At 40.4% G+C, this 575888-nt stretch overlaps 1 protein-coding gene across 2 annotated transcripts; it reads right to left on the bottom strand.

Annotated features, from left to right (window-relative positions):
• Nucleotides 1-188493: 188493 nt before the first annotated feature.
• GABRB3 (gamma-aminobutyric acid type A receptor beta3 subunit) lies at nt 188494-473605 on the bottom strand. Of its 2 annotated transcripts, none has more exons than XM_027520813.1 (9): nt 473443-473605; nt 472496-472587; nt 472219-472286; nt 277732-277952; nt 240799-240881; nt 238172-238309; nt 212010-212162; nt 205485-205729; nt 188494-193015 (listed from the first exon to the last, which is right to left on the bottom strand). In XM_027520813.1, the coding sequence occupies exons 1-9, from the start codon at nt 473520-473522 to the stop codon at nt 192677-192679; spliced, it is 1419 nt and encodes a 472-aa protein (XP_027376614.1). In that variant the 5' UTR covers nt 473523-473605; the 3' UTR covers nt 188494-192676. The 2 variants fall into 2 exon arrangements, with proteins under 2 accessions (XP_027376614.1, XP_027376613.1); XM_027520812.1 differs by lacking the exon at nt 473443-473605 and adding an exon at nt 472719-472906.
• Nucleotides 473606-575888: the final 102283 nt, after the last annotated feature.

Raw genomic sequence — 575888 nt, forward strand, 5'->3', positions numbered from 1 at the left:
CTTACATTGTGATCGTTCACATGGAAGCTCTGTGATGGAGAAACACGTTGAATCATTGTGAGAAAGGACCAATCACACAGGTACAAGTATGAACAGTTCTCCTCCCTCTAAGGGCTTCCCCAGCAGGAAATGCTCCCATTTGTCAGTTATTGTAGAGTAAGGAAATGGAAATACTTGTGCTTGGAAAGGAATATGCTCACATGTTGTCCATCATTCAGAAAGTGTGCCATGTGTAATATATAGGTGAAATGTACTTGGCTTGAATTCAACATATACTGGATCTGGTGGTATTGTGAACACATTTTGTGATTTAAATTTCTGAGTTCCCAGGACAAAATTAGGAACAGTTTTATTTAGTGAGATGCATAGGTCCCATCTTGACTTTCTGATTTCTATAATGAAGGTTATTTTGATCAGAAAGTCCAGTTGGAAGAAAGACCCTGGTTTACTCCCTCTCTGACTTATTTAACAAAGCAATGGCATATTCCTGTGGAAATTTCAGAGATTAGTGTCATTCTACAAATCCCCAAAGATGAAGGGTTTGTGATTTTTAGTGTATCTCATTTCACTGACTTTTATTACCAGTGCAAAATTGGAAGGATTCTGGAAAATGGTCAGGATCTGTAGAATACTTATTCAGATAGTGGTGTTGCTCAGGATATCATACTTTAACTGGAGTATATCAGTGTAGTATCTGGTACTGCTATGAAGGTCTTGACCTAATATTTTCTTTCTAAATCTCATCAACAAAGATAATTGTTTTATGCAGTTGACTTTATGTGACAAGAACAACCATACACCCTTTTTTATCATAACCCAAGGCTATATTTACTCTCCTGTTCCATTGTAATATAGTGTGGAAATAGCTTTATTATGCTAATGATCCGTAGAACATCACACTGCTCAATTATGATATCATGATACCAAATGAATTTTGAAAATAAAATAGAGTGAACAGTCCTTGTGAGACCCAGGCATATCTGATAAATCCCGCAAAAGTTCAAAGACCTCGCATATCCCTGAGGTGACCAGGAACATGTGAAAAGAAGAGTGAAATATAAAAGCATTTAGAAAAGTAAAAACAGACATTTCCTTGAAGAAGTGTAAGATAATCAGACTTCAGAAGACTTGGTAAGTCAAACCATAGCAAGCATTTAACTGGGAAAGACTTCTACAAAATTGTCAAGGTTAATGAGTTTATACTTAATATGCTTATGAGGGAGGAATTTTCTCACATGATTTTTATATCCACAAAGGCATGACATATCTTCACATATATTCAGTGATTAGAGATTAAGGAGGAATTTCTTTTTATTAAAGAATCAGCAACTGATAGGAAATTTTCATTGCCTTATTTATTCTGCAGAATAGAACTTTACAGGTTATTTTTATTTTATCTCAGTGTACAAAGTGTATTTTGGGTTTTTTTTTTTTTTTTTTCCTTTTTTAACCTGTCAGTGGGATGCATGCCCAGAGGGGATGCAGGGGAAGGTGTCAACTTCACCCCAAATAGCACACATCAGGAATTGCTGCTTCTGTCTCTGTTTTCTTAGGTTTAGAGGTTTGGAGTTTGTGGTTATCAAAGAGAAATGTTTCCACTAGAGAACACAGTCCTGGTGGCATTAGGCTGAGACCGTCCACTTGGAGCTCCACATGCCACTGAAAGTACATGCAGTTAAAGAAGTTCACTATGCTGCTTAACGTGATTTAGGTTTCAGGTGAGAATGAGTAAACTGACATCTCCCCATGATGATGTTTAGCTGACGGGATGTACGTAGTGTTTTCTCCCAGTTGGGAAACTTTTGACTTACACACAGAAGCATCTGTATGTAGACAAAAGGAAAGTGGGTGGCTATGCTGGGCTGACTGCATTTGCCCTTCTGCACCACTCTCTGCATCCACCAGTGACCAGGATGTGTTGCTGTATGGAGCATTTCCACAGACATCCCTGCCTTCTGGCTTCTGGCTGGGTTTGTAGGCTGTGTCGGGAAAGAATATGATCATTCCTCTGGAGCCCTCCACACTGAGCTCTTCTGGGATCCGTCTTCTATAAGGTGGCCTTCTCTTAAGGCTGCAGTTTCCTTTCCAAACTTTAGTAACCCCTCTCTCCAGCAGCCCCTGCAGGCCTATCAGAGCTTTGGGGTTCTTGCCATTGCTAGCCCTGGAGCGCCTCACACGTCTATCATTTTCCATGACTTTGTCCATGTTATAGTGAATAGCTGTTTCATTAAAGCTTTCATCGGAGAATGGAGCCGATATGGAAGAGAGGAAGACCCTGAGTCCATGACACCCCACAATTAGGGCACATTTCCAGATGCTGAGGGGGGACCTCAACACCCAGGCAAGCAGTAGGAATCCCTGAGAAACTGGATAGGACATGGGGAGGGGGCAAGGAAGGAAGAGAAGCAGAGGCCGGATGGGTTCTGCACTCCTGAGGGGCAGATGGGGAAGGAGAGAGGTTCACACTCCTGGAGAGACACACTTACCTCGAGGGGATCAGCAGGGACCAGGAGGGACCCTCAGGGGTCAGAGACTTGGGAGAATGTGCCTGGCATTCCCCCCACTCCCTCAACCCTGGGGAGCCTGAAGAAACCCTGGGCTGGTCCTCCACCCTCCAAGGCTCCCTCCAGCCACGTGGGTCTCAGGGGTGTGAGAAGGAGGAGTATGAGGAAGAGTGCAGCCAGACAGAGAGGGACCCTGGGGGTCAGCAGATTGGGCAATGAGCCTAGGGTTCGCCCCACCCACTCAGCTTTGGGGAGCAGGCTGAGGTCCCATGGAGCCTGCTGAGGTCCAGGGCCTAATCCTCTGCACACCAGGGCCCTCTTCAAACTGTGCTGAGTCTAGGCCTTCCCCTACTCCCTCCCAAGGCCTCTTCTGGCAGCATGGGCCATAAGCCCAGATGCTGCCCCTGCATAACCTCCATCTCACCTAAGCCCCGCCACCCCCACCCCCCAGCCAAGGCTTTTTCTGCTTTTTTCTTCCTTTTTTGTTTTGTGTTTTGAGGTTTGGGGGAGAGTTGCTTACTTTTATTTTTTATTATTGGGGTCCTGTTTTACCTTATAGTAGTTGTTTCACATATATTTTTTCTAATATATATGTTACTTTTCTAAATTTGCTTTTTATTCTTTGTTATTGTTCTGCTTCTTGTTGTTTGTTTGTTTTGCCACACCATACAAATTGTAGGATTTCAATTCACAGGCCAGAGGTTGGTCCTGAAGTCCTGCAGTAGAAGCACAGTGTCTGAACTGCAGGACTAAAAGAGACCCCAGGGACTATTAATCAGAGTGGGGTCTCCTGGAGGTCCACATATCAACACCAGAACATGGCTGTTCTCAACTACCTGCAAACTCTAGTGCTGGATACCTCAGGCCAAACAACCAGTAAGACAGGAACATAGTCCCCACCCATCAAAAAAAGTGAAATGACATATATATATGTATATATATATATATATATATATATATATATATATTACAGACAAAGGAGCAAGGTAAAAACCAACAAGACCATAAATTAAGAAGAAATAGGCAAACCTTCCTGAAAAAGAATTCAGAGTAAGAATAGTAAAGATAATCTAAAATCTCCAAAATAGAATACAAGCATGGATTAAGAAAATACAAGAAATGTTTAACAAAGACCTAGAGGAACTAAAGAACAAACAGAGATGAACATCACAATACTTGAAAAATACATGAGAAAGAATCAATAGCAGAGTAACTGAGGAATAAGAATGAATTAGTGAGCTGGAAGATACAATAGTGGGAATAAATGCCAAGGAGCAGAATAAAGAAAAAGCAATGAAGAGAATTGAAGACAATCTCAGAAACCTCTGGGATGACGCTAAACACACTAACATTCAAAATACATAGATGTCCCAGAAGAAGAAGAAGATAAAAAGAAAAGGTCTGAGCAAATATTTGAAGAGATTATAGCTGAAAATTTCCCTAACATGGGAAAGGAAATGGTCATCCAAGTCCGAGAAGCCCAGAGAGTCTCATATAGGATAAACCCTAGGAGAAACGTATCAATCAAACTAACAAAAATTAAATACAAAGAAAATATATTAAAAGCAGCAAGGGAAAAGCAAAAAATAACATACAAAGGGATCCCCATAAAACTGTCAGCTGATCTTTCAACAGAATCTCTACAAGCCAGAAGGGAACAGCAGGATGTATTTAAAGCACTAAAAGGGGAAAAACCTACAACCACAATTCTTTACCCAGCAAGGATCTCATTCAGATTTGAGGGAGAAATCAAAGGTTTTACAGACAAGCAAAAGCTAAGAGAATTCAGCACCACCAAATCAGCCTTACAACAAATGATAAAAGAACTTCTCCAGGCAGGAAACACAAGAGAAGAAAAAGACCCACAAAAATAAACCAAAAACATTTAAGAAATGAATAATAGGAACATACTTATGGATAATTACCTTAAATGTAAGTGGATTAAATGCCCCAACCAAAAGACACAGATAGGATGAAGGGACACAAAAACAAGGCCTGTGTATACACTGCCTATAAGAGACCCACTTCAGACCTAGGGCCACAGACAGACTGAAAGTACAGAGGTGGAAAAACATACCCAGGCAAATGGAAATCAAGACAAAACTGGAGTAGCAATACTAATGTCCTATAAAATACAATTTAAAATACAGAATGTTACAGAGATAAGGAAGGATACTACATAATGATCAAGTGATCAATCCAGGAAGAAAATAAAACAATAATAAATATTTATGCATCCAACATAAAAGAACCGTGATACATAAGGCAAATGTTAATAATCATAAAAATGGAAACATAATAATAGTGAAGGACTTTAACACCCCAATTACATCAATGGATGGATCATCTAGCAGAAATTGAATTAGGAAAGACAAACTTTAAATCACACAACAAACCACACACATTTAATTGCTATTTATAGGACATTCCATCCCAATGTACATGGAATGTTTTCCAGGATAGACAACATTGCCTCAAAAATCAAGTCTCTAAAATTTAAGAAAATTGAAATTATATCAAGCATCTTTTCAGACTACAGATCTATGTGATTAGAAATAAGGTATAGGAAAAAAAGAAAACTAAAAAACCCTAACACATGAGGTTAAGTGGTACACTGCTAAATAACCAAGACATCACTGAAGAAATTAAATATGAAATAAAAATACATAGAAACAAATGACAATGAAAACATGATGACCCAAAACCTATGGGACACAACAAAAGCAGTTCTAAGATGCAGGTTTATGGCAATTCAATCGCATCTCAAGAAATAATAAAAACCTCAAATAAACAATCTAACCTTATACCTAAAGCAACTATAGAAAGAAGAATGAAGAAAACTCAAAGTCAGTAGAAAGAAATCATAAAGATCAGAGCAGAAATAAGTGAAATAGAAACAAACCAATAAATAAATAAATAAAACAATAGCAAAGATCAACAAAAGATGTTGGGAGCCGGCGTGAGGCACTCCGCCCGTGGCAAAGGTCATGAGGAAGGAGGCTAGGCATATGCAATGGCGGGATCAAGCCTCAGGAGTCCCCCTGGAAATCCTCGAGCATCTACCCCCATAACCAGAGCCTGCCTACTTTACTACTTTGTGCTCTCACCTACACCTCTGACTTTATGGGGGGCTGTCCCCCACCACCTCTTTTGGAGAAGGAGTTAACTTAGAGCTCCAGTTAATAAAAACTCCTGGGCGTGACAAGAGTGTTTTAACCTACAAACTCCTCTGAAGGTTCTCTAGCCTGCCTGACAGGCTTGTCTGGCCACATGTGATTGCTCACAGCCTCGCAACCGTGAGAGGCACGAGATGCTTTAAACCATCTAAAAACAGGTTCCTTAGAAAAGTTAGAAAACCATTAGTATAAGTATAGTGGGCTGATTAGAAATTGTATTGGTGAAGGGTTTTTCATTTGTTGAGCCAATGTTTGTTGCTAAGTCTCCACATCCCCTGCCCTTACACACATTAATGAATATATAGAAGAAATAAGTATTAACCTTTGATATAAATCACATTAGACCTTAGGCTAAGTAAATTCTTTCCTTAACTAAAATCCACTACACCCTCACCCTATAGGAATGTAACTTTATTTGGGTGGTGTCTGTTTTAAGAATAATCACCCCTGGAGAAATAAGTGTCCTGGTTGACTGACCACTGTCACAAGGAGAGGGTCATAAATTGTCAGCAGGCCCCCCTGGCCAGAAGATGATGTAACACCCCTAAGACCTCTGTATACATTTGTATGAAGCACCTGACTTTGATAAAAGTCAGGACTGCTGACCCCACGTGACTTTTGCATAACATCTCAGTGTATAAAAGTAGACCATGGAAAATAAATAATTGGGATCAGTTCCTCGAAATACTGGTCTCCCCATGTCTCTCTCTCTCTCAAACTCTGGCTGAGTCTCCATCTGGAGCACGGAGCCCACCATGCGTACTAATTATGCCTGGGCTTCTAAGATCCGACCGGGGAGGCCTCAGTGTCTCCTCTCCTTCCGGAGAATGGAAGGACGCCTGTGGCCTACGTAAGTGGTGCAAGCTTCTTGTCTTGAAGCTTTATTGGTTTCCCGTGTAAACCAAGCTACTCAGCCTCTTTTCTCCACTGAATTTTCCTGCTGAGCTATCCTCATTCTATTACTCTTTATATCTCTAAATAATATCTAATTGAAGCTATTGTATCCTGATCCTCGCCAACGCCGCCCCCACTTCAAACTCCCTGGATCAGCCAGGGCTGGACCCTGGCAGGTGGCGCCCAAGACAGGCGATTTCAAGGTAGGTTCCCCAGAACAATTTGGGTCATCAGCCCTGTTGTTTCCCCTCAAAGCAATTAGGGTCATCAGCCCTATGGTCCCCCCCTCCCCCCGGAACAATCTGGGTCATCAGCCCTGATGTTCCCCCTCATAACAATTTGGGTCATCAGCCCTACTGCTCCTCCCTCAGAACGATTAGGATCATCAGCCCTATTGTTCCCCCAGTGTTCGGGACGGCTAGGACCCCACTCAGGGTGCCGTGATTGACAAACCTTTAGCCACAATCCTCAAGAAAAAAAAAAGAGAGAGAGAGAGAGATTTCAAATTAATAAAATTAGAAATGAAAAAGGAGAAATCACAATTAACACTGTAGAAATACAAAGGAACATAAGAGACTACTACAAGCAACTATATGCCAATAAAATGGACAACCTGGCTGAAATGGACAAATTCTTGGAGCGGTACAACTTTCCAAAGTTGAACAAGGAAGAATTAGAAAATATAAAACAGGACAATCATAAGTAATTTGAAACTATAATTAAAGTCTTCCATCAAACAAAAGTCCAGGACCAGATGGCTTCACAGGCAATTTCTATTGAACATTTAAAGGTGAGCTAACACCTATCTTTCTCAAACTTATAAAAAATTGCAGAAGGAGGAACCCAAATTTGTTCTACAAGGCCACCATCACTCTAGTACCAAAACCAGACAAAGGTAGTGCACACAAAGAAGAAAATTATAGACCAACGTCACTGATGAGCATAGATGTAAAAATCCTCAACAAAATACAAGCAAACAGAATCCAACAACACATTAAAGGCATCAAACACCATGATCAAGTGAGGCTTATCCCAGGAAAGCAAGGATTCTTCGATATTTGCAAATCAATCAATGTGATATGCCATATTAACAAATCCTACAAGCCATAGGATCATCTCAATAGCTGCAGAAAAAGCTTTTGGCAAAATTCAAATGCCCTTTATGATAAAAAACAAAAAACAAAACTCTCCAGAAAGTGGCCATGGAAGGAAACTACCTCAACATAATATGAGCCATATACAACAAACCGGCAGCAAACATCATTCTCAATGGTGAAACACTGACAGCATTTCTTCTAAGATTAGGAACAAGGATGTCCACTCTCAACACTTACTCAGCATAGTTTTGGAAGTCCTAGCAAGAAGGCAATGGCACCCCACTCCAATACTCTTGCCTGGAAAATCCCATGGACAGAGGAGCCTGGTAGGCTGCAGTCTATGGGGTCGCAAAGAGTCGGACACGACTGAGTGACTTCACTTTCTCTTTTCACTTTCATGCATTGGAGAAGGAAATGGCAACCCACTCTGTGTTCTTGCCTGGAGAATCCCAGGGACGGGGGAGCCTGGTGAGCTGCCATCTATGGGGTAGCACAGAGTCGGACACGACTGAAGCAACTTAGCAGCAGCAGCAGCAGCAGCAGCAGCAATGGCAATCAGATAAGAAAAAGAAACAAAAGTAATACAAATTGGAAAAGAAGAGGTGAAACTGTCACTGCTTGCAGATGACATGTTACTATACATAGAAAATCCTAAAGATGCCACCAGAACACTACTGGAGCTCATCAATGAATCTGATAAATTTGCAGGATCAAAATTAATGCACTGAAACCTCCTGCATTTCTATACAGTAATAAAGAAAGAGCAGAAAGAGAAATTAAGAAAAGGATTCCATCTGTCATTTTAACAAAAGGAATAAAATACCTAGAAATAAATCTACCTAAGGAAGCAAAAGACCTGTACTCTGAAAACTATAAAACAGTGATGAAATAAATCAACAAGAACACAAATAGATGGTGAGATATACCATGTTCTTGGATTGGAAGAATCAATATAGTGAAAATGAAAATATTACCCAAAACAATCTACAGATTCAATGCAATTCCTGTCAAATTACCAAGGGCATTCTTCACAGAATTAAAACAAACATTTTTACAGTTTGTATGGAAGCACAAAGGATCCCAAATAGCAAAAGGTAATCTTGAGAAAGAAAAATGGAGTTGGAGAAATCAGGCTCCCTAACTTCAAACTATACTGGCACAAAAACAAAAATATAGACCAATTGTACAGGATAGAAAGCTCAGAGATAAACCCTCTACCTATGGTCACTTAAGCTGTGGCAAATGAGGTAAGAATATACAATGAAGAAAAGAGCCTCTTCAATAAGTGGAGCTGGTAAATCTGGACATTTTTGAAAAAGAATGAAATGAGAACACTCCCTAAAATCATACACAAAAATAAACTTGAAATGGATTAAAGAACTCAGTGTAAGACCCAACACTATAAAACTCTTAAAGGAAAACATAGAAAAACATTCTTTGACTTAAACCACGAAGATTTTTTTGACCCACCTCCTAAAGTAATAAAAATTTTTTAATTGCTTTAATGCAACATAATTAAACTTAGAAGCTTCTGCAAAGCAAAGGAAACCATAAACAAGACAAAAAGACAACCCTCAGACTGGGAGAAAATATTTGCAAATGAAGCAGTGACAAAAGATTAATCTCCAAAATATAAAAACAGATCCTGGAGCTCAATATCAAAAAAGCAAACAACTCAATCAAAAAGGGCAGAAGACCTAAACAGACATCTCTCCAAAGAAGACATATAGGTGGGCAAAAAGCACATGAAAAGTTTTAAACATCCCTCACTACTAGAGAAGTGAAAATCAAACTATAATGAGATACCACTTCACACTGGTCAGAACGGCCATCATCAAAATATCTACAGATAATAAGTGCTGGAGAGAGTGTGGAGAAAAGGGAACTCCCTTACTCTGTTGGTGGGGGTATAAATTGACATTGCCACTGCGGAGGACAGAATGGAGATTCCTTAAATATCCAAACATTGACCTACAATATGACCCAGAAATCCCACCACTAGACATACACTCTGAGAAAACCATAAATCAAAAAGACACATGTATTCCAGGGTTCATTGCAGCACTGTTTACAATCGCCAGAACATGGAAGCAAGCTAATGTTCATCAATAGATGAAGAGATAAAGAAGAAGTGGTGTGTGTGTGTGTGTGTGTGTGTGTGTGTGTGTGTATACACAATGGAATATTACTCAGCCACATAGAGGATTGGAATGCAAAAATAGGAAGTCAAGAGATACCTGGAGTAACAGGCAAGTTTGTCCTTATAGTACAAAATGAAGCAGGGTGAAGGCTACCAGAGATTTGTCAAGAGAACACACGGTCAGATCAAACATCTTTGTCCAACAACATAAGAGAAGACTCTGCATGGGGACATCACCAAATGGTCAATATCAAAATCAGATTGATTGTGTTATTTGCAACATAATCAGCATAAGATGGAAAAGCTCTATACAGTCAGTAAAAACAAGACTTGGAGCTGACTGTGGCTCAGATCATCAGCTCCTTGTTGCAGAATTCAGAGGTGAGTTGAAGATAGTCAGGAAAACCACTAGGTCATTAAGGTATAACCTAAATCAAATCTCATGATTATACAGTGGAGGTGACAAATAGATTCAAGGGATTAGATCTGGTAGACAGAGTGCCTGAAGAACTATGGACAGAGGTTCATAACATTGTACTGGAGATGATGACCAAAGCCATACCAAAGAAAATGAGGTGCAAGAAGGCAAAGTGGTTGTCTGAGGAGGCTTACAAAAGGCTGAGAAAAAAAGTGAAAAGCAAAGAAAAAAGTGAAAGATAGACCCAACTGAACGGAGAGCTCAAGAGAATAACAAGGAGAGATAAGAAAGCCTTCTTATCTCTCTTATCTCTTCTTATCTCTTAACAATGCAAAGAAATAGAAGAAAACAATACAATGGGAAAGACTAGAGGTCTCTTAAAGAAAACTGGAGATATCAAGGGAACATTTCATGCAAGGATGGGCCTGATAAAGGACAGAAATGGTAAGGACCAGGAGAAGCAGAAGAGGTTAAGAAGAGGTGGCAAGAATACACAGAAGAGCTATACAAAAAAGATCTTCACGACCAAGATAATCACGATGGTGTGATCACTCACCTAGAGCCAGACATCCTGGAATGTGAAGTCAAGTGGGCCTTAGAAAGCATCACTGTGAACAAAGCTAGTGGAGGTGATGGAATTCCAGTTGAGCTATTTCAAATCCTGAAAGATGATGCTGTGAAAGTGCTGCACTCAATATGCCAGTAAATTTGGAAAACTCAGCAGTGGCCACAAGACTGGAAAAGATCAAGTTTCACTTCAATCCCAAAGAAGGGCAATGCAAAGAATGCTCGAATCACTGTACAATTGTGCTCATTTCACATGCTAGCAAGATAATGCTCAAAATCCTTCAAGCTACACTTCAGTAGTATGTAAACCAAGAACTTTCAGATATACAAGCTGGATTTAGAAAAGGCAGAGGAAAGAGATCAAATTGTTAACATCATTGGATCATAGTGAAAGCAAGGGAATTACAGAAAAAAAAAAAACTCTTCTTCTGCTTCATTGACTATGCCAAAGTCTTTGACTGTGTGGATCACAACAAACCGTGGAAAATTCTTAAAGAGATGGGAATGCCAGACCACCCTACCTGCCTCCTGAGAAACCTGTATGCAGGACAAGAAGCAACAATTAGAGCTGGACATGGAACAGTGGACTGATTCAAAATTGAGAAAGGAGTTTGTCATGGCTGTATATTGTCACCCTGATATTTAATTTCTATGCAGAGTACATTATGCAAACTGCCAAGCTAGATGAATAACAAACTGGAATCAAGATTGCCAGGATAAATATCAACAATATCAAATATTCAGATGATACCACTCTAATGGCAGAAAGTTATGAGGAATTAAGAGCTTCTTGAAGAGGGTGAAAGAAGATAGTGAAAAATCTGGCTTAAAACTCAACATTCAATAAACAAAGATCATGGCATCTGGTCCCATCACTTCATGGCAAATCAAAGGGGAAGAATTGATAACACTGACAGATTTTATTTCTTGGCCTCCAAAACCACTGTGAACAGTGACTGCAGCCATGAAATTAAAGGACACTTGTTCCTTGGAAGGAAAGATGTGACAAACCTAGACAGTGTATTAAAAAGCAGAGACATCACTTTTCCATCAAAGGTCTATATGGTCAAACCTCTGCTCTTTCCATTAGTCATGTGTTGGATGTGAGAGTTGGACCATAAAGAAGACTGAGTGCTGAAGAATTGATGCTTGAGAGTTCCTTGGACAACAAGAAGATCAAACCAATCAATCCTAAAGGAAATCAACCCTGAATATTTATTGGAAGAACTGATGCTGAAGCTAAGCTCCAATATTATGGCCACCTGGTGGGAAGATCCCACTTATTGGAAAAGTCTCTGATGCTAGTAAAGACTGAGGGCAGAAGCGGAAGGGAGCAACAGAGGATGAGATGGTTGGATGGCATCACCGAGTCAATGGACATGAGTTTCAGCAAACTCTGGGAGATAATAAAGAACCAGGAAGCCTGGCATGCTGCAGTCCATGGGGTCACAGATTTGGATACGACTGAGAAACTGCACAACAACAGCAGCAATCAATCACTATGTAAAAATGAAGGATGAATTAGACTGCTTGATGTATAATGCTGTAATAGGTAAATCGCTTGGAATAAGATGGGATGGAGGGAGCTAGAATCATTGAAGAAATAGATGAAGCAAAGCCATCATTTATACTTCACTAAATCATGAAGTGAACTTTGTATAATTTCAAACTTTCATTTTATGACCTTTAATTTTCTATATGGTAAAGTTTGTTTATTTGTTTGTATGTTTTTTGTTTGTTTGTTTGTTTTTTGTGGCGAGGGGGTGGGGGTGGCTTCCCTGGTAACTCAGCTGGTAAAGAATCACCCTGCAATGCAGGAGACCCTGGTTCATTTCCTGGGTCACAAAGATCTGGAGAAGGGATAGGCTACCCACTCCAGTATTCTTGGGCTTCCCTGGTGGCTTATATGGTAAAGAATCCATCTGCAATACAGGAGGCCTGGGTTCGATCCCTGGGTTGAGAAGATCTCCTGGAGGAGGACATGGCTAGCCACTCCAGTATACTTGCCTGGAGAATTCCACGGAGAGAGGAGGCTGGCAAGCTACAGTCCATAGGGCTGTAAAAAGTCATACATAGGTGAATGACTTTCACTTCAAAGTGTTTTTGGTACTGAGAACAATGTGGTATAAAGCAAGTCTTCAATGAATATTTGTCAAGAAGAAGAACAATATTTCTATTTAAAGTTGTAGGAGTGAGCTTAGCAATCCCTGTGTGATCGATGAAGATGTGTCACATTTAAAAAATAGCAGCCAGTCTTATAAAGCAGCTTCTGTTTATTATGGCAGGAAGACTAGGGTGCCAGGAAGAACTAAACCCCCTCACATGTGTACCCAAAACTCTGGCACAGGCATATGAGAGGCTACTCATAACCATCAGATACATGAATGAAGGGAAGTGGAACAAGAAGAGAGTTTCCTCTCTAGAAACTCAAAGCAGAATGACAAAGCGTCTTTGAGTTTTCTCTAGCTCCTTAAAAGATCACACTCAATTCCATTTCAATTCCATTGTCCTTTGGCATCTGTTCTTTTCATCACCCTGGGCAGACTAGTTGTTGAGCAATTAGAGAGTCAAGACTGTTGCATCATACAAAGCTGTTGTACTTCACTGTCATGAGCCCACAAGGTGATGGGAATTCCTCCATTTTAAATTCCATCTGCATATGTGTTATTTTCTTCATGGTGGTTGTATGTTATTCCGCTAATGCTGTGTGAGCCACCCATGCACAGGACTATATGTACTCGAGGGAAAGCTGTTGCTCTTTTTCCAGGGACAGGTGGGTAATCCACAATTATGGGTTGTGAGATATTAAATAGAACCCACATCTTCCCAAGGGATCTCTGAGTCTGCTACTTTCTTGGTGGTTCAAGTCAGGCAAAGACAGCTGTTGATAGAAGAAAATAGGTAAATTAACACACTACCTGCAGACATAGAATTTATTTTGTAGTGTGATTTGCAAAGAACATTTATCTTGTCAAATTCCTTGAAATGGATTTCTCCATTTGAGGTAGTATTTCTTGTAGCCCAAGAGGTACAGGTCTATCTGAATTTCAGACTGTTGTGAGCTTACATCTGTTCTCAGAGAATTAGTAAAAATACCATCCCTCATTTTTCAGGAAAAGTGATCTCACACACTTGTAGCTAACAAAACAGATGACCTATTCTTATTTTTAGTGTTTTGTAATGATGGCAGTGTGTCTTGATTTTTGTAGGATATTATTTCTAAGATAATTCCTTAAGGCTATTTAGATGTAGCATGTCTTACAGACTTTAGTTTTCTATACTTGTACTTTTAAGGGATCTATACTTATAATTTAAAAACTTTTAATAAATGCTCAGATTCATGAGGTATATAGAACCAAGTCTAGGAATTAGGAAAGGGCCATTAAAAACTCTGTTGTACATTTCTCTTCCCAGCCTGCAGAGTTCTCAATCCTAACACTACAGTAGAATCTCTTGGGTGAGATTTCTTAAACTGCTGATACCTGAATTCTAACTGAATCAGAAAGTCTCAGGTGGGGAAGGAAGCCATGAATAATTCCTAAAGCTCCCCAGATGACTCTCTTGTGTATCCACGTGATAGTACTCTTGGCTTCTTTTCAATGAAATGAATCAAGCAATTAAATTAAGTTTTAATACCCAAAAGCCCTTGAAAGTTCTCATGCAAATTCCACTGTCATAATCCCTTCCATTAGTATATGGAGGGAGATGGGGAACCAGGGATCCTCTGACAAGTAATTACCTTCTGTGGAGAAGATGAGGTTGCCAATAGCTGAAGGTGGTGAAGTGAAGATGCAGGAGACCATGCCACAGCAAGGGAGGCTCCATCCCGGTGCATCTGAGTTCCTCTGGTGTAAGCAGAATGTCATTCCAAAAATAGCACAACCCAAGGAGATTCCTTGAGAGGAAAGTAAAAACGACTGTACTGCTTTCTCAGCACGTCTCTTTTCTTGGTACATTTATTGGTTTCTATCATCAAATATAAATCAACTTTGATTTAGAATTGTATTCTGCTTATATCAAGAATTTTACTCTATCAGCATTCCTTAATATGATTCTATTTTTAAAAAGTTAAGACTTCAGAGAGTGTATTTCTGAATTTGCAGCAACTACTCTTGCTTTTATTGTCTTTATAGAAAACATTTTTTCATTTTAGAAATCCATGGAACTATCTTTAACTGTAACCACAAAAATATTAGTAAATGCAGTGACTATAAGATTAGATGAGACTCTCAAAACTCAGTTTTTCCCACGTATTAACTGTCAAGTGATAGGACTGACAGCTTTCATACAGAAGCTTCACATCTATCACCAGACTCATGTGTTGTGAATTGCAAGCTTGTCAAAATATACTCTGAAAAGGTTGATGGGTTGGATTTCACCTAAAGAATTGCCAGCATGTGTCAATATAGAGAAAGTAGAATATAGCCCAAGCAGTATCCTCTGTGCTCTGTTCCATAACAACAGTACCAAGGAGGGCTTACCCAGAAAACTGTCAAGCAGGTTTGTTAAGATAGGCAAAACTCAATATCAGAAGAAAGATTACGATTTTAAAAATAATTATTTTGGACTTGAATTATACTAAAATCCACAACAAATATTTTCACTAGATTTTAAGACACAGCTTACTCTGTTTCTTAGTCAATAAGCTCAAAAGAGGACTAAAACCTTCCATGAGGTACAAATCAGAAACATTTCATTCTTGGCTCCCTCCACTGACCTTAGACCTTGCTGTGCAGTAGAGGCCTGGGGATGGGTGGGACCACTCCTGCTTCAGTGGGAATGTGGGAAACCCACCAAAAGGTAGGCAGACCAAACATGTACCAAGCACACTTCATAGAAAGTGTGTCCCTCAAGAATTAGAAGGCCAGATTTTTCCTAATCAGTCATATAAAAAGAAAAAAGTTTTGACAATATCATAGATGATAGGAAACAGATGGCAGTAGATGACCCAGGCAAGAAAAAAAGTAGTTTTTTCCTTAAGATATCATGCATTAGTGGACAAGGTATAACTTAGTAATAAGAGCAGGTTATAAGAATGAAGCTGGTGTTATATGTGCAGGTGTGCTGTAGTATGTTTTGTAGTGTTCAGCTCTCAAAGCAGACCTATAGCGAGAAGCCCAGACAGAGCTTTTTATGCCCCAATTCAACAGAAAAGTGTGTGGTATAAAAATAATAAAGGTGGTGGTGATTATGATGGATGGATAGCAAAGTTTCATAGGTAAATGATATGTACAAACACTGTTCTAAGAACTTTAAGGGTGTTACCTGATTTAATCTTCATAATAACTGTAGGAGGTGGGTATTCTTATAATCTCTCTTATACAAGTAATGCAAAGAAGTTGAGGAAAAACAGAATAAGAAAGACTAGAAATCTCTTCAAGAAAATTGGAGATATCATGGGAAAACTTCATGCAAGGATGGGCACAATAAAGGGCGGATACAGTAAGGACCTAAGAGAAGCAAAAGAGATTAAGAAGAGGTGGCAAGAATACACAGAAGAACTATATTTTTTTAAAAAGCTTTAAAAAACATTTTTTAAAAAACCGTATTTTAAAAAAGAATACATGATGATATTGTCACTCACCTAGGGTCAGGCATCTTGGAGTGTGAAGTCAAGTGAGTCTTAGGAAGCATTACTATGAACACAGCTAGTGGAGGTGATGAAGTTTCAGCTGAGCTACTTAAAATCCAAAAAAGATGATGATGTTAAAGTGCTGCACTCAATATTTCAGCAAATTTGGAAACCTCAGCAGTGGCCACAGGACTGGAAAAGGTCAGTTTTCATTTCAATTCAAGAGAAGGGCAATGCCAGAAAATGTTCAAACTGCTGTACAATTGCACTCATTTCACATGCTATCAAGGTAATGCTCAAAATCCTTCAAGCTAGGCTTCAGTAGTATGTGAACCAAGAACTTTCAGATGTACAAGCTGGCTATAGTAAAGGCAGAGGAAGCAGAGATCAAATTGCCAACATTCACTGAATCATAGAGAAAGCAAGGGATTCCAGAAAAATATCTACTTCTGCTTCACTGACTATACTAAAGCCTTTGAGTGGATCACCACAAACTGTGTAAAGTGGGAATACCAGACCACCTAAACTGCCTCCTAAGAAACCTGTATACAGGTCAAGAAGCAATAGTTAGAACTAGAAATGGAACAATAGACCGATTCCAAATTGGGAAAGCAATAAGACAAGGCTGTATATTGTCACCGTGTTTATTTAACTTCTGTGCAGAGTACATCATGCAAAATACTGGGCTGGATGAAGCCCAAGCTGGAATCAAGTTTTCCAGTAGAAATACCAACAATCTCAAATAAGTAGATGATACCACTCTCAAGGCAGAAAGTGAAGTGGAACTAAAGAGCCTCTTGATGAAAGTGAAAGAGGACTTAAAACTCAACATTCAAAAGACTAAGATCACGGCATCTGGTCCCATCAGTTCAGTTCAGTTCAGTCACTCAGTCATGTCCGACTCTTTGCGACCCCATGAATCACAGCATGCCAGGCCTCCCTGTCCATCACCAACTCCCGGAGTTCATCCAAATTCCTGTCCATCAAGTCGGAGATGCCACCCAGCCATCTCTTCCTCTGTCATCCCCTTCTCCTCCTGCCCCCAATCCCTGCCAGCATCAGAGTCTTTTCCAATGAGTCAACTCTTTGCATGAGGTGGCCAAAGTACTGGAGTTTCAGCCTCAGCATCATTCCTTCCAAAGAAATCCCAGGGCTGATCTCCTTCAGAATGGACTGGTTGGATCTCCTTGCAGTCCAAGGGACTCTCAAGAGTCTTATCCAACACCACAGTTCAAAAGCATCACTTCTTCAGCACTCATCTTTCTTCACAGTCCAACTCTCACATCCATACATTGACTAGACATAGCATTGACTAGACAGACCTTTGTTTGAAAAGTAATATCTCTGCTTTTTAATATGCTATCTAGGCTGGTCATAACTTTCCTTCCAAGGAGTAAGCATCTTTTAATTTCATGGCTGCAATCACCATCTGCAGTGATTTTGGAGACCAAAAAAATAAAGTCTGACACTGTTTCCCCATCTATTTCCCATGAAGTGATGGGACCAGATGCCATGATCTTCGTTTTCTGAATGTTGAGCTTTAAGCCAACTTTTTCACTCTCCTCTTTCACTTTCATCAAGAGGCTTTTTAGTTCCTCTTCACTTTCTGCCATAAGGGTGCTGTCATCTGCATATCTGAGGTTATTGATATTTCTCCCAGCAATCTTGATTCCAGCTTGTTTCTTCCAGCCCAGTGTTTCTCATGATGTACTCTGCATATAAGTTCACTTCCTGGAAAATAGAAGAAGAAGATGAAACAGTGACAGATTTTATTTTCTTGGGCTCGAAAATCACTGCAGACTTCAACTGCAGCCATGAAATTAAAGGACACTTGCCCCTTGGAAGGAAAGTTACAACAAAAATAGATGGCATATTAAAAAGTAGAGATATCATTTTGCTGTCAAAGGTCTATAAAGTCAAAGCTATGGTTTTTCCTGTAATCATGTATGGATGTGGGATTTGGACCACAAACAAGGCCGGGCACCAAAGAACTGATGTTTTCAAACTATGGTGCTGGAGAAGACTCTTGAGAGTCCCTTGAACAGCAAGGAGATCAAACCAGTCAATTCTAAAAGAAATCAACCCTGAATACTTATTGGAAGGACTGATGCTGAAGCTGAAGCCCCAATACTTACGTGATGCAAAGTGCCAACTCATTGAAAAAGACCCTGATGCTGGGAGAGATTGAAGGCAAAAGGAGACAAGGGTGGCAGAGGAAGAGATGGTTAGATAGCAGCATCAACTTTATGGACATGAGTTTGAACAAATTCCGGGAGATAGTGAAGGACAGGAAAGCCTGGCATGCTATAGTGCATGGGGTGGCAAAGAATTGGATATGACTTAGCAACTAACCAACTCTTGTACAAATAGCTTATGCTTAGGGATATTAAATACCTAGCCCAAGGTCATATAGCTCATAATGGTACGGAGAGGAAAGAAACCCCTATGGGAACCCTTAATTTTTGCTTTTCATATTTAGCAAAATCCTATATGCAAATATATGACAAAAATACTTTCAAATATCTATATGCTTCCCTGTTTTCCCCAATACAGCAATATTCCATAGATGGACTTTCCATATAGAGTTTCAAAGTAGTCATGTTTGGGTGGTACCCAAACAAATCATGTTTTGTCTTATATACAGCTGGTACCACTTTCTCAGAACACTTGATCATACTCCTCTGCTTGCCCTTATATCACACAGATTTCTGTGTAATATTGTTATGCAACACAACCAGTACCTGGTAAACAAGTGTTTCTCGTGAAAAATATTCTTCTTGCAGTATTTACACTGCAAAGCTATTATTGCTAATAGAATCTGGTATACTGCTTAATGTTAGTTAACATGACCCAAGGAAGGACTGAGCATATACAGATCAAAGTATTGCTTGTTTGCCCAAATTTAAGGTGATATTTTCCATATGTTTCATTCAAAGAGATGAGGTTAATGCTGTAGAAATATCTTATTTTTACCCAGATCAAAAGAAAACTTGTGAAACCTGTTATCACCATCATCTTTCTGGATTCAAAGATATGACACAGAGAGTAAAGTGAAGTGATCATAGTCACAGAGTTAGGAAAAGCAGACTAAACCTGATCATCTAAAACCTCTGCAGACTAACCCTGCAGAGCAGTGATCATACCCAAGGCAGCGGGCCAGGTGCTCAAGAGAGCAAGTGGCAGGCATATTGTCGTCATAGCCTCACTCTGGGGCTGCTTTCCTGGGACTTTCAGTTGGGAATCAAGAGAGCTTTTAAGAACACTGCTTTTCATTTATTCTACAAATACTTATTGAACATGGGGCTCAGCAGAGAAGCCCTGCCTTCAACATGCTCAGAGCCTAGTGAGGACACAAATAAGAAAAAAATCACTGATTTATGGGTACAGTAGAGGGACTCCTTTCCCAATACCACTGAAGTCTTTCATAAACAGCCCACTCAACAGCTGAGTGTTAAATAAATAGTTGTATAGCTATTACCCTGGGACATGGGTGCTGTTGCGTCCAGAAGAGGGTAAAGCAGATGAAAAATTTAGGAAAACAACCTGCTTAAGAAGCTGGATGAGTTGGAGGAGGGGGCATAAGAGGCATGTGAGGCAGTGTTTAAGGAGAAGAGGGCAGATGGACCAGATAATGGAAACTTTTTTTTTTTTTACTGTAAATGAAACAAAGATGAATATTTTTAATGATAAAAGGTACAATTTACAAAGAAGATAGACATCATAAAACATTAGACACCTTAACAACAAGGAAACAAATTACATAAAGCAAAAACCAGAATAAACATGAGGGAAAAGAAAAATATATATAATTTTACTGAGACATATTAACCTTTCTCTAATAATATTTTATCAAGTGTAAAAAATATAAGAATAGTAGTGTCTTGAATGATGTCATTAATAATTTAAATGTGATAGCTTTATATTTAATTTATATTAGTCATATCCTACACAAATATATTAAAAAATTTGTATCTCACACATTGTAATTAGATGGCCATTAAAAGGAAAGATAAAAGCATCTGAATGCAGAGTTTCAAAGAATAGCAAGGAGAGATAAGAAAGCCTTCTTCAGCGATTAATTCAAAGAAATAAAGGAAAACAACAGAATGGGAAAGACCAGAGATCTCTTGAAGAAAATTAGAGATACCAAGGGAATATTTCATGCAAAGATGGGCTTGATAAAGGACAGAAATGGTATGGACCTAACAGAAGCAGAAGATATAAGAAGAGGTGGCAAGAAAACACAGAAGAACTGTACAAAAAAGAGCTTCATGATCCAGATAATCACGGTGGCATGATCACTCACCTAGAGCCAGACATCGTGGACTGTGAAGTCAAGTGGGCCTTAGAAAGCATCACTATGAACAAAGCTAGTGGAGGTGATGGAATTCCAGTTGAGCTATTTCAAATCCTGAAAGATGATGCTGTTAAAGTGCTGCACTCAATATGCCAGCAAATTTGGAAAACTCAGCAGTGGCCATAGGACTGGAAAAGGTCAGTTTTCATTCCAATCCCAAAGAAAGGCAATGCCAAAGAATGCTCAAACTACCACACAATTGCACTCATCTCACATGCAAGTAAAGTAATGCTCAAAATTCTCCAAGCCAGGCTTCAGCAGTACGTGAACCTTGAACTTGCAGATGTTCAAGCTGGTTTTATAAAAGACAGAGGAACCAGAGATCAAATCGCCAACATCCGCTGGATCATCAAAAAAGCAAGAGAGTTCCAGAAAAACATCTATTTCTGCTTTCTTGACTATGCCAAAGCCTTTGACTATGTGGATCACAATAACCTGTACGCAGGTCAGGAAGCAACAGTTAGAACTGAACATGGAAAAACAGACTGGTTCCAAACAGGAAAAGGAGTACGTCAAGGCTGTATATTGTCACCCTGCTTATTTAACTTATATGCAGAGTACATCATGAGAAACACTGGACTGGAAGAAGCACAAGCTGGAATCAAGATTGCCGGGAGAAATATCAATAACCTCAGATATGCAGATGACACCACCCTTATGGCAGAAAGTGAAGAGGAACTTAAAGGCCTCTTGATGAAAGTGAAAGAGGAGAGTGAAAAAGTTGGCTTAAAGCTCAACATTCAGAAAACGAAGATCATGGCATCCGGTCCCATCACTTCATGGGAAATAGATGGGGAAACAGTGGAAACAGTGTCAGACTTTATTTTGGGGGGCTCCAAAATCACTGCAGATGGTGACTGCGGCCATGAAATTTAAAAAGATGCTTACTCCTTGGAAGGAAAGTTATGACCAACCTAGATAGCATATTCAAAAGCAGAGACATTACTTTGCCAACAAAGGTCTGTCTAGTCAATGCTATGGTTTTTCCAGTGGTCATGTATGGATGTGAGAGTTGGACTGTGAAGAAAGCTGAGTGCCGAGGAATTGATGCTTTTGAACTGTGGTGTTGGAAAAGACTCCTGAGAGTCCCTTGGACTGCAAGGAGATCCAACCAGTCCATCCTAAAACAGATCAGTACTGGGTGTTCTTTGGAAGGACTGATGTTAAAGCTGAAACTCCAATACTTTGGCCACCTCATGCGAAGAGTTGATTCATTGGAAAAGACTCTGATCCTGGGAGGGATAGAGGGCAGGAGGAGAAGGGGACAACAGAGAATGAGATGGCTGGATGGCATCACTGACTTGATGGAAATGAGTTTAAGTCAACTCCGAGAGTTGGTGATGGACCGGGAGGCCTGGCATGCTGTGATTCATGGGGTCGCAAAGAGTTGGACATGACTGAGCAACTGAACTGATGTTCCTATTGTGGTTTTATTAATTGTTTTGGTTTTATTTTCTGTAGTTAGGGCTTTTCCTTCTCTTGTTTTCTGCCTAGAGAAGTTCCTTTAGCACTAGTTATAAAGCTGGTTTTGTGATGCTGAATTCTCTTAATTTTTGCTTGTCCTGATTGATTGATTTCTCCATCAAATCTGATTTGATTTCTCCATCAAATCTGAAGGAGGGTCTTTCTGGGTAGAGTATTCTTGGTTGTAGGTTCTTCACTTTCATCACTTTAAATATATCATACCATTCCCTTCTGACTTGTAGAATTTCTGTTGAGGAATCAGCTTATACCCTGATGGGAGTTCCCTTGTATATTGTTTGTCATTTTTCCCTTTCTGCTTTTAATATTTTATCTTTGTCTTTAATTTTTGTCAGTTTTATTACTATGTGTCTCAGTGCTTTCCTCCTTGGGTTTGTCCTGCCTGGGACTCTGTGCTTCCTGGACTCATTTGACTATTTCCTTTCCCATGCTAAGGAAGTTTTCAGTTATTATCTCTTTAAGTATTTTCTCAGGTCCTTTCTGTTTTTTCCTTCTGGGACAGCTATAATATGAATATTGCTGCATTTAATGTTGTCCCAGAGATCTCTTAGGCTATCTTCATTTTGTTTCATTCTTTTTTCTATATTCTTATTCTGTGGCAGTGATTTCTACCATTCTGTCCTCCAGATCACTTATCCATTCTTATGCATCAGATATGCTGTTATGGATTCCTTCTAGTGTATTATTCATCTCTTTAGTTCTTGTAGGTCTTTGGTAAACATCTCTTGCATCTTCTCAACCTTTGCCTCCATTCTTTTTCTGAGATCCTGAATCATATTCACTATCATTATTCTGAATTCTTTTTCTGGAAAGTTGCCTATCTCCATTTCATTAAGCTGTTTTTCTAGGGTTTTATCTTGTCCCTTCATCTGGGATGCAACTTTCTGCTTTTTCGTGCTGATTAACTTTCTGTAATGTGGTTTTGTTTTAGTTACTGTGAGATTGTGGTTTATCTTGCTTCTTCTGTCTGTCCTCTGATGGAGGAGGCTAAGAGGCTTGTGTAAGCTTACACCCTCTGATGGGAGGGACTGGGTATTGTTCTAGTGGTCAGGGCCTTACTCTGTAAAGCTTTAATCCAATTATCTGCTGATGGGTAAGGTTGTGCTTCCTCCCTGGTAGTTTTTTGGCTTCAGGGGATCAAACTGTAGGGTATACAGGCTCTATGGTCAGGTTAATAGTGACCTCCAAGAGGCCAAAGGGGACTTTCCCAGACAGCTGCTGCTAGTCCCCCATCCCTGTGCTGAGCCCTTTCCAACCCTTGCCTCCACAGGAGACCTTCCACACTAGCAGGTAGTTTTGGTTCTGTTTCTTTGACGTTACTGTTCTTTTCCTCTGAGTCTTGGTGCATGCAAGGTTTTGTTGGTGCCCTCCAAGACTGCAGTCTCTATTTTCCCCAGTCCTGTGGAAGTCTTGTAATCAAATCCCACTGACCTTCAAGGTCAGATTCCCTGGGGACTCCCAAGTCCCCAGGCTGGTAAACCTGAATGGGGTTCTGAACCTTCACAACAGTGGGAGAACTTCTTTAGTATAATTGTTCTCCATTTTGTGGGTCACCCACCCAGTGGGTATGGGTTTTGATTTTATCGTAATTGTGCCCCTCCTACCATCTTGCTGCAGCTTATTTTTTGTCTTTGGACTTGGGGTATCTTTCTTTGGTATGTTTCAACATCTTATCAATGGCTGTTCAACAACTAGATGTGATTTTGGTGCTCCTAAAGGAGGAGATGAGCGCATGTCCTTCTACTCCACCATCTTGAACCAGAAGCCTGGAGAGTCTTATGGAAGAAGTTATCTTGGAAGCCAACAAGAAGACCTAGAGAATATGACTAGGGTGAAGAACACAACCTAATTTGGAGAATTGTTAGATAATTGCAGAACCTGTGCAGAAGAGATGGAGACTTGAGTGGAAAAAAAAAAAAAAAAACATTTTAAGAGACTATTATTGCCATGAGCTAGAGTAAATTCATAATGAGGGTTGAAAATGGAAAAGCAGGACATGGTGACTGACTTGATATGTGGGTTCAATATGAAGATTGACTCATGTTTGGTTTAGGTAATTGAGGAAAAGTTGATTGGAGCTGACTAAGGGAATAAATTCAAAAAGAAGTATTCAAGAAACTGATAAGAGAGGAGATAACATTATAACTTCAGCTTGGAATGTGATGAGCTTGAAGTGTTTGTAAGATGTGGAGATGAACCTGAAACAATGTGTCTGAGGTTGAGGAAGGTGAACCAGAGTTGAAAAAGGAAATTTAGATGTTTTCTCCAGTATATTATGGATTAAGTCATGGAGATGAATATCTCATGATGATGAGTTTCATGGACAGAACCCTGGGCAAGCAGCAGTTATATGGCACCAATAAAAGATAAGGCAAAAAAAAGTAGATTGGTTGGGAAAATATTTGCTCAAATTCTTAGAAGCCTATAAAATGGAATGTCATCAAAAGCAGGCCTTGAATTTCAACTCAGACATACAAAGCCCTTGAAAGTCCTCATTACATAAGGGAAAAGCTGGACAAACAAAATATAGGTGATTTTCTTGAAGCCAGTGGAGAATTGAAGTTGTAGGATGAATCAACATTACAAAATCAGGGGAGTCTGGCACATCCAGAGAGCTACAGCTCTCAAGATTTGCTTACCTGAAGCAGAAGGCACTGAATGCCATAAGCCATAAGTAACAGTTAGATAGTAACTTTGAAGACTTACCGGGGGCTAAGAAAATCTGGATAAACTTCAATCACCATGAGAACTCACATATTTCTGCAGGTTTTTTGTCTAGCAATTTCACCAGGTTTTCCTAAAAGGGACCCAAGAAAGCTCCTAACATACTGACAGGAGATGAGGAAGAGCAGTCACTTTGAAACCTTCCCAAAGGCTTCTATCAAACAATGGGAAATTCTGAAACTTTAGCTCTGTTGGAGGTAGGGATGTATGCTCCACTCCAGGCTGCTCCATCATTCTTATCTTATCAAAAAGAAAAAAAAAAAAAAAGAAGATGATGATGATGATGATGAAAATGAATAAGGCCACAGTGGATATCAGACAAGGCTTAAAGAAATAGACCAGGAAAACTGGAATCAGGAAGATGAACAGGGGCTTGTGAGGGAAGTTTGGCACCTCAAAGAAGGACATTCCTAAAACATTTCTGAAAGCCATATCCCTGAGTCATAGGCACACTAAAAGACTGACATTTAATCAGAGGATTAGCAAATGTCCCCTTCCCTCTTATCCTAAAATGAAACAAGCAGTCCTCCATCAATAACAGTGGATTACAGTTTAAAGAACTGCAAGACACGCTCTCTAAGGACTGGTAAAAAGAGAAATCCAAAATACAGGAGGGGGAAAAAAAAACAAATCCACTGGAGGAATTTGAAGCCTTTGATATATATGGCTACATTAGACATTAAACGCAGCCCTTCTGATAGATTAGCATAAATTCTCATATGAAAAGAGTTTATCTCAGTACCTACCAGTACCCTGCCAGGCTCCTCTGTCCATGGGATTCTCCAGGCAAGAATATTGGAGTGGGTTGCCATTTCCTTCTCCAATTACCCCTTAAAATATGGCTGGGTTTCTTTAAACATTAAAAAGATAGGTTAATTAGCAATAAACATAGCTGATGATACAAAGAAATGATCAGAACCAGACTCAAACATAACACAGTTGTTGGAATTATCATACAAAAAATTTAAAATAGCTATGATTAACATGCCAAGCTACCAGCAGAAAAAGTAGACAGCATGTACCAAAAGATGGAAATGGTAGCAGAGAGATAGGAAAACATTTAAAAATCAAAATGAAATGCTAGGAATCAAAAGCACATTATTAGAAATGAAGAACACTTTTGACAGACTCAAAAGTAGATTCAAAATAACTGAAGGAGAAATCAGTGAACCTGGAGATAGTTCAGTGGAAACTTCACAAATGGAGGAACAAATGTAAGAACAAAACTTCCCAGAATTTTGGACAATATCAAAAAAGCATGACGTGCAGATGATTGGAATAACAGAAGGAGCAGAAAGTGAAAGGGGTAGAAGAAATATTTGAAGAAATAATAACTGAAAACTTTCAAAAACTAATGACAGATACCAACCACAGATTTTAAAAATCTACTAAGTCACAAGCAGGATAGAAAAATTAAATAAAAAAAAAAACTGGCCAAATTATAGTTAAATTGTAGATATAAAAATAGAGAAAATCTTGAAGAAGATACAAGTAATAGACCATCTTATTTATAAAGGAACAAGGATATGAATTACAACAGACTTCTCAACAGACACCATTCAAGCAAGAAATGAGTAGAGTAAAATCTTCAAATTGTTAAAAGAAAAAACACCTGCCAATCTGGAATTCTGCATTGGATTAATTTCATATCTGATTTTTCATTAAAAGTTAAGGGAAAATATTTTTCAGAAAAGAAAGCCTGACAAGGCTCACTGCCAGTAGCTTTGCAATATACAAATGACAACAGATCTTCGGACAGAAGGAAAATTGTGTGAGCAAAAAGAAAGGAAAAACATTTAAAGAGAATAAATGAAGGTAAGTTATTTTATTTTCCTATTCTTATTCATCTAGAATATAACACTCTTTTTAAAGCAATAATATTTATAATATGTTGGTGTTGACAGCGTATGGATAAATGAAAACAAGAATGTCATAAGGGATTGGAGGGGGAGTTGGAAATGCTCTCTTATCAAGTACCAGTACTACACATAAAGCAGTATAGCACTATTTGAAAAGAACTTAAATTATTTAAAATGTACGTTGCAAAACCTATAACGGTTACTAAAAATATTTTAAAAGTAAAAAAAAAGTTACATGTAAAGAGAGGATATAAAATGGAAATGTACAAAATATGCAATTTAAATAATGGAAGCCAGGAAAAAAATAGGAAGAGGAAATATAGGGAGGAAATGCAAAGAATAGAAGACAATTAGCAAGGTATTAGATTTTAATCCAAGTATACTGATTGCTATTCTAAAGGTTAATGGTCAAAATTCACCAGTTAAAAGACAAATATTATCAAGTTGCATTTTTTTTATTAAAGGTCCAACTGTACTGTTTTTAAGAAAATCTACATTAAATATAAACTTGGATAGATTAAAAGTTGAAACTGAGGAACATATGCCATGCTAATACTAATTGAAAGAAAACTGCAATAAAAAAGATACATTTTTTTATTTTCACCAAGAACTTTATTGAAAAACACATTCATCATTTTGTTCCACCATATTCTGCCATTTTTCAGGCAACTTCATAACTCCATCTTCTTAAAACTTTTTATCTTTTTGAGCAAAGAACAGTTACAGGTGCTTTTCACAGTCTTCCAGAGAATTGAAGTTTTTTCCATTAAAAGAATTCTATAAACTGAAGTAAATAGACATCCAAAACTGCAATGTCTGGTGAATACAGTAGATGAATCAGAACTTCCTGGTCAAGCTGTAGCAGCTTTTGCCTAGTCTTCAAAAAGCATGCAGTCTTGAGTTATCCTAATGAAAGATTATGCTTTTATCTGTTGATTAATTCTGGACACTTTTCACTGAGTATGACTTCAGTTGACCTGACTGGGATCAGTACTTGTTGGAATTAACAATTTGATTTTCCAGAAGGAGCTCATAATAGAAGACTCCCTTCTAATTCTACCACACATACATCACTTTCTCTGATTGGAGACTGGCCTTTGGTGTGGTTGGTGATGGTTCATTTCACTTGCCCTATGATCTTTTCCATTTCACATTACTGTAAGTATCAACTTTTCATTGCCCATCACAATTTGTTTTGAAAATGGAATACTTTTATTATGTTTCAGTAGAGAATCTCATGAGGAAATATAGTCAAGGAGGTTTTTTTCCCATTTAACTTATATAGAACCCAGGCATCAAAATGATTAACATAGCAAAGCTGGTACAAATGATTTTCAGTGCTTGATTTGGATATTTTGAGTATCTTGGCTATCCTCCACATGGTACAACTTTGATTATTCTCAGTTAATGTCTTGATTTCATCACTATTAACTTCAACTGATCTATCCAACCATATAAAAGGGTGCAGTGAGAAAGTTCTAGCATGAAACTTCACAACCCACTTTTGACATATTCACTCAGTCACAACAACTTCTTCATACACTGCACAAATATTTTTTGTGTGTGCTTCAGTTGCATTTTTACCTTTCTTGAAATAATAAAGCATAATATGCCAAATATGTTGCTTTTTTCCTTCCATTTTCAATATTAAAATGGCTACACAAAAATTCACCAATTTTAATATTTTTTAAAAGCATGCTGATATGACATTCATTACAATACAACCTAACAAAATTGTTTCAAATGAAGTTAAAGAAAACTAAGCACTATAAGAGTCATCTTATGGGGTGGGGGGAGGATGAATCTTTTGGCTAATGAAATACATGAAGCAAAACCTTATCGAGGTAAAAAGATAGACAAATTGACAATGATAGTTGGAGAGTTCAACTCTCTTGGTAATTGTTAAAGAAGCAGGCAGAAAATCAGTGAGGATGTAGGTAATGTGGGGCTTCCATGGTGGCTCAGCAGTTAAAATAATCTGCCTGCAATTCAGGACACACCGGTTTGATCCCTGTGGAAGAGGGCATGGCAACCCACTCCAGTATTCTTGCCTGGAGAATCTCATGAACAGAGGAGCCTAGAGGCCTAGAGTCTATAGGGTCACACAGAGCTGGACAGGACTGAAGCAACTGAACACACACTCGCCCACACATGTAGGTAATGTGAGCAGTGTTATCTATCAACTTGTTCTAATTGATATTTATAGAGCACTCTTTCCAGCTTCAGTAGGATATATATTATTTCCAAATGTGCATGGAATATAATAGACCATATTCTGAGTTTAAATATACCTTAGTACATTAAAATAATAGAAATCATACAAACAGCAATCTTAAATCACAATGCAATTAAATTAGAAATCAGCAAGAGATAGATATCTGGGAAACTCTCAAATATTTAGATTTAACAGGCTTTTAAACAATCCATGGGTCAAAGAAATGTCAAAAGAAACATTTTAAATATTTTAAACTGAGTTAAAAAGAAAATAAAAATATGAAAACTGGTGGAATACAGCTAAACCACAATTAAAGGGAGTTTGCAGCAATTAAGTGCATAGATTAGAAAAATAAAGATGTAAAATCAATAACCTATGTTGCCATTTTAGAAATAAGATTCAAATTAACCTTGAAACAAAAAGGAAGGAAATAATTATATTTATAGTTAAAAAAAATCTGTGAATCTGCAAACAGGAAAGCTATAGAGATAATCCACAAAACCGAAGATGGCTGTCTGAAAACATAAATCAAACTGATAAACCTTTTTGCTATTGTTTAGTCTCTAAGTCATATCTGACTCTTTGTGATCCCATGGACTGCAACAAGTCAGACTTTCCTGTCCTTCACTATCTCTCTGAGTTTGCTCAAACTCATATCCATCGTGTTGGCAATGCCATCCAACATATCATTTTCTGTTGAGCCCTTCTCCTCCTGCCCTCAATCTTTCCTATCATCAGAATATTTTTCTATGAGTTGGCTCTTCACATCAGGTGGCCAAAGTATTGGAGCTTCAGTTTCAACATCAGTCCTTCCAGAATATTCAGAGTTGATTTACTTCAGGATTTTCTGGTTTGATCTCTTTGCTGTCCAAGGGACTCTCAAGAGTCTTCTCCAGCATCACAATTCAAAATCATTGATTCTTCAGTGCTCAGCCTTCTTTATGGTCTAACTCTTACATCTGTAAATGACCACTGGAGAAAATTACAGCTTTGACTATATAGACCTTTGTCAGCAAATTGATGTCTCTGCTTTTTAATACATTATCTTGGTTTGTCATAGTTTTCCTTCCAAAGAGCAAGCTTCTTTTCACATCATGATCATGGCTGCAGTCACCATCTGCAGTGATATGTGCCAAAGAAAATAAAATCTGTCACTGTTTCCACTTTTTCTGCATCTGTTTGCCATAAACTGATGGAACCCCTAGATAAGCTAATTAGAGAGAAAAGAGAAAAGACAGACATTGTCAATCATCACTGATCCCATAGTCATTAAAACAATAATAAATGAATGCTATTAACAACTCCAGTCCCATAAACTCGGTAATTTACATAAACTAATTTTTTGAAAGACACAAACTACCAAAACTCACTTAAGTAGAAGATAGAAAACACGAATAGGTCTATATTGATTAATGAAATTGATTGCCATTGAAATCATTAAATAGAAAAGGTTGGAGGTTCATTTTGCTCTATTCCAATTTTTCTACTTAGCTGTTACTATATTTTTACTATAAAGCTGTCAAAACATCAGAATTAGGTGAAAGAATAGACATATTTAGCAGTAAAACACAATAGGGACCCTTTACAGATAAACTCACACAAATATAATCAACTGATTTTGACAAATGAAAACACTTTGATGAATAAGGTTTAGTTTTTTTAGCAAGTGATATTGGAGAAATTCAATGTTCATATGCTAAAATACAAGCCTTGACAGACCTTATACAAAAACTAACTCAAAATGGAACATAGACCTAAATGAAAACACGAAATTGTAAAACGTTTACAAGAAATCATAGGAGAAAAATCTGCATGACCTTGTGTTTGGCTACAAGTTTTTACATAGCTGACAAAAGCATAATCCATGAAGGAAAAGCACTGATCAGTTGGACTCTATCAAATTTTAAAACTTTCCCGGTTGTAAAGACATCATTAATAGAACAAAACTGAAAATCACATACTGGAACAATACATATGTTAAGCATATAAAGGCCTTCTGTTCAGAATATGCAAAGCACCCTCAAAATCCAACAGAAAATAAAAAAACAAACTGAATTTTAAAAGTTAGCAGAATGAAAGAAATCATAAAGATTAAAGCAGAAATAAAAGAGCAAGAAATGAAAAAAATTGTAGCAAAGATCAATGAAACCAAAAGCTGGTTCTTTCAGAAGATAAAATTTATAAACCTTTAGCTAGACTCATCAAGAAAAAAAGGGAGAGGACTCAACTCAGTAAAATTAGAAATGAAAAGGGGGAGCTTGCCATGGATACCACTGAAATGAAAAAACTCCTAAGAGACTACTACAAGGAAATATACACCAACAAAATGGACAATCTAGAAAGAATAGACAAATTCTTAGGAAGGTACAACCTTCTAAGGCTGTGTGCATGTGCGTGTGTGTGTGTGTGTGTGTGTGTGTGTGTTAGTCACTCAGTCATGTCTAATTCTGCAACTCCATGGACTGTAGCCAGCTAGGCTCCTCTGTCCATGGGATTCTTTAGGCAAGAATACTGGAGTGGGTTGCCATTTCCTCCTCCATGGGATTTTCCACACCCAGTGATTGAACCTGGATCTCCTGCATTGCAGGCAGATTCTTTATTGTCTAAGCCATAGGGAGAAATAGAAAATATGAAAAGACCAATCACAAATACTAAAATTGAAACTGATTAAAAATCTTCCAACAAACAAAAGCCCAGGTGGCTTCATGGGTGAATTCTGTCAAACATTTAGAGAAGAGTTAACACCCAAATCTGAAACTCTTTCAAAAAATTACAGAGGAAGGAACTTGCCTAAACACATTCTATGAGTTCACTCACCCTTATACTAAAATCAGACAAAAATGTCACAAAAAAAGAGAAAATTACAGGCCAATATCACTGATGAACATAAACACAAAAACCCTCAACAAAATACTAACAAACAGAATCCAACAACACATTAAAAGGATCATACACCATGATCAAGTGGGATTTATCCAGGGATGAAAAGGTTTTTCAATATCCACAAATCAGTCAGTGTGACATACCACATCAACAAATTAAAGAATAAAAATCATATAATCATATCAATAGATGCAAAAAAAGGTTTTTGACAAAACTCAACACCAATTCATGACAAGAAGAAAAAAAGTAACTCTCCAGAAAGTGGCATAGATAGAACCTAGCTCAACAAAATATAGGCCATATATGAAAAACCCACAGCAAGCATCCTTTGCAGTGGTGAAAAACTGAAAATATGTCCTTTAAATTCAGGAACAAAACAAGAATATTCACCCTAGCCATTTTTGTTCAACATAGTTTTAGAAATCATAGATATGGTAATCAGGGAAGAAACAGATACAAATGCAAGAAACGAATACAACAGGAATACAAATTGGAAAAGAAGAAATAAAACTGTCACTGTTTACAGATTATATGATCAGTTCAGTTCAGTTGCTCAGGGTGTCTGACTCTTTGAGATCCCGTGGACTGCAGCATGCCAAGCTTCCCTGTCCATCACCAACTCCTGGAGCTTACTCAAACTCATGTTAATAGAGTCAGTGATGCCATCCCACTGTCCCATTCTCTGTCATCTCCTTCTTCTCCTGCCTTCAATGTTTTCCAGCATCAGGGCCTTTTCCAATGAGTCAGTTCTTTGCATCAGGTGGCCAAAGTATTGGAGTTTCAGCTTCAGCATCAGTCCTTCCAATGAATATTCAGGACTAATCTCCTTTAGGATGGACTGGTTGGATACCCTTGCAGTCCAAGGGACTTTCAAGAGTCTTCTCCAACACCACAGTTCAAAAGTATCAATTCTTCACCACTCAGCTTTCTTTATGGTTCAACTCTCACATCCATACATGATTACTGTAAAAACCATAGTTTTGACTAGAAGGACCCTTTTTTAACAAAGTAATGTCTCTGCTTTTTAATATGCTGTCTAGGTTGGTCATAGCTTTTCTTCCAAGGAGCAAGAGTCTTTTAATTTCATGGCTGCAGTCACCATCTGTAGTGATTTTGAAGCCCAAGAAAATAAAGTCTGCCACTGTTTTCACTTTTTCCCCATTTATTTGCCATCAGATAGTGTTACCAAATGCCATGATCTTAGTTTTTTGAATGCATGTTACTATGGTACTATGAACACAATAAACTGTGGAAAATTCTGAAAGAGATGGGAATACCAGACCACCTGATCTGCCTCTTGAGAAGTCTATATGCAGGTCAGGAAGCAACAGTTAGAACTGGACATGGAACAACAGACTGGTTCCAAATAGGAAAAGGAGTACGTCAAGGCTATATATTGTCACCCTGCTTATTTAACTTATATTCAGAGTACATCATGAGAAACGCTGGACTGGAAGAAACACAAGCAGGAATCAAGATTGCCGGGAGAAATATCAATAACCTCAGATATGCAGATGACACCACCCTTATGGCAGAAAGTGAAGAGGAACTCAAAAGCCTCTTGATGAAAGTGAAAGTGGAGAGTGAAAAAGTTGGCTTAAAGCTCAACATTCAGAAAACGAAGATCATGGCATCTGGTCCCATCACTTCATGGGAAATAGATGGGGAAACAGTGGAAACAGTGTCAGATTTTATTTTGGGGGGCTCCAAAATCACTGCAGATGGTGACTGCAGTCATGAAATTAAAAGACGCTTACTCCTTGGAAGGAAAGTTACGAACAACCTAGATAGCATATTCAAAAGCAAAGACATTACTTTGCCAACAAAGGTCCGTCTAGTCAAGGGTATGGTTTTTCCTGTGGTCATGTATGAATGTGAGAGTTGGACTGTGAAGAAGGCTGAGCACTGAAGAATTTATGCTTTTGAGCTGTGGTGTTGGAGAAGACTCTTGAGAGTCCCTTGGACTGCAAGGAGATCCAACCAGTCCATTCTGAAGGAGATCAGCCCTGGGATTTCTTTGAAAGGAATGATGCTAAAGCTGAAACTCCAGTACTTTGGCCACCTCATGCAAAGAGTTGACTCATTGGAAAAGACTCTGATGCTGGCAGGCATTGGGGGCAGGAAGAGAAGGGGATGACAGAGGATGAGATGGCTGGATTGCATCACTGACTCCATGGACGTGAGTCTAGGTGAACTCCGGGAGTTGGTGATGGACAGGGAGGCCTGGCGTGCTGTGATTCATGGAGTCACAGAGTCAGACACGACTGAGCGACTGAACTGAACTGAACTGAACTGATGGTACTATGCATTTAAAACCCTGAAGGTGCTACCAGAAGATTATTAGAGTTCCTCAATGAATTTTGGTAAAGTCGCCAGATTCAAAATTAATACACAGAAATCTCTTGCATCCATATACACTAACAAAACATCACATATATTTACATTAAGAAAAGAACAGAAAGAGAAGGAAACAATCTCATTTACCATCTCATCAAAAAGAATAAAATACCTAGAAATAAATCTGTCTAAGGAGCAAAAGCTTTGTACTATAAAATACTGATGAAAGCAATAAAAAATGACACAAACAGATAGAGACATATCATGTTCTTGGATTGGAAGAATCAACATTGGGAAAATGACTATACTACCCAAAGCAATCTACAGATTCTATGAAATCCCTATAAAATTCCAAATGGCATTTTTCATAGAATTAAAGCAAAATTGTTTTACAATTTGTAGGTAAACACAAAGGATTCTGAGTAGCCAAGGCAATCTTGAGAAAGAAAAATGAAACCTGGTGGGAGAGAGGAGGCAGGAATTGGCCTGCCCCCTTCTCTCTTATGGCCATCTGTCCTTAGTGCACCAGAATTCCAGCCATCAATAGGCCTTTCCGACCGGAAAGCCAAGGTGTGTAACTACAGCGGTTGGTATTACTGCAGCAGCTGCCACGTGTATGACAGCTTCCTAATCCCGGCTGCATAGTCGACAACTGGGACACTTCAAAATACAAGGTCTCTAAGCAGGCCAAAGAGTTCCTGGAGTTCGTGTACAAGGAGCCCCTGACTGACATCCAGCAGCAGAACCCCATGCCCTAGAGACACACTGAACAGCTGGCCAGCATGGTGCGGCTGTGGCAGAGGCTGAAGTCACTGTGAACCTATTTGTTCAGCTGCCCAGCAGTGGTGGCTGAGGTCTGTGCCACATAATTTTCTCTAGAGAATATTTCCTTCAACATATCCACCTGTATTCCCTCGTTGATCTGCAGGAGAGAGAAGAGATCCACTCCACCCACCAGAACACAGATGCACGCTTCCCTAAACAGGCAACATTGACAAGCCACTAGTCCAACCCCACCCAAAGGGAGGAACCTCCTCAATAAAGAAGAACCACAAACTTCCAGCCTACAGAAAAGCCATCCCAAACACAGTGATCTAAGCAAAACTAAAAGGCAGAGAAATATTCAGCAGGTAAAGAAGCATGATAAATGCCCACCAAAGCAAACACAAGAAGAGGAGATAGGGAGTCTACCTGAAAAAGAATTCAGAGTAATGATAGTAAAGATGATCCAAAATCTTGAAAACAAAATGGAGTTACAGATATATAGAGTACAGACAAGGATTGAGAAGATGCAAGAAATGTTTAACAAAGATCTAGAAGAAATAAAAAAGAGTCAATTAATAATGAATAATGCAATAACTGAGATCAAAAGCACTCTGGAAGGAACCAACAGTACAATAACTGAGGCAGAAGATAGGATAGTGAGGTGGAAGATAGAAAGGTGGAAATAAATTAAGCAGAGAGGAAAAAAGAAAAAAGGATTAAAAGAAATGAAGACAACCTCAGAGACCTCTGGGACAATGTTAAATTCCCCAACATTTGAATCATAGGAGTACCAGAAGAAGAAGGCAAAAAGAAAGGGCCTGAGAAAATACTTGAGGAGATAATAGTTGAAAACTTCCCTAAAATAGGGAAGGAAATAGCCACCCAAGTACAAAAAACTCAGAGATTCCCAAACAGGATAAACTCAAGGTGAAACACCCCAAGACACATATTAATCAAATTAATGAAGATCAAACACAAAGAGCAAATATTAAAAGTAGCAAGGGAAAAACAACAAATAACACACAAGGGGATTCTCATAAGGATAACAGCTGATTGTTCAATAGAAACTCTTCAGGCCAGAAGGAAATGGCAGGACATACTTAAAATGATGAAAGAGAAAAACCCACAACCCATATTGCTATAACCAGCAAGGATCTCATTCAAATATGAAGGAGAAATCAAAAGCTTCACAGACAAGCAAAAGCTGAGAGAATTCAGCACCACCAAACCAGCTCTTCAACAAATGCTAAAGGATCTTCTCTATAGAGGAAACACAGAAAAGTTTATAAACTCAAACCTAAAACAACAAAGTAAATGGCAATGGGATCATACTTATCAATAATTACCTTAAATGTAAATGGGTTGAATGCCCCAACCAAAAGCCAAAGACTGGTTGAATGGATACAAAAATAAGACCCCTATATATGCTGTCCAAAAGAGACACATCTCAAAACAAGGGACACACACAGACTGAAAGTGAAGTGCTGGAAAAAGATACTTCATGCAAAAGAGAAAAAAAGAAAGCTGGAGTAGGAATACTCATATCAGATAAAATAGACTTTGAAATAAAGGCCGTGAGAAAAGAAGGACACTACATAATGATCAAAGGATCAATCTAAGAAGAAGATATAACAATTATAAATATATATGCACCCAACATAGGAGCACAATATGTAAGGCAAATACTAACAAGTATGAAAGGGGAAATTAACAATAACAATAATAGTAGGAAACTTTAATACCCCACTCACACCTATGGGTAGATCAACCAAACAGAAAACTAGCAAGGAAACACAAACTTTAAATGATACAATGGACCAGTTAGACCAAATTGATATCTATAGGACAATTCACCCCAAAACAATGAATGTCACCTTTTTCTCAAGTACACACAGAACCTTCCCCAGGATAGATCACATCCTGGGCCATAAATCTAGCCTTTGTAAATTCAAAAAACTTGAAATAATTTCAAGCATCTTTTCTGATCACAATATGGTAAGATTAGATGTCAACTACAGGGGGAAAAAAAACTATTAAAAATACAAACATATGGATGCTAAACAACATGCTTCTGAATAACCAATAAATCACAGAAGAAATCAAAAAAGAAATCAAAATATGCATATAAACGAATGCAAATGAAAACACAACAACCCAAATCCTATGGGATTCAATAAAAGCAGTACTAAGAGGAAGGTTCATAGCAATACAAGCTTACCTCAAGAAACAAGAGAAAAATGAAATACATAATGTAACTTTACACCTAAAGCAACTAGAAAAGGAAGAAATGAAGCACCCCAGGGTTAGTAGAAGGAAAGACATCATAAAAATTAGGGCAGAAATAAATGAAAAAGAAACAAAGGAGACTAGCAAATATCAACAAAAGTAAAAGCTGGTTCTTTGAGAAGATATATAAAATAGACAAATTATTTTACATACTCATCAAGAAAAAAATGGAGAAGAATCAAATCAACAAAATTAGAAATGAAAATGGGGAAATCACAACAGACAAAACAGAAATACAAAGGATCATAGAGATTACTATCAGCAACTACATGACAATAAAATGGACAACTTGTAAGAAAGAGACAAATTCTTAGAAAAGTATAAGCTTTCAAAACTGAACCAGGAAGAAATATAAAATCTTAACAGATGCATCACAAGCATAGAAATTGAAACTGTAATTTAAAATCTTCCAACAAACAAAAGCCCAGGACCAGATGGCTTCACAGGTGAATTCTACCAAAAATTTAGAGAAGAGTTAACACCTATCCTACTCAAACTCTTCCAGAAAATTATACAGGAAGGTAAACTGCCAAACTCAGTCTATGATGTCACCATCACCCTAATACCAAAACCAGACAAAGACGCCACAAAAAAGAAAACTACAGGCCAGTATCACTGATGAACATAGATGCAAAAATCCTCAATAAAATTCTAGCAAACAGAATCCAGCAACATATTAAAAATATCATACATCATGACCAAGGGGGCTTTAACCCCAGGGATGCAAGGATGTTTCAATATTCACAAATCAATCAATGTGATACACCACATTAACAAATTGAAAGATAAAAACCATATGATAATCTCGATAGATGCAGAGAAAGCCTCAGACAAAATTCAACATCCATTTATGATTAAAAAAAAAAACCCTCCAGAAAGCAGGCCTAGAAGGAATATACCTCAAATAATAAAAGTCATACATGATAAAGCCACAGCAAACATTATCCTCAAGGTGAAAAATTGAAAGCACTTCCCCTAAAGTCAGGAACAAGACAAGCGTGCCCACCCTCACCACTACTATTCAATATAGTTTTAGAAGTTTTAGCCACAGCAATCAGAGAAGAAAAAGAAATACAAGGAATCCAGATTAGAAAAAAAGAAGTAAAACTCTCACAGTTTGCAAGTGACATGATCCTCTACATAGAAAACCATAAAGACACCACCAGAAAATTACTAGAGCTAATCAATGAATATAGTAAAGTTGCAGGACATAAAATTAACACACAGAAATCCTTTGCATTCCTATACACTAACAATGAGAAAACAGAGAGAGAAAGAAATAATTCTATTCACCATTGCAATAAAAAGAATAAAATACTTAGGAATAAATCTGCCTAAAGAAACAAAAGACATATATATAGAAAACTATAACACACTGATGAAAGGAGTCAAAGATGACACAAATAGATCAAGAAATATACCATGTCATGGATAGGAAGAATCAATATAGTGAAAATGAGTATACTACCCAAAGCAATCTGTAGATTCAATGCAATCCCTATCAAGCTACCAATGGTATTTTTCAGAAAACCAGAATAAATAATTTCACAATTTGTATAGAAATACAAAAAACCTCAAATAGCCAAAGCAATCTTGAGAAAGAAAAATGGAACTGGAGGAATCAACCTGCCTGACTTCAGGCTAAAAAGCCACAGTCATCTAGACAGTATGGTATTGGCACAAAGACAGAAATATAGATCAATGGGACAAAATAGAAAGCCCAGAGATAAATCCATGCACCTACGGACATCTATTCTTTGACAAGGGGGCAAAAATATACAATGGAGAAAAGACAGTCTCTTTAACAAGTGGTTCTGGGAAAACCGGTCAACCACTTGTAAAAGAATGAAACTAGAATACTTTCTAACACCATAAACAAAAATAAACTCAAAATGGATTAAAGATCTAAATGTAAGACCAAAACCTACAAAACTCCTAGAGGAAAACATAGGCAAAACACTCTCTGAAATCACAGCAGCATCCTCTATGACCCACCTCCCAGAGTAATGGAAAGAAAAGCAAACATAAACAAATGGGACATAATTGAACTTAAAACCTTTTGCACAGCAAAGGAAACAATAAGCAAGGTGAAAAGACAGCCTTCAGAACGGGAGAAAAAAATAGCAAATTAAGCAACTGACAAAGAACTAATCTCAAAAGTATATAAGCAGCTTATGCAGCTCAATTCCAGGAAAATAAACGACCCAATCAAAAAATGGGCCAAAGAACTAAACAGATATTTCTCCAAAGAAGACATATAGATGGCTGATAAACACATGAAAAGATGCTCAACATCACTCATTATCAGAGAAATGCAAATCAAAACCACAATGAGGTACCATCTCATGCCAGTCAGAATGGCTGCGATCCAAAAGTCTATAACAATAAATGCTGGAGAGGGTGTGGAGAAAAGGGAACCCTCTTACACTGTTGGTGGGACTGCAAACTAGTACAGCCACTATGGAGAACAGTGTGAAGATTCCTTAAAAAACTGGAAATAGAACTTCCATATGACCCAGCGATCCCACTGGCTGGGCATACACACCAAGGAAACCAGAATTGAAAGAGACACGTGTACCCCAATGTTCATCGCAGCACGGTTTACAATAGCCAGGACATGGAAGCAACCTGGATGTCCATCAGCAGATGAATGGATAAGAAAGCTGTGGTACATATACACGATGGAATACTACTCAGCTATTAAAAACAATGCATTTGAATCAGTTCTAATGAGGTGGACAAAGCTGGAGCCTATTATACAGAGTGAAGTAAGTCAGGAAGAAAAACACCAAGACAGTATATCAAAGCATATATATGGAATTTAGAAAGATGGTAACAATGACCCTATCTATATGCAAGACACTTAAAGAGACACAGATGGAAAGAACAGACTTTTGGACTCTGTCGGAGAAGGCAAGTGTGGGATGATTTGAGAGAATAGCATTGAAACATGTATATTACCATATGTGAAATAGATCACCAGTCCAGGTTCGATGCATGAAACAGGGCACTCAAAGCTGGTTCCCTGGGACAACTCAGAGGGATGGGATGGAGGGAGGTGGGAGGGGGGTTCAGGATGGAGGACACCTGTATACCCATGGCTGATTGATATCAATATATGGCAAAAACCACTACAATATTATAAAGTAATTAGCCTCCAATTAAGATAAATTAATTAAAAAAGAAAAATGGAGCTAGAAGTATCAGGCTCCCTGCCTTCAGACTATACTACAAATGGACAGTAATCAAAACAGTATGGTTCTGGCACAAAAACAGAAGTATAGACCAATGATACAGAATAGAAAACCCAAAGATAAACCCATGAACCTATGGTCACTTAAACTATGACAAAAGAGGCAAGACTATACAATGGAAAAAAGACAGTCTCTTCAATAAGTGGTGGTGGGGAAACTGGATAGCTACTTGTAAAAAATGAAATTAAAACACTCCCTAACACCATACACAAAAATAAGCTGAAAATTGATTAAAGACATAACTGTAAGGCTGGATACTATAAAACTCTTAGAGGCAGAACACACTCTGACATAAATTGCAGTAATATCTTTTTTGATCTACCTTCCAGAGTAATGAAAATAAAATTAAAAAATAAACAAATGAGTGCTCATTAAACTTGAAATCTTTTTCACATCAAAGGAACCATAAACAAAACAAGGGATTAATCTCAAAAATATACAAACAGCTCATGCAATTTAATAGCAAAACAACACAATAAAAAAATGGATAGAATATTTAAATAAATATTCCTCCAAAGAAGACAGACAGATGGCTAAAATCAATAGAATATTACTCAACCATAAAAAGGAACAAATTTGAGTCAGTTGAACTAATGTGGGTGAATCTAGAGCCTGTTACATGGAGTGAAGTAAGTCAGAAGGAGAAAAACAAATGTCAATATATTAACACACACATATGGAATATAAATGATGCTGATGAACATATTTGCAGGGCCAGAATAGACACAGACATATAGAACAGACTTGTGAACAGAGTAGGGGGAAGGAGAGGGTGGGATGAATTGAAAGAGTATTATATGATATTGCTTTCATGTGGAATCTTTTTTTTAAATGGTACAAATGCACTTATCTATAAAACAAAAATAAAGTTACAAATGTAGAAAACAAACTTATGCTTACCAGGGGGTAATGTTCAGGGAGGGATAAATTGGGAGATTGGAATCATCATATACACACTAGTATATATAGATCACTAAAAAGAACCTACTGTATAGCACAGGAAACTCTACTCAGTATTCTGTAATAGAAAATGGAGAATATGAGTATGTAATAGAATATGGGGGAAAAAATTTTTAAAAGAATGAATAGGGACTTAACCAGCAGTCCAGTGTTAAGAATCCATGCTTCCACTGCAGGAGGCATGGGTTTGATTGGGGAACTAAGATCCTGCCTTAGTCTCTGCCTAAAATAAAAATAAACAAGAGCAGATAAAAGTATATGTTTGATAACTGTATCAGAAGCTGATACAGTTTGATTTAAACCTGAAACTAGCACAATATGATAAATCACTGTACTCCAATACATTTTTTTCATGAGCCAAAGAAGAAATACTAATGGCAAATACAAATGTGAAAAGATATTCAACATTATTTGTACTTCAGAACATGCAAATGCAAATTTAAGCAACAAGATACTATGGCTATGACTCAAAAAACTCACAATATCAGATGCTGGCAAGGATGCAACTGGAATTAACAAAGATATGTCATACAAGCACAAGGGAATTATAGCCATTATCTCGTAATCACTTTTAATGGAGTAAAATCTGTAGAAGTATCAAATCACTATGCTACATACCTGAAACTAATATAATACTGTATATCAACTATACTTCAATAAAACTATAAATAAACTAAAAACAAAATCCAGGAACTTGATTTTAGCTTCTCAAGTGGGGACAAAATAAGCAAAGTTCAAATATCTAAAGTAAAAAAAAAAAAAAAAAAAAGATGGATCAATTAGCAAGAATCTTACAGTTTTGTATTGTCTAAAAATGAATATTTCCCCCTTGATTCCTGTAGCATAGTTTCATCAAACATAATACTCAGAATTGAATTTCCTTTCAGCTCTGCAAAGATAGACCTCTCCTGTCTGTATCCATTGTTTTGAGTGAGAAATCCACTATCATTTGAATTACCCAGTGACACCTATTACTCCATTTCTAGCAGGTTTCTTTCAAGATTTTTTCTTTGTTTTTTGGTTTTCAGAAGCATCTATTTTATGCTGCATTTTCATGAGAACTTTAGGCTTATTCCATTTGGACTTATCTCAGCTTTGTGAATTTCTAGGTTTATGCCTTTCACCAAGTTTGAGAAGTTATCAGCTATTATTTCTTCAAATACTGCTTCAGTTCCACTCTCATCTTTCTCTTTTTCTGTGATTCCAATTAAATGGATTTTAATTATTATCCCACAGATCATGAGATTCTGGGGTTTTTCGTTTGTTTGGGAGGAGGGAAGAGGAGGTCCATTTTCTCTTTTTTGTTCAGATTGGGTAAATCTCTTGATCTCTCTTCAAGTATACTGATATTACCTTCTGTCACATCCAGTCTTCTGAGCCAACCAGGGTTTTATTTTTCTTATATTAAAAAATTCAGTTTTATCATTTCCATTTCGTACTTTTTATAACTACTTTTTGGCCAAAAAAATCTTGTTTCTTTAATTTGTTTCAGGGCAATGTGTAAGTGCTTGTTGAAGCAATTTTATGATGGCTGCTTGAAAATCTTCACCATATAATTCCAACTCTGTGCCATCTCATTACTGACACCAGTTGACTGATTTCTGATCCAAGCTGTGATTTTTCTGCTTCTTGGAAATAAAAGTGATTTTCAACTGTGCCCCAGAATTCTGGAAATTATATTGTGAGACTGTGCATCCTACCTAATCTTTATTCACAGGTAGTCGTACTCATGAGGGTGAGCACACAAGTCATGGTCTATTTTTGTGGCCATGGTTCCAATGATAGTTTAATTTTCAGAGCCTTTTTTGGTGCTATTTCAGTCGACCTGGTTTATGTGACTGCTGCAGCAACCACTGGTGCCTGCTGGTGCTTCCTTCAGGGACAGAGTGGACAGGCTGGACGTCCTGGTGCCTGTGTTCTGAGGAGAAGAGCAGGCTTCCTAGGCCACTAGCTTTGAACAGATTCTCTTTGTCGATGCTGCTCGCTGCACAGAGTCTCTGAGGGGAGCCATCGTCTCAGGCCCATGAAGATGAAGAGCTTTCCCAGGCCAGGTGTGATATTTCCTCTGTGCCAGTACTTCTGGCCTCCCAGGCTCTCTCTGTGGAAATAGGAGTCTCAAATTTGCCCCTGGACAGACAGAATTACTGACCAGACCCTTGTGGCAGGATCGCTGCCGCCCACCCTTCCCAATGCTTCCTGGCTGGCTGCCCAGCATCTGCCAGTGGGGACGGGGAGTCTCCATTGAGGCAGGGAGCAAATGTGGTTCTGCTGGCTGATCAGTATTAGCCGGACGGCTGACCCCACTGGCTAGTGCCACCAGCTCACTTTGTGTTGTGATCAGGATTTCCCTTCAACCTGGGCAAGAAATGAGTCTGTCTGAACAGTTTTCCCTTGCTAGCTGATGGTAAGGAAGAGGCAGGCCTGTCCTGACTTCTGCTGGGTTGGGATGTAAGATGCCCTGCCACCCTGTTGTTCCTCTAATTCTAACTGGTTTGCCTTTCTGTTTCCACTTTTCAGAATTCTCCATCGGCTGCCTCTTGAATTTCTCCAGGATTTAGTTGTATATAGTATGAAGATGTAGGGAGAAATGTCCCTACATTTAAACCACCTTGTCCTGATTGAGTTTCCAAACATTCAGTTTTTTACCATTAAGTTGACTTTATCTACAAGGTTTTAGATGCCTAATTTTTAATCATGAATAAATGTTTGATTTTTTCACAATATATGTTTGCATATATTGAAATACTATGTTTTTGTCTTTGCTGATTTGCTGATTTATACTGATTGGCTCTTTGAATATTGAAGCAGCCTTACTAATATCTTTCTAGCTTGGTACCAGGGAAATGCTAGCATCATCAAATAACTTTGGAAATTTTCTCTCCTATCGTATTTTCCAGAAAAGATCATGTAGACTTGCAATGATTTTTTTTCATTAAAAGTTTGAATTTTGTAAGGAAACACAGAAATTTCTTTGTTAGAAGGTTTTTTAATGGCAAGTTACAAATTTTTAAATACACATATAGGATTACTCATGCTGTCAATTTAAATATGAGTGAGCATTAATTAGTAACTTGTGTCTTGCAAGTAACTGTCCCATTTCATCTAAGCTGTTGAACTCATGGGCATAAAAATGTTCACAGGATTCTCTGATTATCCCTTCAATGTCTCTAGGGCTTCTTGCAATGTGTCTTCATTTATTCCTCATATTGGTAATTTGTATCTTCTTTTTTTTTCTTGGATAGAATTTATCAATTTTATTTTTCAAAGGATCAATTTTTAGTTTTATATATTTTTTGTTCCCTTATTTTAAATTTTATTGATTTTTTTTCCTTTTGTTTATTTTTGCTTTAATTTACTGTTCTTTCTCTAGTTATTTAAGGTAGATTTGAGGCCTTCCTTTTTATAATTTAATAGTATATTTCTAACATTTAATATTATATATTTCCCTATAACCATTGCATTGGCTGCATTCCACAAATTTGGGGATATTCTATTTTCATTTTCATTCAATTTAACATGCTTTATTATTTCCCTTACTACTTCTGCTTTGACCAATATATTATCTCAGCATGAGTTATCTAATTTACAGTTATTAGTGGTTGCTACATATTCTGTTACTGATTTATAGTTTAACTCCATGTAATTTTCATTCTTTAAAAAATTGACTTTTGTGGCTCAAAATATGTTCTCTTTTAGTGAGTATTCCATGTGCACTTGGAAAGAATATATATTCTGTTGTTTGGGGATAAAGAGCCAGGTAATTCAAATTGGTTGATAGTGTTGTTTAGTCTTTTACATTTTTGCTGATACTCTGTCTACTTGTTCCTTCAGTTGCTGAAAGAGGCATGTTAAAGTTTCCAACTATAACTGTGATTTTTCTGTCTCTTCTTTCAGTCTGTCAATGTTTTGCTCCATATCTCTAGGAGCTGTGGTGTTGAATTGTTTTATCATTTTGGTGAACAATTGTTCTTAGGACTTGATTATTAATCAACTTTTCTATTATTCTGTAATCTACCTCCTTAGCCTTGATAATATTCCCAGCTCTGAAGGCTACTTTGTTATTAGTATACTCACCCCAGCTTTAGTTTGTACCAGTCTCTTTTTCCAGGCATCCAATTATATAAGCATTAGACATTTTTATATTGATTTTGATATCTGCATTTTTCTCTCAAAATTTTCTATCTCTTCTTCAGACTAGCTGATTTCCATTACTCTAATATAAAGTCAAATGACTCTTCTCTGTTATCTCTAGTTTTTAGAAATACAGAGCCTATACAATGACTTTATTTCAGATGTTGCTTTCATTTCTGAATTTTTCATTTGTTTCTTTTTACAGTTTCTATTTTTCTGCTGAAACTTGCATGCTTGTCATTATTTATGGCTATGACTTGACTTTGGCTAGGTCTGAAAATTTCCCAGTCTTTTACTTTCAATCTTATTGTGTCTTCATATTTAAAGACCACTTGCTATAAGCATTATATAATATGTCTTTTTAAAATTAATTCTAACAATTCCATTATTTTATTTGTGGTATTCAGTACATTTCCATGTAATGTAATCATGGATATATTAATGCTTGAAATTATGTCTCTCAGCTTACTATTTCTATTTGCCTCTGATGCTATGTTCCTTTCTCCATTTTATTACTTTCATTCAAATTAATAAAATATTTATATTATTACATTTTCCTAGTCAGTATGTTTCTTTTACATTTTTACTATTCAATTTCATTCTTTTTATATTTGGTATACAGAAAGGTGTACAAAATAAAGATATCCATTTTATTGTTTTGTCACAAAGGGAACACCCATGTAACACTTTCCCAGTCATGAAAGGGAATATTGTCACCAGTCTAAAAACCACCACTGTGTCTCCTTTCAATTACCTCCACCCATTTCTGCTGAATGTAAACTGATATCCTAATTTTATGATAATGATGTCTTTGTTTTCCTTTGTAGTTTTAGCACCTAAGCAGGCATCCCCATCCCTAAACACTGTAATTGTTACTGTTTTTAACTTTATTTGCCCTTTTTTTCACTGGCATCTTTGATCACATTAAGTTTGTAAAACTGATAACCGCAGATGTTCTATATTTCCAGCTGGAGCATAAATGTATGCAATTGTTCAGAGAAAGATGTGAAAGGGTACATAGCATACTGATGATGGTGATATATTTCCAAAGAAGGAACTGGAAGTGGCAGAAGCTTTGAATGAGCTTCGAGAGCTCTGCTTTAGTCATTTTCTTTATTGACTAAACTGATTTTTACTTTCCAGAAAGACCGTAAGAGTAAAAGTTTTAAACTTTTAAATTTTTGAGAAGAGGTTCTGAGTCTTTACTTCATTCACACACCATATTAATGCATTATAGCTCTATGAAATTTCAGAATGTTGGTGTAAGAGAAGGTTTGTTATTTGCTCTATGGAAAAGGAAAATTCTGCATTTTAATAATGATTTTCAAAGCTCTTCTCAAGGGTATACAAGTACCAGATAGTTAACTCACATTAGAGAAGTTGTCAGAGGAAATGGGAAAGTATGCTGATGAATGGCATTGAGCATTTAGACTTAGGTTGGAGGTACAATAGTGAGTAGTAGGGACAAGAGTAAGAGAAAGTGAACATGTTAATCGCTCAGTCCTGTCGGACTCTTTGCAACCCCATGGATAAGGTTCTTCTGTCCATGGGATTCTGCAGGCAATAATACTGGAGTGCATAGCCAGCCCATGTTAATTTCCAGAAGGAAATAGTTTCCTAGATCCATTCAGTTTTGCCTCTAGGAGTGTGGGATCATTGCTGCCTGAATTTGATTCCTCTTTCTCTCCATGTTTTTGCTAGCATTTCGGGTAACCCTGGAGCCTTTGATACTGGCTTAGATCCAGATTGACTTGCCCAAGCACTTTGGTTACAGTATATCCAACTGCTGCTGACCTTTTGGAACAACTTCCATAGCAGGGTTACTTTATTTGAATCAGTTTCTATCATCCCTTTCTACATCATCTTCCAATAGTGAGGGTTAATGATGCCTCATGGCTAAAGCCTACTCAAGTGTCACACATGGAAGGGTTTATCATTCCTTTTTTTTCCTTCACAGCATCTATCGCATGGTAAAGATGGAGCTTACGGTCCTGACCAGGTCCTGGTCTTAGAACACGAGAAACAAGCATGAGCGTGAAGCACCCTTTAAGCATCTCATAGTTATCAACCCCTTAAACAAAGCGTCTCCAGTCACCCTGTTGTTGACTCAAGTTCATATTCTTCAGGAAGATCTCATGAATACAGTCTTCTCTGAATTGTATCTGTTTAAACCTGTTTTCTGTAAACTTGTTGTTTAAAGGATAGTTTGAATATAAATTCTTTGTCCTACTTTATTTTCTTGAGTGTCTTGAAAATGGTTCACCTGTGTTGCTTGAGTTTTTTTGTCAATTTTGGGATGCCTGATGGCAGCCTATTTCTCTTGCTTTTGTATGTCATTTGGTCTTTTTGACCCTGGAGGCCCTACTTTTTTTTTTTTTTTTTAATCTTTAGAATCTGAAAGTTTTGTTTTAGAGTTAATCACTTTGGGTTAGATTTTCCATTATGTTGTAGAATTTTTCAAAATGTTAATTCCAGGCTACTTTTTTCTTCTTTTTATTAGTAAAATGTGTCTTGGATCATAGTTTTTTTTTTTTTTTTGTGTGTGCATGGCTTTAGGTTTTTTTTTTTTTTATTCTTCCAATTTTATTTTATTTTTAAACTTTACGGATCATAGTTTTAAATGTTTGCTCTATTCTACTGTTTTGTTTTCATATTCAGAGATTACAATTATAAGAATGCTGGATCTCTTATACCTACTTTCTATCAACTGTTTGATGGATCCTTCTGACTTCTCTTTTCATAAATCAAATTTTCTTTCTCTTGGATGTTTTCCTGCTTCTTTTTCAGTGCCAATTTTCATATTTTATTCAAATCTGTTCTCCCCGGGCAACTTGCAAGCTAGTTTTCATTGCTTATTTGATTTTTTATTCCATTTTTTCTTCTGATAATTCAAAAAATCTCTTTCCATTTATTTCCTTTTTAGGGGAGGTGCTTCATTTTTATTCTTACTTTTTTGTGTGTGTGATTCAATATTTAATATTTTTGAAGTCTCTCTAGTTCAGTTTAGAGTGCTGTGTTGAAGTTTTTTTCTGATCTTTGGTTGTTTACTGGGTTAGGAATGTTCTTCAATTGATATATATTTATCCTCATTTTTCTTTTCTTCTTATAGTAGCTTTAAGTAGATCAATATTAAGTTTGTTCATTCATTTTATGAATACATTTGGTGTTTCAGGGTGAATTACAAGATTCCTAGTTCTAGATCACACTTTTTTTTTTTCAGTATAGCAAAGTGCAATAGTGTAGTTTATTTAATAGATGACTTTTTTAATGAGTGGATTGGGGATCCCCAAGGACACATAGGACTTGGGGATCCCCAAGTCCTATATAAAAAAGTCCTATATAGAAAAGCTATTGCCTTCCTGCTTACAGCAAAATGAGGGCTTAAAATGAACAAGAAAAGATACATGCAGCAAAATCCAGGAGAAACCAAGTACAAGTTTCAGGTGTAGATCCCATCAGGGTGACACTAACACAGTAATGATGTGTGACAAGAGGTGTAGTGTGGTGCCAACCAGGGGAGCTCACTTGAGTCTTGATGTCCAGAGATTTTATTAGATATCATTAACACAGTCATGCAGCAACCTACCTCTACTACCCAGACTCCAGCCACTTTTGAGGAAAACAATTATTAACATAGATCAGTTTTGCTAGTATAAACTCTAATCAAACGAGTTTACCTAAAAAAATCCCCATCAGAGAGAATATTCCTAAGGCTTAGAGCTTATCTCCCAGAAGCTGGCTAAAGGCTTTTGTTAGGAATGTGCATGGTTTTAGCAACTCAAGTCTGCTGAGTTAACATTTGTCTGCATAGGAACGAATTGGCTGTGGGCCCTTTGAATTCTTGTTTTTCTTTTGTCTTAAAGAAAGCTAAATTTCCTTTTTTTTGCTTCTTCCTCTCTTCACCAACCAGTACCCAAAGGACTCATCATCATCTCTCTTTTCAACATCATTACCCACTTTCTACCCAAGAAGCAATGTATTTTGGAGACTATCACATCAAGACCCATGTACTTTTGAATCTCTTTCCTGAAATCAGTTCTTTAAAATACTAAGAGTCCCCTTCAAGGGGTATTTGTTCAGTCTTAGGGTTTATTGCTTCTCTCTTCCATAAAGTGAAAGTGAAAGTGATGTTGTTCAGTCATGTCCGACTCTTTGTGACCCCATGGACTGTATCCTACCAGGCTCCTCTGTCCATGGGATTTTCCAGGCAATAGTACTGGAGTGGATTGCCATTTCCTTCTCCAGGGGATCGTCCCAACCCAGGGATTGAACCTGGGTCTCCTGTATTGTAGACAGACATTTTACCATCTGAGCCACCAGTCTATTCCATAGAGTATATTCAAATTCCTCTACTCACACTCACCCACCCAAAATACTTCCAGTGGAAGCTTGAACTCCACTGAATAGAATGCATAGGAATTTATTGGTTTTCAGGTATGCTTTTATAGTGTTCCTCACCTTTCAGTTTTGTTATTTTGTTTGATATTTTCTGTGGTTTTATTTATTTTTCTTGCTAATTTGTACAGTTGTTGATTCTTTTCTTTTCTTTTTGGTTTTGGAGTTTTTTGAAGACTGTAGAGATACTTTGATTAGGTAGTTGCTATGCTGGACTGGAAGAAACACAAGCTGGAATCAAGATTGCTGGGAGAAATATCAATAACCTCAGATATGCAGATGACACCACCCTTATGGCACAAAGTGAAGAGGAACTCAAAAGCCTCTTGATGAAAGTGAAAGTGGAGAGTGAAAAAGTTGGCTTAAAGCTCAACATTCAGAAAATGAAGATCATGGCATCCGGTCCCATCACTTCCTGGGAAATAGATGGGGAAACAGTGGAAACAGTATCAGACTTTATTTTTGGGGGCTCCAAAATCACTGCAGATGGTGACTGCAGCCATGAAATTAAAAGACACTCCTTGGAAGGAAAGTTATGTCCAACCTAGATAGCATATTCAAAAGCAGAAACATTACTTTGCCAACAAAGGTCTGCCTAGTCAAGGCTATGGTTTTTCCTGTGGTCATGTATGGATGTGAGAGTTGGACTGTGAAGAAGGCTGAGCACTGAAGAATTGATGCTTTTGAACTGTGGTGTTGGAGAAGACTCTTGAGAGTCCCTTGGACTGCAAGGAGATCCAACCAGTCCATTCTGAAGGAGATCAGCCCCGGGATTTCTCTGGAAGGAATGATGCTAATGCTGAAACTCCAGTACTTTGGCCACCTCATGAGAAGAGTTGACTCATTGGAAAAGACGATGCTGGGAGGGATTTGGGGCAGGAAGAGAAGGGGACGACAGAGGATGAGATGGCTGGATGGCATCACTGACTCGATGGATGTGTGTTTGAGTGAACTCCGGGAGTTGGTGATGGACAGGGAGGCCTGGCGTGCTGCGATTCATGGGGTTGCAAAGAGTCAGACACAACTGAGCGACTGAACTGAAATGAACTGAACTGATGATCTCTTTGGTGGCTCAAAGAAACTGATGCAGGATGTACAGAAGACACAGGTTCATTCCCTGGGGTGAGAAGATCCCCTGGAAGAGTAGATGGCAACCTACTCCAGGACTGTTGCAGGGATAATCCCATGGACAGAGGAGCCTGGTGGATTATAGTCCATAATGTCGCAAAGAGTCAGACACAGCTGAGCATGCATGCATACAAGTGATCTCTTTTGCTATTCTTTTCATGGACACATTCTTTCTTTTGTTTTTCATACACCCACCATACATTTTAATTCAATTAGAAAATTGGGAAAATTAAAAGTGAAACTAAAAAAACAAACAAAAAAGCCACAGCATCAAAAATGCAGTACAGAAAGCATGTGCTTACATTCATGTTTCATGTTCCCTGTATCTTCTCTGTACCTAAATATAAATATATATATATATATATATATATATATATATATATATATATATACATTTTATTGAAGTATATATTTTAAAAAATATAATATTTCTACTTATACTGTTTTTATATGTATCATTTACTATATTATAAAAAACATTTTTCTTTCAAAAATTCTATATCCAAATGATCCTATTAAGTGGTTATCTTTATAAATAAATTTAACACATCTTCTTGGTTGGACATTTAAATTTGATTTATTTTTCTCAATATTTATAAAGAGAAAATATAGCTTCTTTAAGAGTCCCTGTGTTATCATATTTTATCTTTTATTTCTCTAGACAAAAGATAATACATTCATATTTGCAGCTAGAAGTTGTTAATTTGACTATTAATATGAATTGCTAGCTATATGAGCTTTGTGAGCTAATATTATAGGTCATTAATTAGTATGTATAGCTGCCATTCAGCTTACTCTGCAGTCTTTCACCCTTCACTTGGGCACCAGTTTTGCTGTTGTTCAGTTACTAAGTCATGTCTGACTCTTTGAGACACCATGGACTGCAGTACACTAGGCTTCCCTGTCTTCCACTATCTTCTGAAGTTTGTTCAAACTCATGTCCATTGAGTCAGTAAAGCTATTTAACCATCTCATCCTATCACCCCCTTTACCTCTTACATTCAATCTTTTCCAGCATCAAGGCCTTTTCTAATGAGTTGGCACCACATCAGGTGGCCAAAGTATTGGAGTTTAAGTTTCAGCATCAGTCTTTCCATTGAATATTCAGGACTGATTTCCTTTAGGATTGACTAGTTTGATCTCCTTGCTGTCCAAGGGACTCCTAAGAGTCTTCTCCAATACCACAATTCAAAAACATCAGTTCTTTGTCACTCAGCCTTCATTATGGTCCAGTTCTCACATCAGTACATGACTACTAGAAAAAGCATAGCTTTGACTATATGGACCTTTGTTGGCAGAGTGATGTCTCTCCTTTTTAATATGCTGACTACTTTGGCCACCTGATGCAAAGAAATGATTCATTGGAAAAGACCCTATGCTGGAAAAGATTGAAGACAGGAGGAGAAGGGACTGACACAGGATGAGATGTTTGGATGGCATCACTGACTCAATGGACATGAGTTTCAGCAAGCTCCAGGAGATGGTGAAGGACAGGGAAGCCTGGCGTGCTGCAGTCCATGGGGATGCAAAGAGTCAGACACCACTGAGTAACTGAACAGCAACAACTCCTATGATGAAAAGGATATCATTCTTAGTGTTAGTTTTAGGTCTTATAGGTCTTCATAGAACTGTTAGCTTCAGCTGCAGTGGTTGCGGCATAAACTTGGATTACTGTGATGTTGTATGGTTTGCCTTGGAAATGAACTGAGAACATTCTGTCATCTTTGAGATTGCACCCAAGTACAGCATTTCATACTATTTCCATGATTATGAGGGTATCTTCCCAACCCAGGGATTGAACCTGCGTCTCCTGCATTGCAGGCAGATTCTTTTACCATATGAGCTACCAGGGAAGCCCATGAGATTAAATAGAGGTTAATTTTTTTTTAACTATGATTGATTCTGTTGATTATGAACCAATTTATTCGGTGATGCTGGTTGAAAAGCTATTCTTCCTTCACTTAAGTTGGCTTTGCACCATTGTAAAAAATCAGTCAAGCCTATTTGCAGGTCTGCTTCTGGGTTCTTATTTTGTCCCATTGCTCCATGTGTCTATCCCTCCACACTGTCCACAGTGTCATGATTACTGTCACCATGCAGTAATACTGCACATCAGGCAGAGTAATTCCTCTCACTTTATTCTTCTTTACTGATTGCATTAGGTACTCTAAGGTCTTTCCTCTCCATATTCCTTTTACACATGTTCATTGTTAAGTATATAGATATTGGATTGATTTTGGGGTGTTTTCACTTGTGAAAGGAACCATATTTCACAATCCATTTTCAGTCTTTTGGGAGATATTTAAATAAGCACAAATCTGATCCTAAATAAGAATTTCACTATTCCACTGAAAATAATGAAAACTCCTGCTTCTCATATATTTTCAATGGAAGGTACTGTTTTCATATAATTATTATTTTCATATAATTAGATCTTTTGAAAGAAATACAAATATACACAAAGAAGTAGATTTTAGATTTTGACGGCATAACTTCAAGTTATTCCTTGTTTTATCTTTCATAACTTTTGTTCAGCTTTAAGCTTGTAATTGAAAGCTATACATTTTCTTTCTTTCTTAGTGTTGCCTTTAAGTTATTAACAAACATACTTGAACAAAATAAATGATCAATGTCTGTATCCTCTCAAACAAGACAAAAGTCTTGATATATCTCTACTCATCCTTTTCCTCCTGTGTTATTATCTGGCATTTTGCTACCAGATTTATAGTGTAAAAAACTGAAAATCAAGTCACTTATGCAAAAGTATCATTTACTAGTATATTTGATCATTATTTTTTTAATATCCTGTTTCTTCTTCTTGCATTTATTTTCCCTTGCTGAAACATAATTTCAGCTCATCTTCACAGAGTCTGTGTTTGGTAAAAAAATTCTGAGTTCTTGATTATCTAAGAGTTATCATTTGGCTCTTACTTTTAAATGGTTTGCCTGAATATAGAATTCTACTTTTTAAAGACCCTTCTTTCACATTTAAAATATTCTCCCATTATCTTCTTGGATTTATTCTTGTTTGGTTCAGTTCAGTTCAGTCGCTCAGTCATGTCTGACTCTTTGTGACCCCATGAATTGCAACACGCCAGGCCTCCCTGTCCATCACCAACTCCCGGAGTTCACTCAGACTCACGTTCATTGAGTCAGTGATGCCATCCAGCCATCTCATCCTCTGTCGTCCCCTTCTCCTACTGCCCCCAATCCTTCCCAGGATCAGAGTCTTTTCCAATGAGTCAACTCTTCTCATGAGGTGGCCAAAGTACTGGAGTTTCAGCATTAGCATCATTCCTTCCAAAGAAATCCCAGGGCTGATCTCCTTCAGAATGGACTGATTGGAGCTCCTTGCAGTCCAAGGGACTCTCAAGAGTCTTCTCCAACACCACAGTTCAAAAGCATCAATTCTTCAGCATTCAGTTTTCTTCACAGTCCAACCCTCACATCCATACATGACCACAGGAAAAACCATAGCCTTGACTAGGCAGACCTTTGTTGGCAAAGTAATGTCTCTGCTTTTCAATATGCTCTCTAGGTTGGTCATAACTTTTCTTCCAAGGAGTAAGCATCTTTTAATTTCATGGCTAATCTGAATCTTGCTATCTGTAAGTTTTTTCTCTCTGGTAATACTTTTAGAAATTTTTCATGTTTTATTTTTTGTTTTTTGGGTTTTTTTTTTTTTTTACATTTGATTCTAGGAAACTATCAGGTATATAAAGCTTTTTATTAGCATATGACATGTGTGCAGAAAAGTTCACAAAATATAAATATGTAGTGATTTAGCACAAAATGTGATGCTTTGTGTAGCACTTGTGTAACACCACCCAGAAGAAGAAAAAAAAATTACCAACACCCCAGAGGCATCACCATGACAATCACAAGCAAATTAAGAATAAAGAGGATTAGAGGCATGGGATGGGTTGAGAGGGAGGTTCCAGAGGGAGGGTACATATGCATACCAATGGCTGATTCATGTTGACAGTAAGGCAAATACCAACACAACTTTGTAAAGCAATTATCCTCCAATTAAAAATAAATTAATTATAAACAAAAACAAAACAAACAAAATAGGAGAAGAAGAAAGGGAAGAAAAAAGAATATGGAGGGTTTACCTCGATTCATAAAGAACATCTACAAATCTATTGCAAACATCATACAAATGGTGAAAGACTGAATATTTTTCCCCTAGAGTGGAAACAAAGCAATGAGTCCATTTTCCCCACTCTTATTCAATATAGTGCTGGGAGCTCTAACCAGTGAAATAGGTGAAATAGAAGTCATGAGTGTTAGAAAGGAAGGAATAAAACTGTCCACATTTCAGATGATATGATTGTTTAATAAAGAATTTCAAGTAATCTATAAACCAAACTTGAAGAACTTAGAAGTATGTTCAGCACAGCACACAACACAAGATTAACACTCCAAAATCAATCCGATATCTATTTACTTAACAATGAAAATGTGGAAACTAAAACTAAAAACACAATACAATTCACGCTCACTCTAAATTAAATGATATACATATGTATACACTTAACAAAGTATGTACAAAATTTGTATGATGAAAATGACAAAACGCTGATGAAAGCAATCAAAGAAGACCTAAATATATATAGAGGCATATTGCATCAATGAACTGAAAGATTCAACGTACTCAAGATGTTAATTCTCACCAAACTGATCTAGAGGTTTCACTTATACCTACCAAAATCTTATGAAGGTTTTTGGTAAATATAGACAAGCCTAGTGTAAAATGAATATGGTGAAGAAAGACCCTAGAGTACCTAATGCAATCAGTAAAGAAGAATAAAGTGAGAGGAATTACTCTGCCTGATGTGCAGTATTACTGCATGGTGACAGTAATCATGACACTGTGGACAGTGTGGAGGGATAGACACATGGAGCAATGGGACAAAATAGGAACCCAGAAGCAGACCTGCAAATAGGCTCGACTGATTTTTTACAATGGTGCAAAGCCAACTTAAGTGAAGGAAGAATAGCTTTTCAACCAACATCACTGAATAAATTGGTTTATAATCAAGAGAATCAATCATAGTAAAAAAAAAAAAAATTAACCTCTATTTAATCTCATGGGCTTCCCTGGTGGCTCATATGGTAAAAGAATCTGCCTGCAATGCAGGAGACGCAGGTTCAATCCCTGGGTTGGGAGGATACTCTGGAGAAGGGAATGGCTATCCACTCCAGTATTCTTGCCTGCAGAATTCCATGGCAGAAGATGGGCTACAGACCATGGTTTGTAAAGAGTTGGACACAACTGAGTGACTAACACACACACTTTAAGCTCATACTCTATATAATAAAGAATTCAAAATGGATCATAAACAATTTTCAAATGTGAAACTATGAAAGTTTTAGGAAAAAATAGGGGGAAATCTTTAGGACTAGGATATAGGACTAGTTAGAGTTCTCATACTTATCCCCAAAGTACAATTAATAAAAGGAAAAATTAAGAAATTGGACCTCATTGAAATAGAAAACTTTGCTTTGAAAAGATAAGTTATAGACTCAAAGAAAAACAGTTGCAAACCACATATCTGACAAAAGACATATAAGATCTTTTAAAATACAAAAGTAAATCAAACAACCTAATTAGAAAATGGGCAAAAATCATGAAGAAATTTTCACCAAAGAGCATATACAGATGGCAAATAAGAGGAAAATTTGTGCAACATCATTAACCATCTGAAAAATGCTAATTAAAACCACAGTGAGATATCACTGCATACATATCTGAGTAGCTGGAAGAAAAAAATACTGACAACACCAATTGCTGGCAAGGATGCAGAGACACTGGATCTCTCATACATTGACAGTGAGGATAGAAAATGGTACAGCCATTCTGCAAAACAGTTTGTCAGTTTCTTATAAAACTGAATATGAAATTATCATATGAACTAGCAATTGTACCCCTGGACATTTATTTCAGAGAAATGAAAACTTATGTTCATACATAAAAAACTTATGTCCATGAATGTCAGAAGCTCTTTTGTATTAATAATTGCCCAAAGTCGAATCAGCCTAGATGTGCTTCAACAAATAAATGGACAAACTGTTGTACACACATGTCACAGAATTCTACTAGGGAAATGAGGAACAATCTATTGATACTTGCACCTACTTGGATGAATCTCCAGGAAATTATGGTTAGTGAGAAAAATGCTAATCCCAAAAGGATATGCTCTGTTTTTCATTCTTTAATATTTTTTTAAATTAAAAAAAATAGAAATGGAGGACAGATTGTGGTTGCCAGGGTTCTAGGAGAAAGAAGCAGGTGAAGTTATTAAACAGGAAGCATAAGGAGTCATTGTGGTGTTATAGCTGTTCAGTATCTTTACTCTTGCAGTGGCTATACCAACCTACACAGGTGATAAAATTGTGTGGAAACTAATAAACATATATATGTGAATATAAATAAAACTGGGAAAATCTGAATAAGACTGATGGATTATACCAATGCCAATATGGTGGCTGTGATATTATATTTTGCACAATGGGTAAAAATATATAAAATTTTTCTATTTTTATAAGATATAAAAACTTCTATCACTGAGGAAAATTGGCAACATATACAAAGGATTTCTTAGTATTATTTCTACAGCTACATGTGAGTCTGTAATTATCACAAGAAAATTTCAACCAAAAAGGAAAGAACAATAAAATTGGAGCAGACCAATAAGCCCCTCCTAAGAACAGCAACTTAATTCTAAGCAAAAGAGCTCTACCTTAAGAGTGCTAAAAGGGGCCAGATCTCAGGATAGAAGCCATTTGCTATTTTTCTGTCATGATGTGCAGTACCCTATAGACTAAATATCACACGCTGAGCCACATTGCACTTTTGGGAAATGTCACTTCGTTCACATGAGTTAAATGCTAAAGATATACAATTATTCTCTCTCCAGGAGACAGTCTCAACAAGCCTGAGGGATAGTTAATATAGGAGTGGATAAACAAGGCAAGAAAATGGGGGGAGGGTGTCTCCTGTGCACTTGAGTGCACTTTTTTCCAAGAAAAAAGCATTTTGTTCATTTTGTCTCATGATGGTCCCAGTGGAAGGGGGCTTCATTTCTCTTTAGTCTAATATGATTCTATTATTACAAATAAAACTGAAGGGCACTACTGAAAATGTTTTCATAAGTTAAACCCCTACTTTTTTATGCCATTCCTTAAATGTATTTTGTATTGTGAGTTATATATTTACTGTGGCCTGTTGTGTCCACAGACTCATTCAGTAATTTCTTTAATCAAAGAAGTGAGAAAAAGCAGAAAGAGAGGAAAACAATCAAGTCAAAATAATACTTTAGCCCTTAAACAAAGTCAAGGACCTTTAGTTTCCCTCAAGGACTATGGACAGTATTCTGAACCATGCCCTTTGAGCACATACATATTTTGCAGATACTGAAACCTCCACCAGATGGGAGAATTTAACTGTATGCTGCCCACAACCACATAGACCCCAGATTAGTTGGAACCAGGTTGATGGTGCTGACTCTCAATTACCTCACCATCAACCATCATTAAAATGTCCACAATAACTATGCCCCACTCCTGGAACACTATAAGACTCCTCACTACCCCTTTTAGGGTGGATCACACAGTTTTAGGGCATTAGCTCACTGTGCCCCACCTCTGTCTAGCAAAGCAATAAAAGCTACTTTTTTCTGCTGCTGCTACTGCTGCTAAGGCACTTCAGTCATGTCCAACTCTGTGCAACCCCATAGATGACAGCCCACCAGGCTCCCCTGTCCCTGGGATTCTCCAGGCAAGAACACTGGAGTGGGTTGCCATTTCCTTCTCCAATGCATGAAAGTGAAAAGTGAAAGTGAAGTCACTCACTTTTCTACTTCAACCCAAATTCTGTCTCTGCATTTCTATTCAGCACTGGTTAACAGAGGTGAATTTTGGCAACAGGAGCTCAAGGTAGAGTGCAGTCATAAATGGAGCTGGTCAACCCATTCAGATACCCCAATATAAGTTCTTTTGAAAGTATTAAGCACACAGAAAATTCTAGAAAATCCATGAGGCTGTAGAAGCATCAGACACAAAACTGTAGAGAGGAAAAGAAAAAAGGAATTGGCAATGGCAGCAGAAGCAGGGTCATAAGAACAGAAATAGTAGAAACTCTGATTGATGGACTGAGCCACAAACTCAGTAGGGCCACAGAGGGGAGTGTGCTGAGCAGTTACCAGTGTGATCCAGTTCCTCCCTTAGATTACTAATTGCTATTGAGACAAGCGTTGTCAATGTTCTGGATCAGATCTCCACAATCTCCCATGTTGGCCACTCTCAGTCACCTAGTCGAACTCTTTACCTCCATCCATGCTATGATCCTAGAACCTGCAGTCAACACAGTCTCCAAGCTCACCAAATGATGGTTCAGTCTGCTCATGCTACATCATTTGGTATGGTACCCCATCTGCAGTGTGAAGTCCAAGGGCCGAGTGGGCTATACCAGGCTGTTTTCAATGTGCCTCAAATTTTGGTGGGTGTAGCAACCTCCAGCAGACCATGACAAAAATGATTCTGACTCTGCTGATAGGTGGAGCTCAAGAATCCACGGGAGGTTTTTTTTTATTTTATTTTTTTATGTTATATTTTTATGCCATTGACCATTCACATGGTTTAAAAATGGAAAGTATAAAGGGATTTTGAAAAATCTCCTTCCTGCCTTTGGATTCAGCCATCTACTATTTGTCCCACTTACTCTAGTTTCTTATTTATTTTCAGACATAATATGCTCATATTTGTCAGTATGAATATATATTATTTTATTTTATATAATACAAACACATCCAATGCAGGCTGACCTCAAGTTCATGTGCTTTTATTTATTTATGACTTCTAACACATCTTCCTCCAAATAGTTACTGAGTGGGTGAAATCTTTGGCAAAACATTAAATTTCTGAAAAGATTAAAATAAAACAAATACACGTTACAACAGATGACAGAATAAAATAAATTAATAACTTTGAGAAAGGAAAACTAAAGACATGTCTTAACTGGAAAAAAAAAAAAAACACAGTCCTTCTAAAATCTAAGATACATGCAAGCTTGTGATTTACTTTTCTTCAATTAGGAAAAATAAGCTTAATTTATGGTTTGATATTGAAACAAAGACCCTGGGTGCAAGAGGTAAATACTATACTGCTTACATTTTATAACACAAAATAGCACCTGGCACATAATAAGTGTTTAACAAAAGTTCTGATGAAATCTTAAATGTTCGAGTGAATGAAATCCTAAGTGTATGAATAAATGGTAAGGCTCAAGGGTTTTGATTGAGGACAGAGACAGATCCAGCAACACAGAAATCATGAAAACTCAATTATCCCAAGAAAAAGGTATTACTAAGCCTGTTTGGGGACTTCCCTGGTGGCTCAGATGGTAAAGCGTCTGCCTACAATGCGGGAGACCTGGGTTCGATCCCTGGGTCGGGAAGATCCCCTGGAGAAGGAAACGGCAACCCACTCCAGTACTCTTGCCTGGAGAATTCCATGGATGGAAGAGACTGGTGGGCTATAGTCCATGGGGTCGCAAAGACTCAGACACGACTGAGCGACTTCACTTTCATTTTCAAGTCTGTTTTGTAATTTCGACTTAGAGTTTTCCCATCAAGGTTAAACAATATATAACACAGGGAATATGAAAGTGAAAGTCGCTCAGTCGTGTCCGACTCTTTGTGATCCCATGGACTATACAGTCCACGAAATTCTCCAGGCCAGAACACTGGAGTGGGTAGCCTTTCCCTTCTCCAGATCTTCCCAACCCAGGAGTTGAACCCAGGTTTCCCACATTGCAGGTGGATTCTTTACCCACTGAGTCACAAGGGAAGCCCAAGAAAACTGGAGTGGGTAGCCTATCCCTTCTCCAGGAGATCTTCCTGACCCAGGAACCCAAACCGAGGTCTCCTGAACTGCAGGCAGATTCTTTACCAACTGAGCTATGAGGGAATGCCCACGCAAGGGGAATATAGCCAATATTTTATCTTATAAATGGAACATAACCTTTAAAGTTGCAAACCACTATGTTGCACATCCAAAACATATAATATTCCACATGAACTATATCTCCATTTAAAAATTACAATTTTTAAATCACATAAAAAGAATAGTAAGATTTAAGTTGTTTATTCAATCAAATCAAATCTCCCTTAAAACTTTATGTGAGACACATGTGTGATTTGAGAACATTCACCACTTTGTTAGCCTCTCCAGCTGCTTTAGTTAATATAACTGTGTAGCATCATAGAGGAAATAATGTACATCCAGTATCTCTGGTCCCTCCAGCCTGAGATAAGTCAACAAGTCAAATGAGAGCCTGGTTCTCCCCTTAAATGGGGCAGCCCATCCATGGTCCCCCAAACACAACAGGGAATACATTTTCCATTTTTACAAAACATTAGTGAAGAGTTAGGAACAATGAAAGACAACTGTCCCCTATAGAACTGTTTTACACGGTTATATTCAGTGTCCTGGGATGAATCAGCTTCCTGCCTACTCTCATCTTCAAATGACTCCAGTCTATTTCCTTACCCAGGTTTGTCCTTAACCCTGCATGAGCAATGTGATAATAACATTTCCTTCCAGGGAAAGCTTCCCTTCCCCACACACTCAGGGGTAAAGTCTGACTGCCTGACCATATAAGCCATCACTCTGTGCCTGTCAACCAGTCTGCTGTTCTTCGGCTTCAAATCAGCATATGTGAGAAGCCAAAAGCACAGCCTAGGGACAGATGATTCTTTTTTTCAGTTATATATATATATTTTCAGATTATTTTCCATTTCAGGTTATTACTAGATCGACAATTCTTTTTTAGTCTCACCTTTTTATAAGTGTTCAATATCTGGGTTCATTTTCCCACAGCAGTTACACATTCAAGTTTTACAGAGAAATGGCACATGAGAAACTCCACCCACTGCCAACTCAGCAGCGTATTGAGTTGGCCAGCCCTGTTAAGGCTGCACCCCATCTCAAACGTTGGTTTCCCAAGAAGTCTTTGTCTGACAGCCACTCTGGTTCAGTCCTATCTGTGCTTCTGTAAACTGTGACTATTGCTGTTATGATCAAGATCAAGGCTGTTTCAGGGTATGACCATGAAGGGGTCTATAGACATGACAGGCCTTGGCACGTCATTTATTCAACTCCGTATACAAAATGCACTTGTGGAATGCATAAAAATGAACAGGCTTCATGTATTGAGGTAATTGGACTAACTGCTCCACAGCTTCTTCCTCACTGAAGCCTGGTTCGTGTCTCTACATCTGTCACAAGCCATCTCTTCTCTGTGTTCGTTGCTACATAAATTATGAAGCAGCACATTTTGCCTCAAGTCAAGCTCATTTGTATTTATGTCTATTTTACCCTCTCAACTGAAGCTTTTTATAGGTCTTGTTTGTCTTTGTTATTGATAACTCCTAACAAAGAAGCTTGGACACTTGTACCAATTCCCTAAATATAACATTGTATTGATTTATCTGACTCCAACTTCTCACCCCCACCCAAATTTATAAATGGGAAATAGTAAGTGTTAGAAGTACTATTTTCTTTTCCATCTCACTGCTGAGACTCCACAGACTTGCCCAGCTAAAGCCTGTAGCACTGCTCTTGAAGTGGGGTGATTGGGAGCTGTGGAGGGAATCGTACCAGAAAACTCCCACAAAATTCACCTGTGTCGAAAGAAATATGCTGGTATTTAATCGAGCTGTATCAGTCACCAACAACCATCTCAGAACTCAGTGGATCTAAATAATAGCCATACTGTATTCCTCCGAATTCTGTGGACTGACCTCACCGGGGGTCACATGGGCAGTCACAGTCAGTGAGGGCAGAGGCCCTGAAGGCCCACAGTGGTCTGACTCATACATCCAGCTTTTGGTGATGCCTGTGGACAAGGGTTCTGCTTCCCCTACAGTTCTTCTCCTCTCCAGTAGGCCAGACGAGTTTCATTTCACAGGGCTGTCAGGGCCGTGTCCCAAGCAGGTGAAGCTGCAAGTTTCCTTAAGGCCCAGCCTCAGAGGTCTTCCAGTGTCACTCCTGCCACATTCTGCTGAATAAAGCAAGTCACTCAGCCAGCGCAGTGAATGGAAGTAGAATTTATCTTTGGTGGAATGAGAGATCAATTCATATTCTGAGCATAATACAATGATAGAAGGAATGTGTGGCCACGACTACACAGAGAGCATCAATGTGACACATCTAGATACTGCGCAGCTCCAGAGCCCAGGACTAACACAACCACAGAGTCATACCTCCTACTTCAGGTTTGACTCAACAAGGTTGATTACTCCTGGTTTCCCTATGAGTGCCATTTCTCTAGAGGAGAAACCCTAATGTACCTTGCTCAGGTTCTATTGCAGATGGTGACAAACCACATGAAAATGGCCTTTCCCTCTGTTGTTACTGTTCATTCACTCAGTAGTGTCCAACTCATTGCAACCTCAAGGACTGCAGCATGCCAATCTTCCCTATCCTTCACCATCTCCTGGAGTTTGCTAAAATTTATGTCCATTGAGTTTGTGATGCCATCCAACCATCTTGTCCTCTGTCATCCCCTTCTCCTCCTTCCTTCAATCTTTCCCAACATCAGGGTCTTTTCTAATGAGTTGGCTCTTTGCATCAAAGTGCAGGAGCTTCAGCTTCAGCATCAGTCCTTTCAATGAATATTCAGGATTGATTTCCTTTAGGGTTGAATAGTTTGATATCCTTGTAGTCCAGGGGCTCTCAAGAGTCTTTTCCAATACCACAGTTCAAAAGCATCAGTTCTTCAGCACTCAGTCTTCTTTATGTGAGTGTCCAGGAGTCTCCAGAAGAGGCGTGGGAAGACAGACAGGGGCACTGAATACAACAGTCTTGGGAGCTGGAATAAGTCCTTTTGAAGGCATAAGTCCTTCTGAAGGAGGTCACCACTACTGCAGAAAGACTGAAAATAACAATCACAGAAAACTAAACAATCTAATCACATAGACCACAGCCTTGTCTAATTCAATGAAACTATGAGCCATACCATGTAGGGCCACCTAAGACGGAAAGGTCATGGTGGAGAGTTCTGACAAAATGTGGTCCACTGGAGAAGGGAATCGCAAACCACTTGAACATTCTTCCCTTGAGAACCCCATGAACAGTATGAAAAGGTGAAAAGATATGACACGGAAATATAAACTCCCCAGGTCAGTAGGTGTCCAATATGCTACTGGAGATCAGTGGAGAAATAACTCCAGAAAGAATGAAGGGATGGAGCCAAAGCAAAAACAACACCAGTTGTGTTGTTGTGGATGTGACTGGTGATAGAAGCAAACTCCAGTGCTCTATAGAGTGACAATTTGCAAAGGAACTTGAAATGTTAGGTCCATGAATCAAGGCAAATTGGAAGTGGTCAAACAGGAGATGGCAAGAGTGAACGTTGACATTTTAGGAATCAGAGAACTAAGATGGATTGGAATGGGTGAATTTAACTCAGATAACCATTGTATCTACTATTGTGGGCAAGAATCGCTTAGAAGAAATGGAGCAGCCATCATAGTCAACAAAAGAGTCCGATGCAGTACTTGGATGCAATCTCAAAAATGACAGAATGATCTCTGTTCATTTCCAAGACAAACTATTCAATATCATGGTAGTCCAAGTATATGCCCCAACGGTAATGCAGAAGAAGCTGAAGTTGAATGGTTCTATGAAGACTTGCAAGACCTTTTAGAACTAACACCCCAAAAGATGTCCTTTTCATTATAGGGGACTGGAATGCAAAAGTAGGAAGTCAAGAAACACCTGGAGTAACAGGCAAATTTGGCCTTGGAGTACAGAATGAAGCAAGGCAAGGACTCGAAGAGTTTTGCCAAGGGAACACACTGGTCATAGCAAACATCCTCTTCCAACAACACAAGAGAAGACTCTACACATGGACATCACCAGATGGTCAACACCGAAATCAGATTGATTATACTGTTTGCAGCCAAAGGTGGAGAAGCTCTATATAGTCAGCAAAAACAAGGCCAGGAACTGACTGTGGCTCAGATCATGATCTTCTTATTACCAAATTCAGACTTAAATTGAAGAAAGTAGGGAAAACCATGAGACCATTCAGGTATGATCTAAATCAAATCCCTAATGATTATACAGTGGAAGTGAGAAATAGATGGAAAGGACTAGATCTGATAGACAGACTGCCTGATGAACTATGGAATGAGGTTTATGACATTTTACAGGACACAGGGATCAAGACCATCCCCAAGAAAAAGAAATGCAGAAAAGCAAAATGGCTGTCTGAGGAGGCCTTACAAATAGCTGTGGAAAGAAGAGAAGTGAAAGGCAAAGGAGAAAGGGAAAGATATACCCATTTGAATGCAGAGTTCCAAAAAATAGCAAGGAGAGATTAAAAGGCCTTCCTCAGTGATCAATGCAAAGAAATAGTAGATAACAATAGAATGGGAAAGACTAAAGATCTCTTCAAGAAAATTAGAGATACCAAGGGAACATTTCATGCAAAGATGGGCTCAATAAAGGACAAAAATGGTATGGACCTAACAGAAGCAGAAGATATTAAGAAGGGATGGCAAGAATACATAGAATAACTGTACAAAAAAGATCTTCATGACCCAGATAAATACGCTGGTGTGATCACTCACCTAGAGCCAGACATCCTGGAATGTGAAGTCAAGTGGGCCTTAGAATGCATCACTACGAACAAAGCCAGTGGAGGTGCTGGAATTCCAGTTGAGCTATTTCAAATTCTGAAAGATGACGTTGTGAAAGTGCTGCACTCAATATGCCAGCAAATTGGAAAGCTCAGCAGTGGCCACAGGAAAAGGTCAGTTTTCATTCCAATCCCAAAGAAAGGCAATGCCAAAGAATGTTCAAACTACCTCACAATTGCACTCATCTCACATGCTAGTAAAGTAATGCTCAAAATTCTCCAAGTCAGGCTTCAACAATACATGAGCCACGAACATCTAGATGTTCAAGCTGGTTTTAGAAAAGGTAGTGAAACCAGAGATCAAATTGCCAACATCTGTTGGGTCATACAAAAGGCTAGAGAGTTCCAGGAAAACATTGATTTCTGCTTTATTGACTATGTCAAAGCTTTTGACTGTTGGATCACCACAAACTGTGGAAAATTCTGAAAGAGATGGGAATACCAGACCACCTGATCTGCCTCCTGAAAAATCTGTATGCAGGTCAGGAAGCAACAGTTAGAACTGGACATGGAACAACAGACTGGTTCCAAATAGGAAAAGGAGTATGTCAAGGCTGTATATTTTCACCCTGCTTATTAACTTATATGCAGAGTACATCATGAGAAATGCTGAGTTGGAGAGCACAAGCTGGAATCAAGATTGCCAGGAGATATATCAATAACCTCAGACATGCAGATGACACCACCCTTATGGCAGAAAGTGAAGAAGAACTAAAGAGCCTCTTGATGAAAGTGAAAGAGGAGAGTGAACAAGTTGGCTTAAAGCTCAACATTCAGAAAACTAAGATCATGGCATTCGGTCCCATCACTTCATGGAAAATAGATGGGGAAACGATGGAAACAGTGAAAAACTTTATTTTCTTGGGCTCCAAAATCACTGCAGATGGTGACTGCAGTCATGAAATTAAACGATGCTTGCTCCTTGGAAGAAAAGCTATGACTAATCTAGACAGCATATTAAAAAGCAGAGACATTACTTTGCCAACAAAGGTCCATCTAGTCAAGGTTACAGATTTTCCAGTAGTCATGTATGGAAATGAGAGCTGGACTACAAAGAAAGCTGAGTGCTGAAGAATTGATGCTTTTGAACTGGTGTTGGAGAAGACTCTAGAGAGTCCCTTGGACTTCAAGGAGATCCAACCAATCCATCCTAAAGGAAATCAGCCCTGAAGGTTCATTGGAAGGACTGATGTTGAAGCTGAAACTCCAATACTTTGGCCACCTGATGCCAAGAGCTGACTCATTGGAAAAGACCCTGATGCTGGGAAAGATTGAAGGTGAGGGGAGAAGGGGATGGCAGAGGATGAGATGGTTGGATGGCATCACCGACTCAGTGGACATGAGTTTGAGTAAACTCTGGGAGTTCGTAATGGACAGGGAGGCCTGGCATGCTACAGTCAATGGGGTTGCAAAGAGTCAGATATGACTGAGTGACTTAACTGAACCGAACTGTACCATTACTCCTATCATATTTTGGCCTCAAGCCAAACTACAAGGAGGGAACACAGCCTCACCCATCAGCAGAAGATTGGTTGAAAGGTTTAATGAGCTATGAGCATGGCCCAGCCCACCAGAGCAAGACCCAGTTTTCCCCACAGCCAGTCTTTCCCATCAGGAAGCTCCTACAAGCCTCTTATCCTCCTTCATCTGAGGGCAGACAGAATGAAATCTACCTTCACAGAAAACTAATCAAACTGATCACATGGATCACACCCTTGTCTATCTCAATGAAACTATGAGCCATGCCATGTAGAGTCACGATCCATGCCAATAAAGCACATGAGCCATGCCAATAAATGACAGAAATCGTATGGACCTAACAGAAGCAGAAGACATTAAGAAAAGGTGGCAAGAATACACAGAAGAACTGTGCAAAAAAGATCTTAATGCCCCAGATGACCACGATGGTGTGACTATTCACTTAGAACCAGATATCCTGGAGTCCGAAGTCAAGTGGGCCTTATGAAGCATCACTACACACAAGCTAGTGGAGGTGATGCCAGTTGAGCTATTTCAAATCCTAAAAGATGATGCTGTAAAAGTGATGCACTCAGTAAGCCAGCAAATTTGGAAAACTCACCCATGGCCACAGGACTGGAAAAGGTCAGTTTTCATTCCAATCCTATAGAAGGGCAATGCCAAAGAACAGTCAGACTACCACACAATTGCACTCATCTCACATGCTAATAAAGTAATGCTCAAAATTCTCGAAGACAGGCTTCAACAGTACATAAACCATGAACTTCCAGATGTTCAAGCTGGATTTGGAAAAGGCAGAGGAACCAGAGATCAAATTGCCAACATCCACTGGATCATCGAAAAAGCAAGAGAGCTCCAGAAAAACATCTACTTCTGCTTTATTGACTATATCAAAGTCTTTGACTGTGTGGATCACAACAAAGTGTGGAAAATTCTCAAAGAGATGGGAATACCAGACCACCTGACCTGCCTCCTGAGAAATGTGTATGCAGGTCAAGAAGCAACAGTTAGAACTAGACATGAAACAATGGACTGGTTCCAAATTGGGAAAGGAGTACATCAAGGCTGTATATTTTCACCCTGCTTATTTAACTTATATGCAGAGTACATCATGCAAAATGTCAGGCTGGATGAAACACAAGTTGGAATCAAGATTGCTGGGAGAAATATCAATTACCTCAGATATACAGATGACACCACCAGAAAGAGAAGAAGAACTAAAGAGCCTCTTGATGAAAGTGAAAGAAGACAGTGAAAAAGTTGTCTTAAAACTCATGTCAATCAAAAAGCTAAGATCATGGCATCTGGTCCCATCAGTTTATGGCAAATAGAAAGGGAAACAATGGAAACAGTGACAGACTTTATTTTGTTGGGCTCCAAAATCACTGCAGATGGTGACTGCAGCCATGAAATCAAAAGACACTTGCTCATTGGAAGAAAAGCTATGACCAACCCAGACAGCATATTGAAAAACAGAGATATTACTTTGCCAACAAAGGTCCATCTAGTTAAGGCTACAGTTTTTCCAGTAGCCATGTATGGATGTGAGAATTGGAGTATAAACAAAGCTGAGCACCGAAGAATTGATGCTTTTAGGCTGTGGTGTTGGGCAAGAGATTGAAAGTCCCATTGGGCTGCAAGGAGATTAAACCAGTTAATCCTAAAGGAAATTAGTCCTGAATATTCATTGGAAGGACTGATGCTAAAGCTGAAACTCCAATACTTTGGCCATCTGATGCCAAGAGCTGACTCATTGAAAAAGACCGTTATGCTGGGAAAGTTTGAAGGCAGGAGAAGGGGATGACAGAGGATGAGATGGTTGGATGGCATCACCAGCTCAATGGACGTAAATTGGAGCAAGTTTCAGGAGATGGTGAAAGACAGGGAAGTTGGCGTGCTGCAGGGCTTGAGGTTGCAATGAGTCAGACACTACTGAGTGACTGAACAATAACAACAGCCTTATTTTTCTTATGAAGATATTTTGTCTATATGAACTTTAGGATCAGCTTGTTTTTATTAGAATCTTCTCTATACAGTATTATGTTATCTGTGAAAAATGATACCTTCACTTCTTCCTTTCTATTGTGAATGTCTTTTATTTGTTTTGCTTGCCTATCTGTCCTAATTAGAATCCCCATTGCAATGCTGAATAGAAGTAGGAAGAGTGGACATCTGTGTCTTGTTCCCAATATTAGGAGCGAGACTTTTTAGTCTTTTACCATTTAGTATTATGTTAGTGTAAGCTTTTTGATGATTCCCTCTGTGAATTTGAGGTAACGGCCTTTTATTCCTATTTTTTTAGTTATTGTATCATGAAAGGGTGTTGGGTTTTGTTAAATCCTTTGTCAGTACCTATTTAAATAATCATGTATTTTGTCCTTTATTGATTAGTATGGTATAGTGCATTGATTTTTGGATATTAAACCATGGTTGCCTTTCTGGGATAAATTTCCCTGATTATGAGGTATAATATTTTTATATGCTGCTATATTATGTTTGATAATATTTTGATAACAGTTTTTGCATCTATATGCATAAGAGCTACTGGTCTGTAGTGTGTGTGTGTTCTTTTTTTTTTCCTTGTGATATCATTGTCTTATTTAGGTATCAGGGTAATACTGACCTCATAGGATGAGGAGGAAAGTGTTCCCATCTTTTTAGTTTATGGAAGAGTCAGTAAAGTAAAGAGTCAGTAAAACTGGTATTCATTCTTCTTTAAATGTTTAATAGCATTCACCAGTGAAGTTAACTGGTCCTGAGTCTACTTTTTGAGAAGCTTTAAAATGATTAATTCTATCTTTTTACTCATCATTGGTCATTTAAGACTTTATATTTCTTCTTGGTTCAATTTCAGTAATTTGTGTCTTTCTAAGGGTTTTTCATTTTCTCTAAATTATCTAATATTTTGGTGTGAATTGCTCATAGTATCTCCTTATAATCCATGTTATTTCTATAAGATAGGCTTTGATTTTCCCCCTTAATTCCTGATTTTGGTCATTTGCATTTCTCACCGTCTACTGTCAGTTTAGCTAAGGCTTCGTTTGTTTCATTGATCTTAACAAAGACCAACTTTTATTGATTCATGCTCATTTTTATTTTTTCTGTTTCAGTGACGGTTATTTCCCCTGCAATGAGAAGCCTGAGCTATTACTCTTCACAGAATGCAGCCTTGGGGATTCATGCCATTCTGTCCACTAGGACTGTAATTTTATCTGTGCTCTTTTCACTGTTTCTTACCCTCTCTCCTCTCAGAGCTTCTGGCTGTCTGCATCTATTGTCATCACATCTAGCTGCTAGATTTCACAAATTGCTCATTAATTACTGTATTGTTTTTAACATTCTTCTGCTTCACAAATCGCTCCACAGTCTGATTCAGTTCAATCACCCCGTTGGCAGAAGCAGAGAATTCCCAGTAATTCCCAGTCCTTGAGGTTTGCTCCCACTATGTCAGCTTTCCGGATAGCTCAGCTGGCAAGGCATCCACCTGCAATGCAGGAGATCCTGGTTTGATTCCTGGGCTGGAAAGATCCCCTGGAGATAGGCTATCCACTCCAATATTCTTGGGCTTCCCTGGTGGTTCAGACTGCAAAGAATCTGCCTGCAATGTGGGAGACCTGTGTTCGATACCTGGGGAGATCCCCTGGAGGAGGGAATGGCAACCCACTCTAGTACTCTTGCCTGGAGAATCCCCATGGACAGAGGAGCTTGGTAGACTTGAGGTCATGGTGTCACAAACAGTCAGACACAACTGAGCGACTAAGCACAGCACAGCTCTGTTGGAGAGGACCTTTGCACTATGATACAAACCTGAAGGGAGGAGAGGAGGGTTTTGTTCTTTGCTGGCTGTCTCACACAACCCTCTATGCAGCAAGAACTGTGTGAGATGCGAGGTGAAGTGCAGGAGGACTGGGGCTATGATGATGCAACTTCTGCCAAACCTCCCAGCCTGCCCAGAGAGGATGGGATGGGCCAATGTCCCTGGCTGCTGAGTCAACACCTGGAATGAGTCTTTAGCCTTTGGAAGCTAGGAAAGGAGGGGGCAGAAGCTTCCACTCAGCTACCCAGTCCACTGGAGCAGCTCTCAGGTAACAGAGAACTTAGAGAAAGGGGGGACTCTACTCTTCAGCAGCTGTCGTTTCCAGATTATCCCAATATATAGCACAACCTGAGAATGGGGCATCTGTAACTACCCAGATGCTGATATCCACTTGATACAGGCCTTTCTTAGCATGGGACTGTGAAAAATGGTATTTTCCACTCTTCAACAGCTGTCAAAACGACCTACTGCAGCTTTTCTACAGGGAGTGGGGGGAGGATGGGAACTGCCACTCAGTTTTGATAACCACAGGAAGAGTCATTCAACAAGGCGGAGCTAAGAAAACTTGGCAGAATCACTAGTTCATCTGGAATAGCCTCCCACTGTTTTTGGTGCTGTGTTTTCATGGGTTTTATTGCATAAGTCGTTCTCCATTTGTTGTAAGCCCTTTAATCAGTCACGAATGACTTTGAGTGACTGTCTTCACTGACTTTACCAATTTAGTATATGTGTCTCCCTGTGCCCCTCACACCATTATTTTGTCTTCATTGTGATTTTCTTAAGGTATCTTTTTAAAAAGTGAGATTTATAAAAACCAGCAGCATTTGCAAGGACATTTTTAATGTTACCATATAAAATCTTTATCTCATTCATCAGGGCATTGCTTCTGGCATTTATTTGTCTAAATTGTTAAGACTTCCCCAACTTAACCCCCACCCCACACACATATTCCCCAAATTTGTAAGCTCTCATGCCCTACTCCCTATGTAATTTGAGTCTTCTCCAGCTTCAGCTGCAATATGTCTCCATTTAGGATGTATTATAATAAATAGCAAAGCCGATCATGCCTTGCCAACATTTCTTTTATATGAACTGAATATCATGTGAGTAAAACTAATTTTTTTATTTTATTTTTCACAATGCAGCACTGAGACCTTAGAATATTTCTGCTAGCTGCTCTTACACTTTTTTTACACATCTACTTTTAAGATAACAAATGTACAATTTTTAAAATCTTTATTCTGTTATTATTTTCCATAGGGTTTACTACAATTTCCCAAACATACAGATTTTCACTGGCAAAAAAAATCTAAATTGTTTGAATGGATTTCTGAAAATTTATTCCTTGAGTTGTTGTATTACTCAGTGTTTCAGTTTGCTAGGACTGCTATAACAAAATATCACAAACTAGCTTAGAAAATAGCAATTAATTGTCTTAGAGTTTCATGTAGAAGTCCTAGATCAAGGTGTCAACAAGACTGGTTCTTCTGAGAGCTATGGGAGGGAATCTGCTTCACATCTCTATCCTAGATTCTAGTGGTTTCCTGGCAATCTTTGGCATGACTTGGCTTATAGAAGCATCACTCCAATCTCTTTTTTTTCCCCAAGTTTCTTTTTCCTTTTGTGCTATGTCTAAATTTCCCCATTTTATAAGGACACCAGCCATATTGCATTAGAGGCCCACTCTCTCCAATGTGATGTCATTTTTTTTTATTAACTTATTTTAACTGGAGAATAATTGCAATATTGTAAGGGCTTTTGCCATACATCAACATGAATCAGCCACAGGTGTGCCTCCCCATCCTGAACACCCCTCCAACCCCCTCTCCACCCTATCTCTCTGGGTTGCCCCAGAGCACTGGCTTTGGGTGCCCTGCTTCATGCATCAAACTTGCACTGTCATCTCTGGTACATATGATAATGTACATGTTTCAATGCTATTCTCTCAAAGTATCCTACCCTCACCTTCTCCCACTAAGATCAAAAGTCCGTTCTTTACATCTGTGTCTCCTTTTTCTGCCCTGCAGGTAGGATCGTGGTTACTATCTTTCTAAATTCCATATATATGAATTAATATACAGTGTTGTCTTTCTCTTTCTGATTTACTTCACTATGAATAATAGGCTCCAGGTTCATCCACCTCATTAGGACTAACTCAAATGTGTTTTTTTTATAGCTGAGTAGTATTCCATTGTGCATATGTACCACAACTTCCTTATCCATTCACTTGCCAATGGACATCTAGGTTGCATCCATGTCCTGGCTATTATAAACAGTGCTGTGATGAACATTGGGGTACACATGTCTCTTTCAATTCTGGTTTCCTTGGTGTGTATGCCCAGCAGTGGGATTTCTGGGTTGTACGGCAGTTCTATTCCCAGTTTTTTAAGGAATCTCCACACTGTTCTCCATAGTGGCTATGCCAGTTTACATTCCCACCAACAGTGTAAGAGGGTTCCCTTTTCTCCACACCCTCTCCAGCATTTATTACTTATAGACTTTTTGATGATGGCCATTCTGACCAGCATGAGATGATACCTCATTGTGGTTTAGATTTGCATTTCTCTACTAATGAGTAATGTTGAAGCATTTTTACATGTGTTTATTAGCCATCTGTAAGTCTTCTTTGCAGAAATGTCTGTTTAGGTCTTTTGCACACCTTTTGATTGGATTGTTCATTTTCTGGTATTGAGCTACATGAGCTGCTTGTATATTTTGGAAGTTAATTCTTTATGATGTCATCTTACACAATTATATCTGCAACAATCCTATTTCCAAATAAGGTAAAATCTGGGTCATTCTTGCTTAAAACTTCAACATACGAACTTGGGTGAGGTAGAGACAAATTTCAAACCATAACACTCAACAGCTTAATTTATATATTTTTCTAGCTTACTTTATATTATTTTTCAGATCATTAATATCAATAAAGAAACTCAGATCAGATCAGATCAGATCAGTCACTCAGTCGTGTCCAACTTTTTGCAACCCAATGAATCGCAGCACACCAGACCTCCCTGTCCATCACCAACTCCCGGAGTTCACCCAGACTCACGTCCATAGAGTCAGTGATGCCATCCAGCCATCTCATCCTCTGTCATCCCCTTCTCCTTTTGCCCCAATCCCTCCCAGCATCAGAGTCTTTTCCAATGAGTCAACTCTTTGCATGAGGTGGCCAAAGTACTGGAGTTTCAGCTTTAGCATCATTCCTTCCAAAGAAATCCCAGGGCTGATCTCCTAAAGAATGGACTGGTTGGAACTCTTTGCAGTCCAAGGGACTCTCAAGAGTCTTCTCAAACACCACAGTTCAAAAGCATCAGTTTTTCGGCGCTCAGCCTTCCTCACAGCCCAACTCTCACATCCATACATGACCACAGGAAAAACCAGAGCCTTGACTAGGCAGACCTTTGTTGGCAAAGTAATGTCTCTGCTTTTGAATATGCTATCTAGGATGGTCATACTTTCCTTCCAAGGAGTAAGCGTCTTTTAATTTCATGGCTGACGGTCACCATCTGCAGTGATTTTGGAGCCCAGAAAAATAAAGTCTGACACTGTTTCCATTGTTTCCCCATCTATTTCCCATGAGTGATGGGATCAGATGCCATGATCTTCGTTTTCTGAATGTTGAGCTTTAAGCCAACTTTTTCACTCTCCACTTTCACTTTCACCAAGATGCTTTTGAGTTCCTCTTCACTTTCTGCCATAAGGGTGGTGTCATCTGCATATCGGAGGTTATTGATATTTCTCCCGGCAATCTTGATACCAGCTTGTGTTTCTTCCAGTCCAGCATTTCTCATGATGTACTCTGCATATAAGCAGGATGATAATATACAGCCTTGACGTACTCCTTTTCCTATTTGGAACCAGTCTGTTGTTCCATGTCCAGTTGTAACTGTTGCTTCCTGACCTGCATACAGATTTCTCAAGAGGCAGATCAGGTGGTCTGGTATTCCCATCTCTTTCAGAATTTTCCACAGTTGATTGTGATCCACACAGTCAAAGGCTTTGGCATAGTCAATAAAGCAGAAATAAATGCTTTTCTGGAACTCTCTTGCTTTTTCCATGATCCAGCAGATGTTGGCAATTTGATCTCTGGTTCCTCTGCCTTTTCTAAAACCAGCTTGAACACTAGGAATTCCATGGTTCACATATTGCTGAAGCCTGGCTTGGAGAATTTTGAGCATTACTTTACTAGCATGTGAGATGAGTGCAACTGTGTGGGAGTTTGAGCATTCTTTGGCATTGCATTTCTTTGGGATTGGAATTAAAACTGACCTTTTCCAGTCCTGTGGCCACTGCTGAGCTTTCCAAATTTGCTGGCATATTGAGTGCAGCACTTTCACAGCATCATCTTTCAGGATTTGGAATAGCTCAACTGAAATTCCATCACCTCCACTAACTTTGTTCGTAGTGATGCTTTCTAAGGCCCACTTGACTTCACATTCCAGGATGTCTGTCTCTAGGTCAGTGATCACACCATCGTGATTATCTGGGTCGTGAAGATCTTTTTTGTACAGTTCTTCTGTGTATTCTTGCCATCTCTTCTTAATATCTTCTGCTTCTGTTAGGTCCATACCATTTCTGTCCTTTATCGAGCCCATCTTTGCATGAAATGTTCCTTTGGTATCTCTGATTTTCTTGAAGAGATCTCTAGTCTTTCCCATTCTGTTGTTTTCTTCTATTTCCTTGCATTGATCGATGAGGAAGGCTTTCTTATCTCTTATTGCTATTCTTTGGAACTCTGCATTCAGATGCTTATATCTTTCCTTTTCTCCTTTGCTTTTCCCTTTTCTTCTTTTCACAGCTATTTGTAAGGCCTCCCCAGACAGCCATTTTGCTTTTCTGCATTCCTTTTCCATGGGGATGGTCTTGATCCCTGTCTCCTGTATAATGTCACGAACCTCATTCCGTAGTTCATCAGGCACTCTATCTATCAGATCTAGGCCCTTAAATCTATTTCTCACTTCCACTGTATAATCATAAGGGATTTGATTTAGGTCACACCTGAATGGTCTAGTGGTTTTCCCTACTTTCTTCAATTTAAGTCTGAATTTGGCCATAAGGAGTTCATGGTCTGAGCCACAGTCAGCTCCTGGTCTTGTTTTTGCTGACTGTATAGAGCTTCTCCATCTTTGGCTGCAAAGAATATAATCAATCTGATTTCGGGGTTGACCATCTGGTGATATCCCTGTGTAGAGTCTTCTCTTGTGTTGTTGGAAGAGGGTGTTTGCTATGATCAGTGCATTTTCTTGGCAAAACTCTATTAGTCTTTGCCCTGCTTCATTCCGTATTCCAAGGTCAAATTTGCCTGTTACTCCAGGTGTTTCTAGACTTCCTACTTTTACATTCCAGTCGCCTATAATGAAAAGGACATCTTTTTTGGGTGTTAGTTCTAAAAGGTCTTGTAGGTCTTCATAGAACCGTTCAACTTCAGCTTCTTCATCATTACTGGTTGGGGCATAGACTTGGATTACTGTGATATTGAATGGTTTGCCTTGGAAACGAACAGAGATCATTCTGTCGTTTTTGAGATTGCATCCAAGTACTGCATTTTGGACTCTTTTGTGGACCATGATGGCCGCTCCATTTCTTCTGAGGGATTCCTGCCCGCAGTAGTAGATATAATGGTCATCTGAGTTACATTCACCCATTCCAGTCCATTTCAGTTTGCTGATTCCTAGAATGTCGACATTCACTCTTGCCATCTCTTGTTTGACGACTTCCAATTTGCCTTGATTCATGGACTTGACATTTCAGGTTCCTATGCAATATTGCTCTTTACAGCATCAGACCTTGCTTCTATCACTAGTCACATCCACAGCTGGGTATTCTTTTTGCTTTGGCTCCATCCCTTCATTCTTTATGGAGTTATTTCTCCACTGATCTCCAGTAGCATATTGGGCACCTACTGACCTGGGGAGTTTCTCTTTCAGTATCCTATCATTTTGCCTTTTCATACTGTTCATGGGGTTCTCAAGGCAAGAATACTGAAGTGATTTGCCATTCCCTTCTCCAGTGGACCACATTCTGTCAGATCTCTCCACCATGACATCTCATCATGGGTAGCTCATCTTGGGTAGCCCCACGGGCATGGCTTAGTTTCATTGAGTTAGACAAGGCTGTGGTCCTAGTGTGAGTAGATTGACTAGTTTTCTGTGAGTATGGGTTCAGTGTGTTTGCCCTCTGATGCCCTCTTGCAACACCTACCATCTTACTTGAGTTTCTCTTACCTTGGACGTGGGGTATCTCTTCAGGGCTACTCCAGCAAAGTGCAGCCATTGCTCCTTACCTTGGACGAGGGGTATCTCCTCACCACCGCCCTTCCTGACTTTCAACGTGGGATAGCTCCTCTAGGCCCTCCTGCACTCACCCAGCCACGGCTCCTTGGACATGGGGTTGGTCCTCCCGGCCACTGCCCCTGGCCTCGGGCGTGGGGAAGTGTGGTAGCTCCTCCCACCCACCACCCCTGGCATTGGGCTTGAGGGCGTGGGGTAGCTCTTCCCGGCAGCCCCTGACCTTCGACGCGGGGTAACTCCTCTCATCGCCGCCCCTGACCTCCAACGCGGGGTAACCCCTCTCGCCGCCCCTGACCTCCGACGCTGGGTAGCTCCTCTCGGCCGTCCCTGCGCCCTTGCAGTCTGGTACTCTCGGCCGCTGCCCCTGACCTTGGACGTGGGGTAACTCTTCTTGGCCGCCGCCCTTTGGGCATGGGGTCCTCCTGGCTTCTGCCCCTGACCTCGGATGTGGGGTGGCTCCTCTCGTCCGTGCTTAGCGCACTGGTCACAGCCGCCTGCGCTTTAATAAAGAAACTAAGCGTGAGGAAATAGAGGGTAATGAAAAACAGTGTTAACCACACTGAATTTTTCCTATAGTAAGATACTCTCTGAATAAATTGAAGAAAATCAAATTCATTTCATCTATGCTTTTGTACATCCTTGTACCTCCTTCAGATCTATGTGTTGATGTGGTAATTTAAAAGGAGAAAGTTTTACCAGAGGCATCATTAGCTTTTGTCTCAAAGCAAACACTGCCCATATGTAAGGAGAATTTTCACAGTTCACAGAGACTGTGACCTAATTAACTAACCATAATATTACCAAGTCTCTACTTCTCTTTGTTTAATGAGCTCAAAAAATATACTCAGGGTTACATACCAAGCAAGCTTACATTGATAAATTGATCATATGACTGTTAAATTTCTTCTCCCTTTTTTGTCTTCTTTAAATAAAAATACATCCTCCAGTTTCTAGAGGTAGAGAAAACACATCTCACCAGATATAAAACCTGATGAGAATGCAAAGACAACTACTTGACAGTCTGGAAAATAAACACAAGCAGGTAGATCAGGGAAGAACACAAGAATCTGAGAACTACCTAAAACAGTAAATTCAACAATTTTTGGTTCTGGTCTCTCTAACCTGAACTCAACACAGCACAAAACTTGAAAATGAACACTACGGTGTAGACATAGTGAGATACAATAGAAATCCTTTCATTCTGACTGATGGAGCAGTAAGGGGACCCTTCAAATTCAGAGACAATGAGGTGAATCTCTGGGCGTGATGAGTGCTTCTCCTTTAATCTCTCTTATACCCAGTGCCACAACGGTCTCATAGTGAGTTTCCAATGGGCCAGTGACAGTGGCAAGAGTGGAGAGGAACAACAGTGTCAGGGAGAAAGACACTCCCTTATGCCCTTCTAGGTTCTTATGGCTGGTCTAAGAATTAAATTTATACGACACAGATTAACAGGAGAAAATTATAAAAACAAAAAACAAAAACTTAATAATATATATACATGGGAAAGATCCAGGAAAACTGAGTAATTTGACAAAATGTTCAAGGTCCTCACCTTAAATAACATTCTTAGCTAAAACCAAAAACAATATTAAGGGTGGGGAGAGTTAGTTATGGGAGGTGATGAGTAAACACAAGAGTAAACAAGGGTAATCCATCAGTCAGTTCAGTTGCTCAGTCATGTCCGACTCTTTGAGACCCCATGGACTGCAGCACACCAGGCCTCCTTGTCCATCACCAACTTCCAGAACTTGCTCAAACTCATATCCATCGAGTCTGTGATACCATTCAATCATCTCATCCTCTGTCGTCCCCTTCTCCTCCTGCCTTCAATCTTTCCCAGCATCAGGGTATTTTCAGTGAATCAGTACTTTGCATCAGGTGGCCAAAGTATTGGAGCTTCAGCTTCAGCATTAATCCTTCCAATGGATATTCAGGACTGATTTCCTTTAGGATGGACTCAAGAGTCTTCTCCAACACCACAGTTCAAAAGCATCAATTCTTTGGTGCTCAGCCTTCTTTATGCTCCAACTCTCACATCCATACATGAGATCAGTTGCTCAGTCATGTCCGATTCTTTGTGACTCCATGAATTGCAGCACGCCAGGCTTCCCTGTCCATCAGCAACGCTACTCAAACTCAATGTCCTTTGAGTCGGTGATGCCATCCAACCATCTCATACTCTGTCATCCCCTTCTCCTCCTGCCTTCGATTTTTCCCAGCATCAGGGTCTTTTCCAGTGAGTCAGTTCTTCACATCAGGTGGCCAAAGTATTGGAGTTTCAGCTTCAGCATCAGTCCTTCCAATGAATATTCAGGACTGATTGCCTTTAGAATGGACTGGTTGGATCTCATTGCAGTCCAAGGGACTCTCAAGAATCTTCTCCAACACCACAGTTCAAAAGCATCAATTCTTCAGTGCTCAGCTTTCTTTATAGTCCAACTCTTATATCCATACATGACTACTGGAAAAACCATAGCTTTTTCTAGAAGAACTTTATAGTCCAACTCTCATATCCATACATGACTACTGGAAAAACCATAGCTTTTTCTAGAAGAACTAGAAGAACCTTTGTTGGATGTTGGCAATTTGATCTCTGGTTCCTCTGCCAGGTGTCAGTGATGCAGATTTAAGTCATTGTCTTCTCCATTGGAGGTACAGCATTTCTTCCAGGTACAGAAAGATGGACACTCTTACAAATAGAAATTTTCCTACAAATGTTTGTTTCTTACAAAAGGCAAATTCCTACTTGGCTTTTAGAACACTTTCTAGGTCTGCTGTTTTTCAGAAAATAACCAGTTTAAAACAATTTAATATGGCAAAGAGACATGTTTTAGGTTGGTAAAGTTCTGTGCAGAAAGGAACTCTTTCATTGAGTAGAACTGTGGTGCCAATAGAATGGGGTTGGTCATGTAGCTTTTTGTTCTCCTGCCACTTGGTCTTAAGTGCGTCAGAACCACAGGAGTAGGTAGTTGTCCAAAGGCCCAAAACAGAGAATTTAGGAAACTGGGAAAATAATTTTGTAACAATGGGGAGGGAAGAGCTTAGGAGAATGGGCTTATAAATTGTTTTGAATTCTTGGGTTCACCCTAGACTCATGCAGACATGAAACAGATAGTAATTAGTTTGTCAAAGACCCTTAGAGCCTCCACTCAGTCCCCAGACTGACCACTGGATGTGGTATATGCAAAACAGACCTGAAAATCACTGCAAAGTCTTTGAGAATTGAACTGACATTAGAGGAAGCCCATAGAAAGCAAATTAAAAAAAAAAAAAAAAACAGAATCTCATTGTTTACACATCAAGGATATAAACAAAAATCACAAGACACATGAAGGTCATGAAAATCTCAACTCAAATGGGAAAAAACAAGAGAGGCAATCAGTGTGATGATAGATGTTGGAACCAATAGGTATTATTCAATCTGAACAATAGAGGAAAAAAGATTGGGGAAAAAAATGAAAAGTCTTTGAGACCTGTAAGACAATAACTAAAGATTCAACATTTATGTCATCAGAGTCCCTGAAGAAGAGGAGACAGAGTACAGACCTGGGGGAAAGAATTGAAAAAATAATGATGAAAACTTGCTAAGATTGTCAAAATACATGAAATAACAGATTCAAGAGATTCAAGAGTCCTAACAAGGATAAACCCAGAAACCTTATATACAGACACAAGCTGCTGAAAACTTAAAATTAAGAAATATTTGTGTGAGCATCATTAAAAATGATGTGTTATCTAGAGAGGAGTAACAGTTCAAACAATTATGGGTCTCTCATCAGAAATCATGAAAGCTAAAAGGAAATGGCACCATATTTTTAAAGTGCTGAAAAAAAATATTGTCAATTCAGGATCCTATTTTCATGGAAACTATGCTTTAGGAAAGAGAGTAATATGGAAGAAAACTGAAAAGATTCATTGTCAGAAGACTTGCTCTAAAAAGAAAAGTTTCTAAAAGAAATTCTTTAAACAGAAGAGAAACAACACTAGAAGGAAAATTGGAATAGTTCACACAGTACACGTAAAATAGCTGGATATTATATACAACAATGTGATAAGGTAAGGTAATTCTGAAGGGTGTAGAGAAAGAAGACCATCTGAGCTTTGGGGACCCAAGGACTTACACTGTGGTTGCTGCTGCTAAGTCACTTCAGTCGTGTCTGACTCTGTGCGACCCCATAGACGGCAGCCCACCAGGCTTCCCCGTCCCTGGGATTCTCCAGGCAAGAATATTGGAGTGGGTTGCCATTTCCTTCTCCAATGCATGAAAGTGAAAAGTGAAAGTGAAATCGCTCAGTTATGTCCGACTCTTCGCAACCCCATGGACTGCAGCCCACCAGGCTCCTCTGTCCATGGGATTTTCCAGGCAAGAATACTGGAGTGGGGTGCCATTTCCTTCTCCGACTGGTTAGTATTCGTATTTTCTTTTTACCTGGTATATCACAAAAGGTATGTAACCGAGAAGGACCCTATGGGGCCTTCCCAGGACAGACCCCATATCCTCTGTTTTAGCTCCTCTTTAAAATACCTAGATAATAGCACATTTCCCGAGTTAATTTTCAGATGCTAAAACCACCACCAAATGGAAGACTACTTGATCACCATGAGCACATACCTACTGGTGCCTAAGGACTGATAATGTTAACCCCTGTGACACCATTCTCTTACTTCACCATCAACCCATCAGAGAATCGTGCCCCTGCTGATCATATACCCTGGAATGCCCTTCCCTTACCTGGCCTTTTAAAATGCTTTGTTGAAGTTTTTCAGGAATTTCAGGATTTTAGAACATAGTCACTTGTTATCCTTGTTTGCCACTGTGAAATGGAATATCTCCTGCCATATGGGTAAATAAGTATGTCACAGCCTTCAGGGATTCCAGCCTCGAATGCCAGGGCTCTGGCAGCCATTAGCCACTCCCCACAGGAAGCACTGATGGGCTTTGGGGGGATGTAGAAAGCATAAGCCACAGCCATCCACCACATGCGCCACTCCTTCCATTGAATGAGGAATTAAGGATGTAAATAATCAAGAAACAGGGTGCTTGCCCCAGATAGCTGAGATGCATGTGAAAGCAATGATTGCAGTGAGCCCAGACACTTACTTCTTCCCATACACAGAAGAGTGCTAAATTCATCAATTTGAGATATCTGCTTTTCCTTAATTAACAATAATTTTTTTGATATTCAGACTACCTGTCCTTTGCTAAAAACTTTGGTTCCTGCCCCTACTTCCTTGGAAACAGTTCTTTTAGAGTCACTTGAGATACTCTTTCCCAGACTTGAAGTCCTAACAAATCCCACTAAATAAATATAACTCTCAACTTTTAGGTTGCATGTATTTTTTTTTTTTTTTTCCAGTCAGCACCACCTGATGCTGTCCTTTTTTCACCAGAGTCTAATGTCAGTAGATTGGCTTTCTTGAGTATGGGGAGTGAACCCAAATTTAGTTTGGTAACAGGTGTGCTAGAGAAACTGGTAGTCTGGAGAAGGCAAAAGGCACCGAAAACAGAAACAAGAAAAGTTTTGGAAAGACTCGCTCTCTGTAACCAAAGGATCAAGAAAAAGGAAGCCTGAAAAGATAAAAGTTTCAGAAAATTACTACATATGGGAAAAAATAGGAGCCTGACCTCCCTCCTCTAAATTAAAAGCTCAGATGAAAGCCTGTATTTCCTTCCTCACTCATATGTAACCCTGTGACCATCATCTCTTGGCAAGATTGTTAGAAAATACTGAGAGGAGAACCTAGGCTTCCATCTCCACTTGGTGGCTCCAAGGAGCCTTTCCCCTTCCTCCCAGTACATGTCTAAGGAAGTCCAATAGAAACCTGCAGCTTTCACCAGTGTTGTCTTTGGAGCACGTATGTCAACAGAGGGAAGTAGGGAGCTAGAACCTCCTCCCTACAGAAAGGAAGCATCCCTCCCCTTAGGCCACCAGTTTAAACATCAGTTTTGCTAAAGACAAAAGAAAGAAAGTTTGGGGAGGCCACTTGAGGGGAGGTGAACAGAAAAGCAAGATAAAAGTTAGGTTTGCCCTCCAGGACAATATTAAATGCTCCAACATTTGAATCATAGGAGTACCAGAAGAAGAAGACAAAAAGAAAGACCATGAGAAAATACTTGAGGAGATAATAGTTGAAAACTTCCCTAAAATGGGAAAGGAAATAATCACCCAAGTCCAAGAAAGCCAGAGAGTCCAAAACAGGATAAACCCAAGGTGAAACACCCCAAGACACATATTAATCAAATTAATAAAGGTCAAACACAAAGAACAAATATTAAAAGCAGCAAGGGAAAAACAACAAATAACACACAAGGGAATTCCCATAAGGATAACAGCTGATCTTTCAATAGATACTCTTCAAGCCAGGAGGGAATGGAAAGACATACTTAAAGTGATGAAAGAAAATAACCTACAGCCCAGATTATTGTACCCAGCAAGGATCTCATTCAAATATGAAGGAGAAATCAAAAGCTTTACAGACAAGCAAAAGCTGAGAGAATTCAGCACCACTAAACCAGCTCTCCAAAAAATGCTAAAGGATATTCTCTAGACTGGAAACACAAAAAGGGTGTATAAACTCAAACCCAAAACAATAAAGTAAATGGCAACGGGATCATACTTATCAATAATTACCTTAAACATAAATGGGTTGAATGCCCCAACCAAAAGACAAAGACTGGCTGAATGGATACAAAAACAAGACCCCTATATATGTTGTCTACAAGAGACCCACATCAAAACAAGGGACACAGACAGACTGAAAGTGAAGGGCTGGAAAAACATATTCCATGCAAATAGAGACCAAAAGAAAGCAGGAGTAGCAATACTCATATCAGATAAAATAGACTTTAAAACAAGGGCTGTGAAAAGAGACAAAGAAGGAAACTACATAATGATCAAAGATCAATCCAAGAAGAAGATATAACAATTGTAAATATATATGCACCCAACATAGGAGCACCAAAATATGTAAGACAAATGCTAACAAGTATGAAAGGGGAAATTAACAATAACACAATAGTAGTGGGAAACTTTAATACCCCACTCACATCTATGGATAGATCAACTAAACAGAAAATTAACAAAGAAACACAAACTTTAAATGATACAATAGACCAGTTAGACCTAATTGATATCTATAGGACATTTCACCCAAAAATAATGAATTTCACCTTTTTCTCAAGTGCACATGGAACCTTCTCCAGGATAGATCACATCCTGGGCCATAAATCTAGCCTTGGTAAATTCAAAAAAATTGAAATCATTCCAAGCATCTTTTCTGACCATAATGCACTAAGATTAGATCTCAATTACAGGAGAAAAACTATTAAAAATTCCAACATATGGAGGCTGAACAACACGCTGCTGAATAACCAACAAATCACAGAAGAAATCAAAAAAGAAATCAAAATATGCATAGGAATGAAAAAAATGAAAACACAACAACCCAAAACCTGTGGGACACGGTAAAAGCAGTCCTAAGGGGAAAGTTCATAGCAATACGGGAATACCTCAAGAAACAAGAAAAAAGTCAAATAAATAACCTAACCCTACACCTAAAGCAACTAGAAAAGGAAGAAATGAAGAACCCCAGGGTTAGTACAAGGAAAGAAATCTTAGAAATTAGGGCAGAAATAAATGCAAAAGAAACAGAAGAGACCATAGCAAAAATCAACAAAGCCAAAAGCTGGTTCTTTGAAAGGATAAATAAAATTGACAAACCATTAGCCAGACTCATCAAGAAACAAAGGGAGAAAAATTAAATCAATAAAATTGGAAATGAAATGGAGAGATCACAACAGAAAACACAGAAATACAAAGGATCATAAGAGACTACTATCAGCAATTATATGCCAATAAAACGGACAACGTGGAATAAATGGACAAATTCTTAGAAAAGTACAACTTTCCAAAACTCAACCAGGAAGAAGTAGAAAATCTTAACAGACCCATCACAAACATGGAAATTGAAACTGTAATCAGAAATCTTCCAGCAAACAAAAGCCCAGATCCAGACGGCTTCACAGCTGAATTCTACCAAAAATTTAGAGAAGAGCTAAAACCTATCCCTACTCAAACCCTTCCAGAAAATTGCAGAGGAGGGTAAACTTCCAAACTAATTCTATGAGGCCACCATCACCCTAATATCAAAACCTGACAAAGATGCCACAAAAAAAGAAAACTACAGGCCAGTGTCACTGGTGAACATAGATGCAAAAATCCTTAACAAAATTCTAGCAATCAGAATCCAACAACACATTAAAAATATCATACACCATGAACAAATGGGCTTTATCCCAGGGATGCAAGGATTCTTCAATATCTGCAAATCAATCAATGTAATACACCACATTAACAAATTGAAAAATAAAAGCTATATAATTATTTCAATAGATGCAGAGAAAGCCTTTGACAAAATTCAACATGCATTTATGATAAAAACTCTCCAGAAAGCAGGAATAGAAGGAACATACCTCAACATAATAAAAGCTATATATGATAAACCCACAGCAAACATTATCCTCAAAGGTGAAAAATTGAAAGCATTTCCCCTAAAGTCAGGAACAAGACAAGGGTGCCCACTTTCACCAGTACTATTCAACATAGTTCTGGAAGTTTTGGCCAGAGCAATCAGAGCAGAAAAAGAAATAAAAGGAATCCAAATTGGAAAAGAAGAAGTAAAACTCTCACTGTTTGCAGATGACATGATCCTCTACATAGAAAACCCTAAAGACTCCACCAGAAAATTACTAGAGCTAATCAATGAATATAGTAAAATTGCAGGATATAAAATCAACACACAGAAATCCCTTGTATTCCTATACACTAATAATGAGAAAATAGAAAGAGAAATTAAGGAAACAATTCCATTGCCCATCTCAACGAAAAGAATAAAATACTTAGGAATATACCTACCTAAAGAAACTAAAGACCTATATATAGAAAACTATAAAACACTGGTGAAAGAAATCAAAGAGGACACTAATAGATGCAGAAATATACCATGTTCATGGATCGGAAGAATCAATATAGTGAAAATGAGTATACTACCCAAAGCAATTTATAGATTCAATGCAGTCCCTCTCAAGCTACCAATGGTATTCTTCACAGAGCTAGAACAAACAATTTCACAATTTGTATGGAAATACAAAAAACCTCGAATAGCCACAGCAATCTTGAGAAAGAAGAATGGAACTAGAGGAATCAACCTGCCTGACTTCAGGCTCTACTACAAAGCCACAGTCATCAAAACAGTATGGTACTGGCACAAAGACAGAAATATAGATCAATGGAACAAAATAGAAAGCCCAGAGATAAACCCACGCACCTATGGACACCTTATCTTTGACAAAGGAGGCAAGAATATACAACGGAGAAAAGACAATCTCTTTAACAAGTGGAGCTGGGAAAACTGGTCAACCACTTGTAAAAGAATGAAACTAGAACACTTTCTAACACCATACACAAAAATAAACTCAAAATGGATCAAAAATCTAAATGTAAGACGAGAAACTATAAAACTCTTAGAGGAGAACATAGGCAAAACACTCTCTGACATAAATCACAGCAGGATCCTCCATGACCCACTTCCCATAATATTGGAAATAAAAGCAAACATAAACAAATGGGACCTAATTAAAATTAAAAGCTTCTGTTCAACAAAAGAAACTATAAGCAAAGTGAAAATACAGCCTTCAGAATGGGAGAAAATAATAGCAAATGAAGCAACTGACAAAAAACTAATCTCAAAAATATACAAGCAACCCCTACAGCTCAATTCCAGAAAAATAAAAGATCCAATCAAAAAATGGGCCAAAGAACTAAATAGACATTTCTCCAAAGAAGACATACAGAGGGCTAACAAACACATGAAAAGATGCTCAACATCACTCATTATCAGAGAAATGCAAATCAAAACCACTATGAGGTACCATTTCACGCCAGTGAGAATGGCTGCGTTCCAAAAGTCCACAAGCAATAAATGCTTGAAAGGGTGTGGAGAAAAGGGAACCCTCTCACACTGTGGTGGGAATGCAAACTAGTACAGCCACTACAGAGAACAGTGTGGAGATTCCTTAAAAAACTGGAAATAGAACTGCCTTATGACCCAGCAATCCCACTGCTGGGCATACACACAGAGGAAACCAGAATTGAAAGAGACACATGTACCCCAATGTTCATCACAGCAGTTTATAATAGCCAGGACATGGAAGCAACCTAGATGTCCATCAGCAGATGAATGGATAAGAAAGCGGTGGTACATATACACAATAGAGTATTACTCAGACATTAAAAAGAATACATTTGAATCAGTTCTAATGAGGTGGATGAAACTGGAGCCAATTATACAGAGTGAAGTTAGCCAGAAAGAAAAACACCAATACAGTATACTAACACATATGGAATTTAGAAGGATGGTAACGATAACCCTGTATGCGAGACAGCAAAAAAGACACAGATGTATAGAACAGTCTTTTGGACTCTGTGGGAGAGGGAAAGGGTGGGATGATTTGGGAGAATGGCATTGAAACATGTATAATATCATATAAGAAATGAATCACCAGTCCAGGTTTGCTGCAGGATACAGGATGCTTGGCGCTGGTGCACTGGGATGACCCAGAGGGATGGTATGGGGAGGGAGGTGGGAGGGGGGTTCAGGATTGGGAACACGTGTACACCCATAGTGGATTCATGTTGATGTATGGCAAAACCAATACAACATTGTAAAGTAATTAACCTCCAATTAAAAAAAAATTTTTTTTTAAGTTAGGTTTGCTATGCAGATTTAAGCCCAAGCCTCCACTTGGTGGCTCCAAGGAGCCTTTCCCCTCCCTCTCAGAGAGGGAAACACTATTATAAATGGAGATTTCCTTTATAAATGTAAATTTCCCTTACAAAAGAGTAACTTCTCAGTTTTCAGAGCTTCTCCAGCATCTGTTGTTTCTCAAAATAGCTCAAATTAATCCCCATGCCAGAGAGGCATATTTTCTGCTTCCCACCTTCCTTATCACAGAAGTCTGGGGCTCAGCTTCCAGTCTATTGCTGACTAAGGTCCTCAGATGCAGCAGAGTCAGTTAACTCCAATTCCAAGTTCACCTCAGACACAGGGGGAAAAAAAAAATCAGCATAATTCAAGTTTCACCCTCCACATTTCAATAACCCTAATAATTATTTATAAAATTATTTCCATTGGCCAATAATAGTAATCTGTGGCTTATTAAAGATGACAGGAAATTTCACGGACGTTGCATTCTGGAGACTTATCAGTTGTTGTTATTTATAATTCTGGCTTAGTTGTCATCCATTACCCTATATATTTTATTCACTCAAGTGTACATACAAAGTGATCTAAAATATCTCACAGACACTCTTGGAAATTTCTTTCATAATACTTCTTCCATAGTAAGTTATGGTAAATTCTTTATTATTTATATGTCAAAAACTGGGATATTATATATAGATTGCTAATAAGCACATTAAAAAATGCCCAGCATCACTTATTCAGTTCACTTCAGTCACTCAATCGTGTCTGACTCTGCGACCCCATGAATTGCAGCACACCAGGCCTCCCTGTCCATCATCAACTCCTGGAGTTCACTCAAACTCATGTCCATCGAGTCGGTGATGCCATCCAGCCATCTCATCCTCTGTCATCCCCTTCTCCTCCTGCCCCCAATCCCTCCCAGCAACAGAGTCTTTTCCAATGAGTCAACTCTTCGCATGAGGTAGCCAAAGTACTGGAGTTTCCACTTTAGCATCAGTCCTTCCAAAGAACACCCAGGACTGATCTCCTTTAGAATGGACTGGTTGGATCTCCTTGCAGTCTAAGGGACTCTCAAGAGTCTTCTCCAACACCACAGTTTAAAAGCATCAATTCTTTGGCACTCAGCTTTCTTCTCAGTCCAACTCTCACATCCATACATGACCACAGGAAAAACCATAGCCTTGACTAGACAGACCTTTGTTGGCAAAGTAATGTCTCTGCTTTTGAATATGCTATCTAGGTTGGTCATAACTTTCCTTCCAAGGAGTAAGCGTCTTTTAATTTTATGGCTGCAATCACCATCTGCAGTGATTTTAGAGCCCCCCAAAATAAAGTCTGACACTGTTTTCACTGTTTCCCCATCAATTTGCCATCAAGTGATGGGACCAGATGCCATGATCTTAGTTTTCTGAATGTTGAGTTTTAAGCCAATTTTTTCAATCTGAAATGTAAATCAAACCTACAGTTGGGGATCACCTCACACCAGTCAGGATAGCCATCATCAAAAAATCTACAAACAATAAATGCTGGAGAGGATGTGGAGAAAAGGGAACCCTCTTGTACTGTTGATGCAAATGTAAACTGATACAGCCACTATGGAGAATAGAATGGAAATTTCTTTAAAAACTGGAACTAAAAGTACCTTACAACGAAGAAACCCCACTACCGGGTATATACCCCGAGACAATCATAACTGAAAAAAATACATATACCCCAATGTTCAGGCTTCCCCAGTGGCACAGGGGTAAAGAATCTTCCTGCAATGCAGGAGATGCAGGTTTTATCCCTGGGTAAGGAAGATCCCCTGGAGGAGTACATGGCCGCTCACTCAAGTAATTTCTTAGAGAATCCCATGGACAGAGGACCCTGGCAGGCCACAGTCCATAGGGTCACAAAACTGGACATAACTGAAGTGACTTAGCATGCACCCCAATTTTCACTGCAGCACTATTTACAATAGCCAGGACATGGAAGCAACCTAGATGTTCATTGACAGACGAATGGGTAATGAAAATGTAGTACATACATATAGTGGAATATTACTTGGCCACAAAAATGAACAGATTTTTGTCAGCTCTAGTGAGGTAGATGAACTAGAGCCTGTTTTACAGAGTGAAGTAAGTCACAAAGAAAAAAGAAATAACATATATTGATACATATATATGGAGTCTAGAAAAATGATACTGATGAACCTGCAGAGCAGGAATAGAGATTCAGACATAGAGAACAAACTATGGACACAGCAGGGGAGGGAGAAGTTGGGATAAACTGAGAGAGTAGCATTGAAATATATACATTACCATGTGTAAAATAGCTAATGGGAAGTTGCACTATAGTGCAGGGAGCTCAGCCTGGTGCTCTGTGACAAGGGAGGGGATGCGGTGGGAGAGAGGTTTAAGAGAAAGGGGACATGTCTATACCTATGGCTGATTCATGTTAATATATCCAAGAAACCAATACAACATTGTAAAGCAATCATCCTTCAATATAAATAATTTTTTTTAAGTAAAACATTAGAATGAAATGGGTCCAAGATGGCAGAAATATCAACTTCAATTGGACCTTGATCTTCAATCAGCAAACTAAGTGACACACCCAAAGCACCATAATGGGCACTTTCCAAGGCACTGTCAAATGACCCAAAAGGGGCCAATGGCCCAATTCCTGGAAATATCCACCCCTCCCCCAAAATAGTCAGAATAACCCCTCCCACTCATTAGCCTATGAAATTACCCAGCCCGCAAAAGCTAGCTACACTACATTTCAAGACCACCACACTCACCCTCTGTGATGGTCCACAGTCTGTCTGTGGAGTGTGTTTCTCTCTAAATAAATCCATTTCCTACCTATCACTGTATCTCTCACTGAATTCTTTCTGTGATGAGACATCAAGAACCTGAGCTTCATTAGACCCTGAAAACAGATCTGTGATCTCAGTTCGAAGACTGTGGGTTTTGGCTGGGTTCTAGTCCCAGCACATGAGTTCAGGTCCCAAAATGAGGTAAATGGTTTCAGATGGATTTGAAAACTTTAATTTGAAAATAATAAGATTTCAACATTCTTTCAGAAAACTCTAACATAAATACTTCCTTGATAAAGATAAAACAGTCAAAAGTAGATTGGGGGTGGAGGGGAGGATAAGACCAACTAATTACTTTCAGTGTTTTTACAAATTTCCAAAATTAAGTTTACCTGATGGCACAGACCATAATAAATTTGAAAGACTTTTTCACAAAGTAACACCTGATATCATTATCTAGGTATGCTTTAAAACACAAACCTCAATATTTCCTTTCTTTTAGCTGAAATAATAAAATTTGCTATGATTTGAGAGGGAAAAAATTACCACTCACATTATCCCATATAAAATAATTTAATCACTTTTACAATAAAACTTATTTTTACTTTAAAAATTTTCTCATGTGAGGAATGTGCAAGTTAGAGTATTGTTTCAGTGACCTACTGAGCTGGCATATGAGATTCATGTGAAAAGAATCAAGTGTAATTTCAGTTTTACCATTAATTATTCACGTGGTACAGCCGACACATGACTTCCTCAGGTCTTGGTGTCCATAAGGGCGTCAGATTCTATGATTGCTGAACTATATTCCAGGTCACTTATTAATTTGAGGCCTTGTGGGGCCCTCCAATATACAAATCCTTTCTGTGTCCCCTGTTTTCTGTTTGTATGAAACAGGCTCCATTCAGCCTCCTAGACCTTCTCTGAGTTCCACAGGGTAGATTTAATCAGTTGCTTATCAGGGAAAGAAAGAAATACAGAAAAAAAAGGAGGAGCAGTCAAGAAACAACAGGGCAGCCCTGGGGAAGGGTTCTGATTCCTTCTCAAGGAATGTACATGACAATATCTTGGGTCCCCACCCAGGTGGAGGATGGTAACTTTAGGCTGAGCCCAAGATTCCTGGACACTACTCTGGTACCTCACTACCTACCAATCAGAAGAAAGTCTGTACACAGTGGAAGATTTTAAAGACTCTGACCTCCTCCCCTAACGTGTCCCTTTAAAATCTTTCATGACCAAGCAGTATCTTTGGGGTTGGTTATTTGGACACAAGTCCAACTTCTCCCCAGGTTGCCAGCCTCCTGAATAAAGCAAACTCTCTGCTCCTTCCAGCACTTGTTTCTGAGGTATTGGTTTTGGAGCAGCAAGCAGCCAAACCTGGGCTCAGTAACAAATCCAATATTCTGTTATTGAAATATTTTGATATCATAATTGCCATTCATCTACAAATACAGACATTATATATTAGTGACTCAAGTACAATTTAGAAATAGTCGTTTAAAAAACAAATAAGCTTACCATTGTAACAGAAATGAAAGAAACCAAATCTTGCTGAGTGCTTTTTACATTTGCTTTCAATGGTAGCAAAATGTAAACTATTCATGATAATAGTTCATGGACCATCTGCAGATGCACAGTTGGTCCAGTTAAGGATGCTTTAGTAATTCAAGATGTCACAGCTATTCCTTCCCGGTTAATCTCTAGGAAAAAATAGAACAAGAGTCTGAGACCCCCAAGAGGGATTACTGAGGGAATCATCTGGCTTACAGATTTACCTAAAGTGAAATCAGCCAGGATTTCCCATTTTATAAAGATGATTTTGCTTTAATGGAAAACTCCACTAAAATTTTTTAAATTACATTATTCTGTTTAAAGGTATAATCAGCAAGTGATGATTTCCCTATAATATCATTTTATTAATACTCTAAATCAAGACAGATTTTTTTAAAACTAATTTTGACTCAATTAATTGAAGCCTTGTTCATTGTTAGTAAGACTGCTTTTTAAAGATAGTTTACATGTGGTATTTTTAAATGAAGCTGAGTAGTTCTAATATCTACAGAAAGAGGTGGATTTATTTTTTCCCTAATGTTGAAAGAAATTATAGTTGACCCTGAACAACACTGAAAGTAGAAAGGATGGAGTAAAGAGAGAAAGATCAAATATATAAGACAATGAGTCTTATTAAAAATTGTTGACTTTTTATCTTCCAAAACCCCTTTGATCATACTAGCATACATATTACCTTAGCTTTCATGACAAGATCACCCTCAGTTTTAAGTTAGGCTACTTGATAAAACATCTTCTCCTAATAACTCACATCAAGTGAAGTTTTATAGCAATAATAGGTTAAAATGATAACATCATATCATACATGATTTGGAGGTCAGAGGGGCGGTGGGAGGAGGACTAATCCCACGTCCAAGGAGCCGTGGCTGCGTGGGCGCAGGAGGGCCTAGAGGAGCTATCCCACATTGAAGGTCAGGAAGGGCGGTGGTGAGGAGATACCCCTCGTCCAAGGTAAGGAGCAATGGCTGCGCTTTGCTGGAGTAGCCCTGAAGAGATACCCCACGTCCAAGGTAAGAGAAACTCAAGTAAGACAGTAGGTGTTGCAAGAGGGCATCAGAGGGCAAACACACTGAAACCATACTCACAGAAAACTAGTCAATCTAATCACACTAGGACCACAGCCTTGTCTAACTCAATGAAACTAAGCAATGCCCATGGGGCAACCCAAGACAGGCGGGTCATGGTGGAGAGATTTGACAGAATGTAGTCCAGTGGAGAAGGGAATGGCAAATCACTTCAGTATTCTTGCCTTGAGAACCCCATGAACAGTATGAAAAGGCAAAATGATAGGATACTGAAAGAGAAACTCCCCAGGTCAGTAGGTGCCCAATGTGCTACTGGAGATCAGTGGAGAAATAACTCCAGAAAGAATGAAGGGATGGAGCCAAAGCAAAAACAATACCCAGTTGTGGATGTGACTGGTGATACAAGCAAGGTCCGATGCTGTAAAGAGCAATATTGCATAGGAACCTGGAATGTCAGGTCCATGAATCAAGGCAAATTGGAAGTGGTCTACAAGAGATGGCAAGAGTGAATGTCAACATTCGAGGAATCAGCAAACTGAAATGGACTGGAATGCGTGAATTTAACTCAAATGGCCATTATATCTACTACTGAGGGCAGGAATCCCTCAGAAGAAATGGAGTAGCCATCATGGTCCACAAAAGAGACCGAAATGCAGTACTTGGATGCAATCTCAAAAATGACAGAATGATCTCTGTTCGTTTCCAAGGCAAACCATTCAATATCACAGTAATCCAAGTCTATGCCCCAACCAGTAATGATGAAGAAGCTGAAGTTGAATGGTTTTATGAAGACCTACAAGACCTTTTAGAACTAACACCCAAAAAAGATGTCCTTTTCATTATAGGTGACTGGCATGCAAAAGTAGGAAGTCAAGGAACACCTGGAGTAACAGGCAAATTTGGCCTGGAATACAGAATGAAGCAGGGCAAAGACTAATAGAGTTTTGCCAAGAAAATGCACTGGTCATAACAAACACCCTCTTCCAACAACACAAGAGAAGACTCTACACATGGACATCACCAGATGGTCAACCCCGAAATCAGATTGATTATATTCTTTGCAGCCAAAGATGGAAAAGCTCTATACAGTCAGCAAAAACAAGACCAGGAACTGACTGTGGCTCAGACCATGAACTCCTTATGGCCAAATTCAGACTTAAATTGAAGAAAGTAGGGAAAACCACTAGACCATTCAGGTGTGACCTAAATCAAATCCCTTATGATTATACAGTGGAAGTGAGAAATAGATTTAAGGGCCTAGATCTGATAGACAGAGTGCCTGATGAACTATGGAATGAGGTTCGTGACATTGTACAGGAGACAGGGATCAAGACCAGTCCCATAGAAAAGAAATGCAAAAAAGCAAAATGGCTGTCTGGGGAGGCCTTACAAATAGCTGTGAAAAGAAGAGAAGTGAAAAGCAAAGGAGAAAAGGAAAGATATAAACATCTGAATGCAGAGTTCCAAGAATACCAAGAAGAGATGAGAAAGCCTTCTTCAGCAATCAATGCAAAGAAATAGAGGAAAACAACAGAATGGGAAAGACTAGAGATCTCTTCAGGAAAATCAGAGATACCAAAGGAACATTTCATGCAAAGATGGGCTCGATAAAGGACAGAAATCATATGGACCTAACAGAAGCAGAAGATATTAAGAAGAGATGGCAAGAATACACAGAATAACTGTACAAAAAAGATCTTCACGACCCAGATAATCACGATGGTGTGATCACTGACCTAGAGCCAGACTTCCTGGAATGTGAAGTCAAGTGGGCCTTGGAGAGCATCACTACGAACAAAGCTAGTGGAGGTGATGGAATTTCAGTTGAGCTATTCCAAATCCTGAAAGATGATGCTGTGAAAGTGCTGCACTCAATATGCCAGCAAATTTGGAAAACTCAGCAGTGGCCACAGGACTGGAAAAGGTCAGTTTTCATTCCAATCCCAAAGAAATGCAATGCCAAAGAATGTTCAAACTACCGCACAATTGCACTCATCTCACACGCTAGTAAAATAATGCTCATATTCTCCAAGCCAGGCTTCAGCACTATGTGAACCGTGAACTTCCTGATGTTCAAGCTGGTTTTAGAAAAGGCAGAGGAACCAGAGATCAAATTGCCAACATCTGCTGGATCATCAAAAAAGCAAGAGAGTTCCAGAAAAACATCTATTTCTGCTTTATTGACTATGCCAAAGCCTTTGACTGTGTGGATCACAATCAACTGTGGAAAATTCTGAAAGAGATGGGAATACCAGACCACCTGACCTGCCTCTTGAGAAATTTGTATGCAGGTCAGGAAGCAACAGTTAGAACTAGACATGGAACAACAGACTGGTTCCAAATAGGAAAAGGAGTTCGTCAAGGCTGTATACTGTCACCCTGTTTATTTAACTTATATGCAGAGTACATCATAAGAAACTCTGGACTGTAAGAAACACAAGCAGGAATCAAGATTGCTGGGAGAAATATCAATAACCCCCGATATGCAGATGACACCACCCTTATGGCAGAAAGTGAAGAGGAACTCAAAAGCCTCTTGATGCAAGTGAAAGTGGAGAGTGAAAAAGTTGGCTTAAAGCTCAACATTCAGAAAACGAAGATCATGGCATCTGGTCCCATCACTTCATGGGAAATAGATGGGGAAACAATGGAAACAGTGTCAGACTTTATTTTTCTGGGCTCCAATATCACTAAAGATGGTGACTGCAACCATGAAATTAAAAGACGCTTACTCCTTGGAAGGAAAGTTATGACCAACCTAGATAGCATATTGAAAAGCAGAGACATTACTTTGCCAACAAAGGTCCATCTAGTCAAGGCTATGGTTTTTCCTGTGGTCATGTATGGATGTGAGAGTTGGACTATGAGAAAGGCTGAGCACCAAAGAATTTATGCTTTTAAACTGTGGTGCTGGAGAAGACTCTTGAGAGTCCCTTGGACTGCAAGGAGATCCAACCAGTCCATTCTGAAGGAGATCAGCCCTCGGATTTCTTTGGAGGGAATGATGCTACTGCTGAAACTCCAGTACTTTGGCCACCTCATGCAAAGAGTTGACTCATTGGAAAAGACTCATGCTGGGAGGGACTGGTGGCAGGAGGAGAAGGGGATGACAGAGGATGAGATGGCTGGATGGCATCACTGACTCGATGGACTTGAGTCTGAGTGAACTCCGGGAGTTTGTGATGGACAGGGAGGCCTGGCGTGCTGGGAATCATGGGGTCGCAAAGAGTCAGACTCAACTGATCCACTGAACTGACCTGAACTGGAACCCATAATAGTTAGCAAATGTCTCTCTTCACCTCCACAGTAAATAAATGCTATATCCCTACAATAATGGTGACAAAGGACAGCCAATGGAGGGATGGGGCTGGGTTCCCAGAGGAGAGGGACAGAAATCAGGTGACATTCTAGCACAGACCTAAAGGCAATGAAGTCAGGAGCCACACCCATGTGGGTGTTAGAGGGAGCCTTGGATCAGCTGGGCCAAGTGTTGCCATAAGATCCAGTGGAAGCAACCTAGATGTCCATTGGCAGATGAATGGATAAGAAAGCTGTGGGACATATACACAATGGAATATTACTCAGCTATTAAAATGAATGCATTTGAATCAGTTCTAATGAGATGGATGAGACTGGAGCATGTTATACTGAGTGAAGTAAGTCAGAAAGAAAAACACCAATACAGTATATTAACACATATATATGGAATTTAGGAAGATGGTAATGATAAACCTATATGCGAGACAGCAAAAGAGACACAGATGTAAAGAACAGACTTTTGGACTCTATGGGAGGAGGTGAGGATGGAATGACTTAAGAGAATAGCATTGAAACATCTGTATTTCATATACATGTGTGAAATAGATGGCCAGTCCAGGTTCAAAGCATGAGAAAGGGTGCTCAGGGCCAGTGCACTGGGATGACCCTGAGGGATGGGATGGGGAGAGAGGTGGGAGTGGGGTTCAGGATGGGAAACACGTGTACACCCAAGGCTGATTCATGTCAATGATGGCAAAAACCACTACAATATTGTAAAGTAATTAGCCTCCAATTAAAATAAATAATTTTTTTAATCCCAATACTATACAAAAAAAAAAAAAAAAATCCAGTGGGATGAAGACTTCTGGATTTGACACTTCTGGGTCACTGTTGGCCTGGATGAGACCAGTGTTGGTGGGTTGGTGAAGACTAAATCTGCTGGGAAGAGGTTTGAGAGAACAGGTGGAGAGGAAGTAGAGATTTTGGAAGAAGATGTCTTCTGAAGCTGAGTTACGTATCCAGAACAGTCTGGCCACAGCTGTGTCAGAAGCAGCACCCTAACCAGATGCAGTGAGATGCTCAATGCAAGGAAACAAGGAGCCTGCGAGATGGCACAGACTAGGAAGGCTCTGCCTTGTGAAGGTGAAGGCCAGCAGTCACCCAGCGGCACTGCATTCAGTGTCTATGGAGACCACAGACGTGTCAGCCACATCTCTTCTCTGCATTGGCATGGCTGATGCTTTGTAGGAGAGGAGAAAAGGCTTTTTCAGCCCTTTCAAGGTCCCTGGCTGGGTCCAAAAATCCAACTGACAAAGATAGAGTAATAGGAGAAAGTGCAAGTGAAGTCACTCAGTCGTGCCTGACTCTTTGTGACCCATGGAATGTAATTGGCCAGGCTCCTCCGTCCATGGGATTTTCCAGGCAAGAATACTGGAGTGGATTGCCATTTCTTCTCCAGGGGATCTTCCTGACCCAGGAGAAAAGTGTACACAATTTAACGGATTTTTTGTGTTGTATTTGAGTTGCATTTTCTTTGTTGGAATTCTGAAATGACAGAGATCATACTGAACTAATGTATGCACTTTCTAGCATAATGTCAGGCATAGCATAGGACTCATTGTTTACTCAGTAAATGAATATGATAAATGATGTGACTATTTAGAAAGTTCCTTTATTTTCTGTGTCTGCTTACAAAAAAAAAAAAAAAAAAGTGCTCATATGAGTTTGCTTGACAATATCTCTTATGCTTATAACCTGCAGTGGATCAGAACCACAGGTCTTCAATGCAAGTAACTGTCCCCTCCTCCTAAAGAAGCACACATCTCTGCCCTGGCCCAGAGCATTTCACATACTACTGCTTGTCATCCACCTATCCTCTCCTAAGTCAGAAAGAAGGCAGGGCTTACCTGGCACCTTGCCCCCTCCAGAAAGAGCCTCCCATTCCCAGCACGACTCGATGCTCACCTTGTATCCAGGTGTATGTAAGTGAAAGTCTTACCTCTTCTTCCAAGAAGTCTCCTTAAAGAGAAGCTAAATGCTCTTCTCTGTTTCTCCCTCCAACAAGCTGCTGAAGTCCTAACAGACACCTTGAAACATGAAACTGAGAAGCACACCTAAGGGTGGACAGAGATGGGAGCTGGAGGAACCAAGCATCTGGCTATCGTACTGGCTTACTACCTTACTACCTTCCTGGCTACCTTCCTGCCCACCCCTGGGCATCTTTTAAAATGAGAAAAATAAAATAAAATTCACCTACTATCAACCCTATGTTAAAAACATAACAGCAGGCCCCAAATGGAGTTGCTTACACCAACTCAATGTCACCAGAGACGACTAAATTACAATTTCTGCTGTCCCAGAAATTACATCTTAATTTCAATCAGTCGGTAATCACCTGATCAGCCCTAATGAGTTCACTTGCCTGATAGACTCCCCCATCTCCTAAAGGAAAGTAACCTTGCAATAACCAACCCAGTTTTTGGCCTAGTGTATCTTCCTTGTTCCTGGTCCCTTCTGTCTATAAAAAGTCTTCATTTTGTACAGCTTCTCAGAGCTCCTTACTATTTGCTAAATTGGATGCTACTCAATTCATGAATTATTGAATAGAGCCAATAAGATCTTTAAAATTTAACTCAGTTGAATTTTGTTTTCTAACAAGACAAATTGGCAAGAAAAGCACACAAACTTATTGAGTTTTATGTAACTCAGAGGAGTCTTCATAAGAAAATGGAGACCTAAAGAAGTGGTTAAACTTGAGTGTTTCTGTGCTAGGTTTGATGAAGAGTAGGAAGTCATGGAAAGATGTGATAGGACCAGAAGGTAGGAGTGGGAGGTGGTGTCTTGGGGGTGATTTATCAAGGCCGGTTCCCCCAGATTATTTTTGGGGTCCTGGTCTTGGAGATGCTCCATTCCTCCAGGTGTAGGGAGATTTTATGACATCCTTAAGGAAAGAAGGTGAGGGAAATTCTCAAACTCAGTCACCTTAAAATATTCAATATGTCAAATACCATATAAAGGAGGAGTGTGTCCTGAATCCCACCAATATGCTTTTTTTTTTTCTTCTTTTAAACCATTTGCTTACTGGGACTCTGTGAGCCAAAAGTGGCATTTCTGCCCATTTAGTATGTGAATTTTCACAGTGAAAATGGGTTCACATGGAAATAGCCCCACCGACCCAAAGAAGGCAAAATCAGAAATAGTTTTACAAACACAGTGTACAACATACATTTCTTATTGTATTATAACCACTGTATCTCAGTTAAAATCTGAAACTATTTTCTAAAATTAATTTTAAGGTTTAGAGAAGAGAAGAGAAAATCATTTGGAATCAAGGGTTGGAAGCAAATTGCAAACACTTGTTTTCTTATGGAAATGATGTGGCACAGGCAGGGTTGGAGGTATTTACATTTCAAAGCAAAATTCTGTGAGAGTTAAGAGCCAGAACGCTAGGAGGCCTCCTTAAAAATGTTGAATCCTACAGGTAGAAATCTGAAACTAGTGAACTACAGCTGTGGGCTTTAAATGGGAAAAGGCTTTTTCCATACTTTTTCCTTCCACAGGAGACATAGAAGGGGGATTTTTAAATGTCAACTTGGATTTGAAGTAAGGGTTGTCTTTGTAAGCTAAACAATGGAACCAATATACAATAAACCAAGGCAGTGTTGCCCCAAAACAGTTTGCCTCTTGGTGAGTGTTGAGCCAAAAAACACAGCCAAGCCAAAGATCAGGGGAAGAAAGGATTTATTATTTGCAGCAAAGTAAGGAAAACACTGGGCAACTTCTCCCTGATAGCAAAATTGGAAAAGTTTTAAGCTAAGGCCATGCTTGCTAAGTTGCTTCAGTCGTGTCCGACTCATTGCAACCCTATAGACTGTAGCCCACCAGGCTCCTCTATCTATGGGATTCTCTAGGCAAGAATACTGGAGTGGATTGCCATGCACTTATCCAAGGGATCTTCCCAACCCAGGGATCAAACTCACATCTCTTATGGCTTCTGTATTGGCAGGCAGGTTCTTTACCACTATGACCATGAGGGAAGCCCTTTAAGCTAAGTGTACACACATATTCATTAAGGGTTTCTGTAAAGGAGAACTCAGCATAGAACTAGGGTAGAGGTCAACAGAGTCCAAGCTTTAGTTGACTGAAGTCAGGAGGGTCAACACCCTCATTTCATCCTCCACCAGGATGGGGACCTTAGTTCCTGCAGAACTCAAAGATCTATTGTTATGCATATTGTTCTTCTAACAAGGAGCTGGACTCTGCTTTATCACTGAACTATTTGATTGTTTTTTCTCTGTTCTTGCATTCCTTTGCTACCTTAAGATCCTTAATTACTGTGACCTATACAAGGGCAAGGTCTTCCCTGGTAGCTCAGCTGGTAAAAAATCTGTCTGCAATGCAGGACCCCTAGTTTGACTTCTGGGTTGGGAAGATCCCCTAGAGAAGGGATAGGCTACCCACTCCAGTAATCTTGGGCTTCCCTGGTGACTCAGATGGTAAAGAATCCGCCTGCAATGCAGGAGAGCTGGGTTCAATACCTGAGTTGGGAGGATCCCCTGGAGAAGGGAAAGGCTACGCACTACAGTATTCTGACCTGGAGAATCCCTATAGACAGAGGAGCCTAATGTCCATGGGGTCGCAAAGAGTCAGATATGACTGAGCAACTAAGCACAGCACAGCACATACTAGGGCAAGCAACGAAGCCAGGCTTAGATCACAAAATGGCTTAGGCAAAAATGAATTCTTGTACACCAAAGAAAGACAAGCCACCTCTAGTTCTTTCCCTCATGGGATGCCCTACCCTATCTGCCTGTAGCAAATATATCTATATTTACAAAGAAGACCATGACTGAATGAAACTTTATACAAGGCTGCCCAGACCAGTCCAATTTTCTAATCAGTAAGTTAGACATTGTGGAAGGGGATTCAGCAGGTTTTTATCCTATAACCATTCAATATTTAAATTTTGCAACCTATTCTACTTATGCTGATTCCTTGCCATGAAGTCTTCTATAATACTATTTACCTAGAGGGCAAGAAGTCAGGCTGCGTGAATTTCCATGCATCTTTTAATTATTTCTCTCTACAACTGAATAAATTGACATTCTAATTTACACATCAATTTCTTTTGAACTTGTTATTTCCAGTCTGTAGACCCAAGTGCTTTTATCAAATGTCCACATTTAAAGATTGCAGCTTTAAATGCTGACAAGAGTCAGCCAGATGAAACAGATTTGATGTAAGACAACAGGGAATACTGGGGACTGTGACAAATCAGAAAACAGTATCAGTATCTACCTAAAGTTTTGCAAATATTAATTATTTCAGAGTCAAAGAAATATCTTCTGACTAGATCAGAAGAATCATTTTGTATCCCTGGGTTCCTGACTAGTGTATAGTTGTGATATTTTGTGACATTGTGATAATGTCACCAATCAGATGTGATATTTTTCAAATCCCAATAGCTAGGAGAAAACCCAGTCTTCCCCTTCTTGATCCATTTATTGGACGGCAGCTACTGATGCTGAAAATTTGGCCTCTGTGCACCAGTGCCAAATTGAAACTTGGAGACAGACTTTTGGGTAAAGTAGAAAACAAGAGCTTCATTGCTTTGCCACACAAAGAGGGGTGCAGAAGGCTCGTGCCCCTCAAAACTATTTGGTGTTGAGTTTTAAAGCAATAATTCAAGAGTGGGGCTGGTAAGAAGCACTGAGGTGTGTGCAGGGCCTACATTCTTTTATTTTATTTTATTTTTTTTTTTACACTTGGAAACAGTTCATTTGCAAACTCTATGTTATATGCATTTTACAATTTAAAATAGTTTATAAAAACAAAAAATGGGGGGAGCTCGTTTCTACACGATTCCTGGAAACATACCCCTAGGCTGTCTGCCGCCCAGGGGCAGGTGGGAACTGGTGTTCATTTCACAGCATTAGCTGGTGAGGGTCAGACGCTGGGCTTCAGTTTCCTCACCCCAAAACTGAAGTCACATGGGACTTTCAACTCGTCCTCCCTCCGACCGATCCTTCCAGCTCCAGGCCTGAACTGATGTTTGTCAGTTGCTCTGAGTTCTTCCCAAATAGGCCCTGGACTGAAAATGCATGAAGCTGAACCCACCGAGCAGGAACTTCAGCACAGCAGGGAGTTCTCTGGATAAACTGCCAGAAGTTGTTTAGAACTTGAAACAATGAGAGATTTGTATGTGTGTGTGTGTGGAAGGAGGAGGATTTTATCACTGACATTATTTGGAATTACTGGCTCAGGGTGATCTAAAAAAAATGAAGTGATTTTAGTCTGTATTATTGTGTTGAATTCTCCACAGAGCATCCCTTGCTGCTTGTACCAGAAAAGGCTGCTCCCGCCTACATTCTTTTAATCTGACCTCAGGAGATCTTCTGCTGAGCTGTGCTTCTCAAGCTTATCAAACAATAACCTTCTCTCTGGGATGAAGAATGCTTAATCAAGTTGTTCATCTTCCATTTGTTGGAGGTTTTGGTTTGGCAAAAGAGCTCAAATATATCATTATGTGTCCCCTGAAGTGGAACCAGGACCCTGCGCCAAGGCTGCCCTATTGTTTCTTGATGGTCCTGCCTTTTCTCTGCATCCCCTCCCTTCCCTGATTAGCAACTTCTTGGACTGGCAGTTTGGAACTCATGCAAAATCATAGAAGCTGAAGACTATTCCCCACAAACAAGAAATGGGGGACACCGAACGGCTTCTGTGTCAAGGAATCCCAGAGAGACCTGTTCAGTTTCACTACCTAAGTTTTGGGATGGGTTTCTCAAACTTTTGTTTGCATAAAAATCACTCCATGTCCTTGAAAATAGGGACTTTCCCAAGATATGTTCTGGTACAGCAGCTATACATGGGTTAGCAATCTACTTTTTAATGATTGTCCAGGCACATTGACTCAAATGTTCCTTAGATCATCCTAAGGGACACTGGTATCAATACTGTTTGTCTCGAAATTCACATTTTAAAAGATATCATGTCTAATACCTTTCATTCCCACCTATCTAAATTTGAGATTAGAATTAAAGAAGCCTCCATTTCCCTCCTTTCTGTCTGAAAAGAGAATCCATGACTGAGCCTAGCTGCTCTGAAGTCAGATCCCCTCGAGGAAATTATAAACCTTCATGGGAAATCAAATAATGAATCCAAGCACAATGATTAACTTATTCTTTCTTCTTAAACCATATGCATGCATGCTCAGTGTGACCCTAAGGACTGTAGCCCACCAGGTCCCTCTGTCCACGGGATTTTCCAGACAAGAATGCTGGAGTGGGTTGCCATTTCCTTCTCCAGGAATCTTTCCAAGCCAGGGATTGAAGCCACATCTCCTGCATTGCAGGGGGATTCCTTATGGCCCCAGTTTTACTGAGGTAAATAAAATTGTAATACAGTAAGTGTGCAATATGCTAGTTGGATTATATATATCTTGAGAAAGAACTCCCACTATCAAGTTAATTAAAACACCCATCACCTTAAATAGTTACCTTTTCTTGTTTGTATGAAAACACTTAAGATATACTCCCTTAACAGATTTCAGTGATATAGTATTATCAACTATGGTCTCCATGCTATATATGAGTCTCAGAACTACTTAGATATCTTTTTTATCTTTCAGCTTTATTGAGATATAATTGACTTATAGCACTACATAAGGTGTACAGCATAATGACTTGATCCATATACTGGGAAATTATTACCACATTAGCTTAGTTTATACTCAATATCTCACATAGATACAAAAATGAAAAAAATTTTTTTTCCTTGTGATGAGAATTTTAGGACCTTAACAGCTTTCAAATATGCCATACAACTGTGTTAACTACAGTGGTCATATTGTACATCATATCCTTTATTTATATTACTCATTTTTATTACAACTGGAAGTTTGCACTTTGTGTACATTAATATTTTTCTTATAACTGGAAGTTTTTACTTTTTGACCACCTTCATCTAATCTCCACAGTTCAACTTCTGATAACTACAAATCCGAGGTCTTTTTCTATATTTATCTCAGATTTCATATGTAAGTGAGATAACACAATATTTGTCTTTCTCCATCTGATTTGTTTCACTTACTGTGATGTCCTCAAGTTCCACCATGTTGTTATAATAATTAATCTATTCTAAAGCAATTATTTACTGAAGGGTTTGAAGTATATGCTGATTCTGTCACCTGACCTTACTAGATTTTGTGATATTTTCCCATCTTCTTAACTGTTATACCTAAGACTCTAAAAGCTCATACTGTGTGCCTCTCTCTTGCTTTTGAGTCTAGCTGTACCTGAAGCCAGCCTGTGGGTGAAGCAAGGTTAAACAGAACACTTCTGCACTGCACACAATGTACACAATGCATTGTACACATTGGACACAATGTGTATTGGATGCAGGAAAGTTACAGCAAGAACTTCAGTTCTGCAGAGGAGGGAGGCTCAGTTCTATTAAGGAGAGCACAGGGCAATCACAAATATCACATGCAAACACCTTCCTTCCTTTGAGGTGGCTTTTGCACATTTAAAATATGGAAAACAGAAAGATGAGAGCTGTCTTTACATAGAAATGTTAAGGAGCTCAGTGTTTTGGGGGCTCATCCCATCTGAGTCCCTTGGAGAAGGCAATGGCACCCCCATCCAGTACTCTTGCCTGGAAAATCCCATGGATGGAGGAGCCTGGTAGGCTGTAGTCCACGGGGTCACTAAGAGTCAGGCACGACTGAGCGACTTCACTTTCACTTTTCACTTTCATGCATTGGAGAAAGAAATGGCAACCCAGTCCAGTGTTCTTGCCTGGAGAATCCCAGGGACAGGGGAGCCTGGTGGGCTGCCGTCTATGGGGTTGCACAGAGTTGGACACAACTGAAGTGACTTAGCAGCAGCAGCAGTAGCAGCATCTGAGTCCCTAGATAAGACTGGAGAAGAAACATATTCACTGAGGGAAAGGAGAGCTAGCAATGTCTTGCCTATGTGGAGGGCCCTGGATTGCCAGCAAAAGGTTATTCCCAAGGAGACAAGGGCAGTGATACAGGGATGCACATCCTCAAAGGCCAACAGAAGTGTGCACACAGAGCTTCCAAATACAGCAAGCTTGGCACTAGCAGAGTTGAGGTCCCATGCAGCACCATGGATAAAATAACCCAACTGTCATTTGGATTTTGTAAGCTTGGGAGACTCCAATAGTCTTTTTTTTTTTCACTTTTAAATATTACTTTAATGAGGTATAATGGACATACAACAAACTGCACATATTTAAAATGTATAATTTGGTTAGTTCTGATGTATGGGGACAGCTATGAAACCATCATCACAGTCAGGATAGTGAACACACCCATTCCCTCGAAAGTTTCCTGGTGCAGCCTTGTGAACCCTCCCACCTTCCCCTTCCCACTCCAGCCCATTCATAGGCCACCACTGATCTGCTTTCTATCACTATAGATTAGTTTGTATTTTCTATAATTTTATAGATGGAACTACACAGTATGTAGTCTTTATTTTTTGTGTGTTTTTTCACGCAGTGTAATTATTCTGAGATTTCTCCATGTTGTTGCAGATACCAATAGTTCATTCCTTTTTATTGCTGAGTAGTATTCCACTGAATGGACAAAACTACAGTTTGTTTATCTATAAACTGGTTGGTGGACACTTAGGCAGTTTCCACTTTGAGGCTATTAAAAATAAAACTGCTATGAACTTGTGAAAATAAGTCTTTGGCTGGACACTTGCTTTTATTTCTTTTGGGAAGATACCTAGGAGTGGTATGGCTGAATCATATGGTAGGTGTGTGTCTATCTTTCAAGTTTTCTAAAGTGGTTGCACCACTTTACACCCTATCCAGCAGAGCATGAGGGGTCCAGTGGCTTCATGTCCTCACTAGCATTTGGTATGGTCAGTCTTTTTCATTTAACCCACTCCAACAGGTGTGCAGTGGTGCATCACTGTAGTTTTAATTTGCATTTGTCTAGTGACAGCACCCGACTCCAGTACTCTTGCCTGGAAAATCCCATGGACGGGGGAGCCTGGTAGGCTGCAGTCCACGGGGTCACTAAGAGTCAGACACGACTGAGCAACTTCACTTTCACTTTTCACTTTCATGCATTGGAGAAGGAAATGGCAACCCACTCCAGTGTTCTTGCCTAGAGAATCCCGGGGATGGGGGAGCCTGGTGGGCTGCCGTCTATGGGGTTGCATACGACTGAAGTTGGACACGACTGAAGTGACTTAGCAGCAGCAGTGACTCATGATGTGGAGCATTGTGTCATGAACTTGTTTGCCATTCCTATATCTTCTTTGGTGAAGTACCTATGCCTGTCTCTAATTTATTTATTTATTTTTTAAATAAATTTATTTATTTTAATTGGCGGTTAATTACTTTCCAATAGTTTTTTTAAGTAATGTTGAGGGACCTGTAAAATCTTCTGTGCAAGTGAGGAATTTGAACTAGCTCTCCAAGGTCCCCACCAGCTCTGTTTACTTTTCCTTTTTTTTTTTTAGTAAAAGGTGCAATATCCACTTTCCTTGATCACCACCCCATAGTCTTGGTCTCCTTCCCCAGAAGTGAGTGAGGCACCTCAGCACCAGGTGGCCAAGCTCTGGGCAAGGGTAGGGAGCTGATGTGCAGCAAGGCAACATCACAGGGCCAAGCAACAGTAATCTTACCGTCATCTACAGTGTAGTCTGGACAGCCACATTGTTTCTCCAGCAAGTCACCTTGCTCAGTGCTGGAGGGAATTCTTCCACTGTCTGATATTTTCAGTTACTAGAATGAGAACCCATGATTCTCTTTTGTACACGGCTTATCTCCAGTGACCAAAGCCTAGAGCTGGAAGGTACCCAACCATTGTTTCTGGAAGGAATGCCTCAGCGAATGCATGAGTGAATGGGTAACAAGAGTGGAGTCCTAGCTTCTCATGAACACTGGCACAGAAGGGGGGTTTCTCTGATTGCCTCTTCTCAAGGCTCTGCTAACAAAGGAAGTAGATCATTCTTGTTTCTTTCCTTAGGGATTATGCATTCTTTGATTCATTTCCCTAACAAAGCTGGAAAGTGATTCTTTCCTGTCCTTTGGCCAGTGACATAAGCAAATAAATGAAATCCTAAAGAGCCCTTGCAGAAAACTGCATGTCTTTTTCCTGTTGTCTGTAACACTGATTTCCTTATTTGACCACATAAGCATCTTTCTAAAGCACTGAGTGCTTTAGAAAACCCTGGCTGATGGTGTCCTAAGTGAAAGTTATTCATTTTGAGAATATAAACATTTTTTAAAAGCAGCTGTCTTCTATAAGAATAGCATCTATCAGTCTGTGGCATTATCTTCATAACAACATATATACCATGCCCCTATGTGTGATAAAAAGTTTCCATAAATGAGGCACTATAAAAGTTTATCACTGATCAGCCACATTACCAAAAAAAGGTGTGATATTTAGATATGTCATAGCATCTGACCAAAAAATGTTATATGAACTTAAATATAAAACATCGACCATACTTCATACTCATATAGTGAAAATATTTCCTTTTGCCAAGAACTTTTAAATGATTACTATCTTTAATAACTCATAAGATAATTTAAGTATCTCTTCTTTTTTGAAGAGCTATGGTTTTTATTAAACCAACCTGAAAGAACTAATAACTATGCTGGTGTAGCAGTAATTCACCTAAATATGACAAAATGATTAAAACTTTCCATGGAAAAAGTGACAAGTTTACAGCTAATGTAAAGTCATAATTTTTTTGTTTGTTTGTTTTTAGGGTAAGGATAAGAGGTTCTATACTAATGTGTTATTTGAAATTGTGTAGTTGTACTTTCTTCTCCCATGCATACAACAAAAAAGGCTCCATCAAAGAAGTCTTGCTGGTAGAGACATTCTCTAATGCAGAGATAAACATTTATTTTTAATGCCTTTTTTTTTGAGGCAAGCATAATATATTAAAAGATGAAAGCTGCATATATTTAATGTATGCATCTTGATGAGTTTGGACATATACACATACCTGTGGAACCACCACTATAGTCACAGTTCTGAACACTCCACCACCTCCCAGAATTTCTTCATGTACTTTGTTTTTAAGCAAAAATATTTTTAGTTAGCACATAGATTTTCTGTAATCAAAATAGGGAAGAAAACATTTTGGATACTTTTTGGCGACTGCATAGGGACATTTTTGGACTTTTAAATTTTAATTAGAATCATGTCATGGAGATGGAAATACCAGAATATCTTACCTGTCTCCTGAGAAACTTGTATGGGGGTCAAAAAGCAATAGCTGGAACCCTATATGGAACAACTGATTGGCTCAAGATTGAGAAAGGAATACCATAGTGTTGTCTGCTGTCCCCCTGTTTGTTTAATCTAGACACTGAGCATGTCATGAGAAATGCCTCACTGGATGAATTACAGGCTGGAATCAAGATAGGCAGGAGGAACATTAACAACTTCAGAGATGCAGATGATGCCACTCTAATGGCAAAAAATGAACAGGAACTAAAGAGCCTCTTGATGAGGGTAAAGGAGGAGAGCAAAAGAACCAGCCTAAAACTAAATATTAAAGAAACTAAGATCATGGTATCTGGCCCCACTACTTCATGGCAAATAGAAGGGGAAAGGTGAAAGTAATGACATATTTCCTCTTCTTCGGCTCTAAAACCACTGTGGATGGTGACTGCACCTATGAAATCAGAAAACGATTGCTTCTTGGCAGGAAAGCTATGACAAACTTAGACCACATGTTGAAAAGCAGAGACATTACTCTGTTGACAAAGGTCCATATAGTCAAGCTTATGGTCTTCCCCATGGTTATGTATGATTGTGAGAGGTGGACCATAAAGAAGGCTGAGCTCTGAAGAACTGATGCCTTCAAACTGTGGTGCTAGAGAAGACTTCTTAGAGTCCCTTGGACAGCAAGATCAAACCAGTCAATCTTAAGGGAAATCAACCCTGAATACTCTGTAAGAACTGATGCTGAAGCTGAAACTCCAGTAATTTGGTCATCTGATGCAAACAACCGACTCATTGGAAAAGTCCCCTATGCTGGGAAAGATTGAGGGCAGAAGGAGAAGAGGGCATCAGAGGATGAGATGGCTGGATGGCATCACTGATGCAATGGACACAAACCTGTGCAAACATCCAGTAATGGTGAAGGACAGAGAGGCCTGGTGTGCTTCAGTCCATGGGGTCACAAAGATTTGGACACAACTGTGCGTCTGAACAACAACAACAACATAGAGATAACCTTGTGATATCACTTTGTCTATCTTGTGTATGCTTGAAAAGAGGCCCTCTGGGGTCTAATTGGTTTATTTGAACCCATAGTAAGTACAGAAAATGGTCTCAGAGTAGCACTTCCATGAAGCTATATAGTAGTTGGTGCTGTAGATAGACACACTTTTGATCAACAGCATAGTCCTACATATTTGGAGAACAAATGAAGAAATTTCTAATCACATGAATGCATAATAATCCTTATTTTTAGACAGAGAAGCAGCATTGTAATGTCATGTGTAGAGGGTGGGAGGATATGGTTCATGGTGATGATTGTGAGGCTTTCTATTATGGTTTTTGTCCCAAATGTTTTATACTCAAGTGAAGGTTTCTCATACCCAGTGGTTCTCAAACTTGACTATGTATCAGCATCCCCTGGAGGGCATATTGAAACAACTTACTGGGCTCCACCATCAGAGTTTCTAGGGTCTCTAGTGGGACCAAAAGCTTGCAGCTCTTCTGAGTGTGCAAGTGACAGCCATGCTGTTTGCCTAGGCACCCACTTTGAGAATCACTCTTCCAACAGGTATAATTTGGTTTACATATATTTCCACAATCAGAGCAGAATCATGATTTCCAATCCATTAGCATTTTTAGTTGGAGGAGGATAATTTATGGCTAAAGTTGAAGTCCAGGAATTGAGGAAGTCAAGACAGCCTCCAAAGTGATAGCTGCAGTTATACAGTATGAAGTGGGATAAGTTTAAGAGGTCACTCTGTGGTTCAACATCTTTTGTGACTTGCTGAAAAGAATTCTCTCAAGGAAGCCCAGAGGGTTAGATTTAGGACTATTTGGTGAAGATTACATTCCAAACCATATGGCATAGTCAGCTCAGTGGTGATACCACTCCCCTGACCATGCAGTGACCACTGTGCTGCCTGCAGCCGGTTGGCCTGGGCACTGGATTTGGACAGCAGCATCGTTGCCTAGTGTTACAGACTGAATTGTGTCATTTCCAAATTCATATGTTGAAACCCTGACCCCACAATGTGACTATGTTTAGAGATGGGCCTTTAAGGAAGTAACTGAAGTCAAATGAGGCCATAGGGTGTGGCTTTGACCAAAAAATCTATGGCCTTATAGGATGAGGGAGAAACAACAGAGATGTGTGTGTGTAGGGGAAGACCAGCTGAGAGAAAGCAGCTGTCTGCAAACCAAGAAGAGGCCTCAAGATGAACCTTAGTCTTGACTCCCTTCCCCCTCAGAAATGAGGGTCTATTGTTTAGGCCACCAGGCTATGGTATTTTGCTAGGGCAGCCCAAACAGAATAATACTTTCAGAAACTTGATCTCTCTGCATCCTTTGCTAGCCACCAGTGTTTCTGCTGGCCTTGCTTCCCTGCTTCACTGTTTCTAATTCAGGATTCAGCTGTCTGAGATGGCCAGAGCCTATATTTTCCTGCACAGAGTGCTGAAACAGACCACCAGGTATAACCAGCTTCTGTAGAATAGAAGTAGGAGTAGGTTCTGCCTCTAACCAAAGTGCATAAGGAGGGGATTTTCCATTTATAAGGAAAATGTGCAGGTGCCAGGCAGTCAGTGTGAACCAGCTGGTTCCATAAAGGAAATTTGATAATAGGATTTTAGAAGAGGTGGGGGATAAAAGCAAGAGAGATCAGAGGGGTGAAGAAGCTGGAGGAGATAAGGGATTTTAAGAAAAAATAAAAAACTGGAAAACCTTTGTGAAGGGTTAGCCAGTTGTTTGCTGCACCTCGTCTCATCTGACCACATAGGGGTTCCTTGTAGGTGCCAGGCTCTATGCTCCTTGTTGGCAGTCTGAGACCAAGTTAGAATAAAGGTCATTTTGATACTTGACCTCATTTTCTCAGGTCCTTACATTCCCTCTACAGCAAAGAAAGCCATGTTTCCCAAGGAAAGAAATCCACATAAAGTGGGATTGATAGGTAGACAGATACATACAGGGTCATCCATGCATGCTCAGTTGCTAAGTCGTGTCTGGCTCTTTTGTGGCCCTGTGGACTGTAGCCTACCAGATTCCTCTGTCAGTGGGATTTCCTAGGCAAGAATACTGGAGAGGATTGCCATTTACTTCTCCAGTGATCTTTCCAACCCAAGGATTAAACCCCCATCGTGCATTGGAAGGCAGGTCCTTTACCATTGAGCCACCAGGGCAGCCCACATACAGGGTTACAGGTCACAAATGATGGTGTTTTCCCAAAATGAAATGAGGTTCTGGGGAAACATTTAGTTCTAAATCTGGAGGACCTCTAACGTCTGAAGCAGACGTTTCAGAAAGGGCTGTATATACTCTGTTACTAAAGCCATAGATACAGTTCCTCTTCTGGAACTGAGGATCCCCATCAAACAGGCTCATATTTGCTTATTGGCTGACTAGGCAATATCCTGGATTCTTTGGAGGAATAGAGATTAAACAATTTTATAGTTATAAGACAACTGGATAGAAATTTCGAGGCTCCTACTTAATTAAGTTGTTTGGAAAATAATTTTCTGAGTATTTGTTTCTCTTTTGAAAACAGTATCGTTCATCTTAAAGAAAAGTTGCAAGGCAGTAGCTTAGTAGTCAAAGATGTTGAAATGTCATTTTAATTACTTACACATTGTCTCTGTTTTGGGGTAACTCATGTCACAGAACTAACTTCTATCATATCATCCATCAATTAAAATATGCCATATGAAAGAAAATATTTAGTCATAAGAAATGCATTGATATGAGCAAACAATTTAATATCAAATATTGCATTGAAAATGTGAATTTAAATGTATATTTTTTTAAAAAAAACATTGTCTTTCAGTTATTTTAGATATTTGATAGCATTGCTATTGTCTTTATTAGAAAATATGAAGTTACTCCTTAGTCCATCAGTCTTTGAGATTTTACAGCAGCAATTAAACAACAGGCAGTTCTTTTTGTCTACAATCTTTATTATAGATTATAAAAAAATTGGGATGGGTCCTGGCCCAGAGTTGGGGCTCATCAGTGGGCAAAAATTTGAATCTTGGCAGGGTCTGGGCAAAGGTTCTCTCTCTGCACCTTCCTGACCTCAGGGCATGCTAGGTTAAGATGCCCAGAACTGCCATTTGTTTTTGTGGTTATTGCTGTTCTTTGACTAATTCTCTGCTTGTCCCGAGCCGTGTGATTGGCTGTGAGCACCTCACAGGTATCACTTCTTTCTACTGCTGCTTCTTCATTTCTCAAACAGAAGAGAAATAGAGGAGACTATGGACTAGTTTGCAGTACACCTAACTTCTATTTGCAGAAGTTGGATATTTTAAAACTCTGTTTCCTAGACTCCCTTGCATCTAGGATTCAAAGTGTTAATTAGACTCAGCCAATTAGGTGAACTTGAGTAAGATTTGAAACGGAGACTAAAGCACAGGCCAACCCCTATCCAGTTGATGAGCAAGGTCTTAGGGCTAGGGGTGGGGCTTCCAGCATGGGCAGTGCAACTTTCTCCAACTCCTGAGTGAAGGGAGTGGCAGCAGCACGGATGCAGCTTTGTGATACCCAGTCTGCAATTGTCAGGCAAGGCAGAAGCAGGTTTAGTGGCCTCAGAGGAAGTAACCTCCTTGTGGGTGAGCTCTGTAACATTCAGGGAATCTCTCATGGAAGCCTAGTTGTACCCCAGTCCTTCCACCTATTGTGTAAGTATGTACTGCTGTGTATTAAGGCATTTACTGAGTAAAATCTTTGGAGTTATTTTTGTTCTCTGCAGTGAAACCTAATTCTTACAGACGGGTCAGAAGAAGACCTGGCTTCTGCTCATTTTCAATGCCCCAGGCCTGGTGTTGGGAGCATCAGGAGTAGTGTTTACTTATATATGGGATAGAGAAGACTCAAAGCATGACAGGCATATTGTAACACAAACTGATGAACATGTCTTTCTTGTAAAGACATGGTAAAAAGTAAACTACGAAAATGTCTGGTCACACATTTTAGGGCCTAATTTAGCTTTTTTTGTATACAAAAATCTCTTCGGCAGCCTTAAATTCTGCGAATTTCCTTAGGCCATGCTGGAGTTATATGTTGACCTACATGCTCCTGGAGTTCCCTCACTTACTCAAAACCCACAAAGAATTGTTCTCATTAAATTCCAAGACTGAAATCCAGGCTACCAGAAGGGATTGGAAGTGAGGCCTAAGTCATTCAAAATCTGTTTTTCATTGGCTAACCTGAGTGCTGGCCCAGAGATGTTTAGAAAAAAAGCAGAAACAAACAGAAGGCCAAGGTGACCTGTAGAGTGCCCAAGACCCTGGGGACACCCTTGGACCAGTCAGACAGTCAAGAGAGGTCAGGCTGGAAGAAAAGGCTTTTCTCCATCCCTGTGGTTTCCACTTGCCAGTATTTCTAGACTGGTTCTCCCTCTTCAAAAATGATTCACATCAAGGTAACTTTTCACTAGAGACTCTTTTCATTTTATGGAATATTTTTTTTCTTCCTTCCCAGATAGAACATCTGCCAACCTATAAATTGGAAGTCCAGGTTGTATAAGGAAATTTGAAAAATAGCATAATATATTCTACCTGGAAAGTTACGTTCCCACTGGATTCTTATCTTAGTTTGTTTGTGCTTCAATGACAACTTACTTCTCACAGTTCTGGAGACTGGAGTCAGAACAGCTGGGTTCTGATAAAGTCTTTCTTCTAGGTTGCAGACAGCTCTTATTACATCCTCACCTGGTGGAAAGGGTCTATCTCTCCTACAAGGGCACGAATTCCATTCACAAAGGCTCTACCCTTGTGACCTAATCAACACCAAAAGGCCCCATGTCTTAACACTGTTACACCAGGGAGTAGATGTCAACCCATGAATTCTTAGGGGCACAAGCTAACACTTGTGGTAGCTAACACTATGAAATGCTCCTCCCTTCTTTGTACCCAAGTAGGAAAACCTCTGGCAATTGGTTTTTCTTTTATTTTCTTCTCTTTCCATAATACCTGTCATCCATTTCTAAGATGGCTATCTAAATAAATACATTGCCAGCCACAGAAATAAAGATCCAGGCTTCCCCTTCCACCCTCACCTGCTCACCACGTCCCTTTGTTTAGACATCTTTGGCTGGTTTAAAAGATTAAAGTCTCTCAGTCATGCCCAACTCTTTGCAACCCCAAGGACTGTAGCCTACGAGGCTCCTTCGTCCATGGGATTCTCCAGGCAAGAGTATTGGAGTGGGGTGCCATTTTCTTTTCCAGGGGATCTTCCCAACCCAGGGATCAAACCCAGGTCTCCCACATTGCAGACAGACCTTTTACCATCTGAGCCACCAGATAACTGATTTTTTTGCCCACTGTTTTCTTTTCTTTCTTACACTTTAATTCTTACTCTTATGTTTTAAATTCAACAGTAAAAGGTGAACCCTGAAACCCTAGCTCCGACCTTGATCCCAATAAGACAGAACATTATACCAGCACACTCTCTCTACCCAAGACTTCCCTGTGTGGCCCCAGGCATGCCGCGGACCCTCCAGGACATGTGAGTAATAAACCATGTTTCCTTCAGAGTTTCCTGATGGTTTTTGCTTATGTCTTGCAATCATAAGAACCATAAAGATCAGCCCAAACACAACACTGGTCCTTAATAACCAGAGCCCACGTGAGTGTCCCCAGCCATTTCTGGCCAATAACATTATATAGTTGAGACTGGCACAGGACAGAATATCTATGTCATTCTCTTCCCTTTTGCACTAACAGGAAGGAATCACTCATGTGCAAAGAGCCTGTGCTGCCCAGAGTATATGAGCGGGGGCCAGGTTCACCCTACTGCTCTCCCCCATCCCCTTTCCCCTTTCTCCTGTACACTGTCCTTCCCTTTCCATAAAAGCAGCTGGGAGATTATCCTCATCTGCTGGGCAGATCCTCCCTAAAGATGTTCTGAAGTGGGCTTCAATATTTGAAGATTTTTCTGGGCCTGGGCACTTACATCTAAGGACATCATGTGATTTTCAGTAAGTTTCTTTGTAAGACTAATGTGAGGTAACTCTTTAGGCTTCTGAGTTCTATTTCCTGGTACTGATAAGGCCAAAATTCCTTCAATGTAGCCTTTTTTTGAGGCAGGAAAAAAGAAGGGAAAATGTTTAGAAAAAAAAAAGTATGCATTTTTGTTACAACGTGCTAAATTGCACTGCTGCTGCTGCTGCTGCTGCTGCTGCTGCTAAGTCACTTCAGTCGTGTCCGACTCTGTGCGACCCCATAGACAGCAGCCCACCAGGCTTCCCTGTCCCTGGGATTCTCCAGGCAAGAACACTGGAGTGGGTTGCCATTTCCTTCTCCACTAGGATGCTTTTAAATTGAAAGGGCAATACAAACACCAAGGCTTGCCAAACTGTAAGCCCTTGTAAGCTCAAGGAAGAGAGATTTACTAGGTACTATTTTTATTGTGTAAATAAGAAAAACCAAATTTGCACGAAAGTGTAACCCCACTCACTGCTTGGTATTTTACATATGTTTTTTTATCTCATTCCAATTAGCTATGTTACCTAACCTCTTGCTCTTATGTGAAAATAGACAGTGAATTAGAGACACTTCTTGAAATTGGTGATAACCAGACTTGACAGATGCTGAATGAGGAACCAGCTGCTCAGCCCAAATAGAACCAGCTCCTGCTGTTGATCTCTTTTAATCTAATTTGTACACGTGTCTTTATTCATGATCTTATGGAAAAAATATGTTAACAATAGCATTTCGAATAGGTGTTGAGAAAAATCCCCAAATCTGTGGAAATTTCTCTTTTTTGATGCTTCTGTTTTCTTAATTTTATTGAAGTATAGTTGGTTAGAATGTTGTGTTAAATTTTGCTATACAGCAAAGTGTCTGAGCTAGACATATACATATATATATATATACACACACACACACACACACATTCTTTTTCATGTTTTTTTCCACTATGGCTTTTGAATGTACTTCCTTGTAGTAGCTTTTTGTTTATCCATCCTATATATAATAGTTGGCATTTGCTAATCCTAAACTCCCAAACCATCCCTCCCCACCACTTGGTAGCACAAGTCTGTAGTGGAAGTTTCTCTTAATCTGCAGTGTTTGCATTGGCAAGTACCACACTCCACTGCCACCCCCACCCTAACCCACACTTTGTGGAGCTGGAAGCTATTTGACTAAAAAGGGAACATTTTTGCTGCCTACAATTGAGTTCTCTTTTCACTCACTGGTCTGCTATCCTGCCGTGAGTGTACATGCCTGATTTCTCAGTTCTTGAGAGAATTACAAGGACATCTTCCTTTGTTATTCTAGCTCAAGACTTCTGTACTTCTCACAAGAGGATAAATGTATCCTCCATGAAGAAGCAGTGAGGAATCTGTTCATTAAGAGAAACAGAATAAAAATGAATGAGGTAATGATAATAGGGATATCTAGAAGAAAAACAAACTACAGAATTTGTTTTTCTAATTTGGCAAATTAGGGAAAGATTGGGGAAGAAGATAAAAGGAGCATTTTGTAAACTCCTCCTGCCCCGGTGCCCAGTGAGATTCCTGGCTGAAAAGGATTATTCACTGTTCAGCATAAACATAACCACTCAACCAGCAGCTTGGCTTTAACTGTTTTCATCTATTTACAATAACGAATTATTCTTTTATTATTTGTTCAGTTCAGTCGCTCAGCCATGTCCGACTCTATGCGACCCCATGAACCGCACCACACCAGGCCTCCCTGTCCATCACCAACTCCCGGAGTCCACCCAATTCATGTCCATTGAGTCTGTGATGACATCCAACCATCTCATCCTCTGTCGTCACCTTCTCCTGTGCTCAATCTTTCCCAGCATTAGGGGCTTCTCAAATAAGTCAGCTATTCGCATCAAGTGGCCAAGGTTGGAGTTTCAGCTTCAACATCAGTCCTTCCAATGAACACCCAGGACTGATCTCCTTTAGGATGGACTGGTTGGATCTCCTAGCAGTCCAAGGGACTCTCAAGAGTCTTCTCCAACACCACAGTTCAAAATCATCAATTCTTTGGTGCTCAGCTTTCTTCACAGTCCAACTCTCACATCCATACATGACCAATGGAAAAACCATATCCTTGACTAGACGGACCTTTGTTGACAACATAACATCTGTGCTTTTTAATATGCTGTCTAGGTTGGTCATAACTTTCCTTCCAAGGAGTAAGCGTCTTTTAATTTTATGGCTGCAGTCACCATCTGCAGTGATTTTGGAGCCCAGAAAAATAAGTCTGACACTGTTTCCACTGTTTCCCCATCTATTTGCCATGGAGTGATGGGACCAGATGCCATGATCTTCATTTTCTGAATGTTGAGCTTTAAGCCAACTTTCTTACTCTCCCCTTTCACTTTTATCAAGAGGCTCTTTAGTTCCTCTTCACTTTCTGCCATAAGGGTGGTGTCATCTGCATATCTCAGGTTATTGATATTTCTCCCGGCAATCTTGATTCCAGATTGTGCTTCTTCCAGCCCAGCGTTTCTCATGATGCACTCTGCATATAAGTTAAATAAGCAGGGTAACAGTATACAGCCTTGACGTACTCCTTTTCCTATTTGGAACCAGTCTGTTGTTCCATGTCCAGTTCTGACTGTTGCTTCCTTACTTGCCTACAGGTATCTCAAGAGGCAGGTCAGGTGGTCTGGTATTCCCATCTCTTTAATTTTCCACAGTTTATTGTGATCCAGAAAGTCAAAGGCTTTGGCATAGTCAATAAAGCAGAAATAGATTTTTTTCTGGAATTCTCTTTACTTTTTCAATGATCCAGCAGATGTTGGCAATTTGATCTCTGGTTCCTCTGCCTTTTCTAAAACCAGATTAAGCATATGGAAGTTCACAGTTCACATATTGCTGAAGCCTGGCTTGGAGAATTTTGAGAATTACTTTACCAGCATGTGAGATGAGTGCAATTGTGCAGTAGTTTGAACATTCTTTGGCATTGCCTTACTTAGGGATTGGAATGAAAACTGACTTTTCCCAGTCCTGTGACCACTGCTAGAGTTTTCCAAATTTGCCAGTATATTGAGTGCAGCACTTTCACAGCATCATCTTTCAGGATTTGAAATAGTGCAACTGGAATTCCATCACCTCCACAACCTTTGTTCTTAGTGATGCTTCCTAAGGCCCACTTGACTTCACATTCCAGGATGTCTGGCTCTAGGTCAGTGATCACACCATCGTGATTATCTGGGTCATGAAGATCTTTTTTGTACAGGTCTTCTGTGTATTCTTGCCACCTCTTGTTAATATCTTCTGCTTCTGTTGTATCCATACCATTTCTGTCCATTATCGAGCCCTTTTTTGCATGAAATGTTCCCTTGGTATCTGTAATTTTCTTGAAGAAATCTCTAGTGTTTCCCATTCAGTTGTTTTCCTCTATTTCTTTGCATTGACCACTGAGGAAGGCTTTCTTATCTCTCCTTGCTATTCTTTGGAACTCTGAATTCAAATGGGTATATCTTTCCTTTTCTCCTTTGCTTTTGCTTCTCTTCTTTTCACAAGTATTCATAAGGCCTCCTCAGACAGCCATTTTGCTTTTCTGCATTTATTTTTCTTGGGGATGGTCTTGATCCCTGTCTCCTGTACAATGTCACGAACTTCTGTCCATAGTTCATCAGGCACTCTGTCTATCAGATCTAATGCCTTAAATCTATTTCTCACTTCCACTGTAGTATCATAAGGGATTTGATTTAGGTCATATCTGAATGGTCTAGTGGTTTCCCCCAATTTCTTCAATTTAAGTCTGAATTTGGCAATACGGAGTTCATGAACTGAGCCACAGTCAGCTCCCAGTCTTATTTTTTGCTGACTGTATAGAGCTTCTCCATCTTTGGCTGCAAACAATATAATCAATCTGATTTCAATCTTGGCCATCTGGTGATGTCCTTGTGTTTTTCTTTGATTTTCATAAATTTTGGAAATTTCTGAAAAATCAATTTTTTCTTTATTTCCATAAAATTTGGAACTCACCAAAGTAGAAAAAGTTACCCTGAATTAATCATATGTAACAAATATAACCATGTTAAAATAATTTTCAAATAATATGTGAAAATTTGCATTTTTAGAAGTCCAAAAATATTTTTGGTCATGATTTCTCAAATCTGCACTTAGATTTAAATCAAGGCAGCCCATGGCATAGAAGGTTGTATGTCTTGGTTTGTTTGGTTTGTAATTTCATCTAAGATTAAGGACTAAAACAATATGAGAAACATGTTAACACCAATGATCATGGTCATTATTGGCAAAAATCACTGGAGTACATTCTGTGCCAGGTAATAGGAAAGAATTAACACAGATAAATCCCTGCACTGAAGGGTCTCTCACTCATTCAATTGTCTTGTAAAACCTCACAAAATTCATTCCCTCCTAGTCCTCTTGCTGGACCATAAGCCAGTCAAATCAGTGAGGTGCAGATGCTATATTTTCAGCAGTTCAAATTGCCAAATCTTTCAGAAATTCAGGAGTGGAAGAGCCTGGAAGGTGTAGTGTTTATAGGGGAGGTTTGACTGAAGCAACTAAACAGGAGCATGCCATCCCAGAAGGGCATGATGGTCTAGAAAAATGGGTGGAAATCAAGATGGAGAAGTTGCCTGAGCCCTGTCTTGGGGCTTTGGCATGTGGGGATTTTATCCCACCTAGCAGGTTCCCAAGACAATGAATGGAACAATTTGACTCAGATAATACTTCAGAAAAGACTAAACAGTCTTTTTAAATTCAGGTTTATATAATTTCTAGTAACTGGAGTTTTAGAGGAACTTTTAAATGTGGTGGATTGTGTGGTATGGTTTCATACATTTGCTTATCTTGCCTAGGAACTGCCATGAACAAGCCATGGTGGGAAGCTGAACAGCCCAGAATGCACTTAGTGCTGTTCTTAGTCACTCAGTCATGTCCAACTTTTTGCAACCACATGGACTTCAGCCTACTAGGCTCCTCTGTCCACAGGGATTCTCCAGGCAAGAATACTGGAGTGAGTTGCCATGCTCTGCTCCAGGGGATCTTCCTAACCCAGGGATTGAACCCAAGTCTCACTCATTGAAGGTGGATTCTTTACCATCTGAGCCATGAGGGCAGCCCATGAATACTGGAGTGGGTAGCCTATTCCTCCTCCAGGGGATCTTGACAACCCAGGAATTGAACTGGAGTCTTCTACATTGCAGGCAGATTCTTTAACAGCTGAGCTACCAGGGAAGCCTAGAATGCACTTAAAGCCAATCCTTGTCCAACCTCCTGCTTGAAATCAGCAAAACCCCCTCAGAAGGCCAACAGTGTAGGTTTATTGTAATGCCTTTAAATGAATCTGGGGACTAAAGTTTGGAGACTTTTCAATGGGGTTAACTTGAGATGTACTAGGCTGGCATTTTATACTCACCCCCGAGAATGTCTTTACCTCAGTTTTCCCCAAAGTTCATTGTTGGTGTCTAGTCACTGCTTGCTAGAGATACTAAGGGAACATTTCATGCAAAGATGGGCACAATAAAGGTCAGAAATGGTATGAACCTAACAGAAGGAGAAGGTATTAAGAAAAGGTAGCAAGAATACATGGAAGAGCTATGCAAAAAAGATCTTCATGACCCAGATAACCATAACGGTGTGTTCACTCACCTAGAGTCAGACATCCTGGAATGCAAAGTCAAGTGGGCCTTAGGAAACATCATTACGAACAAAGAGAGTGGAAGTGATGGAATTCCAGTTAAGCTATTTCAAAGATAATGCTGTGAGAGTGCTGCACTCAATATGCCAGCAAATTTGGAAAACTCAGTTGTGGCCACAGGACTGGAAAAGGTCAGTTTTCATTCCAATCTCAAATAAAGGCAATGCCAAAGAATGGTCAATCTACTACACAAATGCACTCATCTCACACACTGGCAAAGTAATACTCAAAATTCTCCAAGCCAGTCTTCAACAGTACATGAACTGTGAACTTCCTGATGTTCAAGCTGGATTTAGAAAAGGCAGAGGAACCAGAGATCAAATTGCTGACATCCATTGGATCATAGAAAAAGCAAGAGAGTTCCAGAAAAACATTGACTTCTGCTTCATTGACTATGCCACAGCCTTTGTGTGGATCACAACAAACTGTGGGAAATTCTTAAAGAGATGGGAATACCAGACCACCTCACCAATCTCTGGAGAAATCTGTATGCAGGTCAAGAAGCAACCAGACATGGAACAACAAACTGGTTCCAAATTGGGAAAGGAGTATGTCAAGGCTGTATATTGTCACCCTGCTTATTTAACTTACATGCAGAGTACATCATGCAAAATGCTAGGCTGGATGAAGCACAAGCTAGAATCAGTATTTCCAGGAGAAATATAGTAACCTCAGATATTCATATGACACCACCCTTTGGCAGAAAGCAAAGAAGAACTGAAAAGCCTCTTGACGAAAGTGAAAGAGAAGAGTGAATAAGCTGGCTTAAAACTCAACATTCAAAAAACCAAGATCATGGCATCTGGTCCCATCACTTCATGGCAAATAGGTGGGGAAACAATGGTAGCAGTGACAGAGTTCATTTTGGGGGGCTCCAAAATCACTGCAGATGACTGCAGCCATGAAATTAAAAGACACTAGCTAGCACCAACCTAGACAGCGTATTAAAAAGCAAAGTCATTACTTTGATGACAAAGGTCTATCTAGTTAAAGCTATGGCTTTTCCAGTAGTCATGTGTGGATGTGAGAGTTGGACCATAAATAAAGCTGAGGGCCAAAAAACTGATGCTCTAGAACTGTGGTGATGGAGAAGACTCCAGAGAGTCCCTTGGACTGCAAGAAGATCCAAGCAGTCCATCCTAAAGGAAATCAGTACTGAATATTCATTGGAAGGACTGATGCTGAAGCTACCTGATGAGAAGACCTGACTCATTAGAAAAGACCCTGATGCTGGGAAAGATTGAAGGCAGGAGGAGAAGGGGACAACAGAGGATGAGATGGTTGGATGGGTGGACATGAGTTTAAGCAAGCTCTGGGAGTTGGTGATGGACAGGGAGACCTGGCATGCTGTAGTCCATGGGGTCACAAAGACTCATACACGACTTAGTGACTGAACTGAACTGAAGTCACTGCTTGTCATACACAATATTTATCCTAGTGACCCTAAGGGGAAATCTGTCAACTACGCATAATTTTCCACAGTTATTTTACTGGCATTAGTAGAGTGAATATTCCTGGCTTAGGTACATTTAAGCACTAGTTGCAATAACTAACCCAAAAGACCTTTATAAATTTGGCTTGAAGAAAAGCAAACAGCAGGTTTACAATGGTTCACCTTACAGGTGCTAATGATACTTGTGTGGGGTTTCATTGGCAACTTCCATCGCATATTTGGATTGCTTCTCAAATGTGGACACACTGGAAAGGTCCCAGACACTTGTGCTTACAATGAATATTTTGCTGTATTCTACAAGTCCAAGGAGACTCTATTGACTTACAGCTTCCAGCAAGATATAAACAAAAAAAATTTTTTTTTTACACGTGTATAGCTCATGGAATTATTTCATAACACACACATCAATTTAACCACCATGGAGGAAAAGTTACAGAACATCACCAACCTCCTAGAATCACCTCCCTCACAACATGTCCTCCTCTAATAACTATACCCTCTCTATTCCAGAGGTTCAACACCATAGATGAGTTCTGTTTTTGAAGAGGCAAATTGAATGATTCAGTGTAACTGTTTCATGTCTGACTTCCATTCATTCAACAATGTTTGGGAAATTTATCTATTACTAAATGGAGCTACAGTTGGGTTTTTCATAATTGTATGATATTCCACTATATATCATAATTCATTTATCCATTATACTACTGACAAACATTTGAATTTTCTTCAGCTTGTGTTTATTTAAATACTGCTGCTCTAAGAATTCTTTTTTTTTTCTTCTGAAATTTTGTTTTTATTTTTTTTTGTTTTTTTTTTTTTTAATTTTTTATTCCTTTATTTCTCATCTGTTCCCCATCCTGAACACTCCTCCCCCCTCCCTCCCCACACCATCCCCCTGGGTCGTCCCAGTGCACCAGCCCCAAGCTTCCAGCATCGTGCATTGAACCTGGACTGGCATCTCATTTCATACATGACATTTCACATGTTTCAATGCCATTCTCCCAAATCTTCCCACCCTCTCCCTCTCCCACAGAGTCCATAAGCCTGTTCTATACATCAGTGTCTCTTTTGCTGTCTCGTATACAGGGTTATCGTTACCATTTTTCTAAATTCCATATATATGCGTTAGTATACTGTATTGGTTTTTTTCCTTCTGGCTTACTTCACTCTGTATAATAGGCTCCAGTTTCATCCACCTCATTAGAACTGATTCAAATATATTCTTTTTAATGGCTGAGTAATACTCCATTGTGTATATGTACCACAGCTTTCTTATCCATTCATCTGCTGATGGACATCTAGGTTGCTTCCATGTCCTGGCTATTATAAACAGTGCCGCGATGAACATTGGGGTACACGTGTCTCTTTCCCTTCTGGTTTCCTCAGTGTGTATGCTCAGCAGTGGGATTGCTGGATCATAAGGCAGTTCTATTTCCAGTTTTTTAAGGAATCTCCACACTGTTCTCCATAGTGGCTGTACTAGTTTGCATTCCCACCAACAGGGTAAGAGGGTTCCCTTTTCTCCACACCCACTCCAGCATTTATTATTTGTAGACTTTTGGATCGCAGCCATTCTGACTGGTGTGAAATGGTATCTCATAGTGGTTTTGATTTGCATTTCTCTGATAATGAGTGATGTTGAGCATCTTTTCATGTGTTTGTTAGCCATCTGTATGTCTTCTTTGGAGAAATGTCTATTTAGATCTTTGGCCCATTTTTTGATTGGGTCATTTATTTTTCTGGAGTTGAGCTGTAGGAGTTCCTTGTATATTTTTGAGATTAGTTGTTTGTCGGTTGCTTCATTTGCTATTATTTTCTCCCATTCTGAAGGCTGTCTTTTCACCTTGCTAATAGTTTCCTTTGATGTGCAGAAGCTTTTAAGGTTAATTAGGTCCCATTTGTTTATTTTTGCTTTTATTTCCAATATTCTGGGAGGTGGGTCATAGAGGATCCTGCTGTGATGTATGTCAGAGAGTGTTTTGCCTATGTTCTCCTCTAGGAGTTTTATAGTTTCTGGTCTTACGTTGAGATCTTTAATCCATTTTGAGTTTATTTTTGTATATGGTGTTAGAAAGTGTTCTAGTTTCATTCTTTTACAAGTGGTTGACCAGATTTCCCAGCACCACTTGTTAAAGAGATTGTCTTTAATCCATTGTATATACTTGCCTCCTTTGTCAAAGATAAGGTGTCCATATGTCCCTGGATTTATCTCTGGGCTTTCTATTTTGTTCCATTGATCTATATTTCTGTCTTTGTGCCAGTACCATACTCTCTTGATAACTGTGGCTTTGTAGTAGAGTCTGAAGTCAGGTAGGTTGATTCCTCCAGTTCCATTTTTCTTTCTCAAGATCGCTTTGGCTATTCGAGGTTTTTTGTATTTCCATACAAATTGTGAAATTATTTGTTCTAGCTCTGTGAAGAATACTGTTGGTAGCTTGATAGGGATTGCATTGAATCTATAAATTGCTTTGGGTAGTATACTCATTTTCACTATATTGATTCTTCCAATCCATGAACATGGTATATTTCTCCATCTATTAGTGTCCTCTTTGATTTCTTTCACCAGTGTTTTATAGTTTTCTATATATAGGTCTTTAGTTTCTTTAGATAGATATGTTCCTAAGTATTTTATTCTTTCCGTTGCAATGGTGAATGGAATTGTTTCCTTAATTTCTCTTTCTGTTTTCTCATTATTAGTGTATAGGAATGCAAGGGATTTCTGTGTGTTGATTTTATATCTTGCAACTTTACTATAATCATTGATTAGTTCTAGTAATTTTCTGGTGGAGTCTTTAGGGTTTTCTATGTAGAGGATCATGTCATCTGCAAATAGTGAGAGTTTTACTTCTTCTTTTCCAATTTGGATTCCTTTTATTTCTTTTTCTGCTCTGATTGCTGTGGCCAAAACTTCCAAAACTATGTTGAATAGTAATGGTGAAAGTGGGCACCCTTGTCTTGTTCCTGACTTTAGAGGAAATGCTTTCAATTTTTCACCATTGAGGATAATGTTTGCTGTGGGTTTGTCATATATAGCTTTTATTATGTTGAGGTATGTTCCTTCTATTCCTGCTTTCTGGAGAGTTTTTATCATAAATGGGTGTTGAATTTTGTCAAAGGCTTTCTCTGCATCTATTGAGATAATCATATGGTTTTTGTTTTTCAATTTGTTAATGTGGTGTATTACATTGATTGATTTGCGGATATTGAAGAATCCTTGCATCCCTGGGATAAAGCCCACTTGGTCATGGTGTATGATCTTTTTAATGTGTTGTTGGATTCTGATTGCTAGAATTTTGTTTAGGATTTTTGCATCTATGTTCATCAGTGATATTGGCCTGTAGTTTTCTTTTTTTGTGGGATCTTTGTCAGGTTTTGGTATTAGGGTGATGGTGGCCTCATAGAATGAGTTTGGAAGTTTACCTTCCTCTGCAATTTTCTGGAAGAGTTTGAGCAGGATAGGTGTTAGCTCTTCTCTAAATTTTTGGTAGAATTCAGCTGTGAAGCCGTCTGGACCTGGGCTTTTGTTTGCTGGAAGATTTCTGATTACAGTTTCAATTTCCGTGCTTGTGATGGGTCTGTTAAGGTTTTCTATTTCTTCCTGGTCGAGTTTTGGAAAGTTGTACTTTTCTAAGAATTTGTCCATTTCTTCCTCGTTGTCCATTTTATTGGCATATAATTGTTGATAATAGTCTCTTATGATCCTTTGTATTTCTGTGTTGTCTGTTGTGATCTCTCCATTTTCGTTTCTAATTTTATTGATTTGATTTTTCTCCCTTTGTTTCTTGATGAGTCTGGCTAATGGTTTATCAATTTTATTTATCCTTTCAAAGAACCAGCTTTTGGCTTTGTTGATTTTTGCTATGGTCTCTTTTGTTTCTTTTGCATTTATTTCTGCTCTAATTTTTAAGATTTCTTTCCTTCTACTAACCCTGGGGTTCTTCATTTCTTCCTTTTCTAGTTGCTTTAGGTCTAGAGTTAGGTTATTTATTTGACTTTTTTCTTGTTTCTTGAGGTGTGCCTGTATTGCTATGAACTTTCCCCTTAGGACTGCTTTTACTGTGTCCCACAGGTTTGGGTTGTTGTGTTTTCATTTTCTTTCGTTTCTATGCAAATTTTGATTTCTCTTTTGATTTCTTCTGTGATTTGTTGGTTATTCAGCAGGGTGTTGTTCATCCTCCATATGTTAGAATTTTTAATAGTTTTTCTCCTGTAATTGAGATCTAATCTTACTGCATTGTGGTCAGAAAAGATGCTTGGAATGATTTCTATTTTTTTGAATTTACCAAGGCTAGCTTTATGGCCCAGGATGTGATCTATCCTGGAGAAGGTTCCATGTGCACTTGAGAAAAAGGTGAAATTCATTGTTTTGGGATGAAATGTCCTATAGATATCAATTAGGTCTAACTGGTCTATTGTATCATTTAAAGTTTGTGTTTCCTTGTTAATTTTCTGTTTAGTTGATCTATCCATAGGTGTGAGTGGGGTATTAAAGTCTCCCACTATTATTGTGTTATTGTTAATTTCTCCTTTCATACTTGTTAGCATTTGTCTTACATACTGCGGTGCTCCCGTGTTGGGTGCATATATATTTATAATTGCTATATCTTCTTCTTGGATTGATCCTTTGATCATTATGTACTGACCTTCTTTGTCTCTTTTCACAGCCTTTGTTTTAAAGTCTATTTTATCTGATATGAGTATTGCTACTCCTGCTTTCTTTTGGTCCCTATTTGCATGGAAAATCTTTTTCCAGCCCTTCACTTTCAGTCTGTATGTGTCCCCTGTTTTGAGGTGGGTCTCCTGTAGACAACATATGTAGGGGTCTTGTTTTTGTATCCATTCAGCCAGTCTTTGTCTTTTGGTTGGGGCATTCAACCCATTTACGTTTAAGGTAATTACTAATAAGTATGATCCCGTTGCCATTTACTTTATTGTTTGGGGTTCGAATTTATACACCATTTTTGTGTTTCCTGTCTAGAGAATATCCTTTAGTATTTGTTGGAGAGCTGGTTTGGTGGTGCAGAATTCTCTCAGCTTTTGCTTGTCTGAGAAGCTTTTGATTTCTCCTTCATACTTGAATGAAATCCTTGCTGGGTACAATAATCTGGGCTGTAGGTTATTTTCTTTCATCATTTTAAGTATGTCTTGCCATTCCCTCCTGGCTTGAAGAGTTTCTATTGAAAGATCCGCTGTTATCCTTATGGGAATTCCCTTGTGTGTTATTTGTTGTTTTTCCCTTGCTGCTTTTAATATTTGTTCTTTGTATTTGATCTTTGTTAATTTGATTAATATGTGTCTTGGGGTGTTTCGCCTTGGGTTTATCCTGTTTGGGATTCTCTGGGTTTCTTGGACTTGGGTGATTATTTCCTTCCCCAGTTTAGGGAAGTTTTCAACTATTATCTCCTCAAGTATTTTCTCATGGTCTTTCTTTTTGTCTTCTTCTTCTGGAACCCCTATGATTCGAATGTTGTAGTGTTTAATATTGTCCTGGAGGTCTCTGAGATTGTCCTCATTTCTTTTAATTCGTTTTTCTTTTATTCTCTCTGATTCATTTATTTCTACCATTCTATCTTCTAATTCACTAATCCTATCTTCTGCCTCTGTTATTCTACTATTTGTTGCCTCCAGAGTGTTTTTAATTTCATTTATTGCATTATTCATTATATATTGACTCTTTTTTATTTCTTCTAGGTCCTTGTTAAACCTTTCTTGCATCTTCTCAATCCTTGTCTCCAAGCTATTTATTTGTGATTCCATTTTAATTTCAAGATTTTGGATCAATTTCACTATCATTATTCGGAATTCTTTATCAGGTAGATTCCCTATCTCTTCCTCTTTTGTTTGGTTTGGTGGGCATTTATCCTGTTCCTTTATCTGCTGGCTATTCCTCTGTCTCTTCATCTTGTTTAAATTGCTGAGTTTGGGATGTCCTTTCTGTATTCTGGCAGTTTGTGGAGTTCTCTTTATTGTGGCTTTTCCTCGCTGTGTGTGGGTTTGTACAGGTGGCTTGTCAAGGTTTCCTGGTTAGGGAAGCTTGTGTCGGTGTTCTGATGGGTGGAGCTGTATTTCTTTTCTTTGTTCAGTCGCGCTGTGGGGAGGGAGGGAGGGATGCTGCAAACAAATAACACTGGCGTGCGCTCGCAGTGCCTCAGCCACACTGGGTCTGCCCCCGCTCACGGCGCGTGTAGCCTCCCTGCCCACACTGCTCGGGCTCTAGGTTGTTCCGCCGGGAACAATCCGAGGCTGGCCCTGGGTTGCATGTACCTCCCAGGTCCAAGCCGCTCAGGTTCAGGCACTCGGGTAGTCCTCAGAGGCACAGACTCAGTTGGGCCTGAGTTTTGTGCTCTTCCCAGGTCCGAGCAGCTCAAGTGATGAGGTGTTTGGCGAGCGCCAATGCTGCGACTTATCGCCTCCCCGCCACTCGGTTATCTGGGTGTAAAACCGGCGCACCTTCTCAGGTAGATGTTAACCGTCCAGACCCCCAAAAAAGTTTTAGTTAACAAAGAAGCCTGCTTACAGTTTTATAGATAATGTCTCTCTGGGGCTGCGATTGCCCCCTTCCGGCTCTGGCTGCCTGTCACCGGAGGGGGAAGGTCTGCAGCCGGCTATCTCTGTTCAATTCTTTGTTCCATGTGCGGGCCTGGCGGTCTTAGGTTAGGGCTGGCTTTTCGCGTGGTAGATATCCCACAGTCTGGTTTGCTAGCCCAAATTATTTCGCTCAGATAGTGCTCAGGGTATTCAGGCCAGATTCTTACTCTCAGCAATGCAGCCCGCGCTGCGCCTCCTTGCCCAGCCCCTGCTTGCTAATGGCGCATGCAGGCGTCTGCGCTGCTTCTCCGCTGGGGGAATTACCGTAGGACTCGCAATCTTCGAGTTTTAATTGTTTATTTATTTTTTCTTCCTGTTATGTTGCCCTCTGTGCTTCCAAAGCTCGGCACAGATTCGGCAGTGAGAAGGTTTCCTGGTGTTTGGAAACTTCTCTCTTTTTAAGACTCCCTTCCTGGGACGGAACTCCGTCCCTCCCTCTTTTGTCTCTTTTTTTGTCTTTTATATTTTTTCCTACCTCCTTTCGAAGAGTTGGATTGCTTTTCTGGGTGCCTGATGTCCTCTGCCGGCATTCAGAAGTTGTTTTGTGGAATTTACTCAATGTTTAAATGCTCTTTTGATGAATTTGTGGGGGAGAAAGTGTTTTCCCCGTTCTACTCCTCCGCCATCTTGGCTCCTCCCTCTAAACAAAATTTAAATACATATTTTCTTGTATAGGTTGTTTTGATTATTGGGATACAATATCATTGAATACCAATCTGTATTAAGCTAACATCCAAATAGCCAACAATTTTTGGTTATTTCCTATGTGTTTACTCTGTGTAAGATGCCTTTATACACAACTGGAAATATTATTCTCATTTTACCAGAGAAGAATCTTAGGCTTGAAGTATTCTCAGAACTACCCAGCTAGCAATTTGCTTTGAAAATTGCTTTGGAAAGGAAAGTACATAATAAAAAGAATTGCCTTTAAAAAAAAAAAAAAACTGTTTAAGAAACTGTTATTTACCAGCTATCCCTTCTCCCTGTGTATATACATACAATCCACACAACAAGATAAGCTCAGCAGAAGCCCACCAGCTTATCTTCTGAGAGGAAGAACATTGGGTGTCACTTGACTAAGAACTCCTGAAACAGTTGAGCAGGTGAATGGAGCATACTTCTAAAAATAGGGACATTAAGTGACTATTTATACTCTGAATGTTGAGATTTTCAGCCTATTCTCTACTTTATACCCAGAAATCTGTAAGGCAGTTTAATAATTCCAGGCAGGAGATGGAAAACTTCTGCAGAGATTCTGAAAACCTACAAACAATGAGATCTGGGGCTCCCCAGTGAAGTTGTCCATCTTATTCACACTTTGTAAAGCCCATCATCCATACATGAATATCCCAAACATTATCTTGGTGTCACATCTTAAATATGAGCAGACAGCAAGATGAATAAGTCTGACTACTTATATCTGTAAACATATGACTTCTTATATCAAAGATAAAAATGAAAACCTACCAATAGGGAAAAATCATACTTAAAGAAAAGAGAAAAGAAAAGAGAAACCACACAGGGGAGTAAAACACCAGTAATGACAAAAATCTAGTATTACTAGAATCACTGAACTATTAGAGATAAAAGGGAAGATGCTGCATCCATGAAACAAGAACAAGATGTTGATTTTTAAAGGCACAAATCCTTGTAATTCTTGTAAATTAAAACTAAAAATTCAGAAAACTCAAAAAATGTGTTAGAAAATAAGATGAGGAAATATCTCTGAATGTAGAACAAAAAGTCATATATATGGGTAATAGAAGATAAAAAATAAGAAAATTATAGGATCAATTCAGGAGGACCAATGATCAAGCAAAAGGAGTTTCAGAAAGCAACAAGGGTGAGGGCAGTCCCAAGATGGCAGAAGAATAGGACGGGGAGACTAGTTTATCCCCCACAAATTTATCAAAAGATCATTTGAATATGGAGCAACTTCCAAAAAATAACTTCTTAACGCTAGCAGAGGACACCAGACACCCAGAAAAGAAATGCAATCTCTTCAAAAGGAGGTAGGACAAAATATAAAAGATGAAAACAGAGACGGGATTTAGGGAAGGAGACCCGTCCTGGGGAAGGAGTCATGAAGAAGAAGCTTCCACACAATAGAAAACCCTCTTACAGCTGTGTCAGTGGGGAGCTTTGGAATCTCAGAGGGCACCATAACTAGAAAAAAACAAAACAAAACAAAACAGAATATGCATCTAACTGCAACTGTTAGTGGAGAAGCAGCTCAGATGCTTGCAATGGCCAGAAGCAAGTGGGGGCTGGGCAGGGGGGCATGGGCTGCATCATCATTCCTTAGAGAAAGACCAGGCTTGAATGCCCTGAGAACAATATGAGGGGGCTAATGTGACATAGCCAAACTGTGGGATTGCCAGAAGAACCAAAAAAAAAGGGGGGGGCCTTTCCCTTGAAAGGCTCTAATGCCACATGGTGACCCTTGGAGTGCTCACAGAACAAAGGATTGTGCCTTAACAAATACCAAAGGAGAGCACGCCCACTGCCATTTAGGGCCCTCCTTCCCTGGAGGCAGAGAGGCAGGTGTGCACCAATCAGTCAGAAAGCAAGGGGTCGCTGTAATCTTGGCCCCAAAGACCACATTTTCCACCAACTGTGATCAGGCTGCCAGTTGCTAACCACATCTTCCTGGGATCCTGGATGGTTCACATCCACCAGGAGTGTCACAGCCCGAGATCAGCTCCCAGAGGAGACGCACAGCACACCTGGAACTGTGCCCTTGTGGTGCATCCAGGAAACAGAGCAGCCAGGACTGGGGAGGTGCATAAGACACACAGCCCACCTGGGACAGTGTTCTTGCCAAGTAGCTGGTCACCTGAGCATGTTGAACCTGGGAAGGGCACAAAACACACAGCCCACTGGGCTCTGTGCCTTTGCAGAGTATTCGAGAACCTGAGTGGCTGAGAGACCTTGGAAGTGCACAAAACACAGGGTCCACGTGGGACAGTGTACTTGCAAAACACCCTGGAGCCTGAGCAGTGTGGACCTGGGAAGTACAAGCTGCCCTGGGCTGAGGCAAACTCGGTGTGGTCCATCCACTATAAGCATTCACCACACGTGACAGCAGTATTTGCTTGCAGTGTCCCTCCTTTTCCAGAGCACAAAAGAACAAGTGAGCCTGAACAAGTGAGCCTGAATAGGTGGCCACCTTCACCCTCTCATGTCAGGGTGGAAATTAGACACTGGAGACTTGCAAACAGAGGAAGTCAAAATAAACAAAGTAGGGGCAACTGCCCTCAGAATGACAGGTGAAACAGATTAAAACCCTGCAGCTAATGCTGAGACTGCACATTTGAGGGGCAACCATAGACCTTGAGAACAAGCACAAGCCTGAACAAGGGACTATCTGACACTGAAGTGACCCCACATGCCCACAGCAGCTCCAGAGAAATTTCTAGATATATTTTTACTATTATCACTTTTTAAAATTTTTTTAAAAATTACTTCCTTATTAGTCCTTTAACTTTCATTTTTATATCAATTACTTTTCTTAAAAAATATTTTTTATTTTTTTTAATTTTATTTTATTTTTAAACTTTACATAATTGTATTAGTTTTGCCAAATACCAAAATGAATCCACCACAGGTATACATGTGTTCCCCATCCTGAACCCTCCTCCCTCCTCCCTCCCCATACCATCCTTCTGGGTTGTCCCAGTGCACTAGCCCCAAGCATCCAGTATCATGCATCGAACCTGGATTCCATATATATTTCTCTTAATTTTTGTGATTTACTTTGTGTTGTATTTTTTTATACTGTGTTTTTGAGAGTCTAAACTCTATTCTAGGTGTTTTCTTATTGCTTTTTGATATTTGCTATCAATTTTTGACCTTTAAGAACTAAATCTTCAGAATCCATTTTCACTTGAGGATTTGATTAATGGCTTGATTGCTTTCTTCCTTTTTGATTCTCCCTTCTCTCCTCCTGGTCACCTCTATCTCTCTCCTCCTTCTTCTATTCTCTATATAACTCTGTGAATCTCTCTGTGTGTTCCTGACTGTGGAGAGTTGCTTCACCATTAACCTAGGGGTTTTATCTTCTGCTCCATGTGAATGGAGAAGTCTTGAGGCCACTATAAGAGGAGGACCAAAACCCAGAGGCAGGAGTCACAACTCCAGAACCTTAGAACTTCAGAGAACTCCTGACTGCAGGTAATATTAACAGACAGGAGCCCACTCAAAAGTCTTTTTACCTACAATGAAACCAAGCTCCACCCAAGAGCCATCAAGTTCTAGTGCAAGACATACCATGCTAATTCTCCAGCAAAACAGAAACACAACCCTGAACATTAAAAGACAGGCTGCCCAAAGCCCTACCAAACCCATAGACACCCAAAAACTCACTACTGGACACTTCATTGCACTCCAGAGAGAAGAGATCCAGCTCCAACCTCCAGAACACAGACACAAGTTCCCCCAAACAGTAAACCTTGAAAAGCCACTGGTCCAACCCCACCCACGTGGAGCAGACACCACAATTAAGATGAACCACAACCCTGCAACAAGCTAAACAAAAGTAAAAGACAGAGAAATATCCAGCAGGTGAAGGAACACAATAAAAATCCAGCAAACCAAACAAAAGAAGAGGAAATAGGGAATCTACCTGAAAAAGAATTAAGAATAATGATAGTAAAATGATCCAAAACCTTGAAAACAAAATGGAGTTACAGATAAATAGACTAGAGACAAAGGACTGAGAAGACGCAAGGAATGTTTAACCAAGACCTACAAGAAATAAAGAAGAGTCAATCAATAATGAACAATGCAATAACTGAGATTAAAAACTTTCTGGAGGGAACCAACATTAGAATAACTGAGACAGAAGAGAGGATAAGTGAAGTGGAAGATAGAATGGTGGAAATAAATGAAGCAGAGAGGAAAAAAGAATAAAAGCAAATGAGGAAAACCTCAGAGACCTCCAGGACAACATTAAATGCTCCAACATTCGAATCATAGGTGTCCCAGAAGAAGAAGACAAAAAGAAAGGGCATGAGAAAATACTTGAAAAGATAATAGTCAAAGACGTACCTAAAACGGGGAAGGAAACAGCCACCCAAGTCCAAGAAACCCAGATTCCAAACAGGGTAAATTTAAGGTGAAACACCCCCAGGCACATATTAATCAAGCTAACAAAAACTAAATAAAAAGAGCAAACTTTAAAAGCAGCAAGGGAAAAGCAACAAATAACACACAAGGGGATCCCCATAAGGATAACAGCTGATCATTCAGTAGAAACTCTTCAGGCCAGAAGGGAATGGGAGGACATACAAAGAGTGATGAAAGCGATTTCATCACCTACAACCTACAGAAAACTACAACCAAGATTACTCTACCCAGCAAGGATGTCGTTCAGATAAGAAAGAGAAATCAAAAGCTTTATAGACAAAAGCTGCGAGAATTCAGCACCCCAAAACCAGCTCTTCAACAAACGCAAAAGGATTTTCTCTAGACAGGAAACACAGAAAAACTTTGCAAAAATGAACCCAAAAGAACAAAGTAAATGGTAACATGTTCACACTTATTAATAATTACCTTAAACTTAAAAGGGTTAAATGCTGCAACCAAAAGACAAAGACTGGCTGAGTGGATACAAAAACAAAACCCCTATATATGCTGTCTACAAGAGACCCCCCTCAAACCTATGGACATATACAAGCTGAAAGTGAGGGGCTGGAAAAAAAGTATTTCATGCAAATGGAGACCAAAAGAAAGCAGGAGTAACAATATTCATATCAGACAAAATAAACTTTGAAATAAAGACCATGATAAGAGACAAAGAAGGCCACTATATAATGATCAAGAGATCAATCCAAGAAGCAGATATAACAATTTAAATATATACACACCCAACATAGGAGCACCTCAATATATAAGGCAAATGCTAACAAGTACAAAAGGGGAAATTAACAGTAACACAATAATAGTGGGAGAATTTAATACCCCACTCACACCTGTGGATAGAATAAGTAAACAGAAAATTAGCGATTCGCTCAGGCTTTATACAGTGGACTAGTTAGACCTAGTTGATATCTACAGGGCATTTCACCCCAAAACAATGGATTTCACCTTTTTCCTCAAGTGCACAAGGAACATTCCCCAGGATGCATTACATAATAGGTCACATCTAGCCTTGGTCCATCTAGTCAATGCTATGGTTTTCCCAGTAGTCATGTATGGATGTGAGAGTTGGACCATAAAGAAAGCTGTGTGCCAAACAATTGATGCTTTTGAACTGTGATGTTGGAGAAGACTCTTGAGAGTGTCTTGGGCTGAAAGAAGACCAAACTAGTCAATTCTAAAGGAAATCAGTACTGAATATTCATTGGAAGGACTGATGGTGAAGCTAAAGCTCCGATACTTTGGCCACCCGATGCAAAGAAATGATTCTTTGGAAAAGACCCTGATGCTGGGAAAGATTGAAGGCAGGAGGAAAAGGGGACAACAGAAGATGAGATGGTTGGATGGAATCACTGAGTCAATGGACATGAGTCTGAACAAGCTCCAGGAGTTGATGATGGACAGGGAAGCCTGGTGTGCTGCAGTCCATGGGGTCTCAAAGAGTTGTACACAACTGAGAGAATGAACTGATAACTGACTGTGCTGGGGTAAATTTTTTAAAATTGAAATAATTTCAAGCATCTTTTCTGATCACAATTTGGTAAGATTACATATCAACTACAGGGGGAAAAAAAACTATAAAAAAAAAAAACAAGAAACATATGGAAGCTAAACAACACACTTTTGAATAACCAGCAGATCACAGAAGACATCAAAAAATGCATAGAAGCAAATGATAATAAAACACGACAACACAATACCTATGAATTCAGTAAAAGTGGTGCTAAGAGAAGAGAGAGGTTCATAGCAATACAATCCTACATCAAGAGATAAGAGAAACATCAGATAAACCTAACTTTACACCTAAAGCAACTAGAAAAAAAGCAGAAAAAAAAAACAAAGTTAGTAGAAGGCAAGAAATCATAAAAATCAAAGCAGAAATAAATGAAAAAAAGGAGTCTATAGCAAAGATCAACAAAACTAAAAACTGGTTCTTCGAGAAGATAAACAAAATAGACAAGCCATTAGCCAAACTCATCAAGAAAAAACAGAGGAAGAATCAAATCAATAAAATTTGAAGTGAAAACGGAGAAATTACGACAGCACAGAAATACAAAAGATCACAAGAGAGTGGCCTATGAACAACTATAGGCCAATAAAAAGGACAACTTGAATGAAACTGACAAATTCTTAGAAAAGTATAACCTTACAAAACTGAATCAAGAAGAAATAGAAAATCTGATAAGTTCAATCACAAGCACAGAAACTGAAACTGAATTCAAAAATCTTTCAACAAACAAAAGCCCATTACCACATGATTTCACAAGTGAATTCTACTAACAATTTAGAAAAGAGCTAACACCTATCCTACTCAAACTCTTCCAGAAAATTGCAGAGGAGGGTAAACTCCCAAATTCATTCTATGAGATCACCATCACCCTAATACCAAAACCAGACAAAGATGCCACACACACATGCACGCACGCACGCACACACACACACACACACACACACACACAAATTACAGGCCAGTATCACTGATGAACATAGACATAAAAATCCTCAACAAAATTCTACCAAACAGAATCCAACAATATATTAAGAAGATCATACATCATGATCAAGTGGACTTTATTCCAGGGATGCAAGAATTCTTAAATATTCTCAAATCAATCAATGTGATATACCATATTAACAAATTGAAAGATAAAAGCCATATGATTATCCCAACAGGTGCAGAGAAAACCTTTGACAAAACTCAGCACCCATTTATGATTAAAAACACTCCTGAAAGCAGGCATAGAAGGAAAGTACTTCAAGATAATAAAAGCCATATATGACAAACCCACAGAAAATATTATCCTCAATGGCAAAAAAAAATTGAAAGCATTTTCTCTAAATCAAGAATAAGACAAGGCTCTCACCACTACTATTCAACATAATTTTGAAAGCCCTGCCACAGCAATCAGAGAAGAAAAAGAAATAAAAGTAATTCAGATTGGAAAGGAACTAAAACTCTCACTGCTTTCAGATGACATGATCCTCTACATAGAAAACCCTAATAACACCACCATAAAATTACTAGAACTAATCAATAAATATAGTAAAGTTTCAGGATATAAAATTAATACACAAAAATCCATTGCATTTCCATACACTAACAAGGAAAAAATTGAAAGAGAAATTAAGGAAACAATCCCATTCACCATAAAAAAAATACTTAGGAATACAAAGAATAAAATACTTAGGAATAAATCTACCTAAAGAAACAAAGACTTACATATAGAAAAGTATAAAACACTATTGAAAGAAATTGGAGATGACACAAGTAGATGGAGAAATATACCATGTTCATGGATTGGAAGAATGAATATAGTGAAAATGAGTATACTACCCAAAGGAATCTATAGATTCAAGGCAATCCCTATCAATCTACTGATGGTATTTTTCGCAGAACTAAAACAAAAAATTTCACAATTTGTATGGAAACACAATAAACCTCGAATAGCCCAAGCAATCTTGAGAAAGAAGAATGGAATTTGTGGAATCAACCTTCTCAACTTCAGACTATACTACAAAGCTACAGTCATCAAGACAGTATGATACTGGCACAAAGACAGAAATATAGATCAATGGAACAAAATAGAAAGCCCAGATAAATACACACACCTATGGACATATTATCTTTGACAAAGGAGGCAAAAATATACAATAGAGAAAAGACAACCTATTTAACAAGTGGTACCGGGAAAAGAGGTCAACCATGTGTAAAGTAATGAAACTAGAACACTTTTTAAAACCACACACAAAAATAAGCTCAAAATGGATTAAAGAGCTAAATGTATGACCAGAAACTATAAAACTCTTAGAGGAAAACATAGATAGAACATGGACATAAATCACAGCAAGAGCCTTTATGACCCACCTCCCAAGTAATGGAAATAAAACAAAAATAAATAAATGGGACCTAATTAAATTTAAAAGATTTTTACAATGAAGGAAACTATAAGCAAGGTGAAAAGTAGCCTTCAGAATGGGAGAAATAATAGCAAATGAAACAACCGAAAAAGAATTAATCTCCAAAATATACAAGCAGCACATATAGCTCAATACCAGAAAAATGAATAACCCAATCAAAAAGTGGGAAAAAGAACTAAACAGACATTTCTCCTAAGCAGACAGATGACTAATAAACACAAAAAAAGATGCTAAGCATCACTCATTACTAGAGAAATAAAAATCTAAACCACAATGAGGTATCATCTCATGCTGGTCAGAATGACCACCATCAAAAAGTCTACAAACAATAAATGGTGGAGAGGGTGTGGAGAAATTGAACCTCTTACACTGCTGGTTAGAGTGCAAACTGGTACAGCCACTATGGAGCACAGAGTGGAGATTCCCTTAAAAAGTGGAAATAGAACTGCCATCAGATCAGATCAGATCAGATCAGTCGCTCAGTCATGTCCGACTCTTTGCAACTCCATGAATTGCAGCACGCCAGGCCTCCCTGTCCATCACCAACCCCTGGAGTTCACTGAGACTCACGTCCATCAAGTCAGTGATGCCATCCAGCCATCTCATCCTCTGTCGTCCCCTTCTCCTCTTGCCCCCAGTCCCTCCCAGCATCATAGTCTTTTCCAATGAGTCAACTCTTCGCATGAGGTGGCCAAAGTACTGGAGTTTCAGCTTTAGCATCATTCCTTCCAAAGAAATCCCAGAGCTAATCTCCTTCAGAATGGACTGGTTGGATCTCCTTGCAGTCCAATGGACTCTCAAGAGTCTTCTCCAACACCACAGTTCAAAAGCATCAATTCTTTGGCGCTCAGCCTTCTTCACATTCCAACTCTCACATCCATACATGACCACGGGAAAAACCATAGCCTCGACTAGACGGACCTTTGTTGGCAAAGTAATGTCTCTGCTTTTGAATATGCTATCTAGGTTGGTCATAATATTCCTTCCAAGGAGTAAGTGTCTTTTAATTTCATGGCTGCAGTCACCATCTGCAGTGATTTTGGAGCCCTAAAATATAAAGTCTGACACTGTTTCCGCTGTTTCCCCATATATTTCCCATGAAGTGATGGGACCAGATGCCATGATCTTAGTTTTCTGAATGTTGAGCTTTAAGCCAACTTTTTCACTCTCCACTTTCACTTGCATCAAGAGGCTTTTGAGTTCCTCTTCACTTTCTGCCATAAGGGTGGTGTCATCTGCATATCTCAGGTTATTGATATTTCTCCCGGCAATCTTGATTCCAGCTTGTGTTTCTTCCAGTCCAGAGTTTCTCATGATGTACTCTGCATAGAAGTTAAATAAACAGGGTGACAGTATACAGCCTTGACGAACTCCTTTTTCTTTTTGGAACCAGTCTGTTGTTCCATGTGGAGTTCTAACTGTTGCTTCCTGACCTGCATACAAATTTCTCAAGAGGCAGGTCAGGTGGTCTGGTATTCCCATCTCTTTCAGAATTTTCCATAGTTGATTGTGATCCACACAGTCAAAGGCTTTGGCATAGTCAATAAAGCAGAAATAGATGCTTTTCTGGAACTCTCTTGCTTTTTCCATGATCCAGCGGATGTTGACAATTTGATCTCTGGTTCCTCTGCCTTTTCTAAAACCAGCTTGAACATCAGGAAGTTCACGGTTCACATATTGCTGAAGCCTGGCTTGGAGAATGTTGAGCATTACTTTACTAGCATGTGAGATGAGTGCAATTGTGAGGTAGTTTGAGCATTCTTTGGCATTGCCTTTTTTTGGGATTGGAATGAAAACTGACCTTTTCCAGCCCTGTGGCCACTGCTGAGTTGTCCAAATTGGCTGGCATATTGAGTGCAGCACTTTCACAGCATCATCTTTCAGGATTTGGAATAGCTCAACTGGAATTCCATCACCTCCACTAGTTTTGTTCGTAGTGATGCTTTCTAAGGCCCACTTGACTTCACATTCCAGGATGCCTGGCTCTAGGTCAGTGATCACACCATCGTGATTATCTGGGTCGTGAAGATCTTTTTTGTACAGTTTTTCTGTGTATTCTTGCCATCTCTTCTTAATATCTTCTGCTTCTGTTAGGTCCATACCATTTATCGAGCTCATCTTTGCATGAAATGTTCCTTTGGTATCTCTGATCTTCTTGAAGAGATCCCATTCTGTTATTTTCCTCTCTTTCTTTGCATTGATCGCTGAAGAAGGCTTTCTTACAATGCCTTCTTAGAACTTTCTTAGAACTATGGAATGAGGTTCGTGACATTGTATAGGAGACAGGGATCAAGACCATCCCCATGGGAAAAAAATGCAAAAAAGCAAAATGGCTGTCTGGGGAGGCCTTACAAATAGCTGTGAAAAGAAGAGAAGCAAAAAGCAAATGAGAAAAGGAAAGATATAAACATCTGAATGCAGAGTTCCAAAGAATAGCAAGAAGAGAACTGCCATACAACCCAGCAATCCCACTTGTGGGCATACACACTGAGGAAACCAAAATTGAAAGAGACACATTACCCCAATGTTCATTGCAGCACTGTTTACAGTAGCTAGGACATGGAAGCAACCTAGATGTCCATTGGCAGACTACTGGATAAGGAAGTTTTGGTACATATATACAATGGAATATTACTCAGTTATAAAAACTAACACATTTGAGTCAGTTCTAATGAAGTGGATGAATCTGGAGCCTATTATACCGTGTAGTAAGTCAGAAGGAGAAACACCAATACTGTATATTAATGCATATATATGGGATTTTGGAGAAGGCAATGGCAACCCACTCCAGTACTCTTGCCTGGAAAATCCCATGGACAGAGGAGCCTGGTAGGCTGCAGTCCATGGGGTCATGGAGAGTGGGACACAACTGAGCGACTTCACTTTCACTTTTCACTTTCATGCATTGGAGAAAGAAATGGCAACCCACTCCAGTACTCTTGCCTGGAGAATCCCAGGGACAGCTGAGCCTGGTGGGCTGCCATCTATGGGGTCCCACAGTGTCGGACACAACTGAAGTGACTTAGCAGCAGCAGCAGCATATGGGATTTAGAAAGATGGTATTGGCATTCCTATATGCAAGGCAGCAAAAGAGAGACAGATATAAAGAATAGACTTTTGGACTCTTGGGAGTAGGTGAGGGTGGGATGATTTGAGAGAATATCATTGAAACATATATATATTGCCATATGTAAAATAGATGACCAGTGCAAGTTCAATGCATGAAGCTGGGCACTCAAAGTCAGTGTTCTGGGACAACCCAGAGGAATGAGGTAGGGAGGGAGGTGAGTGAGGATTCAGTCTAGGGGGACACATGTGCCACTGTGGATGATTCATGTTGATGTATGACAAAAAAAAAAAAAAACAATATTGCAAATAATTATCCTCTAATAAAAACAAAATAAGTTTTTTGTTTTGTTTTGTTTTGTTTTTTTAAGAAAAGCAAAACAACAAGCATCAAAAGAGAGTAGGTGATTTTTCAGATCTTGGAAATTTCTCAAAATTAAAGGACATGAATTTAAACTAAAAAGGTTGGTTAAAAAAAAAAAAAAAAAAAAAAACCTAATACAATAGATTTTTTTAAAGTCAAGCCTAACCTCACGTGGGGAAATTGACAAGATGGCACCATGCTCTTGCCCCATGCTCTCATGTCATCACCCCCTGTTCTGTAAACAATAACTTTGCACTGTGTAGCAGCTGAGATCACTTACGGCACTGCTTGTGCCTGTCAGGAGGTACTCGCTTGGCCACGGGCTACTTTTGTTCTGTAAGTATATATAAGCTTCACCTGGAAAAGCCCTGAAGGGTTGTGTGGTTATGTTGTATTATGTTATGTCTGCTGCTACAGCTGCTGCACCAGCCAGGAGAGAATAAACACATCTGCAGTTCCTATGGCTCCTTGCATTTTCTTCCAGCCTCTTAGGTTGTGTCTTGTCTACGGTGAGTTCAGCGAACAGTGCACACTGTGAGATACAGCGAGATAATTGGCACTGTAAGCAGGATCAGCAATACACCTTGAAATATATCACAATTCTGGTAAGTATCCTATGCTTCTAAGAGAAAAAAAAAAGTTAGATAAAAGGATTAAAAATGAAAAGGGCTTTTTAATTCACAATACAAATCTGAAAGTTGAAAACAACACAGCAAAACTTTTGAAGTTCAGAAGGAAAATTACTTCCAAATTTAAACCAAGAAAAATGATCTATTAACCATGAGAATTGAATAAAGGTAGCAACTTTTCCTTTTTCTCAGGAAGCAACTAGAAAAAGACCTGTACCAACACAAGAGAGGATTCAGTAATGATGCCCAGGCCTCTGGAATGTAGTGAAGTCCCTTGAGTACAGGGCCCAGGTCATTCTCAGGATCCTGAGGGGGAAGGGCAGGCACAGCTGGAACACCCCCAGGATACAAAAGTGGGCCTGAAATCTCTTGGAATCTTCCTATAGGATCATGGAATTGTATTTTAATGAGATTTAGACATTGGGGAGGGTTTAGGTCTGGAATAAGAGGTAAATTCATAAGAAACTAAGCAACTGAAAAGAAGAGAGTTAACTTCAGGGACAAATTTAATGCAAACAAAAGTAACTGCATGCCAGTTAGCTCATCTATGTATACAATGTATATAACAGTAATGAGGTAAACAATAAATACTAATTTAAACTGAAATATGTTAAAATTATATTAAGATCACTGGAGTTGAGGAAATGGTGTGTGTGTGTGTGTGTGTGTGTGTTGGCAACAGCAGGAGTGAGATAAAACTTTATCTTCTCATCGTGCATCTGTTCATTTATGTGTGCTCAGTCATGTCCAACTCTATGTGACCTTATGGACTGTAGCCCTCCAGGCTCTTCTGTCCATGGGATTCTCCAGGCAAGAATATTGGAGTGGGTTCCAACTTCTTCCAAGGGATCTTCCCTACCCATGGATTGGACTCACATCTCCTGCATCTCCTGTACCACAGGGGGATTCTTTAATGCTTAGCCATCAGGGAAGCCCTATTTTCTCATGCTGTGCTGTAGCAGGCTTAGTCACTCAGTCTTGTCCAATTCTTTGTGTCCCCATGGACTGTAGCCCACCAGGCTCCTCTGTCCATGGGCATTCTCCAGGCAAGAATACTGGAGTGGGAGCCTCCTCCAGGGGATCTTCCCAAGCCAGGGATGAAACCCAGGTCTCCTGCATTGCAGGCAGATTCTTTACCATCTGAGTCACCAGGGAAGCCTGTGGACATTGGAGTGGGTAGCCTATCCCTTCTCCAGGGGATCTTCCTGACCCAGGAATCAAACTGGGGTCTTCTGCATTGCAGGGATTCACTAGCTGTGCTACCAGGGAAGCCCATCTTCTCATAGATAAGGTCAAAAACTGAAAAAGTAACGAGTGGCAATATAGCCATGTAATATAGAGTTATGAAAATAAAACCAAAAGAAACATTTAAAAAGATAAGGGCTCTGTGGAATAGGATATTGAGAGTATAGTAGACAGTATTTTTTAAATAATAAACCTTGTAAAAATATTTCTTTTAAACTATGTGGATACATACATTGATGGAAGAAAAGCTAACACAGGTGTCCAACATAAAGATGAAGTTGCTGTTCCCATAAGCTGTTCACCTGGTGTCCAGGTAAGAGATTTGAGAGCTTTCCTCTTGCATTTCACACTAGCCTAAATCCTAACTCCTACCCACTCCATGGCTAAAGAAGTGATAATAGTCACAAAGAAATAGTAAAAAACAATTTTTTTACTATCCTCATCCCTCAAAAAATTGGGGTGGTCTCAATTATCATATACCCCAAGATTTGCCTTCTTCCTATACATCATCTTTTTGATTTTTATTTAAATTTATTGAGGATTATTTAGACAGCATAATCGTATATCATGATTTCATCAAAAGTGTTGAGCTGGACATCAGGCAACCACCTTACTATGTTTGTTGTTTGGGATGGGTTAAACTCACAGTCCTTTAACACTATCCCACAATCTCAGTAGCTTAACACAAAAACGTCAATCTTCCTCTCAAAATCTACTCTAAGGAAACAGAGAAACTATTATTCAACACAGTTTTGGAAGTCCTCACCCACCACTGGCAGAGAAGAAAGAGAAATAAAAGGAAACCAGATTGGAAAGCAAGAAGTAAAGCTCTCACTGTTTGCAGACAGCATTATAATATACATAGAAACCCTAAAGGTACCATCAGAAAATTATAACAGCTAATAAATGAATTTAGCAAATTCACAACATACAAAATTAGTAGGCTATGATTCAAATGTTGGGGCACTTAATGTTGTCCCAGAGGTCTCTGAGGCTGTCCTCTTTTCTTCTTTATTCTGCTCTGTTTCTGTTATTTCCATTATATCTTCTAACTTACTTATTTTTTTTTTTTTTTTTTGCCTCAATTACTCTACTTTTGGTTCCCTGTTCAGTTCAGTTCAGCTGGTTCCCTGTAGTGTATTTTTAATCTGTTTTGCATTGTTCATTATTCTTTAATTCTTCTAGGTCCTTGTTAAACATTTGTTGCATCTTCTCAATCTATTCCTCCAGTGTATTAACCTGTGCTTCCACTTTGTTTTCAAGATCATTTTTACTATCATTACTCCGAATTCTCTTTCAGGTAGACTCCCTATCTCCTCCTCATGTGTTTGACCTGGTGGGTTTTTACCACATCCCTTCACCAGCTGCATATTTCTCTGTCTTTTCATTTTGTTTAGTTTGCTATGTTTGAGGACTCCTTTCTGCAGGTTTCAAGGTCATAGTCACTCTTAATTGTGGAGTCTGCCCACTAAGGGTTGATTTAGACCAATACCTTGTGAAGGTTTCCTAGTTGGGGGACTTGTGCCTGTGTTTTGGTGGATGGAGCTGGATCTTACCTCTCTGAAGGGCTGTTCATGTCTGGTAGAGTTTTGGTGTGTCTATTGGTTGGTATGGCTTTGGGCAGCCTGTTTGTTAATGTGCAATGTTGTGTTCCTGTTTTGTTGAAGAATATGTGTGGGGTGTCCCGAACTGGAGTTTGCTGGCTTTTGGGTGGAACTTGGTCTCAGGGTCAGCGTGGAGGTCTTAGGGCGGACGCTTGTTTATTAATGCTCCAAGCAGTCAGGAGTTCTCTGATGGTCCAAAGTTTGGAATTGAATCCACTACCTCTGGGGTTCAGGTCTGATCACTTACAGTAGCATTAAGACTTCTCAGGCCACACAGCACAGAAGACAAAACCCTTAGGTAAATGGTGAAACAATTCTCAACAGTCAGGAACACGCAAAGGATTTACAGACTTATACTGAGGGAGAAACTAGAAGAGGGAGAAGAAGGAAAGGAGAAGAAATGAGCAGAGGGAGAAAGAAGGAGAAGGTAAAAAGAGAGAGTCAAAAGAGAAAAAAGCAATCAAGCCAATAATCAAACCCTAAGTGAAAATGGGAACTAAAAATTAGACTCTGAGATATACAAAATTAATTATAAAAGATAAAAAAGCAAAAATTAAAATCAGAATAAAAATTGGATTCTCAGAAGTACTATATCAAAAACAAAATATCATACAAAATATTTAAAAATATAGAATTTATTTTTAAAATTTGGTGGTTTTATTTATTTATTTTTTCAATGTAAAAGGAGGCTGTAAAAATAAAAGGACATCCTTTTGGCGGCCGAGAGGAACAACCCCACATCAAAGGAGCAGTGGCTGCACGGGCGCAGGAGGGCCTAGAGGAGCTGTTCCACGTTCAAAGTCAGGAGGGGAGGCCGTGAGGAGATACCCATCGTCCAAGGTAAGGAGCAGCAGCTGCGCTTTGCTGGAGCAGCTGTGAAGAGATACCCCACATCCAAGGTAAGAGAAACCCAAGTAAGATGGTAGGTGTTGTGAGAGGGCATCAGAGGGCAGATACACTGAAACCATAATCACAGAAAACTAATCAATCTAATCACATGGACCACAGACTTGTCTAACTCAATGAAACTAAGCCATGCCTGTGGGGCCACCGAAGACAGGCGGGTCATGGTGGAGAGGTCTGACAGAATGTGGTCCACTGGAGAAGGGAATGGCAAATCACTTCAGTATTCTTGCCTTGAGAACCCCATGAACAGTATGAAAAGGCAAAATGATAGGATACTGAAAGAGGAACTCCCCAAGTCGGTAGATGCCCAATATGCTACTGAAGATCAGTGGAGAAATAACTCCAGAAAGAATGAAGGGATGGAGCCAAAGCAAAAAGAATACCCAGTTGTGGATGTGACTGGTGATACAAGCAAGGTCCGATGCTGTAAAGAGCAATATTGCATAGGAACCTGGAATGTCAGGTCCATGAATCAAGGCAAATTGGAAGTGGTCAAACAGGAGATGGCAAGAGTGAACGTCGACATTCTAGGAATCAGGGAACTAAAATGGACTGGAATGGATGAATTTAACTCAGATGACCATTATATCCACTACTGTGGGCAGGAATCCCTTAGAAGAAAAGGAGTAGCTATCATAGTCAACAAAAGAGACTGAAATGCAGTACTTGGATGCAATCTCAAAAACGACAGAATGATCTCTGTTCGTTTCCAAGACAAACCATTCAATATCACAGTAATCCAAGTCTATGCCCCAACCTGAAGAAGCTGAAGTTGAATGGTTTTATGAAGACCTACAAGACCTTTTAGAACTAACGTCCAAAAAACATGTCATTTTCATTATAGGAGACTAGAATGCAAAAGTAGGAAGTCAAGAAAGACCTGGAGTAACAGGCAAAATTGGCCTTGGAGTATGGAATGAAGCAGGGCAAAGGCTAATACAGTTTTGCCAAGAGAATGCACTGGTCATAACAAACACCCTCTTCCAGCAACACAAGAGAAGACTCTACACATGGACATCACCAGATGGTCAACACCAAAATCAGATTGATTATATCCTTTACAGCCAAAGATGGAGAAGCTCTATACAGTCAGCAAAAATAAGACCGGGAGCTGACTGTGGCTCAGATCATGAACTCCTTATTGCCAAATTCAGACTTAAATTGAAGAAAGTAGGGAAAACCACTAGACCATTCAGGTATGACCTAAATCAAATCCCTTATGATTATATAGGGAAGTGAGAAATAGATTTAATGGACTAGATCTGATAGATAGAGTGCCTGATGAACTATGGATGGAGGTTCGTGACATTGTACAGGAAACAGGGATCAAGACCGTCCCCATGGAAAAAAAAATGCAAAAAAGCAAAATGGCTGTCTGGAGAGGCCTTACAAATAACCAAAAAGAAAAGAAGCAAAAAGCAAAGGAGAAAAGGAAAGATATTCCCATCTGAATGCAAAGTTCCAAAGAATAGCAAGGAGAGATAAGAAAGTCTTCCTCAGCGATCAATGCAATGAAACAGAGGAAAACAACAGAATGGGAAAGACTAGAGATCTCATCAAGAAAATTAGAGATACCAAGGGGATATTTCATGCAATGATGGGCTTGATGAAGGACAGAAATGGTATGAACCTAAAAGAAGCAGAATATATTAAGAAGAGGTGGCAAGAATACACAGAAGAACTGTACAAAAAAGATCTTCACAACCAAGATAATCACGATGGTGTGATCACTCACCTAAAGCCAGACATCCTGGAATGTGAAGTCAAGTGGGCATTAGGAAGCATCACTAAGAACAAAGCTAGTGGAGATGATCAAATTCCAGTTGAGCTATTTCAAATCCTGAAAGATGATGCTGTGAAAGTGCTGCACTCAATATGCCAGCAAATTTGGAAAACTCAGCAGTGGCCACAGGACTGGAAAAGGTCAGTTTTCATTCCAATCCCCAAAAAAGGCAATGCCAAAGAATGCTCAAACTACCGCACAATTGCACTCATCTCACACGCTAGTAAAGTAATGCTCAAAATTCTCCAAGCCAGGCTTCAAAAATATGTGAACTGTGAACTTCCAGATGTTCCAGCTGGTTTTAGAAAAGGCAGAGGAACCAGAGATCAAATTGCCAACTTTCGCTGGATCATGGAAAAAGCAAGAGTTCCAGAAAAGCATCTACTTCTCCTTTACTGACCATGCCAAAGCCTTTGACTGTGTGGATCACAATCAACTGTGGAAAATTCTGAAAGAGATGGGAATACCAGACCACCTGACCTGCCTCTTGAGAAACCTATATGCAGGGCAGGAAGCAACAGTTAGAACTGGACATGGAGCAACAAACTGGTTCCCAATAGGAACAGGAGTACGTCAAAGCTGTATATTGTTACCCTGCTTATTTAACTTCTATGCAGAGTACATCATGAGAAATGCTGGGCTGCAGGAAGCACAAGCTGGAATCAAGATTGCTGGGAGAAATATCAGTAACCTCCGATATGCAGATGACACCACCCTTATGGCAGAAAGTGAACAGGAACAAAAAAGCCTCTTGATGAAAGTGAAAGAGGAGAGTGAAAAAGTTGGCTTAAAGCTCAACATTCAGAAAACGAAGATCATGGCATCTGATCCCATCACTTCATGGGAAATAGATGGGGAAACAGTGGAAACAGTGTCAGACTTTATTTTTTAGGGCTCCAAAATCACTGCAGATGGTGACCGTCAGCCATGAAATTAAAAGACGCTTACTCCTTGGAAGGAAAGTTATGACCAATCTAGATAGCATATTCAAAAGCACGGACATTACTTTGCCAACAAAGGTCCGTGTAGTCAAGGCCATGGTTTTTCCAGTAATCATGTATGGATGTGAGAGTTGAACTGTGAAGAAAGCTGAGTGCCGAAGAATTGATGTTTTTGAACTGTGGTGTTGGAGAAGACTCTTGAGAGTCCTTTGGACTGCAAGGAGATCCGACCACTCCATTCTAAAGGAGATCAGCCCTGGGTGTTCTTTGGAAGGAATGATGCTAAAGCTGAAACTCCAGTACTTTGGCCACCTCATGCAAAGAGTTGACTCATTGGAAAAGACTCTGATGCTGGGACGGATTAGAGGCAGAAAGAGAAGGGGACGACAGACAATGAGATGGCTGGATGGCATCACTGACTCGAAGGACATATGTTTGAGTGAACTCTGAGAGTTGGTGATGGACAGGGAGGCCTGGCATGCTGTGATTCATGGGGTTGCAAGAGTCAGACATGACTGAGCAACTGAACTGAACTGAACTGAAAAGTAAAAATTAAAGGTATAATAAACAGCCATATTAAGACAATATGAGAAATAAAAAGATGGGGAGAAAAAATAATAATTAAAAAATAGGAGGTGGAAAATATATATAGGGTGGTAGTGAGAGAAATGTCCATGTGATTCCTCCATTTTCCTGCTTCAGTTGATTAGCCTACTCAGAAGGTCCTCCGGTATATCTAGAAAGATCTCTGGACCTGTTGTGGGCAGTGTGGAGTCAGTTCAGACACAGATATTCCCTTGCTCCACGCTGAGGCTTTTTTACTCTCAAAGTTCACAGTTGCCACCAAAGCACACAGCCTCAGGTTAATTGTGAGATTTTAATCTGCTGCATCTGCCACTTCTTGGGCAGTCCCCCTTCTTTGCTCTGCTCACACTTCCACTCTGATTTTTGCCCAGCATCTGCTTACAAGTCCCTCTCCAGGGTCTGATCTCAAGGGGTCGAGAGTGGCTGCTCACCCAGACTCACTTGCTCAGCTGTGCTATGGGGAGCGAGGGCCCTGCAGATGCCACTGCGATGTGTGGGGAGTGCTCGCCATGGATGAGCCACATGAGGTCCCCACAGCCTGAGGTGAGTTGTGCACTTGCTGGAGGAGTTGGGCCTGGTTTGTGGGATCCTTGGCAGAGCCAAGCCACTTGGGTCCCAGCTGGGCCACCCGGGGGTCGCCACAGTCTTAGGCAGGTTGTGAGCTTCCCCGGGGAAGTTGGTCTCAGGTTGTGACATCCTTGGCAAATCTAAGCCACTCAGTATCCCAGGAAGACAGGGGTAGTGGCCCGCAGCTTTTCTTGGCTTGGTGATGGATGGGTAGATGTGATCTCTGGGGCTGAGATTGTACCGGCCCCTTGCCTTCTACCTCTAGCAGTTGCACACCTGCTTCTCTACCACTGGGACCCTAGACCGCAGCTGGCTTGCCCCGCTTCACTATTCACTAGGGTGTGGTCCATTGTTCTCTGAGCAAGCTTGGAGTTAGAGTGCAGCATTAGAGCCTTCCTGCAGGAATGACCTTTTGTTTCTCTGGTGATCCCAGAGTTTTCCCTGTCCTGCCTGTGCTATGTCACATTAGTCCCCTCAGAGTATCTTCACAGCATTCAACCCTAGTCCTTTGCCTGAGGACCAACTCCCACAGCCTGAGCCTCCACACCCAGCCTACACTCACTGCATGTGGACACAAGTGGGTGAGCCACTTCTCAGCTGGAAATTGCCATTCCGCATGATCTCTGTGATGAATCTTCTCCATTTTGCCTTGTTGTGCTTCCCTCTGAGGTTTCTAGGCTCCCCCTTGAACCCACCAGTGAGAGGGTTTCCTACTGTGTGGAAAATTCTTCTCCTTCAGAACTACCTCCCAGGGCCAGGTCCCCATCCTGAAACCCTTTGTCTACCTTTTTGTCTTTATCTTTTGTCCTACCTCATTCCAAGGAGATTGCTTTGCCTCTCTGGATGTCTGGGGTCCTCTGTCAGCTTCATAAGATGTTCTGCGGGAACTGTTCAATGTGTAGATGACCTTTGGATCATCCACCCAAACAGTGTGGCTTCAAGATGGCAGAGGAATAGGACGGGGAGGCCACCTTCTTCCTCACAAATACATCAAAAGGTCATCTTCTAGCAGAGGACCCCAGACTTCCAGAAAGGCAAGCCAGTCTCCTTGAAATGAGGTAGGACAGAAGATAAAGACAAAACGGGAGACAAAGGATTACAGGACAGGGACCTGTCCCAGGGAGTGAGTTCTGAAAGAGAATTCTCCACACAATAGGAAATCCCTTCACAGGTGGGTTTGTGGGGAGTTTAGGAACCTCAGAGAGAAGTACAATGAAGCAAACAGCTGGCGCTAGTGGTAAAGAATCTGCATCCAATGCAGGAGATGAAAGAGACCTGGGTTCGATCCCTGGGTTAGGAAGATCCCCTGGAGAAGGACATGGCAACCCACTCCAGTGTTCTTGCCTGGAGAATCCCTTGGACAGAGGAACCCGGTGGTCTACAGTCCATAGGATCACGAAGAGTTGGACATGACTGAAGCAGTTTAACATGCATGTGCTTCCTATATCTGGACACCTTTAGGTTTCCTTCTTTAGGTTTGGGAAATTTTCAGCCACGATTTCTTCAAATACATTTTCAATCTCCTTTTCTCTTTCTTCTTCTTCTGGAATCCCTATAATGTATAGATAGGACTGCTTTATATTATCCTGTAAGTCTTATATTGCTTTCATTTTTGTTCATTTGGTTTTCTGTCTGCTTTTTTGATTGGGTAATTTCCATTAGCCTATCTTCCAGGTCATTTATTTTTTCTTCTGCATTATTCATTCTGCTGTTCATTGTTTATAGTTCAACTGTAGTCTCAGCAAATTAAATCTCTAATTTTTCTTGGCTCCTCATAGTTTCTAGCTCCTTTTTATAATAATTGCATTTCTATAGTAGCCTTTTTTAATTCCTTCAGCATTTTATCTCCTTGTTGAACTTGTTCATTAGACAGAAGAAACCTGTTTTATTATTTGTTCCTTCAGGGGAATTTTCTTTAACTGAGAATGTTTCCCCTGCTTTTTTCATTTTGCCTATATTTCTCTTAGTCTGTGAGTTTAGGAAAAACCATTATCTACTATAGTTTTCAAGGGCTATTTGTAAGCAAGAGTGTGCCTGTGTAGCTGATGTGGGTTTAATACGTTTTTTGGTGTGAAGGCGGTTTTTGGTTTGGATTTGTGTCATCTCTTTCCTCAGCGTGTCTGGGCTGATATCCCCTTGATAGAGAGTGTGCAGGTGCACAGCTCATATAGGCTCCCAGGACATGGGGGCAGCAGTCGGCTCCTGGTCACAGGTCCTTCCACAGCAGCTGCAGCAGGCTGCACACCCCCAGGAGGAGGGGGCAGTGGTTGGCACTAGATTGCAGGGCCCTCAGCAGCAGTGGTGACAGAAGCAGCAGCAGTCCATGCCCACTGCTGGAGTCTGATGTGGCAGCCATGACTTGCACCCACCGCTAGAGCTCATGCAGGCAGTGCCCTGCTGCCTGTGAGCACACAGAGAAAGAAGCTCTTATGGTGAGCCTGAGCCTCTCCTTTGGCACTCCCCAATAATGGCTCCTTGCCCCTCTGCTGGGCCCAAGCTTCTTCCTAGATTCCCCCAGTTGTGCCATAGTATATCCTCATCCTCTCAAGCTGTCTTCAGGCAGCCAATCCCAGTCCTCTCTGTGACCTCTGGAGCCCAAACCTCAGTACCCAGCCTCAACTTGTCCCAGCAGGCAGACAGAAAAGTGTCTTAGGCTGGGGAGTGCTGGCTGCCACCAACCCTTTATGCAGATCTCTCTCTACTTTGCCCTCCACATACCTGTTGCTTCATTCCTCTCTGAGGCTCCAAAGTGCCCCTTCTGTCCCCACCAGTGATGTGACTTCCCAGTGTGTGAAGCATTTCCTCTTTCACGACTTCCTCCCAGAGGCACTGGTTCTGTCCTGATTGCTTTCTCTCTCTCTCTTTTTTCTTTTGCCCTACCTCATTGTACAGAGACTTTCTTGACCTTTTGAAAGTCTGAGGTCTTCTGCAGCATTCAGTAGATGTTCTGTGAGAGTCGTTCCACGTATAGACATATTTCTGATATATGAATGGAAGAAGGTGAGCTCCACATCCTATTTCTCCACCATCTTGATCCCATTACCCTCGACTATTTCTTTAAAATGTTAACTCTATAGAAAAATAATACAGATGGCATTAGAATTAGACTTTGACTGTGTGGATTACAATAAACTGTGGAAAATTCTGAAAGAGATGGGAATACCAGACCACCTGATCTGCCTCTTGAGAAACCTATATGCAGGTCAGGAAGCAACAGTTAGAACTGCACATGGAGCAACAGACTGGTTCCAAATAGGAAAAGGAGTACATCAAGGCTGTATATTGATATTGTCACCCTGCTTATTTAACTTCTATGCAGAGTACATCATGAGAAACGCTGGACTGGAAGAAACACAAGCTGGAATCAAGATTGCCAGGAGAAATATCAATAACCTGAGATATGCAGATGACACCACCCTTATGGCAGAAAGTGAAGAGGAACTAAAAAGCCTCTTGATGAAAGTGAAAGTGGAGAGTGAAAAAGTTGGCTTAAGGCTCAACATTCAGAAAATGAAGATCATGACATCCGGTCCCACCACTTCATGGGAAATAGATGGGGAAACAGTGGAAACAGTGTCAGACTTAATTTTTTGGAGTTCCAAAATCACTGCAGATGGTGACTGCAGCCATGAAATTAGAAGACGCTTACTCCTTAGAAGGAAAGTTATGACCAATCTAGATAGCATATTGAAAAGCAGAGACATTACTTTGCCAACAAAGGTCCGTCCGTCTAGTCAAGGCTATGGTTTTTCCTGTGGTCATGTATGGATGTGAGAGTTGGACTGTGAAGAATGCTGAGTGCCGAAGAATTGATGCTTTTGAACTGTGGTGTTGGAGAAGACTCTTGAGAGTCCCTTGGACTGCAAGGAGATCCAACCAGTCCATTCTGAAGGAGATCAGCCCTGGGATTTCTTTGGAAGGAATGATGCTAAAGCTGAAACTCCAGTACTTTGGCCACCTCATGCGAAGAGTTGACTCATTGGAAAAGACTCTGATGCTGGGAGCGATTGGGGGCAGGAAGAGAAGGGGATGACAGAGGATGAGATGGCTGGATGGCATCACTGACTCGATGGATGTGAGTCTGGGTGAACTCTGGGAGTTGGTGATGGACAGGGAGGTCTGGCGTGCTGCCATTCATGGGATCGCAAATAGTCGGACACGACTGAGTGACTGATCTGATCTGATCTGATCTTAATGGTCTGCATAGAAGATCAAACCAGTCATAACATTTCCTTCAGTCAAAGCCCAATTCAGAGCAAGGCCCTAACTCTCTTCAATTCTATGAAAGCTGAGAGTGGTGGGGAGGCTAGAGAAGAAAAGTGTGAAGTTATCAGAGGTTGGTTCATGAGGTTTAAAGAAAGAAGCTATCTCCACAACAGAAGAGGACAAAGTGAAGCTGCAAGTGCTGATGTGGAAGCTGCAGCAACATATCCAGAGGATTTAGTGAAGATAATGAAGGCGGCCACACCGAATGTAGGTGAGACAGTGTAGATGAAACAGCATTATATGAGAGGAAGAGGCCATCCAGGACTTCCATAACTAGAGAGGAGAAGTCAATGCCTGGCTTCCAAGTGTTAAAAGACAGGTTGACTCTCTTGTTTGAGACAGATACAGCTGGTGATTTTTAGTTGAAGTCAATACTCATACACCATTCAAAAAATCCTAGAGCCCTTAAGAATTATGTTATTCTGCCTGTGCTCTTTAAAAGGATAAAAATTCCTGATGGCAATACATCTGCATACAACATGGCTTACTATTTTAAATACACACTATTGAGACCTAGTGCTCAGGAAAAAGATACTTTTCAAAATACTACTGCTCACTGACAGTGCACCTGGCCATCTGGTGGAGACAGTGAGTTGAATGTTTTTTTCATATTTGCTAACACATCATTAACAAGAGTTTGGAATAAGTTGATTCTAAGCACCAAGGATGATATTGATGGGTTCAAGATTTCAGTGGAATAATCAAATGCAGATGTGCTAGAAATAGGAAGAGAATTAGATTTACAAGTGGAGTCTGAAGATGTGATTGAATTGCTGGAATATCATGGTGAAACCTTCAACTAAGGAATTGATAAAGAGTTCCTTTTAATGGATAAGTAAAGAAATTTGATTCTTGAGATGGAATCTACTCCTGGTAAAGATATTGACAAGATTGTAGAAGTGAGAACAAAGGAATTATTATATAAACTTAGTTGATAAAGCAGCTGTAGGATTGGTGGTACTATGGGTAAAGGCCTATCAAAGAGCACTGCTGAGAAAGTGCTCATGAAAGGTGGAGTCAGCTGATGTAATAAAATTCTTCATTCTCTTAAGAAATTGTTACATCCACCACAGGCTTCAGGACTACCACCCTGGTTAGTCAGCAGCCATGAACATCAAGGCAAGACTCTCTCCACCAGCAAAAAGATTACGATTCTCTGGAGGTTCAGATGATGGTTAGCATGTCTTTAGTACTGTGTATTTTTTATTAAAGTATGTAAATATATACTTAAAACAACTTTATTGCATACTTAGTAGACTACAGAATAATGTAAGCATAACTTCTATATGCATTGGAAACCAAAAAAAACCCATGTGACTTGTTTTATTGTGATATTTACTTTATTGTGGTAGTCTGGAACCTAACCTTTGATATCTCCAATGTATGCCTTTAATCTTCACAAACATGATTGCTATAGGTAGAACAATGGCGAGAAGAATGCCAGAAGCAGTGCACTGTGCATCCTTCTATTCAAAATATCTAAGGGCCATATCTAAATCCCAAATAGATTCAGGGGATTAGATCCGATAGACTAAGAGTCTGAAGAACTATGGACAGAGGTTTGTGATATTGTACAGTGATCATGACCATCCCCAAGAAAAATACAAAAAGGCAAAATTGTTGTCTGAGAAGGCCTTACAAATAGCCAAGAAGAGAAAAGAAGTGAAAAGCAAAGGAGAAAAGGAAAGGTATACCCATTTGAATGCAGAGTTCCAAAGAATAACAAGGCCTTTTAATCAAAAGGCCTTCCTCAGTGATCAATGCAAAGAAATAGTAGAAAGCAATAGAATGGGAAAGACTAGAGATCCCTTCAAGAAAATTAGAGATACCAAAGGAACATTTCATGCAAAGATGGGCTCAATAAAGGACAGAAATGGTATGGACCTAACAGAAGCAGAAGATATTAAGAAGAGGTGGCAAGAACACACAGAAGAACTATAGAAAAAAAAATTTTAATGACCAAGATGACCATGATGGTGTGATCACTCACCTAGAGCCAGACATCCTGGGATGTGAAGTCAAGAGAACCTTAGGAAGTATCACTATGAACAAAGCTAGTAGAGGTGATGGAATTCCAGTTGAGCTATTTCAAATCCTGTAAGATGATGCTGCAAAAGTGCTACACTCAATATGCCAGCAAATTTGCAAAATTCAGCAGTGGCCACAGGACTGGGAAAGGTCAGTTTTCATTCCAATCCCAAAGAAAGTCAATGCCAAAGAATGCTCAAACTACCACACAATTGCACTCGTCTCACACGCTAGCAAAGTAATGCTCAAAATTCTCCAAGCCAGTCTTCAATAGTACGTGAATTGTGAAATTTCAGATGTTCAAATTGGATTTGGAAAAGGTAGAGCAACCAGAGATCAAATTGCCAACATCCATTGGATCATGGAAAAAGCAAGAGAGTTCCAGAAAAACATCTACTTCTGCTTTATTGACTACACCAAAGCCTTTGACTGCATGGATCACAACAAACTGTGAATTTTGTCACAACAAAATTCTTCAAGAAATAGAAATACCAGACCACCTGACCTGCTGTCTGAGAAATCTGTATGCAGGTCAAGAAGCAACAGTTAGAACTGGACATGAAACAACAGACTGGTTCCAAATTGGGAAAGGAGTATGTTAAGGCTGTATATTGTCACCCTGCTTATTTAAGTTATATGCAGAGTACATCATGAGAAATGCTGGGCTGGATGAAGCACAAGCTGGAATCAAGATTGTCAGGAGAAATATCAATAACCTCAGATAAGCAAATGACACCACCCTTATGGCAGAAAGTGAAAAAGAATTGAGTCTCTTGATGAAAATGAGAGAGAGGAGTGAAAAAGTTGACTTAAAACACAACATTTAGAAAACTAAGATCATGGCATCAGGTTTGATCACTCATGCCAAATAGAAGGGGAAACAATGGAAACAGTGAGAGACTTTGACTTAAAGGTAGTTAATGCACTTTCAGCATGTGAACTCTAAAAAGCCAAATTCAGATAAAAAATAAGGGGGGAATCCTGAGCAAAGTCAACAGAGACTACATACTGTAGGCAAAGCAGACTTCAAAATATTGGCTCCCCAAAATCAATAGACAAAGTGATCCTAAACTACAAACCTCAGAAAGGGTGGGATATGCATTGTTATCCAGAGTTGCTATGATATTTTACCCACAATTTCCAGTTTTCAATAAAAAATTACAGTGAGACGTAAAGAAATAGGAAATTGTGAGCTATACATAAAAAATAAAACAAGCCCTCTAATCTGCCTTTGAGGGGGCCAGGATTTTGAATTTAACAGATGAAGTCTTAAAAACAGCTATTATAAAACATCAAGGAATTAAATAGAACTATGTATACACGTGTTCCCCATCCTGAACCCTCCTCCCTCCTTCCTCCCCACTAATACAATTATGTAAAGTTTAAAAATTAAATAAATAAATAAAGAGAACTATGTTTACAAAAAGGTTATGAAAACAGTAACTGAAGGATAAAGAATGCCAATAAAGAAATAGCAATTATAAAGGTGCATGCATGCTCAGTCACTCAGTCATGTCTCTGACTCTCTGTGACCTCATGGACTGTACCCACCAGACTCCCCTGTCCAAGGAATTTTCTAGGCAAGGATACTGGAGTGGTTTGACATTTTCTACTCTAAGGGATCTTCCCAACCCAGGGATCTAACCCATATCACTGTACTACCTGGGAAACTCAATTATAAAAGTAACCAAATATAAATTCTGTAGTTGAACAGTATGACAGAAGTTTAAAATTTGCTAGAGGGTATCAATAGTTGGTTTGAGGAGTTGACAGAAGACAGTACTGCTGACCTTGCAGAAATGTAAAGGATTGTAAGGGAATACCATGAACAGCTGTATGCTGACATATTATATAGCAAAGATAAATGGAAAACAGTTACCACTCAGCTCCTGCCTATGCCACTGCAAGATTCTGGCAAATAGCATCGAGTACTTTGCTTTGGCAGCACTCAGCCTATGAGATGGGAACACTAGGGTAGGTGGGTCTGACTGGGCTTAGTAATCAACACAGAAAAAGTTACACTTTGAAAATGTGGGTGATTATGTGTATTACAGAAGGCTATAATTTTTATTTTAATTTGATTTGACTAAAATCAAGTTTCTTTTCAGTTGCAAGTGGTGTTGTATTAAGGAGATAGGTCCAATCAGAGAAGCTTACCATTTTATTTGTTAATTCAAGATGGAGCAGAAAGTGAGATCAATTACTACTGAAGCACTGAAATCTATAAGCAAGAAGAAAAGGTTACAAGATGACGAAACCCTTGGGATTCAAAGAGATGAACTATTCTGTAATTAATAGTAAAACCAGATTCACTTTACGCAAAACAGTTGGAAATTGTTCTAGTATGAAGTTGGGTCTTCCCAGCTGGTTCAGTGAGTAAGGAAACCACCTGCAATGCAGGAGACAAAGGAGACTGGAGTTCAATCCCTGGGTCAGGAAGATCTCCTGGAGGAGGGCATGGCAGTCCACTCCTGTATTCTTGCCTGGAGAATCCCATGGACAGAGGAGCCTGGTGGGCTATAGTCCATTAGGGTTGCAAAGAGTCAGATACGACTGAAGAGACTGAGCATGTACATGCACACTGGTGCTGCTATGTTGCTTCAGTCGTGTCCGACTCTATGCAATCCCAGAGACAACAGCCCACCAGGCTTCCCTGTCCCTGGGATTCTCCAGGCAAGAACACTGGAGTGGGGTGCCATTTCCTTCTCCAATGCATGAAAGTGAAAAGTGAAAGTGAAGTCGCTCGGTCATGCCCAACTCTTCGCAACCCCATGGACTGCAGCCACACCAGTATGAACCTAAGCTGAATATCAATTTTCACATTAATTTCCCCATTAGCTATTATTTTTTTTTCCAGCGTGATACAGCTATATACTATGAGGAAATGTTAAGTGAACTCAGCCTGAGTATAGCTCACACTGTATTTGTCCAAGAAAAAGTGTGTGCATGTGCATGCTCCGTCGCTCAGCTAGTGTCCAACTCTTTGTGACCCATGGACTATTTCCCTCCAGGATCCTCTGTCCATTGGATTTCCCAGGCAAGAATACTTGTGTGGATTACCATTTCTTACTCCTGGAGACCTTCCGGACTCTGGGATTGAACCCACATCTCCTGCATCTCCTCACCTGCATTGGCATGCATATTCTTTACCACTGGGCCACCTGGGAAGCCCCATTTTAATTCTACTGCCAAACTTCTTGACTGGAAGTTCAGGACGTGTGGATAACATATTAATTTTAAGTTAGATTGTGGAAAGTTCACCTAACTGGACATGATGGGTCTAACCTCTTTAGAAATCTAAACTATAAAACAGAAAAAGTTGAACATAGAATGATAGTTATGCTAAAATCACTTTCTAAATGAAACTCTAAATTTGTCTTCCTAAAAATTTGCATCAAATGAAGAGCTGTTTCTTAAACTGATATGTTACAAACTTATTATACACTGAGCTTTTATTATAAACGTTTGCTACTAGGAAAGAAAAAAGGAAAGAAAGTCGCTATGGGGAGAATTTGCATAATTTTATTTTTTCCTTCCTTTTATGAGATTTGAGTTTCTATAATTATCCTAAAGAATAAATTTTTAAAATTTAGGGTGGAGAGCTAAACAAAATCACCTTTTAAAGCAATAAAATAAAATGATCTCTAATTCAATAAAACTAGAATATTGAAAGATGAAAATTGAAGATTTGTCCTCTGTGACCTTTCATGATATTTAGGTGACTGGCTTTTTAGATCAAGCAATCAACATACTAATTAAAGCTACATTTTTGTGAATGTCAAAACAGTCATCTGCATTTCCAATGTTATAAGTGTTATAATGTTATAACTGTGTGAAATTAAAAGAAAAGGAAAGATTGTATATCTATGAGATTATGGATGTATAATAAAATTATCTCAAGGACTACATATTCAAGAAAAAGATTTGCAATCCAGTGTATGTGGGTCAGCTGGATGGTGTCCCCAGTCTGCAGATACAGGTATTCCTCGGAGTCTGTGGAGGACTAGTCCCCGGGACAGACCCCACCTCCACTCCTGTGGATTCCCAAGCCCGCCTGTACTCGCGATCCTCATGTACATGGATGGCATGGTGCAGTCTGCCCTGCACACCTGCAAATTCAACCAACAGCCAGCGGAAATGCAGGGTCCACTTTCCCTCAGCACCTCCTGGGCCTGAAAGCACTGGTCACCCACACAGCAGCAGAGAACTTAAATCAGAACCAAGGGAGCATTGAGCTAGAGTGAAGCTTCTCAGAGGCCCATCCGAGGGCCCCTTACACCTTCCCCAGAGACCTGTGCAGAGGCTGGCAGGGTTTGCCCTGGAATTTGTAAGCCAGGCACCAGATAGTGCCTGGTGGAGGCAGGTCGCCACGAGGTTTCTATGGGTCTTGTTGCAACCTTGAAAGGCAGAGGGTGTATTTGTCTCCTGTCCAGGCTAATAAGATGAAGTAGGTTTCTTTGGACCTTTTATGAAATGGAGATTTCTGAAGTTCAAAGTTGCTTGGCTGTGACACAGATGCTTGGCAGATGCAGTAAGTTCCTGGGAAGCTGGGCAGGCCAGTGTCACTCGTCCAGACTCAGGGGAAGTGGTGGACACATGAGTATGTGTGTGTGTATATATCTTTATTCTTTATATATATATGCATGTATGGATTGCTGATCCTGCCACAGCGCCAGTTGTCTTGCTGTTCACACTGTTTGCCTGATAGCTCAGTTGGTAAAGAATCCACCTGCAATGCAGGAGACCCTGGTTCAATTCCTGGGTCGGGAAGATCCCCTGGAGAAGAGGTAGGCTACCCACTCCAGGATTCTTGGGTTTCCCTTGTACCTCAGCCGGTAAAGAATCCTCCTGCAATGTGGGAGACCTGGGTTCGATCCCTGGGTTGGGAAGATCCCTTGGAGAAGGGAAAGGCTGCCCACTCCAGTATTCTGGCCTGGAGAATTCCATTGGCTGTATAGTCCATGGGGTCGCAAAGAGTCAGACATGACTGAGCGACTTTCACTTCCACTTTCATACTGTTTGCACTGTTCGTTGAACCCAGGATAGGCAAAGCGCAAGCTAAGAGGCTGGAAGGAGACTCTAGGAATTGTAGGAGCTACATACATGTTTATTCTCTTCTGGCAACAGCCATAGCATAACCTAACAGAACACAACCTCTCTCCTGGCACAACAGCCACAACAGTATTCTCTCCTGCCTGATGCAGCAGCTGCAACAGTAGACACGCTATATTCCCTCCTCTCACGGCTGACCCACCAGCCACAGCCATGACACAGCAGTCATTCCTGCTGCTTTACAAGTGGAGCTCATGCATTTGAACCACACAAAACCCATGACCAGGTAAGTACCTCTTGACATGTTTGTGCAGTGTTATAAGTGACCTCAGCTGTTACATAGCCATCATTTACAAAACGTGGGGTGAGAGAGCTGACCACTCCATCTTGGGTAACTTGCTCTCCCCACACTCCACCCCTTCAGGGTCTCTCACTTCACATTCTATGCAGTCCATCTTCTGTGATATTTCCTCGGAGAGTGACACTGACCCTTGGATTTGCATCTTGTAACAGCAATAGCTATAACCACAAGCAGTTACATCCCCAATACAGAGCAGAAACCAATGCTAGGTATCACCTGGAACACATGTTGCAGCCTTTGCCCTCATGGGGCTAGAAGAGCCCCCACTGCATGTGGAGTGCCTTTATCTTCCAAGACCAAGTCCAGCCCACTGTCTGTCCTTGTGAGATTGCAGGAAAGCCTCCACAGGGGAAACCCCACTCCAGCGGAGTTTTATTAAAGATCCACAAAAACCCCCACAGGAGCCAGGACCACCCCTTCAAGGAAGGGATCTTTTGCAGTGTTCATAGTCCACCCACATGACAATATTTCTAAATCTGAAGACACAGCCTTTACAATACACTGTCTAAACCTACATCATAAGACACAGCCTTTATAGTATCAGTTCAGTTCAGTCACTCAGTCGTGTCTGACCCTTTGTGACCCCATGAATCACAGCACGCCAGGCCTCCCTGTCCATCACCAACTCACGGAGTTCACTCAGATTCACGTCCATCGAGTCAGTGATGCCATCCAGCCATCTCATCCTCTGTCGGCCCCTTCTCCTCCTGCCCCCAATCCCTCCCAGCATCAGAGTCTTTTCCAATGAGTCAACCCTTCGCATGAGGTGCCAAAGTACTGGAGTTTCAGCTTTAGCATCATTCCTTCCAAAGAAATCCCAGGGCTGATCTCCTTCAGAATGGACTGGTTGGATCTCCTTGCAGTCCAAGGGACTCTCAACAGTCTTCTCCAACACCACAGTTCAAAAGCATCAATTCTTTGGCGCTCAGCCTTCTTCACAGTCCAACTCTCACATCCATACTTGACCACAGGAAAAACCATAGCCTTAACTAGATGACCCTTTATTGCCAAAGTAATATCTCTGCTTTTGAATATGCTATCTAGGTTAGTCATAACTTTCCTTCCAAGGAGTAAGCGTCTTTTAATTTCATGGCTGCAGTCACCATCTGCAGTGATTTTGGAGCCCAGAAAAATAAAGTCTGACACTGTTTCCACTGTCTCCCCATCTATTTCCCATGAAGTGATGGGACCAGATGCCATGATCTTCATTTTCTGAATGTTGAGCTTTAAGCCAACTTTTTCACTCTCCACTTTCACCTTCATCAAGAGGCTTTTGAGTTCCTCTTCACTTTCTGCCATAAGGGTGGTGTCATCTGCATATCTGAGGTTATTGATATTTCTCCCCACAATCTTGATTCCAGCTTGTGTTTCTTCCAGTCCAGCGTTTCTCATGATGCACTCTGCATAGAAGTTAAATAAGCAGGGTGACAATATACAGCCTTGATGTACTCCTTTTCCTATTTGGAACCAGTCTGTTGTTCCATGTGCAGTTCTAACTGTTGCTTCCTGACTTGCATACAGATTTCTCAAGAGGCAGATCAGGTGGTCTGGTATTCCCATCTCTTTCAGAATTTTCCACAGTTTATTGTGATCCACATAGTCAATAAAGCAGAAATAGATGCTTTTCTGGAACTCTTTTCCTTTTTCCATGATCCAGCAGATGTTGGCAATTTGATCTCTGGTTCCTCTGCCTTTTCTAAAACCAGCTTGAACATCAGGAAGTTCACGGTTCACATATTTGCTGAAGCCTGGCCTGGAGAAATTTGAGCATTACTTTACTAGCATGTGAGATGAGTGCAATAGTGCGGAAGACCTTTGCATAAATCAGCCTATATTTGCATCCATGTAACCCAAGTGGGACCCCTGCCAGCGTGGGCCCCCTTCGGGGTCTTCATACTTTCAAAACGGTGACTTACATGCCCTCCTCTACTTCTCTCAATAAGGACCTGTAAACCCCCACAGGTCCCAGGCCCACCACTGTGCCAGTCACAAAAGCCAAGCTACCAAGTTTCCCCTTGCTTTTGCCAAAACTGTTTACACGAGTCGACCGACCCCACCTGAAGATATGGTCGATGTGCCGTGAACTCAGTCACAATGGGGGCCCCTTGAGGATACGCCCCTGGGTCATAGGCTGCTCTTGCTTCTCTTTCTGCTGTACAACAGGCCTCGCTGCCAAGCGGGCACCTGAAGTCTCATAACGTTCATCATCACCGTCACTTACCACCTCGCTGTCAGAGATGCTGGGTTCTTCAAAGCCACAGGATCCTGGCTCTAACGCCAGTATTCGTTGCTCTGGTTCTTCCAAGTGTCTTTGCACATTGTGCACTGGCCTGGCATCACAAAGGGCACAATCCATATTCACCTCCAGGGCAGTCAGGAAGATCCACCCCATAGTGCCAGCAGCAGTCTGTGCCGCCTTGTCTGGCAAACAGGAGCTCACTGCCTGTAATGCCTTTTCATGCTATCTGGTGAACCTTCCACCACCTCCCAGTCTTCCACTGGAGCCCACATCAACAGGACCACAGCCACACAGTACCACATGCGATGTGGTGGCCACTGGCTTCCTCCATCCAGTGGAGCCTCAGGCTCCCCTCACTGCCAGGTACCCTGCCGACTACACCAGTTGTATTGCGGATCCTATCCACTACACTAATTGTCTTGCTGTTCACACTGTTCGCTTTGTTCATTGAACCCAGGGTAGGCAAGGTGCCAGCTGAGAGGCTGGAGGGAGACTCGAGGAGCCGTAGGAACTGCAGACACATTTATTCTCTTCTGGCAACAACCATAGCTTAACCTAACACAACACAGCCTGTCTCCTGGCTGACGCAGCAGCCCCAACAGTGGATGCTGTATTTTCTCCTCTCCTGACTGACCCAATGGACACAGCCATGACACAGCAGTAATTCCCGCCACTTTATGGGTGGACCTCACATATCCATACACACATAAAACCTGTGACCAAGTGAGTACCTCCTGACACGCATGTGCAGTGCTACAAGTGAGCTCAGCTGTGACATAACCATTATTTACAAAACGTGGGGTGAGAGAGTCTGCACTCGCCATCTTGACTAATTTGCTCTCTCCCCACAATATATTTCCGTCAAATCCTTACTGCTTTGAGGTGAGATTACTCCCTTAACCATAATGTAGGGGTACTCATTCAGACATTCCACATCAGATGACAGAATCCTTCCTGCCAGTCTTAGTGACACATCAAGAATTACAAAGAAAAGCATCTCCCTTTCCTATTTATACTGGCCCATGTCCACCTATTCTCTTCTTGCTAACTACATCTGAACAAATAAATTCATTAATTCACTAATTCAATTTAGACCAGCATTCTCTCAGCTCTTGCATATAGGTCACTTTAGTGAAAAGCTATAGGATTTTCCCTCATCCATCAGTGGAGCTAAAAATGCTGCTGTCTTATAACTATTTTAAGGATTTGGGTACCAGGCACAGCACCCAGCTTAAAAAAAAGAATCTCCAGTGATGATTTTCATTGTTTTTCACCTCTTTGCAACTGAATAAGGTGTTGCATCTGAGGCCCAGAAGTGCTTCTCTGCTGTATTGGAATATGAGAATAAAGCAGCGGTCACAGGAAGCTGTTCCTTGAACCTTACTCTGGATCCACTGTAGCTTATAAAGCAATGGGAGGCGGAAAGTGGCTGGAAAAGATCCCTAAGAGACTGTGTCTGATAGCATTTGCTTTTTGACTCTTTCCACACTGGGGGTGTTACCAGGAAAGGAGAGAGACTGCCTGGGTTAGTGCTGACATGAGTCGCCTCTGTCCCTCCCAGGTTTCCAGACCTTGTGGTCTTAGGCAGCAGGCCTCTGCCTCTTCCCCACTTGGATGTGGTGGTGGTGGTATAGTCACTAAGTCATGTCTGACTCCTGCAACCTCATGGACTGTAGCCCACCAGGCCCCACTTGGATGATTGCCCTTTATTTAGGGTGTATAGAAAAGACCCTGATGGGGGAAAGATTGAAAGTGGGAGTAGAAGGGGAAGACAGAGGATGAGGTGGTTGGATGCATCACCGACTCAATGGACATGAGTTTGGGCAAGCTCCAGGAGATGGTGAAGGACAGGAAAGCCTGACGTGCTGAAGTCCATGGGGTCACAAAAAGTCAGACATGACTGAACCACTCAACAACATCAATACAGCACTGCTGCTGCTGCTGCTGCGTCACTTCAGTCATGTCCGACTCGGTGCGACCCCATAGATGGCAGCCCACCAGGCTTCCCTGTCCGTGGGATTCTCCAGGCAAGAACACTGGAGTGGGTTGCCATTTCCTTCTCCAATGCATGAAAGTGAAAAGCGAAAGTGAAGCCACTCAGTCGTGTCCGACTCCAGCGACCCCATGGACTGCAGCCTACCAGACTCCTCTGTCCATGGGATTTTCCAGGCAAAAGTACTGGATTGGGGTGCCATTGCCTTCTCCGCAATACAGCACAGGGGACGGGAAACCTTTGCTCAGCAAACAAAGAAGTTTTCTGTGACCCTGGGAACCCAGAGAGTCCCCTTTTGTTGTTGAACAATTCTCCTTATCTGTGTTGTTGTTCTTTAACTCAGCAGTGTTAATTTATTCTCACCTGTGTCACACTGAAAGCTGGAAGGCTTAATGATCCCATCAGAAACTTCTGGCACTGTGCATGGTGTGCTTGCCAAATGGCAGCCCTTTAGGTAGAGCTTCTACAGAAAAATCATGCCAGGAGGGCTCTGCTTCCCAAGATGTCAACAGCACTACTTAGAGAGGCCACAGGGCCAGCTGGAGATCAGCTCATGAGAATCCACTCCCCCTACCCCAGGTGGCACCTGAGCCATTGCTGGAGGCAGGTGTGTTTGCACACTTGGGGCCACTGCCTCTCACAGTCATCTGTTCTCTGGGGAACCACCATATTCCAAAGAGGAGCCACGTTCCACCAGACCTGGGCCATTGACTGACAGGGGTGCAAAAGCCAGCCCCTTCTCTGGTGGGGTCCTTCACACCATTCCTGCTAGGCTGGAACAGAAACCAGTCTGCATTGGAACTCCTCTTCACCTGAAAACATTCCCAATAAATCAGCGAAACCTGAACCCCTGACTCTGGCTCTGCTTGTAGGGACAACCAGCCTTAGACAAGATCAAGAAAACCTTTTAAAGAATATCATATGGATATGTTTTGTCCAACTCTGTGCAACCCCATAAATGGCAGCCCACCAGGCTCCCAGTCCCTGGGTTATGTGACTCATAACACATTTTTGTTCCATTTTGCTTTGTGATCCTTTTATTTACTAACTTTTTTATTGAAATATAGTTGATGTACAATATTGTGTAAGTTACACACACAGACACAGAAGTCGTTCAGTCGTGTCCGACTCTTTGCGACCCCATGGACTGTAGCCCACCAGGCTCCTCAGTCCATGGGATTTTCCAGGCATGAATACTGGAGTGGGTTGCCGTTTCCTTCTCCATGTGTAAGTTACAGGTGTACAATATTGTGATTCACAATTTTTAAGTGTATACTCCATTTACACTCAACTATAAAATATTGGTTATATTCCCCGTCTTGTACAATATCCTTGTAGCTTATTTTATACATAATATTTTATACCTGTTAATCTCCTACCCCTATATTGCCCTTTCCCTTCCCTCTCCCTACTGGTAACCCCTAGTATGTTGTCTCTGTGAGTCTGCTCCTTGTTTGTAGCATTCACTGGTTTGTTCTGTTTTTTCAGATTCCACACATAAGCGATGTCATACAGTACCTGTCTTTCTCTGACTTATTTCAGTTAACATGCTACCCTACATGTCCATCCGTGTTGCTGCAAATGGCAAATTCCATTCTTTTTATAGCTGAGTACCATCCCATTGTATTTAACTTATATGCAGAGCACATCATATGAAATGCTAGGCTGGATGAAGCAGAAGCTGGGATCAAGATTGTAGGGAGAAATACCAGTAACCTCAGATATGCAGATGACACCACCCTCATGGTAGAAAGTGATGAGGAACTAAAGAGCCTCTTGATGAAGGTGAAAGAGGAGAGTGAAAAGGCTGGCTTAAAACTCAACATTCAGAAAACTCAGATCATGGTACCCAGTCCCATCACTTCATGGCAAATAGATGGGGAAACAATGGAAACAGTGACAGACTTTATTTTCTTGGGTTCCAAAACCACTGCAGATGGTGAGTGCAGCCAAGAAATTAAAAGACGCTTGCTCCTTGGAAGAAAAGCTATGACCAACCTAGACAGCATATTAAAAAGCAGAGATATCACTTTGCCCATAAAGGTCCATATAGTCAAAGCTATGGTTTTTTCACTAGTCGTGTATGGATGTGAGAGTTGGACCATAAAGAAGGCTGAGCTTCGAAGAATTGATGCTTTTGAACAGTGTAATTGGAGAAGATTCTTGAGAGTCCCTTGGACTGCAAGGAAATCAAACCAGTCAATCCTAAAGGAAATCAATCTTAAATATTCATTGAAAGGACTGATGCTGAAACACCAATACTTTGGCCATCTGACGTGAAGAGCTGACTCATTAGAAGAGACCCTGATTCTGGAAAAGACTGAGGGCAGGAGGAGAACGGGGTGACAGAGGATGAGATGGTTGGGCGGCATCACCAACTCAATGGACATGAGTTTGCAAAGAAGCGAATATGACTGAGTGACTGAAGAAACAAAGTATCCCACTATGCATACATACAAGAGCTTCTTTATGCATCCTTCCATTGACAGATATTTAGGCTGCTTCCATATCTTGACTTTTGTAAATAGTGCTGTTATGAACATTGGGATGCATGTATCTTTTCACGTTACTGTTTTCGGATTTTTTATTTGTATTCAAGTGTGGAATTGCTGGGTTACATGCTAGTTGATGCTTTTGAACTGTGGTGTTGGAGAAGACTCTTGAGAGTCCCTTGGACTGCAAGGAGATCCAACCAGTCCATTCTGAAGGAGATCAGCCCTGGGATTTCTTTGGAAGGAATGATGCTAAAGCTGAAACTCCAGTACTTTGGCCACCTCATGTGAAGAGTTGACTCATTGGAAAAGACCCTGATGCTGGGAGGGATTGGGGGCAGGAGGAGAAGGGGATGACAGAGAATGAGATGGCTGGATGGCATCACCGACTCGATGGACGTGAGTCTGAGTGAACTCCGGGAGTTGGTGAGGGACAGGGAGGCCTGGCGCACTGCCATTCATGAGGTCGCAAAGACTCGGACACGACTGAGCACCTGAACTGACCTGACTGATGCTAGTTCTATTATATTGCTAGTTTTTTCAGAAACTTCCATACTGTTGTTAACAGTGGCTGCACCAATTTAGCTTTTTTATTTCTATTTTTAATTGGAGGATAATTGCTTTACAATATTGTTTTGTTTTCTGCATACATCAACATGAATCATACTTATGGTATACACACATCCCCACCCTCTGGAACTTCCCTCCCATCTTCCCCCTCACAGAGTACTGGGATGAGCTCCCTGTGCCACACAACAAGTTCCCACTTGCTATCTATTTTACACATGGTAATGTCTGCTTCCATGCTATTCTCTCAATTCATCCCACCCTCTCCTTTTCCTACTGTGTCCACAAGTCTGTTCTGTATATCTGTGTCTTGACTGCTGCCCTGCAAATAGGTTCATCAGCACCATCTTTCTAGATTCCACATGCATGGGTTAATATACATTTTGTTGTTCTCTTTCTAATTTACTTCACTCTGTATAGTAGGCTCTAGGTTCATCCACCTCATAGTACTGACTCAAATATGTTATAGCTGAGTAATGTTCCATTGTATATATATACCACAATTTCTGTACACATTCATCTGTCAATGGATATATAGGCTGCTTCCATGAACAATGTACATTGTGACCTTTCTTTCAACTTATGTCAACTAATTTTGAAATTCAGGCAACTGTAAAATAAAGGTGATGATTTTCAACAGAGCTGCACCATTGTTTAAAAAATTATATTCCTAACCCTTAATGTTCACTGCGGAACAGAAGTTAATACAGTTTTCTGTTAAATTAGAGCTGATAAAATGAATTTCTTTTTAAGAAAAATCATCCACACCAGTTATGTGCAAGATAAAATAGAATTTAGGTTCACACTATAATTACAAGACAATAACATTTAAGGATTTTAAATCCAGGAGAAAATTCTGCCTCAAGCTATTTATTGTTAGCAAAATCAGAGATTTTGCCTTTGAACTTTGTTTTCTGGTTTAAACGTTTTCATTTTTGTCACTGAAGATCCAATGTTAATATTTGTCCTGAGGAAGAATTTAAGTAATTTACTCATTCCCCAGTTACAAATAGCAGTGAGAAGAATCTGACATCAGTCAGCCAGAAGCCCTTGAGGATCCAAAACTGTTTGGGTGTCCAGGCCTTTTCGGTGTGCACAATTGACCCCTTCCCCTCCACACGGCCAGGTCTGGAAGAGTGATCAGAAGGAAGAGAGAATGAGTACAGTGAAACACCCACATGCCACTGAGGGTGTCATCTGAGTCACAGACTCCCTACAGCACATCCACCTTGCCATTTCTTCTTCTCCCAGAAAAGTGAAAGTTGCTCAGTCGTGTCCAACTCTTTGTGACCCCATGGACTATACAGTCTGTGGAATTCTCCAGGCCAGAATACTGGAGTGGGTAGCCTTTCCCTTCTCCAGGGGATTTTCCCAATCCAGGGATAGAGCCTAGGTCTCCCACACTGCAGGCAGATTGTTTACCAGCTGAGCCACAAGGGAAGCCCAAGAATACAGACATGGGTAGCCTATCCCTTCTCCAGGGGATCTTCCAGACCCAGGAATCAAACCAGGGTCTCCTGCATTGCAGGCAGATTCTTTACCAACCAACTGAGCTATCATGGAATCCCTCTTCTCCCAGGGAGGTGGTTTTTTCTACTCTTTTGTTCAAATTAGCTTTTTAAAAAGTGACTTGCCCTGGGTAGGTGTGGGGAAAGATGACCTTTAAATTCTATTACTAATAGACTCCCAATATTGTATTGAGATGCAATGTTTCTATGCCTCTGAATTGGTTTACTCTTTATATACATTGATTCTTTAATCATTTTCATAAAAACATCTTCTAGATAAAAATTTCATTCATTAATCACTGAAAACATGGAATACATAAGGTACACAGTATGATGAATATTAAGGAAAATTTTTATTAATGACATATTTTTAGATCCTACAAAACCTAAATAGAGTTATTGGTTCAACAGAAGGAAATCTTTTTTCAAAAAACTAAGGTTCACATAAAGAAAAACAACAAATTAAAAAAATTATTTAAGTATAATTGACTTACAATGTTCTGTTAATTTCTGTTATACAGCAAAGTTATTCTGTTATAGATAGATATTCTTTTCACATTCCTTTCCATTATGGTTTGTCACAAGATACTGAATATACCTTCCCATTCTGTAAGTTGAGCCCTGCTGTTTATGCATCCTAGATATAATAGTTTGCCTCTGCTAATCACAAATTCCCAATTCTTCCCTCCTCAACCTCCCTTCCTCCTTGGCAACCACAAGTCTATTCTCTATGTATGTGAGACTGTTCCTAGAAAAATAGCTAAATTTTTAATATTTTTCTTTTGCTGACAGAGGGACTACAGAGATTTTTAAATAATCATAACTAAAATTAACCATTAGTATATATTATTTAATAAGATAATGCATGTAAAAATGTAATCCATTTTCATTGCTCAGATGACAATCACAGTAAAAACATATATGCTTCACTACTGAAATAAGAATTGCACCGTGTAACAATTCAAATGGAGGCCAATAAGGTACAACAGTGAATGCAGGCAACCTATTAGCAGCTTAAAATACTTACAATAATAAATATACAAATAATTAAATTATTTTGATTTATTTAACGTCAAAGTATGAAAGCAAGAGCCTCTGATATTCTAAAGATTCACGTGTTACATTCAAGAATGAAACCACCATAGACAGAAGGCGTCTGTAACCTGTCCTCTGAAGTAAAAACACTACATTGCCATTCAGAAAGCCTACATTTTGGACTCTATGGGAGAGGGAGAGGGTGGGATGATTTGGGAGAATGGCATTAAAATACATATAATATCATGTATGAAATGAGTCGCCAGTCCAGGTTCGATGCACGATACTGGATGCTTGGGGCTGGTGCACTGGGACGACCCAGAGGGATGGTATGGGGAGGGAGGAGGGAGGAGGGTTCAGGATGGGGAACACATGTATACCTGTGGTGGATTCATTTTGATATTTGGCAAAACTAATACAATTATGTAAAGTTTAAAAATAAAATAAAATTAAATAAATAAATTAATTAAATTAAATTAAAAAAAAAAAGAAACAAAGGAGTGCTCTTTCCTCTGTCACACTACAGTGCCATGACACAAGGCATTCCCCCAGTCTTGCAGCCACTCAAACCTTGCCTCAAGGCCCAGCTCACGCAACCATCTCCTCTGTCCCATTGCTGATTCTATTGAGGCTGATACAGATTCTCCTCCTGTTCTCCACTGAGCCTTCCATGAGATACATTTCTTATGTTACTGTTTGCATGTCTATCTCCTCTAGGAGATTCTGGATTCCTAAGGTCAGCAAAGGTATTTTTTCATGTGCCTAGAATCCAGGAGCACATGCAATGGTCCTATACGCTACTCAATGCCACCTGGGTGAATGAGGAACCCATCTGAAGCACAACAAAACTTCCTTGGCAAAGTTTGTCTCAACATCCTTTGCAGAGAGGGATTGGTGTTGTTTATGACTCTTCATGCTTCTGCTGGCCTAGAGTAAACAAAGATCTTGTTCATTCCAATAAAGTACTTAATTAAGAAGAGTTGATGATATGTCAATAAATATTCAAAAGGGAGGCTTTTGGAGATAATTTGAAAGTCAAGTGATCTGGCTGTGATAAATGAGAGCTGATGGTAGAGAAATTATCAGTCACTCATCTGAAAGTACTTATTAGTCCTATAGCCATTGTTCTGCCATGTAAAGAAAGACTGGCAAGGCCCCTGAGAAGTTCAGCCAGTCAGTGGGCAGGAGAGGAAGGAACTCTGGCTCCTCTACTTCTAACCAATCTGCTCGCTCCCAGGCTTCCTGGAGTCTATTAGGAGGCATAGATAAACCCATGCCTGGGACACAAAGCTGTGAGATAAAAATATCCTGCGATATGTGAAGCTGACCCCAGGACCAACATCAGCCAAAAGCCCCCTTCAATCAAGGGATCTTCTATCAACTGCTATTCTCAACCAAATTGTAGAGCAAATACCAATTTGGGAACCAATTAAGGGGAAAACATACGTCTGTGACCTAGCATATTGGGTTTGTGCCTTACATTCATTCTGCTGTGATCTTGCTACATCTCCACAAAGGAGCATAGAGGGAGAGTGAGGTAGGCAAAGTTAGTACCTATTAGATTGCAAGCACTTTAATGTAATCTCTCATTGTGAGATGAGGATTATTACCATTCTATATGAAACACAGCTTAAGCTTGAGAAGTCTATAAGTTCTCCAAGGTTGAAGTGTTACCTAGAAAGTGATTTTGAGTCTATGTCTTTTTGGATTCATCAAAGGTTCTTACATATAATTCTAGTAACATTTTTCTAGAGTAAGAGAAAAGTTGGAGAAATTTGGTTCTTTCCTTTTATATCCTTGCATTATTTATACTTTTCCCATACACTTTCAAATAAGGTCTACAAATGACTTTCTTCTATTTTTAAGGATTTCATTATTGTCAGCCATCATTTTCAATGTTTATTTTCATCATGATACTTATCTTTACATTTATAAGTGTAAGGATACAAATCTATTGCTTTACTTTAGTTTGTAACTAAAAATGATATAAATTAAATACCAACACCTCTTGTGGTTATTAAGTGATTCCTTGTGGGTTATTTACATCAGCTGACAGAAGTGATATCAGTATCAATCCCACAGTATGACTATGAATTCAAGGTAAAAGAAACATCCCTGGCCACTGAATTTCCCCCCCACACCATTGATGGTGTCAGTATTCTAAATAAGACTAAAATCAGGATTGTGGATCAAATTGCTTCCCTAACTATGCAAACTCTTGATTTGTTCTGGTTCTCAAGATTTTGTAATAAAATAAAAAGATTTTATTTCCAAATGTCCTCACTCAAAAAATGTTTTTCTTAGTATATAGTTCTATTTCATGATAGCATATACAGGATATTAAAGGGAATGAATGTTTCCTGAACTTCTAATTGATCTGAATTATCGTTCTTTTCTTGATTTTTTTTTTTTTTTTTTTGAGACAATATTGCTGTCTCTTTTGTGGAGAGACCAAACCTCATCTATCTTCCTATTACGTCAGAGCTGCCTTGATATTAGCTTTCTTGAATCTTAAGTTTTGTTCTTAGCTTATAATACCTTTATTTTTGATAATCAATTATACAGACTAAATGCCACTCAGAATCTCTGCTATAGAACTTTGCTATTTTGGTATTTTTAATTAAATATTCTCACCCTTCCTTCCCTCCGCACCTCATGCCTCAAAGTCATTTCATAGTAGAATATTACATTTTTTACGGCCATCCTGAGTCAAACTTTGTAAACGTGACTGACGTTGTCATGTCCCCGTACAACAGTTCTTCTTCCCCATGTTCACCTTCTTAGAGGGAGGGCCATGTGGCTGTACCACAGTCAGCGGTAGTGTAATAGAGCAGGATAACCACAGCCCTTAACAGGTAGCCATTGCTGTGCCTCGTTGCTGTGCACCCTGTTACTAGGCAATGGTCTTGCTCAGCCATTGGTTGGTGCTTCAGTGGGCCCTTCCCACAAGCAACCAACTGTCAATGAGTGACCGTTAGTTGCCCTGTTCAGCTATTGGTCAGTGCCACAGTGGGCCTGCTCACTGGTAAGTGTCAATGAAGGACCTGGGGAAGTGATTCAGTCAAGGGTTGGTGTTGTGGTGGTCATCAGGTGGAGAGTGCAGTAAGAGGTGGGTTCAGGTCTTCTTCTGGAGGTCCTCCAGCTTACTTTGCCTCAGGCAAGTGATTGAGCTGGAGGGCCCAAGGAACAGACTGGGGACTACCTCCTACGGGGCTTCAGCACTCGCACAAAGGCCTTCCACTAGTCTTGCCCAGGCCTTGAGGCAGTGTGAACCTCTCTCCCATCCCTATCTCTGTGACCTAATAGCAGTAGCTGTCTGGGTTACAGTCTGTGAGACCTTGTCTTCCCCTTTGGGCAGCCTGAGGATACTGAGGGCCAGTTGGTTTGGGTGTCTGGCTGTCTCAGGGATGACAATTGGTTGGACAGGATGTGGGAATCTGGCCCCAAAGGAGATGCCAATTGGGATCTGCTTCTTCTTAGTCAGGACTGGGACCTTAGAGGGTGAAAGTTGTGCCTTGGGACCTTGCCCTTCTTGCCAGGACAGAGAATAACATTCATCTGGTACAGATTGACAGGAACATCCTGACTTAACCATGACCTGATCTCAAGAACAAAGGATCTGACACCAAGAAGTCTGCAACAAGTAACACCACCTATCTCTCACCTTTTGCTTTTTTAAAAAGACTTGCTAATAGCTTTCAATGACTTTGGGGTTCTTAGGGCATGAGCCACCCATCTCCTTGTATGAATCTGTAATAAACTATTCTCTGTTCCAAGCTCAATTTTGTTTTTTTAATTCTTAAAATACACATTCTTTAAATTGTTTTATATTTTCCCCCAAACTCTAATGCTTAGTATTGCTGAGCTTCACTGTGTGTCAGGCACATGGACTTGCAATTCAGTATACCAGTGGTACATATGCGTCTGAGATGAATCATTAAAATGAGAGGGGCCTGAACTTATCTGTCCTCCTTCCTGTTATTTAAACCTCAGATAGTAGAGCTGGCATCTAGCTGCCAGGTGAGGATGAGACAACCTTGGAAGGACCCTGAGTCCTTGAGAATTTGGACTGTGATATTTTAATTTTCTACTTCCAAATCTTTTGAATGTGATAAAAATTAAGCGTATCTTACTCAAACCACTTATTTTTTTTCTTTTTGCCATCAATCAAACTCAATTTTTAGTAGTTTTATTAAGATATATTTAACATACCATATCAGATCAGATCAGATCAGTTGCTCAGTTGTGTCCGACTCTTTGTGACCCCATGAATCGCAGCACACCAGGCCTCCCTGTCCATCACCATACATTCTCACAAGAAAACTTTTTTTTTCTAACTGGAAGATTTTGAGTTTTATAACAAACCATATTGTACAGACTGGAAGCCCAGGGGCTGCTGCTGCCCCACCCAGCCCCACATGCGGCAGCATCTTCAAGCTTTTGGGGATCCCCAGGGGCCCCTCCCCTCTGGTCTTTGGCCCCCAGTCACTCCCATCACCAGCGCCAACTCCCTGTTACCTGAGGTATATGGATACATTTCTCCTCCCCTATGTGATACAACCTGACTCCCCAGGGAGAGCTGAGCTGAGAAGCAGGATCCCGCCCTGGCCCGTCCCCCTGACTTCCCAAACCACGCCCACTCAGGGGAGGAAGGAGCAGGGGAGGTCCAAGAGTCTGTTACTAAGTTCCCATGGTAACTAAGAGGGGCCATGTCCAGCCTTAGCCCTGGATTTGGGAGGTGTCTATTGGCTGCTAATTCCATGGCAACCAGGAGTCACAGTTGCTTGAGAAAATGGGATACAAGTTTCCATGAAGATGACAGAGTGGGAAGAGCCAAGCTGTAACAGTCCCATCTTCCCCATTGGAGAAGGAAATGGCAGCCCACTCCAGTAGTCTTGCTTAAGAATCCCATGGACAGACGAGCCTGGTGGGCTGCTGTCCATGGGGTCACACAGGGTCGGACACAACTGAAGCAACTTAGCATGCGTGCATGCATTGGAGAAGGAAATGGCAACCCACTCCAGTATTCTTGCCTGGAGAATCCCAGGGATGGAGGAGCCTGATGGGCTGCCGTCTATGGGGTCGCACAGAGTTGGACACGACTGACTGAAGCGATTTAGCAGCAGCAGTGGCAGCGGCATCTTCCTCATCACTGACTCCACACCCACCCCCACTTTAGGTCACGAAGGGTGGAGTAGGTCAACACAGTAAAGCAAGAGAGAGGCTAGGGGTCCAGTCCAAACTGGGTGCCCACCTGTCCAGTCTCAGTCCAAGCTGGTCACATCCCCTCAAGCTCACAACCTCCCAGGCCTGAGGTTCCCCTTGTTCAACTGTAACGCTTCAGTGCAAAAGAATGTTCAAGTACAGAGTGTGGAGGGAGGTAGGGGGATGGGGGTACCCCTCACCACTCCCCAGGGCATGCTGAACAGCAGGCAGGCCACCAGTCCCACTCTTTACAAGAGGAGGTGGCAGCCCACTCCAGTATTCTTACTGGGGAATCCCATGGGTAGAGGAGACAGATGGGCTACAGTCCATGGGGTTCACAATAAAGGAGGACACCACTGAGCAACTGAGCACAGCCGCAGTCAGTGACATTCACTGACTCAGGCTTGGGAGGAAAGAACTGAAACCTGGGGAGGGAGAAAGGAGACGGCTGACCCTGAGAAGGTAATTCTCCCATTTGAAGTGTACAACTCAATGGTGTTCACAGATGTGTGCAACTGTCACTATGGTCAAACTTGCAACATTTTTATTACTTCAAAAAAATATTCTGGGACTTCCCTGATGGTCCGGTGGTTAAGAATATGTCTGCTGATGCAGAGGAGATGGGTTTGTTTCCCGGTCCAGGAAGATCCCACATGCCACGGAGCGACTAAGGCTGGCACCACAACTACTGAGGTCACGTGCTGCATGTGAAGCCCGCTTGCCTAGAGCCTGTGCTCCACAGCAAGAGAAGCCAGCACTCTGCACCTAGAGAAAGCCCACATACAGCAGGGAAGAACCAGTGCAGCCAAATTAACCAATTCAAATTTTAAAATTCTGTATCCTTCAGCTATTACCCTGCTATGTACCCACCCTACACCACACCAATCCTGAGGATAGAATAATCCACTTTCCTAGACGCTCATATGAATGGAATCATATAGTTGTTGTCTTTTGTGACTGGCTTCTTTGACTTACCGTAGAGTTTTCAGTGTTCATCCAGGTTGTATCATGTGTTAGTACTTTATTCCTTTTCATGGGCCAATAGTATTCCATTGTATGGATATACTATGTTTTGTTTATTCACTAATCCGTTGGTGCACATTTGGATTATTTCACCTGTTGTCTATTAAGAAGAATGTTACTATAAATATTCATGTACACACAGCGGAAACATATGTTTTCATTTCTCTTGCACATATACCTGTGAGTTAAATTGCTATGTCAAATTGCAAATTAACTCTATGTTTAATCACTTGAGGAAGTGTCAGAACAAAGTAGATGCACCATTTTGCATTCTCATCTGTACAGGTTTGAGGGGTTCAAATTCTCCATGTCCTTACCAACAGTTGTTCTCATCTGACTTTTTAATTCTATTCATACTAGTTCATGCAAAGATGGGCACAATAAAGGACAGAAATGGTATGGACCTAACAGCAGCAGAAGATATTAACAAGATGTGGCAAGAATACACAAAAGAACTATACAAAAAAGACCTTCACCACCCAGATAATCACGATGGTGTGATCACTCACCTATGCCAGACACCCTGGAATGTGAAGTCAAGTGGGCCTTTAGGATGCTTTAGGAAGCATCACTATGAACAAAGCTAGTGGAGGTGATGGAATTCCAGTTGAGCTATTTCAAATCCTCAATGATGCTGTTAAAGTGCTACACTCATTATGCCAGCAAATTTAGAAAACTCAACAGTGGCCACGAGACTGGAAAAGGTCAGTTTTCATTCCAATCCCAAAGAAAGGAAATGCCAAAGAATGCTGAAACTACCACACGGTTGTACTCATCTCACACACTAGCAAAGTAATACTCAAAATTCTCCAAGCCAGTCTTCAACAGTATGTGAACCGTGAATTTCCAGATGTTCAAACTGGTTTTAGAAAAGGCAGAGGAACTGGAGATTAAATTACCAACATTAGTTGGACCATCAAAAACACAAGAGAGTTCTAGAAAAACATCTATTTCTGTTTTATTGACTATGCCAAAGCCTTTGACTGTGTGGGCCAAAACAAACTGTGGAAAATCCTGAAAAAGAAGGGAAAAACAGACCACCTGACCTGCCTCTTGAGAAATCTGTATGCAGGTCATGAAACAACAGTTAGAACTGGACATGGAACAACAGACTGGTTCCAAATAGGAAAAGGAGTATGTCAAGGCTGTATATTGACACCCTGCTTATTTAACTTATATGCAGAGTACATAATAAGAAATGATGGGCTGGATGAAGCACAAACTGGAATCAAGATTGCCAGGAGAAATATCAATAACCTCAGACATGCAGATGACACCACCCTTATGGCAGATAACAAAGAAGAACTAAAGAGCCTCTTAATGAAAGTGAAAGAGGAGAGTGAAAAAGTTGGCTTAAAACTCAACATTCAGAAAACTAAGATCATGCCATCTGGTCCCATCACTTCATGTTGAATAGAGAGGGAAACAGTGGAAACAGTGTCAGACTTTAGTTTTTTGGGCTCCAAAATCACTGCAGATGGTGACTGCAACCATTAAATTAAAAGATGCTTACACCTTGGGAAAAAAGTTATGACCAACCTAGACAGAATATTAAAATGCAGAGACATTACTTTGCCAACAAAGGTCTGTCTAGTCAAGGCTATTGTTTTTACAGTAGTCATGTATGGATGGGCTATAAAGATAGCTGAGCACAGAAGAATTGATGCTTTTGAACTGTGGTGTTGGAGAAGACTCCTGAGAGTCCCTTGGACTGCAAAGATATCCAACCAATTCATCCTAAAGGAAATCAGTCCTGAATATTCATTGCAAGGAATGATGCTAAAGCTGAAGCTCCAATTCTTTGGCCATCTGATGCAAAGAACTGATTCATTGGAAAGGTCCCTGATGCTGGAAAAGATTGAAGACAGGAGGAGAAGGGGACGACAGAGGATGAGATGTTTGGATGGCATCAGTGACTCAATGGACAGGAGTTTGAGTAAACTCTAGAAGTTGGTGATGGAAAGGGAGGCCTGGTGTGCTGCATGAGGTCACAGAGTCGGACACGACTGAGCAACTGAACTGACTGACTGACTGATACTATTAGGTATGAAGTGGTGATTGGAGTTTGCATTTTCCTGATGACCAATGATTTGAAAAGTTTTCTCATCTGTTTTGGAAGCATTTGTGAAGATTTGCTATTATTTCTTTAAATGTTTGGTAAAACTAACAGTGAGGTCATCTGGGTGTGGGACTTTCTTTGTGAGTAATTTCAAAATTACTCATTCAATTTCCTCATTTATTACAGGTCTATTTAGAAGGTCTATTTCTTCTTGAATCTGTTTCAATAGTTTATGTCTTTCTAAGAGTTTGAAAGTTATCTAATTTTTCACCTAAGTTATCTAACTTTTTAGTGTACAATTGTTTTGGTTTTTCTTTATAGTCTTCTATTTTTATAAGATTGGTAGAAAGGTCTTCTATTTAATTTCTAATTCTAATAATTTAACTAGTTTCTCTTATTTTCTTAGTAAACTTGAATGGAGCTTTGTATTTTTTTTTCAATTTTGCTAATCTTTTGAAGATTTTCATCTCATTGATTTTTGTTTCAGGCTCAGTTCTTACTATATGAGATAGCCAGGTTTATTTGAATTATTCATAATCTCCAGAGACATAATAGTCATTTTTGTCCTAAATAGATAGGGCATGGAAAGAAGATATCACCTATCAAAGATTCAAGTCTCTGAAATTTACTTTTCTCCCTTTAGCTCATATTTATTTATGATTGTAAATAATCCAACACAGTAGACCCTCAAGAAGTACTTTTCTTCACCTTCTAATAAGGGGTTTATTCTTTTGAGAGTGAAGAGTAATCAGTCTGGTGAGTTTGGCAGTTTTTTATGCTCATTTTGGTTAGTAAGATCATATCATTTCTAAAACAGTAATGTGGGCACCCCACTCCAGTACTTTTGCCTGGAAAATCCCATGGATGGAGGAGCCTGGAAGGCTGCAGTCGATGGGGTCGCTGAGGGTCAGACACGACTGAGAGACTTCACTTTCACTTTTCACTTTCATGCATTGGAGAAGGAAATGGCAACCCACTCCAGTGTTCTTGCCTGGAGAATCCCAGGGATGGGGAAGCCTGGTGGGCTGCCGTCTTATGGGATCGCACAGAGTCGGACACGACTGAAGTGACTTAACGATAGCAATATCAATGTTAAATAATTTTAGTTGGTTTATTTAAAAATATGAAATTTGAATTTTTATTCTTATATTACTATTAGATTTCTGAAGAAAACTTTCCTCATTCAGAAAATGAGCAAAGAAGGCATAAATGAAGTAGTTAACTAAAGTTATGACCAGAAATAGGTTTGATGGGAAAAGAAATCTATTGCTAACTCAAGGTAGTGTACTGGAAAATTTTATTGTGTTCAGTCCATATGATAAAGATAAGAATAATTATTTGAGGAGAAAAGCCTTTAGGAGGTGACTAAAGACTAGAATGTGATCGTTTGTAAAAAGCTAGGTTCCAAATCATTTGCTTCTGATTCATCTAAAGTATCAAAGCAGGGGTCTACGATTTTTTCCCATAAAGGTCAGAAAGTAAATAGTTTGGATTTTATAAGCCATACAGTGGATATAAAGAGTAGTAAAGAATGAGAAAGAGATGTCCAAAAAGCTTAGGGGTTACTGGGAATCTCTCTTTGGAAAAGCCAGTCCCAGCAGGTCTCCACAGTCACCACCCATCCATCCCCTTCCCTCCATCCCATGCATTGTGCCTCTTATCACCAGAATAAAACCAGTGACTAAGTAACCACAGCAAGTGAGCACAGACATCTTTAATAAACACATTGAAAACAATTACCAATAAAGAGGCACCTCCCAGATAGGGCAGACATAGCCCAGAAAGGAAAAGCCCTTTTTATTTTGTCCCTGGGTGCCCAGCATCTAGGTCATTATCTGCTTCCTCACTCTAAAATAAATCAATCTTGCCAAAACCCCAGAAACATACTCAGACCTCTTATTTAGTCTTAATATTTATAGGAAGAAGCTGGTTGTAAAAGAGAACTGAACAAGATACATGATACAAAGAAAACAGTATAAAGCTAACTCACAAAACATCTTACAAAATGCCATCAGTCTTAGAAAGAAAATTACTGGCATATAGAATACTACAATAAACAAACCAGAAAAAATTAGCATGAAAAGTAATACTTTGGGGATCCAAGGAAATAGAGCAAGATTTAAGAAATCTCTCAGCAAGATTTAAGAAAACAGAGTGGCCCACACTAAGACAAAGATCAATACACAAACAGAAATTGAAAATCTTTTAAAAATCTACAGTATCATCAAAGAAATAATCAGGATAAACCTAAAAATATGCAAAGTTTCTACATTTAAAGCCAAAAACTATTGTTATGAGAAATTTAAGAAGATCCAAAGCAGTGGTTCTCAACCAATTGTCCATCCTGAGGGACATCTGGCTATATCTGGAAACATGTTTAGTTGCTACAACTGAGGAGGCAGATTTTGACACCAGAATCTTGTGAGTAGTGGCCTCAGGTATGTGGCTAAACATCCTACAATGCACAGGACAGTTCTCCACAACAAAGTATGTGATCTAAAGTATCAATGTGCCAAGGTTGAGAAACCCACACTGTTAGGATGACAATTCTCCACAAACTGCTGCATAAATTCATTGTAGCCCTAGTCAAGTTATCAAAATGAATATACATATTCATTAACAGAATGAATATACATATATATATGAGTATAGAGAGAGAATGAATACATATATGTAGAGAGAATGAATATGCACATTCATATATATGAATACAAATAAAGAATGAACATATATATGTATATGTATATGTATATATATATATATATATATATATATGGGGGAAACTGATTCTAAAATTTATGTGGAACTGTCAAAGCAAAGCCACAACAACTTTGAAAAAGAATAACACATTTGATGAACTAACAGCATTTGCCTTTAAGCCTCACTAAAAAAAGTATAGTAGTCAAGACAGTGTACTATTGACCTCAAAGTAGCCAAATAGATCAATGGAACAGAACGGAAACTCTAGACATGGACCTGCATGATATATATATTACAAATTGATTTCAATAAGGATACTGAGGCAATTTAGTGGGGAAAAGTTTTTAACAAATGGTGCTAGAAAAACTGGAAATATGCATATGGAGAAAATGAACTTTCTTTTTTATTTTACAACATAAGCAAAATTAACTCAAAATGTATTATAAGTCTAAATGTAATATCTAAATCTATAGACTTTATAGGAGAAAACATATGGAAAAATCTTTGTGATCAATAATTAGGTGAAGACTTTTGGAAATAATACCATATTGATGACCCATAAAAGAAAAAATAGATAAATTTGATTTTATAAAAATTTAAAATCTGTGCTTTCTGAAAAGCTGTTAAGAGAATTAAAAGACAAGCCATGGACAGGGAGAAAAAAGTTACAAGGCATATGTCTGATGAAAGATTTGTATCTAAAATATATAACTTTATATAAAGAACTCTCAAAACACAATAAGAAAACCAATTAAAATTAACAGAAGATTTAAATAAACCTTTTATTAATGAAGACAAAGAGATGGCAAATAACGCATAGAAAGATGTTCAACATCATTAGTCAATAACAAAAAGAAAATTAAAACCCAAAGGAAATACCACCATATAACTATTGAATGGATAAAATTAAAAAGACTGACCATACCAAGTGTTGAAGAAGATATGGAGAAACCAGAACCCTCAAACACAGCAGGTGAAAAGTAAAATTGTAAAATCATTTTGGAAAACTGACGGTTTTATTTAAAAAGTTAAACCTACACCACGACAAAATACAGCTATTTCACTCTTAATATTTACCCAAGAAAAATGAAAGCTTATGTCTGTCAAATGGTGAATGGATAAAACTGTGGGTACTGTGCAGTAGAATACTACTCAGCAGTGAAGTACAACAAGACATGTGAATCAAAATAATTATAGTGAGTGAAAGAAGTCAGAGGAAAAGAATGCACTCTGATTTCATTTATGTAAAATTTTAGAAAACAGAAACTAATCTTTAGTGTGTCGTTTGTTGAAAGCACATTATTGTTGCTTGGGGACAGAAATCGGTGTCTTAAGTAGGATAGGATTTACAAAGCAGTTCAAGTGAACTTTTGGAGGAATGAATATGTTCACTATTATGAGTGACCATGATGATGGTTTCACATAGATCAAAATTTATCAAATTACACATATTGCATATGAACAGTTTTTATGTCATTTTTACTTCTAAAGAGATATTTAGAATATGAAATAGAATTGTCAGAAAATAAAGTCAATCACCCAAAACAGACAAAAAATGGAAGAGGAAAGAAAGATTATATATTAAAGATTGAACCATTCATTAAATACAAAATCTGACTAGTGGGGCATATGAAAAAAAGGCAGAGAAGAGTTTCTTAAAAAAATAATATAAGTGTCTAAAGCTCACTAAAGAAATATAGATCTTTAGAGTTTCTCCCAGAATCTGTTATAGTATACAAAAAAGACTCACACTTAATAAACCTTTATGAAGTACTAGAAGAATGTCCTTCTACTCAAAGATGTCCCCTACTTTAAGCTCCGTTAATCCAGGGGCAGTTGAGTAGGGGATTGAGGAGTTGGGAGTGAGTCTGTTTAAGTAAATAAGAATCGGCTGGCATGAAACTCATTATAAGCATCACCGAATGATAAAATACAATGATGAACCGATTTAGCTAACTACAAATTAAACATAAAGGACAAGGAAAGAATTCAGGTAATCAAAGCCTCAGAAACCTCTCTCATACCCGCTCCTCAGGCATTAACTGAGGATTGTTGTTGTGTTTAGTCAGTAAGTCGTGTCTGACCCTTGCAATCCCAGGGACTGTAGTCCACCAGGCTCCTCTGTCCTTGGGATTTCCCAGGCAAGAATTCTGGAGTGGGTTGCCGTTTCTTTCTCCAGTGGATCTTCCTGAACCAGGGATCGAACCTGGATCTCCTGCAGGCAAATTCTTCATTTACCACTAAGCCACCATTCTTATTAAACTTTGGCAAAAAAAATAGGACCAGGAAAGAGAAAGCGATGGGCTATTAAAAAATATTGAAACTAATTCAGAAATCATAGTATGAGAGTTTTGCAGCAGGTCCAAAAAGCAAGCAGTTCTCACTTGTATGGGAAATCAGTCAATGCCAAGAATATTTTCATAAAAAATATTGGAAAGGATAACAAACAATAAATTTAATGACTAAGGTTGTAGTCAATATTATGTACATAGTCAAAAGCATATCATTCTTTCTTAAGAAAAAAAAAGCAAATTAGAAACCCCAGAATGAGTGTTTATGGGTGACTGAGAGGGAATTAAATCTAAGAATGTCCTAAAGCAAACAAACATCTGATCCAGTTTGGATCAACTAAAGTAGTGTAGGAAAAAGTAATTTATTTGATCTGGACATTAGGAATATTCACTTCGAAGAGTCCTAGGAAGTCACTGGTCTTCTAAATTAGTTTGAGCAGACTGCTTAGCTCCACTTTGAATGATACTTATGTTCTTGATAATATAAAAGTTTTTGAGCTTTTTGAATAATTTATAAGTAAAATCCTGAAGGCTGAAGTACAATCACAGTGCTAAATGTAAAAGTTTTCAACCTCCATGAAGCAGTAAGAGTTGAGAAGACATCTCTCTTCTCTCACATCCTCAATTGATCACACTTTCCAGGCAGAAAAACTCTTGACTATAGGTGGTCTGTTTTTGTCTTCTTCTAATATGTATTTTTATACATTCAATTGAAACACTAAACTTTGAACTGGCCTTAACATAAGTATGGCTCAATGATGCAGGATGTTCATTAATTTCAACATTTAGAATCACTCTGCTGCTGCTGCTAATTCATGTCTGATTCTGTGCGACCCTGTAGACGGCAGCCCACCAGGTTCCTCTGTCCCTGGGATTCTCCAGGCAAGAATACTGGAGTGGGTTGCCATTTCCTTCTCCAGTACATGAAAGTGAAAAGTGAAAGTGAAATCACTCAGTCGTGTCCGACTGTTTGCGACCCTATGGACTGCAGCCTACCAGGCTCCTCCGTCCATGGGATTCTCCAGGCAAGAGTACTGGAGTGGGTTGCCATTTCCTTCTCCATAGAATCACTCTATAAACATATTAAACAGTAAAATAAAACTTCATGATTGTAGACAGAATGTAAATGTTTTTGACCTTGATGATGTAAAAATAGAGTTACAGTTAATAGAAGATGGGGCAGGATGAACAACTTTGCCTAAAATATAGCATTTCAAGCCCCCTTAGCAAGGTGGACAAGTGTGTATAACTAATGCTTCAGCATGCAAGAGGAACAGCTGATTCTTCTACTTAGGGTAAGGAATTGGATGTGCTAACATTAAGGTCTCACCTGCTCTGACAGCAATAGGTAATAGAAATCACTCTTTAAGTTTCAAAGGAGAAATGCCCCCAAACCAAACAAAAGATGAGGCATGAGAAAAGGGAATGGGAAACACATAGAAAAATGTGGTGCTGAGTACATTTACCTCAAGAATGCGGAGTCAAGCAGGACCCTGGGGAAAGCAGAAATGGAGATTTAAGTTACAAGACATTTTCTTGCAATCACTGGCTACCAGGGTTACTAACTGGTTTCCTATTTGGTTTCAAGATGCACACAAATACACCCACACCTGCAGCAGACATCCTTTAAAAGGAGCCATTTCTGTCGCTGCATATTTCTTACAGGTTTCCTTTGCATTGCTTGCCTGTGGATTCTAAGTGGAACCCAGTCACATAAAAGGCAAGGGTCATGGAGTATGAGCGCCTCTAATGCCTGGAGTACCTCAATCAAAACCCATTGTGGCTTTACACCAGTTAAGGGCTAAAGGTCACAGGTTCGAAAGAGTCAATCTTCTCTGAAGAATAGTTTTCCCATTCATAGGAAAGCCAACAACCCTTCACCTTTAGAAGCTGGTAAGAAGGAGGTCCTTATCTCCTTATCAGGGTCTTCTCTCATAGCTCAGTTGGTAAAGAATTCACCTGCAATATAGGAGACCCTGGTTCGATTTCTGGGTCAGGAAGATCTGCTGGAGAAGGGATGGGCTACCCACTCCAGTATTCTTGGGCTTCTCTGGTGGCTTAGATGGTAAAGAATCTGCCTGCAATGTGGGAGACCTGGGCTCTATCCCTGGGTTGGGAAGATCCCCTGGAGAAAGGAAAGGCTACCCACTCCAGTATTCTGGCCTAGAGAATTCCATGGACTGTATAGTCTGTGGGGTCACAGAGTTGGACATGAATGAGTGACCTTCACTTTCACAAAGGAGGTAGTTCAGAACTGTGAAATGGTGTCAAATGTGTACATGGCCTGTGGTAGCCACTGGGACCAGGAGTGAATGGATTCTGAGTGGATTCTACATTCAGTGAGGCTTTCTTAGTCAATCCAAAGTGGATGCCGTTACTGGTAATTTAAACTTGGCATTCAAATGACTAGTGCTGCAGCCTAATGAAGTGAGAAAGGTACCCTAGTGAAGTTCCAATCCCAACAGTGTGAAAAAATATTGCCATGTTGGGACCCCAAAGTAGATGAGGGAAGTTAAAAAAACTTGTCCATAGGATAAAAAAGGAAAACACAACATGTAAAGAATTAGTGAAGATTATATTTTGTTTAGGCACACTGGACGCTAAGCCTCCATTAAACCCTAACTGGCTGTGGTGTACTTTCTTTTTATAGAGTGTACATGTGAGCCAGCAGCCTTTCAGGGGCCTAGAAATGTGTTTGTCAATAAACGCCTTGTCTGGTTTGAGGTGTCTGAGGATCTTTTCATTCACTCATTCATTCACTCACTCAGAGACATTGTTTATTACTTTCCTACTGGAGAGGAAACAAGGGAAATAGCCCTTTAGTTCTGAAAAACTAAAGAGTAGGGATCAATACCACCTGTGCCAGAGTTTATTGGCACTTAGTTTCCTGGCCTTTAATACAAAAATAATTCTCTCTGAAAACACTTTTTTGAATACAGGAACAACGTGGATCTGTGTGTGTCTGGTTTTCTTTTGACATTCAAAATAAATTGTGATTTTTAAAAAACTGTCACATGCTTCAGCTGGTCTCATACATAGTCAGATTTGAACTTATTCTTACTTTCAGCATAACTGAAATGGGCATGTCAACTGAAAATACCTAGAATTAAAATAACGACATTATTTCAACAATAGACAGACAAGGAAGAAAAAAAAATCAGCCTTCATATTGAAGTCAGTTAGTCCTTTTTTAATAAATTTGAAGTCATTCATCAACAAATTTCATATTATATCTATCACTCAATTCTGCTGTTTTTTTATGTCAAATAATACCCCCAAAATTACAACAATGTGCTTAAGCAAAATTGGATTTTAAGTGATCTTTACAATGAAATGAAGTAAACGTGGGAATTGATCATGACAGCAATTGCCTATTCCTACTAGAATAATCCTGTACTTACCTTGAACACACTCACTGACTCGTGAAGTGGAAATAAGAGACAAGAATGACAAAATTGTTTCTGGTGCTCACCCTAGGGAGAGACATGGTAAATGAGTCACTCTCCGGGAGGTCACTGTTTACCCAGGTGTTGGGAATTTCAGGAAAACATGGCACCTTTCAATGCAGTAGAAGAGGTAATAATCAATCCAAGGCACACTAGTTGTGTCCTGGGAAAATTTAATCCACCTAGGCAGTTCTTTGCCCCATAATTCCCCTGACCCACAGCTCACATGAAATGAGAGCCGGAATCTATTCCACAAGTAACAAAATACTTCACTGTTCAGTTTTGTTTACATTAAAATGATCAGAAATAGTAACTGGTTTTCAGGTGAAGAGCTAAAGTAAGAATTATGGGATTCCAAGCCAGGAGATTCAAAGTTGGACACATCCTTTTTTTTTTTTAGAAGACACCATTGTGGGAAAAACACCAATGGGATTCTCTACGAGATGCTGATAACGAACACCTACAGCTGCAGTGGGCCTGTCCCCTTAAAGCCAGTCCCCAGGTCCTGCTATCACCTCTGAGAGGACGATCTCCTTGGTGAAAAAGTTAATTCCGAAGCTGGGCGGGGAGAAGTGGTGATGTCAATGACTGAACGTGTCCGAAGTTCTGAGTGCTGGCATTAGGAACTGCATATATACATGGGACAGAACACTATCATGACATACACCAAGGTCACTTAGAGGGAAACAAGTGGGTCACGATATAGACAACGAAACCCCTCCACAGTCCTGGGGCCAGTAGACAAGAACAACACGTGTTGTAAAGATTCCTCGGTCATATCCATCTTTCTCTGTAGGAATTTTATGTAGTAGGGCTCTGGAATTGTCTCAAGTATATTCAAATACGGGCAATAACAAACTCATAACAAGATTCTCCTATACCTGTGAGCCCCTGTGAAGCATTTTTGGAAAGACAGGACTACTTAGAAAATTAACCTTTTATTATGTTCAGTTGTGAGAAAGAGATATCATTAGAGTCCAATTTCAACTTTTCTCTCCTTACTCAAGAGGTCTGGATGAGGGCAACAACCACCTCACATTACGTCAAGGGTCCGGGTTCAGATTCCCCCACACACCGCGCTTACTGGCTCCAGGAACTACTGTGCAGTAATCAAAGGACGCTGTAACAGAACAGAGAACCAACCTCGACTCTCCTGCGGCACACAGTTCTGCTCCTTAATATTTCTCACAACTTTTAAAAATGGAGAAGCTATAAAATAATTTTATTAGAAGAGTAATTTTCTTCTAAAATGAAGTAAAGCAAACACATACCCAAGGATCTCAAAAAGTTTTTTTTTTTTTTTTTACAGAATATATGTATGTATGTGTGTGTGTTTGTGTGTGTGTATGTGTAGTTACAAACACTATTTATAGTATAGCTATTATGTTTAACATCATTGCAGTGTCTACAAAGTTGTGGATCCCAGTCTTGGTGCCAAATGCATATAAAAAGCTCAAAAGCTATTATGACTATACCATGCAAATTTATATCCAGAAAACCTTGGGACATAGACTGCTGTTCTTCTGAGCCCCATGGAGTCTCTGCCTTTGACAGTTGGGTACCTCAACTATGCATCGAAAATGTTTTGAATCACTTTTCTCCCAGATAGAATTAATGTCACAGTTCTGAATATATAAACTGGACATTAAAATCAATCGCTGACACTTTTGTCCATATTCATGCGTATTTTAGGGTCCCTCTTCTGCATGTGGACCTCACTCCTTGAATCACTGATACAGAAAAAGATACCTGAAGTATTGAAAGGGATAAGGTCTACACAATGTCCTTTTTTTTTTTTCTCTTTAACATGTTAACAATGATAAGGTCACTTACAAGGTTTTTTCCCAATCTGTTTAACTTTTAGGATCCCCCATTATTATCCAAGAAAAAATTGTCAGAAAAAAGCCAAGGAACAAGAAAACACTTGTCTCCAGATAAAAGTAAAACCAGAGAGCAGTGGTTGGAAGAAGATACTGAAGAAAAAGATAAGAATGAAAGGGAAGAAAGGGTATATAACTGGTCACTGCTTCTAGTGTGAGACTTTGTGGTGGGTTTGACCTGCTACAGACATGACAGATTAAAGGTCATCAGCCGCCAAAGAAAATCAAGTAGTGGTCAGCTCCCGGGGATGGCCTATGGCACAAACCCCCACAGGGCGGGTGGAGCCCCTGTCTGTGGGGAAACTGAGGCCAACTCTGCGAATACCGGGCAAGGCTCTGGTCACTGGTTTTGGATAGAACAGAGAGGGTGAGGCATATGTGGCATTTTGGGATAAAGTATCAATTTAGCAGTTCTTTCCTGAATAGTTTGCTTTTTTGTTTCTCCAAATGCTTAACTTCACTGTGACATCTGTTTGCACAACTGTAGTCATTTCAGTTTATGGATGCCTGTGATAGAAATATTGTTTACAAAAAATATATCATCTCTTTTTTTTTTTCTTTAGAAAGATCTCATCTAAATAGTAAGTTAAGGTTGCACCTATGAAACCGGTGCACCTTGTCTTGTTTCTACGAGCTTTAAAAAGTCCAAATACTGATGAGGCTGTGGGCTGGAAGGAACCAAAAGTGACTGTGTTTGTTGTCAGGTTGCTCTCCTTTGCCTCAAGAGAACGGTCATGGGTCCCTGGGTGATGCGTGGTGTGGACTGGTCGTGTTCCTGCAGCATCCTAGTTGCACTAGGAGTAGTTGGATGTGCTTGTGAAACATGTCAGATACAGAAATAAAAGCATGAGGATGTTTCTTGGTTTCTGAAACTGAAAAGAAGTGTTTTCACTTCAGTGTTAATTCTAGAGAACAGAAAGTAGTTACATTACAGAAAGAAAAATATGACATCGCATGCTGCCATGATAGCAAGCATAAACAAAATCTTGGAAAATATACATATATATATGCATATTATGCAAATGTATTTGATATTAACATACAATGTTATAAGAGTGATTGATAACTTAAAAACAAGGGGGAAAATCATCCTAGGTGGTTTTACCTTAGAGTAACAAATAACCTGAGACGTCTAAGCTTTCCATTAGATGCCAGGCCTAGCAGTCCATAAGAGATGTGGAGCACGTGTTCAGTGATTGAAATGTCAACTCAACGTTGCCAAAATGTGCCACCGTGTCCCACAAGATGGGTAAGCTGATCTACTCCAAGTGAGCAAAGAAATACACTGGACAGCAGAGTACTTACAATGAAATGCCATCCATCCCCGATGGGCTTTCCAAAGATGGACATGCAGACATCAGCGTGGGCTCTGCCTATGTTTAGGAAACAGGTGAGCACGCACCAGAGGCTCACTGCACCCACGGAACCAGTACAGAAAAAGTCTGCCCCACGAAAGCAAACCCCATCGCCAAGAAAGCCAAAAAGCCTTTGCTTAATAAACTGAAAGAGTGGGTATGAAGTGTGACTCGTTTTAAACTAGCAATACCACTGAATGAGTTTTTGAAGAAGTTTCTTCCTGATTTTTAAACTAAAACATCTATCTTATGATAATAAAAGACACATTTTGGGATGATATTGTGTTTCGCGCCCTCATTCTCAAGGCATAATATTTAGACAATGCTTGTCCCTTTCAATTAAAAAAGAAAAAAACTATGACTTTCTTTAATATGCATCCTGTGATTGAATTGTCCATAGCTGCAAAATGTATATATGTATGTGTATTTGTCTGACATACACATGGGTACTCACACCTGTGTGTATAAACATATACACATACATCCTCATATACACGTGTATTTTATATATATGCTGAGAAAGTTCACATATATATACAATTGCGTATGTATATATGTGTGTATCTGCGTGTGTGTGTCTGTGTGTGTGTGTACAGGTATAAAAACTTGACAGGCAGAGTAATATTTCACTCAGTGTTAAATGAAGTCTTTGAAAAATCAAGTACAGTCACTCAGTTAACATAGTACAGCCAATAAACTAAGTTGAAAAGAGAAAAAGTGAATGGAAACACGATCCGGGACCATCTGTCTATGGCATTCACGTCGGTTAGATCAGGGATTTTAATTTTGAGCTGTGAAGACCTCCTCCGTAGATGGGTCTTCTTGTGCGGGACGCTTCTGTCCATGTGTCGCCCGTGCCCTTCCCGAGGCATGCTCTGCTTCCTGTACTGGATTCCTGAGTTGTCAAAGGATCTTGCTGAATTCCGGGTATCACCAACGCCGCCGGCAACCTCGTTCATCTCATTGTGAACCTCCAGTGATGTTAACAGAATATTTCCGTGAGCATCCACCTGATTGGAAGGAAATACACATGCTTAGATAGCTAGCGTAGCATGTCAATAAACCTAACTTCCACATGGGACAGGACAGACTTGTGTCATTCTATCAGGTCACATATACTATGAGAAACTGCACATCGAGCAAGCCCAGCATTTTGTTTTAGTGTAAAGTGTCATTTTGTGGGCTTAACTGCAAGTTAGAAACTTCTATACTCTCCTATTCTTTGGAATTCAATTGGTCCCCTTTTTTGATGATAACAAAAGTACCCAAATCACCATGAAGATACAAGTGAGTACTGTGATGAATGGACACTCCTGATGACTTTGGTGGATCTCCTCACTCAATCCTGGTCCTGGCAGAAGACATCCTTTTTAACTGCTATATTTAAGACAGGCTAGAGTCCCTTCTCACACTGGAGCCAAACTTAAAAAAAAACATTTTATTTTGTGCTAAATATAGCTTCAGACCTTTCATGATGATACCACTGGTCCATTTTATTTGTTGGTCTGCCACAAAACTTTCAGGGATCATGTCTGAGACTAGGCCTTAAGGGAGAAGTTCAGGAGGTGAGGAGGGGAGAGAAGAAGCCCAACACTAAGAGCAGGGGCTTGTACAGGAGTGCAGGCAGGATGGCCCCAAACCCCAAAGTGACCCAGACGCAGGAAGGGTGATCAACATCCAGTGGCCATCAGACCCTGGCACAGAGGCACCAACAAAGACTCAAAGATACCTCCATCATGGTTTTGGTGAAAGTGAAAGTTGCTCAGTCACATCGGACTCTTTGTGACCCCATGTACTATACAGTCCATGGAATTCTCCAGGCCAGAATACTGGAGTGGGTAGCCTTTCCCTTCTCCAGGGGATCTTCCCAACCCAAGGATCGAACCCAGGTCTCCTGCATTGCAGGCAGATTCTTTACCAGCTGAGCCACATGGGAAGCCCAAGACCACTGGAATGAGTAGCCTATCCCTTCTCCAGCAGATCCTCCCGACCCAGGAATCGAACCAAGGTGTCCTGCATTGCAGGTGGATTCTTTACCAACTGAGCTATCAGGGAAGCCCCAAATGATAAATAAATCCATGGAGTTCTCCAAGCCAGAATACTGGAGTGGGTAGCCTTTCCTTTCTCCAGGGGATCTTCCCAACATAGGGAATGAACACAGGTCTCCTGCATTGTGGGCAGATTCTTTACTAACTGAGCTATCAGGGAAGCCCTACCATCCAATTATGCTTGGGGAAGGAGAGACGTAGTCATTAGGATGTCACCCCTTTCTCCCGAGCCATTTGAATAAATTATGCAAAAGGCACTTTGCAAACAGAGAGAGGATATAGCCTGAATTATCCAGGTGTGCCCAATCTAATCATATGAGACCTTAAAAACAGATAATTTTCTCCAACTTGAAGCAGAAGAGAAAGCCAGGACATGGCAGAAATTGAAAGCCAGAGGAATTGGAAGCATAAAGAGTAGATTTGCCCTTGATTGAGAGAACTACAGGAAAGGCCTGGAAAGAAAGCGGGCAGCTTCAAGGAGCAAAGACAGGCCCTGGCCCACAGCCAGCAAGACCACCTCAGTTCTACAACCACAAGGAACCATGGTATCCAATGAGCTGAGCCCTACTGTACTCAGACTTCTGACCGAACCAACTATGAGATAATATTTGGGTGTTGTTTTAAATGTTATGTTTGTGGTAAATTGTTATGGCAACAATCAAAACTAGTACAGGAGAGAAGAGGGAAGATTTCAGAGGGGAGATGAATTTGAACTGGGCCTTAAAGAATGAGTACACATTTCTCAGGCAAAGAGCCAGAGAAATACCAAGGCACAGCCTTGAAGGGTGGCTGAAATGTTTTGAAAGGAGCAAACTAGTTGAGTGGGACTGAAGTCCTGGAGAGAATGGATGCACACACTGAACTCCTGGCCCACACTCAGGGGAGAGAGAGGACGTGACTGTCATTCTCATCCCTGTCATCCTCATCTGCTTATCACCTTATCATTACAAGAAAGAACACCTGATAAATGGGAAGCAGATCAGAGTCGAGCTATTAAAAGAATTTCCCCTTTACCCTTTAGGTACTGAGAAATAAAAGTGACATATTTCTGAAACCCAACTGAAGCAGCAGAATAAAAAATAGAAGATGGGTTTGAAGGGAGAAAGTGAAGAGACAGACCCTTGCTGGTGTGCACTGCACTGGCCTCTGTTTTTTGAGGGCAGTCTGGGAGAGAAATGCCAGGAGGTAGTGAGTAACTGCTCCCCGCCAGCTACTGCAACCCATTCCTGCATGTCCTCTAGGTGACGCTGGACGCTCAGCGATGTCTCACCACCGCCTGGTCCCATCTGCATCTCGGCAGTTAAGAAGGTGGGAAGGGAGTGGAGAAGTTACTCATCACCCTGCTCCCACCTGGCCCTTCCTAAGCTCCCTGGAGAAACAATCACAACGTGGACTCAGGGCACAGCAGCCGGCCCACATTAGCCTGGCTGGGTTCAATATCCCCCAGCGTCTACTGTCCCCTGGAAGTGGAAGCAGTCAGTCTGGGGTGCTGGGAGACACAAACAGACCACGATCACACCATGTGCACCAGGGAGAAGGCTTTTTATGAAGACCTGTTCTTGGGGAAGGAACAGAGTGAAAGAAGAGCAATAGTTCTATTTTTTTTTTTTTAATTCAGTCGAGGGAAAAATTTTAATGGTGCTTGAACCTCAAAAGTACTGGGAATAATAGACCTTTGTAAGAACCTGTGTTCCATATCTGTTCTTTTCATCATTTCTCAGTAAAATCCTTATAACAAAAAAGTCAATTTTCCCATTTTGGGGATCAATGAAGTGTCTGGTGGTTTGGAGCTCAGTCATGTGGGAAGGAGCAGCCTGACAGGTAAATAAAAATATGGCTGAAACAGGAGGAGACAGCAAAGGAAAGACCAGCAAGGGACTGGGCAATAGCATGTCCTCCACAGAGACCACCCAGGAGCTGTGGGTGTGCACCCTCTCTAAGAAGGGGGTGATCTGGACCTGCTTCAGAAGCTGTGGGCAGTTGGCTCTTAAGGCAACACAGAGGTGAGTGTGATGGGTCAGATGAACTGGGCTTTACCCAGAGGCAGAGAGGAGTAAGAGAAGGTCCTTGTCTCAAGGAGAAGAGCTTCAAATAATCAGCAAATGCAGTTTAGAAGACATTGCATATTTATTACTCTTAAAGCACATTTTAAAATAAGGCCTACAATGCCATCTCTTTCTAGTTACTAAAAATGCCATATGCAAAGCTCCTTTTATCAAAATTTTGGGATTATGATGCTTTTGTAGAACAAAATACCAATTAAAGAAAAGTCTTTTCTTAAAGAAGAAAGTATTTTGTGATACATTTATCAGGATGGACTTTGGTGGTTCTAATGACTCAGATTTTCACCTGGCTTTAAAAATATGTTTACCTGTTTTACTAGAGGAGGGCATGGCAGCCCACTCCATATTTTTGCCTGGAGAATCCCGTAGACAAAGGAGCCTGGTCTATAGGGTCGCAAAGAGCTGGACAAAACTGAGTCACTGAACACACATCTATTTTATACATAGTATTGTAAAGTAATAACCTATCAAGGAAAAGAACCTGGAAAAAAATATGTATACATGTACGTAAAGCTAAATCACTATCCTGTATATCGAAAACTTACACAATATTGTAAATCAGCTATACTTCAATAAAAATTTTTTAAATGTAGTTTTAATTTTTTAAAAACAGGTATGCTTATGAATGGTTCTCCCTTCCTCTGACTCTAGGAGAGTGAGAAAACACGTGGGTTCAGTGGTACCAAACTGATGACAAATATCACTCATTTATGGACACACATTCCCTGGGCACTTACCACATCCAGCTCTGGCACAAACTTTGGTAGATGCAAAGAATGGGATGGCATCTAGGTCAGAAGGCCCAGTGAAATGTGGCCTGCCATCTCCTGAGCATAGAGCATATGCCCTGGAGGTTGGAAGAGCAGGGACAAGACCACCTGCATGGAGTGGAGAATGACAGAGGCAGGATGGGAAAAACGGTAGACAAAATCAGGATAACATCATAGAGAAGAACATCTGGCTTAAGTTTTGAAGGAGGGTAAGATGTGGACGAAGAAGAGGGATTCTGAGATAAGAGAAAGGCAAAGAGATAGTAAGATATATGGTGATTCCAGGAAGCCCAAAGGGAGAGTGAAAAAACACAAGAAGTAAGGTCAACTGGATGTTGAATTGATTTTTCAAGACTTCATGACAAATCTGTATGAATTCTGTCTTCCCTCCTACCTTTGGCCAGTTTTGTGCAGATGGGAAAGAACTTCAGAAAGGCGAGTCTAGGTCTGCACCCTTGGATTCCAGTGAAGGAAACCCACTCTGAGAGAAGCCGAACTCAAGGTCATCAACATTTACAAAGTTGGGGTGCCTGGGTGCTCTGATACCTGTGGCTGCCTTGAAGCCGTGGGAGAACTAATAATAACTGCGTCACTCCATTTCAGAGTGAGTGAACAGCTACATTATTGTTCCATTATGTTGAAAGGAACTTGAATATATATATGTAATAGATATGGAATTAGTAAGACCTCAGAGTAAATCCAGAGAAGGCAATGGCACCCCACTCCAGTACTTTTGCCTGGAAAATCCCATGGACAGAGGAGCCTGGTAGGCTGCACTCTATGGGGTTGCGAAGAGTCAGACACGACTGAGCAACTTCACTTTCACTTTTCACTTTCATGCACTGGAGAAGGAAATGGCAACCCACTCCAGTGTTCTTGCCTGGAGAATCCCAGGGATGGGGGAGCCTGGTGGCTGCCATCTATGGGGTCGCACAGAGTCGGACACGACTGAAGCGACTTAGCAGCAGCAGTAGCAGCAGAGTAAATTAATTTGGCTGTTTTTGACACAGTTTTACCTTTGCATAGATTTTATTTAAACATGAACCAGTGTGTAGAAAATTTCCATCAAAACAACTAGAAGGTATTTTTTTATGCAAGAATTAAAAGGTTACTAAAATTCATTGAATCTCAGAAACCAAACATTTAAAAAAAATATTTCTAGAAGAGATGCTAATCTTTTCCTATCATTTAGAATTTAAATCCTAGCCTATTATACAGAGTGAAGTAAGCCAGAAGGAAAAACATAAATACAGTATACTAACGCATATATATGGAATTTAGAAAGATGGTAACAATAACTCTGTATACGAGACAGCAAAAGAGACACTGATGTATAGAACAGTCTTATGGACTCTGTGGGAGAGGGAGAGGGTGGGAAGATTTGGGAGAATGGCAATGAAACATGTAAAATATCATGTAGGAAACGAGTTGCCAGTCCAGGTTCGATGCACGATGCTGGATGCTTGGGGCTGGTGCACTGGGACGGCCCAGAGGGATGGTATGGGGAGGAAGGAGGGAGGAGGGTTCGGGATGGGGAACACATGTATACCTGTGGCGGATTCATTTTGATATTTGGCAAAACGAATACAATTATGTAAAGTTTAAAAATAAAATAAAATTAGAAAAAAAAAAAACAGATGGGATTGTGAAAATGCTCTGTATAGAATGATAGTGATGACTCATAATTTCTAAAGCATTTCATGAATACCACTTATTTTGAAAATTTGTCTTATATCTACTATAATTAGATTTCAATGTAGTTTTTTCTTCTTGCTCTATAACCCAGAAACATTCAGAAATGAAAAACATCTCCTGTGGAATGTATCCTAGAGGGATTTTCAGTTTCTTCCAAGAATCTGTCATCAGACTGGCACACTGTTAATATCTTATTCTCTACTTAAAGCTTCAAAATAAGTAAAATACTCTAGTTTTAGGAAAATGAGGAACTATTTGTCATGTGAGGAACAAAATGTTGCTCTTTAGTAAGAGGAATGGTGTCAAGCCTGAAGCCCTGATTCCTTGGCAAGACTTTCTGCCACTTCATGAAATTCAAATACCATTTGAACAACGTGAAAAATATCATAAGGCTTGTAACTATTAACACATGCATTACAACTGAAGATGGTTGGTTCTTAGTTATAGAAACAACCCAGGAACAGACAGAAGCACAAATAAATAAGGTCAGAATTTTCATTGCACCACTGGTCTCAGGAGAAACTAAGTGACTATGTGAACACCGCCACTAAGTTAATATAAGGGAAATCTACACTCATGGTCTGACATTAAGTTCAATAGCATCATAGGCAAGTTGGTGGCCTGCAGAGCCCCTGCAGACACTGCTCTGAGATCTCTTACAGGACACAAGGAAAGACAATGATGGTGCACGTCCTTGGTGTCACCCAGTGTCTATCAGCCCAAGGACAGTCGCAGCCCCTGAGCCGCTTGGTTCCCAGGTATGTCAGAGGTGCCATCTGAGGACACTGCTTGTCAGACCGATGAACAATCCCAAGAGATATCACTGAAAATGAATGAGTGAATGAATAATTACATTCATTAATTGTATGTAAATAATTACATACAATAATTAGAAAGGACTCTTGATACCATGGAAAATTCTTCAAGAGATGGGAGTACCAGACCACCTGATCTGCCTCTTGAGAAATCTGTATGCAGGTCAGGAAGCAACAGTTAGAACTAGACATGAAACAATAGACTGGTTCCAAATAGGAAAAGGAGTTCGTCAAGGCTGTATATTGTCACCCTGCTTATTTAACTTATATGCAGAGTACATCATGAGAAACGCTGGACTAGAAGAAACACAAGCTGGAATCAAGATTGCCGGGAGAAATATCAATAACCTCACATATGCAGAAGACACTACCCTTATGGCAGAAAGTGAAGAGGAACTCAAAAGCCTCTTGATGAAAGTGAAAGTGGAGAGTGAAAAAGTTGGCTTAAAGCTCAACATTCAGAAAATGAAGATCATGGCATCTGGTCCCACCACTTCATGGGAAATAGATGGGGAAACAGTGGAAACAGTGTCAGACTTTATTTTTCTGAGCTCCAAAATCACTACAGATGGTGACTGCAGCCATGAACTTAAAAGATGCTTACTCCTTGGAAGGAAAGTTATGACCAACCTAGATAGCATATTCAAAAGCAGAGACATTACTTTGCCAACAAAGGTCCGTCTAGTCAAGGCTATGGTTTTTCCAGTGGTCATGTATGGATGTGAGAGTTGGACTGTGAAGAAAGCTGAGCGCCGAAGAATTGATGCTTTAGAACTATGGTGTTGGAGAAGACTCTTGAGAGTCCCTTGGACTGCAAGGAGATCCAACCAGTCCATTCTGAAGGAGATCAGCCCTGGGATTTCTTTGGAAGGAATGATGCTAAAGCTGAAACTCAAGTAGTTTGGCCACCTCATGCGAAGAGTTGACTCATTGGAAAAGACTCTGATGCTGGGAGGGATTGCAGGCAGGAGGAGAAGGGGACGACAGAGGATGAGATGGCTGGATGGCATCACTGACTCATTGGACGTGAGTGTGAGTGAACTCCGGGAGTTGGTGATGGACAGGGAGGCCTGGTGTGCTGCGATTCATGGGGTCGCAAAGAGTTGGACACGACTGAGTGACTGATCTGATCTGATCTGATCTTGAAGCTGTTGGCCTGTACATAGCTCCATTTCTGTTTTGCCTGAAATTTGTGATTCTTTACTCACTTTCTTTTCATTCATTCAGATCATGTGATATGAAATTTGGGGAGATGCATTTCTACTTTAAAAATATCACTAAATTCTTAGGTGTGGTCAGCAACATTTTATAAGTATAGTTGATTTATAATGTTTCAGGTACATAACAAAGTGATTAAGTTCTCTGTCACTCTTTACACACACACACACACACACATATATTCAATAAAAACACTCTTTTCCATTATACATTATTATAAGATACTGAATATAGTTCCCTGTGCTATATAGGGTCCTGGTTGTTTATCTATTTTATATATATATATATATAGATGTATATCTATATATATATATATGGAGAAGGCAATGACAACCCACTCCAGTACTCTTGCCTGGAATATATATATCAGTGTATGTATGTTAATCCCAAATTCCCAATTTATCCCTCCCCTCTTTTTCCCCTTTGGGACCCATAAGTTTATTTTCTATGTCTGTGAGTTTATTTCTGGAAATAAGATAATTTTATCATTTTTTAAAGATTCCACATATAAGCGGTATCCCATGATATTTGTCTTTGTCTGATTTACTTCACTTAGTGTAATACTCTCTGGGTCCATCCACGTTGCTGCAAATGGCATTATTCCGATTATTTTTATGGCTGAGGAATACTGCAGTGTATACATGTACCACATCTTTATCCATTAATCTGTTAACGGGCACTTGGGCTGCTTCCATGTCTTGGCTATTGTGAACAGTGCTGCTATGAACACTTGGGTGCATGTATCTTTGCAAATTAGAGTTTTCATCTATTCTGGATATATGCCCAGGTGTGGGATTGCAGGATCACATCGCAACTCTATTCCTGGTTTCTTAACAAACCTTTATACTGTTTGCCACAGGGGCTGTACCAATTTACATTCCCGCCAAGAGTGTAGGAGGGTTCCCTTTTCTTCGCACCCTCTCCAGCATTTATTGTTTATAGATTTTTTTTTTTAATGATGGCCATCCTGACTGGTATAAGGTGATACCTCATTGTATTTTTTATTTGTGTTTCTCTAATAATTAGCAGTATTGAACATGTTTTCAGGCTGGCCATCTAGTCAGCAAAATTTTTAATGTTTACCTTTAACAGTATCAAATATGCATTTAAAACATGCATTGGTATGCTGATTTTAAACTGTAAGAACTGATATCTATAATTACAGATTTAAAAAAAATATGAACATATAAAGGCTCTAAGAAAACTGCTGAGAAATTGAAACAAGTTTTCAGGAAAACAAACAATAAAAATGGACTCATGAATTTTCTTCTGCATCTGATTTATAATATATTAGTTCTACATTCTGCTTAATTTTGACTGTGGATTTAAAGATTTGGGGGGTTTTGTTTCTGTTTTAAAATTTAAGCTTCACTCAAAAAGATATTTCTGTAGCACAACAATTTAACCTTTGTAAAGGGCATCATTTCGAAGAAATCTAAGCCTGTTTAAATTATGAGGGAATTTGGAAAAACAGCATTGTATGTGTCTGTGTGTCTGTGTAATGATAAATGTGTCTGTGTAATGATAATGATAATAAACAATAATAAAGCGATGAATTCTTGTTTTCCTTGGAAACGGTGTGACCAAAGCACACTGTGTGTGCACAGGAGGATGTGGACTAATTTGGAAACACACCAGCATGGCGCTAAGTACACATTCCAGTAAGAGATTCAAGGGCATGCTGCCTGCGAAACCCTGATTTTATTCACAAATCCTGGTTCCTCCGACCAACTTAATGTGCCACTGAAAGGACAGGAGCCATTTACAGTCATTTAACCGCCTTCACTCATTCATGAACACCCAGGGACCTATTCTGACCACTGGAAGGCCACGGGCACCACACTCCTCCAGGGAGCTGCCACACCCCTGCGAGAGGTTTGGGTCAGTGACGCACTAAGAGCATCAGAAAGAACAAGGAAACCTCATAAACCTGAGAATAAGTGAATTTAATAAGAAGCATTTAAAAGTAAAGAAATATAGGAGCAAGCCCAATATGTCCATCGGTGGAGGTGCATTTTTCAAGACTTGAAGTGATGCAACAGGTAAAAGATAAAGACAAAATTTTATACAGAGACAACAGTGTGCTTTCACTAAAACAGTGTTTATAATTGCAAGGACATATGGTTTTTATTAATAAATGGAAATGACATCTAATTGCAAAGTTTGTAATTGGTAATATATGAGTGAGATGAGGCGGCTTGTGGAAGAAACTGCTTGGTGCCCTTTTTCTGCATTCAGACCACTAGACCATCCAGGTGTGACCTAAACCGTGTCCCTTATGATCACACAGTGGAAGTGACAAACAGATTCAGGATTAGATACGATAGACAGAGTGCCTGAAGAACTATGGATGGAAGTTCATGACATTGTACAGTGATCAAGACAATTACCAAGAAAAAGAAATGCAAAAAGGCAAAATGGCTGTCTGAGGAGGCCTTACAAATAGCTGAGAAAAGAAATGAAGTGAAAGGCAAAGGAGAAAAGGAAAAATACACCCATTTGAATGCACAGTTCCAAAGAATAGCAAGGAGAGATAAGAAAGCCTTCCTCAGTGATCAGTGCAAAGAAATAGAGGAAAACGTTAGAATGGGAAAGGCTAGAGATCTCTTCAAGAAAATTAGAGATACCAAGGGAACATTTCATGCAAATATGGGCACAGTAAAGAACAGAAATGGTATGGATGTAACAGAAGCAGAAGATATTAAGAAGAGGTGCCAAGAATACACAGAAGAACTGTACAAAAAATATCTTCAAGACCCAGATAATCATGATGGTGTGATCACTCACCTAGAGCCAGACATCATGGAATGCGAAGTCAAGTGGGCCTTAGGAAGCATCACTACGAACAAAGCTAGTGGAGGTGATAGAATTCCAGTTGAGCTATTTCAAATCCTAAAAGATGATGCTGTGAAAGTGCTACACTCAATATGCCAGCAAATTTGGAAAACTCAGCAGTGGCCACAGGGCTGAAAAAGGTCAGTTTTCATTCCAATCCCAAAGAAAGGCAATGTCAAAGAATGCTCAAACTACTGCACAATTGCACTCATCTCACACGCTAGTAAAGTAATGCTCAAAATTCTCCAAGCTAGGCTTTCAATAGTACATGAATGGAGAACTTACAGATGTTCAAGCTGGATTTAGAAAAGGCAGAGGAACCAGAGATCAAAATGCTAACCTCTGATGGATCATTGAAAAGCAAGAGAGTTCCAGAAAAACATCTATTTCTGCTTTACTGACTATGCTAAAGCCTTTTTAGCTTTTGTGATCCACTGTGTGGATCACAACAAACTATGGAAAATCCTTCAAGAGAGGGGAATACCAGACCACCTTTCCTGCCTCCTGAGAAATCTTTAGGCAGGTCAAGAAGCAACAGTTAGAACTGGACATGGAACAACAGACTGATTCAAAATTGGGAAAAGAGTATGTCAAGGCTGTAGATTGTAACCCTGCTTATTTAACTTATATGCAGAGTACATCACGTGAAATGCTGGGCTGGATGAAGCATAAGCTGGAATCAAAACTGCTGGGAGAAATATCAATACCTTTAGATATGCAGATGACACCACCCTTATATGGCAGAAAGCAAAGAACTAAAGAGCCTTATGATGAAAGTGATAGAGAAGAGTGAAAAAGCTGGCTTAAAACTCAACATTCAGAAAACTAAGATCATGGCATCTGGTCCCATCACTTACGGCAAACAGACGGGGAAACAATGGAAACAGTGAGAGATTTTATTTTTTGGGGCTCCTAAATCACTGTGGATTGTGACTGCAGCCATGACATTAAAAGATGCTTGCTCCTTGGAAGAAAAGCTATGACCAACCTAGACAGAATATTAAAAAGCAGAGACATTACTTTGCTGACAAAAGTCCATCTAGTCAAAGCTATGTTTTTTCCAGTAGTCATGTATGTATGTGAAAATTGGACTATAAGGAAGGCTGAGCACCAAAGAATTGATGCTTTTGAACTGCAGTGTTGGAGAAGACTCTTGAGAGTCCCTTGGACTGCAAGGAGATCCAACCAGTCTATCCTAATGGAAATCAGTCCTGATATTCATTAGAAGGACTGATGTTGAAACTTCAACACTTTGGCCAACCTGATAAGAAGAGCTGACTCACTGGAAAAGACCCTGATGCTGGGAGGGATTGAAGGTAGGTGGAGAAGGAGATGATAGATGGTGAGATGATGGATGGCATCACTGACTCAATGGACATGAGTTTTAGCAAGCTCTGGGTGTTGGTGATGGACAGGAAGTCTGTCATGCTGCAGTCCACAGGGTCACAAAGAGTTGGACATTACTGAGCAACTAAACTGAACTTCCGGGTTCAGAGCCCATGGGTCTAGAGCAGCTCCCAGCTTGGCCACTGTTGCCTATGGCTGCCTGCCTGGCATTTTGCAGAACATAGCCAGCAGGGCCTGGCCAGGGTAGATCCATGAGAGCCCTGGGACAGCACACAGCTCCTGCCCTCACCAGAGACCTTGAACCAGGGCAGATGAGAGAGAGCACTGTCCATGCCATGTGAAAAACAGTGCCATGCTGGCTATCACATCTGTAATTTGACCACTGAAGGAAAATTGCAACATTCTGGAAAATGTTTTTGCCTGTCAAGTTTGGGCCCCACATGCCAGAATTTCATTCATTCTGATATCTTTCGTTTTCTTTTCATATTTGGAAACTGGTAAGTTTTTGGCTTCTCCAACTTTTGCACCAACTTTGCTTTTCAATAAAACTCAGTGACTTGCAGAGGCCACATTTTAGGCTACGGTCAACAAGCCCACATCACTCCTACTGAAAGGCCATGATGCTGCAGGGCTGGGAGTCTGGGAAAGGCAGGGGCTGTGGGGGATGGGGTGGGGCAGGGTGGCCTACCCGGTTGCTGTCACCCTTCGAGCGGTCATTCTTCGCCTTGGCGTTCTTTTCTGCAAGCTTCTTCTGCCTTTGAGGGCCTCTTCCAAAGAAAATGTAGTTGACAAAGGCATACTCCAGTAGGGCCAGAAACACAAAGACAAAGCAGCCCATGAGGTACATGTCAATGGCTTTGACGTAGGGGATTTTGGGCAACGTCTCCCGAAGGTGCGTGTTGATGGTTGTCATGGTCAGCACGGTGGTAATCCCTGAAAGAGAAACAGGAGTGTGAGAGGCTGCTGTTCTGCTGCTTAGCTCCTCACTCCTCACTTTCCTGCTTTACTTTCTCAAACAGCTTTAAGTAGTTGGAAACAAGCGATTGAAAACTATTGGGTGATCTAAATGCAATAGAATACAAAACATGGTTTGGGCAGCAGGTCACTCCTCAGGCTAGGGAGCTGACACCTCTTCCCCACCCCAGTTGGGAGGCATCTCCCATCCCACCTGACCCACAGGTGGATGGAGAGGTGTGGGGGCAAAGCAGAGGTTGCCCTGCATGAAAGCTGGAAGAAACGAAAACAAACCCAGAATTTATCATAAAACACTAAGTGTCTGGATGAGAAGCTTCCAGGAAGAAGAATGAATCTGTGGAGAATCTAAGATGGTTATCTGTGGCCACTAGAGAAGAAAACAATTCTTACCATACAGCCTTAGAGCAAGCGTAAGGAAGTGAAAGTGAAAGTGAAGTCGCTCAGTTGTGTCCGACTCTTTGAGACCCCATGGACTGTAGCTTGCTACGCTCCTCCGTCCATGGGATTCTCCAGGCAAGAATACTGGAGTGGGTTGCCATTTCTTTCTCCACAAGGGGAAGGAGGCAATGACTTAAAGCTACTAAGGACAGGATCCAGCCCTGAGTGCAAAGACAGGGAATGTTTGAGTGAAGTTCTGGAGAACAGATTACTTCACAGAGCAACTTCCCCCCTCAGCTAAGAACAAGGTTACAAAGCTGCCTCAGGACATGGTGGTTTCAGGCAAAGGCTGATGATTTTATTCAAAATATAGCATCTTAACAAGCTCTGGGGCAAGTGATCTGTTCTCTCGTTTTTTTTAATGTCATTGTTTTGAATTCTTTAGTTAGTATGAATAATGTTAGGTGAATAATGTCATTTTCCCCCTAAGGGAACTATGTTTAGTCTCTAAAAACATGTAAGGACCATATTTTGTAATTCTCCCATAGCAATGGGCATGTTCTTAGTGTACAAAGATTCCATACAGGATGATCTGAAGCCACAGAGAGCAGGAGACTCATTGGCCCATGACAGGACCAGAGTTCACTGAGCTGAGTGAAGCCACATATGAGGGAAGGAACTGCACCACTCACTTCTCAGTGGCGGGCCTTCCTGCTGCTGACTTGCTCTCTCTGAGATAGTAACTTTTGAAATATTAAGAAGTCTCAAAAAAGCAAGGCAGTTCCAAAGAGCCAGCTCTTTTCTATCCATGAGACTGATGCTACAGCATGTGACTACTCCTGTGTCTTCTGGGACCCAAAAGAGGGCCGTGGCTATGTGAGGACTCTTCCAGGTGAGAACTTCAGCCATGGTCCTTCAGCTGCAGTCACCCAGAAAACCAGTGACGTTCCCCAGGCCGGCAGGTGGGGTAAGCCTGAGAGGCCGGACACATGGGCTCTCCAGACCTCATCTCTGAACCCCCTGGAGCCCCACTCAACTTCCAGAGTGAGAGGCTAGGTTTTTTAAGTATCTTAATCTTATGCCCTCCAGATTCCCATCCCATCCTTGGAGAAGCACCAGAGCCCAGGGCTCCCCTCGCTTGGGACCTCCTGGAGAAGTGAGCCCAGACTTCTGTCCACATGTGCTGAGTTGCCGGTAGGAGGAGATGAGGGAAAGAAGGAGCAGAGGACCTATTTTCATGTCTGACTATAAACCAGGGCTGTCAACGAATCTGTGGAAATCAAAGATGTCAGAATATTTTAAGACTTCTCTAACATGAAATTCATGTGCACCTGGGGACTTTTAAAATTTGAAAATGGCAATGGTATAATTACAGTTTACAAAGAAGTGCAAAACCCCATGTGGATGCCACAAAATCAGGTGTTCTCACTATTATCCAAAATTTTGTAATGCTGCTGCCATAACTTATTTTTTCCTTCCAAATGGACTTTGGAAAGTGCTCTGCTTTAGTCATTGCTTTGGCTCCAGATGACTGCTCTGAGTGGACATGTATCAACACAGGCCTCAGTAGATATCCCCAGAAAATGGGCTAAAGGAACAGAGCACAGGGAGGGCCAGCACATGTCAAGAGCCCTCAGCCTGGCAAAGCTGAAAGGGGGCAAGGCCCTCAGCTCTGGTTCCAGGACCCCTCAAGAGTAAGGTTTCATGGTGAGTGTTCCTTGGCTTTCCACTTTGGGCTCACATGACCTCTTAGACTGAAAGGCCACTCAGTCTCTAATTCCTTGTACTGTTTTCCTTCCCATCAAGGTAACTGTGGTTCACGGCCTGAGCAGTAGAACCACGTGGTCCTGGGCTTTCAGCCCAGCTCTACCATGTCCCAGCGGTAGGACTTGAGTGAGCTTGATGGGCCCACAACTGTGGTCTAAAGCTGCTGTGAAATGTAAACGCCATGGTGAGACTACCAGTAACTGGTGTTGTTAACACTCACAACAGCAAATGCTATCATCATCAGCATCACAGAAAAATACATTTTGTGGTAGCCTCCAGTTTCTTGGCGGGAGACCCAATTCCTGGCAGCCTCACCCTGAACTCCCACTCTCTGAATTCCGTCCAATGGCAGAATGGGAGATGGCCGAGTGGTGCTTTTTCTGTTCTTCATACATTTACCGAGATGTTAAGTCTTGTTAATTATTAGTCTCAAACTATTTCTCATTAATAGTATGTCAATAAAATATATTTGAAAACTGCATTTATAAAGATGATAATGAAATAAAAATGTAATTTATATCATTTGATCTAAAGATACGTCATTTTTCTCCTTTGTGACCCAAATCATGTGGCCTAAATTATTTCAATATAAATTTTCATTTCCAGAAAGACCAATAGTTTTGAGGAAGACCATGTAATTACAACTCCCAGCTTTGTAGTCTGGTGGCTTCTAGCACTAACAGTTTAATAGATGTGGGTGTCAGCACTCAGCAGCAGAGGCATAAGATCCTAAAGCACAAGAACATCTGTGCAGCACAGGTGGGTGAAGAATCAGCATTTCCGTTCAAGTAGAGAGACAGTCCCTGATGACTCCAGATTCAATAGTGCCCTGAGCCAGAGGGGTGTGTCAAGGAGGTCTTCACCGAGCATCGCTCCATGCAGACCTGCACCTCATTTAGAAGCAGGGAGCACTCACCACCATGCAGCCATTCAGGATGAAGGCAAACAGCACTCTGAGCATTTCAAAGGATGTAGTATATGACAGGACATGTGGAGTGGGCGGGGTTGTGTTGTTCCCCAATAAAAGCCCCCAAACCATGGTCCTATCCTCTCCAAGAGGCACTGAACACATTACCATCTTAAAGGTTTTGAGAGATCCCTCAATAAGAATGATTAAAAATAATTCTTGCTGAGCTTTTAAAAACATCCATTATTTATACAATGAAACAGACCAAAGAACTCTTCTGTACACTGTCTATTGACACCATAGAAATCACCTGTAGTGGTTAAAAGCTTTGGAGTCAGACCAACTGGTTTAAAATCTTTCTTGGGACACTCAATATTATATGACGTTGCACCAGTTGTATAGCTTTTCTGTACTTCATGCCCTTCTTTGTAAAATGGGGACACTGCCCATTGGGCTGTGTATCTTCTGTATCATAGGTCAGGTAACCATTTTCACGGGCTTGCACAGAACTTGGCACCTGAGTATTTGGTAAGTTGCAGCATGATTACTGTTCTTGGTGTTATTCAGAGTTCATAAGCTGATGACACACATTTCCTTAGCCAAATGGAGTTACTGTGCTGTCACTGTCCACGTACTGGAGACCCAGGCTCAAAGACTGTGTCTCATGCAGGAGCTGGGACAGAAGGAGAGGCCATGGGACAGAGGGAGTCCCATGCTCAGAGCTGGACCTGCCAGATGTCTGCTGGGCCAGACACTGAAGCCTGGAGACCACAGTTGCCTTCGGGATCTCTAAACTCAAGTCCACCTGACACTAACAAATGCCTTCAATCTGCCTTTCATGCCTGGCTCCCGGACTTCTGATATTCACCAGGACCCAGCACATCTCCAGTGGTAATGTGCCTTAGTAAGTCTGGGCAGACCACTCCTCTGTCCCCCAAACCCACAGAAGCATGACTGAGGTTTATAGCAACAATGCTGGGTTGTCAAGAAAAAGTGGAGTCTACTTTCATACACTGTAATAAGGCTATGTCCACTCTAACCCGCTCCAGGTAGACTATTTATTTAATGTTGTGGAAGATGATATTTACCATTTAGGAGCTACAGAATTTGTATCATCTGGAAAATTGAGAGGGCTTCCCAGGTGGCGCTAGTGGTAAAGAACCCGCCTGCCAATGCAGGAGACGTAAGAGACTCAGGTTTGATCCCTGGGTGGGGAAGATCCTCTGGATTATGACATGGCAACCTATTCCAGTATTCTTGTCCGGAGAATCTCATGGACAGAGGACCCTGGAGGGCTACAGTCCAGGGGGTCACAAAAAGTCGGACACAACTGCAACAACTAACATACATACATATAGAAAATTGAGGAATTTGCATTTTCAGTACACCTCACTTCTGATGATGTCTGATAGTTCTGGTTCTTTGGTACTCATATCTCTCTGATTTTCTCAAAAAATGACAGATTTTCTGAGGCAGATTCCCTGGAAGCTCAGGAAGCCGCAGCTTCTCTAGCACAGGCTTCTTACAGCCTTGGGAGGGGTTCTGGGAACTCTGTATTTGTATATTTTATATTCTTTTCTTAAAGAGAACTTCTGAAGTTTAATAAGCTAACAGCTCCCCAAATTTGGATCTACCCCTGCAAATTCACTTTAGCTGTAAATTCTTCAGGTGATAAGAGAAATTAGCTTAACAAAGAGCAATCTAGTAACATTAGTGGAAAAGGCAAAAGCTACAGAAAGGACATGACTGAGTGACTTTGCCTTTCACAGAAAGGATTGACGTTACAGGGTAACCTCTGCAGGCAGTAAAAGAATCCTGAAGATATTTTCAAGAGATTTTTCCCTTACCAATGTGCGTGCACATTCTCAGTCATGTCTGATTCTTTGTGACCCCACGGACTGTAGCCTGCCAGGCTACTCTGTCCATGGGATTTTTCTTGGCAAGAATATTGCAGTGGATAGCCATTCCCTTCTCCAGGGGATCTTCCCAACCCAGGGATTGAACCTGCGTTTCCTGCATTGTAGGCTGATTCTTTACTGCTGAGCCACCAGGGACTCCATACCAAACCCATCAGAAATAGATTAACAGTTACTACAAAACTTTTAATTTTTGATACTTTATTCTCTAAGTGTCTTTACATTCAGCTAACACTTTAGAAATAGTTACCTAAGTTTCCTCTTAAGCCGCTGTTACATGTTATTTCATGAGAAAAAAAATCTAATCTTGAATCAGTGTGAGTCACTTGTCTGTGGGTCTAAGCCAGATATCCACTTATGCACATGTACACACATTCTCTTGGAAGCAACATACTAAGAAACTTAAATTTCTGGGAAGAGACAGTAAAAAGAAAAAGTAAGAAAGAGGGACAACCAGATCCCTGAATACTTATGCTTTTCTGCAGGCTTACAAGCAGAATTAATTCTTTCCTAGAAATTTTGAAAGGTATTATTAATTACTTCACTCCTAGGAATTAAACTCAACCCTACCCATATTATGGGATAAATTGGACAATTGCTCTTCAGCTTTGTTCTTACCTAAAATGTATTTAAATGAAACTTAGTTCATGAAGTCTCATAATAATTAGTTCAGTAGAAAATAATGTTTCTGAAAATATAAGCCTTCCCTTAATGTTGAAAAAAATATTAGAAATCATACTGGAACACATAATATATACTGTACATCAGCTAATAATCCAATTGTCAAGAGACCAGTGTCCAGAAGAGATCACTAAAGCTCTTGAGAACAACTTAGAATTTAGTATCACATTTTAATGCTCATTCATTTGTGTAATTCCAATGATATGGTATAACATTTGGCTATTTTTCTGACTTAAAAAAGAATGTGCAATTAATCAAGTTTCCTTTCTGAGCCATAGACTGATTTTGAACAGGAGATGTTAATCCTTGCTTTAAAATTAGTGTCAAAAACAGTTTTATTATGCAAATATTCGGCAAGCATATTTTCCCTTTCATGGGCATGAAAATTCACATTTGAGCCTTATAATTAAATTAACACATCAAGGGAATCATGCATGAAATTAGTATTTCAAGATAAAAAGTGACTATATGGGCAAGACTGGTGTCATGATGTCAAAAATTGTAGTTGAACTATTGTCTTTGAACTCCCTTCATATTGTAATGATATGGTGACTTTATATTTTAGGTATCATTTAAAAATAGCACATACCAAGGGCAACTCTAGCCGCAGATGCATCATAATTGATCCAGAAGGACACCCATGAGAGAATTGTAATTAGGATAGAGGGCATGTAGGTCTGGAGAATGAAGTATCCAATGTTTCTCTTCAACCGAAAGCTCAGTGAGAGCCGAGGGTAGGCACCTACGGTAAACAGACAGGGATTACACTGGAGATCAGACACAGCAGACAAAGAGTTTGCTTTGATTTCCATGGGTCAACAGCATGCATTTGAAAAGCCCAGAATGGAGGGGTGGTCCACAACCATGCAACCTGCCTCCACCACCTAAGTTCCATTGAGAATTTGGGAGATGAATGATTTTCAGTCTACGTATGAGGTCATGATGAGGCTACTCTTCTCTCATATACTCAGCTGGAAACTGTCCCTGAGAAAACTCTTGGAATAGTGACAACTATCTTATTTATTTTTCAACTAATAATCTCCTTCTCCTCGACTGTAAATAGGGACGATTTGGCTCAAGGCTTTACTGAGCAAAATGGTTTCTATCAGTCCTCCTCCGTCAGCCCATCTAGAGCAACAGTGCAGATGTCTGAGGCACTGACCCTGGACCCCCGGAACAGCTCAGGCACCCCCTCTTCAAGAGCATGAGAGGAACAGAGGGTAGCAGCGTGCTCTGAGATGCTCTGCTCCAACCACAGGAAAGGAATCAAAGAGGGCTGAGAAGAAGCATCCGGTCTGCTTTCCTGTATTTCAATCCCAGTGTTAACCTCCTAATGTGTACATTCCACTTAGACAGTTGTGAACCCCACCACCACTGCCAGTGCAGAGTGAGAAAACAGCCCACTGCTATGCCACCTGTATATTTATTTACCTTTTCTGTTTGATTTTGGTTTTTCGTTGGGGAGCAGGCACGTGTAACCTCCATTTCTTCCTGACCATTTCAACAATATACTTTACCAGTTTCAAATCGCCCAGCTCTTAATTTTCTGGACTCAACTGAGACTGCTGGAAGGCCAGCCTTCTCATCAGATTCCTTGTCTCTTCTCCTCCTGCCTTCAATGATGGGTGGTGCTCTCTTTCTGAGATTCATCCACCCAAAGTTTCAGGAGACCTCGCATTTCTTGTCTTCATCCTACTCCAAGCCTGACAGGCTCACGTTCCCCTCCTGCCTCCAAATACGTGCATTTTCCTGATTTTACTTCACATCCCTTTCTGGTTTTGTAACTACAGTCTATCCCTTTTCCAGTCTGGTTCACTCATATGACTATTTCTTCTATGTAGTAAATGAAAGACTTTAATTTCCAGGCTTCTACTTTAGCATTAATCACATTTTCAGTCAAAATTATATAACGGAGAAAAGAATTAGCCTAATACACACAGCATTTAAAAGCTGACAATCTGAAAATTTTCTCCAATCTCTTGTGTGCTTGTGTGTTTGTCTAGTTTCTTTTATATAACTCTGATCAAATGCACATATTGTATTATCACTGTAACATAAACATATTCATCCTTATTACAAACTACTTACATATACAATTTTGAATTTTTCCTGATTTTCCATCAAATATATACACATATATTCTATAGTATATAAATACATTTTCCTGAATGTGATAAATTTAGGGTGTTGCCATTGTTGCAAAACTTTAAGTAATATTCTTAGGAATACCTTTGAGTTGAGTCCTTTCATTATGCTTAAAATTATTTCCTTAGAATGAATGTGTCAAAAAAGGAATTATTAGGCCAATGTTGGAGGCTTTTGATACATAGTCCCAAATTACTTTGCAAAAGAACCATACCAGTGAACATGTCAATATGAGTACTTTACAGAAGTGCCTGTCTCATTTTGTAAACAACAGTATTACATGTTGTTTAGTCACTAAGTCATGTCTGACTCTTTGTGACCCCATGGATGGTAACCACCAGGCCCTTCTGTCTATGGGATTTCCCAAGCAAGACTGTTGCAGTGGGTTGCCATTTTCTTCTCCAGGGGACCTTCCCAATTCAGGGATTGAACCCATGTCTCCTGCATCGGCAGGGGAATTCTTAACTGGTGAGCCACTAGGGAAGCCCCTTAACAATATTACATAATATTTAAAAAAATTACTTTTGCTAATTTCCTTGGGAAAAATTTGTCAAATCACTTTTTTTAATTGATTACTTCTTAATGGTTTTTCCCCCCAGATTTTAACCTTATCAGTTCAGTCACTCAGTCATGTTCAACTCTTTGCGACCCCTTTGTGTGGCTGCAGCACACCAGGCTTCTCTGTCCATCACCAACTCCTGGAGCTTGCTCAAACTCATATTCATTGAATCAGTGATGCCATCCAACCATCTCATCTTCTGTCATCCCCATCTCCTCCTGCCTTCAATTTTCCTAGCATCAGGGTCTTTTCCAATGAGTCAGTTCTTTGCATCATGTGGCCAAAGTATTGGAGCTTCGGCTTCAGCATCAGTCCTTCCAATGAACATTCAGGACTGATTTTCTTTAGGATGGACTGGTTGGATCTCCTTGCAATCCAAGGGATTCTAAAGAGTCTTCTCCAACACCATGGTTCAGAAGCATCAATTCTTCACTGCTCAGCTTTCTTTTATGATCCAACTCTCACATCCATACATGACTACTGGAAAAACCATAGCTTTGACTAGATGGACCTTTGTCGGCAAAGAAATGTCTGCTTTTCAATATGCTGTCTGGGTTAGTCAAAGCTTCCGAGGAGCAAGCGTCTTTTAATTTCATGGCTGCAGTCACCTTCTGCAGTGATTTTGGAGCCTCAAAAAGTAAAGTCTCTCACTGTTTCCATTGTTTCCCCATCTATTTGTCACGAAGTGATGGGACCGGATGCCATGATCTCAGTTTTCTGAATGCTGGGTTTTAAGCCAGCTTTTTCACTCTCCTCTTTCATTTTCATCAAGAGGCTCTTTAGTTCTTCTTCACTTTCTGCCATAAGGGTGGTGTCATCTGCATATTTGAGGTTATTGATATTTCTCCTGGCAATCTTGATTCCAGCTTGTGCTTCATCCAGACTGGCAGTTTGCATGATGTACTCTGCATATAAGTTAAATAAGCAGGGTGACAGTATAAAGCCTTGATATACTCCTTTCCCAGTTTAGTACCAGTCTGTTTTTCCATGTCCAGTTCTAACTGTTGCTTCTTGACCTGCATAGAGATTTCTCAGGAGGCAGATAAGGTGGTCTGGTATTCCCATCTCTTTAAGAATTCCAGTTTGTTGTGATCCACATGGTCAAAGGCTTTGGGGTAATCAGTAAAGCAGAAGTAGATGTTTTTCTGCAACTCTCTTGCTTTTTCAATGATCCAGTGGATGTTGGCAATTTAATCTCTGGTTTCTCTGCATTTTCTAAATCCACCTTGAATATCTGGAATTTCTCGGTTCACATACTGTTGAAGCCTGACTTGGAGAATTTTGAGCATTACTTTGCTAGCATGTGAGATGAGTGCAGTTGTGTGGTAGTTTGAACATTCTTTGAACTTGCTTTTCTTTGGGATTGAAATGGAAACTGACCTTTTCCAGTTTATCCTTATAACTATTAACTATTTAACCTTATAAATAATCTAATTATACCATTCATTCATCTTTCTCATTTTTTGTTCTTCTGTTTTTAGCTATTCATTCAAGTTCTTTTGATACTAATCTTTGCTTATACTCTACAAGCATTTTCAGAGTTATTTAAAAACTTGTAATAGGGTAGGGTGGACATATAAAAACATAAATTTCTGTACATAGTTGAGCCTATCAAGTTTGTTTTTTCCCTGTAATTTTAAAACCTGTTTTTAAGTTTAGATAAGTTCTCAACAGACAACTGACCACAACCCTATTGTGAAGGTTGGTGATTATTTCAGGGTTTGATGTGAAGTGAACATGCACATTGGTTTCTGTTCCACAAACAACTAACCAAGTTTTCCACGCCATTTGTGAAATAAAGCTTCCTCTGACAGATCTGATACACTCTGTTGTTTTATAATACATTCCATGTCTATGTGGCTACATACATAGATATGATGAGCCAGGTCAGAGCCTTGCCTGGGCCCTGGCACCAAGTGCTCTCCACATGTCTCAAAAGCAGAGTGATCACATGTTCAACATCTTATGCTGCTTCCCATAAAGGTCAAAATAGTCACCTGGGAATTTTAGTTTCTCCAAAATGTTTTCCCAAGTTCACATTAGTTTTATTTTATACCATGCCTCTGTATTAAACATAACATTTTCTAGCCAAGAAGTTACCCTTATTGCCTCAAAATAATTGTACACATTTCTTGCCTCTGCTGATTTTTACCCCTTGCTCTCCCCTTAAGAAATGTCTTTCCTTAACCATACTTCAAGGCCTTGGTCAAATGCCACATCTCCCATAAATCCTTTTTTCCCCCCAAATGCAAGTAATTACCATCTTTAGCTATTTTCTTTCCTCTTTAAAATTATAATCATTAACATTTACCAAGATAAGATCTTCCTTAGTAAGATGAATAAACTCCCAGGCAGAGTTTGTGAGACAGTTTTCATATACTGTCATGCTTAGCTAAATGTCTAAAACATCTTTGGTTATTAACAAATGCACCAGTGTGCTGAAAGAATGAACAGGCATACTTGATTTATTTAATAAGTTTAATACTCAAAACAGTCAGTAATTTTATTAAATCTTGGTTTGAAATCCTATGGCCACCTTCAACATTTATATTGAAGTACCTTCAATATCAGATCTTAATTTGCAATTTCATAGTGATCTCATGCCTTTACTAATCATTTGCTACTTTACGCTTCAGATATTTCTCACTATATCCACTCTACTTGGAACATTATCCAATTCCATCAGGACAGACTGGCTTATGCTGTAGTAGCAAAAGACCCCTTAAATCTCAGTGACTTTACAACAAAGATTTATTTGCTTTTTCTTTCTTGTGCTCCATAGTCACTCAGCTTCCTCTATCTGGAAGGCAGCTGGGACACTGTGGAAGAAGGGCCACACATACTTCCTATCACATTTCATTCTCCAGAGCAAGTCTCATTGTCAATCTTTACGTCACCAAGGTAGAAAAGTTCCATCCTCTTCCAGGGAATTGCAGCAAATATTTTTTTAATGACAATGTAATCTATCATATTCCCCATTTTCCATTTTCAGAGTCAACTTTCTTAATATTTTCCAAAGTTCAATTTCTTTAGAGAAACTGTCCCCTACAAGGCAAATACTGATATTCATGCAGTGAAGTTCAACTGATACACTTTTGAGAATACTTACCCTGGGCAACATGGAGGCCAGTGATATAACAACATAGTCAAATATTTGGAGGGTCATTAGTGGCCTTGAGGAAGGAAATACTACTCAGATCTCAAAATTATGTATTCACCAAGATACTGTTTAACACAGAACATAGAATTAAGAAAATATACCATTTTCTTATGTATTTGTTTAGTAATTACATTCTGTTTCTTAAATATGAAATACACTTTCAAATTAACAAAATTCTTAGGCATTCACCACCTGTCTTATCCCTCAATCCCAATCTCCTAGTCCCACAGGTGGGAATGTTAAGTGGAGGAAACAATAAAGATGAATAAGAAGATGGTCTATGCTCTCAAATGTTAATAATCACAAGAATCTTCAGAGATGTCAAGACCTATTCTTCTAGGCAAAGGCTTTTTTTGTTGTTGTTTTAATTAATTAATTTATTTTAATTGGAGGCTAATTACTTTACAATATTGTGGTGGTTTTTGCCATACATTGACATGAATCAGCCATGGGTGTACATGTGTCCCCCTGTCCCGAACCCCCTCCCTAGGCAAAGGCTTTTGCCATTTGGTGTGCAACTTCAAGAATGCATAGAGTCTCTGTTGGACAAGGTCCTGACACTGATACAACAGATATCTTGATGTAGCCTGTATCTGTGGAGAAAATTCCTCAAATGATCATAACAAGTGGCTTGATCATTTTCAAGTGGGAAAGTAGTGAGTCAGTTGCACCGAAATATAACCTTCAAAAGAGCAACAGAAGCTTATAAATTACAACAGAAAGGCACAGAAGCCCTAGAGCCTGTGTGGCAATGTAGATGTGGTTCCGTTCCCAAGTAGATGCTGAACCATCAAAGGTAGAGTCCCTGAACACAAGTGCATTGTTCCAGTTCAGGACTTCCTTGGCAAGACTATCTATTGAAATGCTGATCTCAACCTTTTTTCCCCAGATGCACTAAAAGCTGTGCCAGAAACAAGGCCCTGGATCTCTTGTGCAGCCTAAATTAACAGAACTTTCTAAGGCATTAATATTGCTGAAGAACTCATAAAAATGTGGATGCAGAGTATCATGTCACCTTTGTCAAGTGTAAGAGCCACTCAAATGTATCTATAAAGTCACAAGCTCATATTCTGGCAACTGCAGTAGGGTTGGCCTACCTACATATTCCTGTCCCCTTCCAAGGCAGCCACCAAGGGGGTTCTCCCAGGACTGCCTAGGAAGCTGCGTGATGCTTTGCCTGGGAGCTCAGGGATGCTCTTGGTGTCTTTATGATGCTCTCTCATTCATTTATCTCCTTTTTTTAAACTGTATAATACAACCTAAAGTTCAAAATGGTGTTTCAAATTTTCTCACCCCCTCTTACCAGTTACCTAAATTAAAATATTTTCAAAACTTTCATAAAGGAAAGTAGATATAGGAAATAGGAACTAGAGAAAGAGGAAAAACAGACTTTTTCAAAGACTGTCTCAATCAGGCAATAATTCTCTTTCTGATCTCTACAGCAAAGCTGGAATGTGCTATCCTATGACTCTGGAGCAAAGAGCAGGGGCCTCTGAGAGATCCAGGTTCAAGCTCAGGGTTTATCTGGGATACTCCTTTAGGAAGTTGGTTGTCCTCTCAGATCCTTAGTTTCGCTGTGTATAAAATTAGGGCATGGATATCATGAGTGAAATAGGGAAAATATAGATAAATTTTACTCCATTGATTACAAACTATTATTCTGCAGAAGAAACTAAAGAGAAAATGAAAATAAAATGCACAGAATGAGAGAAAATATTTGCAAATCATATATCTGATGAGGAACTTGTATTTAGACTGTATAAAGGTTTACAAAAAATACAAACAACCCGATTTAAAAATGGGCAAAGGACTTGAATACATATTCCTCCAAAGACGATAAGAACAGTGTGCAGTAAGCACATAAAAGATGCTCAGTATCTTACTCATTAGGGAAATGCAACTCAGAATCACAATGAGATACCATTTCATACTATTAGGATGACTACAATAAAAAAGACAGATAAGGACTTCCCTGGTGGCTCGGTGGTTAAAAAAAAAAAAAAAAAAAAATCCACCTTCCAATGCAGGAGACATGGATTCGCTCCCTGATCCAGGAAGATTCCACAAGCTGCGAGGCAACTAAGCCTGTGCACCGCAACTACTGAGCCTGCGCTTCAGACCCACAGGAGCCACAGCTCCTGAGCCCCTTGTGCTGCAGCTACCGAAGCCTGTGCACCCTGGAGACCGTGTTCTGCAACTAGAGGAGGCACAGCAGTGAGAAGCGTGTGCACCACACCTAGAAAGCCGACTCTGCCTGCCTGGCACAAGTAGAGAAAATCCTGTGCAGCAAGGAAGACTCAGGACAGCCAAAAGTAAATTAATAAAATTATACATATATATGTGTGTATGTATATATATATATAAAGGCAGACAATAATATGCATTGGTGAGAATGTGGATAAATTAGAACTATCATGTATTGCCTAGGGAACCTAAATGGTACGGCTACTTTGACAAACAGTTTGGAAGTTCCTCACAAAGTTAAACATAGTTATCATATGACCCAACAATTGCGATTCTAAGTACATGCATAATGCAAATGAAAACTTACATGCACAGAAACACCTGTGCATGAATGTTCATAGCAGCTTTATTCCTGATAGCCAAAAGGTGCAAATAGCCCCAAATTCATCAACTTTATGTACGATTAAACAAAACATGATATATTCATACAATGGAATATTGTATTGTTCCAGCAAATATACATTGTATTGCTCAAGCAACAAAAAGGAGTGAAGTACTGATACACATCACAACATGAATGAACCCTGAAAATACACTGAGTAAAACAAGCCAGAAACAAAGGACCATACGGTGTATGATTCCATTCATACGAAGCATACAGAATAGGCAAACCTACTGCAACAGCAATTAGATTAATGGTTACCCACAGAGACAGATAGAGGACAGAAATGGTATGGAGCTAACAGAAGTAGAAGATATTAAGAGGAGGTGCCAAGAATACACAGAACTATACAAAAAAGATCTTCTCGACCCAGATAATCACGATGGTGTGATCACTCACCTAGAGCCAGACATCCTGCAATGTGAAGTCAAGTAGGCCTTAGAAACCATCACTACGAACAAAGCTAGTGGAGGTGATGGAATTCCACTTGAGCTATTTCAAATCCTGAAAGATGAGGCTTTGAAAGTGCTGCACTCAATATGCCAGCAAATTTGGAAAACTCAGCAGTGGCCACAGGACTGGAAAAGGTCCGTTTTCATCCCAATCCCAAAGAAAGGCAATACCAAAGAATGCTCAAACTACTGCTCAATTGCACTCATCTCACATGCTAGTAAAGTAATGCTCAAAATTCTCCAAGCCAGGCTTCAGCAATACGTGAACCATGAACTTCCAGATGTTCAAGCTGGTTTTAGAAAAGGCAGAGGAACCAGAGATCAAGTTGCCAACATCTGCTGGATCATGGAAAAAGCAAGAGAGTTCCAGAAAAACATCTATTTCTGCTTTATTGACTATGCCAAAGCCTTTGACTGTGTGGATCACAATAAACTGTGGAAACTTCTCAAAGAGATGGGAATAGCAGACCACCTGATCTGCCTCTTGAGAAACCTGTATACAGGTCAGGAAGCAACAGTTAGAACTGGACATGGAACAACAGACTGGTTCCAAATAGGAAAAGGAGTAGTTCAAGGCTGTATACTGTCACCCTGCTTCTTTAACTTCTATGCAGAGTACATCATGAGAAACGCTGGGCTGGAAGAAGCACAAGCTGGAATCAAGATTGCCGGGAGAAATATCAATAACCTGAGATATGCAGATGACACCACCCTTATGGCAGAAAGTGAAGAGGAACTCAAAAGCCTCTTGATGAAAGTGAAAGAGGAAAGTGAAAAAGTGGGCTTAAAGCTCAACATTCAGAAAACAAAGATCATGGCATCTGGTCCTATCACTTCATGGGAAATAGATGGGGAAACAGTGGAAACAGTGTCAGACTTTATTTCTTTGGGCTCCAAAATCACTGCAGATGGTGACTGCAGCCATGAAATTAAAGGATGCTTACTCCTTGGAAGGAAAGTTATGACCAACCTAGATAGCATATTCAAAAGCAGAGACATTACTTTGTCAACAAAGGTCCATCTAGTCAAGGCTATGGTTTTTCCAGTGGTCATGTATGGATGTGAGAGTTGGACTGTGAAGAAAGCTGAGCACCGAAGAATTGATGCATTTGAACTGTGGTTTTGGAGAAGCCTCTTGAGAGTACCTTCGACTGAAAGGAGATCCAACCAGTACATTCTAAAGGAGATCAGTCCTGGGTGTTCTTTGGAAGGGATGATGCTTAAGCTGAAACTCCAGTACTTTGGCCACCTCATGCGAAGGGTTGACTCATTGGAAAAGACTCTGATGCTGGGAGGGATTGAGGGGAGGAGGAGAAGGGAACAACAGAGGATGAGATGGCTGGATGGCATCACTGACTCGATGGACGTGAGTTTGAGTGAACTCTGGGAGTTGGTGATGGACAGAGAGGCCTGGCATGCTGCAATTCATGGGGTCACAAAGAGTCGGACACGACTGAGTGACTGAATTGAACTGAACTGATAGGGTTAGGGGAAGCAGGTTGGGGGAAATGAAGAATGACTGCTACTGAGTACAGAGCTTTCAGGGTGATGAAAATATTTGGAAATTGATTTGAGGAATGTCATGATTACAAAATTGTAAATACAATAAAAACAACTGAATTACATACTTTAAATGGTTAAATTTTATGGTATATAAATTGCACCTTAAGAACTCTGTTAGAAGAAAAAGAATATGTACTACATGTACTTTACTGGTACTAAACATACTGAAAGTGAAAGTCAGTTAACTGTGTCCGACTCTTTGTGACCCCACAGACTATACAGTCCATGGAATTCTCTAGGCCAGAATAAGGAGTGGGTAGCCTTTCCCTACTCCAGGGGATCTTCCCAACCAAGGGATCAAACCCAGGTCTCCCACATTGTAGGCAGATTCTTTACCAGCTGAGCCACAAGGGAAGCCCAAGAACACTGGAGTGGGTAGCCTATCACTTTCTCCAGGGGATCTTCCTGACCCAGGAATCAAACCAGGGTCTCTTGCATTGCAGGAGGATTCTTTACCATCTGAGCTATCAGGGAAGCCCCCAAATATACTAAATGGCCCCAAATACCCACTCGATAAAATCAAGTTACTTGTTCTTTTCCTTTCTCTCCTCTGTGGTGCTTTCTGTGCTCAGGACTCTGTAATCCAAGTGTTTTTACTATTGAACATATTTTTTAAATTGCGTGGAAGTCTTCAAATCAATTCCAAAAGATGAAGTTAGACAAGACTTATTTTTGCAAAGGAGGTGTTGGGTATTTCTAAAAAAATCTGGCTTCTGTAGGTCAGGAGCCCTTAAAGGAAAATTATTTCATAGTAACAAGATGAGATAGTTAAGCTCCCATTTGGTGCTGAGAGTGAATTTTCTCTACTTCAGCCATTTTGCACTGAGGGATTAGTAGTATTTGGCCAGTAAGCACAGGTAACTTGTCTCTGAGGATCCTTCTAACGAAAGTCAATGGGGGAAAAATAACGAGAATTTATCTCTGGGCTTTAGAAGACAATGAGGTATGGATGATAATTCCTTCTTCTAACATTTCATACAATATCAGCACTAGACTTACAGTAGATGGTATTTATATACCACATGCATAATAATTTGATCATGGGCTTTAGTTTAGGATAAAAACTAAAGCACAGAGTTCATGAATGGACTCTACAGAAAATTAAGTGCATATTTTAAGGGTGTGACATGCAGATTTCAAAAAAATTTTGTAATTTGCTTCATTTGTTTTATAATCATAATTGTGAAGCAAAATAGTATTTTGAAAGTTGATTTTTAAAATTTATTTATTTTTTATTGAAGGATAATTGCTTTACAGAATTTTGCTGTTTTCTGTCAAACCTCAATAGAATCAGCCATAGGTATACATATATCCCCACCCTTTTGAAACTTCCTCCCATCTCCCTCCCCAATCTAGGTTGATACAGAGCCCCTGTTTGAGTTTCCCGAGACATGCAGCAAATTCCCATTGGCTGGCTGTTTTACACATGGTAATGTAAGTCTCTGTGTTACTCTTTCCATACATCTCACCCTCTCCTCCCCTCTCCCCATGTCCATAAGTCTATTGTCTCTCTGTTTCTCCATTGTTGCCATGTAAATAAATTCTTCAGTACCATTTTTCTAGATTCTGTATATATGCATTAGAATACAGTATTTATCTTTCTCTTTCTGACTCACTTCACTCTGTATAATAGGTTCTAGGTTCATCCACCTCGTTAGGACTGACTCAAACGCATTCCTTTTTATGGCTGAGTAATATTCCATTGTGTATATATACCACAACTTCTTTATCCATTTATCTGTTGATGGACATCCAGGTTGCTTCCATGTTCTAGCTATTGTAAATAGAGCTGCAGTGAACAATGGGATACATGTGTCTTTTTCAATTTTGGTTTCCTCAGGGTATATGCCTAGGAGTGGGATTGCTGGGTCATACGGTGGTTTTATTCCTAGTTTTTTAAGGAATCTCCATACCGTCTTCCATAGTGGCTGTATCAATTTACATTCCCACCAACAGTGCAAGAGCATTCCCTTTGCTCCACATCCTCTCCAGCATTTGTTGTTTGTAGACTTTTTGATGAGGGCCATTCTGACTGGTATGAGGTGATATCTCATTGTATTTTTGATTTGCATTTCTCTAATAATGAGCAATATTGAGCATCTTTTCATGTGTTTGTTAGCTATCTATCTGTATGTCTTCTTTGGAGAAATGTCTCTTTAGTTCTTTTCCCCACTTTTTGATTGGGTTGTCTGCTTTTCTGGTATTGAGTTGTTTTGGAAATTAATCCTTTGTCAGTTGTTTCCTTTGCTATCATTTTCTCCTATTCTGATGGGTGTCTTTTCACCTTGCTTATAGTTTCCTTTGCCATGCAAAAGCTTTTAAGTTTAATCAGGTCCCACTTGTTTACTTGTGTTTTTATTTCCATTACTCTAGGAGGTGGGTCATAGAGGATCTTGCTTTGATTTATGTCATCGAGTGTTCTGCCTATGTTTTCCTCTAAGAGTTTTACAGTTTGTGGTCTTACATTTAGGTCTTTAATCCATTTTGAGTTTATCTTTATGTATGGTGTTAGGAGGTATTCTATTTTCATTCTTTTACATGTACCTGTCCAGTTTTCCCAGCACCATTTATTGAAAAGGCTGTTTCTGCCTCATTGTATATTCTTGCCTCCTTGTCAAAAATAAGGTACCCATAGGTGCATGGGTTTATGTCTGGGCTTTCTATCTTGTTCCATTGGTCTATATTTCTTTTTTTGTGCCAGTACCATACTGTCTTGATGACTGTAGCTTTGTAGTATAATCTGAAGTCAGGAAGATTGATTCCTCTAGCTCTATTCTTCTTTCTCAAGACTTCTTTGGCTATTTGGGGTCTTTTGCCTTTCCATATGAATTGTGAAATTTTTTGTTCTAGTTCTGTAAAAAATGCCATTGGTAATTTGATATGGATCACGTTAAATCTGTAGATTGCATTTGTCAGTATGCTCATTTTCATAACATTGATTCTTCCTACCCAGGAATGTGGAATATCTCTCCATCTGTTTATGCCATCTTCGATTTCATCAATGTCTTATAATTTTCTGTGTATAGTTCTTTCGTCTCCTTAGGTAAGTTTATTCCTAGATATTTAATTCTTTTTGTTGCAATGGTGAATGGGACTGATTCCTTAACTGATCTTTCTAATTTCTCATTGTTAGTATATAGAAATGCAAGTGATTTCTGTGTATTGATTTTGTATCCTGCAACTTTGCTAAATTCACAATTAGCTCTAGTAATTTTCTGATACTATTTTTAGGGTTTTCTATGTACAGTATCATGTCATCTGCAAACAGAGAAGGCTTTACTTCCTTTCTGATCTGGATTCCTTTCATTTCTTTTTCTTCTCTGATTGCTGTAGCTAGGGCTTCCAGAACTATGTTGAATAGTAGTGGTGAAAGTGGACACCCGAGTTTTGTTCCTGATCTTAAGTGGAATGCTTTCAGTTTTCAGCACTGAGAATAATGTTTGCTGTAGGCTTATGATAAATGACCTTTACTACATTGAGGTAGGCTCCTTCTATGCCCATTTTTTTGAAGAGTTTTAATCATAAATGGGTGCTGAATTTTGTCAAAGACACAGACTGGCTGAATGGATACAAAAACAAGACCCATATATATGCTGTCTACAAGAAACCTACTTCAGACCAAAAGACACATGTAGACTCAAAGTGAGAGGGTGGGAAAATATATTCCATGCAAATGGGAAGCAAAAGAAAGCTGGAGTAGTAATCCTCATATCAGACAAAATAAACCTTAAAATATAGAAGATTATAAAAGATAAGGAAGGACACTACATAATGATCAAGGGATCAATCCAAGAGGAAGACATAGCAATTGTAAATATCTATGCACCCAGCATGGGAACACCTCAATACATAAGGCAAACACTAACAGATGTAAAAGGAGAAATCGACAGTAACACAATAATAGTAGGAGACTTGAACACCCAACTCACACCAATGGACAGATCTTCAAAACAGAAAATTAATAAGGAAACACAGGTCTTAAATGATACATTTGATGAGATGGATCTCATTGATATCTTCAGTACCATTCCATCCAAAGACAGAAGAATACACCTTCTCAAGTGCATATGGAGCACTCTCCAGAATAGACCACATCTTGGGTCACAAATCAAACCTCAGTAAATATAAGAAAGTTGAAATTGTATCAAGCATCTTCCCTGACCAAAATGTTAACTAGATATCAATTACAAGAAAATAACTGTAAGAAACACAAACATGTGGAGATTAAACAACACATTTCTAAATAACCAACAGGTTACTGAAGAAATCGGGAGAATGGCATTGAAACATGTAAAATATCATGTATGAAAAGAGTTGCCAGTCCAGGTTCGATGCACAATACTGGATGCCTGGGGCTAGTGCACTGGGACGACCCAGAGGGATGGTATGGGGAGGGAGGAGGGAGGAGGGTTCAGGATGGGGAACACATGTATACCTGTGGCGGATTCATTTTGATATTTGGCAAAACTAATATAATTATGTAAAGTTTAAAAATAAAATAAAATTAAAAAAAAAAGGCAAATCAAAGATTTTCTAGAAACAAGTGACAATGAAAACACAACTCAAAACCTATGGGATGCAGCAAAAGCAGTCCTAAGAGGGAAGTTTATAGCAATACAATCCTACCTCAAGAAACAAGAAAAACATTGAATAGACAACCTAACTTTACACTTAAAACAACTGGGAAAAGAAGAACAAAAACCCCAAAATGAGTAGAAGGAAAGAAATCATAAAGATCTAAGCAGAAATAAATGAAAAAGAAAGAAACAATAGTAAAGTTTAATAAAACTAAAAGCAGAATCTTTGAGAAAATAAACAAAATTGACAAGCCTCTAAGCCAGACTCATCAAGAAAAAAAGAGAGAAGAATCAAATCAACAAAATTAGAAATGAAAAAGGAGAGGTTACAACAGACAATGCAGAGATACAAAGGATTATAAGAGACTATTATGAACAACTATATGGCAATAAAATGGATAACCTGGAAAACCTCTTAGGAAAGTTCAATCTTCCAAGACTGAACCAGAAAGAAATAGAAATTATGAACAACCCAATTACAAGCACAGAAATTGAAGCTGTGATCAAAAATCTCCCAAAAAGCAAAAGTCCAGGACCAGATGACTTCACAGGAGAATTCTATTAAACATTTAGAGAAGAGCTAATGCCTATCCTTCTAAAACTCTTTCAAAAAATTGCAGAGGATGGAACACTTCCAAACTCATTCTATGAGGCCACCATCACCTTGATATCAAAACCAGAAAAAACAACACAAAAAAAGAAAACTACAGGCAAATATCACTGATGAACATAGATGCAAAAATCCTCAACAAAATTTTAGCAAACGGAATTCAGCAACACATCAAAAAGCTCATACACCATGATCACGTTGGGTTTATTCCAGGGATACAAGGATTCTTCAATATATGCAAATCAATCAATGTGATATACTATGTTAACAAATTTAAAGATAAAAACCATATGATAATCTCAATAGATGCAGGAAGCTGATTTTTGAAGAATACAAAATTCACGTATCTTAACAGAAATTTTTCATCATCACTTAGTTTTGGATGCTTTTCTTTCTCTTTCTTCTAATCAAGGCAGAAGTATCTTGAAATAAAGTCAGAATATATCAGTCCAGATACAGCCCAGAAAAAAGGAAGAGAAATAAAAACATCACATAATTTAAAAAAGCATATTAAGTAATCTCTTCTCCATGAGTTTCTCAAAATTTGCAGTCTTTCAAGCTCAAAGAAAACTAAAAGTTAGGAGTCAATTTCAGATTTGGCAAAAACTGTAGAGAGCAAATTTTGTGCGTCAGTAGGATGTGCATTCAAGACTTGCACAAAAGCTGAAGTCCCAAAGCAGTGATCATGTGTCAAGAGGGATATTTAAGGGTCTCTTTGGTTATTAGCTGTATATATTTGTTGAAATAAACTTAACCCAGTATTTCTTTTAACACAATCCCCTTACTGTCTGCTACTGAAGTACTCTGCTCACATTTTCACAGTTCCTTCATAGTCCTTACAACCAAGGACTCAGATCTCTTGATTTTGAGCTTTATAATGCTTTCTTTCGGAGAAGGCAATGGCACCCCACTCCAGTACTCTTGCCTGGAAAATCCCATGGACAGAGGAGCCTGGTAGGCTGTAGTCCATGGGGTCGCAAAGAGTCGGACACAACTGAGCGACTTCACTTTCACTTTTCACTTCCATGCATTGGAGAAGGAAATGGCAACCCACTCCAGTGTTCTTGCCTGAAGAATCCCAGGGATGGGGGAGCCTGGTGGGCTTCCGTCTATGGGGTCACACAGAGTCAGACACGACTGAAGCAACTTAGCAGCAGCAGCAGCAACGCTTTCTTTAATAGTACACTATTACGGCTAAGTGTTTCCTCTCTATAATGTTACCAGAAAAATACAGAATTAAATGTCTCATATTTTCTGAAATGTGATTGTAAAGAATGTATCCCTAATTTTCTTCTTTTCTACTCTTATGTAACTAATAGTCATAGCTACTGCTGCTACTGCTAAGTCGCTTCAGTCGTGTCCGAATCTGTGCGACCCCAAAGACGACAGCCCATCAGGCTCCACCTTCCCTGGGATTCGCCAGGCAAGAACACTGGAGTGGGTTGCCATTTCCTTCTCCAATGTATGAAAGTGAAAAGTGAAAGTGAAGTCGCTAAGAAGGAAATAAATATTGAAACAACCATAAATTTTTCTGCAACAGTAGAGAAGAGTGAAAACATAAGCTATGGTGTTTGAATATTGTGGGATATGTAACCCTTCCACTGGAAACACCTGGGAAAAATGGGCAAAACTGAAATCTCTATCCTTAGAGGCACTGGAGGGATAACAGCCTAGTAAAAATCTGAGCCAAGGTTTGGGAGAAAAGTTAAACTGAGAGAAGTGAGCTCCACGTTTCAGGTGGATGTAGTTTACAGAAAGCTGAGAAACTAGTTAGAATGTCTGATAGACTCATGGAACAAAGGGAGCGAAAATTGGAGACAGGGATTCCAAAGAGCTCTGTCCAAAATATAAAGATAAATCAGAAGGATTCAAGCAAGCATACCCAAGGAATGAATCTGAATTCAGAATTACCAAGTCCCAGAAAGTAAATGAAGCTAGTTTGGACTGCTAATGCCTCTAGCTGCCTGAAAGAGGAAAGCATAAATTCTCTCTGAAAAAAAGAAAACATCATCATAGATTTTGAACTTTATCTATACTTTCCTCAGATATAATATTACCAGATTAGACACAGACAAAGAAAGAATTATTGGACTGAAAGAAAAACCAGAAGAAAATTTCCAGAGTGAAGCATGAAGCAAAAATAACACAAAAAATTCAGAAAGTAACATGAGATATTTAGAAGATATAGTGACAAGACCCAAAGTTGGAATTGTTAGAATTGAAATTGGAATCCTAGAAGGAGAAAAAGAGAGAAAATGAAGCAAAAGCAATGGTGGCTGATGGTGCTCTAAAACTGCCGAAAGACCTCAAGAAAACCTACAAACTCCAAGAAGAATAATTAAAGAGAAAACTATACCTTGGTATATAATAAATGGCAATGAAATAAAAAACAATGATAAAAATTATAACTATCTAGTCAGGGGAGGAAAAATAGATCAATTTGAAAGCAGCACCAATTAGACCAACAACTCTCTTCTGAATAGAAACAATAGACAGTGGGGTAAACAAAGTCATATATTCAAATGGAGAAGGAAAAAATGCTAATCTTTCTTTTCATAACAGTAAATTCATCCTATAAGAATAAACAATAACCCTGTGTACAAGACAGCAAAAGAGACACTGATGTATAGATCAGTCTTATGGACTCTGTGGGAGAGGGAGAGGGTGGGATGATTTGGGAGAATGGCAGTGAAACATGTATAATATCATGTATGAAATGAGTCGCCAGTCCAGGTTCGATGCACGATACTGGATGCTTGGGGCTGGTGCACCGGGACGACCCAGAGGGAGGGTATGGGGAGGGAGGAGGGATGAGGGTTCAAGATGGGGAACACAGGTATACCTGTGGCGGATTCATTTCGATATTTGGCAAAACTAATACAATATTGTAAAGTTTAAAAATAAAATAAAATTTAAAAAAAAAGAATAAACATGATATAAAGTCATATACAGATTGTTTTAAAAAAAACTTGAAGAACTCTGACCAGGAGACTTACACTAAAGAAAATATTTTTAAATTTTTAAATTTTAAAACTAAATATTTAAAAAATATTCTTCTTAAGGCAGAAGGAAACATTCCCACTCCAATATTCTTGTCTGGAGAATCCCCATGGACAGAGGAGCCTGGTGGGCTACAGTCCATAGCGTTGCAAAGACTCCAACACAAGTAAAGTGACAGCGCACACACACGCGTGTGGCAAGGAAAGTCCATGAACCACAGTGATACAAATGGATTTCACAAGCATAATCTTCAGTTAAAGAAGGTAGTCACAGAATAAGCTAAACTCTATTATCCCATTCAACTGTCCATTGATGAATGTACTTGATATGGATAGAAAAAAGAGGAAGAGAAACATCAAGTGTGGGCTGTAACAGGGGCAAAAGTCTTCAGGCAGTATGCAGGAGTGAGTGGAGGAGAGAAAAAGCTGAATGCAGCAACTAAAAGAAAGCTCTGTGCTGGGAATGCTAAGAGCTAAACTAAAGAGGAGAGGTTAGAGCTAGAACTGGATCCACAGTAAAGGACACTGGATTCTGTGCTGCAGGCAAAGGCAAGACATCACAGGTTCTGGAGCTGGGAAGTGGATTCGGTGAAACAGTGTGGCATGAGCACTATTTACAGCAGTCAAGACATGGAAGCAGCTTGAATGTCCATCGACAGATGAATGGATAAAGATTTTATGCACATATACATATATATATATATACATATATATATATATAATATGAGTCAGTCATAAAGATGAATGAAATAATGCCATTTGCAGTAGCATAGATGGATCTAGAGATTATCACACCAAGTGAAGTCAGTCAGACAAAGATAAACACCATATGCTATCACTTATATGTGGAATCTAAAATATGATACAAGTGAACTCATTTACAAAACAGAAGTTGACTTACAGACATAGAAAACAAACTTATGGTTACTAAAGTGGAAGAGGATAAGGGAAGGATTAATTAGGTTTGAGTTTGAGATTAACAGATACAAAATAATACATACAGTCCTACTGTATAAGGAGCTATATTCAATATCCTACAGTGAACCATAATCGAAAACAATATGAAAAAGTATATATATATATATATATATATATATATATATATTGATGTACACAAGAAGCTAACGCAATTGTAAATCCACTACACTTCAGTAAAAATTAAAAAAAAAAAAAAAAAAAAGTTTCACGGCCACTAATCTGCCAGCAAAATGCATGGTATATAGAAGGCAGAGACACACTTCTTGCCATTGAGGATTTCTGGACATTGGATGAATCAATTCTAGGTCCCCGGATTAAGAATTTGGAATCCTCCATTCCCAAAGTCTATTTTTAGAGACTTGCATAAAAGCAGGGCTCATGAAAATGCACAGCCCTTTAATACTGGGAGGTAAAAGAAGGAAAGACACAGATGCTGTAGATGGGCACCACCGACATCGTTTGTCATTTCAACTGTCTACACCTTGTATAACAAACCTTATAACATTAATATACAAAAGGGTGGAAAATAATCATTTAAATAATGCTTAAAAAAACTAGCTTTTAAAATCTTTGTCAAAGAGATTCAGAATTTCCTGTCAGGAACCTTGTGGATTAATTTCTGTCCTTTCTAGCTTTACTATGTAAATTTGGTAAAACCATTAACATTCTTGAGCATCAGCTTTCCTATGCTTTAATTTGGGCTAACGTAATTACCATGTACCAGTCTCCCTGGGACATGCCACTGTTATGGTTAGAAGTCAGTTGCTGTGGTTTAGTCACTCAGTTCTGTCCGACTCTTTGCAACTGCATGGACTGGAGCACACCAGGCTTCCCTGTCCTTCACTATCTCCCGGAGCTTGCTCAAACTCATGCCCATTGAGTCGCTGATGCCATCCAAACATCTCATCCTCTGTCTTCCCCTTCTTCTCCTGCCTTCAATCTTTCCCAGCATCAGAGTCTTTTCCAATGAGTCACTTCTTTGCCTCAGGTGGCCAAAGGATTGGAGCTTCAACTTTAACATCAGTCCTTCCCATGAATATTCAGGACTGTTTTCCTTTAGAAATGACTGGTTTGATATCCTTGCAGTCCAAGGGACTCCCAAGAGTCTTCTCCAACACCACAGTTCAAAAGCATCAATTCTTTGGCACTCAGTCTTACAAATTACAAGTGTTTTGTAATTTCATGGCTGCATTCACCATCCAAAGTGATTTTGGAGCCCAAGAAAATAAAGTCTGTCACTGTTTCCATTTTTCCCCATCTATTTGCCATGAAATTAGAAGATGCTTACTCCTTGGAAGGAAAGTTATGACCAACCTAGATAGCATATTCAAAAGCAGAGACATTACTTTGCCAACAAAGGTCTGTCTAGTCAAGGCTATGGTTTTTCCAGTAGTCATGTATGGATGTGAGGGTTGGACTGTGAAGAAAGCTGAGCACCGAGGAATTGATGGTTTTGAACGTGGTGTTGGAGAAGACTCTTGAGAGTCCCTTGGACTGCAAGGAGATCCAACCAGTCCATTCTGAAGGAGATCAACCCTGGGATTTCTTTGGAAGGAATGATGCTAAAGCTGAAACTCCAATACTTTGACCACCTCATGCGAAGACTTGACTCATTTGAAAAGACCCTGATGCTGGGAAAGACTGAGGGCAGGAGGAGAAGGGGATGACAGAGGATGAGATGGCTGGATGGCATCACCGACTCGGTGGATGTGAGTTTGAGTGAACTCCGGGAGTTGGTGATGGACAGGGAGGCCTGGCGTGCTGCAATTCATGGGGTTGCAAAGAGTCGGACACCATTGAGCAACTGAACTGAACTGAACTGAATGGGACTGGATGCCATGATCTTAGTTTTTTGAATGTTGAGTTTCAAGCCAGCTTTTTCATTCTCTTCTTTCACCCTCATCAAGAAGCTCTTTAATTCCTCTTCACTTTCTGCCATAAGCATAGTGTTAATCTGAGGTTATTAATATTTCTCCCAGCACTCTTGATTCCAGCTTATGCTTCATCCAGCCCTGTATTTCACATGAAGTTAAATAAGCAGGGTGACAATACAGAGGGTGACTTGAAGTACTCCTTTCCCAATATGGAACCAGTCTGTTGTTCCATGTCCAGTTCTAATTGTTGCTTCTTGACCTGCAAACAGTTTAACAGGAGGCAGGTAAGGCGATCTGGTATTTCCATCTCTTTAAGAGTCTTCCACAGTTTGTTGTGATCCACATAGTCAAAGGCTTTAGCATAGTCAATGGAGCAGAAGTAGATATTTTTCTAGAATTCTTTAGCTTTTTCTATGATCCAAAGTATGTTGACAATTTGATCTCTGCCTTTTCTAAACCCAATTGAACATCTGGAAATTCTTATTCACATACTGTTTAAGCCTAGCTTGAAGGATTTTGAGCATTACTTTGCTAGCGTGTGAGATGAGTGCAATTGTGTGGTGGTTTGAACATTCTTTGACATTGTTCTTCTTTGGGATTGGAATGCAAACTGACCTTTTCCATCTTGTGGCCACTGTTGAGTTTTCCAAATTTGCTGGCAAGTTGAGTGCCACACTTTAACAGCATCATCTTTTAGGATTTGAAATAGCTCAGCTGGAATTCCATCACCTTCAGTAGCTTTGTTCATAGTGATGCTTCCTAAAGCCCACTTGACTTCACACTTCAGGATGTCTGGCTCTAGGTGAGTGCCCACACCATCGTGTTTATCCAGATCATTAAGATCTTTAAAGACTTGGATAGACGTCAGAGTGAGTAATAAAGTCTTACTTCATTTTCTTTGAGTTATAAGAGGATCAAATATTTTTTCCAAAACCTGTATGCTGAATCATGGCAGAAACTGAATAATTATTTGTTGAGATGAACTCAGTTATTTCTTTGTTGTCTTTAAAAATGCACTCATGGCCACAAAGCTCCTTCCTTCTGGACAGAGATATACTTAATTTCCTCCCCAAGTACAATGAGGTATTATGGGGATTTTTCTCTTTAAAATTATATTTTAATACATTAAATATTTGAAAATATAATGCTATTAATTTATATAGTATCTGTTTTGCAGAAATGATCCATTTAATTAGGGATGACTACATAGTTAGTAATGACCGTGAAATGTCCTCTCATAATTCTATAACCATTCCATTTTCAAACTATTGAGTCGGTTAGATGCTGGAATATGTATTAGGGATACAGATATGAACCCCAAACAAGTGCTATTCTCAAGAAACCCTCAGATAACAATTAGGAGTCAGTTACATAATTTTCAATAATTCAGGAGAATAATGTCATACATTTTCTAATATTTAAAGCTCTGGGCAACTGCAAGAGTATCTATTTTCTGGACCCACACAATTTAATTGATGAAAGCTAATCAGGGATTCCCTGGTGGATCAGTCAGTAAAAAATCAACCTGCAATACAGGAGACCTGGGTTTGATCCCTGGGTTGGGAAGATCCCCTGGAGGAGGGCATGGCAACCCACTCCAGTATTCTTGCCTGGAGAGTCCCCATGGACAGAGGAGGCCAGTGGGTTGCAGTCCATGGGGTTGCAAAGAGTCGGACACAACTGAGCAACTAAGCACAGCATAGAACAATCAGTGTTCACCATGGATCACACACTATTCTAGGCTTTTTATTTATGCAAACTCATGTAATTCTCTACAATTTTATCAAATATATATCATGAATATCTTCGTTTTTTCCCCTAGAGATCGCCTGCGGCAGGTCACCTTGCTAGAAAGTTCCAGAGTCTATACTTAAGCTCTGGCAATTCTGGCTCCAGGGTCTGAGTTTTTAAACCTTTTACGTACTGTCTTTTGAACAGGAGCTCTCTTACTGTGGCTTAATCCCCGCTAAACGCCCCTCTAGGTAAGAGGCTACCTGATGCTGTCCAGGGCACGCTGCTGAATGCTTGCTGGCTGTGAGCAGTCCCACTGGACCAGTCCCACCCTGTTCCCTCTCGGACCCAGGCTTCAGCCCCAGGCTTTGTTTATGCCAGCTGTTGAGTGAATATTCATGACTCTGTGCAGTGAATATTCATGTCTGTCCTGCCCTGCAGCCTGCAACCCATGTTACTCAGGAGATGGATTAGGACTGTACCCCTTGGGAAACCATGGCAAGGAGCTGTCTACAAGATCCTCAAAGAGACAGGAGGGAGAGGTGGGTGAGGCTCGGAATTTTGCCCTCAAGACCCTGAGAAGGGGCGTCTCTAGAAAACTCCAGGGCATTGAAAGTGAAAGTGGAAGTGTTAGTGCATCCAGCTATCTGTGACCCCATGGACTGTAGCCTGCCAGGCTCCTCTGTCCATGGGATTCTCCAGGCAAGAATATTGGAGTGGGTTGCCGTTCCTTTCTCCAGAGGATCTTCCTGACCTAAGGATCAAACCTGAGTCTCCTGCAATGCAGATGGATTCTCTACCATCTGAGCCACAAGGGAAGCCAGAGCATTGGGTCTTTCCTAATCCCTTTTCCTAGAATTCTCTTTCAGGCTTGAGAGTCCTTCAATCCAGTTGACTGATCGAAATCTCATTAATTCAGAAGACTTATGGAAAGGAAATAATTGGTATAATATTTAATTTTGAAATAGTTTTGTAACAATGTGGCCTATGACATTTCTACATAAGTAAGCAAATTAGAATAGTTTTAAAATGCAGGCGTTTTGAAGGATGAGAGAACTGATATTGATTAACTGATGGTGAGCCCCCGGCAACATCCTGTGAATGCAGAAAGTCATCAAGAACAGAAGAGGACTAAACAGCACGTTCTGAGGGCAGGCTCACTCTCAGCATCACGAGTTTACGTATGTGCCCCCATTTCTGCAGTGTGTACCATCTCCAGATATGTTTAGGATACCTTCTGCCATACACCTACTTAAAAGAAAGGCAGATTGCACCTAGAAAAATGTGTCCCCAAGTGCTTTTAAGCAAAAGGATTCATGGTTGCACTTCCACGTGGAAGCACCCACCCTCCACAGATGCCTCATCAGGCTTTTAAGAAGGTTGCATGGAAATGCAATAAAAGGGCCTCTTGGCAGTGCCTGAACAGCCCTATCTGCAATCGTCTGACAAAGACAGGCATGGGCAGGACTCCTACACTGAGACAAGACTACCCCTGAGTTCTGAGCAGAGTGCTGCTCACATCACTTGGAGCATGGAACAGTTTGAAACCCAGTTTTAAAAGCAATAAATCATTTTCTGCAATACATCACAGGGCAATTTTCTTGGTTGTGGAAACTACTCCTTAATGATAAGCCCATGTGCCTTTCGGCCTTCCCATCCATCCAAGGTGAGGACCTCCATGTGTCTTCTTTAGAGACTGTAGGCACGTTTGCAGGACGCCTTAAGAAACAGGAGAAGGTAGCAGTGCATGAAGACAGAGCTTAAACATTCAGGCATCTGTCTACTTGCACATTCCTTCGTCTGTGAGGCTAGGTAGAGAGGAGGGAAGCTGGCCCTGTGAAGACTGGCTGCATGTCTGTGGCATAGCAGGCATCCCACGAGGAGGGGGCATGGAGCATGGTCAGCTGTGCCCAGGCCAGGCCCCTCCTACAGGGTTAGCGCAGCACTGCCGGGGTGTAGAGCCCTCACCTAAGCCCGCCTGGGAGACAGCATGTGGGCAGAGCAGAGGCCGAAGGCTTCACAGAGGCAGAGCATCTTGATTAAGCCGAAGAGTGAGTAGAAGGTGGCCAGGTTAAGGGAGACAGGCACCTGTGAGTCCCAGGCACTCAGGCTAGAGCCCACAGGCAGAGTGCAGGCCATGGGCTACATGAATGCCAATATAGGACCAGGGCTAACCACTTTCCACTTGGTGTGGTTTAAGCTGCGTGGTCAGGAAAAAGCTAAGATGGGAGGTCCCAGCTCTGCCCTCACTGAGAATCCTCCATCCAGAGTTTGTGGCCTTTAGGATACCCTTCAGTTTACAGAGGACTTTCGTTTATCCTCTCAGCTACAACACAGCCTTTAGCAAGAACACTGAGAAAGCACCACCCACTGTAAGAGATACGAATGGAAGTTTAAAAAAAAAACTCAGCAAGCACAGACTTCTTAGTCTTCGGACAGCTGAAACAAAGATGACAGTGAAACCCAGGGTGGGACGGCTTCCCAGATGACAGCAGGAGCAGATGACTGTGTCTGAAGAGGCATCACTAATGGCAGGGACTCATCCTGGAACCGGGGCCGACTGCCAGCCCAGAAGAGGGGAGAAGGTCTCTTACTGTGGAAAGCACAGCACTTGCCTCCTCAGGTCTTCCTCCCTCCCCTTCCTTCCTGCCTCCAAGGCTATCAGTGGCCTCTTGTCTGCCCAGAGAGAAAGCTGCTTATGTTATCAAATAATCAGATCAGGTCAGTCACTCAGTCGCGTCCAACTCTTTCCAACCCCATGAATCGCAGCACGCCAGGCCTCCCTGTCCATCACCAACTCCCGGAGTTCACTCAGACTCATGTCCATCGAGTCAGTGATGCCATCCAGCCATCTCATCCTCTGTCGTCCCCTTCTCCTCTTGCCCCCAATCCCTCCCAGCATCAGAGTCTTTTCCAATGAGTCAACTCTTTGCATGAGGTGGCCAAAGTACTGGAGTTTCAGCTTTAGCATCATTCCTTCCAAAGAAATCCCAGGGCTGATCTCCTTCAGAATGGACTGGTTGGATCTCCTTGCAGTCCAAGGGACTCTCAAGAGTCTTCTCCAACACCACAGTTCAAAAGCATCAATTCTTCGGTGCTCAGCCTTCCTCACAGTCCAACTCTCACATCCATACATGACCATAGGAAAAACCATAGCCTTGACTAGACGAACCTTTGTTGGCAAAGTACAACCTAGACAGCATATCAAACAATGGTTGGTTAAATTCAACCTCAGTCTTTTAGCTTCTCAATAAGCACAGAGAGCATCTCCTGGTCAGCTGCTCCTTCCTACCCATCAGAGCTTATCCATTCCTTCTAGATGCAGTGAAAGGGGTACAGAAGATGATGAGTGACTGATGATGGTCCTTTTTGGGGGGACCAAGCACTGGAATCAGCAGCAGGGTATTTCACAATGACAGCAACATGGCCCAGGCAGCCACTATCCCTCCAGAGAGCACGAGGGGACACAAGACTCACCTGTGGCAAAGACGACATTCCTGGAGACCAGACGATGCTCCACAATGGAGAACTGTGGGAGCTCAATCCTCTCCACGCCAGTCACAGCCTTATCGCCCCCGCGCCAGTAAAACTCGATGTCATCTGTGGTGTAGCCATCTGCCAGGAGACAGAAGCAGGGACAGGGCAGAAATGAAGCATCATTTTGTCTAAAGAAACTGACACTACTAAAATGGAAGTAACAGCTTGCCCATGTGTGAAGGAAATTTGTTGATGTGCTTGTCTATGCATTATCATTAGAAGAACTAACTTTTGGATATTCTTGTGTTACCTTTGCTGTCTGATTTGGACCAGGATGATGTTGAAAAGCAGAGACACTGGAGAGGCTGAGTATTCTGACCAAAGTTCTGTTTGGAAAGCCTAATTGTGGGGCTGACCTGGACTTTGCACAGAAATGTGAAGTAAAAACATATTCACAGCACTGAATAAGATGGTTGGAAGAAAAAGTAAAATTCTAAAGAATTCTGGAAAGGCAGCTCTCTCAACTATGAAAAAGTTAGAACACTGAGGGTGGACTTGCCAAATCAATGTTTCATAACTGCCGGGCAATTTTGGATGGTGTCATGAGGTGCTCCTGGCCATGAGTTTGGCCAACCTTAGAAATGCCTTTTGTGGGGACTCTCTTGGCCCTTAGAGATTTGAGCAGTGCTCTCAGCAGAAAGACGAATGGTTATTAGCCAGATTATAGCTTCAAAACCAGCTCTTGGCACGGTCTCATGCTCACTCAGTAATCAATCAATGCTTCTTGAGAATGACTAAATAGGAAAACAGTATCTGATGTTATTTGCAGCACTCAGGAGTCTTCTAAAGAATTGGGTCAACTTTAGTGGTAAAGTCAATTAAAAATCACACCTGTAGAAAAATACCCTATGAATATAAAAACTTTTTTTTTATTTGAACATATAATACGAGGCAGACGCTAAATATCTGACATTATACAAACAGACCAAAGCTGTGGGGATGACTGCCCCCACAGTCCCTGCTGGCTCCCTGGTCCATCTGCTGTCATCCCTTCGGGATTACGGTGGGCACACCTTCTGTCCCCACCCTCCCCTCTGACTGCATGGCACTCCATTCTCACCCAGTGGCCATGGCGATCACTAATAAAGCACAGATCTCATCAAGTCACTCTTCTGCTTAAAGCCCTCAAATGTTTCCCAATGCAATTAGCGGAACAAGTCCAAAGTCCTTACAAGGATCCCAAGAATCCACAAGGCTGACCCCTCTGTGTGTTGTAAGTGCAGGCCCCCTCCCCTGCACACACAGTCCAGCCTCTCTAGCCTTCCGGCTGTGGTTCAGACCAGCATGCTGTGTGCAGAGCTTACACGCCCTCTGAGGGTACATCCAAATCTTCAAGTGGCCCACTCTTCCATACATTTGCATCTTGACTTTAATAACACGTGTGTAGTCAGGTCACCAGAAAATTGGGAGAATCCCTCTTCTGTTCAATTGCTTTAAAAAGGACCTTCCTGCCCATCCTCCACTTCAATTAAAGATTGTGGTAACAGAATCTACAGTCTCCAAGGCCACTCATTATGGTTCCCAGTTGAACAGGATCTGCTCCCTCACTTAGATCCAAATTGGCCTTCCTGAAACTTTCAGCTCCTTGGAGTTGTGTCCTCTGACCATACAGAATCTACTTAACTTCCTAAAGTAGCCCTTCAACTATCAGCCCTTCAACATCATCTTTCCCTGAAGTCTTCATGCTAAATATCCTATGCCTCCATCCTTCACCTTCTGAAAGCACAGCTCTCAGAAATCATGGCCGTCGTGTTGTGTGGAAGCAAGGGGCACATGGAGAGGTGTAAACACCAGTCTGCCTCCAGTGCAGCTCCTCAGCGTGTTCATCCACTAAGACATTCACTTCTCACCATACACGCAATAAACGCATGGCAAAGTTAGTCGCTTGCCATCCCCCAAAATTCAATACAAATGCTGACAACCTAAATTCACCTGAGGCTGATAAACTGATCTACAGTGGGCCAGGAGAAGACACAGTGGCAGCAGCCATATATGGATATGCCAGGGGTCAGGTCAGGGAGCAGGACATCTGTTTCTTAGACTATGTGGATGCAGCTCTTCCCCTCATACGAGAAGTGCTACTCAACACTGAATTATCAATAAGGCATCTGAATACTCTTCAAATTGAAGAAAATTGCCAAGATGTAGAAATAGCTGGCTTGTAAAGCTGAGCTCCTAATGCGAAATGAGGTTTACTCCAACTGCAGAGGGTCCCAGGAGTACAGCAACTTGTACATGATGAAGCACATTGTGAGACACCACCTCTCAGAGTTCATTTTCTTCTCACTGAAGAGACTGAGATGGAGAGCATTTGTCTTATTTTATTTCAGCACAGCAGACAGACTCTTAGTCAAATTAGACTGGAGAACTCTTTATACTGAGCCTCTCTCTGTCTCTCTCTCTTGCCCTCTCTCTATCATGAAAGTAAAATTTGCAGAGTGGAGGATTAAACCTCTGATCTTTAAGACAGTTAAAAATTACATCATAAAAAATTATATATGCCTTGCCAAATAAAGATAAGAAGGCCTAAAACACAAAGTGCATGAAAAAGAAATACAGATACACACAGCTTTCAATCTCCAGGGTGCAGTTCTGCTCATCCAAGGGGTATCTTCTCAGGTCCATCATGCATGCTGCGGTCGTCGTGATTCTGAAACACACAGAGTAAGGGTAGATGGGATGAGAAATACAGCAGGAAAACTGCTTCTAGACAAACACTGAGTAATCAGCAGGTAGGACCCCTTTCCTCAAAGCATACCTGATTAAATACATTCCATGATATACATACATGATATACATGATATATTTCATGATACTGCAGGCCTGCTTTATCCAAAAAAAGCAACATATATATAATTATAAAATTTTATCTTGTTAACTTTGGATAATCAGGGGCAGAGAAAGGGGCTTCTTAGGAAGCACTTACCTTCCATTTTTATTCTGTCTCCTTGTCTAGTGACACTCTAACTTCTATTGCACAGAGAAAATATACCTGGTGGTTAACACCCTTGATTTAGATTAAAACTGAATTCTTTGGCTTTCAGTGTGAAATATTCATGTAGCTCCCAGTCCACAGGCTGCACCTTGGAACTCTGAGCCAAACTACTTGATTCTATTTTATTACAGTTGTCTGTTGGACTAATAATATTCCAGGCCTTTTCACCACAAGATCATCTATCTTTTCAAAGAGAATATTTGGCTTCCACATTATTGATTATGAATCAAAACTGAGGGGTTAGTATCTCTTGAGGTCAGCTGCAGCCATAGAAAGGATTTATATTGTGACCTAAGGATAGTTAAGCCTCTACTGGGCAATGGTTAAACCCACTGTACATGAAGATCAAAAACATTAAGTTCATTTCCTACTCTGCCAAAAGCCTCATTTTAGAGAAACCAACCTACTCAAAGCCTCTGTTGAAAATGCAATGATTAGGCTACCATGTTTTATTCTCTTCCTAGAATTCCCAGCCCTTCTGCACCACAGTCCCAGCTTACCATACTGGGCTAGGTCCCTGATTCAAGGACAGCCAATAATGAGTTGACCAAGAGTCTAGGATGCAGCTTGGCAAAAGGCAAAACAGAGCTAAAGGAATTTCCTTTCATGGAGATGAATTAAAGATGAGAATAGAGCTGAATTTGCAAGTTCATGAATTAGAGGTTCATGATGCCATTTTTGAACTGGAGAGTCAGGCATAAGAAAGCATAACAGAGGTGGAGACAGTGCAGAGAGTCGATAAGGAGATAGCAGCACTAAGGCTGGGCCACAGCACACAGCATTGTGGGACATGCACAGCACATCTCAGGGAGCAGTATCTCAGAGCTGATGTGGAAGCTGTGGAAATGGAAGCCTGGGCTATGCTCACTCAATGGAGAATCTTAAGCAGGAAGAACTCTAGGGATCTCTTCTCCTGAGTTCCCTAGAGTTATACTGAACTTCCAGACATTTTAAGGTGCACCTTTCCCAAAGCCTAGTTTGAGCTTTCTCTGGACAGACTTCCATGTGAACATCATTCACAATAAACCTTCTACCATTTAGGCAACATGAGCAAGTTCTGATGCAAAACACCTGTCAGACACCAGGCACGTGCCAATTATGTTAGGATTGTCTCAGGTGCCAAAGGAACAGAGTAAAGCATGTCCTTCTGTTAGCACTGGGTTAAGCAGCAGGTTGAGGAAAATTCTAATTTCCAACGGCTGAGCAGTACAGTGAGGGAAAATATCAATCTATTTGGCAATGATGGGTCAATGCTATTTTTTGCTCTACAAATAGCATGCAAGTGCCGTGCAGACATATGCTGTAAGATCCACACCAATGGTGAAAGTATGTCCTTTCCAAATGTCATAACACTTCCAATCATCATTCCAAAGAGTGGATTACATTCTATCCAAAGTCAACAAATAGCTCTTTGGTATATTTTTCTATAGCATCTGACTTCCTAGCCAACTGAGGAACAAGCCTCACACTTTGAAATTCTGACATGTTTTATGGCAGGCTGTCAACCCGACATCCATGCAAGATGCCTATAAGGCAAAATTAGAATAAAGTTCTGTTAAAATTACAAATTTTTGTAAAGAGGAGTAAAAGATCTCTATTAAAAATTCTCAAATTTTAAAACTTTCCTACATGTTTAAGTACCTATTCACTTCATGAGTCAATAACCGAGATTACCATTTTTGTTTCTTTTCCTTTTTTGTTCCCAATTATCATCATTAAAACACATGCACACACACAAGCACACGCGCACACACACACAAATTGTGTAGGGGCTCACATGTATTGTGACTTATGTAGAGTATTTCACAGGAGTCACTGGAAATGGGAATCATGAAGCTAGTAGAATTGCTGAGTATCCTCAGTACAGCTGCTGTCCTGTCTTCTTCTTCTGGTGTCATACTGACTATCATATGGAGTCCTGCGGACTTGGGCAATAAGGTATAAACATCTATGCACTACTCTTCCTCCTATGGAAGAAATACACAGAAAACCCTCTTGTGGTGGAAAGTTAAGTCATGAGAGCCTATTCACGACACAGTGGAAGAAAGAGGTCTTTACGCCATTGAGACAGGAAGGCAAGAAAAAAAGAAACAGGGGAATAGAGAGACCAAGAAAGGCAGAGCAAGCCAGAGCCTCCACACCATCAACCACGTTGACTAAACTCATAACAGGTTTGGAGATTGGACTTTTGGAGTGAAAGGACCAAATTTTGTACCCCAGGGACTTTGCAGAAGCCATAGGAGGGAATTTCATAGTCTACAGAACTGAGAACTCAAGCCTAGTTAATGAAGATGGACCGAAGGCAGGGAAGCCCCAGTAGTGTTCAAGCTCCAGTTGCGTAATCCCTGACATGCAAGCGTGTGTGCCTGCGCACAGAGGCACATGCATTTCATATTTTTCCTAATCAATTTTATTTGTCCTGAGAAGTGACCTTAACCAACAACTAGTTCCACTTCCATCTGAAAGCTGAGAATTCCACTCCTGTTTCTAAGAAATAGTGGTGAAGTCAATAAGACATATTGGGTGAAGATTTCTCTCCAGTAGATCCTTTTTTTTTTCCGTCATAGCATGCAATCACATCTGCACTTTACATAAGGCTGGCTGAGAGCTTGGTTTGTGCCCAGGTCCGGGCTCAGCACTTGAGTACTCATGCATTCCATCTCACAACAACCACATTGTAGAGGTATTCTTCTTCTTCCCATTTTGAAGATGAGCAAACCAAGGTGTGGCAAGAGTAAGGATGTTGGTCACATACAATGCTCCTGAAGGCATGTGTGGCACTCAGATCTGGCCAGCCTGAAACCTATATTCACTCATCTATGTCCTTGATATCTCGCCTGCCTTAAATTACAAAATATATTCAACTTTTAAAAGCCTACTTCTTTTTTTCAAAGAAGAGCAAGTATGGTATAAAAAATGTCATATGTACATATTTATGATATATATGATCACTGAAATATACACACACAGAAATTGTATCCATGTATATATCTCATATATGTGACAAGTTGGAAATATAATATGTAAAGGGAGAAAATAAATATTTTAATGCTACACCTGCAGTAACAGCAGTGGTATTTTGCCCACTGTGGAATATGGTACAGTTTAGTAGGTAGTCCTGTGTAAGTGATATATCCCTAAAGATATGTTTAGCAGTCAATAATTGTGTACTTTGTAAGGGAAGCATCATCTCAGCAAGTTTAAAATCTATAATGGAACATCTGCCATCTTTGGACACTGTCTAGAAACTACTTCTGGGAAGAACAGCTTTTAGCAGGTCAAAAAGTTCTTACTTTATCAATTATATCAAGCTTATGAGATGTACTTTGGTGTCAGCACTTCCATCGTTAAAATCCCAACAATTAAAAAGTATAATAAGGGCAGATGCAACCTCTTCATGTCATGAAGAGTTTGTCAGTCTGCACAAACACAGATTTCTCCACAGGCCACTGGAGAGGCTGTGGTGAAAATACTGCTCTTGGCTGGTCACACACATCCACTATCACCACCAACACTTACCTGAAATGCCAGCTCTTTGGCCAAGTGCTCCCTGTCCTTGCTGGAAAAGGGGGACTCTGGGACCCACACCTACAGTGAATCATGGGGCAATACACACACTCTCCTCCCTGCTTGCATGGATAATTTACATTCATGGTTAACACCAGATAGAATAGAGGTTAAATGTCCTTGACTAGCTTTCTCAGAGGACTTGCAGAACTAAAGTATTTCAGTTCTGCTGTCCTCCTCTCACCACCCATTTTAGTGTTGTCATTACACTTGGGACCGTTTATACTTAGAGTGTCCTTCCATTTGTTGACTTGCAGGTCCCTTGCTCATCCTTAGATGGACCTGGAGAAGAGCTTGGTCCCCTGGAGCCATCAGTCTTTAGAACATCAGCCACAGGCAAACAGCAGGTGTCCTGTAGATGTTCATTGAGCAAAAATGACTTAGAAAATATGGGAACCAGGAGTAACAGGCAGAGCAGAACTCAAGGAAAACGCCCTTCTTGGTTTCAATCCCCTAAATCTCAGAGCCAGAGGGGACACTCACCCTCTTGCAAGCACTCCCAGTAGGAGCTCTGGCCTTGCACTTTTACTGACACTCTGAGAGGCTCCCTGGGCTCACTGGTCAAGATCCTTGGGTGATACTCCATGTGCTGATAGACTGGTGGTGTCTGTGAATCGTTCAGGTGCAGAATAAATCCTCAACAGGCTGATTTTCATGCTTGTGAGTTTTTCAGCTTCCATGCCCATGAGGATCACAGCAAAATGCTGCCATTGTTGAGGTCATGGCCTCTGAATTAAAATCCTGTTAAACAGGACCAGGAGCAAGTTAGTAGTACCTCCTGAGTAATTCCTGGCTTGCACTGTTGCTGCTGCTAAGTCGCTTCAGTTGTGTCCGACTCTGTGCGACCCCACAGATGGCAGCCCACCAGACTCCGCCATCCCTGGGATTCTCATTCTCCAGGCAAGAACACTTGCACTGGGGATGCTCAAATGTCTGAGAAGTTTGGCAATGGTTGCTACTTATGGCCAGAGAACAGCTGCAAACTCGGGGCACTGCCTTATGGGTAGCCATTTAGCCTTCTACAACTACTCCCATGTAACTCACACTTATCTCCAATTCTGTATTGACTCCAGGAGTACCAGGCAGTGGAGACATCAATCATTTTTCCAAGAATATAAATTCAAATGCTAGGTTAAAGGACCTAATCATATAATTCAGATCAACTGAGCATCCTTCTCAGGTTGCTGAACCTGAAACTCCAATACTTTGGCCACCTGATGTGAAGAACTGACTCATTGGTAAAGACAGTGATGCTGGGAAAGATTGAGGGCAGGAGGAGAAGGGGAGGACAGAGGATGAGATGGTTGGATGGCATCACTGACTCAACGGACCTGAGTTTGAGTAAGCTCCGGGAGTTGGTGATGGACAGGGAAGCCTGGTGTGCTGCAGTCCATGGGGTTGCAAAGACTTGGACATGACTGAGCGACTGAAGTGAACTGAGCATCCTTCTAAAGCAAGTGCTTATTACTCATTGTGGAGGAGGCACAGAACATAGCCAACACTGAAGTTGTCCCCATTTTTACTTGATAATAAACATATGAAGATAAATTCTCAGAAATGTCCAAATGCCTTTGCTATACAGACTCGTTGAGTATGTTGCTGGGGAAATCGTTGCAGTAAGTTGAACGTGGTGGCAGCCCCATTCCTTTACCCTTCCCAGTACCTACTCTCTTTGCCATGTCATTTGCAATTCTTCTCACTAAAGAAGAACTGTCTCCCCACTCCTGGACGACTTTGTGGCCCTGATTTTCAAACAATATGGGTCAATTTTGTGCCCTGCTCTGTCTGACAGAATGTGTGGACCGACAGTTCCAAGCTTAGCCTCCAAGAGACATTTGTGCTTCTGCCTCTGCTGTGAAAAAGCCACATTCAAACGAGTCTGCTGGATCTAGGAGGACTATTGACATAGGGAACAGAGACCATCCATCCCTGGGTCTGTGGGGAAACCAGCCAGAATCCACAGAGATGCTGATTAACCACCCAGACACACAAGCAATGTGCACTTATTATCATTAGAAAATAGGCTTTCTAGCTGTTTGTAACGCAGCAACACTGTGGCCATCATAGATAACAGATACAACACAAGTAACTACACAATTAGCAAAGCATAAATTATCTTATAAATAAATAGGCCTCATAACCTGATACTTCTCCGGGGTGCCATAAAACTACAAAGCCCTTAGTAGATAGCATTTTCCTATAACAAGAGCATTTACTTCTAGATTTCAGCATAAATCCACTATTGTTGTATGAACATCAATTCTGGTAAAATGAGTCGTCATATCAGGCAAATGACACGGACAGTCTCCTGATTTTCAAGCAATATGGTGATAAAGCAACTCAAAGGCCAAAACTGGCAATAATGCTATAAGTGAAAACCAAAAGAATAGTGTGTGTCAGGACCTCAAGCACCTGCCAGGAATGGAAATGTCAGGGTGGATGACTGAGGTAGTCTCAAGGAAAACACTGAAGGTTCAACTCTCTAACAGGAAGGGAGAAAATATTTTGAGAGAATCAAAAAAGTACTTTGAGACTTTGGGTCTCCACAACCTTTTTGATGAAAGTGAAAGAGGAGAGTGAAAAAGTTGGCTTAAAGCTCAACATTCACAAAACTAAGATCGTTTTTTGGCATCCAGTCCCATCACTTCATGGCAAATAGATGGGGAAACAGTGGAAACAGTAGCAGACTTTATTTTGGGGGGTCTCCAAAATCACTGCAGATGGTGATTGCAGCCATGAAATTAAAAGACACTTACCCCTTGGAAGGAAAGTTATAACCAATCTAGACAGCATATTAAAAAGCAAAGATATTACTTTGCCAACAAAGGTCCGTCTAGTCAAGGCTATGGTTTCTCCAGTGGTCATGTATGGGTGTGAGAGTTGGACTATGAAGAAAGCTGAGCACCGAAGAATTGATGCTTTTGAACTGTGGTGTTGAAGACTCTTGAGAGTCCCTTGGACTGCAAGGAGATCCAACCAGTCCATCCTAAAGGAGATCAGTCCTAGGTGTTCATTGGAAGGACTGATGTTAAAGCTGAAACTCCAATACTTTGGCCACCTGATGCAAAGACCTGACTCATTGGAAAAGACCCTGATGCTGGGAAAGACTGAGGGCAGGAGGAGAAGGGGGTAACAGGGGATGAGATGGTTGGATGGCATCACTGACTCAATGGACATGAGTTTGGGTAGGCTCCGGGAGTTGGTGATGGGCAGGGAGGCCTAGCATGCTGCAGTCCATGGAGTTGCAAAGAGTCAGACATGACTGAATGACTGAACTGAACTGAACTGAACCATCTGGATCTAATGATGGCACCTGGGTGATGAATGTGGGGTTTATATCTAGAAAGATAACCACTAGCCACATACATGTGCGTGCATGCTCATGAGCATGTCTGACTCTTTGTGACCCAGTGGACTGTATGTACCCTGTGAGACTCCTCTGTCCATAGAATTTTCCAGGCAAAAATACTGGAGTGGGTTGCCATTTCCCTCTCAAGGGTGTCTTTCTGACCCAGGGATCAAACCCGCATCTCTTGCCTCTCCTGCATTGGCAGGCAGATTCTTTACCACTTTGCCACATGGGAAGCCCCTTTCGCTATTTATAATTAAATTTTAAATTAATTAAAATGAAATCAAATTAAAAATTCAGTTCCTTCGAAGCACTGGCAACCTTCCAAGTGTTCAGTAGTCACCTACGTGTTTATGCTAAGTTGCTTTGGTTATGTCTGACTCTTTGCGACCCTATTGTAGCCCGCCAAGCTCCTCTGTCCATGGGATTCTCCAGGTAAGAATACTGGAGTGGGTTACCATTTCCTTCTCCAGTGGATCTTCCCGACCCAGGATCCCTTGAGTCTCCTGCAGTGGTCAGCAGGCTCTTTACCACTAGTGCCACCTGGGAAGCCCTAGTCACCTATGGCTGGTGGCTACCGTATGGGATGGTACATATTCTAGAACATCTTCATCACCACGGTAAGTTCCACTGGAAAGGGTGAGAAACATGAGTCAGATAGGCTGACAGACTGGCCCTGCCTGCTAAGGCAGCCTCCCAGCTCCTCTCCCCTCTTCCCTCTCCTTCTGCTTCTCTTCTTTCCCTCCCCTCCCTCTCTACCCCCAACCCAGCTTCCTCCCTTCCCCACTCACCACCACAGCTTTAAAGGGCACACTCTCTAGTTGAAAGTGGTTGGGGGACACAGTCAAAGGCACACAACCCATCACCTCCAAGAAAAGCCATTGCCGATAGAGGCAGATATCCACAGGGCATGAAAACAAGCATGCCAGAGCAGAAAGTGTCATTTATGACTATTTAAAGTCCCATAACTTGCATAAGACTCCATGGAAGAGTAGGTTAACCAGCATTTCTAGGGGAGGACTTACTCAAAAAGAACGGCGACTAGACATAACAAAGGGAGTGCATTAACCTGACCTTCAGATTTATATCCTAAGGACTAAAGCTCCCAATATGAGCCTGAGACTGAAGGGGGCCAAGGTCACCATATTCAAAGTCTCACTAGAAAAATCACTTTGTCTCCATGGATTGGCCCATCTAAGGACTAACATTACAAATAAAACAAAGAGATATTCTATGAAAAGTATGTAAGCATGCAAAATGAAAGTTTAAAACTTGGGAAGATGTATGTCTGGTTGTCAAAAAGCATGAATTCTCTTTAAAACAAAGACAAGAAGACATAAGGAAAGAACATCCTGAGATGAAGACAGAGATAGGTAGACAATGTAAAACTGAGAAAAGAATGCAAGGAATCTCTGGGCAAGTGCTGAAGTGAAATCTATACGGAACACAGAGACAGCAGAACTGACACAGTTGCAAGTCATTTAATGACACAAATCACTGAGGGATCTTATTAAATGCAGATTTTGAGCAAGAGATCTGGATAGGTCTGTAGTTCTGAGTCTGCCAGATGAAGCTACTGCTGCTTGTCTGGGGACCACTGTCAGAGTGGGAAGGACAGAGTCAATTGTAAAACCTTCCTAAAAGCAGAGGAAGACAAACCTTTGAAAACAGAGAGAAGATGAGAGGTACAAGACAGAAAATCGGTAGGCAACTGAGTTTTATTAAACAAACCAAAACCAAACAGCATTCAAATGAGCAAAACAGAATTAAACATGAAACAAACATACTTTTTTAGAGTAAAATATGCCTAACATGAGATCTACCTTTTCTCACTTTGTAAGAGTACAGATAAGTGGCATTAACTATATTCATATCACTGTGCAACCATCAGCACTATCCATATTCAGAACTTCTTCATCATGTAAGAAAAAAACCCGCTATACCCACTAAACAATAACTCCTGATTAACTCCCCAGTAACTCCCCAATAATCTCCCTCGGGGACCTGGTAACCTGGTGACTTCATTCTTACTGATACTAGGTATTTCATGTAAGTGCAATCACACAGTATTTGTTCTTTTGTCTTCAGCTTAGTTCACTTACCATAATGATTTCATGGTGTAGCATGTATCAAATTTCCAAACCTCTTTAAAGGTTGAAAATATTCCACTGTATGTATAAAACATATTCATTTTTTAGTGTACATTTGAAAGAGATAGGAATATCAGACCACCTGACCTGACTCTTGAGTAACCTATATGCAGGTCAGGAAGCAACAGTTAGAACTGGACATGGAACAACAGACTGGCTCCAAATAGGAAAAGGAGTACGTCAAGGCTGTATATTATCACTCTGCTTATTTACCTTCTATGCAGAGTACATCATGAGAAACGCTGGGCTGGAAGAAGCACAAGCTGGAATCAAGATTGCTGGGAGAAATATCAATCACCTCAGATATGCAGATGACAGCACGCTTGTGGCAGAAAGTGAAGAGGAACTAAAAAGCCTCTTGATAAAAGTGAAAGGGGAGAGTGAGAAAGTTGGCTTAAAGCTCAACATTCAGAAAATTAAGATCATGCCATCTGGTCCCATCACTTCATGGCAAATAGATGGGGAAATAGTGGAGAGTGTCAGACTTTATTTTTTGGGGCTCCAAAATTACTGCAGATGGTGACTGCAGCCATGAAATCAAAAGACGCTTACTCCTTGGAAGGAAAGTTATGACCAACCTAGATAGCATATTGAAAAGCAGAGACATTACTTTGCCAACAAAGGTCTGTCTAGTCAAGGCTATGGTTTTTCCTGTGGTCATGTATGGATGTGAGAGTTGGACGGTGAAGAAAGCTGAGCCACAAAGAACTGATGCTTTTGAACTGTGGTGTTGGAGAAGACTCTTGAGAGTCCCTTGGACTGCAAGGAGATGCAACCAGTCCATTCTAAAGGAGATCATCCCTGGGTGTTCTTTGGAAGGAATGATGCTAAAGCTGAAACTCCAACACTTTGGCCACCTCATGCGAAGAGTTGACTCATTGGAAAAGACTCTAACGCTGGGAGGGATTGAGGGCAGGAGGAGAAGGGGACGGCAGAGGATGAGATGGCTGGATGGCATCACTGACTCGATGGATGTGAATCTGAGTAAACTCCGGGAGTTGGTGATGGACAGGGAGGCCTGGTGTGCTGCGATTCATGGGGTCACAAAGAGTCAGACACGACTGAGCGACTGAACTGAACTGAACTGAATGGATGTGATATCACACCATGGTTTTGATTTTCAGTACTTTAGTGGCCAATAATACTAAGCATCTTTTCACATGCTTATTGGCCATTTGTATATCTTCTTTGGAGAAATAGTCTACTCAAGTCTTCTGCCAATTTTTGAACTGATCTCTTTTCTGTTGTTCTCTATATATTCTTTTTTACACTAATTTATTTTTTATTGAAGGATAATTGCTTTATAGAATTTTGTTGTTTTCTGTCAAACCTCAACGTGAATCAGCCATAGGTATACATATATACCCTCCCTTGATATTAACTACCCTTCTATATGATTTGCAAATACTTTATCTCATTCTACAGGCTGCCTTTTCTCTGTCAATTCTGTTCTTTGGTGCAGACATGTCTTTAATTCTGATGTAGTCCAATTTATCTAATTTTTTTCTTCTATTGCCTGTGCTTTCATGTCATATCCAAGAAATTATTGCCAAATCCATGTCATGAAACTTTTCCTCTATCTATGTCTTCTAAGAATTTTATACTTTTAGCTCTCACATTTACATCTTTGATCCATTTCAAGTTTATTTCCATATATGGTATAAAGTATAAGGTAGGCATTCAACTTTACTCTTTTACATATGAATACCAAGTTTCCCCAGCAATATTTGTTGAACCACACTCCTTTATTCATTGAATAGTCTTGCACCCCTGATGCAAGCCTATTTCATTTCAACATATACACAAGAGTTTACTTCTGGGCTCTCTACTTTATTTCATTGGCTGATGTCTGTTCTTATGCAAATGCAATGCTATTTTGTTATCATCAGTCAGTTCAGTTGCTTAGTCCTGTCCGACTCTTTGCAACCCCATGGACTGCAGCACACCAGGCCTCCCTGCCCATCACCAACTCCTGGAGCTTGCTCGACCTCACGTCCATAGATTGTGAGATGCCATCCAACCATCTCATCCTGTCGTCCCCTTTTCCTCCCACCTTCAATCTTTCCCAGCATCAGGGTCTTTTCCAATCTCAACCTCATGTCCATAGACTGTGTGATGCCATCTAACCATCTCATCCTCTGTTGTCCCCTTCTCCTCCCGCCTTCATCTTTCCCAGCATCAAGGTCTTTTCCAATGAGTTAGCTCTTCACATTAGGTGGCCAAAGTATTGGAGCTTCAGTTTCAGCATCAGTCCTTTCAATGAATATTCAGGACTGATTTCCTTTAGGATTGACTGGTTTGATCTCCTCATAGTCCAAGGGACTCTCAAGAGTCTTCTCCAACGCAACAGTTCAAAAGCATCAATTTTTTAGCCACTCAGCCTTCTTCTTCATGGTCCAACTCTCACATCCATACATGACTACTGGAAAAAACAAAGCTTTGACTATATGGACATCATAGCTTTGACATGAGAACTCTTTGCTCTGACTATGAGAACCCCATGAAGAGTATGAGAAGGATAGGTATTAGTTCTTTATTTGTTTGGTAGAATTTCCCTGTAAAGCTGTCCAGTCCTGGACTTTTGTTTGCTAGCTTTTTAAAATTATTACCATAATTCTATTTCACTTCAAGTGATCAGTCTGTTCAAGTTATCTCTTTCTTCCTGATCCAGTCTTGGCAGGTTGTATGTTCTAGACATTTGTCTATTTCTTCTAGGCTATCCAATTTGTTGGCATAAAATTTTCTTTAATATTTTCTTACAATTTTTTATCTCCATGGTATTGGTTGTTATTAATATTTCTCATCTTTCAATTATTTATTTCAGTTCTTTCTCTTTACTTCTAAAAAAGATAGTTTCAAACAGTTCTTGGTTTCACTGGTATTTTCTATTCTTTTAATCACTATTTTATTTATTTTCTCTTTGATTGTTTTTCTTTCCTTCAACTCAGTTTCAGCTTTGTTTGATCTTCTTTTACTAACTCCTAAAGGTGGTGTTAGAGATTTTTCTTGTATTGCTATAAACTTTTCTGTTAAGACTGCTTTTGCTGCATCTGTAGATTCTGAAAAGTTCTCAAAGTACTTTCTAATTTCCTCTTGGACTTGTTCGTGGATGCACTGGCTTTGTAGCAGCATGTTTTTTTTGTCTCCATGTGCTTGTTGTTTTCCCATTTTTCTTTCTAAAACTGATTTCTAGTTTCATAAGGCTATGGTTGGAAAAATGTTTGATATATTAATAATCTCTATCCTCTTAAATTTGTTTTGGAGACCTAGTATGTGATTTATCTTAGAGAAATTTCCACGTACATTTGAAAAGAGTGTATATTCTGCTCTTTGGAATGTAATGTCCTATAGATATCGTTAACTCCTACTGGTCTATAATGTCATTTAAGATCCCTGTTGGCTTACGGATTTCTTTCTGGATGATCTGTCCGTTGACATCAGTGGGGTTTATTACGGTGTTTTATCAATTTCTCCATGTCTGTTAATATTTGTTTTATATATCTAGATGCTACTGAATTGCATCCATATATGTTAATAACTGTACAATAATAGTCTATTCTTATATTGATCCCTTTATCATTATAAAATTCCCTACTTTTGTTTGATCTGAGTACTGCTACCCCTACTCTCTTGGCCTTTGCATTTGCATGAAATATCTTCTTTCATCCCCTCACCTTCAGTGTGTGTGTCTTCAGCTCTGAAGAGAGTCTCTTGTAGGCAGCATACAAAGGGACCTGTTTTAAAATCCAATAACCCACTCTGTCTTTTGATTGGAGCATTTAGTCCATTGACATATAAAGTTGTTATGAAAAAGAAAGCATTAATATAATACTTACTGCTATTTTATTGCTTGTTTCTAGCTGTTTTTAGTTATTCTCTATTCATTTCTTCTTTTTATTTCCTTGTGGTTTAATCATTTCCTTCAGTAGTTGTATGGGTACCTTTCTTTTTGGTTTTTGTGTATCTACTGCAGGTTTTTGATTTGAGGTTACCAAAGGGTTCATATATGTTGAGATAAAACTATACTTGTTTTAAACAGGTAGTCACTTAAGTCAAAGCATATTCTGAAATATGTACATTTTTTACTGCTCTCCCCCATTTTGTGTTTTTGATGTCATATTTTACATCTTCATGTCTAACCCTTAACTGTTTATTGTACTTATACAATTACACTTTTATAATTTTTCATCTTTTAATGTTTCTACTATTTAAGTGGTGGATCCTCAGTTCTTACTGTACAATTGCCTTTCCTAATGTGATTTTCCCTTTCCTATAGATTCTAACTTATTTTCAACTTAGAGAAGACTTTTCACGTTACTTTTACTGTAGGTTTAGTGTTGATAAACTCTTTTAGTTTCTGCCTGTCTGCTTGAGAATTTCTCTTTCTGTTCTAAATGATAATCTTGCTGGCTAGAGTATCCCAAGTTGCAAGATCTCCTTTTTAGCATGAATATACCATGCCACTTCCTTCTGGCCTACAAAGTTTCTGAAGAGAAATTAGCTGACCGCTTTATGGGCATTCCCTTATAAGTAACTCTTTTTCTCCAGCGGCACTTAGACTTCTTGCTTTATGTTTAATTTTTGCCATTTTAAGTACTATGTGCCTTTATGTTGGGTCTGTTTGGCTTCATCTTGTTTGAGGTCCTCTGTGCTTCCTGTACCTGAATGTCTGTTTACTTCTTCACATTTGATCACTTTTAGCCATCATTTCTTCATTTCACATTTTCAATCTCTTCTCTGCTCTTTGTGGGACTCCCATAGTGTGAATGCTGGTATACTTCATATTACCTCAGAAATCTTTTAAATGCTATCAGTTTTTAACGTGTTTCTCTTTATTGCTCTAACTGGGTGATTTCCATTATTCTATATTTCAGATCATTTATGCTTTCTTCTGTACCACTTAAAAGTTTGCTATTCATTCCTTTCTGTTTTTTATTTCAGCTGTGGAACTATTCATTTCTAATTGAGACTAATTTTCACTGTGTTTATCTCTTCTTTTCCCTAGATTACTTAGTCATCTTATTATCAATGCTTTGAATTTTTATATGGTAAATTGTTCATTTCTGCTTCATTCTTTTTTCAGGGGTTTTCTCTTGCTCTTTCAATTGAGAGCAAGTATTTCCTATGCCTTTTCATTTTGCTTAACTTTCTCTGCTTTTATGAATTTAGTTGAAACAGTTACCTATTGCAGTCCTTAAAGGATGTTCTTATGTGAAAGCATTCCTATAGAGAATGAGTATGTGTGATGCCTTCGATGGGAGAGCTGGATTTGAGCTGGGTGCAGAGCATGTTTTTCCTTGGGGTGTGCTGGTAGCTATCACCTTGGTAGGCGGTGGGGTCAGAGGTGCAGGGACTAGAGCTGGCACTGTGTGTGTGGAGGAGCTCCCCCTCCGTGCAACAGTCACCACTGCCCTATGAGAGGCCGGGTCAGATCCCAGGTCACTGGAGTGGAAGCCCCAAGAGTCACACCTGACCTGGCTCTTTTTATTTAGGAGTATGATTTTACCTCTTCCTTCACCAAGACCTTTGCCCCTGGGGAGTCAGTCCCTTTGTCCCTCACCATCAGTCACTGGACCTGGCCTCAGCCACCTCCATCCTCTTATAGAACAGCTCCACAGGGCTGGTAAGGTCCATGTGGACTCTTGACGTGTATGGGCTGGTGAGCTCTGGTAATGCGGCCATCATCAGAGATCTGGGCTATTTCTGATGCTCTTCCTGAGTAAGTGCCAACAATGGTGGCTGCTGCCTCACCCAGGCTCTGCCCTGGGACTATGTCACTTCTGCATCCAAGGGTTGAGTCTTTCTCTAGTCATGACTGCCCCAAATACAGTGCATGTTGCAATATGGAAAAAGTGGAGCAAGAAAGCTCACACTACTTGGGGCATGTGACATTGGTCATGGGAAACACAGGAGCCACTGAAGTTGACCTCTTTCACTCCCGCCCTGGATGCAGGCCAGTGTGCGAGCTCCTCACAAGTGAGATTTGGGCATCTGATCACCCTCCTGTTAGTCCCAGCAGTCCTCCAACCAGCCAAGGGGGCTTGTCTCCCCAGCACAGGGCCCCAGGACTGTGGCTTGAACTGCTCACCCTCCACGGTGGGTGTCTGCCAATGTAATGTCCTTTTTCCTTGAAGTCCCCTCTCAGGGGCACAGATCCTGACCTTATTACTCTTCTTCCCTTCCTACCTGATTATGTGTGTATCTTTCTTATAGTCTTGGTTGTACAAGAGTCCTTCTTCCAGTCTCCAGCTGGTTTTGCACGATACTTGTTCCACATGTAGAGGTATTTCTGATGTGTTCCTGGTAGGACATGAGCTCCCTGTCCTCTCACTCTGACTCTTACTCTTAGATTCTTCCCTACTCCCCCATACTCTGCAACTGATTTTTCATATGTTGATTTTGAAATTTTCAGTTTTACTAAATTTGTTTTTTAGATGTAACAGTTCTTGGGGCGGGGGGGTTGTTGCATGGAATCTTTAGGTTCTCTACAAAGACTATATCATTTGCACATAATTTTACTTCTTACTTTCCAGTAAGAAGAAATATGGCATAAGCAGGAATCCTTGACTTGTTATTCATCTTATGGGGAAACATTTTACGTATTCACAAATGAATAGGATATTGTTAGTTTTTCATATATAGGCATTATCATGAGGAAGTTTCCTTCTAGTTCTAGTTCTTCATGCATTTTTATCACAAAAAGGTAACAAATTATGTCAAGTGCTTTTTCTGCTTCAGTTGAAGATGACCATGTGTTTTCTAACTCTTTATTTTGTTAATGTTATCTTCCCATGTTGAACCATCCTTGCATCCCATGGTTAAAATCCACTTTGCTCATAGGATATGCTGCTGAATTTTCTAGTGTTTTATTGAAGATTTAAATTAATATCTGTAGGAGATATTGGTCTGTGGTTTTCTTTTCATGTAATATCTTTGGTTTTGGTATCAGGGTATGCCAGCCTCACAGAATGTGTAAGGAAGCATTCTTTTCTCTCTAGTTTTGTGGAAGAGTTCAACTTTACCTTAACAGGGGTTAATCCTTCTTTACATGTTTGGTAGAATTCACCAAACTTATATGCAGAATACATCATATGTAATGCTGGGCTGGATGAAGCATAAGCTGGAATCAAGACTGCCAGGAGAAATAGCAATAACCTCAGATATGCAGATGACACCACCCTTATGGCAGAAAGTGAAGAGGAACTGAAGATCCTCTTGACGAAAGTGAAAGAGGAGAGTGAAAAAGCTGGCTTAAAACTCAACATTCAGAAAACTAAGATCATGGCATCTGGTACATCACTTCATGGCAAATAGATGGGGAAACAATGGAAACAGTGAGAGACTTTATTTTCTTTGGCTCCAAAATCACTGTAGAAGGTGACAGCAGCCAAAAAAATTAAAAGATGCTTGCTCCTTGAAAGAAAAGCTATGACAAACCTAGACAGCATATTAAAAAGCAGAGACATAACTTTGCCAACAAAGGTCCATCTAGTCAAAGCTATGGTTTTTCCAGTAGTCATGTATGGATGTGAGATCTGGACCATAAAGAAAGCTGAGTGCTGAAGAATTAATGCTTTTGAACTATGGTGCTAGAGAAGACTCTTGAGAGTCCCCTAAGGAGATCAAATCAGTCAATATTAAAGGAAATCAACCCTGAATATTCATTGGAAGGACTGATGCTGAAGCTCCAATACTTCGGTCACCTGATATGAAGAACTGACTCATTTGAAAAGACCCTGATGCTGGGAAAGATTGAGGGCAGGAGGAGTAGGGGACGATAGAGGATGAGATGGTTGGATGGCATCACCGACTTGATGGACATGAGGTTGAGCAAGCTTGAGGAGTTGCTGATGGACAGGGAGGCCTGGCATGCTGCAGTCCACGGGGTTGCAAAGAGTCGGACAGGACTGAGCGACTGAACTGAACTGACAATTTGTCAGTGAAGCCATTTGGTACAGGGCTTATTTGCTAAAAGGTCTTTGATTACTGACTCAAATACTACATTATAGTTCTGCTCAGATATTCTACTTCTTCATGATTTAGTTTTTGTAGGTTGTATATTTCTAAGAATTTGTCTATTTCACCTAGGTTATCTACTTTTTTGGCATATAATTTTTCTTATAAAGTTTTTTATTTCTATATAATTGGTAGAAATTGTCCACTTTTCATTTCTGCTTTTAGCTATTTCAGTTTTCTTTTTCTTAGTCTATCTAACTAAAGGTTTGTCTATTTTGTTGATCTTTTCAATGGGTCAAATTTTGGTTTCACTGACCTTTTTACATAGTTCTATTACTCTATTTTATTTATTTATTTTGTTCTAGTCTTCTTTTATTCTTCTTGCTAACTTTGGTTTTAATTTACTCTTTCGTTTCTAGTTCCTAAAGGCAAAGTTGAATTCTTTTTAATGGATGTGTACCCAGGTATAAATTTCCTTCTTTGCACTGTTTCCTTGTGCAGAGTTTTAGTATTATAGTAGAACTGTCCATTTTTTCCTTTCAGTTCTGTGAATATTTGTTTCATATCTTTTGGAGTTCTAATGTTTGGTGCACATAAGTTTACAAGTATCTTATTTTCTTAGAGAATGGACTCATCAATCTATGATTTTCATCTTTGTCTCTTACTCATTTTTGACTTAAAGCATATGTGTTCCATATTAATATAGTCATTTCAGCTCTCTTCTGATTACTATTTGTATGGAGTACAGTTTTCACTCCTTCACTTTAAATTTATCTGATCTTTAGATTTTTAGATCTAAAGTGAGTCTCTTATAGATAGCAGAGAGATAGATCCTGTTTTATTTTTTATCCATTATGCCAGTCTCTAGTTCTTCTATGGGGAGTTTAATTTACTTGCATTTAAAGTCATTACTGATAAGCAAAGACTTAATTCTGCCTCTTTTGCTATTTGTTTTCTGTAGATCTTACATTCTTTTGTTCCCCCAGCTTTGTTTTCTTTTCTGTTCAGTTGATTTTTTTTGTTTGTTTTGATTCCCTTCTCATTTTCTTTGTGCATATCTTAGTTATTTTCTTTATGGTTCTCATGGGGATTATATATAACATCTTAAAATGATAATAGTCTAATTTTAATTGGCATTAGCTTTACTTTAACCACAAAGGTGCTTTGTACCCTTCATGCTATTAACATTATAAATTGCATCTTCTTACATTATGCACTTAATAACATAGATTTGTAATTATTTTTATGCTCATCTTTTAAATAATGTAGAAAATAAGGAGCAAAGTTACAAACAAAAGTGAAATAACACCAGCCTTATTTACCTTTACTAGATATCTTTATATCTTGATACAACTTCAAGTTACTGTCTAGCTTTCTTTCATTTTAACCTGAAAGTCTCCCTCCAGCCTTGGGGCAGGTCTGGTGGTAATAAAGTCCCTCAGCTTTGGTGTTTATTTTTAATTACTTCCTTGATCCTTCTGTTTTTTTCTTTTTTTTTTTTTAATCAAAGTAAAGTTGATTTATAATGTTCTAATAGTTTCAGGAACACCCTTAAGTTTTGTCTATCTGGAAATTTATGAATTAGTCCTATTTTTTAAATTTAAGTATAGTTACTATACAATATTATGTAAGTTACAGGTGTACAATATAGTAATTCCCAATTTTTAAAGGTTATACTCAATTTCTAACTATTATAAGATATTGGTTATACTTCCCATGCTGTACAATATCGCCTTGTAGCTTACTTTATACCTAAGAGTGTGTGCCTCTTACGCCCCTACCCTGTATTGCCCATAACCCTTCCCTCTCCCTAGGGGTAACCGCTAGTTTGTGCTCTGTATCTGCTCCTCATTTTTGAAGGACAGTTTTGCCAGAAAACTCTGGCAAAATTCAGAAATACAGAATTCTCTTTTTGAAAAGTTTTGTCTCTACTTATTAAATATTTAATCATGCCACTGCTGTCTGGCCTCCAAGGTTTCCTATGAAGAACTGACTGATAATCTTCTCTGAGGCTCCCATATTTGGAACAAGCTATTTCACTCTTAATGGTTAAGATTCTGTTTGTGGTTGTTCACCATTTTTGATTATTTGTGACTTAGTGTGGTCCTCTGGTTTCACCCCACTTGGGGGTGCACTGAATTTCTTGGATTTGTAGGTTCATGTCTTTCATCAATTTTGGGAAGATTTGGCCAATAATTATCCAAATAGTCTCTGTGCCTCTTTCTCACTCTCATCTCTTGAGACTCATAATACACATTCCAGTGCACTTGACAGCTTCTCACTTCCCTTAGGCTCTAGTCACCCTTCTCCAGCCTTTTTTTTTTTCCTTTTCTGTTAATCAGACACAACAAATTTGCTGATTTTTATTTATCTTTCAAATATCTTCAAATTTGCTGATTTTTTATTCTGCCTATTCATATCTGCTGATACACAGTTCTAGAGAATGCTGCACTTCAAGTACTGTATTTTTCAGCTTCAATAATTCCTATCTTTATTTTTTAATTTATTCATATATCATTTCCCCAATTTCCTTAATTTTTTGTGTTTTTCCTTAGTGTTTTAAAGCATAATTAAGATAGATAAAGTCTTCATATAGTGTCTGGATCTACTCAAGAATAACTGCTGTCAACTTATTTTGTTCCTTTTAATGGATCTTGTTGTCCTATATATCTTGTGACTTTTTTCTTGAAAATTGGATATTTTATTATTATAATGTTTAAATCTGAAAATCAGATTTTCTCCTTCCCTAGGATTTGCTGTCTTTTCTTAAGACTTTAGTAGTCCATTTGCTTTGAGATACATCTAAACTTTTTTTAAAAAAGAATATTACTTGTCAAGTGTAATCAGAAAAGTCTCTGTTTTATTAGTTCATGTTCAGCTATTGTTTTAACAAAGATGTTTTTGAATGTTAGAAACTAAAACAAAACAAAAACCCTACAAAAAAAAAACCCAAAACCAAACAGAAATGAGACAGAACGGCTACCTCTCCCAGCCTTCCAGTGGTACATTACTTCACCACTCAGGTATGATGGCTCTGAGCCTAGTGATCAGTGAAGGCAAAAACTTAAGGTCTACTCAGGATTTTCTGAGCATCTGTCCTGCCTGGGAATATGCATGGCTTTCTAAATTCTTCTGTATCCATGGCTACTTTTTAAACATTTTCACTGGAATATAGTTGATTTACAGTGCTGTGTTAATTTCAGGTGTACAGCAAAGTGATATGTATCAGTTACACATATACATATATACACTCTTTTTAAAAGATATTCTTCTCATATAGGCCAGTAGAGATTATTGAGTAGACTTTCTTGTGGTATAGAGCAGGTTCTTATTATTTATCTATTTTATATATAGTAATGTATATACGTCAATCTCAATCTCCCAATTTATTCTTCACCCCCTTATTCCCTGGTAACCATAAGTGTGTTTTCTACATCTGTGACTCTACTGCTTTATAAATGAGTTGATTTGTACTTTTTTTTAGATTCCACATATAAGTGATACATATTTGTCTTTCTGTGTCTGACAGTATGACTGTCAGTATGACAATCACTACGTCCATCCAAGTTGCTGCAAATGGCATTACTTTGTTCTTTTTTTTTTAATAGCTAATATTCTATTGTGTATATGTACCATATTGCCTTTATCCATTTCTCTGTTGATGAATATTCAGGTCACTTGCATGTTCTGGCTATTGTAAATAGTGTTACAATGAACACTGGGATGCATGTATCTTGTTGAATTACGGTTTTCTCCAGGTATGTGCCCAGGAGTGGAATTGCTGGGTCATTTGGTAGTTCAGTTTTTAATTTTTTAGGGAACCTCCATACTGTCTGCCATAGTGGATCTACCAATTTAATTCCCACCAAGAGTGGAAGAAGGTTCCCTTTTCTCCATACCCACTGCAGCATTTATTATTTGCAATTTTGATAATGGCCATTCTGATTGATGTGGTGATATCTCATTGCAGTTTTGATTTGAATTTCTCTGATAGTGATATTGAGACTCTTTTCATGTGCTTTTTGGCCATTTGTATGTCTTCTTTGGAGAAATGTCTATTTAGATCTTCTGTCCACTTTTCAATAGGTATTTTTTTTTTTAAATATTGAGCTGAATGAACTCAATCAGCTTTGTATATTTTGGAGATTGATCTCTTGCCAGTTGCTTTGTTTACAAACATTTTCCCCTATTCTCGGCATTGTATTTTTGTTTTGTTTTCCTTTAATGTGCAAAAGCTTTTAAGTTTAATTAGGTACTGTTAGTTTTTATTTTCATTGCTCAAGGAGATGGGACAAAAAACGTCCTGCTGTGGTTTATGTCCAAGAGTGTTTTCCTCATCTTTTCTTCTAAGAGTTTTATGGTGTTCAGCCTTATATGTAGTTCTATAATCCATTTTGAGTTTATTTTTGTGCGTGGTATCAGAGAGTGTTCTAGTTTCATTCTTTTACATGCAGCTATCCAATTTTCCAATACCACTTACTGAAGAGACTGCCTTCTCTCCATTGTATATTCTTACTTCTGTTATCATAGATTAGGTGATCATAAGTGTGTTGGTTAATCTCTGGGCTTTCTATCAAGTTCCATTGGTTTATGTTATTATGCCAGTACCATACTGTTTTCATGTAGCTTTGCAGTATACTTTAATGTGAGGGCACCTGATTCTTCCAGTTCCTCTTTTCTCTCTCAAGATTGCTTTGGGTATTCAAGGTCTTTCATGTTTCCATATAAATTGTAAAATTTGTTTGTTCTAATTTTGTGAAAAGTGCCATAGGTAATTTGGTAGATATTGCATTGAATCTGTATATTGCTTTGTGCAATATAGTCATGTTCACAATACTGATTCTTCCAACTGAAAACATGATATATTGCTCCATTTGTCTGTGTTGTCTTTTATTTCTTCCATAGTATCTTACTTTTCTGAGTATAGGTCTTTTGCCTCCTTAGGTTGGCTTACTCCTAGGTATTTTATTCTTTCTGTTGCAACAGTAAATGAGACTGGTTTCCTAATATCTCTTTCTGATCTTTCACTGTTAGTGTATACAAGAGATTTTTGAGTATCAATTTTGCATCCTGTGACTTAACCAAATTCATTGAGGAGTTCTAGCTTTTTGGTAGCATCTTTAGGGTTTTCTCTGTATAGTATCAAGTCATCTGCAAACAGTGTTAGTTTTACATCTTTTCCAATTTGGATTCCTTTTATTTTTTTTTTTTTCTCTGCTGCAGCTAGAACTTCAAACTATGCTGAATAATACTGGTGTGAGTGGACATTTTCGCTTGCTACTTCTACAAGAGACCCACTTCAGACCTAAGGACATATACAGACTGAAAGTGAGGGGATGGAAAAAAGGTATTCCATGCAAATGGGAATCAAAAGAACGCTGGAGTAGCAATACTCATATCAGACAAAATAAAATTTAAAGACTGTCAAAATTTAAAGAGACATAATGATCAAGGGATTAATCTAAGAAGAAGACATATCAATTATAAATATATATGTACCCAACATAGGTGCACCTCAATATAAGGCAAATGGTAAAGGGGGAAGTGACAGTAACACTGTAATAGTGGAGGATTTTAACATTCCACTTACACCAATGTTCTAGTCATCCAGAAAGAAAATTAATAAGGAAACACAAACCTTAAAGGACACATTCAGACCAGATAGACTTAACTAATATTTATAGGATACTTCATTTGAAAGCATTGTAATACACTTTCCTCTCAAGTATACACAGAACATTCTCTGTGGAGGAAGCACAAGCTGGAATCAAGACTGCCAGGAGAAATATCAATAATCTCAGATATGCAGATGACACCACCCTTATGGCAAAAAGTGAAGAAGAACTAAAGAGCCTCTTGATGAAAGTGAAAGAGAAGAGTAAAAAAGTTGGCTCAAAGCTCAACATTCAGAAAACTAAGATCATGGCATCCAGTCCCATCACTTCATGGCAATTAGATGGGGAAACAGTGTGAGACTTTATTTCTGGGGGCTCCAAAATCACTGCAGATGGTGATTGCAGCCATGAAATTAAAAGATGCTTACTCCTTGGAAGGAAAGTTATGACCAACCTAGATAGCATATTCAAAAGCAGAGACATTACTTTGCCAACAAAGATCCGTCTAGTCAAGGCTATGGTTTTTCCATTAGTCATGTTTGGATGTGAGAGTTGGACTATAGAGAAAGCTGAGCACTGAAGAATTAATGCTTTTGAACTGTGGTGTTGGAGAAGACTCTTGAGAGTCCCTTGGACTCCACAGAGATCCAACCAGTCCATCCTAAAGGAGATAAGTCTTGAGTGTTCATTGGAAAGACTGATGTTGAAGCTGAAACTCCGATACTTTGGACACCAGATGCAAAGAGCTGACTCATTTGAAAAGACCCTGATGTTGGGAAAGATTGAAGGCAGGAGGAGAAGGGGACGGCAGAGGATGAGATGGTTGGATGGCATCACCGACTCAATGGACATGAGTTTGGATAAACTCTGGGAGTTGGTGATGGACAGGGAGGCCTGGAGAGCTGCAGTTCATGGAGTCACAAAGAGTTGGACATGACTGAGTGACTGAACTGAACTGAATTTAAGAAGCTGCAATGGAGGTGTAACTCCACAGTGCACAGCACTCTGAGGAAGAGATTTCAGCTCTTTTTCCTTAGTCACCAGCCTTGGGTGCTCAGCTGTGGTTTCAGCCCCTCCTCGGGGTAGATTTCCTAGTGGGGGTAGCTACCTGTGTCCTCCTGGGACTGCAGAGTGGGTCCCAGCATTTGCTTCTTAACAGTCCCCTTCACTTCTTAATAGAGAGAGGATTTGTGCCCTCCTAAGACAGCAGGGAAGGGTCTGGACACCCACTGACAGATTCACTAGTTGCAGAAGTTATCTGTACCCTCCCAGGACAGCAAGCAGGTCCTACTGATGGATCTTCTAGTAGCAAGAGCTTTCTGCATGCTCTCAAGGACAGTGGAGCAGGTCGTGGCACCTGTGGGTGGATTTTCTAGTTTGAGGAATTATCTGTGTCCTCTTGGGACAGTGGAACAGGTTTCTGGCACTCGCTGGTGGATTTTCTAGTCACAGATGCTATCCTTGCCCTCTCAGGACAGTGTGGATAGGTCTTGGGTCCTGCTGTTGGAGCTCACAGTAGCTGTACCTTTCCACACCCTTCCAGGTCAGCAAGGGGTGGGTTCCATGACTCACTGGCAGGATTCCTAGTGGGGCAAGCTGTCTGCACCCTTCCATGTCAGGAAGGGGTGGGTTCCATGACTCACTGGCAGGATTCCTAGTGGGGGAAGCTGTCTGCACCCTTCCAGGTCAGCAAGGGGTGGGTTCCATGACTCACTGGCAGGATTCCTAGTGGGGGAAGCTGTCTGCACCCTTCCAGGTCAGCAAGGGGTGGGTTCCATGACCCACTGGCAGGATTCCTAGTGGGGGAAGCTGTCTGCACCCTTTCAGAACAGCAGGGGCAGGACCTGGCCTCTGCCTATGGGTCTGGAAGATACAGCCAGTGGCTACCTCTGGAGCTCATGGTGGTGGTGGCAACTCCTGCCCACCTCTGGAGTTCCTGTAGATGGTTTCCTGTTGCCTGGGAGTCCTCACAGGGAAAGAAGTTCTTATGGTGGTCCACTTCTCTCCTCATATACCTCCCAAAATGGTGCCTTGCTTCTCTGGAAGCCCAGACACCTTCTTAGTACACCCTCCACTGCCACATCCTAACTCTTGAACTTTTCAGGCTGTTTCCTCAGCTAACCCTCGTCTTCTCCCTGTGGCTGAGATTTGGAGTCTGAGCTTCAGGACCCAACCCCCACTCTCCCCAACAGAGAAGTTGAGGAACACAGAATGGCGGTGCCAATCCTCTGTGCAGGTTACTCCCCATTTTGCCTTCCACGAGCCCTTTGCTGCTCTCCCCCTTTTCAGGCACCAAAACTCCCCCTCCATCCAGTGCACTTTCTCCCATGGTGAGCCGCCTTCCCAAGATGTAGAAAATCTTCCTCCTTCACAGATCCCTCCCTTGGGCACAGGCCCCATCCTGATTCCTTCTTTTTACTTTTCCTTTTGTCCTACCCAGTCACATGGAGGTTATCTTGCCTTTTCAGATGTCTAAGGTCTTCTGTTGGCACTTGGTAGCTGTTTTGTTTGAATTGTTCCACTTAGAGGTGTATTTTCAATGTTTCTCTGGAGGGAGGTGAACTTTTCTGCCATCTTGATCCTGACTCTGTATGGCCGTTTTTTGAATGACCTAATTTTCCAAAGTGTCTCATCCCTACTTCTCTTTCGGGCCTCAGCTGGTCTACGCTATATTTCCACTCCATATCTCTTGCCTTAGACATCTATGAGTTTGTAGACATGTTGAAGCCTTTATGAGTAGTACCTGCCTCTTTTCGTCTCTGTGTTTTGAGTTTGCTTCAGTCCTTTGGGTGTTTTCCAGACAGAGCATGTGCATATAATGGTTCATAAAAAAGATCTGCTCTGCTCCCTCCAGTGCCAGAGAACTTGTAACTGAGCTGCCACTTGCTTGAGATCAAAACTGTCCCTGCACCAGGGAAGGGATTGGGAAATGGCAGGGGAAAATGCCACAAAACTTTCCTACTGTTTTGAATATAGGTTTTTCTTTATTTGGCATTTGGTTGGTTGCTATAAGCCTTGGAATATATTCCAGGAATATATTCTGGAGCTCCCCAAAAGCTGGTTCAGACAGCTTCTGCTTGTTTTTTGATGCTTCTGTGGAGAAATAAAAACTTGGAGTTTCTTCGTCTGCCACTTTGCTGACATCACTCCTCAATAAAGAGAGCTTTAAAAGCAATAGGAGGAAGTGGATGTTTACAAAGGTAAAGCATAAATTAATGAACAGAATTATGATGAAAAATTAAAGGCTAGCTCTTTAAAATGTATATAAACACACACACACATATATATAATAGATAAATATTTCTTGATGCTACTGAACATAATTATAAATGAAGAAGGGAATGCAACAATATATTGTAGAAGGTAATGCATATGTGCATGTTAATGAATTAAATGTCTAAATAAAAAGGATATTTTCCTAAAAAACATGAATTTTTAAGACTGATGTAAGAAGAAAATCTAGAGAATCTACAGATACCTATAAGTATAGCAGAAATTAGAGCCATGTGTGCCAGGGTGGAAAATGACATTCAAGAGGCTTTTCAAAGTACCATGCATCTACAAAAACATTTTATGTGTAGTACAGTTGACCCTTGAACAATAGGATTTGAAATACACAGGTCCACTTAGATGCAGAATTTTTTCAATAAATATACACTATCACACTGAACAATCCACAGCTGGTTGAATTTGCAGATGCTTAACCAAGGATATGGAGGGACAACTAAAAAGTTATATGTGGATTTTCAACTGTGTGGAAGGTCAGTGCCCCAAACCCCCCACAGTGTTCAAAGGTCAACTGTATATGTCTACAGGTAAATTTTAAAATACTTACAGGAATATCAACTCAATTTAGGAACAGAGATTTAACATATGATATAATTTATTACAGAACATATAAATACAGAGAAATCTTCTTGATTCATATTATGTCAAAACACAAAGAGATCTAATGTATTAATATATTTAATAGAATCTACATGATATACATTAGAAATGTGTGAGAAGACCCAACATTATCACCTAACCATTGGATAATTTATTACTGAATTTCATTGAATTGGCTCATGGTTCTTGGAATCTTTGTCCAAGTTATGACTGTTAATAGAGATCACAGTAATGAGGAGAGGCAGCTAAATTGGGGATAGATTTCTTGGTAGAGTTTCCAGCCCTCCCTAAGAGAGATCAGCGTCTTCCAGCTGATCTCTAGAAGGAACTGTGGATGTGGCACACCTGGAATGCGGGTGGTGGGACAGTGGAGACTGAACAGGGCTTGGGTATTATCTGAGGAAAGCAGGCAGATTCCTGGGGCTCACCCAGGGTCTCCACAGGAAAAGGGAGGACCTGCAGCACTCCTGAATCCTATATACCAGGGCTGCATGGATGGGTGGAGAGATGGAAGGTGTCCACGAAGGACAGAGCCCTAGAACTAAGGAAATTTTTCCAAGGGACTCCATAGAATAGAAACGTATCCTGTGCTCAGTCTCCCCACCCCCAGTGCTGGTCAAGGGGCCTCCTGGAGTAAAGCTCTGAACAGAGCCAATTCCCCATATGCTCTCGGTCCAAAGAGCATGAAACCAAGAGAAAACAGTACAGTTCCAGTAATATTTTTCTTATTTATTTTCCCTCCAAACCTGCCTCCAAAAAAACCTTCAAAACCAGAGGAGGTAATATATAGGTCATCAAGGTAGGCTGGGAGGGGACAGAGGAAAAGCAGAGGCACAGATGCTGAGAAATCAACCATCCTTCCTTTGCCACGACAGGCTTCCAGCCTAAAATGGGGCTGGGCCATGCAAGGGAAAATATTAATTCTAAGTCTGCATTTAATATTAGACATTGAACTAAGAAGTCCTGTATAACAAAAAGATGGGAAAAGACTATTCTTAAAACAGTGGCACAAGACTTCCCTATAGGTCCAGTGGTTAAGATCACCTTTCAATGCAGAGGATGGGGGTTCCATCCCTGGTAGCGGGGGTGGCGGCTAGACTCCCACATGCCTGTGGCCAAAAAATTGAAACCTCATACCTCACTTAACAGTATTTAGGGGGATAGTGGGGGACAAACAAAACCACACTGGCTAGATCACAAGATATATTTACACCAATAAACCGGCTGTCAACAGATTTTTAAAAGAATTATAAATTAAGCATGAGCAAAGCAAACAATAATTTCTTAAGTGTATTGCCCACCATGATAAAATAGGATTTATCTCAGGAATTCAAGGATAGATCACAGTAGGAAATTATACATCACAGTTATAGGCTAAAAAAAGGAAAATGATCATCTATCTAGAAATTGAATTAACAAAGTCTCTTCTTATTTCTGATATGTAAAAAAGCCATGTAGGGTCAGCCATCTGATTTATAATGAGCTGCTGAAAATAAATTCCATAAATTGGTGATATTTGTTATTCAACTCATGACCTAGTTCCCAGAAAATGAGAGTATGTATGTACGTATGTCTGTATTTAATGGAAGTAAAAGAATGAGTTACAATTACATTATACTGAGAGTGCAAATCATCCTTCCTGATGATTTGCAAGAAGCACTCCTACTATAACGAAGAACCAGGGAATGCTGCACACTTTTATCCCCAATTGTTTTTCATTTTCTGGAAGTTGAAACCAATGAAATAAAACAGAAACATGAATAAAACCAATAAAAATGAAGATTAAAAACCCATTATAAGCAATATGATTATAAGACTAAAATCCTCAAGAGTATTTACTAAATAATTAGACACAGTAAGAGATTAGCCTGGCTAGATATGATAGTGGGCAAATGTATCAACAAAGAACAGCCATAAACAAACAGGTGGATAGTTTCCCCACATACCAATGAGTTAGAAAGATAATGTAAAAATGATCCCAGTCCTAACAGCTCCGCACTTATAGAAACAGGAAAAATCTTAGAAAGAAATGAGTGATTGTCTATTAATAAAATGACAAAATTTTACTAAAAGCCACGACTGAAAGCATGCAAGAACACACGTGCCACAGGGATGTAGGAAAGACTGACCACCATCCAGCATTTGGTCTTCTCAAAGTCATATTTATGAGCATAATTCCAACTGACATTTCACATTATATTTTTAGAAATTTTGAGAATGCAAATGATCCTAAAGCTCATGTGGAAGAATAAACTGGTAAGTACTGCAAAAAAAAGCTAACCAACCATTTGAGAAGTAAAAACACTGGACAGCTGCCTCACAATCGTACACCAAGATAAATTCTGATAGATTAAGAATCTATATAGAAAATATAAAAATAAAGTACTCCAGAAAGAAGAATTGGAATTAAGCTTAATCCTCATACTGTACTTTTTCCTACTCTAGATTTTGGGATGTAATAATAAACAAGAAACAGTTTCTTTTCTCAAAGAATTTATATTCTAATGGTGGTTTCCCCACCATCAGGGATAGGAACAGAGTCAGTGAATTAGAAATGCAGACAAGTTCATGTCAGATATAGATAAGTGCTATGATAAAAATAAAGTAAAACAAGAGAGTGAAATAAAAAAGGCATAGGTCACCAGAGTAAGACCAGGTGAACTGCCTTCAATAATATATTTACACTGTGATGCTAAAAACATGAATATCTAGAAACAACATATTGCATCAAGAAAAGAGCATGTGCCAAGGCTATTGACTCTTTCTGAAGAGTAGAAGGAAGGTATGCACACTGCAAGCACGATGAGAGAAAAGGACAGTTGTAAAACGAGAGCAGTTAGGATGGCAGGAGCCAAACCCTCTAGAGGGAGAGGATGCCAAGGTGACGGTGACTCCTGAAATGCTCAGGGACCCACTTTCCACTTTGAGAGAAGCACAGAATGAGAAGCAGGCATGTGGGACGGCCCCTTTGTAAATGGCAAGATGAAGATGTTTCTGTGTTTTTAATTAAGGTATAGGGTAACATCATCAAATGTGAATGAGGAGTGATGCCTGAAGTGAAGATATGAAAGTGTTTTCTTAAAAACAGGGGAAGAATTAACATGATTAGGGAGAACAGATGATTTTATGAGCCCAAATTTAAAGACAGGTGATTTTCTCCATCCTCAAGGGATGAAGTAAATATATTGATAGATTATTTACAGTAGCCTAAAAAATGATGACGTTCAAAGCAGGTGTTACAACCCTAAAGCTAGCATGTAATTTACTGTTGGTGGGAGTGAAGATTGGCATAATCCCTCTTGGAAAGCAATTTATCAATGTTTCTTACTTAGCTGAAAGTAATTTGGAGGCAATGACTAAACAAGAGTTTGGGAATTAAACACATCTGCACTCCAATCATATGAGCCTTATTAATTCTGTGGAAGTGTGACTCACTCAGTCCTGTCTGACTTTGCGACACTATGGCCTGTAGCCAGCCAGGCTCCTCTGTCCATGTGATTCTCCAGGCCAAGACGATTGGAGTGGGCTGCCATTCCCTTCTCCAAGCGATCTTCCGGACCCAGGGATTGAACCTGGGTCTCCTGCACTGTAGGCAGACTTATTACCATATGAGCCACCAGGGAAGTTACTAATTGTGTGGGCTTACAGCTTTCCTGGGAGAAAAAGGTGTTTGGCCAGAACCACCCTATAAATACTGTTTTGGAAAAAGATAGCAGTCAAACCAGTGAGATGACTTAATTTGAATCTCCTGAAATAAGTTCTAGGTTCATTTTAACATTGCATGAACTTTCTAAGTACAGGAATGTCAACTTTAACAATTTCAAGTCACATTCAACAGCAAGTAGGAATTTCACAAGATATTTTCCAATAAATTTTGCAGTAAGCTTCTCAGGCACAACATGGCTACATTGTTTTGATGAAGATGACTCAACCTCAGACTCCCAGGATCTTTTCAGAGAAAGTCAAGTACAATTTTATGAAATCATTACCAACTCCTAGCATCAGGATAAAAGGTCCAAAGACACAAAATTCATGGCTTGAAGAAAAGATCACATTACAAAGTACTCTCAGTGGGGCAGGTAAGATATTCAATGTCATAAGGTGATTGGTTGACTTGAAAAAGAAGATGGGAAGATGGGAGAGGGACAGACAGCAAGAGAAGTTCAGCCTGGCACCAAAGGAAACAGAAAGATTGTCTTAGGAACAGGATCAAGCCTTGTGAGCCTCTTGGCAGCCAAGATCCTCCTAGTTCCTAAAAAGGTTTGGCTCCTCAAAGGAAATTTTCCAACAGCCCAAGTCTTATTTTAAGATGGCATGTATGCCCTATTTAGAGCATTCCCTTACCCCATCTGGTGATGTGATGAGTACCAGAGGTTTGATTCACTGTCTCATTCAGCTGAGCCAAGCAGGTAATCTCAAGGTAGTATCAGGCCAACATAGGGGTTGTAAGAGTCATTGAAAAGGAGTTCATGATTTAAAACAACCTTTTATCACTACATGAACATGGTCCCTCGCCAGCATCTTTGTGACTGACTACTTCTGCAGAGTCATCAGAGGAATGGATTAACGACTTCCCAGAATAAGTCTGAGATGATGTACAAACCCACATCATGGAGAGCTCATCCCCAGCCAGAGATCCTCTTCTGCTCTTGATAAAGCAAAAGCCCTTGATGATCTTCTGCTGTGATGGCTAGACACATCTGGGAAAAGGAGCCCAGAGGAGCTAAATGGTGACTAACCTACCAGCTTGAGCAACTGCAGGATACTCAAGGTGAAGGCCAATCCCAGTCTCCAAAGGAAAGAAGAACTCAACCTTAAGGTTCCAGGGACACAGGTCAACTAGCTTCTTAGGACACAGCCAGTAGGAAAGTAATCTCTGTTGGACTGAGCCTTCATGAGCAGTGTTTTACAAGCAGGAGACTGACAAGCCCAGTGCTCCACGAACCTCCTTGTGGGTTTAATCCACTCAAGTTTTCAGTTGCACCAGACCCCCTCCAGGACCAGGCACTGGTAGACCTATTTGCTAAAAGGATACAAACACTGGCCATCTTTTTCTCGCCATGTCACCAGCGTGATCCAGAAAGTACAACAGTAAAAAGAGAAGAGAGGGAAGTTAAGAAACCCTACCAAGGGGTGGATGCAGGGTGACATTCATACTATGTTATCGAAATACACAATACATATAGTGTGCCTGAGAATATCTTGTGGAATATATAAATGGTACTTCATTTCACACAGGATAACACTGAATATGTAGTTAGATGAATTTAATTAAATTATCAGTATGTTCAAGCACTAATGTGCCTTCTGTCCAAAAATTCAAATTATTTCAAATTCAAATTAATTTCTATAGCTATGTGAGCTTTTTTAAACTGAAGGCAGAAATTTCTAGATTAGCCAGTTTCAAAGGAATTTAGATGGCACATTATAGCTGATAAACACATGTGGAAAATGGTCTGTTATTTAATTTCCTTTCTGACAGCCTGTATAGCTCCACATGTAAGAATTGTTTAAAAAACATGAGGCTCTAAATAAATATCTAGGGGCTGTATTGACATTTGTTGTTACTGAGCCACGAAGTCATCTCTGACTCTTTTGAGACCACTAGGCTCCTCTGTCCATGGGTTTTCCCAGGCAAGAATATTGAAGGGGGTTGCCATTTCCTTCTCCAGGGGATGTTCCCAACCCAAGAAGAGAACCCACATCTCTTGCATTGCAGGCGGATTCATTCCACTGTGCCACAGGGTAGTCCATACTGAGATCTACTGTCGTTTTTCAGTTGCTAAGTCGTGTCTAACTCTGCAATTCCGTGGACTGTAGCCTACGAGGTTCCTCTGTCCATGGGATTTCCCTGACAAGAATACTGGAGTGGGTTGTTGTGTTCTTCTCCAGAGGATCTTCCTGACTCAGGGAGATTCAGGAATTCAACCCATATCTCCTGCTTGGCAGGCAGATTCTTGAACACTGAGCCCCCTGTAAAGCCCATTTGAATAAAAACAGTATGATTTGGAAATCCATTTACTGATTTAAGAGGCTATTTGAGATGTGTAATGAATGTAAATTTCACTTTGGTTGTTATTGTTTAGTCCTTAAGTCCTGTCCAACTCTTTGCTACCCCAAATTCTGCAGCACTCCAGGCTTCCCTGTCCTTCACTATCTCCCAGAGTTTGCTCAAATTCCTGTCCATTTGAGTCAGTCAGTCAGATGGATGCTATCTAACAATCTCATTCTCTGCCACCGTCTTCTCCTTTTGCCTTCAATCTTTCCCAGCATCAGAGTCTTTCCCAATGAGCTAGCACTTCACATCCAAAATATTGGAACTTCAACTTCAGCATAAGTCGTTCCAATGAATATTCAGGATTGATATCCATTGGGATTGACTGGTTTGCTCTTGCAGTCCAAGGGACTCTCAAGAGTATTCTCCAGCACCACAGTTCGAAAGCATCAATTCTTTGGCACTCAGCCAAGAATGCAATCTTTACGGCCAACTCTCACATCCATCCATACATGACTACTAGAAAAACCTTAGCTTTGACTAGACAGACCTTTGTCGGTAAAGTGATGTCTCTGCTTTTCAATATGCTGTCTAGGTTGGTCATAGCTTTTCTTCCAAGGAGCAAGCCTCTTTTAATTTCATGGCCGCAGTCACCATCTGCAGTGATTTTGGAGCCCAAGAAAATAAAATCTGTCACAGTTTCTACTTTCTGCCCATCTATTTGCCATGAAGTGATGGGACCAGGTGCCACGATCTTAATTTTCTGAATGTTGAGTTTCAAGCCAGCTTTTTCATTCTCGTCAAGAGCCTCTTTAGTTCCTCTTCACTTTCTGCCATAAGGGTGGTGTCATCTGCAAATCTGAGGTTGTTGGTATTTCTCCTGGAAATCTTGATTCCAGCTTGGCTTCATCCAGCCTGGCATTTCACATGATGTACTCTGCATGCATGCATGCTGAGTTGCTTCAGTCGTGTCCAGCTCTTTGTGACCCCATGGACTATAGCCTGCCAGGCTTCTCTGTCCATGGGATTCCCCAGGCAATAAAACTGGAGTGGGTTGCCATTTCCTACTCAGGTGATCTTCCTGACCCAGGGATCAAACCCACGTCTCTTACGTCTCCTGTGCCACCTGGGAAGCCTCTACATATGAATTAAACAAAAAGGGTGACAATGTACAGCTTTGTCTTACACCTTTCCCAATTTTGAACCAGTCAGTTAGTTGCTCCATGTAAGGTTCTAACTGTTGATTCCTGACACATATGCAGGTTTTTCCGAGGTCAGGTAAGGTAGTCTGGTATTCCCATCTCTTTAAGAGTTTTCCACAGTTTGTTGTGATCCATACTGTCAAAGGCTTTCATGTGGTCAGTGAAACAGATGCTTCTCTGGAGTTCCCTTGCTTTCTCTATGATCCAACAAATGTTGGCAGTTTGACCTCTGGTTCCTCTGCCTTTTCTAAACCCAGCTTGTATATCTGGAAGTTCTTGTTTCATGTACCGCTGAAGCCTAGCTTGAAGGATTTTGAGCATAACCTGACTAGCATGTGAAATGAGTACAACTGTTCGGTAGTTTGAACATTCTTTAGCATCGCTCTTCTTTGGGATTGGAATGAAAACTGGCCTTTTCCAGTTCTGTGGCCACTGCTGTTTTCCAAATGTGCTGACATATTGAGTGCAGCACTTTAACAGCATCAACTTTTAGGATTTTAAATAGCTCAGCTGGAGTAAATTTCACCAGAGAGTTTTTCTAGATAATTGTAAAAAGTTTATTATTAAAAGGATCCCATAGCTTATTATTAATTATTATTTAAATTCTATATTATAATTTACAGTCAGTATTAGCTGTTACATAATTTTAATCTCTTGGTTTTTCTTATTCTTGCCTGTTTTATGGTTGAATTCCAACACTTTCAAATGGAGTTTGGAAATTAATTACAGTTCTTTAATTCATATTGTATCATCTTGTCTGCTATGGTCCAAATGTTTATGTTCCTTCAAATTCATACTTGAACCCCAAAGTGGTATCAGGACATGAAGGCTTAGTTCATGAGGGTGAAGCCCCATGAATGGGATTGGTGCTCTAATAAAGGAGACCCCACAGTGCTTCCATCAGGTGGAGATACAGTGAGAAGACTCCTGGCATGAATGAAGATGCAGGCCTTCCCTGGACACTAGCTGCTGGCACCTTGATCTTGAACTCCCAGCCTCCAGAGAGTGAGAAATAAGTGTCTGCTGTGGGCATTTGTTAAAGCGATCTGAGTGGACTCAGATACTGTCCTAACAGAGTGAAACCTTTCTTCTTAGATACACTAAATGTACTCTAACCCTGGTGAGAAAATAAACAACATAAAAATAAAAATGGAGAGAACCCAAGCAGCAAGAAGCCAAGAAGGCCGAGCCAATTTTCACTGATATCTGCTTCCTATGCTTTGCCCCCACTACACACATGTACACACACACACACTCTCTCTCTCTCACACACACACACACACACGTTCATGCACACATCCATTTCTACCTACATTTTTGGGGAGGGAGGGCAGGTAAATGAAGGACATGACTCCTTATTTTATGCTTACATGGCCTCTGGATAATCTTTTGAACAACCAATTTTTTTACTTGTCAGAATTTCAAAACTTTTCAACCACATCTCTCACTTTCAGGCAAAAACACAAAATGCTGAAAATATCCCAAGGAAACATTATCTAGATTCTTTTTAGAGTAACACCATGGCTTAGTTGACCTGTGCCACTTTTTTCTCTTACAGTTAAGTCTGATATTTGCTAAAATTCCAAATCTCATTCTATATACTGGTGTTTTGAGGAAGTTACTTAACGTTTTCCAATTAAGGCAGTGTTAAATAATTCCCTTTACTCTTCCCGAAGCACTGAAATTCACAGTGGTATGGATTTAAATATACATTATTATGATTACTCTTTAGCCCTGTTGGAGTCTTAGTCAAAGGTTCACAACAGGGACTTTCCTGGTGGTCCAGGGGGTAAGAATCTGCCTGCCAATGCAGGGGGCCCAGGTTCGACCCCTGGCCTGGGAACTAAGCTCCCACTTGCTGCTGAGCAACTAGGCCCATGCACCACAACTACGGAGCTCATGCTCTAGAGCCCACAAGCTGCAATTACTAAGTTTGTGTGCCACAACACAGACCTACGCAGCCGTAAGTAAATTAAATGCTAAAAGAAGAGTCACAACATTTGGAGATAAACCTTTGCTCCAAGATAACCACCTGTGCCCCATTCCTGACTGTGAGGCAGACACACTCACTCTAAAACAAAACAAAAACCAGTGCTAAGTCAACACGAGACACAGACTGCTAAGGTCACCATGCCGTGGAAGTCAAAACCACTAAGAACCAGCAGTGGCGGAACATCACGGGAAGGCTTGGTGGCTTCCAGGATAACCCGGGAAGCCCAGGGATCTTCAGGGCTCCAGACAGCAAGCGGTCTGGTTTCCGAATTCACGAGACTTCATTATGAGACCTGGCGAGAGGTTATTCTCACCAGGAAGCCTCATATTTACTCATCCCCATAAATATTGGTGGCGCCACCTCATAAAGCTCTGTGGAGACCATTCCGTTATGTCAGCACACGTAGACCTTTTTTCAACTCTGCAAATGGCTTTAGGAAACTTTACTGAAAGCCTCTAAAGTAGGAAGGTGATATTAATTATAGGCCTTTGTGGTTATGATATGGGAAATCCGTCCTGAGGGAATCTGTTCTTATAGCCCAATTACATCAACTCAATCCAACTCTCAATCAATCTCAATTTCACTTGCTTGAAAAACAGCCTTGCTTTATAGTAACAGTAATGCTCCGAATCTTAGATTTATAAGATTCTTCTTTTTCAGAGTTCAGAATGTTTCATGCTTGTCTCTTAATTAATCGGAGGACATGGCCTCACTTAATATAATCAACTCCAGTAAAACTCAAGGCCAACGTGCCATGCAACCATGAACCCAGCCCACAGGGCAGACAGACCTGAGCCCGTACAGCACCGTCCCGTCAGGGTGGAGGCGGATCATGCGGTTCTTCACCGTCACTCCGTGCACAAATGACTTTTTGTCATTTAAGAAATATGTGTCAGGCACCCAGAGCTGGTCAGCCACTCGATTGTCCAGCGTGAGGTTGAGAGGGATCCCAGAATAGGCGAGCCTTTTATCTCTCCAGTATTGTTGAAAATACATGGTCAAGGTGTAATCCTGGGGGGAAAAAAGAAAAGAAAAATGGAGTTTGTGTTCAACCACAGGCAAGTTTCCTCCACAACTGGCCCAATTCAGGTTGGAATCCATGAGAAATGGGTTATTTTCGGACAGGGTTAGGAAGCAGTGGTTGCTTTCTTGTAAATGCAAACACTGGTTTTAACAGGTGTACATCATGTCTATAAGCAGTCTGTTTTATTTAGGTAAGAAGCAGACTAGACAAATTGGCATTTAAGAAACACCCTAAATAAAAGCCAAAAAAAAAAGTCATCATAAAATTAGAGTGCTGGCAGGGAACCCAGGCATTAGCCTAGGTCCTCCTCCTCCCACCAGGCACACCTATGCCTGAGCAGCCAACAATACGCCAGTCCTGGCTACAAACTCTCAGCAGTTTAGACTCTTCCTCTCCTTCCTTCCACCCTCTGCACGGCTGTAGATGGAATCCTCTAGAAAAAATCACCAGCTGGGGACAGGATGACCTGCAGGAGGTCTCTCTGCGTCACGTGTCATATTTCCCTTTCCTTCTAGATTGCCAAGGCCATTACTACATGCTAATCAGGCCCTGTCATCACCTCTAGAGGAAGATACTTAGAGAAAATAGGACTAAAGCCGGATGTGGGAGGAGGCACTAGACTAGGTGCAACCCCCACAAAATAAGCAGCAAAATAGGCAGGTGACCCCATGTTTTTGTTTTGCAAAGTAGTTAGTGAAATAAGAAAGTGGGGTGGGGGAGACAAATCAGAGGCTGAGCATGGAAATTCTGTTTTTAAATTTCTATTCTTTTCGGCAATCACTATTCAAGTTCAGAGTGATCAAGTCTAAAAACCCACTCATGGTCATGGGACATCCTGAACTGCATTGTGGAAGGATCCAATCTGAAAATCCAAAGGAGTCAGTAAACTCTCCAGCCAGGGAGGAAGAAATTACTGTTGTTACAGGCAGGAGCACGTGGGCTCCACACCGGCAGAGCACATCCGCTGTGCAGGCAGTGAGGGGCAGACGGCAAGCCAGTTGAAGGATCTTTCCCATACATGGGTCTCCTGACATCCCATCCAGTTCTTCTCGCCACCTCACAGGGAAGTTCTCAGAGCTGCCCGTGTCACTGACTGTTGCTGGCCACAAGAGCGCTGGAGCAGAGGAGCCTCCAGAATGACAAAGCACACCCGCACTCCTCTCCAGGTGCCGTCACAGACAGAACTAACACATACTTCACAACTACAAACAAAATAAAGTTTAAGCCAGTGGGCCCATAAAAAATCAGAGAGGGGGAAGCAAAAATTGCAAAAGGCCTGAGGAGCCCTTTTTGTTATATTTTTTTATTCTATTCATACTCGCTCAGTCATGACCGACTCTTTGCGGCCCCACGGACTGTACCCCACCAGACTCCTCTGTCCGTGGACTTCTCTAGGCAAGAATATTGGAGTTGGTTGCCATTTCTTTCTCCAGGGGATGTTCCCGACCCAGGGAGCGAACCCAGGTCTCCTGCATTGAAGGCAGAGTCTTTACTGTCTGAGCCACCAGGGAAGCCCTTTATTGAAGCTTTATTGCAACTAGAAAGAAAGTTAGCATTTGAGTGGATGCGAAGAAGCAGGCATTTTTTTCCTGCTCACTTCCATGGCAAAGGTCTGTGCCTGGGATTAACTGTGTGAAGCCCCCATACACACACACACACAAAGTCCCACCACCAATTAAACATCCTCAGAAAGCAGGTGGTACTGAAGCCTTGGTCAGCTAGACACAAGGCAGGGGAATGAAAAGTCACACAAGCACTGTTGCTTTTACTGAACTGATGAGAAACCCCAAGGAGTGCAGTTTTGCTGGAACATTGGGTGCAAGAGGGGGAAAGTACAGAGTGCTGGGCAAGGCTGGACTGCAGCCGTGACCAGAAAGTGGGAAACTCGCACACTGGCTCCAAAGCCAATGAACACTGATGGTTTCTAAGCAGCAAGTGACATAACCACGTGTATCAACCACGTCTTTTACTTTTTGATTTCTCATGCTTTAACATGCACCCTCCTCTTGGTGTCTGCTGGTGACAAACTCTCTTTTCAATGAGAGCTGTCTCCTTATCTGTTGGCCTTGCCATACCTGAATAATAATAAAACCTATGTTTTAAATTCAAGCTGTGGGTGAGGAAGATCAGCTTTGCAATGGTGAGTTCAGTGGGTAACAGGGATGATGAGCAAAGCCCTCAGTGAGTGGGAGATCCTGTTGGGGGATGATGAGGGCGGACAGAGAAAAGGGATCTTGGTTAGCAAGCCACAAGTAGTAGGTTTGATGCAGACCCTCAGGATGTGGACGGGCCTGTGAAGTTCACAATCATGTCCCAGCACTACCATAACATCAGTAAATGTAGGTGATGCATTTTAAGTGAAGCATGCAAAGTTTTGGTGGCATAACAAGATTGAGGTAAATTAGCAGGAGCAGCTAAAGGATTTTCAATTTAAATATAAGTCTCTGAATTGCCTTCTTTTGAAATAGAAGAGGTTCATCTGTTTCTCCCCTGGTTTCTAAGCCCTCATCCCACGCCCGAGTCGTGAAGTCTAGCACCGCTCTGCCATCTCCCTTCCAGCTGGTGCTCACGTGGGCTGCCATGCGGGTGGAGGCGCAGCCATGTGTCAGCTGGCCCTGGGAGCCCAGCTGTCACTCAGCCTGCAAGCTCAGAGCAGGGTCTAATTTTGAGTTCTGCTGCTCTCCACAGCGTTAGCAGCACCGCTCAGTTCTGGTCTTGGGTGTTTGCTGAGTGACTTGACGGGACTGAGGTACAGGAGAGCTTAGGAAACACAGGGATAAAAAGTAGCAGCACTTAAATGCAAATCTGCTGCATGGGCTGTGCCTTGGAAAACAAGGGCGCTGGGACTTCAGTGGGACACTACTCAGCATCTCACCTCATTATCCTGCAGAGAAAGAAGAGGCAGATGAGGGAATAAAGGCGGATAAAGGAGAGGTGATTGCACGGGCACAAGCCCCCTCTGCTCTCTTGGGCGGTTGTGGGGCCACGGCGCTGACTCCTGGGAGGGGTGTTAGGGAACACCGTTCACACTGCCAGCAGCAGCTAACATGTTTTGATGACAACAAGGGCCAGGCCTTGTGCGAGATCATCTTATTTAAATACAAGGCAGGGATTGCTGTTGTTCTCATTACCTTAGGAAGAAGGAAACATTTGGAGAGTTCATATACTTTGCTTCCCCACCCCCACTTACACAAGCAACTGGGGGAACTTGGATTTGAAGTTGAGGCTGTCTCCCGCTAGGATGGCGCTCAGCCTCTCAGCTCTGGTGGGGTTCCACGCAACACAGACAAACCAGCCCAGTGGGTGAGGTCTGCACAGACGTCCCCAAGAAGGGAGGGTGCAGCCATGTACAGTAGCTTTCTTCAGGTGAGTGAAAGTCGCTCAGTCGTGTCAGAATCTTTGTGACCCCATGGACTTTACAGTCTGTGGAATTCTGCAGGCCAGAACACTGGAGTGGGAAGCCATTTCCTTCTCCAGGAATTTTTTTTTAAAGGGGAAGAATAAGAACTATGGTACCACTAAAGCCCCTCATCCTGCAGACACTTAGCACAGCTCTCTGTAGACAGACGCCTTGTGAAGCTCTGTTTCCTCCAAGGGGTCCCAGGCAAATTGCTGGTTTCCGGGTTTGGAGTGATCTGTCCTAGATCAAAGAACATAGCCATGAGGAGATGCAATCTATGTGGACTGGCAAGTCTGCCAGCACTGGATTTGAGTCTGTTCTCAGAAAAAGAAGAGAGCTTGAGACTGTAAAAGCTCCAGGAATCCACAGAGATCTAGATGGCAATGGGCTAGAGGGGAAAAGCAGGAATCATGGACTCCTCAGGGAACATAAGGTAGAGGTAGGGAAGTAAGCTTTTGGTCTTTGACCTCAGCACTGGAGGAGGACTCAGGTACAGTCCACCCTGAGAGCACTCAGCTTTCTGTTTAGGTCCAAGTCCAACCACTGAATGAGGCTGGCACTGGGAACTTGGGAGGCCCTGATTAAAAGCATCGGTTTCCTAGGAGACAGGATTTAGTGGAGGAAGGACAGGCAGTGACAGGGGACAGGGAAAATGCAAGTGTATCTTCATCCAGATTTCTCCAGGCCACTGAGAACTGGGGCTCTCTAGGGTATGATGCATAAACGTGAGTTTTTCAGTTTGAGTTGGTTCAAACTATGATAGCTTATCCGGATTTCCCAGCTGGCACTAGTGGTAAAGAATCCGCTTGCCACTGCAGGAGACACAAGAGACTCAGGTTCGATCCCTGGGTCGGGAAGATACCCTAGCATAGGGAATGGCAACTCACTCCAGTATTCTTCCTGGAGAATTCCCAGGACAGACGATCCTGACAGGCTACAGTCCATGGGGCCACAAAGAGCTGGACACAACCGAGTGACTGAGCATACAAACACAACAGCTCATTAAAATCACTGGGTGAATAAATAGCAGTGAGATGCTCCCTGAACTACCTCCTACGTTAATGGATATAAAAACAAAAATAAACAACTAGGACCTAATAAAACGTAAAAGCTTCTGCACAGGAAAGGAAACAATAAACAAGATGAAGAGAAAACCCTCAGAATGGGAGAAAATCGTGCAACTGAAAAAGGGTTAATCTTCAAAATATATAAGCAACTCATACAGCTCAGTATCAGAAAAACAAACAACCCAATCAAAAAATGTGCAGAAGACCTAAACAAACATTTCTCCAAAGGAGACATAAAGATGGCCAATAAACAAGAAAAGATGCTCAACATCACTTGTCATTAGAGAAATACAAATGCGAAACTGTAATAAGATATCTCTTCATACCAATCAGAATGGCCTTCACCAAAATTCTACAAACCGTAAGTGCTAGAGAGGGTGTGGAGAATGGGGAACCCTTCTGCACTGTTGGTGGGAATGTATACTGATACAGCCATACAGAAAACAGTATAGAGATTCCTTTAAAAACTAGGAATAAATCTAAGATACAACCCAGCAATCCCACTACTGAGCATATACCCTGAGGAAATGATAACTTAAAAAGATACATGTACCCCAATATTCACTGCAGCATTATTTACATTACCCAGGACATGAAAGCAACCTAGATGTCCATCAACATATGAATGGATAAGGAAGTTCTGGTACATTTTTAGAATAAAATATTACTTAGCCATAAAAAGGAACAAATTTGAGTCAGTTGTAGGGAAGTAGATGAACCTAGAGCCTCTTATACAGAATGAAGTAAATCAGAAAGAGAAACACAAGCATCACATATTAACACATATATATAGAATCTAAAAAAATGGTACTGATGAATCTAGTAGAGGACAGACTTGTGAGCACAGCGGGGGAAGGTGAGGGTGGGATGATTTGAGAAAGTAGCATTGACATATATAGTATAAATATGTATTGACATATACAGTATAGTAGACATGTATAAAATAGACAGTTAGTGGGAAGTTGCTAAAACACATGTAGCCCAGTCTTGTGCTCTGTGGTGACCTAGAGGGGTGGGATGGTGGGAGGAGAGGGAGGTTCAGAAGGGAAGGGATTTATATACATGACTGATTCATATTGTTGTGTGGCAGAAACCAAAACAAAATTGTAAAGCAATTTTCCAAATAAAAAAAATTTTTAAATCATTAGGTAAGATAAAATGTCTAGAATCTCTCTCTCCCTCCACCCTCTGCCCTTCTCTCCCTTTGTTATAAAAAGCTCATGATGAACTTGGAATAAGCATGAAAAAATATTGAGGAATTATATTCAAAACAAAGACTCCTTCTTACAAAGAATCTTACTAACAAAAGCATTCAATTAAAGGGCAATTCATGCTTCAGGGCTTCTCTTAGGGATCATAAAGTCCTTTGATAACTTAAAGAAGTCAGGGCCCTCTCCTTTCTCTCCTTTTTTTACATATGTGTATTAAATCAAACAGCAAGAAACACTGAAGTCCAAGGCTAGGCCTATCCCTGCAGGCTTTATACTGCCTTCACAAAGTGAAAGTGAAAGCCGCTCAGTCATGTTCGACTCTTTGTGAGCCGATGGCCTATACAGTCCATGGAATTCTCCAGGCCAGACCATTGGAGTAGGTAGCCGTTCTCTAATCCAGGGGATCTTCCCAACCCAGGGATTGAACCCAGGTCTCCTGCATTGCAGGAGGATTCTTTACCAACTGAGCCACAACGGAAGCTCAAGAATACTGGAGTGGGTAGCCTATCCCTTCTCCAGCGGCTCCTCCCAACCCAAGAATCGAATCGGGGTCTCCTGCCTTGCAGGTGGATTCTTTACAGCCAAATACTACTAGGTAGGGCTCCATAAACGAGTAAGTCATTTGTTTAGAATTTGTGTCATATTTTCTCATTGAAAAAACATGACACGAGAGTTGGTAGGTTTTACCCCATATTACAAAATTCCATTTCATACAAAAGTCAGAAGCCACAATTTCTGAGTAAGACATGAGCCCAGCCCATGATCCCATGGTTGGGAGTCAGTGTGCTGAGGCAGCAGAGGATGGAGCTGGGAGGGGCAAAGGGGCAGGCATACAGTCTGAGGAGGCTGGGAACAAGCATTCTTAAATATGAGGCATTCAAGGACCAAGAATCTGTGCATAGGGGACTGTCCTTCTAAAATCCCCTGAGAATATACAAACAGCAGCAGGAACAACAAATAACAAGAAAATAAAACCCTTGAGTGTATAACTCAAGCAGCTCAAATAAATTGTAATAAGAGATAAACAAAAACATTTCTTCCTGCTTGTGGAAATTTCTTGGTATTTATCACATTAAGATGAAAAGAATACATATTTGAAAGTGGAAATACTGCTCATTATTCTGCAATTAGGTAACTGACTAGATTTCCTGAGCACAGGAAATGAAAAAATTTACTAACCCTGAGAAAGAAAGGCAATCTCGAAGCCAAATTTAAATATTTAACTGCAGCTGTGAAAGCCACAGGACACCTGCATTTGCATCTGGTTCAGCAAGTTTATGAGACCAAAACCTCACAGGTAAGTTGTTCTTAGGTCAGGAAAGACAGGAAATTGTTTCAAGAAGCTTACATAAGCCCTCAGTGGTGGAGGCTTCCTTTGGAGGCATTTCTGCAACTGAAATTAGGCTGGGGAAATCTTGGCACTTTTTAAAACAAAATTTATTTAGAAAATCTTAATCCATTCCTTTCAATGGTCAAAAAATGAGTATCCAATGCTGCATCCATCTCCCCTCCCACAACAGATTTTGCTGGTACCTAGGTTTCCATTTGTTGAATCCATGTGGTTACAATCCAGCAAAACCCTGCAGCCCACCCCATTCACCCTCATCCCCATCAACATAATACAAAGGCCCCCCCCCCATGCCCCTTGCCTTTGGCTTGTGGAAAAACTGATATCTCCCAGGCCTCCCTGAGTAACAGAAGAGCAGGCTCAACCTGTTCATGATCAGGACAATAGAGCCACAGGATCTTTCAGTGTCTGATGCACATTCCTGGCTCACTGTACAGATACTATAATTGCCACCAGAGGGAAAAAGCTAACTGCATGATGACTAGACTGTAGCCATGATATAAGCTGCTACATCTTGAGCAATACTAAGTCAAAGAATGGTATTAACGTTAGCACTCATAATAATCTATATCTTGGTGGTGGTTTAGTTGCTAAGTCATGTCCGAATCTTGTGACCCTATGGACTGTGGCCCATCAGCCTCCTCTGTCCATGGGATTTTCCAGGCAAGAATACTGGAATGGGTTGCTATTTCCTTCTCCAGGGCATCTTCCCGATCCAGGAATTGAACCCAGGTCTCCTGCATGGCAGGCAGATTCTTTACTGACTGAGCTACAAGAGAAGCATCTCTCTATACCTTTGTGGGCATCAAAAATAATTGTAGCCCATACATATAAGCAGGCAACTAAAACTGTCAGCAAAGAGATGCTACAGACACATTTCTCAGTATCTTCCACTCAGAATACACCACCCTATGTCAGCACGAAAAAGTTACAGAAGACAGACCTTTGCCCCTAACCCCAGAGAAATGGAATAATGTCTGACAAGTCTAAGCAGCTCTTTTGCTCCTTTCCTGTTTGCCCATTTCTGATTTCCTCGGGCCTTAATTAGAAACATGAGATCACTTGGTGACATTTAATCTAACTACTGAATGTATAAAATGCCTTGCCTAACCTGTTGATTACTTTCCTCAATTAAAAAGAGTAAGAATGAAGAACTATGTCGTTAAAGAATGATGGACTGTCTATTCCCAGCTTCCCTCTCAGCAAATCTGTAGGCAGACCATGTGGGCAAGACAAGCTTCCGAAGGAAGATCAGGAGAAGTCAGCAGGTCTGCACACAACAGAAAAATGATGAAGAACCTGACCTCCTACCATGAAGAGTAACTGAGATTGATTCCCTTCTTTCTCTTTAAAAATTGTCATGGCTGAGTGGAATCTTTGGACTTGGTCTCAGAACACGAGTCCACTTTCTCCCCAGATTAGTGGCTCCTCTGATGAAAGCAACTTTCCTTTATACCAACACTTGCCTTTCAATTATTGGCTTTTGAGCAGCGAGCATCTGAACCCGAGTTTGGTAACACGGTGATCTGTGAAAATAAAGCAGGACACCTCCTTCTGATCCCCTTTCCTCCTCCCTCAGTATCTGCCTCAGGCCGAGAACTCTGCTAGGTACTGTGGACCCAGAGATGAGGAGGGCATCATTTGTACCTTACAGTAGCTCACATTCTGGTGGGATATTCATAAAATCAAATCGACTATAATGAAAGTGACTAAGAGAAGGCACTTTAAACTCAAACATGCCCAAGTTTCAAGTCTGCCTTTTCACTGTCTTAAGCACACTTACCCATCTGGAAAGTCAGCCTGACACACACTCTGAAGTGATTAGCATCACAGAGGGCACACGCAAGGAGCCAAGATGTGTACAATAATGCAAAAGAAGTATATATTTAAGGAATATCTACTAAGTCTGGAGTTGGGAGGAAACTGGTGTGTGAATGCAGAGGAAGGGCGCTGAGATTTTCTGGTCTTTATATAGCTACTGCATCCACCAAAAGGCTCATAGTCTATAATTTTTACTCATCCACTTAAATGCCAAGTATATTTAGAAGATGAACCAGTCACCTCTGGATGAAATCTGGATGGGCTGCTGAAAATAGTTAACAAGTTCCCCAGTCCTCTATAGCCTCATGAAAAACTGGCAAAGGATATAAATTATTTTGAAAATTGCTTTTCATGTATGAAAAGTTACCATAGCTATTTTTCAGGAGTACAGTAAGTCTGAAATGCAAAATGATTATACTGATTTTCACTCAAAGGACAAAAAAAAACCTATGTAGAATCAGAAGAAATCTAGAATTTAACCTAAACCGAAGAGAACCAGGAAAATGTAAGAGATCCTTGGCCAAATAAATTTCCAGCAAAGGCTACTATGCAGAGGGTGATGGAGCAGGATGCCTCAGACCACTGAGTTGGCTTCTTTCCCTGTGTCTTACCTTTGAGCCTCAATAACTTCTTGTGGAGAAATGAAACTAAAAATGCTCATTTTAGAAAAGTGGTCTAGCAATTAACTGAGCTAACAAAGCTTAACACAGAGCTTGATTCATAACAGGTATTTCAGGGCCAGTCATCCTCCCCAGAACTCCTCAACACCCAATGCAAAAGAATCCTCTTTATTAGGTGGGCTCCCAGCTGACTGCTCCATGCCAAATACACACCAACCTCCCCATCCCCCCAAAAAACCTACTGTGCTCTATTATCCCAAAACGCCAGCAAGAAAGACTCAGCCTAATGATTTTGTGCAGAATTCTCAGCACTACCAGAAGCAGACCTCATTCTTCGTTTCTAAAATCCCAAATTTCATCTTTTACTCAATATACAAATAAAATTGCAAGTTTGTTTCCTGAAATGTAACAGGTCACTATATTTTCCATAAAACATTTTTTTCTGCTGTGAAATATACTGAAATCACAAATGTAAACACAAATTTATAAAACAGCTATAGCATGAATAAAAATACCAAACGAGCCATTGGGCCGTGATCCACTATGGCTAATCTAACCTTCGGGTGCTCTAGGACTCACCTCCACCTACCCCTCCCCATTATATAGTCAATTGACCCCTCTGTATACAAAGAACATTTCACTAAGTGTCCTGTGCACAGCCCCCTTTAATTGTAAATTGAGTCTCCCAAACTAAGCACTCAGGAACCAGGAGCAATGCAAGAAACATCTCCTGTTCTTAACTCCAGCCTCCAGTTTCTGTTCCTCCATCGGTCGTGCTGCGCTCTGGTGCTCAGTTCAGTTGTGCCTGACTCTTTGCGACCCCATGGGCTGTAACTCACCAGGTTCCTCTGTCCATGGATTTTCCAGGCAAGAATACTGGAATGAATTGCCATTTGCTTCTCAAGGGGATCTTCCTGACCCAGGGATCAATCCTGACCCTGCACTGCAGGCAGATTCTTTACCACTGAGCCATCAGGGAAGCCTCCTCCATCAGAGTCTCTGGCCTATTTCATTTTTCTGAGATGTCCACGGATGGATCCAGTGTCTTCTGAATCTGTCCATCCAGATGCCCCATATGCAAACCAAGAGTTCAATGTGTCTAAAATTAACTCATTATCTTTCTACTCCAAATCTCTTCCCCATTCTCTACTAGCATCTAGCCACTATTTCAGTCAAACCAAAACCAGAGGCTATATACAAACCTCTTCTTTCTTTCACATCTGAAATCCAGCATTAATTCCGTCACTGGGTTCTACTGACCCTATATCCTAAATACCTTCAATATCTAGATCTGGATTATGAGTCAGCAGCAACCGTAAGAGGGTAGGGAGTGTTTCCACTAATGTCCCCATGACGGTGGATTAGAGGTGAGCTCCTGGACTCCCAAACTGCACCCAAGAAGAATGCTTACCTATGCTGTCTAGAGTAGGCTACGTCCAATACCAGATTCTGATATATTATGGGTTAAACATAAAAACATACAAGATGACCAGATGTCTCACACTCCACATGGGAACAGATGTTCTAACTCAGCACAAACACTGTATGAATGAGCTGAATGTGCTTATAAACTGAGGAGGAGCTGTTTCATATTGTCCTTTGTTTTAAATGAGTATTCACCTGAATAACACTCATTAAAGACACCAAACTCTTCAGAAAATTATATATACATATACAGTCTGCAACATGTATGTGTGTATATTCAGATACAGAGCTTTATTTTCTAGCAACTATCTTTGATTAACAGGTTTATAAAGAGGATGAAAGTGAAAGTGTTAGTTGCTCAGTTGTGTCCAACTCTTTGCGATCCATTGGACTTTGCGATCCATTGCCTGCCAGGTTCCTCTGTTCATGGAATTCTCCAGGCAAGAATACTGGCGTGGGTTGCCATTTCCTTCTCCAGGGAATCTTCTCAATCCAGGAACTGAACCCAAGACTCCCGCACTGCAGGCATATTCTTCACTGTCTGAGTCACCAGGGAAGCCCAACTATAAAAAGGATGTAATGACTCAAATTCGTCATCTATCCAAAGGAGCTCCAAGAACTGGCTGTGAGAACAGCCACACTGCTCACGCAAGGTGCCTTCCACACCTCTGTATTTGAAGGATACTTGAGCTGGGAGAATATAACATCTGGGAGAAGTGAGGGATTTGTCCATGTTCTGACGGTGTGGCATTTCCCAAGCCTCTGCGCTTTTCCCTTGCTTGAGCACCGTGCCTGCAGATGACCATGAGGTTAAGAATTCTACATTCTGAAGTAGTCACAGTCATCCCTTGGTTTACATGGCTTATAGAGTTCTCATTATTGGCTTTACAGAACTGAGTGTCCCTCTGAATTCCTTCATCAGAACAGACAAGGCAAAAAATACAAAAATGCTTCAAGAAGGGCATATATTTATCATAAAGTAAAGAATGAATATTTCCACTGTAAGCCAAGAAACCTCACCCCTATAAATTTAAACCGTGGGTATTCAAGTGTCCTTGATTCTACACATCTATCTCTATAGCAGCATTTACCGCTGGATTTTCCCTCCTCAAAGACAACACATGTAGACTAGTGATGCCATGCGTTTTATAGTACTTTCAGTTTCCAAGAAGTGCTACTTTTAGACAGCACGTCTGTTCATTTCTGAGATCACATCTATTTCTGGTTTCTACCCAGAACTCATTAGGTTATTGCTAATAGACAAATCATAATACTAACAACCATACTTCATATAACTGGAAAATACTGGCTTGATAGCTTTTTGAATTGATATTAATTTCAGCAGAAATATTTGGATGGGGAACCCAGCAATGAATTACATGAAGCCATCCTCTGGGATATTACAATCACAGCCTGGGTAGCCAGAAAGAAATCATGATGCAGGGTTTCATACAATTAATCAAGTATAGTGCCCAAAGAGGGAGAAATCAAGTGCTACCAATTAGATAGGAGAGGAATGACACTTTGTTTCTGCTTTTCAATTTTTTTTTATTGAGGTAGAGTTAATTTTTTATATGTTTCAAGTATACAACATGGTGATTCACAAATTTTAAAGGTTATACTCCATTTGTAGTTATAAAATATTGGCTACATTCCCTGTGTTGTACAATATGTTCTTGATGCTTATTTTACACATAATAGTTTGTACCACTTATTCTCCTACCCCTCTCTTGCCCCTTCCCACTTCCCTCTCCCCACTGGCAACCACTAGTTTGTTCTCTATATCTGTGAGTCTGCTGCTTTTTTATATGTTGACTAATTTGTTGTAGAGATACCAGACCTTACCTGCCTCCTGAGAAATCTGTATGCAGGTCAAGAAGCAACAGCTAGAACTGGACATGGAACAACAGACTGGTTCCAAAGAGGAAAAGGAGTACACCAAGGCTACATATTGTTATCTTGCTTATTTAATTTATATGCAGAGGACATCATGTAAATAGCCGGGCTGGATGAAGCACAAGCTGGAATCAAGATTGCCGGGAGAAATATCAATAACCTCAGATGTGCAGATGACACCACTCTTATGGCAAAAAGCGAAGAGGAACTGAAGAGCCTCTTGATGAAAGTAAAAGAGAAGAGTGAAAAAGCTGGCTTAAAACTCAACATCAGAAAACAAAGATCATGGCATCCAGTCCCATCACTTCATGGCATGTAGATGGGGAAACAATGGAAACAGTGACAAACTATTTTTGGGGCTCCAAAATCACTGCAGACGGTGACTGCAGCCATGAAATTAAAAAAATGTTTGCTCCTTGGAAGAAAATCTTCTTTTGTGCATTTCTTTTTTTTTTCTTTCAGGATGGTGTTGCTTCCTGCCTCCTATACAATGTCACGAACCTCTGTCCTTAGTTCATCAGGCACTCTATCAGATCTAGTCCTTTAAACCTATTTCTCACTTCCACTGTATAGTCATAATGGATTTGATTTAGGTCATACCTGAATGGTATAGTGGTTTTTTCCACTTTCCTCAATTTAAGTCTGAATTTGGCAATAAGGAGTTCATGATCTGAGCCACAGTCAGCTCCCAGTCTTGTTTTTGCTGACTGTATAGAACTTCTACACCTTTGGCTACAAAGGATATAATCAATCTGATTTTAGTGTTGACCATCTGGTGATGTCCATGTGTGGAATCTTCTCTTGTGTTGCTGGAAGAGGGTGTTTGCTATGACCAGTGCATTCTCTTGGCAGAACTTTGTTAGCCTTTGCCCTGCTTCATTCTGTACTCCAAGACCAAATTTGTCTGTTACTCCAGGTGTTTCTTGACTTGCTACTTTGGCATTCCAGTCCCCTATAATGAAAAGGACATCTTTTCTGGGTGTTAGTTTTAAAAGGTCTTGTAGGTCTTCATGGAACTGTTCAACTTCAGCTTCGTCAGCATTAATGGTTGGGACATAGGCTTGGATTACTGTGATATTGAATGGTTTCCCTTGGAAACAAACAGAGATCATTCTGTCATTTTTGAGACTGCATCCAAGTACTGCATTTCAGACTCTTTTGTTCACTATGATGGCTACTCCATTTCTTTTAAGGGATTCCTGCCCACAGTAGTAGATATAGTGATCATTGAGTTAAACTCACCCATTCCAGTCCATCTTAGTTCACTGATTCCTAGAATGTCAATGTTCACTCTTGCCATCTCCTGTTTGACCACTTCCAATTTGCCTTGATTCATGGACGTAACATTCCAGGTTCCTATGCAATATTGCTCTTTACAGCATCGGACCTTGCTTCCATCACCAGCCCCATCCACAACTAGGTGTTGTTGTTGCTTTGGCTCCATCCCCTCATTCTTTCTGGAGTTATTTCTCCACTGATCTCCAGTAGCATACTGGGCACCTACTGCTAAAAGATGATGCTGTGAAAGTGCTGCACTCAATATGCCAGCAAATTTGCAAAACTCAGCAGTGGGCACAGGACTGGAAAAGGTCAGTTTGCATTCCAATCCCAAAGAAAGGGAATGCCAAAGAATGCTCAAACTACCACACAATTGCACTCATCTCACACGCTAGTAAAGTAATGCTCAAAATTCTTCAAGACAGTCTTCAGCAATACATGAACCGTGAACTTCCAGATGTTCAAGCTGGTTTTAGAAAAGGCAGAGGAACCAGAGATCAAATTGCCAACATCTGCTGGATCATCAAAAAAGCAAGAGAGTTCCAGAAAAACATCTATTTCTGCTTTATTGACTATGCCAAAGCCTTTGACTGTGTGGATCACAATAAACTGTGGACAATTCTAAAAGAGATGGGAATACCAGACTACCTGACCTGCCTCTTGAGAAACCTGTATGCAGGTCAGGAAGCAACAGTTAGAACTGGACATGGAACAACAGACTGGTTTCAAATAGGAAAAGGAGTACGTCAAGGCTGTATATTGTCACCCTGCTTATTTAACTTATATGCAGAGTACATCATGAGAAACGCTGGGCTGGAAGAAGCACAAGCTGGAATCAAGATTGCCGGGAGAAATATCAATAACCTCAGATATGCAGATGACACCACCCTTATGGCAGAAAGTGAAGAGGAACTCAAAAGCCTCTTGATGAAAGTGAAAGAGGAGAGTGAGAAATTTGGCTTAAAGCTCAACATTCAGAAAACGAAGATCATGGCACCCAGTCCCAACATCTCATGGGAAATAGATGGGGAAACAGTGGAAACAGTGGCTGACTTTATTTTTCTGAGCTCCAAAATCATTGCAGATGGTTACTGCAGCCATGCAATTAAAAGACACTTACTCCTTGGAAGGAAAGTTATGACCACCCTAGAGAGTATATTAAAAAGCTGAGACATTACTTTGTCAACTAAGGTCCATCTAGTCAAGGCTATGGTTTTTCCAGTAGTCATGTATGGATGTGAGAGTTGGATTATAAAGAAAGCTGAGTGCCGAAGAATTGATGCTTTTGAACTGTGGTATTGGAGACTCTGGAGAGTCCCTTGGACTGCAAGAAGTTCCAACCAGTCCATCCTAAAGGAGATCAGTCCTGGGTGTTCATTGGAGGGACTGATGTTGAAGCTGAAACTCCAATAATTTGGCCACCTGATGCGAAGAGCTGACTCATTTGAAAAGACCCTCATGCTGGGAAAGATTGAGGGCAGGAGGAGAAGGGGATGGCAGAGGATAAGATGGTTGGATGACATCACCAGCTCAATGGACATGGGTTTGGGTGGACTCCAGGAGTTGGTGATGGACAGGGAGGCCTGCGGTGCTGCGGTTCATGGGGTCACAAAGAGTCATACACGACTGAGCAACTGAACTGAACTGGAAGAAAATCTATGACCAACCTAGACAGCATATTAAAAAGCAGAGAAGTTTCTTTGTTGGCAAAGGTCTGTCTAGTCAAAGCTATGGTTTTTCCAGTGATCATATATGGATGTGAGAGTTGGACCATAAAGAAAGATAAGCACCAAAGAACTGATGCTTTTGAACTATGGTGCTGGAAAACACTCTTGAGAGTCCTTTGGACTGCAAGGAGTGAAACCAGTCAATCCTAGAAGAAATCAGTCCTGAATATTCATTGGAAGGACTGATGCTGAAAATGAAGTTCCAATACTTTGGCCATCTGATGCGAACTACTGACTTATTAGAAAAGATCCTGATGTTGGGAAAGATTGAAGGCAGGAAAACAAGGGGACAACAGAGGATGAGATGGTTGGATGGCATCACCGACTCAATGGACATGAGTTTGAGCAAGCTCCGGGAGTTGGTGATGGACAGGGAGGCCTGGCATGCAGTCCATGGCATTGCAAAGAGTCAGACAGAATTGAGTGACTGAACTGAACTGAACTTCCTTTCTTCCATGCTAGAATGTAGGCTGAATGAGGAGAGGAAAGTTCATCCGTTTTGTTCACTCATCTATTCCCAACACAGTGCTGTGGCTAGCACATAAGAGATTTCAGAAACACTCGCTGAACAACAAGCAGAAGTCCTATGCCACCTGGGTTGCCAGTGTGTCCTTTTATAAAAGATCTGCAGGTACTTTCTCCCAGTGGTCCAGATTGGTTGATAACTGTGGATCACTTTCAGTGAGAATTTCTCTGCAGTTTTAAGTCAATCCCCAAATCAAGATTAGTACAGTTATACAATACAAATTCTCAGAGCAGATATTTTCTTAGGTCAAATGACCCCAAGGCTATGGTTTTCAAGTGCACCTTGCAACACCTTCATCCTCAGCTTTCTCTCCAAATAGAATCTCTGTCCCTTTTTGTGGTTCCTGGGGCTTTCGCATTTTTCTGTGAATTATGTGAATATTTAAATGATATTTATTATGATTTATTAAACTTTCCTAATAGTTTTACTCATAGTTCTTTAGAATTGCTAGTCACCCACAGTGCTGAACACAGAAGACCTCACATCCCTTCATCAGTCACCTGAGATTTGCTTCCATCTCCAGCGTGGTCACAGCAAGGCTGCTCCACGACCTCCAGAGGGCACTCTTTTGCCCTTGCTGCTGCTGCTGCTGCTAAGTTGCTTCAGTCGTGTCCGACTCTGTGCGACCCCACAGATGGCAGCCCACCAGGCTACCCCGTCCCTGGGATTCTCCAGTCAAGAACACTGGAGTGGGTTGCCATTTCCTTCTCCAATGTGTGAAAGTGAAAAGTGAAAGTGAAGTTGCCCAGTCGTGTCAGACTCTTTGTGACCCCATGGACTGCAGCCCACCAGGCTCCTCCATCCATGGGATTTTCCAGGCAAGAGTACTGGAGTGGGGTGCTATATTGGACTCTATTTAGGGAGCTAGCCTCAGGGTTGAGGTCGTCTGAACACTGCCTGGCCTCTGAGACCCTCTCTGGCTGTTCCAAGGCACCGGCTGTGGGCTCGGGGTCCAGGACAGGCCCCTTCTATTCAGTTCTCAAGGCTCACCTGCCTCGGCTCATCCCTGCCACCTTCTCCTGCCTCCACTCACCCAGGTGAGCTCAGCTTTCTCCGTATCTACCTGCGCATCTGGTAGTAATTTGTCATCTTTATTCCTTCTCTTTCATTGTGCCCCATCCAGTTCCAGGGCCCACTCCATCTGCACTGGATCAGAACTGCAGGAGGTAAGACCCAGCACTGATAATTTTAAAAAGGTCGTTTGTGCAATTCTTATTTTTGCATGTCACTAGTCTTCACACCAGGAGTTCATATTCTGATCATTATTTTGACTTAAAATTATATTGAGCTTTTTACCTCCATTAAAATCAGGAAAGTCTACTGCTATATTTGGAAAGTAGGCACGTGTGTACCAAAAGCCAGCATGTGGATGGCTCCTGCCCCGCACTGCCATGAAGAGCAGCGTCTGTGCTGGGCAAACTGCAAGAACACAATCTTCCCACTTGCTCTCAGATTCCGGTGGGTGCCAGGATGGGCTCTCAGCAAACCACTTCAAGAAGCTCTGAACAAAGCCCAGCAACTCCATGGCAACGGCTGGCATGACAACAAGGAGATGTGGGTCAGGGCCCTGGCACCGCACGTCGTGGACAGGGCTGCAGCGTGGGTGTCTGAGGGCTGCCCGAGAGGGTGGACGTCCTGCCTGTTCCAGGCCCTGTTGCCGTAAATATCGGCGCCACCAACCCAACAGGTGCCGTTTCCTCCAAACACCACACTGGTGAGCTGTTCAGTAAATTAACAATAGAAAAGAATATTACCAAACACTTACTTAGTACATGTTAACTCTGCTTGCTGTTTATATCATTTAATGAAAGATCTTTTTATGTCATATAGTATCTTCACCCACTGTGCATTCATACAGTGTGTTTATACAGCAATGCGGCACTCTCGTGGCATTCAGACATTCTCTTATGCTGAGTTTTTTTAAGCTGTGATGATTATATTTATTTTAATTCCTTTAATATTTGCTCCTGGTAAATGTAAACAGATGTTTCTAATTATTTCCTTTCAATGCTCCTTCATGCATTCCAGGCATGCATGTGAAGAGTCAGAATTCACGAAGAAAAGGTGAAGTGTTTATGGAGCCAACAGGAATTACGAAAGGATGATTTTTATTGTCAAAATGCCCGTGTTTTGCTTTGGAAGTTGGTAAATGAATAAGAGCTTTTAAAGTATTCCTAAGGAAGAACACTGCCTGCAAAAAGCAAGTGCTCTCTCTCCTGTGGAAGTGTGGTCTTCTTAAATAGAATATCTGACACTATTCATATTCAAATGCATCCTAAGGAGTCATAACACAGAGCTGTGGACCAGCCCTTGAAAGCAAACTTTCATGTAGCAGCCAGATGGTGATTTAAAGTAGCAAAAAGTTCCTATTTACCAAGGCACTGGTTAGAACATCCAACTGTCAAGTTAATTGTACATTTTCCTGATTTTGTGAGTAATGTTGGCTATTAAAATACAGGTTTTCCATATGTGACTCGCTCTTGTCGGATAGCAGCTAGACTATTTTTAGTGCGAGACAATAATTCTAAGTATCCTTTATGTTTCTCATTCTTTTGCGGGCTTTCTTGGGAATCACAAAGCTAGGATTCATCCACTATGTTTCCTTCCCATGAGTTTGGGACTGTGTGTGCCAAATTCAGTTATAACACAGCCAAAGATGTCAATCAATTAGCTGCTGTGTTAATCAGAATTAGAGTTTATAATTTATAGCTGGCAATATAATTAACAGCTGGTAATTTAATCAGTTATGATCCACTTGCTTTACATTCACCTTTAAAGCTGTGAAATTGTCATTTAAAGTGTATAGGGTGTGATGTCGCAAAAGCTCCACTCTTCAGTTTTCTCCTGCTATATTCTGGCTCAAAATTTAACCCTATGAGCTAAAGAAATCATCTGCACCAAGTTAAACATAACAGTGCTGTGGCCCCAGACATCTGTAAAAGACTCTTAGATTTACTTCTCAGTCCATTATCAAGTGTACCTTTACACATGACTGCTGTGACGGTCTGATTGCCGTTCAGTGAGGGCAGGAGCTGGATAATTAACATCTGAATTTGGTCTCTGCATAGGATGACTTCCCAGAACCTCAGTGGGTGTCAGGAGGTTCCGTGGACTAGGCCTGACTGAGCCATCCAGAGACCTCACTCCTCAGAGGTGCCTTCCCTCTGGGTCTGGCCAAATGAGAGTAAGAGAGGAGGGAAGAAAGAAAATTGACTGGCAGAGCTGAGTTTCAAAGATTACACCAAAGGAAAAGGGCACTAGGGTACAGGGTCAGCATGTTCCGTGGAAAACAAATTAAGGTTTCTGGAATTATATTTTTGCTCCTCAACTACTCATGATCAAAGCCACTGGATCGGCCTGGTGAGATTTATCAGCACAGCCTGGGAGCCCACCTGAAGAGCCCAGGAGTGGGTGATGATTTTCCCATCCTGCCCATCCTCCGGTTTATGGGGGCACTGGTGCCAGGTGACCCTGGCCTGCCTGGCTGACGGAGGATACCCGACAGCAAGATGCACACACAAAGAATGAGAAGCATGAAGGTCACCTTGGATTACTCTCACACCAAAAACAGCCTCACCGCTATCCTATGCCTACCTACATGTATACATATACATCCCCAAAGCAGTAACAGATCGCTGTGTGTGTGCCAAATCACTCAGTCGTGTCCCACTCTTTGTGACCCCTTGGATGGTACTCCTCCAGGCTCTCTGGGGGTTCTCCAGGCAAGAGTACTGTGGTGGGTTGCCATGCCCTGCTCCAGGGGGTCTTCCTGACCCAGGGATTGAACCTGCATCTCTCACATCTCCTGTACTAGCAGGCAGGCTCTTTACCACTAGCACCACCTGGGAAACCCGATAGATAGCTATACCAATATCTAATTTTCAAATACTGTGGGCTATTTGCAAGAAAGATTATCAGTCAGTGGACAGGCATTTATTAAATCAGTTCACAGACTTATTCAGTCACAGTGTTCATTCATTCATTGTTTTATATTCATTTATTTATTACATTTGCCTCAGCAAATCTTAAAACTAAATATTTGTTGTGGATTCAGTCTATAAGAAATTTTTATTTAGAGTCTGTTTTCAAGCTCCATCTTTTCTCTTATCAAAAATTTTCAAAGGTCCATCTTTCCCTTTCTCCTCTTTAATCAGAGACAGCTGGCCCATTGTGAACACATCCACCAAGCAACCCTAAAGCCTTAAGCAGAGAAACAATCACTGGAGCCAACTCCAAAAATAGCAGCTGTAGGACTCAGCCAAAGAAGGCAGGAACAATTTTCCTCCCGTGGTGTCTTTGAAGCACGTCACATTACGCCGAGGTCAGTGCTGTTGCTGTTACACTCCCGCCAAGCATGCGGACATGCTGGAACCAACATGGGAACCAGGACACATCCCCTGGGCCCAACAAGAAGCGTGTGTGCTGCGGAAGTTCACAACGCAAGTGCTTACCTGGAAGTAGTCCTGTGGGTGACTCAGTATGGACTCCAAGGTACTAACTTTCTCACTCCTTTGTTACTTTTTAATGTATTTATCCAACAACTATTCCTGTGTGCCACTGCCCACGCACGGGAGAGGGAGTTCAAAAGGAAACAAGATGGTATCAGCGTCTAATATGACCAGTGCCCTTATAAAAAGGGGAGACTGGGATACAGACACGGCACAGGGAGAACAGCAGGGACCATGAAGGCAGAGACTGGGGATGCTTCTGCAGGCCAGAGAGCACCAGCCAGCCAGCAACCATGCGGAGCCGGGGCCAGGGCCTGGAACACGTTCTCCCTAATAGTCCCCGGAAGGAACCAACCCTCCTGACACCTTATTCTTGGACTTCCGGCCTCTGGAACTATGAGACAAGAGAGATAATACACTACTGTTATTTAAGCCACCTGGCCTGTGGTACTTTGTAACGGCAGCCCAACAGACTAACCTACTGCCACAGTCCATGAAGAGTGGTGGTGATGGCAACAGAAAATTGTGAACGCTGTTAGAATATCTACTATTAAAAAAAAATGAAGTAACAAATGCTGGCAAGGATGTGGAGAAAGGGAACTCTGTGGAATGTAAAATGGTACAGTCATAATTGAGAACAGTATGAAAGTGCCTCAAAAAGTTAAAAACAGAACTACCATATAATCAAGCAATCTCACTTCTGGGTATACACCTGAAGAAGATGAAATCACTATTTCAAAGAGGTATCTGCACCCTGATGTTCATGGCAGCATTATTTATAACAGCCAAGATATGGAAACAACTTAAGTATCCAAGATGAATGGATAAAGAAAAGTTGGCACTCACACATACACATGAACACATGTACACACGAATATTAACTCAGCCATAAAAGAACGAAATCCTGCCATTTGCAACAACATCATGGACCTTGACAGCACTTTGCTAAGTGAAATAATTCAATACGGAGAAAGACAAATATGATATGGCCTCAGTTACACATGGAATATAAAATCTCTGAACTCACAGAAAGAGACAGCAGACTGATGGTTGCCAGGGGCTGAGGGATGGAGCAAATAGGGAGATGTTGGTCCAAGGGTAAAAACTTCCAGTTATAAGATGCATAAGTTCCAGGGATCTAATGTACAGCATGGTGATTATAACAAATAACAGTTAATATCACTGCATTATATACATGAAAATTGTTATAAGAGTAGAGTTTTAATAGTCTCACCACCGCAACAAGAGAACGGTAACTATGTGAGGTGAAACAAAAACGTTGATAATTTGTACACTGTCAAAATTGTGGTAAACATTTCCCTATATATGTATATCAAACCATCACACTGTACAACTTAAACTTACACAATGCTATGTAGGGAGGAAAAAGTAAATATTCCCTGGTTCTTTTAAATACATTTTTAAATAAAATACTCCCCACACCAAAAAAAAAAAGAAAGAAAGAAGCAAATGTGTTTGGGAGAAATTTAGGTGATAAGATAACAGCATCTCCATCATGGTTTGTACAGAGTGGGTGGGGAGCACACACTAAGTAGGAGGCAGGCCAATAATGACAGGCAATCCTATCTCATCAGCTTTGATGGGGTCTCTAAGACATCTTTAATCTACAGATTTATAGTAAAGCTAGCAAATGAGCTAAAAAGAAAAAAAAATTAGAACACCTCTAATATCTGCAATCAAAACTCACCCTTGGTCACAATATTCTCATAAAACGAGGACTACATAACCTTGCTTTATGTGTGCTTGTATTTTTTAAATTTTTATTTTGTATTGGGGTATAGATGATAATAATGCTGTGTTAGTCTCAAGTCCAGAGCAAAGTGTTATGACTGGAAGTTTGTATGTACCTATCCTCTATTTCCTTTAGGATCAAGGACTCAATATTCACTAATTTAATGTTTGTGGCAACTTTATAGAAGGTAACTACTGTGAATAATGAGAACTGTTGCATTTTGTTTTTCTCTTTATTTCTCTAGTAAAACATAAACTTATGAGAACAAGAAAAAAAATCACCCTTGTTTCTTTTCTAAGACACAGACTCTCTGTCCTTCTGTTCTGGTGTGTGTGTGTGTGTGCGCACGTGTGCATGCGTGTGTACCCAAAGATAATTACTTGGTAACAGAAATTAAACCACCTTTACATGCCTGATATTTTCATTAAGAATTTCTTCAAAAATTATTTCCACACTCTTTGCAACCCCAATGGACTGTAGCCCACCAGGCTCCTCCGTCCACGGGATTTTCCAAGCAAGAATACTGGGGTGGGTTGCCATTTCCTTCTCCGGAAGATCTTCGTGACCCAGGGATTGAACTGAAGACTCCTGCATTGTAGGCAGACGCTTTACCGTCTGAGCCACCGGGGAAGTCATTTCAATATTACTCAACCAAATAATGAAATCTATTTTAATAGTTTTAAGTGAGATATAATTTACCTACCAAAAGTGCATTTGTTTTGGGGAAAATTAAACATTTTTAAGTAAATCCACAAAGTGCTGCTGCTGCTGCTAAGTCACTTCAGTCGTGTCTGACTCTGTGCGACCCCATAGACGGCAGCCCACCAGGCTCCCCCGTCCCTGGGACTCTCCAGGCAAGAACACTGGAGTGGGTTGCCATTTCCTTCTCCCACAGCCTAATTACAGAGCAGATCTGTCATTCCCAAAAGAAATCATGTGCCCATGTACAGTGGCTCTCTGTTCACAGTCCAGAATCCTAAGCAAGCACTCATCTAACATCTCTATAGATGTTCTGGACATTTTATGTAAATGGAGCCATGTGATGTGCAGTATTTTGTGCCAGGCTTCTTTTACTCTTCATGGTGTTTTTGAGGAGGATCCCGTGGACGGAAGAGCCTGGTAGGCTGCAATCCATGGGGTCGCCAAGAGTCGGGCACGACTGAGCAACTTCACTTTCACTTTTCACTTTCATGCACTGGAGAAGGAAATGGCAACCCACTCCAGCGTTCTTGCCTGGAGAATCCCAGGGACGGGGGAGCCTGGTGAGCTGCCGTCTATGGGGTCGCACAGAGTCGGACACGACTGAAGCGACTTAGCAGCAGCAGCAGCAGCATGTGTAGCACTTATCAGTGCTTCCTTCCTTTTCAGTGCAAATATGTGTCACAAGTATGAATAAATCAGTTTGTTTAGGCATTTATCAGTGAATGTTTGGGTTATTCCCACTTCTGGTGTATTAAGACGAGGGCTGCAATGATCACTCATGCACAAGGCTTCTGTGGACAGATATTTTCATTTCTCTTGGGTATAAATCTTGCGGTAAAACTGTTGGGTCATATGGTAACTGACATGGGAAACTATCCAACTGTTTCTCCAAAGTGGCCACATCAGTTTACAGTCACCCTGGCAATGCAGGAGGGCACCAATGTACCAATTTCTCCACATTCTTACAAACATTTGCTATTTTCTTTTTAAAAATTATTGCCATCCTAGTATATCAGAAGAACAAGTCATTGTGGTTTTAATTTGCATTTCCCATTCTGAAGGAGATCAGCCCTGGGATTTCTTTGGAAGGAATGATGCTAAAACTGAAACTCCAGTACTTTGGCCACCTCATGCAAAGAGTTGACTCATTGGAAAAGACTCTGATGCTGGCAGGGATTGGAGGCAAGAGGAGAAGGGGACGACAGAGGATGAGATGGCTGGATGGCATCACTGACTCGATGGACGTGAGTCTGGGTGAACTCCAGGAGTTGGTGATGGACAGGGAGGCCTGGCGTGCTGCGATTCATGGGGTCGCAAAGAGTCAGACACGACTGAGTGACTGAACTGAAAGACTGATGATGATGACTGGTTTTTTATTTGTTTTTTGGATTATAGGCCATTCCTTAACACCATTGAGAGAGATTTGTTCAGAATCTTTGCCAATGTTTAAAAATTTGTTTTTCTTCTTCTCATTAAGATGTAAAAATTCTTTATGTAGTCCCAGTATATGTTCTATGTCAGGTATATGCTTTGCAAATACTTTTTACCTTGCTGTGGATTGTTTTTCAATCTTGTCATAGTATTTCAAAGAATGCCAGTTTTAAATTTTGACAAAGTACAAATTATCAATGCTTTCTTTTTATCACTTGGACTTTTTATATCACATTCAAGAAATCCTTAGTGAACCCAAGATCAGGAAGATTTAGTCCTGTGGGCTTTTTTCTCTGTATGTTTTATACTTTTAGCTCCTATATTTAGGTTTAAAATTCATTTGAGTTATTTTATATGCAAATTATGTTTGTATAAATTTGCTTATCAAAGAAAGGAGACAGGGCACTCACTCCTGGTACAGAGAAGTGCAGGTGCAGAGGCCAGGCACTCTCCGGCAGTACAGGTGGGACAGAGCAGACAGAAGTCCAAGACCCAGTAAGGAGCAACGAGGCTGTAGGGATGTCGGAACACACTGTGTTGGGGGGCTAGCAGTGGGGCCAGATGAAGGAACCCAGGAGCACAGCTGCCTCTCACGGCACAAGCTGGGCAGATCAGGCAGCTGCTTATTCAACACAGAAGCCAACTGAGGCTTCGGCACTCAGGAGTCGGGTAAATCAGATGAGGAGGCTCCCACGGCAGGTCCAGGTGCATGACTGCTACAGGCCTGGAACCTGACCGCAGTGGACCCGTGCCCATGGGCCTGGTGAAAACACCCGAGAGTCACCAGGGCCGACTGCCAGCAGACCCACAGTTACGCGACAGTGAGAGCACTGCCAGTAACAGCACACTTTGTGAGCTCACACAACAGTGAGAGGGGCACGACAGAGCACGTTCACAGGTAACGGCTCCAGAGGAGGAAAACAGCGGCTTCTGTCCACCAGGAATCCTTCAGCCCTGCCTACGCTGCACCACAGATCAGAACTGTAGCTAAGAAACAGTTCTGGGGCCACTATTCCAACAACTAGACTGCAGATGAGCCCCTGACAGGGCAGTGACAATCACAAAGCAAAAGGATGTCTCACTCAACATCCCAGGCAGGCTATGGTCACCACACAAGCCAAACCCCCTAACAAGGGGAAACGGCACAGGCCTCTGGACCAGCCTCAACCACCAGGAAGCAGACACCAGAAGCAAAAGCAACTATGACCCTGTAGCCTGTGGAAAGGAGACCACAAACACAGTAAGTTCGACAAAATGAGGTGACAAAAAAATATGTTGCAGATGAGGGACCAAGATAAAAACCTACAAGAACAACTAAATGAAGAGGAGATAAACAATTTATCTGAAAAACAATTCAGAATAATGATAGTAAAGATGATCTAAGTAAGATCCTGGAGAAAGAATGGAGGCGCAGATCTAGACTACATACAAAAAGTTTAATGAGGACCGTGACGAACTGAAGACCCAACAGAGATGAACGAGACAGTAACCAGGATGAAAAATACACTAAAACAGCAGAATAACCCGTAGAACAGATATGCGACCTGGAAGATAGAATGGTGGAAATCTCTGCCACAGAACAGAATATAGAAAAAATAATGAAACGAGGACAGCCTCAGTGATCTCTGGGACAACATTAAATGCAACAACATTTGAGTTATGCGGGTCCCAGAAGAAGAAGAAGAGAAAGAACCTGAGAAAATATCTGAAGAGATTATAGGTGAAAACTTCCCTAACATGGGAAAGGAAATAGTCACTCAAGTCCAGGAAGCTCAGACGAAAGGGAAAAACCTATACCTAATGCCCTATACAGTCCATGGAATTCTCCAGGCCAGAATACTGGAGTGGGTAGCATATCCCTTCTCCAGGGGATCTTCCTGACCCAGGAATCAAACTGAGGTCTCCTGCATTACAAGCAGATTCCTGACCAGCTGAGCTACCAGGTAAGCCCGACAAGATATATTTAAAGTGATAAAAAGGAAAAACCTATAACCAAGAATACTCTATCCAACAAGGCTCTCATTCAGATCCAACAGAGAAATCAAAATCTTTATAGACAAGCAAAAGCTTAAAGAATTCAGCACCACCAAACCAGCTTTATAACAAACACCAAAGAAATCTCTCTAGGCAAGAAACACAAGAGAACAAAAGAGGGAGGGCAGAAAAAAGACCTACAAAACAAACCCAAAACAATTAAGAAAATGGCAATGGGGATATACGTATTGATAATTACCTTAAGTATAAATGGATTAAATGCTCTAACCAAAAGACATAGACTGGCTGAATGGATACAAAAGCAAGACACACATGTATGCTATCTACAAGAGACCGATTTCAGACCTAGGGACACATACAGACTGAAAGTGAGGGGATGGAGAAACGTATTCCATGAAAATAGAAATCAAAAGAAAGTTGGAGTAGCAATGCTTGTATGAGACAAAATAAACTTTAAAATAAAGACAGTTATAAGAGGCAAGGAACAAGACTACATAATGATCAAAGGATCCATCCAAGAAGAAGATATAACTATAAATATTTATGCACCCAACATAGGAACACCTCAATACCTGAAGCAAATGTTAACAGCCATAAATGGAGAAATCAATAGTAACACAATAATAGTGGGGGACTTAACACCCCAGTTATCCCAAGAGACAGGTTATCCAGACAGAAAATTAATAAGAAAACAGAAGCCTTAAAGAATACATTAGACCAGAGACGCTTCATTGATATTTATAGGACATTCAACCTGAAAAGCAACACAAATCAAGTCTTAGTAAATTTAAGAAAACTGAAATCACATCAAGCGTCTTTTCTGACCACAATGCTATGAGATTAGAAATCAATTACAGGAAAAAACACTGGGAAAAAAAAAAAAAAACAGAAACGAAAAAAAAGAGGTTCTGTGTTGTTTTCTTAAAATCACATTATAATACAATTAACATAAAATTTACCAGCTTAACCTCACAATATATACACATATCAAATTATCACAATATATACCTTAAACTGATACAATGTTATATGCCAATTATATCTGAATAAAGTTGGAAAAAATTTTGCCAGCTGATCTATTTTCAAGTTCAGTAGCATTAAATATATTCACACTGTTGTGGAACCATCACCATCCGCATCTCCAGAACTCTTTTCATCTCACAAAACATTTCAGACACAACTCCCCATTCCCACCTCCCCCAGCCTCTGGCAAATACCATTCTGCTTTCTGTCTCTGAGTCTGACTCCTCTAGGGACCTCCTATAAATGGAAGCGTACAGCATGTATTCTTTAGTGACCGGCTTATTTCACTCAATATAATGTCCTTCAGGCTCATCCATGTTATAGCAAGTGTCAGAGCTCTTTCCTTTTTAAAGGCAGAATAATACTTCCCTGGTGGCTCAGTGATAAAGAATCCACCTGCCAATGCAGGAAATGAAGACCCAATCCCCTGGAGATCCCCTGGAGAAGGAAATGGCAACCCACTCCAGTATTCTTGCCTGGGAAATCCCATGGACACAGGAGCCTGACTGGCTGCAATCCATGGGGTCATAAGAGTCAGACATGACTTAGTGACTAAACAACAATAACAACAACAATATTCCACTGTAAGGACATTCTGTCTTGGTCACAGAAATTTGGAAGTGCCAGTGGGGCAAGGTGGTGAGGCACAGTTAATATGACATGGACGAAAGATTCTAAAGCTTAAAACAGTAAAGCAGGGAGAGACTCTGAAGTGGATGAAATAACTAAAGAGAGGGTGTGGCAGGAGAGCTTTCTGATCCCTAAGAAAGGGGCAGCAAAAAATCAATCAATTAAAAAGTATAAAGAAGAAAGCTTTAGAAAGCAACAGGAAAGCCAGGAGGTGTAACTTGTGGGGGGTTGGCCACGTGATTTGAAAAGAGACCATGGGTGTGGAGAACCCAGAGAACACGGACAACCCCAATGATAGCAGCTTCTGCAGAACAGCTAGGCAGAAGTCCAAACGTACCCTGGCAGGTAGGATGGACAGAGACCATGGTTCCTCTCTAGGCAGAAAGGGAAGGACTGCGCTGGTGGGTGGAAAGGAGGGAAGATCCTTCAGAACGAAGACAATTGATGGCAGGTACCAGAGAAAGATGGGAGCTATGTCCTGGAGAAAGCAAGCATGACAACAGAGCATAGCAAAAGAGCTAAGAGGCAGGAGAAGACACAAGAGTCCGGATGGCAGGGCGGCAGCAGAACCCTCAACTTCTCTCTCTGTATCTTCTCAGGGGCCATTTGGCAAGATGAGAAGCATGAGAGCAGGTGGATTGAAGAGTGAGATTCCCCAACAGCTGCTACAGGAAAGCTGATGAGGAGAAAGAGAAATGTCCTTAGTCCACAGAAGCAAAAAGATACAATGTGAGTGTGTATGAAAAATGTAGATACATACATATGGCAATAAATACATATAGATAGATATGTATATACATACATGCAGAGATATAGAGATGGATCAATCAACAGGAATGAATAGATATAGAGACAGAGACATACATACATGTACACCTTACATACATACAGAGATAGATGAATGGATAGGTAGGTATATAGAGATAGCTAATACACCAAAAATATACAAAAATGGGGAAATATTGGAATATAGATACTGCTGAGAGGCTGGGATCACGGACTTTTGATAATGTTTTATAAGTTCCAACTTTTCTATAAGGGGCTATTTTATTAGCAAGATAAAATAGCCCAGTTCTATCTTTAGAGATAACTGGGCACAAAACCAAAACAAAATGCTGAGCAGTTTGGAGGATCCAACAGAGACTGAAACTATACATTTGTCGTGGAGCCAGTCAGCAGGATTTTGTGGCTTTTTTCAGCTACCCTCAGCAGTCTAACAGTGATGAACTTGGAATAATAACACCACCAAGACTGCACATTTCTGGGACACTCATCACTTCAGTTACTTTCCAAAGCTCATACTGTTGTCATGCCAACTCTCAAGGAAATCTGAGGCCTGGGTTAATGAATCTGCTTAATCCTAAGCAATTAAAAGGCAGAGCCAAGTAGTCCCAGCCCCAAAGCCATGACCTTAGACCCTACCTGACAGTGAGGGAAGGAAGGGCTGGAGGGAGTGAGGTTAAGGGAGGGGCCGAACCTGGGAGGAGAGAGAGGTCAGGCCTGAAGATACAGGGGATTGAGGGAGAAAGTGGAAGAGAAGAGAGAAGAGGAAGAGACGCCAGAGTCCCTGCTCCAAGACTGCAGAGTAGTGACCTGCATTTCCAGCATAGCTAACTGTTCTCATGGTTCCAAATGAGTTATCCAAAGCCTTTACCTATATGAAGCCTAGTTGATATATTCATGTTGTGTTCATGTTTATTTTCTTAAAATACTGTCATTATTACATGCGTGCGTGCTCAGTCACTTTAGTCATGTCTGACTCTTTGTGATCCCATGGACTGTAGCCCTCCAGGCTCCTCTATCCATGGAATTCTCCAGGCCACGATACTAGAGTTGACTGCCATGCCCTCCTCCATGGGATCCTCCTGACCCAGGGACAGGACTCTTGTCTCCTGTGTGTCTCCTGCATTGCAGGAGGATTCTTTATCCACTGAGCCACCTGGGAAGCCCTGCCATTATTACAGGACTTCTTAAAATCACCCCTACTGTTTATTAACTCCCAATCACTTATTTCTTAAAAGATACACAGGGTTTGGCTTCCCAGGTGGCACAGTGGTAAAGAATCAGCCTAACAATGCAAGAGACACAGGAGATGCAGTTTCGATCCCTGGGTCAGAAAGATCCCCTGGAGGAGGAAATGGTAACCCACTCCAGTATTCTTGCCTGCACAGAGGAGCCTGGTGGGCTACAGTCCATGAGGTCACAAAGAGTCAGACACAACTGAGCACCATCACCACATTCAGGTTTAAACTGAGTGTTCACTTTTCATTTATTCCCATACAAGCCTTTTCTCCCCTGGGACTCACACTAGGCAAACTCACACTAGAAACCATATAAAACTATGGTGGGAAGAGACTGATGCTAGGCAGTCATTCATCACCACGGAAATTCATGGGTAGATTAGAACAGAATACGCAGGGGCACAGCCCCTTGTCCTCCCTTCTTTGAAGCCAGCTTCTAAGCCTGCAGCTTCCCAGCGCTTCCATGGCTGGGAGGAATGTGAGGAAACCATGACACATTCCTGAAACTGAAAGACATATTCTCCATGCCAGGTCTCAGCAGTAATAAACCTGATATTTTGATTGTATCCTGTTGACTTTATCTCTTTCTTAAATGGTTTCAAGAGGGGGAAAGGGTTTGTTTTATTGAACTTTGTAATCCCTTGTTAATCTCTGAACCACTAATTTAGCATGGCTCATACATTTCCTTAGGGCTTCCCTGGTGACTCAGATGGTAAAGAGTCTGCCGGTTTGATCCTTGGGTTGGAAAGATCCCGTAGAGAAGGAAATGGCAACCCACTCCAGTATTCTTGCCTGGGAAATCCCATGGATGGAAGAGCCCAGCGAGCTGCGGTCCATGGGATTGCAAAAAGCCGGACAGGACCGAGCAACTTCACTTCCTTTCTTCTATACATTTCCTTACAGCGTTTCCCAGTTTGTGTATCTGCTTCTTCTATCCTATTACTTTCTCTTCCCCATTTTCTCTCTTCCTTAAAATATCACTTTTTCCTTATTGCTCAAAGTGACATTTAAGAAGTCAACTTGGGGAGACAATCTATGCAAATGGACTCAATATATAATCCTAAAGAACTCCTGGCCACTCTCCTAGAAATGCTAAATCCTGTATTTACTCAACATAGCTCCAAGAGCCTGGGCTCTGGATTTAGATCACATGTCATGATTTCCTCACCTGTAAGTCAGGAAACTTGAAACTTTATTTGGATGCCTCCAGCCACAAGACACATTAAAATATACCTCCACTGGCTTACACAACTAGGAAAACAGCAACCCTTGTTACACTGTGCGGCTACTCCCACTTTTCTCGCCCCTCCCTACATCTGGATCCTCTGTCATGTGACTCTGCAGGCTTTCACCAGGCTTCACCTGCCAGTGGATGGTGGGCTTGCCCATGGCTTGCTTTGGCCAGTGTGACACCAGGGACATGCCATAGCAAAGGTGTGTGTGAATGGCTGGGCCTGCTCCTATGAACTCCTCACGTGTCCCAGCAAGTACACTTGCCCACAGGATGAAAGATACCCGATATAAATCTGGACCCAATTTGTGCTTGGCACCAAGCCCACTTAGGCACAGTCTCAATCAGTCAACACGCCGGAACCCACAGACATGCAAAGTTGAAAAAATTATTGTAGTTTTGAGCCACTGTATTTCAGCATTTTTAAGAATCAAAGTGTAGCTAATTCACAATGCTGTGTTAGTTTCAAGTATACAGCAAAATACATTGGATGCCTCCAGCCACAAGACACATTAAAACCTACCTCCACGGGCTTACACAACTAGGAAAACGGCAGCCTTGGGACCCTGTGTGGCTGCTCCCACGTTTTCACCCATCCCTACAGCTGGATCCTCTGATTCAATTATGAATATATATATATATATATTCTTTTTAACATTCTTTTAACATTCTTTTCCATTATAGGCTATCACAAGACATTGAGTATAGTTCCCTGCACTATAGAGTAGGTCCTTGTTGATTACCTATTTTATACACAGTAGTGTATATATGTTAGTCCAAATTCCTAACTTATCTCTCACCCCTACCTTTCCCTTTTGGTAACCCTAAAGTTGTTTTCTATGTCTGTGAGTCTATTTCTCTTTTGTAAATAATTTGATCAGTATCATTTATTTTAGATTTTACATGTAAGTGGTACCATATGATACGTGTCTTTCTCGGACTTATTTCATTTAGTACAATAATCTCGAGGTCCATTCATGTTGCTGCAAATGGCATTATTTCATTCCGCACAATGCAGCCACTGCATTTTAGGCAGATTCTTATGCAGCATAATAGTGACGAAAGCTAAGTGATACACCTCCATAAGAAGCCTTGAAGAAAGCCCAAGGCAGACGTCTTTGCATGCTATTGCTGAGCCCCAGTGGGCCGCTGAGGCTCAGGGACAGCATGGAAAGATCTGGGATCACTTTCTTCCCCTCAGTTGCCTCAGGCTAGCACCCCTTGGCTGCCGATGCGGTCATGGAGAGCCAGCCCTCACACCACACAGGACACACCACAGCTTCCTGTAGAGTACGGTATCTGCTTCATGACTCATGTGAGAAAGACAGACAGACTTCCCAGGCTGCCCTTCGGACTGCTCACTCCTTTCATCAAAACTGGATTCTGGGGTCTCCATCTAACCAAACACCAATGACAGGAATGAGGCACCATTATTTCAGAATTTACACTTGAGGTGAAGACAATCTCTTCATCCAAGGGAAAGGAATGAACAAAACTGGAATTCCATGAACAAATTAGAAGGGGAGGGAGACGATGCTGGGTAGGAGTAACACTGACATCTTCACATGGATGCTGTGAGCGTAATACATGCTAAGTGCTTAGAAAACTGGCTTACACACAGGAAGCGCATACTGCATGCCTTTAGTCTTTCTGTTAATTCCAATAATGAAATATAAGATAGAGAGGGCAAGTAAGACACACAGTAAAGGGAGCTATAATGGGCAAAGAGCTTACGTAATCCTTGACATGCACTGACTGCCTTGACAATGAGCTGCCATAACAGCCCTTGATTTTGTGCTGTCCGATTTGACACATGGTCACAACACACCAGGGGATATATGCATCAAAAAGCATGTTACTTTTGATACATATATCTGTGTGTGTAGGTATACACATATGGAACACATTTACATGTAATATATATTTTATATAAAAATATTAAGTATGTTCCAAATAAACCTGTAACATGCTTTTGTAATGGAATATATGCATAAACATATATGCACACATAAGTACATAATATAAAAATTAATATATATTATAATGTATAATAAAATACACAATATATATGCCATGTAAACTAATATAATTATATAAAAATATATTATATGTAAATTAATACAATATACAAGCATAATTGCTTATATGAAATTTTAATATGTAATATAGATTTATTTTTATATACTATATGACACTATGTTTATAATATGTGTAATATCTCCAAGCCAGGCTTCAGCAATACGAGAACCGTGAACTTCCAGATGTTCAAGCTGGTTTTAGAAAAGGCAGAGGAATCAGAGATCAATTTGCCAACATCTGCTGGATCATCAAAAAAGCAAGAGAGTTCCAGAAAAACATCTATTTCTGCTTTATTATGACTATTAAGACTATGCCAAAGCCTTTGACTGTGTGGATCACAATAAACTGTGGAAAATTCTGAAAGAGATGGGAATACCAGACCACCTGACCTGCCTCTTGAGAAATCTGTGTGCAGGTCAGGAAGCAACAGTTAGAACTGGACATGGAACAACAGACTGGTTCCAAATAGGAAAGGGAGTACGTCAAGGCTGTATATTGTCACCTTGCTTATTTAACTTCTATGCAGAATACATCATGAGAAACGCTGGGCTGGAAGAAGCACAAGCTGGAATCAAGATTGCCAGGAGAAATATCAGTAACCTCAGATATGCAGATGACACCACCCTTATGGCAGAAAGTGAAGAGGAACTAAAGAGCCTCTTGATGAAAGTGAAAGAGGAGAGTGAAAAAGTTGGCTTAAAGCTCAACATTCAGAAAACTAAGATCATGGCATATGGTCTGATCACTTCATGGCAAATAGATGGGGAGATTATGGAGCCCCCCAAATATTTTGGGGGGCTCCATAATCACTGCAGGTGGTGACTGCAGCCATGAAATTAAAAGACACTCCTTGGAAGGAAAGTTATGACCAACCTAGATAGCATATTCAAAAGTAGAGACATTCCTTTGCCAGCAAAGGTCCATCTAGTCAAGGCTATGGTTTATCCAATGGTCATGTATGGATGTGAGAGTTGGACTGTGAAGAAAGCTGAGTGCCGAAAAATTGATGCTTTTGAACTGTGGTGTTGGAGAAGACTCTTGAGAGTCCCTGGACTCCAAGGAGATCCAATCAGTCCATCCTAAAGGAGATCAGTCCTGGGTGTTCACTGGAATGACTGATGCTAAAGCTGAAACTCCAACACTTTGGCCACCTCATGCGAAGAGCTGACTCATTGGGAAAGACTCTGATGCTGGGAGGGATTGAGGGCAGGAGGAGAAGGGGACGACAGAGGATGAGATGGCTGGATGGCATCACCGACTCCATGGACATGAGTCTGAGTGAACTCCGAGAGTTGGTAATGGACAGGGAGGGCTGGCATGCTGCGATTCGTGGGGTTGCAAAGAGTCAGACACAACTGAGCGACTGAACTGAACGGACTGAACTGCTATACATATTTATTTATATATATATGTTACATTAAGTATATATTTACACACATAAATACATACATATATGTTGTTCATATATATACATGTAAACATATAAATATAGATTTATGAATATATATTTTCTAAAATCTACTTACAGATTGGTTTAGAAGGCTTTCTTAATTTCATAGCTGAAGTAATTAAAGAGGTGATTTGATGCTAACTTTGCTCTTTATTGATAGCTCTCAAATATCCAAACATGAAGTTAGTACATGAAATCAATATCATCGGTGGCTGGTTTAGTTGTCATACTGGTAAAGAATTAAGGCCCTGCCTGGGAATGAAAAAGACTCTTTTCTGAGCAGCTATTCTCATAATCATATTAATTCAACAACTGTGGAAGGATCTTTTCCCAGTTCACCAGGACCTCTTTCTGCAGTAAAGATAAATCTCATCACCCAGAGTACATAGGCAGACAAACTACAGGGCACAGCCAATCCACATGCAAGAAGTCCAGAGGCCCATGTGTCTGAGCCAACTCTTGAATCAAAGCACCCTTGGTCTCCTGGGAGAGACCCCACGCAGTCCCTCAGAGTAAGCTTTGCACTTGGAGGGGGCTGCCCGGGATCACATCACATGGGCAGAGGAAAGGGAGGCTGGGGCTGGAAAGGAGCCCAGAGCGCAAGCAAGAGGAAAGAGAGTCAGTGTGGGTGGAGAGAACTCCAACCACAGAGTCAGACTCTCCAACCAGAGAGTCATTATGGAGGATGCTGGGCTGTGAATGGGCACTGCTGTCCCAGCAAGTGGCTTCGGATGGCTGAGTGGAAATCAACCAGGCCAGGTGACCCCGCCTGAGGCTGCGAGCTGTCAGCAGGCCAGAGCCGCAAGGCAGAATGAGAATGAGGTGCAACGGTGACCAGGAACAGGCCACATCCGGCCTTATCCTCAGAAGTGCATCCTGCTGTGGAGTTGTCAGTGGGCTGGTGTTCTGCTTAGAACGGCTGGGGAGAAAGACAGCCTCCTGAAGCATGCTTCCGTGCTGGCGGGAAAGGCCTGGGCTTCTCGCTCTAGGGTGCCAGCCTGCGTCTTCCTCACTTATTTCTCACACCTGCACAGCTTGAGTCTGGCCTCCTCTACCTCCTCCCCAGAGACCAAGGACTTCACAGCCCCAAGTCCACAGAGTGTGGTTCTGCCATCCCCTCACTGGTCCTCTAGGATGCGTTTTACGGCTGACTACACACTCCTGGTATCTGCCCTCCATTGGTCTCTGTGACCTCTCTGCATCACCTCTCCACCTCTTCTCAGAGGTCCCATCTCCACAAGCACTTTAAAGACAGATACTGCCCAAGTACATGTGTCCCCGAGGCTGTGCCTGGGCAACCCATGCACAGCCCCACACCACCCCCTATTAATAGATTCTTATAGCAAGTCCACACCAACCTCTTCGGAGAGGTGGCCTTCCCACCCACAACAGATTCAAAGATACATGTTTGGAAGAGCTAGATACACTAGAACACCTTCACCAAAATGACACAACTGCTTGCCCTCCTGAGTTAATTATTTTCGTTAGTTAACTATTTTAATCAGTGGAATGCACTTGCTTCAAGGAAAATCTCAAACAGCTAATTCTCACGAGCAGTCCTCCTCCTTCACTTAATCCAGTCGAGTCCTTCCTTCCCGTACTCCATCTCTGCAGGCCCGTTCACATGGACCATTCCCAGAGCACTTCAATTCACTGCCTGAAATCACATCTACCCCCAACACCACGTCACCAACACCACGTCACCATGAGCTTGCTCAAACAAAAGTTGAAGCAGTTTTTCTTAGAACCCTTTCATAGTTCCTTGTTGACCCAGCTCCACGTTTATACCTGCTGCATGTTTCTGAACACCCACCTTCTTTTCTGCTCAAAATCTTCACTTGTACTCTGCCTTCTGCAGGAATGGCTCCTGGCTTAACTCATTCCATGGCTAACTCCCGTTTCTTCTGTGTGCCCTACCGTCTCTTCAAGATCATCCCTAAATCTCCACTTTGGTTAGGACACTATTGTCATCTCTGGCAGCCCACGCATTTTGGACTCCTTGCCGAGCTGGTGGTTAACAGGGCACTTTGAATGAGGTATGTACCTCAGCTCTTGCTGTCCACCCTACCAGAGACCCAGTTTGTTCCTCTGCATCTCCCAGTTGTCCTGGAGCAAACCAGCATCTTCACTTCAGGATAGCTTTCCCAAAATCCAGGTTGGACTCAAGGACCTCTTTTCTTACTTCCCTTTCTAGAACCAGGAAACGCCCTGTGCTCATTGTGATTACTGCATTTGCAACATCCTTTTGAGCTCATCTGTTTGAGGAGTCCCTGAACTGTGAGTTCCTCTAGGAAGTAACTGTATATTATCTTTTTAGGAAGCACCAAGTGGTCGGAGAAGGCAATGGCACCCCACTCCAGTACTCTTGCCTGGAAAATCCCATGGATGGAGGAGCCTGGTGGGCTGCAATCCATGGGGTCGCTGAGAGTCGGACACGACTGAGCGACTTCACTTTCACTTTTCACTTCCATGCATGGGAGAAGGAAATGGCAACCCACTCCAGTGTTCTTGCCTGGAGAGTCCCAGGAATGGGCAAGCCTGGTGGGCTGCCGTCTATGGGGTCCCACAGAGTTGGACACAACTGAAGCGACTTAGCAGCAGCAGCAGCACAGTGGTCAAGAAACATGTGTTGGATTCAAATGATACTCATGGGAGTAACAGTCTCAGCTTCATGTCATATTTTAGGTGGTGTCCCAGGCATGGCTCTGGTTACAAGGTGAACCTGAAAGAATTCCACATTCTCAGATGCCCCCAGAAAAGCTCCAAGTTAGACCTGCAAGTCCAGATGTCATCTTTGTGTCTGGCACACAATTTGTCTGATGAACAATTTTCACCTCTGCTAAAATATCAATAACTCATCTTGCCTGACAAAGAAGGCAGGGCAGCAGGCACATCATATTCTTCAGGATAAAGGCCCTTCAGGAGGGGTCACGTCAGACAAGGATCAGGTCAGGGGACATACCCGAGGATTGGAAGTCAGGGGAAAATTGCTTCAACCAGGTCAGAAATCCCAGGGACTGATAAATCTGAATTAATGTTGAGCAGGTGGTGCTTGAAGCTCCAAGAATGGGGTGGGGGTGGTTATAGGAGGTCACAGAAATGAAATGCAAATAGAAGAGAAGAGCTGAAACGGAAATGGTATAGATTCCTTTTTCATTAAACTCCCCTTTCCCACTGTTTCAAGAATGATCTCATTTATTGATTTATGAGCCATTTTATATATTATTTTTAGTTTTTATAAGTTTGCGAGGTGAGCCTTATTATTATCCTCATTTGCAAAAGAGAAAATCAACTATGATGGTCACATAACTTGCTCAGGGTGGCCCAGTCAGTCACTACCAGAGTCAGAACTGAACCTCACTTTCCAAACTCCCTCTTCTTGCTGTTCCAGGATGTTCCCCATTCACAAAGTCTGAATGTCTGCAGCATCCATGTGCAGAGCTGAAGGAATTGTGGCCATAATTTTTCTCAAAGCAAGAGGGATAGGTCTCAGTGTATTTCAAAGTTAAGTGCAAGGATGTGGCTAGGAATCCACCCTAATTATATTCAGACAAACGGCACAACAGGCCACAGTAACTTAAAACCAACACAGATAAAAAAATGACTCAAATGCCCTCCCACATTGCTCACAAGGTAAGGAAGACTTGGGGATAGAAGGTTGCTCAGTTGCTTTAGTCATGTCCCTAGCCCGCCATGCTCTTCTGTCCGCGGGATTTTCTGGTCAAGAATACTGGAGTGGGTTGCCATGCCCTCCTCCAGGGAGGAAAGGGAAACGAATGTAAATATTCAAGTTTAATGAATATTCCTGTGATGAAAGAGAGCACTTTCAGCAAGTAAAAGTGACCTCTACTGGGCCAAGGGCACACATAGGAATGGATGAAGAATGGCAAAATCAAGAGGCAAGAAACAGATTCACTGCCAAAATTCTGCAAAGCCTCAATCAGCCCAAATAAGTAGTAGCTACAAAATAAACTTTTATAGTTTATGCCAACAAACTTCTTTTAATAACTACAAATGTCTCATGACTCACCTCCTTTCTTGAGACTTGGAGTCCATAATGAGGTCTGTGACATTCAGACTCTTTAAAGTGTTTCACTTGAGGTATAACTGACATATGATAAAAATGTTTAGTTTGATGAGTTTTGGCATATATAGATATGTATTCACCATCAAATGACCTTATCTGAAACCTCCAAGTGCTTTATCATTCCCCTTTATGATCTTGTTCCCACCCTGTATACAGTCTCCCATGACTGTCACATTTGTCAAAACTATGATATAATTTAACAACCAGGATATTAACAATTACAGAGTAAAATACTTCAGTATCTTTATTTTACTTCCAGTAAATATCTAGTATACCTTACTTTCATCACACAAGGATGTCTCACATCAAGCCATTGATAGCTTTCCCTGCTTCAATCCCCTGTTCCCTGTCATTCAGTAATCTGCCCTCCAAATCTATAATCTTGTCATATAGAGAATATTACATAAACAGAGTAGACTCATGCAGTATGTAATCTTTTCAGATAAATATTTCTCACTTAGACTGATTCCAATGAGACCCATCAAAAATGTGCATGGCAATTGAGTCCTCCTTTTAATTGCTAAATCTGTATGCAGGTCAAGAAGCAACAGTTAGAACTGGACATGAAACAATGGAGGGTTCCAAATCGGGAAAGGAGCACATCAAGGTATATTGTCACCATGTTTATTTAACTTCTATGCAGAGTACATCATGAGAAACACTGGGCTGGATGGAGCATAAGCTGGAATCAAGACTGCCAGAGAATTATCAATAACTTCAGATATGCAGATGACACCATCCTTATGGCACAAAGTAAAGAAGAACTAAAGAGCCTCTTGATGAAAGTGAAAGAGGAGAGTGAAAAAGTTGGCTTAAAACTCAACATTCAGAAAACTAAGATCATGACATCTAGTCCCATCACTTCATAGCAAATAGATGGGGAAACAATGGAAACAGTGACAGACTTTATTTTGGGGGACTCCAAAATCACTGCAGATGGTGACTGCAGCCATAAAATTAAAAGATACTTGGTCTTCGGAAGAAAAGTTATGACCAACCTAGACAGCATATTAAAAAGCAGAGACATTACTTTGCCAACAAAGGTCTGTCTAGTCAAGGCTATGGTTTTTCCAGTGGTCATATATGGATGTGAAAGTTGTACTATAAAGAAAGCTGAGCACCGAAGAATTGATGCTTTTTAACTGTGGTGTTGGAGAAGACTCTTGGGAGTCCCTTGGACAGCAAGGAGATACAACCAGTCCATCCTAAAAGAAATCAGTCCTGAAAATTCATTGGAAGGACTGATGTTGAATCTGAAACTCCAATACTTTGGCCACCTGATGCAAAGAACTGACTCATTAGAAAAGACCCTGATGCAGGGAAAGACTGAAGGTGGGAGAAGAAGGGGACAACATGGGATGAGATGGTTGGATGGCCTCACCGACTTGATGGACGTGAGTTTGAGCAAGCTCCGGGAGTTGGTGATCGACAGGGAGGACCAGCGTGCTGCAGTCCACAGGGTCGCAAAGAGTCGGACACAACTGAGCTACTGAACTGAACTGAGCACTCCAAAGTATGGTTATATCAGAATTTATTTAATTATATTGTCACTGAAGTACATTCAAGTTGTTCCTACTTTTTTAAGCTATGATGGATAAAGCTGCTATCAACTGGTTTCTTTGTGAATGTAATTTTTCATTCCTCTGAAGTAAATGCCCCAAAAGGTAATTGCTAGGTTAAATGTTAAGTGTATGTTTAGTTTTTATTACAAGAAACTTCAAAATTATTTTACAGAGTGGCTATATCATTTTACATTCCCACCAGAAACGTACATGTGATCCAGTTTCTCCTTGTCCTTGCTAGCATTTGCAGCTACCATTATTTTTCTTTTTAGCCATTCTGATATGGGTATAGTAATATCTCATTTTGGTTTTAATTTGCCTTTCCCTAACTGGTAAACATTTTATCATGGGCTCATTTGCAATCTATATATGCTCTTTACTGAAATGGCTGTTCATGTCTTTTCCCCATTCTGTAATGAGATTTTTTATTAGGCACACACACTAATACTTTTCTAGATATTTGCATAGCAATGTTTTTCTCTAGGTCGACAGTTTATAGCATCATCCTCTTTACAGAGTCTTTCACTGAGCAAAAGTTTGAATTTTGATGAGCCCCAATTCATATTTTTTTTTTCCTTTTAAGGACTATACTTTGGTCTCAAATATAACAACTTTTGTTTAGCTCTGTATCTGAAGACCTTCTCCTTCGCTTCTTTCTAAAGTTTTACACTTTCATATTTAAATCTGTGAACGTGAAATGTGAGATAATGTTTGTAGAAGGCATGGTATTTAAGTAAACTTCTTAATTTAGTTTATGGATATTCAATTGCTCCAGCACCATGTGTTGAAAAAAGCTATCCATCTTCCATTGAATTCTTTTTTATCTTTGTGAAGAAAGTCAGACACTTCCGTGTGGTCTGTTTCTGGATTCTCTACTCTGTCAAAGATCTGTATGTTAATTCCTCTGCCAATACCACACAGTCCCAGTTACTGTGTTGTCTGGTAGACCTAAATATCAGGTAAAGTAATTCTACCACATCATTTCCTTTTTCAAGAAAGGCCTTGGTCTTTCCTATGAATTTTACTATGTTTACCTAGGTCTACAAAATACCTTTCTGTGATTTTGATGATAATTGTTTTAAAATTATAGAATAGCATGAATGTGGTTTACAAATTCACTATGTTAACTAATTCATGAATCCTTTCCATTTATTTAAATCATCTTTGATTTCGTTCATCAGCATTTTGGAATTTTCAGCAAAAGATCCGATATGCGTTTTGTTAGAAGATACTAAGAACAGGTGGCAAGAATACACAGAAGAACTGTACAAAAAAGATCTTCATGACCCAGATAATCATGATGGTGTGAGCACTCACCTAGAGCCAGACATCCTGGAATGTGAAGTCAAGTGGGCCTTAGGAACCATCACTACGAACAAAGCTAGTGGAGGTGATGGAATTCCAGCTGAGCTATTTCAAATCCTGAAAGATGATACTGTGAAAGTGCGGCACTCAATATGTCAGCAAATTTGCAAGCTCAGCAGTGCCATAGGACAGGAAAAGGTCAGTTTTCATTCCAATCCCAAAAAAAGGCAATGCCAAACATGCTTAAACTACTGCACAGTTGCACTCATCTCACACGCTAGTAAAGTAATGCTCAAATTCTCCAAGCCAGGCTTCAGCAATATGTGAACCGTGAACTTCCTGATGTTCAAGCTGGTTTTAGAAAAGGCAGAGGAACCAGAGATCAAATTGCCAACATCCACTGGATCACTGAAAAAGCAAGAGAGTTCCAGAAAATCATCTATTTCTGCTTCATTTACTATGCCAAAGCCTTTGACTGTGTGGATCACAATAAACTGTGGAAAATTCTGAAAGAGATGGGAATACCAGACCACCTGACTTGCCTCTTGAGAAACCTGTATGCAGGTCAGGAAGCAACAGTTAGAACTGGACATGGAACAACAGACTGGTTTCAAATAGGAAAAGGAGTACGTCAAGGCTGTATATTGTCACCTTGCTTATTGAGTACATCATGAGAAACGTTGGGCTGGAAGAAGCACAAGCTGGAATCAAGATTGCTGGGAGAAATATCAATAACCTGAGATATGCAGATTACACCACCCTTATGGCAGAAAGTGAAGAAGAACTAAAGAGCCTCTTGATGAAAGTGAAAGAGGAGAGTGAAAAAGTTGGCTTAAAATTCAACATTCAGAAAATTAAGATCATGGCATCTGGTCAGATCACTTCATGGCAAATAGATGGGGAAACAGTGTCAGACTTTATTGTTTTGGGCTCCAAAATCACTGCAGATGGTGATTGCAGCCATGAAATTAAGAGAGACTTACTCCGTGGAAGGAAAGTTATGACCAATCTAGACAGCATATTAAAAAGCAAAGACATTACTTTGCCAACAAAAGTCTGTCTAGTCAAGGCTATGGTTTTTCCAGTGGTCATGTATAGATGTGAGAGTTGGACCATAAAGAAAGCTGAGTGCCAAAGAATTGATGCTTTTGAACTCTGGTGTTGGAGAAGACTCTTGAGAGTCCCTTGGACTGCAAGGAGATCCAACCAGTCCATCCTAAAGGAGATCAGTCCTGGGTGTTCACTGGAAGGATTGATGTTGAAGCTGAAACTCCAGTACTTTGGCCACCTGATGCGAAGAGCTGACTCATTTGAAAAGACCCTGATGCTGGGAAAGATTGAGGGCAGGAGGAGAAAGGGGATGACAGAGATGGTTGGATGGCATCAAGGATTCAATGGACATGGGTTTGGGTGGACCCCGGGAGTTGGTGATGGAAAGGGAGGCCCAGTGTGCTACGGTCCATGGGGTCGCAAAGAGTCAGACACGACTGAGCGACTGAACTGAACTGAACTGAAATATTCTTTTTTTGGAGTAACAAAATCCAAAGGGCATTCTTATTCTATTTTCAGTTTCCATATGTTAGTAAATGTACAGAAATGAGATTGACTTTGAATGTTGTGTCCTGTACCTGCCAAACTCACTTCTTGGTTCTTAACAGAATTTTTATAGATTTCTTGGGATCATCTATATAAAGAATCATGTCATTTTCAAATATGGACAGTTTTACTTTGTCCTTTCCAAACCATATAACTTTCCTTTTATTATTTTATTGCAGTGGCTAGATCTTTCAATACGATGTTGTAAAACAGTAGGACTTTGTATCTTTTACTTATTCCCGAAATTAACCAGAAAGCATTCAATCCTTACTGAATGTAAATATGATGTTACCTTCAGTATTTAGTAGATTCTCTTTATCTAGTTAAGAATTTCCCCTTAATACCTAGTTGGCTGAAAGATTTATCATGAATAAGAGTAGAATTTTATCAAATTATTTTTCACAGATTATATGATGTTATGCCTTTTCTTCTAAACCCTGTTGATACAGCAGATTACACTGATTTATTTTAAAATATTAAACCAGCCTTGCATAAACCCTACTTCATTGTGTGGTCTAATCTTTTTTATATACTGCTGGATTAAATTGGCTAGTATTTCCTTGAGAATTTCACATGAAAGTTCATGGGAGGTATTGGTGTCTGATTTTTCATTTCTTTCCCTCTCTGTCTCACATACACACACTTTTTATGGTTTGGGTATCAAGACAATTCTAGTCTCATAAAATTAGTTGGGAATGAACTAGGTATGTTCCTTCCCCTTCTGTTTTCTGGAAGAGACTGCATATAAGTGATGTTAATTTTTCTTTAAAGTTTGGTAGACTCCTCAAAAGCATCTGGACCTGACAACTGGGGCATGTACTCTTTACTAAACATTAAGTTTCATTAGTTATTGTTTCATTAGTTATTTATTTTTCATTAATTGTATTACTAGTCATTATTAAGAGTACTGGGGCATGTACTCTTTACTACACATTAAGTTTCATTAGTTGTAGTTTCATTAGTCATTAATTTTTCATTAGTTATACTAGTTAATGGGTTGTGTATTTTACATCAGCTGAGTTTTTGTCATTTCTTTTTTTTAAGGAATGTAAAGTTGCTTGTATTATTCCCTTCAGTTCAGATCAGTTCAGTTGCTCAGTCATGTCTGACTCTGCGACCCATGAACCACAGCACGCCAGGCCTCCCTGTCCATCACCAACTCCCGGAATCCACCCAAACCCATGTCCATTAGTCGGTGATGCCATCCAACCATCTCATCCTCTGTCATCCCCTTTCTCCTCCTGCCCTCAGTCTTTCCCAGCATCAGGGTCTTTTCAAATGAGTCAGCTCTTCATATCAGGTGGCCAAAGTATTGGAGTTTCAGCTTCAACATCAGTCCTTCCAGTGAATACCCAAGACTGATCTCCTTTAGGATGGACTGGTTGGATCTCCTTGCAGTCCAAGGGACTCTCAAGAGTCTTCTCCAACACCAGAGTTCAAAAGCATCAATTCTTTGGCACTCAGCTTTCTTTATGATCCAACTCTCACATCCATACATGACCACTGGAAAAAACATAGCCTTGACTAGATGGACCTTTGTTGACAAAGTAACGTCTCTGCTTTTCAATATGCTGTCTAGGTTGGTCATAACTTTCCTTCCAAGGAGTAAGTGTCTTTTAATTTCATGGCTGCAATCACCATCTGCAGTGATTTTGGAGCCCAGAAAAATAAAGTCAGCCATTGTTTCCATCGTTTCCCCATCTATTTGTCATGAAATGATTATTCCCTTATCATCCTTTTAACAGTAGCAGGATCTATAGTGATTTCCTTTTCATTTATGATCTTGATGGTGTGTGCCTTCTCCTTTGTATCTTGGTCAGTCTTGTTGACCAATTAAATTACCAAATTAATTGATTTTTTTCAAAGAGATAGCTTTCTATTTTATTTATTTTTCTCTATTTCTTATTCTCTATTTTATTGATTTTTGCTCCTACTTTTACTATTCCTTTCCTTCTGCTTGTTTTGGGTTTTTTTCTAATTTATACACTTTTTTAAAGTTTCCTGAATTAGGAATTTACATGCTGTTGTGATGTAAGCGTCAGTGTTCTAAATTTCAGTTTTACCACTGCTTTAGCTGCATCCTACATATGTCAATCTAGCAACGTGACTTATGTGAAGTGAGTTTCCTGTATAGACCATCCACATTAATGAACCATATATTTAAAAAAAAAATCCAACGAGTCAATTTCTGTCCTTTAATTGGTTTATTCAAGAAAATTTACATTTAAAGCAATTATTGTTATGTTAAAGCTTAAATCTGCCATTTTGTTATTTGTTTCTCTATATTTCCTGTTTCTCTATTTTATTCTCCTTTGAGTTATTTGAATTTTTTAGGACTCCATATTGATTTACTTGTAAGATTTCTGAGAATATCACTTTGTATTATTTTGCTAATAGTTGTTCTCATATTCATACATAAATGTAACTGTCACAGTCCACTGGTGTCAACATTTTACCACCTCAGGCAGAGTGTGGAAACTTTAATTTAAGTGTCTTTATTCTCCAGCTTTTAAAACATAATTTTCCTCAGTATTTTATCTACATGCATTGAACATCATATGAAATGATTTACAATTTTTGGCTTTAGCCATCTAATATGATTTAAGACACTAATAACTAACGGGATAGTCTATGTTCTCTTCCTTCTAAATTTTCATGACTTCTGTTATTATTTTATTTTTATTTCAAGAACTTCCTTTAATCATTCTCAAGGGATAGGCTTGCTAGCAGCAAATTCTCTTTGATTTTCTTTGTCTGAGAGTGTATTTATTTCTCCTTCACTACTAAAGGATATTTTCACTGGGTATAAGATTCACTTTACAATGTTTCTTTGAGCACCTGAAAATTATTGTACCACGTCCTACTGACCTAAACTGTTTCATATAAGAAAATCACTGTCATTCAAATTGATGTTTCTCTCTAAGTAATATAACATTCCTCTCCAACTGCTTCTAGATTTATTATCTCTAGCTTTCAGGAGTTTAATTATGTGCCTGGATTTCTTTGGGATTATTCCATCTAGGGTTGGTTTAGCTTCTTGAATCTGTATATTTATACCTTTTGCCAAATCTGGGAAGTTGCAGTTACAGAATTACATGCTCAAGAAATTTCAATTTCCCTCCTCTCTTTTGCAAATCCAGTGATACACTGTCATTTCCTATCATTGTCTCACAGGTCCCTAAGATGCTGCTCAATCTTTTTTCTAGTATAGTTTTTCTTAGTGGCTAAAACTAGAAAAATTTTGTTGAATTATCATCAGTTTCACTGATTCCATCTTTGTCATTCCCACTCTACAACTGAGCCATCAGCTATATATAATAACATTTCAGTTATTATGCTTGCTATTTATATAATTTTTATATTTTAATCACGTATTTCTTTGGTTAGACTATTTTCTCAGTTGTTTTATAGTGTTTGTCATTGCTCCCTGAAGTACTTTTATAATAGCAGCTCTGAAATTCTTTTCAACTCATTTCACTATGCTATCTCTCTCAGTATTGGCATCTATTGATTATCTTTTCTTATTTAAGCTGTGATTGTCCTGATGATCATAATGATGAGTTATTTTTCCATTATACCCTAGATATTTAATTTATTATGTTGGGAGAGTCTGGATCCCATAACATCTTTTTTTTTTTTTTTTAGCAACCAGTCCGCATGTAGCTTGAGGTCCAAGTGAGTGTGAATGTTCAGGTTCCTACTGGTCCCACCTATAGCATCCCTACAAAGGTCACATTGCCTCATCAAGGCTGGATCATAGTAGACGTTCAGCTCCCTCCTTGGTCTCACTAAAACCTTCCTGGAGGAAGTAGGAATTGGACTCACACCACCTCATCACGGATGAGACAGGGTATAAGGTCAGAGTCCTGAAATGACCCAAAGGACACTAGGCACAAGGCAAGTAGAGGGCTCCTCACTCTGCTTTATTGCTATGGAGTGGACATGGAAGCTTGGTTCTCTAAGAGCTTAGGGGCCCCACTGGCACAGTATGGGGGATAACAAGCAGCAGAGCAGCCATGAGCCTTTACTCCCATCATCTTCTTCTGTCTCAGTGATGACCTCTAGCAGCCCAGGCTCTTCCTTCTATCTTTCAGAGCCTTCCTGGGTGTGTTTATTGTATTACCATCTAGGGACTTCTTGTTGTGGTGAGGACAACCTGAGAGAAACAGGGCTGTTCCACCTTGGTCAGAACTGGAGTCTTACAAGAACTATTTTAATGTACTAGTTTGCTGATTCTAACATCTACCTCAATTTTGATGGTAGTTTAGTTTTTAGAGTTTAGTTTTTCTCTGTGTTATGGTTTTTATTTTCAGGTTTTAAACTGATGTCATTCCAGACATTAAAAATATTACCTTGCTGGGTGCTGGGCATTTTTGTTTTCCTATGAAAGTCCTTGATCTTTGTTCTGGAATGCTGTTTAGTTATATGGAAAAAGGCTGAGCCTTCTGAATCTTGCTTTTATTATTTTTCAGATGAGACCAGAGTTGGGTTCATTCTGTGCCTAACCAGTCAACTCTGCTGAAATGAAACCCTCATCGACATGATGGTACTGTTCCTGACACACCACGTCAGTTCATGTTCAGTTGCTAAGTCATGTCTGACTCTTTGCAACCCCATGAACTGCTGCAAGCCAAGCTTCCTTGTTCTTCATTATCTTCCAAAGTTTGCTCAAATCTATATCCACTGAGTCAATGATTCTATCTAATCATCTTGGAGAAGGCAATGGCAGCCCACTCCAGTACTCTTGCCTGGAGAATCTCATGGATGGAGGAGCCTGGTAGGCTGTAGTCCATGGGGTCGATAAGAGTTGGACTCGACTGAGAGATTTCACTTTCACTTTTCACTTTCATGCACTGGAGAAGGAAATGGCAACCCACTCCAGTGTTCTTGCCTGGAGAATCCCAGGGACAGAGGAGCCTGGTGGGCTGCCGTCTATGGGGTCACACAGAGTTGGACACAACTGAAGTAACTTAGCAGCAGCAGCAGCTAATCATCTCATCCTCTAACACCCCCTTCTCCTTTTGGCTTCAATCTTTCCCAGCATCAGGGTCTTTTCCAATAAGTCAGCTCTTCGCTTCAGATGGCCAAAGTATTGGAGTTTCAGCATTCAGGGCTGACTTCCTTTAGGATTGATTGGTTTGATCTCCTTGCAGTCCAAGGGACTCTCCAAGTCTGAGAGTCTTCTCCAACACCACAATTCAAAAGCATCAATTCTTTGGCACTCAGTCTTCTTTATAGTCCAGCTCACACATCCATACATGACTACTGGAAAAACCACAGCTTTGACTATTGGGACTTTTGTTGCCAAAGTGATATCTCGGTTTTTTAATATGCTGTCTAGGTTCCTCATGACTTTCCTACCAAGGAGCAAGGGATCCATGATTCCTTCATGGATCACAGCCTTGTCATGGTGAAGAGGTTTGCATAACTCAATGAAGCTATGAACCATGCCATGCAGGGCCACCCAAGATAGATGAGTCATAGTGGAGAATTCTGAAAAAATGTGGTCCACTAGAGGAGAGAATGGCAAACCATTCAGGTATTCTTGCTGCAAGAACCCTGTTAAAAGTATGACACACCATAAGCCATGAGATTTCCAGTCTGGCTTGCAACAGGCAGCTCCTAGCCCTAAGTGAGCTGGAACGCTCCTTTTAGGCTGCCCCTCCTCTAGGCTCAGGTAGTTTCACATGCACACACTATTTTAAACACTCTGTTGAATGTTTGAGGGAGACTCTGTAGATTTCTGGGCTTCTCTCTGCACAGCTCTCTCCTCACTGGAACTGTGCGGTGCAGAACTCTAGCCACCGTGATCTTCTCCGTGTTCTGCCTCCAGGCTCTGCCTAGGTTCTCACCCCTGTATCACATCCTGCAGGTCCTCAAGGCAGCAATCAGGAGCAACCAGAGGGCTCCCTCCTTTGTTTCTCATCTCTTGGAATTACATCTTTTATTCTCAGACATCCAGTGTCTTGACATTACAATATTGTCTTGCATACTTAATTTTTTGGTTTTTGTGGTAACAAAGGACACAAAAATATTTGCTTGTTTCAGAAGAAATGGTAAATCCTATCCTTGTTATCCCATCTTTTCTATAACCAGAATCATTATCATTTAATTATGTTCTTCCTATTTTTAGCAGATTCTGCATTTTCTCCAAACACTTCTCCATTTTCCATTTGATCTGACTCTTATTATCGCCTATGAGGTTGGTTAGGCAAGTGTTTCACAAATGGACCGTGCCGTGTCTTGCCTGCAGTCTCACAGTCTAAGGGAGCAGACTTCACGTTCCCACCCAGACTGCAGTCACCATCAGTGCTGTCTCTGTACTCTTCGATTACTCTGGATGAAATGTAAGTCACTAGGGGCACATTTTTGTATTTCTCCTCGATCCTCTGACTGGCTCTTAAGTTTCCAAATTTCCCAGTAAGTGACTTATTAATTTATCCTGCTAGGCACATGTGAGCACTCACTGCACTTGTTTTATCTTTCAAGTGTATATTATAGATGAACAACAAAAAGGTACTCTTTATGGTAAGTTTTATATTTCTAAGTATGGAAGTTACCCTCTTTAGAGGAAACTAAGCATCACTAGGAAAGAAGAGTCAGGAGAGTACTGTCTGGTCTGCCCGATTCTCTCACATACGCCACATAAACAGACAAGCTCATTTGTCTAAGCTAATATCCATATTAATCTATTTTACTTCAGTCAAACACACTATTTAATGTTCTGTTAGTATTAATGATCTGAAATCACCTGGCTTACATATTTAAGTTATTTATCACCGGCCAAATATATACACTACCCCTTGAATTTGAAATTATATGATAATCTTTGAAAAACAAAGGGGTTATTTGGATGTTGAGTAAACATAACCATTCTGACTTGCTTTTTTCTTCTTGAGATAATTGTTTTCAATCTTTTATATGTTCTGATATAAAAAATTAATAATGCAAAAACATTTACAATACAATTCTTTCTTACATCTTCCTAAAGAAATGAATAAAACCAATCCATAGACCTGGATATATTTGCAACTGTTCTCAACAAACAGGGATTAAGGAATATATTTTTAGTTCTTTAACTTTCCTATACAAACTTAGGACTTCCCTGTGGCTCAGATGGTAATGAATCCACCTTTAGTGCAGGAGACCTGGGTTCAATCCCTGAGGTGGGTTCGATCCCTGGGTTGGGAAGATCCCCTGGAGAAGGGAATGGCTACCCACTCCAGTATTCTGGTCTGGAGAATCCCATGGACAGAGAAGCTGGGCAGGCTATATATAGTTCATGTGGTCGCAAGGAGTTGGGACACGACTCAGCAACTTTCATTTTCAGTTTCTTTTCATACAAACGTATGAAGGAATTCTTAGAGTTTTCCCATTCCAAGGATGAGCTTAAGTTCACTTACTTCCAGTTTTCCCAATTTCAAATTGCCAGAATGCAATTGGGCAATTTTTCCCCCCTCACTGCATTGGAGAGAAGGAGGCAGCAGAGTGCAGAGCCCCGGGAGTCATCAGCTGTTGTACCTAAATTTCTGCAATGCACCTCATAGATATGAATTTTTTAATTCAATATTCAAAACAAATCTTTTTGATCAAAAAAGGAGGGGAGGACATGTCAGGAAGGCAGTGCATTGATGGGGATGCATTCCTCCTGGAATTCTGGGATTCTGTTATCAGTCATCCTACAATTGACCCATTTTGTGTCACACAGTCAAACACTGAGAACCAGAGAGAAGTGACAGCTTGTCATGGAAGGACTTGTGCTCAGCCTCCTCACTGGGCTAGCCAGAAATTCAACCAGCAGAGCACCCGTACCGCATCATAGCGTTCCTTGTGAATCAGCAAGCACGTGTATCTGGAGCTGGCAAGTAGGGGCCTGACACCTACATGGGCACCTGGGCTCACTCCTCCGGGTCCCAGTGGCTCAGGCTCTGCAGGGCCCTCAGGAGCCTCATGGGCAGCGGCCACTGGGTGCCAAACTGACCTTCTCCCACTGCTGGGTCCCTGTCCCACAGGGAAACTGATGTCACCTAGAAGTAAAGAGGCCCCAGCTCAGGTCATCACCTCCCAAGTGCTCCCAGATCTTCCTCAGGCACCTCACACCCCCTTGGGCCTCCTGCCCCTGCTCTGCGCCCCTCAGCTGGCATCCCACTCAGAGGTGCACACACTGGGCACTCAGTCCCCCTCCAGAGCCCACACCTTCCTCTGCCTCAGTGGTGGAACGCCAACCACTGCCATGGGTGGAATTAGCAGAAAGTTTTTATGAAAAATGAATTTAAAAGTTAGACATAGTCTCCTTCACAAGGATGATACACCTGGGCAGATGTCAACCAAAGCTGAGGTAAATAGGCTTGCGGGATCTGCACGAGGCACCTGCCACGTGAGGGCTGCCTGGGCTCACTAAAGCTCCTTGCATGTGACTTCCTTTCACAGCTTTTGCCAACTGTAAAACTGTTCATCTGTGTAACAGCAGCAATGTCTTTTCACTGTAACCTTCGGACTCATTCCACTGAGCTTGTAGCTGTCAGGTCCACATGCCAAGCTTTCTAGGACACAGGCAGCCATAGCAGGGCCTCTATCAGGGCCCCAAACACCTTATCTGCCATGCAAAATCCCAGCGCTGGGAGGAGAAGAGAATGAATAAAGTAATAAATACATGTACATTTTTTTCTGATTCCATACAAATGAAAACACATCATTTCTTTTTTTAAGTTAGTAAGATTTAAGATTTAAGAACAGATTCCCCCTTTTCTATATTCAACAAAATAAGATATCTAAGTCACAATGCACATAATGTTTTAAAAGACTTTCATATAATATTGCTCATTTATTGATTATAAACTAAAATATTTCTGTGGATAGCCTCCATAAGGCAGTGTTTCAGAAGACTCAAGATCACTGTTTTCAGTAGACTCAAGATCACTGTTTTCAGTCTAAAACAGATATTGAGATGTTACTAAGAGGGAACTCAGAGGAGATTAAAGGGTCTGTTAATGTATACGAAATAATGAATTTAAAGTCAAGTGTTCTGTCACTTAAAACACAGGACTGAATGAACAAATCAAACATCTACAACATACACTCAACCTATCTAAACTCTTCAAAATAGAATCAGGAGAAAGGGTCACATCTCCTCAATCAAGCCATGGTTGTTCCAAAGCGTGTTCCCAAATAGAATCCTTATTGCTCTAATCCACAACCACATAATATTCAGGAGCAATTCAGCATCTGTCAGGCTGTATAATTCATGGAGGGTGGCTCTGTTTGTCTCCCTAGCTCCCTTACCAAATCTCACAGTTCAGTTACTTATTTGAGCAGAACCATACAGACCTCTACTTCCTCATGTGTCCCTGCCTCCCTTTATGTACCAGACAACCACTTTATATAAAATCAATTTACATACCATTTCCCTTTTCAACAAAATTGTCACCAGGAATATACATAAACATAGACACAGATTCAACATTTCCTAGGTTTCTAGCATCATCAATTGCATTTTAACCATCTATTCTGGTTTTATAGTGGATTCTTGAAAAGATATTTAAGAACTAAAATACCCAATTCTGGAGGTTGCTTACTATCCTTTCTGTAACAATTTACACTCATGAATAAATTAATCGTGTAAGACAAGTCTTTGCATTACCACGTATTGAGGGCTGCCATTTACTGCCCATCCATCCTTGAGCTCACAAGTCCATGGGGTGACAGTCTTAAATATCTGAAATATTTGAGAAGACTAGGCGCAGTGTTAAAGAAGGGAGCCATTCATGATTTTGTTTAAAATGAATTTTGAAAGGTCAAGAAAAGACAAAAACTGTGTGGGGATGGGTAGTTCTAAAGGTTCCAGAGAGGAGGCAGAAATCAAGCTCCATCAGCTTGTGGGTAACTATCCAAAGAAAACGAAACCATGAACTGGAAAAGAAATCCACAGCCCCATGCGTCCATTCACGTTGGTTGCTTCGCCGTGTCCGACTCTTTGCGACCCCATGGACTGTAGCCCTCCAACCTCCTCTGTCCACGGGATTCTCCAGGCAAGAATACTGGAGTGGGTTGCCGTTCCCTTCTCCATGGGTACTATAACAGTATTTACAGTAGTCAACACGTGGAAAACAATCTAAGTGCTCACTGATGGATGGAACATATAAAGATGTATGTATGTATGTATGTATGTGTGGTGTGTGTATAGATATAAATCAGCCATTAAAAAGAATGAAACCTTGCCATTTGTGACAACATGGATGAACTTTGAAAGCATTATATTAAGTGAAATAAATCAGACACAGAAAGGCAGATACTATATGATCTCACATATATGTAGAAGGTACAAAACAAAACCAAAAAAGCTCATAGATACAGAGAACAGAATGGTGAATGCCAAACTATGGGGGTGGGGGATGAAATGCATGATGGTGATCAAAGGGTGAAAACTCCCAATTACAAAATAAATATGTCCTGAAGATGAAAAAAACTGTAATAAGTTTGAAAGGTCAGCAAAACACAACAACAGTGGGGGCATGGGTAGTTTCAAATGCTCCAGAGAGGAGTCAGAAATCAAGCTGGATTTTGAAATAAACAATTTAGTGGCTCAACAAAGGTTCATCTAGTCAAGGCTATGGTTTTTCCTGTGGTCACGTATTGATGTGAGAGTTGGACTGTGAAGAAGGCTCAGCGTTGAAGAATTGATGCTTTTGAACTGTGGTGTTGGAGAAGACTCTTGAGAGTCCCTTGGACTGCAAGGAGATCCAACCAGTCCATTCTGAAGGAGATCAGCCCTGGGATTTCTTTAGAAGGAATGATGCTAAAGCTGAAGCTCCAGTACTTTGGCCACCTCATGCGAAGGGTTGACTCATTGGAAAAGACTCTGATGCTGGGAGGGATTGAGGGCAAGAGGAGAAGGGGACGACAGAGGATGAGATGGCTGGATGGCATCACTGACTCGATGGATGTGAGTCTGAGTGAACTCCGGGAGTTGGTGATGGACAGGGAGGCCTGGCGTGCTGCGATTCATGGGGTTGCAAAGAGTCAGACACGACTGAGCGACTGATCTGATCTGATCTGATCATCAAGGTGTGTTTGTGAGAGGAAACACATAAATACAAGACGAGGCAGGATAGAAAAAGTGCTCTGAGAAAGGGTGACGCAGGCCAGAGGAGATGGGGGCTGAGTAGGGCGTGCATCTGTGGACAGGCACTCAGAGCCTCAGACTGAGCCTGAAGAAACAGCAGAGTGGTTTGGCAGAGCGAATGAGGACTGAAGAAGCTGAAGCAAAGCATGGGGGCTGAACAGAGGACACTGGCTCGTCCGCAAGCTGTCCCCCTCCACACTAAGCATGGAAGTAGGGTGCGAGAAAGCGGTAGGCACTGCTGAAGAAGACCCGGAGACAGGAATATCATGCCCTCAGTTCCTGACCCTTCCTCTGGTAGCTTCCACGCCTCCCCTCTGCTGACTGCTTCCCTCGAGCTGCAAACATTCTCAGATCCCTCCACTCAAAGATGAAGTCAGGGCTCTCCCCTGGCGAGGCATCATGGTGCATCTCAGCATTTTCAGGTACACTGAGAAACTCCTGAGGAAGGGAGGCAATTCGACAACAAAGGATTGGCCCTGCATCAGTGGGGAAATCCAAAAAAGTTGCCCTGGAGCTCGGTGGTAGTGGAAACAAAGAAGGGGACATGGTCCAGCTGGACAGTGTAAACTACAAGGCAACCAAGGACACTGAACCCATGAATGTCTGCAGGACATTTGGTCAGCCTGAGTGTCAGAGAAGGGGCAATAAAATGGGAAAAAGTGGTTACTTACATCCAGGAGAGCCAGACAGAAATGAGTTAAGAAGGTACAAACGCAACCTTTAAAGAAAAGTGATGACACGTAACGCAGAAGACACACTTCCCGTTGATCAGCTGCTGCTCCCAGAGTGGCACACACAGGCCAAGCAGAGCTCACTGGGGGCACAGGGACAACTGGAGACAAATTAAAAACTATGAGCCACGGCAAGGGCTTCAAGGGAAACCAAGTGGACTGAAGGAACAGAGAGCAATGGTGCACAAGAATGCCACTGTGATGGAGTGGACAGAGAAGCCGTCTGAAAAGCAGACAATGAAGGAAAGATCAGCAATGAAATGACAGGCCCTCAGGAGGGACTGGGGGGAAGGTCCAGGCAGAATGCTGAGGCCAGGTGAGGGGCCCCAGCAGGCACAGAGCTGCGTGCACTGGACCGGCTAAGAAGACAGGAGTCAGTGAATCTGCAGAGAGGGCAGGAGGGTGCAGACTCAGGAGGTGAGGCCAATCGTGTGAGCTGGGGAAGCCACAGCAAAGCTGGGGGCGCTTACTCTGAGTGAGCTGGCCAGCCCCAAGACCAGAGGAAAGGGCTGGCAGGAGGCTGGAGGGCAGGGAGGGCAAAGAGAAGCGGCTCACAGGTCTGGATTTGAAGGTGAAGGTAAGGAGGAGGATTTCCAGGTGATGAAGGAAAATAGCTTAGCAGAAACTGAAGAAAAAGCAGAAGTGGAGGGAATTCCCAGGGGCATAAACCCCACGGAAAGCTGTGCTCTCAGGGCTCCAGGAGCTGTCGGCATACTGGGACTCGTACACTTCTGTCCACGGATGTTCTCCCACAACTCTGGACATGGGGAAGGCTCTCTCCATCTGCAGACTGTCCTAGTATTCAGGAACTGTCTCCTTCCTGGAGGAAACCAAGGCAGTAAGGGACACGAAGACTGGAGGTCGAAACTCCAGTCTTAGGCCCAGGGCACATCCACCCGAGCCTGCGTCCCCTGACCTGCCTCACTGCCCTTCCTGGGCCCAGGGTAGTCCTGCCCCTATGCTGACTCACACTGGGCCAGAGGAGGAGTTCCTACTCACCTGACAACAGAAAGAACACACAGCTCCCTTGCGAAGGTGTCCACCTCCCCCTACTCTCAGAACCAGAGTCAGTCTTATCACGGAGGTGAGATGGTGCCAAGAAACCATCTAGCTAGCACTTATCTGCCATGAGTTTCCCCTCAAGTCTGCCTACAACTTGCCATCCTAGAACCCCTTTCCCTTATCTCATCTGATGGGCTTAATGTGTACGCTTACAGTCTTGACTGTATTCAACAACACAGCCTAACTTTTGTAGATGAAGATGAAACTTCTTGATTAACAGTTCTTAAAACACCAGGATTATGTAAGCTGTTAGACAAATCAGAATGAATGCTGCCTTTCTGAGAAATAAAATCTAATCAAATGCAAAAAATTTCTCTACAAATTGTTCTTTTGTTAAGATACTATAGCCCCAATTCCAACCACCCTTTTGAGTTACTCATCGCTGAGATTTAAAGCACCATTGCTTGTTCTCCTTTTGCTAATCTGTCTTTTGCCAGGCTAATTTGCAGAGCCCCAGACAATGACTCTAAGTTGGACAGAGGAAAAAGAATTTTTTCTCCCTTATACTAGGTACTGCAGTCTCCCTCTAGCAACCCCCAATTCTCAAACACCTAAGATTCGTGTTTAACTGTTATTTAGTCATATCATTTTCCTTACCAAAGCCTGGGATATTAGGGAAAACTCCATGCTGAGGGGAACAAATTCACCTTTGAAAACCCACTTTTAAAATTCACCTACCAAGAAAATATAGAGGTATTGTCATAAAAACAATATTTTATAATGTGTTTTAATAACAAAGGAATTGTTTCATCCCTTGCTCTATTATCCCCAAAGAATAATTTGATTTACTTCAAAAGTGGGAGGCAATACTATATCTCCTCAAAGTTTTATCCAACAGAACAACTATTTAATAGTGAAGCACTTTATATTTATCAAGGATGAAGACATTCAGAACAAAAAGATCCTTTGCTTCAGCAATTTATAGGAAGATTACTAAGTCATTTAAAATCCTTTGGGAGTCAGAGTTCTTAAAGAGGAACCATATTCAGTATGCCCAATTAGAACATGCAGGTTAAAAACAAATAATGATCATTCCACTTGAAAACTAACATCCCTCAAACAAGTATAACTTAGCAAAATTGCTGTAAACCATGTTGACTGATATTTCACATGTACTGACTCCTACTACATCAAAATCCTGAAAGGACTTTGCAGAGGCTAAAAAGAAAGAAAGAAAGAGCAGGAGACCCATTTTCCCTTGTTCTGCAAAGTGAGCACTGGTATTTTCCAAGTAACTCTTCATGCAACAAAAATCAGAATATTGCAGATGATTAAATCATTCCTCTATAAGAGCATCAGAACTGTAATTAGTCTTAGTCTCTGCTCAGTGTACTTATTTTGGGGAAACTGAGGCCTCAGTTTCCTACACCTGCCAGGTAGATCCCTATTCTGGCTCCAGCCCTGGGTCCTTCCACCTTGCCATCAGAGAAGCCTGTCTCGGGCGATCACAGTGAGCATGCTCTGTCAGCAAAGCCTGGCAAATCTGCTTACAACTTGATATCCAGCAAAGGAGCTTCAAAACCCGGGGGAGAGCCAGAGGGCTTGCAACAAGGCAAATATATATCTGATAAATCAGATCCAAGTGTGAAAACTGTCACTTGTTCTTTACACATGGTTTTCTCTAGAGCCATTGTATTTGCCTGTTTTTTGCCTCACTGTTTCATCCCAGGAGCATCCGTTCCCTTGCTCTATTTCAGGCAGGTGCTCCCTAGCTGCCCTGTTCCTAGTGCTGCTGATGGGGGCTTGGTTTCGAGCGAGCCCACCTGCAGGATGGGGGCCCCGGCCTGGCCTTGCCCAGCCTGTTGCAGTCACCCCCAGGCAGCACAGTTCACCAGTGGATCATCCCCTGAGAGGCTGTTTCTCAGGCACTGCCTGTTTCTTTCCTAGGCCTTAGTCATTTCCACACCCCGCCCCCCACCAACTCCCAGCCCTTGAGAATCTTCCCAAATCTACCTGGACCCTTGTAAGTGCATTTTTCTGTTACCCAGCTATGATAATTTGCATTTTAAATGACTGCAGCACATCTCATCACAAAGGAGTGAATTTCAAAGGAGAGCCAGGTCACAAAATTAATCTGCAGAAGGAAAGGATCCAGTAGCTTTCGTAGCACCACAGACATCAACTCCTGCTGCTGATGCTGCTGCTAAGTAGCTTCAGTTGTGTCCGACTCTGTGCGGCCCCATAGACGGCAGCCCACCAGGCTCCCCCACCCCTGGGACTCCAGGCAAGAACACTGGAGTGGGTTGCCATTTCCTTCTCCAATGCATAAAAGTGAAAAGTGAAAGTGAAGTCGCTCAGTCGTGTCTAACTCTTAGTGACCCCATGGACTGCAGCCCACCAGGCTCCTCCGTCCATGGGATTTTCCAGGCAAGAGTACTTGAGTGGGGTGCCATTGCCTTCTCCGGACATCAACTCCATGTACACACAAATCAGTTCTGTGAGGAGGCACTGTCAATTTTTAGGACAATTGATGAGGAAGCTGCAGCCACAAAAAAAGTAATAATAAATAAGACATGAATTCCAACCTGAAAACTAGAACCTGGCGGTAACTGCTCCCCCCAACCCATGGGAGTTATGTCAACAGGGGAATATTCTTTCTCCTTTGGAGTCTGAGCAGCTAAATAAGGAAACCAAAGCTAAGATGGATATAACACAAGCTTCAGGAACTGGCCAAAGCATGGAGAAATGGGAACTAAGTTCACAGATCAGGATTTGATTTTAAAAACTGAAGACAAAGGCAGGGGGAGTGAGGCTGAGATGGGGAGGCATAAACATTGATCTACCAGGGAAGATTCAGGGCTTGAGGAAATGGGGGGTCACTCCCTTTCGATCTTTCTGTGGTCCTTACTGCCCTGCCATGGACACCGGGAGGTGTGTCATTTAACATGCCAGGGGAGTAAAGATCAGTGTATAACGAGACTCAGGGTCTGTTGGAGGCCAGATTCATGGCTATCTTGGTCCAAGCTTGTTCCATCTAGTTTTGGGGTTTTCTAGGGGGGTGTTGGGGGGTTGTAGCGTCCCTTCTTATCTCTGAACCTTTTAACTTAATGATTTGTTCCATTCAAAGATTTATTAACCTCTGCTAAAGATAGGAGTTGGCAGGTTTTGAGCAAAGACCTGGAGCAGTTCTGACAACAAAGTGAATGTTAGTTTTTGTTGGGGGCCAGAGTGAGGTACTCCGCCCATGGCAAAGGTCATGAGGAAGGAGGCTCGACCTACGCAAAGGCGGGATCGAGCCTCAGGAGTCCCCCTGGAAATCCTCGAGCGTCTACCCCCATAACCAGAGCATGCCTACTTTACTACTTTGTGCTCTTACCTACACCTCTGACTTTATGGGGGGCTGTCCCCCACCACCTCTTTCGGAGAAGGAGTTAACCTAGAGCTCCAGTCAATAAAAACTCTTGGGTGTGACAAGAGTGTTTTAACCTACAAACTCCTCTGAAGGTTCTCTAGCCTGCCTGACAGGCTCGTCGGGCCACATGTGATTGCTCACAGCCTCCCAACCGTGAGAGGCATGAGATGCTTTAAACCCTCTAAAAACAGGTTCTTTAGAGAAGTTAGAAAACTATAAGTATAGTGGGCTAATTAGAAATTGTGTTGGTGAAGGGTTTTTCATTTGTTGAGCCAATGTTTGTTGCTAAGTCTCCATATCCCCTGCCCTTACACACATTAATGAATATATAGAAGAAATAAGTATTAACCTTTGATATTAATCACGTTAGACCTTAGGCTAAGTAAATTCTTTCCTTAACTAAAACCCACTACACCCTCACCCTGTAGGAATGTAACTTTATTTGGGTGGCATCTGTTTTGAGAATAATCAGCCCTGGAGAAATAAGTGTCCTGATTGACTGACCGCTGTCACAAGGAGAGGGTCGTAAATTGTCAGCAGGCCCCCCTGGCCAGAAGATGATGTAACACCCCTAAGACCTCTGTATACATTTGTGTGAAGCACCTGACTTTAATAAAAGTCAGGACTGCTGTCCCCACGTGACTTTTTTATAACATCTCAGTGTATAAAAACAGACTCTGGAAAATAAAGAATTGGGATCAGTTTCTCGAAATACTGGTCTCCCCATGTCGCTCTCTCTCTCACTCTGGTTGAGTCTCCATCTGGAGCACGGAACCCACCATGCTTACTAATTATGCCTGGGCTTCTAAGATCCCACTGGGGAGGCCTCAGTGTCTCCTCTCCTTCGGGAGAACGGAAGGACGCCTGCGGCCTATGTAAGTGGTGCAAACTTCTTGTCTTGAAGTTTTATTGGTCTCCCGCATAAACCAAGCTACTCAGCCTCTTTTCTCCACTGAATTTTCCTACTGAGCTATCCTCATCCTATTACTCTTTATATCTTTGATAAAATATTTAAATAAATAGGTCGCTGACGCCGTCCCCGCTTCGAATACCCTGGATCAGCCAGGGCAGGACCCCGGCAAGTTTTCTATAATCAGTGCATTTAATTAAAAACCTAAACAGCAAATAGGGCTTTGCACTTCATCTAATTTTACTGACATCTGTATACTGCTTTTGTATGATAATGTAAGGGAAGAAATGACCTGTCAGAAGATCCCTCTGTCTTCAGCAATAAATGAAAATAGTTGCTTTAACATCAGGTTGAGTATTAGCCCTCTGTATTCTACTATTGTTGATAAAAATCAGAGGGTGTACTGACTTGTAAAATGATTTAAATATATTCAGAACTATGCAAAAAGATTATTTAAAAACCCCCTCTATTGGTGGTTTCCAACTAAAGAAATGTTGGTAATTACAGCCCATTTGAGCTGCTAAGGGAAACAATGGAAAGTAGATTATAAATGGAAATAATTCTTACGGTGTTACTACTCTCTCGACTGGTACTTTCCGAGACAAAGAAAATGATCCATATAAAAAAAAGAAAAAGTAACCAGAATTTTCACTTATGGTATAACCCATAATCCTGCAAAAACATAAGTTTATATCTAACATAAATACATTAAATATAAGTGTATTAATGAAACTATAAATGGAAGCCACAAACATTTTTTGGCAATCGTCAACGGAAAGGTGAACATTAGCCTAGATGAAATCTCATCTCCAATCGATAGTTGAAAATCCAAGGCACTTAGCTTCACAATTTCCTAGACCACTGGGTTGGATCCTAAATGAAGGCCAAATCAAACCACTGCACAGTGACAATTAAAATATTATTTTATATTGATTTATTCTGGGTCTGGGATACAGAAACTCGGAAATGAATGACATGAAGCACGAGAGGGAGGGAGACACAGCCCAAAGAATAAACCTCTTGTTCCTGCCTTTCCTCAACTTTAAAAACAGGACCACATCAGGACGACATAAAACCCCATATGAAAGGTTCTTGGTACACTGAATTAATGTTATCATCAGTCTATATTTTATATACAAGAAGTAAGTAGAAATTGAGAAGGAATAAATTGTGGTATCTGAATAATCAGGTAAGTTCCCCTTTTCAAGGATTATGGAAAATTTGGTAAGCAGCTTGGAAAAATATTCAAGCAGATCATGACTATAACATTTATTAGAACTAATAAACTGCTTGAATGTTCAAGCAATAGATCCCAGATGCAAATAACACCTCCGAATTAAGAGGTATGAGGGAGTCATTTAATGTGATCTGCAGATGTGCCATGAACATACAGGGTTTGATATCCCCAACATTTTAAATTTTATGGCTAATCAGTTCACTGTTGATGTTGTTCAGTCGCTAAGTCATATCCAACTCTTCACGACCCCACGGACTGCAGCTCGCCAGACTCTTCTGTCCTCCACGATCCCCTGGACTTTGTTCAAATTCATGTTCATTCAGTCAGTGATGCCATCCAACCATTTCATCCTCTGCTGCCCCTTCTCCTTCTGTCTTCAGTCTTTCCCAGGATCATGGTCTTTTCCAGGGAGTTGGCTCTTCACATCAGGTGGCCTAAGTACTGGAGCTTCAGATTCAGCATCAGTCCTTCCAATGAATATTTAGGGTTTATTTCCTTTAGGATTGGCTGCTTTGATCTTGCTGTCCAAGGGACTCTCAAGAGTCCTCTCCAACACAATTTAAAAGTATCAGTTCCCCAGTGCTCAGCTTTCTTTATGATTCAACTCTCACATCCATACATGACAAGTGGAAAAAGTACAGCTTTGACAGTATGGACCTTTGCTGGCAAAGTGATGTCTCTGCTTTTTAATATGCTGTCTAGGCTTATTACAGGGGCTTCCCTGATGGCTTAGATGGTATTAAAGAATCTGCCTGCTATGCAGGAGACTGTGGTTTGATCCCTGAGTCGGGAAGATCCCTTTGAGAAGGGAATGGAAACTCACTCCAGTATTCTTGCCTGGGAAATCCCATGGACATAGGAAACTGGTGAGATAGCTGTCCTTCCAAGGAGCAAGTGTCTTTTAATTTCATGGCTGCAGTCACCATCCACAGTGATTGTGGAGCCTAAGAAAATCTGTCACTGCTTCCCCTTTTCCCCCTTCTATTTGCCACAAAGTGATGGGAGCAAATGTCATGATCTTATTTTTTTAATGTTGAGTTTCAAGCCAGCTTTTTCACTCTTTCACCCTCATCAAGAGGCTCTTTAGTTCCTCTTCACTTTCTGCCATTAGAGTGGTATTACCCACATGTCTGAGATTGTTGATATTTCTCCTCTCAATCTTGATTCTAGCCTGGGATTCATCCAGCCCAGCATTTCACAAGATGTACTCTGCATATCAGTTAAATAAGCATGGTGACACTATACAGTCTTGACATACTGCCTTCCCAATTTTCAACCAGTCAGTTGTTCCATGTCCTGTACTAACTATTGATTCTGGACAAACACACAGGTGTTTCAGGAAACAGGAAAAGTGGTCTGGTATTCCCATCTCTTTAAGAATTTTCCATAGTTAGGATCCACACAATCATAGACTCTGACGTTTCGGTTTGTTTGGCCTCATTGTGCTTTGAAATACAAACTGATATTCAGTAACATTTCAACTTTCAACATTCTTTGAAGACTATTACATTCAGAAACTATTATATGGATGTATCATAATTTATTGAACCTGCTCCCCTATTCTGGAGTGTTATAAATGATAATGGTGATGAATACCTTCATAGACACAAAGGTAAGTTTCCAATCTATTGACTGTTTTGTGAGGTACACACTGGAAGTGAATGTCCACCGTCCAGTTATGCTCACATGGAGAAGCCCACCAGGCATGGGTGCCCACGTACCTGTCACGCCCATGCTGGGAAGCCTGGCCTCACCACAGGCACCTGCATCTACAGTTGGTTTAGTATACAGAAGCCAAATAAAGCTCAATACTGTTTTCATTTGCAACTTTTGATTTTATCAATTGTATGTAAGTTATATCACCTGTATTTCTTCTCCTGCTAGTAGACAAAATGTGTCCTTTGCCAAGATTTCTCTTCAGATTTGGGGTTATTTTTATCATGACACTCTTTGTCTATTACAGTTATTAAACCTCTAACTGACGTATCTTGGCAAGTCAGTCTTCCATTTGTGGTGTCTTCCTTTCATCTTTTTGACATGCATGTTTCTGCAGACATCAAATATAAGAAGCCTGTTGAAGTCTGCCTCCTCTGCAGCAGTGTGGTTCAGGGGACAGCCTGAGCTTAGCGTCCACTCTGCCATCACTAAGTGACTCACCCACTGGGGCCGTAGCTTCCTCGTCTAAAAATAAGAGAGCTAGCTTTCTACCTCTCCTGTCACTTTGAACTCCAAAAGTATAAATCATGCCATGGCTTTAGTATAAGAAGAAACCTCAGTTCATTCTTCCTAAATTTAAGCAGCAAATATTGTCTAAAATAATTAAATGACTCATAAAAGCAGATCCCTTAGAAAATCTCAGAGGCATGATTATGTTTGCTGCAAACTTGTCGTGTTTCCTTTAAGTACCTTAAGCATGGTTGTTGGATTAGTCACTAAGTCGTGCCCAACTCTTGTGACCCATGGACTACCAGGGTTTAGACCACCAGGTTCCTGTATGCATAGGATTCTCCAGGCAAGAATATTGGGGTGAGATCCTTGTGACCTGGGTTCCAGCACTGGATGTGTTAGGACAAACAGTGATAATAACAAACACTGGTACTCAAGAGCTCTGGTCTCAGAGCAGGAAGCAACACCCTCCCTTTTGTATTTAGATAGAAGGAAAATACCACCCACTATTTGGGGGATTTATATACGCTTTAGTGGGGCTTGCCAGGTGGTGTTGGTGGTAAAGAACCTGCTGCCAGTGCAGGAGACATAAGTGACATGGGTTTGACCCCTGGGTCAGGAAGATCCCCTGGAGGAGGAAATGACAACCCACTCCAGAATTCTTGCCAGGATAATTCTATAGACAGAAGAGTCTGGCAGGCTACAGTCCGTGGGGTTGCAAAGAGTCAGATGCAACTGAGTACACACACATACGTACACAGCCTTTAGTATATTCTTAAGCTTTTCCACTGTGATCTTTGGGAAGCAATGACTTCATCTGAACCCACACCAGCAGTGCTGAGTTTGCTGCAGGCAGGAGTGGGCCTATGACCAGCAGCTGGACCTCATCTGTAGTTTGCCACTTTGTGGACAGGCATGCTTTGCTTAGTGCCTTATTTAGCAGAGCAGTCCTCCCCTTGGAGGTATTATTATCCAATGGTGAGTGGCAACTTTTCAGATTTCAGAGAGAACTGGTAATGGTGTGTAATCCTCCAACTTGAATTTAATTGTGGAATGTAATCCAAAGTGATTTTGACAATGAAATCCAGCCTCTTAATAACTTGCCTTAGTTTAGTAATCAAGACCTGTCTGGGAAAAACTGGAGATGGATGTTAGATAACAAGCTAGCCACTCATCGATCCAACTGTGAGTAAAACCCCAGATGAAGACAGTAAGCTATCAGTCAGAAAAGAGACTATTAATGACAACATGGTATGTCCCAGATACTGTTAGTTACTTATGGTGATCTCATTAAATTTTCACAGCAAATATATGAGGAACAGAAGGTAATCATTTCTAGTTCATAGATACCTGAGTATCAAGAAGCATTTTAACTTACTTACAATATAGCAATAATAAATGCTCAAACCAATGTGCATCTGTCACTCCAAAGTCCATATTCCTTACATGTCATCATGTTGCCTCTGTAGGTACTGACACATCTCTGAACTAATGCTAAGACTTCTTCTCCCCATATTGATTGGCAGTCAAATGGAAATTAGCTGTTTTGATCTCAAACATCCCCAGGAGTGCTATGTTGCCAATTGAAATGAAACACTCAAAAGTAGAATTCAACAATACAGAAAGTCACAGGATCCACACTTTTACAGCAAGTCATTGGTGAGAATAACTACAATAAAATAAACTTATTCAACTGTTCCTATCAGCAATTCCATTTCTGCCCCTGAAATATATTTTTACTTTTCCATTTAGCCAAATAAATTTCCATTAGACTTCACTCTTAAGACTTGCGGAGTGGGACTTATGCTTTTAAAAGCCTGAGATTTGGGGAAAGGTGAGTCTGGGAGGAGCACTGCTAGATGGAGTGATCTGAAGGGTTCACTGTTACATGTTTCAAAAGAAACACTATTCTTTGGTTTGTTTAAGGCTCGTTTTCTGTTTGAAAAATGAAGTGCTGCAATACAAATAACCAACAGGGATCTACTGTATAGCACAGAAAACTCTGCTCAATACTCTGTAATAACCTAAATGGGAAAATGATACGACAAAGGAGCCATGTATATGTAAAACTGAATTACTTTGCTGTATGCCTGAATCTAACACAACACTGTTAATCAACTATGTGCCAAAATAAAGTAAAAATTTAAAAAAAGAAAATTTAACAGCCAAAAATAAATAAAATAATAACAATTTCAGTATCATGATGATGGGGAAGTGAAATGCTGATCATCTTCAAACCTAATGTGAACAAAGCTAATTCACGTGTCACATCTTCCATGGTGGTCACCTCCTAGTTTGAATAAAGAAAAGTAGAAAAAGGAAGCTGGAAATGAGGGAGGAATAAATCCTCTTTGTCAAGAGAATGGTTCATTAGCAAAGAAAGCACCATGCGTTTTTACACATAACTCGGTACCCCCCAGTAGGAAGGTGCCATGGCCACAGGTATCAGCCTGCATTCAGCAGAGTGAGAGGAGGGGCAGCAAGTGTCTTTTGTCAGCTTTGTGGGGAAAGATGAGGGAATCCCTTTAAACTACACACTACAGAGAGTGGCAACTGACAGGAGACTTGACCCTCAGGATATGAATACATGAGGCGAATTAGGACCCTCCCAACATCTAGCTGATTGCAAGACATGGGATTATGTCCATAGCAACTGAATATTTGTAATAAACAGTTTTGCTATATTGTAGTGACAGCGACCTGATCTCAGATGGTGAGGGAGTTCTGAAATCCCTAGTCAATTTTCTCATCTCTCTTTCCTGAACTTCTATAAAGAGGATAAATATATCAGAGTTAATAGTTGCCAAATTTAGAATGCAAATCAGCTGGCAACTACTCAAAATGCTATGACAGTAAGAACTATTCTCAACATTGGGCCACGTTCCAAGCAGCGGTCGAATTCTGCATTTGGAGGAAAGCACCCAGTACTGAGATCACCTGAGTTCTACATCTAGTTCAGCCTTTTCTAGCCACAGAGGTCACCACTCCTGTGAGCATCAGTTTCATAACTTGCAAAGTGAACCAAAGCTTCACACCCACCGTGCACACCTGTCCTGATGTCAAGATGAAATGCCAGTGCCACTGAAAAGAAGCAGTGGAGTATGATCCTGGCCCCCTGACCACGTCCTCTGCCTGCCTTTTGTCTGTGGAAAACTGTAATTAAAGAATCAGTTTAATCAGAGAAGCGAGAAAGGCTGAAACAAGTGGAAACAGTCTAAGGAGACTAAAACAATAATGTAGTCAATAAGCATAGTCAAGGACATTTAGTTCCTTCTCAAGGGCTATAGATAATATTCTGAGCCACATACTGTGAGCTATCTTATAGATACTAAAACCCCCGGTGGAGAAGTTAACTACATAACTACACACATAACTACCAGACTATACCAGGACATGAGTTGCCACAATTCCAAGAACTGATTGCAAAGAAAGGAACAAATGCACCCCAGATCTAAAGATTAACTGTACTTAAAACAACCAAGATGATGCTAGTCAGACCACTGATGACCAATTTGAAGATGACTGGTAGAGATGACTGTGCTGTTTCTGCAAGTAACCTTCCCCCTAACTGTGTTCTATAAATGCTCTCACTCCCTGCCTGTCGGTGGGGAGGGAGTCAGCTTTTAGAGAGACTTCGTCACCATCCCCCCCAGTTGCCAGCATCTGAAATAAACCAAACTTTCCTTTCCACCAACCTGGCCTGTTTGCTGGCTTTTGAGCTGCGAGCAGCCAGACCCCCCACACATACCTTTCGATAACACTGCCACTCTACATGAATAGACAGGAACTCTAAAAACATTTAGAGGAATACTGCCTTATTGACAATTATTGCAGGTAAAAATCAGGCAGACTGAGTAAGATGATCACAATTAAGGAAACTTGTAGTTCTTGATCATTAGATGAATCCTCAAGCAGTGACATGCTCAGGAGAAAACACATACACACATAACTGTTTGAATCATCTTGATACATTGTAAGTAAGACATAGAGTAAAATGATACATGAGATCCAAACCAAATTAGGGTTTCTTTTTCATCCTGAGCACCTGTACACAAGAGCCCTCTAGACATCCATACAGGTTATCCTACTCATGGTCAGTCAGCAATGTTTACTGAACACTGATTCTGGGCCGGGCACACTGTAAGTCACTTGGGCAATGCAGATGGAAACAGTGCACATTCTTAGAGAGTCAGCAAGGCAATAAAGAAGAAAGGCTCACATGCCCAAGGTATGTGAGGAAAATGCACGCAGGATGCAGAGAAGTTGAGGGTGGGGATGGAAGAGGGTCACTCCATGATGACAGGACAAATATCAAAGGGAAAGAAAGGCACTGCTCAGTCATCAGGATGGAGAGGGATGCAAGGGGTGAGCCCGGACTTGCATGCAACACCCTGAAATGTACCCCACAAGTTCTGCCAAAGTATTGGCGGGGAAGGTACTTAGCTACTTTGGTTCTAGGAGATCCAACCAGTCAAACTTAGAGGAAATCAATCCTGAATATTCATTGGAAGGACTGATGCTGAAGCTGCAACTCCAGTACTTTGTCCACCTGATGCGAAGAACTGACTCATTGGAAAAAACCCTGATGCTGGGAAAGACTGAAGGCAGGAAGAAAAGGGGACGGACGACAGAGGACGAGATGGTTGGATGGCCTCACCAACTCGATGGACATGAGTTTGAACAAGCTCTGGGAGTTGGTGATGGACAGGGAAGTCTGATGTGCTGCAGTCCATGGGGTCATAGAGTCAGACACGACTGAGTGACTGAACTGAACTTTGATGCTAATGTCTTAATATACTTTTCACATCTAATGTGTAACATGACTGCCACAAAGTACATGAAAAACATTTTGTTACATAGTAGGTGTTGAGTTTTAAGTTAATTCAGCCAAGTTAGCAAACTGATGATTATATACCTGCAAACCATGTCTCCTTTATGACAACATTGATGTTTTAAATCAACAGTGTATGTAGCCATTCATCTCCAATGTTTCTTAATTTTAATCAAAGTCATCTTTAATAATTATCAAAACATGGCCCATTTTTATGAGCAGAAGCTTTAGAACTTGTGATGTACATAAAAAGAAGTGCACTCAGTAGAAATACATCTCCCAGATGATTTACTTACATCTTTTAATCTTTATCAACATTTCACAAGAGGAATACACATTTCTATTACCATATGCATGCTCTGTCACTAAATCTCCCCAAGACTCTTTGTAACCCCATGGACTGGACCCCAGTAGAATCCTCTGTCATTGGATTTCCCAGGTAGGAATACTGGAGTGGGCTGCCATTTCCTTTTCTAGGGGAATCTTTCCAACCCAGGGAATGAACCCACATCTCCTGTGTCTCCTGCATTGGCATGTGGACTGTCTGCCACTGAGCCACCAGAGAAGTCCCATTTCTATTACTAGAGAAAAGCACTAATACTACAATTTTCAAAGACTATCTGCTATCAAAGACAGTACTAAAAAAGAGTTTGTTGTTTGTGGTCAGTTGTTCAGTCATGTCCAACTCTTTGTAACACAAGGCACTACTTGTACGCCAGGGTTACTTGTCCTTCACTATCTCCTGGAATTTGCACAAACTCATGTTCACTGAGCCGATGATATCATCCAAACATCTCATTCTCTGTTGCAGCCTTCTCCTACTGCCCCCAAGCTCTACCAGCATCAGGGTCTTTTCTGGTGAGTCAGCTCTTCCCATCAGGTGGCCAGAGAACTGGAGCTTCAGCATCAGTCCTTCCAATGAAACTCCAGGACTGATTTCCTTTAGAATTGCCTGGCTTGTCTCCTTGCTGTCCAAGGGACTCTCGAGATTCTTCTCCTATACAACCATTCAAAAGCATCAGTTCTTCCCCACTCAGCCTTCTTTATGGTCAAACTACCACATCCATACACGACTACTGGAAAAAACCATAGCTTTGACTCTACCAACCTCTGTGGGCAAAGTGATGTCTCTGATTTCAATACGTTCTCCAGGTTTGTCATAGCTTTTCTTCCAAGGAGCAAGTCTTTTAATTTCATGGCTGCAGTCACAATCAACAGTGATTTGGGAACCCAATAAAATAAAATCTGCCACTGTTTCCACTCTTTCCCTATCTATTTGCCATGAAGTGATGGGATCATATGCTATGATCTTAATTTTTTGAATGCTGAGTTTTAGGCCAGCTTTTTCACTCTTCTCTTTCACTTTCATCAAGAGGCTCTTTAGTTCCTCTTCACTTTCTGACATTAGGGTGGTGTCATCTGCATAGCTAAGGTTATTAATATTTCTCCCAGCAATCTTGATTCCAGCTTGGGCTTCACTGAGACTGGCATTTCCCCTGATGTATTCTGCATATAAGTTATACGAGCAGGCTGACAATATACAGCCTGCTGTATAATGACATACTCCTCTCCCAATTTTGAACCAGTTTGTTGTTCCATATCTGGTTCTAACTGTTGCTTTGTGACTTGCATACAGGTTTCTCAGGAGGCAGGTTAGGTGGTCTGGTATTCCCATCTCTTGAAGAATTTTCCAGTTTGTTGTGATCCACACAGTCAAAGGCTCTAGTATAGTCAATGAAGCAGAAGTAGATGCTTTTCTGGAATCCCCTTCCTTTTTCGATGGTCCATTGGATGTTGGCAATTTGATCTCTGGATCCTTTGCCTTTTCTAAATCCAGCTTGTACACCTGGAAGTTGTTGTTCACATACTGTTAAAGCCTCGCTTGAAGGATTTTCAGTATTACCTTGCTAGCATGTGAAATGAGTGCAATTTTTCAGTAGTTTAAACATTCTTTGGCATTGCCTTTTCTTGGGACTGGAATGAAAACTGATCTTGACCAGTCCTGTGGCCACTGCTGAGTTTTCCAAATTTGCTGGCATATTGAGTACAGCACTGTAACAGCATCACCTTTCAGGACTTGAAATAGCTCAGCGGGAATTTCATCACCTCCACTAAATTTGTTCTTAGTAATGCTTCGTAAGGCCCACTTGACTTCACACTCCAGGATGTCTGGCTCTAGGAGAGTGACTACACCATCATAGTTATCTGGGTCATTAAGACCTTTTTTGTATAGTTCTTCTGTGTATTCTTGACACCTCTTCTTAATATCTTCTGCTTCCATTAGGTCCCTATCATTTCGTCCTTTATTGAGCCCATCTTTGCATGAAATGTTCCCTTGGTATCTCTAATTTTCCTGAAGAGATCTCTAGTCTTTCCCATTCTATTGTTTTCCTCCATCTCTCTGCACTGTTCACTTAAGAAGGCTTTCTTATTGCTCCCTGCTATTCTTTGGAACTCTTCATTCAGATGGGAATATAATTCTTTTCTCTTTTGCCTTTAGCTTGTCTTTTTTTCTCAGCTATTTGTAAGGCCTCCTCAGACAACCATTTTGCCTTTTTGCATTTCTTTTTCTTGGGGATGATCTTGTTCACTGCCTTCTGTATAACGTTACAAACCTCCATTCATAGTTCCTCAGGCATTCTATCTGTCGCACCTAATCCCTTGAATCTATTTGTCACTTTCATTGTATAATCATAAGGGATTTGATTTAGGTCATACCCGAATAGCCTAGTGGTATTCCCTACATTCTTCAATTTAAGTCTTAAATTTGCAATACAGAGTTCATGACCTGAGTCACAGGCATCTCCCTGTCTTGTTTTTGCTGACTTTACAGAGCTTCTCCATCTTTGACTGCAAAGTATATAATCAACCCGATTTTGGTATTCATCATCTGGTGATGTCCACGTGTAGAGTCATCTCTTGTGTTGTTGGAAGAGGGTCTTTGCTATGACCAGTGTGTTCTCTTGGCAAAACTCTTGTTAGCCTTTGTCCTGCTTTAATGAAGTAGCCCTCGTAGTCAACAAGAGTTGTTGTACTTGAGTGCAATATAAAAATGACAGAATGCTCTTGTTCTTTTCCAAGGCAAACCATTCAATATCACAGTAATCCACATCTATCTATGCCCAACCACGTACACCAAAGAAGATGAAGTTGAATGGTTCTATGATAACCCACATAACCTTCTAGACTAACACCAAAAAAGATGCCCTTTTCATCCTAGGGGACTGGAATGAAAAAGTAGGAAGTCAAGAGATACCTGGAGCAACAGGCCAGTTTGGCCTTGGAGTACAAATGAAGCAAGGCAAAGGCTAACAGTTTTGCCAAGAGAATTCAATCATCATAGCAAAAAGAAGCTAAGCATATAGAAATGGTTAACTTCCTGTTTGTATGGATATATAAAATTTTTTTATCCAAGTGGATATATTCATTCACAGTCACATCCATCAGTAGATGTATCCAACCAGAGGGTCTCCCTTACTGGGCTTGGCTCCCCTTTCAGAGTCAGAGTCGCCCCAGATGCTACACCTGCACTGGGAAATAAATGGCCCTATTTTTAGCTTCTGATGCTAGGAGTAAACCTGACAAGAATTAGGCCTAATTACTATGCGCAGCACCGTTGCCATGGTGTCTCTCTGCAGATGGGCAGGGAGAGCATCAGCCTCAGGTCCCAGATGCCCCGTGGACTCTGCAATCACAACAGAAGGGCATATACTTTCAATCCACAACACAGATGAACATATTTCAGGGGCAGAGTGATTACAACCCCAATCCAAATCAGGTCAAGAAAGAGGAATACATTTACGTGAAGACAACAAACGGATAAATGCAAGTACAGATGCAATTCCAGCAAACCCATGGGCATACAATGGTGTCAGCATTCTTCATTTATTTGTTTTAAACTTATTTTGAAGTAATTACAGATTCACAGGAAGCTGGAAAAAATACACAGAGGTTCCAGAGACACTACAACCAGTTCTGCCAAATGCTACCATCTTACATAATTCAAATACAATATCAACAACAGGAAATTGACCCTGGTAAAATATGCATACTTTAATCAGATTTCACCACTTTTACATCAAGCATTTGTGAGTGTGTATTTCCAAGCAATCTTATACATGTAGATTTGTATAATAACCACCACAATCCAGATACAGAACTCCCTCAAGAACTCTTTATAGCTATACCAACCTTACCCCCCCCCCCATTCATAACCCCAGCAGACACTGATGTATTCTCCAATTTTATAAATTTGTTATTTTTAGGAACATTACATGGTTTCCTGTCTAGTTGTCCTAGAAGTCACTGAGCGTGGGTGTCAGGGTTACAAACCCTAACTGTGGCGGTGGTAGTTTAGACGCTAAGTCGTGCCTGACTCTTGCGACCCCATGGACTGTAGATTTGTCTATTTCTCCTTCCAGCTGTATTAGTTTGGACTCACATATTCCATCTTTTTCTCATGCCTCCTGAGAAATCTGTATGCAGGTCAAGAAGCAATAGTTAGAGCTGGATATGGAACAGCAGATGGATTCCAAATTGGGAAAGGAATATGTCAAGGCTGTATATTGTCACCTTGCTTATTTAACTTATATGCAGAGTACATCATGAGAAACACTGGGCTGGATGAAGCACAAGCTGGAATCAAGATTGCTAGGAGAAATATCAATGACCTCAGATATGCAGATGACACCACCCTTAAGGCAGAAAGTGAAGAAGAACTAAAGAGCCTCTTGATGATAGTGAAAGAGGAGAGTGAAAAAGTTGGCTTAAAATTCAACATTCAGAAAACTAAGATCATGGCATCTGGTCCCATCACTTCATAGCAAACAGATGGGGAAACAGTGACAGACTTTATTTTTGGGAGCTCCAAAATCACTGCAGATGATGACTGCAGCCATGAAATTAAAAGACGCTTGCTCCATGGAAGAAAAGCTATGACCAACCTAGACAGCATATTAAAAAGCAGAGACACTACTTTGCCAACAAAGGTCCCTATAGTCAAAACTATGGTTTTTCCAGTAGTCATGTATGGATGTGAGAGTTGCACTATAAAGGAAGCTGAGTGCCAAAGAATTGATGCTTTTGAACTGTGGTGTTGGAGAAGACTCTTGAGAGTCCCTTGGACTGCAAGGAGATCTAACCAGTCTATCCTAAAGGAAACTCATCCTGAATATTCATTGGGAAGGACTGATGCTGAAGCTGAAACTCCAGTACTTTGGCCACCTGATGCAAAGAACTAACTCATTGGAAAAGACACTGATGCTAGGAGAGATTGAAGGCAGGAGGAGAAGGGGATGACAGAGGATGAGATGGTTGGATGACATCACCGACTCAAAGGACATGAGTCTGAGTAAACTCCAGGAGTTCATGATGGATAGGGAAGCCTGGCATGCTGCAGTCTATGGGGTCGCAAAGAGTCAACATGACTGAGAGACTGAACTAACTGATTCTACATTTTTAGTGCATGCACATTTGAGATTGCTGTATCTTCTTGATAGACTGAACTTTTAATTGTTATGTAATGTTTAAATTTTCTTTGTTCTTTCATCTACTTTATCTGATATAGTCTTATGCTTTTTAAATAATTATTACTTGCATAGGGGAGCAGCCTAGACAGAGGAGCTCACCTTCTCCCATGGGCACATCAAAATTACAACTATTTACAGAGTAACTACCAATGAGAACAACCTAAAGACTAGAAGAAGAGATTTTGCCCAACTAAAGATATAAAAAAGGAACCACAACAAAACAGGCAGGAGGGACAGAGACACTGTGTAGCCAAGATCCACACTCCTTAGAAGACAACCCACAACCAGGAGGTTGTGGTAATCACAACAGCAGAGGTTCATCCCTACAATCCAAGGGTCTGAGTCCCACATCGGGCTGCCCAGCCCAGGGATCCTGCACCAGGAAGACAAGTTCACAGAACCACTTGTTTGAAGGCCAGTGGTGCTTGCAAGTGGGAGAGCTGGAGAGATTTAGGAAATAGAGACAACATTCTTAAAGGATGCACACAAAATTTCAAATGCTCTGACACCTAGTACCAAGGCAGTAATCTGAAAGAAGCCTGGGTCAAACCTACTTGCTAATCTTGGCCTCCCAGAGAGGCAGGAAGTACCTGTGACTACCCCTGGGGACACAGACACTGGGGAGCTAGTTCTACCATGAGAACATTGAGGCTGGCAAGTGCCATTTTGGAGTCCTCCTTTTGGACTATTATGACCAGGACCAACTCAACCTACCAGGTGGTTGGCCCAAGTCCCAGAACCCCGCCCTTCCACTCAAGAAACTAGCTTCATGGGAACCCAGCCTCACTCACTAGTGGGCTGGCAGTATGTCCAGCCTATCTCAGGCCTCCACAGCTAAGCAGCCCTGGGACCCAACACCACCCCAGAGTGGCTAACAGCCTCCCAACAGGGTTGGATTTGTCACTTCCACACGAGTCAGCACACCACAGAAGAAGGACGCACAGAGCACACACGGACATGCCTAGATCATGCAGGTCTGCTGAAGTTCTAGCCACATCAATCAGACAAGATAAAGAAATAAAATGACTGATACTCCAACTGAAACTCCAATATTTGGCCACCTAATGGGAAGAATTGCCTCATTGGAAAAGAGCCTGATGCTGGGAAACATTGAAGGCAGGAGGAGAAGAGGATAACAGAGGATGAGATGGTTGGGTGGCATCACTGACTTGATGGACGTGAGTTTGAGCAAGCTCCAGGAGTTGGTTATGGACAGGGAGGCCTGGGTGTGCTGCAGTCCATGGGGTTGCAAAGAGTTGGACACAATGGAGTGACTGAACTGAATAGAATATAGTCAAAGCTACAGTTTTTCCAACAGTCATAAAGAAGGCTGATCACCAAAGAATTGATGCTTTTGAACTGTGGTGTTGGAAAAGAGTCTTGAGAGTCCCTTGGACTGCAAGGAGATCAAACCCAGTCCATCCTAAAGGAAATCAACCCTGAGTATTCATTGGAAGGACTGATGCTGAAGCTGAAGCTCCAATACTTTGGCCTGATGTGAAGAGCTGACTCATTTGAAAAGACCCTGATGCTGGGAAAGATTGAGGGCAGGAGGAGAAGGGAACGACAGAGGATGAGATGGTTGGATGGCATTACCGACTCCGTAGACAAGAGTTTGAGCAAGATCTGGGAGATGGTGAAGGACAGGGAAGCCTGGCATGCTGCAGTCCACGGGGTCGCAAAGAGTTGGAAATGACTGAGTGACTTAACAACAAAAAAGACACCAAAAGTGAATTTGACCAAAAATGAATTCACTAAAGTTGTAGGATACAAAATGGACAATACAGAAATCAGTTGTGTTTCCATACAATAACATGGAACTATCAAAGAGAGAAATTAAGAAAATAATTCCTTTTACAATTGCATCAAAAAGAATAAACAGAAATAAATCTAACTAAAGGAAGCAAAACACCTGTCCTCAGAAAACTGTAACACACATAAGAAAAACTGAAAACACGAGCAAATGGAAAAATACACTGTGCTCATGGATTAGAAAAATTAACAATTAAAATGACCATACTCCCCAAGGCAATTTACAGATTCAATGCAATCCGTTATCAAAATACAAGTGACATTTTTCAGAGATATAGAACAAAAAATTCTAAAATTTTATTGAGAACACAAGTACTCAAATAGCTTTTCTCTCCAATTGAGAAAACATAATAAAGTTGGAGGTATCATGACTACAAAGCTACAGTCATCAAACAGTATGGAACTGGCACAAAAACAGAGATATCAATGAACAGAATAAACAGCTTAGAGATGAACTTACATGGGCAATTAATCTACAATAAAGGAAATGATAAACAATGGGCAAAAGTTGTCTTTTCAACAAAAGGTTCTTAGAAAACTGGATAAAAGAAGAAATTAGAACATTTTCTCATAGCATATATGAAAATAAACTCAAAATGGATTAAAGACATAAATGTAACATCTGAAACCATAAAACTCCTAGAATAAAATATAGACATTATGCTCTGATATCAATCTTTAAATATTTTTTGGTTATTCTTCCCATCAGGGAAGGGAAACAAGAACAAAAAAAAAAAAAGGGACTATGTCAAACTAAAAAGTTTTTGGACAGCAACAGAAACTATTAACAAAACAAAAAGGCAGGCTGCTGAATGAGCTAAGATATTTGTAAATGACATATCTAAGGTGTTAATATCCAAAATATACAAATAACTCATGCGACTCACCATCAAAAAGAGAAACAGACCAGTTACAAAATGGACAGGGGACCCGAGGAGACATTTTATTTTCAAAGTAGACATACAGATGGCCAGCAGACACATGAAAAGATGTTCAGCACCATTAATCATTCGGGAAATGGAAATCAACGGCACAGTGAGACATCACATCACATCTATCAGAATGGCTATTACTGAAAGACTACAAACAATCACCATTGAAGAGGATATGAATAAAGGGGACCCTTTGGACACTACTGGTAAGAATATACATCGGTGCAGCCACTGTGGAAAACGGTATTGAGGTTCCTCAAAAAGTTAGAAACAGAACTACCATATCATTCCATAATTCCACTCTTGTGTATTTTTCCAAAGAACACAACAGACTCAAAGACTTGTATAAAAATATATACGATCTTATTTTTTTTTTGTAGCATATTTCATAATAACCAATATAAAGAAGATAATATATATACATATGACTGTTTCTGTTTCAGACAGGTTCATTTGTATTATAAGTTCCACATATAAGTGATATCATATGGCATTTGTCTTTCTCTTTTTGACTTACTTAGTATGATAATCTCTAGTTTCATCCATCTTGCTGCAAACTGCAGCACTGTTTGCTCTTTTTAAAGGGTAAGTAGTATTCCACTGTATATATGTACCCCATCTTCTTTATCCATTCATCTGTCAATGAACATTTAGCTTACTTCCATGATTATTGTGAATAGTGCTTCTATGAACTACTCACAATAGGGGTGCATGTATTCTTTTTCAATTATAGTTTTATCTGGATACATGCCCAGAGTGGGATTGATGGATCATATGGTAATTCTACTTTTATTAACAGTTTCTGAGGAACCACCAGAGTTTTCCACAGTGGCTGAAACAACTTACAATCCCATCAGCAAGGTAGGAGGGTGCCCTTTTCTCCACACTGTCTCCAGCATTTGTTACTTGTAGACTTTTTAATCATGGCCATACTGACCAGTGTGAGGCAGCGCCTTCATTTTGATTTTCATTTCTCTAATAATTAGTAATGTTGAGCACCTTTTCATGTGTCAACTGGCCATGTGTATTTCTTATTTGAAGAGATGGATATGCAGGTTCAATCTCTGGGTCAGGAAGATCCCCTGGAGGAGGAAATGGCACCCCAGTCCAGGATTCTTGCCCGGAGAATCCTATGGAGAAAGGAGCCTACACTCCATAGGGTGGCAAAAGTTGCACATGTCAGAGCACTAAGCAATGAAAACACAAACCTATAAAAATAAACGTGTATCATTAAAAATTAATAAAATTAATGTAGATACACACACACACACATATATTATAACAGTTTTGTGAATTTTAAAAATTTTTACTAAAGTTTCAGCTCAGTTGAGTCGTTCAGTCGTGTCCGACTCTTTGTGTCTCCATGGAACAGCACACCAGGCTTCCCTGTCCATCACCATCTCCCAGAGCTTGCTCAATCTCATGTCCATTGAGTCGGTGATGCCATCCAACCGTCTCGTCCTCTGTTATCCCCCTCTCCTCCTCCTAGAGGATACTAGAGTACACTCCTGACTAGACTATAAGTGAAGTCGCTCAGTCATGTCCAACTCTTAGTGACCCCATGGACTGCAGCCGACCAGGCTCCTCTGTCCATGGGATTTTCCAGGCAAGAGTACTGGAGTGGGGTGCCGTTGCCTTCTCCAAACTAGACTATAGCTCACTCTAAATATTTTTAGTTTCTGCTATACAGCAAAGTGTACCAGTTATACATATACACATATACACTGTTTTTTAGACTCTTTTCCCGTATAGATCATTACAGAGTATTGAGAAGAGTTCCCTGTCTGTAAAGTATGTCTTTATTAGTTACGTATTTTATATACAGTAGTGTAATTTTCTCAATTACACATTCCCAATTTATTTCTCTCTCCATCCATTGCATGATACTTTTTTTCCTATCATTTTACCTTCAACCTACCTACGCAGTTGTGTCCAATGTGAACTTCTTGTAGAAACTATATACCATATTTGGATTACGTTTTTAATCCACTTGGACAATCCCTGTCTTATGTTTACGCTTTTCATATTTCAGATAAATATTGATAGGCAAAGTCTGTCAATTTATTTCTTGTCTTCCATTTGTTCTGTTCTTTATTCCTAATTTCCTTCTCTTCCATCTTATGTCTTATGTTTTAGAAGTCTACTTTGATTTATCTATCATGTTTTGATCATTTTTCTCAGTATTAGCAATTCAGTGCTTAGAATTTTTCACATACGTCAGTATTTGTGGTGGCCAAAAGGTCCCTCTGGCTCTTTAAGAAACAGTAAAAGACACTTTTTTCATTTTTACCAAGAACTTTATTGAACAACATATTCACTGCTTGTTCCACTACCTTCTGCCATTTTCAAGTAACTTTATAACTCCATCTTCCCAAAGTTTTTATCTTTTTCAGCAAAGGACTGTTCCAGGTACTTTTTACAGTCTTCCAGGGAATTGATTTTGTTTTCCTTTAAGAAAACTTTGTAAAGACAGAAATAAATGGAAATCCGAAAGCACCATGCCTGGTGAGTACACCAGATGAATCAGAACTTCCCAGCCAAGCTGTAACAGTTTCTGCCTGGTCATCAGGAAAAGCAGTTTTGTGTTATCCTGATGGAAGATTATGCATTTTCTGTTGATTATTTCCAGACACGTTTCGTTGAGTGCTGCCTTTTATTGCTGTACTTGTTGGAATTAATTGGTTTTCCCAGGAGTTCAGAGTAGAGGACTGCTTTCCAGTTCCACCACACACACACAAAATCATCTTTTCACATGAAGATCAGTCTTTGGTGCAGCTGGTGTGGTGGTTCATTTCACTTGCCCCATGCTCTCTTCTGTTCCACATTATTGTACAGTATATACTTTTCATTGCCCAGCATAATCTGTTTTAAAAATGGAACATTTTTGTTACATGTCTGTAGAGAATTGTGTGTGGAAAAATAAAGTCAAGAAGATATTTTTTGCTTAATTTATGTGGAACCAAAACATCAAAGAGATTAACACAATCAAGCTGGTGCAAATGATTTTCAAGGCTGGATTTGGATATTTTGAGTATATCAGCTATCTCCCACATGGTATACAGTGAATTGTTCTCAGTTAATGTCTCTACTGGGGCTTTCCTGATAGTTGAGATGGTAAAAAATCTGCCTGCAATGCAGGAGACCCAGGTTTGATACCAGGGTCAGGAAGAATGGAATTCCCTCCCTGGAGAAGGGAATTGCTACCCACTGCAGTATTCTTGCCTGGAGAATTCCATGGACAGAGGAGGCTGGTGGACTACAATCCACAGGGTCCCAAAGAGTCAGACACCACTGAGCAACTAACACTTTTACTTTCAATGTCTCTATTTGATCACCATCCATGTCATCTGGTCTACCCGACTGTGGAGCATCATCCAGCTAGAAATCTCTAGCAAAAACTTCACACATCACTTTTGACGCATTCAATCAGTCACAGCACCTTCTTCATATACTGCACAAATCTTTTTTTTTTTTTTTTTTTTTGCATTTCAGTTGTATTTTTACCTTTCTTGAGATAATAAAGCCTAATACGTGGAAAATGTTGCTTTTTCTTCTATCTTTAATATTAAAATGGCTACACAAAATTCACCAATTTTGATGGCTTTTTTTTTAATGCACATTGAAATGATAGCTATCACAATACAATCTAACAAAATTGTTTTGAATGAAGTCAAAGACAACTAAGCACTACTACAGCCATCACAAGGATGTCACTGAACGAACTTTCTGGCCAACCCAATAACATACATCAGTATTTTAGCATTTTTGAGCAAGTGTAAATATCTATTCAGGTCCTTTTACTCTTCCATCTTCTAAAATAGAAATATCTTAAGAATTTTCTCACATTCATTGAACACCAGATCAGATGATGTTATAGTCTTTGCTTCAATCTTCAAACACAGTTTTAAAAACCTCAAGAAGGAAAGTCTGTTACATTTGCCATTAATTTACTCCATCCATTATTCTATCTTCCTGATGCATCAGGCTCCTTCTGCTTCCATTTCTTCTTTGTGTAGAGAACTTCTTTTAGGTACTTTTTGTGGTTAGGTCTCCTGGGAACAGATTCTCATATTAAAATTTATCTTTACTTTAGAATATCTTCTTTAGAGTATCTTCATCTTCATTCCTAAAGGATATTTTTATTGGATATAGAACTAAAGCAGTTGACATTTCCTTTAGCACTTGAAAAATGTTGTGCCATGTCCTTCTGTTTTCAGTGGTTTCAAACGAAAAATTCATTGTCATTCAAAGTGTTATATTCCTGTTAGTAAAGTTTCATTTTTCTCTGGCTGCTTTCAAGACTTTTTTTCCCCCAGAAGTTTGAATAAGACAGTTTTTGGCAAAAACTTCTTTGGGTTTATCTGGTCATGATTTACAAAGCTTCCCGAATCTGTAGGTGTATGCTTTTTGCCAAATTTGGTGAAATTTTCAGCGACTTTTTTTTTTTTTAATTTTTCAGCCCCACATCCTTTCTCATTTTTTCTGGAGATCTAATACATCCTTTCTCATTTTTTCTGGAGATCTAATATTTGTATCACCAAATTCTGTTTTTTTAATTCTATTTTTTCTCTAAGTAATACCTATTTATTTCTCTTTCAGTTCATTGATTTCACTCTCTGCCATCTCCAACCTCCCATCTAGTGCGATGTTTTTATTTCATTTATTGTATTTTTCAATTCTACAGTTTTCCTTTGAGTATTTCTGTATCTGCTATATAACTTCACATTGAAGCATTTTTATAATAGATTCAGGAGAAATGTTGTTCAGTTGAGATGAAGGCTTAGCTAATGTCTGGGGTAGCAAGCAGAGCGTCAGTCCCACATTACAGCTCCTATTCAGTCCTGCCACTACTCCATGGGGACAAATGTTCAGGTCCTACTGAAGCAGTAGGTATCAGCCCCTCACCCTGGTTGCTCCTGGGTCAGGGTGCAGGTTTAACTCCCTGTTTGGGGCTTCCCTGGTGACTCAGATGGTATAGGATCTGCCTGCAATGCAGGAGACCCAAGTTTGATCCCTGGGTCAGGAAGATCCTCTGGAGAAGGGAATGGCTACCCATTCCAGTTTTACTGCCCGGAGAATTCCATGGACAGAAGAGCCTGGCGGGCTACAGTCCATGGGGTCTTAGAGTTGGACACAACCAAGTGACTAACACTCTCTCTCTCAATCTTTGAGTTTGCTGATAACAACCCCACTGGGGAAATGTGGGACAGATCTTTACTGAGCCCGTCCACAGCATCCAGGCAAGGAGTATTCAGTTTGCTCTGCAAGTGAGGGGTGGAGGGGCAGCTTGCTCATCATCTGGGAGCTGGTCCTCTGCCTGGGGGACAGACTTGGGTTGTATTCCTCTGTTGGTGCTTCCAGGCTGTACCCTTCTCCCATGCTATACCCAGACATACAGGAGACAGAAAAACCCAAGGAACTCGCCACCACGTCGCTAGCCAGCCCGAAGGTCAAAGGCCATCTGTTTCCTTTCTCTGCCTTTCATGTCTTTCGGAGCTTTACAGTGTTATGTTTGGTGCTTTGGTTGCAAGAGACAGGAGCTTGAAGAAAGGGGCTCCTCCATCTTAGCCAGAAAAAATTCTTAATTTATAAATTTGTTCAATCGGGGTAGTGTACCACTCAGTGTGGGAAGAAATCTTACACATCATGGAATTAAGTACTCTCATTTCATAAACAGACGCATAACACAAAATTGTAAAGGTAGAATGGGTTAGTCAAACTGCTACTGAGAGTTAGGATGTACATATAAAATTAACTAAGATCAGAAGACTAAAGGTATCTTTTAAGTAGTAGTACTTGTAGTAGTAAATTGAATGCTTTCATGCAAGGCACGCCACTCCAGTACTCTTGCCTGGAAAATCCCATGGATGAAGGAGCCTGATGGAGCGTCCATGGGGTCACTAAGAGTCAGACACCACTGAGCGGCTTCACTTTCCTTTTTTACTGTCATGCACTGGAGAAGGAAATGGCAACCCACTCCAGTGTTCTTGCCTGGAGAATCCCAGGGACAGGGGAGCCTGGTGGGCTGCTGTCTATGGGGTCACACAGAGTCGGACACGACTGAAGCAACTTAGCAGCAAGAGCAGCAGCATTTTGATGGCTTCCCTATATTTCACCTACAGTGACGTTCCATCTCTCCCACATAACAAAAGGAAGAAGAGGAAACAGTTTGGTATTGGAAGGGGATGGTGTGAGATCAAAGAGGACTTTTTCCACTCATGCAAACACCCACCTGAAGAGGCTGGAGACTTCTAACAAGTCCTTTAGTGTTTCTGGGCCATAATTTCCTAATCTTCAAAACTTCCTGTGGCTGCTACACAAGATTTATTTCTTTTTCAAAGTGCCAGTGAGCTACTTTATATGAACAGCAATAGGATAAATCACAAAGTTGTATACACTAAAATACATAAAACATTTATTTGCATTGGATGAGAATAACAACAGACATGTGCTTGTGTTAAAATGTTAGAGCATCACAGGCAGAGTAAATCACTGTGACAAGCAGTGCATGAATACAACACCCTTCTACTTAATTCAAAGTTGAAACTCTATGACCTCAAGATTGTTATTTCATCAAGTGCACGCATGCACACACACACACACACACACATACACACAGTGTTGCTTTTCAGACTGAAGTCATGGCTTAACAGAAAACATGCTTACATAAGGACAACAGCCCTGGAAAATGGCCTCTGTGTAGCTCCTCAATCCTCTCTCCAAGCCTGATGCTATTTTTAGGTTTCAGGGGAAAATGAATCATTCAGAAAGAAGGATGACTCCTCCATGCCACCCAAGTACCACATTTCTTACGGTCAAACAATTTTTAAGGCACCAGCTGAGTAGTTTATTTCTATTACTTGGCAGATAGGAAGCAAGAACTGAATATTTTTACTGGGATTCTTTTTGAAAAGTCAGGTTGTTGGAGGTGATACGTCCTCCAATCACCAGCAGCACACTGGGCTTCTCACATGTGCACGGCTGAAGGCACTCAGGCTCGCAGAGGAAGGGGAGACTGAACGGTGCACTAACATAACAGGCTGGTCATGGCCGCTTGCTTTTCTACAGAAAGCAATTCAGAAGCAACCAGCAAATGCGCAAGGAGGTAAAATGGTCTGCAAGCCACAGATGGCCTGAAAAGTATTTACATCATTAATCATTTTACATGTCAAAGATGGGACCAGGAGGCAGTAAACTAAGGAGGCAACCCAGTGTCTTCTTGGGGATTTCTTAGACTTGAAATACCTGTGGGACTGGAGTCACATATGGGGTTGAGTCATCCATGGGACCCTAAGCTGAGGGTGCCCTCCTCCCCTGAAGGAGAAAAGGTTTTGCCAGGGACAGCATTCCATGGTCCTAGAAAAGATTTAGATGCCAGGCTGCCCTCAAAGGGAAGATATGTCAGGTATAAGAAACACAGGGCTGGTTACTTCGTAACTCAGAAAGCAGCACACAAGAGGACAAGGGCTCACTACATCCAGTCCAGCCACCTCCAGTTCAGAACACACATCTCTGCCCTCTCCCTGGGAGGTCAAGAATAGCTCACTTCCTTTGAAAATGACCTTGGCAGGATTAGAACACAAGCTTTGGTCCCTTCACCAGGTCACCATTTGCGGATATTAGATGCTTCCAGTGTGAAAATAAAGGGATAGGTTTTACTGAAGGCACACTGCTCTGCTTCATGAATGTCCCATCACATCAGCCTCCTAAAACATCATGTATTACTATGTCTATTTTTTAAGGGAAGAAAGCTAGAGGATCAGAGCTGCAGGTTTCACACTAGGTCAGAAGAGAAGTAAGGTATGAGCCAGAGTCAGGGGAGTGACCCGCTGGGCAGAACCAGCTCCCAGGGTTTTAAGAGACCGGGAATGTTTACAGCAGTCCGTCCGTCTCAAGGAGGCTCCAGGGCACATCACAGGCCAGGCCTTTCACCTGCCTCCTCGTGTCCTAAGTGTTCTGATGTATGCAGTGGCCAGATGGAGCACAAAGGCCCCACTTGCTCACTGTCAGGATGGTAAATTCCTGACACACATCACAGCTACTCCTGGAATGTGTGAACCCCCAGGACAGGGTATCACCACTAGCTGCTTTACACTGCATTATTCCTCTTAAAAAAAAAAAAAAAGGTATAATTTCATCAGGTTTATTACTAATTTTTAAATCCACAATATAGTGTCTTTAGTATTCAAAATGCAACCTCTACTAACCATTTAAACAGTCTTTTTTAAATTCTTTGTGCAGTGGTCTAAGACAGTGATTCTCAAGGTGGATTCAAGTCCTGGCTGTACATTCCCTAAGTAGGTGGCTTCCTCAAATTTCAGTTTCCTCATTTGTTTATTGGGGATCATAGATGTATTTTCCTCACTGATTTACTGTGAACATTAAACTACATAACCCATTCAAAGCACCTCCTTCACTGTCTGCCATGGGCAAGTGTTCAATAAAGGTTATTATCATGTGACTTCCCTGGTGGCTCAGATGGTAACACGTCTGCCTACAGTGCAGGAGACCTGGGTTTAATCACTGGGTCAGGAACATCCCCTGGAGAAGGAAACGGCAACCCACTCCAATATTCTTGCCTGGAAAATCCCATGGACGGAGGAGCCTGGTGGGCTACAGTCCATGGGGTCAAAAAGAGTCGGACACGACTGAGCGACTTCACTTTTACTTTCTCCCTAATTACTGAGAAACCACAAACTGTCTCTCCTTGGACAAGGCAGTGGTCATGGCCTTGTTCCAAGACTTTCTACACAGCACTCTGTTTATTTCAAACTTGTATTCCCCTCCATATTATTATTGAGACATGAAAATTCCTGTCACTTGGACATTTTCTTATCTCCTTAAACCTTGGACCAAGACTTCTCCTCTGTTTTCATACCCTCTGTGTCATCTTTCCTACCACCTCGCAATGTCCCTATAAGAGTTCTGATATATCCTGAGATCCTCAGTCCCTCATCCGGATTCTCTCTCCTCTGGATCAAATCTCTTTCCCATGACTCCTTTCCTCAGTTCAGTGGCCACTCATTCCAGAGTGTCCTGGAGCCGGAGGACGCACCAACGGCGCTAATGTCCAAACCCAACTCAGTGCTTCCTGAGATGGCTGCTCAGCCTCTGCTGCATCTCCTCACCCTGTGCCAGAGGAACAGAGCCCAGAGCAGGACAGATGCCCAAGGCCACACATCTGAGGCTAACCAGAGTCCAGAAGAACACACGCGGGACTGAAGTGACTTTACGTTCAGTATGAAATCAAGGTGATATTGGAGTTTAATGCTACATTCGGAAGCAGGGTAACGTTCAGAGACTCTCCTGTAGCACAACACTCCCCTCATTAGAGAGTTCCTAGGTAAGTTGGGCATTACTTGGAAATACTTCAAAACGGCATCCAAATTGAGTCTACTTAAGTAGACTTTGGAGAAGGCAATGGTACCCCACTCCAGCACTCTTGCCTGGAAAATCCCATGGATGGAGGAGGCTGGTAGGCTGTAGTCCATGGGGTTGCTAAGAGTCGGACACCACTGAGCGACTTCACTTTCACTTTTCACTTTCATGCATTGGAGAAGGAAATGGCAACCCACTCCAGTGTTCTCGCCTGCAGAATCCCAGGGACGGCGGAGCCTGGTGGGCTGCCATCTATGGGGTCGCACAGAGTCGGACACGACTGAAGTGACTTAGCAGCAGCAGCAGCAGCAGCAAGTAGACTTCTGCAAGTTATCATAAAATATGATTTTAAAACTTACAATCTAATGTAACTTCACTTTTAAATACCTAATCTTTTTTTAAAAGATTTTAAGTGGGGCAGAAAGATTAAGTTTGTTTTGAGTTCAAACACACAATTTGTGATTTTGTTGTTGTAGTTCACTTGCTTAGTCATATCCAACTTTTTGCGATCCCATGGACTGCAGCATACCAGGCTTCGCTGTCCTTCAATATCTCCCGGAGTTTGCTCAAACCCATGTCCATTGAGTAAATGATGGCATCCAACCATCTCATCCTCTATCATCCCCTATTCCTCCTGTCCTCACTCCTTCCCAGTTTCAGGGTCTTTTCCAATGAGTTGGCTTTTTGATAAGGTGGCCAAAGTATTAGAACTACAGCTTCAGCATCAGTCCTTCCAATGAATATTTAGGGTTGACTGCCTTTAGGATTGACTGGATTGATCTCTTTGCTGTCCAAGGGACTTTTAAGAGTCTTTCCCAGCCACAAGTGGAAAGCATCAGTTCTTTGGCACTCAGCCTTCTTAATGGTCCAACTCTCACACCGGTACATGACTACTGGAAAAATCACAGCTTTAACTATATGGACCTTTGTTGGCAAATTAATGTCTCTGCTTTTTAATATGCTGTCTAGGTTTATTTCATAGCTGCAGTCACCGTCCACAGTGATTTTGGAGACTAAGAAAATAAAGTCTGCTACTGTTTCCACTTTTCCCCCATCTATAAGCTGTGAAGTGACGGGACCAGACGCCATGATCTTAGTTTTCTGAATGATGAGTTTTAAGTCAGCTTTTCCACTCTCCTCTTTCACCTTCATCAAGAAGCTCTTCAGTTCCTCTTCCTTTTCTGCCATTAAAGTGAGAGTGAAGTTGCTCAGTCGTGTCCGACTCTTTGAGACCCCATGGACTGTAGCCTACCAGGCTCCTCCCTCCATGGGATTCTCCAGGCAAGAGTACTGGAGTGGGGTGCCAATTCCTTCTCCAGGGGATCTTCCCAACCCAGGGATCGAACCCAGTCTCCCGCATTCCAGGCAGATGCGTTAACCTCTGAGCCACCAGGGAAGCCCCTAGGGTGGTATCATCTGCATATCTGAGGTTGCTGATATTTCTCCCAGCAATCTTGGGATTCCAGCTTGGGATTCATCCAGCCTGGCATTTCCCATGATGTAATCTCCATATAAATTAAATAAGCAGAGTGGCAATACATAGCCTTGACGTACTCCTTTCCCGATTTGGAACCAATCTGTTGTTCCAAGTCTGGTTCTAACTGTTGCTTCTTGACCTGAATACAGATTTCTCAGGAGGCAGGTGAGGCAGTCTGGTATTGAGAATGTTAATAGCCTCAGCAGGGAGGCCACAGGTCCCCAAGTGGCAGGAGGAAATAAACTGTAAGTGGTATACAATTTTTTTTCTCTTTTCTCTTCTAATCCTGTGTTGTCAAGGTTCAGCCTGAGCTTAACTTTATCTCTCAAACCTTGAGCTAATCAATGCATTTATCTCATGCAAATGTTTTCTTAAGCTACGTTAATGAACTATTATGTGCTTAGAAATCTGCCTTTCTTCAAGATTCAGGTCAACTGTTTTATGGCCAGGAATGGCTCACCTTGTCAATGCTATCTCAGAATGCATGTTGTGGGTGAGGGGCCTGGTGCAACTCTCTCAGTTTTGAGGCATTTCCTTTCTCTAATTAGTAGCTTGCTAATAGGCATATAACTCCTTGCTAAAAACTAGCAAGGGGACACTGATGTCTATGTCTGAAGCTTTCTCTATCTCTTTTATACTTTAATAAAACTGTTACACAAAAAAGCTCTGAGCAAACAAGCCTCATCACTGGCTCCAGAGCGAATTCCTCTTCTCCAGAGCCCATGAATTCTGGTGTTGTTCATGGCTCATAGCAGCAACCTTTCAGTATCCCCAACTCTTTAAGAATTTTCCAGTTTGTTGTGATCCACACAGTCAAAGACTTTAGTTTAGTCAATGACGCAGAAGTAGAAGTTTTTTCTGGAATTCCTTGCTGTTTCTATAATCCAATGGATGTTGACAAATTTATCTCTGATTCCTATGCTTTTCTAAATTCAGCTTGTCCATCTGGAAGTTCTTGGTTCACATACTGTTGAAGCCTAGGTTGAAGGATTTTGAGCATTACCTTGCTAGCATGTGAAATGAGCTCAAGTGTGCAGTAGTTTGAACATTCTTTATATTGGAATGAAAACTGATCTTTTCCAGTCTCGTGGCCACTGCTGAGTTTTCCAAACTTGCTGGCATATTGAGTGCACCACTTTAACAGCATCGTCTTTTAGGATTTGAAATAGCTCAACTGGAATTCCATCACCTCCACTAGCTTTGTTCAGTTATTCTTTCTAAGGCCCTAAGACTTGTCTTCACACTCCAGGATGTCATGCTCTAGGTGAGTGACCACACCATGATGGTTATCTGGGTCATTAAGATCTTTTTTGTATAGTTCTTCTGGGTACTCTTTATACATCTTCTTAATATCTTCTGCTTCTGTTAGGTCTTTGCCATTTCTGACCTTTATTGTGCCCATCTTTGCATGAAACATTCCCTTGGTATCTCCAATTTTCTTGAGGAAATCTCTAGTCTTTCCCATTTTATTGTTTTTCTCTATTTATTTGCATTGTTTTACTCGGCCATAAAAAAGAACACATTTCAGTCCGTTCTAATGAGGTGGATAAAACTAGAGCCTATTATACAGAGTGAAGTAAGTCAGAAAAAGAGAGAAAATATTGTATATTAATTAATATATATGGAATGTAGAAAGATGGTGCTGATGATCCTATTTACAGGGCAGCAATAGAGACACAGAAACAGAGAATGGACTTACAGACACAGATGTGGACAGGAGAGGATGAAACAAACGGAGAGAGAAGCATGGAAACATATACGCTACCATATGAAATAGATAGCTAGTGTGAATTTGCCGTATGACTCAGGGAACTCAAACTGGGGTTCTGTAACAACCTAGATGGGTAGATGGGGTGAGAGGTGGGAGGGAGGTTCAAGTGGGAGGAAACATATGTATATCTATCAATAGCTGATTCATGTTGATGTTTGGTAGAAATCAAGAACATATTATAAATCAATTATCCTTCAATTAAAAATAAATAAAATTTTTAAAGTAGAATAGAAAAAATTCTATCACTACGTTGTTTGAAATAAACAGAACTCAGTATGCTATACAAACATCTCACAAATTCATAGTAAAATCCAGATTCATTTTTCAAATAAATCTAAGGAAAAATACCATATCAAGAGGCTTCAAAGGTCATCTCTGTGTTTTTCCTGGGAGGCAAGGATGTGCCAGATTAACACTGAATCATGGACACATTCTTCTGACTTTAAAGACTGAAACAATACTGCTGCAAAGACTCTCTCAGTGAGGGCTGCACCTTTTCTTTGCTGTTTTCAGGGTGCTTTAAACACTCATCGAGAGATCAGCAGATTGTGTAAAAGAGATTCACAAATGCTGGGGGTGCTTTATAAATAAGTCATATTAAAGAATTATACATTTCTTATTTAATTAATTTGGGCTGATTTTATGGCTAGAATCTAGAATGGCTTTATTGTGTTTCATCAGTTTCATGGTTGACATGTTTTTAATTTACTTTTTACTATTAAAAAGCTGAAATGGGTTTTGGGAAGATGTTCAGTTCTCCCCATCCCTGCAGCCCTCAACCCCCCAAGTCCCTTGCCAATGGGACGGGGGCACGTGTTCTGAGCAGATCCTGTGTCAGGATTTTTGTTTGCTTTCACAGTGACTCTCTAAAAGGTTCGAATTTTGTCTAAGGGAAAATGTTAGTTTTCATTTTCACATCTACACATTTCTTAATTCACTTTGATACTCATCGACAAATGTTTCCACTGTGGGCAGGATGGATACACCAAGAAAAACTTGGAATAATTATCCTTCATCTTGTCTTTTACTAACCTTTTTCTCCTTTTCTGTACCTTTTTTGTCCTTTTCTGTACTTTTTCCTTTCCTCCTTTTCTTTGGATGCTTTATATATAGGCTGTCCAATACCACTTAATTTTATCTTGGCATAAAACCCTCCATTTTACAAGATGAAGTTTTCACAATAGGAAGAATCCCTGGCCCAAGATCATGATTAACAATGTTTAGGAAGACAGATGAAAAACATGTAATAGGAGGAGAAAAGATAAAATTCTCTCTGAAATAAGAGAGAATAACACTCAAGAGAAAAGAGACAGAAAAGGAGTTTCTCTTAGAATTCAACAATTAGTTTATGGTGTCTTAAACTCCATTTCACACACACAAAAATTGTAAGAGCTTGTCATATTTGCATATCAAAAAAACATAAAATTATGGAATTTGTATTTTAAGCAAAAATCATATTACATCATAAACAAGCTGAAAACTGACCTCCCATGGTGCCCTCCTGGGGCAGCTCTCCCTGAGATTAATTCTAACTTATTTTGAGAAAATTAGGTGGGCCCCGGATTAGGACATTTACATTCAATTAACTTCCAAACACAACATCCATAATATTGCCAGAAAAAAAAGTTCAAATTGTAATTGTGTTTTTTGTTTTTCCTTGGGTGGGTGCAAGCAAATTGGTGACAAAGTTCTTTTAAACCATCAGAAGAACAAGTAGCAGATTCCAGGCTTCAGTATATTTATTCTCTTCACATTGTCTCTTAGGGAAGTGGGTTCTTATAGCTAACTCTAATTTATCTCTATTAATTATAGTCTTATCTGTTCACCTAAAATGCTGCTTCATTTCATACGGCCTTATACACCACCGGAGGAGAGAATTATTCTTTGATTCTCAGGAAAAGCAGCAGCACAGACCCTACTCAGATGGGTATGGAGATAAGCAGAGGCTATGAAGGTCACAGGAAGTATCCTCAGTCAGAGCAAATCAGACAGCGTTGTGCCTTATGTCAAGACCATAGCAGAAGGGGGCGTGCTGCCACACACTCTTCTTAGTAGACGCCCGGAACACAGGAATCAATCCAGAAGTGCACCAAAGTGTTAAATACTCTGTCCAGAGCTTTACTTCTTGGGACAGAAGACAGAATGTGACAAGTTAATTAATGACCCATTTCAGGGAAAACTCCAATTAAAGCATATTTCTTTCCCTTTTTTTGCCTTTACAATAGTTTTCTCCAAGTCCTCTCCCAATGACACACACTTATAAATACATTACCTGTCAGCAAAAGCCAAATCAGATTTCAGGAGTGAGTACATTAATATACTAATTCCACTAATCATTTATTTAGTTACCCATTTTTGTTTGATAGTATTTCCTAAGACATGTTTCAGATCCTGTGAGCATGGCAGAAAGGAGTATTTTTCAGCTCTTCTGGGACTGAGACTGTGAACTAATAAACTAAAAGTCCATACACCTATAATGCAGTAATGGAGACTGTTAAAGTGTTGTGAAGAAAACGAGTCCTAGAAAGTGGACACGGATGTGATGAGGCCTCTTTGGTGAGATGACTTTGAGCACAGAAATAACAAAATGTGCTCAATTAAGGACCTAAAATAGTGAAATTAGAACCAGATAATAAGTGCAGTTCAGATCAATTACTTAGTCATGTCCAACTCTTTGCAACCCCATGGACTGCAGCACACCAGACTTCCCTGTCCATAACCACAGCTGGAGCGTGCTCAAACTCATGTCCATCATGTCAGTGACGCCATCCAACAGACTCATCCTCTGTCATCCCCTTCTCTTCCAACCTTCGATCTTGCCCAGCATCAGGGTCTTTTCCAATGAGTCAGTTCTTTACATCAGGTGGCCAAAGTACTGGAGCTTCAGCTTTAGCATCAGTCCTTCCAATGAATACTCAGGGCGGATTTCCTTTAGGATTTACTGATTTGATATCCTTGCAGTCCAAAGGACTCTCAAGAGTCTTCTCCAACACCACAGTTCAAAATCATCAATTCTTTGGCCCACAGCCTTCTTTATGGTCCAACGTTCACATCCATACATGACTACTGGAAAAACCATAGCTTTGACTAGATGAACCTTTGTTGGCCAAGTAATGTCTCTGCTTTTTAATATGCTGTCTAGGTTTCTCATAGCTTTTCTCCCAAGAAGCAACCATCCTTTAATTTCATGGCTGGAGTCACCATCCGCAGTGATTTTGGAGCCAAAAAAAATAAAATCTGTTACTGTTTCCATTGTTTCCCCATTATTGGCCATGAAGTGATGGGACTGGATGCCATTATCTTTATTTTTTGCGTGTTGAGTTTTAAGCCAGTTTTTTCACTCTCTTCTTCCACCCTCATCAAGAGGCTCTTTAAGCTCTTCTTCACTTTTCGCCATAAGGATGTTATCATCTGCATATCTGAGGTTACTGATATTTCTCCTGGCAATCTTGATTCCAGCTTGTGCTTCATCCCGCCCAGCATTTAGCATGATGTACTCTGCATGGAAGTTAAATAAAAAAGGTGACATACCTGTTTTCCAATGTTCAACCAGTCCATTGCTCCATATCCGGTTCTAATCATTCCTTCTTGACCTGCATACAGATTTGTCAGGAGGCAGGTAAGGTGCTCTGGTGTCCCATACTTTAAGATTTCATGCCAACTGTTTTATGGCCAGGGATGACTCACCTTGTGCCAGTGATACCTCAAAATGCATGTTGTAAGAGAGGGGGGCCTGGTGCAACTCTCTTGAGTTTCAGCATTTCCTTTCTCTAATCATCAGCTTGCTAATAGGTTTATAACTAGGTGCTAAAACTAGCAAGGAGGCACTCTTTCAATCCCCTTCTAATATCTATGTCCAAAGCTTTCTCTATCTCTTTTATAGTTTAATAAAACTTTATTACCCAAAACGCTCTGAGCGATCAAGCCTTGTCATTGTCCCTACATCGAATTCCTCTCACTCCAGAGGCCACAAATCCCAGTGTTGTTCACAGGTCGTTACAGCAACCTTTCATCTCTTAAAGAATTTTCCACAGTTTATTGTGATCCACACAGTCAAAGGCTTTGGCATAGTCAATAAGGCAGAAGTAGATGTTTTTCTGGAATTCCTTTGCTTTTTCTATAATCCTTTGGATGCTGGCAATTTGATCTCATTCCTCTGCCTTTTCTAAATCCAGTTTGGACATCTGGAAGTTCTCAATTCATATACTGTTGAAGCCTAGTTTGGAGAATTTTCAGCATTACTTTGCTAGTGTGTGAGATGAGTGCAATTGTGTGGTAATTTTGAACATTCTTTAACATTGCCTTTCTTTGGGATTGGAATGAAAACTGATCTTTTCCAGTCCTGTGGCCACAGCTGAGCATTCCTAATATGCTGGAATACTGAGTGCAGTACTTTCACAGCATCATCTTTTAGGATTTGAAATAGCTCAGCTGGAATTCCATCACCTCCACTAGCTTTGGTCATGGTGATGCTTCCTAAGGCCCACTTGACTTCACACTTCATGATGTCTGGCTCTAGGTGAGTGATCACACAATCATGGTTATCTGGGACATTAAGATTATTTTTGAAGAGTTCTTCTGTGTATTCTTGCCACCTCTTCTTAATATTTTCTACTTCATTAGGTCCATACCATTTCTGTCCTTTATTGTGCCCATCTTTGCATGAAAAATTCCCTTGGTATCTCTAATTTTCTTGAAGAGATCTCTAGTCTTTTCCTATTATTTTCCTCTATTTCTTTGCATTGTTCACTTAGGAAGGCGTTCTTACCTCTCCTTGCTATTCTTTGGAACTCTGCATTCAGATATGTATATTTGAATGCAGATATATATATATTTTTTTCTCTCCTTTGCCTTTTGTTTCTCTTCTTTTCTCAGCTATTTGAAAGGCCTCCTACTCAGACAACCATTTTGCTTTTTGTATTTCTTTTCTTGGAGATGGTTTTGGTTACAACCTCCTGTAGAATGCTTTGACCCTCCATCCAAAGTTCTTCAGGCACTCTATCAGATCTAATCCCTTGACTATATTTGTCACTTCCACTGTATAATCATAAGGGAATTGATTGAGGTCATACCTGAATGTTCCAGTGGTTTTCCCTACTTTCTACAATTTAAGTCTGAGATTTTGCAATAAGGAGTTCATGATCTGAGCCACAGTCAGCTTACAGCCTTGATTTTTCTGACTGTATAGAGCTTCTCGATCTTTGGCTAAAAAGAATAAAATCAGCCTGTTTTCTATATTGACCATTTGGTGATGCCCATGTGTAGAGTCATCACTTGTGTTATTAGAAAAGAGTTTTTGTTATGGCCAGTGCCTTCTCTTAACAAAACCCTGTTAGCGTTTGTCCTGTTTCATTTTATACTCCAAGGACAAACTTGCCTGTTACTCCAGGTATCTCTTGACTTACTACTTTTGCATTCCAGTCCCCTATGATGAAAAGGACATCTTTTTTTGGTGTTACTTCTAGAAGGTCTTGTAGGTCTTCATAGAACCATTCAATTCAGCTTCTCAGGCATTAGGAGTTGGGGCATAGACTTCGATTACTGTGACAATGAATTGTTTGGCTTGGAAATGAACAGAGATCATTCTGCTGTTTTTGAGACTGCACCCTAGTACTGCATTACTCTTTTCTTGACTACGAGAGCTACTCCATTTCTTCTAAGGGATTCTTGCCCACAGTAGTAGATATAATGGTCATCTGATTTAAATTCGCCTATTCCAGTCCATTTTGGTTCACTGATTCCTAAAATGTCAGTGTTCACTGTTGACCACTTCTGTTTGACCACTTCCAATTTACCTTAATTCATGGACCTAACATTCCTAGTTCCTATGCAATATTGTTCTTTTCAGCATGGGATTTTACTTCATCACCAGCCATATACACCACTGGCTGTTGTTTTTGCTTTGGCTGCACCAATTCATTATTTTTGGAGTTATTTCTCTACTCTTCTCCAGTAGCATATTTGGCAACTACCAACCTCGGGAGTTCATGTTTTAGTATCTTATCATGAATCTAAAATAGTGAAATTAGAACCAGGGCATAGCTGCAAAATTATGGGCAAGGATTTCACTGGAAGATAGAAAGGCAAGGGTTACAGAACCAATACTACTCTCCTGCATAGAAGAATAGGTGGGCTGGCTTTTAGACCACTTACTGTTTCAAGGATGTAACATATTAAAAGGAACCAAGTTGCCTCAAAGAGTTAACAGTGTTCTGTTTACAACTCTGCCTTCCTTCTCACTGGAATAGGCAGGATCCAATTTATCAAACCTTCCCGTGAAATAATTACTTGTGGTTTCAGAAGTCTCAGGAGTCCCTGGGTCTCTTAATGAGGCACTGAATATTAAATTACAATGGAGACCCCTGGGTTCAGCTGAGATGAGGACTTGCTTTCTCATGGCACCACAATTTCTTTTTCCCAATGTTCTGAACAACATCAACAACAACAACAACAAAACTGTTGCAGATCCTTGCAGCTTATAAAACCAAAGCTTCGATTTGATTCAGTGCCCTGCCCTATTCAAGAGCAGCAGGTTGGTTCCTAAGAAGCTGTGCCCAGATTACTTCAGTTCACCACCACCCTGGGCCTCCAGGAAGATGCTTCTCATCAGGAAGCAGCTCTGAACCCCTCTACCTCCTCCACTGTCTCCTCTGTGCCTCTTTTTGTGTGTGGGGTGTGGTGGGGCAGGGCGAATGTGTATTTCTCAAGAAGTCCACATAAGCAGAGATAGAATGGAAAGCATCTTTGAGAAAAACACAAGACAATTAACTACACCACTTACAGAGTTACTGTGAGACATGAACATGGAGCCCACCTCTGAAAGCTGCCAGTATTGTTAAGTAATGAACTCTAACAACAGCTGCCATCCATTCTGCTTTAACAAACTCTCAGTTCTCTTTGAGACTACAGTTGACTGAGTTACATGAAATCCACTTTCTAAAGTTCCTCCCAGGTTTCACTGCTCTCCTCTCAATTCTGCCTCTGTTCCTGGTCTGCCTGTGATGGTGGACCCTGATTCACTGCCACTATCTGTCCATCTGATGAAACCAGAGAGGACAGGCTCCCACAAAGTCACCTGCCTGGAACTGGCAGAGGCAACCCTGCAACCACACAGAGCCTGGCAGAACTAAGACTACTGGACAGACCACAGAGACACAGGGCACTGTGGCTGAACGCACACACGTGCACATGTGCGCACACACCCCCCGCCCTTGCCGTTCTTTACCAGAAATAGGTTTTAAGCTCAATTAAAATAAACATAAAAGAAACTTATTCTTGGTGAGCTATTCCATCTTAGTATCTTGAATTTCAACTTCTTAGGCATACCTTCCCAATTCTTCATGGTTGAACATCTATAACAAGTTAAAATAAATAAAACTTGCTAATATCATCATTTACATTTCAAGTTTATGCCTTACTAATAGATGTAGGCACAACTAGCATTAATCAAATAACAATTAAATGATGAAACAAATGTTTAAGATTTCCCCATTATACCAAGTGAAAGTGCTAATCACTCAGTTGTGTATGACTCTTTGCAACCCCTTGGACTGTAACCTGCCAGGCTCCTCTTTCCATGGAATTCTCCAGGCAAGAATAATGGAGTGGGCAGCCTTTCCCTTCTCCAGGGGATCTTCCCAATCCAGGGATCGAACCCAGGTCTCCCACATTGCAGGCAGATTCATTACTATCTGAGCCACCAGGGAAAGCCCCCCACATTATACCAAACACTACATTTAAACATTTTTCTTCTAATGGATGTTTTTTTTTTCTCTTAGAAATATTTTTAAAATTACAGTGACTTTGATTAAAGATACATTTTGTACCTAAATAATATTAACTAGATAATAGGCTTATGCTCATTCCAGTTAGGCTTGCCTCCTTGGGCACACATGGTGGTACTACATGTCCACCCTGCTCTGGGAAGGACTCTTCCCTAACTGGGCCAGTGATGCAGGAATAATAGTCATTCATTTTAGCCTAACTGCTTCTTCGGCCTCTAGATTACTTTATCTGCAGCCTCACCTAAAACCTGTAAAAGTGAAGACGGTTACTTCAAAGAGCTTGGTAGGAAACAGCGTGATCTCAGGAATAGAAACGTTATCCTGCCCTCAAAATATCCCCACCATGCACACCACCTAGCTGGAAGATGTTCCAAGTCCCCAGTTAGAATCCCATTGTTTTAGCTTATTTCAAACATGGACTATTTAAATTCGAACATACATAGAAGGGATAATACAAACACTGCTTATTTATTTAGAAATGATAACTTTTATGTCTTCTCATTCACTGACATCTTAGTAACAGTACATTTATCATAGACATCCTTCCCTAAAAGTGTGCTTTCTGGGATAGAGGAAAATACCCCAAAACATGAAGCCATGGGCTCTGGCCTCTTCCAAATCATTCCACACCCCAGGGAAAAGGGCTTTCTCCCCAAAACTTTGGAGATACCACTTATGTGCTTACCTGAATCCCAGGGCTCAAACTGTAAGTCAAAATACCCATCCAATTTCCTGAGGTCTGGAAGAAGGAAGGGAAGGTAGAACAGTTTTCTTCCCTTATTCCAAAGAAGGAAAATGACAATTTCTATTAAAGTGAACCAAAATGGAAATGGCACATTAATATAGAGTATCATGTTTTTATTAACTATCTCTTTGTTGTGAATCTTGCTTATTTACTTTAAAGTTGACTCATGGGTTTCCCTGGTGGCTTGGTGTTAAGAAGACACAGGTTCGATCCTGGTCTGGGAAGGTCCCACATGCCCCAGGGCAACTAAGCCCATGTGCGGCAACTACTGATCCTGTGCTCTAGAGCCCAGGAGCCGCACTACTGAGCTCACAGGCTTCAACTACTGAAGCTCGTGCACCCAGGAGGCTGTGCTCAACAACAAGAGAGGCCACTGCAGTGAGAAGCCCATGCACACAAAGGGAGAGTCGCTCCCGGTCGCAACAGCTATAGACAAGCCCTCACAGCAGAGAAGACCCAGCACAGCCAAAAATAAACACATAAACATTTTAAAAAGTGTTGACTCACGAAACCACTTCAACTTTCATCTAGACATCAGCACACGGAGGGTTACTAGGGCATCAGGAAAAGTATCTACCACCAAAACTACCATCAGTTCATGGGTAGGTCAAGAATGTATCTTCTAATTAAGCACTAGGGTTTGCTCTCACAGAGCATCCTAGCAATTTGATCAGCTGGTACATATCTAAAGAGAATTGACAAAAGAGGTCTTGCACCAAGGAAAGCACAGTCCAAAACAAAAGTGAGAGCAGAGTTGCACGTGCAGGCTCAGTCAGTCAAGTCCAATTCTTTGAGACCCCATGGACTGTAGCTCACCATGCTCCATTGTCCATGGGATTCTCTAGGCAAGAATACTGGAGTGGGTTGGCATTTCCTCCTCCAGGGAATTTTCCTAACCCAGGGATTGAACCCATGTCTCCTGCATTGCAGGTGGACTCTTTACCAGTGAGCCACTTGGGAAACACTGAGAGCAGAGTTACACAGGGGTTAGCAAAGCCATCCCTGGAGTGGACAGTCCTCGCAAACATTCATTCAGCCTCTCATAAAAATTTTCCACAAGACCCACTCAATTATTTTGATTGCTTTATCCACCAAAGCAAAGGTCTCATTATGACCTGGCTTCTTGGAAGGCTGAACACATGGAGAGAACCAGTTGGCCAAATGGACTTCTAGGCTTAGTCTACTGACAGTTTCTTATTTTAAATTATCTGGCTCACAGTTTGTTACCCCATTCAGGTTCTTGGGAATGTGATTGTAGCCAGCATTAAAATCTCAGGGTGTTAACTGACTGCAGAATGGAGAGGCCATGGCAACATTTTACCCAGGTTTCTCCAGATCCTCATTTTATTTCAGAAGGAAAGAACGAGAGAGACAGACAGCTGGGGGAAGGGAGAGAGAAAGAGAGGGAAATACTGACAAACAGTGGGTCCTGCAGCAGTGTAAGGGTATGCACTCTGGGGAAATGGCTTTGCCGGAGTTCCAATTCCTGGAAGCACAGGACCAGTACCAGGGTACTTGGGCAGTCGTGGTTCTCTCTCTGAAATGGAACTGCACTTTGCTGAGGCCAAGAGCAAGAACCAGAAACGCACAGGGTTTATAGAATTTCCCTAAGTGGAAACCCATGAAATACTGGTGTGAGTTCGCAGGAATAATGGCATAAGCCTCAGCTCGATGCAGAGGGCAGTTCTGCTAAGGCTGCTTTCTCCACTGATGCAGAAGCCCACATGGAGGACCTGTACGGAGGCCAGGATCTCTGCATCCTCAGCAATAAAACCAATGCCGCCGCACAGGACATGGGGTGATTACTGATCTTGTCACACAGTCTGAACAACAAAATGAACACATGAACTCTTTCACCTGGGAAAGTTCCCTGCTTTGTGGTGACTGCTTCTAAGCCCCTTACTGTGGTGTCACTGTCCACTGCAATCTCATTTCTTGACCTCATTAGGATAAGCACTGGCTGACATCACATTTCTAAAATACCCTCTCTGAACTTTCAGAGTAAAACAGTGAGAATCACACTCCCTGGCTCTTGAGAATTCACAGGTACACATCAGAATCTCACTCTGATCTGCTTAACCATACCGCCACATGAGGTCGCATCTCTTATACATTCACCCTGTTTGCCCCCAACTCACCACAACTTGCCATTTTCAAATCCAGGTGTCGCCACTTATCTTTGCATTTTTGGCACACTGATTCCGTTTGTTTTGGAAAGACTTGGAAAGACATTGTTGAATTTTTGAAAACCACAAAATCTCAAACAAAACATTCTCAAACAGTAGAACTGGATCTGGATTCTCACCCAGAGCCACAAACAGTTCCCTCTACAAGAGCCCAGACCCAATCTCACTGTTTCCAGAAGGCTTCCCACGCTGAGGACAGCACCCTGTGCGGGGCCCAAGGCAGAGAGCCCTCTCTGACCTCAGAACATCTGCTCCTGTCATCAGCTCCCCTCTCGCCTGGTTATTCACTCCAGAGCACCAGGGCACAAACAGAGCTCCCGTCACTAAGATGCAGCTCAAACGTGTGCAGTAAACAAGCCCTGCCCTAGCAGCCAGCCCATCTTCATTCTAAGGGGTAACCTTAGCCTTCCCCCTCCATTCCTTTGATAACATGGTGTGATGGCCGATTCTGTTTCAACTAGGCTAAGCTGCCCAGATTTGTGGTCAAACACGTCTTGATGTTGCAGTGAAAGTATTTATCAGATGAGATCAACATTTCAATCAGCAGACCTTGAGTAAAGCAGAGGACCCCCCTTAATGTGAGCAGGCCTCATGAAATCATTTAAAGCCTTAAAAGAAAGGACAGAAGACCCGAGAGGACGAACTGCCTCCAGAAGGCCTTGGGACTCAAGTTGCAGCATCACCGTTTTGGTGGGTCTCAGCTGCTGCCTACCTACAGATTTTAGACTTGCCACCTCTGCGATCACACAGGCCAGTTACTTAAATTTCTCTGTTTGTAAACCTCCTATTGGTTCTGTTTCTCGAGAGAAAGTCCTAAGACATAGCTTTCAGGCACTTTATCATTCCTGCTACCTTCCGAGCACTTCAATGGAACTAAACCCTCCCTGGGAAGAGCCATCTGTTGAGGGCTGTCCAAAACACGCCCCAGACCCACACAGCATGAAACAACCCTGTCATGGGACCCATCCTGCCAGATGCAATGATCCAATTCTACTTTAGAGAGAAAGTCACTCGTAGGTCAACCCAAGCTTCCCATTGAATATGTCAAGCAGAGAGGCTGCTTCCCTTCCAGACTAAAATGTCCTGCATCTTTCTTCATTTACAGCATGGTGGTTAAAAGCAAAGTCTTAGAGGTCAAACACAGTGGAGGACAAACCATGTACTAGCAGCTGACCCTGATTAGCTACTGACGCAAACCTTGCCTACGGCTGGACACGCGGAATGTTCACGATGCGTTCACGGTGATCAATGTCACAAGGACAGGATTTCCTGCTTCAGAACCCAGGGCCGGGAGCTGTGGCAATGCAGCAGGTTGGCCTCTTCATGGGGCCCACAGAGGGTTTCCTCAGGCCTCCAGGAAATCATACTCTCACTGAATGGCTGGGCCGTCTTCTCTGTGCTGTGGGTTAGGAAGACCACAGCCAAATGGCCTGTCCTTCCTCCTGTACCTGCGGTACCGTGAATACATGTGGGTTTACAATCAGCCTCCCCCTCGGCTTCATATCATTGTCTACCCTTACTTTTGCTTTATACCTAATTTCAAATCTCCTTTAAAAACTGCATTGTTCATTATGTATTTTTGCAAGCTGCCTTAAATCTTTCGGAGGTAAATGAAATCAACCACTCAGCCAACCATCAGCATTTCTAATATTAGCCTTACCTGAATCCAATCATCCTAGATTCATCCATCATTCGGTCTAGAAATTAGACTTTTAAGATGCATGCACCCTAAATGAATTAAGGTGATAGGAGGATATATTTGCCTTCCATCTCTTCTATAAGGGAAAAAAAATCAATATATGCTTTTAAATAACCATTTCTCCTCAAAATCAGATTGTTAAAAATAATATAATATCCCAAGTGATATTCTGACTCCCCATATGGGGAATGTGAGCATATTATCAGATCTAAGTGGTTACATCTGACCAGCAAAGTGATTCCACTTCTTTTGCATCCACACTGGGCATATGTGAAGTCAGATATCTAAGACAGTCCTTTTGCCTCAGCCATTCCAGCGTTTTCAAGTGTCAGGATACAGGTAATGTTCCACACTACTGAACAGAAACCGTAAGTTTATGTTGGTTCTAATTAGGGTCAGACACTCCCAGGCCTTGCAACTTGGAAAACATATTTCTAGTGAAGTAAAAGAACATTTGTTTTAAAGTGATCACAGCATGTGGAGGAATATCTACCATCAAAATTACTTGCAGCCTCACTGTGGTTTTGCCTGAATACTTTCTGAGTTCTTGTGCTCTCGCCTTGGGAAGACTTACTAAATCATCGGCTCAAATATTTCACCCTCAGGTTTGTCTATATAACGTATGATGCTAAAGTCTAATCTCTGGCTTCTACATTCCTCTCCTATTGCTCAAGCAGTAGTCACTCAACTGTGGTATATGAAAGCCCCCCACCACCTTCATACTAACAATGTTCTCAAGGTTTGTATTAAATTTTGGAATGAGTGTTTCCTTACCCTCTTGCCTCTTCCCACTCACAGTAAAACTGACCATTTCCCTATATTTTGAAGAAAATGCCTAGGTGGATTCCCATAAGCCTCCCCATTACTGGCTGGCAGAAAGCAGATAAATTCTTACAAGGGAGCAGGGCCTCAGAATGTGGGCAGGGCCTGGGACAAAAGCAGGAGAACCTGACCTACGATGTGACCTCCTAATACTGACTGCCTCCCAGATGACTCCCAGTTCCCACCTAAATGAAGAAACATATACTCCATGTTCCAAAAACTGCCCACAGGAACACGAAGCTGCAGGGTGAGGTCTGGGTTCCAGCTTTGCCCCTAACTAGCAGGGAAACCCGGAGCAGGTCCCATCCTGTACTTTGGGGTACGGCACACAGCAACAGCTGTGTACTAAGTCAGAATTACATCCCTGAGGGTACTGTTAGCTTTGAGGTGGGCAGGACCCTTCGGTCCAGGACTGTCACTGCCTGTGGACAGCCCACAGGCCACCCGTGGCTCTCTGTGAGCCAGGGACATGGCAGGCTGTCTCACAGCCCCGGTGAGCAAGCCACCTGAGACACCACACTGCAGCCTGAACACCAAGACGACTGACTCAGCAGGACCCCGAGTGCTGGGAACAACTTCAGGAAAAGGTCAAGTATCGGGGTCCAGACTTTCTGCCTCAGCTTCAAAAGGGGGGCTCCCTGGTCAGTGTGGGGCCAGCCGACCTCAGAAATACTGCCAAATCCACACAGTCACTACTGGGAGATGGTTTCTAAGGACTCTTCCGTTGAGATGCCATCCCTCGTAGCTCACTCGGTTAAGAATCCTCCAGCAGTGCAGGAGACCCAGGTTCAAGCCCTGGGTTGGAAAGATCCCTAAAGAAGGAAATGTCAACCCACTTGAGTATTCTTGCCTGGAGAATCCCATGAACAGAGGGGCCTGACAGGCTACAGTTCACAGGGTCACAAGAGTCGGACATGACTTAGTAATGAAAGCATGCCAATGCCTATCATAAAATAATGAAAACACGAAGAGCATATGTGAGCCAGAACTTCCTCTAGACAGCTGAATGTCAATATTCAACAGGGCTAAGGAAGTCCCACCCAGGTTTCAGAACCGCCCTACCACTTGGGTCTTGTTCCTTGCTGGTGGGGAGGGGAAATGAGGGTGCTCCTGACATATGGTCAAAACTTTATAGTTTTTGTGGAATAAATATATCAATGAGATGGATAACTATCTGCTGACCTCTGTATAGGAAAATGGTTATCATGGGAAAGGATACCTGAAAAAAGAGGAAATGCAACACACACAACATATTTAGACTTGGGGAAAAGATTTTTACAGCTCTCTCCATCAAATGCAACCAACTAAAATAAATGCAAGCCACTGTAAGATCATATAAAATTATGCACTCATGAGTAGCGAATTGGCTGATGGAAAAGACGACTAGAGACAATGCTGCATGTCTCTGAATAGAGACATGTAAAGGTGAAAAACTCTCTAAGGAGGCATGGACATCGCTGTTGACATTTTCGTAACTGACCGAGGAGGAGGGCACAAATCCATTTGCAAGTTCACAGATGCTCCTGAGTCATTGTGGGTCGTAAAATGTCCAGTTAGTAGGACTAACCACAGCAGAACTTTTGAGAGTGAGATTTAGGGGTAAACGATGCAGTGGGTGGCACTTCAGTGTTTGGAAGTCTACGTTAATGTAGTTACTAAAGAACGATTCCAAGATTTCACTTTGCATTGTAGGAAAGGAAGCTAGAAATTCTGAAGACCTTAATGCTTTCTGTAGTCAGAAATCAACATGCAAGTTTTGATCCATCCAGTAGGATGGAAAATGGGACAATGCCCACACACTGCCACCCATATCTGGATGCTGGGTGGACACGCAGTAGGAATAAGAAAATGCCACTGGAGGCCATGCAGGTGATGGGAATAAATAAGACTGAGGTAAAAAGTAAATTTTCAAGTGTGGGCACACAGAAGCACTGGGACTCTGGGATCTTACATTTTCTTAGTGGAGTCGTCTTTAATTCTTCGCCTTCTTAGTTAATTCAGTTGTCTTAAGTTTGCACAGCAGATGATTTACCAGCTGCTTTCCTTTCCTTTTCCATCACTTTATTTAAATGCAGACCCTCATCATCTCTCTTCTGGACAAATGCACTAGCCTCTTCTTGGTTTAATCCATCTTCCCTGTGCTATGGATTTTTATCTAGGGTACATGTCACTTTCCTGTATCAAAACCACTGAAATAGTTCAACTTTTAGTGAGAAAACTACAAGCACTTTTGCAGATGTCTTAGGGTTCTCTGGAGAAACAGAAGCAACAGATGGACATGCAGACAGAAACAGACAGAGAGGGACTGTAAAGAACTGGCTCCCGTGATGATATAGCTGGCAACACAAGAGCTGATGACACAGTTAGTCCCAGTCTGATGGTCAGCAGGATGAGAACTAAGAAGAGCCAACTGTCTGGCAGGATATATCCCCTCCAACCCAAATGAGGTCAGGCCTTACACTGATAGAATGAGGCCCACCCACATTGGGGAGAGCTCTCTGTTTTACTGAGTCTTTGGATTCAAACGTTAATCTCAACCAGAAACACTCTCACAGACACACCCAGAATAATGTTTGACCAAGTATCTGGGCACTCTGCGACCCAGTCATGTTGACACACAAAGTTGACCATCACACATGGTGTATAAGACCTTCAATAATGTCCCAGACTTAACACTCTTCTGTAGGACCAGCAACACAACTCACGGGGCCTATTTAAAATTGAAAAACTATTCAAAAATTAGGAAGAATTTCAAGATGGTGAGAGCTAAGAAGTAAAACCAGGTGTGAAGCCCCTTGTGAGCACAGGGTTCGGTTATGGCCCAGGTGGTATGCCCCTTTTCTTCTGCCTTCCCAATTTGCTGCTCAATGACAACAGACATTTTCCCTACACTTCCAATTTGTTCTGAGTCTTCTCAGCCCTTGCGTGCTCTTCTACAGCCTGGCCAGGCTCAGCGCTCTGCCTTTTCTGGGAAGCCCTGAATGGCCCTTCTTCTGAGCCTGGGTCCACATGAGTCTTCACTCTCAGAATGCTGGGCCCCCTCCTGCTGTAGACACTCCCCACTCTGTGCTCTTCACATGCTCATCTCCCCTTAACACAGGCTCAGTGAGGCCATGGAGCCAGCCACTGGGTTATCCTAGGATGGAAAGGAGTATCAGCCTACAGCTGGCATTCAGTAAACAGGTACTGCTCTTAGAAACAGCTATCATAAGGCTTCAAAGTAAATCATCAAAATCACTAGCAGATACCAAGTGCCTTCCCATGTGCCAGGCCCTATTGTCTCAAAGTATTTCCCACATGACGATGCATCTATTCCTTACAGCAAGCTTACTATAGACAACTGTCAGGACCTCACTTACACGGTGCATCTTCCATTTCTCCTGGGTGAGGTAATGCTAAAGTGTGTGTTTTATGATTTTCCCATCATTTTCCATGGAATTGAGCTCCAGTCAGTCTCAGTGGTTGGTGGATTAATAAAACTTGTGGGCTGCCTTTCCCACCCTAAATCACTGCCCCCCTCCTCTCACAGCTTTCAAGGCCCTTACCATTTAAAAGCACTTACACTTGGATTCAGGATCTTCTTCGAGGGAAGTCAAAGGAAGCAGCTAATATGATAGAAACTTGAGACTCAGAAGTTAATCGATCCTCTGATGGGATAATGGAAATGATAAAGGAATAGCCACACGAGTGATTTTTGAATAGGAGATGGTGGAAGACAGACAGTTATGCTCCAAGTACATAGGAGCACAATTTGCAAGGGAAAAATGAATTTCAGTTTGTTTTCTATATTCTAAAAATACTTGACTATGTGTTACCTCTGAGTAGGAGTTTAAAAGACATACTAATTTAGGGAAAATAATAAGTTCTATTAGGTAATGAATAGGTAACGTTATCTCTAGAGGTAATTCAGAATGAAACAAGTAAATAGCTTTGAGAATAGTCAAAATAAATTTCTGAAATAATTTATGTAGAATATATTATTAAAGGAAGCTCAAGATGAACAGGAATAGACTTCGAACTTGTTGACATCATTGCTATGAAAGATTCACAAACGTTGGCTATCGGCTAGGATATTTGGCTGGACCCACCACTTCTCAGTAAGTATGGTGGTTCTCAGAGAAGGGGATGGCACCCCACTCCAGTACTCTTGCCTGGAAAATCCCATGGATGGAGGAGCCTGGTAGGCTGCAGTCCATGGGGTCGCACAGAGTCAGACACAACTGAGCAACTTCACTTTCACTTTTCACTTTCATGCATTGGAGGAGGAAATGGCAACCCACTCCAGTGTTCTTGCCTGGAGAATCCCAGGGAGAGGGGAGCCTGGTGGGCTGCCGTCTATGGGGTCACACAGAGTCAGACACGACTGAAGTGACTTAGCAGCAGTAGCAGCATGGTGGTTCCCATGTTCCTAAAATATGGTTGAATGTTACAAAAAGAACCATCAGCTATTTTGGAAAAAAGGACAGGATTTTCATAAAGTTAAGATATCAGCAATGCCCTGGCAATATCCCAGGAAAAGTGCTGAAACAGCACAAGCCCCACGTCACTAAGGCTCTAACACATAACATTCCTGGACTCAGGATGCTTTGTCTGCCTACCACCGAGGAGCTGCTGTCCATCAGAAGTCATAAAGCTCTGCCCAGAGTGTTATACTTCTCCACTGAGTGGAAGTTCTTTTCTCCACAGTAGTGCATCTGCGAAAGTGCTGAGGCGAAAACAATGACCTCAGCAACAGAGGCATAAACGTGATGACTAGGCAGCTCTCCTGCTCCTGGGGCGCTGCGCAGTTTCACCCCATGGGGTCCGGCAGGACCACGGAGCTGGGCTGTGTGCCTGAAGGCAAAGGCTCCTGGGTGTGTGACTGCCCCGCTGTGCCACGGCACTCACCTTGCCCTTAACTTTCATCATTTACTTTGAAGACATTTCACAAGAAATGTATCAATGCCACCTTTTGAAAGAACAAGATTATATATGTGCAGTAGGATTTAGAATTCAGGGAAGATTTTCAAATTTCAAAGGGTTTTACTAAATGAATTCACTCATACAATCGGCTAACTGCTAACAGAAGCAACTCTTTTTTTTTTTTTTCTAATTTTATTTTATTTTTAAACTTTACATAATTGTATTAGTTTTGCCAAATATTAACTCTTATATATAAAAGAAAAAATAAATAAAGAGTACTACCAGAAAAAGAAAAAGTTCAAGTGTCATGTCCCAGGCAAGCATGCCCTGGAGCACCGTGTCATCGATTCTCCTTTAATAGTGGCATTTTCTCTCTTTCCAACCTCCCTTATGACCCTTTTCTCTTCCCTCCCAATTTTTTCGAAGAATGATGGGAAATTATATGACATAAAATATTGACAACCATCACATCCTATTTCCTTTTTGTTTTTCGTTTAATCAATAGTCTGACAGACAAGATTAAAGTGTGGCATGTACTACATTTTCCATACAGATTTGCCTCTGCTGTCTTATAGGATGTCTGGTCCTGTCTAATTGCATCTGCTCATTGAATTTTAATAAGTATTTCCATGATGAATATTCTTTTCACATCATTAGAGAATGTATATTTAAAAAGAAGCTCTGCTTCAAACCAAATAATTACCTAGAATAAACACATATTATTTAATATTTATTAGGTTACAAGTTGCTGAATCTCAAAATCACTTTCATCTTTACAACATTTTTTTTGTCTCCAATCCACTACTGAGGAGGACATGCAGACTTTATGACATGTCATCTTTAGATAAGAAATAAAAGAAACTAAAATTGGCAATGAAATGTCTCTAATTACTAATAACCACAAGACTGGTCATTTGAGTGAAAAACTCAGAATTGGCAATTTAATTCTCATAAACTAAAACAAACACAGCTCATAGTTTAAAGACAAAGATAAATGCATTCAATATATTTTTCCCCTGCAAATCTTGGCACAGGGCTAATATTATCTGCATGGTCAAGGAGCCGGGCAGGATGAATGCCTGCCTGGCACATGCACTGAATTGCTAGAAATGCAAGCTGTGTATGCCCCCAAGCCAGTCACTCCCCTGCAAACCTCAGTCTGATAGGAGGTGCAACACTAGCAGCTGTCTCCCATATCCTTTTGCAGACTAAGTTTCTAAGACTCCATGCCCATGCTGGACTTTGCTGTTGCTGTTTGTTTTCATTTTATGTTTCTTTCAGAAATGGGTTTCAGACAATCAGAGAAGTGGAAGACACTTTTGAAGTTATTAACAGACTGTGTGTGCCACAGGTGTGCCACTGATGTCATTTACAGAGTTTCCGTGACTGAGCTGTGTACATGCTAAGTCACTCAGTCGTGTCTGGCTCTTTGCAACCCCAAGGACTGTAGCCTGCCAGGGTCCTCTGTCCATGGGATTCTCCAGGCAAGAATACTGGAGTGGGTTGCCATTTCCTTCTCCAGGGAATCTTTCCAAATCAGGGATAGAACCCACGTCTCTTACTTCTTCCGCATTGGCAGGCGGGTTCTTTACCAGTCACCATCTGGAAAGCCTGACTGAGCTTCTAAGTTATTTCATATTTCAGTCCAGATTTTAGTCAAATTGGTTAAAATCTGTAGTGAGCCATGTTCATTGTATGTGTTCAATGGGTTGGGAATTACACCTGTCACTTTCAAGGAGCTGAAAAATTCTGATGATATGTAAAAGTAACCACGGGTGGTTGGCCACTGATGCTGAACATTTTAATACTCAAAGAATCCTAAAAAGGTTTACACGACAATTTAAACTGTCTAGATATAATGAACTAAGTCCCATTACTTTAGGATCTAGCCAAACTGCTGACAAAGACTTTAAAGCACAAGCATGTAATAAGACTTCAGTTGCTTCTTTATTTTCAGGTTTATTTAAGCCTCATTTTCTTATCACATTCTAAAGTAGGAATCACACTCCTAAAATTTTCTTTCTTTGAAAAAGTTCACAGAGATTTCAACTCCCATTTGTTCTCACAATATTCCTGTGGAAAGTGAGAGCATCAACTGAAATTCTTGTACAAAAGCAGCTACAAAGCCCTGGGGAAAATCAATTGGAAGAAAAGCTAATCATTTCATTCCAGGCAAGTAAGGAAAGAAAGTAATTTCTTGAGGAATAATAAGGTTACTGCTTGAGCCAAGTACAAATCATCCTTTGAGCCTGGCACTGGCCTGCTGGTATCAGCATAAACCCTGGGACACAATGTTGACCAAACTTTCCTGGGAGACAAGCACAGGGGGATGAGCATTTTGACCTCTGGTGAGGGGCATCACACAAGCCCTCTCATTTTCACACATCAGAAATAACCCAGAGTTCTGACCACGCAGTCTCCAGCATCATCCAACCCCTCTTCTGCTTGCCTTCTGCCTTTTCTCAGAGTGTCTTTGCTTCCCCTTCCACTGTTTACCCCTTCTCCCTCCCTTCCTTCTCTCTCCAGAAATGTTTTAGCACTAGTTAGATAACAAACACCTTCTCAGGTACTGAGATCCTAAGACTTTGGCCTTTTTCACTCTGCCTTTTTTTTTTTTTTCTATTTTCTCACACAGCCTGTGCTGTCCTCTGTCACTGGTATCTTTTTCCCTCTTCTCTTTGTCTTAGGTATGAGCTTTATGACAACACAGGGCAAGGGATGATTTAATTACACATGTTCCTAACAGGGAAGGAAAGAGCACACGAGGAAGGCAAAGAGGGGGAAAGGAAGACAAAAGCCAAAACCAGAGAAAGTGAAAGGGATGCGTGGGGTTCACACAGATGGATCCCCGAAACGGGGCCCAGGACGCCTCTGAGCCCACAGGGGTCACTTCCATGCACTGTATCACTCTACATACAGGCAAGCCAAGCAGATGGTTTAATGACTGAAACTCTAGGAAAAAGAATTACAAGAAATAAGTTACTTATCTGCCTAATGTTATGTGTCAGTCCAAGCAGCTACAATTAGAACTTACTGATTATTCCCAGTAGTTTGTTGTGAGTGAGTCCAGAGCAAACTGGGCTAACGAGAATGTAATTATAAAAAATGAGAGTTGGTAATAAATCAGGAGATCATTCTGTTCCAACCTCCAACCTCTGCTTGAATATCCTCCTCCGTTCCAAGTGGCTGACCTCAAGTCCCTAGTTGACCCCTTGCCTTCCTTTCAGAGACAACCTCTGTCTGGTTTATTACAGTGCGTGTGGGAGAATATCCAACTGAAGTACATTTTAACACTAACGAGAAATAAGAGGCCAAGTGGACAGAAAGCTGGAGGAAGGTTATAATGGTGAATTAAAGACCTTTCCTTGTTGGCTAACATGACCATTGATTTCTATTCTCAGAGGCCATGAAGACCTAAGGATTCACTGTTCCTATCACAAGTTTACCACCGAAATGAAACAGAACACTACTCTCTGAGGAAGCATTTTTTTCCATGAAAAATTGACATGTCATATTAATGGATCATATTAAGTATATACTGCCTGACTTATCTCCATTTTTAAAATTCCACTTTTAATTTATTAGAGAACACTGCCATTTGCTCAATGGGGGCGTGACAGAAGGATGCTTTGCTGGGCCCTCACCAGACCTCATGCTATGCATGCCGGGCTATTCACTGTCCCACACAAGCCCACGGCCTCATCGAAAACAGTGGCAACTGCACACAACCCACATTTTAAGGTGATGGAGTGGAGCAAAGGATCAAGTGACTGAAAAGCAAACATCTTTTCAAATATAACAGTTTCCACGCTTAAACATCACCAAGCTCTGCTCTACATTTCTATGAAATATTTAGGGAAAAGTATTTGGTGAAAAAAAAAATCCCTATAATCCAAACATTGTCTTCTATCCCTCCAAGAATACAGTCAACTCAGAAGAGTGTTTAGCCCTACCTCAGAGCAATAGCTCTGAGCAGTATGGCATTAATTTATGACTGATAATTCCCTACTTTTGCATTTGAAGCAACTGAAGGCTTATGTTCTGCATTATACATGGAGATGGTTATGTAGGGTAAGGATATCCAAATGAAATATATTTTAACACCAATGAGAAGATAACACTCATAAGAACACATGCCTGTTCACTTTAGTCACCAGGTTTTCATGTAATAAGGACAACAGCTTTTTCAATGAAGGCATAGAAAAAATACTTGAAGATCTTTTCCATATTATCTACACTTCTTTGAAGCTGGTAAAATATAAATGCACACACACTAAGGTGCTTTGCGACTCACAACTATGCATCATCAAAGTAAGAAATCGCACAGATTTTTAACCCATTTCTAATGTCTCCAGTTTTGAGTAATTTTCATTTCTTTTTTCTTTCCATTTTTTGGTTAAAGTCTTCCCTGTGGAGCAAAGGATTTAGACCATAACCTTAAGCAGAACTATTAGGTCACGGGAGAATTTGTACAACAAAGGGAGACTGAGAAGATTAGGACTGCACGAGGAAGTCTGCTTGTTTCCCAATGCACATACCTTTCAAATATTTAAGGGCTGATGCCATGATAGTTGGGCTTCCCTGGTAGCTCGGAGGTTAAAGCGTCTGCCTGGAATGTGGGAGACCTGGGTTCGATCCCTGGGTCGGAAAGATCCCCTGGTGAAGGAAATGGCACACCACTCCAGTACTGTTGTCTGGATAATCCCATGGAGGGAGGAGCCTGGTGAGCTACAGCCCATGGGGTCGCAAAGAGTCGGACACGACTGAGTGACTTCACTTCACTTCACTTCTCAGAGGTAAAAATTTGCTCTCCTTGACAAGACAAGACTGGGAATCCTAATGAAGACTGGTAGTTGAAGTAAAGTGTCACATTGCAGCATTGCAGCATTCTGCCATGATAGTTACAGCTGCCAAATTAAATCAGCACAGAGAAATTCATAGCCTGATTTCTCATTTTTAAAAAATATCAATATACTAGTTTTTATTTCTTTTTTGACCCTCATACCAATCAGGAGAACACATGTATCAGTAACCGTTCCCGCCAGGTGAGGAAACCAAAAGCACAGACTGATTATTAAGTTGCTTCAGTTCACCCAGCTGATGAGTGGCAGAGGAAGACTTAGAATTCCAAGCTGACCTTGTGTTCCAAACATTGCCAAGAAAACTGAAATAGGAAGAGAAAACACCAAAGCAAATACAAGTTCATTTCTCTTGTTTGGATCATGCTAAATACACGTGTGTTTCTGGTGCCCTTGTTGGTGAGGAAAGGGGAGGTCCACCGGAGTCACACGCCTACAACACAAGTTTTGTGCTTTGCACTCCTGGGGGAGGAGACTGTAGAACCTACAGGGAGGTTTTGGTATCCACTCCAACATTAAAGAGCTTAGAAGTTTTCCTTCCCATTCTCACAATGGGGGAAAAAAAGGTGACCACAATGAAATTCAAAATTTCTTAGATTCATGTGAGAATTGAGGCCACAGGACAAACTACTGCTTGATAACTGAAGAGAAAGAAAGATAGAGACAGAGGAGCACAGCTCACGGAAGTAGAAGCTACTACTGAAGCCAGCAACAAGGTAACGGACTAATTGCTAGAGCTTTGGCATAGACTACCCTAAGCATTAAAAACTTCTGGAGACCCTCTCTTAGGAGGGCTCCCACACTTTGTGAGTTTTTACCAACAAGAACCCCATCACGCCCTCAGAATGAAGACTACAGAAGAATTCCCTTGTGCTTTTAGGAAGGTGAGGGGAATAGAAACCATTTTGAAACATGGAGAGTTCTCCCGTCCCCCTTAACAAAGGCTTGTCCTCAAGGAAAACTGTTTTACCAGAGCCTAGCCAAAGTGATGGAAGGTAAAATACTCAATTCTAGCCCCCCCCAGCCTCCCTGTCTCACATAAGATGGAGAAAAAGGCTGAGAAGTACGTAATGTCACAGCCCAAAGGAAGAGGCCACTAAAAGACGAACACAGGATCACAGGACAGCAGGACTTACATATCAATGACAGACTCAAAGATCTAAAAGAACAAAAGACAACTCAAAGAACTAAACGGCTGAAACTGAATCCAAGGAGTCTCTAAGAAAACCCAAACAGACAAAAACACAGATACCAGTGAAATTTTAGCCTCCAAAAGCTATAGCAAAGAGTTATTGTTCAGTTGCTCAGTCATGTCCAACTCTTTGCAATCCCAAGGACTGCAGCAGGCCAGGCTTCCTTGTCCTTCAGTATCTCCCGGAGCGTGTGAAAACTCAAGTCCGTTGAATCAGTGAGGCCATCCAACCATCTCATCCTCTGTTGTCCCCTTCTCCTCCTACCTTCAATCTTTCCCAGCATCAGGGTCTTTTCTAATAAGTCAGCTCTTTGCATCAGGTGGCCAAAGTACTGGAGCTTCAGTTTTAGCATCAGACCTTCCAACAAATATTCAGGGTTGATTTCCTTTAGGATTAACTGGTTTGATCTCCCTGCAGTCCAAGGGAGTCTCAAGAGTCTTCTCCAACACTACAGTTCAAAAGCATCAATTCTTCGGTGCTCAGTCTTCTTTATGGTCCAACTCTCACATCCATACATGATTACTGGAAATAAACATAGCTTTGACTATTCGGATCTTTGTCAGTGAAGTAATGTCTCTGTTTTTTAATATGCTATCTAGGTTTGTCATAGCTTTTCTTCCAAGGAGCAAGTGTCTTTTAATTTCATGGCTGCAGTCACCATCTGCAGTGATTTTGGAGCCCAAGAAAATAAAGTCTGTCACTGTTTACATTTTCCCCCATCTATTTGCCATGAAGTGATGGGCCTGGATGCCATGACCCTAGTTTTTTTGAATGCTGAGTTTTAAGCCAGCTTTTTCCCTCTCCTCTTTCACTTTCATCAATGAGCTCTTTAGTTCTCTTTGCTTCCTGCCAAAATGGTGGTAAAAGCAAAGACTAAACATAGCTACATAATACCTCACACTACAAGCCAGTTTACCTTAGCTCCCTTTATCTAACACATCACATCTAGCTTACAACAAGAAATTACAAGATACGTTAAAGGCCAAAAACACAGTGTGAAGAGACAAAGCAAGCATTAAAATCAAACCCAGAGATTTGAGAATTACCTCACTGGAAGTTTTAAATAACTATGACTAATATGCTAAGGATTCCAAAGGGAAAAGTGCAAATTCCAAAGGGAAAATATGCAAGAAAAGATGGGTAACATAAGCTTAAATATTAGAAACTAAAAACAACAGAAAGAATGCTTTTGATGGGTTCATTAGTTGACTAGACAGAGTTGAGGAAAGAATCACTGAGCTCAAAAATGTCAGCAGAGACATCTCAAACTGAAAAGCCAAGAGGAGAAGAATGAAAGAAACAAAACAGACTATTTAAGAACTGAGAACATGAAAGTGAAAGTTGTTCAGTCGTGTTGGACTCCTTCGGACTCCATGGACTATACAGTCTATGGAATTCTCCAGGCCAGAATACTGGTGTGGGTAGCCTTTCCCTTCTCCAGGGGAATGTTCCCAACCCAGGCATCAAACCCAGGTCTCTCACAATACAAGTGGATTCTTTACAAGCTGAGCCACAAAGGAAGCCCTAAGAACTGTGAGAAAATTACAAAATGTATAAAATATATGTAGTGGGAAAGAAATAAAATATTAAATAATAGCTGAGAATTTTCCAAAGTTAGTAACAGACACCAAATCACAAATATAAAAAGCTCAGAGAACACAAAGCAGAAAAAATAGGAAAAAAAAATACAGGTATATATTTACACTTAGGCATGCCCTATTAAAATTCAGATGATGGGAAGATAAAGAAAAAAGTCAGAGGAAAGACACCTTACCTATAGAAGAACAAGGATAAGAATAACACCAGACTACTTAAGAGACCACGAAAACAAGACTAAAATGGAGTGAAATATTTAAATTGGTGAAAGAAACAAACCACTAACCTAGAATTCTTCATCTAGTGAAAATTATCCTTTAAAAGGAAAGAGACACAGACTTTCTCAGACAAACATAAATGGAGGGAATTTGTTGCCAACAGAACTGATTTGCAAAAAGTATCAGGAGTTCTTCAGAGAAGAAAAATTGATATAGGTCAGAAACTTGGATCTACACAAATAAAGGAAGAAAGAATAAGTGAAGCAAAGTCTTAATTTTCTTATTTTTAATGGATCTAAGAGATAATATTTTGTTCAAAGCAATAGAATTGGGGATTATAGCTTATAGATAAGGGAAATACATAAACCATCCTGTGTCCTAGAACCTAACAGCAGAGTTTGATTCTGAGACAGAAAATACAAGGAACCCATCTTCAGGCACTGAAAGGCAATTTTTCTTTTCATGGTACTTATTAAAAATGTTGGTACTTATTAAAAATGTTGATAATCTTTGCTTTCATGGTAGTTTAGGTAAGAAAGTAAGAAGTAAATTCTATGTAAAGAACCACAAAACAAAAACAAAAATGAAATGCAATGGTGTATTTAGCTTATATTATTTCTCCCTGAAGTGGAAATTTTCTACTATTTAAGGTTTCTTCCCACAGCAAATCTTTAGGAGTCTAAGTTATGGACATCCCTTCTTCTCTCACTGTCCAAACTCCTTTCCACAGGCTAATACACCCTGATAAAGTAAATGGTGCCTTCTTTGGACTCTGTTGTGGGTTCAATCATGTCTATTACCCTAGGGTAATAGACAACACACATACTGAGTCAGAATGGACTCTCATCTTGGCCCTGGATCAGCCACTACCTGGATTGACCTGGGGACTTGTCTGTGCAAGGCTCTAAGCAATCTAACTCTTAACTCTCCAGCAACCTGCAGACCCACACTGCTCTGGGACAAGTCAGACCATTACAGAGGGTACCGCCAGAGTTTACAGTAAATCAAGAGGACCTAACCACCACTGATGGTGGAACAACGTCAAAACATTCTTTTTAAAAGCCTGCACATGGAGTATCTGCTGAAGTTCTATTGAACTGTCTCTGACAATGCAATATTGCAGCCCAGAAACTGGCCAACATGTAATGAATTTGAGGAAATGTTGACATAAGTAATAAAACCAAATTTGGGGGATTGAAAAAGAGATAGCACAACAAAACATATGCTTAAAACACATCCCTATGCAAACTCGCATATATTTTTTAAACTCCTTGTAACATACAAGGCTTTTTTGGAAGCAGATGGCCTTGCAGTTTTCAGATCCCCATAGATTCTTCAGAGTGCTAACTATATAGGAAGCTTAATTCTAAAAATTTAATTATTTGTAAGCACAAGTTTGGGAAAAATCTTCTAAAGAACTATATTATCCTATTTAAATAGGATAAGTAATGGTCATTCTAAAAGTGTAAGCATTTATTATTATTAAAATAATGTAATTATCCTTTGAGTTCCCTGGAAAGAAACATTAGTTACATATGCTTCTTTTTAAAAATCACACTGTTAGACTTTTGCCTAAGAATGAAAGTTTTGGGAAAGATGCAAAGTCTATAGAGCATGATCTGCTCAGTAACCAACTAACTTTTCAATGCCTGAGTGTAAACGTAGCATCACTCCCCTCTGTATGTCCACCCAGATCTGGTTGTCTAGCACAATTTCCCATGCACCTCTCAAATCCTACAGAGAAGCGGGACCTCCAACAAAGCAGGAAACGTGGGGCAAACATACCGGCTTTCACTTTCACTCCATTACTCTCCACTCCCCCTAACTAGAGTTTCAGAGAGAGTATAAAAGAAAGTTCCTTCTATTCCCCTGGGCCGCAAACAGAGACTAGACTATCTCACTCCACTTCCATGGCAAGCACTTTTCAAGTGACTGACAATAAATCACACCAACATTAGCTAAAGAAAACTGGTTGGAAATACAAGCTCCTTGAGGACCAAGTAGCAATGCTTTCCTCACATTTCTATCTCCAAAATCTGATCAAGGTAGGTAATGTCAAATGCTTTCATTTTTCTTTGAATGACAGACTTAGGAAAGGACTTAGAAATCATCTGGCATTTCCTTCACCCCACCTCGCTCGTTACCTTAGCACCGACAAAGAGTCCTGGCTCATCGCTAAGCAAATTTCTGTGAATCATGCCCAGCAAAGAGGATGAAACAGTGCCCATGCAATCTGCAGAAAAGACAGATGTAAAGCAGGCTGCCAGGTTAGCCTCCCTGACTGCCAAAGAAATGTCAACTGATTATACCTCAGAAGGAAAAAGGGGCAGATGGATTGACATGACTAATGTTATTCCCTATTTGCCTCTTGGAATTAGAAACAGGGAGAAAACTCTAGAGTAGGTACCCATACAGTTCACAAAGGTAAGCACAGGGAATGTTTCAGCTTGTTTCTTAAGTATTTATTAACTATTACATTTTTTTCATTTCTTTTGCAACCTGGCTGTGAATGTCAGAGTGAAATCTATTAGAATTCAATTCACAATTATAACACATTTATGGGAGACTGTTCTCTGCATATAAAAGCATAGTGAGAAGCAATCCACAGTAAGAAAAAGGCTTAAAAGTCTTGTCCAAAAAGATAAAAACATAATACAGAAAAAAAAATTTAATTGATGAAAAATATATATAGTTAAGAGAAGAGGTAAAATAGAAGAACAAAAGGAAAGGGAAGAGAAAGGTGAATAAATAGCCTAATGGGAGGGGGAAAATATATTTACGGGGCTAATTCTCCCTCTTTAAAGCTCATTATTGCCTTTCTCCAATCTCCCCCAAAACTCCCACTTCACTTGTGTTCAACAGATGCATGCTTATTCTCCCAACACTCAGCCATCAGACACTTCATCTGTCAAAACATTAGTTTTGAGAACTATGAAAAAAAAAGCTGACATAGTAAATCTGATTCAACAACCACACCACCATAACAAAAAACATAACATTTACCTTTGAATGAGCTGTACTGAACCTCTACAACAGTAACATAACTGCCAAATTCAGATTAAACAACCAAAATCTTAATAAAACGACAGAAAAAGAAGAACGTCCTTTTTCATACAGTGTGATGAGTTTGAGTTTACATTAAGTTAATATATCTAAATAATAGAATAAGGAAAAACAGATTCAAAAGCCAATTGTGAAGCAGAAATATAAATATTCAGATGACCATTCAGTTCAGTTCAGTTCAGTCGTTCTGTTGTGTCCGACTCTTTGTGACCCCATGAATCGCAGCACGCCAGGCCTCCCTACCCATCACCAACTCCCAGGGTTCACTCAAACTCATGTCCATCGAGTCGGTGATGCCATCCAGCCATCTCATCCTCTGTCATCCCCTTCTCCACCTGCCCCCAATCCCTCTCAGCATCAGAGTCTTTTCCAATGAGTCAACTCTTCGCATGAGGTGGCCAAAGTATTGGAGTTTCAGCTTTAGCATCAGTCCTTCCAAAGAACACCCAGGACTGATCTCCTTCAGAATGGACTGATGGTTTAAAAATGAACTCGGGACTCCCAGGTAGCCCCTAGTGTTACCACTAGGCCACACCTGCCAATGCAAAAGACTTAAGAAACCCTGGTTTAATCCCTGGGTAGGGAAGATCCCTTGGAGGAGGGCATGGCAACCCAGTCCAGTATTCTTCCATGGAGAAACCAACGAACAGAGAAACCTGGCAGGCTACAGTCCATGGGGTCATAAAGAGTCAGACACTTACCATGCACACAAAAAGCAACTAGGAATGAGTTTCTTTTTAAATTCCAGAGTTAGGAATGAGCAATGACTACTCCATCAGACAAGATTCAGTGGTGCATGAGGTGAGCACTCACAAGGCCTTTCCTCAATAATGGGGAATAACTAAACCTAGACTGAACAATGCTCCACTTCTGCCTAATCAATAGTGAAAACAAGACTCTGAAGGATAAAGCAGTTTCCAAAGAATTTAACTGTGTCCCAGAACAAAGCCCAAGAATAGTTACAGAAAGACAAAAACATCAAACACTCAGCAAGTTAAAATTTATAATGTCTTGATTCCAAACAATGATTACTGGGCATGAAAATATTTACAACCCATAATGAGGAAGTATCAATGAATCAAAAGGGGACAGACTCAGAACTTAAAAAAAAAAAAAAATACTAGGATTATATGAAAAAGACGTTTAAAAAGTTATCATAACTCTACTGTATAACACAAAAACTTAAGAGACATGTAGGACATAAAATGGCTTTCCTCATAGCTCAGTCAGTAAGGAATCTGCCTGCAGTAGAGGAGACCTGGGTTTGATTCCTGGGTTGGGAAGATCCCCTGGAGAAGGATATGGCAACCCACTCCACTATTCTTGCCTGGAGAATCCCACGGACAGAGGAGCCTGGCAGACTACAGTCCATGGGGTTGCAAGAGTTGGACCCAACTTAGCGACTAAACCACCATCAGGACATAAAAAGGACTGAACTTTCAGAAATGAAAATAACTATATCCAGGGTTACAAATATGTAGATGGGAATAACTGCAGCCTAGACACTGCAGAAGAAAACTAGTGAGATAGAAGACATACCAACAGAAACTATGGAGGGAAAAAAAATAAAAAGTATAATAAAGCTTTTTGAACTGAATGAAAATGAAAACATACCATATTAGAATTCTGGGGGCTATTAAGGAAGACTTTAAAAACTGTATCACTGAAGGTCTTTTTTAGAAAATAAGTTTTCAAATCAATTTCCTTTGCTCTTACCTTATAAAACTGGGCAAAAGAAAGACTAAGTGAGAGCCAAAGTAAGTAGAAGAAAGAGAACAATAAAGATTAAACTAGAAATCAATGAAATAGGAAACCAAACCAAAATAGAAAAATCAATGAAATCAAAAGCTGACTCCTTAAGAAGTAAAATAAGTATTTGACATCATTTCAGGGTCTACACATGTTTAAAAAAATAAGGGAATTTCATCAACAAATTCATGCTGATACATTCCACAACTCAGATGAAATGGTCAAATTTTTCAGACACCACTATCAACACTTACTCAAGAAACAATAGATAACATGAAAAACCCTACACCTATTGAGGAAATCAAAATTTCAGTTAAAAAACTTCACCACAAAGATTGTTGGTTCAATTCTGAATTCTACCAAACATAAAAGGAAGGATTAATATGAATTCTATGTAAACTCTTCCAGAAAACTAACAAGTGGAGCATGATTCCCAGCTTATTTCTGAGGTCAAAATTACCCTGATACCCAAATCTGACAGAGAAATCATAAGAATAGAAAACTGCAGATCAATATCCATGCTGAAATTTCATGTGAAATTTTCAACCAAATTTTTAACAAGTCAAATTCAATTACATATAAAATATAATACACCTTGACCAAGTTGAGCTTACCTCAGCAATCCAAGGTAAGTTTAATATTTTTAAATTGATCAATGTAATCCAACATATTAACAAAAGAAAAATCATATTATCATCCCAATAGATAAAGAGGAAACAATTTTAACAAATTTCAACATCCATTCTTCATTGAAAAAACTCCACAAACTATCAGTAGAGAAGAACCTCAATCTAATAAATAGCATCTATGAATACCTAATATAAACATCATGACTTATGGTAAAAAGACCAATTCTATCCTTCTAAAGTCAGGAATAAGACCAAGACAGTATTCTCACCACTTCCCAACACTGAACAAGAGATCCTACTCAGTGTAGTAAGTCAAGAAAAAGAAATAAAAAGTATTTAGATTGAAAAGGATAAGGTAACATTGTCTTTATTTGCAGATAACATGATTCTCTCTGTAGAAAAATCCAAGCTCTACAAAAAAGCTACTAGAACTAACAAATAAGTGTTAAAAAAAAAAAAAACTGCAGGATACAAGACCAATACACAGAAACCAGTTTTATTTCTACATTTAGCAACAATTGGAAATTACAGCTAAAATATCTACATCAATGATGGCATCCAAAAATAAGAAACAAGAGATGATATGACAAAAGATGTGAAAGCTCTGAACAATGGAAACTATTAAACATTGGTGAAAGAAAAGTTTTAAAACCTAAATAAATGGTTCGATATGCAACGCTCATTGGTTGGAAAACTGAACATGGCTAATATTAGCCCTTATCCATTAGTCCTTCTCCAAAGATTCTGCACACTCAAAGCAATTCCAGTCAAAAATCTCAGCATCTCTGTAGAAACTGATAAACACACTGTAAAATTCATACAGAAACACTAAAGGTCTAGCAAAGCTAAAAGAACATTTGAAAAAGAACAAAGTCATGAAATACTACCTCATTTCAAAAATTATTACAACAATCAAAGCAATTGTGATAATGTGGAATTGTCATAAAGATGGACAAAAGAGCAGTGAAACAGAATAGACTATCCAGAAATAGACCCAAACCCAACTGTATTTTTCTTCAAATTCTTTTTATTTATCTATTTGCCTACTTATCTATTTTAACTTTTACTGGAGTATACTCAATTTACAATATTGTGTTAATTTCTGCTGTACAGGAAAAGTGATTCAGTTGTACATATCCACCCTTTTTTAGATCCTTTTCTCATATACTTCATTACAGAGTATCAAGGAGAGTTCCTTCTGTGATATGATATAGAGTAGGTCCTTATTACAGAGAAGGCAATGGCACCCCACTCCAGTGCTCCTGCCTGGAAAATCCCATGGATGGAGAAGCCTGCCCTGGTAGGCTGCAGCCCATGGGGTCGCTGAGGGTTGGACACGACTTGAGCGACTTCACTTTCACTTTTCACTTTCATGCATTGGAGAAGGAAATGGCAACCCACTCCAGTGTTCTTGCCTGGAGAATCCCGGGGATGGGGGAGCCTGGTGGGCTGCCGTCTATGGGGTCACAGAGTCGGACATGACTGAAGCGACTTAGCAGCAGCAGCAGCAGCAGGTCCTTATTAGTTATCTGTTTTATATACAGTAGTATGTATATGTCAATCCCAATCTCCCAATTTATTGCACCTCCTTTCCCCCAGTAACCACAAGATTGTTTTCTTCATCTGTGGCTCTATTTCTATTTTGTAAATAAGTTCATTTATACAATATGTAAAGATTCTGCTTATAAGGGGTATCATAAAATATTTCTCTTCCTCTGTTTGACTTACTTCATTCAGTGTGACAATGTCTAGGCCCATCCATGTTGCTGCAAATGGCATTATTTCATCCTTCTTATGGCTAAGTAATATTCCATTGTATATATGTACAACTTCTTTTTTATAATTAAATTTATTTATTTTTAATTGAAGGATAAGTGCTTTACACTCTTGTGTTAGGTTCTGCTAAACATCAACATGAATCACCCATGGGTATAACGATGTCACCTCCCTCTTGAGTCTCCCTCTCCCTCCCTCCTCATTCCACTCCTCTAGGCTGTTTCTCACGGAAAAGGCAATGGCACCCCACTCCAGTACTTTTGCCTAGAAAATCCCATGGACAGAGGAGCCTGTAGGCTGCAGTCCATGGGGTCGCTAGAGTCAGACATAACTGAGCGACTTCACTTTGACTTTTCACTTTCATGCATTGGAGATGGAGACTCCCAGGGACGGGGAAGCCTGGTAGGCTGCCGTCTATGGGGTCGCACAGAGTCGGACACAACTGAAGCAACTTAGCAGCAGCAGCAGCAGGCTGTTTCTCAAGGCAGCATGGTACTGGCACAAAAACAGCAATATAAATCAAAGAAACAAGATAGAAAGCCCAGAGACAAACCAACGCACCCACAGGTACATTATTTTTGACAAAGGAGGCAAAAATATACAATGGATCAAAAATAGTCTCTTCAATTAGTGCTGCTGTGAAAACTGGACACCTACATGTAAAAGAATGAAATTAGAACACTTCCTCACACCATACACAAAGATAAACTCAAAATGGATTAAAGACCTAAATGTAAAACCAGAAACTATAAAACTCTTAGAGGAAAACACAGGCAGAACACTCAATGACATAAATCACTGCAGGATTCTCCACGGCCCACTTCCTAGAGTAATGGAAATAAAAGCAAAACTAAACAAGTGGGACATAATTATATTTAAAAGCTTTTGCACAGCAAATGAAACTATAAAGAAGGTGAAAAGACAACCATCAGAATGGAAGAAAGTAATAGCAAATGAAACAACAGACAAAGGATTAATTTCCAAAATATAGAAGCAGCTCATACAACTCAATACCAGAAAAACAAACAGCCCAATCAAAAAGTAGGAAAAAGACCTAAACAGACATTTCTCCAAAGAAGCCATAAAGATGGCTAATAAATACATGAAAAGATGCTGAACAATACTCATTATTGGAAAAGTGCAGATTAAAACCACAAGGAGATGACCTCACACCAGTCAGAATGGCCATTATCAAAAAATCTACAAAAAATAAATGCCAGAGAGGGTGTGGAGAAAAGGGAACCCTATTGCACTGTTGATGGGAATGTAAATTGTCACAGCCACTATGGAAGACAGTTTGGAGACTCCTTAAAAAGCTGGGAATAAAACTACCACATGACCCAGCAATCCGACTATTAGGGATATGCCCTGAGGAAACCAAAACTGAAAAAGACACGTGTACCCCAATGTTCACTGCAGCACTATTTACGATAGCTAGAACATGGAAGCAACCTAGATGTCCACTGACAGATGAATGGATAAAGAACCTGCAGTACATATATACAATGAATAATATTCAGCCATTAAAAGAAATGTATTTGAGTCAGTTCTAATGAGTTGGCTGAACCTAGAGCCTATTACACAGAGTGAGGCAAGCCAGAAAGAGAAAGATAAATACTGTATACTAACACATATATGTGGAATCTAGAAAGATGGTACTGATGAAATTATTTGCAGGGCACCAATGGAGACAGAGATACAGGCAACAAACTTATGGACATGGGGTTGTGGGGAGGAAGGAGACGGTGAGATGTGTGGAGAGAGTTATGTGGAAGCTAACATTACCATATGTAAAATAGATAGCCAACAGGAATTTGCTGTATGACTCAAGGAACTCAAACAGGGGCTCTGTAACAACTTAAAGGGGTGGGATGGGGAAGGTGATGGGAGAGAGGTTCAAGAGGGAGGGGATATATGTACACTTATGGCTAATTCACGTTGATAATTGGCAGAAACCAAAATATTTTGTAAAGCAATTGTCCTTCAATTAAAGATAAATTAATTTTTAAAAACCTAGGAATAAAACCAGCATACAACCCAGAAATCCCTCTTCTAGGCATATACCCTGTGAAGCCAAAATTGAAAAAGACACATGTACTCCAGTGTTCATTGCAGCACTATTTACAACAGCTAGGGCTTCCCTGATAGCTCAGTTGATAAAGAATCTGCGTGCAATGCAGGAGACCCCAGTTCAATTCCTAGGTCAGGAAGATCTGCTGGTGAAGGGATAGGCTACCCACTCTAGTATTCTTGGGCTTCCCTGGTGGTTCACATGGTAAAGAATCAGCCTGCAATGCGGGAGACCTGGGTTCGATCCCTAGTTTGGGAAGATCCTCTAAAGAAAGGAAAGGCTACCAACTCCAATATTCTGGCCTGGAGAATTCCACAGACGGTTTAGTTCATGGGGTCGCAAAGAGTTGGACACTATTGAGCAACTTTCACTTTCACAACAAGGAAACAAGAGAGATGCCTACTGACAGATGAATGGATAAATAAGCTGTGGTACATTTATACAATAGAATGTTACTTAGATATAAAAAGGAATGCATTTGAGTCAGTTATAATGAGGTAGATGAACCTAGAGCCTATTATACAGAGTGAAGTAAGTAAGAAAGAGAAGAACAATTATCGTATACTAACGCATATACATGGAATTTAGAAAGACACTACTTATGAACCCATTTTCAGGGCAGCAATGGAGACACAAAGAAAATAGATTCTTGGATATGGGGTGGGAGGGAGGAGGGGGTGAATGTAAGGAGAGAGTAATATGAAACATATACATTACCATATGTAAAATAGATAGCCAATGGGAATCTGCAGTATGACTCAGGGAACTCAAACACAACTGATTTTGACAAACAAAAAGGTAATTCAGTAGAAAAAACTTGTCAAAAATATGGGATTATAATTATTGGATTGTTGTTATAGTTCAAGCAGAAGATAAGAAGAAGAGGTTGCAAGAATACACAGAACTATACAAAAAATATCTTCATGACCCAGATAACCACGATGGTGTGATCACTCACCTAGAGCCAGACATCCTGGAATGCGAAGTCAAGTGGGCCTTAGGAAGCTTCACCAAGAACAAAGTTAGCAGAGGTGATGGAATTCCAGTTGAGCTATTTCAAATCCTGAAAGATGATGCTGTGAAAGTGCTGCACTCAATCTGCCAGCAAATTTGGAAAACTCAGCAGTGGCCACAGGACTGGAAAAGGTCAGTTTTCATTTCAATCCCAAAGAAAGGCAATGCCAAAGAAAGTTCAAACTACCGCACAATTGCACTCATCTCACACACTAGCAAAGTAATGCTCAAAATTCTCCAAGCCAGGCTTCAACAGTTTGTGACCTGAGAAATTCCAGATGTTCAAGTTGGATTTAGAAAAGGCAGAGGAACCAGAGATCCAGTTGCCAACATCCACTGGATCATTGAAAAAGCAAGAGTTCCAGAAAATCATGTACTTCTGCTTTATTGATTTTACCAAAGCCTTTGACTATGTGGATCACAACAAACGGTGGAAATTTCTTAAAGAGATGGAAATATCAGACCACCTGATCTGCCTCCTGTGAAATCTATATGCAAGTCAAGAAGTAACAGTTAGAACTAGACATGGAACAACAGACTGGTTCCAAATCAGGAAAGGAGTATGTCAAGGCTGTATATTGTCACCCTGCTTATTTAACTTATGTGCAGAATACATATTGAGAAATGCCAGGCAGGATGAAGCACAAGCTGGAATCCAGATTGCCAGGAGAAATATCGATAACCTCAGATATGCAGATGGCACCACCTTTAAGGCAGAAAGTAAAGAACTAAAGACCGTCTTGATGAAAGAGAAAGAGGAGAGTGAAAAAGTTGGCTTAAAACTCAACATTCAGAAAACTAAGATCATGGCATCTGGTCCCATCACTTCATGGCAAACAGATGGGGAAACAATGGAAACGTTGAGAGACTTTATTTTGGGGTCTCCAAAATCACAGCAGATGGTGGCTGCAGCCATGAAGTTAAAAGATGCTTCCTCTGTGGAAGAAAAGCTATCACCATCCTAGACAGCATATTAAAAAGCAGAGACATTACTTTGCCAACAAAGGTCCATCCAGTCAAAGCTATGGTTTTTCTAATAGTCATGTATGAATGTGAGAGTTGGACTATAAAGAAAGTTGAGCACTGAAGAAATGATGTTTTTGAACTGTGGTGCTGGAGAAGACTCTTGAGAGTCTCTTGGACTGCAAGGAGATCCAACCAGTCCATCCTAAAGGAAATCAGCCCTGAATGTTCATTGGAATGACTGATGTTGAAGCTGAAACTCCAATACTTTGGCCAGTTGATGCAAAGAACTGACTCGTTGGAAAGGACCCTGATCCTGGGAAAGATCAAAGGCAGGAGTAGAAGGGGACAACAGAGGATGAGATGGTTGGATGGAATCACCGACTCGATGGACATGTGTTTGAGCAAACTCCAGGAGTTGGGGATGGACAGGGAAGCCTGGTGTGCTACAGTCCATGGGGTCACAAAGAGCAGGACATGACTGAGCAACTGAACTGTAGCTCAGTTTCTAAACTGTGTCCAAATCCTTGCAACCCAGGATGCAGCACACCAGGTTTCCTGGAGTTTGCTGAAACGAATGTCCATTGAGTTGATGATGCCATCATCATCACTGAAAGAGGATGAAAAAGACACACTGGAAAATACACAAGTCATGACAAAACATTTGAAAGCATACATTGATAAAGAACTTAAAACCATATTATATAGGGAACTCTAAACTCAGTAATAAGAAATAAACATCCCAACAAGATAATAGGCAAGACATCTGAACAAATGCCTCACCAGGATGATACCCATCTAGAAAATTATCACATAAACACATGCTCACCATCATTTGTCATTAGAGACATGCACACAAAAACACACTGCACATTTAGTAGGACGGCTGACATTAAAATGACTGACCATACAGAGTGCTGCCAGAGATAAGAGGAACTAGAACACTCATGTTGCCAGTGGGAATATATCAGCACTACCACTGTTGAGAAATATTCTGGTTATTTCAGAAGAAGTTAAATGTACACCTACCATAAGTTCCAGAAAATATGCCCCCAGGTATTTAGCCACGAGAAGTGAAAGCATACGTGCACACAAAGACTTGTACATGAATGTGCAGAGCAGACTTCTTTGTGTAATACTCAAATGTGCAAAGAGCCAAAATAGCCATCAACAGACGAATGAACAAAAGCACTCTGGTATATTCAATTCAATTGGATAAACCAATTGAATTTATAATTCATAGTTTGAATATCCAAATTGTATTGGATATACCAATACTATTCAATAATAAACAGGAGAAACTATTGACACACACTTTACTATGAATAAATCACAAAAACTAAAAAAAGGAATAAAATGCGGACAAATTAGAGTACACACTATATGAATTATGTATATAACACTCCAGAAAGTGCCCATCAGTGCAGACAGGGCATGGGAATGCAAACATGGAGGGAGCCCATTACCAAGGTGCCCAAAGAAACTTTGGAGGGTGATGGACATCTTCATTTTCTTAATTTTGGTGATAGTTCCTCAATTATATACAAGTCAGAACTCATCAAGAGACATAATTTAAATAAATGCCATTATTAGGTCAACTATATTCTCAATGGAGTTATTAAAAACACACCAAAAAAAGGATGAGAAAGTGAGATATAAAATACAAGAAAATGTTTTTAAAAAAAAAAAGAAAATGTTTTAAAAACCACCCTACCATACTCAATGTCAGTGTATTTCAATCAAAAAAATGCTTCACGGCTTCCCTGAAAGCTCAATGGTAAATAATCCTCCTGCCAATGCAGGAGACATGAGTTCAATCCCTGATTCTGGAGGATCCCACATGCCGCAGAGCAACGAATCCTGTGCACCACAACTACTGAGCCTGTACTCTAGAGCCCGGGACCCACAACCACTGAAGCCCACATACCCGAGAGCCCGTGCTCTGCAAGAAGCAGCCACCGCAATGAGAAGCCTGCACACCACAACTTTAGAGTTGACCCCGCTCGCCACAACTAGAGAAAAAGCCCACACAGCAATAAAGACCCAGCACAGCCAAAATATATATATATAAATATAATTTTAAAAATTTAAATGCTTCAGATGCCACTCAGGCTCTAACCACCTTCATACCCCATGGGGTCTCAGCTCAAAAAGACAGCCAGGCACTGCCCCTGAAGAAACATCCACTGTGTGGTAAGAAGCCACTCAGAAACACAGAGCTTAATTATTCATCAGATCTCCCCATCAGAGTTCTTCATAGGGAAGTGTTATAAAAAAAAAAAAGCCTAGAAAACTTTCCTTGGGAGTTCATACTTAGTTTTTGTTTTTCACAAAGCCAGATAATAATCATTTATGGCTTTTTTCCTTGCTCCTTTTTATTTTACAGCACAGGATGGTTTGTTAACACATTCACTGCTTCGCCAAGCATTCATTTAGCATGTCCTGTGCCCAAAGAAATGTTCCAACTGCAGTTGGGAAGAAAAAAGGTTCGCCCCCTTTCTGGTGACATCTGTCTTTTAACCCAAGTTAAAACAAGTAGAAAATAAGAACAAAGGCATTAAGACAGAATATCAGTACCAAGCACAAAGAGACTGAGAGAGGTGGAGTCATCAGCAAGGGTTGTCTGGGAGGATGAGAATGATAGGTTCACCGTTCATCAAAATTGTTGAGGCCAGATCTCTGCATGAGAATAAAAAGGATCCTCAGACTGCCACCCATCCTTCCCTCAGTGAGTCTGTGAGGAGAGAAGGTAGGGGCGCAAGTTCAGAGGGGAAAGAGGATTCACATTTCAGAATCGGCACTTACGCTACAGCTCTACTCTGGGAGATGTGCCAGGTGTTAGAAATGCCAAGAAAGAGGCGGATGTGGTTTCCATCCGAGAGGCACTTTTAATGTCAAGGAGAAAGAAGCATGGAAATGCATGAGAGCACACACATGATAAATATTTTAACAAAAATGGAGCAGGGGCTATGAGACCATGAAAGAAAGGATCTGTGAAAGCCAGAGGGGCTTTGTAGAGAAAATATTTGCACTGAATATTGTGGATGAGGCTCTTATGAGAGAAGCAAGACAGGCATACTTCTAGCAAATATTTTTAAGCAAGTTATAAGATTTGCATTAAAGGAATATCGTATTGTCAGAATAGAGGATCGATGGTAAGATCAGAATCAAGGAAGCCACTTAGGAAATGACTATAAAAATTCAAGTAACAAATGGCAAGATGTTGAATTAAAACAGTGGCAGTTAGGATAAAAAAGAGGATAGAGACTTAAGTATCCAGGATACTGAGTCCATCACAACAAAGACAAATCTGAAACCATATAGAAAAGCAAGATCTTAGAGAACACACCAAGAACAGAGAAAGGACAAGACTGAGAACACATCTGCCTCAAGGTGACATAAAACACATCTCCCAAAAGCAGCATGTGAAAAAGTACAAAACCACACAGCATATTAAAAAGCAGAGACATCACTTTGCTGACAAAGGTCCATCTAGTCAAAGCTATGGTTTTTCCAGTAGTCATGTATGGATGTGAGAGTTGGACTATAAAGAAAGCTGAGTGCCAAAGAATTTATGCTTTTGAACTGTGGTGTTGGAGAAGACTCTTGAGAGTCCCTTGGACTGCAAGGAGATCCAACCAGTCCATCCTAAAGGAAATCAGTCCTGAATATTCATTGGAAGAACTGATGCTGAAGCTGAAACTCCAGTACTTTGGCCACCTGATGCGAAGAGCTGACTCCTTGGAAAAGACCCTGATGCTGGGAAAGATTGAAGGCAGAAGGAGAAGGGGACGACAGGGGATGAGATGGTTGGATGGCCTCACCGACTCCATGGACGTGAGTTTGAGTAAGCTCTGGGAGTTGGTGGTGGACAGGGAGGCCTGCGTGCTGCAGTCTATGGGATTGCAAAGAGTCAGACATGACTGAGTGACTGAACTGAACACAGCAGTTAGGTATAAGAAGAGAGTGTTGGTTAAATTTAGATGAGCTAAAAGTGTACAGATGAGAGAGCAGAGAGCGGGTGGAGGAGACCAAGTGTGAGAGGCCCTGAAGGATGAGGCGCATATAGCTGAGGGAGAAGCCACCACACTCCAGGGCCAGCCGCTGATGGACACAGGCAGGGCAGAATGTGGGGGACTTGGACTGACCAACAGGGAGACAGGAGGTCAGCAAGGTCTGAGGAAGGGTAGAAAAAACAATTATTTGAAGCCACCCCCTCTGAGCTGCTGTGAGGATTCAGAAAAACCAATCCAGAATATGCTACTTTGGCCAGTGGATTGTTTTGAACTGAAGGCAGTCAAAACCCAGAAGACTCAGGAAAAGGGTTTTGCCTCCCCTTTAACCACCTAGAAGAAATTAGAAGGGAGCCAGTAACAAGACAGCTACCGCCAGAGATTATTTTTTCCTCTGCGAGACTTATCTGCATGCAGGGCAACTCTGTTTACCAAACCTTGTTCTTCTCCTCTCCCAGTGAAAGCCCTCTTTCCTTTTGAAGCCTCAGAGCCCTACCGCTTTCCTTAGCTCAGATGGTACATAAGCCGCGATCATCTGGCTGGTTTTGAGTCTCATTTCTTTGTGGGAATTGTATACATATGAAATTAAATTTGTCTTTCTCCCATTAACCTGTCTCATGTCAATTTAATTGTTAGGCCAGCCACAGAACTCAGAAGAGAAAAGTTTTCATCCCCTACACTGCAAAGTCAGCTTTGAGCATGGATGGTCCTCAGAAGCTACGCTAAGAACCCAGCAGAGAACAGGACAACAGACACGATGGTCAGAGAGGATTTTCCTGCAGCCAAGTGAGGGATGTGCTACATCCCAGAAGACAAATGCAAGAAAACCCACAAGATGTAATAAGACTCTCACAAAGAAGCCACATGTGGGAAATAAGTCATTAAGTGCCAAGTCAGGAACTAGGATGACATGATTTCCCACTAATGGTTATGCTGACCAAATGGTGAAACAATCACTATTTTGAGCTCAATTCTCTTACCCGTCCTGAGCATACAGCATATGTTCTTGACAGTGAAATGTTGGAAAATATTGTTAATGTACTTGGGTCGGTGCACTGGTACTGTGATAATATGAAATATATTAATACTAACAGCAAGTAGATTACTCTGATGTCTTCATCGCATGAATATCATCTGTTGCCTTGTGTGCAAAATGGGTCCTTTGTCTGTAAACTATTAGAAAGGTTCATGGCATACAGTTGTGCTCTATTACCAATCATTTATAATCTATAGAATGTGACCCTGACATTCCAGAGATTGCTATTTATAAATGTCCAGAGTTGTGTCCTGTTCCAGATGCTAAAAGCAAAATACGCAGGGGGACACCATGGTAAGAACACAAAATGTGTTCTTTCGCAGCCACTGTGAAAACAGAGGCTGGTTTTCAAATAGAATGAGAAACAGCTTTACAGGAATTCCCCACACCTAACAGAAATCCGTCTATGGGGTCGCACAGAGTCGGACACGACTGAAGCGCCGTGGCAGCAGCAGCAGCAACAGAAATCCATCCAACTCTTGCTATACAGGAGCTGATCGATACCCTTAACTGTCAGAAGGAAACAGAAAAGTCTCATCTTCAAAACTAAGATTGTGATTGATTTTCCTTCCAGAGCCCTGGAGGATACAAACCGCTGAACGGCTTTCGGCAACTAAATGCCCCAGGCTGACCCTCTCCCCCGAATGTGCAGCCTCGTGCAGCACCGCAGGTTACAGTGGAGGGGGAATGAAAAGCAGGTGGGACGACGATCCTGATGCAGCAAGGCTATGATGCTATTAATAGAGAGCGCCTCTAACCCACTGTCTGTTCCAGAGCACACCGAGGGCCCTCCTTCCATCACTGGGGACCCCGTCCTATACCTGGCACATGGTCCTTCCTGCGTCCTCCCTGCACATACCACTGGCTCTGGATTCTAATTATTCTCGCCGCCGGCACAGCAGCCCATGGTCTTTGCTTTGGTTACATGGCGGCAGCACCGCGATGGGTGAGGAGCAGGCTGAACCACAGAGGGGGCTGAGGAACAAGCGGCTCAGGGTGGACTACTCTAGGACTGCCGCACCCACAGACGAGTACCAGACCCTTTCCAGGAACTCAGGTTGGCAACCCCCAGCACACTGAACGTGCTTTCTTCCAATTTCACACTTCTAATCAGGGATGGAACCATTCTATGAAAACCCATGGCATAGCGATTCAAGCAACTGTCGATAATTATTAAAATTGTTCATATAAAGTTTATTCACACTAATTATTAAAATTGTTCATATAAATTTTATTCACACTTTAATAGGTTCCATTTTGCAACACTGGTATATAAAATCCAAATTTAAAATATTCCAGTCTTTAAAGAGTGACAACATTAGGTAAAGAATATTTACTATCTTTCAAAACACCATGTTTTAAATCGCCTGATGGGGTGAACATACTGCATCTTATTGCCCCAAAACGACAGCTGTCTCAGTCACGAGATCCATCAGGTAACCAGTCTGAATGTAGCTATTTGCAGAAAGGCAAGTCCTCATTATTGATCTCACAGACCAGTTCAAGAAATGAGGATGGTTAGAAGAAGAAGGGGAAGGATTAAAAGCAAAACCTAACCTGATAGCTAATACCATAACCCAAATCAACAATCCCCAAACCTGATAAATCATCGGACTCTGCACTTCCTGTACCCAGTGCCAGCTGCCATCACTCATTGCCCATCTCCTGGCTGTCAGATCACCTTCACTCACACGCATTGTGTAATGTGCGATCTTAAATAACTGTATGACAGAGACTCAGGGTGCTGTGACTCAGAGACCAGAAGGTAGCTGACATTGAGTTCAGAGTATTGAGAGACCCACAGAGAAATATTTTTTAAAAATAGTAATTGTTCAATCTCCTTTCCTCTCCTTCCGCCAAAAGTATCAGGTTTCCCTTAAACCACAAATATTTTTTCCCAAGAATAAGAGTTCTCTGATTCATGAATTTTTTACATTTTTTCCGAACCATTTTACACACAGATAGCTAAGTATGCAGTCCCACAAAATTTTCTAGTTATTTCAAAAGAAGAAAGATTCCTCAAATTGGAAACTGAAATAGAAGCTGGGAAATGGAGATGAAACCTAAGACTGAAACATGAAAACTATAAATCCAGTGAGTCAAATCCTCCTGGTATTTCAAAGATACTATTTGCTTTCTCTTATCACAAAGCATTCACAGAATTTCAATTTCATCATTGAGTCAAATAAAGACTCAAAAGTGGGCTTCAAATCAGACCTCACCAGGAAAAATTTTAAAAACATACTAACATTTGAAATGTTGAACAAAGATCAAACACCTCGTTTTGCAAGGCCTTCATTGTCCTTCCACCAAGAAGTCTCCACCAGCTTTCTGGAAGCCTCGTGGACACCTGTGGCTTTTCAGCAAATGGATGCCTGGAGATGCTGGATTCAGCAGTGAGGTCAGAAAAACTAACTCTCTTGAAAGTTGCTTGAGGGTCCCCACCCCCAGTGTTCGCAGCAACCCTGCTCCTCAGCCTGACTACTCAAGGATCCTCATGAGTCCAATGAGACACCAAGAAAGAGCCAAACTGACAGATTTTGGCTGCACCATCCATGACCTAGAAGATTTTATAGGACTACCTTAGTCTCAGGGACTCTGAAGAGTCTCCTACATCACTACAATTTAAAAGTATCAATTCTTTGGTGCTCAGTCTTCTTTATGGTCCACCTCTCATATCTGTACATGATCACTGGAAAAACTATAGCTTTGACAAAATGGTCCTTTGTCAACAAAGTGATGCCTTTGCTTTTTATATGCTGTCTAGGTTTGTCATAGCTTTTCTTCCAAGGACTAAGCCTCTTTTAATTTAATGGCTGCAGTCACAGTCTGCAGTGATTTTGGAGCCAAGAAAATAGTGTCTGTCACTGTTTTCATTTTTCCCCCATCTATTTGCCATGAAGTGATGGAACCAAATGCTAGTATCTTAGTTTTTTGAATGCTGAGGTTTAAGCCAGCTTTTTCATTCCCCTCTTTCATCTTCAACAAGAGGCTCTTTAGTTTCTCTTCGCTTTCTGCCATTAGGGTGGTGAGGACACTTGCATATCTGAGATTATTTATATGTCTCCCAGCAATCTTGATTCCAGCTTGAGCTTCATGTAGCCTGGCATTTCACATGATGGACTCTGCTGCTGCTGCTGCTGCTAAGTCACTTCAATTGTGTCCGATTCTATGCAACCCTGTAGACGGCAGCCCACCCGGCTCCCTCATCCCTGGGATTCTCCAGGCAAGAACACTGGAGCGGGTTGCCATTTCCTTCTTCAATGCATGAGTGAAAAGTGAAAGTGAAGTTGCTCAGTCATATCCAACTCCTAGCGACCCCATGGACTGCAGCCTTCCAGGTTCCTCTGTCCACGGGATTTTTCAGGCAAGAGTACTAGAGTAGGTTGCCACTACCTTCTCCAGATGAACTCTGCATAGAAGTTAAATAACCGGGGCAATGAATACAGCTTTGATGTACTCCTTTCCCAATTCTGAACCAGTCCACTGTTACATTTCCATTTCTAATTTTTCCTCTTGACCTACATACATGTTTCTCAGGAGGTGTGGTAGTCGGAACATTCTTTGGCATTGCTCTTCTTTGGGACTGGAATGACAACTGACCTTTGCCAGCCCTGTAGCCACTGTGGAGTCTTCCAAATTCGCTGACATACTTAATTCAGTACTTTAACAGCATCATCTTTTAGGATCTGAAATAGCTCAACTGGAATTCCATTACCTCTACTAGTTTGGTTCGTAGTAATTCTTAAAGTTCAACATTCAGAAAACTAAGATCATGGCATCTGATCCCATCACTTCATGGGAAATAGATGGGGAAACAGTGGAAACAGTGTCAGACTTTACTTTGGGGGGCTCCAAAATCACTGTAGATGGTGATTGCAGCCATGAAATTAAAATGACGCTTACTCCTTGGAAGGAAAGTTATGACCAACCTAGAGAGCATATTAAAAAGCAGAGACATCATGTTGCCAACAAAGGTCCATCTAGTCAAGGCTATGGTTTTTCCAGTGGTCATGTGTGGATGTGAGAGTTGGACTGTGAAGAAAGCAGAGCACCGAAGAATTGATGCTTTTGAACTGTGGTGTTGGAGAAAACCCTTGAGAGTCCTTTGGACTGCAAAGAGATCCAACCAGTCCAGTCTAAAGGAGATCAGTCCTGGGTGTTCACTGGAAGGACTGATGCTGAAGCTGAAACTCCAATACTTTGGCCACCTCATGAGAAGAGTTGACTCATTGGAAAAGACTGATGCTGGGAGGGATTGGGAGCAGGAGGAGAAGGGGACGGCAGAGGATGAGATGGCTGGATGGCATCACTGACTCGATGGACGTGAGTCTGAGTGAACTCCGGGAGTTGGTGATGGACAGGGAGGCCTGGCGTGCTGCGATTCATGCGGTCGCAAAGAGTCAGATACGACTAAGCGACTGGACTGAACTGAACTGAACTGAACTGAATGCTTCCTAAGGTCCACTTGACTTCGCATTCCAGGATGTCTTGCTCTAGGTGAGTGATCACACCATCATGATTATCCGAGTCATTAAGACCTCTTTTGTACAGTTCTGTGTATTCTTGCCACCTCTTCTTAATATTTTCTGCTTTTCTTGTGTCCATACTGTTTTTGCCCTTTATTGTGCCCATCTTTGCATGAAATATTCCCTTGGTATTTTCAATTTTTTTAAGAGATCTCTAGTCTTCCCCATTCTATTGTTTTTCTAGATTTTTCCGCATTGTTCACTTAGGAAGGCTTTCTTATCACTCCTTGCTATTCTTTGGAACTCTGCATTCAGACATATATATCCTTCCTTTTCCCCTTTGCCTTTTGCTTCTCTTCTTTGCTCAGCTATTTGTAAGCCTTCCTCAGACAACCATTTTGCCTTTTTGCATTTCTTTTTCTCAAGGGTGATTTTGCTCACCACCTCCTGTAGAACATCATGAACCTCTATTCATAGCTCTCCAGGCATTCTGTCTATCAGATCTAATCCCTTGAATCTATTTGTCACTTCTACTGTATAATGATAAGGGATTTGATTTAGGTCATAGCTGAAAGGCCTAGTAGTTTTCCCTACTTTCTTCAATTAAATCCTAAATTCTGCAATAAGGAGTTCATAATCTGAGCCACAGTCAGCTCCAGGGAGGTCTAGTTTTTGCTGACTGCATAGAGCTTCTCCATTTTTGGCTGCAAAGAATATAATCAATCTGATTTCGGTACTGACCATCTGGTAATGTCCATGTGTAGAGCCATCTCTTGTGTTGTTAGAAGAGGGTTTTGCTATGACCAGTATGTTCTCTTGGCAAAACTCTGTTAGCCTTTGCCCTGCCTCATTCTGTACTCTAAGGCCAAACTTGCCTGTTATTCCAGGTATCTCTTGACTTCCTACTTTTACATTCCAGTCCTCTATGATGAAAGGGACATCTTTTTTTGGTGGTAGTTCTAGAAGGTCTTATAGGTCTTCATAGAACCATTCATCTTCAGCTTCTTCAGCATTAGTGTTTGGGGCATAGACTTGGATTACTGTGATACTGGATGGTTTGCCTTGGAAATGAACAGAGATCATTCTGTCATTTTTGAGATTGCACACAGACCCTTTGTTGACTATGAGGGCTACTCCATTTCTTCTAAGGGATTCTTACCCACAGTAGTAGATGTAATGGTCATCTGAATTAAACTCACCCATTCCTGTTCATTTTAGTTCACTGAATCCTAAAATGTTGATGTTCACTCTTGCCATCTCCTGTTTGACTACTTTCGATTTACCTGGATTCATGGAACTAACATTCCAGGTTCCTGTGCAATATTGTTCTTTATAGCATCAGATTTTACTTTAACCACTAGACATATCCACTACTGGGCAGTGTTTCTGCTTAGGCTCAGCCTCTTCATTCCTTCTGAAGGTATTTCTCAGCTCTTTTCCAGTTGCTTACTGGACACCTACTGACCTGGAGGGTTCATCTTTCAGTGTCATATCTTTCTGCCTTTTCATACTGGGTTTTCAGAGGGGATAAATGCTATCCCCTATCAGGGGATAAACTGCCAGGGTTCAGTTCTAAGACAGTTTGTGGAACTACAGAACTAGCCCACAAAACAGAGAATTAAGAGCCACTTTATTGAAATCTCTGGGTGACTATTTGAATTACTCATTTATAAGAGACAATTTGAGAACATGGTGTTGCAGGAAAAAAATAGGGTGTTAGAGGACAGTCACATCCCAGGTCTCTGGTGAGTCCCTGGGATGGGGCGCCAAGTGAGGGTCCTTGACTTCAAGCAGGAAGGAATTCAAGAGCTAGCCAGAATAAAGTGAAAGTAGGTTTATTCAGAGAGATAAACATGCCATAGACAGAATTTGGTCTGTCTCAGAAAGTGAGAGAGAAACACATTGCACAGATGGAGTGTGGGCCATCTCAGAAGGCAAGAGGCATGAGTGGTTAGTTTTTATGGGCTGCGTAATACCATAGGCTCATGAGTGTGAGAATTATTCCAGCTCTTCTGGGAAAGGGGCAGGGAGTTCCAGGAATTGGGCCACTGCCTACTTTTGGACCTTTCATGGTCAGCCTCAGAGCTGTTGTGGCACCTGTGAGTGTGTCATTCAGCTGATGTATTAACAATGTGTGTATAATGAGGCGCAAGTTCTAGTGGAAGGTGACTCGTCTGCCAACCTGGACCTCGTTGGTTCTAACCAGTTTATGTAGTGTCCTTAATGGCTATATCATTCTTTTAAAGGTTGCACTCTGCCCCTTTCCTGTTTCATGGAGACTCAAAGATCAGGAACTCTGAGGCTTCCGGTTGGTTATCCTCCGGAATCACATACAGATTTTGTGAAAGAGGCTGTCAGGTGGAAAATAAAACAAGATGAGATGTGGCTCAAAATTGAAATTGGCTTCTCACTTTCACTTCTAACATGTGATCTGGGTTGAAGAGGAAAACTGGAAGGGAATTTGTTCACTGAACTTTAACATTCAGCCCTAATATCTGAATTTCAAGGCTGGCAGCATCTTTACCCATCATCTGGGTAACGCTTTTGCTTTTATAGAGGAGGAAACTGAAGCCCAATGCAAAGTTATTCCTTTAGAAATACAGTGACTCACTAGAGAACTGGGGATTTCTGCTGCCACCCATTCAAATGCAGTCCTTGGTTCTAAAAGGCTTGTCTTTGATTCTCTGCCTGTGTGTGTCAGAACTGGCCTGGCCTCACTGGACCCCCACCTCCTAGAGTCTCCCCCCACTCCTTTCTCTGCCCACTGCTTTGCCTCATATTATCATAGCTTTGTATTATTTTAGATTTTAGCATTCATCTCCCAGGAAAGTGACTTCATTCTAATAAAAATACAAAACCTCAACCCTGAGACTTTCAGAGTAGCTTCCAAAATGTCACCCAAAAGGGCCTTAGTATTTCCATTGAGAACATTTCAAGTTCTGCCCAGGATAAGCACATTAATAAGAAGAGGAAGGGGTCACACAAATCAGAGAAAACTCAAAGGAAAACCCTACTCAGTTTGCAGAAGAAATCTGTGACACTAATATTATCAAGGTCACAATATAAAATTATGTGTGCTTTGAATAGGCCTATACATATCATGTACCTTTCCATGATAAAATAATTGGAGTCTTTGGAATGTTGTATCCTTCTTTGCTGCAGGCATTTTTTATTATTCTACATCCTGATAATGATGCAGAAAGCTCAGCTTATCTGTACACTGGTGCCAAATTGAATCTCAGAGACAGAATTTTGGGTGAAGTAGACAAGGATAGCTTTATTGCTTTGGCAGGCAAAGGGGGCCACAGCAGACTACAATCTACTCTAAGAAATATCGAGTTCTGGCATTCATCAGCTATAATTTTGCAAAGAATGAGCTTCTCAGGTTTAATTTAAGCAAGTAATTGTCTCTACACACATGGAGACAGCGCCTGTGCATGCAGACACAGAGCTAAACGCCCCTGGGGCATGGAGTCAGCCAATATGGACACACACCTGGCCTCCAGCCATGGTTGCTGTCCCTGTGACTCTGGGAATCAAGGTTATCACTGCCTCCCTCTCTCTCTTCCTGCCCATTAGGCAATCCAGCACCCACAACTCCCAAAGCTCAACTGCTTATTTCCAAAGAGAAAAGAAACTGGTATCAAACAACTGTACCAGTGTTCCTCCCTGCATTTCTTTTCAGAAACAAACTCTTTATCCACAAGGAATGAGCAGAACCCTTAGGAGCACATCTGTAATCTGGAGACACTTCTTCTGTTTTTGTTTCCTTCACATATTCTCTGCAGCCACAGTTCACATGTTCACCACTCTGTTCTAGCTGTTCTCCAACAAGCCAAGCTTTCATATTTGTTTTCCTTTACTTATGCAGAGCTCTTGACTGAGAATAATCTTCTCCTAGGGAACACTCTGCCCATCTTTCTGAAATGTCACTTGCTCTTCAATCCTTTCTTTTCTGCTTGCAAAATGAATCTGGTAACATCAGTGGTTCCCCCTACTCCCTTCTGGGCTATCTCAGCACAGGTAGTATAAAACACATGCAATTAAGTTGGCTGTCACCTGCCAAATGTCACTAGTAACAGGTAACCTCCTTGAGGACAAATGCCATTCCTTATTCACCCCTGTTCCTTACAGAGCTGTGCCTGGTGCAATCATTTGACAGAATGTTTCTGTAGAATGAACTGGTTCTTAGGGGGAGGCACGTGGAACACACGCAAGTAAGTCTAGATTCTTGTAGGAAAATGTTCCAATGGATTATAGATTTTCCTGGGCAAGTGTAAGTGGCTGTAACTTCAGCTGTCTTCCCAGGTACCATGCAAGACGTTCAAATAAGTGCATGCCTCCAAAGTGAAAGAGAGCCTTCACTTCATAGCAAGCAATGGGTAATGACGCTTACACGTGAATTATTTCTAATTTCTCTATGTTGTGAATAATTTCAGACCAACAACATTGCAAAAGTAGTACAAACATATTCCCATATAACATCTTCCCCGCTTCCTCTGTTAATATCATACAAGACCAGAGTAAAATGGTCAAAACCAGGAAATCAACAATGGGATTCTCACTTACAGACCTTACTCACATTTCACCTACAGATCCACTAATGTCCCTTTCTGGGACCAGATCCAAATCAGGATCACACGTTGTATTTTGTTGTCTTCGCCCCTTAGTCTCTGGAATCTTAAACCCTCTGCCAATCTTTTGTTGCTCGTACTCCTTGAGTATTCTGAGGAGTGCTGGCAAGGTATCTTGTAGACTATCTACAGTTTGGATTTGTCTGATGTGTCCTCATGATTCGGTTTAAGCTCTGTGTCTGGGGTAAGAACATCACAGAAGCAACAAGCTGTCCCTCTCCATACCTCGTATCAGATGTGGGATGTCTGTCTGTGCCAAAGCTGGAAAGGTGACTTCCATCACTTGGTTAAGCTGATGTCTGCAGAGTTTTCTACATGGGAAACTCACTATCACTTCCTCTGGTAATTAATACATATCTTATAGGGAGATACTTTGAAACTAGGCAAATACTGTTTTCCCATCAAAACTTCACCCACTAATTTTAGCACACAGAGGTCACTCTTGCCTGAACCAGTTGTTGCTATGATGCCTATTAAATGGTGATTCTCCAAATCCATCTGTACCATGGTGAAGTGCTGGCCTTCCTTCCTTATTTGCTTATTTACATTTTTATTCACTGAATTACTTATCTGTACCTGTGTGAACTCATGGATTCCTCATTCTGCAGGTTACTTTTATTCTCCAAGTTATATCCAGTCTTATCCTTCTTTCTTGCTCAAATTGTCCCAGACATGGTCACTGGAAGACCCTTCAATTTGGTTCCTATATTTTTTCAATCAAGTCCCATCACTTTTCAACACTGCCTCTCCAATACAGAAAGATAGTCTAGGCTCGTCTCGTTCTTTCCCTGTACCAGCTCTGCAATCAGTTCAAGGAGTACTGGTTTTTACTGGAGAGTATTTAAAACACAAGATTTTTGGAAGTTAGGTGTGGTCATTGCTGCTGAAGTATCACTGTCCCCTGGGCACCAGTGGACAGGCCTGGGACATCCAAGTCTGCACACACAACCACTTCCCACTCATCTGTATCCATTCCCATATATCTCTCTCTGTGTATACATATATGTAAAAACCCAAGTGTTCACAGATGGCAGGGTTCATTCTAGTCGTCTGCATCCTTATTTGTCATTCTACTCTCTGACAATGGGAAATCTGCCTTTCATTATCTACAATATACTTATTTGTTCAAAATTATAATATACATCATGTCAGAAATTCTAAACCATATACCTGTGAAACACTAAAGTACAGTATTTGTACTAACTAAAATATAATCTGAGTAGGGTTCTTACTGCCTTAGAGGCTATTGTTAAAGTATTTTTTCAAAGTTACCCAGATTAATTCTTACCCTCCTCAATCACATACCTAAAGATAAGACTTAAATAGAAAAGAGAGACACTCTTATGAGGGAAAAGCTGAGGGGTGCTCTGTCAAATGGTTTACTGTATCTTGCTTATATCAGATTAGACTAATTAGTTAGGTTAGTTGTATCAATAAGATCCCAGACCCAAACACCATCAAAACTTAATTCTTCATATGTAACAGCACTACACAAGTGGTCCTTTCAACTCATTTGGGTCCCCGAATATATGGAGACTCTGTCTCCTTCAACACACAGCTTCCAAGGTGAGTCTGGGCACTGTCTTCATCCAGCATCCAGTTCACAGGGTGTATATCAGCCACAGCTAGAAGGGGCTCACTTCCAAGGGACTCGAGCACAAAATCACACCTGACTCCACGAGAGGCTGGGGAATGCAGTTTACTGCAGGTCAGGGAAAGAAGAGACCATGGATTTTGTGAGCAGGTTAGCCTTGGCCACGCTGCGCATATTGGCAATGCAAGATACTCGTAAGGGAGAGACTAGTTTATATAACCAAAAATTTCCAAAAAGGGCTTTCCAAATGGTTCAGAAATAAAGAATTTGCCTGCCAATGCAGGAAACATAGGTTCAATCCCTGGGTTAGGAAGATGCCCTGGAGGAGGAAATGGCAAACCACTCCAGTATGCTTGCCTAGGAAATCCCATGGACAGAAGAGCCTGGCAGGGCTACAGCCCACGGGGTTGCAAAGAGTTGGACACAACTTAGTAACTAAACAACAATAACAACAACAACACAATAATCTAGAAGTTCAGTTCAGTCGCTCAGTCGTGTCCGACTCTTTGCGACCCCATGGACTACAGCACACCAGGCCTCCTGGTCCATCACCAACTCCCAGAGTTTACTCAAATTCACGTCTACTGAGTCTGTGATGCCATCCAACCATCTCATCCTCTGTTGTCCCCTTCTCCTCCTGCCCTCAATCTTCCCCAGCATCAGGGTCTTTTCAAATGAGTTGGTTCTTTGCATCAGGTGGCCAAAGTATTGGAGTTTCAGCTTCAGCATCAGTCCTTCCAATGAATACCCAGGACTGATCTCCTTTAGGATGGACTGGCTGGATCTCCTTGCAGTCCAAGGGACTCTAGAAGAGTCACCATTAATTAATTTCAGATCTCACCACACCAGTGCTTTAGGACTGTTCCTGATCTTTCAAATTTAAAGAACTCTCATGTTTCCATCTCATGTTTCAGAATATCTCTGACCCTTCCTAGATATATGAGCCCATATCACACCAGCAGGTGACTTTTCATTTTAGCCCCTTATATAGACCAGGTTTTGTCATCTGGTTTTATAAATTTGCTCATATGACACTGAAATGTGCAGTGAAAATGTAGCTTTCTGTGTGATTAGCCTCAAGAAGGTTCACACTTTGGGTATAGCTAACACTGAGAATACATGAATAAAACAAATCTGATTCAATGATTTACCTCTAAAATACATACTTATACTTTTTTTTTTTTAATCTATTCTAGTCTTTTGGATCTGACCTGCTTTTCCAGATCCTCTCCAAGATGGCATCTGGTGGCTTAGCAGTAGAGGACTAAGGCCAGTGATGGGACAGCATGAGGTCCCTGCCTTCTCAGTGGACTGGGAGGCAGTGATGGGACAGCATGGGGTTCCTGTCTTCCCAGTGGGGTGGGGGGGATAGTGATGGGAAAGCATGGGAAGTTCCTGCCTTCTCAGTGTGGGGGCAGACATGGGACAGTATTGGGTCTCTGCCTTCTCTGTGGTCCCAGCCGCAACATGTTCAGAACACTCTACTCCTCAGTCTAGAGACTGCAGAGCATAATTTCCTACAACTGGCCTTCAGAAGTGACAAGCAGACAAGAAGTCTCGAGCTCCCAGTCTCACAGTCCTGCCCACCATCCCTGTCAAGAGGGCCCTCCTCCCCACTGTCATCCTGAGGGCAAAAAGACCCAGGGAGACCAGGGAACAGGACAGCACACCCTCGACCATCACCTTGCTCTATCCTCCCAAGCCCCACTGGACAAAGGCACCAAGCTAATGTCCAGGGCTCTTAAAGGCCTGAAGCCGTTGTGCATGACTCCTGCAGAAAAAACATCAGGGCAGAAGAAGGCGGTTTCTAAAGCCTTCAGTGACACGCCCCAAAGTGCCCTGTGCATAAGTGGGATACTTCCCCCTCTCTCAATATCTCCTTTCTCCCCACAACGTCTTGGGCCAAAAACAGGTCTGTTTCTGCTTTGTTTCCTCAAGCAAAAGTTTTACCCTCTCCATCTTTCATTTACATTTTCCTGGCTGTATGACATAGCAAAAATTACTCAACCCAATTGCACCTCGGTCTCCTCATCAATAAAATAGTATAAATTCGAACCCAAAACAATACAGTAAATGGCAACGGGATCATACTTATCAGTAATTACCTTGAACGTAAATGGGTTGAGTGCCCCAACCAAAAGACAAAGACTGGCTGAATGGATACAAAAACAAGACCCCTACATATGTTGTCTACAAGAGACCCACCTCAAAACAGGGGACACATACAGACTGAAAGTGAAGGGCTGGAAAAAGATTTTCCATGCAAATAGGGACCAAAAGAAAGCAGGAGTAGCAATACTCATATCAGATAAAATAGACTTTAAAACAAAGGCTGTGAAAAGAGACAAAGATGGTCACTACATAATGATCAAAGGATCAATCCAAGAAGAAGATATAACAATTATAAATATATATGCACCCAACTCGGGAGCACCGCAGTATGTAAGACAAATGCTAACAAGTATGAAAGGAGACATTAACAATAGCACAATAATAGTGGGAGACTTTAATACCCCACTCACACCTATGGATAGATCAACAAAAAAGAAAATTAACAAGGAAACACAAACTTTAAACGATACAATAGACCAGTTAGACCTAATTGATATCTATAGGATATTTCAACCCAAAACAATGAATTTCACCTTTTTCTCAAGTGCACATGGAACCTTCTCCAGGATAGATCACATCCTGGGCCATAAAGCTAACCTTGGTAAATTCAAAAAAACAGAAATCATTCCAAGCATCTTTTCTGACCACAATGCAGTAAGATTAGATCTCAACTACAGGAGAAAAACTATTAAAAATTCCAACATATGGAGGATGAACAACACCCTGCTGAATAACCAACAAATCACAAAAGAAATCAAGAAAGAAATCAAAATTTGCATAGAAACGAATGAAAATGAAAATACAACAACCCAAAACCTGTGGGACACAGTAAAACCAGTCCTAAGGGGAAAGTTCATAGCAATACAGGCACACCTCAAGAAACAAGAAAAAAGTCAAATAAATAACCTAACTCTACACCTAAAGCAACTAGAAAAGGAAGAAATGAAGAACCCCAGGGTTAGTAGAAGGAAAGAAATCTTAAAAATTAGAACAGAAATAAATGCAAAAGAAACAAAAGAGACCATAGCAAAAATCAACAAAACCAAAAGCTGGTTCTTTGAAAGGATAAATAAAATTGACAAACCATTAGCCAGACTCAGCAAGAAACAAAGGGAGAAAAATCAAATCAATAAAATTAGAAACGAAAATGGAGAGATCACAACAGACAACACAGAAATACAAAGGATCATAAGAGACTATTATCAACAATTATATGCCAATAAAACGGACAACGAGGAAGAAATGGACAAATTCTTAGAAAAGTACAACTTTCCATAACTCGACCAGGAAGAAATAGAAAATCTTAACAGACCCATCACAAGCACGGAAATTGAAACTGTAATCAAAAATCTTCCAGCAAACAAAAGCCCTGGTCCAGACGGCTTCACAGCTGAATTCTACCAAAAATTTAGAGAAGAGCTAACACCTATCCTGCTCAAACTCTTCCAGAAAATTGCAGAGGAAGGTAAACTTCCAAACTCATTCTATGAGGCCACCATCACCCTAATACCAAAACCTGACAAAGATCCCACAAAAAAAGAAAACTACAGGCCAATATCACTGATGAACATAGATACAAAAATCCTCAACAAAATTCTAGCAATCAGAATCCAACAACACATTAAAAAGATCATACACCATGACCAAGTGGGCTTTATCCCAGGGATGCAAGGATTCTTCAATATCCGCAAATCAATCAATGTAATACACTGCATTAACAAATTGAAAAATAAAAACCATATGATTATCTCAATAGATGCAGAGAAAGCCTTTGACAAAATTCAACACCCATTTATGATAAAAACTCTCCAGAAAGCAGGAATAGAAGGAACATACCTCAACATAATAAAAACTATATATGACAAACCCACAGCAAACATTATCCTCAATGGTGAAAAATTGAAAGCATTTCCTCTAAAGTCAGGAACAAGACAAGGGTGCCCACTTTCACCATTACTATTCAACATACTTTTGGAAGTTTTGGCCACAGCAATCAGAGCAGAAAAAGAAATAAAAGGAATCCAAATTGGAAAAGAAGAAGTAAAACTCTCACTATTTGCAGATGACATGATCCTCTACATAGAAAACCCTAAAGACTCCACCAGAAAATTACTAGAACTAATCAATGACTATAGTAAAGTTGCAGGATATAAAATCAACACACAGAAATCCCTTGCATTCCTATACACTAATAATGAGAAAACAGAAAGAGAAATTAAGGAAACAATTCCATTCACCATTGCAACGGAAAGAATAAAATACTTAGGAATGTATCTACCTAAAGAAACTAAAGACCTATATATAGAAAACTATAAAACACTGGTGAAAGAAATCAAGAGGACACAAATAGATGGAGAAATATACCATGTTCATGGATTGGAAGAATCAATATAGTGAAAATGAGTATACTACCCAAAGCAATTTATAGATTCAATGCAATCCCTATCAAGCTACCAACAGTATTCTTCACAGAGCTAGAACAAATAATTTCACAATTTGTATGGAAATACAAAAAACCTCGAATAGCCAAAGCGATCTTGAGAAAGAAGAATGGAACTGGAGGAATCAACCTACCTGACTTCAGGCTCTACTACAAAGCCACAGTTATCAAGACAGTATGGTACTGGCACAAAGACAGAAATATAGATCAATGGAACAAAATAGAAAGCCCAGAGATAAATCCACGCACATATGGACACCTTATCTTTGACAAAGGAGGCAAGAATATACAATGGATTAAAGACAATTTCTTTAACAAGTGGTGCTGGGAAATCTGGTCAACCACGTGTAAAAGAATGAAACTAGAACACTTTCTAACACCATACACAAAAACAAACTCAAAATGGATTAAAGATCTAAACGTCAGACCAGAAACTATAAAACTCCTAGAGGAGAACATAGGCAAAACACTCTCTGACATACATCACAGCAGGATCCTCTATGACCCACCTCCCAGAATATTGGAAATAAAAGCAAAAATAAACAAATGGGACCTAATTAAACTTAAAAGCTTCTGCACATCAAAGGAAACTATTAGCAAGGTGAAAAGACAGCCTTCAGAATGGGAGAAAATAATAGCAAATGAAGCAACCGACAAACAACTAATCTCAAAAATATACAAGCAACTCCTACAGCTCAACTCCAGAAAAATAAATGACCCAATCAAAAAATGGGCCAAAGAACTAAATAGACATTTCTCCAAAGAAGACATACAGAGGGCTAACAAACACATGAAAAGATGCTCAACATCACTCATTATCAGAGAAATGCAAATCAAAACCACTATGAGGTACCATTTCACACCAGTCAGAATGGCTGTGATCCAAAAGTCTACAAGCAATAAATGCTGGAGAGGGTGTGGAGAAAAGGGAACCCTCTTACACTGTTGGTGGGAATGCAAACTAGTACAGCCACTATGGAGAACAGTGTGGAGATTCCTTAAAAAACTGGAAATAGAACTGCCTTATGATCCAGCAATCCCACTGCTGGGCATACACACTGAGGAAACCAGAAGGGAAAGAGACACGTGTACCTCAATGTTCATCGCAGCACTGTTTATAATAGCCAGGACATGGAAGCAACCTAGATGCCCATCAGCAGATGAACGGATAAGAAAGCTATGGTACATATACACAGTGGAGTATTTACTCAGCCATTAAAAAGAATACATTTGAATCAGGTCTAATGAGGTGGATGAAACTGGAGCCTATTATACAGAGTGAAGTAAGCCAGAAGGAAAAACATCAATACAGTATACTAACGCATATATATGGAATTTAGAAAGATGGTAACAATAACCCGGTGTACGAGACAGCAAAAGAGACACTGATGTATAGAACAGTCTTATGGACTCTGTGGGAGAGGGAGAGGGTGGGAAGATTTGGGAGAACGACATTGAAACATGTAAAATATCATGTAAGAAACGAGATGCCAGTCTAGGTTCGATACACGATACTGGATGCTTGGGGCTAGTGCACTGGGACGACCCAGACGGATGGTATGGGGAGGGAGGAGGGAGGAGGGTTCAGGATGGGGAACACATGTATACCTGTGGTGGATTCATTTTGATATTTGTCAAAACTAATACAATTATGTAAAGTTTAAAAATAAAATAAAATTAGAATGATGTAAAAAAAAAAAAAAAGAAAAAGAAAACATTTGAATCAGTTCTAATGAGGTGGATGAAACTGGAGCCTATTATACAGAGTGAAGTAAGCCAGAAGGAAAAACACCAATACAGTATAATAACGCATATATATGGAATTTAGAAAGATGGTAACAATAACCCTGTGTACGAGACAGCAAAAGAGACACTGATGTATAGAACAGTCTTATGGACTCTATGGGAGAGGGAGAGGGTGGGAAGATTTGGGAGAATGGCAATGAAACATGTAAAATATCATGTATGAAACTAGAAGCCAGTCCAGGTTCGATGCACGATACTGGATGCTTGGGGCTAGTGCACTGGGATGACCCAGAAGGATGGTATGGAGAGGGAGGAGGGAGGAGGGTTCAGGATGGGGAACACATGTATACCTGTGGCGGATTCATTTTGATATTTGGCAAAACTAACACAATTATGTAAAGTTTAAAAATAAAATAAAATTTTAAAAAAAAGAGTTAATACCAAAAAAAAAAAAATGAAAAATGGGCAGAGGACCTAAACAGATATTTCTCCAACTGGCACTTGAAAAGATGCTCAACATCTGTAAATATTAGAGAAACACAAGTCAAAACTACAATGAGTCACCACCACACACTGGTCAGAATGGCCATTATTAAGATGTCTACAAATAACAAACACTGGAGAGGGTATGGAGAGAAAGAAACCTTCTTACATTATTGGCGGGAATGTAAATTGGTGTAACCACTATGAAAAACAGTATGGAGTTTCCTCAAAAAACTAAAAATAGAACTACGATATGATCCAGCAATTCCACTCTTGGGCACATATCCAGAAAAAGTCTGTTAATTCATAAAGATACAAGTATACCTATGTTCACAGCAGCACTATTCACAGTAGCCAAGATATGGAAGCAACCTAAGCGTTCACAGACAGATAAAGATGTGGTATGTATGTGCAATGGAATACTACTCGGCCATGAAAAAGAGTGAAATAATGCCATCTGAAGCAACATGGATTGACCTAGAAACCAACGTACCAAGTGAAGTAAGTCAGGTAGAGAAAGACAAACACCATATGATACCATTTATAGGTGGAATCTAAAATACGACACAACAAAACTTAACTATGAAACAGTCTCACAGACTTAGGAAACAGGCTTGTGGTTGCCAGGGGCTGGGGATGGCGGAGAAGGGAGGGTTGGAGTCTGGGGTAGCAGATGAAAACTATCATACAGAGAATGGATAAACAACAAGGTCTTACTGTACAGCACAGGCAACTGCATTCACCATCCCGTGATTAAACATAATGGAAAAGAATATGAAAACAATGTATGCATGACTGAACCATTTTGCTATACAGCAGAAATTAACAACATTGTAAATCAACTATATTTGAATAAAATAAAAGTCTTAAAGGGTTAATATTAATATATTTTCCTCAAATGACCTTTGTAAGCAACAAATGAATTCACACATGTACCCCTCTTAAAAAAGAAACTGGCAAATAACTCTTGTCAAGACAATCATATATAAAATTTGGGTTCAACATTTAGTCATACTGGCATCATCCTTTTAGCTATTACTTTAATTTCAACAACACTAATATGAATGATGCAACCTCTCTTTTTAAACTTTTTAACCAATCAATAATATTATTTTCATCCATAAGTTGTTTGTGATCAACACTGATTTCATGATTCTGCTTGTTTTAAAAATGTAGTTATTTGCAGGAAATATGTGACCTATTAAATAAAAAATGAAGGCAATCATCAAACAATAATAAATCAAAAGTAAATAACAGAAAACAAACCATAGACACATACAAATAAGCACTACTTACTACAGCAAGCCTTTCATTTCAACTCAAGTTTTCAAGACTTCTTCCCACCAGTTAAAGAATGATTTTTCACTGTATACAACTCTCACCGGAACAATACCGTTGCTGAATTCTCAACTTGAATAAAACCCCTTTGAGCTTTGCTAACTCCCTACACTTCCCTCTGGAGTTTAGACAGGGGCATATTTTAAACTCATTGGTTCCTTCTGGGGACACACATGGGAACCAGGGTAGACAAAAGCCACATGTGCATTCAAAGAACATGCAGGCCGGGCCAGCATGAGGACTGTTTCTACACCTACCTATGAAACAACTAAGAGAGGAGAACAGAGCTCATAATATCACATCATTTTTCTCCCTATATTGATATTCTTGACACTCTGTATTTCAATACCTGCATGAAACATTGCATACAATAATACAAACTCCAAAGAGTTGATGTGAAAATTCAGTAAACAAACAAACACAGAAGACACAAGCAGGAGTGCTGTGAGCAGGGGAATAAGTCAGTATACCATTTAGGGCTGTTCTTACAGAGATGCACTAAGGGGCTAGAATGGGTAATTAATAACATTCATGTGTCGGGAAGGAGGTCAACAATAGTCATCTGTGGATGTGAGAGTTGGACTATGAAGAAAGCTGAGCGCCAAAGAAATGATGCTTTTAAACTGTGGTGTTGGAGAAGACTCTTGAGAGTCCCTTGGACTGCAAGCAGATCCAATCAGCCCATCTTAAAAGAGAACAGTCCTGGGTGTTCATTGGAAGGACTGATGCTGAAGCTGAAACTCCAATACTTTGGCCACCTGATGTGAAGAACCAACTCATCTGAAAAGACCCTGATGCTGGGAAAGACTGAAGGCAGGAGAAGAAGGGGACAACAGAGGATGAGATGGTTAGATGGCATCACAGACTCAGTAGACATGAAATTGACTAAACTCTGGGAGTTGATGATGGACCAGGAGGCCTGGAGTGCTGCAGTCCATGGGGTCGCAAAGAGTCAGACACAACTGAACTGAACTGAAGTGAAGGAAATATTAACTTCTGATAGATTCATCAGTAGATAGTCAGATATAATTATTCATTAACACAAAGGCTTCCATCATGTTTGAAAACCCTTCAAAATAGAAGCTACTTACATAAGTCAGTATCCTTAGTGGAATCACAGAAAATTATTTCTTCATGAGTATGAAGCATCAGGGAAATACACTATCCAACCACATGATAAAATTGTAAGGCAACTCTTGTACTTTGTTTTAAAGTAAGGTATAATGGAATTTCCTTTACCAACAGTTTATTGGGAAGGAAAATAATAAAACATGACAGGAACTGCTATCTGGAGGACTACTCCCTCTGAAATTGTTAGTTACACATCTCTACCCGGCATCTTTCACCCAGAGCGTGATGAAGGCACCCTGCCATTTTCACTCTGTCTCCGGGAGGCGGGCTGATTCCTCCAGGGAAAGGCCTTCAGCTGAGGGTGGTGGTCAGGAGCACAGTGCGGCTTTGAGACCAAAAGTGAAGGAATTAACCAGATAGCGTGTACTTGCAGTCAGACATCACACGACGGGCGCTCCTGCGAGGACTGGCAGGTAGCAGGTACTGAGCGAATACTGACCAAAGGACCAGACAACACGATGACAACAGGCCTCAGCCTGCAGGGATGAAGGGCCTGGAGACGCTGACGCCTGGGACACCTCCCCACACACAGACATGGTCACCGATGTTCTCCAGGTCAGGTCTGGAGAGAGTGCATCTTCCAGGAATGAAAACAACTGGCAATATGCCCCCCTTTCCCTTCGGGTCTGACCCTCTTGATTTCCTCACTTAGCCTCCTGTGTCACCATCAGCCTGCCAAAGCTGTCACTGCCTTCTGATGTGCTAGGTCACGCTCATGTGCTGACTCCCGGAGCAGCAGAGAAACCCTGAACGTTTATCTCCATTAACACGGCTGAGGCCACAGGCATTGCTTCCTTGTAGAACGCTTGACTATAAAAATAATCCATGTCTGTGTGATTTCCACTGTCCACTTCAAAAGACTGGGCCTGGAATGCAGTGACGACACAACAGTCTAGGGGAAGAAGAAGGCACCATGCAAAACAGGACTGGATATGGAAAATATGAGCAGAGCAAGATTGGTCATTTAATGTTTTCAGATAAAAAATAAATTTCATTTCTTTGCCTCAGTTCAGTTCAGTTCAGTTTTTCAGCCGTGTCCGACTCTTTGCGACCCCATGGACTGCAGTACACCAGGCTTCCCTGTCTATCACCAATTCCCGGAGTTTACTCAAACTCATGTCCATCGAGTCAGTGATGCCATCCAACCATCTCAACTTCTGTCGTCCCCTTCTCCTCCCACCTTCAGTCTTTCCCAGCATCAGGGTCTTTTCCAATTAGTCAGTTCTTTGCATCAGGTGCCCAAAGTATTGGAGCTTCAGCTTCAGCATCCGTCCTTCCAATGAATATTCAGGACTGATTTCCTTTAGGATGGACTGGTTGGATCTCCTTGCTGTCCATGGGACTCTGAAGAGTCTTCTCCAACACCACAGTTCAAAAGCATCAATTCTTTGGCACTCAGCTTTCTTTATAATTTTTTTGGCTTTATATTTCTTTGGCTAGATCAATGTAAATATTTTCATCAAGACAGAAATTGAAAACAGATGAATTCTATAAGCCAACAGGAAGAGATTCTTTTGGTCAGTTCTCATATACTCACTACCATCAATACTTTGATTTACTTCAGAATGTAGACAGACAGTCTCCTAAAAGTGGGATTATTCTGTTCAAACAATTTCATATTCCAGTTTTTATTTGATATTATACAAACACTATCCCATGAGGACATGTTTTTTTTAAAACATTTATTTTTACTACTGGGCTTTCCTGGTGGCTCAGGGGTAAAGAAGCCACATGTGAATGCAAGAGATGCAGGTTCGAGCCCTGGGATGGGAAGGTCTCCTGGAAAAGCAAATGGCAGCCCACTCCAGTATTTTGCCTGGAAAATTCAATGGACAGGGGAGCCTGGTGGGCTACAGTCCTTGGGGTCACAAAAGAGTCAGACACAACTTAGTAACTTAACAACAACAATTTTTATTATACAGTGGAAGTGACAAATAGATTCAAGGGATTAGATCTTATAGACAGAATGCCTGAAGAACTATGAACAGAGGTTCACAAATCATAAGGAGGCGGTGATTAAAACCCTCCACAAGAAGAAGAAATGCAAAAAGGCAAAATGGTTGTCTGAGGAGGTCTTATGAATAGCTGAGAAAAGAAGAGAAGTGAAAGGTAAAGGAGAAAAGAAAAGATATATCCATCTGAATGCAGCATTCCAAAGACTAATAAGGAGAGGTAAGATAGCCTTTCTCAGTGTTCAATGAAAAGAAATAGAGGAAATCAATAGAATGGAAGAGACTAGAGATCTCATCAAAACAATTAGAGATACCAAAGGAATATTTCATGCAAAGATGGGCTCAATAAAGTACAGAAACGGTATGTACCTAACAAAAGCAGAAGATATTAAGAAGAGGAGCCAAGAATACACAGAACTATACAAAGAAGATCTTAATGACCGAGATAACCACGATGGTGTGATCACTCACCTTTAGCCAGACATCCTGGAATGCGAAGTCAAGTGGGCCTTAAGAAGCATCACTATGAACAAAGCCAGTGGAGCTGATGGAATTCCAGCTGAGCTATTTCACATCCTCAAAGATGATGCTATTAAAGTGCTGCACTCAAATATGGAAAACTTACAAGTGGCCATAGGACTAGAAAAGGTCAGCTTTCATTCCAATCTCAAAGAAAGGCAATGCTAAAGATTGTTCAAATTATTGCACAATTGCACTCATCTCACACACTTGCAAAGTAATGCTCAAAATTCTCCAAGTGAGGCTTCAGCAGTACATAAACCAAGAACTTCCAGATGTTCAAGCTGGATTTAGAAAACGCAGAGGAACCAGAGATCAAATTACCAACATCCATTGGATCAAAAATCAAGAGAGTTCCAGAAAAACATCTGCTTCATTGACTACACTAAAGCCTTTGACTGTGTGGATCACAACTAACTGTGGAAAATTCTTCAAGAGATGGCAAATCCAGACCACCTTACCTGCTTCCTGAGAAATCTGTATGCAGGTCAAGAAGCAACAGTTAGAACCTGACATGGAAACATGGACTGGTTCCAAATTGGGAAAGGAGTACATCAAAGGTGTATATTGTTGCCCTGGTTATTTAACTTAAATGCAGAGTATATCATGCAAAATACTGTGCTGGCTGAATCACAAGCGGGAATCAAGATTACTAAGAGAAATATCAATAACCTCAGATATGCAGATGACACCACACTCATAGCTGAAAATGAAGAGGAATTGAGGAGCCTCTTGATGAAAGTGAAAGAGGAGAGTGAAAAAGCTGGTTTAAAGCTCAACATTCAAATACTAAGATCATGGCATCTGGTCCCATCACTTCACGGCAAATAGATGGGGAAACAATGGAAACAGGGAGAGACTTAATTTTCTTGGGCTCCAAAATTACTGCAGATGATGGCTGCAGCCATGAAACTAAAAGATGCTTGCTCCTTGGGAGAAAAGCTATGACCAATCTAGACAGCATATTAAAAAGCAGAGACATTACTTTGCCAACAAAGGTCATCTAGTCAAAGCTTTTATTTCAGTAGTCATGTACGGATGTGAGAGAGAAAGAAATGGCAACCCACTCCAGTATTCTTGCCTAGAGAATCCCACGGGGTCACAAAGAGTCAGACACGACTGAATGACTAAACTACAGCAACATGGACATGAGAGTTGTACCATAAAGAAAGCTGGGCCCCCAAAGAATTGATGCTTTTGAACTGTGGTATTAGAGACTTTGGAGAGTCCCTTGGACAGCAAGGAGACCAAACCAGTCAAGCCTAAAGGAAATCAGTCCTGAATGTTCACTGGAAGGACTGATGCTGAAGCTGAACCTCCAATACTTTGACCACCTGATGTGAAGAACTGACTCATTGGAAAAGACCCTGATGCGGGGAAAGACTGAAAGCACGAGGAGAAGGGGACGACAGAGGACAAGATCATTGGATGGCATCACCGACTTGATGGACATGAGTTTGAGCAAGCTCCAGGAGTTGGGAATGGACAGGAAAGCCTGGTGTGCTGCAGCCCATGGGGTCACAAAGAGTTGGACACAACTGAGTGACTAAACTGAATGTTCTACTATTTCAAATTTGTACCAACATTTATTTACACAGCTTTCCTAGTGGCTCAGACAGTAAAGCATCTGCCTGCAATGCGGGAGACCTGGGTTAGATCCCTGGGTTGGGAAGATCCCCTGGAGAAGGAAATGGCAACCTACTCCAGTACTCTTGCCTGGAAAATCCCATGGATGGAGGAGCCTGGTAGGCTACAGCCCATTGAGTCGAAAAGTGTCAGACACAACTGAGTGACTTCAATTTCAATTTTCAATTTGATTTACACATTGATCATTGAACACTGAGTTCATTTTTGCTTTTTGTGCTATTAAAACTAAGATGTGGTATGAGTCCTTGTCTACATTTCTGAATATTTCTTTGTGGTAGACTGTTGAAAGAGAAATAACCAAAGATATCAGCTTTTCAAAGGGTCTTCTCACATATTGTACAAATCTGTTAATATTTCACCAACTACGCTCTTATCTCTGCCCCCTTGTTCTCAGTGAGATTATATTCCCTTTTAGGCTGTAATTTCATACTCAATGAGCTTCATACTCAATAAACGGTATGCACAATATTAGTAGGGAGGTAACTCCAAGCTTGCAGTGCACCCAGTTCAGGGAGCGCTGAATGGCTGACAGCCCCTGGTGCCCACCAGCGCCTCTCAGCACGTCTGCCTTCACCCCAGGACAGGGTCCACACTCTGCCCCCACCCCCACCTTGGAATTTCCTCCCAGACAAGTACAACTGAGCAGACACAATCAAGAGAGGGGCTGCCTCAGAAGGGCCTAGGGCTCTGCCTCTGAAGCTTCCCGGGCTACTGCATGCTGAGGATTAGACAGTTTTACCCGAGTCACATACTAATAATATACAAAAAATTGAATGATAGAGTAGGAGAGGGAGTTGTTTCTCATGTGACAGTGAAGGGAGAAGAACAATGGGGGTGGAAGGATCTAAGACGTACTGAGCACAATATTCTTTGCGTGACATTTAATTTTAACAACAACCATGAAAGGTCTTGTCAAAGACAGGAGCTCAAATCTGGGGTCACAACAGTGCCAAAGTGGCCTGGGTGGCCCAGCCGCTCCATGCCCCATGCTGACACCGGGCAGCAGAGGGCTCCCCTGGGCCATCTCCCCAGATGGGTCACACCCAGTAAGAATGGCGCCTACAGAAAGCCCTACAGGCTGGTCCTGAAAACAACCAGGGCACACGACCAAGTGTGATTCTGTGCACAGTGTTCTCTTGTGTGTGTCTGTGTCAGAAACAGCAAGCAGAAGGAAGGGCTGCCTCTTCTAAAAATCAAGATAGTTTTATCCTTATTGACAGAAATTCCTTATTTACATTATTTGGTTGTTTCAACATTTTGCTGGAGAATCAGAAATCTCTCAAGGGTGCAGCAGGTGTTCAGTCAATATCTGTTGAGTAAATTAATGCATTAATTCATTCACTTTCTATGGGAGCAACAAGCAAGATGGAGCCTCCTTTTCTCATAGACACATCCTTCTCAATATTATTGATACATGCTTGACGTGTGTAGACCACAAGTTGATAACAGTGATTTACTGGAATTCATTAGGAAAAGATTAAGAGACATTCATAAAATAGAAAAGGGGAAACCAAGGTTAAAATAAGGTCTATTCTTTGTCTTCAGAAAATAGAAGGGGACGCACACGAGAACAATCTTCCAGCTCTTCATCTGAATATAGACCCTGCTGCCTCCTGCTTCCATACCTGCACAGGAGGCTCACCTGTCTCTGTCTCCAGGAATTTCCTGTTTTGAATCACCGTGCCAATAAAATAAACTTCCTGCAGGTCGCTTTTGGTATCCTCGCTTCCTCGCTCAGACAGCATTCGGTAGTTTCCTGGGACTGACCAAATGACTCTTTCCCCCTGCACTCACCACCTCAGCAATGCCAGGCTCTGGGCTCAAGCTGCCAGCCGAAGATTCTGCACTGAGGCCTTTGCTCCCCAGCAGCAGACACACTCGAGTGAGCCACGCACGTGGACCGTGCACACCAGCTCAGGCCCCAGCAAGAGTAGATGTGACCAATACACCCTGGCTGAGTAAGCTAGTGAGTCAGTTCAGTTCAGTCGCTCAGTCGCGTCGGACTCTCTGCAACACCACAACCACAGCACGACAGGCCTCCCTGTCCATCACCAACTCCGTGAGTAAGTTACCACAAATGTGGAAGGCACACTGGCCTTACAAGGACCAAAAGATCCACAAGCACATTATTGGAGCAGTGGGGCCCTGAGGACAGAGCCATGGTCCGGCAGTAGGAAGAGAGGAAGGGGGGCCCCTGGTCTGCTGTCCCTTCACAAGGTCCGTTTCCCTCTTCTCTGTGGCACCCAGGCCGCCCCTCCCACTCTGTGTGTCCTGTGCCAGGACAACCTCCTGGTACCTCGGGGCACCCCACACAGTCCCTCCTCTACCTGCAACCAGGCTCTCCTCTTCCTCTTCTGAATCTCTGGGAGGAGGGCACTTTCTGACCTGAGCCCTGAGACACACCTCATTGGGTGACAGCGATCAGCAGGCCCACTTTTCCAAGGCAGCCCTGGCTCACTTCTGTTGGCCCCAGAATGGCTACTAGCAATGCCCTTTTCCCCTCTCAAAGCCTCCCAGTTGGATGAGAAGCTATTAGAAACGTCCCCTGATTCCTGGACATGCACATGTGCATTCCTGGAAGGTGGAAGTAGTGCAAGAAGCAAACAGTCAAGGTCAGGAGCACAGACTCCCATTTGAATCCCAGCTGGTTATGGGCCTGCAGCAATAAAAATCTCATGGATACCTCAGTGTCTTCACCTGTGAAATGGCATGATGACAGCACTTACTTCATAGGGCTGAAGTCTGGATGGGTGTGTGGAAACCAGCACTTTATACGAGTTCCTGGCCCACTTGTGTTAAAGATTTTTGCGGGGGCTGGGCTGGGTATCCCATTCTGTGCGTGGCTTTCTCTAGCTGCAGAGAGCTGGGGCCACTCTCCAGCTGCAGTGCAATGGCTTTGTCTGTTGCAGGGCATGGCTCTAGGGTGCTCAGGAGTTGTGGCTCCAAAGCTTGCCCCACAGCATGTAGGACCTTCCCAGACCAGGTATTGAACCTTTGTCCCTTGCATTGCAAGGCAGATTCTTAACCACTGGACCACCAGGGAAGACCTCTTGCTACTTTATTTGTCTTTTATTCATTATTTATTCATTATAGTCCCAAGCTTAAGGTCAGAATGAAAATTACATAAGCCTTGGGTGAACTGACCTGAATTCCCTGTAACACATGAATACTTGCTTTCAGTGATTTCCATGTATTCTTATCAGAGAAGGAAGGAGAATAAATATTATAGTCATTCCACTGGGCACAAGACCTGTTACCCAATACTGAGACACAAGATCCAGCAGTCTGCTGTCCAGTAATTCTAATCTCTACATAGAAAAGATAAGTCATTTAGCCATATAACTAAATATATATATATATATTATAAATATATATATATATATATATATATATGCTATGCTATGCTATGCTAAGTCACTTCAGTCGTGTCCGACTCTGTGCGACCCGATAGACGGCAGCCCACCAGGCTCCCCTGTCCCTGGGATTCTCCAGGCAAGAACACTGGAGTGGGTTGCCATTTCCTTCTCCAGTGCGTGAAAGTGAAAAGTGAAAGTGAAGTCGCTCAGTCGTGTCCGACTCTTAGGGATCCCATGGATTGCAGCCTAACAGGCTCCTCCGTCCATGGGATTTTCCAAGCAAGAGTACTGGAGTGGGGTGCCATTGCCTTCTCCAAATATATATATATATATATATATATATATATATATATATATATATGTATATGTATAAATTAAAATAACCTATAATCCATTCTCCCTGACATTCTCCAAAAAAGTTCAATAAAACACAGTATAATTGATGAATATCCTTCGAGACCACATCCAAATATGGACATATTTCTTCCAAATTTATGTTCATACCACACACAGTTTTGCAAATATTTGTGGACCACATCGTGTGCATACATTCACCTCATTCTTTGAGAGGTCTCACAAGCCTCAACCGTCTGAAAGTATCTACCCTTATTTAACCAGCCTCCTCTACTGAGGCATTTAGTTCCTTCTCAGTTTCTCACTGTTATAAAGAATGGTGCAAATATCATTGTAACGAGTACACAAACGCTTCTAGAGGAAAACTCTCACGATGCAACTTCTTAGCTAAAAGTATGCAAGTTTTAAAATGCGCTATTTCATGTCAGATGGCCCTTATCTAGAGCTCCCTCAGAAGTGCTCTTCCCTACAGCCTTAGTAATGCTGGATTAATGATATGTCCCTCCCGCTTCCCGGTGATTCCCTAAGCATGTTACCCAAACTGCCTGCCTCTCCACCACATTTCTTCTATAGCTTGTCTGTTGAGTCATTTACCAAAACTAGCTCTCTGATGTCTTCTAACTCTGGGAGTCCTTTAATTACAATGAATATTTACCATGCGCCATGTGTACTGGCCATAAAACCCAATGTTTAGTTTTAACTCTTTCCTCTTAAGTGTCTGATCTATCTTGAGGTACTGCTTAAAAACTAAAAGCAAGAAACTTCTCTACCCTGGGCTTATAACTTAAATTCACAAATACAGTCCAAATATATGCCTATATTTAGCCAAGTTTTTAAACATATGCAAGCCTTTATATGGAGAAGGCGATGGCACCCCACTCCAGTACTCTTGCCTAGAAAATCCCATGGACGGAGGAGCCTGTTAGGCTGCAGTCCATGGGGTCGCAAAGAGTCAGACACAACCGAGCTACTTCACTTTCACTTTTCACTTTCATGCATTGGAGAAGGAAATGGCAACCCACTCCAGTGTTCTTGCCTGGAGAATCCCAGGGACGGGGGAGGCTGGTGCCATCTATGGGGTCTCACAGAGTTAGACACGACTGAAGTGACTTAGCAGCAGCAGCAGCAAGCTTTTATAAGGCAGATATTTTATAAATGGCATGAGGCTGAAACCAAGTATCTAACATTTTTCATAGCAAACCATTTGGCTCTGGTTTGAAACATCATTTTCCCATATATGAATGTGTTCTTCTACTGGACTTTCTCTTCCATTGACTTACTACATCATCCTTGCTGCAATTTACCTTTTTAAATACCTGGTAAAGAAAGTTCTCATAATTAATTTTTTCTGCCAATTTGTTATTTCTTATTGTTATTACTACCCATTTATTCTGCCACATGAAATTTATCAGTTTATCACATTCTTACTTAAAATTCAGATCATAATTGAGATTCCATTTTAATTACATACTAATTTGAGCAGGACTAGCATTTATAAACTATTCAGCCTTTCCATTGCACCATTACATTGTCATGGAACTTTATTTTCCTCAAAAATAGATCGTACGCATGGAATGGATACCCTTTCCTCTTCCCTCCCCTCTCCATTTCCATCCCCTCACAACCCTTAACACAAGGCTTTGTATCCTGAAAGCCATTCTGTTTCATAGTAGAAAGATTTCAGGTTTGGGAGTTCACACCTGGCTACATGAAAGGTATGCGCCTTGGAGAAATTACACTCTCAGCTTCCTTCCATGGCATATGGCTGTTAAAGTTCATCTGTGTAATCTTTACCTGTTACAATTGCAAGTGCTTGATTACTGGTATTATTATAAATGTTTTCTGATTCAGAAAGATGCCTGTTGGTGTGTAACTTGGTGTTCCTGTAAGAGTGTATTAGCTCCATGAATATTCCAAACTAGAACAAAAAAGTTAAAAATTGTAGGAAAAGTGAAGATTGCATTGATTTTTCTATGTTTCATTACTAAGCAAAATACAGCAAGACACTCTTAATAGGAAAAGGCCATATTCTGGCAAGACAGTGACTCTTTGCCAACTCAGTCCTCCCGCGAACTTCTACCCTGAAACATGTCCACTGCTGCCGTTAACAAGCGAGCAGATTGTCAGCGGAGATGACGTCCAAGCACACGGACGCCAACAGGAGTACGGACGCACTGAGCACTCCTCCCTGAACACATCTCAGGCGTCTGCGAAACAAGGCCCTTCTCAACCCTTCCCACTAAGGAGGAGGGGGGTTACATTTACAAACTGGGCAATTGTGGGGGAAGAACAGGTGCTAGTCACCAAAAGTGAAGCCCAATGTGCTTAATCCCTCTTCCCACGTACCTGAGATTGTCTCCCACTGAAATAACCAGCAAAGCTTAGCAAAATCTAAAGAAAAAGGATTCTACACAGGTGAGTGTTTCTAAATGAGGCACATAATAGTAGCACAGTCTGCCTGCTCTTCTCCATTTAATGTACTGCAGATCAGGACCTTGCCTAGAAAGTGCATTTAAGCATGAAAATTCTCAGATATTTGACTAGGAAAATTAGATAAGCAGTATGGACAGTTGACTACTTTTGTAACTCCCATTTCTTTTTCCTTCTTTTTAACTTTAAACTATGCTTCCTTACAGAAATAAATACAATTATCAGCTACAGTGGAAATTATTTTCAACTAACTCAGTAATAACAGAAACGTTGATTAAAACCTGAATAACTAGTATCAAGCTCACAACTTTGAAACACATATTATCAACTCTCAAGTTACATTCTCAGAAAACATTTCACTTATTATTTATACTTACATAAAGGGTCCAACCAGTCCATCCTAAAGGAGACCAGTCCTGGGTGTTCATTGGAAGGACTGATGCTGAGGCTAAAACTCCAATACTTTGGCCACCTCATACAACGAGTTGACTCATTGGAAAAGACTCTGATGCTGGGAGGGATTGGGGGCAGGAGGAGAAGGGGACAACAGAGGATGAGATGGCTGGATGGCATCACTGACTCGATGCACATGAGTTTGGGTGAACTCCAGGAGTTGGTGATGGACAGGGAGGCCTGGCGTGCTGTGATACATGAGGTCGCAAAGAGTCGGACACGACTGAGCAACTGAACTGAACTGAACTGAAGGGAAAAAAATGGAATCAACGATAGATTTTATTTTCCTGGGCTCCAAAATCACTGTGGATGGTGACTGCAGTCGTTAAATTAGATGCTTGCTCCTTGTAAGGAAAGCCATGACAAACCTGAAGTGAAGCGAAGTCGCTCAGTCGTGTCTGACTCTTTGCGACCCCGTGGACTGTAGTCCACTAGGCTCCTCCGTCCATGGGATTTTCCAGGCAAGAATACTGGAGTGGGTTGCCATTTCCTTCTCCAAGGGATCTTCCCAACCCAGGGATCAAACCCAAGTCTCCCGCATTGCAGGCAGACACTTTAACCTCTGAGCCACCAGGGAAGCCAAACCTAGACAGCATATTAAAAAGCAGAGACATCACTTTGCTGACGAAGGTCTGTATAGTCAAAGCTATGGTTTTTCTAATAGTCATGTATGAATGTGAGAGATGGACCATAAAGAAGGGTGAGTCCTGATGCTTTGAATCATGGTGCTGGAGAAGACTCCTGAGAATCCCTTGGACTGCAAGGAGATCAAACCAGTCAATCCTAAAGGAAATCAACTCTGAATATTCATTGGAAGGACCGATACTGAAGCTGAACCTGCAATAATCTGGCCACCTGATGCAAAGAGCTGACTCATTGGAAAAGACCCTGATGCTGGGAAAGATTGAAGGCAAAAGGAGAAGGGGGAAGCAGAGGATGAGATGGTTAGACAGCATCAATGACTCAATGGATGTGAATCTGAGCAAACTCTGGTAAGTAGTAAAGGATAGGGAAGCCTGGCATGCTGCAGTCCATGGGGTCGCGAAGATTCCGACGTGACTTAATGACTGAACAACAACAATAACAAAATACATATTTACACATTTACATATATATATACACACAGTCTTCACAGTTGATTTTTATTTGAAATAATTATAGATTTATAGGATATTGAAAAAAAAATGAACAAGAAAGCACCATGTACCCTTTACCCAGTTTCCTCCAATCGTTGCTGCTGCTGCTGCTAAGTCACTTCAGTCGTGTCCGACTCTGTGCGACCCCGTAGACGGCAGCCCACCAGGCTCCCCCGTCCCTGGGATTCTCCAGGCAAGAACACTGGAGTGGGTTGCCACTTCCTTCTCCAATGCATGAAAGTGAAAAGTGAAAGTGAGGTCGCTCAGTCGTGTCTGACTGTTCGCAACCCCATGGACTGCAGCCTACCAGGCTCCTCCATCCATGGGATTTTCCAGGCAAGAGTACTGGAGTGGGTTGCCATTGCATTCTCCAATGGTTACCTCTAACATAATTGTGGTGTACTATCAAAACCAGGAAACTGATATGAGTACAATCCAGAGCTCACTGAGATTTCACCATGCTCACATGTGCTCATTTACGTCTGCATGTATTGTGGGGGCAGGGTGTGGTGGTTATAGTTATCTGAAATTGTAGCACAGGTGGAGGCCTGTGTAACCACAGTCAAGATACAAATGTGTTCCATCACGCACCACCCTCCTGTTCCCATTTATAACTGTACCCACCACCCTTCCGTCTCCCTCTCTAACCACTAACAACCACTAATCTGTCCTCTTTCTCTACTGTTTGTTTTAAAATCATTAGATAAATAGAACCAGATAGCACATGACCTTTAGAGATTAGGCTTTATCCAAATGCATAACTCCATGAGATTCATCAAAGTTGTGTGTATAAACAGTTCATCCCTTTTTATTGCTGAGTAATATTCCAAGGTGTGGATGGACCACATTTGTTGAACTATTCACCCACTCAAGGATTTGGTTATGTTTCCAATTTGGGGCTATTACATATTAAGCTGCAATGAATATTCATTAACAGCTTTTTGAGTGACAGATGTTCCTTCTTCTTGGATAAATGCCAAAGAATGCAATTGCTGGGTTGTGTCATAACTGCATATTTAACTGACCATAAACTGACAACCTATTTTCTGTAGTGACTACACTACTTTGCAGTCCCACCAGCGACATATGAGTGCTCTAGCTTCTTCACACTTTCCAGCCAGTACTGGGTGCTGTCACTTTCATCACAGTCATCCCGATAGACGTTTACATAGTGAGCATCTACTCATGTGCTTATTTTATGGCCTGTGCGTTATCTCTTTTGCCTATTTTACTAATTTCTAACTTATATCGTCTAGATCCAAGTCTTTTGTCAAATATAGTTTGCAGAAATTTTCTTTGAGGATACAACCTGTCCTTCTTTCTTCTTCACAGACTCTTTGGCAGAGCAAATGTTTTAATTTTGGTGAGGTCCAACTTACCAACTTTTCCTTTCATGAATCCTGCCTTTGATGTCAAGTCTAAAAACTCTTTTCCTAAACCTAGGTCCTAAAGATGTTCTATGTCTTCTTCTAAAGTCCATTTTGTGTGAATGTTTACATATGTCTGAGGTTTAGGTCAAAGTTCAACTGCTCCATCACCATTGTTGGAAAGGACAACCTTCTTCTACAAAGTTGCTTTTGAACCTCTGTTAAATATCACTTCCGCATATGTGTGTGGGTCTATTTTCATATTCACTATTCTATTCAGTGATCAATATGTCTATCCTTCCACCAAAACCCACTGAGTTATGGTTATATAATTATCACAAATATTCTAGAGGGTGTTGCTCTCTCACTGTTTTCTTCTTTTTGAAAATAATTTTATTAGCTCTCCTTGCCCCTGTCCTTTTCCATGTATCGTTTAAAATAAATTTATCTACGTCAACAAATATCTTACTGGGATTTTGATAGGAATTGCATAAAACTTACACATCAATTTGAATTAAAGTTTTACTATGACCAGTCTTCCAATTTATCAAACAGATTTCTCCATTTATTCAGGTCTTTTATTTCTTTTGGACTTCCCTTGCGGCTCAGCTGGTAAAGAATCTGCCTGCAATGCAGGAGACCTGGGTTTGATCCCTGGGTGGGAAGATCCCCTGGAGATGGGAAAGGCTACCCACTCCAGTATTCTGGCCTGGAGAATTCCAGTCCATGGGGTTGCAGAGTCAGACACGACTGAGCAACTTTCACTTTCATTTCTTTTCAGTACTTTATAATTTTCCACATACAGGTTCTATGACTGTTTTATGAAGTTTATACCAAAGTATTTCATTTTCTTGGAAGTGAGTTTGAATGTTTTTATTTTAATCTCAGTTTCCGTGTCTGCTATTACTATATAGTTATCGGACTGATTTTCATGCTGATCTCGTATCCTAAGATCTAGAACTTACTAGATCTAGGACTTTCTATGTAGATTCCCTGGGATTGTCTACGCAGACAATGGTGTCACCGACCATCTACCATGGTGCCATCTACACCAACTCTCCCTTTCAGTCTGTATGCCCTCTCCTTTTCTTTCTTGCTTTGCTGAATTGAGCAGCAGAAGCAAAGAAGTCTTTGCTTCATTCCTGATTTCAGCGGGGGGAGAAGTCCTTCACCAGTAAGCATAATGACAACTATAGTTTTTTGTATATTCTCTTTATAGATGAAGCAAATTTTCTACTCTTAATTTGCTGAAAATTTTTATCATCAGTGAATGTTGTATTTTTCAAGTGCCTCTTCTGTCTCTATTGATATAGCATGTGATTTTTTTTTCTTATTTAGCCTCTTGACATGGAATTACGGATTGATTTGTAATCACTGAGCCCATTTATTTACCTAGAATAAATGACACATGGACATGGTGTAGAATTCCTTTCATTCACTTTTGGACTTGGAATATAAATATCTTGCTTAGAATTTTTGTGACAGCGTTCTTGAGAGCTTTTCTTTTTTGGTTTCTCCCTGTGTGCTGTCTTTCTCTGGGTTGATATCAGGGCAATAACAGCTTTATAAAATGAGTCAGGACTTGTTCCCACCTCTTCTGTTTTCTAGAGGAGACTGTGTACTCTAGTATTTAATTCTTCTTTAAATGTACTCTACAATACTCCAGCAAAATTATTTGGGCCCAGAGATTTCTTGTTTGAGAACTTCCAATTACAAATTCAATTTCTTTAGTCACTAATGAAATGAGGATTCAACTTATCTAATTCACTTGGGTATGTTTCAGTAATTTATGATTTTTAAGAAATTGGTCTTTTTTTGTTAGATTGTTGAACTTAATTGTGAAAGGTGGTCGTTTGTACTATTTCCTCATTTTCCTTTAAATGAGTGCAAGATATGGAATGATAATTCCCGTTTCATTCTCGACATCAGTGATTTGTCTTTTCCTGTTATTCCTATCCACGATTTAGCAATTTCATCAATTTTTGGAAAATTCAACTTCATATTTGATCAGTTTTTCTCTACTATTTTCTTATTTTCAATTTCATTTATTTCTACTCTTATTTTCACATCTGCTTGTACATCTGCTTGGTTTGGGTTTACTTTGATAAGTCTCTTCTTGTTTTTAAGGACATAGATTTGAAAGCTCTCCCTTCTTTAAAGTAAGCATTTAGTGCTATAACTTTTCATCTCAGCAGTGCTTTAACTGTGTCATACAAATTTTGATAGGCTGCATTATTACTGTCATTCAGTATTATATATGTTTTTATTTCCCTTGAGACATCTTCTTGGACGGATGGACTATTTAACAGTTTACTGTTTAATTTCCAAGTATTTGGAGATTTTCCCATTGTTTTTCTGCACTGATTCCTAGTTTGATTCTGTTGTGGTTAGAAAACTACATGATATGAATGCTTTTAAATATGTTGAGGTTTGCCTTATGACTCAGAACATGATTTATACTGTGGGATACTCGGTGGGTACTTGAAAAGAATCTGTATTCTGCTGTGGTTGGGTAAAGTGTTCCTTAAATGCCAATCAATTCTTCGGTTCTCAGCCTTCTTTATGGCCCAACTCTCTTATCCATACATGGCTACTGGAAAAAACATAGCTTTGACTATATGGACCTTTGTCAGCAAAGTGATTTCTTTGCTTTTTAATATGCTTTCTAGGTTTGTCATAGCTTTCCTTCCAAGGAGCAAGTGTCTTTCAATTTCATGGCTGCAGTCACCATTTGCAGTGATTCTGGAGCCCGAGAAAATAAAATTTCACTGCTTCTACTTTTCCTCCTTCTATTTGCCATGAACTGATGGGACCTGAGAAGACTCCTGACAGTCCCTTGGACTGCAAGGAGATCCAACCAGTCAATCCTAAAGGAAATCAGTCTTGAATATTCACTGGAAGGACTGATGCTGAAGCTGAAGCTCCAACATTTTGGACACATGATGCAAAGAGATGACTCATTGGAAAAGACCCCGATGCTAGGAAAGATTAAAGGCAGGAGGAGAAGGGGGCAGCAGAAAATGAGATAGTTAGAAAGCATCATTGACTCAGTCAGTCAGTTCAGTTCAGTCGCTCATTCATGTCGGACTCTTTGCAACCCCATGAATTGCAGCACGCCAGGCCTCCCTGTCCATCACCAACTTCTGGAGTTCACTCTAACTCACATCCATCGAGTCGGCAATGCCATCCAGCCATCTCATCCTCTGTCGTCCCCTTCTCCTCTTGCCCCCAATCCCTCCCAGCATCAGAGTCTTTTCCAAAGAGTCAACTCTTTGCATGAGGTGGCCAAAGTACTGGAGTTTCAGCTTTAGCATCATTCCTTCCAAAGAACACCCAGGACTGATCTCCTTTAGAATGGACTGGTTGGATCTCCTCGTGGTCCAAGGGACTCTCAAGAGTCTTCTCCAACACCACAGTTCAAAAGCATCAATTCTTCGGTGCTTAGCTTTCTTCACAGTCCAACTCTCACATCCATATATGACCACTGGAAAAACCATAGCCTTGACTAGACGGACCTTTATTGGCAAAGTAATGTCTCTGCTTTTTCATATGCTATCTAGGTTGGTCATAACCCTCCTTCCAAAGAGTAGGCATCTTTTAATTTCATTGACTCAATGGACTTTAATCTGAGCAAACCTTGGGAGATACTAAAGAACAGGGAAGCCTGGTGTGCTACAGTCCATGGGGTTGCAAAGAACTGGACACTACTTAGTGACTGAACAACAACAAATGTCAATCAGATTCTGTTGACTGAGGTGATATTTAGTTCTTCTGTATCCTAGGAGCTCATCCACCCTTTTTACTTGGTAGTGGGTAGAAAACTAGCTCCCTGTTTGACTGAAACCTGTTTGTGCTGAAACCATGGGGAGGGAGGTAGGTAGTTTTTGACTAGTGTTTGGCTGAAATTGAGCATGTATTATCAAAAAGTTTCTGTTTCTGGTAGGCAATCCTTTTCCTGATCATCTGGCTAAGAAGCTTTTTTTGGAGTTACTTTTCTCTGTGTTTGTTGGTAGTTTTAGGCAGTAGGCTTTCCAATACACTCTCTGGAACACATGAAAGGCAAAAAGAAGACCTAGGGATAACAACATCAAGTCACTGCCATGTCCCAAGGTCCACAGGCAACTGACCTTCTTTCAACCTTCAGAATCTTCCCATGTTTGCTTTTTGTGTTACAACAGGACTTTTCATTTGTAAGTGGGAAGGCCAGGAGGAATGAGGGAAGATTGCTCCATCTTGGCTGGAATTAGAAATTTGTTCAGAGGGTTTTAAGAAACGCTTCATTTAATTCTTCCTTTCTGTTTTCACACCTTTTAGTTGCATTCTTGCTTATTAGCACTTCCACCAGAAGGAAGGCAAGGAAATAGAAGGAGCTAGAATTCCAAATCTTCCATTTGCTACTCATCAGTAACTCTGGAAGAGGTCCAGTGAAAAAAGAACTTGAAACTACTTCCTAACATGAAATTTTCAATAATGTATGGATGTAGATTATTCATTCAAACCCAAGACCTCAATTAACAGTAGAAGAACACTAAGGCCTACGACCCCATTCATTGCCTAGATACTGCGTTTCAAATGTTTTCTATATGAAATTGCTCAGAGAACAATAAAGTTTCCCAAAGCTTGTTTATTTCAGATATTATGATAGATCAACTTTTTTTCTTAAGTTCTACTGATAATAATGAAGCATTTTGTTCTTTTTTTCCTCTAAAATTACGTTTTATAAAATGCAATTAGCATCTGGGAATAGGGGAAGTCTCTATAGGTTTTCAAAATCTTTCTAGACTATGGAAAAGTCATGAACTACTAATGTTGAAAGCTATATGATGCATTTTTGTAAGAGTTTTCCAAAATCTGAGCATTTGTATTTTTCATTTTAGCAAATTAAAAAAAAATTTTTATGATAAAGCTATCCAGAATTCATGGGATTCCTTGCTTTCTTTCCTTAACAAACCATAGTTTACAATTTATGTTAAATAATTAAAATATCATAACCTTTTGGGCTTCCCAGGTGACTCAGTGGTAAAGAATCCACCTGCCAAGCAGGAGATGCAGGTTCAATCCCTGGGTCTGGAATATTCCCTAGAGAAGAAAATAGCAACCCACTCCAGTATTCTTGCCTAGAATATCCCACATAGCCTGGTAGGCTACAGTCCATGAGGTCCCAAAGAGTGGGACACAACTGAACAACTAAACAGCAACAGCAACAACAATAACCTTTTAAATATCAACTGACAACATTGGCAACAATGTGGAAATTCAAGCTAGAAATGCACTGGAATTTATCCAGAACAATTGCAGATGGAAAGGTGCATTGTTTCAGAGTCTATGGTTTCCAATTCCTGGAACAAGGCCCAGAAGTAATAACAGAGCAGTGATCAGATTCCCTTCAGTGTAAAAGAGCTCTCTAGACATAGAAGGTCATGAGATAAAGGATCTTAAACTAACCACCTGTCCACCTTCTCCTCTTAATTTGGAATCTGATGTTTGGCTCCGAATTTTCATCATTTCCCAATATTATCCAAGCTCTCTGGAAAAAAAAAATCACACAATATATCTAATTCATTACTGCCTATCTTAAGTGTCTGTGCCACTGTTGATTCAGCATCCTAATAAATGAAATGTGGTTATTGCACTAATTTCACAACCACTTCTCTAGGTTTTAAATTGTCCAATTTGTTCCTTTTCTAACTAATTTCATATTTTTATTATTTTATGAATAAAAACTGTGCTTTTGGACCACACTCAGAAAGTCTTATCTCCATCTCTAATTAATTGATAGGCTATGTAACCTGACTTCTAATTGGTACTTGGCAAGAAGAGAAAGTACATATTAAATAATGGCTTTTAGCCAAGACAGCACCCCTGCTCCCCCTAAGAAATATAATTTTCTGTATAAAAAGCATGCTTTGAAGCATTTTCCATAATTCAAACAACACAGTGTCTGTCACTTTACCAGCAGACCAAGAAACTCTTAATACCCACTCTTTCTTTCCGAGATTCTACTTTATAGACATGTAGTTTACCCAGGGTAAAAATAATGACTTTAGGGGATACAAATCCATGGACTGTGTCCTGCCATCTCTCACAATTTCACAATTACTCCCACAATTACTCATTGGGTGCTCTCTGTTAAGAGTGTTTTAAATGGTTCCATGTTTGCCCCACAGCTTTCTTTATGGTGATGGTCTCCTTGGAGAGAAGAGATCTTTGTCTTCCTCTGGCCATGTCTATGAATAGAACAGGATCACTATCAATACTCATCTTGAACACATCTATTTATGGCTGGTAGTATGGAATATATGGAAGTAAAAGGATACATAATATGGTCAAGGAAGGATGTCTACAAGTGAAAAAACTTGAGACCAACAGAAAAGTAACAGAAAAAGAAGCATGTTAACACTGTACTAAGGATTAAAATAATCTGAAGTTGGGCAAACATAGGGCTGATTGACCTTATCACAGGAAGAGCTCTGCTCTTAGATTCTGGGAGGCACCAGTGTCAAGTCCAAACCCATCACAGTCATCCAGTGCTATCACTTCGTTTCTTGCACTTTCTCAGAAAGAACCTTAAATGTCACCCCTTGTACAAACCAAATGGTGAAGGCCCTGATATGTACTGAGAACCTCAATTCTGCTGCAATCTCTTTTCTTGGAGTTCAGAAGATGTCCACTGACACAGCCCACAGGCTCTTTTCCCTAGACCTTGGAACTAGTTCTTAATCTTAGCATCCCAGCCACAGTTGGCATTAACTCGTTACCCTACTCTACCACACCCAGAGGCACTCTGGAGTCATTGAGGGCTCCCATCCTAAAAAAGGACAGGAAGGACCAAGTGGTCATATAGCACAAGTGGAACAAGAAGAGAGGATAATCATAGATTTAAGACAGATCACAGATCCCTACATTTGAGGGCTCCAAACTAGTGTCATGTGAAAAAGGGAGCCTTCAATACATTATCAAAATTACTGTGCAAGACCATGAATAATTAGACACTAGAGAAAGAGGAAAGAGATGAAAATTATCTTCAGGATTGAGTGACAAGGTGGAAAATCACAATTCAGGAGGCTGGCAACCAAGATTTGACATGCCATAGAGTGATTCTTAATTATCCCTTTTACACACAGTCCCCAGCACTCGCCAGCAAGGACAGAGACAAGGGCTACAGGTTGATACTCATCCCAGAGACATACATTCAAGGAAAATGACTGTAAAACAGAATTCAGCAGTTAGGGGCCCCACAGTTATGGGAAGCTTAGACTGTCTCTTTTAAATACAGATTCTTTCTTTTTCCCATTAAAGACTACAAGAAAGAACCTAATGGAGAGGAAGATATGTTGCAAAGCAAACAGTGAATGTGGGCACAGGAAAAGCCAAAATGCAGAGCACAGAGAGCAAGAATAACTTCTGATAGGAGGAGAGACGCCTTCTTCTGAGAAAGACATGCGGGCAGAGCCCTGCCAAACAGGAGGAAGTAAACCCACACTATAATCTTCTCATTTGAGCTCAACTGCGAGGAAAGATGGGAAGTGAGAGGGGAGGCCTTAAGGAGAGACAGAATGCTCTGCATGGTGAAGACAGTGAATGTTAAATAATAAAATTATTGGGAGACTTCTTGTCATCAGAGACCATTTCTCCTAGTTGGGTGACCAACATAATTTTGAAAGCTGGGCAAGGGCTAAACACAACCATGATGTTAAAGGGCTGGAGAAACTTCAAATAGATTTCTTTGGCATCTAGAAGGTAAGGTAGAACCAGTGCTTAAGGACAGGATGAATGAAATTAAAACTGTTGACAGGCAGGAGACTGGGAAAGACAAGTGACAGTGAAACGAGTCTTCTCAAAAGCAGATGGCAAAAGTGTGATCTTGAAGTTTTTTTAAAAAAGAAAAGATTAAAAAAATAAAACTCAGGGGTAGGTGAAAATGTTTATAAAATATGATAGTGTTCCTGAATGGTTTTCACTGAGATGCTATTTCTGAGCATGACAGCAGGATTCAAAATAGGGTGGTGAGGAAAATGGTTACCCGTTCATCTCATAAACGATATGGAAAAATCCAAAATAAATTTAGATTTAAACTACCTTCCAATTAAATGTTAACCATCACTTAATTTCTTTCTCTGCATCAGCAGACCAAACTTTGGATCAAATGAAACAATAATCTGATTTTTTCCGCATTAACTACAGAAAACAGTCACCTGAAATGTTACTCAAGTAGGCAAAGTAAGTTAATACTTCATTAAACAAAACCTCAAGTTTACCAGATGCAGCCATTATGTCAGCCTCACTGCACTCCTGACACACAAGGCCCACCCACTCCAGGACCCAGGACTTCCTACACGTACACAGCCAGAGGCCCCACACACTCAAACATCAAAAGGATCAAAGCTCTCCTCAGTTATAGAGATTAAATATGGGGCTACACTGTATTTGAAATGTATTGGTAAAATCTGGGCATCCATATAAAAATGGAGGTAAAGACCGATGTACCAAAGTAAAGTCTGATGCTGTAAAGAACAATATAGTATAAGAACCTGGAATGTTAGGTTGATGAATCAAGGTAAATTGCAAGTGGTCAAACAGGAGATGGCAAGAGTGAAGGCAACATTTTAGGAATCAGTGAACTAAAATTCAATGGAACGGGCAAATTTAACTCAGATGACCATTACATATACTACTGTGGGTAGGAATCCCTTAGAAGAAATGAGTAGTCATCATAGTCAACAAAAGAGTCCAAAATGCAGTACTTTAGTGAACTCTCAAAACAAAAGAATGATCTCTGTTAGTTTCCAAGGCAAACCACTCAATATCACAGTAATCCAAGTCTATGCTCTAACCAGTAATGCTGAAGAAGCTGAAGTTGAATGGTTCTATAAAGACCTACAAGAACTTCTAGAACTAACACATTAAAAAGACGTACTTTTCATTATAGGGGACTGGAATGCAAAAGTAGGAAATCCAGAGATACCTTAGAGTAACCAGCAAATTTGGCCTTGTAGTACAAAATGAAGCAGGTCAAAGACTAACAGAGTTTTGCCAAAAGAACGCACTGGTCATAGCAAACACCCTGTTCCAACAACACAAGAGAAAACTCTACACGTGGACCTCACCAGGTGGTCAATACCATAATCAGACTCATTATATTCTTTGCAGCCAAAGATAGAGAAGCTTTATACACTCAGCAAAGACAAGACCAGGAGTTAACTGGCTCAGATCATGAACTCTTTATTGCAAAATTCGGACTTAAATTGAAGGAAGGAGGGAAAACCACTAGACCATTCAGATATGACCTAAATCAAATCCCTTATGATTATACAGTGGAAGTGACAAAGAGATTCAAGGAATTAGATCTGATATACAGAGTACTTGAAGAACTATGGACAGAGGTTCATGATAATGTACAGGAGCCAGGGATCAAGACCATCCCCAAGAAAAAGAAATGCAAAAAGGCAAAATGGTTGTCTGAGGAGGCCTTGCAAATAGCTGAGAAAAGAAGAGAAGTGAAAGGCACAGGAGAAAAGGAAAGATATACCCATGTGAATACACAGTTCCAAAGAACAGCAAGGAGAGATAAGAAAGCCTTCCTCAGCAATCAATGCAAAGAAGTAGAGGAAAACAATAGAGTGGAAAGACTAGAGATCGCTTCAAGAAAATCAGATATACCAAAGGAATATTTCATGCAAAGATGGGCACAAAAATGGAAAGAAATGGTATGGACCTAACAGAAGCAGAAGATATTAAGAACAGGTGGCAAGATTACACAAAAGAACTATAAAAAAAAAGATCTTCATGACCCAGATAACCATGATGGTGTGATCACTCACCTAGAACCAGACATCCTGGAGTCCAAAGTCAACTGGGCCTTAGGAAGGATCACTACTGATAAAGTTTGTGGAGATGATGTAATTCTAGTTGAGCTACTTCAAATCCTCAAAGATAATGCTGATAAAGTGCTGCACTCAATATGCCAGCAAATTTGGGAAACTCAGCTATGGCCACAGACTGGAAAAAGTCAGTTTTCATTCCAGTGCCAAAGAATGCTCAAACTATCACACAATTGCATGCATTTCACACGCTAGCAAATTAATGCTCAAAATTCTCTAAACCAGGCTTCAATAGTACATAAATTGTGAACTTCCAGAAATTCAAGCTGGATTTAGAAAAGGCAGGGGAACCACAGATCAAATTGCCAACATCCACTGGCTCATCAAAGAAGCAAGAGAGTTCCAGAAAAATATCTACTTCTGTTTTATTGATTGTGCCAAAGCCTTTGACTGTGTGGATCACAACAAACTGTGGAAAATTCTTCAAGAGATGGGAATACCAGACCACCTGACCTACCTCTTGAGAATCCTGTATGTGGGTCAAGAGGCGGCAGTTAGAACTGGACATGAAACAACACACTGGTTCCAATTAGGAAAAGAAATACGTTAAGGCTGTATGTTGTCACCCTGCTTATTTAATTTATACGCAGAGTACATCGTGAGAAATGCTGGGCTGGATGAAGCACAGCTGGAATCAAGATTGCCAGGAGAAATGTCAATAACCTCGGATACTCAGATGACACCACTCTTAGGGCAGAAAGCAAAGAAGAACTAAAGAGTCTCTTGATGAATGTGAAAGAGGAGAGTGAAAAAGTTGGCTTAGATCTCAACATTCAGAAAACTAAGATCATGGCATCTGGTCCCATCACTTCATGGCAAATAGATGGGGAAACAATGGAAACAGTGGCTGACTTTATTTTTCTGGGCTCCAAAATTACTGCAGATGGTGACTGCAGCCATGAAATTAAAAAACACTTGCTCCTTGGGAGAAAAGCTACGACAAACCTAGACAGCATAATAAAAAGCAGAGACATTACTTTGCCAACAAAGTTGTCTAGTCAAAGTTTTGGTTTTTCCAGTAGTCATGTATGGATGTGAGAGTTGGACTATAAAGAAAGCTGAGCACCAAAGAATTGATGCTTTTGGACTGTGGTGTTGGAGAAGACTCTCGAGAGTCCCTTGGACTGCAAGGAGATCCAATCAGTCAATCCTAAAGGAATTGAGTCCTGAATATTCATTGGAAGGATTGATGCTGATACTGAAACTCCAATACTTTGGCCACCTGATACGAAGAACTGACTCATTGGAAAAGACCCTGATGCTGGGAAAGATTGAAGGCAGGAGATGCTTGGATCGCCGAGTTGTGTCCATCACTGACTCGATGGACATGAGTTTGAGTAAGCTCTGGGAGTTGGTGATGGACAGGGAAGCATGGTGTGCTGCAGTCCATGGGGTCACAAAGGGTCGGACATGACTGAGAGAGTGAACTGATATAAAAATGGTCAACTCTGACCCCGAAAATAACTTTTTTACAGTGTCTTAGGCTTGATTTCTGATAATTTTAGTACTCAAATATAAAAGTTATTTGGGGAAATATAATTTATTCTGTTTCATTCAAAACAGTGACCTGAAGTTGTGATATTCCTTATATATTTAATAGAATACCAAATATAAAATTAAGACAAAGTCAGTTTTTATATAAAGCCAAATTAATGATATATTTTTCTTGTTAGATGAGACTGTGCTGGAGTCATGGTGAAGTTAAGAATAGTTTTGGGGTTTAACTCAATTTCGTAAGCTATTGTTCTCTTTCCATTAACCAAAAGATACACTTATTCTAGAATATTAAATATAAAACAGTTTTTAGGCAAATCAGTGGATCCCAAACAAACAGATCGTTTCTTTAAAGCTACTTGGTTACGTATATCAAACACCTAAAAATATTCATACTATCTGACTCAGTAATCCTACTACTGAAATATTTCTCAAGAAAAATATGCATAATAATTTACACACAAGGATACTCATCAAAACACCATTTAGTGTATCAGAACAAGCAGCTAAACATATAATAGGATAATATTAATTATACACTGGCACCCCACTCCAGTACTCTTTCCTGGAGAATCCCATGGCTGGAGGAGCCTGGTAGGCTGCAGTCCATGGGGTCACTAAGAGTTGGACATGATTGAGTAACTTCACTTTCACGCAAGAAAATAGCATATAGTTCTTAAACTATTTGTAAAATATGTTCAGTATGGAAGTGTCTGTAACATAAAGTTACATGCAAAAGAATGATAAAAACTTATCCATACAGTATATAAAATACACACTTATATTACATGTGCATGAAAAAAAAAGAAAAAAATACATCCAAATGTATTTTTCTATCTGTTCTAAATTTTCATAGTGGGGAATTTTTTTTTTATTTTGGAGAACAATGGACACTTTTATTTACTTCTGTTCTTCTTATATTTTCCTTTGAAAAAAGTGGAACTACTGGGAGTGTTTGCATCCCTAAAGTGGAGCCCATCATCCTCCTAGGGGCAGCCACCTATGGTACAGAGTCAAGGTGGCTCAGTAAAGGTGCAGTGAGTACCTAAATTCTCAACAGGCAGGCACACTGCTGTCCCCAGCCTTCTTTTCACAATATAAAGTCAGAGAACATTCCTGCAACCACTGTTAAGAACATGGCATGCTAACGCAAAGTCACATGTTATATAGAAAACTTCCATGGGTGTTGTGATCATTTACGAAGTTCACAGCTGGATAAGGGAGAATTTCTGCCTTCCTTCTCACTTAAAGATTCTCCTTCCTACTTGCCTCCTGTCACACCTAAAGAGAACATTCATCAGAGTATCTGCTAAGGCCTGCAGCTCTGCTAACACCTTGGGTTTCAGCACTTGTTCTGCTCAGGTTGTAAAACCTTAGTGACTGTAGGTGGCTCCCTCCAGGAGGATGATGGGCTCCACTTTAGGGACGCAAACACTCCCAGTAGTTCCACTTTTTTCAAAGGAAAATATAAGAAGAACAGAAGTAAACAATTTAATTTTGCACAGTATAAATTGGCATGTATCTGCTTTTTAATTACATATGGCCAAATGTCCCAGCATCTCGATCATTTCAAGAGAAAAAAACAACATCCAGTTTCTTGTCACACTTTTACCATTTCAATCCCATCTGTAGCTCCCTTATGTCTTTTCCGTGCCGTCTAGTCCTATTCACTCTCCTCCAAACTGCTTTCCAGAACACTCTCAGCATCTCCTCTTTTCTTATCCCCACCTTCACCGTCACCGACCCCCATATCTGGCACAGGCTGACGAGTACTGTCTGACTCACTCCTGGACTCCCGGCAAGCACCCTCTCTTCCTGAGTTTCTGCTCAACTTCACTGGCAGTGACAGCTTGCCAGAGCTTCAAGTCTGAAATGACAGAGGCAACATGTGAACAGGCATGCTAAACTGGAGACACGTGGAAAAGCCCAATCTACTGTCATTTGGATCTATGCTGCTGAGGGTTTCTTTGGCGGATGAGAGCAGTTGTATTCTTAAACCTGAAGTATTTAGAGTGAAGGCGACTGCACAAGAATATGCTCATCAGCACAGCACAGGTGGACCAAAAAGTCATGAAAGACAATACAAGAGGAATTATTAAGTAATATCAATTATTTTGAGAATTAAAAAAGGAAACATTCACTGCATTGCCTCTCCCCAGTTAGTTCCATAGTTAACTTACAAACGCAAGATGCTTTGATAAGCCTGGAACTTTCTATAATATACAGCTAATTCTGGACTGGTTTTTCCAGTAGTCTTGTACGGATGTGAGGGTCAGACTATAAAGAAAGCTGAGTGCCAAAGAATTGATTTTGAACTGTGGTGTTGGAGAAGGCTCTTGAGAGTCCCTTGGACTGCAAGGAGATCCAACCAGTCCATCCTAGAGGAAATCAGTCCTGAATATTCATTGGAAGGACTGATGCTGAAGCTGAAGTTCCAGTACTTTGCCCACTTGATGCAAAGAACTGACTCACTGGAAAAGACCCTGATGCTGGGAAAGATTGAGGGCAGGAGGAGAAGGGAATGACAGAGGATGAGATGGTTGGATGGCATCACGACTCCAGGCACATGAGTTTGAACAAGCTCCAGCAGTTGGTGATGGACAGGGAGGCCTGGCACGCAGCAGACTGTGGGGTCGCAAAGAGCCATGGGGTTGCAAAGAGCTGGACGTGACTGAGCGACTGAAATGAACTGAATTCTGGACTAACCTATTAGAGTAAGCGTCAATTAGATACAGCACGTCTCTCTGAAGTACCAAAAATATTGTTCTGCCATAATACAAATATGGGTCCCTGACACTTCCCTTTTCTACCATCGTAACAGGCTCAATAGTCAGTGTGCTAGAATTCTAGCACATTTCTCTTATATTTTAGGGTTTTGTCATGATTACTGTTCTCACCGTTTCCATTATAATGTAGATAGTCTCGTAAATCTCTACAGAAGTGTGATCTAGAAGTACTCACACTTATCTGACACAGAATATAGTTCAGTAACATGTGAAACTGATGTGTGAGTCCTTCCTCTGGGTAACTGACAGTATCTATTAATACTGTAGCATGAGCAAATTCTGATTTTCTATTTGCACATTATTGCATAATCTTGGGCAAAGCTTGGAATATCAGGAATTTGGATGGCAATTAGTAGGTGCTTGCTTTCCTGTCAGCCTTTGTTTAGCAAATTTCATTCTACTTTTCTCTGAATTAAGCCGGAGGAAATAAAGAGGACTGTCCTTAACGGTTTTAAAAACAGAAAGCTAAAAGGAGAGAAATTACTGAGCTCATTTGATGCTTGGAGTATAGAAATTTTTCAGTCAAAATTCCAGAAAGATAAAAGGAGAAGAAAACAGGAGGTAAGATCCCCATTTCTCACCTCATGAGGGAAGATACCATGCAGGTTGGCAGCCAAGAGACAAGGAAGAGCGTCAACCCCCTTATTTGACCTTTCCTCCCTAATCTCAGTAAACAAGCTGGTGCCCAGGACCTGCGCCCCCTGCTGGTCCTCAGAGATGGTGCAACCCAAGGAGCAGTTACAGATACAACAGTTGCTGCTGCTACAGCTAAGTCACTTCAGCCGTGTCCGACGCCGTGTGACCCTATACGCTCCCCTGTCCCTGGGATTCTCCAGGCAAGAACACTGGAGTGGGTTGCCATTTCCTTCTCCAATGCATGAAAGTGAAAAGTGAAAGTGAAGTCACTCAGTCGCGTCCAACTCTGCAACCTGACGGATTGCAGCCTACCAGGCTCCTCTGCCCATGGGATTTTCCAGTCGAGAGTACTGGAGTGGGGTGCCATTGCCTTCTCCAGTTAGAACAGTGTCCCCCTTTTAATGCCTGACCTTTGCTAGTCCAGACTAGCTGCCATACCCCTTTTATTCTGGGAGAGAAAGAGAAGAAAAACAAAAACTCTGAGGAACATCTATGTGTGGGGCTACGATAAACTATTTCAAAGTGCTAAGTTAGAAAGTCAGTTACTTACCATCTTTAATGTGCTATAACTTCTTCTAACCATATACTTGGAGAAGGAAATGATAACCCACTCCAATATTCTTGCCTGGAGAATCCCATGAACAGAGGAGCCTGGCAGGCTACAGTCCATGGAGTTGCGAGAGTTGGACACGCCTTAGAGACTAAACCACCTACCCACCAGATCCTACAATCCATTATCAGCAGGATTTCACCTATGGTAATCAAATATGAAGTAAACCCTTTGAAAATTACTAATTTTTTCGGTTATTGATTACATCCAAGTTTGAGTCACATTATACATTTTGATCTATATAATCTAAATAGGTAATTTCCTAGTTACATAATAATTGGCACATCCACATTTTTACTCTTTCATAATAAAATTAAACACGTCTCATTTTGCAATCTGTAGTCCAGGCAAGCCCAAGTCTTTGTCGCTATATCCATATAAGTTTTCTTGCTTGGATTTTATGTATAAATAATTTTGTTTTATGTGAGGCAAGGAATCAAGAGGCTCCCCTGGTGGCTCAGCAGTAAAGAATCTGCCTGCCAAAGCAGGAGATGCAGGTTCAATCCCTGGGTCAGGAAGATCCCCTGGAGAAGGGAATTGGAACCCACTCCAGTATTCTTGCCTGGAGAATTCCATGGACAGAGGAGCCTGGCTGGCGACAGGTTCATAGGGTCACAAAGAGTTGGACATGACTGAAGAAACTTATTTTACTTTAACTTTAGCATTAAGTGATATTTCCATATTGAGTTATTTTTCTTAGGTGATAATGGAAAGGTCATTCTTTGGATACAAATGAAGCATTTTAAGGGACTTCCCAGGTGGCTCGGTAGTAAAAGAATCTGCCTGCCAAGCAGGAGACATGGGTTGAGCCCTGGGTAGGAAGATCCCCGGAGAAAGGGAATGGCTACCCACTCCAGTATGTCTTGCCTGGAAAATCCCATGGGCAGAGGATCCTGACAGTCAAAGAGGTCAGACAGGACCCAGCAGCTGAAGTGAAAGTGAAAGTCACTCAGTTGTGTCAGACTCATTGTGACCCCATGGACTTACAGTCCATGAAATTCTCCAGGCCAGAATACCAGTGGGTAGCCTTTCCCTTCTCATCCCAGGGATCTTCCCAACCCAGGGATCAAACCCAGGTCTCCTGCATTGCAGGTAGTTTCTTTACCAGCTGAACCACAAGGGAAGCCCTTCAGCAACTGAGCATGCATGCAAAAAACATCTTAACAGCCAGCTACAGTTTTCACTTATAAATTATTAACTATAAATCCAACCCAAATAGTGAACATAAGCACGTTTGAAACCCCAAAATTAAGGAGCCTGAGTGCAGACTGTAAATCCTACTGTTTATGGACAACACATCCTAGGCTTGCAGTGCACAGCACAGGTGACTTGGAGAAAATGGGCCACACTTTGACTGTATGGCTGCAAGCTGCCAGATGGACACCACTTGGACATCCAGTTAAACCACATGCAGTATCAAATGACAAGAAGCAGTGGTCTCTGTAAGGCAAATCAAAGTCTCACGTTTTCAACTGTTCACAGACTCAGAAATCAGGGCTAGAAGGCAACTTAGAGAATCTATTTTAACATACTTGTTTAAAAAAAAACGATCAGCTTGAAAACAATTGAGTCTAATGACTTACCAAAGTTAACAGAAACCCTTCTAGAATCCGAGAATTCTAACTAACTCTTTTCCACTGCCCAGGGCAATTTTGCACATTAGACCCCACAGCCTCTAAAGGTAAAATAGCCAGGAGTATTGAGGAAATTACCCAGATAATTAAAATCCCAAAGAGTTCACAATAATAAAGTAAAATCTCAAACTTTCAGACTAGTTTTTCAATCATAAACACAAGCTTTGGGGCAATACAGTATAACGATAAATAAAGCATGGCTTAGGAGAAAAGAATCTATAGATATATAATATTTCCAAAATAATTTTTTAAACCAGCTCCCTGTGATTCTAAATGCCAGAATCAAACAAGCAAACAAATAAAACCCACAACACTTACAATCAATTAACACTTTTGCATCTCTTCACCTTTCTGAATCGACTTTGGTTTCCGCACCCATTACCACCAGCCAAGCCCAGATCCCCAGTGGGATCTCCACAGTGCTGCAAAGCAATACTGGCCTCTTTTATTCCTGTGGTTCTGGAACAGTCTAGAAGACGCATTTGCCTTCTGGGCTATTGTCACTGACTATTCATGAAAATGGACAAACTCTTCATAGAAGTATAGAGAATTAGTCATACAGGGAATTTTAAACATGTCTTACTCAAGGGGATGTTAAATATATCACCAGAACCTTTCAACCAAAGAAAATCTTATTTTTCATATAAATGAATAACATAAATTATATAATATATACAGTATACTATATAATTTCATTATACATAATATATATTACAGATTATAATAAATGTTATGCAACATGATATATTCAAAGATACATGTCAACCCTCCCTAGTCTGAGAATCACAGCCCTGCCTGTACTTCCTGCCACAGCCCAAAGAAGGAATCTCGAGCCTTCCAAGAAAGCACCTGTCAAGCCCATCAGCCTCAAGGAGACATATTTTGTTCTCAAAATTAACCTACTGTTGTTGGTCCAAGAGTCTTTTTTGCAGATGGTAAAGAATCCACCTGCAATGCAGGAGACCTGGGTTCGATCCCTGGGTCATGAAGATCCCCTGGAAGAGGGAAAGGCTGTCCACTCCAGTATTCTTGCCTGGAGAATTCCATGGACAGAGGAGTCTGGTGGGCTATAGTACACAGGGTCACAAAGAGTCGGACACAACTGGGTGACTAATATACTTGCTCAACACAACTGCGTCTGTTTCTGTATCATTTACTCTTATAATACGAGAAAACAAGGAGGCTTGAAACAGATCTTCCTTCAGTATGACAGACAATATTATTATAGAAGAAAATCTCTGTTTTTTATCAATCTAATTGCAAGAGATGTTTAATGTTCATTTTCATAAAATATTACCCATTCTCATATGCACTAGTAGAATTTTTTAATCAAAATTGTGTCTTCTCTGTGGTTTGGACAAGGTCACAAAAAGAGGCTTTATTAATGCAGTAATTTTCTCAGTTAACATTCCTGGGGACTGGCTGTATTAAAAATCATTCTAATTCCATGAGTTAGGCCCACATTTCCTAAACTATGTTCTACAGAAAACTTCATGAACTAGTAATAAGGTCCATTATCCCCTCACAAAGAAAAAAATCCCTAAACATGTATTTTAAATGCCGAACTTTTCACCCCCCTCATGAAGATTTACAAAATCATTGACATATTAAAGGGCTTGACAATTCCTGCAGTAAAGAAACCTGTTTTACATCTCCAACATAATTTCCAATATTATTCGAGCAGAAACACTGATTATGGGGCACATATGCACATTGTATATAACAATGTTCTTTTTTTAATTATTTAATTGGAGGATAATTACTTTACAATATTGTGATGGTTTTTGCTGTACATCAACATGAATCAGTTATGCGTACGCATGTGTTCTCTTAAGCAACCATTATTTTACCCCATACCACAAGGAATTACATTCTCATAGGGAATTTTGGTGCCCAGGGCCAAAACAAAGGAAAATTCAGACATGAAAACTCATTCAATGGCACAATCAACTACATCCTCACACAGAGGGTGAGAATTATCTGCAGAATGTTTAACAGCATAAAAAGGAATATAGCACAATCAATGCTGCTCTTCATACATTCAGTTATTCCCAACCTCTTTCAAACATGCACTGCTGCTGCTGCTGTTGCTGCTAAGTCGCTTCAGTCGTGTCCGACTCTGTGCGATCCCATAGACGGCAGCCCAGCAGGCTCCCCTGTCCCTGGGATTCTCCAGGCAAGAACACTGGAGTGGGTTGCCATTTCCTTCTCCAATGCATGCAAGTGAAAAGTGAAAGTGAAGTCGCTCAGTCGTGTCTGACTCTTAGCGGCCCCATGGACTGCAGCCTACCAGGCTCCTCTGTCCATGGGATTTTCCAGGCAAGAGTGCTGGAGTGCGGTGCCATTGCCTTCTCCGTCAAATATGCACACTGCTTTGGAAAGGCAAAACATGGTATACAACAATGGTGAGAAATTGTGCTGGGCAGGCGTGAATTTGTGTCAGCTCCTGCAATCACTCCAACACCACAGAAGCCTTCTTGTTCTACACCTTTGGAACCACTATTCTAGACCATAGGAATGGCACTGCTTTCCGGGATGTGGATGTCTTTTCTGCGGCAAGTTCACAGGAATTCATATGTGTAAAGCTATGGTTAATTTCATGCACTTGTGCACAGTTGTGTGCACACTCAGTTGTGTCCAAATCTTTGCAACCCCAAGCCCACCAAGCTCCTCTGTCCATGGATTTTCCAGATAAGAATACTTGAGTAGGTTGTCATTTCCTTCTCAGGGGATCTTCTTGACCCAAGGATCGAACTAGTGTGTCTTGAGTCTTCTGCATTGGCAGGCAGACTCTTTACCACTGCGCTACCTGGGAAGCCCTCTATGTGCTTGACACCCAAATAAGGGAACCTCTCCAATAAAACAAACAGAAGATATAGTTTTACCCCAAGGGTCATGTGTTACACAAATGCATTTAACAAGTATTCACCAAGCGTATTCTACATAACAGGCACTGTCCCTGGTGACTAGTCTAGTCTTTCAAGCTGATATACAGACATCTCTCAGATGGATTTTTAGAGTCCTCATGATTGGGAAAAAAAATTCAATGGTATTACAGTGAATTATTCAAATTGTTGTCTCTTTTAAAACAGTTTTTGGTTTGCACAGATTCACAGATTCACAAACAACTTGTAATGATGGGTGACCCAGAAAACTTGTTCCTTCTACTCATTAAAGTTAACAGTTGTAAAGTCTAATTCAAAAAAATTAAATTTTAAAAGAAGAGTGATGTGATACTGAACTAAGTAGCTAACACTTTCGGAGGAGGAAACGGCACCCCACTCCAGGACTCTTGCCTGGAAAATCCCATGGATGGAGAAGCCTGGTAGGCTCCAGTCCATGGGGTCACTAAGAGTCGGGCACGACTGAGCGACTTAGCAGCAGCAGCAGCAGCAGCTAACACTTTATACATATGTACCAAACACAATCAGAGTCATGTACCTTTAAAACAGTAGACTTTGCTATCCTTTAAAGTCAACTCAAAATAAAACAAATATACTTCATGTCATGAATCATAGCATGACTTAGTAAATATTTTAGATAAAAGGAATTCTTTCATTGTAGAACTTAAGTAAAATATGATGATGTAATCAATAGAATCCATACCCTCTCTCAGACTGATTGGAAAAGCACAAATTAGAACTTTTAAAGAGCTGTGACATTCTCATATCTTAATTATACTCCTATTCATCTGAAATGTTAGTTCCATGCATGCTAAGGTTTTTGTTAATTATATCAATGCTTCTGCAGAAAAATGCAAAAAGGGATACATGAGTTAACACTTACAAATGGCTTCTATTTCTTAATATAGTCTCCTGGTAACCACGGAATAAGAGAATTCTACATCTCCCACCACAGAGATCAGAGGCAAGCTCTCCATCGTGAGCCCTCTTGAATTGACAGGACTGAACAAATTGCCAAGAGATGAAACCTATTTCAGTCCTAGTCTTCCAAATTTTGCTGCTAGAAGAGTCTTCTTAATGGCTGGCATAAATGGCCCAGAAGTAAACTGTGCTGAAAAGCTAGCAAACAAATGAAAACCACTGAAGCTACACTGCACTGCTGAACAGCCATCAGAAAGGGAATGCAGAGCTTAATGAACCTCTGCATTAGGAAGAACCACCAAAACTTCCCTGTCATACAGGAAAGCTCAAGTCGTGTATACTTCCAATTAGACACAAAACTGAGTGTGACAAAGGCACCAGTGACTAGTGTTTGAAATACCCCCATTAACCCTTAAACTGGCGGTACATCACAGGGCCACCACAATCTCTTCCCTCCTCGCCACAACTGAGATCAGTGTAAAAGCTCTCCAGTGAGGGGCTAAACGCTATAAAATACGTGACCGCTGAAGGTGCTATGCCTGCATGCTAAGCCTCTTCAGTCGTGTCCGACTCTGTGTCTTCAGTTGACACCCAGGGACTGCAGCCCACCAGGCTCCTCTGTCCAAGGGATTCTCCAGGCAAGAACACTGGATGGGTTGCCCTGCCCTCCTCCAGGGGCTCCTCCTGACCCAGGGAGCCAACCCACACCTCTTATATCTCCTGCATTGGCAGGCAGGCTCTTTACCACTAGCACTACCACTATACTGTATACAATTATACAAATTCTGATTACATTAAGTCCCCTAAAATAAAAACTACATATATCACATTTAGCCTGTAAAAGGTTCTTCTTGGTCATGAGCCCAAATTCTGGGTTATAAAAATATTTCATTGGAAAGCCACCTACCTATTTATTCATGTACTTTTATATCTATTCTTTCATTCATTCTTCACTCCTAGATTTTTCTTTCAACCAATTTCTAATAGACACTAGTATCTATTTATATAGCAACCGTTAGATTTTGGTTTTGCACTATGAAAGGGTGTTCTTAGACACACAGATCTGCCTCATGAGATTTATAGTCTCAAGGCGGGAGGAAAAAAGGGGAAGAAAGCCTCTAAACAAACAAGCACACCAGAATCATACTCACTTGATAGCGATCACTGGATAGTAATCATCACTTGCTAGTGATAAAAGGAAAGACTAGGAGAGCACGGAGAAGTAAACTGGAAGATCCACGTTAGATGGCAATGAAGGTCATGGGAAAAGGTTAAATCCTATTATAAGGCCCTAAGAAAGCATTTTTTAATTGCTCTGTAGCACAACAAGGTAGAAAGAAACAGGATCAAGTCCCAGCTTTGTATCAATAGTACATCAGTGCTGTTCCTAAGGCTATTTGCTCACCTGAATAATGGAGATGAGAGTAACATCTACCATAAGATATATCTCACTAAGCCGATCATCAGGTTTGATGGTCAACTATGCAAAATACCTGAAACATTTCATCAACTGCAAAATGACATAAAGCTGTTGTTAGCTGTCATCTCCCTAAGTTATACCTCAATATGCATCACAAGAAAATTTTGAAGATTCCCAATGGTCAATAGGCTTGATGTATTTAAACCAAATGTTCAGTAGGCTTCAAGCACGATGAGAGTATATATGATATGACAGTTCAGGAGATAGTGGAGGACAGAGAACCTGGCATGCTGTAGTCCATGAGATCAAAGAGTCCGTCACGACTCGGCAACTGAACAAGAGTGTTATGACACAGAATCCATAGGAGAAAGAAAGATTCTGCTACCAATGGAAGGAAAGAAGAGCTCTTACAAGATGACAGATTTACAAAATCAGATGTTGAATTCATACTGCTTTATTGGCAAAAATTATAAAGTTTTTAATATATGAATAAGCAGATTTGTGCCATTAATTCAAACCAAGTACTTACTTCTATGTGCAACACAACAGAGGATCTACTGAGCCTGGCAAAGGCTCCAGAAGAGGCTGCTCACGACAAGGCAATGTGCGGAAGATTCATTTTCTGAGATGTAGCAACAGAAGCTTTACAGCCTCCCTGAGGGGAAAGACAAAAAGCGCCCCCTTTGCCTCCCATATCATTCTTTCTAATGTTAAACAGAAACCTCCTTTCATAAAGAGCATATTACATAAGCGCTATTCTCATCCATCTCTTAAGTTCATTATATGCTTCCTTGTCAGTGCCCCAGCATTGATGTTTAATCAACTTAGGCACGAAACATACTTCCAGGAAGAAGTGATGTCCTCAGTAAACAGTCTTACCTCCTAAACGCAGCAACCTGGAACCAAACGCCAACGTGCTCACTGGACCTTACCCCTGGAGTGCCTTTCATGTAAGTGGTTTTTCAAACCCAATTGGGTCAGAGAAACACTTCTTCCTTTCTGCTGAGTCATCCCTCAGCTTAAGAGGTAACAAGAGCATCAGCACATCTCCAACATTTAAAATGCTAGTAACAATTCAAAAGCAAGTAACAATTCATATGCTAACTCTGAACTAAGCCAGAGCCTCTCTGAAGAAATCAGAAAAGGACAGTTTTCTAATATGTGTGTGTTTGGCTGTGATTGTGTGGGTATCTTTACCTCAATTTTCTATGTAGAGCTAAGCCCTTTGTGCTATCACCCAGGCATTTTTGTGCCACGGGCATCTGAGAAGCCAGAGACTGCATTACTGAGTATTAAGGCACTTGCCTAAGGCTAGATGTTCCCATAAATCTAGAAACAACCTGAAACTCCCAATCCCATTAGGCTCTTTGCAGCACAACAGCTGGATTCCTGGGACTCAGCTTCCCTGCCTGAGGACCTGGCCAGGTGCTGGACACTGGGTGCCTCGCGGGCAGAGCAACTCCAGACTCTGCAGCACAGGGAGCGGAGTTGATTAACATAAATTTGATCAAAACAGCCTAAAAGCTGAATTCTCCAGCTAATCCCAGCTCTCTCAAACCAAGGTGACCTTCTCCTTTGCCCACTCTTCTGAAAACAGGAAAGACAAAAGTGAGAGCAAATGCTTCCGTGTTGTGCACAAAAGTCAACTGCATCCATTTAACAGTGAGGCAGCACCGAAGCTGCTTGCTGGGACGTTCCAAAACCATGCTCTTACGTACCATACTCATTTTACACTGAGACATTTTTGAAAAGGAAAATGCAATCAATGAGGAAGGAATACACTACAACAAGCATAAGGGACAAATATGGCTCTCATAATAACTGAACACAGCAGATTATATGTCACCTGGAAGGAACTCACAACTAAAAAAAGGTAAAAGTTTATTGTTTATATGCATGAAATCAGAAAAAACAATTCTGTAGTTACATGTTCATGAACTATATAGTCCGTGGGATTGCAAAGAGTCGGACACGACTAATCAACTTTCACTTCAATTTTAATAGATGAATTAAGTGCAGAAAATAAAGTACAAGTTAAATCATAGAACATTAGCCTTTTTATTACTAGAGTTTGAATCTAGTTCTATGTAATATTTGTGGATTAGTAGCTAAGTCATGTCTGATTCTTTTGTGACTCCATGGACACACCAGGCTCCTCTGTCCACGGGATTTCCCAGGCAAGAATACTGGAGTGGGTTGCTATATCCTTCTCAGGGGGATCTTCCCAACCCAGGGATTGAACCCACGTCTCCTGCCTTAGCAGGCTGATTCTTAACCACTGAGCCACCGAGGAAGCCCAATATCCTCAATACTTTAATTAAGTAGAAATTGAGAATGTACAGTTTCTTTCTGAATTAACAAATCAAACAATGGCTTATTCTAATAATTCAAATTCAAAAAGAACTCATATGACTACTTTAAAATACTGTTCTTATTATCTGAATGATTTTTAAAGAGTTCCAGAACTACTTCACCCTCTTTCAGTAAAAAAAAAAAAAAAAAAATTTTAATTAAACTTTTCTAGTTTTATATTTTAATATTCCCTTACATTTCCTATATTTTCAATAATTGTGTCGACTTATCCCTCCACCTATCGATTCAACAGGTTTATTTCACACTTGGACCAGTGCTAAAATTTTAACACCAGAATTATAACACATGCACATAAAACTTTTCGGTAGAGAGTATACTTTCATATGTACAATCTCACTTAAAGAAATATGTAAACCAAATCTCAACAATTAGTTAACCATGCTTAGTTTTAAAAGATTATCTGAACATTTAAAATAAGAGCTAAAAGAACAAGGGAAGTTATGTAAAAGAAAACGGTTTTTGTTTGACTGCTGTCAAGTAAGCTAATTAAAAAAAGAAAGAAGTGGAAAATTAGGAGTTTGGGATTAACACACACACTACTATATATAAAATAGGTAAACAATAAGGATCTACTATATAACACATGCAACTAAATTCAATATCTTGTAATAACCTACAATGGAAAAGAATCTGAAAAAGAATATATATGTGTATATGTATATGTTTATCACTGAGTCACTTTGCTGTATGTACACTAGAAACTAACAAGATTGCAAATTAACTATATGTCAATTTTAAATAAAGTACACAAAAAGAAAAATTAGAAGCTTAAGAAAAATGGAAATACAAAATATCTCCATTATCAGTGAAACATGGTATAGCAAAACAATGTTAAATACTAAAATCCATTTTGATTGTTAATATAAAACACCAAAATGCATAATGATATATACATGTATATGTATAATGTATCTATTTATTTAATTCTTTGAGGTTAGAGGCATTCTTTGGAGGCATTACCTATATGACCATCAGTAGATAAAGACTGTTTTGCAACTGTTTAAAGAGAAAAGTAATTATTTGCTTCATGTTCACCCTCGAAGTGTCCACTAACAAGAGCACATCTGTCCCACCTTGAGATATACATGCTTTATATATCCTTATTTCAGACGTTAATGGATCTTTATTTCACTAAATATGTTTTCAAAAGCATATCTATGAAAATTTGAGAACAGTTTCAAAGAAGCTTCCATGATCATTTACCCTGAATTTTCTTGCTAACTTTGGTCTTCTCACTCCATCTAAATTAACATCTTTGTCACAATATTCATCTTAAACCACAACTTAAATCATGTCAGTCATCTGCTTAATAATCTTTACAGGCTCCTTAATTCTTGAAAGTTAATTAGCATCTGAAATCCTTGGCAAGGCAGAGAAGGGCCTGGGTGAGCAGGGGTTTGTCCTACTTTTTTCCAATTTCATCTTTTGAGTCTCTCCTTCACAATTTCCTGTCCTGCTGATCTATCCATCCATAGCTTTGCCAATTTCTTCTCTAACCCAGAATATCCTCCTCTGTCTATGCCAGTCACTATTCCCCCTAGTCACCCATCCAACTTAAGTATCACTTCATAAGTTCTTTCAGAAGGCTTTCCCTGTCAGAAGTCCTCTCAGTCTCTCTCTCTCCCCTCCCTCTTTCTGCCTCCTTCCTTCCGCCTTTCCTTCCCTCTCTCTCTTAGGGCATGCCCCTTTCTTTTTTCATAACCTAACAACACTTAAGTTTTGGGTAACTAGTAAGGCGATTAAGGAAGCTCACAAATATAATGCATTGCTTTTAAGCAACGTGATTAAAAACATGGGTTTAATCTTATGCTCACATACTCAGTTTTTTCCCTATAAAATGTCACCTCCAAAATGATACTTAATTATTGCTATATATTTGAAGTTCCTTCAGTAAAAAATAGATCAAATACAGCAGCTATGACTATGAGCTATGATCCTGATCATGAGTTATAGGAAATCAGGTTTTTCTAGTGGATGTTTTTACAATCCACTTGTGGAAGGTATTTCAGATGCCAGTTAGTCCATCTATCCAATGGCCTTCAATTTCCAATTTCATCAATTCCCAATTTTTCTTTACCATAAACTTACATAGAGAGAACCACAAAAATCAACATCATCAAAATGCAAAACAAAAGGCATACAAGTATGCTATGGTACATTATGCATAATTACTGGCTTTGGTATAGGCACTTAAAGATTATTCGATATAATGGCTTGTATCCTCAATTTGTCTTCCTATTATTGGGTTCAGAGAAAACTGGGACATTTCAGTTCATAGCGCATGAAGTTTTTAAAGGTGCTAAATATCAGCATGATGTCTAAACAACTGGATAGCTAAGTTTAAAAATTCATTCACAGGAAATGTGTAATGATTTGCAACAAGACATTCTCTATTCCCTGGCTGTTTTAACACTGTACAGAGTTCTTAAAAGTGTCACATCAGTATGTTTTCTTCATTATTTGACATCCAATATAATAATTTTTGACATAAAAATCCACTAAATAGTCTATTAACTTCTATACAAAACTTTCTTCTCTGTAGAATATGAAGTTCCCAATTAAGGAAATCGCAGATTACAGAGTATATCTTGAATATATTAACTTGTTTCCTTAAGGTCATAAGACATACTTTTGACAGAATAATTTTTCAAAAATTTGAAAAAGTAAAATAAATGTGATGTTTTTAGTGTAATATATATAAAGTCTCTGTTTCTTCCTCAATCTTTTAAAAACAACTTATTTATTTATGTTTATTTATTGTTCATACTTGAATATAAATGTCCTTAGTGATATACACTGAAAGAAAAGTACTTTTTAAATCACACATCATAATTTTAAACCTTTAGATTAAGAGTAAAAAATTAATTAACAGTAGTTTCGTGTAGTCAAAGATTTCTTCCTACAAAATCCATACTAGTGTATGCCTTTAAATATATCTTGCTAAACACCTATTTAAAATTATGATTTTAGTTTATTGGTAACCATCCACATTTCTATGTTATTAGAATGTTACTCAAAAAAAACTGTCCATAAAACATCTGCTTGGGAAAAAAAAATCTGAAGCACTAGTTTTAAATAAAGACCTCCAAGATTGTACTTCACACCACTGAATCAGAATCACAGCCAGGGAGTAAGCATTCAAAACAAGTTCGCCCATGTGACTCTGACGTCCACCAGACTTGAGAAATCCATGGAGTCTACCTCATGGCTCATTATATTCTTGGTGCTATATTTTAGTAAGAAAAGTTGCTAAATGATTTCTTCCAAAAAAAAATTTTTTTTTCCAAATTCTCATCCTCACAATTTCTAAAGTGTCACTCAGAAAATGAAACCTGTTTTCAAAAACCCCTGGTATTCCAGTTCAATCAAAAAATGAAAGGGGTCGTTTTTCTCCTCATTCCGTGTTGTCTTCAAGGTTCCTGAGGAAGCCTGTGACACCCACTTCACACCTCTGGACAGACAGGGACCTCCACTTTCCACAGGTCAGAACACAGAATCTCCTCGCATTAACACAGCCCTAAGTGACACTTGGTTCCCTAGCTTTCCACTCTCCCTGCAGAGACAGCCCGCCAGACCCTCCAGCACCGTCAGCACCTCCGACAGAGCCCGGCGGATTGGGTCCGGGTTCCATGTCGCGAACCCGCCCTCGGAAAAGCCACTGGACTCTGAGGAAACGGACCCGAGACAGCGCAGGACACGCCGACCCCCGCCCTCCGCGCTCTCCAGCGGCCAGCACCTCCTCCACAAGCAAGCAACCCTTGAGTCCCCCTCACCCAGAATACAAGCTCCCCCGCAACTGCGCTCTCCTCCCCCGCTCCCCGGCGCCTGTTGCTAAGGAGGCGAGACGACCCCGGGTGGCCTGGGTACCTGGGGGCCGACCGCGGGACCGGCCGGGAGCTCGCGGGCGGCGAGGGGGCCCGCTCCGGTGAGCCCGGACCCCTTCCCACCGCAGGAAGGCGCGCCCTCCGCGCGGCTCCGAGCCTACGACTGCCCAGTGCGCACAGGCGCGCGGAGCAAGGCGCGCGGGCAGGCGGAGGCCGGCGCGGCGAGGACCGCTCTGGTCACCCGCCCGGTCAGCTCGGCCCGGCAGCGAAGGCCTCCAGCCTGGTCCCGATCCCGCCGGCGGGCGCACACGGCGGGGCAGGGGCTTGGGCCCGGGGAGGGTAGGCACTCACCATGTTGACTTCGGAAACCATGTCTATGCTGGCGATGTCGATGTTCATCCCCACGCAGACCGGGGGACCTGCGGAAAGTGCACGACACGGCTGTGAGCCAGGCTCGGGCACGGGCTGCGGCGGCCCCGGGGCCCGAGAGCCGCCGAGGAGGGGGCGCCGGCCGAGCCCTCCCCGCGCGGCCGCAGCTCGGCGGCAGCGGCCCCCGCCTCCCTCCTCCGCCCAGGCCCCCAGCGCGGGGGGTCGCGCAGCCCGCAGCGGCGGCGCACAGCCTACTTACCCCCGAAGTCCGGTCTCAGGCGAATGTCGTAGCCTTTCAGCAGCTTGTCCACCGTCTCCTTCACAAAGGACATGTTCCCAGGATCGTTCACGCTGCGGGAGGGGTGGAGGGGGACAGAGAGAACCGGGTCAGGCGGCGGCTCGCCCGCCCGTGCCCGGCGCGCACACCCGCGCACCCTGCCAGCCGCCCGGCCCGCTTCCCGGCAAGCAAGCCACGACCCTACCTCTGCGCGCAGCACACCACCGCCACCAACACCGGGGCCGAGAAGATGCCGAAAAACCTTCCTCCCGCAAAGCCCCACATCCCTCCGCCGCGCCCCGGCACGGGGGAGGGGGCGCCCCGCCGCCGTCGCGACCCGCAGCCGGGGCTGCTCCTGCTGCCGCCGCCGCCGCCGCCGCCGCCGCGCTGGCCCCGAGCGGAGGAGGGCGCAGGGGGAGGGCCGGGGAGGCGCGCGCGCGGGGAGGAGCGCGGGCGCGGGCGCGCGGCGAGGGCCGGGGCGGGGCGCGCGGGCCGCCGCGCAGCGCGCCCGGCCGGGCCCGGGCTCCCGCGCCCGCGGGGCCCCGGCGCCCAGCGTCCCCGCCGCCTCGCTGGCTGCGGAGCGTGACCCGGGGCTCTGCCGGCCCGGCGCGCGGGCTGCAGCCGCGACCGCGCGGCGCCGGGCAGCGCCAGGGGTGGGCCGCGCCGCCAGCTCCGCTGGGCCTCCAGCCGCCCGCGAAGGAGGGGACGGTCGGCGACGGCGACGCGGGCAGCAACAGCGAAGGAGACGCTCTCCACTCCTCCCGACACGTCCCCCCTCAGCCTGCTCCCCGGCCTGGCCCTTTGGCCGCGACCCCCGTCAGGCGGCGGTGCAGGCCGAACCCGCGGCGGCTGCGGAACGCCTCTGCCCGCAGACCTGCGCTGCAGCGCGGGAGGCAGGACGCCGGGCCCGAGGGAAGCCCTAGCCTCACCTGCGGGGCTCCGAGCCTCGCGTCCCCAGGGTCCAGGAGAGCCAGATGGGCAGCAGGATGGCCGGGAGCCCAGAGCACATGGCGCGGCGCCTCTGACCCGACACGGGTCGGATCCGCTCTCCCCCGCAGTCACTGAACGTCTAACGGCGATACGGGGATCCCCGCCCCCGCCCCCACCCACGGGCTTTCCCGCCTGACCCATCCAGCCGCTTGCAAGGCGGCCGGATTAATTATTTATGCAATATAAAGCCATTTTCTTAAACTGGTTCCTTCAACTATTTCTCTCACTCTCACCCCCTGAACATTCCATGTGAGCACTCCCTACCTACTCACATAAAAACACTTAAATGAGTGTTAAAGAGAAACCCAAATAAGCAGGCTTGCTTTATTATCAGAAGCTAAAGTCCGCATCAGACATGGAGACCCTGGACTATCATTCCGAGGAATGGAAAAATAAGATGCCTTCTCTGGTGCAGCCCGGAGCTGTCCGTGGTTCTTAATACCAGACTAGGAACCTCGTGTTCTACACGACCGGACCAAACCCTCTGGTTCTCATTTTACAAGACCTCAAGCACCTTGGCCAAGAAACAGACAGATAAACACCACGGTCCACCCTGCCCTGTGTATCATCACTGTGTTCCTGAGTAATGTTTGCTCCCCCAGGGTCATAGGTTGTACATTTTTCTTTAAGAACTGTGTGCTTCAGACTTCTAATATTGAGGAAGATGATTACACATTCCTACTTGTGGAATACTTTGTGCAGCAAAACCTGCAGATCAAGTCCATTCGTTGTTTGATAGACTTCCTCGGGCCATTCCAAGACCTAAATGCTGCTTTTCTGTATTTTTTTTCGACAAAGCTTATGATTTTCTTTTCTATTGTCAAGACATTATATAGGTAAATATCTAAATCTAGACCTTGGATCTCAAGTTGGCATGTTTCTGGAATTAATTTTAAATATATTGCCTTTTATAAAAATCAGCAATTTCCTGAAAGGTTGGTATTAAGATAGGTTAAGAGATAAACTTGGGCTTTTCTGGTGGCTTAGATGGTATAAGAATCCACCTGCAATATAGGACACCTGGGTTCCATCCCTGAGTTAGGAAGATCCCCTGGAGAAGGAACTGGCTACCCACTCCAGTATTCTAAGCTGGTGAATTCCATAAACAGAGGAGCCTGGAGGGCTACAAAGAGTTGGACACAACTGAGCAACTAACATACACAAGAGATAAACTTAGCCTCCTAATTATTTTCTGAAAAAAATCTAGTTTTCCAAATAGATACAAAATAGATACAAAATACTTTGTATTCTGTGTCCTGTTCATGTACAATGGAATGATCAGGAATATTAGATTAGATCTGTATCTGTATCCCTCCATATTCATGTTTCAGTCTGTTTTTGCTGTTTACATGTACCTCTTTTAGAGGAATGCCCCATTGGGGATTACAGCTATAGAAAATAAACAGTGAGGATAAGGTGCTTAAGAAAAGCCAACAACATAGCAAGAGTGATCCCCCTTTCTATTAATATTATTTGACATGTTCTAAAACTTGAAAACCACATTGCAAGTGTTATTATCATCCAACCACGCACCACCTCAGATCTTGGCTTCAACTAGTCTCTGAGCCTCTTGACCGTATTTATCATCCCAGCCACTGCTTCACCGTGCAGTACTACAAGAGCCGAGGTCAGCTTTACATGGGAACATGTTCACACCCCTCACCACCTGTCCACATTGCTTTTCTCTTACCTTGCACCTTCAGGCTTCTCAGCAAAGAGGTCCAGGTGTAACAGGACCTACTCAGTACTTGCAAATGTGCAATCTGAAATGGCGGTAGAGTTAACTATCCATGTGGTGGACCTTAGATGAATGGAAGATGGAAACCAGGGGAATAAATGATTCACCCTCTATTTCTCCCTATGAAATGTCCTGGGATAACATAGTAACTCCTTTCTTTCCCCCTCCTTGCAGGCCTGGATCTCCTTTACCTTCACTCCTTTTTTCATTAGTATTACCCACCCTAGAAAAGCAATAGAACTTCATTTTGCCTTAGGATATATTTTCTTGTGAGCACAGGGTACGTCATAAACCCACTGGTAAATTATTAAAATTGTCACCTAAAATGCAGTCTTTTTCCAGTATAGCACTGGCATAAAAACAGAAATATAGACCAGTGGTACAGGATAGAAAGTCTAGAGATAAACCTACATACACACTTATGGTCACTTAATCCATGACAAAGGAAGCAAAAATATACAATGGAGAAAAGAAAACCTCTTCAATAAGTTGTGCTGGGAAATCTGGACAGCCATATGTGAAAGAATGAAATTAGAACACTCCCTAACACCATGCACAAAAATAAACTCAATTAGATTAAAGACCTGAATGTAAAACCAGGCAGTATAAAACTCTTAGAGGAAAACATTGGGAAAACACACTTTGATAAAAGCCACAGCAAGATCTTTTTTGACCCACCTCCTAGAGTAATGAAAATAAAAATAAAAAGAAATAAATGAGGCCTAATTAAACTTAAAAGCTTTTGCACAGCAAAAGAATCTATAAACAAGGTGAAAAGACAACCCTCAGAATGGGAGAAAATATTTGCAAATGAAGCAACAGACAAAGGATTAATCTCCAAAATGTATGAACAACTCATGGAGCTCAATATCCAAAAAATAAATAATCCAATCAAAAAATAGACATCTCTCCAAAGAAGACATGCATATGGCCAATAAATACATGAAAAGATGCTCAACATCCCTCATTGGTAGAGAAATGCAAGTCAAAACTACAGTGAGGTATCACCTCACACTGATCAGAATGTCTATCATCAAAAAAATCTACAAAAAAATAGATGCTAGAAGGATGTGGAGAAAAGGAAACCCTCTTACACTGTTGTTGTTTAGTCACTAAGTCATGTCCAACTCTTTTGCAACCCCATGGACTGTAGCAGATGGATTCTTTACTACTGAGTCACCAGAGAAGCTCTTACACTATTGGAGGGAATATAAATTGATGCAGCTACTGTAGAGAACAATATGGAGGTTTCTTAAAAGACTAAACATAGACCTACCGTATGACACAGCAATGCCACTACTGGGCACATACACTGAGAAAAATCACAAGTCAAGAAAAAGACACATGTACCCCAATGTTCATTGTAGCACTATATACAATAGCTAGGACATGGAAGCAACCTAGATATCCATCAACAGATGAATGGATAAACAAGATGTGGTATATAGATTCTTTACCACCATACCACCTGGAAAGCCACACTGGAATATTGTGTGTGTGTGTGTGTGTGTGTGTGTGTGTGTGTGTGCGGGTGTGTGTGAGAGCGTGTGTGCATGCGCACTCAGTCATACAGTCATTTTCAACTCCTGCAATCCCATGGACTGTAGCCCACCAGGCTCCTCTTTCCATGGGGTTATCTGGGCAAGAATACTGGAGTGGAATATATTTCCTCCTCCAGGGGATCTTTCCAAACCAGGGATTGAACCTGCAACTCGTATGTCTCCTGCATTGGCAGGCTGATTCTTTACCACTGAGCCATTTGGGAAGCCCATTGGAATATTACCCAGCCATAGAAAGGAACAAAATTGAGTCATGTATAGTGATGTGGATGAACCTAGAGCCTAGAGCCTTCACTCATGTGGAGTGAAGTAAGTCAGAAAACGAAAAACAAATATTGTATATCAACATATATATATGGAAACTAGGGGGGAAAAAATGGTCCTGATGAGCCTATTTACAGGGCAGGAATGCAGACATAGATGTAGAGAAGAGGCTTGTGGGCACAGAGGGAGACAGAAAGGACAGGACAAATTGAAAGAGTTGAACTGATATACAAACACCACTACATGTAAACTAGAGAGCTGACAGGAAGCTCCTACGCAGCACAGGGAGCTCAGCTGGGTCCTCTCTGATGACTTAGAGGGTTGGATGGGGAATGGGCTAGGAAGGAAGCTCAAGAGGGAGGGGATATTTATGTACATATGGCTGATCCACTTTTTTGTACAAAAGAAACCAGCACAGCATTGTAAAACAAGTATATTCGAATAAAAAAAGAAGAAAATGCAGTCTTTTTCTAATGTGGAGACAAAAATCTAAGAGAAACATTGTGATAGGCGTACACTGGTATAGTCATGATACAAAAGTTGGACAAGCAACCCCTGGCTGCCTTCTTGTCTCAGCTTCCCCAACAGCCTTTTGTAGGGTTGAATGAAAACAAAATCCCAAGTAACTCCATCCTTCTATTCTCTTGTCAGGATTCCTGAAACCAAGAATACTTTCATACTTTTACTAGATGGTGCTAACATATTAGCCAAACTGGAAGGAAAATTTTGATGCAATTCTTGCTTTCATTTATTTTCTACAGAAAGAGAAAAAGGTTTCAGGTTTTAGGAGTCACACAATGGATAAATTTTCATGTCAGAATAAAACGGAGATGAATGTCATTTTGTTCATAATAAGGTGGTTTTAAACAGACTAGGATAACTTTTAAGGATCCTTAAGGTAAGAAGCTATGACAAACTTAGGCAGTGTATTAAAAAGTAAAGACATCACTTTGCCAACAAAAGTCCATATAGTCAGAGCTATGATTTTTTCATTAATCATGTATGGATGTGAGAGTTGGACCATAAAGAAGGCTGAGCGCCGAAGAATTGATGTTTTTGAACTGTGGCGTTGGAGAAGACTCTTGAGAGCCCCTTGGACTGCAAGGAGGTCCAACCAGTCCATCCTAAAGGAGATCAGTCCCGGGTGTTCATTGGAAGGACTGATGCTCAAGCTGAAACTCCAATACTTTGGCCATCTCATGTGAAGAGTTGACTCATTGGAAAAGATCCTGATGCTGAGAGGGATTGGGGGCAGGAGGAAAAGGGGATGACAGAGGATGAGATGGCTGGATGGCATCACCGACTCCATGGGCATGAGTTTGAGTGAACTCCGGGAGTTGGTAATGGACAGGGAAGCCTGGCGTGCTGCGATTCATGGGGTTGCAGAGTTGGACATGACTGAGCGACTGAACTGAACTCTGTGTATTCTTCCCTCCTCTTCTTAATGCCTTCTGCTTCTGTTAAGTCCATACCATTTCTGTCCTTTATTTTACCCATCTTTGCATGAAATATTCTGTTGGTATCTCTACTTTTCTTAAGAGATCTCTAGTCTTTCCCATTCTATTGTTTTCCTCTATTTCTTTGCACTGATCCCTGACAAAGGCTTTCTTATCTCTCCTTGCTATTCTTTGGAACTCTGCATTCAAATAGGTATATCTTTCCTTTTCCCTTTGCCTTTAGCTTCTCTTCTTTTCCCAGCTATTTGTAAGGCCTCCTCAGACAAACATTTTGCCTTTTTGCATTTCTTTTTTTGGGAGGGTGGTCTTGATCACTGCCTCCTGTACAATATCACAAACCTCCCTCTGTAGTTCTTCAGGCACTTGGTGTATCGGATCTAATCCTTGAATCTATTTGTCACTTCTACTGTATAATCCTAAGGGATTTGATTTAGGTCATACCTGAATGTTCTAGTGATTTTCCCTTCTTTCTTCAGTTTGTCTGAATTTGGCAATAAGGAGTTCATGATCTGAGCCATAGTCAGCTCCCAGTCTTGTTTTTGCTGACTGTATAGAGCTTCTCCATCTTTGACTGCAAACAATATAATCAATCTGCCTTCAGTATTGACAATCTGGCAATGTCCATGTGTAGAATCTTCTCTTGTGTTGTTGGAAAAGGGTGTTTGCTATGACCAGTGCATTCTCTTGGCAAAATTCTGTTAACTTTTGCCCTGCTTCTTTTTGTACTCCAAGGCCAAACTTGCCTGTTATGCCAGGTATCTCTTGACATCCTACTTTTGCATTCCAATCACCTATGTTGAAAAGCACATCTTTTTGGGGTGTTATTTCTAGAAGTTCTTGTAGATCTTCATAGAACCATTCAAATTCAGCTTTTTCAGCATTACTGCTTGGGGCATAGACTTGGATTACTGTGATACTGAATGGCTTGCCTTGGAAATGAACAGAGATCATTCTGTCATTTTTGAGATTGCACCCAATACTGCATTTTGGACCCTTTGTTGACTATGAGGGCTACTCAACTTCTTCTAAGGGATTCTTATCCACAGTAGTAGATATCATGGTCATCTGAATTAAATTTGCCCATTCAAGTGCATTTTAGTTCACTAATTTCTAAAATGCTGATGTTCACTCTTACCATCTCCTATTTGACCACTTCTAATTTACCTTGATTCTTGGACCTAACATTCCAGGTCTGTGCAATATTGTTCTTTACAGCATCAGACTTTACTCCATCACCAGTCACGTCCACAATTGGGCATTGTTTTCACTTTGGCTCCGTCTCTTCATTCTTTCTGGAGTTATTTCTCCGCTCTTCTCCAGTAACATATTGGGCACCTCATAACCTGGGGAGTTCATCTTTTAGTGCCATATCTTTGACTTTTCATACTGTACATGGGATTCTCAAGGCAAGAATACTGAAGTGGTTTGCCATTCCCTTCTCCAGTGGACCACATTTTGTCAGAACTCTCCACCATGACCTGTTCATTTTTTGTGGCCCTAAAAAATGGCAACCCACTCCAGTATTCTTGCCTAGAGAATCCCGTGGACAGAGAAGCCTGGTGGGCTGCTGTCCATAGGGTCGCACAGTCGGACACGACTGAAGTGACTTAGCATGCATGCATGCATTGGAGAAGGAAATGGCAACCCACTCCAGTATTCTTGCCTGGAGAATCCCAGGGGCAGAGGAGCCTGGTGGGCTGCTGTCTATGGGGTTGCAGAGTGGGACACGACTGAAGCAACTTAGCAGCAGCAGCAGCACACAGCATTGGCTCATAGTTTCATTGAATTAGACAAGGCTGTCTCATTTTAGGCTCACAATACCTTACAGAGAGGCTAAATAACTTCCTTAAAATCACAACACTAAAGACAAGATTCAAACCAAAGTCCAACCGACATACAATCACTTTTTGCTAAAACATTCCAAGTATGGTCTACAAAGGAATACAACTTCAGTTTAATAAACATTCATATTGTCTCCTGAACACAACTAAATGTTTAGGTAATGAGAAAGAGAAAGAGTGCTTGAAAAGAACTTTACTAAATAATGAAGTGAGGGGTCTGGGGAACACACCATGTTCTGGGCTGGCTATTTTAATGCATGAACATTTAACTGGGAAGTAAATATTGATACCTCTTTTTTTTTTTTCTTCCATAAGAGGAAATGGAAGTTTAGAAGGTACAAGAAGGTACAAGAAGGTCCAGGGTTACAGAAGTTGCAAGACTCATAGTTGGGAATAGAAAGCAAACTCAATCAGTCCATAAATATTTACTGAGTGTTTACTATGTACCAGAGCTATTATTCTAAGCTATCACTTAGAATAGAATATTAGAGATCCCCTACATACAGCTCAAGGGCATCCCAGGTAGCTCAGTGGTGAAAACTCTGCCTGCAAGGCAGGAGCCACAGGAGGTTCGATCCCTGGGTTGGGAAGATTCCCCCGGAGAAGGAAATGGCAACCCACTCCAGCATCCCTGCCTGGACAATGGCTTCTGCTATTGAAAGTATACCTCAGCTGTTTCTCTCCATAGTCTCCTGTATTTTCAGTCTGAAGTGGCTTGCTGTGTTACCTCAGCTCTCTGATGTGTCCAAAAGAAGCTGTTACTTTTCACTTTGTTCAGATTTTTCCTCTGGCAAGTATGGCAGTGACTGCTTCCAAGCTCCTTTGCATGTCAGGGCTGAGATCAGAAGTCTCATTTTTTTAATTTAAAACCAATCTTTAAATTTGTTTATATGTCTAAAGATGGTGACTTTTTTTTCTTAACCACACTGTGTGGTTTTCAGGATCTTGGTTATAGGACTAGGGATTGAACCTACACCTCCAGCAGTGAAAGCCCAGATTCCTAACCACTGCAGCACCAGGGAATTCTCTTCCTACATGTTTATAAAGTAGTATAATTCCAAGTGAGATCCTTAAATCATGAGTTATTAACGCATTGACATTGATCATTTTGTCTTAGGGAATGACAATCAAATATGAACAATCCAAAGATTTTCACAACAGTATGACTATTTAGTGTTACTATAGTAGTCATCATGCATTTTTTGTCAGTGATTACAGCATGATAAAACTTTAAAACATACATCATTTTGCTGGTGATTGAAAGAGAAGAAATGAAATGCAAATATTGTATACTGAAACCAATAATTAACAACGTATATAGATCCCCTATCCTTTTATATAATCTTTTCCTTATTTCAGTTCAGTTCAGTTCAGTCGCTCAGTCATGTCCAACTCTTTGTGACCCCATGAACCACAGCATGCCAGGCCTCCCTGTCCATCACCAACTCCCGGAGTCTACCCAAATCCACGTCTATTGAGTTGGTGATGCCATCCAACCATCTCATCCTCTGTCGTCCCCTTCTCCTCCTGCCTTCAATCTTTCCCAGCATCAGGGTCTTTTCAAATGAGTCAGCTCTTCACATCAGGGAGCCAAATATTGGAGTTTCAGCTTCAACATCAGTCCTTCCAATGAACACCCAGGACTGATCTCCTTTAGAATGGACTGGTTAGATCTCCTTTCCTTATTTAGTCTTTGTATAATTTAAAAATTATACAAATGATAAATATGACTCTAGGGGAGAAATTTTAACCTGTCTCCCATTTTTGCCATCCATGTGAATTCTGGCCACCACAGATTTGAACCCAATAAGAGGCTCTAGACACTTCCTGTGGCCCATTTCTTATCTGGGGAAACTCTGTGTTTGCAGAGATGGTGAAAGTATAGAGTCACAGGAGAGGAAGGAAGCATGTGTATGAAGAATAAGGCTTTACTTTTGTAGACTCTTGTTGTTGCCCAAGTATTCTCAAACATCCTCTTGAATTATTTATAATACAATACATAAAAAGGAGAAAAAGTGCATGTTATTCCATTTTCACATGAGTTTAGAAGCCAATAAACCCCAAGTTTCTTGTCGAAGAATATATTGGGAGGTATCTTACCACCAAGGGACTGAAAGTAGGACTTAATAAATGTGTGCCACTTAATATTGATTAGAGTTGCCATTGAAGTAAAAAGTATATAAACTACTTTTCCTTCCAGTTTAGTTTATGATTATTTAATATAATTATACCATCCCAATATAAAATTCTACCAAGAAGGCAAGATTTCTAACTTTCAGAGGATAAAATAAGAACCAAGATTGACTTGCTGCTGCTGTTAAGTCCCTTGAGTCGTGTCCGACTCTGTGTGACCCCATAGACGGCAGCCCACTAGGCTCCTCTGTCCCTGGGATTCTCCAGGCAAGAATACTGGAGTGGGTTGCCTTTTTCTTCTCCAATGCGTGAAAGTGAAGTCACTCAGTCAGGCCCGACTCTTAGCGACCCCATGGACTGCAGCCTACCAGGCTCCTCCCTCCATGGGATTTTCCAGGCAAGAGTACTGGAGTGGGTTGCTATTGCCTTCTCCGAAGATTCACTTAGCCTGAATTAAAATGCCATGCAGACTGAGTTCACTAAGACTTTAATTGTAGTTTAAATTTTTTATTGAAACATTATTTACATTTTTATTTATTCACTTATTTATTTGTTATTACATGTTTATTACATACTTGGGCTTCCATGGTGGCTCAGATGATAAAGAATCCGCGTGCAATGTGAGAGACCTGGGTTCGATCCCTGGGTTAGGAAGATTCCCCTGGAGAAGGGAACAGCTTCCCACTCCAGTATTCTGGCCTGGAGAATCCGATGGACAGAGGAGCCTGGCGAGCTACAGTCCATGGGGTCGCCAAGAGTCAGACACAGTGAGGGACTGACAGTTTCAGTTTATGTACACGTTTCTCCTTATGTTTATACCCTGTTCGTCTGTCATTTGGGAATTATCTTTCATTTACCCATTATTCTTTGATATATTTGTATTTTTTTGTTTGAAAGAACCATGTTACTAACTATAACTATGAAAACTATAAAACCACTTGTAATAAAGCTAGCTGCAATTTTTAACTTTTATGAGGAAAAAACTACAAGAAAGGAAATAAAATGGCATGTAACATTTCTGTCTAGGAAGTGTTCATGTTTCCCCATATTTTATTTATCATTTACTTACAGAAGAAAGTTTAACTTTTTAAAATAAAATTCATTCACTATTAAATACTGCTGAAGCTAAAGGTAAAGGAGAAACGAGAGACATACCCATCTGAATGCAGAGTTCCAAAGAATAGCAAGGAGAGATAAGAAAGCCTTCATAAGTGATCAATGCAAAGAAATAGAGGAAAACAATAGAATGGGAAAGACTAGAGATCTCCCCAAGAAAATTAGAGATACCAAGGAAACATTTCATTTAAAGATGGGAACAATTAAAGGACAGAAATGGTATGGACCTAGGAGAAGCAGAAGACGTTAAGAAAAGGTGGCAAGAACACACAGAAGAACTATACAAAAAAGATCTTCATGACCCAGATAACTATGATGGTGTGATCACTAACATAGAGCCAGACATCCTGTAGTCCAAAGTCAAATAGGCCTTAGGAAGCATCACTACAAACAAAGCTAGTGGAGGTGATGGGATTCCAGCTGAGCTATTTCAAATCTTAAATGATAATTGCTGTTAAAGTGCTGCACTCAATATGCCAGCAAATTTGGAAAACTCAGCAGTGGCCACAGACTGGAAAAGGTCAGTTTTCATCCCAATCCTAACAAAGACAATGCCAAAGAATGTTCAAGCTACTGCACAATTGCACTCATCTCACATGCTAGCAAAGTAATGCTCAAAATTCTCCAAGCCAGGCTTCAACAGTATGTGAATCATGAACTTCCAGATGTTCAAACTGGATTTAGAAAAGGCAGAGGAAACAGAGATCAGATTGCCAACATCCATTGGATCATCAAAAAGCAAAAGAGTTCCAGAAAAACATCTACTACTGCTTTATTGACTATGCCAACACTTTTGACTATATGGATCACAACAAACTGGGAAATTGTTAAAGAGATGGGAATACCTTACCTTACCCCCTTACCTGCCTCCTGAGAAATCTGTATGCAGGTCAGGAAGCAGTAGTTAGAACCAGACATGGAAGAATGGACAGGTTCCAAATTGAGAAAGGAGAACATCAAGATTGTGTATTGTCACCTTGCTTATTTAACTTATATACAGAGTACATCATATGAAAGGCCAGGTTGGATAGAGCACAAGCTGGAATCAAGATTGCCGGGAAAAATATTTCTCATATCAATAACCTCAGATATGCAGATGACACCACCCTTATGGCAGAAAGCGAAGAGGAACCGAAGAGCCACTGGATGAAAGTGAAAGAGGAGAGTGTAAAAGCTGGCTTAAAACTCAACATTCAGAAAACTAAAATCATGGCATCCAGTCCCATCACTTCATGGCAATAGATGGGGAAACAATGGAAACAGTGACGGGCTTTATTTTGGGGGGCTCCAAAATTACTGCAGATGATGACTGCTGCCATGAAATTAAAAAACACTTGCCCCTCGGAAGAAAAGCTATGACCAACATAGACAGAATATTAAAAAGCAGAGACATTCCTTTGCTGACAAAAGTCCATCTAGTCAAAGCTATGTTTTTTCCAGTAGTCATGTATGGATGTGAGAGTTCGACTATAAAGAAAGCTGACCACCGAAGAATTGATGCTTTTGAACTGTGGTGTTGGAGAAGACTCTTGAGAGTCTCTTGGACAGCGAGGAGATCCAACCAGTCCATCTTAAAGGAAATCAGACCTCAACATTCATTGGAAGTACTGATGCTGAAGCTGAAGCTCCAATACTTTGGCCACCTGATGCGAACAACTGACTCATTGAAAAATACCCTGATGCCTGGAAAGAGGAGAAGAGGATGACAGAGGATGAGATGGTTAGATGGCATCGCTGACATGATGTACATGAATCTGAGCAAGCCCCAGGAGTTGGTGATGGACAGGGAAGCCAGGCATCCTGCAGTTCATGTGGTCACAAAGAGTTGCACACAACTGAGTGACTGAACTGAAATAAACATCCTACATATAAATTTGTTTAGAAATGGAATCACTTTGGGTATCTCTGCATTTACGTATTTATACTCTCACCAGCTCTGTATAAGTTTTTTTTGTTTCCCCATATCGATATCACTCTAGGTATATAAGAATTATTAATTTCTAAAATATGTTTATGAACATATAATACATTACTGCTCAATTTGCACTTACTATATTATTATCAAATTTTAAGTATTTTATATACTTTTTAGCTATTAGGATGTTTTCTTAAATTCTGAACTCATCATGCATATCTATTGCCCTTTAGGGCAATGAATAAAATAATTTTTTTTTAATGTATACTGGACACTATTATTTATTTGTTAGTAAAAGTGGCACATTTTTTTCTTTCATTGTAGGACTTGCTTTTTGTGTTTGTTATAATGTTTTCATATAAAATGTTTAAATGTTTTATGAACTTTAAATTTATCGTAAATTAATTTTGATTTAATTTAAATAAATATTAAATTCAAATTAATCCATCTTTTGTGTTATAATTTGTGCTTTTCATATGTGTCTAGAAGGAAATGGCAACCCACTCCAGCGTTCTTGCCTGGAGAATCCCAGGGACAGGGGAGCCTGGTGGGCTGCCGTCTATGGGGTTGCACAGAGTCGGACACGACTGAAGCGACTTAGCAGCAGCAGCAGTTTAACAAATTCATGTCTTTGACCACTATCAAGATAGTCCCCCTGTATTTTGTTCTATTTAAGATTTAAGTAAATTCTTTCCTCATTTTTCTGTCTTTGGTTCCTCCGATATTAATTTTGAATATGGCGTAAGATACAGATCTAGTTTTATTGTTTTCCGTATGCGTGTCACTAGCATCATGAGTTGCTAAATCCAAACTCTGATTTGTAATACCACTGCTCTCTGTCCATATATTCTTGCTCCTTCATTTTCAGTATTTCCAGCCTGGTCCTTTGGCTGGTTCGCCTTCCCTGTGCCACATTTCTATTTACCACACCTGACTTGGGGTAGGATGGAGCTCCTCTTCTTCCAGTATCTTTTCCTGGTTCTGAGGCTCTCCATAGAAACTTTATTGTTGCTAGGTCAGGTTTCACAAAGGTCCCTATTAACTATCTAGAATTGTGTTGACTTTATAGTTCATTTTGAGGAGAAAAACGGCTTTTGTATTGCCATCTATGAATATATATTATGATTTTTTTAGGTCTTACTTTAAGCCTTTTAATAAAATTATAATCTTTTACTCAAGATTTTCATGCTTGCTTAATAAACTGTATTTCTTAGTAGTTCCTCAACACAAACTTGGTAGGGTTTTGTAGCTTCAAAAATATTATATTTCCTAATAAGTTGTTGGTAATGAATTGTTGCTAAATATTTCCTAATAAATTGTTGCTGTAGAATTTAAATACTCTGGAGTTAGACTCTTGAGTTTGAATCCCTGCTTTGCTATTATTAATATGTGACTTTGTATGTACACAGTGATTATGTGTGAAAAATGAGATCTTTAATTTTTTGTTTTATGTATTTGTGGGCTTTCTTTCATTCTATTATGTTACTGTGCTAGTTAGGAATTCTAGTATTCTATTAAATATGAATGCTGATAGGAGGTATTAATTTCTTAATGGGAATGTGTCTAGTGCTTCATTATTAACTGTGATGTTCATAGAAATATATGATCAACTATCAAGTTTAGGAACATATCTATCTCCTAATACCAGATTGCTAACATTTAAACTCAGCTAGTATTAAATTTTAACAATTTTTTATCTGTTGAGAAAAAATATAAAGAAATACTTTACTTCTTTCTATAAAGTCAATTTCTATTGAGGTATAATTCACACATAACAAATACTACATTGAGAACTTTTCATTTTTGAGTTCTAGCTTTGTTATGATTAAATGGATCTAGGGTGGCTCAGAGGGTACTGCTTACAATGCAGGAGATCCGGGTTCAATCCCTGGGTCAGTAAGATAACCTGGAGAAGGGAATGGCAACTCACTCCAGTATTCTTGCCTCCCCGCTCCAAAAAAAGGGGCTCAAAGAAATATTTCAGAGAAGGCAATGGCACCCCACTCCAGTACTCTTGCCTGGAAAATCCCATGGATGGAGGCGCCTGGAAGGCTACAGTCCATGGGGTCACTGAGGGTTGGACAAGACTGAGAGACCTCACTTTCACGTTTCACTTTCATGCATTGGAGAAGGAAACAGCAACCCACTCCAGTGTTCTTGCCTGGAGAATCCCAGGGACGGGGGAGCCTGGTGGGCTGCCGTCTGTGGGGTCACACAGAGTCGAACACAACTGAAGTGACTTAGCAGCAGTAGGGTAAATTTTCTCCTAGATTCAATTTAGCTCAATTACTAAGACATTATCTTTCTGGAGTCTACAGTATATCCTGTGTATTCAAGGAGTTTTCTCCACTCTGGATATTGGGTAGTCAAATGTTTCTTGGCTCTGTGTGATCGCTGAGGATTGCTTTGAGGTGGTAGTAATTTCTGCAAATTTTTCTCTGTCTACCCTAAGGAGTTTTACCCTATGGATATGCAGAATGATGTTCAACCAAAGACTCAATGGATCCCTATCCACATCTCTAAAGATTATATATATAATCTGCCTCTGCTTTGAGACTCTTGTCTCCAAGTTATAGTCACCTTAGCCTCTCAGAACTCCCATCCCTGTGGCTCAACTCAGCAAGACTATCAAGCTCTCTTTTCTGTACCAAGGTCTGGAAATCTGGAAATCACCTGCAAACAGAAACTTGGGTGAGGATAGCTGCCTCCTTGTTTGTTTCACCTCTCAGGGATTTCACCTCTGAGCCTATTAAAGCCCTTGGGTGGAATGTACAGATAAACTGCTATTCACATAGCCCTAGATGTCATTGTGTGGGACCCTCTCCCTCCAGTGTTCCCCTACATTCCTGAGATGATACAGACCAAGAGATGTGGGGAGACTGCCAGTGAGACTACAAAACAACTTACATCTTTGTGACTAAAGCTCTTAATATATAACATAGAAAGAAGTTTTCAAACTTTTTAGTACAAAATTTACAGTTGGACAGATAATAGGGAAAAGTCAATTTAAAAAATGAAGATAACTGCAAAATTTTTGCTTAATCTGAACGTTTTCCTACAAACTTTTAAGTTAGGCAAACATTTTGCATAAAATATACACCTTTAAGATTGAGATCAAACATTCATCTGAATCTTGTCATGGTTTTTTAAACACACAAACGACATGAATGGAGCTGAGGCTACCTTCTCAGTGCCCCAGCATTCTTGTTTGAGAATAACTCCACGTGTTCTTATTCTAGGATTTGGTGATATCAAATTATCAAAAGTATGGCATTAATAGATAAGCGCCAAGTTTCATTCACATAATGAGAAAAGAGTGTACCACTGTGCTGCCCATTTTCATAGGTATTTACAAGGAGCCTTGATAAATACAGGGGATCTTCATTGGATTCTGCCTGAGGTCAAAAGGACCACAGATATCAGTGGTTCCTTCACAGTATTAGTCCTATTGTTACCATTGATGTCAACATGAATCATATGAGAACTATATCAGTTCAGTTCAGTGACTCAGTTATGTCCAACTCTTTTCATCCCCATGACTGCAGCACACCAGGCTTCCCTGTGCATCATCAACTCTCAGAGCTTGCTCAAATTCACATCCATCGAGTCAGTGATGCCATCCAACCATTTAATCCTCTGTCATCCCCTTCTCCTCCTGTCTTCAATCTTTCCCAGTATCAAGGTCTTTTCCAATGAGTCAGTTCTTCACATCAGGAGGCCAAAGTATTGGAGCTTCAGCTTCAACATCAGTCCATTCAATGAATATTCAGGACTGATTTCCTTTAGGATTGATGGATTTGAACTCCTGGCAGTCCAAGAGACTCTCAAGAGTCTTCTCCAACACCACATTTCAAAGGCATCAATTCTTCGGCGCTCAGCTGTCTTTATAGTCGAGCTCTCACGTCCATACATGACTACTGGAAAAACCATAGCTTTGACTAGATGGACCTTTGTCAGCAAAGTAATGTCTCTGCTTTTTAATATGCTGTGTAGGTTTATCAGAGCTTTTCTTCCAAAGAGCAAGTGTCTTTTCATTTCATGGCTGCAGTTATCATCTGCAGTGATTTTGGAACCCCCCAAAATAAAGTCTGTCACTGTTTCCATTGTTTCCCCATCTATTTTCCATGAAGTGATGGGACCATATGCCATGAGCTTCGTTTTCTGAATGTTGAGCTTTAGGCCAGCTTTCTCACTCTCCTCTCTCATTTTCATCAAGAGGCTCTTTAGTTCTTCTTCACTTTCTGCCATAAGGGTGATCTGCATATCTGAGGTTATTGATATTTCTCCTGGCAATATTGATTCCAATTTGTGCTTCATCCAGCCCGGCACTTCTCATGATGTACTCTGCATATAAGTTAAATAAGAAGGGTGATAATATATAGCTTTGACGTACTCCTTTATGAGAACTATATAGTAGGAGCTTAAAAACAAACTTCCTTTGGAAGTCTAAGGTAGTATTTATAACTACCACCAGCTCAGCTATTTAAAATTCTAAATGATGATACTGCTAAAGTACTGCATTCAACATGTAAACAAATTTGGAAAACAGCAGGGGCCACAGGACTGGAGATGGTCAGTTTTCATTCCAATCCCAAAGAAGGGCAATACTAAAGAATATTCAAACTGCCATATAATTGCACTCATTTCTCATGATAGTAAGGTTATGCTTAAAATCCTTCAACCTAAGCTTCAGCAGTACACAAACTGAAAACTTCCAGATGTGCAAGCTGGGTTTAGAAAAGGCAGAGGAACCAGAGATCAAATTGACAACATTTGTTGGATCATAGAGAAAGCAAGTGAATTGAGAAAAATGTCTACTTCTGCTTCACTGCCTATACTAATACCTCTGTATGGATTACAAAAACTGGAAAATTCTTAAAGAGATAGGAATACCAGACCACCTTACCTGTCTCCTGAGAAATCTGTATGCAGGTCAAAAAACAACAGTTAGTACCAGACATGGAAAAATGGACTGGTTCAAAACTGGGAAAGGAGTATGATAAGGCTTTATATTGTCACCCTGCTTGTTTAACTTTATATTCAGAGTACATCATGCAAAATGTCAGGTTGTATGAATCACAAGCTGGAGTGAAGATTACCAGGGGAAATATCAACAACCTTAGATATGCAGGTGATACCACTCTAATGGTAAAAAGTGAAGAACTAAAGAGCTTCTTGATGCAGGTGAAAAAGGAGAGTGAAAAAGTTGGCTTAAACACAACATAAAAGAAATTTAAATCATGGCATTCAATTCCATCACTTCATAGCAAATTGAAGGGGAAAAAGTAGAAACAGTGACAGATTTTATTTTCTTGGCCTCCAAAAATCACTGCAGCCATGGAATTAAAAGATGCTTGCTCCATGGAAGGAAAACTATGACAAACCTAGACAGCATATTAAAAAGTGGAGACATCACTCTGTCTACAAAGGTCCATATACTCAAAACTATGATTTTTCCAGTAATCATGTATAGATGTGAGAGGTGGACCATAAAGAAGGCTAAATACTGAAGAACTGATGTCTCTGAATTGTGATGCTAAATAAGAGTCTCGATAGTCCCTTGAACAGCAAGATCAAACCAGTCAGTCCTAAAGGAAATCAACCCTGAATATTCACTGGAAAGACTGATGCTGAAGCTGAACCTCAAATATACTGGCCACCTGATGAAAACAGCAGACCCATCGGAAAAGACCCTGATGCTGGAAATAAAGAGGACTTGAGTTTGAGCAAACTCTGGGAGATAGTGCAGGATAGGGAAGTCTGGCGTGCTGCAGTCCATGTGGTTGCAAAGAATCGGATGTGGCTTAGCAACTGAACAACAACATTCATCACTTTATTTTTTTTCCAAAATAACATTAACTACAAAAGTCTATGTCAGATTTTGACTCATTCAATCTGAACAATGTGTTCTGAAGTCATTTTATACCTCATTTCTGCTCTAAGTAAAATTAGATTGAATTGTGTCGTAGCAGATAGAAAATTCACCTTTATGTTGATAGGTGTTCTACAACGCATGCAGATACTTCTGCAGAGGCAAAGATAGATTGCATTGCATGTAAGGAAATTCAGTACTAGTTCAGAATTTATTTGGATTTGCTCACTGAAAACTATACTAATTCTCTAAATATTCCATCTCAGTTCAGAGCTGCTCGTTCAGTATTCTGCTTACAGGTCTTAGTTCAGTTCCTCTGAAATTGGCTTCTGTCCTAGGAGAAGCTAGTTTAAAGATCACATCCTATGGAATTTGGCAGCCACTGGTCTCTCTGTCTTGAGTAAAAGTGACAACAGGCAGAGGGACCAGTGGGTGCCAAACACAAACACCGGCAATTGGACGTCCGCTGTAGGAAACCAAATGGCTGATGAATGGAGCAACAAACATGCTGTAGAAAGTCACGCTCACCTCAGTGAATCTGTTTTCTTGCCAGGATATTGGTCCCTTGAATTCTGGCTACTTTAATAGCTTTTAAATACCCTCTCATGTTTTTGTTTTTTTTTTTCTATTTTAATCTATTTTTCCTAATTGTTCTAAGTAGGGGGATTGGTGTCCCAAAAGCTAGTCAGTCATAGCTGAGAGTGAAAGTCTAGGCTATTATGTTCTGGACACACTAAAAAGTATTTTACTGAATGATTTATGAGTGTGGTCACTAAAATATCTTTTTATTGATTTGGAAGGTGGATAACTGTTATTCAGTTTGTACCAGTTTATTTGAGGGTTTTTTTTGAAAAAAAGTCAAACAATTTTTAACAAACATGGATCCAGTGGTAACTCATTTCCTTATTTGACTGATACACTGAATATATGTTATTTCCAGTTAAAATGGTTTTGCTCTATATTTGCGTGTTATTTTACATAAGTGATTACACATGAAAGATTAAAGAGAGTAAGCTTCTTTAATATCATCTTTCCACACAATTCATTGATAGAATTACTTTGAAAACAAAATGGAAAATGCTAAGAGGAAGGTTTCTCCCTCATCCGTGTTGTTTACGTTTGCAGAATCCAGTATTCCCAGGCTTGATTTCAGGCCCCAGTGGTGCCCTGTTGTTGAAGGATCCTGGTCTCTGACTTGCTGAGAATTCACTTTCTCTTTCTGGTACTGCTTTTGGTGTCAGCTCTCACGCTCCATGAAGCATTTCCTCGTCATAGCTGAGTTCTGCCAGTGAGTGACAAGTGTCAATGTACATCTTCACTTGGCACTAACCCTTGCCACCCAGCCACTACCCTGTTCCCCAAGAAGGCTGCTCAGCATCTGACACAATGCTGCCAGCACAGTGCGTGCCCAGCAATAGGATGCCAATCAGGGACTCAAAACAGAGTTTCTGTGGATGGTTAAGGGCTAGCATGAAGGCAGACAAGCAGCAAATGCAAGGACTGTGGATTAAAGATGGACTTGTCACTACCCATTTCTGATCAAACATACAAAAGTAAAAATAATTCAGTATAGCCCGCATATACATTGTTCTTGATAAAATGCATTAAAGCAGGTGAGTTTTTTTGTCTTTGGGGTTTTTTTTTTAATGTCAAAGAAGCCCTCTAATTCCCTCCCTGTGTTGGAGCATCTTGTTGACTTCCCATAACACCATTAATATGGACAAGAAGAAAGCCGGGTATCAGGAAAACTGAAGATACAGGACTAAAAGAGTGCTATTGCAAGGGTATAAACTGAATAACAGTTATCCACCTTCCAAATCAATAAAAAGATATTTTAGTGACCAGACACATAAATCATTCAGTAACATACTTTTTAGTGTGTCCAGAACATAACAGCCTAGACTTTTGGCTACGCAATGACTGACTAGCTTTTGGGAGACCAATCCCCCTACTTAGAACAATCAGGAAAAATAGATAAAAAAAAATATGAGGGTATTAAAGAGCTATTAAGGTAGCCAGAATTCTGAGGGACCAATATCCTGGCAAGAAAAGAAATTCACTGAGGTGAGCGTAACTTTCTACAGCATGTTTGTTGCTCCATTCATCACCATTTGGTTTCCTACAGCAGACGTCCAATTGCCAGTGTTTGTGTTTCCAAGTCTGATGACTTGTTTTTTCTGGAAGCTCAGAATATTGCCCCAAATGGTGTCAAGCTATATACTGTGGGGAGGACGTGTTGCAGACAAGCAGCCCTTGGGAGTTGGTAGAAAAACATTCCAGCTCTCTCAGCTGCTGGGTACAGTATATCTGAGATACGTGTTTTGCACCATTTTTGAGGCTTTCCCTGAAGTACTCAGCCTCAGGTGTCCACTATGGTAACTGGCTTAATGACTTTTATGCTTTCCCTTCTCTATATCACTTCCCCATGGCACTACCAGTGTCCTGGACTTCCCAAATAAATCATTTTTACATTAACACTTATCCAGGGTCTGCTTCTAAGGCAGCCCAATTAATGATTCATAAGCTACATGGGGGCTGAGGCTGTGAAGTTGAACAGAAAGCAGCTGCTATGAGGCAGAGAAGCTGAAAAGAGATTTCAGACATCTCACAAGACTAATGAGGTTAAAAATTAAGGTTCAGAGCTACCAAAGTATCAAGACATGAGAGGTCCCCAGAAAAAAAGATAAACACAGAAAAGTGATTCCAGTAGTTTGACCTGTTATAGTCCTAAGGCATTCACCAATTCCTCAGCTGCACAGGAGAAGCAAGAAGCAGAGGAGCTAAGTGTAAGTAGATAACAGCTGGTTAGAAAGCTAAGTAGAGCTACCAGCACTCTTTTTGGTCTGAAAAGATAAAAATTGGAGCTCAGAGCCAGCCAGAATGGAGAGGTTGAGGTAAAACACATTAAAAAAAAAATACACATAGACTTTCATTTTGGACGCCTGAGAACTGCAAACTAAAAGGAAGTGTGAACCAGAAATAGAGCAACAACTTAGTGAAACACACCTTATGCCTGATTTCAGTAGAGTGATCTCCTTCTACTCTAGCTACTCACAAGGAGCTGAAGAATACCCTTTCTAGAGGAAGAAATATCAAAATAGAGAACTTTTGAATACACAATGCCAGGCAAGGAACTTTATCTAGAACTTTGCTGTTCATTATGTTGGTCACAAGCCACATGTGGCTATTTACATTTATTAAAATTAAATGAAATATTACTTCATCAGTCGCATTAGTTCAAGTGCTCAAAAACTGCATCTGGATAGCAGCGATCTGCACAGCACACATATAGAACTTTTTTTTTTTTTTTGGCTTTTTATCCTACTTTAATTTTTTTTATCTAAGAACATTTTTTTACTCATAGAAACTTCTATTGAACAGTGCTGATGCAGAGCTTTTGCATTTTAAAATACATCTGGCATTTAATGAAATTTAAAAGGCATATCAAGATCTAGAACCATCAGAAAACAAACAATAAAAACATAAGCATAGTGATCCAGATATTGGAGTTACTAGATGCTTAAGAAATAGATGACAAGACAGGGAAATATTAACACTTCAGATAATTGAAATCAATGTAAGAGAATTAAATGGAATTTCCAGAAATGGAAAATATAACAACAGAGGAGATACAACGGAAGAGAGGAATCATTACCTGGAAGATGTTAACTTGGAAATAAACAGAACAAAGCACAAGTATGGGAAAGGCAAAGAAGAGAGCAAAAGACATCAGTTCAGTCGCTCAGTTGTGTCGGACTCTCTGTGACCCCAGGGCTGCAACATGCCAGACTTCCCTGTCCATCACCAACTCCCAGAGACTACTCAAAATTTGGGAAGTTTTCCAAATTTCTCATTCTATTGTTTTCCTCTTTCTTTGCATTGATCACTGAGGAAGGCTTCCCTATCTCTCCTTGCTATTCTTTGGAATTCTGCTTTCAGATGTGTATATCTTTCCTTTTCTCCTTTGCCTTTAGCTTCACTTCTTTTCTCAGCTATTTGTAAGGACTCCTCAGTCAAGCATACTGCCTTTTTGCATTTCTTTTTTGAGGATGGTCTTGATCACCGATTATATACTTATACTACTATACTTATTCTTATACTGTTATAATTTGTGGGGTGAAGTGTATGTAAGGTTTAAATTGATGATAACAATAATTGTCTTGGCTATGAGAAATAATTCTTGTTAGACACTAAGGAAAGAATGCCTATTCTAATTTATATGATAACCAAAATTTAGCACATGTAAAAGACTGTTAGGTTATTAGCATAAAAATTGAGATACTTAAAGATAAACCTAACAAAATATATACAAGATCTGTATGAGGAAAACTATAAAACTACAATCCTAATGCAGGAAATCAAAAGTTTAAATTTAAAAAAAAGTCTATGTGCGTGAATAGGAAAACGCAATATTGTCAAGATGTCAGTTCTTCCCATCTTGATCTATGGATTCAATTCACCCACAGTCGTAATCTCAGAAAATCATTTTGTAGATATTGAATAACTGATTTTAAAGCTTGTACATAGGGCAAAAATCCCAGGATAGCAACACAATATTGAATAACAAAATGAGAGGATAAATGTGAGCTGACTTCAAGTGTAACTGTAAGTCTACAGTAATGAAGACCATGTGGATATGACAGAAGAATAGACATACAGATCTATGGAACAGAATATATAATGCAGAAATACACAAATATAATCAATTCTCTGGGAGAAAAGAGCAAAGGCAATTCAGTGAAAAAAGGATGCCCTTTTCAACAAATGACACTGAAACAATTCAGTATCTATATGCCAAAAAATACAAAGATTTTATAAGCTTGCAATGGATCATAGAGTTAAATGTGAAATGTAAAGTCTTAAAACTTCTAGAAGACAGCATAGGAGGGAACCTAGGTAACTTTGAGATTAGTCTTGACATATTTAGATATTAAACACAATACAAAAATCATACTCATGAAAGAAAAAATTGATGTTAGACTTGATTAATTAAAAACTTTTGCCCTTACAAAAATAAAACAAAATCAAAAAACACTGTTAAGAAAATGAAAAGATTATCCACAAATTGGCAAAACACGTATTTGACAGAGTACTGTTATCTAGCTATACAAAGAACACTTAAACCTCAACAATAAGGAAACAAACAACCCAATTAAAAATTAAGCAAGAGATCCAAAAAGATGTTTAATTATAGAGGTTGTGCATATGACAAATAAGTATATAGAAAGATATTCAAAATCATGTGTCATCAGAGAATGTATGAAATTAATTAAAACAACGAGGCACTACTGTGTAACTGTTAGAATGCCTTCATCTAAAGCACTGAACACAACAAATGCTAGAAAGAATGTGGAGCAACAGGAATTCTCATTCTTTGCAGGTTGAAATGAAAAACAGTACAGCTACTTTGGAAGACAGTGTGATGGTTTCTTATAATCTAAACATACTCTTACAAAAGGATCCAGATGGTAGGGAGGAATAAACAGGTGGAAAAGGGATTTTTAGGGCACTGAAACTCCTCTGTATGAAACTGTAATGATGGATACATGTCATGATAGGTTTTTCAAAACCCATAGACTTTAGAGCACCAACAGTAAACTATAATATAAGCTATAGACTTTTGTTAATAGTTTATTATAAAGATGGATCAGCACTGTGCAACTACATGTCCTGATTTCCAGAGACACTTCCATAAGTGGACATAGTAAAAACTTCATTAAACATAAAGCTGTGGTTGTTGCCTAGTCACTTTGGTACCCTCCTGCCAGCAAATTAACTGCCTAAAAATGAAGCCATCATATTGGCACGGCAATTAACCCATACTATAAAGAGGAAGAATACAGATATGTTAGCTTCAAGTGTACAGCTTAATGACTCTGATGTTCTGTTTCCCAATCTGATCACTTTACTTGTGAATGTGTTTACTTATGCTCTATACTTACAATTTATCAAACTTCTGTACAGACTTATCTGGAGAAAGAAATGGCAACCCACTCCAGTGTTCTCGCCTGGAGAATCCCAGGGACGGGGGAACCTGGTGAGCTGCCGTCTCTGGGGTCGCACAGGGTCGGACACGACTGAAGCGACTTAGCAACAGCAGCAGCAGTACAGACTTATACAAAAAATTAAAGTTTTAAATGTACCTACTCTTTGATCGTGCAATTCTGCTTTTAAAATTTTGTCCTAAGAAAACATTTGAATGAGTAAATAAAATTATATATATGTGATAAATAATAAACTGAAATGATGTTTAATACTAAATTATTACATCTACCAACTGTAGCTCAAATGGTAAAGAATCTGCCTGCAGTGCAGGAGACCAGGGTTTGATCTCTGGGTCAGGAAGATCTGCTGGAGAAGGGAATGGCAATCCACTCCAGTATTCTTGCCTAGAGAATTCCATGGACAGAGAAGCCTGGTGGGCTACAGTACGAGGGGTTGCAAAGAGTCAGACACAACTGAGCGACTAACACACACACACACACCAAAATTATTGAACAACTATTGTAGTTAAAATTACAGTACTTAGAATACAGGTATATGAAGGTGAGGCAGGAGATAGATGGACCCCAGACCAAGAAGGAGTTCACTCCCTGTGGCCTGATACTCCAAGATAGGAGAGGCTGAGCCCTGCCCAGATAAAAAGATAGGAGACCATATATTTATCAGTCTCAAAGAGACTTTCTCAGCTAAAAATTTCCTTGGAGGTCAAAAGGGGAGTGATGTCTAGTAAACCATAGGATTCTTCACTGGGATCCATCTTGGCTAAAAGATACACATGCACCTACAGGAGGACCCTAATATAAACCAAATACAGACTCAGAACCAGGAAAATCAAAATGATTGGCCAAAGGAAACCTGGAAGAAATGCCCCATGTAGGCAATTTAAACCACTACGTGGGCACAAATCTCAGAGTTTGCCTGTGTGTCTATCCACACATACTCTTTTTCCTTCTAATGAACACTTTACTTGTTTCAATACTTTTCCATCTTTGTGGGAATTCTTTTCTGCAAAGCCAAAAGACCAGGGCCTTGTCACTGGCCACTAGTTTAGTAGCCAGGATTCAGTACTCTCAACTTCTGCAGCCCAACCTCAGTCTCTGGCTAGGAACAGAAACTCTGCTTTAAGCCACTGCAGGCCAAGGACACCTGCAGGAAGAAAAGAAGGAAGGAAGGAAGGAAGGAAGGAAGGAAGGAAGGAAGGAAGAATTAATTAGTCTCATACTCAGAAAAGTTTTGTGTGTGTGCTAAGTCGCTTCAGTCTTGTCCTAATTTTTGCGACCCTGTGGACTGTAGCCTGCCAGACTCCTCTGTCCATGGGATTCTCCAGGCAAGAATACTGAAGTGGGTGGCCATGCCCTCCTCCAGGGGATCTTCCCAACTCAGGGATCAAATCCACATGTCTTATGTGTCCTTCATTGCCAGGCAGGTTCTTTACCACTAGTGCCACCTGGGAAGCCCAGAAAAGCTTTACCCATTAACAAAGAGTAGGCCCAGAGGAAGAACACTGCCTGGATTGCTGACTGAGTTTGGAAGTTGGAGGTGACTGATAAAAAAAAGAAGTTTTAACTGTGAAGTTATGTGATAGCTGAATTTTTAAAAATAAACAAGAATTCATCAGATGATTCAGTTCAGTTCATTTCGATGGCTCAGTCATGTCCAGCTCTTTGCGACTCCATGGACTGCAGCACCCCAGGCTTCCCTGTCCATCATCAATTCCCAGAGTTTGCTCAAACTCATATCCACTGAGACAGTGATACAATCCAACCATCTCATCCTCTGTTGTCCCCTTCTCCTCCTGCCTTCAACTTTCCCAGCATCAGGGTCTTTTCTAATGAGTCAGTTCTTCACATCAGGTAGCCAAAGTATTGTAGTTTCAGCTTCAACATCAGTCCTTCCAGTGAATATTCAGGATTGATTTTCCTTTAGGATGGACTGTTTGGATCTCCTGTCAGTTCAAGGGGCTCTCAAGAGTCTTCTCTAACACCACAGTCCAAAAGCATCAATTCATCAGTGCTTAGCTGTCTTTATGGTCCAACTCTCACATCCATACATGACTACTGGAAAAAACATAGCTTTGACTAGATGAACCTTTGTTTGCAATGTCTCTGCTTTTTAATATGTTGTCTAATTTGTCATAGCTGTTCTTCCAAGGAAAAAATGTCTTTTGATTTTGTGGCTGCAGTTGCCATCTGCAGTGATTTTGGAGCCCATGAAAATAAAGTCTCTCCCTATTTCCATTGTTTCTTCTCTATTTGCCACGAAGTGATAGGACCAGATGCCATGATCTTTGTTTTTTGAATGTTGAGCTTTAAGTCAGCTTTTTCACTGTCCTCTTTCACCTTCATTAAGAGGCTCTTTAGTTCCTCTTTGCTTTCTGCCTTAAGGGTGTTGTGATCTCCATATTTGAACTTATTGATATTTCTCCCAGCAGTCTTGATTCCAACTTGTGCTTCATCCAGCTAGGCATTTTGTGTGATGTACTCTGCATTTAAGTTAAATAAGCAGGGTGACAGTATACAGCCTTGATGAACTCCTTTCCCAGTTTGGATCTGGTCTGTTCTTCCATGTCCAGTTCTGAGCTTCTTGATCTGAATACAGATTTCTCAGGAGGCAGGTCAGTTGGTCTGGTATTACCATCTCTTGAAGAATTTTCCACAGTTTGTTGTGATTGACACAGTCAAAGGCTTTGGTGTAGTCAATAAAGCAGAAGTAGATGTTTTTTCTGGAATTCTTTTGTTTTTTTTTGATGATCAAACAGATGTTTGCAATTTGATCTCTGGTTCCTCTGCCTTTTTTAAATCTAGCTTGAACATATGGAAGTTCTGGTTCACATACTATTGAAGCCTTGCTTGAAGAATTTTGAGCATTACTTTGGTAGCATGTGAGATGAGTACATTTGTGTGGCACTTTGAACATTCTTTGACATTGCCTTTCTTTGGGATTGGAATTAAACTGACCTTTTCCAACCCTGTGGCCACTGCTGAGTTTTCCAAATTTGCTGGCATATTGAGTGCAGCACTTTAACAGCACCATCTTTTAGGGTTTGAAATAGCTCAGCTGTAATTCCATAACCTCCACTGGCTTTGTTTGTAGTGATGTTTCCTAAGGCCCACTTGACTTTGGACTACAGGATGTCTGGCTCTAGGTGAGTGATCACAGAATTGCAGTTATCTGGGTCATTAAGATCATTTTTGTTTAGTTCTTCTGTGTATTCTTGCTCCCTCTTCTTAATATCTTCTGCTTGTTAGCTCCATACTGTTTCTGTCCTTTATTGTTCCTCGTCAATTTTATTGACGAGATCTCTAGTCTTTCCCATTCTATTGTTTTCCTCTATCTCTTTGCATTGATCACTGAGGAAGACTTTCTTATTAGGTACCATTCATTATCTGTCTTCAAAAGATTTGCTGGAAAATTCTGTTGTTAGAGCCCATTTCTTTCCAAGAGAGTATCAGCCTGACGAGCACGCTTTTATTTTCATTAAAATGTTAGGGATTATTTTCCCCAGGCAATGTGGAGCAATCTAAAAGCATGATGATGAAAGTAAGCAATATGTTTTATTTTCCTAACTGTGCTTCTGAATCACTGTGTGATCTTAGGCAACTCTAATCTATTGGGGCCACCTTTCAAAATATGCAAAATGATGATGTTTGAAGTTCCTTCCAGTGTTTAAACAACTCTATTCTAAACTTGGATGCTGCTTAGTGCTAAAATCCCTAGAAGGCTAGAAACCTTATTAGAATTCAAAGAAAATTTTATTTAAAATTATAGCACAATTACATAAGGTGAATTACAGTGACATTATTTCATTACTATTGTTGTTGTTATTTAGTTTTAGTGCATGCTTTATAATAATTTTGGGCTTCAAACACAAAATACATAGAGCAAGATAAATCATAGCATAAATTGCAGTGATTATTAATCCTTACATCATTGGTGAAATGTAGAAGCATTTAATAGATAAATCAAAGATATCATGGACTCACCTGGTTTCATAAATGGTGTAAAGTTTTCTGTGTTCTTTGACTGCATTCCTAAAAAAAGAAGGATAAAATATAAGCTTCAAACTTATTGCTAAGATCTGAAATTCCTTCATTAAGTCTGTTCTTAAATTTATCTATTTGATGATGAAATATCTCCACTACCTTTTTGGTAAATTTCAAGAAATAACACTTAAAGAAATATGAACACATTTTAAAAACAATACACATTACATTAGATAAACTTAAATAGTTATCAAACCACTGCTTAAATTTTATTAGAGACAGAAAACAAACAGTAAAAAATAAATTCTAATAGTGGTTTGTGCAGTGATAAAAATGGAACAAAATGATATTAATACAACAGAAAATGACTTGAGAGAAGCCATATTACAAAGGATGGCAAGAAAAGCTTCTTTGAGGAAATGAATTTTCATTGAAATCTGAGTCATGGTGGAAGTTTACCATGAAATTTGTAGGAAAATGAAAACAATATAGGAGAAGGCAATGGCACCCCACTCCAGTACTCTTGCCTGGAAAATCCCATGGACAGAGGAGCCTGGTAGACTGCAGTCCATGGGGTCGCTAGAGTCGGACACGACTGAGCGACTTCACTTTGACTTTTCACTTTCATGCATTGGAGAGGGAAATGGCAACCCACTCCAGTGTTCTTGCCTAGAGAATCCCAGGGACGGGAGGCCTGGTGGGCTGCCGTCTATGGGGTCGCACGGAGTCGGACACGACTGAAGTGACTTAGCAGCAGCAGTAGCAACAGAAAGCAAAATAAAATAATAATTATATATTGATTGCTATGGAAACAGCACTGTAATCCACATGCTGAAAGTGTCACTGAAAATAAAAATAAATTAAGTAAACCACGGAGATAAAACCATAATGTAAGGCAGTAGAACAATACAATACTCGATAGTAAAAAGTACATGTCAGTGACGTGGAAGGACAAGCCTTTCCCAGGGTCTCTTACTTAGCTCAGAAGTACAGGATTAAGGAGGAAAAGTCGGACAGCATTTCCACATGAAGTGAGATTATTGAAAACGATGGAAAATTTCACAGTAAAAAAAAATAACTTTAGAAAAATGAAAATCTCAAAGAGGCAAGAGAACACTAGTATCATGGAAAAGGAACAAGATAAAAAAAGAATTTGGTAAAATGTTAATTTTGAAACATATAACTGTTTTAAGAAAGAATATGTTTAAAGGAATGAATAAAATGTTTATGGCTGAATAAAAAAGTTAGTGAGCTAGAAGATAGTACTGGAGGACTTTCGAAGGCAGCACTTAAAGATAAGGAGATAATAGTGTAAAAGAATAGCAAAGATAAATGGAATACATAGATACAGGTGCCAGCCTCTGGATAAGAGGAGGTATCAGAAGTAGAGAAAAAAATTAGATCAAGAAATAAGTTATTTGATAAAATGAGAACAAATTTCCAAGAATTAAATGAGAAATATTTTAGATTAAATATGAGATGTTTCAGTGCATTTTTAGGATTATAATAAACCAATTAAACTTCAATCTTAACTTCATACCTAACCAAAAAAAACAAAAACTATCTCAAAATGTTTCATATACCTAGATTCTCATATATATAAAATTGTCCATTTTAGAAGTTTAAGAAAAAATATAGGAAATAATCTTAATTACCTGAGACTAGGCAGAGACTTTCTAGACATGGCACCGAAAGCACAGTACATTATAGAATGACAAATTGTGCTTAATAAAAATGTAAGCATTATTTTAAGAAATAGAATGCTTTAAAAAATGAAGTGACAATTACATATTTGCAAAAAATATTTGTCAGTGACACAGACAGAAAGGACTTAAATCCAGAATATATAGAGAACACTTAAAATTCTTAACTCCTCACAAAATTCTTCACTCTCAAAATTAAGGAATCAAACAACTCAATTAAAACTGAGCAAAAGATAGTCACTTCAGCAAATAGGGTATACAGACAGATAGGCTATAGAGCTATAGGAAGAGGTGTGCAACCAAGTTAACCATCAGAGAAATGCAAATTAAAACCATATTATGATGATGGTGAACAACAATTAGAAACTCTAAAATTAAAAAAAAACAAAAACAAAAAACAGGTGGAACTTCCCTGGCAGTCCAGTGGTTAAGACTCAATTAACGCTTCCACAGCAGGGGCCATGGAGGCTCTTATGAAGTAGAAGTTTAAAAATTTAATAATATCAAACACTGGCATGGATGCAGAGAAACTTGATCACTTACCAATTTCTGACCAAAATGTGGTCACTCTAGAAAACAGTTATGAGAAAATCTAAGCATGCAAGTACTACGTGCTGTGCTTAGTCATGTCTAACTCTGCGACCCCATGGACTATAGCTCGCCAGCTCCTCTATCCATGGGATCTTCCAAGCAAGAACACTGATCACACCAATCCAAGGACTGAACCCGAATCTCCTGTGTCTCCTGCTTTGGCAGGCAGATTCTTTACCACTGAGCCACCTGGGAAGCCCCAACATACCAATTGCATTCCTGGAATTTATTTCACAGAAATCAAAATTTATGTTCTCACAAGGGTCTGTGCACAATAGTATGTAGCAGCTTTGTTCATGGGAGCCTATATGGAATGGTCCTGATGAAAGTGAAAGTCGCTCAGTCGTGTCTGACTCTTTGTGACCCCATGGACTACACAGTCCATGGAATTCTCTAGGCCAGATTACTGGAGTGGGTAGCCTTTCCCTTCTCTAGGGGATCTTCCCAACCCAGGGATCAAACCAGGGTCTCCTGGATTGTAGGCGGGTTTTTTACCAACCGAGCTATCAGGGAAAACCTTGCTATCAGGGAAACAGCTTTGTTCATGGGAGCCTCTATGGAATGGTACAGGTGCCCTTCAATAACTGATTCAAATAATTTGAATCTTTTCAAATAACTTCAAATAATTTTGTTAATCTATATCATGGAGCACTGCTCAGCCATGGAAAAGAACAAAACTATTGATACACTCTGTCTGATGAAACTCTGGAGTAATATACTGGATGAAGAAAGCTCATCCTAAAAGAACACATACTGGATTACTCCATTTATATAACATTGTTGAAATGATAAGATGATAGAATGGATTGGTGCTTTCCAGAGTTTAAGGAGAGGTGGAGTGGGATAGTGGCCATGGGACACACGAGTTCAAGTGGGAAACGTGAGGGACCTTGTGGTGAAGCAAATGTTGTGTCTTGACCATGTCAAGTATCACCATCCTGTTTGGGATACTTTAATATACTTTTTCAACATATTACCTATGACGGCAAGTGGATAAAGGGTACATGAGATTTCTCTGCATTCTTACGGCCACATGTGAGTGCAAATTTATCTCAAACCAAAAGTTTATTTTAAAAAGTTAAGCTATAAACATTTTAGAAGAAAAATTGTTAATTATTACTTGAGTTTTGAAGTGGAAAAAAATCTTTTGAGGAAAAAAAATAGAAATTACAAACTAAATGAGTAATAAATGTATCCAAAAGTTTTAAAAACTGAATATGACAAAGAATTTTATAAGTACATTTTGATGCAAATGTAAATTAAAATAATGAGATATTTTGGAACCAATGTGAAAAAGAAAATTAATTAATATTGTCAAGCATTGTGTAAAATGAGTCTTCTAATGCATTTCAGTGTTAAATGTTAGTAATTTTCATGTGTGTACTTGACTCTCAAAAAATTTCATGCACTCTGAATCAGTAATTACAGATATGGGAATCTGTCCTTAGGAAAGAGCCTCAGCTGACTTCTGGTTACAATAAAGGCTAGCTTACCAAGTGTATTGATCTAAATACTTTAACGAGCAAAATACTGCAAATAGTCTAAGTATCTAACAATAAAGAATTGTTAAATAAAATACGGTAACAGCCCTACAAAGAAAGAATAGTAAGCACCTACTTGAATAATCTTTAATGACAAAAGAAAATTCTCACATGATAGTGAGGGACCCATAATACAAAATCTTACATGTGTTGGCTTTTGTAAATAGACCAAAACTTAAATAATAAATAATCCTGAGTGCTGCAATAGTGAACTAATTTTTTAGTTCTCTGTAGCTTCCAAAAGCATATACTATTTATTATTAGTTATTTAATTATATTAAGTAACTATTGGAAATTATTATTAAATTATTAAATAATAGTTTTATTAAATAAAATTATTTATTATTAAATAACTATTTATTAAATAAAACTATTATTGGAAATTATTATTAAATAGTATATGCTTTTGGAAGCTACAGAGAACTAAAAAATTTTTCACTACTGCAGCACTCAGGATTATTTATTATTTAAGTTTTGGTCTATTTACAAAAGCCAACACATGTAAGATTTTGTATTATGGTGTCCCTTACTGTCATGTGAGAATTTTCTTTTGTCATTAAAGGTTATTCAAGAAACGCTGGACTGGAAGAAACACAAGCTGGAGTCAAGATTGCTGGGAGAAATATCAATAACCTCAGATATGCAGATGACACCACCCTTATGGCAGAAAGTGAAGAAGAACTAAAAAGCCTCTTGATGAAAGTGAAAGAGGAGAGTGAAGAAGTTGGCTTAAAGCTCAAAATTCAGAAAACAAAGATTATGGCATCCGGTCCCATCACTTCATGGGAAATAGGTGGGGAAACAGTGGAAACATTGTCAGACTTTATTTTGGGGGGCTCCAAAATCACCACAGGTGGTGACTGCAGCCATGAAATTAAAAGACGCTTACTCCTTGGAAGGAAAGTTATGACCAACCTAGATAGCATGTTCAAAAGCGGAGACATTACTTTGCCAACAAAGGTCCAGCTAGTCAAGGCTATGGTTTTTCCCGTGGTCATGTATGGATGTGAGAGTTGGACTGTGAAGAAGGCTGAGCGCCAAAGAATTGATGCTTTTGAACTGTGGTGTTGGAGAAAACTCTTGAGAGTCCCTTGGACTGCAAGGAGATCCAACCAGTCCATCCAAAAGATCAGCCCTGGGATTTCTTTGGAAGGAATGATGCTAAAGCTGAAACTCCAGTACTTTGGCCACCTCATGCAAAGAGTTGACTCATTGGAAAAGACTCTGATGCTGGGAGGGATTGGGGGCAAGAGGAGAAGGGGACGACAGAGGATGAGATGGCTGGATGGCATCACTGACTCGATGGACATGAGTCTCAGTGAACTCCAGGAGTTGGTGATGGACAGGGAGGCCTGGCATGCTGCGATTCATGGGGTCGCAAAGAGTCGGACACAACTGAGCGACTGATCTGATCTGATTTAATAATAAGGAAGTGGCTCAGGCAGTAAAGAGTTTGCCTGCAATGTGTGAGACCTGGGTTCAATCCCTGAGTTGAGCAGATTCCCTGGAGAAGGAAATGGCAACCATTCCAGTATTCTTGCTTGAAAAATCCCATGGATGGAGGAGCCTGGAGAGCTACTGTCCATAGGGTCGCAAAGAGTTGGACACATCTCCGCAACTAACACACACACACAACTATAAATTATAAACTGAAAAAAACAAATCTATTACTAGAAAATGTCTTTCAAAAATTTTGAAAACTCTCCTCTTTTAAACAAAATTCAAACAATTAGGAGGATATCAGTTATACAACAATTATATAAAAATAAATGTAGTCTAAAGCAAGTATGTTAGTCATGCTGCTGTTTATTCTTCTCAGCGCTGGTGGAGTCCTTAGCAATCTGTGGGGTTCTCCAAGCGAGAACACTGGAGTGGGTTGCTCTTTCCTCCTCCAGGGGATCTTCTGACTCAGGGATGGAACCCGAATCTCTTTCATCTCCTGCATTGGCAGGCAGGTTCTTTACCACTGTGTCACCTGGGAAGGCCCTTAGCAATGTCAAACAATAATGATTAGGGAAAGAAAGAGCCTCAGAGGATGATCCAGAATTCTCTTCAATAGTACAGTTCTGTCCTGCCTCATTTGACATTTTTTCCTGACCCTGAAACTTTCTTAATATTCTCAGGAGTAAGAAACTTTTCTTTCTTTAGCTAAGATAAAAATATCTCTGGAGTAAATGGCTCGCAAATTGAATTTCTCTGCAAAACAAAGCCCCTAATGCCATCAATTCCAATATGAGTGGAGACTGTCATTTGACAAAAGTCTAGCACAGCAAGTAATCCTCACGCCACAGAGGAAGCTACAAAATTAATTTTGCTATGGAAATATGTGTTGTAAAATCAAAGTTACAGCTTATGGCCAAGGAAATTTCTGTGACTGATGGAGTGCATGTAGTGCTTCTCACCACACATTTTTCAAAAGCATGTGTTGCTCTCCATCTTCATCTGTGAAAGGCGGTCACCCCTGGTTTCCAGCTCTACCTCATCTGCACCCTCCAAGCCACCCTCTTTTAATGATCCTTTTTGCTTTCCTTGTTAGAAACTTAGTTGGCATCTATTACAGATGTAGTCCATATGAATCTTACAGTCACAGAAAATCCCGGTGTACAAACCTGTAGTTTTATTTATTTAATTCAAATTAATTTTGTATCCCAAGACCCAATCTGCCCAACGCAGACAATCCATAGCATCCCTGTAACCCCCTCAATCACCTCATAACTTCCAGTTCAGGATGTGAAGACACTTGTTGTGAGTAAGCTCCTTTCTCTTTCTCCTGGGTCCTGGAGCAGCCTGAGATCTGGGGGTGTAGGGTCCTGTCACTGAAGGATGAGACCTTGGGCCCAGGGTGACAGTGTTTTCTCATGGACTGCAGCCACATGTTGACTGATGACAAAACAGTGCTTCTTCCACTTGAAGGGTGAAGCTAGGTGTTTCAGGGTCTTCAAGTGCCCATAAATTCAAAGGAGGTAGACTTGTTTAGAAAGCATATCCCCTTGCTTGGGGCTGGATTAGGTGAGGGTCTTTGCCAATGCAAACCCATGAAGTTTTTAGGTATATTCCCCAAAATGTTTGTCTCCTAATAAATATAATCCTATCTTTATATGTTTTAACCATTCTGAAACCCTAAGGTATATCTAATCCATAACCATTCTGAAACCCCAAGGTATATCTAATCCAAGACATTCTACTTTGCCTGGATAGTTCCCTCTTGCTCCTAGGCTGGCTGCTTTCCATGCCTGCTACAAAGCTATGACCACAGGACTCGTTGTCACGCATTCTTGGGCTACACACTTCTCTGAACCTCAAAGTGAAAGTGAAGTCACTCAGTCATGTCCAACTCTTTGCAGCCCCATGGACTGTAGCCTACCAGGCTCCTCTGTCCATGGGGTTTTCTAGGCAAGAGTACTGGAGTGGGTTACCATTTCCTTCTCCAAGGGATCTTCTGAACCCAGGGATCGAACATGGGTCTCCTGCATTGCAGGCAGACACTTTACTGTCTGAACCACCAGGGAAGCCCTCAAGCTTCTTTTCTTTTTTTTTTTTCTTGTTTTACTCACCAGTTCTACAGAAGCACATGCTTAAGTAAATTCCTCAGAATGGCATATGGAAAGTATTTCTGATAAGATGATTTTGGATTACTATTAGCAAAATATGTTTGAAGGAAAAAGGAGAACTAAATAATTATTTACCTAAAGAGAGTGTAAGTAGTGTAAGTGGAAGACACATTTGATAAGGACCCTGGAACAGGGAGTGTGGGACCCTCAAGTCCATCCCCATTCAAATGTATCTCTTCTCAGGCTAACTATCCTCCTGGGGAAAAGTGAATGAAGCACCCCAGGCTTCACATATGTACACCTTTTCATCCTGAAGGAGACTTAGGAAAGTCTCATCCAGTCAGAGAGGCCTCACACCTGAGTCAATCAGTGCAGCCAGTGAAGGAACATGCTCCTTTCTTTCCTGCCTCTTTAAGTGTAAATATGCCATTTATTTATAATGGAGGTAGATTCATTTGTTATGGTCTACATTCAATCCATGCTTTCATCAAAATCCTGGTTGATTTTTAACATTTTGGAATAAAATTCATTCTTTATGGTGTACAGTTCTATGGTTTTTAATAAATGCATAATATCCACCAACAAAGTATCATATAAAACAATTAAATTGCCCCGAAAATTTGTTATTGTCAACCCCTTCCACACCTCCAACCTCAGGCAACCACAGATCTGTTTTCTGATGCCATAGCACTGCCTCTTCCAAACTGTCATTTAAATTGAAAGAAGCAAAATATGTTCTTTTAGAGTTGGTTTCTTTCACTTAGCAAAATTCATTATGGATTCATCCACATTGTACAAAATATAGCATCACTGCTCAGGGGTTTCTCTGATGGCTCAGTGATAAAGAATCCACCTGCCAATGCAGGAGATACAAGTTTGATCCCAAATGCCACAGAAGAACTAAGCCTGTGTTCCACAACTACTACGCCTGTGCTCTAGAGCCCAGGAGCCACAACTCCTGAAACCTACATGCCCAAGAGCCCATGCTCCACAACAAGAGAAACCGCTGCAAGGAGAAGCCAGCACCCCACAACTAGAGGATACCCCCGTGATATACAACCAAAGTCCATGCAGCAATGGATATCCATCACTGCCAAAAATAAAATAAATACTTTTTTAAAAGACTCAGTATATGTTAAAAAAAAAATTGCTGTTTGTAACAGAGTAATGTTACATTTTTTGGATGTACTACAGATTGTTTATCCATTCATCTGCTGAAGGATATCTGGGTCATTTTCATCCTAGGCAAGCAAGAATAAAGCTGCTATAAACATTCTTGTACAGGATTTTGTGTGAATATAAGTTTTCTTTCCACTAGCATAAATATATGGAAGTGGTACTCTAAGATATACAAAATATATATCTGTTGCTGGGCTGTATTTCCCTAAAGACTCTCAACATTATTATGTTGAGAGGCTTTCTGTGTTTGTTGGCATTTGTATAAATTCTTTGAAGAAATGCCTATTCAAATCCTAAGCCCATTTAAAAAACTAGGTTATTCATCTTTTTACTGTTGAATCTTAGTTGTTCTTTATATATTCTGGATGCTAGATTCTAACCATTTATTTGATATGCAGATATTTTCTCCCATTCAATGAGTTGCATTTTCATTGTCTTGGGAGTATACTTTGATGCACAAAACATTTTTTTTTTTAATTTTGATTTTTAATGTATTTCACCCATCCCCCACCCCACTTCCTTCTAGCAAACACCCTTTTGTTCTCTATATCTATGAATCTGGTTTTGGTTGGTTTGATTTGTTTTGTTATTCATATTCCACATATAAAGGGGACTGTTCCGTATTGGTCTTTGTCTGACATATTTCATTTAGCAAAATACTTGCTAGATTCATCCACAGTGTAGCAAATGGGATGATTTCACTATTTTTAAGGATGAGAAATATTGAAACCAAGTAGGACCCAGTGGGGCTCCTGAGCACAAAAGCCTTTTTGTTTCCACTTCTTTGAGTTCCAAAGAGCAGATTCAAACAGCTGCTAATCAGGAAAGGAAGGGGATGCGGAAACAAAAGAGGAGAAGTCAAGAAACAATTGTACAGCTTTGGGGGCAGAGTCTTGGTTCCCCCTCAAGGGATATACATTATAATGTCTTTGAACTCTTGTTGAACTAAAACCTCCAGTAAGTGGAAGATGTTACCTTCTTGATGAAGCACTCCTCATTCCTGAGAAGGTCACAGATTTCAGATTACCACCTGACACCAGATGATCTCTGGATTGAATGAATGTGGGCCATGCAAGAACCATGATCATTATCAGGAATCCTGCCCTAGACAATGAGACTCTTCACAACTCTTCCCCTCAGCCAGCTGTGGCTCTCTCTGTCAGCAAAGCAATAAAGCTGTTATTTTCTGCTGCTGCTAAGTCGCTTCAGTCGTATCCGACTCTGTGCGACCCCGTAGATGGCAGCCCACCAGACACCGCCACCGCCCCCCCTCCACCCCCCCCACCCCCGTCTCTGGATTCTCCAGGCAAGAACACTGGAGTGGTTTGCCATTTCCTTTTCCAATGCATGAAAGTGAAAAGGGAAAGTGAAGTCGCTCAGTCGTGTCCCACTCTTAGCGACCCCATGGACTGTAGCCTACCAGGCTCCTCCATCCATGGGATTTTCCAGGCAAGAGTACTGGAGTGGGGTGCCATCGCCTTCTCCAAAAGCTGTTATTTTCTACTTAACCCAAAACACTGTCTTCAAGATTTAGTTCAATGTTGGGGTACAGACAAAGCATAGTCCATTGGAGAAGGGAATGACAAACCACTTCAGTATTCTTGCCTTGAGAACCCCATAAACTATGAAAAGGCAAAAAGATAGGACACTAAAAGATGAACTCCTCAGTTCAGTAGGTGCCCAATGTACTACTGGAGATCAGTGGAGAACTAACTCCAGAAAGAATGAAAAGACGGAGCCAAAGCAAAAGCAACACCCAGTTATGGATGTGACGTGATGGAAGTAAACTCTGATGCTGTAAAGAGCAATATTACATAGGAACCTGAAATGTTAGGTCCGTGAATCAAGGAAAGTTGGAAGTGGTCAAACAGGAGATGGCAAGAGTGAACATTGACATTTTAGGAATCAGCGAACTAAAATGGACTGCAATGGGTGAATTTAACTCAGATGACCATTACATCTACTACTGTGGGCAAGAATCCCTTAGAAGAAATGGAGTAGCCATAATAGTCAACAAAAGAGTCCGAAATGCAGTACTTGGGTGCAATCTCAAAAACAACAGAATGAGCTCTGTTCGTTTCTAAGGCAAACCATTCAATATCACAGTAATCCAAGTCTAATCCAAGCCTAATCCAAGGCTGGACCAGTAATGCTGAAAAAGCTGAAGTTGAATGGTTCTATGATGACCTACAAGACCTTTTAGAACTAACACCCAAAAAAGATGTCCTTTTCATTATAGGGGACTGGAATGCAAAAGTAGGAAGTCAAGAAATACCTGGAGTAACGGTCAAATTTGGCTGTAGAGTACAGAATGAAGCAGGGCAAAGTCTAACAAGTTTTGCCAAGAGAACGCACTGGTCATAACAAACACCTTCTTTCAACAACACAAGAGAAGACTCTACACATGGACATCACCAGATGGTCGACACTGAAATCAGATTGATTATAGTCTTTGCAGCCAAAGATGGAGAAGCTCTATACAGTCAGCAAAAACAAGCCCAGGAGCTGACTCTGGTTCAGATCATGAACCCCATATTGCCAAATTCAGGCTTAAATTGAAGAAGGTAGGGAAAACCACTAGACCATCCAGGTATAAATCAAATCTTTTATGACTATACAGTGGAAGTAACAAATGGATTAAAGGGATTAGATCTAATAGACACAGTACCTGAAGAACTATGGACAGAGGTTCATGACATTGTACAGGAGGCAGTGATCAAGACCATTCCCAAGAGAAACAAATGCAAAAAGGCAAAATGGTTGTCTGAGGAGGCCTTACAAACAGTTATGAAAAGAAGAGAAGCGAAAGGCAAAGGAGAAAAGGAAAGATATATCGATTTGAACGAGAAGTTCCAAAGAATAGCAAAGAGATAAGAAACCCTTTCTCAGTGATCAATGCAACGTAATAGAGGAAAACAATAGAATGGGAAAGACTAGAGATCTCTTCAAGAAAATTAGAGATACCAAGGGAACTTTTCATGCAACAATGGGCACGATAAAGTACAGAAATGGTATGGAACTAACAGAAGCAGAAGCCATTAAGAAAAGGTGGCAAAAATACACAGAACTAGAGAAAAAAAGATATTTATGACCCAGGTAATCAAGATGGTGTAATAACTCACCTAGAGCCAGATATCCCAAAATGTGAAGTCAACTGGGCCTTAGGAAGCACAACTACAAACAAAGCTAGTGGAAGTGATGGAATTCCATATAAGCTATTTCAAATCCTAAAAGATGATGCTGTGAAAATGCTGCACTCAATATGCCAGCAAATTTGGAAAACTCAGCAGTGACCACAGGCCTGGCAAAGTCAATTTTCATTCCAGACCCAAAGAAAGGCAATGCCAAAGAATGATCAAACTACCTCACAATTGCACTCATCTCACATGCTAGCAAAGTAATGCTCAAAATTCTCCAAGCCAGGCTTCAACAGTATGTGAACTGTGAACTTCCAGATTTTCAAGCTGGATTTAGAAAAGGCAGAGGAACCAGAGATCAAATTGCCAACATCCATTATATAGTCAAAAAAGCAAGAGAGTTCCAGAAAAATATCTAATTCTGCTTTATGACTATGACAAAGCCTTTGACTGTGTGGATCACAACAGACTGTGAAAAATTCTGAAAGAGATGGGAATACCAGACCACCTGACCTGCCTCTTGAGAAATCTGCATGCAGGTCAAGAAGCAACAGTTAAAACTGGACATGGAACAACTGAGCGGTTCCAAATCCAGAAAGGAGTATGTGAAGGCTGTATACTGTCACCCTGCTTATTTAACTTATATGCAGAGTACATCATGAGAAAAACTGGACTGGATGAAGCACAAGCTGGAAGCAAGATTGCTGGGAGAAATATCAATAACCTCAGATATGCAAATGACATGTATGGCAGAAAGCGAAGGAAAACTAAAGAGCCTCTTGATGAAAGTGAAAGAGGAGAGTAAAAAAGTTGTCTTAAACCTCAACATTCAGAAAACTAACATCATGGCATCTGGTTCCATCACTTCATGGCAAATAGATGGGGAAACAGTAGAAACAGTGACAGAGTTTATATTTTGGGGCTCCAAAATCACAGCAGATGGTGACTGCAGCCATGAAATTAAAAGATGCTTGCTCCTTGGAAGGAAAGTTATGACCAACCTAGACAGCTTATAAAAAAAGCAAAGACATTACTTTGCCAACAAAGGTCTTTCTAGTCAAAGGTATGGTTTTTCCAGTAGTCATGTATGGATGTAAGAATTGGACTATAAAGAAAGTTGAGGGTTGAATAATTGGTGCTTTTGAACTATGGTGTTGGAGAAGACTCTTGAGAGTCCCTTGGACTACAAGGAGATCCAACCAGTCAGTCCTAAAGGAAATCAGTCCTGAATGTTCATTGGAAGGACTGAGGGTGAAGCTGAAACTCCAATACTTTGGCCATCTGATGCGAAGAACTGACTCATTAGAAAAGACCCTGATGTTGGGAAAGGTTGAAAAAAGGAGTAAAAGGGAACGACAGAGGATGAGATGGTTGGATGGCATCACTGACTCATTGGACATGAGTTTGAGAAAACTCCAGAAGTTGGTGATGGACAAGGAGGCCTGGTGTGTTGCAGTCCATGGGGTTGCAAAGAGTCGGACACGACTAAGCAACTGAACTGAACTGAAATGGAGTTCAGAGGTGGAATTCAGTTTCAATATTCCATTGTGTAGCTCTTAATGACCCAGATAACTACGATGGTGTGATCACTCACCTGTAGCCAGATATCCTGGAATGTGAAGTCAAGTGGGTCTTAGGAAGCATCACTACAAACAAAGCTAGTGGAGGTGATGAAATTCCAGTTGAGCTATTTCAAATCCTCAAAGATGGTGCTGTTAATGTGCTGCACTCAATATGCCAGAAAACTTGGAAAATTCAGCATTGGCCACAGGACTGGAAAAGGTCAGTTTTCATTCCAATCCTAAAGAAAGCAACGCCAAAGAATGTTCAAACTACCACATAATTACAATCATCTCATATACTAGAAAGTAATGCTCAAAATTCTCCAAACCAGGCTTCAATAGTATATGAACAAAGAACCAGATATTCAAGATGGGTTTAGAAAAGGGCGAGGACCCAGAGTTCAAATTGTCAATATCCATTCGAATATTGAAAAAGAAAGAGAGTTCCAGAAAAATATCTACTTCTGCTTCATTGACCACCCTAAAGCCTTTGACTGAGTGGATCACAACAAACTGTGGAAAATTCTTAAAGAGATGGGAATAAGAGACCACCTTATCTCCCTCCTGAGAAATCTGTATGCAGGTCAAGAAGTAACAGTTAGAACCCAAAATGGAACAACAGACTGGCTCCAAATTGGGAAAGGAGTAAGTCAAGGCTATATATTGTCAGCCTGCTTATTTAACTTACATGCAGGGTACTTCATGAGAAATGGTGGACCGGATGAAGCACAAGCTGGAATCAAGATTGCCAGGAGAAATATCAATGACCTCATATCTGCAGATGGCACAACCCTTATGGCAGAATGCAAAGAGGAACTAAACAGCCTCTTGATGAATGTTAAAGAGGAGAGTAAAAAAGATGTCTTAAAGCTCAACATTCAAAAATGAAGATCATAGCATCTGGCCCCATGGCAAATAAATGGGGAAACAGTGGAAACAGTGGCTGACTTTATTTTTTGGGGCTCCAAAATCACTGCAGATGGTGACTGCAGCCATGGAGTCAAAAGACGCTTGCTCCTTTGAAGAAAATCTATGACCAACCTAGATAGCATGTTAAAAAGCAAAGACATTACTTTGCCCACAAAGGTCCATATAGTCAAAGCTGTGGTTTTTCCAGTAGTCATGTATGTGACAGTTGGGCCATAAAAAAGGCTGAGCACCAAAGAACTTATGCTTTTGGACTGTGGTGTTGCAGAAGACTTTTGAGAGTCCCTTGGACTACAAAGAGATCAAGCCAGTCAAATGATTTCCTAGGAAATCAGTCCTGAATATTCACTGGTAGGACTAATACTGAAGCTGAAGTTCCAATACTTTGGCCACCTGATGGGAAAAGCCAACTCACTGGAAAAGACCCTGATGCTGGGAAAGATTGAAGGCCGGAGGAGAAGGGGATGACAGAGAATGAGATGGTTGGATGGCATCACCAACGCAATGGGCATGAGTTTGAGCAAGCTTTGGGAGATGGTGAAGAACAGGGAAGCCTGGTGTGCTGCAGTCCATGGGATTACAAAAAGTCAGACCCGACTGAGTGACCGAATAACAACTTCTGCAAAATAAGACCCTCCCGCTCACCCAGGGTTTGATTTTTTTGTTTTTATTTTGTATTGTTTTTGATATCCCTGTGCCATATTTCAGCCTGAAGTATAAATATAACACCTTCTCAGATTTTTCTTAGTCTGTGCCTCTCCTTAGTCATGTGCAGTTGCTTTATAATTTTTTCAGTATATGTGGTTATTTTGAATGTCCTACTCTTCAGTGCCTGGTTCCCAGAAGGAAAAAAAAAAATAAAGACAAATTCCAAGGTGCAAAAAGGTCACTGATCTCTTCAGTTCCATGGGAATCACTTCATCCAAGGGAGGAGGGGCTTGCAGCAGTGCGGGGTGGGGGACAGTGCCAAAACACTGGCCTCTACCTCTTTATCTGCAGCTCTGTGATCAGAAAAGTTAAAGTGTTATTTGCTCAGTTGTGTCAGATTCTTTGAGACTCCATGGACTTCAGCCTGCCAGGCTCCTCTGTCCATGGGACTCTCCAGGCAAGAATACTGGAGTGGGTTGCCATTTCAGCTATCAATGGTCAGAGCTCATATGTTCAATATTTGGAGGACAATGTCCTATTTGTCCATCCAGGCAAATTGTCTGCAAGCTGCTTGAAGAACATATGCCCGTCTGCTTGCCAAGTCACTTTTCAGTCTTTCTTACTCCATTGGGGCTTTCAACGCCTTAAACCTGTTTATTCAAATATATTAACACATCATAGAGGGTTCTTGAGTGAGGTAATTTTTCAACTGAAAAATCGGAGTGAAAAACAAAATCTTGACCTTTACTAAAGTTCTGAGGGGCAATATTTAATACTTAAATATTTAAATGACATTTACTTTAGGCTATGGAAAGGATTCCATTACCAATATTTGCTTCAAAATTATTCAAAATCCTTTAATACTTTAAATAAAATACTTGATGATTTTATTATATTCCTTTTCCTGAATTTTCAGTGATGATGATGTCTTTAAAAATTGTGGTGTAATCAAGTATTAAATGCAATTTCTTTAAATAAATATCTAGTTCAATGGACAAACATAATGCTTGTGTGTCCCATGTGATTAGTAACAGCATGTTACCCGCAGGCAAAAACACTCTTCCTTCTTGTTACGGCCCTGGAGTTTCAGTCACTGGGGCCATAGCTATGCCTTTCTTAGACTCTTCATAGTTTCTACAGCATTGTTAACTAAAGCAACCTAAAATGCTCTCATGCAGTCTAGCTGGACACTGTATCAACCTCAATCCTTCTTTTGTTTATCTCCTTTAGTTTTGCTGTTACTACTGTATTATTGGCACCTTATTTCACACTATTTTGTCCTATGGTTGTGATTGTCTGAGCTATAATTAGGTAATTTTGTTGTGCACAAAGCCTCTTACTTATGCATGCATGTGTGTGAGTGTGTGTGAATAAGGCCCATTGTTTTTTAGTAATGAACATAGCATTATTAATGGTAGGTGCCAGTTGTTCAATTCCTTCTTAGAAACTTACTTCTCAGAGCCTTCCAAGTACATTATCTTCTTGGTAACTGAGATAATGATTTGTTACTCCCATATTGCTTATTGATAAAATGATTTCCAAATCTAAATGTTTGTCTCCTTAACTGAGAAAAATGTCTTGGAATTGTAAAATTGTTTGCTTTTGGAAATCTTTGCAGAATTTTTCATTTTGATGGGGTAGGATTAGTGTGAAAAACTTTTGAACACAATTTTCAACAGAAAAATAAGGCTATAAATGAGACTAAAATGATTTACTTCCAGAATGGAATTAAATTAAAAATAAGGTACAGAACTATTCTCAGGAAGCAAAGATCTGAACTCTGCTGTAGATGGGGCAATGTGAGTCTTAGCTGAGCAACATCAAGACAGGGCTTTGTCACAGAAGCATTTTCTAATGAAATAAGGTGAAGAAAGTCTGCCAGTCCTCCACTGCCTCTTCCAGCATGACTTTGTTGCTGCTTCTCCTCCTTCACCCTCCAAAACAAAGGATCTGAGGAGGTAGATGGTCTTAGAAATGTAAAAACTCTTGGCTGAAAAATGAATCATACTGATCATGCCAGCTGAGGTCATACCAAGACACTTCAACGTGTGTACTATTTCAACTTGGACATTATTCAATAATAATTCAATAACAATTAAATTTTCAAAAAAGTATAATGCTTAGAAGAGCACAAAGGACCATCTTTACCCTGTAGGTTTTATACAGAATGAATTTTCTTGCTGCATATTTACTTCAATTTTTCTTTTCTTTTCTTTTGTTGCTGTTTCAGGATCTTAGTTCCCCTACAAGGGATTGCATCCAGGCCCTCAGCAGTGAAAGCATGGAGTCCTCACCACAGGCCCATCAGGGAATTCTTGGTTTTTGTTTTCAATTCACTTCTCATTATGCATAAAAGAATGACAAGTTTTTCCTTTGTCTGAAGACTAACTGGACCACAGAATTCTGTTTATTTATGTTCACTTTTTCAATTTTTGACTCAAAAATATTTACTTGGTGTTTTATTTTTCTGTAAATCTGTAACTAGTAATTGCCTTATTTCTCATAATATCACAGGAATATTTATACAAAGAAGTATTAAATGAAATCTAATTCTTGATTTCTCTAGGCTACAAATCTGGGCATAGTTAAAGCCTTGGCCAGGAAGTGTCTGTTGAAAACTTATTTAATCTGGAGAACAGGGATTCCATGAAGTATGTCATTGCAATGCAAAGAGAGCTGAGGTCTCAGCAACAAAATTTCAAGGAGAGAGAGGACGCCAATCACAGTCATCATGGTCTCAAGGAATACCCTTGGATTTGATCTCTATAGTCACAAGGCTAAGAACATTGAATGTAAACATGCAAAGCATGTCAAAAAAAGCATAAACCTTGCAGATCCATGTTTTAATAGAATTTGAACTGAAAATAGGGCAGGTTGTTCTGTACAGCAATCAGCACTGGTAGTGACACAAGATGGTATCATTGGAGGGCACTGGGGAAGCCAGGAAGGAGAAGTGTAAAATAGCAGAAGCTTTCCTTGGTGAGGACCAGTGAAAGTGCCCCCAGGTATGGGCACTGGTGCTTATGAACAGAGGCAGAGCCAAGGAAAGAGTTGCTTCCTGATCTCAGGCCATTGCTTTGACCCAGGGCCGGAGTAGACTATGGGAATATTGGTCACAGTCTGCTTTCTCCCAAAGTGTTTTATCTTTATTTGCACATTATATTAGGTTGGTGCAAGAGGAATTGTGGTTTTGGACCCTGAATTTTAAATCATTATAACTAGGCTCAAACACATCTTTATTAATCAAAATAGGAACCATTACAATCAACGCATTTTTTCCAATAAAAATATGTTTATTCCTATAGCATAAAAATCTGTGCTTCAAGATTCGAGGAACTCTTAGAAAGCATTTTCTACATCCTGCAGGCTGTGGAAGCACATTCCCTGCAACAAGTTGTCGAGATGCTTGAAGAAGTGATAATCTGTTGGCAAGAGGTCAGGTGAATACGGTGGATGAGGGAAAACTTCATAACCAAATTTGTTCAACTTTAGAAGAGGTTGTTCAGCATGTGGTTGGGAGTCGTGGAGAAGAACTGGGCCCACTCTGTTTCCCAGTGCCGGCTGCAGGTGGTGCGGTTTTCGTGCATCTCCTTGGCTTGGTGAGCATACTTCTCAGATGTAATGGTCTTGCCAGAATTCAGAAAGCGGTAGTGGACCAGACCAGCAGGAGACCAGCAAACAGTGACCATGACCGTTTTTTTGGGAGGGGTGCAAGTTTGGTTTTAGGAAGTGTCTTGGAGCTTTTTCTCAGTCCAACCACTGATCTGGTTATCACTGATTGATGTATAAAATCCACTTTTTATTGCTCCTCACAGTCTGATAGAGAAATGGTTCATTGTTTTTGCATAGAATAAGAGAAAATGACGCTTCAGAACAACGATATTTTTTATTTTGTGGCCAGCTCATGAGGCACCCACTTATCAAGCTTCTTCATCCTTTCAATTTGCTTCAAATGCCAAATTTGAATGGTTAATGTTGAGTTCTTTGGCAACTTCCCGTGTAGTTGTTTAAGAGAATCAGCTTCAGTGATGGCTCTCAATAAGGCATTGTCAACTTCTGATGGTCAGCCACTACACTCTTCATCTTCAAGGCTCCCATCTCCTTTGCAAAGCTTCTTGAAAGACCATCCTTTGTTCACTACACTGTAGCACCCCTTTGTCATACAAGTGATTGTATATCTCTGTTCTCATTTGTTTCTGTCCTTGTGTTGATACTCTCCTATTTATACTACCACTGAGGGTCTGGTTCGAGATGGTGATGTGAGAATATCCTGAGCTCATCTTCTCCCATGGACGCACAGATCCTACAGCTATATATGGAACAACTTCTTCTGAAAAAAAAAAAAAAACACAAACTAAAACTGTCAGAGCTACCTCTTCACATCAGACAAATGAGAGGGAACTCACCACATTAAAGTAAGTGGGAAAGGCTGAGACACAGTCTAACCATAACCCCATCCACAGCAACAGAACCCATAATCAGGAGGGAACCGCAACCCTGACACTTCTTCCTGAGGAGAGAAGGGCTTGTACCCCACAACAGACACCCCAACTCTTGAGTCAGACATCTGAGATACAAGCGCCTAAAACACCTGTATGTGAAGACTAACAGGGCTCAAGTCCAAGAAATCTGCAAGCTGTGGTAAATTGAGCTCTTGAAAAGCTCTGAGACTTTATGCGAAAGCGACTCATTTCCTAATTTTAAAACATTGTTCTGAATTGCAGGAACCTGCTAGGACCGTCCCCAGCATCAAAAGCTAACATGTGTCATTTTCCTGCTCTCCCTCTGCTACAGTCAGTTGGAACCCTTTTCTTTTTCATTTTATTCCCCTTCCTTTTTTAAATTTCTATTGTTTCCTTTATTCAGTAGATACTACTATCTTTGCACTTCTCCTCTGCCTTACTTTAGGGACTGAGAGCCATCTGCACTTTCCCTCTGCAGTGTTCCAGGCACCTGTATGTCTCAGAAGAGAGCTTCTCTACATATCCAGTCCCGTGTGATAATTGAGGTATAGTTGATTTATAATATTATTTTACTTTCAGGTATACAGCATAGTGGATCAAAATTTTTCTAAAGTATTATTCCATTAAAAGTCATCATAAAATATTCTCTATATCCCCTCAGCTCTACAAGATAAATTTCTGTAGCTTATCTATTTTATACATAGTGGTTTGTACCTCTTGATCCCCTTACCAGGCCCCCACTTTCCTCCCCCACTGATAATCATTAGTTCATTCTCTAGATCTGTTTCTCTTTGTTACACTCATTCTTTTATTTTTCACGTTCTACATATAAGAGAGAACATGCAGTATTTGACTTTCTTTGTCTGATTTATGTCACTAAGCATAATATCCTCTAAATCCATCCATGTTGTTGTCAATGGCAAAATCCCACTCTTTTTCATGTCTGAGTAATATTCTATTGTGAGGAGGGCATGGCAATCCACTCCAGTATTCTTGCCTGGAGAATCCTATGGACAGAGGAGCCTGGTGGGCTATAGTCCACAGGGTTGAACAGAGTCAGACACGACTGAAGCAACTTAGCACTCATGCACACAGTATATACTTGTACATATAATTCACATCTTCTTCACATATAATTCACATCCATTCATCTGTTGATGGGTATTTAGCTTGCTTCTATATCTTGGCTATTGTAAATAATGCTGCTATGAACACTGAATATTTTTAAATACACTTTTATTGGAGTATAGTTGCTTGACAATGTTGTGTTAGTTTCTACTCTACAGCAAAATGAATATACATATATCATCACACTACACAGCCATACACATACATATATCCTCTTTCCTTTGGACTTTCTACCCATTCGGGTGACCACAGTGCATTAAGTAGTGTTTCCTGTGCTATGCAGTATGTTCCCATTAGTTATTTATCTTATATGTAGTATCAATAGTATATACGTGCCAGTTCCAATTTTCCAATTCCTTCCATCCCCCACCTTTCCTCTTTGGTATCCATATAATTGTTTTCTACCTTTATGTCTATTTCTGCTTTGCAAATGAAATCATCTATACCATTTTTCTAGATTCCACATATATGCATTAATATACTATATTTGTTTTTCTCTTTCTGACTTACTTCACTCAATAGAACAGTCTCTAGGTCCCCCATGTCTCTGCAAATGGCATTATTTGGTCCTTTGTTTGTGGGCCATGTATAATATTTTTTTGATTTACTTTTTGTGCATGTGTGCGTGCCAAATTGCTTTAGTCTTGTCTCTTTGTGACACTATAGACCATAGTCCACCCGGCTCCTCTGTCCATGGGATTATTCAGGCAAGAATACTGGATTGGATTGCTGTGTCCTCCTCTAGGGGAGCTTCTCAATCCAGAGGCAGAACCCACGTCTCTTACATTTATCTGCATTGACAGGTGGGTTCTTTACTACTAGTGCCATGTGGGAGGACCAATTTATTTTTTAACTGGAGAAAAATTGCTTTACAATGTTGGTTTCTGCCTTACAACAACACAAATCAGCTATAATTATACATATATCCCCTTCCTCTCAAGCCTCCCTCCCCTCCCCCACCCCACCGCTCTAGGTCATCACAGAGCGCCAGGCTGGGCCCTGCTGCTGCTGTTGCTGCTAAGTCGCTTCAGCCCTAACCCTATGTTATTCAGCAACTTCTCACAAGCCATCTATTTTAACAAAATAGTGTGTATATATTGATGCTACTTTCTCCATTCTTCCCACTCTCTCCTTCCTTCACTGGGTCCAAAAGTCCATTTTTTATATCTTCATCCCTATTCCTTCCCTAGAAATAGGTTCATGAGTACCATTTTTTCTAGATTCTATATATATGTTTAACATACTATATTTTTCTCTTTCTGACTTACTTCATTCTGTGATAACAGGCTCTAAGTCATCCACCTCACTAGAACTGACTCAAATTTGTTCTTTTTTTATGACTGAGCAATACTCCATTGTATATATGTACCACATCTTTACCCATTCTTCCATCGATGGGCATTTAGGTTGCTACCATGTCCTGGCTATTATTAATAGTATTGCTCTGAATACTGGAGTGCATGTATCTTTCTGAATTTATGATTTTCTCTGATATATGCCCAGTAATGGGATTACTGAGTCATATGGTAGGTCTATTTTTAGTTTTTTAAGAAACCCCCATACTGTTTTCTGTAGTGGCTTTATCAATTTGTACTCCAACCAGTAGCACATGAGGGGGTCCCCTTTTTCCACACCCTTTCAGCATTTATTGTTTGTAGATATTTTGATGATGACCATTCTGACCATTATGAAGTGATACCTCATTGTAATTTTGATATGCATTTCTCTAGTAATGAGCAGTGTTGAGCATCTTTTCTTCCTTTCTTTTTTTTTTTTTTTCTTGGCCATCTGTATGCCTTCTTTGGAGAAACATCATTCTAAGTCTTCATTTTTTGACTGGGTGTTTGTTTTGTTTTGTTTTGTTTGATATTGAGTTCCATGAGCTGCTTGTACCTTTTGGAGATTAATCCTTTGTCAGTTGCTTCATTTGGAATTATTATCTCCCATTATGGAGGTTGTCTTTTCATCTTGTGTATGGTTTCCTTTGCTATGCAAAAGATTTTAAGTTTATATAGGCTCCATTTGTTTATTTTTGTTTTTATTTCCAAAAATCTTGGTGGTGGGTCAAAAAAGATATTGGTACATTTATGTCAAAAATTGTTCTGCCTATGTTTTTCTCTAAGAGTTTTATAGTGTCTGATTTTACATTCAGGTTTTTAATCCATTTTGAGTTTATTTTTGTATATGGTGTTAGGGAGTGCTCTAATTTCATTCTTTACTTGTGGTTGTCCAGTTTTCTCAGCACCATTTGCTGAAGAGGCAGTCTTTTCTCAATTGTATATTCTTGCCTCCTTTGTCATAGATTAGGTGACTTTAGATGTGGGTTTATCTCTGGGAGTTCCATCTTGTTCCATTGATCTATATTTCCATTTCTATGCCAGTACCATATTGTCTTGATAGTAGCTTTGTAATATAGTCTGCATTAATTTTATATCCTGCAACTTTACCCAGTTCATTGTTCTATGCCTAGATCATGCCATGTACAAATAATGAGTTTTCCTTCTTCCTTTCCAATCTGGATTCCTTTTATTCATTTTTCTTATATGATTGCTGTGCCTAGGATTTCCAATACTCTGTTGAATAAAAGTGGTGAGAGTGAGGATCCCTGTCTTGTTCCTGATTCTAGAAGAAATGCTTTCAACTTTTCACTGTTGAGTATCATGCTAGCTGTGGGCTTACATTGTATGGCCTTATTTTGTTCGGGTATGTTCCTTCTATACTCATTTTGTTGACAGTTTCTATCATAAATAGATTTGAATACAGATGCCCAAGAGGCACGTGAAAAGATGCTCAACATTGTTAATTATTAGAGAAATGCAAATCAAAACTACAATGAGGTATCACCTCACACTGGTCAAAATGACCATCATTTAAAAGTCTACAAATAACAAATACTGCAGAAGGTGTGGTAAGAAGGGCATCTTCCTACACTATGTTAGGAATGTAAGTTGGTGCACCTACTGTGGAAAACAATATGGAGTTTCCTCAGAAAACTAAAAATAGAGTTGCCATATGATTCAGCCATCCCATTCCTGGGTGTATATCCAGACAAAACTATAATTCAAAAAGATACAAGCACCCCTATTTTCCTAGCAGCACCATTCACAGTAGCCAAGACACAGCAATGACCTATCCATTGACAGATAAAGAAGATGCTATATGTATATGTATATGAAATAATGCCATTTGCAGCAACGTGGATGGATTAAGAGGAAGACAAAAACTGTATGATATCACATCCCTGGAATCTAGGCCTATAGACATAGAGAACAGACTTGTGGTTTCCAGGGGGATAGGAAGTGGGGAAGGGATGGATTGGGAACTTGAGTTAGCTGATGCAAACTATTATATATAGAATAGATAAATAGTGTCCTACTTATAGTACATGATATTCAATATCCTGTGATAAACCATAATGGAAAATAATATAAAAAAGAATATACATATATATGTATAACTGAATCACTTTGCTGTACATCAGAAATTAATACAATATTGCAAGTCAACTATACTTTAATAAAAAAATTAATAATTTCAAAAAAATAAATAAAGCTGTCTCAATACGTAAGAGGAATAGGATGGGGAGACCATTATCTACCCCACAGATTCATCAAAAGATCATTTGAATGTTGAGCAACTTCCACAAAACAACTTCTCAATGCTGGTGGAGGACATCAGGCACCCAGAAAGGGAGCCCGATCTCTTTGAAAGGAGGTAGGACAAAATATAAAAGATGAAAACAGAGAAAAAGTATTTAGGGATGGAGATCCATTCTGGGGAGGGAGTTGTGAAGACGGAGAAATTTCCACACAATAGGAAATAGGTGTGTCAGTGGGGAGCTTTGGAATCTCAGAGGGCAACATAACTGGGAAACAACAACAACAACAACAACAACAACAACAGGATATGCGCCTAAGCACAACTACCAGTGGAGAAACAGCACAGACAGTCAAGTCTGCCAGCAGCGAGTGGGAACTGGACAGGGAGGCATGGGCTGCATCATTGATTCTTAGCGTAAGGACCAGGCTTGAATGCCCTTAGGACAATCTGACGGGGCTAAGGTGACACAGCAACCCAAACCATGGGATCACTAGTGAGACAAAAAAAAAAAAGGACCTGTCCTGGGAAAGGCTCTAAAGCCTCATGGTGACCCCTGACATGCTCTCAGAACAAAGTATTGTGCCCTATCAAATACAAAGGACAGCAAGCCAGCTGCCATTTAGGGTCCGCCCTCCCCAGAGGCAGAGAGGCAGGTGTGCAACAGCCAGAGCCAGAAAGCAAGGGGTTGCAGCAGTCTCAAACCAGAGACCGCATCTTCCACCAAACTGTGAGCAGGCTGCTGGTTGGTAACCACATCTTCCTGGGGTCCTGATGGTTCACATCTGCCAGGAGTGTCACAGCCTGAGATCAGTTCCCCAGAGGAGACACACAGAAGACCTGGGATTGTGCCCTTGGGGCACACCCGGGAAACCAAGAGGCCGGGACAAGGGATGTGTATAAGATGTAAGGCCCACCTGGGACAGTGCACTTGCTAACCACCTGGTCACCTGAATGGCTGGCGTGGGAAGGGTATAAAACACACAGGCCATATCATCTGGGTCTGTGCCTTGCAGAGCATCGAGGAACTTTGGAAGCTTAGACCTAGGAAGTGCACGAAATGCAGGGTCCACTTGGGACAGTGTCCTTGCAGAGTGCCTGGAACTTGAGCAGTGTGAACCCAGGAAGCACATGCCACATTCAGTTCAGTTGAGTCGCTCAGTTGTGTACGACTCTTTGTGACCCCATGAATCGCAGCACTCCAGGCCTCCCTGTCCATCACCAACTCCCGGAGTTCACCCAGACTCATGTCCATCGAGTCATTGATGCCATCCAGCCATCTCATCCTCTGTCATCCCCTTCTCCTCCTGCCCCCAATCCCTCACAGCATCAGAGTTCTTTCCAATGAGTCAACTCTTCACATGAGGTGGCCAAAGTATTGGAGTTTCAGCTTTAGCATCATTCCTTCCAAAGAAAACCCAGGGCTGATCTCCTTCAGAATGGACTGGTTGGATCTCCTTGCAGTCCAAGGAGCTCTCAAGAGTCTTCTCCAACACCACAGTTCAGAAGCATCAATTCTTTGGCGCTCAGCTTTCTTCACATCAGTCCAAGTGTCACATCCATACCTGACTACTGGAAAAACCATGGCCTTGACTACATGGACCTTTGTTGGCAAAGTAACATCTCTGCTTTTAAATATGCTATCTAGGTTGGTTATAACTTTCCTTTCAAGGAGTAAGCATCTTTTAATTTCATGGCTGCAATCACAATCTGCAGTGATTTTGGAGCCGCAAAAAATTAAGTCTGACACTGTTTCCACTGTTTCCCCATCTATTTCCCATGAAGTGATGGGACCAGATGCCATGATCTTAGTTTTCTGAATGTTGAGCTTTAAGCCAGCTCTTTCACTCTCCTCTTTCACTTTCATAAAGAGACTTTTTAGTTCCTCTTCACTTTCTGCCATAAGGGTGGTGTCATCTGCATATCTGAAGTTATTGATATTTCTCCTGGCAATCTTGATTCCAGCTTGTGCTGCTTATAGCCCAGCATTTCTCATGATATATTCTGCATATAAGTTAAATAAGCAGGTTGACGATATACAGCCTTGATGTACTCCTTTCCCTATTTGGAACCAGTCTGTTGTTCCATGTTCAGTTCTAACTCTTCTTTCCTGACCTGCATATAGGTTTCTCAAGAGGCAGGTCAGGTGGTCTGGTATTCCCATCTCTTTCAGAATTTTCCACAGTTTATTGTGATCCACAACAGTCAAAGGCTTTGGCCTAGTCAATAAAGCAGAAATAGATGTTTTTCTGGAACTCTCTTGCTTTTTTGATGATCCAGCAAATGTTGGCAATTTGATCTCTGGTTCCTCTGCCTTTGCTAAAACCAGCTTGAACATCTGGAAGTTCATGGTTCACATATTGCTGAAGCCTGGCTTGGAGAATTTTGAGCATTACTTTACTAGCGTGTGAGATGAGTGCAATTGTGCAGTAGTTTGAGCATTCTTTGGCATTGCCTTTCCTTGGGATTGGAATGAAAATGGACCTTTTGCAGTCCTGTGGCCACTGCTGAGTTTTCCAAATTTGCTGGCATATTGAGTGCAGCACTTTCACAGCATCATCTTTCAGGATTTGAAATAGCTCAACTGGAATGCCATCACCTCCACTAGCTTTGTTCGTAGTGATGCTTTCTAAGGACCACTTGACTTCATATTCCAGGATGTCTGGCTCTAGGTGAGTGATCACACCATCATGATTATCTTGGTTGTGAAGATCTTTTTTTAATGTTCTTCTGTGTATTCTTGCCACCTCTTCTTAATATCTTCTGCTTCTGTTAGGTTTCTCTCATATCTGTCCTTTACCGAGCCCATCTTTGCATGAAATGTTCTCTTGGTATCTCTGATTTTCTTGAAGAGATCTCTAGTCTTTCCCATTCTATTGTTTTCCTCTATTTCTTTGCATTGATCACCGACGAAGGCTTTCATATCTCTCCTTGCTATTCTTTGGAACTCTGCATTCAGATGGTTATATCTTTCCTTTTCTCCTTTGCTTTTTGCTTCTCTTCCTTTCACAGCTATTTGTAAGGCCTCCTCAGACAGCCATTTTGATTTTTTGCATTTCTTTTCCATGGGTATGGTCTTGATCCCTGTCTCCTGTACAATGTCATGAACCTCCATCCTTAGTTCATCAGGTACTCTATCAGATCTAGTCCTTTAAATCTATTTCTCACTTCCATAAGTTTTTTATTACTCCATTAATTTTCATTTTTATAGACTACTATTACCTTTCTAAAAAAAATACCCTATTTTATAAAACAGATTCTCTCTATATTTTTTAAATTGTTGTGATTGATTTTGTTTTGTATTTTTTTAATTGTATTTTTGAGAGTCTAACTTCTACTCTAGGATTTTAATCTTTGCTTTTTGATATTGGTTATCAATATTGTACCTTTAAGAATCTAATCTTCACTATCTATTTTCACTTATGGATTTGATTACCTGCTTCATCACTCTCTCTCTCTCTTCTTGACTCTCCCTCTTCTCCTCCAGGTCACCTCTATGTTCTTCCTCCCTCTTCTTTTCTCTGTATATCTCTGTGAATCTCTCTGGGTGTGCCTGGCTCTGGTGAGCACTTAGAGATTTGATTACTGGCTTGACTGCTCTGTCCCCTGTTGACTCTCTTTTTTTCTTCCTTACACACAAGATGGCGGAGTAGAAGAAAGTATGCTCATCTTCTCCTGAGAGAACTCCAAAATTACAACTCACTGCTGAATAACCACCAACAAGAGAATGTTGGATCTCACCAAAAAAGGATACCCCTTGTCTTAGGGTAAAGGAGAAGCCCCATAAAGATGGTAGGAGGGGCAAAATTGCATTTAGAATCAAACTCCATACCTACCAGAGACATTCAGAGGACTCAAACAAAACCTTGTGTGCACCAGGACCCATAGACCCCACAGAGTTTGAGCCAGACCTGCCTTTGAGTGCTTGAGTGTCTCCTGCAGAGGTATGGGTCAGCAGTGGCCTGCTGCAGGGGCAGGGACTCTGGGTGCAACAGACCTGGGTCACACAGCATGTGGCATAAGCCCTCATGGAGAAGGTCGACACTAACCCCATCATAGATCCATTGAGCAGACGACCCACAAACTGAAAAAACAATTATACCAAATAAATTCTTACACTGTTAAGTAAGTTCTAGGACCCAGAGCAGATTTCCCAACAAAGGATCTGGCAAAAGGACTGAGAACCACTAGGGAATTTGACTTTGGAGGCAAGTGGGATTTGATTATAGAACTTACACAGGACTGGGAGAACAAACTTTTGGAGGGCACAAAAAAAACCTTGTATATACCAGGACCCAGGAGAAAAGAGCAGTGACCCCACAATAGAATGACCCAGAATTAACTGTGAGTGTCCAGGAGTTTCTGGTGAAGCTGTGAGTCAGTGGTGGCCTGCTGCAGGATCAGGAGCACTGACTGTGGCCGTGTGTGTATGGGACCATTTGAAGGAGGTCGCCCTTGTCTTCATTACCTCCACTAAAGTTTTGTCTCAGGTCAAACAACAGGGAGGGAACCTAGCCCTGCCCATCAACAGAAAATTGAATTAAAGATTTACTGAGCATGGCTTCACCCATCAGAACAAAACCCAGTCTTCCCCACATACAGTCTCTTCCATCAGAAAACTACCATAAGTCTCTTATCCTTATCCATCAGAGGGCAGACAGATTGAAAACCACAATCACAGAAAACTAACCAAACTGATCACGTGGAACACAGCCTTGTCTAACTCAGTGAAACTATAAGCCATGACATACAGGGCCACCCAAGACAGGTCATGGCAGAGAGTTCTGACAAAACGTGGTCCACAGGAGAAGGGAATGGCAAACCACTTCAGTATTTTGCCTTGAGAACCCCATGAACAGTATAAATAGGCAAAAAGATATGACACTAAAAATGAACTCCCCAGGTAAGTATGTGCCCAATATGTTACTGGAGAAGAGTGAAGAAATAACTCCAAAAAGAATGAAAAGACGGAGCCAAAGTGAAAACAGTGCCCAGCTATGGATGTGACTGGTGATGGAAAAAACAATATTTCATAGGAACCTAGAATGTTAGGTCCAGGAATCAAGGTAAATTGGAAGTGGTCAAACAGGAGATGGCAAGAATGAACATCAACATTTTAGGAATCTGTCAACTAAAATGGAATAGGATGGGCGAATTTAATTCAAATGACCATAATATCTACTACTGTGGGAAAGAATCCCTTAGAAGAAATGGAGTACCCTCATGGTTAACAAAAGAGTCCAAAATACAGTACTTGGGTACAATCTCAAAAATGACAGAATTATTTCTGTTCATTTCCAAAGCAAACAATTCAATATCACAGTAATCCAAGGCTATGCACCAACTATTAATGCTGAAGAAGCTGAACAGTTAAATGAAGACCTACAAGACCTTGTAGAACTAACACCCAAAAAAAGATGTCCTTTTCATCATAGATGACTGGAATGCAAAAGCAGAAATTCAAGAGATACCTAGTGTAACAGGCAAATTTGGCCTTGGAGCACAAAATGAAGCAGGGCAAAGGCTAACAGAGTTTTGCCAAGAGAATGCACTGGTCATAGCAAACACCCTTTTCCAACAACACAAGAGAAGGCTCTATGCATGGACATAAGCAAATGGTCAAAACTAAAATCATACTGATTATATTCTTTGCAGCCAAATATGGAGAAGCTCTATACAGTCAGAAAAAACGAGACTGGGAGCTGACTGTGGATCAGATCATAAACTTCTTATTGCAAAATTCATACTTAAATTGAAGAAAGTAGGGAAACCACTAGATCATTCAGGTATGAACTAAATCAAATCCCTCACGATTATACAGTGGGAATGACAAATAGATTTAAGGCATTATATGATAAACAAAGTGCCTGAATATGGATGGAGGTTCATGACATTGTACAGGAGACAGTGATCAAGACCATCCCTAAGAAAAGAAATGCAAAAAGGCAAAATGGTTGTTTGACAAGGTCTTACAAATAGCTAAGAAAAGCAGAGAAGCTAAAGGAAAAGGAGGAAAGGGAAGACACACCCATCTGTATGCAGAGATCCAAAGAATAGGAAGGAGATAAAAGAAAGCCTTCCTCAGCGATCAATGCAAAGAAATAGAGGAAAAGAACAGAATGGGAAAAGCTAGAGATCTCTTCAAGAAAATTAGAGATACCAAGAGAACATTTCATGCAACAATGGGCATAATAATGGACAGAAACGGTAGGGACCTAACAGAAGCAGAAGATATAAAGAAGAAGTGGCAAGAATACACAGAAGAACTGTACAAAAAAGATCTTCACAACCAAGATAATCATGATGGTGTGATCACTCACCTAGAGCCAGACATCCTGGAATGTGAAGTCAAGTGGGCCTTAGAGAGCATCACTACGAACAAAGCTAGTGGAGGTAATGGCATTCCAGTTGAGCTATTTCAAATCCTGAAAGACGATGCTGTGAAAGTGCTGCACTCAATATGCCAGCAAATTTTGGAAGTTTTGGCCAGAGCAATCAGAGCAGAAAAAGAAATAAAAGGAATCCAAATTGGAAACGAAGAAGTAAAACTCGCACTGTTTGCAGATGAAATGATTCTCTTCATAGAAAACCCTGAAGACACCACCAGAAAATTACTACAGCTAATCAATGAATATAGTAAAGTTGCAGGATATAAAATTAATACACAGAAATCTCTTGCATTTCTATAGACTAACCATGAAAAAAACAGAAAGAGAAATTAAGGAAACAATCCCATTCACCATTGCAAAGAAAAGAATAAAATACTTAGAAATAAATTTACCTAAAGAAACAAAAGACATATATAAAGAAACGACCCATATAAAGAAAACTATGGGGGAGGAGCCAAGATGGCGGAGGAGTAGGACGGGGAGAACACTTTCTCCCCCACAAATTCATCAAAAGAGCATTTAAACGTCGAGTAAATTCCACAAAACAACTTCTGAATGCCGGCAGAGGACATCAGGCACCCAGAAAAGCAATCCAACTCTTCGAAAGGAGGTAGGAAAAAATATAAAAGACAAAAAAAGAGACAAAAGAGGGAGGGATGGAGTTCCGTCCCGGGAAGGGAGTCTTAAAAAGAGAGAAGTTTCCAAACACCAGGAAACCTTCTCACTGCCGAATCTGTGCCAAGCTTTGGAAGCACAGAGGGCAACATAACAGGAAGAAAAAATAAATAAACAATTAAAACTCGAAGATTGCGAGTCCTACGGTAACTCCCCCAGCGGAGAAGCAGCGCAGACGCCTGCACGCGCCATTAGCAAGCGGGGGCTGGGCAGGGAGGCGCAGCGCGGGCTGCATCGCTTAGAGTAAGAATCTGGCCTGAATACCCTGAGCACTATCTGAGCGAAATAATTTGGGCTAGCAAACCAGACTGTGGGATATCTACCACGCGAAAAGCCAGCCCTAACCTAAGACCGCCAGGACCGTGCACGGAACAAAGAATTGAACAGAGATAGCCGGCTGCAGACCTTCCCCCTCCGGTGACAGGCAGCCAGAGCTGGAAGGGGGCAATTGCAGCCCCAGAGAGACATTATCTATAAAACTGTAAGCAGGCTTCTTTGCTAACTAAAACTTTTTGGGGGTCTGGACGGTTAACATCTGCCTGAGAAGGTGCGCCGGTTTTACACCCAGATAACCGAGTGGCGGGGAAGCGATAAGTCGCAGCATTGGCGCTCGCCAAACACCTCATCACTTGAGCTGCTCGGACCTGGGAAGAGCACAAAACTCAGGCCCAACTGAGTCTGCGCCTCTGAGGACTACCCGAATGCCTGAACCTGAGCGGCTTGGACCTGGGAGGTACATGCAACCCAGGGCCAGCCTCGGATTGTTCCCGGCGGAACAACCTAGAGCCCGAGCAGTGTGGGCAGGGAGGCTACACGCGCCGTGAGCGGGGGCAGACCCAGTGTGGCTGAGGCACTGCGAGCGCACGCCAGTGTTATTTGTTTGCAGCATCCCTCCCTCCCTCCCCACAGCGCGACTGAACAAAAAGAAGAAATACAGCTCCACCCATCAGAACACCGACACAAGCTTCCCTAACCAGGAAACCTTGACAAGCCACCTGTACAAACCCACACACAGCGAGGAAAAGCCACAATAAAGAGAACTCCACAAACTGCCAGAATACAGAAAGGACACCCCAAACTCAGCAATTTAAATAAGACGAAGAGACAGAGGAATAGCCAGCAGATAAAGGAACAGGATAAATGCCCACCAAACCAAACAAAAGAGGAAGAGATAGGGAATATACCTGATAAAGAATTCTGAATAATGATAGTGAAATTGATCCAAAATCTTGAAATTAAAATGGAATCACAGATAAATAGCTTGGAGACAAGGATTGAGAAGATGCAAGAAAGGTTTAACAAGGACCTAGAAGAAATAAAAAAGAGTCAATATATAATGAATAATGCAATAAATGAAATTAAAAACACTCTGGAGGCAACAAATAGTAGAATAACAGAGGCAGAAGATAGGATTAATGAATTGGAAGATAGAATGGTAGAAATAAATGAATCAGAGAGAATAAAAGAAAAACGAATTAAAAGAAATGAGGACAATCTCAGAGACCTCCAGGACAATATTAAACGCTACAACATTCGAATCATAGGGGTTCCAGAAGAAGAAGACAAAAAGAAAGACCATGAGAAAATACTTGAGGAGATAATAGTTGAAAACTTCCCTAAACTGGGGAAGGAAATAATCACCCAAGTCCAAGAAACCCAGAGAATCCCAAACAGGATAAACCCAAGGCGAAACACCCCAAGACACATATTAATCAAAGTAACAAAGATCAAACACAAAGAACAAATATTAAAAGCAGCAAGGGAAAAACAACAAATAACACACAAGGGAATCCCCATAAGGATAACAGCTGATCTTTCAATAGAAACTCTTCAAGCCAGGAGGGAATGGCAAGACATACTTAAAATGATGAAAGAAAATAACCTACAGCCCAGATTATTGTACCCAGCAAGGATTTCATTCAAGTATGAAGGAGAAATCAAAAGCTTCTCAGACAAGCAAAAGCTGAGAGAATTCTGCACCACCAAACCAGCTCTCCAACAAATACTAAAGGATATTCTCTAGACAGGAAACACAAAAATGGTGTATAAATTCGAACCCCAAACAATAAAGTAAATGGCAACGGGATCATACTTATCAGTAATTACCTTAAACGTAAATGGGTTGAATGCCCCAACCAAAAGACAAAGACTGGCTGAATGGATACAAAAACAAGACCCCTACATATGTTGTCTACAGGAGACCCATCTCAAAACAGGGGACACATACAGACTGAAAGTGAAGGGCTGGAAAAAGATTTTCCATGCAAATAGGGACCAAAAGAAAGCAGGAGTAGCAATACTCATATCAGATAAAATAGACTTTAAAACAAAGACTGTGAAAAGAGACAAAGAAGGTCACTACATAATGATCAAAGGACCAATCCAAGAAGAAGATATAACAATTATAAATATATATGCACCCAACACGGGAGCACCGCAGTATGTAAGACAAATGCTAACAAGTATGAAAGGAGAAATTAACAATAACACAATAATAGTGGGAGACTTTAATACCCCACTCACACCTATGGATAGATCAACTAAACAGAAAATTAACAAGGAAACACAAACTTTAAATGATACAATAGACCAGTTAGACCTAATTGATATCTATAGGACATTTCATCCCAAAACAATGAATTTCACCTTTCTCTCAAGTGCACATGGAACCTTCTCCAGGATAGATCACATCCTGGGCCATAAAGCTAGCCTTGGTAAATTCAAAAAAATAGAAATCATTCCAAGCCTCTTTTCTGACCACAATGCAGTAAGATTAGATCTCAATTACAGGAGAAAAACTATTAAAAATTCCAACATATGGAGGATGAACAACACCCTGCTGAATAACCAACAAATCACAGAAGAAATCAAAAAAGAAATCAAAATTTGCATAGAAACAAATGAAAATGAAAACACAACAACCCAAAACCTGTGGGACACAGTAAAACCAGTCCTAAGGGGAAAGTTCATAGCAATACAGGCACACCTCAAGAAACAAGAAAAAAGTCAAATAAATAGCCTAACTCTACACCTAAAGCAACTAGAAAAGGAAGAAATGAAGAACCCCAGGGTTAGTAGAAGGAAAGAAATCTTAAAAATTAGAGCAGAAATAAATGCAAAAGAAACAAAAGAGACCATAGCAAAAATCAACAAAGCCAAAAGCTGGTTCTTTGAAAGGATAAATAAAATTGACAAACCATTAGCCAGACTCATCAAGAAACAAAGGGAGAAAAATCAAATCAATAAAATTAGAAACGAAAATGGAGAGATCACAACAGACAACACAGAAATACAAAGGATCATAAGAGACTATTATTAACAATTATATGCCAATAAAATGGACAACGAGGAAGAAATGGACAAATTCTTAGAAAAGTACAACTTTCCAAAACTCGACCAGGAAGAAATAGAAAACCTTAACAGACCCATCACAAGCATGGAAATTGAAACTGTAATCAAAAATCTTCCAGCAAACAAAAGCCCAGGTCCAGACAGCTTCACAGCTGAATTCTACCAAAAGTTTAGAGAAGAGCTAACACCTATCCTGCTCAAACTCTTCCAGAAAATTGCAGAGGAAGGTAAACTTCCAAACTCATTCTATGAGGCCACCAACACCCTAATACCAAAACCTGACAAAGATCCCACAAAAAAAGAAAACTACAGGCCAATATCACTGATGAATATAGATGCAAAAATCCTAAACAAAATTCTAGCAATCAGAATCCAACAACACATTAAAAAGATCATACACCATGACCAAGTGGGCTTTATCCCAGGGATGCAAGGATTCTTCAATATCCGCAAATCAATCAATGTAATACACCACATTAACAAATTGAAAAACAAAAACCATATGATTATCTCAATAGATGCAGAGAAAGCCTTTGACAAAATTCAACATCCATTTATGATAAAAACTCTCCAGAAAGCAGGAATAGAAGGAACATACCTCAACATAATAAAAGCTATATATGACAAACCCACAGCAAACATTATCCTCAATGGTGAAAAATTGAAAGCGTTTCCTCTAAAGTCAGGAACAAGACAAGGGTGCCCACTTTCACCATTACTATTCAACATAGTTTTGGAAGTTTTGGCCACAGCAATCAGAGCAGAAAAAGAAATAAAAGGAATCCAAACTGGAAAAGAAGAAGTAAAACTCTCACTATTTGCAGATGACATGATCCTCTACATAGAAAACCCTAAAGACTCCACCAGACAATTACTAGAACTAATCAATGATTATAGTAAAGTTGCAGGATATAAAATCAACACACAGAAATCCCTTGCATTCCGATACACTAATAATGAGAAAACAGAAAGAGAAATTAAGGAAACAATTCCATTCACCATTGCAATGAAAAGAATAAAATACTTAGGAATATATCTACCTAAAGAAACTAAAGACCTATATATAGAAAACTATAAAACACTGGTGAAAGAAATCAAAGAGGACACTAATAGATGGAGAAATATACCATGTTCATGGATTGGAAGAATCAATATAGTGAAAATGAGTATACTACCCAAAGCAATTTATAGATTCAATGCAATCCCTATCAAGCTACCAACAGTATTCTTCACAGAGCTAGAACAAATAATTTCACAATTTGTATGGAAATACAAAAAACCTCGAATAGCCAAAGCGATCTTGAGAAAGAAGAATGGAACTGGAGGAATCAACCTACCTGACTTCAGGCTCTACTACAAAGCCACAGTTATCAAGACAGTATGGTACTGGCACAAAGACAGAAATATAGATCAATGGAACAAAATAGAAAGCCCAGAGATAAATCCACGCACATATGGACACCTTATCTTTGACAAAGGAGGCAAGAATATACAATGGATTAAAGACAATCTCTTTAACAAGTGGTGCTGGGAAATCTGGTCAACCACTTGTAAAAGAATGAAACTAGAACACTTTCTAACACCATATACAAAAATAAACTCAAAATGGATTTAAGATCTCAACGTAAGACCAGAAACTATAAAACTCCTAGAGGAGAACATAGGCAAAACACTCTCTGACATACATCACAGCAGGATCCTCTATGACCCACCTCCCAGAATATTGGAAATAAAAGCAAAAATAAACAAATGGGACCTAATTAACCTTAAAAGCTTCTGCACATCAAAGGAAACTATTAGCAAGGTGAAAAGACAGCCTTCAGAATGGGAGAAAATAATAGCAAATGAAGCAACTGACAAACAACTAATCTCAAAAATATACAAGCAACTCCTACAGCTCAACTCCAGAAAAATAAATGACCCAATCAAAAAATGGGCCAAAGATCTAAATAGACATTTCTCCAAAGAAGACATACAGATGGCTAACAAACACATGAAAAGATGCTCAACATCACTCATTATCAGAGAAATGCAAATCAAAACCACTATGAGATACCATTTCACACCAGTCAGAATGGCTGCGATCCAAAAGTCTACAAATAATAAATGCTGGAGAGGGTGTGGAGAAAAGGGAACCCTCTTACACTGTTGGTGGGAATGCAAACTAGTACAGCCACTATGGAGAACAGTGTGGAGATTCCTTAAAAAACTGGAAATAGAACTGCCTTATGATCCAGCAATCCCACTGCTGGGCATACACACTGAGGAAACCAGAAGGGAAAGAGACACATGTACCCCAATGTTCATCGCAGCACTGTTTATAATAGCCAGGACATGGAAGCAACCTAGATGTCCATCAGCAGATGAATGGATAAGAAAGCCATGGTACATATACACAATGGAGTATTACTCAGCCATTAAAAAGAATACATTTGAATCAGTTCTAATGAGGTGGATGAAACTGGAGCCTATTATACAGAGTGAAGTAAGCCAGAAGGAAAAACACCAATACAGTATACTAACGCATATATATGGAATTTAGAAAGATGGTAACGATAACCCTGTATACGAGATAGCAAAAGAGACACTGATGTATAGAACAGGCTTATGGACTCTGTGGGAGAGGGAGAGGGTGGGAAGATTTGGGAGAATGGCATTGAAACATGTGAAATGTCATGTATAAAAAAAAATATTCAAAAATCAATCACATAACTGAACACTGATACCACACACATATCAAGAAGGTGTGAACTCAGAACTCAAACAGTGGCTCTGTATCAACCTAGAAGGGTGGGATGGGGAGGGAGATAGGAGGGAGGTTCAAGAGAGAGGGGACATAAGGTACACCTATGGCTGATTCAGGTTGATAAAAAAAAAAAAGAAAAGAAAAGAAAACTATGAAACACTGATGAAAGAAATCAAGGATGACCCAAATAGATGGAGAAATTTACCATCTTCATGGATGGGAAGAATTAATATAGTGAAAATGAGGATACTACCCAAGGCAATCTATAGATTCAAGGCAATGCCTATCAAGCTACCAATGGTATTTTTCACAGAACTGGAACAAAAAATTCACAATTAGTATAGAAACAAAAAACCTCAAAGAGCCAAAGTAATCTTGAGAAAGAAGAATTGGAACTGGAGGAATCAACCTGCCTGACTTCAGACTATACTACAAAGCTACAGTCCTGGGCATAAAGCACCTATGAACACCTTATCTTTGACAAAAGAGGCAAAAATATACAATGGAGAAAAGACAATCTCTTTTAACAAGTGGTGCTGAGAAAACTGGTCAACCACCTGTAAAAGAATGAAACTAGAACACTTTCTAACACCATACACAAAAATAAACTCAAAATTGATTAAAGATCTAAATTTAAGACCAGAAACTATAAAACTCCAAGAGGAAAACATATATAGAACACTCTCTAACATAAATTGCAGCAAGATCCTCTATGACACATCTCCCAGAATAATGGAAATAAAAAGAAAAATAAACAAATGAGACCTAATTAAACTTAAAAGCTTTTTCACAATGAAGGAATGTGTAAGCAAGTTGAAAAGGCAGCCTTCAGATTGGGAGAAGATAATAGCAAATGAAACAACTGACAAAGAATTAACCTCCAAATATACAAGCAGCTCATCCAGCTCAATACCAGAAAAATGACAACCCAATCAAAAAGTGGGCCAAAGAACTGAACAGACATTTCTCCAAAGAAGATATACACATGGCTAATATACATGAAAAGATGCTTGATATCAACTATTATTAGAGAAACGGAAATCAAAGCTACAATGAGATATCATTTCCTGCTCGTCAGAATGGCCACCATCAAAAATTCTGCAAACAAAATGCTGGAGAGGGTATGGAGAACCCCTCTTACACTATGGGTGGCAATGCAAACTGGCACAGCCACTATGGAGAACTATGTGGAGACTTCTTTAAAAACTCGAAATAGAACTACCATACAACCCAGCAATCCCTCTCCTGGGCATACGCACCAAGAAAATCGAATTGAAAGTGACACATGTACCCCAATGTTCATTGTGGCATTGCTTACAATAGCTAGGACATGGAAGCAATCTAGATGTCCATAGGCAGAGGAATGGATAAGGAAGTTGTGGTACATATACACAATGGAATATTACTTCAGGTATATATATTTAAAAAAAAAAAAAAAAGAATACATTTGAGTCAGTTCCAGTGAGGTGGATGAAACTGGAGCCTATTATACAGAGTAAAGTAAGTTAGAAAGATAAACACTAATGCAATATATTAATGCATATATATGGAATTTAGAAAGATGGTAACGACAATCCTATATGCAAGGGAGCAAAGAGACTCAGATGTAAAGAAGAGACTTTTAAATTATGTGGGAGAAGGTGAGGGTGGGATGACATGAAAGAGTAGTGTTGAATCGTGTATATTACCAATAGCATTGAAACATATAAAACTAGATGAGCAGTGCATGTTTGAATCATGAAGCAGAACACTCAAAGCCAGTGCTCTGGGACAACCTAGAGAGATAGGGTGGGGAGGGAGGTAGGAGGGGGGTTCAAGATGTGGGGGACATGTGCACCCGTGCCTGATTCATGTTGACGTATGGCAAAAATCACCACAATATTGTAATAATTCTCCAATTAAAATAAATAAATTAATCAAAAATGATAAACACATAAATGGGTATTGAATCTTATCAAAACTTTTTCTGCATCTATTGAGGTGGTCGGAGAAGGAAGTGGCAACCCACTCCAGTATTCTTGCCTAGAGAATCCCACGGAGAGAGGAGCTTAGTGGGCTGCTGTCTGTGGGGTCGCACAGAGTCGGACACGACTGAAGTGACTTAGCATGCATGTATGCATTGGAGAAGGAAACGGCAACCCATTCTAGTATTCTTGCTTGCAGAATCCCAGGGACAGAGGAGCCAGGTGGGCTGCTGTCTGTGGAGTCGCACAGAGTCAGACACGACTGACGTGACTTAGCAGCAGCAGCAGCAGCAGCATTGAGGTGGTCATATTATTTTTATTCTTTGTTAGTGTGATGAGTTATAATATTGATTTTCAAATACTGAAAATGCCTTACATGTCAAGGATAAACCCCATTTCATCAAGGTGTGTAATCCTTTTAATATATTGCTGGATTTGAATTGCTAATAATTTGTTGAGGATTTTGCATCTATGTTCGTTAGTGATAGAGGCGTGTAATTCTCTTTTTTGTGGTCTTGTTTTCTGGTTTTGAAATCAGGGTGATACTGGCTTGATAGAATGTGTTAGGAAATGGTCCTTCATCTGCAATTTTTTGGAATAATTTGAGAAGGATAGGTGTTAATTCTTATCTAAATGTTTGGCAGAATTCAGCTGTTAAGCCATCTGGTCCTGGACTTACATTTGCTAGGAGTTTTAGTTACTGATTCTTTTTTTTTTTAATTTTTTTTTTTTAGTTACTGATTCAATTTCACAACCAGTGATTGAATTGATTGGTCTGTTCATACTTTCTATTTCTTCCTGATTCAGTCTTTAATCAAGTATTTGCCAATTTCCTTTCAGTTGTCAATTTAATGGTGCAGAGTTGTTTGTGGTAATCTCTTACGATTCTTTTATTTCTTTGCTGTTGTCCTTTCTTATTTCTGAATGAACTGATTTGAGTCATCTCTCTTTTTTTAGTTTAGTATGTCTAAGGATTAATCAGTTTTATTTATTTATTGAAAGAATCAGGTCTTAGTTTCATTGGTCTTTTTATTTTTTTAAGTCTTTATGTCATATATTTCTGCTCTGATCTTTATGACTTATTTCCTTCTACCAAATGTGGGTTTGGTTGGCTTTTTCTAATTCCTTTAGGTGTTAGGCTAGGTTGTTTGAGGTTTTTTTTGTTCCTAAGATAGGCTTGTATCACTATAACTTTCCCTCTTAGAACTGCTTTTGCTGTGTCCATAATTGTTGGATTGTCATCTTTTTATTTTTCTCCAGGTATTTTAAAAGTTCTTATTTGATCTATTGGTTGTTTAGTAGCATATTTTTCAGCCCTCATGTATTTGTGATTTTTTGCAGTATTTTCTTGTGGTTTCTAGTTTCACATTATTGTGATCAGAAAAGATGCTTGACATGATTTTAATTTTTAAAAATTTACCAAGGATTGTTATGTGGCCTAGTATGTGACCTATCCTGGAGAATGTTTCATATGCACTTGAAAGAATGTGTAATCTTCTCTTTGGGGATAGAATGTTCTCTGCATCTATTAAGTCTACTGGCTCTGATGTGTCTTTCAAAGCCAATGTTTTCTTACCAATTTTATGTCTAGATGATGTATTCCTTGATATGCATGCTAAATTGCTTCAGTAATTTCTGACTCTTTGCAACCCTATGGACTGTGGCCCATCAGTTTCCTCTGATCACGGGATTCTCCAGGCAAGAATACTGGAGGGATTGCCATGCTCTCCTCCAAGGTATCTTCCTGACTCAGGGATTGAACCTGCATCTCTTATGTCTCCTGCAATGACAGGCAGGTTCTTAAGTACTAGCACTAGTGGTGTGTAAATGTCCCCTAGTATATTTGTGTTACTGTCCATTTTCCCTTAATACTGTTAATATTTGCTGTATGTATTTAGGTGCACCTATGTTGGGTGCAGTTCATGGGGTCGCAAAGAGTCAGACGTGTCTTAGCAACTGAACAGCAACAACAATAGTAACAATTGTTATATCTTCTTCTTCTTGATTTGATCCTTTGATCATTATGTAACATCCTACTTCTCTCCTATTATAGTCTTTAAGATTTATTTTGTCTGACAGAAGTATTGTTACTCTACCTTTCTTTTGATTTCCATTTGTATGAAGTATCCTTTTCCATCCCCTCACTTTCAATCTGTATCTTTAGATCTGAAGTGAATTTCTTGTAGTCAGCTGATACAAAGTTCTTTTTTTTTTTTTTTAATCCATTCAGTCACCTTATGCCCTTTGATTGGAGTATTTAATCCATTTACATTTAAAGTAATTTTTGATAAATATGTACTAATTACCATTTTGCTAATTGTTTGGAAGTTGGGTTTTTTTCTTAGTTTTTTATTTTTATTCTTGTATTATTTGAATTATTCTCTTCTCTTGTAATTTGGTGGTTATCTTTAGTGTTGTGTTTGGATTCCTTTCTGTTTTTTCTTGTTTAAGTATTATGGGTTTGGGGTTGTGGGTTTGTCATATATATATATATGTGTGTGTGTGTGTGTGTGTGTGTGTGTGTGTGTGTATTTATTTATACTGGCAATTTAAAGTTGCCAATCACTTAATTTCAAATGTATTTTAACAACCCCACTTTTTAACTTCCCAGTCACAAACAACTACTGTTTTCACTTATCTTGCACCTTTGATTTTTTGTATTTGCTGCTGCTGCTGCTGCTAAGTCACTTCAGTCGTGTCCGACTCTGCAACCCCATAGACGGCAGCCCACCTGGCTCCCCCGTCCCTGGGATCCTCCAGGCAGGAACACTGGAGTGGGTTGCCATTTCCTTCTCCAATGCATGAAAGTGAAAGTGAAGATGTTCAGTCGTGTCTGACTCTGTGTGACCCCATAGACGGCAGCCTACCAGGATCCTCCATCCATGGGATTTTCCAGGCAAGAGTACTGGAGTGGGTTGCCATTGCCTTCTCCTTTTTTTTGTATTTAGGCAGATATAATTGATTTTACAACTTCTGTCTTTAACCTTCTTATCACCTGATTTATTAACTTTACTGTATGTTTCCTTTTACTAATGAACTGTTCACCTTTGTAACTTTTATGTTTCTAGTTGTGACTTTTTTTGCTTAGAGAAGTCCCTTTAACATTTCTTGTAAAGATGGATTGATGGTGTTTAATTCTTTTACCTTTTACTTGTTTATATAACTGTTGATCTTTCCATCAATCTGAATGAAAGATTTCCCAGGTAGCATATTCTTGGTGTAGGTTCTCCCTTTTAATCATTTAAAATATGTCATGCTGCTTCTGGTCTACAGTGTTTCTACTGAAAAGCCAGAGCTGATGGCCTTATGGGAATTCCCTTGTAGATAACTTGTTGCTTTTCTCTTGCTACTTTTAATAATCTCTCTTTATCTTTTTCCATTTGAATTACAATTTGTCCTTGTGTGTTCCTCTTTGGGTTGATACTGTCTGGAACTCTATATTTCCTGTATTGGTTATCAATTTCTTTTCCAGTGTTAGGGAAGCTTTCAACTGCTGTGTCTACATATATGTTCTCTTGTTTTTTGCTCTCTCTTCTCCTTCTGGAATCCCTATACTGTGAATATTAGTACACTCAATGTTTTCTCACAAGCCTCTAAACTGTCCCCATTTCTTTCTTTCTTTCTTTCTTTTTTTTTTTTTTTTTTTGCTTTATTCTGTTCAGTTTAAGTGTTTTGCCGGAGAGGGAAATGACAACCGACTCCAGTACTCTTGCCTGGAAAATCCCATGGATGGAGGAGCCTGGTAGGCTGCAGTCCATGTGAGAGGGTAACAGGCGGGAAGGCCAGAGGTCTCCAAAGGGAGGAAATAGCCTGCAAGTGTCAGATATTTTGATCTCTCTTAAGCAACAGGAGGAAACAAACTAGCGATATTTTTTCCTTCTCTATACAAAGTTAAAAGGAGGTTTCTCTTAAAATACTGTGTTGCCATAATGACACCTGGTTTCACCTGAAGTTAACTATTCTCAAACCTAGAGATAACCAATGCATTTCTCTCATGGAAATGTTTGTCTTAAGCTATGCTAATGTACTATGCATTTACCCCAAACTCTCTTCAAGTCGGTTCCGCCTCTTTGGCTCAGAACCTACTTGACAAACCAGTATGTTGTACTCAGATATTGTTCCCCTAATCTATGTAAATGAAACTATTTGTATGGTGATCTGCCCTTCTTCAAGTTAATCGTTTTATGGCCCAGGATGAACCATTTGGTGCCAAGATTATCCCAAAATGCATCTTATGGGTGAGGAGCCTGGTGCCATTCTAAGTTTTAGCACATTCCTTTCTTTTATTAACAGACTGCTAGTGACTATATAACAACCAGCTGAAGACTAGCCAGGGGGGCACTCTTTCTGCCCCCTTCTGATGCCTATGTCAGAAGCTTTCTCTATCTCCTTTATACTTTAATAAAACTTTATTACACAAAAGCTCTGAGCGATCAAGCCTCGTCTCTGGCCCTGGATTGAATTCTTCTCCGGGGGCCAAGAATCCCAGCGTCTTTGTGTGATTCAACAACAATCTTTCACAAGGGGTCGCAAAGAGTCAGACACGACTGACTGACTTCACTTTAACTTTTCACTTTCGTGCATTGGAGAAGGAAATGGCAACCCACTCCAATGTTCTTGCCTGGAGAATCCCAGGGACAGGGGAGCCTGGTGGGCTGCCATCTATGGGGTCGCACAGAGTCAGACATGACTGAAGCAACTTAGCAGCAGCAGTAGCAGTAAGTGATTTGCACTACTTGTTCTTCCAGATTGCTGATCCATTTTGTATCATTTAATATACTGTTGATTCCTTCTAAAGCATTTTTCACTTCAGTTATTGTATTCTTCAGTTGTTTCATTACTCTTTATATTTTCTCTTTGATAATATTTTCTAACTTCTCACTCTGTTCATCCATTTTTCCCTGAGGTCTTTGATCATCATTACAGTCATAACCTTGAATTTGGTAGATTGCATATGTCTGCTCCACTTAGTTCTTCTGTGGCTAGTTCTGGCGCACTGGTATGGGAAGCTGAGTCCCACGGTCTCTGGTATTGCAGACGTGGGGGTCCCAGGTCTGGGGCCTGCACACCAGTATCTGGGACACTGTCCTGTTCTTTCTGGTGGGTAGGGACATGTACAGGAATCATTAGAGGCTTAGGGGATGTTAAGGCAATCTGTACTTGGTGAATAGGACTGTATCCTCACCAAGATAGTTGCTGGACTCGAAGTATACCAATAGTGATAACTCTTCAAGCAGATGGGCCAGGCCAGGGAAGGGTGAAACAAGAGCAAGGCTTCCAAAGTGGCACTTACCCACACCAGTGTCAACATGGTAGAACAAGTTCCCCAAAATAGCTGCCACCTTCGTACATGTCCCCAGAGTGAGCTATAGTTTCTTCATGCCTCTCTTGTTGTTCAGTCGCCCAGTCATGCCCAACTCTGTGACCTTATGGACTGCAGCACACCAGGTCTCCCTGGAAATACTGTTATCTCTTGGAGTTTCCTCAAGTTCATATTAATTGCCATCTCATACTCTGATGCCCTCTTCTACTTCTGCCCTTGATCTCTCTCAGATCATGGATTTTCCAATGAATGGTCTGTTTCCAACAGATAACCAAAATGCTGGAGCTTCAGCTTCAGTCATTCCTGCCTCTCCTGCTGCTGTTCAGTCACTCAGTCATGTCCAACTCTTTGTGACCCCATAGACTGAACCATGCCAGGCTTCCCTGTACTTCACCATCTCCAAAAGCTTGCTCAAACTCTTGTCCACTGAGCCGGTGATGCTATCCAACCATTTGATCCTCTGTCGTTTCCTTCTCCTTGGCCTTCAATCTTTCCCAGCATCAGGGTCTTTTCCAATGATTCAGTTCTTTGCAAAAGTGGCGGAAGTATTGGAGCTTCAGCTTCAGCTTCAGAATATTCAGTGTCAAATTTCCTTTATGATTGACTGATTTGATCTCCATGCAGTCTCTCAAGAGTATTCTCCAACACTAAAGTTCAAAAACATCAGTCTTTTGGTGCTCAGCCTTCTTTATGTTCCAACTCTGACATCCATACATGACTATTGGAAAAACCATAGCTTTGACTAGATGGACCTTTGTTGGCAAAAAACGTCTCTGTTTTTTAATATGCTGTCTAGGTTGGTGATAGCTTTTCTCCTAAGGAGCAAGTGTCTTTTAATTTCATGGCTGCAGTCACCATCTGCAGTGATTTTTGAGCCCAAGGAAATAAATGTGTCACTGTTTCCATTGTTTCTCCATCTATTTGCCATGAAGTGATTGGGACCAGATGCCACAATCTTAGAGTTTTGAATGTTGAGTTTTAAGCCAGGTTTTTCACTCTCCTCTTTCACTTTATCAAGAGGCTCTTGAGTTCTTCTTTGTTTTCTGCCATAAGGGTCATCTGCATATCTGAGGTTATTGATATTTCAATCGGCAATCTTGATTCCAGCTTGTGCTTTATCCAGCCTGGCATTTTGCATGATGTACTCTGTATACAAGTTAAATAAGCAGGTTGACAATATACAACCTTCATGTACTCCTTTCCCAATTTAGAACCAGTCCATTGTTCCATGTCCTGTTCTAACTGTTGCTTCTTAATCTGCATTCAGTTTTCTCAGGAGGCAAGTAAGGTGTTCTGATATTCCCATCTCTTGAATTTTGCTCAGTTTGTTGTGATGCACATAGTGAAATGCTGTAGCATAGTCAATAAAGCAGAAATAGATGATTTTCTGGATTTTTCTTGATTTTTCTGTGATCCAGTGGATATTGACAATTTGATCTCTAGTTCTCTACCTTTCCTAAATCCACCCTAAACATCCAGAAATTCTCGGTTCACTTACTGTTGAAGACTAGGTTGCAGCATTTTAAGCATTACTTTGCTACCATGGAAGACGAGTACAATTGTATGGTAGTCTGAACATTCTTTCGCATTGTCTTTGAGACTGGAAAGAAAACTCACCTTTTTTAGCCTTGTGGCTACTGCTGAGTTTTCCAAATTTTTTGGCATACTGAGTGCAGCAATTTAACAACATCATCTTAAGATTTGAAACAGCTCAGCTGGAATTCCATCACCTCTACTAGCTCTGTTCTCAGTGATGCTTCCTAAGGCCCATTTGACTTTGCACTCCAGGATGTCTGGCTCTAGGTAAGTGGTCACACCATTGTGGCTATCTGGGTCATTAAGATCATTTTTGTACAGTTCTTCTATACAAAAAGAAGCCACCTTTTCTTAATATTTTGTGCTTCTGTTATGTCCACTACATTTCTGTCTTTTTTTGTGCCCATCTTTCCAAGAAATGCTCCCTTGGTGTTTCTAATATTCTTGGAGAGATCTCTAGTATTTCCCATTCTATTTTTTCTGTCGATTTCTTTGCACTGATCACTGAGGAATGCATTCTTATCTCTCCTTGCTATTCTTTGGAACTCTGCATTCAGATGGATATATTTTTCCTTTTCTCCCTTGCCTTTAGCTTCTCTTCTCTTCTCAGCTATTTGTAAGGCCTCTTCAGACAACGTTTTTGCATTTCTTTTTTGGGAGAGATGGTCTTGATCACTGCCTCTGGTACAATGTTATGAACTTCTGTCTATAGTTCTTCAGGGACTCTGTCTATCAGATCTAATCCCTTGAATCTATTTGTCACTTCCACTGTAAAATCATAAATGTTTAGGTCAGACACGAATTTCCTAGTGGTTTTCCCTACTTCCTTCAATTTATGTCTGAATTTTGAAATAAAGAATTCATGATCTGAGCTCTAGTCAGCTCCTGGTTTTGTTTTTGCTGACTGTATAGAGCTTCTCTATCTCTGCTGCAAAGAATATCATCAATCTGAGTTCAGTATTGACCATCTGGTGATGTCCATGTGTAGAGTCATCTCGGAAGAGGGTGTTTGCTATGATCAGTGAGCACTCTTGGCAAAGCTCTGTTAGACTTTTCCCTTCTTCATTTTGTACTCCAAGGCCAAACTTGCCTGTTGACTCCATGTATTTCCTGACTTCCTACTTTTGCAGTCCAGTCCTCTATGATGAAAAGGACATCTTTTTTTGGTGTTAAGTTCTAGAAGGTCTTGTAGGTCTTCATAGAACCATTCAACTTCAGCTTCTTCAGCATTAGTGGTTGGGGCACAGATTTGGATTACTGTAATATTGAATAGTTTGCCTAGGAAGTGAATAGAGATTATTCTGTCGTTTTTGAGATTGCATCCAAGTACTGCATTTTGGACTCCTCTGTTGACTATGATTGGAAAAGGAAATGGCAACCCACTCCAGTGTTCTTGCCTGGAGAATCCCAGGGACGATGGAGCCTGGTAGGCTGCCGTCTATGGGGTCACACAGAGTCAGACACGACTGAATCAACTTAGCAGCAGCAGCAGCAGCAGTTGACTATGATGGCTACTCCATTTCTCCTAAGGGATTCTTTCCCACAGTAATAGCTATAATGGTCATCTGAATTAAATTCACCCATTGTGGTCTGTTTCAGTTCACTCCAAAGTTAACAGGTGGTTCTGACTCAGGAATCCTTCAAATTACTGCTTGCACCCTATGTCCTAGAGTATGTGAGATTTTGTGTATGCCCTTTTAAGTGGAGTCTCTATTTCCTGCAGCTCTCTGGATCTCCTGAAATTAACCCTACTGACCTTTAGAGTCAAATGTTCTGAGGTCTCATTTCATCTTCCTGGTATAAGACCCCTGGGCTGGGGATTTCAATGTGGGGCTCAAACCTCTCACACCTTGGAGAGAATCTGCAATTATGATTATCCTCCCATTTGTAGGTTGTCCACTCAGGCATGTGGTTCTTGACTATGCCATGATTGCACCCCCTCACTTGTCTCATTTTGATTCCTTCTTTATATCTTTAGTTGTAAAAGATTTTCTGGTCTTATTAATAGTTCTTCTGTAAATAGCTGTTATTTCATTGTGCCCATAAGAGGAGGTGAACTCGGTGTCTTTCTACTCCACCATCTTGGATCAAATTGACTGGTGCCCCAGTTTTTATGTCTGGTGACCCACTTTTTACATGTCACCCAGGGATTTACCCTTGATTACCTACCTGACTCTATGGGACACGCTGGCTTATGTTCCTGAGTTACCTGGGACTGTTAAAGTTAGAGAGACAAATCATGGCATATTACCACTCTCAGGGTATTACACAAATAACAGAGTAAAACAGTAACTATAGACTTCCTCAGAAAGAAGTATTTCTTTCTCAAGCAATATCTGCTTGTCTCAGAACTTTGATCTTAGGGGCAGATTTCTGGTTTGACACACTTACAGAATGTATAGAAATGCTTTCGGGGAACAGAGGTTAGTGGTCACAGTCTCTGCATAGACATTCTGACCTATTCTAACTCACTGGTATCCTCCAGAAAGGGCCTTATATCCTAGTCTGATGCCCCGATTTTTACAGTTGCTGCCAGGGAACACTTCTACATTACCTGGCTCTGTTGACTAACAGGGTTTATCTTTGTGGGTCCCACAGGACTTCAACTAATGGAGAGAGATCATAAACAGCTACCACCCCCAGGGCACAGCAAGAGGCAACAGAATCAGAGAATCTTTCTTTCTGTGAATGAAGTTTATCATCATAGCTGCAGGCCGAGAAGCAGGTTTCTAATTAATCACACATCTAAGGGCTGAATGTAAACCTTTTCTAAGACCTTGGAGGATGGGCACTATCTTTTTGCTCTCCCTTTCTTGGTCCAGAGCACCAGTATCTCTTAGAGCGGAGTTCTTATACACATCTAATACCCTGTTTTCTTTGTTATGGTTTTATGGCTGTGGCCTAGGGGATATGCTTTGAGCACCTGGCTGTAGTGGACACAGTGTCTTGCATGCAGGGTCTCATGATACTGTAACCATTGGAGACAGTTCTTTCTAGGTTACCACTGTGTAGGGCACTGCATATACAGCAGACTGAGAAACATGCATAGCTTTCTGTGCAAGAGACCTAGTCCTGGAGTTTGGGCCTTAAGAGTACACATCAGATTTGACATACATCTAGAAGTTTCAGGGGTGCTCTTAGAGAATCTAGGCCAAGGGACACTATCTTTACACTCTCCTTCTGTCCCACTACCGGAGAAGGTAATGGCACCCCACTCCAGTACTCTTGCCTGGAAAATCCCATGGACGGAGGAGCCTGATAGGCTGCAGTCCATGGGGTCACTAAGAGTCGGACACGACTGAGTGCCTTCACTTTGACTTTTCACTTCCATGCATTGGAGAAGGAAATGGCAACCCACTCTAGTGTTCTTGCCTGGAGAATCCCAGGGACAGGGGAGCCTGGTGGGCTGCCATCTATGGGGTCGCACAGAGTTGGCCACGACTGAAGCAACTTAGCGTAGCATCTGTCCCACTACAGCTCACTAGTATCTCCTAGAAACAAGCCTATGCGCTCATCTGGAGCTCCAATTTTGTGACCACTGTCCAGGAGACACCTCCAAATTGCCTGGCTCTGGTGGCCAGTAGGACTTACATTTGCAGTCTCATGTGTACGTGCGCTAAGTCAATTCAGTTGTGTCTGACTCTACAACCCTATGGACTGTAGCATGCCAGGCTTCCCTGTCCATGGGGTTTTCCATGCAAGAATAGTGGAGTAGGTTGCCATTTCATTCTCCAAGGAATCTTCCCAAAGCAGGGATTGAACTTGCATCTCCTGCATTGGTAAGTGGGTTCCTTAGCACTAGTGCCATGTGGAAAGCCCTTTGAAATTTTACAGGACTTGTATATATTTTTATTCTTTAAAAGTTGCTGCCTGAGGGTCTAGATTCTAATGCACCTGGATCTAGGTACTGAAATATCTGCCCCTTTGGAACACTGATTGGTCATGACATTCTCTCAATGACTGGGACAAGTATTAATAGTTAAAAACTAAAATGTTATTAAAAATAAAATAGACTGTTTGAACAGACACAAAGTTTTGAGAACCAAAACCAAGCACTAAGTCAGGGCTGATTAGTAAGGTTCATCTCTGACACAAAGTCCACTCTTTGAAGATGGGGATAAATGGTTATTTCATCTAGTGCATAGATACCAACACAGAAATTCAGGTTAAATAAAGAAACAGAGGACTATGTTCCAAAAATACTAACAAGATGAAAGCTCAGGAAAAAAACAAACTTAATGAAATGGAGGTAAGCAATTAGCTTGATAAAGAGTTCAAAGTATGGGGAGTGGGAAGAAAATTCAAGAGAGAGGGGATATAGGTACACTAATTGGTGATTCACTTTGCTGTGAAGCAGAAGCCAACACAAAATTGTAAAGCATCTATTTTCCAATTAAAAGTAAGTTTTTTTTTTAATTTCAAATTAACAATAATAAAAATGCTCACCAAATTTGGGAGAAGAATAAATGAACATAGTGAAAACTTCAACAAGAAGGTAGGAAATATTTTTAAAGTTCCAAATAGAAGCCACAGAACTGAAGAATAAAATAACTGAATTGAAAAATACAGTAAAGTAGAGCAACAGTGGAATAGATGAAGCAAAGAAAGAGACGATGTAGTCAAACACAGTGCAGAAGAACTCACCCAATCAGAGCAGGAAAGGTGAAAAAATAAACTTAAGGATAGCTTAAGAGACTTACGGGACAGCAACAAGCAGACTGACATATGCATTAAATAAGTTCCAGAAAGAGAAGAGAGCCAGATTGGCAAAAAATTTATTTGAAGCTATAATGGCTAAAAACTTCTGTAGCCTGAAGATAAAAATAAAAATTCAGATCCAGGAAGCCTAGAGTGTTCCAAATAAGATGTGCCAAAAGACCCACACCAAAACACAGTAAAATTAAACAATCACAAGTTAAAGACAAAGAAAGAATCTTAAAGGGAGCAAAATAAAAATAACTTGCTATATAAGAAAACTACTATAAGAAAATTAATAGACATTTCAGCTGAAACTTTGCAGAAGAGAAAGGAGTAGTATGATATATTCAAAGTGAATGAAAAATATTTTAACCAAAAATATTCTACCCAGCAAAGTAATCATTCAGAATTGAAGGAGAGGTAGAATTTTCCAGTGAAGGAAGGTCAGGGAAGGACAGGGAAGCCTAGTATGCTTCAGTCCATGGGGTCATAAAGAATTGGACACAAGTTAATCACTGAACAATAGAATTTTCCAGACAAATAAAAGCTAAAAAGGATCATAATCACTAAACTTGCCTAACAAGAAACGTTAAAGGGAATTTTTTTAAGCTGAAAAAAAGGGCACTAATTAGTAACAAGAAAATATATAAATGTCACTGGTACAAGCTGGTTTTAGAAAAGGCAGAGGAACCAGAGATCAAATTGCCAACATCCGCTGGATCATCAAAAAAGCAAGAGAGTTCCAGAAAAACATCTATTTCTGCTTTATTGACTATGCCAAAGCCTTTGACTGTGTGGATCACAATAAACTGTGGAAAATTCTGAAAGAGATGGAAATACCAGACCACCTGATCTGCCTCTTGAGGAATCTGTATGCAGGTCAGGAAGCAACAGTTAGAACTGGACATGGAACAACAGACTGGTTCCAAATAGGAAAAGGAGTACATCAAGGCTGTATATTGTCACCCTGCTATTTGACTTCTATGCACAGTACATCATGAGAAACGCTGGGCTAGAGGAAGCACAGGCTGGAATCAAGATTGCTGGGAGAAATATCAATAACCTCTGATATCTAGATGACACCACCCTTATGGTAGAAGGTGAAGAAGAAATAAAGAGCCTCTTGATGAAAGTGAAAAAGTTGGCTTAAAGGTCAACATTCAGAAAACTAAGATCATGGCGTCTGGTCCTATCACTTCATGGCAAATAGATGGGGAAACAGTGGCTGGCTATTTTTCTGGGCACCAAAATCACTGCGGATGGTGATTGCAGCCATGAAATTAAAAGACACTTATGCCTTGGAAGGAAAGTTATGACCAACCTAGATAGCATATTAAAAACCAGAGACATTACTTTGCCAACAAAGGTCCGTCTAGTCAAGGCTATGGTTTTTCCAGTGGTCATGTATGGACATGAGAATTGGACTACAATGAAAGCTGAGCACAGAAGAATTGATGCTTTTGAACTGTGGTGTTGGAGAAGACTCTTGAGAGTCCCTTGGACTGCAAAGAGATCCAACCAGTCCATCCTAAAGGAGATCAGTCCTGGGTGTTCATTGGAAGGACTGATGCTGAAGCTGAAACTCCAATACTTTGGCCACCTGATTTGAAGAGCTGACTCATTTGAAAAGACCCTGATGCTGGGAAAGATTGAGGGCAGGAGGAGAAGGGGACAACAGAGGATGAATTGGTTGGATGGCATCACTGACTCAATGGACATGGGTTTGGGTGGACTCCGGGAGTTGGTGATGGACCAGGAGACCTGTTGTGCTGCGGTCCATGGGGTTGCAAAGAGTCAGAGAAAACTGAGCATCTGAACTGAACTGAACAACAAAAGATGAGAAAGAGAAAATCAAGGTAAAATTCTGTTTACCTTTGCATCAAAAGTAATAAAATACCTAAGAATAAACCTAAGGAGACAAAAGACCTGTACTTTGAAAACTGTAAGATGCTGATGAAAAAAATTGAAGAAGAGAGAAACAGAAGGAAAGATATACCATGTTCATGGACTGGCAGAATCAATATTGTCAAAATGACTATGCTACCCAAGCAATCTACAGAATCAATGCAATCTTTATCAAACTGCCAGTGCTGCTGCTAAGTCACTTCAGTCATGTCCAACTCTGTGTGAGTTGGGCAGCAGCCCACCAGGCTCCTCCATCCCTGGGATTCTCCAGGCAAGAACACTGGAGTGGGTTGCCATTTCCTTCTTCAATGCATGAAAGTGAAAAGTGAAACTGAAGTTGCTCAGTTGTGTCCAACTCTTCACAACCCCATGGACTACAGCCTACCAGGCTCCTCCATCCATGGGCTTTTCCAGGTAAGAGTATTGGAGTGAGTTGTCATTGCCTTTCCTGTCTTTATTAAACTACCGATGGCATTTTTTCACAGAGCTAGAAAAGAAAAGAAAAAAAAAAAAAAAAAAAAACCCTCAAAAATGTGTATGGAGACACGAAAATCCCAAATAACCAAAGAACCTTGAAAAAGAGAAATGGAGGACTCAGGCTCCCTAGCTTAAGACTATGCTACAAAGCTACAGTCATCAAAACAGTATGGCACTGGCATAACAAATATAAATATCAGTGTAACAGGTAGAAAACCCAGAAATAAACCCATGCACCTGTAGTCAATCTATGACAAAGGAGGCAAGAATACATAAGGTTGGAAAGACAGTCTCTTCAACAAATGGTGCTGGGAGAACTGGACAGCCACATGTAAAAAATGACATTGGATCATTCCTTAACTCCATACACAAAAATCAGCTCAAAATAGGCTAAAGACCTAAATGCTAGACTAGACACTATAAAACTCTTAGAGGAAAACGTAGGCAGAACACTCTCTGCTATAAATCAAGGCAACATCTTTTTTAATCTATCTCCCAGAATAATGAAAATAAAAGCAAAAATAAACAAATGGGACCTGCTTAAACTCAAAAGCTTTTGCACAGCAAAGCACACAACAAATAAAATGAAAAGACAACCCACATATTGTGAGAAAATACTTGCAAATCATATGACTGATAAGGGCTTAGTCTCCAAAATTTACAAACAGCTTATGATACAATAGCACCGGATGTGCAGAAGACCTAAATAGACATTTCTCTAAAGCGGACATACAGATGGCCAATAGGCACATGAAAGATGTTCAAAATCACTAGTTATTAGAGAAATGTAAATCAGAACTACAGTGAGATATCATCTCACACTGGTCAGAATGGCTATCCTAAAAAAATCCACAAACAACAAATACTGGAGAGGCTGTGCAGAGAAAAGAACCCTCCTTTACTGTTGGTGGGAATGTAAATTAGTACAGCCACTAGGGAGAATAATATGGAGGTTCCTTAAAAAAACTAAAAATAGAGCTACCATATGAAATTGCAACCCCATTCCTGAGCATATATCCAGAGAAAAACGTGGCCTGAAAAGATATATACACCCCAATGTTCATTGCAGCACTATTTACAATAACAAAGACATGGAAACAAGTTAAATATCCATTGACAGAGGAATGGATAAAGAAAACATGATATATATATATATCACTCAACCATTAAAAGGAATGAAATAAGGCCATTTGCAGCTACATGGATGGACCTAGAGAGTGTCATACTGAGTGTAGTAAGTAAGACAGAGAAAGAGAAATATCATATGACATCCCTTATATGTGGAATTCAAAAGGAAGTGATACAAATGAACTTACTTACAAAACAGAAAGAGACTCATAGACTTAGAAAATGAACTCATGGTTTCTGGGGGGAAAGGATAGTTAAGGACTTTGAGAAGGTCACGTCCATACTGCTATATTTAAAATGGATAATGAACAAAATCTATTGTACAGCTCATGGAACACAGCTCAATGTTATGTGGCAGCCTGGATGGGAGGGGGCTTGGGAAAAGTGGATACATGTATGACTGAGTCCTTACTGTTCACCTGAAACTATCACAACATACCCCAATGAAAAACATTTTTGGTATTAAAAAAACAAAACAAAGCTAAAACATTGGGAAGGGGAGAGTAAAAATTTAGGGCTTTAGAATACATTCAAATTTAAATTGTTATCAACTCAAAATAGATTGGTATAAATGTAAGTTGTTACATGTAAACCTCTTGGGAACCTTCAAGCAAGAACCTATAATAGACACATTATAAATAATAAGAAAAGAATTTGTGTACCACTACAGAAAGTCATAAAAGTGCAAAGAAATAGAGCAAGAGAATAAAGGTACAGGGAACTATAGAACAGCTAGAAAACAATTAACAAAATGGCCATAAGTATATACCTATCAATAATTACTTTAAAAGTAGATGAACCAAATTCTCCAATCAAAGGGGATATGGTAGTTGAATGGATTTTTTTTTTTAAAGATCTATCAATATGCTGCCTAGAAGAGACTCACTTCAGATATAAAGACATACACAGTTTATATAGTGATGGAAAAGATAAGATATTAAATGCAAATGGAAACCAAAAGAAAACTCTACTCACATAAGACAATAGTCTTTAAAACAAAGACTGTAATAAGAGACAAAGAAGGACATTGCATAATAATGCAAATGCCAATCCATTTGATGATATAACATATGTAAATATTTGTGCACCCAAAATAGGTGCACTTAAGTATATAAAGTAAATATTAACAGATCTAGAAGGAGAAATAGACAGTAATTCAAAAATAGTAGGGGATTTTAATATCCCACTTACAATTGATACAACATCCAGACAGAAAAACCAATAATGAAAGATTCACCTTAAATAAAATGCTAGACCAGATGAACTTAACAATATTTACAGAACATTTCATTCAAAGGTAAGAAAATAAACATTCTTGTCAAGATCACATGGAACATTCTCCAGGATAGATACTTGTTATGACACTAAAAAAGACTTAAAAATTTAAAAACATTAAAATCTTATCAAGTGTATTTTCTGATATATATATATATACCACATTGGTATGAAACTGCAAAACAATTAAGACAAGAAAGCTGGAAATTTTACAAATAATATAAACTAAGCAACATGCTAATGAAATACCAATAAGTTTATGAAGAAATCAAAGGAGAAATCAAGAAATATCTTGAGACAAATGAAGATACAATATATAAAAATATGCAGCAAAAGCAGTTCTAAGAGGAATTTCATGAAATAAATACCTACCACAAGACACTAGAAAAACCTCAAATGAACAACATAACTTTACATGTCAAGAACTAGAAAATGAACAAACACAATCCAATGTTAGTAGAAAAAAGGAATTAACAACATCAGAACGAAAGTAAATGAAATAAAGGCTAAATCGACTGCAGAAAAGATTGATGAAACTAAGAGCTGATTCTTTAAAAAGGTAAAGAAAATTGACTAGGGTTTTGCTAGAATTACCAAGAATAAAAAGAGGACTCAGATAAAGTCATACATGAAGGAGGAGATATTACGACTGATACCACAGAAATATAAAGGGTGGGTTTCCCTGGTGGCTCAAACAGAAAAGAATCTGCTTGCACTGCAAGAGACCTAGATTTGACCCCTGGGTCAATAAGATTCCCTGTTGAAGGGAATGGCTATCCATGCCAGTATTCTTGCTTTGAAAAGTCCTTGGCAGAGGAGCCTGGTGTGCTACAGTCCATGGGGCTACAAAGAGTCAGACAAGAATGAGCGGCTAACACTTGCACTTTTCAAGAGACTAGTATAAAAAATTGTATATCAACAAATCATACAACCTAGAAGAAACTAATAAATTCCTAGAAATATATACCCTACCACGAGTTAATCATATAGAAACAGAAAATCTGAATTACCTGGAAAGATATTGAATGAGTAATTTCAAAACTTCCCACAAGAAATAGTCCAGGACCAAATGGCTTCACTAGTGATTTGTAGCAATCATTTAAGGAAGAACTGATACTAGTCCTCTATACTCTTTCAAATGACACACACACAAAAAGGTGGAAAAACTTCCAATTTATTTTAGGATGACAGCTTTACGCTGATGGCAAAACCAGACAAGGAAACCTCAAGAAAGGAAAATTACAGAGCAGCCATCTATGGGGTTGCACAGAGTCGGACATGACTGAAGTGACTTAGCAGCAGCAGCAGCAGCATACATGATGAACACATATGCAGAAATGCTAAACACAATATTAGCAAACCAAATTAAACAATACATTGAAAGGCTCATACACAGTGATCAAGGGAGATTTATTCAAGAGTCTCAAAAGTAGGTCAACATCCGCAAATCAATCAATGTGATACTCCACATTAACAACAAGAAGGATAAAATAATTATCACCTCAATGGATGCAGGAAAAGTATTTGAAAAATTTTAACATTCAACTATTATAAAAACTCTCAACAAAATGAATATAGAAGGAATGTACCTTAACATAATGAAAGCCATATATGACAAACTCACAGGTAATGATACTCAATGGTGAAAAGATGAAAGCTTTTCCTCTAAGATCAGGAGCAAGACAAGGATGCCTACTCTTCCCACTTTAATTCAGTGTAGAATTGGTAGATCTAGACAGAGCAATTAGGCCAGAAAAAGAAATGAAACACGTTGAAACTGGAAAGAAGTAAAGCTGTCACTATTTGCAGATGACATGATACCACATATTAAAAATCTTAAAGACTCCATAAATGTACTGAACTAATAGATGAATTCAATAAAGTTCCAGGATACAAAATCAATATAAAACTATCTGTACCATTTCTATACACTAATAGCAAACTTATCAAAAAAATGTAAAAAACAATCCTATTTACAACCATGTGTTTTTGTTGTTCAGTTACTAAGTCACATCCAACTCTTTGTGACCCCAAGGAATGCAGCACACCAGGCTTCACTACCTCGCAGAGTGTGCTCAAATTCATGTCCATTGAGTCGGTAACATCATTCAAACAGCTCATCCTCTGTATCCCCCTTCTCCTTATACCTTAATCTTTCCCAGCATCAGAGTCTTTTCCAATGAGTTATCTCATCATATTAAGTGGCCAAAGTATTGGCACTTCAGCTTTAGCAGCAGTTCTTTCAATGAATATTCAGAGTTGATTTCTTTTAGGGTTGACTGGTTTGATTTCCTTACTGTCCAAGGAACTCTCAAGAGTCTTCTCCAGCACCACAATACGAAAGTATCAGTTCTTCAGTACTCAGCCTTCTTTATGGTTCAACTCTCACATTTATACATGACTACTTGAAAAACCATAGCTTTGACTATATGCACCTTCGTTAGCAAAGTGATATCTCTACTTTTTAATACACTGTCTGGGTTTGTCATAGCTTTTCTTCCAAGGGGTGAATGTCTTTTAATTTCATGGCTGTCATTACCATCCACAGTGATTTTGGAGGCCATGAAAATAAAGTCTGCCACTGTTTCCACATTTTCTCCTTCTATTTGCCATTAAGTGACGGCAACATATACCAAGATCTTAGGTTTTTGAATGGTGAGTTTTAAGCCAGCATTTACACTTTCCACTTTCACCCTCATCAAGAGGCTCTTTAGTTGCTCTTCACTTTCTGCCATTAGAGTGGCATCACCTGCATATCGAGGTTTTTGTATCTCCCAACAATCTTGATTCCAGCTTGGGATTCATCTAGCCTGGCATTTCAAATGGTGAAATTTTTATTACTCTGCATAGGAGTTAAATAATCAGAGTGACAATATACAGTCTTCATGTGCTCCTTTCACAGTTGTGAACCAGTCCACTGTTCCATATCCAGTTCTATTGTTTCTTGATCTGCATACCAGTTTCTCAGGGGACAGGTAAAGTGGTCTAGTATTCCCATCCCTTTAAGAATTGTCCACAGTTTATTGTGATCTATACAGTCAAAGGCTTTAGCATAGTCAATGAAGCAGAAGTAGATATATTTCTGGAATTCTCTTGCTTTTTCTATGATCCAACGGATGTTGGTAATTTGATCTCTGGTTCCTCTGCCTTTTCTAAATCCTGCTTGAACATCTGGAAGTTCTCTGTTCACGTACTGCTCACACTACTTTGAGTATTACCTTACTAGCATGTGAAAGGAGTGCAAATGTACAATAGCTTGAACACTCGTTGGCATTGCCTTTCTCTGGGAATAAAAACTGACCTTTTCCAGTCCTGTGGCCACTGCTGAGTTTTAGAAAGTTGCTGGCATATTGAATGCATCAGTTTAATGGCATCATCTTTTAGGATTTGAAATAGCTTCACTGGAATTCCATCACCTCCACTAGCTTTGTTCATAGTAATGCTTCCTAAGGCCCACTTGACTTCACACTCCAGAATGTCTGGCTCTAGGAGAGTGACCAACCATCATGGTTATCTGGGTCATTAAGATCTTTTTTGTATAGTTCTTCAGTGTAGTATTGACACCTCTTCTTAATCTCTTCTGCTTCTATTAAGTCCTTGCCATTTCTGTGCTTTTTTGTGCCCATCTTTGCATGAAATATTCCCTCGGTATCTCCAATTTTCCTGAAGCATCTCTAGTCTTTCCGATTCTATTGTCTTCCTCTTTTTCTTTGCACTGTTCACTTAAGAAGGTTTTCTTGTCTCTCCTTGCTCTTCTCTGGAACTCTGCATTCAGCTGGGTATATCTGTCCCTTTTTCCTTTGCCTTTCACTTATCTCCTTTTTTCAGCTATTTGTAAGCCTCCTCAGACAACCATTTTACCTTCTTAAATTTTTGGAGGGCAATAGTTTTGGTTACCACTTCCTGTACAATGTTATGAACCTCTGTCCATAGTTTTCTTCAGGCCCTCTGTCTACCAGATCTAGTCTCTTAAATCTATTTGTTACTTCCACTATATAATCATAAGGGATTTGTTTTAGGTCATACCTGAATGGTCTAGTGGTTTTTCCTACTTTATCCAATTTAAGCCTGAATCTTGCAATAAAGAACTCATGATCTGATACTAAGTCAGGAATTGTTTTTGCTGACTGTATGAGCTTCTCCTTCTTCAGCTGAAAGACTACAGTAAATCGTATTTCAGTACTGACCATCTGGTGATTTTCATGTGTAGAGTTGTCTCTTGTGTTGTTGGAAAAGGGTGTTTGCTATGACCAATGTGTCGTCTTGGCAGAACTGTGTTAGCCTTTGCCCTGCTTCATGGGGCACTCCAAAGCCAAAGAGGTGAAAGGCCTTTATATGCTGAAAGCTATAGTATGTTAATAAAAGTAACCACAGACACAACTAAATCAAAAGATACTCTATGCTTATGAATTGGAAGAATTAATGACAAAATTTCCATACTGTCCAAAGTAATCCACAAACTCAATACAATCTCTATCAAAATACTTGTGGCACTTTTCAGAGAACTAGAACAAATAATCATAATAGTTGTGTGGAATCACAAAAGACCTCGAATAACCAAAACAATCTTGAGAAACAAAGGTGGAGGTATCACATGCCCTGATTTCACACTATATTTACAAAAGCATTGTAATTTTTTAAAGTATGATATTGGCATTAAAAACAGACACATGTATTAATGGAACAGAATAGAAAGCCTAGAAATAAGATGCAGCCAATATACAACAGCAAAAACCAATCTCTTTAACTCAACAATCTCATAAAAAAGAATGAAACACAAAAATTAACTAAAAATTGATTAAATACTTGAGTGTGAGTCTTGAAATTATAAAATTCCTAGAAGAAAACTTAGGCAATAAATTCCTTGACATCGACCTTGGTAATGATTTTTGTGTTTGATATCAAATGCAAAAATAAAGTGGGAATACATTAAACTAAAAATCTTCTGCATACCAAACAAACAAGCAAACCAAAAACAACAATCAACAAAATGAAAACCCAGCTACTGAATGGAAAAAATATGTGCAAATCATACATCTGAAAAATGATTAATACCCAAAAAACATACAGAATTCATATAACTCAATAGCAATTAAAATTATGTAACTATGTGTGGTGATAGATATTAATTCAACTTATTGTGATTCATCATTTCATCATATATACAAATATCAAATTACTGTCATACACTTGAAACTAGTATAATATTTCAATTATTAAAAATAAATATATAAATAAATAATCACAAATATTATAGCAAATCTGAAAAGACCTGTCAATGATAGCATAAACCACCTGTGGAAAATTAACATTTCATTAGAGTTTTGTAAAATTACTACAGGTTCAACATAAATCTTAGTATCCAGCAAGTCAGTGCTCCTTAAAAATTATTTTGGCTAATTTTGACCCTGACAAGTGTCATTTATTCATATGTAATTGCATATTTCTGCATTTACATACACATTTTAGAACCACCATATCAAATTTCACTTTTAGAAAATCTCCTGAATTTTTTGTGGGGATGCTAAAATTCCGTTTGATTTTGTTGATGGAGAACAAACACTCAATCAATGGCCATGATTTAAGTTGGCCTTCATTTAAGTTGGTATTTATCAATATCACTTAATAATGTTTTATGGCTTTCTATGAAGAGATGTTGAATATTTGTGTGTTTGTGTAATTTAACCAGCTTTAAAATTTGAGTTATTGGATCTTCTATACAATTACTGATTCTTTCCTGATGCTCTTTTCCAGTTGCTGAGAAAACTGGGTGAAAATTTCTCACAATGGTTGATGACTTTTTTTCTGCTTCACTCTTTAGTTTTGACAATTTACATATATTTGAGTCTGATTTTTATTTTATTATTATTATTTTTTTAATGTAGAGATCAAATTTATTAATCATGGATTTACCAAGGGTAGCTTATTTTTATTAGATATTATTCATAGCTTGTATTGACATCTGATTTTGCAGAGAAATTATATGATCATTTTTATTAAGATAATTAATACTCTGCAAGGCAAATTGAGTTCCTTGAAGTAGCATGTTTTCTAATTCTCCAACAGGGCTTGGTTTTACTTAGTTATCAAAATCAAACTCTGAATTTCTACACTTAACTTGACGTGGGCACAAATTTATTCTTTGCATATATTCTAAGTGTTCTGGTTCTTCATGCTGAAACATCCCAACTTCCAGAAATTTGGCTGCTAGATCAAAAAAATATCAGGGACCTTCAATAAAGGGTTAAGATGTCAGTAGAGAAAAATATATACACACATATTTTATTATATACAAAGAACAACAAAAAGTTTCACCAAGTAAACAAAAGAATATAAATTACACTCATAATCAATAGCTTCAAAAAACCCTTAAATCAGTGTGACCTTTTGCACAAGACATAGGCCTCAAAATGGGGTCACACAGCCCTTAATCAGAATTCAGGGTTTTTCTCCCATAATAGCAATCTATATTCTGGAGAGAATGGCTTTTTGTGAACTCTGTAGGGGTTGATATGTTAGGCATCATAAAGGAATGAAATGCTTTTTCGCATGTAGGGGTAAACAAAAATATTGATGGGATATTTCCAGGGTTATGTTTACTGTTGACAGTGATTTTAGAGATAACCACAGAAAAGTATCAAAGATTTCTAGATAAAACTCTGGCTATCTCCTAATAATAATGGATAGATACCATTTTCTAGCTCTACAAATGGTTTGGTGACAAATAAAAAGGGAGAAATGACAAATAAAAAGTGATTTTTAATATGCTAATCAAATTAAAATTGTTATATCTCCTTAGTGATTTATAAGATACCTATCTTAATCACTAGCAACATTTTTGCCTTAAAGTTTAATTTTATCTGATTTTAAAATAACTACACTGATTTCCTATGGTTGATATTTAGAGTTTAGCATTTTATAGTCTTTAATTTCAAATTTTCTATATCCTTGTTTTTGTATGTGTATTTCTTTTAGCAGTAGATATGACATTTGTCTTTAGTGTCTTTGAGTTGTATCCTAACATACCAAAATCTAAGCTAAATTACTTTTGTTGTTTTTCAGTTGCTGCCTTGCGTCTGACTCTTTGCGACCTCATATACTGTAGCACACTAGGCTCCTCTGTCCTCCACTATCTCCCAGACTTTACTCAAACTCATGTTCATTGAGCCACTGATGCTATTGAACCATCTCATCCCCTGTCACTCCCTTCTCCTTTTGCTTTCAAGCTTTCCCAGCATGAGGGTCTTTTCTAATGAGTCAGCTCTTCACATCAGGGGGCCAAAGTATTTGAGTTTCAGCATCAGTCCCCCAATGAATGTTCAGGATTGATTTCCTTTAGGATTGACTAGTTTGATCTTATAGTCCTAAGGGACTCTAAAAAGTCTTCTCCAGCACCACAGTCTGAAAGCATCCATTCTTTCGTGCTTAACCTTTATGCTCTCTCACATTCATATATGATTACTGGAAAAACCATAGTTTTGACTATACAGACCTTTGTCAGCAAAACAATGTCTCTGCTTTTCAATACATTGTCTAGTTTTATCATAGCTTTAGTTTACTGTCTTCCAGAAATGTTGATAAATTTGTAGCCTGAGCCTCAGTTTCCCAAAACAATTGACTGTGACCCTAAAATGTAGCTCTAGTCCACATTTCTCTCTTTCAATTTATAAAAGGGTAGCTTTTTCATATGGACCTTCAGATTTGTATTTAGAGAGTGATCATGATTCAGCTTCTATAAACTTTCTGTTGAGCTATTAGATTATCATACTTATCTTTTTCATCACTAAAACATAAATTTTCACCAACTTTTCACAGTATTAAACAGTTGGAGCTCATAAAACAAAGCAAGTTTTGTGTAAACTTCTGATTTACAATCAAGATAGTGATGAATTTTTAAACATCCCTTTATTTTATTTTTTCTTTTATTGAAGTACAATTAACATACAACACTATGTTGGTTTCAGATGTACAACACAATAATTTGATAGTTGTATATACTGTGAAATGATCACCAAAATAAGTGTAGTTAAGTTCTGTCACCACACACTCACAGAAGTTTTAGTCCTTGTTACGAAGACTTTCCAGATTGATTTATTAAAAGCAGAAAATTATGAAACTGTATTAGAAGAAATCAAAATGTCTACAAATGGAGTGATATTCTGTACTGGATTATTGAAGCTCTCAATATTGTTAAAACATCAATTTTTCCCAATTTGATGTATAGATTTAATGTAATCCCAATTAAAACCCCCCACAAAGATATTTTTGTAGATACTATACTTTGTAGACATTGACAAACTGATCCTAAAATTTATATAAAATGGCAAAAGTCCAAAAATAGCCAACACAACACTATAGAAGAACAAAGTCGGAGGACCAGCATTATCCAATTTCAATAGTTACTGTAAAGTCACAGAAATTAACACAGCATGGCATGGCAAGACAACAGAAACAGATGACTGTAACAGATACAGGGGCCCAGAAACACACTCACACAAAGCAGTCAATAGACTTTTTAAGAGCAAAATCAATTCGGTGGAAAAAGTGATTTTTCAACTAATGGTGCTGAACAATTGGACAGTGACATGAAAAAAAAAAAAATCTAGACACACACTTTACCATTTTTTCCAAAAAATTGCATAAAATGATTCATAGTGCTAAATGTAAATTTTAAGACTATAGTTTCTAGAAGGCAACAGGAAAAAACCTTCATGACTTTGGGTTTGGAAGTGAGGTTTTAGATATAAAATTAAGAGCAAGATCCATGAAAGAAAAAAATGATGTTAGACTTGATTAAAATTAAAGACATCTATTAAATTAAAGTGGAGAAGGCGATGGCACCCCACTCCAGTACTCTTGCCTGGAAAATCCCATGGATGGAGGAGCCCAGTAGGCTACTGGGGTAGCTAAGAGTCGGACAGGACAGAGCGACTTCATTTTCACTTTTCACCTTCATGCATTGGAGAAGGAAATGGCAACCCACTCCAGTATTCTTGCCTTGAGAATCCCAGGGACAGGGGAGCCTGGTGGGCTGCCATCTATGGGGTCGCACAAGTCAGACATGACTGAAGCGACTTAGCAGTAGCAGTAGCAGTATTAGATTAAAGACACTTTTAAGAGATTAAAAGACAAAGCACAGGCTGGAAGAAAATATTTGCAAAATGTCTATCTTGAAAGGAATTTGTATTGCAGTTATGCAAAGAACTGTTAAAAACTCAAAAATAAGAAAACAACCCAATTAAAGAAGTAGGTTAAAGAACTGAAAAGATATCTCACTCAATAAGATATTCAGATAGTAGAGTATATAAAAAGATGCTCAATATAATCTGTCTTTAAAGAGTTGAGAAACAAATACACCTTCTAAAGTCCTAAAAACTGACAAGATCAAGATTAATGGCAATAATGTGGAATAATAGGAACTCTCCTCCCATACTAAAAGAAGGAGAAAAGAAATAAATCATCACACCCTAAAAAATATTTAATATTTACCCATGATGATAAATTTAAAAGCCAGTATGAAAAGACTACATGAAATAACTACATGAAATAACTACTCAGTTATTCCAGTTATAGGACATTCAGAAAAAGGCAAACTACAGAGATGGTTGAAAGATCAATGGTTGGTAATTGTTTAGATTGAGGAGGTTTGGAGAGACAAAATAAGGGGATTCTTTAGGCAATCAACTTATTCTCTATGACACTGTAGTGGTGGATACATGACATTATGTATTTGTCCAAACCTATAGAACTTTAGGGACTTCCTGGGCAGCTCAGATGTTAAGAATCTGCCTGCAATGTGGGAGATCTGGGTTCAATACTTGGGTCAGGAAGATGCCCTGAAGGAGGGCATGGCAACCCCCTCCAGTATTCTTGCCTAGAGAATTCCTTGGACAGAGAAGCATGACAGGCATTTGCAAAGAGTCGGATACGACTTACCAACTAAACACACCAGCAACACGGCTGAGTGACTAACCCTGTCACTTTCACAAGGGATGTATTACCTTTCATAGAACTTTATAGTATAAGAAAGTAACTTTAATACATGCAAATATTTTAAGAATCATTTAGGAAGTTGAGGGGACCCAAGATGGAGTGCGGAATGTGACACCAAAATTCTAAGTGTAGTGTGATTTGAAACAACCATACAAATGGAAAGGAGGGAAGATGCTAACTTAAGGTACTTGAAAAATAAGTAGAATATGTAATACTAAAGGCAAAAGAAGCTGCACATAAGTACTGTAACTAGTCGATTATGTATTATACCACAGGGACCTAGCTTAATAATTTTGATGTTGCTACATATTTATACTGGATTGAACAACTGATCAAGTGAATAGAAAATTGCAGGAGTCAGGTTCCTCACTATCTGGTTCAGTTCAGTTCAGTTCAGTCATTCAGTCGTGTCCAACTCCTGCAGTCCTTGCATGGACTGCAGCATGCCAGGTTTCCCTGTCCATCACCAACTCCTGGAGCTTGCTCAAACTCAAATCCATCAAGTGAGTGATGCCATCCAACCATCTCATTCTGTCATCGCTTCTCCTCCTGCCTTCAATATTTCCCAGCATCAGGGGATATCTAAAGAGTCAGTCCTACACACCAGGTGACCAAAGTATTCGAGCTTCAGCTTCAGCATCAGTCCTTCCAATGAATATTCAGGACTGATTTCCTTTAGGATGGACTGGTTGGATCTCCTTGCAGTCCAAAGAACTCTCAAGAGTCTTCTCCAACACCACAGTTCAAAAGCAGCAATTCTTCAGCACTCAGCCTTCTTTATGGTCCAACTCTCACATCCATACATGACTACTGGAAAACCATAGTTTTGACTAGATGGACCTTGTCAGCAAAGTAATGTCTCTGCTTTTTAATATGCTGTCAAATTTGTCATAGCTGTTCTTCCAAGGAAAAAGTGTCTATTTTGTGGCTGCAGTCATCATCTGCAGTGATTTTTGGAGCCCAAGAAAATAAAGTCTATCACTGTTTCCATTGTTTCCCATCTATTTGCCATGAAGTGATGGGACCTGATGCCATTATCTTAGTTTTCTGAATGGTGAGTTTCAAGCCAGATTTTTCACACTCTTCTTTCACATTCATCAAGGGGCTCTTTAGTTTCTCTTTGCTTTATGCCATAAGGGTGGTGTCATTGCATATCTATGGTTATTGATATTTCTCCCAGCAATCTTGCTTCCAGCTTGTGCTTCATCCAGCCCTACATTTCACATGATTTACTCTGCATAGAAGTTAAATAAGCAGGGTGACAATACAGCCTTGACATATTCCTCTCCCAATTTGGAACCAGTCCATTTTTCCATGTCTGGTTCTAACTGTTGCTTCTTGACCTGCATTCCCTGATATTCCCATCCCTTTAAGAATTTTCTACAGTGTGTTTTGATCCACACAAATACTTTAGTGTAGTCAATGAAGCAGAAGTCGATGTTTCTCTGGACCTCTCTTGCTTTTTCGATGATTCAGCGGATATTGGAAATTTGATCCCTGCTTCCTTTGCCTTTTCTAAATCCAGCTTGAACATCTGGAAGTTCTCGGTTCACATACTGTTGAAGCTTAGCTTGGAGAATTTTCAGCATTACTTTGCTAGCATGTGCAATAGTTTGAACAACTGTGCAATAGTTTGAACATTCTTTGGCATTGCCTTTCTTTGGGACTGGAATGAAAACTGACCTTTCCAGTCCTGTGGCCACTGCTGAGTTTTCCAAATTTTCTGGCATATTGAGTGCAGCACTTTCACAGCCTCATATTTTAGGACTTGAAGTAGCTCAGCTGGAATTCCCTCATTTCCAGTAGCTTTGTTCATAGTGATGCTTTCTAAGGCCCACTTGACTTTGCACTCCAGTATGTTCTCACTGTTAGAGTATAAGTTTACAGATAAGCAAGCTGGAGGAAGCTACCATGTGGCAATGGTTTAAAGTTGATCTATTAGTAAGTAAGCTTAAGTTGTTGTAACAATGTATCATAGATGAGATTGCCTTAAAAAAAAAAAAATTGTTCTCTTACCATTCCAGAAGCTAGAAGTATAAGATGAAGATTCTCCCTGATTTGGTTTCTGGTGAGGGTAGCTGCCTTCTTGCTATGACCTCAGAAGGTCTTTCCCCAGTGTGTACATATGAACAGGAAGAGCAAGTGAGCTCTCCAGTTTCTCTTTTTGTCAGGATATTGATCCTATCAGATCACAGCCCCATCCTTATGACTTCTGCTGCTGCTGCTGCTAAGTCGCTTCAGTCATGTCCGACTCTGTGCGACCCCATAGAGAGCAGCCCATCAGGCTCCACCATCCCTGGGATTCTCCAGGCAAGAACACTGGAGTGGGTTGCCATTTCCTTCTCCAATGCATGAAAGTGAAAAGGGAAAGTGAAATCGCTCAGTCGTGTCTGACTCATAGCTACCCCATGGACTGCAGCCTATGAGGCTCCTCCATCCATGGGATTTTCCAGCCAAGAGTACTGGAGTGAGGTGCCACTGCCTTCTCCGTCTTATGACTTCATATAACTTTAAATACTTCCTTAGAGGTACCATTTTCAAATACAGCCACATTAAGGATTAGAGCTTCAGCATATGAAGGAGGGGGCTGATATGAATATGATATGAATATTCAATCCATTACAGTGGGAGACTGTAATGGCATCAGGTCCCATCACTTCATGGCAAATAGATGGGGAAACAATGGAAACCGTGATAGACTTTATTTTCTTGGGCTCCAAAAATCACTGCCAATGATGACTGCAGCCACAAAATCAAAAGACACTTGTTCCTTGGAAGAACAGGACTATACATACCTGCATATACACAGGTTAGTATAAATATATATATTTCCTTGACTATTCAGCTTAGATGTCCTAGAAGCTTGACATCACATAGCAATGACCACATTTAATACCTTGATCTTGGTTTCTAATGCCATTTTCCAGTAAAAAGAACAAGGTCTTCTGGGAGAAATGGCTAATATTAACAATAGTTCAGAAACTGTACAAGATGAACCCAGAACATCTTGTATTTCCAGAAAGCAAATATGTAGTCAATAGAAAAAATACACACCACACTGATGGGGAATTGTTAACAGGATACAGAAGCCAACTGAAAGAGCTCCCAGTATCCAAGGGTGGAACAATTTGATCAAATAAAGTAGTACTGAATTTATAAAATATATATATATATATATATATAAATGTACTTGAGTACACAGTGATATAAAAAGTAATTGATTGAATAAATAAAGGAGGAAGCAAGAGAATCCTCTTATTCAGAATTTCAAATAATTTATGTAGCTAGTCTGCCCTTAAGGATGTGGACTATAGTTCTCTGTTACTTACATGTGGGCTAAACATAGTGACTTTTTCCTATGAGTATAGTTGGAAAGGAGTGGAGAAATATAACTTTACAGTTTGGAAAACTGCAAACAATTTGATAACAAAAGTAACAAATTATAACATCATCTGAGAGCGGGCAGGAGTACCTGACCACTGGCAAAGAAAATATAGAAGGACACAAAATTCAGTAGGACAAAAGGACAAAGGAGGACAAAAAAAGAGGAGAGTGAGTACGACTGGATCTGCACCTGGAGGGTGGGGGAACTGTCAGACCAGAAAAGGATGAAAGAGAAAACGGTATCAACAAAGCCAAAAGTTGGTTCTTTGAGAAGTTTAATAAATTTAATATCTAAATGATTTTTACAAAAAAAGAGGGGAAAAACTCAGAGAAGGGACAAATGCAGCAATATTAGGAGTGAAAGGACATTACTACAAATAAGGAGATACCAGGAATAAATGTATGCTAGATAAGTTTGAAATTTTATATGAAAAAAAAATTTATATGAAATGGAAAAATACTGTGGACTATAAATCAGTAAGTTGATTTAAGAAGAAACAGAAAATTTGATAAGTGCCATGTATAAACCCTATAGCCAAATCAGTGCCACTTTCCAATTTTTCAGGAAAAAGAAAAACAACAACTGCGTAGGACAAGACAGTTTTACACATAAACTCTATCAAACTTTGAAGGAACGTCTGTTTCTAAACATGTGCAAATCCTTGCAAAAAGTATTTTATTTTTACGAAAAAGGAGAAATCTCCCAAATCATTTCATGAGGCCAGTATGATCTTGATACAAAAACCAAATGAAAATTCTGTTGTTATATGTATTGTACGATGGTGGAGGAGTGGTGGCCACGGAGCACATCTCTCTCCATGGATACATCAGGGATACACCTCCAGACACAGAAGATCTTGTAGAACATCAGTTGCGAGCAGGCAGGAGTACCTGACCACTGGAAGAGAAAATATAGAACCACACAAAATTCAGTAGGAGAAATGAAGGAGGGCAGAAAAGAGGAGAGTGAGTAGGACTGGAACTGCACCTGGTGGGTCGGGGACTGAAGCAGGGGTCAGATTGAGGCATCTGTTTGGGACAGAGATGAAGCGTTTGAGGCTGTTGGAGAGTGAAGCAACTTATCTGTGACAGTCTGAATGGAATCACACAGATAATCCTAGACACAGCCGGACAGGGACACGACTCCCCTAGAAAGCTCATTGGCTGGGAGCTGGAGCATACAGATTGTAGAGGCTCTGCTGTTGACTGTGGGGAGACGGCCCTAGGGGACCTGAGGGAGGCGACAGCAGTGGGGAAAGCTTGTGAAGGAAAGGCAGGCAGAATGGAGGCAGGGTGATTCTGTTGAGTCACTTACTGTTGGGGGGGCCAGCACTCTAGTCTCTCTCTCCCCACACGTCAGCACCTGGCAGCCAAAAGACCCCAGAGAGGGAGGTCCTTTAAGCACCTGAAGGGCCAAGCAATAGAGAAGAACTCCAGCCAGCGTGGACCTTTAAGTGTTTGATGTGCTGAACAAAAGAGAAGGACCCCAGCTAGGGGTCCCTGTAAGTGCCTGAACAGGCCAAGCAACAGAGAAGGACCAGCCAAAGAGACCCTCTGATTGCCAGCTGCCAGAGGCTAGAAAGACTCAAACAGGTCCATGGCTCCTGTGGCCGAGGCAGCTGGAGTCCCTGCACGTTTGGTGCACCAGTGTTCACACAATCCAAGCAGCTGTGCCACCTCCACACTCAGTCTGTACTGGGTTAGAGTTGTCAGAAGCTAGAAAAACCCTAATAGCACCATACTTCCTGTAACAACAGCTGCCAGCACCCCTGCATATCCAGCATTAACAGGGTCCCCGTGATCCAAGCTCCCATGCCAACTCCATGCGTGATCTACACTGGGGCAGAGAAGCCAGAGAAAAACCATAGAAAAAACCATAAGAGCACCGTATTTCCTGCTGTCCCCGCCACTGGCTCCCCTGAGTACCTGGTGCTGCCAGGGCCCCTCTGACCTAAGTAGCTGCAGAGCAGCTGACCTCCAGAGCAGGTCTTCCATGGGGCAGACTCGAGTCCTCCAGGGCAGCCTCAGGAGCAAGCCCCTGTGGACAACTCACACCCTGAGGAGGAGATAAAACCACAATCAAAACCCAAGGGTGGTGTGGCTAAGGAAGAGAACCCAAAACCTTCCCACCAGCTGTACAAGCTGCAAATTAAATCCATACCATCAACTAGGCAGACTTTGTGTCTATGGAATATGTAAAAGGACAATGAGAGTTTTCACAGAAGAAAATGCACTAGCACAGGCAAATGTGGACATTGGAGTCAAGAACATGCAGGAGTAGGACACGATTAGAGTCTGAGCTGCCCCCGCAGCAGGTCCAGAGATAAGCTCAGTATTAGAGGGCATCCTAAGGAAGGAGAGGTGGCCTGTGACTCACAGTGAGGATGCTGACAGCTGAGATCCAAGGAAAACATTTATTATTCTTATAGTTTAACTTGTTCAATATTGCTTCTAAAATTTCTTTTTTCATTTTCCCCCCTTTGTTGCTAGAGTTGTTGATTTTATTAGTACTAATACATCTATTTATGCTTTTGTGAATGTTTTAAATCGCACTTTTTATTTCCTTTAAATACTTCTGCCTCTGCTTTGGACTTTTGCAGTTTTGTGGGGTTTATCCTTTTTTTTTAATTAAAAAAATATTATTTTTATACAAATATTCTTTGTTAAGCTTTTTTATTCTTTTCCTCTTGCAATTACTCTTTAATATATATAAATATTCTTTATCTACCTCTATTTAACTTTGCTTTTCTATTCCTTCCTTTCTCACCATGTTCATTAGCCTGTATTCTTTGGTTTTGTTTTCCAGGTTATGCTTTAGTTAGTTTTCCTTTTACTGGTTGATATAATTTTGCTATCCTTTGCTCTCCAGGTCAATCTCTTCTACTTTCTTTCTTTTTTTTTGGACTGTATTGGTTTTGTTTATGTGTGTGCATGTATGTGTATATATGCCATTATCTTTGTTAGTATCTGCCTGATTTTGTATTTGCCATTTATCTGGGATTTACCTTTTGTTTTTTGTTTTAGAGTGTCTGCTTTTCTTTCCTTTAATGTCATAACAAACCACCTGTGGAATCTCAGTTCCCTGGTGATAGATCAAGCCCTGAGCCTTTAGAGTGGGAGCACTGACAACATGACTCCAGACTGCCAGAAAACTCCTAACCCCAGGGAGTATTAATTAGTACGAACTTCCACAAAGGCCTTCAATTGTATATAAGACCTAGCATCATCCAACTGCCAGCAGTACCAAATGTAGGATGCCTCATCCAAATAACAAACAAGACAAAAACACAATTCCAATCATCAGCAAACAGGATTACTGCCTCATACATCCCTTTCCGTCAGAGGAAAAAAAAACTTACCTCTTCCCATCAGTGCACAAGCACAAGTCACACCTAACAGAAGCCTACATAAACCGCTGGAACAACCTTAGCCACCAAGGGTAGAGACCAAAAGGAAGAAGGAATTCTACCTCAAAACCTGAGAAAGGAAACCTCAAACACAGTAAGTTAAAAAAAATTTTAAATAGGTGCTGAATTTTTGTCACAGGCTTTTTCTGCATCTATTGAGATGATCATATGGTTTTTATCTTTCAATTTGTTGCAAAATTCTGTAAAGTAATTATCCTTCAATAAAAAATTAATTAATTAAAAAACAGCAGTAAAAAAAGTAAAAGTCAGAGAAATATTGTGCAAATGAAGGAACAAACTGAAAACACACAAAATCAAATAAACAAAGAGGAAATGGGCAAACTACCTGAAAAAGCATTCAGAGTGATGATAGTTAAGATGCTCCAAACCCTCGAAAATGGAATGGAGAAAGTGCAAGAAGCAATCAATACAATTAACAAGAACACAGAAGAAATAAACAATAAACAAACAGGGATGAAGAACACAACCACTGAAATGAAAAATACTCTAGAAAGAACGAGTAGTAGATTAGCTGAAACAAGAGGATGGGTAAGTAGCTGGGAGACAGAGTGGTGGCAATAACTGCTAAACAGTAGAATAGAGAAGAAAGAATAAAAAGAATTGAGGGTAGCTTCAGAGACCTCTAGAACAATATTACACATGCCAACATTCGAGTTATAGGGGTCCCAGAGGAAGAAGAGAAAAATAAAGGCACTGAGAACATTTTTGAAGAGATCACAGTTGCAAATTCCCCCAGCATGGGAAAGGAAATAATCAGTCAAGTTGAAGAAGCACAGAGCATCCAAATAGGACAAATCCACAGGGAAACACATCGAGACACATACTAATCAAGCTAACAGAAATTAAACACGAAGAAAGAATGTTAAAAGTAGTAAGGGAAAACCAAGATGAAACATACAACGGAAAACTCATAGAATTAACAGTTGATCTTTCAGCAGAAACTATGCATGCCAGAAAGGAATAGTAGGATATATTTAAAGTACTGAAAGACAAAAATAAATAAATAAATAAAAACAACTACAACCAAGACTACTCTAACCTGCAAGGATCTCAGTCAAAATTGATGGAGAAATCAAAAGCTTTAGAGACAAGCAAAAGTTAAGAGAATTTAGCGCCACCAAACCAGCTTTATGACAAATGTTAAAGGGACTTATATAGTCAAGAAATACAAGTGAAGAAAAAAGGGATCTACAAAATCAACCCCAGATAATTAAGAAAATGGCAATAGGAAACTATACATCAATAACTGCTTTTTAAAAAATGCTGGATTAATGTTGGATTAAATGCTCCAACCAAAAGACACAGACTGGCTAAATGGATACAAAAACAAGACCCTTATATATGCTATCTACAAGAAGCCTAATTCAGGCCTCAAGACACATACAGACTGAAAGTGACAGAATGGAAAAATATGTTCCATGCAAATGGAAACAAAAAGAAAGCTGGAATAGCAATCCTCACATCAGACAAAATAGACCTTTAAATAAAGAAGATTACAAGAGATAAAGGACACTTCATAATGATCAAGGGATCACTCCAAAAGGAAGACAAAGCAATTGTAAATATCTATGTACCCAACATAGGACAGTGCAGAACTGATGCACCTTAATACGTAAGACAAACACTAACAGACAGTAACACTGACAGTAACACAATAATAGTAGGAGACTTTAACATCACATTCACACCAATGAACAGATCATCAAAATAGAAAATTAATAAGGAAACACAGATCTTAAACGATACATTAGATGAGATGGATCTCATTGGTATCTTCAGGACATTCCATCCAAATGCAGAAGAATACACCTTCTTTTCAAGTGCACATGGAACATTCTCCAGGATAGGTCACATCTTGGGTCACAAATCAAACCTCAGGAAATTTAAGAAGATTGAAATCATATCAAGCATCTTCTCTGACCACAATGCTATGAGACAAGATATCAGTTACAAGAAAAAAACTGTAAGAAACACAAATACATGGAGATTAAACACATTTCTAACTAACCAACAGGTTACTGAAGAAATAAAAAGGGAAATCAAAAAATTTCTAGAAACAAATGACAATGCGAGCATGATAACTCAAAACCTATGGGATACAGCAAAAGTGGTTCTAAGAGGGAAGTTTACTGCAATAAAATCCTACCTCACCTCAACTCTGTGGGAGAGGGAGAGGGTGGGATGATTTGGGAGAATGGCATTGAA

The sequence above is a fragment of the Bos indicus x Bos taurus genome, chromosome 21, assembly GCF_003369695.1.
Source record: "Bos indicus x Bos taurus breed Angus x Brahman F1 hybrid chromosome 21, Bos_hybrid_MaternalHap_v2.0, whole genome shotgun sequence".
NCBI classification, from domain to species: Eukaryota; Metazoa; Chordata; class Mammalia; order Artiodactyla; family Bovidae; genus Bos; species Bos indicus x Bos taurus.

Excerpts from the sequence above, each read along its gene's own strand:
- GABRB3 (XM_027520813.1), bottom strand. The coding sequence starts at position 473,522 with ATGTGCTCTGGGCTCCCGGCCATCCTGCTGCCCATCTGGCTCTCCTGG. Across the intron at positions 238,310-240,798 it reads CACCCTGGAGATTGAAAGCT|ATGGCTACACCACAGATGAC; the intron begins GTGTGTATCTGT and ends GTCTCCTGGCAG. Across the intron at positions 193,016-205,484 it reads CGAAGGGTGACAGCAACCGG|GTGGATGCTCACGGAAATAT; the intron begins GTAGGCCACCCT and ends CCTTCCAATCAG.